At 41.7% G+C, this 576,716-nt stretch overlaps 9 protein-coding genes, 4 long non-coding RNA genes and 1 pseudogene across 35 annotated transcripts; 7 read left to right on the top strand and 7 right to left on the bottom strand.

The window, feature by feature from the left end:
* Positions 1–53,179: 53,179 nt before the first annotated feature.
* On the bottom strand, positions 53,180–56,771 carry LOC146561969 (uncharacterized). Its single transcript, XR_014894524.1, has 3 exons — positions 56,725–56,771; positions 56,386–56,464; positions 53,180–54,034 (listed from the first exon to the last, which is right to left on the bottom strand). It is a non-coding gene; the product is annotated as an uncharacterized LOC146561969 (long non-coding RNA).
* Positions 56,772–120,560: 63,789 nt separating this feature from the next.
* Positions 120,561–131,184, top strand: tbx1 (T-box transcription factor 1). Of its 3 annotated transcripts, none has more exons than XM_085293442.1 (8): positions 120,561–120,577; positions 123,104–123,443; positions 125,524–125,625; positions 126,015–126,186; positions 127,320–127,475; positions 128,569–128,636; positions 129,227–129,327; positions 130,110–131,184. In XM_085293442.1, exons 1-8 carry the CDS (start codon positions 120,571–120,573, stop codon positions 130,490–130,492), a joined length of 1,329 nt encoding a protein of 442 aa, XP_085149568.1. In that variant the 5' UTR covers positions 120,561–120,570; the 3' UTR covers positions 130,493–131,184. The 3 variants fall into 3 exon arrangements, with proteins under 3 accessions (XP_085149568.1, XP_085149567.1, XP_085149566.1); XM_085293441.1 differs by lacking the exon at positions 120,561–120,577 and adding an exon at positions 120,606–121,824; XM_085293440.1 differs by lacking the exon at positions 120,561–120,577 and adding an exon at positions 120,606–121,824 and having other exon boundaries at positions 123,053–123,443.
* A 4,808-nt stretch (positions 131,185–135,992) lies between these two features.
* Positions 135,993–162,568, bottom strand: gnb1l (guanine nucleotide binding protein (G protein), beta polypeptide 1-like). 4 transcript variants are annotated; one of them, XM_085293438.1, is made up of 7 exons: positions 162,544–162,568; positions 155,344–155,515; positions 155,051–155,176; positions 154,703–154,865; positions 151,029–151,121; positions 142,340–142,555; positions 135,993–136,747 (listed from the first exon to the last, which is right to left on the bottom strand). In XM_085293438.1, the coding sequence occupies exons 2-7, from the start codon at positions 155,451–155,453 to the stop codon at positions 136,469–136,471; spliced, it is 987 nt and encodes a 328-aa protein (XP_085149564.1). In that variant the 5' UTR covers positions 155,454–155,515; positions 162,544–162,568; the 3' UTR covers positions 135,993–136,468. The 4 variants fall into 4 exon arrangements, with proteins under 4 accessions (XP_085149564.1, XP_085149561.1, XP_085149562.1 ...); XM_085293435.1 differs by lacking the exon at positions 162,544–162,568 and adding an exon at positions 161,458–161,537; XM_085293436.1 differs by lacking the exon at positions 162,544–162,568 and adding an exon at positions 158,060–158,176.
* Positions 162,569–172,881: 10,313 nt separating this feature from the next.
* On the bottom strand, positions 172,882–196,128 carry txnrd2.2 (thioredoxin reductase 2, tandem duplicate 2). The gene is made up of 17 exons (XM_085293434.1): positions 196,028–196,128; positions 194,373–194,438; positions 194,234–194,290; positions 193,989–194,133; positions 193,562–193,636; positions 192,765–192,843; positions 191,929–191,991; positions 191,728–191,798; positions 188,077–188,096; positions 187,843–187,934; positions 187,573–187,747; positions 181,489–181,625; positions 178,055–178,150; positions 177,391–177,483; positions 176,110–176,181; positions 175,931–176,028; positions 172,882–175,723 (listed from the first exon to the last, which is right to left on the bottom strand). Exons 1-17 carry the CDS (start codon positions 196,101–196,103, stop codon positions 175,594–175,596), a joined length of 1,545 nt encoding a protein of 514 aa, XP_085149560.1. The 5' UTR covers positions 196,104–196,128; the 3' UTR covers positions 172,882–175,593.
* Positions 196,129–199,490: 3,362 nt separating this feature from the next.
* On the bottom strand, positions 199,491–449,344 carry arvcfb (ARVCF delta catenin family member b). Of its 12 annotated transcripts, none has more exons than XM_085293433.1 (24): positions 448,949–449,344; positions 393,633–393,717; positions 346,565–346,660; positions 340,075–340,166; positions 338,850–339,069; positions 289,625–289,783; positions 288,861–288,881; positions 283,024–283,167; positions 280,161–280,801; positions 268,869–269,374; positions 257,653–257,836; positions 247,217–247,334; positions 246,896–247,067; positions 245,717–245,734; positions 243,947–244,018; positions 218,247–218,374; positions 215,798–215,948; positions 213,564–213,756; positions 212,585–212,696; positions 212,114–212,201; positions 209,810–209,863; positions 208,083–208,174; positions 205,483–205,595; positions 199,491–202,399 (listed from the first exon to the last, which is right to left on the bottom strand). In XM_085293433.1, the coding sequence occupies exons 5-23, from the start codon at positions 339,039–339,041 to the stop codon at positions 205,494–205,496; spliced, it is 3,147 nt and encodes a 1,048-aa protein (XP_085149559.1). In that variant the 5' UTR covers positions 339,042–339,069; positions 340,075–340,166; positions 346,565–346,660; positions 393,633–393,717; positions 448,949–449,344; the 3' UTR covers positions 199,491–202,399; positions 205,483–205,493. The 12 variants fall into 12 exon arrangements, with proteins under 12 accessions (XP_085149559.1, XP_085149548.1, XP_085149547.1 ...); XM_085293422.1 differs by lacking the exon at positions 283,024–283,167 and adding an exon at positions 407,204–407,266 and having other exon boundaries at positions 448,949–449,343; XM_085293421.1 differs by lacking the exon at positions 283,024–283,167 and having other exon boundaries at positions 448,949–449,343.
* Positions 248,075–252,979, top strand: LOC146561965 (uncharacterized). Of its 3 annotated transcripts, none has more exons than XR_014894523.1 (2): positions 248,075–248,211; positions 250,368–252,979. It is a non-coding gene; the product is annotated as an uncharacterized LOC146561965 (long non-coding RNA). The 3 variants fall into 3 exon arrangements; XR_014894522.1 differs by lacking the exon at positions 248,075–248,211 and adding an exon at positions 248,785–248,987; XR_014894521.1 differs by lacking the exon at positions 248,075–248,211 and adding an exon at positions 248,785–248,987 and having other exon boundaries at positions 249,825–252,979.
* Positions 449,345–449,975: 631 nt separating the features above from the next.
* On the top strand, positions 449,976–469,864 carry tango2 (transport and golgi organization 2 homolog (Drosophila)). 5 transcript variants are annotated; one of them, XM_085293418.1, is made up of 10 exons: positions 450,182–450,258; positions 451,197–451,311; positions 451,816–451,938; positions 458,488–458,576; positions 460,280–460,399; positions 460,538–460,655; positions 467,157–467,224; positions 467,409–467,562; positions 468,484–468,588; positions 468,944–469,864. In XM_085293418.1, the coding sequence occupies exons 3-10, from the start codon at positions 451,883–451,885 to the stop codon at positions 469,062–469,064; spliced, it is 831 nt and encodes a 276-aa protein (XP_085149544.1). In that variant the 5' UTR covers positions 450,182–450,258; positions 451,197–451,311; positions 451,816–451,882; the 3' UTR covers positions 469,065–469,864. The 5 variants fall into 5 exon arrangements, with proteins under 5 accessions (XP_085149545.1, XP_085149542.1, XP_085149546.1 ...); XM_085293419.1 differs by lacking the exons at positions 450,182–450,258; positions 451,197–451,311 and adding an exon at positions 449,976–450,122; XM_085293416.1 differs by lacking the exons at positions 450,182–450,258; positions 451,197–451,311 and adding an exon at positions 449,983–450,166.
* A 21,191-nt stretch (positions 469,865–491,055) lies between these two features.
* Positions 491,056–504,990, top strand: LOC146561962 (uncharacterized). The gene is made up of 3 exons (XR_014894592.1): positions 491,056–492,328; positions 498,922–500,593; positions 503,574–504,990. It is a non-coding gene; the product is annotated as an uncharacterized LOC146561962 (long non-coding RNA).
* Positions 504,991–505,038: 48 nt separating this feature from the next.
* On the bottom strand, positions 505,039–507,605 carry LOC146561961 (fatty acid synthase-like). The gene is made up of 4 exons (XM_085293414.1): positions 507,229–507,605; positions 507,000–507,098; positions 506,308–506,559; positions 505,039–506,180 (listed from the first exon to the last, which is right to left on the bottom strand). The coding sequence occupies exons 1-4, from the start codon at positions 507,316–507,318 to the stop codon at positions 506,043–506,045; spliced, it is 579 nt and encodes a 192-aa protein (XP_085149540.1). The 5' UTR covers positions 507,319–507,605; the 3' UTR covers positions 505,039–506,042.
* Positions 507,606–517,689: 10,084 nt separating this feature from the next.
* Positions 517,690–519,656, bottom strand: LOC146561960 (ribosomal biogenesis protein LAS1L-like). Its single transcript, XM_085293413.1, has one exon. It carries the CDS (start codon positions 519,493–519,495, stop codon positions 517,858–517,860), a length of 1,638 nt encoding a protein of 545 aa, XP_085149539.1. The 5' UTR covers positions 519,496–519,656; the 3' UTR covers positions 517,690–517,857.
* A 2,646-nt stretch (positions 519,657–522,302) lies between these two features.
* LOC146561959 (glutathione hydrolase 5 proenzyme-like) lies at positions 522,303–540,115 on the top strand. The gene is made up of 11 exons (XM_085294785.1): positions 522,303–522,444; positions 526,861–526,968; positions 532,862–533,039; positions 533,128–533,288; positions 533,517–533,663; positions 533,798–533,928; positions 534,806–534,981; positions 535,148–535,239; positions 538,395–538,501; positions 538,673–538,783; positions 538,870–540,115. Exons 1-11 carry the CDS (start codon positions 522,303–522,305, stop codon positions 539,005–539,007), a joined length of 1,491 nt encoding a protein of 496 aa, XP_085150911.1. The 3' UTR covers positions 539,008–540,115.
* A 10,259-nt stretch (positions 540,116–550,374) lies between these two features.
* On the top strand, positions 550,375–552,185 carry LOC146561958 (ribosomal biogenesis protein LAS1L-like; annotated as a pseudogene).
* Positions 552,186–562,597: 10,412 nt separating this feature from the next.
* On the top strand, positions 562,598–568,182 carry LOC146561956 (fatty acid synthase-like). The gene is made up of 4 exons (XM_085293410.1): positions 562,598–562,702; positions 562,833–562,931; positions 566,662–566,913; positions 567,041–568,182. The coding sequence occupies exons 1-4, from the start codon at positions 562,613–562,615 to the stop codon at positions 567,176–567,178; spliced, it is 579 nt and encodes a 192-aa protein (XP_085149536.1). The 5' UTR covers positions 562,598–562,612; the 3' UTR covers positions 567,179–568,182.
* Positions 566,058–566,517, bottom strand: LOC146561957 (uncharacterized). The gene is made up of 2 exons (XR_014894591.1): positions 566,300–566,517; positions 566,058–566,212 (listed from the first exon to the last, which is right to left on the bottom strand). It is a non-coding gene; the product is annotated as an uncharacterized LOC146561957 (long non-coding RNA).
* Positions 568,183–576,716: the final 8,534 nt, after the last annotated feature.

Below are 576,716 nucleotides of genomic sequence, written 5' to 3'. Positions count from 1 at the left end.
AAATAACACAGTGTCCCATTGAGACCTGATAATTACACGGGCCCACTGCCACACTGGGCCTGATGTATGGCCTCAGATAGCCATCTCACACCCACTAAGCTGATGCACACACAGACACACACACACGCACAAACACTTGCACTTAACACGTGGGCTGAATAAGCATACACACATGCTCTGCGAGATGGCATACCCCTTGTATTATAGAGTCGGAAAATCCATCTGCAGCTAACTTTAGCTGTAACCTTGCAGGGAGCCATGAGGTTTCAATTTTCAGAGGGTTTTGGTACAAGTTGTTAAAAAAAATCAGAAGGGTTAAATTGTGCCGTGAGGCCGCAGGTGTACAAGTCTCCTTCAACACAGACTTTGACAAAGATAAGAAATATCCCCGACACCTAGTGTGTAAGTGAGATGTTGGCATGTTACCTGCTCTTGCCACCAAACATGCTACTCACTGCCTCACCTGTTTAGAGCCTATCCCATCAAATCCTCCCAGGTCCAGTATTACACACATTGGTTAGCTAAGCAGTGAGCCATCTATGTATTCTACTGAACAAGGGCTACCAGCTTGAGTTGGAAAAATCAGCAATTATTTGAATTTTTTTACTTATTTTATTAACTCTTTGAACAATAAGCTTGTTTGATTGATTTACTGTCCTCTTTTGGGATAGCAAACATGTTATTTACATGGACATTTCAAGTTTTTTTCAAATCTCATGGAAAAAAACACTGATTTCAATAGTTTTCTGCCTTTGTATCACATATATTAGGTGTATTCACAGATTTGCACAGTCACTTTTACCTTTATCTGCAGGGGCAAGTTGTAAATCTTGAGCACTAATGTCACTTGGCCCATTACCAAAATGATTGGCAGCCTTCGCAGAATTACACCAATGCCAGTATGATTGTATTAAGGGTTCAGTACTTTACATAATCCCCTGACTGTGAAGTACAAGGCCAGGCTATTGTGTGAACTTGCAGGTGAGCCATTCTTTTCTAAAGTTGCCATCGTTCATCTGATGAACTGACATGCTGACAGCGACAGCATCTCACAGGGGCGAACAACATCTGATAGGGCCACCTGGGGGCAGGTTCACAGAGAGAGGGAGAGTTCACGGCATGCCTTGTCTGGTCATCCGTTCGGTATGATAACATTTGATTTATGGTACAGGACAGTATACGGCTATCATGTAGCTGGTACCTTCTTGATGTGTGCTACAGTGCAGGCTCAGAGTCAGGCGTGAGGAAGGAGTGTTCAAACCAATAATTCTGAGCTGAGCTGACTCAGGTTTAGGTTATCCACCTAACGTGACATCAATAAGAGTTAACACCGACAAGCATCTCTGCACTATCAGTGTGCTGTGGATGTCGGCTACTGTTCATTTCCTTTCTCATTCTTTCCGTTCATGCCTGCTCAGCTACTAGCTGGTGCATCACTACCTAAAAGTGCTTAGCAAATAAAGATAAAGACATCAAAGTATTCAACACAATGCAGTACTGAAACACAATGAGCAACACTATATTATAACACCAACTTTGCGCTGAAGTCATGCAGGATGTAAAGTTGAGGTGTGACGACAGTTTTACGTTGCCTGGGGTTGAAAGAATCAGGCAGAATGAACACGTGCAGTTGCAGAAGCGAGCCATCAAAGCCTCCCAGCCACAGAAGCAAGCTTCATTTATCTCAGCCCTCCTGACAGGACCATTGTAACCTCATAAATAGACTGAGCCCATATCTGATACTGCACAGCCATCAGTGTAAAGATGGAATAGAGATGCACAATGCTGGGGTTGTAGGTAATATCAGTCTTTAGAATTATGAAGAGACAGTGATATCCCACTAGCTTTTCTGCACTACACACATATTACCTCTTGTGTCCCAGTGCTGATTGTAAAAGAAGAAAGGATGAGTTTGCTGTGTTTCAATAGGTTTGATCTCTAAATGCACAGCCTGTTCTTCACAACACGGTGGGGGGGGGGTGAACTTGTCCACAGCATGCTGCAAAACTGCAAAATTAGTTGGGCTAAATTGGAAACGATGGATTTCCCATTTCATACAGAATATTAGCAGTCATTGATGGTTTTATAAAAACTCGTCAAATATGTGTGGCTCTCATGAAGTAGCTGGCATCTGTAAAACCATCGACAGTGTTACTCCAACAGACGGTGAAGGCAGCCTGTCAATATGTTCACAGTAGTGGCAATTTGTACCCCATATGTTCGCTGTAGCTTTTAAGCAAGTCTTTTCTCTGTTTTATTACTCATTAGTACTTTCACTCAAAAGCCATGATTCTCTTTAACTAGTAATGCTAAATGGGTTGCGACCAAACACATTGTTTTAACAGGATACTTTCTTTTTGGAAATGTGTGGAAATGTAAACGTCTGCAATGATTTGATAGTGCTCCATCCTCCATCCTCCAATCGAGTCTACAGGCATTTAAGTCTGGAATAATGGTTCCAGACTTTTTGTTTCACTGACCTTTTGACTAATAGAAAATAAGCCTAAACTCTTTGTTTCTCGATGACAGATTATCTTCTGCTCCTATCTTCTTGCATTTAACATCTGTAACAGCCTTTCTGTCCACTAAAAGTCCCTCTCCTGCTGTGGCCACCCCATGATATTGACATCCCATTCCTGACTGATACACATCTGCACATGGCTGCCAGCAGGGGAGCACATCCACACCACTGACATGTGAAGAAAACAAAACAGCAACAACAACAAAAACCTCCCTGCTTCTACCTTAACGACAAACAGGAGGCAGTATGAACTGATGTACCACTTATCTTTGATAGTGACGGTGAAGCAACGTTCTCTTGCAACTGCTGGTTTCCAGAGGGTCACTGACTGGTCTGTAGGCCTGTTTAACCACATGACCCCACATCGCCACCACAAATATAGCGTCATATTGTTATCACAGCAAAATGTAATTGTTGTGAGAGATTTAGTTATTATTTTACAATCTGCTTGGATTTTCTTCTAGCACGGTGGTCAAATGTTTTGGGTTTTTTTTTTTAATGTGTTCGACTACTTTTTAGAGACATCACAGTATTTTCAAAGCCATAATCTTATGGAGTACTATTATTACGAAGAGCATGGTTGGCTAACTGTGCAATAATATGAGCTAAGCCAGAGTTATCCTTTAATTTTTCCCAGCTCATTTGCCAGTGCTTAGCGTTTCTCAAATGTACTCTATACTTAAATCAGCTGCTGCTTTTGTCTTAATCAGGAGACAGCACTCACAGACCTATAGTTAGCTACAACTGAGGCAATGTTAGCTTTCCGGGAAGCTCGAGCCCTTGTTCATTTGATCTTTGCTAAATGCCTGTGGAAAGCAGAGGAAATGAGTGTTTTTTATTGCAGAAGTGTCAGAGCTTTGATGGAGGACTGTGCTGCTTCAGGATAGCGCGGGTGCACTGGCCAGGCTACAGGGGGTCACAGCTTCTCACAGCTTCAACACCACACACCCCCGCTCCCAGTTCAGAAACAGCATGCCAGAAACTTGTTTTCCAGACAGCAATGCCACCTTGGCCTGTGGTTAAGAGTGAGGGAATGTACCCAGTGGGACCTGAAACCACCTGCTGCACTCGCCCACTCTGCTCCCCGACTCCCAGCCTTCTCCTTTTACCAAACATCGGTTTCTAGGAACTCTTAGGCACCGCTATTCACTATTTGGCATGGCAGGGGCATGTTGGGGCGGCTGTATTCTTGTTTGTGCATTGTACGTGCATGTGTTTGTGTGTGCATGCGCTGACTGTCCAGCTGTCTGTCCAGAACAGGGGTCGTATGTGTATAAATGCATGTGTGAGCATGTTATGAGGGGTGAAGAGACAAGCAGCTGAGGGCTAATGAGCTATAATGAGGTCTAATAGTGGAAAACCCATCTAGAAGCCATGACCTTGGCATTAAGACTGATGCCCACAATCATAACACATCTAAAAACAGCCTGGGAAACAAGCTAAAACATGCTGTCGCCTCACATGGTGGTAAGTCATTGTCCATATTTCACAGGAGGCATTGAATTTCCACAGTTAGCAGCAATTACAGATTTTACAGTAAATCCACAGATTGCTCTTTGCTCTTTGTTTTGATGAGAGCGTTCATGAGGATAACAGAGATAGCCGAGCATGTGTAATGCTAATGTTGACACTTGAGAAGGTGTCTTGTGCATATTTTACTTCATGCCATTTGGTGGTGCTCTCATCCAGAGCTCCTCACGTTACATTGATTACACATATTTAGCATGGGTGGCCACAGTGAGTAATGAGCTGTCCCTTTACTTACTCTTTGAACCATATACACATATTCCGACTATCCCACACTGATTGATTCTGTTAAAGTACTTGCTGTAGATCATTTCATAACACTTGTTTGCATTTTCCTGCCCTTTTAATCTTATTTCACTGTCTTCTGCACCTTCTGAAACTTTATTACCTCTCTGTAAGAAGCTGGGGAAATTTCTTCAGGAAATTATGAGTTAAAGTTAGACACGAACTAACTGCTTGAACTTAGAAAGAACAGTTTGAACGCTTTCAAAGTGTTCTGGTTTCAGGGTTTTGTGATGTGTTGGAGTTTGATCTCACTCCGTTAGGTTTTATCGAGTGGAAGTGCTTGTTGGATATCCTTTACTGTTCTAGTGTTTTAGTTTTTGAATTCTTCTTCTGTTCCTCCCTCAGTTCATAGATGGCGCCGGTGAGGTCGGCTGCCGTCACGACTGCTCCGACCACTTTTTCTTTGTCTTTGTTTTTTAAGTTAGTTTTCAGCGTTTCTAAATCGGCAAAATCATCACCATTGGGTACATTAGGTATGACAGTGACACTCTTGTTTCTATTGGTATACAATGTACTCACAATTCGAAGTTTTTAACTCCGGATCCGAGCTGGCCGAGTGAGATCTCGAGGGAGAACAAAGGGAAGCGGCGGCGGCCTAGAGGGAAGCGAGCCGGCGTCAGGAACAGGCTGAGAGCTCGTGCACACCGCACACCTCTGCCTAGCATCCTGCTCGCCAACGTCCAGTCACTGGAGAACAAGCTTGACGACCTCAGGGCCAGGATAAAGTTCCAGAGAGACATTCGGGACTGCAATCTCCTCTGCTTCACCGAGACATGGCTGAACCCAGCGGTGCCGGACCACGCCATCCAGCCGGCCGAGTTCTTCTCGGTTCACCGCATGGACAGGACACGGGACTCGGGGAAGTCAAGGGGAGGCGGCGTGTGTTTAATGGTGAACAACAACTGGTGCAACAGTGCGAACGTTGTTCCTCTCACACGCTCCTGCACACCAAATCTGGAACTACTGTCCATCATGTGTCGTCCTTTTTATCTACCTTGGGAATTTACATCGGTCATTGTAAGTGCCGTTTATATTCCACCACAAGCGGACACGGTCACCGCCTTATGCGAGCTGCATGAGGCACTCACACAGCACCAGACACAACACCGGGACGCTGCGCTTATTGTGACGGGGGACTTTAATAGCGCCAACCTCAAACGCGCAGCGCCGAACTTTTATCAACACATCACCTGCCCCACCAGGGGTGAAAGGACACTGGACCACTGCTACACTACGGTCAAGGACGGATACAAGGCACAATCCCGCCCCCCGTTTGGCAAATCTGATCACGCCGCCATCTTCCTCATGCCAAAATACAAACAAAGGCTGAAACAGGAAGTTCCGGTTCAGAGGAAGGTCGCGCGCTGGACGGATCAATTGGTGGCCGCGTTACAGGACGCACTCGATGACGCAGACTGGGGCATGTTCAGAAACAGCTCCGACGATGACGTCAACGTGTTTACGGAAGCGGTTGTGGGATTCATCGGGAAACTAGCGGATGATACCGTGGAGACAAAGACTATCACAACGTTTCCCAACCAGAAGCCGTGGGTGGATAAAACCATCCGCGACGCTCTGAGATCCCGCACCGCTGCCTACTCATGACGGGGGACATGGACCCGTACAAAGCCGCGTCATATAACGTGCGGAGGGCGGTGAAAGAGGCGAAGCAGCGCTACGGGAGGAAACTAGAGTCACAACTCCAACAGAGTGACTCTAGGAGCCTGTGGCGGGGACTAAGGACAATAACGGACTATAAAGCACCAACAACCGGTATGACGAACGCGGCCGTGACTCTGGCAGACGAGCTGAACACTTTCTATGCTCGCTTCGAGGCTGCAACAATGCTAGTGTTAGCGGCGCTAACGGCTGCAGACAGGAAGATACTGCCAGCACCGGAAACGTGCTCGTCATCTCCGAGCATGAAGTAAGGAGAGCCTTCAAGAGAGTGAACACCAGGAAAGCAGCAGGACCAGACGGCATCCCAGGTCATATCCTAAGAGACTGCGCATACCAGCTAGCTCCTGTGTTCACTGAGATATTCAACATCTCTTTATCTCAGTCGGTGATCCCCACATGCTTCAAAGAGTCCATCATTGTTCCTGTCCCGAAGAAACCCCACCCTGCTTCTCTCAATGACTATCGCCCTTTAGCCCTCACCTCAGTAGTGATGAAGTGCTTTGAACGCCTGGTCAGAGACTTCATCATTTCTTCACTACCAGACACACTGGACCCACTACAGTTCGCTTACCGTCCAAATCGTTCCACAGACGATGCCATCTCTCATCTCCTCCACACATCACTCACTCACTTGGACACTAGAAGGGGGAATTATGTTAAAATGCTCTTCATAGACTACAGCTCTGCATTTAACACCATAATTCCCTCCACACTCACCACCAAGCTGGAGCATCTGGGACTCAGCTCATCTATGTGTCTGTGGATCTCCAACTTCCTAACTGGCAGACCACAGGCAGTAAGGATGGGCGGACATGTCTCAGCCTCCACCACTCTCAGCACTGGAGCCCCCCAGGGGTGTGTTCTGAGCCCCCTGCTGTACTCTCTGTACACATATGACTGTGTGGCCACTACCAGCTCCACCACCATCATCAAGTTTGCTGACGACACCGTCGTGGTGGGCCTGATCTCTGATAACAACGAGACGGCCTACCTGAAGGAGATTAGGAATCTGGAGAACTGGTGCCAGAGGAACAACCTCCTTCTAAACGTCAGTAAGACAAAGGAGCTGATAGTGGACTTCAGCACTAAGCAGGAGAGGAACTACCAGACCCCCGTCATCAACGAGTGCCCAGTGGAGAGAGTGGACAGCTTCAAATACCTCGGAGTTCACATCACGCAGGACCTGTCATGGTCCTGTCACATCAACACCGTGGTGAAAAAGGCCCAACAGCGTCTCTACCACCTCAGACGCTTGAGAGACTTCCAACTGCCCTCCAAGGTGCTCAGGAACTTTTACTCGTGCACCATAGAGAGCATCCTGGCGGGAAACATCTTAACCTGGTTCGGGAACAGCACCATGCAGGACAGACGAGCTCTACAGAGGGTTGTGCGGTCAGCTGAGCGCACCATCCGCTCCGAGCTCCCTGACCTGCACTCAATCTACAGCAGGCGGTGCTGGACCAAGGCCAGGAAGATCGTGAAGGACCTCAGCCATCCCAACAACAGACTGTTCTCTCTGTTGAGGTCAGGAAAGCGATTCCGCTCCCTGAAGACCAACACAGAGAGACTGAGGAGGAGCTTCTTCCCGCAGGCGATACGGTCTCTCAATCACAAACACACCACCACACAGTACTGACCCACACATACAGTTCTTACACACACACTGGACTTTCTGGACTTTGGTTTTGCACAACACTGGTCACTATATTCTTCATTTCCGGTTAATACTTGTACAGCTGCTGTTATTGTGTATATATTTATTTATATTTAGATTTCTTCATACATTCTTATATAGTTCTATATTGTGTATTTTGTTGTACAGTTATTTTATTTTCAACTTTAATTTATATATTTTATCTTATTCTTCCCAGTTAAATTTACCCTTCATTCTAATTTGTGTTGTACAGTTATTTCATTTTTAACCTTAATTTATATTTTATTCCTTCCTAGTTAAATTTACCCTTTTTAATTTTTCATATTTATTTCCTATCTTATTCATAGCCTTTTCCTTTTTTGTTTTCTTTAGGTCACGAGCAGTTGTCCAAGCATTTCACTACATATCGTACTGTGTATGACTGTGTACGTGACAAATAAAATTTGAATTTGAATTTTTGAATTTGTCTCTGTGTGTTTGTTGCCTCGTCTCTGTTAACATGTTTGTTGTGTTGTCAGTGTAACTGTCAATTGTGTATTTTGTGTTTTATTTTGATGGCTGGGTTCTCTTGAGTCATATTTTAATTTTGCTTCCTGTTTTATTGTCTCCTTTACCTCTGTTAATTGCTTTGGCCTGCTTAGTGTACTTATAGTCTTGTCTTGTTGTCAGTATGTCTGTTATGTTCTGCTCTTTTTTTGTGACCTGAACCTGTGTAGCTCTTTTGTGCTGTGTGTGCACCTTATGTTTCTTTGGATTCTGATTTTGTTTCATTTCTGTGTCTGACCTTTTAGATGTACTACAATAAATGCTCAACTTTTGTATGATATTGAGCCTCCAGTGTCTTCCCTTTGGGTCTCTTTACATCTGCCTAAACAAAACCTTTCTTTTTTTTTAACTTTAAACTGTATCTTGTTATGTTTGAAAAGCCAGTGTTTTTCTTCTTTCTTTCTTCTCTTTTTCCTTAACTTCATGCTTCATTCAGCTTTTTCTCTTTTCCTGCATTTTATCTGCATGACAAATATGAAATATGGCAAGACTCACAAAGATTGTTAGTTGGCAAATTAATATAGATGTAACATAGATAAAAGATTGTTAGAACCAATGAAAACCAACCACCAAAAAAACCAATGACCAATGAAAAACGTTCAAATGCAATCTGTTGTTCAAACGGGACTCCTGAGTGAACATCCACCACACTTCACATCCACGTCTTCACCATCCTGCTTTCTGCATTTTGACTGATACAAATGAAACTCATAAGCTTGCAACTATATTAATGATATAAAGGCATTTAAAACAGGTGCCTGACATTTAAGAGACACAAACACAATATTATTGGTAATCAAATTTTAAGTAGTTATAACTTATTTAGCAGTTATAATAAGTTCTAAACATTTTTACTCCAAAATTTGCCCCAATCTAATTTTTATCTTCTCTTTTTTTCTTCTTTCTTTTTGGCCTCATATATAAAAAGAGGTGAACTAAACAGGTCACCTGGACTACATCCATTTCTTAAAGCACAGTACACACATACACACACATGCTCATTCTTCTTCACTTCATCTGACAAGTTCATGTGTTTTATGGAACAGCTAATACAAACAATTCACAGGCCATAAGTCGTTATCTCAACTGTGTGTGTTTCACCATATATTACATACAAGTGCACCCGAGGGACCTTATTCAGTTAGCCAGGAATACACGGAAAAAAAACACATGAACACAGTTGTGTCAAAGGTGTGTTTTTCTCTAATATACATAACTGATACAAGGAAATAAGCTACTGAATTTGCCCGTATGAAAGTCCTTTTTTAGTCATATTTGATTGTGGTGTGATATTTATTTTTACATACTTACGGTGCAGCTAATCATGGTGGCATTAGCTGTTTATTTGAGGCCTTTCGTATGACTTAAGTAACCAGTGGATTATAAGGAATACATACATATATAGTCATTTCAAGTTTCTTTAAAAGCTCCTACATCAGAGGAGATCTTTTTGTTCCATAACATTAAGAAAGTAGTACGCATGCAGTTTCTGTTTATTTTGATTTTGTTGTCTTTTATTTAGTTTAAAGCATCCCAAAACTGATCTTGAAACGTCTAACGCAGGCGGCTCTTTAGTCCTTACACTGCGGCTCCGCGTGGTTTGGGAAAATAAATTAGAAGTATTTAGCTGAAGTGTATTTTATTTATGTTAGTTCTTTTTTAACTTGTAGTTCTAAATTGGAAGATTACTGTGATATATAAATATAAAAATCAAATGATATTTTATTATTTTTTCATCGCTCAAAATAAGAGTCACACTAGCTGAGGCCGGTATGCTCGCCAAAACGCCGTGCATTTATCGAGACTTTCAACCCCAGGTAGGCCGATTATGGATCTTCGGATCCACATTATGTCAGCAGCTGTTCTCCACCATGAACTATGTTAAAAACAAACAAACTCACGCCTCACAGATGACAGCTTACAGTCCTGCGTAAAGATGAAAGTGACTTCGTACAGCCCCGATTTGCAGACGCTGTGCGCAGAGGTTCAGGAGCAGAAGTCCCATTGTAAACATATCACGGCAGACCTGACGATGTTTGCATGAACACGCTTTTCAGCATCTCTTTATTGACCACTTTTCACACACGGCTGCTGTACGCATACAGCCAGCTGTAGCTTTTCAGCTCACAGCTCGACACATACCAACAACAGCACAGATAGCACAGACGTGAAGGTGGCGAGGCGTGATTGCTTGTGTGCTCAGGTGCGTCCGCCTCCCCTGCAGACCACACCACACACATTAACCAGGTAAAATACATATTTAGGCAGAATTTTGCAAATATCTATTTTAAATTTTTTAGCAGCATAGTGCTTTTTTTCCAATTATTTTTTATAAGTCAGGTCAAGGCTCCAAAAGCCCAAAGGCAAAATATCTGGTGTGAGCCACCACCCGCAACAGTTTTTGTTTGCTGCATGGATCATTTTAGTTCAGCTTTCCTTTTGTTATATTTCTTTAAGAGTTCAAAATGTGTTAATTACATAAATAAATTGTAACTTTCTCTGTAGCACTTCATGGATTTCATAAGCAGCACACCTTAGTTGTTCACACAAAGCATAAAAGTAAAAAACAATATATACAGTGTTATCTTCATTTTAGATATCAAAAAGTATTTGCGGCTCCCAGTGTTTTCGTTTGCGTGGAAACCAGGTCCAAATGGCTCTTTGGGTGTGAAAGGTTGCTGACCCCTGGTCTAACGCTTCATCAATGACACATGTGTCTAGTACATACTCTACACTCACTATATTGGTGTGCCTGTTGTGCTTTATTAGGCAGTATATGTACGCCTGGCCAGCCGGCTAGCAAAGACAGGCCCTGTCAGTGTGGGCTGAATGCTGCTGGAAGAATAACAGCAGTTGCTGGTTAAGCAGCACACTGTGACTTGTTAAGACTGGGATGGTGTTTTCTTCACAGCAGTAGATGTTTAACAGCCCATATCTAACTTTCTCACACTACACAGAAAAGCATGGGCTGTGTATATGTGGCTTTACCTCCCTGCTGTTTCATAGCTCTGTCAGGGCTGTTCAGCCCTCAGACTCACTTAATTTCACTCAGTGTTGGACAGGTACGCTCAACACTGGAAGCTGCCCCTGCTTCAGGCTAGATCTTGTGCTAAATTAACTTTGACTGGCAGGTGGTTGTGTCCAATCCTGGATGTCTAAGCAAGGGAAGCTAGATTGCACATCATCTTCAGCATCAAAGGTCTCTTTACAACAGATCAGTCAGTAGGCCTAACAGGAGGAATGTAGCTTCAGGACAGAGGCATTTTCACTTCCTCCTTTTGTAATAAAGCCCTCAGGTGGTGGAAGAAGCTAGAGGGTAAGAGAAGTTAGTCATTTCTAACTTAGTTTTAAGGCCATATAAATAGCAGCGCTTTGAGTTTAAAATAGCAACAATGCCTGCCATAGGAAGTGGAAAGTGCTGATGGCAAAAATTACACAAGTTTGTTTCCATATACACAAATAAAAAGATAACATTGCATTGCTATAACACAATTTTCTGTAAAACTGGGCTGTATTTTCACATCTGCCTGCCTGTAGAAGCCAGCCATCACCTTCCTTCATCCTCATGCAATTTCTCTAGTTAACATCACAAACTGCCCTTCTGCTGTCGAGCCATGCTTTAAATTCCTGTTGGTTAAATAGAACACATTTTTATAATTTCTTAAATATGAGTTAAAATACAGGTTGTCACTTTCTTTTCTTTTGGTGCCAAGGTTCTGTTGGCAGTGCTAGATCTGAACCTGAAAGGTTGTTTTTCTATGTTAGTTCAGTGATGGACAGAACGTAACTCGCCTGTCATCCAGGGTCAGCTGGACGAGTTCCCTGCAGGCCTAGTTGGATAAACAGATTTTAAAAAACGTACAAATGGATGATTCAGTTCAATTTGATTCAATTCATATGTGTTCAGTTCAGTTCATCCATTCTATTCTGCTTATTCTTAACAGGATCATGAGGGGCTGGAGCCTATCACAGCTACCATAGAGCGAGAGGCAGGGTAGACCCTGGACCCGTGTCACCAATCTGACACAGGGCTCATTTGAATTCAGTTTTATTTATATCAACAGTCACCTCAAGGTGTTTTATACTGTAATGTAAAGCTACTCCAATATTAGAAAGCACACCCCAACAATCAGATAGCCTTTTAGCGTGGCAGCAGTGGATGAATGGATGGTATTTAGGCTCACTGCTGCTTTCAGTTTTCACTTGTTCTTTCTTGTGTTCTAAATTAAGAAGTTTGCTTTAAGTCAATGACAAAACTGTCATGAAGCAAACTTCTTGAAGACTGAACAATCTCTTAAGGGGACGGACCTGCTAGTTATTCAGAAATGTGCTAAAACTGTTTATCACAATAAGGCATTCAATGCATTTGTCTCATAGTAATGCGAAAGGTATCCTTCTGCGTCCTTATGAGACGCTCCAGAGTCTCAATTGAATCCAACAGAATGCCGCTCGCAGCAGAAACGCGCGCTTAGAGCAGAAGTTCCAGCCGTCCAATCCTAACCTTAACTCTACCCGTAACCGTACACTTAATCCTAACCTTAACGTAACCTTAACCCTATCACATAGTGTTTTCCAAAATGATGAATGATCAGAACGTAAAACACATTTACATTTAAAGATTCATTTCAAATAGCTCACGCGCCTCCGAGCGCGTAACATACCGATGGTTTGTCACAGAGAACGTGTTGAGTATTCAAACTAGGTGCTTATTTAAAATTATTCTGACTTATTGTTAAAGCTTTAGTTGTTCACAGGAAACTGGTTTTGGACGCCTTTCACTGGTGTTACACAAATTCTATAGTCTGACGTTGCTATGTTGGGACATTGTAATAACATTATATCACATTTATCCCAGAGCCATCAAGCATTACACTTGTTTCAACCACTGAAACAACATGTGGTAGTTTTGTATGTTGTCTGGTTAGGACAGTTTTGGATTCCAACCCAAGTATTGTGAGTATGCTATGTGCCTTTGCACCAACAAAATACAAAGTGAACCATGCCTGATATTGGACTGCTCACATATTTCTCAAGGTTTTTTTTTTAACCAGTCCAAAAGATAAACTAGCTACTCTTACACTCCATATAAAATGACATACTGTCCTCTGCTTGCTTAGAACACTGCCTTAAGGGGAAATCTCAGGGGGCTCTTAAACATTTCTGCCTGGTTGTGTAAGACTGTGTGTTTGGCCCATAACAAAGGATGCCTTAAGCTTAATGTTTTGGAAAAAGGGTGGTGGGGGGGGGTGATCTTTATGGAGCTGTTCGTTGGTGCCTTGGAATGAAGGTCATTGCTAATTAATACTCCTGTGCTGTAGCCCTCACTATCCCCAGCTCTGGTGCTGTTGGTTCTGGTCCCTGCGTCGACCTGTTGTTGATTGTCAAATTTAGCAATGATGGCAGCCTCATCTGCTCTCTCGGCCTGCTGGTTTATGAGACAGGGCGTGATTGAGATCAATATGAACTGTGTTCCTTCTCCTATGGATGTAGTGTGTTTGATCTCCACACTTTGATCTTAAAGAGATTCTTCAGTGTCGTTCCTCTGACATACCAAAGAAAAAACAGAGATCCTTGAGGTCCTTAGAGGTGACTGTGAACCCTAAAAAAAAAACCCTGCAAACTCAGTGTATCCTCTTACAATGAGATAGCATGACTGAAACCAGTGAGTGGCACTTCATAACAACTTTTTTCTTTCAGGCTACAACTGACTCCGGAGAAAAAATTCCTTTGTAAAGTGGCCCATCAGATGAGAACAGCTTTTTTTTTTGTATTGCAGTTGTTGATTCCTGCCATTATTTGCCAACATTCTGGAAACTAAGCTACATGAAAGTGTTTGCCTGATCACTAGCAAATAGAAGTTCATAAAAGAACAAAGCTGTCCTCATTGAGAAAGAAGTGACAAATCACTTAAAGCAAATAAAGTTTCTTTTAAAAGTCCTGCTTTATCCAGAGGGGATTAGAATCTGGCAATCTTATTATGAAAAGAGAAAGAGTAATGAATTTCATGCCCATGAGCACTGACTAATATCCTTAGAATCTAATCCAGACACGTTGTAAAACAAGAAACATCTATAACCTCTAATTAAAGACACTTACATTTACTTAATACAATCAGAATCTACAAATGTGCAAATTTTGCAAACTGCAAGAGTCAAACTACTGGACAAAAGATGTCTCCTGTTTCAATGAAAAGTCCAAACACAACATACGTGCAGTCGAACTTTCCAAAGCGTGTAAAAGAATCCACTTGTTTAAGTTGGATAGTGGGCTATGATGGGTTTCCAGTTGTAAATGAACATTACTTTCAGATTTAATGTGGGCAGGGAAGCTTTGCCCCAGCGGATGAACAAGAAAATAGCATTTTGCATTGCATTCCTTGCAATAAACCCCCAACATCCAAATGAAGCAAAACACATTTTTAGTGAAGCATCAGCCTTTCTTACATAAATGAAGTATGGTAATAATATATTTCTCTATTAATACACTTAAAAATCACACAGCTGGTATTGCTGTTGGAAACATGAAATCCATCATTTCCAGGATGTTTTCTGGGAACGGCCTTCAAAACACTGAGCGATCGCATGAGGAAAAGAGAAGGCAGTCCTGATCAGGCAGCGAGCTGGATTGCTGTCGTGCTGGCGAGCAATAAATTTAAAAGAATTTTTATCCTCAACCAGACCAAACACTTTAGGAAAACATACCACGGTATGGAAGTCAGCACGTGTCATGGTACACTTGTACACTGGGAAAAACATCAGAGGAATCCAGGATCAGGCCATGGGAGGCTGGCATCAGTCTACTCCTCTGGCCATTCACAGTAATGTGCTCAGACTGGGTGCCTGTCATAATATTAGTGATAGCATTTTTAAATAGTTCAGACAGGACCTCTAAAACATCACAGTAACCCCTGCACTGAAGTATTCAAAAACAAAACTCGGTGTAGAGGCTTATAGAAACTAATAGATTCTATTTGCTTGGAACAGCAATCACTTCCTTTTTGGATTTTTGGAAATTTGTGCAGAGGTCAGTAATCTATTCTTAATGAATGGTTGGTTTTAAAAAGTCTCTCAAGAAAGTTAAAAATTTAGACCAAAAAAAGTTATTAATGGAATAAAATAAATATGAAGAAAACATGTATCAACAAATTACTTAATCAAACAGTTTTCTTAAAATCTAACCATTTTATACTGTGACACTTCTAGAGACTACCCATATTAGGGACTTGGAAGTGGCAGGCCCAGATTAGGGGGCCATCCACGCTCCGCCTCTCCAATAACCTGTCCATCCTCACCTCTGCCATCCCTGCCGTCAGGACTCTGCTGATATTTCGACCATGAATCAGACCTTCAGTGTTTCTCCATCTAAATGACTTCCTCAGGTCAGAGGTCGATGTCTCATCACTCATTAATCTCAAGCTGATTATTTAGTCAGGTTGAGCTCCCGAGATGCTTGTTTATTTGAAGGGAACAAGGAAATATGAGATTCCCTGGTGTTTCAGTGTATATTATCATCTGAATGCATATTCTGTTATTTGTGTATCATTCAGCATGACGATGAATGGTAACCTACAGCATCTTTATTGTGTTTGTTTTATGTAATCTAGTCAAGCAAAGAAAAGCAATCACAGCATTTTTTAAAACCTTTTTAATACTTTTTTATGTCACTGTGTCTGACTCAAAACCGTTCTCACAAATTGAATCCGCGGTTCTATTTTTCAAATATGACTCAGTATCTGTTTTCCGAAGTGGTCACCGCCTTCTCAGTCGCTCCGACTCCCATTTTTCATGAGAACTTCAGCCCGTTGCTTAGATTGCGGTTGAGTTCAATGCAATCTGAAAGGATCGCGATGACATATTTGTGTCAGGAAGCCGGCCCGGGCATTGAATACCATTTAGAAACACAAAGGCGACGCAGAAGGCGATATTTACATCAACAGGAACATTAAAGGCTGTGACAATGTAGCCCCCGTACTGCAGCGTGCGTCAACAAAGTGATGCCACAGCAAGTTTAAATCCCAAGTTAATTTGCGCCCATAGAATGTGGCACGGCCAAGTGGGGTGGGAAGAAAGGACTGGCAATTGTGTTTTGTTTTTGTATCAGCTTCACAAACAGTGGCACTAACAAAGTATCCTTTCTGTGCCGTTTCCTTCCAGTCTGATTGGACTAATTGGGACCTGTTGACAGCAAATCCCATCCGTGCAGGAACAGGCCAATCACGTCTCGGCATCTGTCATCCCTGGCACACAGAGCTTCCCCCCCTTTTGTGAAGGCCTTTGTTTCAGTGACCTCAATGACCTTTAGCATTTTTTAATATCAGAAGCCTGATTAAGTCTTCCAAAACAGGAAATATAATGAAATATTATGGTGAAGAGAATTTAGTGCAAAGGATGAAGGTTGTCCTTTATAAGTGCTCCTGTGAGGACATTTGCAGCAGTAAACTTTAGATTTAAGTGTTTGAGTTTTATTTGATATTTTTAGCTTGCATTTACTTCATTAACAAATGTTCATGCAGCACTTTTTCTTGACCTGTGACATCATTTTCTGATTGAAAGATACGGGAATGAAATATGACAACATCAAATCGTTAACAAAACTTTATCACAGATTCAGAGTTACTGAGATTGTTTCGATTTTGCATACACCAACCTGTTTTGGGCACATGCAAATGTGCTGTTGTCGTTTGTTGTTTTTATTATACTGCAAACACATGTCTGGAAACATCAGTGACACGATAAAATTTCAACTGCAACAAGTTTGGTCCCACATTGTTGCCGTTCAAACAGATGACAGTCATTTACTCAAGAACTGGTGAAACGTTTTCATACATGTGGGAAGGAGTTAGAGAGCTAGGTCGATTTCACTGTGATGTAAACAGATACATCCTTGCTGCTTTAGTATTTTATGTCTGCTTTGAAGACGGTGCAAAGTGACAGGGCGCAACATCACCTTTGCTCCAGAGACAAACGAGCAGAGGTGGTAGCGGGTGTGGAGCAACCAAAAAAGCCACTGAGCTCCATCCAAAGTCTCTGCGAGCAACTTGTCTGTCAGCACCATTATGAGGCTCTCATACCTTGGCCAGCACCTGTCTTTGGCAGTCCAGGAGTTTGGTGACCCCCCTCTCCTGGACCCCTCCCTTTTCTCCAGACTCCCCAGCACCCTCCATCCTCAGAAGCTAAGGAGACACTCGGGGATCCCCATTCATCCAAGGATGATCGAATGAGCGTGAACCAGAAGAAAAGGCAGCTGTGATGAGAGAGAGAAAGAGAAACGTGTGTGTACCCATGTCCCCTTTTGTGCCTTTAGCTACCACCCCTCTTGTCTTCCACGGCCGTGTCCACACAATAGAGTCTTAACAGGAGCTGTCAGCAGACAACACTAGTGTGACCACTATGGGCACCGGGGTTAGCCTGGATCACATTAGCGCTGTGTTTGTATGGCACTGAAAGCCAGTTAGCTACAGTTCTGCACGTTTTGTCGCGTTTTCTAAAGGAGCCAGCGGCACCTTTCAGGCTTGTGTTTACTGACACTGACTGCCAAAGAACTAGAGATTGCCACATCACTGAAGAAACGGAGAGGCTTGGAAAAAAAAAAACATTAGGTAAAGGTGTCCAGCGGGTCCTCCACTTTGCACCTGAGGTTTTGATCAATATAGTCAAGTGATGACACGTCAGTTTGAGCAGGCAAAAAAGAGACGGCACAGCTGTGAATGGCGGCGCTGAGAGATGGCTGCAGGTGAATTGTCTTGACAGCAGATACAGTGTATCAACGTGCTGCTTTTAAGTGTGTGTTTATATCCCTGTCGCCACTCACTATTTCCTTATGTTTGTAGCACCATTTGACCGGTGTTTGTGAACTCGCTACCCTCATTTTGTTCTCCCTTTTGGCGATATTGAAATGTTCATGAGTTATTGCACGGTACACAGAGCCACGAGCCAGCTGCAGCCATTGTCTGGTGTTTGATACATGTAATTTAGCCACAAAGGCAACTTAAGAAGTTTAAGCTCTGGAAACAAAAGAGGTGGGGTGTTATGATCTGATAAAGTTGAACCAGCTCATGATTCTAATTGTGACTAAACAATATTAAGGCAGGTGCCTTCGCAGAAAAGGATTAGGAATGCACACATGGAGGGAAAAAAAGACCACCTATGCTAGGCTGTGTGGAGCAGTGTGCTTGGGATTTAGCTTGTTGTGTCTTTTGAACTGCAAAGAATATCAAAGAAACATGGACATCTACCGCTTGAGCATGTAATACCCGTACAATAGCAGCATTTATAGGATTTCTAAACACAGTTACTATACAGAGCTTATGAAGTTGAGGTTTTAAAGCTCCCTGGCCATTAGATGGCAGTAATGCATAGCTGAGCAAACTCATCTCCTGGAATAGAAGCTGTTATTTTCTGCTCTCTTCAAAAGATCAAAACAAAGTTCTGTTTGACTATTTATGTGTTTAAAGCAGCGAGTGACTCAGCACATCTTAGTTTGGGTTCAGGTTAAGGTACAGATGACAGCAAATGCAGACTCGTTGCACATCAGTGTGAACTTCTAGAGTCTCTGTCACTTAAAAAACATCTAAACATAAGACATCTGCATGTTCATCAAATGAAAACCACATAAACAATTTACAGTCACTGTCTCCAACTGGGAGCTTCACACTGAGAATAGGAGGAGAAAAAAAGAAGCTTGCATATAAGATCACATTATTGGTAATGCTTATCAATAACCTGAACATTTTTTTTCCGTTGGGTTTTCACCTGTGAAATGCACACAAGAAGCAAACAGATGAAATTTGAACACTCCTCTGTCATTGTTCAAAGGTTTACTGTAAGCGTAGGATCACATCTCGGATTCCAAAGGGACAAGCCACCAATAAACAAACAAGCAAGTCAGAAGAAACACTTTTGACAGAGTGAATAAGTCACTGTGGAAGCTGGCTGCAAGAGCTTTGTTGTGGTCTGGCTTTTATCTGTAAGACAACACAAGACAACATCTGAGGGCATTTGGTCTGCGATGCACACAGCGGATCAAACCGGCCTTATCTGCAGGCCCTGGTCACCAGTGTTTGTGTTACCTTCCCACAGTTCTCTTTACGGTGAGATTAACTCCCACTTTATCACAGCTATCAAGGTTCTAGCCTCATGCCCCTATTTATATAAGATTAGGGTTATTTCAGTGCTGTGTTTGTTTTATTTTATATTTACAGTTTGCTGAAGTGCACATCCATTCCAAACTAGGGCTGGACTGGTAATCTGACATTTTCCTGGTCCAACACAATTTTGGGCCAATGGGCCAGCCTGAGGGACCACTGTGTAAAGCAGCTGTCCCCAACCCCCGGGCCACGGACCGGTACTGGGCCGTGAGAGTTGAGCATGGGTGTGAAATTCATGATTTTCAGGGTTTTATTGGCTTAGCGTTATTTTTTATCACTAACTCTGTTTCCCTGGTTCTTTTCCTGTGTTTAATGAATAAATCATCTGTTTTTTTGGGACCGGTACTGGTTTTATTTTGTTGTATTTATCCACGACACCTTAAAGGCCGGTCCATGAATATTATATAATATTGCCGGACATAAACCAGTCCGTGGAGCAAAATAGGTTGGGGACTGCTGGTGTAAAGCAGTGGCTGTACAAGCACTGACAGCAGCTCTTCAGTCATTCTCATTACTGACACTGACATTACTGTCATGCAACCGGCCCCTCCCCTACCTTTGCTCTGCACCCACCTTGTGGAAACAGTGCTGCCAACTTAGCGACTTTGTCGCTACATTTAGCGAGTTTTCAGACCTGAAAGCGCGTATCGCTTTTACTCTCAACAAGCAGCGGGTGCTGTACCGTACCCGCTGCTTGTGTTTTACTCTTATGCTGTTTTGTGGATCACAAGGTTTAAAACTACTTATAAACACACACACACAAAGTAACTCCACCAGAGTGCCTATTTCGGGTCACTTTTGCCGGTCCAAGCCCGGGTAAAGGAGCAGGGTTGGAATTTTGACATTAAAAAAAACAATAATTGCTAAAAGAAATTTAATTTGTAGTTCTAAATAAACTCTAAATGCATTTAGGACGTTTTTTACTCACTTTATGTCTCTTCCACGATGTTATTTCTCTCTCCAACAACATAGGTTACAATTAGATTAGCATGACCAATTATGCAAATTAGGCGATGCCGTCATTTAGCGACTTCTAGCGACTTTTAGGACAACCAATAGCGATTTTCTTTACTGAGGAGTTGGCAACACTGTGTGGAAAGCGTTTAGTGTGGAAGAAGTGGAGCTGAGAGAAAACAATGAAAAGAAGCTAAAAATAGATGCAGCACTCCGTGGTATAATTCTCAAACACGTACCCTAAAGCAGACGACTCGTAATCTGGAGAGGAAATGGCGTGTCACAAATCTAGAGGATCATCATTTAGCCTGGAGAAATAGTTTGCTGCTTTATAAGAAAGCCCTCCGCAAAGCCAGAACATCTTACTATTCGTCACTGATTGAAGAAAATAAGAACAACCCCAGGTTTCTCTTCAGCTCTGTAGCCAGGCTGACAAAAAGTCAGAGCTCTTTTGAGCCAACCATCCCTTTAACGTTAACTAGTAATGACTTCATGAACTTCTTCACAAATAAAATTTTTATCATTAGAGAAAAAATTACCAATAATCATCCCACAGATGTAATATTATCTACAGCTACTCTTAGTACCATTGATGTTAAGTTAGACTCTTTTTCTCCAATTGATCTTTCTGAGTTAACTTCAATAATTACTTCCTCCAAACCATCAACGTGTCTTTTAGACCCCATTCCTACAAAACTGCTCAAAGAAGTCCTGCCATTAATTAATTCTTCGATCTTAAATATGATCAACCTATCTCTAATAATCGGCTATGTACCACAGGCCTTCAAGCTGGCTGTAGTTAAACCTTTACTCAAAAAGCCATCTCTAGACCCAGCAGTCTTAGCTAATTATAGGCCAATCTCCAACCTTCCTTTCATATCAAACATCCTTGAAAGAGTAGTTGTCAAACAGCTAACAGATCATCTGCAGAGGAATGGTTTATTTGAAGAGTTTCAGTCAGATTTCAGAGCTCATCACAGCACAGAAACAGCTTTAGTGAAGGTTACAAATGATCTTCTTATGGCCTCTGACAGTGGACTCATCTCTGTGCTTGTCCTGCTAGACCTCAGCGCAGCGTTCGATACTGTCGACCATAATATCCTATTAGAGCGATTAGAACATGCTGTAGGTATTACAGGTACTGCACTGCAGTGGTTTGTATCATATCTATCTAATAGACTCCAATTTGTGCATGTAAATGGAGAGTCCTCTTCACACACTGAGGTTAATTATGGAGTTCCACAGGGTTCAGTGCTAGGACCAATTCTGTTTACATTATACATGCTTCCCTTAGGCAGCATCATTAGAAGACATAGCATACATTTTCACTGCTATGCAGATGACACCCAGCTCTATCTGTCCATGAAGCCAGATAACACACACCAATTAGTTAAACTGCAGGAATGTCTTAAAGACATAAAGACCTGGATGGCCGCTAACTTTCTGCTTCTTAATTCAGATAAAACTGAGGTTATTGTACTCGGCCCTGAAAATCTTAGAAATATGGTATCTAAGCAGATTCTTACTCTGGATGGCATTACCTTGGCCTCCAGTAACGCTGTGAGGAACCTTGGAGTCATTTTTGACCAGGACATGTCCTTCAACACACATATTAAACAAATATGTAGGACTGCTTTCTTCCATTTGCGCAACATCTCTAAAATTAGAAATATCCCGGCTCAGAGTGACGCTGAAAAACTAGTTCATGCATTTATTACTTCCAGGCTGGACTACTGTAATTCATTATTATCAGGATGTCCAAAAAACTCACTGAAAAGCCTTCAGCTAATCCAAAATGCTGCAGCAAGAGTCCTGACAGGGACTGGAAAGAGAGAGCATATTTCTCCTGTTTTGGCTTCCCTTCATTGGCTTCCTGTTAAATCCAGAATTGAATTCAAAATCCTGCTCCTCACATACAAGGTCTTAAATAATCAGGCCCCATCATATCTTAATGACCTTGTAGTACCATATCACCCTATTAGAGCACTTCGCTCTCGCACTGCAGGCCTACTTGTTGTTCCTAGAGTATTTAAAAGTAGAATGGGAGGCAGAGCCTTCAGTTTTCAGGCCCCTCTTCTGTGGAACCAGCTTCCAGTTTGGATTCGGGAGACAGACACTATCTCTACTTTCAAGATTAGGCTTAAAACTTTCCTTTTTGCTAAAGCATATAGTTAGGGCTGGACCAGGTGACCCTGGATCCTCCCTTAGTTATGCTGCAATAGACGTAGGCTGCCGGGGGATTCCCATGATGCATTGAGTTTTTCCTTTCCAGTCACCTTTCTCACTCACTATGTGTTAATAGACCTCTCTGCATTGAATCATATCTGTTATTAACCTCTGTCTCTCTTCCACAGCATGTCTTTATCCTGTCTTCCTTCTCTCACCCCAACCGGTCGCAGCAGATGGCCCCGCCCCTCCCTGAGCCTGGTTCTGCCGGAGGTTTCGTCCTGTTAAAAGGGAGTTTTTCCTTCCCACTGTCGCCAAAGTGCTTGCTCATAGGGGGTCATATGATTGTTGGGTTTTTCTCTGTATCTATGAAGCGCCTTGAGGCGACTTTTGTTGTGATTTGGCGCTATATAAATAAAACTGAATTGAATTGAATTGAGCAAAATGTGTCAAATTAGCCGATATGCTAGCTGCTGCATCGAGAGCAGTAGTACTAGCAACAACTAATGAACAGGCGTCACAGTCAAAGGAGGCTGCTAGCACCAGCTGTTGAGAGCTCAGAAAAGATGGAGGAAGAGGAAATTAACGTGGTAGGAGAGTAGTTAGGATGGGAGAGATTCAAGGATTCAGGTAAAATGAATGGCTACTTTGACCATGCGCTACTGCTAATAGCTAAATAGCTTTTTATTAAAGTATGCTCACCTTACTTTAAATGATGAGTCAATGCTGAATATTCATGCTTGTTAAACATGTACAATAAATAGGAAAATAAATGTGACTTTTTTTTTTGTTTAAAACATCCAATGGAACAAATTTTAAAATGTCCAAATTAAAAAAAAAACAACAACAATATCTTACACTGATATGACTGCACTGTCTCGTTCTGCTTATGATCTAAACTGACATTATAAAAATTAACACCAGACCAGACTACATTTGCCCATAAAAATGCTGGTGAAATAAATTTACATAGAGTTCAGATTTTATCCTCAGTTTTACTACATTGCTGATTATATGTCAGTCGTGTTACCTCAGGGGCAGTCTGCTGCCTCAACCTGCCATTCTGTTTATGACTTTCCAACTTTTATATTCAGCAGTTGCTATTTGGGGGATGTGTTTATCCAGACTTAATTACATTACTGTAAGCGTACACGTTTTCATCTGCTAGGCCCCAGTGGGAATAAGCTTCTAACCTTGACTGTGTCACAGTTTAAATTGAAATTATGTTGATTTTCCATCAACAGGATGATGCCTCAGACAGTGCATTTAATTCTCAAATACACATTTATGCACAGTTTTGAAATTACACTAATGTCTATTCAAACAGCACCAGGACTTCGTTAGATAATATTATGATTGGAAAAGTGAAAGCTCCTGCTTTCAGAGTTCAACATTTAAATCTTGACTAAAGAAAATAGGTTTGAAGGGCGGTAACAGAATCCATCTGTTTAACTCTCGGTTTAGGGTGGAGCTGTAGTCAAAAAGAAAAAAACATTGAGATTTGGGACTGTTTTGATTCAATAACATATATTTGGTCAGACTAGTGAAGAGAAAATGTCCACACCCCCATTTAACTTCATATGCTACAGTTAAATGAGTCTATACTAGTGCCGTGTTCGGATGAGCCTGGGCTGCATCCAAAGCTCCACACAAACATGTTATCTTTCTAAATTTCTAACTGTACATACCTTACCGAATATAAGCATTGTTTAATAGGGTCTGAGTGTAACAATTGTTGTTATACTGGGGTAATAACAGTACAACAACAGGCGACCTGTGTGCTGCCCAGGTTCACTTCTGCCTGCTTTCAATCTCTGTCTCCCTCATTTCCTGTTAGATTCACTGTCCAGCAGTAAAAAAAAAATGCCCAAAAACAGCATACAGATATATCCCACAATTCATTGCTGTAATAGCACAATACAGAAACTGCTGGACTGTCACCAAGGTAGCTAAACTCTAACATTAATTCTTCAGTTTAAGGTTTTGAAATGTAAATTTTCACTTCTGTAAAAATGTTAATTATGACTTGATTCAACATAGATGAGGTGTTTGGTTACCATGGTAAGCCACCTCCTGCTGTCAACAGAGATCTGAGGAAGTGACTTGTTACTTGCTTAGTAATGCATCCAAAAAGATACACACTGTTTATTTATACAAAAGTCTGATGATCAATGGTACACAAATTAACTGTGTAGCAGGGGATTTTGGATGACTATTTTACCTGGCTGCAAGAAAGATCCCAAAGTTATATTCATAAAATTATAACTATATATGCCTTCCTGAAATCATGATTATTTTTTACATTTTCAGCTTTTCTCAGTATCAGTGTCTGATTCATGGGGTAATACAGTAAATATTCAAAATCCCTTTTGACTCTAAAATGTGGATAAAATTCAACAATAATGCTGAGCGTTTTAGATTGTCTTCATTAAATATGCATTAATAGCACATATTTAACCTCCTAAGACCCGCACTCTTTCATGGCATGCATTTTTAATTTCTCTTTGCTATTTGGGCTGACTGGGACCTGATGAATGTAAAAACAAAGAATTATCTTTTTACCTGGTGTAGTTTCTGAGAAAAATGATATGTTCAATAGAATTTTGATAGAATACTACGTTCACAATTGAGTAATGATGTGCAAAGCTCTTTATTTGTTGTCTGTACACAGCAGCATTTTTCCTGAGTACAAAAAGAAAATGAAAAACAACCACTGTGCCCCTTTGAGCAATATAGCTCATTTGAGGTGCTGCTAACAGCTTCAGGAAAACGTATGTCTGTAAAAAAAAAAAAAGTAAGTAAGTAAAAAAAAAAAGTCAAAGATTTTATGAACATCGCATGAAATTTCACTCCAAAACTGTTACTTCAAACATGTTTCCATGTACCAAACGAGTGAGGCCCGGGGGTTGGGGACCGCTGGTCTAGACAACCCCAAATGTGATGTCCACATATGTGGACGCCAGGTCCTAGGAGCTTAAATAATGTCATTTACATATTTAAACATAAATTTTCAGAAAATCTGTAGTCAACTGTTATTAATCAGTTGGGGGAATTTCATGGTGAAATGAAGGTTTTTAAAAAATTCTTATTGTATTCACCTGCATCATATTTAACTGCGGCAAAACTTTGACACACAAGTGTGACTAGATATCTGTGATGCAAATGCATGTCATTACATTTAAAAAAAAATCAGTCAATCACAGAAAGAAACGTATGTCTAATTAAAAGCTATACATGTTTTACTACTTTAAAAGTGCCTTATAAATTGTGAAAAACATTAAAAACATTGTGTATTTGAAACCAGCCTTGTGTCTACTCTGAAGCAACAGCCTGGACTTATTTAGCTTAGCATAAAGACTTGAAACATAGGAAACAGCGATCCTGGCCTACTTTTATAAGCTAAACGACTCCAGGCACTTTGGCTTTTGTACAAATGGCAGAAACAAGTATAACATGTTAAATATAGGGACTATTTTTACCTTTGCCAAGCTTGCTGTTTCCTACTATTTCACTTCAACATGCTAGGTTACGGTTAACTGTTTGAATGCCCTTATTTTATCTTGAAGGAAATCTGACAGCATCTTCTCTGAGAAAAAAAACAGCTGCATTACCCCTGGAGTGTAAGGCACTCATCTACCTTTGTGATCTTTGGATTAACTGTTAATAACACTATTAAGAGGCTGTTTTCTTTAAAAGGAAAGCAACCATCCAGTCTGGAATGAGTTGAGTGACAGGTAGCATGACAGACAGACAAGAAGATTGTCAGAGGGTGAAGGAGGAGATGAGCAGATGTGACTGACATTCATCCAGCCCTGTGTGAGCAACATGTCACAGTCGTTCCCTTTCAGCTAGGCGGAAAAGCACCACCCTTGTCTCTGGAGGCTGAGACCTGCCAAATACTCCAGTTTTCCCAAACCCAAACCCTTTGGCCAAGTGCAAGAGGTATTAGGGTCCATGTCAAAACAACTTACAGCAAATAACAGTGTTCTCTAAAAGGCATGGGCCTATTCATGGAGTCATTCAAAGTGACAGCCCTCTGAGCCTCTCTCACCCTGACAGCACTGGAGTGAGGAGGGCTGGCTAACGTAAAGGAACACGGTGTAGGTCTTTGTTAATGTTGGCAAATGAAGCCTGGTTCTTTAAAGCAGGAGTTTTCCTTTAAGAGGGAAACGCTGAGCTTAAGTGGAGATGGCCAGGTACTGACCATGCTTTGGTTTGAGTTTCATTCTGGTTAAACTGTTTACTTGGATATCCTGCGGTTCAGTCTCCCTGTTGCTCTCGCAAAACCAGTTGTCCACCACATCCTCAAGTGAGCAACAGTGGGCTAATGCTAACAAAGGAAAGACATAATCACCGTGGCCATATCTGCAAGCTTGGTGTTTGCCACCATGCCGTTTGTTGACATCAAACTATATGCAAAAACCCCTTTTCAGTGAGAACAGAAGAAGCAAAGAGAGCAACATGTTTCCATGCCACACAGACCTCTTTTGCCAGAATAAACCTTAATGAGAGTTTTTCTAGTCTCGTGCTCTGTTCTTATAAATAGTGCATCAGACTTACCCAATCAAGGAAATGATGATATGCCCATATGCTGACTATGCTAGATAAGGAAAAGAAACCCACACTATCAGGGTTGTTATCACAGAATCCTGGTTAAATTGATCTTCATCTGTAAAATAAGGTTTTTGGTCCTGTGTAAAATGTGTAAAAGGGCATTAAATCTGACGAAGATGGCACTGCAAAGTCGATGATAAAAAACATTTAGTTTAGTCTAATTTAATTTAATCCCAATTTGTACTCTAACAATATCCACAAACAGGAGCAATACATATTTATGAGGTTTTCCATAAAATTTAGATCAAGTGAATTACTATTAGTGAAAACAACAGACTTCTCCTTCCATAATCTATTAACGTTAATAGAATACAGAGTTATTGGTTTTGGCTCCATTAATCAGAATCGTGTGCTTTTATCCTTGACCTGTTTTGGCTGCTTGTAATGTTGCTAAATCTTGAATGAATGAAACAGGACATGAAAGCACCTGACGAGCAGATTTAAGCATGACATTAGTCTGCTGGTATGTACAGCACAAAGTATCCAATTTCGCTTTTTACTCAGAAAGAGACAGATTGCCCTGGCAAGCTAAATAAACAGAGAATTAATCTGTCATCTTACAGTTAGCTGACGAAGTCAGTCGTGAATGACATCAAGGCTTTTGACAGGCAGTAGTTGGAGATGAAGCAATGATAGCGAGAATTTGAGAGGGAAAGTCAAATGTCAGGCAACTGTGTCACAAACAAAAACAAGTGATGACATTCAGAGAGTCGCTTGTGACAAAGCCCTTTCAATGTTAATATAAAGGTGACTGAGTGAGCAACTTAAGGTTTGTATCATTCCAGATTTCATGTCAACATTAACAGGTTTTAAATCACCCTCCAATAAAAAGTGGTGGAGCTAAGCATAGCTATAGTTGGTTCTTTGAGGAAGACTTTATAGCAGGAAATGTTGGTCAGATAATATCTCAGTTAGGCTTTGACTCTATCCCAGAGTAAGGGCTGCAGCAGGTGTCAGGGGAGCTCCACAAGGCGGCCTGGGCGAGCAGCAGGCCTGTCTTATCAGACGAGGCTTTGTGCTGTCAGCACAGCGAGTGTTGAGTCTGCTGCATAACACTGACATCGTCCAGACACCCATAAACTCCAAGAAGGAAGGAACTGTTGAGCTGTCGCCAAAACCTTCCCTTTGTTATGAAACCGCCTCCTGTACTGACTGCAGACTGTTACTGAATGTCACATTTAATAGAGACATGGAGGCGGGAAGAAAATTATCAGGACTTGCCATGTTTAAAAAATGAAACAAACGCTTAATTTTGTTTGTTTGTTTGAACCACCCTTTGAATTGGCAAATGTATTTGGCGCATAATCTAACTAAATCATAAATTAGAAAAAAACCCAACTTTTTTTGTACAGATGGGATTACCTAAAGGTAGTTATATTTATAAGTGCATGGAGTAGAAGTTAACTGAGCTGCTTTATATGAAGCCAACACTTAATAATAATGATAATATATGATGGCCCGAATCCGCTGTGCTTCAAACAGTCTAATCACAGACAGATAAGTTACAATTTGTTAGGAGTCACATGACATTTAGTGAACAGAAACACATATCAGAAGAAAAACAGTAAAGTGAATTAATTTGAACCCATTCTAACTGATGAACATTAAGTTACTTTATTCTGTTGTGGGGGGGGTTGAGGAACACTGAGAACAGTGCCCAACCTATAGATGTTGATGTATCACCTTATTTGATCAGTTTCACATCGATGACAGCTAGCAGGGCGAGTCCAACAAAAGCCACCACCTGAAGCACATCTGTCCAAGAAATCCCCCGGGCTTGTTGCTGATCGAGTAGTTGGATGTGAGAGCACAAAGAGCGGACAATGCCTCTGTCCAATGTTCGACTTCTTGTTCCAAGTCTTTCATTGTAACATTGTGGACTTTTTTTGACATCCCTCATGTCTGGGAAGAAGTAATCAGAAATAGCAAGCCTCCCCATCATCTGGGTGACCAGCTGTTGGGTGCAAGCAACCCAATCTTCTTGGCCTATGTGCTGTAGAACATGAGATTGTAGAAGCTTTGCCCTCACTATGAGCTAGGTGACAAACAGTCTGCGATGGCTTCTGTGCTCTTCTTCTTTGGTCCCTGTTGAGCTCAATCTTGTTATCAATGCTTGATTGTTTTTTCACACTGGTTTTTCTTATCTCTACTAGCTACTAGTTTGCATTTTTTCTATACTCTTAAATATTATGATGAAAATCAAGAGACTCCGCCCCTCACAGTGTTTGACTTTCTGTTGACTTTCTATGTGAGAGCAGTTATTGCTATAAAAAACAAATAAAACACACAGTAAGGACCAACGAGCATCGCACTAGTACATGTGAAAATGTGTGAATACAGTCACGAGCTTTACACTGTGTTCGCCATGGGTAAATACCATTTAAGCAAACACCCACACAGCGCACAGGTGTATTTCAGGCCTCATTCTTACAACATGTGTGCTTCCCATCTGGTATGCATGTTCACTGTAATCAGCACAGGCGCATACACTGTCTTTCAAGGGCTTAACCTCTTATTTGGAAGGCTATCAGAGGAAGTGGTTAGCTACCTGTTTCAAACCAGATGGCCTCAGGCTGCAACAACGCCAGCCATGGACAGGCATCTTCATGAGTGAGTGCTGCACATCATGTGTTTAAAAAGCTCAGGCTTGAGAATATGTGATAGTATTTTATTCAGAGAGAAACTTTTTAAGGATAAGTAAGTGGAATTTCTGATATAGTTCTGTCATCAAACAAAATGACCAAATTAATTCATCTTATAAGTGTCAAATGATCAAACTTACTAAATGAGTCAAAACATAAGTTCTAAAAGGCAACACGTACCTTCATTATAATAAAGATGGGCACTGCAGTTGATTTCGATTTACTCCTGTGTATCTCAGTAGGGCACCAGCTGAAAACGATTGGCTGTTTTTGATGACTGTTTACTTGCGTTTGAGTTAGGTTAGCTAAAACTAGTGTCCAACTATAAAAACTAACTGTCATTATCTCAACCTCATGCTCCTGTTATTGTAGGGTTGTGAACAGTATTGATGTTCACAGGTCATTTGTGCATGTTCAGTAGTGCATATTATAATTTGTTGTTGTTTTATCCAGGTATCTATAGGAGATGTAGAAAGACAAAGTAAGGTAACTATATGAGAACGTTATAGCAGGGGCGGAGCGTGGGGGTGGCTTACTGGGCTTAAGCCCGGGTTGTTTTGTCAGAAGCCCGGGGTCTTTTGGAGTGTAATTTTTTCATAGTTAGATGCCTGGCTGACAACTGTATAAAGCAAAAAGTGCAAGCAATATTCGAAGCACATAGTGCACACTGTGGGAATTTACGACTGTGCGTGAATCCCCCTGATATTGGTATGATCCGAGCTCAGGCACTAAGCGACTGAGCGAGAGGGCGGGGCAGCTGCTGCCTGTCAGTGCGCTGTTGGAGAAACGGAGCCAGCCATACTAAGGAGAGCTTAAGTTTGACCAGGTACCAAAGCAAATCATTCGTACTGTACAAATAATGTAAATATGACGGTGTATCACGAAAGATTGATATCAAACTGATCACTTGACCAATATTACGTTACTTGCTCTTCAAGTGAATCAACAAATGGCGAAATGAAAAGCCGAACAAATGCTATTTTTTTTAGAGAGTCTTAGCTTACGTGTGTTTATTTCATATTTTCAGTTCTTACCCTCCCCGACTAAATCTGTTTCAGTTATGTACTGAAATATAAGAATGGACATTAGAGGCTTCTTTCAAAGAAAAAACTCAGGTAAATGTTGTTTTATATATTATGCTTACTATGTTGTTCAGTATATTTCTATGCAAAACAAGAGGGATTTCAGTACACAGCAGGATATTCACATTTGTAACCAGATATTTACACACACTTTAGGGAGAAAACATAAAACATTTTTACTGTACAACATCAATTTAGAGTAAACTTTTGTTTTAGATAAATATTGAAACATCTTTTGAATTAGTTAAATGTCATAATAAAGAGAGACAGAGCTGTCTATTTTTTATCACTTTGATCAAATTTAGGAGTACATATACACTAAGTTTGTTAATTAATAAGAAACTCCAGACGATTCCATTCTGAGCTGAAGAAGCTTCTGATAGGTTAGTAGAGTCCATGTGAGTAAATTGGTGGCACACCTGTGGATGCATATAAGGCAAAACACAGAGCCTGTTTCTGTGACATGGGAAAATCAAGAGATGTCAACCAAAACACCAGGAACAGAACTGTGGAGCTCCATAAGTGTGGCTCAAGTTTGAATACAATTTGGTGCCATTTGCAATTAAGAAATACAGATAGTTTCTCTCTTTACTCTTAAAGTTAACAAATATGTTTTTTATATTTATCAATCTAAAAAAATAAACATTTAGTCTAATTTGAGGTTACAATTAAAAAAGTGTTTGTGTTTTGATCTGAAGAGTGTGTAAATATCTGGTTTCAACTGTATATTTGATGATTGTCAGCACAAAGACGGAGAGAGAGGAGCAGAGAGGGAGATGGAGAATGAGGACAGAACAGAGGTGGAACAAGAGCAGGTGAGACACACATGTTAGTCAAATGGTTGTTTGCCAAAAGTATCACCGTATCATAGGTACTCATGTATCTCATACCTAGTGTTTCTTTTTAGGTTTGCTATTTTTCAAATTCTACATTTATTAAGTTATGCAGGCTTGTTTGCACAACAAGGCTGAATAATTCTATAAACTTTTCTCAATCTAAATATTGTACTTTGGTAGAATTAAAAAAAATAAGTGTAGTGCAGGTATATGAAGATTTTTAGTGCTACTATCATCTAGTTCTGATTCTGGTTCTGTCTTGGTTAAGTGCTCAGTAGTCCTGATTTTGAACTGTTGTAGTCCTGTTTTAATTCAGGATCAGTTCTGGGTCTGGTTGAATTGGGGTTTAGTCCTCGTGTCTTGATGCAGCCCCGATTTTGTTCTGCCTTGCTGCTTAATTAAAAAACTAGTTTAAGGTGTCCTGCACATGTGATATATATTTTTCCCTATACGAAGTCATTTCTTTTTGAACAAAACTCAAAACAGAGCCTATTAATCTTTCAGTCATTTCTACCCCCCCCCCCCCCCCCCCCCAAAAAAAAAAAAAATCCCACATGCATACTACCCTTTAGGGCTAAGCCCCGGGTGTTTCAAATGTCTGGCTCCGCCTCTGCGTTATAGAGCCAGTCTTTATATAGCACTTTAAAAACACACCTGGTAGACCAAAGTGCTGTACAATACCAATATAAATATAGTAATAACATGGCAATAAAACAGACATAGCAATACAATTAATAAAACAAATGAAAAATTAAAAAAAAAACATGCATGGGTCAACAAAACAGTGGCCTCTACAGTGCATCTGGAATGTATTTACAATGCTTCACTTGTTCATTTTTCACATCAGTATTCTACACACACTACAACATAATGACAAAGTAAAAATTGTTTTTCAAATTCTTGCAAATGTTATGTTAAAAAAAATACAACAGGTACATAAGTACTGACAGCCTTTCGCATGATGCTTAAAACGGAGCTCAGGTCAACCCTGTTTCCACTGATCATCTGTCAGATGTCAAAAAGGCACACAGTGCATGTCAGAGCACAAAGCAAGTCATGAAGTCTAAGGAATTGTCTGCAGATCTTCAAGACAGGATTCCTTTGAAGCACAGATGTAGGAATAATTTCTGTTGCACTGAAGATCCCACAGGATGATAGAGCACAGTGACCTCCATCATCCAGCATTGCTTATCACCTGGCCAATATTATCCCTGCAGTGGAGCATGGTGGCATTATGATATGCATGTGTTTTTCAGCAGAAGGAACTGTGAGACTAGTCAAGGCCGAGGGGAAAATGAATGCAGCAATGTACTTGATAATATCCTGCTCCAGAGCACAAAGGACCTCGGACCGAGGTGTAGGTTCATCTTTTTTTCGATTTATTGATTAGCATTCAAATATCTCAGTGAATACAGAATAAACATTACCACAAAGCAAGAAAGCACGAGACAAGGCTAATCAAAAGGTATTGGCTGAAGCATATGCTTATTACGCCAACCCTTTTAACAAAAGATCTTTTAGCATGCAGCTCATGTACATAGGGCTCGAAGCAAAGAATAAAACAAAACAAAGCAAACAAAACAAAACCTTTCCACCTTAGATGAGTAACTACATTAAATTAAATTTCATTAAAATAATCAAAGCAAAACAACCAAGAGTTTCAGTGTTATTATTTTTGCTCTTTTCATTCTTGATTTATATATTTTTCTAATACTCTATTTTTAAACAAGGAAAATGAACTCCACCTTTTTAAATCCCTGTCATAACTACTCCACAAGTTAACTCCTCTAACAGAAACACATCTCTGCTTTATGTTTGTCCTTATCTTGTTTTGTTTTTTTTAAGAAATCTGTTCCCCTTAAGTCATATTGACTCTCTCTGACTTTGAACAGCTTCTGAGTACTGTGGCAAAGCAAGTTATTTTGTGCTTTATACATTATCTGTGCCATTTTATATTCCACTAAATCATAAAGTTTCAGGGTATTCAGATTAATAAACAAAATGTTAGTTGGTTCTGTATAGTTTGATTGATTTATAATTCTTATAGCTCTTTTTTGTAACTTAAAAATAGGAAGAGTATTTGTTTTATACGCATTACCCCATATCTCTAGACAATAAGTCATATATGGAAGCGACAGAGAAAAATAAAGTGTGTATAATGATTTCTTGTTCAGGACATGCTTTGTTTTGTAGAGAATAGCAATGGGTTTCTACATTTTTGTTTCCACATGGTTTATATGAGACCTCCAGCTCAGCTTATCATCAATTATCGCTCCAAGAAATGTATTTTTGTTCAGTCTTTCAATTTCAATTCCATTAACCCTGATTTTAGATACATTTTTCATTTGTCTAGTGCCAAAAATAATACATTTTGTTTTGTTTATATTTAATGATAACTTATTTATATCCAGTGTTGGGTAAGTTACTTTAAAATAGTAACTTAGTTACATTACTAGTTACTTCTCTCAAAAGTAACTCAGTTACTTCAAGTTACTCGTTACTTTCAAAGTAACTAGTTACTAGGGAAAGTAACTTTGGTTTTACTCAGAATTCTCTTGTTAATGTGTTGCTTCCATAACTTTGCCAGTCTTCTAGCTTGCTTACTTGCCACAAGTGCACTGTGCCACCTACCAATAGAAAGGAAAAGATAATGTGCATATTTCCACGAGAGAAATCCCACGCCTGGACCGTCATTGACTGCTGCCATGATTCTAGCCTACGTCACAGAGTCATGTGCGCCTTTTACATCCAACACAAAAACTGCAGTCGTGGTTCTTTCGATTGTACTCAGAACTCAGAAATTCTGCCATCTGAATAGGATGATCTGCAGTCTGGTGTGGCCTACATCTAGGCAACACCAGACTGCAGATGAGCTGCATACAGGGCTGGACTGGGACAGAAAATTGGCCCGGGCATTTTGACTAGAGACTGGTCCACCATTATAGGAAAAATCATAAAGCCTTTGAATGAAAATAAACACTGTTGTGACAGTGATGTTCACTGTTTTGATGGTATATATGCATCAATCTATCAATCGTTTGTTGTAAGATTCAGATAATTATTTTTTAAAAGCTAGACATTTTAAATGAGAATAAGAAAGAAAAGTATTTCTTTGTGCCCCCCTCTCCCTGTTAATGCCCTACATGCCCCCCTGGCAACACTTTGCTAGATCCGCACCTGCACAGTTACCAGCTGTCAGCTACCTAAAAAAGGATCCTGGGGTTATTTGTCTCTCAGAAACAGTTCATAACTTCCCTTCAACTCATTCATGTCACCTAAAAGGTAAACCTGTTTCTCCATCACCTGTTCAGCTCTGATGATTCAGTAAGGACATCTCCTGGTTTCATCTTCATGTTTCCCTCTCACCAGATAACCAAACCATATCATGACCAGCAGCTTTACAGCTGTGGCTCCAGCAAACATCAGCTGATACTAGAAATTAATATTAAATAAATTCTAACAACAGCTGATCAAGCTTAAACGTGCTGCTGTTGTTTAGCGCGACATCCGCTGGTTTCCTCTTTCGGCGCAAAGTGAGCGATAAACAAACAAGAGAGCCGATCAGCTGATCATTGATCAGTTTTCATGATTGAAGTAGAAACGGGAGAGGGAGGGGGGAGAATGAGAGAAGAAGAGGCAGCTGTGCAGCAAAGACACAGAATAACTCCAGCTTTGTGCCTTTTTCATTGTAGCTGAATTACGGGACAAACTGTTCCTTTTCACCTCAATAAGAAACGAGTAATATTTTCTCTGAATACCAGACGGGACGGTTGGCAACTCTAATAACTTATGAACAAAATAAAGTTCAACATCATTAACTTCATAGCACCACCCAGCTGTATAGAAACTCCGTCATGCTAGCTAGCACGCAGTACGGAAAAAGTCAGAATAACGAAAATAAACTCCACCTAAACTTGGTTCATATCTGACCCAGATAGACTGCAGGTCATAACTTCTTACCTGAAGTTCCGTTCACACACTTGGACCGGCGGTCGCCTCGGGTCTCTTTTCCTTCTGCGTCCCCTTTCCTTCATCCACCTGCTGGCTTCCACCACTTGCTAATGTTACTGAATCTGTGGAAGCTCCGCGATAGCCACCACACGAAGTAACGAGTAACGACCCTATCTAAATCCCAGTAACGAGTAACGCGTTCCTGATTTTGGCATAATAACTAGTTACCGTGCTCGTTACCACAATAATAACGTAGTTACTGTAACGCGTTACTTAATAACGCGTTAGTCCCAACACTGTTTATATCAAACCAGTTTTTTAATATACCGTATTTACCTCACTATAAGGCACACGTAAAATCCTTAAATCTTCACAAAAATCGACAGTGCGCCTTATAATCTGGTGCGCCTTATGTATGAATTTTGGTTTGTGCTTACTGACCTCGAACCGATTTTATGTGGCACACGATGCTCAAAATTCTGTCAAAAAAGAAAATTTTTGTGCCACTTTTTGTAGCATTACGGTTACCGTTACCAGGAGCCTCGCGGAGTAATAAGTACTGTGCTTCAACACAACATTACGTGTGTGTATAATGACTCCAAAATGGCAACCACGAAGAGACACGCTTACAAAGCGGATTTTAAACTTCGAGCAATTAGTTATGCAGAAGAAAATGGAAATAGAGCAGCTGCGAGACAATTCGCCATTAATGAGTCCATGGTGCGCAAATCGAGGAAGCAAGAAGATGACCTAAAACAAGTAAAGAAGACCAAAAGGAGTTTCCAAGGGAACAAGGTGTGATGGCCGCAGTTAGAGGACAAAATTGAACAGTGGGTTATTGAACAGAGAACAGCAGGTAGAAGTGTTTCTACAGTCTCTATTCGACTCAAGGCAACAGTGGTAGCTCGTGACATGCAGATCAACGACTTTCGAGGTGGACCTTCTTGGTGCTTCTGTTTTATGAAAAGGCATAATCTCTCAATCCACACAAGAACTACTGTCTCACAGCAACTGCGAAAGGATTACAAAGAAAAGTTGGCCATTTTCCGCACATACTGCCAGAATAAGATCACTGAAAAGAAGATCCGGCCAGAACACATCACTAACAATGGACGAGGACCCCTCACCTTTGACATCCCCGTGAACCATACTGTCGAGAAAACAGCCACCAGTACAGTATCTATATGCACCACAGGGAACGAGAAGTCATCCTTCACTGTAGTTCTGGGCTGCCAAGCTAATGGCCAGAAACTACCACCCATGGTCATTTTCAAGAGGAAGACTTTGCCAAAAGAAAGGTTTCCGGCCAGCGTCATCAGCAAGGCTAACTCAAAGGGCTGGATGGACGAGGAGAAGATGAGCGAGTGGCTGAGGGAAGTTTATGTCAAGAGACCGGGTGGCTTTTTCCACAAATCTCCGTCTCTTTTGATCTACGACTCCATGCGCGCCCATCTCACCGAGGCTGTCAAAACCCAAGTGAAGCAAACTAATTCGGAGCTTGCCGTCATTCTGGGTGTATTGACCAAAGAACTCCAACCACTAGATAGTGGTATCAACAGGTCGTTCGAAGTTAAATTACGAACTGCGTGGGAGCATTGGATGACAGAAGGCAAACACACATTCACCAAGACAGGGAGGCAACGCCGAGCGAGTTACGTCACTATCTGCCAATGGATCGTGGATGCCTGGGCTAAGGTATCAGTCTCAAGTGTCATCCAAGCTTTCACGAAGGCTGAAATAATCACTGAACAGCAACAAGACTGATTCAGATAATGATGAGAGGGACCCGGGCATGCTTGATGCCAAAATTGCCCAGCTGTTTAACTCAGACACTGAAGGTGAAGAGTTTGAAGGATTTGTGGAAGTTGAATGTACTGGAAAAAGTAAGTGTATTTTTCAGTATTTAATGTGTTACAGCTTAACAGTGTTAAGAGTTACTGTGAATGAGCTTAATAAAGGTAGAGTTATCTGACTGTTTTGTTTGTCTTAATGCGCCTTATAATACGGTGTGCCTTATGTATGAAAACAGAGCCAGTCTTCAACAGTGTGCCTTATAATCCGGTGCGCCTTATGGTGCGGAAAATAAGGTATTTAACTCCTTTTCCATTGTAGTCAGAACCGGTTGTAGGTTTTTACCTGAGCAATACAGAGTGGTATCATCAGCAAACAATACACATTTTAACAGTTTGGAAACACTACATATGTCATTTATATATAATATGAATAATTTAGGGCCCAGCACAGAGCCCTGAGGAACACCACAAGTTACCTTCAACTGATTAGATTTTACATTATTGATTTCGACATATTGATATCTGTCATCCAGATAACTTTTCATCCACTTCCAACGGAACAACGACGTTAAGCACACAGCTAAGGCAACACAGGAGTGGCTTCAGGAGCACTATGTGAGTCTTCTCGAGTGAGACTTGAAACCTGCTGAACATCTCTGGAAAGATCTGAAACTACCTGCGCACCAACACTCATCATGAACTTTGATGGCATGTGAGAGGGTGTGCAAAGACACCGTCTAAATATAAGTGTTTCAATCTTGTAGCATTACATTCAAAAAGACAGAGACTTGATGCTGTAGTTGCTGCCAAAGGTGCTTCAAAGTTTTGAGCATAGGCTGTGAATAGCAAACTTTTTTTATTTTGCCATTGTGGGGTTTGGGGGTTAAAAACGAATTTAACCAATTATGGAATAAGGCTGAAACATGACAAAATGTGACGCAGTGTGGATGCTTTCTGGATACACTGTAACCACTGCTCTGTTTCAACACTTCTCCTTTACTCTGACTTCTAAATTGACGTTTATGGCTGGGGGATTTAATGTTAAGAAATAGAAACCTGTCCCTTATTTGTTTTGCTACTTTGATATCCTTATCTGCTATAATATTATAATTGTGTATATCTTACCCACCTCAGTAAGGCACTGGTGTGGTTATTATGGTAAAGGTTTTATGGGACATTGCGGTTAGATTTTATTATGAAGTCATCTCAGAAAATTAATGCAGACTGAGTCTTCTGCCATGACAAAAATAATTAAGAGTAAATGGTGGATGTCATTTTGTTTTAAATTTAATTTAAAAGTTATTCACGTTAACACAAAGAGCACTTTCAGTACTTTGTCTACTGGCACCATTTATCAGAAACCCATTGTCACGCTTACATCATTTTTATTACACGTACTACAAATCGGTCTCGTTAAGTGAACAAGCTCTAAAATGTAAATGCTTTTATCTTTCAATATCCAATGAAGTGTAATTAAGTGAGTTAGAAGTGGGAAGATGAAGTAGCCAGTGACACTGGGTTGGAAGGGATGAGCTGTCAAAACCATTAGGATTAACTTTGGCCATACCAGCCTGTCTGCCAGTGGATTTGACAAATTGAGTGGAATCAACTGACTGACAGATGCAACGTGTGCATACACACACACACACACACACACACACACACACACACACACACACACACACACACACACACATGTTTGTTCATGTTCTCAATCGTGAGTGCTAAGAATATAAAAAGGCCTGCTCTTTTCTAGAACCCTTGGTCCTGTCCCAGTAAAGGACAGGCGAGTACTAAGAATATCAAATAGGTGTGTGCATGCAGGGATCTCTGTGCTGATCTAGATCTTTCTCAGTGTCTGCTTCTTTACACGTGATGTGAGCTGAGTCAGCCAGTGTAACAGATGGTCATTTCCATTCAATTCAGTTCGATTTTTTCAATATAGCACCAAATCACAACAGCCGTCACCTCGAGCTGCTTTATATTGTAAGGTAAAGACCCAACAATAGCACAGAGAAAACCCCAACAGTCAGACCCATATTTATCTAAAATATAACACTAATATGATTCAGAACGTATTTTCTGTGTTATTTACAGTAAGATGTGTCCACACCATAGACAGTAAGCATGGTGGAGGTGGGCTTCACCTCCATGTCACTGTCAGTCACACTGACACTGAAATTTATAAAAGATGAAAAATTTAGACATTACTTTTTAAAAAAAAAAAAAAAAAAAAAAAAAAGAACTTTATCCAGTAATCGCAGCAGTATTTACAATCAGTATGTTGACGGACACACACACACAAAAAGATGGAAAGCTTTTTTTGTTCTGAGGTTTTGGAGTGAGTCTGACTTTGTTTGTCAACTGTGCTGCTCTTATAGAGAAAAAAATGTGCTGATGTTAATTCCTGCATTCACTGCTGTTCCTCAGCCTGTGGAAGTAAATGACTTGGATAGACCCCAAAACTAACAAGAAACCCCTAATGCTTAGTCCAGTGTGAGTGCTCCTGATGATATTACAGAATCAGGCCCTGCAGTCTGTGCTGACCGGCATTATTGTTCACCACGCCTGACAAATCAGGACAGGTGGAGACATTTCTGTGTCTTCTCCCCCTTATCTCCCCCTTCAAACCCACCCCAACGCCATCCTGAAACCAGATCGGGGAAGTAAAGTCATACCATTCTTCATAACTCAGTACTACAGTTGCTAGAAGCCCTGTTGCCTGGCAACCAAATGTTTTGCCGCTGACTTTTATTTTGGTTGTTTTTCTGTCTGTCCCACGCTTGTACCCGACTCTCGCGCATTCAGACACATACATGTAGGATTCGTTTCCTTTGGTTCATCACAAGCCACAGAACACCTCCTGTTCTCTCTCATGGTCTCCAGTCCATGTTCTCTCCATCAGCTTCCTTCCCCCCCTTTTTCCTTCTTTCTGGTCTGCACTTCATCCAGTTGATCGCAAGTGTGTCCAAACCAGCAACACGTGTTGACTGACAGGTCCGAGAGATGCGGCTAACCAATGGGAGTGATGAAGCAAAGCTGGCCCGGTAATAAACGCAGAAAGTGTGCAATTAAAGAACAATTCCTCAGTCTGCATCTCAGCAAGTCTGAGATGGGTTGAGAGGAGAGATGATGAGATGAGAGAAGATGAGCTAGGAGAAGAAAAAAAAGTCTTCCCAGCCTAAAAATAGTTTGAGGCTGCCTCTCAGACAGCCCTTCAAAAGCGATGGGGCTGTGTTAATGATAAAGCTAAATATCTGGGGTAGACCGAGGCATTACTGATTCTATGCATCGCGCCTCAGAAGAAGCCGCAATAGGGAGGGCCTGTTGATAGCTTGGTTTGCCTACTGCAGTGAAATACAAAGAGCAGAGAGTACTTGAAATCCAATTCCAAAGAGCAAACCACAAGCCTCTTTTCCACTCGTGACAACAGCTCCTGTTTACTCAGCAGCAAACACAGGTGGAGAGCTCTGCGAGAATAACCGTTTTCTTCTTCAACCTTTTCTTCTCTTTTCAAAAGACTGGACACAAGATGAATGCAGCACACCAACGCTCATGCACACATTCACGTGCACACGCACAGATGCATGCACACGACCACTTTAGGCTATACTGCTATGCATTGTTGAGGTAATGAATTGAACTGTGGAGAGATCACGAAGGAATGAAAACATAAAGGCAAGATGTCTGTCACTGATGCAAGATTTTTATGAAGAAAAATAAACATTAAAAAAAGGAATAGGAGAGATTAAAAAGGAGCATGGAGAAGATGAACAGTGTAAGTAACTGATATTGCAGTTTTTGTGTTCTTGTTTTGCAGAGCATGAGAAAAGTATTTCCATATTTATCATGTGCCTTCAGGTACATGGGAAAATCTTTGAGGAATAAGGGTGCAATACTTTTGTTTTTACTGATGACCTACAATTAAATTACCAAAACGTACAAGTAAACAGAGTAACTACAGGCTCAGCCTTTCACAATAACAATGTGCTGACAAGGAGCCAAACCCCACCATTGCCTGAAAATCCTAAATTTTGTGTACAGTTACACCCCTAAATTTAAAGGCATGTTTGTAACTTTTAACAGAGAACGTGACATTGTGGCCCAGGGCAAAAACGCTCTGAGTTAAAAGTAAAACTGCAACGTGGTTTTTCAGACAGACGGCCAGAGGGGACGTCGTTCGGCTGTGGCCCCAGTCCCCAACTTTTGAATGTCACTTTGTGAAATACCTATGGGCAGACACTCCACATCCAGACGGCCATTTCTTTTTTCTAATATGAAAACATTTTATGCCATTTATGTATGTCCACATGTAAATTATGCTCCTGTCTTATTTATACAGCCCTCTGCAGTGTCACAGTTCATAACCATTCCTCAGCATTTCCAATGTAAGCAATATGACTCTGTGGTGTGTATTTTGTTAGCTTGTTGGGCAGTTCAGCAGTGATCCAACTGCCTTGTGCAAAACTTTTGTCTCTTGCTCTCCTGCATGCTTGGATTTTTTGTAATTCTTTGTGGGGTGCCATGATGATGCATCAGTTTGCACCATCACCTCACAGCAGGAAGGTCCCAGGTTTTCATGTTAAGATACCATGTTCTCTCACAGTCTGCACGAGCTCTTACTGCATCACCAACTCAAGCTGGTGATGGTGGCACAACTTTGAAATTACTCTGTTTGATTCGAAATGGTGCCTCACAGCAAGAAGGTCCTGAGTTCAGTTCCACCATCAGGATTGGGTCTTTCTGTGTGGAGTTTGCATGTTCTCCCCGTGTTTGTGTGGGTCCTCTCCACGTACTCTGGTTTCATCCCACAGTCCAAAGACATGCAGTTAATGGGGTTAGGTTAATTGTAAACTCTAAATTGCTCATAGGTATGAATGAGAGTGCGAATGGTTGTCTATGTGTTAGACTGGCGACCTGTCCAGGGTGTACCCTGACTTTTTGCTCTGCCGCAACCGTGAAGACATTAATTAATAAAAAGCACTCTTCACACTTAAAATGTCCTCAATCCAACACCACTGCTTATCTAGACTAGGACTGCCTCTTATGCTGTGGGAAACTATTATGTCTTTTACTATACTATTTACACTGTAGTCTGAAGCGCTGTTACCCCTGTGTCTGAGTTTTACCTTTTCAGTTGAACGCAGCAAAAATGAGGGTCTGTTCTTGGTTGGAGGGGCAGCAGGACAGAGCGGTGAAAGGATGTTGTTGTTGAGGGTGGATGAGGTCAGAGAGAAGTAGATCCATCCATTAGAGAGTATAATGAGAGAGAGCAGCTGAATGCTGGGTCAGACAGCACACAGATGTGAGGGAGCCTCAGAACCTAACAGAGTTGAGGGGGAAAGCTGCAGTCCCTGTGCCATGACCTCATTGTCAGAGTCAGGACTCCCATTAACACCAGTCCCAGCAATATAAGGCCCTAAACCAGTCTGAATGAGATCATCTATGCCCTCACCTCACCTAAGAAAACCCCAGTGTGCACCAGTGTGTACAGACCATTCTGGGTTTGACCTCTCACATGGCGCTTGGCTAAACTCTGGCCGACCTGCAGGGGCACAGCATGCCAAACACTGATCTCAGTATCACCTTCACTGCCACTAACTTCAGAATCAAATGTTGGTGGTTGATTTTTTTAAGCTTCAGTTGTGGTAAATGGGGTGTATGGTGCACTAAATTCCTTGTATGTTTTTCTAGCATGTCAAGAGGCCAACAGCAGTGTCAGTTGGTGTCACGATGTCATTTTGCTTGTTGCTAGTAGTCAGACCTTATCAGTAAAAGGCAAAACATATGCTTGTTTGATTTTTGTTACAGTAAAACTAACTTTGTCCTCGTTAACACACTGACCCTATTAGCATCGATAGATTGTACTGCAGGCACTGTGCTTGGAAGAATTAACAGCGTGTCTGTGTTGCCAGAGCTTTGCTGCCAGATTGTAGTGTGGGAATGCCAGCAGAGTCTTCTCCCTTGATGACAGCACTGTTTCCGTAGTGATACACAGAGTAGTTAAAAAGGATAGAGCAGAAAGTGAGGCAGAGAGAAAGCAAGTGTGAGAACCTAATAACTGCAATAACATGGGGGAACATGAAGGGCAGCCCACAGGCCTTTTGCTTGAAGCACCTAAAACAAGTTTTCCAGCATTTTAATAAATTTGTGACTGGTCACATGAGGCACAAAGTCCATTTTCAGAGAAAGAAGCTGAGGAAGCACTGATTTATTTTTAAGGGGTTTAAAATTGACAGCATTAAGCTAAGCCCTGTTATTTAAATAAATATCTCTGAATCATTACAATCTGACTCATTACCAAGACAATTCAGGAGATGCTGGCTGGAGTTTTGTTGGAAAAATGAAGGAGGACAAGCTCAAAATTTTCCACCTCAACTCAACAGGCTAGATGGTTGAGACTTGGAGTACTGCCAGGGCAATGATCCCAAACACACTTTAAAACTGGTTTTGGAATAGATAACACCAGAATTCTGCCAGAAGCTTTTTGATGGCTATCAAAAGCTTGTTGGTTGACATGCAACTTGGTAAGCAAAAATGTACAAAGTGGGGGCATATGTATATGTACATGTGTATATTTGTGCCTGAATATAAATACTTTTGTCCCTGTGTCATTTTTTTTAAATGCATACATCCATTGTCTTCTGCTTATCTTTATCAGGGCCACGGGAGGGGCTGGGCAAGTATCCCAGCTGTCGTAGGGAAAGATGCAGGGTACACCACGGTCAGGTCAATCTTACCCCATGTTAGTAGGGTAAGGTTACATGCAAACTCTGATGGTGGAGTCGAACTCAGGACCTTCTTGCTGTAGATACTGTATATGTATCCTGTGGGATTATTCTAACCCAATTATTCTAACCCCAACCCCCGGAAGAAGATAAGTTTAAAGAAATCATATTGTGGTCATTATTTGACCACAATGACAACAAGTATGTTTAACGGGACTAGCCATTAGACCTCTGTTTACTGCAAAATACAAGTTATAAATGGCCCGCATTTGTATAGCGCTTTACTCAGTCCCTAAGGACCCCAAAGCGCCTTACACTACATTCAGTCATTCACACATTCACACACTGGCAATAGCAAACTACGTTGTAGCCACAGCTGCCCTGGGGCGCACTGACAGAGGCGAGGCTGCCGGACACTGGCGCCACCGGGCCCTCTGACCACCACCAGTAGGCAAACATGGGGTTAGTATCTTGCCCAAGGATATAATCTGTGACGTTTTAGTCACGGAACAACAGAAGTTGAATTAATAACAAAAAAACCCCACAAATTACAAAACAAACCAGAAAGTTTTTGAGGGCAGATAATAATGTGATGAAACAGCTGCGGAAGTCACAAGCTAACAATAAACAGCTAATAGCAAACATGTATCTACAGTATTGCATGAATCATGTGATTAAAACACACATTATCTGATCTTCTTCTCTTTTTGCAACTTTCCCTCTATTTAAGTTACAGGCTGTTTGATCTCTCAGGGCCACCGTATCTTATAGATCTCTCACATATAATTAACAGAGTTATACATGACAAAGGTGGCATTAAATGTATGTATTGCATATGTATTTGTTCATTTAGTGATGTTTATCTAAATTTTTTAATTCATTACTATTATTATTTAACTTATTATGTTTTCTTCTAAATTTATTAAAGCTTTTCTTGCTGAGGTCTCCAACCGCGTGTCTAGGCCTTTCGTATTCGTGTAATGTGAGTATCACGCTGTCAGATGCTATATGTTTCCACTGCACAATGTTTGATTTGCTCTTTTTTAATGTGTCATGCCAGCTGTTGAAATAAAGCAGATGTTCATTCATTCATACACATCACAGATTCACCCTTTATGAGTAAGGGCACATTCATGCAACGCTAACAAACATCGTCTTCCACACGCATAAAAGAACTGCAGCAGGTGACATGCATGCACACGTACACCTCTGTAAAACAGACTGATCTTCAGCTCCTCGGCACAGTCACTGCTAAATAGCGCTGTGCGCTCAGGTGACGACACTCATTTCACATTCCACACACACGCACACACTAAAGTAGGAACAGTGATTCTTGGAGGTGTTGACACATGCACCCATTTCAGTTGACTGTGTGGCTGACAGTCGGTGGTGAGCTGAGTGGTGTTCCCTCTGTTGTTACAGGCCCCAACAGTCTCTCGCTCTCTCTCTCTCTCAGACGATGACATCTAGCTTAGTCACTCAAGTGTTCCCGCTTTGTAAAGCATGTTCCTTTGTAGCTGCAGTACTCTCCAAACAAAACTGGAAGCTTTTCTTCTAGTATGATACCGTTACAGTGTTTATCTCACTGACATAGTAGAGATGTGGGTTGCAGGTTGACATAGATCTCAATGTGTTTTGTGCTTTTGCCACCTGCATAGTTGCATAACATAGTATTTCCTATTGCTACTAGTGGATATTATCTATATCCTATAGTATATGTTAGGTTTTGTATTGTTGATTGTCATTTATGCTTAGAACTATTTAATCATATATGCTTAGAAGTGTATAATCATTTGTAGATTGAAAGAATGTCTCATCCTAGGAGGTCTGTAACAACTCATAGTATATTTTTTCTATTATAAATTAAGAGTGACCTTAGGCAGTCCTCTTAGACATTCAGTTTTTCAGAGAGATTTGCAATAGCCTTGGTGTTTGCAGTTTAGCTGCAGTCAGCCGTGAATGTCAAAGCATATGATCCGCAGGCTTTTAATGTGAAAAAAAAAAAAGAAAGAAAGAAAAACTCCTCAGGTGTGTTGTTGAAGCAAGCACTGGCTATATAGTTGCATGGCAACGTTACAATTCAGGGCGACACAAGCAAGAAACACAAGACATGGTAAAAGAAACCCAGAAAGCACTATTGGGGTCACTGAATACCTCCGTGTTTACCCTGAGCCTACTGTGGGATTGACGCTTCGATCCCCACCTCCTCCTGGGAGTTTTTCCACCGTGACATGTGTGATGGGGAAACTTAAGCCTCAGCAGATCTCCCAAACAGGAATTTTCACTTCTCCTCTTTATAATCCCATAACCCCCACTGCCTTAAAACTACTGTGTGCGTGTGTGTGTGTGACAGGTCTAAATCTTCTCCAAACAGCAAATCAGTACAGCCTAGCCTCACTTTAAGCACCTAACAATGAAGAGCAGGCAGCCAGCCAATCGACACGGGGCTGAGCAATGACTGGACATGCTGCTTTATGACCTTTCAGGTGAATCACACAAAGACGCCTGAATATTTACTCAATAGCAATGGAAACTTCCCCCATTGCTGCTCTTGGCTGGCCCGTAAGTAATGCTAATGCAAAATAAACACGGCAGCAATGCCACATTTTAATGTGAGAGCTTTATCATCATCTTACAGAAGACATTCATCTAGGATCATACGTACTATACTGACATGCAAAACTCAGCTGCTACGAAAAAATTTATACATATACATACATACATACATACATACATATATATATATATATATATATATATATATATATATATATATATATATATATATATATATATATATATACTTGCAGTGTAGAGGTCATTTGGGTTGCTATGCTCTCCATCTTCTCCATATATATGTTTATTTGCATAGAGCAAGTAGTAATGCTGCACTGTAATCAAATTCAAAGGACTTACATTTGCTACAGACGGTCATTTATCTCAGGGTCAGAGACCTTGAAAAGACAACAGTGATTTGGCAGCAGTGCAAGCAAATCCATCCTTCACATCTGCCCAGACTGGCAAGAGCTTACACAACAGCTCAAGTATAACAGCACACGTCACAAACATTCAGCAAGACCACAGAGGAAGCAAGAGGAAAGCCCAGCTTTCAGCCTCCACAAAAACATTACTGGTATATGGGGTTGGGGGTGGGGGGCAGGGGTGCACTTCAAAATGTCTTTTAGAGAGCACAGCAGGTTTAATCAAGCTGTTACAGTTTTATTTATTTCCCCTAAGATTGCCACCGAAGGCACACAGAGCTCGGGGTGAAAAGATAGCTGAGAGACGGCAAAAGGGAAATGAGGTGGAAAACAGTCTGCTTACTTTACAAACACACATTTTCACTGGCAAGCCCCCATAGCCCTCCCCACTATCATAATCCATAACCTCTGAAAGACCAAAACAGAAACGACGGCTTGTGATTGCAGTCTTTCGAGCCATTTTCAATTTCAGTGCCATTTATATGAAATCACCACATAGGATTTCGAAAACATGTCCCCCACCTGTTGCAGGAAGTGCAAATTACACAGTAGGGTGAGAAAACAGGTGAGTAGTTGTTTAACATGACGCTCACAGGAGACACTCTGAACACAGTTACTGTGTAGCTTAACACACAGACATAATAATTGTGAAATTAATTGTGATTCAAATACAACGTAACTTGAAGGGTAGTGGGAGAGAGCATCCTCCCCCATCAAGGAGGAAATAATTTCCCATTCCTTCCAATAGTAAATATGTTTCAGGTAGTTTTAGTTTGTACAGCTTTTTAGATTTCCACGTCTTATGATTTTGTCATGAGAGCAGCTTTTTCTCATGCAGCATAAAGTATTTTCATTAATATGTAATTCTTATAATATTCCTATTGTATGCATTCTTATATGGTCCACACTCATTAGTAGTTCATAGTCTGAGGCATGTAATTCGTATAAAACAAACATTAACCATCACACCAAGGTTAATGAGCCATTTTGCTATTTTGAAGAAAGTGATTCATGACAAAATGTAATGATTTCTTTCTTTCTTTGGCCATGCAAGCAACACAATTTTTTTACATTTGTTTTCTACTGACAGATGGAGAGTTGGGGTATATAAAGGAATTATTTTTAAAAATGAGCAATCTTTTCATCTCACGGGGAGAATTGCAGCCTGTTGCATCCTTAAAGACATTACTCTGTGTAACATTATTTCCAAACCATAGAAATTTTTTTTTAATGTATGCAAATATGGATAAGTCGACAGCACAACCTGTAGCTAGGTGCTGTCAGGAATCCAATTTTAAAAAAGAAAGAAAATAACAGAAGATAAGGGAGGATGATTTTTTTCTTTTTTCAATCTTATTGATCTGATGTATTTATGTGCTGCTGCTTATGTAATTTTCATGGGTAACTTGTATGGTGGTCAGCTGGGAGTCAGCTGAGAGCTGCCATTACACACTTTTGTACCAAGGACGCACAACAGCAGCCGAAGGCAGACAGTAAATGAATCGTGACTAACACTGGAATGCACAGTATATAACTGTAGCAACTTATTAGGAGTCGGCAACTGATAATTTCTTGTTTAGATGATGGTGCGTCATACTCTTTCTGAAGCCAGCAATGACTGTGTCCTTCTCAAGTCCTTATTCAAGACCCTTAAATAAAAGAGAGAACTTCCATAAAGTATACACTTTATACATGTGGGTCACATGCTCGTGAAGACACACAGCTGTTTTTGAATGATTTTTTTCGCTTGTACTTTTGACATCATTGTTATTTCACCATTTCATTATGCAATGACATGACCACGAGGGGATGCAGATGGATGTGCATACTTGTGATTATATGCATATTTCTGCTAATAAATGCACATGCCCACACACATCTTCACGTGTACAAAAACGCACACACGAAGTACAAACCCTTTCACTCACACCTTGCTGGTCAAGGTTTTTTCTGCACTGACTGATAAACTAATTAACATGCTGAGAAAGGATTAAACAGTCAGTGGGTCAAAAACAACATCTCCCACCGTGCCTCAGAAGCGCCTGCTGCAGAGGAATGCCAGCCTGCCATTACCAGGAGATTACCTGTAATCTCTTATTACTTAAAACAGGGTGGAGAGGCTTTCATTCAAGGAATCTTAAAAAATCAAATTGTGCTGTCAGCTGGGCTTAAGACTTAGTTTATACATAGAGAAACATGCCTGCATCTGTACCCTGGGACGCTTTGTAGGACAGAACCCGAAGCAGCTACACAGCCACGGTTTCAGCTTCAGACGTTAGTGTCAACAGAACTCAAAATGAACTCCTGTTGTCTTTGGGGATAATAGCACTCTCTCGCTAAGGGATCAGTCCATAAAGACCTGACAATCATCAAAGTGTTAAGCAGTATTTATGCAAACAAGGCAAACTGCAGGGACAAGTGTGCAACGTAAATCCATGCACATTTATCACGAAAAGAAAAAGCCAACTGTGCCACACAAACTGAGCCAGGAGGGGACATGTAAAGGCAGAATTACTCTCTCCCTTTCTCTCTCTCTCACTAACACACACACACACAGAGTCTCTCTCAAGGATAATTGCTGTTTTGTCTTGACTGCATGTGCTGTTATTTATTTGCACAGGAACTGAGAGTTTCCCTCAGGGCGAGGGATGTTTTTCACCCAAGAGTGTTCTCACTGTTTTACATAAAACAGAATGAGACAAACCTTGGTATTATTGCTAGCATGGATGCCAAAAAAAAGAACAAACAAACAAAAAATACAACATGTGAGAATATCTTGATGCAATTTTTATTGAACCACTAGCAGCAGCAATTAGACAGAATTCAGTAATTAAGGGCATAAAATGCAAGAACGTGGAACATAAAATCAGCCTTTATGCGGATGATGTGTTACTCTTTCTCCAAAATTCACAAACCAATATCTCTGGGGTGATTGAATTGATAAACTCTTTTGCAAGAATATCAGATTACTCAATTAACTGGTCAAAATCTACAGTCCTACCGATTAATTGCTCCCTCCATAATTCCTCTTCTACACCACTGCAATCAGGAAATATAAAATATTTAGGTATTAATGTTTCTCCCAAGCTTGCAGATCTAACTAAATTAAACCATATCCCACTTTTAAAGAAGGTAGAAGATGATCTGGCTAGATGGAAATGTCTACCCATATCACTCATGGGAAGGGCTGCCGCTATAAAAATGATGGTCTTACCAAAAATAAATTATTTATTCTCAATGATCCCAACTAAACCGCCACAAGATTGGTTCAGATCTCTAGATTCATGTATGTCCAAATTCCTTTGGAAAAATAAACCCCCACGTATAAGCTTAAAAACACTACAAAAGACCAAGGATAAAGGAGGAATAGAACTGCCTAACTTTCAGCACTACTTCTTAGCCAACAGGCTTCAGTTTATCTCAGGATGGCTAAAACATACCCTCTTAGATGAACCTTGGCTAGATGTAGAACAAGCACTTTGCAATAATCTAGAGATCTCAGACCTACCATTTATCAGCTCAAACATCCAACGACATGAATGCTTTAAAAGCATCAACATCAGCTCTTCTCTGACAGCATGGTGGGAGTTTCTAAAATTGACGGCGTCTTCATTAATCCCATGCAAACGTACACCTATCTGGAACAACCCTGAAATATTACAAAACAATAATATGATAAACTTTTCAGATTGGAGTGGTAAAGGAATCAAATATTTAGAACATATACTCGAAGGAACAGAATTTATTTTATTTGACGGACTAGTTACACAATATGGGATCAACAAGAAAAGATTTTTAGAATATCAACAAATTAAATCCATAGTAAAAAAGAAATTTAAACCGGGTCAAGTTGAACTACAAACACCACCAAGTGTGGTTCAATTTCTTACTCTTAAAACCCCCAAATTACTATCCAAAATATACAGAATGCTTTCTAAAACAGATGAATCAATATCACTTCCTATTGCAAAATGGGAAGCGGATTTATCAGTTAACTTAGACCTAAACTTCTGGTCTCAGATTTGCTTAAAAACCTTTCATCTAATTAGAAATCCCAGTCTTCAATTAATTCAATACAAAATATTACATAGAGTGCACTATACAGGTCATCGGATGTTCAAGATGGGCTTTACATCTACCAACAACTGCTCACACTGCCAAACCAATTCACCGGACAATTATATCCACGCTCTTTGGTTCTGTCCACCAGTTCAGAAGTTTTGACGCGAGATATGTGAAGACTTATCGAAGTGTCTGAAATGTAACATTCCAACTTCCCCCTTAGTGTGTTTGTTGGGCAGCTTAGATAATGTCACTTCAGAAAAGAATATCGCCCATATGGTTTTCACTGCCCTATGCATAGCCAAGAAAACAGTCCTCATGAACTAGAAAAATAAAAATAATCTTAATTCTAACCAATATAGAAATTATCTATTAGATTACATTAGTCTTGATACAGCCTCTGCCACCACATCAGATCAATTGCTCTGGGCTCCTTTGATCAGCTCCATCACCTAGTGGGGGTGGGGGGTCATAGGAGGAGTTGGCCGTCCGACTGCGGTCTGGAGTATGGGGCCTTCCTGCTGCTGCGGAGTCGGAGCGGTCTGCCTCCCCCCACCGCAGGGAAAAGGGTAACACCACCTGGGTCTGGGTGCAGTTCCCCCCTCCAGGGGCAAGGGTACCTAGACCCGGTTTGTAGAGTACGCTTGGGGAGTGTGATCGTGTGTACAGCGTCTCTTTATGTCTGTCTCCACGTTGGTTGAGTGTGGAGTAAGTGCATATGAGAGCATGAGGGTGGGAATGGATGTTTGTATCTGTGTGTGCCTGTATGTCTGTGTCTATATGTCAGGTTGGGTGTCAGGCGCCACCTCTCTGGGGACATCTCAGGCCCTCCAAGGTTTGGAGGCCTATCTCCCCCCACCACCACTTCCCCTGCCAGTGGCGGACTCCCTCAGACATCGGTGCGTTGGTGGTTCTTTGTGTCCGGGGATGGGTGTCCAGGTACACACCGGCTCACTCCTTGGCGGCCGCTTATCGGGGCCTGGAGCCTGGGGCTCGCTCGGGCCACTTCGGAGGTGGGGTGCCCCCGGCCTCTCGGCCTGGGGCTCGGTCACTCAGGCACGGCTGGCTGCCGGCGGAGCCCACGGGCGCGTCACTGCAACTCCCCCTGGCTTCTGCTCCGCGGCTGCTGAGTAAGCCCTCATCTGGGACTCTCCTCAGCTCTTTCTGGGACAGTGGCGCGGCTGCCCCTCTGTTGGTCTTCCTTGGTCTCTTGTATTCTGGGGGCCTCTGGATGTCTGGAGTTTTGATCTCCTCCATACCTGCTTCATGCCCTGGAGGACAGGGCTGTGGCCCCCCCCACACCCTCTAGCAGATCATTACATGAAGGAACCTTTTAAAAAAAAAAAAAACAAGCGCGCCCATGCTCACAGGTGTACACACGGGTGATCACACCCACAAACTACACCCTTTTTGGCTCCTACCTCAAAGCACACTGTGTTCTGTTGATCTTATGTGCTGCACAATAATGTTTAATATTTAGTATTTACTGTCATATTCCCATATATCATTGTGATGTTGTTTATTCTATTACTCTTGTTCTCTTCTGCTTGTTTTCTTTTTTCTTTCTCAGCAGGTGATCCAGGTGATTGATATATGCATTTTTTTTTCTCTGCCCGTTCTGTTGGTTTTTGTCTTTTGCCCTTCTCCCCCGTCCCTCTTCTCAGCTGTTTCTCTTTCCCTCTTTCTTTCTCCCCTTCTTTCCCCCAGTCAAGTCTGTCCCGTATTCAGCAAGTGAAAATAAAATAAACAATAAAAGGTGAATCAAATGGACCATTACGGCAAGGCTGGGATGGTCAATTTGGTAAAGTAAATCCGTTGGGCATCTTTCTTTGCCTTTAGACAACAATTCTGATGGCAAAAATAAAGAGGTGGAGGAAGATCTCAGCCTGGGTGTTTATTGTCTTATGTAGTCTGGAAGATGAGTGGATGGTGGGGTGGGTGCAGTTTTCTCCGTGGTGGGGTTGGGTGGACTGTCCCGGGCTCTGTGGGGCCAGGAGGCGCTGCTGCACTGGGCCCCGGTCTGGATGGGCCTGGGCCCCCTTTCCCTGGCGGGTCGCGGAGTATGGGGGTGCCTACTGGGGTCAGCGGGGGAGCTGGCCCCAGGGAGGGGTCACTTGCCCCTCCCTTCCTTCCCTCCCCATCTCCAGCTGCCTCCCTCTTCCCGCTCCACCACAACCACCCACACATGCAGGACCTTGGAGTAGGGGTATGTCACCAGGGTGGTGACAAAAGAGCCAAACGGGACAGGCAAAAAAAAAAAAAAAAAAAAAAGAGAATATCCTGATGCAACAAAAATACCAAAAGGTGAAGCCTTCGATCAGCTGATGTCTACAGCATAAAATGAATCGTAGCTGCAGGGGAGGAGAAGTAATTCTGAGTGAATTGGGAGTGGATTGGGGAAAGGGAAGAGGAGCTGGCTGGAAACAATGCCTGCCATCAATTAGAACATCCAAACAAGTGTTTTGATTTGACGTTGGTACCACAGCCTAAAACAACAGTGAAAACTTGTGTAGCAACAAAAGGAAAGACGAGATGATGTCTGTTGTCTTTTATAGGTCAGCGATGTGCAACCCGATATATTTCAGACAGCATAAAAAACCATCAGCTTCTAAACTTGTGTCAAGATCTGCATTCCTCCAAAAACCTTTACAGTATGTGTTTGCTGAGAAATGAGCCACATTACTCAGAATTTACCACAGCTCTCAAGTGTTCCACCTTTGTCTCTGCAGCCCAGATGTGAGTTTCGGTCCCTGGTAGCGAGTGTGCTATTGGGTTATGTCTGTGAGTCAGGGCTGCACAGGGAAACGGGTGTCTCTGACATGCAGAGCGGGGATTTGTGACAGGCATCTCTGAAGATGAACAGGACCTGCAAATGAAAGCGCAGGTGAGGCACGACCCACATTTCCATGTCCTCCCATCAGAACCCCAGTCATCAGCTGCTCTCGAGGGCCAACAAATGAAACATATCGTGCAGCATTTGTCATATCTGTGTGGGAGTAGGAATTCTGTATGTATTTAAGTGCAGTATGTAGTGTTTTGGAATGTGTCTGTACATGCATGTTAGCATTTGGGACTGTCTGTGGGTGTAGGGGCGTGATTTTGTGAGGACATATATCAAAGAGAAAAGCCTCAGGTTCATTTCAACATCACTGGGCCCCTAACAGGGCTCTATGGAGTGATGCTTTAATATGCTGTATATCATCATGCTCTCGTCATCATCATTTAATCTAGTTTTCTCTTCTTTTTTTAATTGACACAGTAAGAAATAATGGTGGAGCTTCCATGATAAGAGAACTAAATAGAGCACTTTGCTCTCAAACTGCTGGTTCACTTGTGGTTCCTAGAATATTTTAAAGTAGAATGGGAGGCAGAGCATTTTGCTTTCAAGCCTCTCTTCTGTGGAAACAGCTCCCAGTTTAGATTCAGGACACAGACACCCTATCTACCTTTAAGATTAGCCTTAAAACTTTCCTTTTTGATAAAGCTTACAGTTAGGGCTGGATCAGGTGACTCCGAATCCTCTCTTAGTTGCGCTGCAATAGGTCTAGGCTGCGGGGGACTTCCCGTGTTCTGCATTTCATCATTAGTTATTATCAATCTCTTCCAAAGGGTGTCTTTTGTCTTCCGTCCCTCCCCTCCACCCAAACCAGTCACGACAGATGGCTGTGCCAGAGTATTTCCTGTTAAAAGGTAGTTTTTCCTTCCCACTGTCACCAAATGTTTGATCATAGGGGGGACTTCTGATTGCCGGTGTCTTCTCTGTGTTATTGTAAAAAAAACACCTTTTGACAGCTGTTGTTGTCATTTGCAGTTTTGTATGAATAAAACTGTAAAACTAGTTAATTCTGAGCTACGTTATGCATTCTTCCAGAGTTGCATACTGCACAGGAAGGGTTGTAGCTCTGTGTTTTGGATAGGAAGTTGTTTAAATGCACCTTTGATTAAATGCTGACTAAAAATGTGAAAAGTTTTAATCTCATTTTTCAAGCAACCTACCCAAACCTACATGTGATTCAGTGTGTTCGTAGGCTGTAAAAGCCCAACAATTTTCCCAGCAATGGTCTAGTGTGTTCACAGTACTAAAGTTAATGTTTATTCAATCCCTTTAAGAATGCACTGCACAATACCCTTTAAAAGCTTGAATTTTAATGTATATTATTAGCATTTCTTTGCACTTGTGATTAACAAACAACACATAAATCACTAAAGGTTAAGACTGGGTAATATTCATTAATAGTGAAACACTGAGCTGAGATTGTTTGGGTTCTCTGTGTGATTTATCATACTAACAGCTGCTTTGGTTAATGGCTTCAATCGAATAATCTGTTATAGGCTATCATTTCGCCACGCCTCTGTTGACACTTAAGTCTCACTGGGACCATTTTTCAATTAGGTGATTAGTTTCATTGAGCATACAAATTAGTACCTCCTGTGAGGAGCTTCCCCAAATGTGTAAAGCTTATTTAAAAATATAATGCTTCATTTCGCCGTGAATCTGATCCTGATGAATATGTCACTCCGGCCATTTATTATTCAGCACAGCTGAACGAGAGAAAGGAGATGCTGGCTGTTCCTCTGTAAATATGGAATGTGGGACTTATTTGTCATAGTTCGGGTAAAATTAGTGTAGGGGTCTGAGCAAGACCACCTGGGCCGGAGATTTGTAATCAGAGGATGTGTTTTCCTCCCTGCACGCAACTGCTATTTGAGATCTCACGCTCACTTGCCCTGTGCTAAGGTATCGGAAGGGTAATGGCTTAACTCGTGTGTAAAAAGTGAGGCGAGCACCACTTAGTGTGGTAGCTGTCACTTCCTGATTGTCAGCAAACGGAGAGCGAGTGTGAAAGAAAGAGAAAGGCAAGAGAAGTTAAAATTGCAAGTTGGTGCAGGGTGAAAACTTGAAACTGCTATTTTTTTCTCTATTTTGTTGTGCATGAACTGTATCATAAATATAAGCAATAAGAAAAAAATAGGTTTAACAGATCATTATGATACTGTTGCAAAGACCTCAAGTCAGCCTACTGTAGATCTAATAATGTAGATCTTATTTCGTCACAGCTTTAGTGTAAAAAAAACCCAACCTTTTTCTCCCTCATAGCCATGTATGGACTGTGATACTACATCAAGCACACAAGTGAAAACATAGAGAAGTGTGTGTTTCTTCACAATGCCTGAAGCTTAAAGTCTGACCTTTTCCCCTCTTCATCTCGCTCTCACCTTTTTCCTCTCTCCTCTGCCCCGGAGCACCAAAGGGTGGGACTGACCGAGGAAGCCTATGGCATCACCCATCCCCGAGCTTGGAAAAAGAAAGAAAAATCTCAGAGGATGATGGCTAGCCTTGACATTGTTGAGACAGTGTTCGGGTGAGGAGAAATGAGGTAAATATCAATGGCGGTGGTCTCACATAGCCCATTAGTCAATGTCTGCAACTTGCTGTCTGAGCATCAGCTCGGAGCAGCCCCAGGGTTCGCGCCAGCGCTGTCCTCCTGGTGAATAGTGCCCAGGCGAAAATAAAGCAACCCGAGCTGGGCATAAATCATTAGGAACATTTGTTACCTCGGGTAATTGTGCTTCATTTATCTTCAGGCCTTTTTCCATTTGTCAACTCCTAGAGGCTGCTGGGTGTCAGCTGTACAGGTCTATGCAGTGAGTTTGGCTGGCTGTGTCTAACCAGAACCTGCAGGAAGCAGTAATAAGCAATACACAAGTGTTAGCCTGCAGCATACAAAACACTATCGTTTTATATGTTATCATATTATTATGAGAACCTCAATTTTAGAAAGAAACCATGGATCTTAAAGCAAATTCCAGCATGCTAACATGCTAGCTGATGTTTAAGACAATGCAGAATTTACTAAAGTGTCATACCATTGCAATCTCTGTTTTGGTGTTTAAAAAAGCGCTGTCAGTATTTTTAGAGCACAGTGAAAAAGGTGGGAAGTCAAAGATTTCTGCAATTCACTCGCAAAAGTCTGCAAACTGGCTAGCTAAGATTTGCAACATGCAATTTACTGCCAAAAGCATGCCTCATTTTTTCCTGTTGATATTAAAATGACCTGACTGCACCTGTGTTTAGAAAACACAACCAATCAATCTTAACAAAATTGACCACAGCTATGAGTGCTCTTTGGTGATTAGGATGACACGCTGTTTTGTCCCGTTTAGTCAACATCTTATTCAACGACTTGTCAATTAGTAATAAAGTTCATGCATACATTCAATAAGGAAGATCTGTAGTCACACAACTGTCTGCTTCCTGAGTGTTTAGTGGCTAATCTATGCTTTGCATCTCTTCCACTTTCCCACACCAGCAAGCTAATTGCCGTGACATCACTTGTCTAGTCCAATAGTCTTTCTGACCACTTTTCAGGCCAATCAGCCTCCACTCCATGTACTTTAAATCTCACTGCTCATCTGTCATTCTCCCCTGAAGACACCTTCATGCAACCCACCTCCTCCCCATTACCACCTCTCCCATGTTACTCAAACTCCATCCAGTGTCTAGACTCCAGGGGGTCTTGTCATAATTCTTATCACTGCTGTGATTCCATTGTGCTGTGATGGGCCATTGGAGTCCAATTACCAAATAGCTTAATTGAATTTTGTACATCAGTTAATCACATTCAATTCGTTGTAATGATCACTCCTTATTGAACTGAATACAATTCACAGCTGTGGCTGAAGAGACTATCAATAGCTTTGGATAAAGGCTACTGGGCCATAAACCATGAAAACTGAACACAAACTTGAGTTAAAAGTAAAACATGTCAGGGGATAATCAGTGTTTTAATGTTTTTGGAGAGGAATATAGGTATAGAAATGTTTTTATGAAAGTCCAATAAACAGATATTTCGGTCTGAATCAAAGTGTGTTGCTACTTCCACAGCTGTAAATTGAAGACTTAAAATAAAGTAGAGAAAGACAGGCTTACAAATGATGGTATTATAAAAGCAACTAAGGCAAAGGAACAAAATGAAATTTGTTCCTCCTTCCAGTGTTTCCAATTCCCACATTAAGCTGGTAATGGGTAAATGCATAATTTTGTCTGTGATGTCAACCTGCATGCAAAAGAAAACAGCAACATTCCCTTGAAACTGATCTTTTCCACAAGTGTGTAAATCTGAAAATACAAACAACATGGTGGCAGCACAAAAGGCATTTCATCATCTTCTCAAAGTAAATCAGGATGACAAAAAAAGATGAGGGAACTACGCAATAAAGACAACATTTTGCTGACTTTACACTGGTAAGAAGCTGTTGAAAGAAGCTTGGCTTCTGGTTGTTCAGGAGTGAAGTCTTATCTCTGACAACTTTTGCCTTTGTCCCTTTTTTTTACTCCAGTGGTTTTTTTGGAAAAGGACAGTCTTCCCCATGGTCCCATTCCCATTTTAATGAAGACAGAAGTATTTGGAGAAACGTGCTGGTATGGGTGCATATGGGAAGCAGCATTTCAAAATTATCATTTTAACCAGCTCATAGTCGACGTCGCCTCAAAACCTTACTCTGGTTTCCTTTCAAAAAGAGAAAAAAAACCACACCACTGTTTTCTCCGATTATCTCAGCTTTTGGAACTAAACACATATGCTGCACATTCTGCAGCATACTGCAAATAACTGCCTGTTGTTATGCAGCCACAACCAATGCTGGCAAGCACAGTTCAATCAGTTTGCGGTTGACACATAAACATACACTAAACACAGCCGAAGACGAGCCCAGAAAAAGCTGAATGAGTGTGAGGTGGGGTGCAGGGTGTGTTTTAATGTGTACTGAGAGCTGCTCTTTAGGAAGGCATCTATTAACACCAATTGTAACCTCACTGCCTTGGAACCTGTCTCCAGCTGTCAGCACACTGCCACCTCTATTCACCTCAGTGACGCACATGACACGCTGTCGTCTGTCTAAAACACACACTCACACACACGCATGCACAAATACACACAAACACACACAAACACAATTATGCAGCCACATAGAACTCAGGCAGCAAACTGCTTAACAAAAGGCAATCTTGGGTCTGACAGAGAGAGCAAGGGAAACAAAACTGGCTTGTCTGTGCTCATTATCATCAATATATAGGCACATGTTCAAAAGTGTGCATTCATTCAGAGGTTTGAAACCAAGCTTACTATTCTTAAAGTGATAAAGACATCTGGCATTGTGTCCTTTGACTTTGGTGCCTTGATGCACTCTTTGCTTGATCCCTTAATAAAAAGTAAAAGATTTATTAGGTGGTTGTAGTTGGTGTTGTCACAGGTTACTCAGGCAAACAGGTTTATGTCCTGTTTGTTGGAGGCCTTGAGTTCTGCATTTGCTTTCATTCACTGCTGATGTAAGTTTAGGCTCCAAATGTATTCCCTAGGGTTTGGGCACCAACAACTACTTTGACATTTTTAGAAGGTGGTTTAGGAGATCACTTCCCCTCCCTGATCCTGGTTGTAACAGAGGTTTCTTACTATTAAGGGCTATTTCCTTCCTTCTGTCGTCAAGTGCTTGCTCATAGGGGATCGCCTGATTGTTGGGGTTTCTCTGTATTATTGTAGGATCTTTGTTTTACAATAGAAAGCACCTTGAAGCATCTGTTGTTGTGAAGATCATGGTTTGGGCTGAAACATGAACAGCTAACCAGGTCAATTTAAAATTGATTCCAAGGAATCCTGCAAGTGTTCACATTGATCTGTAGCATTTGATGCCTTAAGAATAAGAACAGGTTTTGTACATTTAATAATAACTATCAGTAAAACACTAGTAGTTCCCTTCGGTGGCACTATACCAACAGGCTGGGTAGCGTGGATGATCTCAAGATTGAATGTGTTAGGTGTGATGCATGAATCACATACAATATGTGGTTTGATCTGCTCAGCTTCCAGTGAAAGGGAACAGAGGCATGTAATGTTCTGTGACTACTGTCAGTGTCACAAATGAAGTGATCTTACTGTCAGTCAACAAAAACCAGCCATTAAAAACAAAGCAGCTTTCCTCCTTCTGCATTACAAACATGAAGTCAAGCAGGATCTTACTTTAAGTGCTCTGCTCAGCCCTTTATATATATATATATGTGTGTGTGTGTGTGTGTGTGTGTGTGTGTGTGTGTGTGTGTGTGTGTGTGTGTGTGTGTGTGTGTGAAAAATTGCTAGTCAAACATGAGAGAACCACATTCTTAAGTAGTTTTTTAATGAAACTAGCTAAACTATAATTATCATAGCTTTTGTATATATCTATGTATGTTGGTATGGTCCCCATCTCCTCCTAGACAAATGGACCAACCTGAGGAAACTGCGTAGGGCATTGTGAGTGCCAACATTTATATGATATACACAATTAGTTTATTGGTCAGAGCAAATTTTAATCTTCCCAGTTCAGACTATTGATCAAGTTATCAAAATAAGTCACAGTTTAAAAAAAAAAGAATAAAAAAAAGTTTAGAAAAAAAGTGCACAAATGAGACGACAATGGTGTGGGGATAAGAAGACAAAGTTTGTGTGACATCATCATGTCATGAGACACTTTATGAAGCAACCGGTTGGGTAAAACCTTCTCAAACACATATTGATATTATTTTATTATGTTCTTCATTTTAAAGACTTGCATTGTCACATGGATCACTGAATAATAATGAGAGTGAAGATATTATGTAAATCGAAAAGGTGTCATGACGACAAAGAGAGGAGGAAGCGCGTTCAAAGAGTGTTTTTGGCTCTTCTAAGGATCACATCCATGAGTGGCTGGGTGGCTGCTGCTGACAGGAGAGGATGTCTTTTATCAACAGGTGTTAGGAAGCCACTGAAGATATGAGGATAGATAACACAGGCAGAGCGGCACAAACGACCCAGGAAGAGAGATCGCAGACAAGGTGTGTGAGCAACCGCAGCCGCATTCTCAGCCTGCAAACACCCTTTCACCACTTCCACACTCACCTCCGATGCGTTTCTCCACCCAACCCCCCGTGCCACTTATCTCCTTTGAATCATCTGTGGGACCGGGCATTGCCAACTTTAGGTGTAATTAGCAGATGTCGTGCAACCGGCCATTGCCCAATCTCAATAAAAACATGTTTGGTTTCAAAACAAACAAGAATATAATAGCTAGCACTAGAATAACTCTGCAAAGGTGCAATTACTAACTTACAATAGACAGATGCGCATGCAAAGTGAGTGCAGCATGTGCAAAACAGAAGCCACTCATTGTGTCTGACTTTATTAAATTTTAAACAGCCGCACTGAGCTGCTCTGTTTTAGATTGTGCTTTTGGAAAAAGGATGAATTTCACTCAGTCATGAAGAAAATATTACTGTGTAATGAAAGAAACAAAACATCTGTGATGGAGGTGATGCAGGGTTTTTGGTTTAAAAAAAACAAAGCATGTTACTATAGAACATGGCATGCAAAACATGAAAGACATGCAACCTACCATGAAGAACAAACTGTATTACTGAGGGCAGGAAAAAAAGGGTCAGGACAGAGGAAAAAAACTTTCCTGCCCACCACACCAGATGGGTGCCTTTGCTGTTGTGAGAAGCTAAAGCTGGCTTCAGTCCAAACAACAGGCGCAGTTGCAATATCTGTCTCCAGGGAAACAGCCCTATCTCTTGATGTTCAGGTAGCAGAGGGGGGGAGGGGGATGTTGGAGGTCAGCATCCTGCTTCTAAACCTGGAAAAGGAAACTAATCCAAGGTCAAACAGGGCCACTGTGTTGAGTGAGACTTCACATGGGGATGGGGTATTCAAAGTGCATCCCCATCTCACTAACTCCACAGTCTTCATTAAAACCCTGCACCTGGGCCTGAGACTGATCCATGGGGAAACCCCTCATGGCCACCGCCAGTCAGGCTCCTAAATCTGTCCCCAGCCCCTTATTCACTCCCCACTTATCCCTCCTTCCTCTCTTATTTTAGCCTTTCTGGCGTTTTGGGTCAAGCTCAGCGCCACAATACTGAGCCAATGCGCACAGGAAAGGGATAAGATAGGATTAAGGGGATAACAGAGAGCTAAAGTTGGCAAAAAGAAGAAAAAAAGAAAAATGATCTCTCTGGTGTTTGCTTGTTGCTCTTACAATTAATAATGGGTTGTAATCAGAAGCATTTTTCACCGCTTGTCCTGGGTTTCAGGATCCCTGTTCCCAGTTGTCATCCGGTGTTGAGAGGGCGACACAGGCCCAGGCCCAGCTAGCACCTGATGAAAAGCTTCTTTTTGGTGTTTATCTCAGACACGCACAGACATGGTTCACTACATGAGCTGTTTTCAGTTCATGGAACAGGTTATATTTCTGACTTTGTAACCACAAATGTGACATTTTTATTTGATCAGACATTCTGTACATATGCATAAATGTGTATTATTAAAGTACTCAAACGTGATATGATTTGTTTTCAGCTCCAAATTTGCATTTCTCATTGGGTGTTGATGAAGCCCCTCAGTTAATCCTAGACCCTACAATAATAAAGAGAAAACCCCAACAACCAGACAATCCTCTACAAGCAAATACTTAGTGACAGTAAACAGAAAAGAAAAACTCCCTTTTAACAGGAAGAAATCTTCAGAAAAAACAGTCTCTGGGAGGGTCGGATGTCGGCCGAAGAAAATTCTCATCAGCAGCATAGCCTTCATCCAGGGTTAGGTTTAGGGTTTGGGTTATAATAATATCCAGCACCTTTTTTATTGAGGTTTTTTTCTGTTTGAAAACAGAAAGTGCAAAACCTTTTACAGAAAATCAGTGATACAGAAAAGAGTATATGAAACTTTATTTGAAAGCTAACAACTTCTAGTTTCTGAACGCAGATATATCACAGGTGACAAGGTGGATGCTATGAGATTACATTTCTCTTAACTACTGTTTTGTTATAGTTTAATTTAAAAGATCTAAAGCTAAAGTGACAACATTTTCTAATCCTACAACCTCAGTCAGCTCTTAGGACACGTTGGAAGTGTTATGAAGATAATAACAGATCTGACCTAGTGTTTGCTCCACTGCTAGGACTTTACTGAAATGTTTATCAAAATCATTGTTTGTGAGGCAGCACTTGCTGGCAGTGTAATACTGCCAGATAAAAAGATATCCTACATGTGAAAATCACATTTCTGTGATGTATATGTTTATTGTAAAGTATATAATAACTCAAAGTTATTTGTGCTATGAGGGATTCGAGTAGGTTTTGTCAGCAGTACCACACCATACGCCCTGCCAAGAGTGTGTTTACACCAACCATTGCCGCTGACTAACTCTTTTAGGCCAGGCAGGCCAGCAGTGGTGTCACGCAGCCGGTCCAGTCGTGCCCCAGTCTGGATCTATGTTATTGTTACTGGTAGCATTACCGCGCTTAAGCGCTGCAACTTAATTTGTAACAATAAGAACAAATTAGCCCGATGCTGTCTGCATACAGAATGCACTTATAACTCTGCAACACAAAGCGGGCACACATGAGTAAAACATGCCTGCACCCAAAACACACATGTGCACACAGTCTCCCTACAGTTTGTCTCCTAAACACAAGGAGGCTCAGATTTCAGGCCTTGTGGTTTCCTAAATATATATCGAAGTACACATCAGGCTGCGTGTCACTACTGTTTACAGGAAAGTGATTTATGAGGCGTTTTGGGGAAAAGAGGGAACGGTGATATGGCGTAAATGACTTTCAGAGAGGCGCTGAAGAGGAGGTCAAGCTACCGTGGCCATTAAATCAACAGAAAACTCATTAATGAGGGTTATTTATCTAAGAATAAAGCTGGGAGAACTTACAGCATTTCATATCCATTATGGTGTATAATCACATCAAAGAGCCATTATTAAATTACCCTACACAATAAAGTTTTCTTTTTTTCTTTTTACATCAGGGTTTGTCGGATGTGAAACCCCGACATAATGCTTCTGTGGATTCCAGACATAACTGCGTGGCACTAAGATAAACATAGTTTGCATGTTGTCAAATAAAGGAACCGTACCAGACCTTGAGAGATTCCTCTATGCTGTCTTCATACAGTATGACAGGCTCTTTGTGCAGCACTTCATGGAGAACAACTAGTCAGACTGGTAGGGTTCCATTTTATTTGGTCTACTTTTGTGTATCTGGATGTGTGCAGTTACTTTGTATCCTTGCACGTACAGCACATGGCGAACCGAGGTTGCTTCACAGCTCTGTAGCTGCGTATTCTCAAAACACTGACTTCTTTGGCAATAGTGCTGTGATGGAGGCATGGTGGTGTACTGTTAGCTGGAGATGAAGAGCGAGATAAAAACCTCTTGCACACACAGAAAGAAAAATTACTCCACTCCATAGTTTAACAAAAGCAAGAGCATGCAGCCTTTCATGGCGGATGTCCAGTGACAAATTCGGGCCTGAGCATTTTGATATGATAGAAAAAACACACATACAATAGCGAGCGGGTGATAATTAATGACCCATACATTGAAAACCTATTTTGGTGTGTTTTCAGTGGGGGGGTTTTCAGAAAGATAAACCAAAACTTGACATCTATGTCTCTCGCATACTTAAAATTGGACTGCAGTTTGAATTCTTTGTGCAAACTGTAGCAGCAGGGGAAGCATACTTAGATCTTTTGCTTGTAATAAAGACACAGTATTGAAATACTCCTTTGTAATAGAAAATGTCATATTCAAAAAGTTAATTTCACTCACATAGAAGTGACAATTCAAAAATATGCAGTTCTCACTCAGTGGTCTTTTCAGAATCATGCATGCTTCATTTTAGCTGATGTACTTCAATACTGCACTTAACAACACGATCAGGATGCTGCCTTGTTTAGCCTATGGGTGTGTTTGCTTCTTTTTTCCAACAAACCTACTAAACAGAGCAAAATCATCAGCAATCTGCCCCTATGTAACACTTAACATGTCTGAGCATCGCTCACGCTGCTGGGACTGAAATAGCCAGGCTAAATCTTTGAAGCTTTGATTTTGGCAGATTGATGTGGCCATATTTGGATAGCTACATCTAGTGTTAGGAAGCTATAACACAATGTAATCATGGTGTTATTCCCTGTTATATTAACTGTGATGAAAACAGACAAACAACAAAAAGTGAGACTGGAACAATAACACCATAAAGAGGAAGCAGTACCATATTTTTCGGACCATAAGGCACCACAAGGCGCATTAAGCGAAACAAAACAGTCAGATAAGTCAAACTTTAGTCAACTCATTCTTCTTGCTTCCTCCACTTCCGTACCATTGATTCATTAATGTTGAATTCTCTCGCAGCTCAGTGTTGCCAACTTAGCGACTTTGTCACTATATTTAGCGAGTTTTCAGACCCCTTAGCGACTTTTTTTCTAAAAAAAAAAGTCGCTAAAAAAAGACGTGAAAGCGTGTATCGCTTTTACTCTCAACAAGCAGCGGGTGCTGTAACGCAGTCAGTTCTTTTACTCTTATGCTGTTTTGTGGATCACAAGGTTTAAAACTACTTATAAACACACACACAAAGTAACTCCACCAGAGTGCCTATTTCGGGTCACTTTTGCCGGTCCAAGCCCGGGTAAAGGAGCAGGGTTGGAATTGTGACATTAAAAAAAACAATAATTGCTAAAAGAAATTTAATTTGTAGTTCTAAATAAACTCTAAATGCATTTAGGATGTTTTTTACTCACTTTATGTCTCTTCCACGATGTTATTTCTCTCTCCAACAACATAGGTTACAATTAGATTAGCATGACCAATTGTGCAAATTAGGCGATGACGTCATTTAGCGACTTCTAGCGACTTTTAGGACAACCAATAGCGATTTTCCTTACTGAGGAGTTGGCAACACTGTCGCAGCTGCTCTATTCCCATGTTGTTGCAGTATGTTAATGACTAACCTCGTATCGTGGATGGATTATTTCAGTTGTTCTCCTGACTGAAGTTTGGTCCGTTTACAGCATTGTGCCATGCTTTTGCATTTGTCCCTAACCATCGGGAACCCTCACATTAGCTTTCGTCTAGTAGAAAAAGGTTAGCGTTCATCCTCCAGCTTCACTGTTTATGTTATGCTAACATAGCTGTGTCGCTAGCATTCATGTAGCACATCATTATAGACCAGCTAGCAAAACTTCAGTAACCCTACAAAAGTCACTGCTGTTTACTTTCCTGTCTACATTTATGTTGGAAGTGATAGCAGAGTTGTATGTTTTAATTTTTTCAGAAATCTCTGAACATGCTATATCATGTTTAGCTGGAAACTAGCGAGCTAACTTCCTGCTTACTTCTAACTCCATTAAATTTAATAAATTCGGTTTTCATGGATGCCTGGATGTTAAACTTAATTGTTACACCTGGTAAAGCAGCAGCTACCATTAAGAGTGAAGGATACCAATGAGTCCAATCCAAGCCAAGCCTAGAACGTCCACCAACCATCAGCTTCAAGATTACTAGCAATGACCAAATGGGTCCCTGCGTGAACACAGCTTTGAGCTTGTTATCATTAATGTTCTCAAACTTTTATTGTATTTAAGATTAAAGCAGTCATTATTCTGATAAAATGTTGGGGGTCAGCCAGTGAGCAGAAAAATATGAACCATATGTGCCATGCTGCAGTTACAAAACCACATGAAACACAAAGAGGCAGGGGTGAGAAGCGGGAGCAGGGCACCGGTTCAAGCTGGATATGTCCAGAGTGAAACATACAGCGAAAGGTGGCCTGCGCTTAAACACCAAACGACCACCCCAAAGTCACCCTGTGGTCCCACCCAAGCTGTGGTTCGGTGGCATCTCAGAAAAGTAGATCCAGTCACGGCGAAATGTATGCGGAGCAGCTCAGGCTTATGCTAGGAAATTAACTCCAGAGTTTAAACTTGAACTGTTAATGTCTTAGGCCCGGCTTTTAAGTATGCAAGGAATTTAAACAAAAGAGGAAAATAGGACTGGAGGCACAAAAAAAAGTCAAACCAAGCCATACTGCCTTGTGTGCTTTGGCAGAGTAAGAATCTTTTTTTCTTTCTTTTTGGAGTGTGAGATGAAGAAAGAGGTAAAGGGGTGGGAGTGTGGTGTTTATTGGTTTCTGCCAAGCCAGTCAGAGAAGCAAACACAAGTAGGGTGAAACCCGATCAGATGACACCATGCCTGAACCGGTGGCGGCACAGTGAGAATTCAGGGGGAAAACACTGATAAACACACGAGGACGGGACAAACGACTTAAAATCATCATTAGATGAGCAGCCCAGATATAACAATTTAGAGTAAAACCCAAATTTGTCTGAGCACGTTTTATGAAACGGGCACAAGGAAGTAGGAAAGTGGATTTTTTTTTTTTTTTTTTGTCAAAGTTTGATCAAGGATGACTTTTAACCGTCTCCTCGGATGCAGGGGAAATTTTCCAATTGAAGTCTACTAATCCATCCTCTTGATCCCACTCTGCTCCTCCACTACCACCACCACCCTTCCACGCACACACACACACACACACACACACACATATTCTGGCCCAGGAGGAAAATCCCTCTGTGGCCAGGCATTTCTTTTAAACTTGATATGCTTGTGAATCACCCCTAGTGCTGCAGTGCTGGTCCACTAATGAACACAGGGCCCACAGACTGAGCAGTCCATGCCCTGCTACGCTCCCAGATCGCAGTGGAAAACAGGATCCAGCTGCCCAGCACCCTGTCATTATTATAAAAAAAAAAAGCTTCCAGAGCACCCTCTGTTTGCCCCTCGACCTGTCTCATACCCTGACCACATCTCACCAATCATGGCCCTTGCTGCAAACTTTGATCTGGACTTAACCTCTTAGCCTGTCTTTATTTTCAGTCTCCTAGCTATAGCATTAACCTGCATCTCCTGTTATTAAAGACGTGAACTGCACCTGAGATCTTTGATCTTGACCAGTTCAGCCCTCAAGTCTAGGTCCTGAGGTTTTATTGTCGATCTGGATGAGATCATTGCACTGAAACGCTTCTTGTTTACACACAATGTCTTCTTCACATACTGCACAAGTCTGCTGATCGCTGTCTTCCCCTCTTAAGTGCGGCAGTCTAGGATCTGTATCTGCACCAGACGCCAATGTAAATATGGACGTGATGTGCAGAGGGAGCAAAGGAGGAAGTTAACTGGGAAGAAGTGAGGACTCAGGAGATTGGCATGAAATTTTTTGTCTGATAAACTCATCAAAGTGCCATGCCTTTGCTGCGAGGAGCTCGAATGGCGTAAAAACACACACACACACACACACTCATAACACAAAGGCACGAACGAGCAAAAAAAAAAAACCCATGCACGTTCACACCCCACTGATACCAGCATCAGGGCAGAGTGAAGCCATATCTAATATGCTGAGTGAAAAGTAAACAGCACTGCGGCATCAGGGCTTCCCGCTTACTGACTCAAAACAAGACGGGGCGAGAAGGCTTCCAGGAGCCTGGGGTGGGGCTCCTGGAGGGTGAGGTTGGTTGGCTGTAAAACACACACGAATAATGTCACACACACACTTAAACAGGAACAAGAGTCAACTAGATATAATTGCTCTGTTGTTGTTCTGTCACCAGCAATTATAGCAGGGGTAAGGCAACAGTGATTTACAGCAGGAATGGCTGCTGGTGACAGTTGTTCTTCTCCTAATCTGGATCCACATTATTAACTACATAAATAGCAAATCCACAGACACGATCTAATAGTAATGTATTGAGTAATGAGAGCAGGAATGGGAACCTGCGCTGATGAAACAGTGCCTCGTTGCAAAGCTTTGCCACGGATTGCGTTAGCCTTGTGAGTTGAGAATAAAAGCAAGTGAATTTTATGAGGCTTCAAATGATTTTACAGTGTGTAGAGCATGTGACACAACAGCTGCTCTCATTCCAGGGCTTCACAACATAATGTGGTTTTGTCAGATCTCACGCTTGCATTGTATTTTGCATATTTGGCTGTGTCCCAATTTTGGAGGGGAGGTCTACAAAAAGTGAGTTGGGGGTTGGTGGTGTTATGTGTAACAGGTTTGTGAGCCAGGAGACCGCAGGCTGCATCGAGTTTCCTTCCGATCTTTTTACCCTTGATTGATTCTACTTTTTCAACTTTTAGTCACTTACTTTAGCTTAGTCTCTAAAAACCGCTTTGCTGAGGAAGATAAAAAGCAAGGTTTGGGTTCAAATAAGACCTTTCACACCCATAACCTTTGGGGTTGAAAGAGGTACAGTTAGGAGTGACAGCGCTTTCTTATTAATACCATAACCTGTTCTGTCACACATCGTTGCCAAAGGATGTCTTGTGCAAAACTAAGACGTGACAGTGTCTTTAAAGGCAAGGAATCAGAACAGGGTGGACACAGTCTGTCCTTAGATTATCTCTGCAGATAAGCAAGAAAAAGCTTTAAAGATGGGAAAAGGGAAGAAATCTCAATGAGCGAACTTGTCAGTCACAGAAATGGGATCCGTCTTCCACAGAGGACAGACATACAACAGATGTCACGTGTACACAGATAACATAATAGAAACAGGGTGGCCATGCTGTTTGCAGAAGCCAACATTAAAGCCTGCAGTTGTTATTTCCATGTTCAACAGTGAACATTTACGAATAATTTGTTTAGCAAAAGTATCTTTTTTTCTTTAAGTTGGGAACAAGTGATATAAAACATTGTGTAACTCATGTTAGCGTGTCCCTTTTCTTATCAACCAAGCACTTTACATTCACAAGCCGTTTGCACGCACATGCCAAGAGTACTTCCACTGCTATGGCTCTGAAACTATTATGTTTGGCAATGATATAATAGGGGGTGGTTTATTTTGAGGTTGCAGAGCGTAGTATTTTGCTCACTGATGCAGACTGGAGGAGCTGGAGACTGCACCAAAGACCTGATTCATGGGTGATGCCTTCTACCTTCTGCACCACAAACACTGAACACAAAAGCTAAGATGACGATGAATGAATGATGAGGTTTAGACGTGTCTTTTTTTTTTTCATTTACACAAGTTCTTTACCTGGCTCTCTATGCCTATGGATGGAGTTCTGTGTTCATGCCATCCTCTCAGCTCTGCTTCCAAACACCTCGCCACTCTGACAACGAGCCCGCGTGCATGTGTGCGCACTGACTGGCATTTAAACAGACTCCCCTGCTGTCTGCGTTGTAGACACAATAAAGGAAGCTTCAAACACAGCAAAGGGGGATGTGATTTCTTCTCCACCCACACGCAGTGCAGCTCTTCTCTGTGGTCTGAAAAGTTTCACAAATCATGTTAATAAATATCCTGGCCTGAGCAGTCTGCGGCTTTTCGCTCCCAACTACAAGGAGCTGCGCGCTTTTGTTGTGGCCACGCAGTTTCAACATAATCTCGGAACATGTGAAAAATATTTGTAACCATAAAGAAAGGCCAATTGGTATTAATGGTGTGGCACACAGTGGAGGCCTCGGGAAGTGTGTGTTTGAATGTGTGTGTGTGTTTGTGTGTGAGTGGGGAGTGTGTTTGGTCTGGGTCAGTCAGACACACTTGTTTCCCAGTAGGATGGATCTGATAGGGGCCACAGGGCAAGGAGCAGACAGATTCATCAGAGTCATCATCTCGGGGTGTCCGGTATCCCAGAGTGCAGTGGTTCAGCTGCCAGGTCTGCAGTGGCAGCCATGATGGGCTCCAGGTGGCAGCTTCAGATGTGCTGCTCTGAACCACAGCACGTTCATAAGTGAATCTAATCTCTATCATTAGTTTTCTCCAAGGTGTTGCTAGCATGAAGTGAACTATATTTCTTCAATGCAGTTTTCATATAAACCATTTGATAATTCAAATGGTTTATGACACCCACTGTCTAAGTAGAAGAATATGATGTTCAAATACAAACATTACATACTGTTACATACATAACAGTGAATGTAATATTCTGTGGGCACTTCCATCTTCTGAGTTGTTAGACTGGCTTTGTCATAGAGACCTGGCCACCCCTTGACCATGTAACAATATAATGTAGACCACTGTTAAATACATTAAATACGTATCAGCATTTTTAATGTATTGTGTATCATTTTATGCATATAGTCTCAAAACCTCCAACCTGACACTTTAAGTTTATTTTCATGAAACTTTGAAATACTGATTAGAATTTAAAGTATGATTTGAAACATGATTATTGTGCACTACAGAATTAATAGTAGACAGTTTGAATTTTCGGACATGAAAACAGTATTTTAGTAAGTATTTGAGTATTTTGAGGTTCTTTTTCGAAGGGATAACATCAAACAAGCTTACACTTAAGCACAGATTTATCTGCACTCATAAAAACAAAAGCATTTCAATTGTTACTTAAAAGAAAGTGTATAGCATAATATGCTTTACAGTTGCATCAGGAAACCAGTCAGTCCAGCATTTCTCAGAAAATGTTGTTTCACTTCCAGTGTGACAGAAATAAATTTTTGTTGCTGTTTCAACATTTAAATGTTTTTCACTGGGTAAAGTAAAAAAGGAAGCTAAGTTAAAATACATTTCTCAGCCACTACGTAATAATTCAAACTTATGAGGTGTTGTACATGTTTAAGACTATTAGTAGTGAAAACATCGGTGGGGAATTGATGTCTTCAACAGAGTTGAACTAAAATCTCCAGCTGGTTTCTAAATCCACGAGAGGACCCCCAACTTGACCCGTGTGAACCTGTGACAGGAGTAACATTGGTCATTTCTAACCATTCATTTCCACCTCACACCCGACTGACTTTCTAACAAGATGTAGCCATTAACATTTAAAATCTCTGCTTTTCAAAATACTTTGTTACAACATTAATATTTTAATTAGTGAGCAGCTGGTAAATTTCATTAAAAATACAAACGTCACACAGTTTTTCTTATATTATTGTGTGACAATGGAAATATAACCCTCAGAAGAGGTTGCTCATAATACATTTTTTTGGGCCGTCAGTATAAGATACCTAGTTAAATTAAAAATTTTGTGACAAGTGTGATTTAGGGCTTTTTGGACTGAAACACCAGAAGCTCTTCTTGGCAATCAATCAAATCCAACTGAAAGCAGTTATTTTTCTAACCTGGCGTGCATCGCAAAGGTATGAAGGCATACCTATAAATATACCACTTCAGCCACCTTAAAGACAGCCTACACTTCCTTCTGGAACAAGGTGCAACCGGCTGCTTTTCTTTTTCTTTTCTTTTCTTGCTTTTCTTATATTTTTGCTGTGGCTCTGTACAGTAGTGCTGACGGCCAAATGCTGCATAAAGCTAAAAGGCTGATTTTAACTCGTAAGCAGAGATGGGCAGTAACATTTTTTTTTCTCTTTTTTTTTTTTTTTTTTTTTTTTGCGTGTCCCGTTTGGCTCTTTTGCCATCAGAATTATTGTCTAAAGGCAAAGAAAGATGCCCAACGGATTTACTTTACCAAATTGACCATCCCAGCCTTGCCATAATGGTCCATTTGATTCACCTTTTATAGTTTATTTTATTTTCACTTACTGAATACGGGACAGACTTGACTGGGAGAAAGAAGGGGAGAAAGAAAGAGGGAAAGAGAAACAGCTGAGAAGAGGGACGGGGGAGAAGGGCAAAAGACAAAAACCAACAGAACGGGCAGAGGAAAAAAAATGCATATATCGATCACCTGGATGGGCAGTAACATTACTGTAATCTGATTACTTTTTTCAAGTAATGAGTAATGTAAGGGATTACTTTTGCAAAAAAAGGTAATTAGATTACTGTTACTTTCCCGTAGGCACACTGCGTTACTGCGTTACCAAACTGTCGTGATTTTGTTTGTGAGAGTCTCATGACAATGACATACGAGCATGCGACGAACGAGCATGCGACGAACGAGCATGCGACGTGCGTGGCAGCAACAGACGTGTGTTGCTCAACAATGGATCATATGGAGCGCGGGAGAGAGTACGACTAAGCAGCGTTTAAGGATGTACTTACATTACTTTAAGTTCGTAAAAAGTGACAAAAACATTAGCGTCCGCTGTACACTCTGTGTGGGGAGAAAACTTCTTTCTACAACTGAATGTTGCAAAGTTTTCATTATCTTACTGGGTTGGCATGGCTTGGGTGGTTAAGAAACTCCCAGTCGCAATCAATCACAGAGTTGGCAGTTTGAACCTTAGCCATGACTTTGTACTGCATCTCTACTACTGAGGCCATTGCTGTTGACTGAATGAGTGAGTCAGGCATATGGTACTATGAGTGCCACAAAGTGTCTACATTCTGACTCTTAGTGCGAATCTAAGGGACATAACTCTTCAGAAAGGATTCAGAGATGTAAATATACAGCAAAACTGAATGTAGTACAATTGCATCATCTGTGGTACCTTGTATGGCAAAAAAAATCTCATCATCAGCACTACAGTTGTCAATTATTACAGTATATAAGTTCATATAGTAGGATTCGGGGACACATGTAAATATGAATTCCTGAGATGATATAGGCATCCATTTAGAAATTCAATTCAATTTTATTTATATAACACCAGACACCTCATGGCACTTTATATTGTAAGGTAAAGAACCTCCAATAGTAGAGAGAAAACCCCAACAATCAGACGACCCCCAATGAGTGAGGACTGTTAAACTTTCCTGTTAAACTCCCATTTAAAAACTCTCCAGCAGAACTGGAACCAGTGTTTAATAATAACTAATGATAAATTGCAAATGACAAAGAAAAAATCGATGCAAAGTTTGCAAACTGAAATAGAAAAACAGAATCAGCCAGCTTTTACAGGAGGTAAAACTCATTCTCTAAGGTAGCCTGCAGAGTCAGTTATAGTGTTGTTTTTGTTACCTAAAAGTGTGACATACTGTAGTGTCACTGCATGAAAACTGTGTTAGTATGGTATGGCACAAAGCCAAGGACAGACAACGTGAAACATACTGTACAGGATGCTCAGTATCCTGCCCCTCCCTTAGCAAGCGCTGAGAGATTGACTAGGTGTAAACGTACTTTTCAGCTTGTCTCAGCTTATGACAAGGACCTGGAAAGCTCAGTTTGGCTTGCCTGTATTCACTGTTCCATAAAGTGATCGTAAAACAAGCTTTATTTCAAAATCCGACTCTAAGTTGTACCTGGGTTGTACTGTTGTCACTTTTGTCACGTGTTAACCGAGGAGAACACGTGTGGAGTTTGCTAAGTAACTCCGACTTCCTCCCACACTCTAAAGACATCCAATTAGGTTAACTGGTGATTTTAAATTGACTTTACATCTTAATGTGAGAGAAAATTGGGACTGTCTCTCTGCTGGTCCTGACAAACTGCCGAAATATCCAAGGTATACACTGTCTCTTGTCCCACGGAATGATAGGTTCCAACCACATGGAGTCCTGTATTGAAGAACTGGAAGAAAAAGGATGGATGAAAAAAAGGTGGACCAAGCCACTGTGATTTGGTTATGGACTACAGTTTTGAAGCCTTGTTTGCCATTTTGGCTGCCACCATCTTATATTTTGGACGTAGAAGATTTATTAAGAATGTTTCAAAAAGGCACTAACTGAAAAATGGACAAGTGGTCCAGTTCAGTGGTTTGGATTAGCTGAGGCGACACCTGGCAGACAGCTAATGTCCTGTGGTAACATCCACCCGTTACAAAAATGGGTCTATTATAGGTATGTTACAATGTACATGGTATGAAGGTATGTTATGAATATGCAATAACTATAAGTATGTACAGGCTGTAGTGGGTATACAAGCTATGTACAGGCTATGAACAGGATATAAATATGAAACTAAACAGAAATATGCAAGTTATAAACAGTTGTAGAATTGTAATTATCGTATTGTACAGAATGATTGTTTATACAGAATTATACAGTAGTGCAGTTAAGATAAGTGAAATATGTGGCTACTTTCTACAGAGGCTATATAAAGTGCTAGTGGTTGTGGGTGTGTGTATGTTCAGTCCATTATTTTAACGTGGGTCAGATGTCAGGAGGCAGAGTTCAGGAGTCTCTGTTTCTGTCCTCTAAGTTCAGTATGTAGCCCACTGAATTGTGTTACATTATTATTAAACTTTTTATTATTATTATTATTATTATTATTATTATTATTATTATTATTATTATTTGGATATGAAAAAATAAAAATAAATATAAAAAAAAAATCCTAAATCATATATATGAATAATGTCTGAACCTCTTTGTGTTGACTATCATATCGATTTTATTTATTTTTTTATTTTTTTATTTAGGCAATAACACCTTTAAACAACTGAAGTTACGTTGAAACCAAGCACACCATTGTTTTTCTTGTGATATTACCAATAAGTTTGATGTGTCACATGGCCCTCTTCCTATTGGAAAAACAAAAGTTGTACCCAAGATGGCTGACTTCTAAATGGCCACCATGGTCACCTCCCATCTGGAGGAGTTTGCCCCCTCACATATACTAATGTGCCGCAAACAGGACTTTAATATCACCAACCATTCCCATGTTATTACGGTGTATCCATATAAATGGCCCACCCTGTAAGTCTAATGTCTGTCCAAACTTTGCTTTATCTCTGCTTTTGGTCTCTATTAAGTCTTAAAGGCAATATGCTCACATGCTCCACTACGGTCAACTGACCAGATGAAAATGTTTAACATGTAGTCGGCAATTAGTCTACAGTTTAAAAAAAAGTTTTACAGGAAAGTTTAACAGTTACCTTTTATATGTAAGATGGTGCACCATTATAAGAAAAACACTGGAATAATAATTTTCTTACAATCCGGCATTGCAAACATAAGGAGTCGTACCTCCAACTGACAAACTCTTGAAAAGAAAAAAATGTACAAAAGAAGTAGCAACACTGTAAATAAGGCCAACTGTCAGCATTCTTCCTTATGACAACAACACCACCTTCAAATAAAACACATTTTGTAGCATCCTTCTCCACACACATATTTTTAGATCCATGCTCTGCTACTTGGCAGCTGAGGTGTACTGAAGCCAACACTTTAACATGTGGGGACGCGTCATTGTGATACAAATATAAATGCAGTGCTAATTCAGTATCAGCTTGTATTTCTTCTCTTAACAGGCTGGATTTGTAGATCAGTTCTTCTATGCTACGGCAGTGTGTGATGGCAAATCCAAAAAAAAGGAGGAGAAAAAAACGTGTGTGTGTATTCGTGTGAGCTAGAGAGAGAGTGGGAGAAAAAAAGAGAGAAAGAGAGTTAACGTGGGATCCTGATCTCTCGGGGACTTACTCAATCCCAGCAGTAATATAAAACCTATGGGACAATGAGAGGCTATACATTGCTGAGCCTTAGACGGGCCAGAAAGTCCACCCCACATGTTGTCAAACCATGAGGAATTTATTACTAATGTTGGTCAGCTGTAGCGACAGGGGGCAGGGGCTCTTTTCCAGCAGGGAAAAAGCGAAATCATTAATTATCTACACCGCCACCCTTGATCATCCTCTGAATTTCAGCTGAGTTTATCTCCAAAGCGTGCATTTCCAGCCTGGCTGAGTCTCTCCAAATAGCGTGTCCATTTATAAAGCTTGTAGCTTAAGAGTGAGGTCATCCACTGACCCAGCCCTTGACAGCCAATGGTGTGAAGGATTGGAGGTAGAGAGAGCAGAACAAAGTAGACATGGCAGAAGCATATGTGCTGTCATCCGTACACTGGTTTTAACATTGGCCTTCAGTCTCTTTCTAGAGCACCAAACCATCTGACTACCGACAAATTTACAGGTACAGAAAGGTTTGATGGGTGATTTCGGTTTCTTTCTACAGGTGTAGTACTATTGTTTGAATCTCTGTTTGTCAGCTTCTTCACAACAATGGTAAAATAGAAAAAATGCATTCAAATTATTTGGTTCGGTGCCAAGAATGTGCACCACTGCAATGTGTCCCAAGGCATTGCATAGCTGGATAATGTTGCATTGTTTTGCAAAGGCATGCTCAGCTTATTTACAAGAAAATTATTTTTGCCACAGTCAGTGTTCACACTCATGCAGAGTGTGTCACATCCCTAAGGCTAAACACAATTTATTTTGTTAACAATCATTACTATTTGGAGACACCTTCTGAATATCCAGTAGTTGCTGTTAATGACCTTTAGATATAAAAAGAGAAGCAATATGATATTAAAAGTTTAAACTCTTAATTTTTTGATAACTGCACCAGGAAATCGCTACTATACCACAGCTTTATGCTAGCTAGCGGACAACCTAAAGTTATAGTGTATATACTCTTAGCACTAGATGTCGTTAGATTGCAGTCAAACAATTTCTGTTTTCTTACCCAAACTTTACTCCCAATCAACCACATTATCTGCTGTAGTACAAACAATGCTGGTCGAAACTCATCTGTAGTGAGTGTACGCTGTCAGCTTGTTATTTACATGAGCAGTCATTATGTTTCCATGTCTTTTTACCCTGGAGGATACTATAAAACTTTGTGAAAGGAGTTCGACATGAGTCAGTGAGTAACTACAGTTCACTCATGTCGACAACAGCGTTCCTGAGGTGGGTTCTTAAGCATATCATGAACTTTTCTTACAGTAAGACTGCTGTTTTTTTCCTGTGTTAGCTGCTATTAGCATCAGTTAGCTGCTGTTTGTCAGGGTTAGCAAAACTGTCTCTGAAGTGGATCTAATGTTGTTGTACTTGGTCATTTAGGGAAGTGAGAATATAATCAAACTGTTTATCACAGGGAAGGTGTGACTTTTAAGACACTTGAACCTTGCATTAACTGGCATGTTAGGTTATACCTGTAGAGAGACGGGAGGGCTGAATGTCTAATCTGCTGAGAATAAATAATTGCGACAATATTTTGAATAAATAAGCATATTTGTGCGAATGATGGTGAAGCTTTGGTGAAGCGCAGTGCTTCTCAGGTGATAAAACACGTATGATCCTACATATCTGGAGTCTGAAGGTGCAGACACAAATTAAAATTTGACTCCATGGCACATAAATGCCTATGAGTTCTGTTTTCCTCCATCTGTGATCTGCTATGTATTTAAAATGCAATTAAACAGAACAGTGATGTCCATTCCACCCACTGTATTTACTGTATTCAGGACATAACAGTGAGAATCTAAGGACAGAGTGTTTCTCTTGCATCTCTTGAGAGTGACATCACTCAACGTCATAAAAAAACAGGCATCCAAAATTGTATGCAACTACAAAATTAATTCCCTTTAATACTTGTCTTTCTAATACAATAAAAGTGCCAACTCAAAGTTTTCACTGGCAGAACTTAACATTATGAATCAGTGCCAAAGCACGATAATAATAAACGCCAACCAAAGCAAATATCACTCTGCAGAAGGTATTTTCATTTTCAATAGTTACACAATATGATAAAAAAATATGACAAGGCAACAAAGTATCAGCAGTTACGGTTACAGTGCATCAGTAGAAAGACTGCTAAATAACTTCTTGTGCATGCACAATCTTTTTATTTACTAAAGCGACAGGACAAATTATTGAGAACTTGACCACTATCAGTCAAGCATGCAAACAAGCTAGTAGGTAAGCTCCTGGCTGCTGTCCAAATGCCATGAGTCACAGATCACAGACAACAGATGGTGTGATAGAGCTCTTCTTTGTTAACTTTGGCAGGAACCACAGAGCGTCTTACTGGAACCCATTCCGCCCATCCCTTCACATCCCTTCTCTGAACACAATCCCCTCAAGAGTATATCATAAAAACCTGTCCTAAATCAAATGGAGCATAAATAAAGTTTAACCGGAAACAAAATGTGTGAAACAGTGTGAGACAAAAAGTTATTTTTGGGCTCTGTAAAAGGAGCAATGACGTGGGGAAGAAAGAGATCACAGGAAGGGAAGATGATTTTTCTTATCAAGCGAACATGACTTGGGTGTTGATGTCTTAATTTGTTATTCTTGTACGTTGTAATATAATCTCTGTACAATCAAAGGTATTTTGACAAATGAGTCTGGTGCGCACTGCCAGGCTTGCTGTGTGATTGCATAACTTTCGCCACTGAGATTCATTAATAGCCACATAATGGAAAAGCAAAGAGAAGCACTGCAGTGACAGGGAAATGAACGGGCCAATCATTTTCCTCGGAAAGTTTCAAGACAAGACAAATACGGCGTGTAAATAACCATTGTGCTTCAGGCCGGCACATTCCAGATCTGAGGACAAATAGGCAGCCATGTTATCAATCACACTGGTACAGTGCACTGTCACTTGCTCTTTTCATCCATTCCAAATGACAGTCATAACTTTGCCCTGACAAACCCAGCCAGCTTGAGCAACTTCCCCAATCTATCAAAGCTGTCAGAGGCATTGCACGGCTATGATCTGATTAATTATACCCTTGCTGCTCAGAGCTGTCAATCATCCAAACAGGTGAGATATACACACTATCAAGATGTTGTGAATGAGCATGAATGAGTCAGTCAGTGTTGTGTGTGTTGTATGTGTTGTGTGTGTTGGGGAAGGGAGAGAGAGAAAGAGAAACCATTTGGCTGCCTAAGGCTAAACTATGCAGCCTTCACTGTCCAGGAAAGCAGAAGAAGTGCTACCAGTGTCAGAGGATCAGAGCTGCTGCATTAGAGTGACGAGTGAATGCAATTTGCCCTGAGAGAGATTGTATCATAATGATGTCAGTGTCTTTCTGTACACATAATAGATTTGAATAAACCTGCATGGGGACCTCAAGGGAGCTCCACATTGTAGCAGACTAACGTTAATGTGTTTAAACTGGCAAAACCGAGTTTCCTTGAGAAACATTTAGAAAAAGCTGATAAACTAAACATTCTTCTGCACGCTGCGAACTTCTGCTCTCAGGCTCCCTTTAGCAAAGGCATCTATTCTCTGTCTGGCAGATAAAGCTGTAGAACTGCAGAACCTATACAGTGTTCATCAGTGTGAATGTGCACACAGTATGGATGTTAGTCTTTGTATCGATACATTTCCTTTACGTGTGTCAATGTGCGCGCGTGGGTGTAAGTACTTGAGTGTGCTTGTAGCCATTCACAGCTTGTACTTGGCTGTGCAGCAGTGTGAGTCTGCAACACAGGAATTCAGGCCTCTTGTAAAAACTTTTATATTTGACAATTTTGAGCTCACATTGAAATGCAAAACCTTGCTCTGCAAGTATCAGTTCAAACCACACAGCAGCACCTCAGACATGCTCTTGTCTTGTCACAGTGACTGTAACCCACAACTTAAATATGTACATTTCCTATATTCATGTGTTTATAGTTGCCTCCATTTTACCTCTGGGTATGTGTGTCTGTTTTTTGATGTGCATATATATGTGCATGTGGAGATTCACCTTCCAAGATCTTTAAAAAAGAGGTCCAGCTGCCTTCAGCTCAAGAGCTTAAGACAATCATGCTGCACGTCTTATGTTCTTATGTATGCCATGTCGTCCTTTTTATAAATATATGAGGTAGAAAGTGAAATGTATTTCAGGGGCAGCTGGCCACCTTGCTACTAACCCCTATCTTAACCGTGGATCGATGGATGGTTTTATACCTTTAAACCATTACACTGATTCTGTGTGGAGATGCAAGAGTTTAGACCACTTTTAAGCCTCAGTCTATCTCTGTGTTTGTCTGCTTTTGGGAAGCTTTTAAATCCAAAAATTGCTGATATGTCAGACTTGATGAGCAGCTCATTTCTTCTTCTAGTAGTTTTATAGTGTTATGGACGACATAATCCTCAGCCATCATTCAGTAAAAAAGAAAGACTTTCTCAGCTTTAGCTAAAGGTAAATAGACAGATTCTTATATGCCTCTTGTCTACTCTACCTGAACACTCAAAGCGCTTTATACATGTTTCACTCACACGTTCACACACACATTTATACAAGCACTTTTTTTCTGTGTCTAAGTGCTTTCTATCTGACATTCACACTCCGATTAACTCACCAGGAGCAACTCTGGGCTCAGCATCTTGCCCAAGGATACTTTTGCATGCCAAAAACTGAAGGACTCAAACAACCAAGATTTGAGGAAGAGCAGGTCATCTACAAATCTTCCAATCAGTAGATTTGGGCTACTATCCCAATTGTTTTACAAAAATCAAATGTTTCATAAATTTTACCTTCTTGGGGATGTTTTTATGGTACAGAAGGAGAGAAATTGTGGACTTGCTCGTCATCATAAAGGTCTTAAATTCTTAAAAAATATATTTTGGGACAAGATCAAAATATTACTATGTATCTTATTGCCCATTATTACCCTGAACAGAAGAGATAGCTGAACCAGGAAAATGTCTGTCTGCTGCAATGCGAGTCCGAGCTCCCACTGTGTCTCTGTCTGACAACTGACTGCAACATGTAACTTGATCAGTAAATCAGTAACTCAGCTGCTCAACACTTATGCCGAAGAGCTCTGTGTGAATCCTCAGGTTATCTGTCCCATTATACACAAGGGTAATTACACCCTTTTAGTGTGTGCATGTCCCTGTGTGTACGTGTGTGTGTGTGTGTGTCGTAATATACTTTGCATGTAGTGTGCAGAATCTATGGGGCTGTGACTTCTGTTTTTAGAGCAGGTTATGCTCACAATAATCCCTTTGTCACTTAGCGGCAACGTCCAGAGCTACCCAAACTAGAACCTCCACTGAAATGCACAAACAGTTCAGCGGTGGCTTGTGCAACTGTGCACGTGCGTAGTGTTTGACTCTCCAATACATGTTCCAAAACACCAGTTCATTAACCATATTTGCATGCCAAATGCTTGCCAAATGTTTCATGGCTTGCAGATCTACCAGAACAGTTTCAATGAGTCAGCTGCTGAGGGGAAATGGGACATGAACGCTTTTGTCCAAGGATAATGTGTCTCCGTTGGCCTTTGCACATAATCACAATGGCCTCCAGAGGCTAAATGAAGACCACCATGCTGCAGCCCCAGAGAGTTTCCAGTGTTAAAATATGTCTAGGAGCAAACTGAGACACTTCAATCTACGTGCTCAGGTTGACTTAAGGGCCAGCGGGTCGCCTACACGCTAACGCCGAAAAGCCCAAAGTACAATCACACCTCCTGATCCTTATCTGAGCAACAGGGATGCAGACCCGCTCTTAGAAGCTTTATTGTGCTCCGCTCCACAAGCAAAAGCTTTTTAAGGATTGACTCCTTTGTGAAATGGGGAAAGCTCTGAAGCTCAAAGAAGTGGCTCTGGCTGGTATTTTATTTCACTGTTTCTTCAATGGCCTAGCACTCAAAAACAACTTTCCAGCTGAGCGGTCCCAGCATTAACAAGTCGGTCATCTTTGATGAGCTCCATATGCCAAAAGAAAAAAGAGCTTGTGATCAGAGAAATAAAATCACATGTATATTCTGTCATGCCTGACATCACATGGAGCAGAGCAAACTGTGGTGTGCATAAAGGAAAACAAATAGCATGTTCTGCTACAGGGCTGTGTTTGTTTCTGCTGCTTTCATTAGAATCACATGAGCAAATGTGAGCTTTGAAATGAACGTGCAGCTAAAAAATGTTAGATGATTTATTTCTTCTATGGTGGTTTGTAGGAATACTTTGTGTTATCTTCAGGAAGTCTTCCAGCCTGCTGCAGGGACATGTCAGAAGCCAAGATCTCTCTTGTTCACAATCTGTGTTGTTCCCTGCGGCTATATTCTCAACCTTGGGTGGTCACTTTACATTTCCTTATGCCTTCATTCCACTCCCACTGTTTAAAACATTGTATCTCCAGGACGCTGAGCTGTGGTTATTTTAACATCAGTCTGACAGTCTCTGCTGTGTCTCTCTTTGTCCTAACTAAGAACACCCCCATTCCCCACACTTGCGTACGTTAACCGTCTGCATGGAGGAAAGACACATTCGTGTCATACTGTATCTATAAGACAAAAAGTCTCCTATTGCCCAACCCCAGGAAGATCTACACAGTTGACAGTCAAGTTATGGGTCAATGGTGGGAAATGACTTCCGCGCTGCCTTGTGACACACGTCATTAATGAAAAACGAGACAAACGAGAATTTGCTGTAAAGAGCTGTAGGGTTCATTTTCAGCTTTTGAAACAGCTCTGGGTTTGTTGGATTACACGTGCACAGACACACACGAAAAGGAATTTTTTAATATTTAATTTGCTGTATTTTCCACAGTTCACATCAGCACATATTTTGTGTTATTCTTTTCCATCAATATTAAGCCAGCTACACATGTGCACACCCCCTCTTTGTGACAGTCTATATGTCTATAGCCAGTACACAGCAGAGCTCAGGTCACGGTTTTTCTGCTCACTTTAGCTCACTGATGTTAAAAGAACATAAGCACCCTGCGATGTAGTTTATGCTGTGGTGGAGCATACTGTGTGCCAGTGAAAGGGGAACTGGGGATAGAGTCATCAAGACTGTAGGCTAACCGTGGAGTTCATGGCGTGCCCCCCTGCTGCTCATCCCTTTCATCAAGCAGCCCAGTTGTTGGTTTAGCTCAGGCCCTTGTCAGCATGTCTTGGCACACGGGAGAGTCCACGGCCAAAGAGGATTTGGTCAGGAGAAGGGAAGTCTGCTCACACTCAGCAGCAGCTTTTCCAGCATCAAGCACCACCTACTTCCAATCATGCGTTACCCCAAATCCTCCCTGTCCCTGCAAAACCGGCTGGACCAGACCTAGCAGTGAAGAGGTCTGCTCTAAATATATCCTAAAGTTGACACAGAGAACCAAAGAAGTGCAACTCACCAATGCAACATTCTCAAAACACTAGAGTGTGATTCTAACAAGTTTGCAACATCAATCACGTTTCCTTAGAGATGTCTTACATGTTATTACAGCATTTATCTTTTACTGGTGTAGTGGCACATCACAGGCGAGGAGATAATGACACACTTTATTGGAATGGAGACGAATGCACCCTTTCCTCACCATGGGTGGTCTGGTAGTCAAGAGTGTAACATGGAGAAGAGTCCCACAGGTAATTAGCATGCAAGCCAGAGTGAACATCTCTGGTTTATTCATTACACACAGCTGGGCTCAAGGCATCACTCAAGTACAAGATACTACTGAGCGTGTGTTCACGAAGTGTAAGGGAGTAAGCGGGGTGGTGAACATAAATCACACTGTTTACACCGGCGAGTCGCAACCAGCAGAGCTCTGTGGGTTGGCCCCGGATCGAAGACACAGGTACACACAGGTAGACATTACTATTGCCCACAGGAACTCATTTGTCACTGTTTCCTTTATGTACCACCCAATCACATTGGCACCTCTCATACTGTACATTGACGTCTAAGGAACAGACTTAAAAAAAAAACAAAATTGTAGTACTGTAGTATTTATTTATTGTTTTATTGTAACAAAGAAAGCTCAGTTTGAACATATAACCCAACCCACGACTAATGAATACCGATGCAATAAACGAATAAAAACTTATAGGAAGAAAGGTCAGGATGCACATCATGCACAACGGTCTGCAAATTTACATTTTTAACCCTTTTTTTTGGGGGGGGGGGGGGGGGGGATTCATTCAGTTTCACATTTAAGCAAGAACAAAATTTCAAAGTGCACTTCCATAAAGTGAAGCAATACAATAAAACAGCTATAGGCATGGACTTGCTACATTGAGGCTTTTGAGATACAGCTCTGTCACCACCACTTTGATCTAGGGGACTGGCTGTGGGATGTTATACTTGGGTACTTGGGTATATCTGGGGAAACTTGCAGTTCAGTTTTCTCCTAAGGATGCTTTGACACGTTTTGACTTTAGGAGCAGGGGATTGATAGAACAACCTTCTGATGGATACACGACCCGCTGTACCACCTGAGCCAAAAACACGGCAATAAGGCAGATCAGTTATTCAACAATTCATTCAGCTGAACATCAAACTAATATAAAGACAGTGTTTGAAAACTATTTCATCAAAAAGCCCAAAAAATGCAGTGAAGGTAAGGCATGACAGCTAGCATCACTAGATATGATTCATAACATCATATGTCCTAAACTAGTATCTGCCATCATGCAGTCATTCTAATGTAATTATTTTGCACTAGTTAGAATCATATCTATCTAATAGACTCCAATCTGTTCATGTAAACAAAAAGCTGTAGCTGTAGCTCGGGAGGTAGCGCAGATCAACTACTAATTGGAAGATTGGTGGTTCCATCCTCGTCTCCCTCGCCTCACCTCTAACCAGACATAGCAGATGACTTCCCCTCCCTGAGCCTGACTTTTCTTCCTTTTAAAAGGGAGATCTTCCTTCCCACCGTTGCCAAGTGCTTACTCATTGGTGGTCACCTGCTTGTTGGGCTTACACACACACACAGCAATATGTGCAAATGTGTTTCTTATTTCTTCTTTTATATGTTTATATTTTCTTATACAGTATCTTTACATTGAAGTCAATAGTCTCTGTTTTTGAGCTGGGTCATGCTTGTTCAAGTTTCATTATAAGTTGAATATTGGAACAAGCCGATGCAGCATGCATTGAATTGTATTGGACATCTTGGAAGCCCACATCCAGTGTGACAATCAGATTGGCATAGTTTTCACTGTCATTGTCATGCATCTCTCTGTTCATTGTCTCATCCTCTATCATTGTGGGTGCAGCTTCTGTCAGTCAGTTTACCTGTCAGTCAGTTCAGTTTTTTTTATCAAAATGTGTTAGTCTTTTGAGTAAACCTCATGGGTGAAGCATTTTCTTAACAGAAATTTAATACCTTTTGTATAGTTTTGGACAAGGACTCACTGTAAGACCTGTGTCATCAATCTGAATGGTCCACAACTAAAACTGCATCTACAAATAACAAATAACTACACCACTAGCAGGAGAACAATTGTTATATCCAGACTGCCTCGATTATAGATATCTGATCCAACCCTGATCCCTGTCTGTATTTTCTTTTTGTATTTTATGTGCAGAAGTGAAAGAGAGTAAGATATGTATTTTTTACCATATGAATGAAATTTGTTTCAGTGATCTAACTCAAGTGTTACCAGCTGCAGTCTCTACGTTTCAGCTAAAACAAATATAATCCTCCAAGACAGCGCTGTATTAAACGTTACTTGAGACGTAGACAGATGGAGACAGAAAGCTAAATTGTACATAGATGCAGAAAAAATATCAGAGAAAAATGATCTGCACTTGTGCCAGTAGTGTAGATTAAGTGAATGTATGAACCGCATGCAGTAGCTTTGTGTGTGTGGCCATCCTGCTGGGAGATACCACGTCATTCATCATCTCATTAAAGAGGCTTATAAGAGTATAAGAGAAAATGGATGGTTGGATATACTTTCTGCAGTCATCATTGGATGAGATTGCCAAGTGGGTGGGATATCCTGAGTGTGCGCTTCTCTTTATTGGTTGACAGTTGCTGCTGCCGGGTGACGGCAACTGATCTTGGAGATTGTGCACGGTCAGGTGCAGCAGTCTGTCAAAACTCTGGCTCCCACTCGGCAAGTTGGCAAGCCGCCCTGAAACGCTCACTCAAAGCCACGAGAGATACCTACAATTTGTCACCCCTATAAAATAACATTCTCCATTTAAATTGCCATTTTGAGGCAGAGGAGTTTGTGTTCCTACAGGGAACGACGCTTAACTCGGAATCACTGCTCCTTACGGAACATTCTATTATCGAGAAGAGCCCTCCTTCCCCGGTTCATCCAAGCCTTTGGTAGTTGGCAGAGACGGAGGAAGGTTCTAAAGAAGACATGTAATCTTTCCTGGCTGCGAAGCTTTTGTACTAGTCGGTGTAAAGACAGGCAGGAAAAGCCCACAGGGCAGAGCATCAATTCTTTGTTTGACGACAGGCTTGGCAGATTGCCAGGAGCTGATTTCTCACACCATGCATGCCACAGCACACCTCAGGCTTAGGAGACAGACTCATGGAAAGACTGACGAATGAATTAAGATATTAAAATTTAACTCTGTTGCATTTACGGATGTTAATCTTTTTGTCAGTTGTGACTGTGGAGACATTATCTGACTTCTTGTACCAACTTAAATAGTTTTCTATAATTTATTTCTTCCGAATTCATTATGTTCACATGTTGACCTAGATTATCTTTTATTGATAGTTTTAAAAAGATATATCAAATCTTCACATTTTTTAGGTTTAGATTGTAGCTAATGCTAATATATTTAATGGAAGGAGGTAGTTGTAGGCTACTTTTATTCATGTCCTGTGAAACCACAGCATGGTTAACGTTACTCTCCTTTAGCACCTTTACCTTTGTTTTCTTCACACAAGAACTCAAAGCTGCACATTCTGCACATGCACATGGATGTTGACCAAGGATGAACAACAAGAACAAGAAAGCAACATTTAGGTGTTTCTTAAATAAATACACAAAATACCGTCATGCACCCTCATCCACTAGCTTCCTCTCAATTTTTTTTCTTTTTTTTTTGTTTCTAAGAGTTTTTTTTTTTACCTTTCAGTATGTTCAGTAAGACTTTTTTACCTGTTTAACTGACTTGTAAATTACTTGTCAGGAATATCCCTACTCTAAAACAAACGGCAGCAAAGTGTCGTATTCACAGGCTGATCAGCGATGTAGTGTCATGACTCTGGCACACAGTGGCAGTCAGTATGCACAGGAACTAACATTAGCATTGTAATAAAATATATAAATTATGGAGAATTATCAAATCCCAGCCATCTCTGTAGTTATATTACACATCATATGGTTAATGATTAGGGGTGCAACGATACACAAAATTCACGGTTCGGTTTTTCGATACAATAAAATGTTCATGTCTTTTTAATTTGTCATTTATTAAAATTATAAATATATATTTTAACTCAAAAGTACAGTTTTTAAGTTTAATGTTGCTGAAACAACAAAATAATAATAAAAAAATCTATCTGATCGAGAAATCACTCATCTTTGGAAAAGAGAGTTTATTACAGAGAAATGTCTCTTTCCAAAATAAAAGCTATACTATATGCTTCTTCTGGGCTATATTCTCAGCAGCATATTAAACATATCAGGTCCCCATAAGGAGAATCATGTGCTAACGGCTGTCTAAATGACTCGGGTAAAGTTTATAGCATGCGTGCTTGTTGTTTTTGTCTGCTTCCACTTGTCTTTGCAATAGGATGATGTTGGCGTAAATGTGCAGTCATATTCGTTGTGTTCCCACTAGTGCTGTCAGCGTTAATCTCGTTAAAATGGCATTAACGCCATAACGCGGCAAATCTCCGTTAACGAGTTACCGTGCGTGGGGCTGAACGGCGTCAACGCGTTAACAAGCTAACTGTTCTAACGCGCTAGTTCCCACCAATTGAGCATTGCGCGGCACATCCGACATACTGTTTTACTTTTGTCCATGACACGCTTACCTTCAGGGTCATACTTCACATGAAGACCAAAATAGTTCCAAACGCCAGATCTGAATGAGGGTGGGGGAGGTTCAATTTCGGGTAGCGTTGAGGCAGTTGCTATGCTGCAACGAGCTTAGCTTCTGTCTTGCTAGCTTGCGCTGCGCTCAGTGGATCTGCACTCGACAGTGCAGCATAGGCGCAGTAGTCGAACGCAGATCCACTGAGCGCTCAACACAGACAGCATCGTCAGAAGAAAAGTTGATAAAATAAATGAAAAATTTTGTATCGTTCGATACATATGCGTACCGAACCGAAAGCACAGTATCGAACGGTTCAATATTGATACGAGTATTGTTGCACCTCTATTAATGATGCGTCAAAATAGCTTGTTATAAACCTTACTCAATATTTAGTCTGGATCGCACCATGCCTATGTAAAAAGTCAACCTTCATTTTGATCTCAGCTGCACATCATTGTGATTCTAGTGCACTTTACAAAATCTGCCCAAGCCAGACGGATGCATAATCACCTGCTGGAATATACTGCACCATAACACAGAGATCGGCAAGGTGAAAACAAAAAAACGTACCAGTCGATCTGCACAGTGGTGTAACAGTGGTGATGATTTGTCTAGAAAGGACACTAGTGCCTCTGGTTAAATTTTGTCCAAATCTGTATTAATAAGCAGACATCTCTTTACCTTCTGTTGTCTTTGACTTCCAATTAGAGCTTATTGATTTGCACAGCAGATCAGTTACCATTCTTTCACTTTAAGGAAGGTTATGCGAATTGTCATTCATCTCTCTAAGCGCTATCTTAATTGTTGTAGATGAGCATCTAACAATGCGACTATTCAGTAGTGTTAAAATATATGCGACATGCCTCCATCAACAAGTCCCATCCCTCAGGGCATCTTATTCATATCAGCTCTCGTGTTTTTTAAACTAATTTACTTGTGTTTTCAAATGTCTTACATACGAGCATACTGAACACAGCAGATTGTTCTGTATTCGTTTGTAAAACGTGCCGTGGCTTACTGCATCGCTATATCTGTAATGTGTGTTTCTTTATGTATTCTTTATATAAATGTAAATCCTTTCTTCTGCTGTATTTTGTTGAAACTACAAATAGTATTTGCAAAACTACATATCTGGTTTATATTCACAATTTGTCTGCTTAACAAATCTGCATTATTCTTCTCAGTTTGAACAGTCATGTATACTGTGCAACTATAGGGAATAGCCTTTTAAGACTAGGCAAATAAATATGTCGTACTCCTTATTCACACCAAAACATACACAGGGACCCACAGAGTGCAAATATATTCAAAGTAGAAATAGGTTATGATGACAAGACACTAACTGTTCTACCTGTGTACTCAAGGCTTTCACCACCATAGGCAGTTTTACAACCACCGTTGTCCAACAGGTCTGAGCTCACGCCCCAGTGTGCTTAAGCATCCCTATCTTCCTTTTTTGAAAGAGATGGGTTGTATAGTTTAGCTGAGCTAACTAAACATTGGCAGGGAAGTAAACATTCAAACAGAAAACTGGGGAAAGCAAATCTGAAAATGGTTAACCTCGCAATAAGTAATTATGCAGTTTTGTTAGGAAAAACTATTGGTGCCAAGATTAGCAAGCTAGCATTGCTAATCTTGAATACTTTTTTTTACACCCTCCTCTAAACACCAGCCGTGTAAGATTCATGCAAATATTTCATGTGTTGAAAACATCATTTCAGACTCACCTGTTCTTAATGCAGCCATTCACACCAACCACATAATTTCGGATCAAGCTTGATTTTTCAGATTTCTTTGCCTGCAGATCTGACCGGTCAGACCACTGCATTTGCAAACAAACACACTTGTAGTTCAAAACTACCACTGAATATAGAATGATACGGAAATAGTAAATTTATACTAGTTTTCCTTAGACACATAGCTAGCACCTCTCTGGGTCAAACCGCTCTGAAATTATTTCTCTGCCTCCTCAGATGTGGTCGCAATTCCACCAACAAGAGCTCAAACTGCCCCACCAACATCCTGAAATATGTATGAAAGTGATGAAAGACTCAACTCCTGGATCAAACCAATAAATTCTGCCTGCTGCCGCCTTCTCGTGAGAATCGGATTTCTTCATTTTCTTGTTTAGAAACATCAGGACCAGCTATTGCTTGATGGAGACTTTTCTTCACAGTGCATTTTTTAAGGATGCATTTTTCACAAAAAATATAATTCACTGTTGAGTTTTTGAATCTCCCAATATATATTTAAAATATTTACTAGCGCTGAATCATGAATGAGCTTTGAATACTGCACATACATGCTAGCTTCTGTATGTATGGGTTAGCAGTTATTAATTGGTTGGTGTTAGTGCTTTAAAAGCCTTTACTCATTTTTTTTTTCAACATAGTCCCAATTAAATCTTTGGCTATCTTGTTAAAAAAAAAAAAAAAAAAAAAAAAAAACGTGTTAAATTTCTCCGTACTAAAATGAAGAACTCAAAATCAATATGTTCTTACATACTGTCATATTAGCACAGAAACGAATGTGTTCAATAGTAAAAATCCAGAAAAAGCCAGGTGGGGAATCTTCTCTCTCTTACAGTAGTCGCTATTATGTGCTACTGAGTATTTTTAAGATTATAAAAGAGGGCTTTGTCAAATAGAGACATGTATACTTAGCAAACGTCCCACTGAAGAAGACAGACAACACATAAGTACACAGATGTGCTGTAGATGTGTACCCAGGTGCAAACTCATAACTGGTGCAAGCTGATTCTATTTTTCTGCAAGCAGCTCTTGGCAAAAACATAAGTACACTGTACCCACTGCATATTTAGTAGTCATGCAGCTGATGGACACTTTTGAAATTGTGCAATACTCACTTTAATATATATCAATCAAATTATGTTAGTAAAGTTACCTTTAATTTTGTACAACACAGTCAGTCATTTAAACTAACAACTGTTGAAGCCAGTGCAGGTCTCTAAACATGTCTATTGGTTTGCAGGTACATTGTGGCACTTGTGCAATGGAAAGACTGCATGAGAGGAAGAAGATGATGATTGGCAGGGCCCTCTGGCCAGCTGACTGGCTGACAAACTCCCTGGCCAACTGGTTAGGGGTTTTCCTCTTCTGCAGCTGGACAGAAAGGAGGAGAATGTAGTAGGATAACTGAAGAAGTGAGAGACAGAGAGGGGGGAACACAAGTAAAAGAGAAGGGAGAAATGGACCAAGCGCTGTGCCAGCAATTCGCTCTGCTGTTGTTTTAGGAGCCTTAATAAACACATCCATAAACTTGGTCTGTGCACCGCTCTCCTTCCACCTCTTCCCAGGATGGCCAACGCAAGGCGCACAGGGGGAGTTGAAGACAAAACTCTATTATAGCACCATTTCAAGTTCTACTTTGCAGCTTACTCATATTTCTGAGAACATCTGAGTCAAATGCTCTGGAAAGAACCAGCTGACATGAACAGCTTATACACATAATTGTTTGAAACTCTTAAGAAACACTTGATTTTACTTGATTTGCACGTCAGTTCCTATCATTCTGTGTATTTACCTTTGCTAGCTCATTGTTTGTTTTTAGAGCCAGTAAAGTTTCAGTCACTGCAGAGCCAAAACAAATAAAGATTCTGCTGGGGTGTATATTGCATGTGTATTCTTGCGTAATCATTTAGAACTGCCCTGCTTTTTATTTCTGCCAAGCCACTCTTGCAAAAGAGATTTCACATCTCAAGAGTCCTAGTTGGGATTTTTTTGTGTGTTTGTTTTGGTTTTTTTGTAATCTGTTTGCATTTGTCTATATGTAGCAAGTTGTAAGCCATGCAGCCACCTCCTCCCGGTCTTTACCTGGCTGGCACCATTTGAGTTTAAATATGTGGATTCCTATTGGCTGTGCAAAAAAAGGGCATAGTATATATAAGATAAAGGCTTATGAATTAGGTCATGAATGAATTAGCTAAACATGCCCCCAGGATCCCAGACCAGGGGTTGGCAACCTGCAACAAAGAGGACAAAATAAAACATATAGTATATGTATTAATAGGGTAACATTACAGTTGAATATAATTCCACTGAGAAAAGAAACAGGAATCAAACGACTGCAGCGATGTTAATATTATTGAATTGCCTTTCATGGATCTCTTTACCACCATCTATTTCAATTATGATTGCTTTGAACATCCATAAACACTTTTGAATCCAGACTTGATCAGATAGCACAAAAGCATAGTCCAGTGTATGCACGCTGATAAAATGTATCTATCTAACTACTGCAATTATGTGATTATGCTATGTTCAGCTTTTCTTTGGCCTCGACCTGGAAACAGTATCTGGAAACTGGGGAGCTCTGTCAGTCAACTCATTCGTTCACTGCCCACCAGTACCCTAACCCAGACACTGCAGCTGTCCAGTCTCCCTCTGGGGTCAAAGGGAACATCCTAATGCTTGTCCCACTTGAGACTAGCACCTGTTGGTCCCGTCTTAGCCTGCCTTTATAAAGACAACAGAAAATTCAATAAAACAGGCTTACAGCCACGAGGCCTGATGGTGCCTCTGCTGGCCCCACAATCACTCCTTTTTTTTCCCTCCTTCACTCCTTATAAGAAATAGTGAAATGAATTTTGAATCAAATCTTTTGTAGAATTGAGGAAGTCCATTTATTGTAAGTTGGTGATATGTGACAGTTGGATAACAACAGAAACAGTGGGTTTATGACATAGAGTGCATACACCATCCATACTGGGACTTTTTAAGTACTGGAAAAAGCTGTACATAGTTTGGCAAGCAACCGGTGTTGTTGTACATGATATAATCACAGTCTGTCAGTAGTGCATGGTTTGAAGATAATGACATAAAAAGCAAAGCAATCACACACCTAAAACCATCAAATTATATGTAATTTTTTTTGTCAATGTTGATTTATAAAATGTGGATTTCTAGGAACAGATGATGTTGAAATGTTTCCAACATCATTCTCCGTATCCGTATATACAGCATGTGCTGTAAATAGTGCATGCTTTGCTGTGCGTAGTTTGTGTCATTCTGTCATATAACCTGTACTTGCCACACTGTTCCAGTTCCCTTGCTTATATCACTGTCTGATTATTTAGATTAATGTGCCCGTAGATTTCCAAGAGTCTAATTAGAGGGCAGATAGAGCCCACTGTCAAGCTGCCACATCGAAGATGTAGGAAAATTGGTCTGATTGTGGCTGAGTCACTGTTCTGATCTTTTCCTTCATTAGAGCAAATCCCAACCACAAAGACCAATGAAAAAGAGATTTACTGTAGTCTGGGAGGTCCATCTAGAAAAGACAAGTGTGGCTGTGTCTGTTGTCTTGAGTTTGTGATGAACAAAACATGTTTCAGAGCTTCTTTTTTTTGCCTCTTCTAACTGTCACTCACGCTCAAACACCCTCTGCCTGTCTTATAATTAACTGCAGTTGTTAATGGGCTCAAGAGGAATTTAGCTTGTAAGCTGACCCCACAATTAGGGCTTGTTGACTTTGCATAAATGTCGGAGGCTGCACTCCCCAGGGGCAAGGGGCAAAAGAAGGCCGTCTTTGAGGGGCTGCCAGGCCTGGCTGGACCTCCTGAGATGCCGGAGGAGGAAGTGGGGTCCAAAACACACAAAGAGGAACGACAGTCTTCCACTGAATCCTTTGGGTCACACGGGACATTGGGTTAACCTCTGGAAACTTAGATGAGACCTCATGGACCAGCGACTCTCAAATGTAGATCCTCAAATGATGCATACTTGCTTAAAAGAGGAACTTGGAACTTGTAATTATGCTGGGGGCAGCAGATTGTTTTCTCACAGCAAGAAGGTTCTGGGTTCGAATCCACGCCTTTCTGTGTGGAATTAGTCTCCATTGGTTCTCTCCAGGTACTCTGGCTTCCTGCCTCAGACATGGGATATATTAATTTTAAACTGGCCATAGGTGTGAATGGTTGTCTGTCTTTCTGCGCTGGCGCTGCAATGGACTAGCGACCCATCCAGGTTGTGCAGTGCCTTTCGCACTATACCAACTGGGATAGGCTCCACCTCCCTGTGACCCTGAATAGCATACGTGGAAGAAAATGAATAGGTGGATGTGATTGTATTGAAGTATTGTGCTTGTTGATGCAGCCATGGAAAGTCCCCACATACTATTTGTGGGTTTTCTGCAGAAAAGGAGTTTTGTAAGTGTGTCTTCACTTTTATTGGGTCCTGCAAGCCACAACAAGTGACAGCGCTCTTTATGTTTTGTCCTCTTTTTCCCTATTGCTTAATGGCGAGGTGATTCTGTAACACCGTGAGAACATGCTGTAAAAAAGGAAACACATCTGTGGCCACTAAACAACACAGATCATTCAGAGATATTTTTCCATCTGTTGATAGCTGTCTGTTGTATTATTATTAATCAAGTGACTATGAAAAGCATTATGTTATACTTTAGTTAAAAATGTTGTTATCATAATGTTGATATTAATCCAAAATTCAGTGCTTTAAAGATGAAACAGCAGCTACCTCTCTGTTCAGTGCTGACACTGAGGTTTCGTGCATTTATCATGCTAATGTCAGCAAACCTCAGATAGGATTGGCCAACCAATACATTCCTGAGTGAGTCTGTTCACATTACGACAGTTCTCTACTCGTGCAACCATATATTATATGTTCGTTATTTTATCACACTACTCTCACTGTGAATTCAAATTGGTTGGCTGATTTATGCGTTGAGCTCTGAACGCTTTCACACTGACATTCACTGCAAATTTAGGGCTGATCAAAGTAGGCGTTCAAGACCTCATCACTCATGAATGTAGGCATTCCTCAATTTCAAAATATTAGCCATAGCAGGAAAAGAATCAAAATGATGGAGCACTTTTTTCCAAGCTTCACAGAGTTGCCTGCCTTAATGCTGACATAGTTTTATTCTCCATGGTGTCACATACTGACTTTTTGTCAAAGCCACTGGTGTCTGGGGTCACACGAAGCCTTCTTTGGGAGCTGTATATTATGTAGTTTGTCTTTGTTTTACTGTCATGTTGCTTAGTTTATCTTGTTTGCCACTTTTTGGTTCACTTTAGGCAAAAAAAAAAGGATTTGGAATACATAATAGCTTATAATTATAGATTTAAATTATGTTTGTTTACACACTGATACTGTGTTGACAAATAGAGCTTACGGAATATGATGTATAAGTGTAACCAGTGCAAATGTGGTGCGGTGCTCTGAACGGATAATCGGAGGTGAGCTTCCCTCCCTCCAAGACATCTACAGGAAGCGGTGCCTGAGGAAAGCGGGGAGGATCATCAAGGACTCCAGTCACCCCAGCCATAAACTGTTCAGACTGCTTCCATCAGGAAGGAGGTTCTGCAGCATCCGGTCCCGTACCAGCAGACTGAGAGACAGCTTCTTCCACCAGGCCATCAGACTGCTGAACACGTCATAGACACCTCAGCTTCACTACTGGAACTTTAACATTATGCACTCCATACTGTACAGTAATGCCACTGTTTTGCACATGTCTCAACTCTGTATATTTTTATATATGTTATTTATTGTTTACTCTATTTAATTTGTAAAATATGTGTACACACACACAAACACACACATAGAAAAATATTTAGTATACACATCCAGAAATGCATATACTATTATATACTGTACATATATTTATTAGTTTCAGATGTAGCCATTCTTGTATTTTGCTTGTTTACATTATTGTATTTTGCACAACTCTGTTGCTTGTGAAGTTCGCACACAAGAATTTCACTCACATGTGCTGTACCAATGTACCTGCACATGTGATGTGACAATAAAAGTGATTTGATTTGATTTGATTTGAAATGTGGTGCCAATTCAATTCAATTCAATTTTATTTATATAGCGCCAAATCACAACAAAAGTCGCCTCAAGGCCAATGCTTCTGATCAAGTACCAAAGTGCCACGCACAATTTGAATTCAGGTGTTTTCAGCCCCATTGCCACAGGTGTACAAATTCAAGCACCTAGTCACGCAGTCTGCCTTTACAAACATTTGTGAAAGAATGGGTCGCTCGGAGGAGCTCAGTGAATTCCAGCATGGCACTGCGATAGGATGCCACTATTGCAGCAAGTTAGGGTGTGAAACATCTTCCCTCTTAGATACTCCACAATGAACTATAACTGGTATTACTGCAAACTGGACACATTTAGAAACCACAGCAACTCAGCCAAGACGTGGCACACCATGTTAAGTTACAGAGCGATGCCATCAGTACTCAGGCGTGTAGTGCATAAATGTAACTAATGTATTAACATCAGCACAACAACTGTGCTCCAGGAGCTTTGTGGTATGGTTTCTATGGATGAGCTCCAGTAGGTTTAATATGTAAGTGACCCAATAATTTTGTCTGTATACTGTGTGTGTTGAGTTTGGTGCATGTCCAGGCTCATTTATGTGGAGTTAAATATTAAAAATATGACACTGTAAAAGTAGAATATTGGAAATTATTGCAGTAGCAGCTTACTAAGACATATGAATAACTTGGAGGACCACTGTGAACTTCAGACAGATTTGTGAGCTTAAGGCCAGGATTATTTTCATAGCTGTCATTTCTCACATGTGGGACACAACAGGGAATAGTCCAGTTCTGATGCAGCCACACTGCAGGAAATATTACAGGTAAGTAGGTTGTCTCAAACTTGAAGGACACAGAACATGGGATGTCTAGTTGCTAGCTATGAATTAACACTGTTACCTGCAGCTACTCTCACAACAGTACAAAACTGTGAAGGTTAAAGATCAGTTTATGTCCAAAGTGCCTGCACAGAAATTTTGCTTTCTCACAGTTCAAGTTTGCAGTGCATGTAACAGCCCACCTGGATCAGTAATGATTCACTCTTTCTATCTTTTTCACCTTTTTTGAGTCTTCTACAACTCAGTTTCCACTAAACTTGTCTCGATAATACTTGACATCCCTCAACTTGATTTACGAGTCCAGCTTTGACTGTAAAGGTATCTTGAGGATTTACTGACTAATAGCAAACTATGTCTTTTAACACTTAACTTATCCTACAGACCATCATAAATCATTCTTTTGTTACTTTTTGTGCTCACAGAGTTTTGCTGAAACTCCGCAGACACACACACACACACACACACACACACTTACAAGACAGGCTCAGTCCAAATGAGCAGTAATTGGTTTTTGCTCTGCTGTCAGGTCAGGGTTCAGAGCTGTACAGCAGCAGATTGTGTGTGTTTATGACAGAGATTTGCAGAGAGATTTGCTGCACTCTCAGCACACATAAAGTGTGACCTTCACTAGTCGGGCTATTGGAGTCAGTTCCCTCCATCTTCAAACGCCATCCCAGCAGACAGTAAGTCAATACTCTGTGCAGCCTCAAAATATCTTGTACAAATGGATTAAAGCAGCTTTTGAATGCCAACACCTCTGAGCATTACAACATGAGGATTTAAGCTAGCATGCAGCAGCTCAAAACCGATCAAAGTCTCATGCACTTCTTTTTTATTTTTTATCCCCATTCTAGGTTTTGGTCATGTGATTTCAATAACTGGCGAAACTTTGAGAGCGAAATCACCTGCTGCAGTGTTTGGCTAGAATGAAACCGTGCAGGCAGCCAACTCTCTGTGGCACATGACTTTTCATTCCTGCAGAGCTATCATTACGTTTTGTTTGTTTCTTGTAAAAATAAACCTCTGCATGCAGGCAAAAGGTAAAAGACACATCAGACCTCATTTTATACTTTCCAGAACTGCATGGTTTGTACTCCGCCCAACTATTTAGTTTTCTTGTGTGCACCAACCATGGATGCACTTGAATAGACAGCAGTGAGAGATGACAACTCATAAACTGCGTCTGTGATTCTTAATACTACTTAGGCCTTACTAAGACAGGTCTAGAAACCAGTGAGTGCTCACCTGGCAACCAACAGCTGCTAGAGAGAAATAAATATCCCCCAATCAGTTGCAATTAGTTGCTAGAGGTTGCTGGTAGTCGCTGTGAAATTGATTGCTAAGGCCCAATCATGCAGGCCTAGAGATTGGTCAGTGACTCCCTGGCAGCCTTCAGCCACTAGGGGAAAGTGGCTATTCCTGATTGGTTGGCAAATGGTTGCAAAGTTTGATCATTAATATACCAAATAGGTTTCAAGATTGAAAGCTGAGGCAATGTTGAAACATCAGTATCTCAAAAACTATTAAAGAAAAATAATTTTCTATTGTTTTTCTTACCATCAAAATGAACCAAAATGTATAATTTGGGATAAATGTATCAAAAAATGTCAAAGTATTGGCTAGTTAAAATGTGAAAAAGAAATCCAGCAATCCTGCAATATCCCATATTTGAGCACACTCTAATAAAAAATGTCAAATTGCCAAAAACACCCACTGACTATTACTGAACTTGAATTACAGAATAATGTCAAATAAAGTATGTAAAATTCTTAGTCACAAAAATGAAGAAAATGTCAATCAGCTTTTATGTTGGATAGAATAAATATTACAAGTTTTAACGAACACAATGAAAAAAGTATTCTAATCCAATTAGAACAAAATACTGGAGTTACCAGATTCTACTATTATAACTCAGAACATAAATTTGGTTCAACAAAAACTGGTTCCCTTTAAAAGAACAAAACTAAATCTAAAACTAAAACTATAGTAACAAAGTATTTTAACAAAGCAACAACTCAAACAAAACTCAAACAGGCCTAACAAAAAAGAAAATGTCCTTTATCTCAGCCCCTACTCTGATATATAACGTGGCTCCCATCCTCTTCTGGTCAGATTACTTTAGCGTAAGTGTGGACAGCACCACTGAAACATAAAACAACTTAACGTAAGATAAATTAATTGAACAGTTAACCATGCAGATAGACAAGAAATGCTTTGATTTTGTTCAATTTTTTAGTTGTGTTGCTGCAAGTATGATTGTGATCCTCACAATCTTCATATGTAAAGGGAATTACAGACCAGCATTACAGACCAGAGGAAGAGTCTAAATTCAGTACGTGCTCTTTAGCCGTTCTCAAGGAGGAACTTTATGTTTCTTGAACGGAAACCTAACTATTGTATCCTTCCGTAGTTATACGGTGTGTTATAATGATTTCGCAATCTTTCAGACTGTGTGATGGATATTCTGCTGAATGTTGGGCCTCTTAGGAACCTCACTAATTGCCTTATGTTTCTCTTAAAACATATCATCAAGGCAATTCTAACACAAGCTTATCAACAATCCAAATGAACACTCCTGTCATGGTGATTCCGGTATTTTGTCCACCTCGTTGTATTGCTTAGGTATGTCATGTTTTACAGTGCGTATGGAAGACAGATTAGCAGTTAGTCCACTCATTATATCATATCTCCCAGAGAGACACATGTTTGGAGGACAGCAAATCAAACTCTAATGAAGTCATAGCCAAGAGAAATGCTGGGATAGGCCCACAGCGACCATGTGTGTCCGATGCCAAGAGCCTCTGCACAGTGATGAACGACTGCAGCCGAATTTTACTAATGATCATTTTGGAAAAGCAAATAGATGTATCCAGCATCAATATTTCTTAATTACCATCGTTTCCTGTGAAATTCTCTGTTGACGAAAACAGGGCGAAACAATCAATCAGGCTAAAAGAGAGAAAGGGAGAGCTCGGGAAGCAGAAAAGTAAATCTTAAAGGATGAAGTTTCATTATTTGCAAAAGATTTTCACCTTTTTTAGTGTCAAAGTGTGGCTGTGTGCCCGAGAACACTAAGGGGAGTGACACCCACTGTAAAAAGTGTGCGTGTGGGGAAACCAAGATGAAACCCCCTTGGGTTTTCTCGACTTCCCACATCCCCTGCAGACTACATGCCAGTGGCTGTATGCTGCTCATGTATACCGTGTTAGCTGTGCCAGCAGGAGAGCATATACACACACACACACACACACACACACACACACACACACGCACACTGCTAACACCTCTGTACAAAGGGCTGCTTGAGGTTCAGTGATGGTAGCATGATGTGTGCGTGAGCTGTCTGGCTGGAAGCTGGGAAGCTCCGGTGGTACCTAATTTCCACTTTTCAGCTGAGCTTTGATATTTTCGACTGTATGAAACCTACTCAGCATTAAACTGCAGATGGAAAAGTTAACAAGAAGCTTAAAAAAAGAAAGCGGATCATGTTCTACCTGTCATTTCTAATATTAAATATGTCGATCAGCACATTTTTGAATATTAAACTCAGACATGTATCACTAGTCCTGTCTTTTTCCTTTATTATTTATCATTAAATGTCTGGAACTTGGGTGTGCTAATCAACATTAATCTCACTTTTTTAAACAAGATTGTCCCTTCCTGTTTACACAATCTGACAAAGTTTGTGAGAATATACTCAACACTGAGTTTGACCCAAATTATCATTCACACTTTTTTCACTCAGTCGAACAGTTGCTTTTTCTTTAATAATGATAAATCATGATAAAAATAAAAAATATATAAAATAGGATACCTTTCATAAGCCTTTCATAGCTTTTCCCCAGAATATATAATGAAACCGCTATCCCCACAACAACTAGTGTGTGGCTTGAGAGCAAGCAGGAACCTGCTATTCTGATTACAGATTGCACATAAAGAACAGTGTGTTCAAACAGAAAGGTGAAAACGAGTGCTGATCTGTCAGCTGATCAGGTTGGATCAGGTGGAGAAGCCATAAAGTAGTTAATACATGTCATGGCAGCAGCTGAAGAAAGAGTCTTTTCAAGCTTGGTAGGCTTGTGGGACTTGTTCAGCCAAACCAGAAGTGGCTTTGCAAAAAAATTCGGAACCAGGCGTTCATTCGGCCTTGAGGCTGTTCTGGCAAATCATCAGGCGACAAGTCCAGACTTCTCCATATTGAAAGGAACCAGCTGAGGTGGTCCAGACATCTGATTACTAATGCTTCCTAAATCAGCGGTCCCCAACCCCCGGGCCTCGGACCGGTACCGGTCCGTGAGTTGTTTGGTACCAGGCCGCGAGAGTTGAGGCTCAGGTGTGAAATGTATGGTTTTCAGGGTTTTTATCGGTTGTCAGTGTTATTTTGTTATCGTTTTTATCGTTAACTCGGTTTTCCTGGGTCTTTTCACGTGTGTTATGAATAAATCTTCTTTTTTTCGGTACTGGTACTAGTTTTATTTTGTTGTATTTATCCGCGACACCTTAAAGGCCGGTCCGTGAAAATATTGTCGGGCATAAACCGGTCCGTGGCGCAAAAAAGGTTGGGGACCGCTGTCCTAAATGCCTCCCAGAGGTGTTTCGGCCATGTCCAACTGGTCAATTTGTCAGATGGATGGATGGATTTTTATTTTCTCAATTGTAAGTTTGCTTTAGCTTTGTGAAAGGTTTTATTTCCCATTTTATACGCATATTAGTGACCTTTAAAATATATCAGTATGTGCTGGTGTAAAGCACTCTGATAAGTAAGTGATAAGCAAACAGTCCATGTTTTATACCCAATGCATTTTAAATTTCTACATTCCTTACCCACCCACCCACCCACCACACTTTCTGTTAACTAAACTCTCCAGGGTGAAAGGCCAGGATTAACAGTGGATTTGAAATGGGCCACAAGCCCATACACTCACTGGTCCCTCAGTCAGACCCACCCTCATGAGCTCATCTCTGTATAACGAATGGCTGCTGTCACAGGTGAACACACACAGAGATAGACAGGGAAACACACACACAGACACACACACACTCACAACAAATAAGGACAAATAGGTGGTTATGCATGTCTTTGCACATGAGGACACACACAACGCCGGTATATAAGCTCTCGTTCTCTCTTTTTATGTAAGTTTCTTCAGGGAGATTTGATGCCATTGTTGTTCTGTCAAAAGCAGATCTTACAGGGAGGCAGTCATTTCAAAACAAGAGCAGCACTGACAGGGAACATGTCTTAACTTACACACTGCTTGCACATATAGGCACACATAGAGCTGAGATGAATAAGAAAGAAATTCATTTTCAGGCCTGTTCCTCTGAGGAAACAATTGTCGTGATTGAGAAGCTGGATCCGTTTTTCTTTTAAACCTCCTGGGGATGCACTCGAGTACAATTCTTTATTCTGTCTAATACCTTTTTATAAAGCCCATATTAAAACACACCTGAGCTGAAAATTTTAATATTACCTATACATGGATACCAGCCAGACAGTAAACAGTACATATTCCAAAGAGCTCTGTGCACAATACAATGACTCCCAAAGAAAAACAGATTACAAGAGATACTCTCCTGTATCTGTAATCAGTGAGACTGTGTGCATATATTTATCATAAATATTAAACATATACACATTAAATAGAGAGAAATTATTTACTGTTTTTCTTTCTCTGCCACAGCCTCTGTCGCTGCTGTCTTCATAAAATTGCGACTGTCAGATTTTACCCTTGTATGCCATTAAAATTTCCTGACAGTCCACCATCTTTCATCTGCAGGTGTATACTTCCATTCATCTTTGTTCCCTTCTTCTTTTCCCTTTCTTACTCTCACTCACAGCGTCTTGTAGTTTGAGCTGCTGAGGCGATAGTGCTTATTAGCGTCCTATAAATCTCTTCTACCTCCCAGTGGGGCCCTAAGTTGTAATTCACAGAAACATGTGCCGCATGTTGTTCAGCCGCCAGTCAGTGTCAGTGTCTAAAAGATGATTGATTTTGATGGACAAAGAAGAACCACCACAGGGATGCTGAGAAACCGGGATGTAAAATCCAATCACCGATCATCCTTTCATCACATCAAGGTCAATCACATTAACATTAACCAGGCAGGTGATTTAATAATAATAAAAACATTTGATTTCACATATAACATGTAGTCAGTGTGCTCAGTGTACTGCAAAGGCAAAATTACTGCAATTAACGCATACCAATGCCTCCTTCAGAGGATACAAGGGAGGGAAGTTATAAAAGGAAGGATGGACGAGAGATACAAGAAGAGGAAACAGAGGCAGAAAAAGGGAGGAGGAGAGGGTGGAGAGGAGATAAATCTTGTCTCTTATGTTCACAGAGGATTTGTCAAGTGGACATTTATGTGGACTGGTACTGGTACTGCGAGTGCAATAATGGCTCCACAGCACGCAGTCTGTAAAGGTTTGTCTGAACGGAAGGCACAGTAGAATGTGACTGACAGTGAATCCGTGCACAATGCCCGAGAATAAGCCTGTAATCTGAGGTATCAGATTCACGTTGCCGGTTAAACGCCATGCCGCGGGTGAATGGGGTCTTTGTGGAGGCTGCAGCTTACGGGTTCATTTGCATGCAGTGATAAACGTTGTTTACACTGGACATACGGCTCTGTGAAGTGGTAGGTAAATGCAGCGGGAATGATAGATTTACTCCCTCACATGGGAGCCAGACGGTTATGTAGTAAGTACACACACACGCACACAGACCAATTCATGCAACAGGTATGCAAACACAAGCTATAAAAAAAACAGATATGCAAACACTCAGACGGATCATTTCATTCAGCAGAGATCGAGCACACACACAGGTACACGCACACGTGAAACAGTATCCATTCTCCTGGTGATAAATGCCCACTTCTTTCCATTATGGCTGGCGTTCATATTTCCAGCTAATCTGTCAGCATCACGCTCAAACGATGTTTATTTTCTCCATGTAGATTTGATAAACACATAGATATAAGCTGGAGCTCTTGTGGGTGGAATGGGTGGAGGGGAGGGCAGCTCCACTGTTTCATTTCAGGATGAGGAATCCGTTCTATAAGCGGACAGGGCAGGCTGCAAGGAGGGAACCGGGAGCCACGTGGGGCCTGAGCCCCATTTATGGTGGGGAAGGTCATTTGTCATCCTCGGGAGGACTCAGACAGGAGTTTGGCGGTGTGGCAACAGAGAGAGAGGTGGAGGTAGGGGTGGTGGACAGGGGCAGCGATTTAAGGCAGTAAATGGGTTTCGGGTCACTGGTATCACACAGTGGACCAGTCACTCAGCTCCATAACTGGACATGGTAGAGGGAACGGGATGGAGTCAGGCACTGTGGATGGTGTGGGGAGGTGCTGGGTGCTCTTTCACCTATCCACAATGCACCTCTACAACCTCCAGGTGGGTGGAAACGGTAGCTCACTCCTCTATAAAACAGAGTTCCCTTCAATTGACACCAGGCTGGGTTTGTTTGTTTTATAGTACCCGGTAATATCTTCATAGAGGAGCAGGCCGTGTGGAGGAGGTGTATCTCTCTGATACTTTCATGTCCCATATCTCTCTCTTTTTCACTCACTTGTTGCTGCTACTGAGCCATAATGTGAAGGGAACACTGTCTGACAGCCCACCAGCAACCATCCCACCTCCTCGTGTGAAGCACATCCCTCTGTTGGTGGGAGAAATAATATTGAGTTTCTGTGTTTCCCACAGAAACTTGTAGCAGCAGGAAGGTGCAGGAGGTCACATGCTGCCAGCCAGCTACTGCAGTTAGGCTTCTTGTTTTTATGTACATCAGAGCACTTTTATACTTGATTGGTGGTTTTTTTGTCATGAAAGTAACAATGATAAAAGAAATAAATATGTATCCACTGTTTTCCTGATGAAAACTTCCCCCCGTCAATATCAGCCTGTTAAAAGGGGGGTGAGCTTTTTTGAAAGTGAGAATTAGAGTCTTCTAAAGTGACGTGATCAAGTGTTTTGCACTCCCTCTTTATTCACACTATTAAAAACTGCTTAATTTTATCAGCTTAACTGTTCAATGTCGGGATTTAGAGTAAATGAAAGCTCTTTTGACATAACTTTTCTTATGCTGCTCGAGTTATTTTGAGGTTGTGTGTACAACCAAAGCTCTGTCATTCATAGCACTGTTGTTTTTTTCTTTGTGACTAACAAAAGACAACTGTTTTCTTTGAGGCTTTTGTTATTTCTAGCTTTTTAGAAATAAATGTTTAAAGCTGACACTATAAATGGCTTGACACATTTTTCTCTAACGAGGGAACATATTTGCAGTTTAATGGTGCGGACGTGCTTGCGTGGATTCAGATCTAGATTCTGAACAATGGCTGAAGGGGTGTGATTATATTGTAAATGCAAACAAGTTAGCTGTACTGCTCTCACTCCCACTGAAATACATTTTAGGAACATATGTGCAGATAAACGCACATGCACAGCTGCACAAGCAACACACACACACACAAGCTGACTCCACTGACAGAGGCCTGATTGGTGTCTCTGTCTCTGGGTGGGCCGACTTAAACTGTCCCCGAGGTCTCGTTCCAGGTAGGGAGACAGACGGGGGTCTGGGTTCTCCCATGTATTTCCCCCGTTTCCCACTCACCCGCTCCTACTGTGACTCTCGGAGTGCAAACCCCACCTCTACTCCCTTCACACCAGCACACACACACTCATGCAACTCATATTCCTCTTCAGCCACACAGCGCCCATGCTTTCTCACACTGTACAAGCTGTCTGGGGCTCTGGGTTGAGTGAATTTTGCACTCTGCGCTCGTCCCCAACGCGCCGCCACACATTCCAGCAGCATCCAGGCTTATTATTGGAGAAAATTTATAGGGCTATTTATTTAACTGGATCTGAATGACATCGGTTCTGGATGAGTGGGTTTAGGGCAAACTGCCGGGCCATGTGGTCCAGGGAAAAAAGAGCAGGGGATAAATCAAGTGAATGGGGGGAAGAGAGGTGGAGGGTAGGAAGGTGGGAGATGGATAGGGAGCCAGGGAACTAGAGGAAAAGTGAGAGGAAAAGCCCAGGATACAGGGAGGGAAAGATGAAGATGAGATTATCAGTAGTAGCTCTCCACAGAAGCAAGTGCACGAGAAACAAAGACTGCATGAAAGGTGAAGTGGAGAAAACTTAAATCTGCTTTGCATTCAACCAAAAACACATGCATGGTGTGTGATATCACATAGATACCCTGCACAATGTAACAACTTTATCAGTTCTCATATATTCTGTTCTTCTCTGCAAAAGTAAGAGCGATAGGAAAAGTGCAAAATTATGCAAAAAACTGTCAAGCCGAATTTTGTGAAACTTAAACGTTTTTCAGTTAAAGCAACACTCAGAGCACAATTAACTTTTCCAGATATGGCACTGATGTTGGCTAAAATGTGAGTGACCACCTAGTTTTAACAGGAATTTTAAAAAGTGGAGAGCAATGATGACTCACACTGTAGTCAGTTTTTTTTTAAAACTTGTAAAATCCGGTCTTTAAGTGATGACGTGATGAATCCTGCTCCGGGCCCAAACTACTCTGCGTTTAATAAGGCTTTTGTGTTTAATGCTTTGTATCTTGTTTTGTTTAATCTCAACAAGCTCCTAAAACCAGTCAGTGATCACTGTCGGCCTCTCTCGGGTTTTATTACCGCTAATCATTTTAAAGCTCAGTTTTTAAAACCTTATAATGTAACTACAGCCCAGCCCATGCAGCAGTATATTAATAACTAACCTCGTATTGTGGATGGATTATATCTGTTGTTCTCCCGAATTTAGTTCAGTCCGTTTACAGCATCCTGCCATGCGATTGCAATTGTCCCAAACCTTCGGGAACTCTCACGTTAACTTTTATTGAGTGGAAAAAGGTTAGCGATCACAGCTATGTTAGCCAAACTTCATTAACCCTACAAATGTCACTGCTGTTTAGTTCTCTGTCTTCATTTACGTTGGAAGTGATAGTAGAGTTGTACGTCTTAATTTGTTTTGGAAAACCCTCAGCCTGAACATGGTATATTTAGATGGAAACTAGTGAGCTAACTTCCTGCTAACTTCTAACTCCGTTAACTTTAATAAATTCAGTTGTCATGGATGCCTGGATGTTAAACTTAATTGTTACACCTGGTAGAGGTTTATTACAGATGAAAGGATTTAGACAGTTTTTAACTCTCAGTGATGCTGCAGTGATCGTGTGACTCAGGGACCTGCAGCAGAGTTTGGGCCCAGGCATGGCTAATGACGTCAGACTTAAAGACTGGATAGCTTTTAGTAATCTCTGATCCAATACAGCAGCTGTAACAGATCTCTCTCTCTTGTAAAACAGGATTGGAAGAGTCACTGTAGCCTTCCAGGATTTATTCACCACCCGAGACCCAGTCTTAAAACTGCACTCCATGCACAAAATCTATTCTATTCATTTTTTTCCTACACTCAGCTCTTTGTGATGTCATTAAGAGCAAGAATCTGTAATATCACCGTTTCAGGTACAAAGCTCTTCCTTCAAGCACAGAAACTCCAACCACTAGCTGTTCACACCTTTTTGAGGAGAGGGAGCCAAACAGAAGAAAGTTGGTCCAAACAGAGGAGCAAGTACAGTAAAAGGTGCTACCAAGGGTACACAGACCAATGCCCTGTCTCACAGTGTATTATTAGAGTTATCCACTTACATTGTTTGAAGAAAACCTGTATTATATCATTTTGTGTGTTTTGGTTTTGAAGGCAGGTCATTACTACCCCGTTCACCTACTGCTTTACCCCTCCACTCTCCCCCAGTGGTGTGTGACAACTGTAAGTGTAAGTCCCGTGGTGTGTGTGTGTGTGTGTGTGTGTGTGTGTGTGTGTGTGTGTGTGTGTGTGTGTGTGTGTGTGTGTGTGTGTGTGTGTGTGTGTGTGTGTAGGGTTGTTTGCATTAGGGTGGCCTGAGTAAACAACACTCGGGTTACCCCTTGAGGCTTTATCATATTATTCATTCCATTTTAAATCTGGAAAAATATCACATGGGTGACGGGAGTAGATTACTTGGTAGCATCAGATCATGTTCGTTTTTAAGTGCAGTGAAGGGCTCAGATCACATGTTGGCATGTGATGAAACTTGACTGGTGAAACCGTGTGAGGCTTCCAACATCTTTGATATGCACTTTAATCATCCATCACATTTGGAAACATGAGACTTTATCTAAAACCACACCGAATCCCATCTTTCACCCTCACTCCACACTTGTGTATTCTCGTTATTTTTATATCATTGTAGCAGCTTTTTTTTTGTGCGTTTGTTTTTTGCGTGTGCTAATAGTTTGTATGTCTGTTGTGCTCTATAAATAAAATTGTATTGTATTGTCTGTTAGCAAGATTTCGCATACACACATGTAGAAACCTCAGCCTTAGTCCCAAACACACAAATCCTCCTTATAAGTCTTGGTTCATCAGTTTGAAACTAGAAGACCACAGTACCTCACTTACTGCTGAAACTACTTTAATAAAATTGAGGGGATCCAAAGAATAAGTATTACCCCAAATGACCTTAAGGGGGTGCTGCGATATATGTTTAAAAGTAAACTGAAAGATCAAGAGACAGAATGATGAGTGTCTGAGGTATAATTTATATTTTTTAATATAGTAAGTTGTTCTGCTAAATCTTCACTTTACTATTGTGTAGCTCAGGAAAAAAGATCAAATTTATGTTAATCTTATTTACTGATTTACTTGTTTGACCAGACTCCTGTACAGCACAGGACACGAAGTATATATAGCTAAAACATATCTATGAAAAGAGATGAATCTAAACACCAGGAGGCCATGTTGCTTTATGCCAGGCAGTATTGATTGAGCCCCGAGCCCTGAAATCGTCCCAGCTTCTAGTGTCCTGACTCGGGCCTTTAAGCGTGTTGAACCCGGCTGAAAGCATTCCTTCACTATGAGAGGCTGTAAAAGTGGATATGTAGAAGAAAATGAGTTGGACTGCGTTGTTAGAAGCAGGACCCACCACCCACAAAGCCTGCCACGCTCTCGGCTCTTCTGAAGCCAGCCTTACCTGCTAATTTGTATCAGTAAACAAGCAGCCAACAACTTCAAAGTGTTGACACCAATGAGGCCTGACAGGGGAATGGACTTCTGTTTAAGCATGTGTGCAGGTGTGTGTGTCGGTGTGTCTGCATTCACCTACCTATGCTTGGAATTTTTCTTCCAATCCACAGGAATACATTTCAGACCATGCAGTATTTTATTTTAATATGCGCAGGCTTTGTATACATTTTAGCATGAAAATGGTCAAGTAAAAATACTTCAAATTGTCTGTCCACTGACATCAATCTTGCATTTCAAAACATAAATCAGTAAAAAAACCAAATGAGTACATCTGTATGTTAAATCATCCATCATTGTAAATGTGTGTATACATGTTTCTGTAGATGGGCCACCACCCACAGAGACATGTCAGGTAAATATTTGGATGGTGGGAGGGGGTAGTGAAGGGTCCAGTGTCCAGAGAGGGCACAAGCTATGAGAAAATATTCCTCCACTCCTCGCTGGACAGAGACACCTGATCCTGCCTTCGAGGCTGAGCAACATCACTCCACACCCCAAACATACACTTGAACCAGAGGGCCTCTGGCCAAATAACTGTGTCCATACAGTGCTGTGGAAAAATAATGTTTGCCTCCATCTTGATTTCTTAGTTTTTTGTATATCTGTCAAACTTAAATGGTTCAGATCATTAAACAAATTTTAATATTAGACAAAGACGGCCGCAATAAGCACAAAATGCAGTTTTTAAATGATGATTTTGAAAAAGTAATTTCCCCCTAAATCTGGTCTCTTTTTGCGCCTCTCTTGGCAGCAAGAAATCCAGTCAAGTGTTTGTGATAACTGGCAATAAGACTTCCACATCACTCTGGAGGAATTTTGGCCTGCTCTTGTTTGTAGATTTTTTTTTTTAATTCAGGCACATTGTAGGTTTGTCGAGGTTATGCCAAACATCTCCAAACCATTCCAACCACTTTGAGTCATTCAGAGGCAGATTTGCTGCCCTGTTTCGGATCATCGTCCTTCTGTGTAACCCAAGAACTGGGCATGAACTGATGGCTGGACATTCTCCCTCAGGATTTTCTGGTGGAAAACAGAAGTTGTGATTCCATCAATTGCAAAAAGTCGTACAGGTCCTGAAGCACGAAAACAGCCCCAGACCATAACACTACCACCACCATGTTTGACTTTTGGTATGATGCTCTTTATAAAATGCTGTGTTAGTTTTATGGCAGATGGGATTGAAACCAGTTAAGTGGTAACTCTAAATTGCCCATAGGTGTGAATGCGGGAGTGAATGTGAGTGGAAATGGTTGTCTCTGTCCACTCCACATGTTAGACCAGCAACAGACACCCCCACCCACCCCGCAACCCTGAAAATGGATAAGCAGATGGATGGATTTAAACCTTCCCAAAAAGTTCAACTTCTTTCTTGTCAGTCCACAGAAGACACAGAGATGATTTCTGAGATCTTTTAGGCTACTCTGTCACATCTGTCAACAGGTCTGGCAGTAATCAGGCCTAATCAGGCTGTGGCCAGTGAAATCAAACCAAATAAATTGTGCTTAATCACATTTTTTTAATGAAATCACATGATTTCATAAATAAAGTCATCATTTAAAAACTCAATTTTGTATTTACTTGGGTTATCTTTGTGTAATATTAAAAACTGTTTGTTAATCTGAAACATTTAAGTGTTACAAATATGCAAAGAACTAAGAAATCAGGTAGAGGAGAAATACTTTTAAGCTAAGTATCACAGAAACTTGAATGACAGTTTTTCTGCTAAATCAACAACAAAAATGTGAGTGATTGTTTTCAGGTCTAGTAGGTCTTGTGAAGGTGTAAATGCGTGTGTGATGACAGAGCTTGTTTGTTTTTTTTTCCTGGGTTTCTTTTCGACTAGAAGAGCACATGCGTGTAATATTTATATGCCCATCGCACAGCAGCCTCATTGCAGCATGATTTCAAAGCTTCCAGGTAACGTTTCACTTCCAGTTAAGCGGCTGCTTTAATCCAGGTACATTAGGCTCACTGAGTGACAGAGTGATTGCCTTTATTAATGTCAGCACCTCATCAAGCAAGCCCTACTTCTCGCTGTGCCGCAAGGTTTCAACCCTGATGCCCAAATGCCCACCTCTCCCCCTGTGACAGGTGCTCTTACACAAGCAAACCACACAGGGGAGCTACTGCTTTTTCCAAGTTAAAGACACACGCACAGACACACACATGCACAGATCACAGTCGCTCACATTGTCCAACCTGCTGCAAGCCGGACCGGCAGTGGAGCAGTGATTTATTTTTGCAGCCAGCAGATGAATAATGTTTTATAAAGTATGCAACATTACATCTGTTTACACTGAATTTAATGAAGGTTCAGTTGAGCCAGAATAAATTACAGCTGTCAAAACAGCAATTAATCAAAAATGCATGTTTCTGTGAAATAATTATTTCATTACTCGTGTTATTGAACAAAGTTTTGGATGTAAAATTAAGATTTGTGTGTGTAAAAATTGGGTTAATATATGAAATTTAAAAAAAAGAAAAGAATCTGATATTTGCTGCATTTTATCAACTAATCTTATGTGTTGGGGTTTTTTTACATATTGAGCCTTTTTCATATTTTCTTTTTTCTTTTTCTTTTTTTTTAAGTTTGTTTGTTTTTTTAAATACCACGTCGCTCCAAAGGACAGATTTTAACATAATAAAAAAATAGTTTGATTAATTTTCAACATCAAAGCTTATTTTATTAGTTACATGATTTCTATGTACCTCAGTAATTAAAACAACTGTGGAAGGATGTTGCGGGCCGGCAAAAAAATGGTTTTAGTTTACAAATTTACTGAGAGGGGAAATTTAAAAAAAAACACAAAGTGAAGAATATTAATGTCCAGCCTTCTTCCTCTTAGTCATATGTAAACACAACTCGGTATCTAGGACAATGATGTCAGATACTGTAAGACACATACAGCAAGTGAGGACATGTTCTCATAAATATCATTACATTCAAACTGGCTGAAAATATGCCAGTCTGTGAGACAAACTGTATGACTGCAGTGAAGATTAATGAGCTAAGAAATCAGACCCAAACAACAGGGCGCTTTTTTTTTCTCTCTTTCCCCACATCCAGCTCACTCCGGTGTTTAGGGCCTCTCACTGAGAGCCACATGGAGCACGTATGATGAGAAAGATTTGTTCTCGCCTGGCTCGACTGTCAGAAACTCCATCCATGTTGTACAAAGCAGAAGAGAACAATAAGTGCTCGTGGAAGTAAGGGTGGGGTAAACTGATATCAGTGGTCTTTGAACTGTGGCAGCCATACTTGTTAAACAGAACTCTAATGCTGCTTTATTTATTGAGCTTTATTGTAAAATCAGAAACATTTCATTGAAAAAAGGTTACATTTTGAATCATTTCTGATTGAGGAAATTTTGATTTGATTTGACTGATTTTTGTTTTAGTTTGGTTTTATTATATACTACTTTGCATGGTTTGGAGGCCTTTTTTATTTTCAAACATAAATAATCTAATTAAAAAATAAATACAAAATATAACAGCCCAAGTTTTGTTTTATAATGTAAAATTAGATATAAATACATAAATAAATATTAAATTCTCGAATATTTTAAAGTGTATATTAATTTGTTTAGTTACATGACTTTAGAACGTCTCCTGCATATTTCATTTACAGTGTATAATGAAGAATACTAGTGCTACTGTTTTGCGAGTTCTTAATGCTTCGATGAATAAAACAAATGATTAATAAACATTCTGGGTGATGTGTGATTATTCAGTTTTCTTATGAATGATAGTTTAAATGTTAGCGTATAGCATTTGTTTAATCGTGTCGCCTATTTTATGCGTATTTTAATAAGAATGTGTGATAAATATTATATATTTTGATAACCTTGATGCAAAAAAAAGGAACAAAAAGGAAAAACAGATGACATTTACTAATATTTTTTGAAGCCTGGTGTGCTGGACCGTAAAATAAATAAAATATGACTTTTATCTAATACTTTTTTTGTGAATCCGTGTGAGTAAACATTTTCTAGAACTCCCACACAGGGCTGTAAACAGTGCGTAAATACAAACACGGCCACAAATGTTCGAAACAGCCTGTGTGATTACAATAAACACTGACCATTGTATATAAATGATACTAAAAACAACATAATCAAATATTATTTTAATTTCAAGCTATGAAACAAAGTACATTTTTCCTCCTTGCTCAGTAAAATAAGAGGGGGAACTTTTTCATTATAGCTGTGCAGCATAATCTCTGGACCTTTTGTTTTCCTTGGGTTCTCAAATGTTCCTCACCACCACCAGAGCTGGCTAATGGATGCAGATGGAGGAAGTGTTTGACATTATGGACACAGCAGTGCTTGTTTTAGAGGAGCTGGTCATGTGGTCTGCCCTAACAGGCCACACAGTACCCCCTTAATGTGACCCAGACCGCCCAGCCAACTCCAGGGGGCTTCAGGAACTGTCCGCTCTGGGGGGAACTGAGTGTCAGTTTAGCCCCCCAGTGAACACAAGTCAACATGCCTTAATCCCCCTATCACCTAAAGTTACACTTTTGGGTCTGCAATTAGCCAGCCGGCGAAATCTCCCCCACTCCCTACTGGACTTGCTCTTTCCAAACCCTGACATGCAGTTCCGTGCTGGTGCTGCGGCCAGCGTGGAGACTCTGGTGCCGGTTTCCATGGCACAGTGCCGGGCCACATGGTCCCTCATCGTTCACTGTCACCGTGCTGTGGAGGAAGAGATCAAAACCAACATGTGGTGGCAGGAAGTGCCTGACAAGATGAATCACTGTAATTAGCATCAAACTGCCCAGCGCCAGCTCTGATTGGTGGAGGCTTGCCCTTGACAGATTCTGCGAGTGACTGGGGGGGACAAGACGCAACAGAGCAAGATCTGTGACCTTAAGGCCTGAGATGTGGTTGATGCAAGGGAAACCACCACTGAGCCGAGTCTCTGCAGGTCATTTTACACTGAACTAAGCTGAATGTAAACATTTTCTAAGATGGGGAAATATTTGCTGCATGGAAGCGGGGGTGGGGATGGGTGGGTGGGTACAATGTCCATTATTAACTGGAGCAGAGCAATGCCAACAGGGATGATGGTGCCCTAAATTCCACTCCGCTTGGGCCTGGCTAAATTTCTGCACATTGTTTACCTCCTCTGTGACTTCCTGCTTCATCTTGGAAGAGGAGCACAGGAAAGCCTGATATTCCCCCATCAACCCAAATCTCCTGTACGCCCAAACAAAAAGCAGCATTGTAGCATATTTTTTTCCAGTTTCCTCTGTTCTGCATTTCCAGTTGAGGGTGTGGCGTTGGCATTCCTCAAGGTCAAATCTCTGCATGACTCTGCTCCTCTTAATTTCACTGTCAGGGGTTGGCAGGTGTGGGGGTCGCTCTCATGGGCATGTTATCCATTTTCTGCTGCTGGCAAAAAGATGATCTTGAACCTGAAGTCACAGAATTAATTGCCAAACCCACTAAACACCTTAACTGTTTTACATCCGAGACATACGAAGGACTCATCATCTTACCAACCCCTGAGGCTGGACCCGTTCTCCACACGAGCCAAGTGAGAGGGAGGAAGGGAGGTGAGGAAAGGGATTGGTCCCCGAAAGGTGGGTTTTGTGGCCACGGAGACTTATTAAATATCCTCTCAGATGAGTTTTTGAAAGAAAAGAAGCAGAGTCTGGCCACCCTGTTGGCACAGGACCTTAAATACGCTAACACACATATTAATTTCTGCTAGCAAGGGAACACAGTTGACGATAAACGCATATGCACAGTGAACCTGCCTGCGATGGGGTCTGAATAGAGGGTCGGGATTCAAGTTCACAAAATCAGCAGAGGCCAGCGAAGAGTGAACAAACCGAGGTGGCTGAGGGAGGACAGATTCCATTCTGGGGGTATAGAGAGATGGAAGAAGCGAGGGGCATGAGGTGGTGTTTTGGTGGTGAGGAGGTGGGGGTCTCAGACTCGAGTCCCCCCCTGCCAGGAACAACAAGCAGGGCTTCTCATATTCAAATAAATACCAAGCCAGTGGGGCGCAAGGAGGGGCGTCAGATAAGGAGGAGGCAAGGGGGCAAGAGCCAGACTGGAGGATGGCTGCTCAGCTACACTGAAGCCTATTTAGGATCACGGGCCGGGCCAGGAGGAGCAAAGCAGGCAGTGACAGATTTATAATGAGCGTAGACTCTGCCCTTCCATTTAATACTAGGCTTAAGACGTATTAGAGAGACAAAGGCCGCAGATCCCGCTCAGAGAGAAGAAAGACCTTAATTAATTTGGGGAGATCACGGAGGGCTCCGGGCCCACATCATCGGCTCTTTGTGGCAGGAATGCCAGCTATTTACCGGAGCTCCAATAGGGCTGCGAGGAGAGGCAAGGTGATGACGACTGGGGCCGCCGTGTAACAGATAGGAAAAGGATACTTTTCAAAAGCTAAAAGCTTCCCAGTTTTAAAACAAAGACGGGAGGGAAAAGAGAAGAAGTGATTTTGAAAAGGGATCTGACTCTGAGCGGCCTCCACCCCCCCACTCCACCCTTCCTATGTCCTACACTCACATTCCAAACTTATTTTTTTGCTTTCTCATTCTCTCTATGAGAATTTCAGTCGATAACAACTCCAGAAAGCAAACTCAGGATAAAAATGCACGAGAACCACGACTAACTAATGCCTTAATTATCTATAGAATCACTCTTGTACATGTTCTCTGCAGGTCCTCACAATAAACTGTATTTAATAGGAATGTAATAGCAGCTGAATCATAACTGCCTGCTCCCCCCTTTCTCCTGCTCACTGTTGCTTGAGGTGTAGTCGGGCCGCAGAGATTCAAAGCTAGCACATACTGACCAGGCTGCAGAGATCCTGCTGAAGGGCACAGTTGGCAGCTGTCAGGCCTGTCTTCTTTAACTCTGAGAAGACATGTGGAGATAGGATCTTCCTTCCCAAAATAAATAAATAGCACTGGCACACATTTCCCCAGACAACTGCAAAGGGGGGAGGGAGAAAGTCAAAACTGTGCTTTTTTTTCCTTTGTTTCTATTTAATTTTGCATGCTTGGCAGCTTGGACAAACAGAACGGGAAATGAGGATGTCAAACGTCAGAATCTATTAAGCAATGCATGTATTCTGTAGGAAGATTTTTTTTTAAACACCTGTTAAGTTAAGCTGTTCCAAAAACCAATTACCTGCATCCTCTTATTTGCCATGAATATTAACAATAAAGTCTATAGTCTGTTTTTCCAAAGTGTGGGAATATATTCTGGAATTTGCCTGGGACTGAAGGAATCATGATTTTCACCTTTGGTCGGCCATTGAGTTCGTTTCCATTGTGTTTTTACGCTTTTATGATGACCCCAAATACAAAGAAGAACAGGGCTGGACAGGAAAAGCACATTAATATGTCAGCACGGAAATGTGCTCATTTTTTTTCCTTCTTTTTTTAAAACTAAAGCATTCAGTGTAATGTTCCAAGAAAAAGAAAAGAAAAGAAAGAGCCCCCCCAAAAAGACAAATAGATTTTCTACCAATTATAAAACATTCACAATAAATTAATTCACATAAGATACGGAAGGAACACGTCTTATTATACTTTGCATGTTATTAGATTACATTTTATGCAATACTGCTTTGGTGGCATATTTCCATTACTGTGCGCCTTTACGCATGGCTGAAAGGCTATTGGAGGATGCGGTAGCTCTGCTAACATCTGGAACACCGCATGAGCGCAAAATTCCGTCGGTATTTAAGCGCCACATTGCGCCATTGTTAAAATCGTAACAATACGATTTTAAATTTGCGTGCACATAATAACGAGTTTATATCAACGATTTTTCTCATTTATTCTTAATGCCAACAGAACGACTCCACGGGGGAAAGGCTTCAAAATATCCAACTAACCACTCAGTGACAGATCCTAGAAACGGACTTACAAATAGCCCAATGAAAAACAAAATTATGATGGACATAAGAGAAATATTCATCGCTGTGGTCAAATGTTTGGACTTTTTTTTGCAGTGAAAAAAACTCAAAATGCCAGCTCATTTAGGGGAAAAGGGGGAACATTTTTGTTAACCGTACAAGTAAATGGAGGCATTCACAAACTGAAGCAGCCTACAAAATTAGACCATAGCGCTGTAAGAAACTAGAACGTTTCCATCGACTGAAAAGACAAACAACATGTCCCTTTTTAATGTTTTACATGAGAGACTTTAATAATAATAATAATAAATTTCTATCTGATTACTTAACCGAAAAAAGATCGCATTATGATGAGTTATTCCTACAAAGCTTGGGTTATATTATAGCAAAAGAAATGTGTGTTTTTAGTTTAGTTTAGTTTTTTTGTTGGTTTTTTTTGGTTTGTTTTTTTTTTGGGGGGGGGGGGGGGGGGATTATTATTATTAGCCCTATTAATAACCATCAGAGTTTCCGGTAGCAAATTATAACATTTACTTGCACTGTTATTGTTATTGATAAATACATGTATTTCATATTAACTAACACAAAAATCATAAATTAGAGCGTTTTTCTAGAATAAGTTTAATCAACGGCTCGCTTGCTTATATTTATTTTACGGGAGTTGAAAATAAATATATTCTATTTCAGTTAAATTAAGTTCATTTTATTTATGTTTAGAACTTTATTTGCATGAGTTTTCCTTGTCATGATTGTATATGAGGCATGTTTTAGTCTTCCCTCCTGCGTAAAGTGCGCCTCTGTGCGTTCCCTGAGCGTGGACACCCCGGGCCTTCTGCTGTTAGCGGTCAGCGGCGTATTTCCTCTCACTCAGTTCTCTATATGCTGAGATTTTGACCATTATTTAGATAGCACGGAGTTTTATACGTGGAGTCTCCACAGGTCTCAATAGCTTCGGGTAGAATGTGCAAATCATTGTTTTGTTTGTTTGTTGTGTTTTTGTTTGTTTGTTTGTTTGTTTGTTTTTATAACCAGCGGAAGATGCTATGATTTATTGTCTGTCAAATAATATGAGCGCGTAAATAATAATCTTATCAGGCTGACTGCGGCACAGACAGCCTAATTAAACATCTCCACGACACACAGGTACAAACATCAGAGGAGATGATAAGCTCTTTTAGTTTGAGTGTCTGGGAGAAGCAGAGGGATCGAGCAGAAAGACGCAGAGGAGACAGCGCGCGCCCACATGTCCATGCAGATATCCCGACGACCCAATCACATCTCTGTTTACTAATAACACGAAAATAGCAACCATCGATGCCTTCACGATGGATCTGTGCAATTTAATGAGGCACGGGCAAGAGGTTGTGGTTTGGTGATTTGTCATGTTACCACAAACAGGACATACAGGACCACACAGGCCTCTCCTACTGGAGGAACAGAAGCCAGCGGTTCTCTTGTAGGAGACCATCAGGAAGACCACCGACAACATAAATATGTGCGGTGTGTGAGTGACTGATTGCCCAAACGTGTAGAAGCACTGTCGCTGAGACAGAAGTACAATCACACCATCCTGGAAAATTGTTATCGGAAAACTTTTGCGCGAATATTCTTGTGCGTCAAGACGCACGGCAACTGGCTCAAAGTCTCTCTAGGTTTACCTTCTGTTGGCTTCTGTCACCTTTGGAGGTTAACAACGGCAGATCAGGTAAATAATAGGACCGAAGCAAGTGCAAACATATTTTTAAATTATTAAAAAAAACAACAACTATGATTTGAATTTAAAGTGGCACTCATCACCAGAGTGGTTTTGATACCCCAAATCATTATTGTCTCTTCGTTAACAGAAATAAGAATAGCTTTACACCTTTATGCAGGGTATGCTTACTTGTGCTTACTTTGAAGTAAGCATATCCTGTATTAATGAGAGGAAAAACTGGAGCGCAGTCTAAAGCATGAATGCGTTTTGCGGTGCATTAATTAACCACAATAAAATTTTAAAATAAAGAGTTCCAGGTGAAAATGTCGAATTACTCCGTGTCAGCAGAGCCATCATGCGTAATTAAAATTCAAAGTTCACTTAGCTCTTTCTTACAGAAAAAAATATTAAATTCACGTGTTTTTATTTGTATCAAGAGTACTTTCAAGTCAAACACCAAAGTAAAATGTTTGAATGTCTTTTCAGGAACTTTCAAATCACCAAATCCAAGAATGGCCTTTAATTTCCACAACGAGCCTACAATTATAAATTCATTCAGATGCTTTGTTACAGCACTTAGTCCCTAATTTGGCCTCGGTAGAAAATATCGTTTCCTTCATGGACTTTTCAGTAAAAAATGACTCCGGGTTGAGTAAAAGTGATTTTATCCTCAGAGATCAACAGCACCTTACCTGATGTCACATATTCCTGTTCTGCATCCATCAGCCAGTGGGCCGAGAAATGCTGTTCGGGCCTGCATCCTCTAATCAGTGAGAGCTGTTTGCCGGAGCTGTTTACATACTTTGCTCACTTTGTCTAGATGTCAGCTTTGCACCATATGAGCTAAACTCTTCGTGACAGAGTCTGCAGACTCTATCAGAGAGTACAGAGTAAAAAGGCCCAAAGAGTCCAAACACAAAGCTCCGTTTAACTCAATAAAAACGCGTAAAGCCGCTTAAAATCAACACAAAACAAAGGGAAAACTACTAAACTCTGGTCAGCCTGGCTGCCTTTTTATGATCATCAGCGTTAAAATCTTGTTTTGTTGTTGTTAACATAAAGTTTGCAGGTATTTTTATTTTTTTCCACGATGCAAAAATGAGTTTATCTCTTTCTCACAGGCAAAATAAAAATCCCAATTTCCGTCGCCCTGAAGCTTCAAATTCAGCATTTTATTCACTCAAGCAAGAGTTTGCTATGCCTTTATTTTGGGTTGCTGGTCTGAATATTCCCGTATTGGGCGAATTAATTATTATTATTATTATTATTATTATTATTATTATTATTATTATTATTATTATTATTATTATTATTATCTTCAGGCTCACATTTTACTGAGTCCACTGTGCCTCGGCTGAGCGAATTCCGACACAGTCTCTTCCCATTTCGCTGAGCTCCTGTATTTTGTCTGTTATCACCTAACTATTTACAAAGGAGGCTTCCGACTTGGCAATGATGAAGTGAGCCGGTATCGATGGCATCATATCAGATTTTAAAAACAAAAAACTGCCGGGAGGAATACATCATGTGGGTGATGGTTTACAATATTTTGACAGCGATCAATGCAAAATAAATCAACCAATTCGATTTCTATCTATCTATCTATCTATCTATCTATCTATCTATCTATCTATCTATCTATCTATCTATCTATCTATCTATCTATCTATCTATCTATCTATCTATCTATCTATCTAGGAGGGGTTTATTTATGCTCCCTGCCTCCCATGGAGAAACATCCAAAACAAATAGGCCTAATCCTCTAACTGCTTTATCCCATTAGAACTGCTGCTTTCGCGCTTAATTCACTGACTCCAGTGTAAATTAAACTCTATCCGGTCGCTATCGCACCAGCTTCCAGCAAAACACATCTTGAGTCGCTGCACATTAAAGTTGAACCTCGATAAGCTGAGAACCAACAAAGCGAGACTGAAGGCGGGAGGTGGAGAGGTCAAGTCCAACTCCAGCCTGAAATGCCACGTGTGTATGCTTCTCATTTTTACTGACTGCAAGGGTGCTGTTTCTGCGAGTCTGTGTCGTGTATATCCAGGTGTGTCTGACACGAAACTAATTGAATGTGATGGCTTTTGGGGAAAAATGTGTGCACACAGGGGCTGGACACTCCTCAAAAGTCAAAAGTGCATCTGCATTCTGACTGGTTTCCATCTCTGCGCCTCTCAGATAAATAATTGCTTGGATTAAAACATATTCTCGTTATATTCTGCTTTTTTCTTCTTTCTTTCTTTTCTTTTCTTTTCTTTTCTTTTCTTTTCTTTTTCTTTTTTTTTTTTTTTGACTCACTAAACGTTCAAAGCATCTGAGAAAGAAGTCAGATGTGTGGGTTACTTGATATTTATTTTTGTCTCCATATTTCTTTTTTTAAAGAAAACTGCATTTTGGATCTGAACCCTCGCACAAAGCACTCATCAGATTTGGAGCTGTTATTGCTCCTCGTGCTCCACGCAAACTCTCGAGAAATCTAAGTATGCGCACGCCGGCACATACGCGTAATTTACTGGAAAAGTGGCGCTCTTTAAAGACGGGACACTGCGGTGACGTTGGAGTCGAATCCAAATGACTGACAAGGTCTTATTGAAATAAAACATCGAGTGTAGAGCGCGCACACTTTTTTTTCCTACGGTGATGCAGGGGAGGCGTGGATCTCGCTCACTTTTGACATTCTCGCAGCAGTAGTAGCTTCTCCTCAAGGCAGGACTCAGATGACACCACCCCGCCAGCGATCGGAGGAGAAACTCCGCTCTCTCGCTTCTAAGCGGATGAACTATGCTTTGACACCAGGACGCGTTTAGGGGTTCGTCACGCAAATCGGAGCATCGCCAGGCTTTTTGGCGTCTTCACTGTAATCGTGGGAAAACCTTCATAAGAACCCACGGAGAGCCAGTGGCGGAATGTGAGAAACCACCCCCAAATTTTAGCGCATGTTCCTCTCCGTTGTGCACAGCCTTCTCCTGCTTTCTGCGCGGTTGGAAAGCGGGGGAAAAGGAGGAGGAGGGACGGCTTTTAACGACTCGATCTCTTGCCTATGGACGACGGCGGTCCCCTCTCTCCAAAGGCAAATGCTTTCAGTATTGCCTCTCTGATTTCGGCTGCAGAGCAAACAGGAAACGCAGCGTTTGAAAAACACGGCACCGGCCTCGACAAGCCAGACCTGCATAACCACAGTTCCTTTAAAATGCACTACAGCACTGTCACCCGGGAAATGGAAGGTAATTGTGTTTGCTGATGTAGCATGTGTACGTCTCACCCGAAATTCTCCCCCTAGCAACTTTGGGTTTGCCTGATTCTCCGACGTTTTTGAAATGCGCAAAACCGCGCATGAGTGCGTTGTTTTGGAAAGTATGGAAGGAAATTACAGTTTTGTTTTCTTTTTTAAGTGTCACAGAGTTGAGCCACTGTGAAAAAAAAATTCTGCAGATTTTAATCGCCGTGTTCACCATCACTGAGGAGAAGTCTGGAAACAAAACAGTCAGAATGTGGGTAGCTGGGGGGGGGGGGGGGGGGGGGGGGTCAAACGTGCCAAAATCCCAAAGTGGTGTACCAAGAAACAACTTTAATTCGTGGACAGAATCACATACATTCAGCATGAAGCCAAGAGGAGGAGGGTTTACACGGGCGCCCCGTGCGTAATGGTAAAAACAGACTATAATAATCATACCCAGCTTGGAGGGGGGTGGGGGGCTGTATATCCATCCCATGCGTCTATTTGTCCATCAGGAGAGGGCTGCAGTCACCTGCTGCCTGTTTGTTTGTTCATGCAAATCAATGTGTGTTTACCTTGTAGAGCGTTTGCACTCCCCTCTGCCTGGCACATCCTCCATTGTTTGTTAACGGGGGTGATGTGGGCGATATCCTTATCCAAAAGTTAAATGGGTGCCGGAAAAGCCATTAAAAAGGGGCGCACTTCTCTGTCAATCAGTCTGGTTGCAAGGCGAAGAAAAGGCACATTACCTGCAGTTCCTTATCTAAATAGAAATAAGAACCGGTTTTATCGCAAAGGGGAGGCCCTCTGCGTCAGATAAGAGAGGAGACTGGTGTGCAGTGTTAACACACTGCAGCAGCGCACAACAGAGGCCGCTCACAGCGCGATCGATCACGAGCGAAAACCAATTCATGCGCACTCCGAGTTAGTTTCCTCGAATAGTTCGGAGATTCTACGGGACCCGCACCGCTTTTTGGGGAAAACTTTTCTTTTCTTTGCTTTTCGGAGGTCTCCTATTTTAGATCAGGCAGCCCGTAGTATGCTGGCAGTGGATGAAACCTCAGGGACTGCCGAACAGCCGAGACGGAAACTTTTTAAACCGAAACGAGTGCGTTCGTGCTTGACGCTTTCCTCTGGGGATCGCTGAATCCTGCTTCTGTTTTTCACTCTGTGTTATAATCGACTTGAAGTGAAAGGCATATTTAGTAAAATCTAGTTTTCTGGGATGATTTCAGCCATATCCAGTCCGTGGCTGACGCAGCTGTCCCATTTTTGCGATGTTGCAGCCTTCACGACGAGCAGCCTGAGCAGCCTCAACACGCCGGGGGGCTACCACCTCTCTCCCTCCCCCGGGGACCCCTACAGTCAGCATGAGTCCCATTTCGAGCCCTGCCCGGCCGCCCAACACAACTACAACTATCCGGGATCCAACCAGGGCCAGGCCCCGTCGAACGACAACGGGACCGCCAATTGCTCCTCATCGTCCTCAAACTCTACGCCGAACAGCAAAACTATAGTGAAGAAGAACCCGAAAGTTGCCAACATTAACGTTCAGTTGGAGATGAAAGCTTTATGGGATGAATTTAACCAGCTAGGCACGGAGATGATCGTCACCAAGGCCGGCAGGTGAGTACCCATTACACACAGGCCAGAGGCGCTGGAGTTATTTTTCTCCTCATGCAGACTCGAAAAATAATATAGGACAGAATACTTTAATATATACTGAAACATCTGAGCAAAGAACCAAACCGGGAAAGGATAAGCAACTATTTTTTCTGCGAATGTCTGTGCAGATTAGCAACTGTAAGTATAGACTAGAAAATAAAGTTATATAATGTAATAAAAACAATTTCATTAAGAAAATACTCCATATTTTTTCACTCTTGCTATTTAGTCATATATATATAATTTCCTACTTTAAATAACGTCATGGGCTCAGGCAGCTGACGCAAAACATCACTTTGTGCCATGCACATGAAGGCCTGTGATGTTTTTTAAATAATATTCAGCGGACTTTTCACACGTCTCTGTCCATCAAATCATACTGCTTTAGAAAATGTATTTTTTTTTTCTCGCTTCGGTTTTTTAAAACAAACAACACGTTTTAAGCTTCTGGAGATGTTTCAAAAACAAGGTCAAATACAAGGAGGCTTGTGTGTGTGTGTGTGTGTGTGTGTGTGTGTGTGTGTGTGTGTGTGTGTGTGTGTGTGTGTGTGTGTGTGTGTGTGTGTGTGTGTGTGTGCCGGCTGTAAACACCATCATCCAGTTGCGTTTTATAGATCTAATAAGGATAAGTGTGACTCTCCTGGGCTTCTTCGCCCTCATCCTGCCCCAATTTTACGCACTGCTGTTATAAAAAAAACATTGTGGTCGTAAAATTTATGAGTCTTTACATGTAGGATCAGATCCTACAAGCCGATTACAGTGGTTTCTTTTCTTTTCTTCTCTTTTTTTCTTCGATTTCAAAATTATGGAAGCGCCGCTCCACGCGCTCAGTTTTGGTTGCATTTAATGGACTAAAATCTATTGGATTTGGTTATTAATAAAACACAATATGATCATTTATTGAAATGTGCTGAAAAAACACGTCATTCTTCTTGTCTCTTTAGGCAAAACACATTTCTCCTGACCTCTGACCCCTAGGAAGAGCCGATAGTGTTCCACATTAACATTCATCGTGCTAACCATGCTTCCTATTTTATTTAAAAAAAACACATCTATGTAAAGTGGCATGACATAATTGCTCAAATCCTAAAAGTGTGGGTTGAGTTTCCACGCCGTGCACTGCGTGACAGGAGAAAGGAGATCTGCAGCACAGCACTTTAAAAGCTCCTTCAGCCTCACCTAGCCACAACACTGACGTTAATTGAGCGTTGATTTTAGGATCCCTTTCACTGTCTCGGCGGATTACTCAACTTTCGGCTCATGTTCTTGGAGGATATGGATCTCTCTTACATAGTAACCCGTGTAGTGCATGGGGAGAAAACAAGCGCCACAGTGCAGGGGGCAGAGCGTAGACTAAAACGCAGAGCAAAACACACAAAAGGGATTCGGCCTATTTTCTGCTGTCAACTGAGAAAATGATTGTTAAGAAAATAACATAATCAGTGGATCAGTATGCAGGAGTGTTCTTGTTGTTGCTTGCAGATTCAATTTATATATACATATATTTATTTATTTATTTTTCCTATAGTCAAGATGATGGAAAGTTCAAAAACTCTAAACCGTACTCTGTAAAAAGCACGTGACGCTTATGAGCACGTGTGTATTCACATGTGATTAGATCTTCATGTTTCTGGAATTCATCAAAAAACCAGGAGAGAAGTTACAGCCAGAAGTTACAACAGCGCAGCTAAATGGCAACAAACGCAAAGTTCCGTTGAGATGAGGGAGACTTTTTATCCGGTTACGCACGGGCTAAATCACGTCATTTCCAAGAGCTTAAAAACCTTGTTGTAGCCTCGAGCTCGGGCAAAAATAAGCTCGAGCAACATTTCTTTCTGCAAACTGCACACTTAAAAAAAAACACACACACACACACACACACACACACTTGTTCATAATCATTTGTTTTCTTACACTAACTCACCGTCCACACACACACACATTGATGATTGGTTTTAGAAAAATAGCGCGTAAAGCATTAAAAGCCGCTTTAAAGCTGCTGCTTTTTAACAGTCGCCCCGTGTTTTTCTTCCTCTGTCAGGAGAATGTTTCCAACTTTCCAAGTGAAAATATTTGGGATGGATCCCATGGCAGACTACATGCTCCTGATGGACTTCCTGCCTGTAGATGACAAACGTTACAGGTAACTTTTCATGTGTCTTCAGACAAGTAAAACACCGCTTTCAGTCAGGGCGGGACAGGAAAACATTGTGCTTGTCTTGGTTTTTTAAGACCCACCCTGGGGTACCGAGCAAAATGAGCATAAAAACTTGGAAAACACAACTTAAGAACTTAACAATGAGACACATCCTTTTCAACAATTATCCACGTTATACTGCAAACATGTTGGTGACTAAATACTGACATTAACGATCAATTAAGTGTCTTATTTTTCCCTTTATCTTAAAGCGTTTGGTAGCGTTATGTAGCGTCGTTACTCTTCATACACGCCAACACATGCATAGACACTTTGCATGCCTAAGCGAGCAACTTCTAACCTTGGGTCTTAATTTCCTTTTATGGCCCTCATAGGTATGCTTTCCACAGCTCGTCGTGGCTGGTGGCAGGCAAAGCTGATCCCGCCACACCGGGCAGGGTCCATTACCACCCAGACTCTCCGGCCAAAGGCGCACAGTGGATGAAGCAGATCGTCTCATTTGATAAACTAAAGTTAACTAACAACCTTCTGGATGACAACGGACATGTGAGTACAAAACTGGAATTAAATGAGTGCTCAAGAGGCCCAAGCTTGGCCAGAAAAATCACACAGCGAGCGGGTACTTTGTCCTCATGAGTTCTCGTTAAATGATAAAGTGTTCTTCCCCCTTAGAAAATCATTTAAGAAAAATATAAAACCATTTATTTGATTACAGTGATAGTATAGATGATGGCCTGTTTGATTAATTAGAGAGCATAATTTAACATAAAATCACATTTCCACATTAAGCGGTCAAAATACAAAAAAATCAAAAGAATTGTTGTATTTATGTATTTATTTTAAATCCCGGTAATAATAATAATAATAATAATAATAATAATAATAATAATAATAATACAGAGAGATACATTTTCTTCCCCTAAAACTGATCGATATAAGTTATTTTGTAGTAGTTAAAAAAACGATATTTTCTCTAAAACTTTGATTTTGCCAAACGCTTATTTTCTGTCCTCAAACACGGCACCGCACACGAGGTTTTCCTCCAAAAATCCCTGAAAGGAAGTTGAGTATTTCACCACTGGAAATCATTTCAAACCCTTCCACCACCCTTCCTTGTCTTTGCATTAGATGTAAAATCAGGAGAGTTTGGGGGACTTAAGCAAATACTGAAAAACAATGATCTGTAACAGATCGAGTGTCCCGAGGATTCACCAGAAAGTTAGTTTTCTTCTGTTATTGCCTAATCGGTGTTTAAATGAGAGCCATCCACATGATATATTCTCAGTCGGCCCTTAAATATTTACAATATTACTGTTTAGCTAGAACTGTATCTGCATGCCAACGGATTTTAAGGGGAGACCCAGGCTCCCTCGGGGTATTGTGTTATTTAGATTACCAAATTTGCTCATACAATCGTGGAGATGGCCGACGCGGTAAAAACGTTTCATAGATCGAACCCGGGTCTCATTTGGTCTTGACCACGTTTTACCTTATTCCAGTGCAATTTAAATTAACATTGTCGATTATTTATTTAATTATTCATTAAATCTCTCGTCAGTGATCATTTTCAATCGCATGTTTTGTTTTGGGTTTTTTCTGAAGCATGCGATCAAAGATGATCTTTTTGTACACTTTAAGTCAACGGTCCTTGAGCAGGCTTGCTTTGCTTTTTTTTACAGATCATTCTGAACTCCATGCACCGCTACCAGCCCAGGTTTCATGTGGTTTATGTGGATCCCCGGAAGGACAGCGAGAAATACGCAGAGGAGAATTACAAAACCTTTGTTTTTGAGGAAACCCGCTTCACAGCGGTCACAGCGTACCAGAACCACAGGGTAAGCGACTTTTATGACCCTCCATCTAAATTCAAATACGGTCTGTCGTGCAAGAGAAGCCAGCAACTAAACGCACACAGAAACCGTGTGTTGTTCAAACATGATGCGCGCAGTGCAGTTATGGCATGAATAACGTATCAGCACAGAGAGGTAATGTAAGCGTGTTACGTTAAACCGAATTCAGTAACTAAAGACTTTAAAATGTGTATTTTTAACTACTGTTTAATCGAGGCTGTCTTATGCGTTTGCGTAAAAAAATAAAAAATAATTCCGCTTTTTTCGCCCAAATGTTGCCTCTGCTCTGTGAGCTCAGCTTGCACCCCATCCCCGCGTGCTCCCTACTCTGTTTTCCATCAGTCCCCGTGTCTGTTTAGATTCAAACATCAGTGCGCTCATCGCTTATTTGGAGCGACTCATAACGACGATAGAAGGAACCTGGCTTCAGTTTTCCTTTCAGCTATTTACACCGAATCCAAGTGTGTGGGAGCCGCTGCGTGACGGTGATTAATAGACCCGTTAGCTCACGGAGATAGGACACAGACTAAAAACAAGCCGCTTCTGTTTTGATGCTGAATGTTTATGGCAAATGGTAAATAAATTACTTTTACGCACGAAGGCGCTCTGCGTCTTTTCGTAAGGATTCTTACTTCCATATAAAATGTAAATTGAGCTAAAATAAAATAAAAAAAATGCACATACATTTAACATGAAATATAATAAAATTATATGATGATGATCATTATGATAAGAAAGCTATTAAAGTGATATTAAAAATAATAACTGACTCTTTTCTTACCCCACATGCAAACCTGTCTGTATATGACATTATATGGGTGTAAATGCTATAGAAGAGCACAATTACATACAACAATAATAATAATAAAAGTAATGATAATAATAAATGAAATATACATGATACTGTAGCCATCAAACCTGCATTTAAGACAGCTGTGTGTGTTATTATGACAGAGTGTTCTGTGTATTACACCTGACTTTCGCTGCTATCCTTTCTAATAAGTAAATGCTGTGATGTAAGCGGGAAAGGCGTTGTGTTTAGCGTTATGACTGATTTTATGCTGCCCTTTACTTTCAGATCACACAGCTGAAGATAGCCAGTAACCCCTTTGCAAAGGGCTTCAGGGACTGTGACCCAGAGGACTGGTGAGCTTTCCAATGAAATATATTAGGCCACCATTTTATTGGCATGTTTCCACATGATTGTAAAAAAAATTGCACTGCAGAGCAGGCCAGGGCCAGAAAGCTTTTGCAAAATAGTTTAGTTGCTTGTTTAATGTCTCACATGGGGCAGATGGGGTGGAACTTGCCACAGGAAAGAACACAAGGTGATGTAAATTTCAGAAATTACTGGATATTGTTTGAAGCTCAGCCAAGTGTGATTTTCTGTCACTAACAGATCATCAGACACTGGCATTAGAGACAAGGTAGCAAAACTCCACCCAAATACTTTACTCAGACAACTTCAACAAATGGAAATACTGCTTCCATGTCTGGAAATGACTCAGATCACTTCATTTTTTAAAACCAGCAATGAGAAATTGCACAGAACTATAGAGGATTGTTTTTATTATTTAACAAAAACATAATCTGAGTAATGTACGGCTGTTCCACATTTGTATTCTGTGTACATTTCATCCACGAGATTAAAATGTGGATCATTTTAATACATAATAAAGAAACTGTGCCTTTGACATTCATTAAATGAGTAACTGAATCCACTCTCCCTGCTCCAGGCCCAGGAATCACAGACCAGGCTCTCTGCCAATAATGAGTGCCTTTGCCAGAACAAGAAACCCAATGTCATCTCCCCCTCAGCAGAACGGCACAGAGAAAGGTCTGCAGCTCGCTCTTTGTTTCATTTCAAAACTCACGCCTGCTATCAAACATGAAATATAGTCCTGAAAATTCATTCAGCATTTCTAAATAACATCTTTTATTTCAGCTGTCAGTATACTTCACTTCTTCTTTCATTTTCTTTTTTTTTTCTTTCCCCACCTTATCCTTAACAGAAGCCCAGTGATGCATTTGCAGCATCAGGCCAGTGATGGCTTTTAATTAAACATCAAATATCAGCCAGTCAATGTCATCCACTGCAAACATAATAGGGGTTCTTATGTGGTTTTATAACAGACCGCAGCGTCATACCGCAGTAAAGCAGGCAATGGAAATTAGATTTCTTTGACATGACGATGACTGACGTATTTATTAGTTCTATAATAAGAATTAAATCAATTAAATGTTTATAAAAGTGGGAGCTTCCTATTAGCTTTAAATGGTACATTTCATCTGAGAGAAATATAAGCTGGGAAGCTGCTGTCTGGAATTTATTCTGCAACATTTCGACTGAAATGCAGAATTTTTTATTTAAACAATAATGTGACAGACTTCTGTGTACACTTCATAGTTACCTAAACATTGCTTACACTTGTAAAAAATGCACTTATTTATTAAGCATTATATGCAATCTCTTAACACCTACAAGTCAAAAACACTGAGTATTCAAAAACTTGTACCTGCAGTAATTTATTGTGCTTTTCAGTGCAGAAACTATGAAAATATTGTTAGTGGTGGGTATTTGCATGTTGGCTGACTGTTCTTGTCTCCTTACCTTCACAGAAGACAGTAGGCGGGAATATGAGCGAGACCCCAGCGGCACGCCTATACACGCAGACCCAGCTCACCAGCTGATGTCCCGGGTCCTCAGCCCCGCCCTGCCCGTCCCAGGAGGCCTGCACGCCGTCCCGATCACAAGCGGCCGGCCCAGCCCTCCCCACGACCTTCGGCCAGATCCCCACCCTCTACCCCCGGACACCCTGCACCACCACCCCTACAAGTACCCCACCACCTATGAACACTACCTGGGAGCCAAGACCAGGCCGTCACCCTACCCTTTACCTAGTATCAGAGGACACACATACCATCACCACATGAACCCTGCCACAACTAACATGTATTCAGCCACCAGCGGCCCCTCTAACTATGACTATGGGCCCAGATAATGACTGCTGTCCACCAGGGCTAACAGCAAGCAGCACTGTGGGAATGGAAACAGACAGGAAACACAATCCTGCCTGTCGATGGCTTAAGCAACCTGCAGGGTGCAATCACGGGCTGAAACTCCTTTCTGCTGGATAAACCCTGCTGTATTTATTTAAAGGAAATGCATCTTTGCGTCAACAATGGGCATCTGTTCTAGGCCCCTGAAGAGGTCTGCTTTGACCTTTGAACTGAAAATGGCAATAGGTCTACATCAGGCCACCTCCTACCTGAGCAGTGCAGACATTGAGCCAGCAAAGTGAGGACAGAGGAGAGACCTCAACTTAACACAGACTTTCATCACAGACTGGAATTGATTTTTTTTTTTGTGTGTTGGATGCACTTTTTGATTTGCCTTGTTTTTATTGCTTTCAAAAAAGCCATATGTTATATAGTCCATCAGCCTTTCTAGGTAGACGAGACGTTTGCATGTCATCAGAGAGAGAGGGTGTGCCGAAACACATTGAAATGTTTTTGTTTGAGGAAAAAAAAAACAAGAAAAAAACGTCAAGATTTGATTTTTGAAACACTCTTGAGCCGCTCTGAGAAGCTTGTACCATGGCACTGACTTGCAGCAATTCAAAGTAAATAAATGAAGCAGAATGACTGTTCTGTATCTATAAAATAAACATTAAATTCTTGTAATTCATAAAAACAGAGGTATTTGTGCCAGTCTTCCACTCACATGCTGAAGAGGGTTTCCTCTCTATCAGCATTGTTCAAGTTTCTCCAACCGGATTTGCCCTGTTGAAATAGGCCGCGGTGTCCCCTGCTGCTGTTTCAGTCACTGGCAGGCATGACTTGGAAGCTGTGTAAACATAAGAGCCCTTTATAGTTCAAAATGTTAAAATCTGCACCTGGATTCATAAAAACACACACTCATACACAAATGCATTCATCAACCACACATCTTATATCCTCAAGTAGAGTAAATCGGCTCTGTTCACATTACTGCAGTTTAGTAGTTTAATGCATTAAATTTATTGCAAGGCGGCAGTAAAAGTCTTTAAAATTAAAACCTTTTGGTACTATTGATACAACAAGATACAAATTGCATATGTATGACTCATAGACAATGAATTTTGAATGTCATGCTATTACTATACCTATGAAGAAATTTTCATGTTTTCAGGCACTTACTTATCAAAACATAGAAAATAAATTGTATGGGGCGCAAACAGGCCAAAACAAAAAACAAAACCCCCACATTTGTCGTTTTCCCGTCAAAAGGATATCATTGCTCATATATAATAGGACAGTGGGGCGATATTTTGAGAATGTGACCCTCCTCTTATCTGTGCGGTCATTTCCACCTCCTATTTGAAGCCCTCTGAGGAATGCTTTGTTGTCAAGGTTAATCTGTCTGAAATGGGGGAAATTCTGCTTTGGGATTTGTGCCTGTCACGATACAAAAGGAAACGTAAACTAATGATTCATTTCAATAATGTATTTTTTTCTCTCTCTCGAAGCCGGCCGTCATTTAGCAGAGGGGGATGCCCGAGGGCGCCTGGCCTGACTGTTTAATGGCTTGTAAAGGTGACAGAGGTTAAATAATGTTTCCACTCATTTAAACGCTAATTAGATGTATAATTGTTTTCGCTTGTTTGGGTGGGGACTAAAGTTTAAAGTTATTGCGTTTGCAACAAAGGTTTATACACAGGCCGCGCCAGCAAGGTTTCGTTAGAAACCTAATTAGGACCCGGATGTGTAATAGCTGCCCAACACTAGCAAAAGAAAAGCTGATTTGTTTCTTTAACAAACAAAAATACACATTCACTCAGCATGCTACTCTACCTATGTATGTGTATTATTTACATTCACAAGGTATAGTTTTAATTTTAGAAACGGTAGAGGCCTTTTTCGCGCGCGCGTGTGTGTGTGTGGTGTTGCATTACCCACCTAACGGTTTAACTGTTAAATTTCTTCCACATGGAGTCACAATGCATCACTAAAAACGATTAAAAAAAAAAAATTTACGAAAAGCAAAGCAAATATGTTACCCGCATCAAAAAATAATTCACAAAATCTTTTAATTATTATTATTTATTTTATTTTCTTTCATGCGTGTCCAGTAGGGATAAGCAGCGGTCTGGAGGCGTAAAGCCATTCGGTGTGAGCTGAATCCGGCCGGCGGTTGTTGAAGACCAGCCAGGTAGTAGGAGTTTATTCCTTAGACTGCATATGTACCCCCAGGACACGTGATAAGGTTAGGCGAGGGTAACTAGTCGGTTAGAAAGGGTCAAAAGGGTATATTGGGACTAATTATAGGTTTCACAGCACAGAAGGCACATCAGTGACTGTGCTAATAGACGTGGTAGTGCGGTGAAACTAGTTTAAGTAACTCTGACCCCCAAGGTCAGTGACCACACACACAAAAAAACTTTGACAGTCACAAGACATTTATTAAATTTATCCTCATAAATAATATCAATAGAAATGTGATGTCCATAAAGATTTCAACTGCATCTAATTTATTTATGCATCCAATTTTTTTTAACTGAGTTTTAACAATGTCTTTACATTTTCAAACACATCTTAAAATACACTGTAAAAGAGTTTTCAGTTAATTCAGAATAAAGAGGTAATAAAGAACTTAAAAAATAAAATAAAAATACCACAAAAGTGTTTTATATTTCCATTTCTGCAGATATGGTACTAATAAAAATAGTACATAAAAACTTTCAAACCGACTTCTAAGAAAACCACTTAAAGTCAGCAAAAAGTATTTAAACTATCTAAACACTAACGACTGACAGTATACACAGGCTTTATACATATTAGTCTTTTATACAGTCTGCATGCAGCTGACTCCTTTTTGTTCTATTATAAAGGCCTATGAAGTTCTGAATAAGCATGTTAAGATACTGCTACTTTGTCTGCTTTTGGCTAGTTTAATCTATGAAAATGAATCAGAAAACCCAACTACATAAATAAAGTTGTAAAATAAATGTAGCAGAGTTCAGGTCAGTATTTATTTATGAAGTGCAACAGAGTGTAATGTAAGATGAAATGCTAAAGTAATAAAATGTCAACATTTCAGTCACAATACTGCTATTTTCTTCAGGCCTTCCCTATTTGTAGCTGTTTAATTTATACCAAACTGTGCACAACAATGAAAAGATTCTTTATATGCTGCGCGCTCAGACACAGTCCTTAGTGAATGGGTGTCCCTGGTATAATATATGCATCAGTCTAGACGTGACTTTGAAAGCCTCAGGCTGTGGAAAATTGGGGAAATTGCGCCTACTGGAGAAACTGTGATGAATTACACATCAGTATGAACTAAACATAATCAGTATGGTCGCAGCATTGTATTCACATACATATTGTGTGTTACATTTCCACTCATGCACATGAAATGGTACTGCCACGCTTTCAAAAGGTCTGGGCCATTTTAAAAGTCAATATTTCAGTGTCATTTGCACAAATCTACTTAAAGTGTGTAACCGTCGATGTGCCTCGATTCGTCATGCCAGCAGGGACAGGATGCAGAGGAGCTCCCACATTAAAAGAGCTAAGATGGACGATGCCGCCACCCGAAACATCATTTGACACTCAGCTGCATCTGGAACATCTGCTGTGACGGGCCCGTCGGGGCGGCGTTCGCTTCACCTCGGCGTGCGGAACCCTCCTGCGGCATGGGGACACTTATTGAAAGCGATCCAGGTAAACTAGCTGCAGTCCGCCACCTAAACAACAGAACACATGCTTTGCATATTTGTCCCTACGACGGCCTCTCAAACAGCGCGAGACCTGCTACGATTTATCCTATGTGTGATATTGCTGACGGACATTTTACGTGGAACATCAAAACAAATCCCCACCACACAGCGAGAGCCTAGATACATTTGTATTAATTCACATATGAAAAAACAAATAAAACCAACTTAGCCGTGAGGTAAAACATTGATCTTGGCTTGTGGGCAACGGGTTATTTTCTTTTGGACGCTCTTTTTCACAATGTCTAAATAATCAGTCTCAGTGTGACATCTGAGCTAGTAATATAATCCATGAAGGCTTAGGGAGAGACTGCATTGACTGCGCACACACACGTGCACCCTAACGGATTATGTCCCATCCCTAAACCAGGCTGACCTCTGACCTTAAGGGCCAAGGAAGACACATGTTAGGTGATAAGTGAAGCACAAGGCCTATTGTGCAGACAGTCTCTCTTCCCCGTTTATTGACTTCCTAAATGATCCATTATGGAGTGATTTACGAGGTTTACCGCCATACAGCCGGACACTTGTGAAGCTACTGGGTTGTTGTCTGCTCCGTTCAGCAGACATCTACACCAATAGGACCAAGCATTTGATTTATCAGAGAATGGACGGAAGCTTGCCTACATCACCTCCAGTGTTTGTTCAAAGCCAACAAAGGAGTTAGGAAGACATTATGAATGCAAGGTGTCACAGGAAGTGTAGGGACAAAACGTATACTCTGCGGGGGATACTAAAAAATACAAAAAAAAAAAAGTGATAGACGGTTTATACATGGACTTTTAAGTGAAATAAAAGCTTTCAACGAATTTAAAGTTCAGGTACAATTTTGGCAGCAGCTTCACAGAAAAGCAGCTTGTCTCAATAATGACCTTGTCTTTTCTATGCTGGCTAATGATTCAAGGCCATTGTGCTGCTCTGGCTCTTTGATTTCTCAGGCCTGTCCTGTACACCATGACGAGCTTCTCAACTTGGGATCATCCCCGGAGCCAAAGTCGTTACGAAGCAGAATGTCTGGTGTTTGAAGCTCTGCCTCCCCCCCCCTTCCGACCTCTCGGCACGATGTAGTAACATATGAGCTCCCATGATGCTCGTCGACTCTCAGATATATTGCAAAAGAATGAAATGAAAAACAAAACATCTTGATTTTCCTTTAAGACCCTTAACCTTCTTGACAAATGTCATCTTCTTTAAAGGACGTCTGCATTCGGCATTACAAATCTAAATGCTAACAACTGTCACACGGCAAATTAAACAGAACCTTTGCTTAATTTTCAACTTGACAAGTTTCGACACGAGCGCTAAAGGAGTTCACATTTAATAGTTTATCTCAAAGCAGGTATACTTCTTATAAAATGAGCTCATAAACTGATTACGCAGATCAGGGAAAGCAACACCAAACCACTATCCTTCTGTTCTGCCCCCCCCCCCCGCCACGCTGTGATTTACTTTTGTTTGACAAACACAGCTCAGGTCAGACTGCAAGGCCTGTGTGCTAAACTAAAGCCTGCTAGAATAACAACATGAGATTACGTAGCTGCTCAGGTGCGGCGTATACCTTAAATTCAAGTCCACTGAAGCAAATCTCCTTTCAGATAGGTCAACACAATCACATAGCTGCATGGAGCAGTTAAAAGTCATCAGGAATTCCAGTCAGCTTAATAGAAATGGAAATAATGGTGGTTCAGCTTTGACATGATATATTTAAAAAAAATTTTTAAAAAGCACACTAAAATATAATGAGTGAAAATAAAGATTTTATTTTATTTTGGAGACCAATATACTTTCTTTGTATTTTCACATTGACCCCTTCCTCGCTATTCTCAGAGATAAATAAAAACATAATCAGTATATATACATCAGAACATACCAATACAACTTTGATAAGATGCTGCAGTTGGTCTAACTTGTAAAGACTGAACATGGAAATCAGTTGTGATCATGTATTCACCGGCATCTTCCGACCATGAAGACGATCCTTTATTTAATCTGTATCAAAAAGAATTGAAGTGCTTTAATTCTGCAGCTGTACGGCGCTAAGGAGTGAAACACGGACTCCTGAGTTTCACGTGGTTGTCAGTAGGTAGCTGTTCATAGCTCAACTGTAATGTCAGTACATGAGAAGCACAATCTATTTCCATATTGTATCAGCACACATGATTGTAATGTATGAATGTAGTATTGATCATAAATCTGTAAATCTTCTCAGAGCTCAGTGACTCAGCCTGTGTCCGTTCCCTCGTTGTAAACTGACCAGAGGCTGATTCGCTGGTCCTTTGATCCGGCAGCCAGGACTCTTTGTCTGGGGTCCCGGTGGTCAGAGAAAGCTACACTGAGCACCATGTCTGTGTGGTACTGTAGTACCGCCAGCGGCCGGAGCTTCTTCCAGCCAAATACTCTTATCCGGTGGTCCCAACCTGCTGAAGCCAGAAGTTTACGATCCATGCGGATACACAGCTGGGAAACCCCGGGGTTGACCAGCGTCACGCAGTCCTGCAGCTGTAAGAAAGAAAGAGGAAAAATATCTGAACAGGTGACTGTGTGCTACTAAAACACAACTACAAAGGCATTCTCGTATGTATTCCAAGCCTCGTGCTTGTTTAAGGATGGGATGTAGCATTTTTTCCTAACTGTAAATGTAACACCAAATAACCCATTTTTCATGCAAATAGAGGCAAGAAAAAAAACAGACATACTTAATAGATCAGTAAGTCAATTAATCACTACCGTCTGGGAAAATGTGGCCAAGGCAAACACCGACAATGAGGGGGCTATCAGCTGATCTGATGACTGAGGTCCAAGTGTGAGGCTGGAGGTCTGTTGAACCTGGCTGCATACTCCTGGGACTCAATCATCATCCATAAAACATTAGGGCACGAGGGCTGCGAGTAAATCTCTCGGCGACCCATTATTTGTTTTGGAGTTAGGGAGGCGTATTCTGTAAGCGTGTTACCTGTGTCGCCGTTTGGAAGAAAGCGAGAGACCATCTCGCTGAAATGCTTGTTTGCAGAGACCGTGTTGCTTTAAGCACCTCTGATGAATTACATTCACACTGAAAGGTCTGATCAGCGGAGAGAGACCTGATAAATACACTGCTGTAACATCTGCCTGCTAAAGATTAGCCACAGCCCCCTCTCCCTGTGATCAACAGCGTCCCACAGACTGTATCCATCTCTCTAAATGCGCAACATTCTGACAAATGAAAATGAATGGTGGCTAAGATGGTGCTCTGAAGGGCCCCGGTGTTGTGGGCATTCCTGGAGAAGCGAACGTGCTTTTCCTGAAGGGTAGAGATCTCCACCGGATCGCTATACGGGACCTAAACATCTGGCTGTGGGAGCTGAAATCAAACTGGACAGCGTAAAATTGACTTCATAAGTTGTGTCTAGGGAGACTAATGGTTTGGATGGGGAGGAGATGTTGGGAGAATTTATCCTGCTCCTGTTCTGGGCAGGAACCATCCGCAAGCTGCATGTGGAAGACATAAGCCAGGTACTCATAGCCCAAGTGGATAAAGTGGAATGCAAGGGAGAGAAGGAGCAGGGAGGAATGTCATTGATCATAACAGCAAGAAAAGCCAAGTTTAGAAGAGACAGTGATACCATTTCACTTTTTTTCTTTTGTTAGTCAAACCATCATCGCGAGGATGAAACCGTGTGCCCACTTCGCCCAACAGAGCCAAATCCACAAATACAAAGCAAACTAAGGGGTGAAAGATTGTTCTGAGCTTTGTTATTACCTCAGGTATTTGGTATGCCCCTACCTCTGTCCATCTGGTTTGCATTAGAGTCCTGATAATGATGGGTTTAAGTGTCTGTTTTTGTTTGTTTTGCTTCCCATAGTTTGTGTCAGGAAAAGGCATTTGTTTCATTAAGGGGTCAATTGCAGGCAGTAAATGGCTAATGAAGTAGTGATGGTCATTCAGCAAGGCTGCTTGGTTAATTGTTTTTACTTTCTGTCTGAGAAAGTGGAGAGGAAAAAGTAGTAAAAAGAAAAAAATGGCTGCCTTGTGCTATAATTTAGAATGAGTGATGCTCATGTGAAGCTCTGCCGGTTCCTGAGCTGCCGGCCATCAGTGTCGAGTCGCGAGGTGCTGGAGCTTGGACTGAAACAATCAGCTGACTGACTGAGAAGTAAAAGAGAAATAAAACTGTGAGATTCAATTAGCTGCCAATTTATCAATTCTAAACTTAAAGAAAAATCCAGGCCGGTTTTATTTTATTGCAATTAATTTTGTGCTGGCCTCACTTTGGGGTTAACTTTTAATTGCACTTTACCTGCTAATTTATCAGCAAATCACATCTTCCTGACAGGAAATGGGAGTTGCAGCCTAAAAGTCATATTAATTTTGATCATATAGATGATCTGCTTACACTTAGGACACTTTGGAGACCGTTGTTGTTGTTGTTTTCGATAATGATTGAAAAAACAACAGGATGATTAAAACATTTTGAGAAACATTTTGACTTCGGTATTTAGAACAAAGCCATGTACCCTGATTCCAGACTTTGATTCCAGACACTAAGCTAAGCAGCTGCTTTTTCGAAAAGACAACAATCTCCTAAATGTCAAAAAAAAAAAAAAGGATCAAAAATCCTGCTGCTCAAATGAGACTTTTTTAAACTGTCTTCTACAAACAGTTAATTGATTGGATTTGGCTTTTTAAAAATATGACCTATTTATTTGGTCCATAAAAGTGGGCCAAATAAATAAAGCTGTGCTTCAACTGGCTCTGAGGCTGCAGATTAATTTGAATTAAAAAAACCTAAAAAATAGTTGCAGCCCTTGAATATATTATTTCTAAATGTCAGAAAAACTCTTTGCTCTTGGAACATAAGACTATTGTCTTTTCTAACTCGATGTTCTCCGGCAGCAGCATTGTTGCTTTTGCTGTCAGGCCACACCACATCTAACTGAAAATGCAGCTGACTTCAAGTGCTGCCATTAACCAGTCCTCAGTCTCTAATGAAACCCATTAGCTCTAACCGGGGAGTCTTGGCTTGCATTATTTCCACCCCATTTTTCCTCAGATTGCTTCCTTGCTATCTCATCACAGACAGAATCCATCTTTGGTCTTCATCATTCTTTTTTCTTGTTTTTTTTTCTTCCCTTTTTGGAAACACTCCTTCCTGGGCTGTGTTACAGCATGCAGATAAACACACACAACGGGGTTTGCTGTCTAAACGCCAGATTTCTCAGCTGTCAGGAGGCTACCAGCTCTGCTCAGCAGCTGGGCCTATGACAGATCCAACACAAACTCACACTTCAGGATCCTCTTTCGTAGCATCTCACCAGAGCGAGCTGACGTTCAAAGGGAGTGTCCACTTGGCAGGTTTCACTCGTGCTTTGCTTCACTTTTTCCCCCTTCTTCTTCCCTCCTGTCTTTAACCTTGGTCTTGGCACCAATCTTGGTGTTCACACTGATCTACTGAAATGTCCCATCATCGCTCACTCACTCGAGTCTAGCGGCTGGAAGGGTTTTCACAGGTATATCTGACACACCCTGTCCCTGAATCACACTTGGCAGTGGGGAGATTACAGCCTTTTGTCACCTTGTCTGTTAGAGCTCGGCTCTGGCTGACAGGAGATGGATGTGTCAGGTGAGCAATCCCATTCAGAAAAGATAGGAGGAGGAGGAGGAAGGGTGATGCCCCATAAAAAGAGTGAAGATTTTTTATATTGCAGCACAGCTGAAGTTGGGCTTGATTTGATCGGATCCAAAAGCCAGGACTCGACACTAGCAGTTGCAGGAATTGTGGTTTCCCAAAGAAATCGTGCAGGTGACAACAGGGGATATTTTTATATTGCTGTGTATGTGAGGAGCAGGATGTCCACCTGTAGAGAACTGTCATCAGCTCCAGCAACAGCTCACTGTCAGACACGCTTGATTTACATTGCTAATCTTCCCCTGGCTATACCCCGTTTTCCCTTCTCCAGACTGCGACTGCTGTCTTTTTCCCTCTCCAGGAGAAACCCGTCACTGCACGTGCCAATGCAGGTGAGCATCCACCTAAATGAGCGTCCATCTGGTTTAACAGCTTGTAAGTCTCACGTCTTTATACAACATAGTCTCGACCCTGACAAATTCTCAAAAATGCACACTGCACCAGAGCAGAGGGGGAAAAATGCTATGAAATGATATCAGGCTTTCCAGGTCAAGCAGAAGATAAAGGCCTCTGGAAGCCATGTGAAATACATTAACCTCCATTCCTGAGGCTATCTGTCTTTATCTGGCCTTGATAAGCTCACTTCACAGCCTTTCAGCCTCGCTAAATCATAACTGCGCTGCATTGTGTCACATTCAGTTTCCCCACCGTTTCACCAAAAAAAAGGAGAAAAAAAAGCATCCAGCCAGCTCTGCTGCACTGGACTGTATCGCAGGGGTAATTTGTGGGAAGTGGGATGCTGTGGCACTTACAGCCTCCTCAGCCTTTATTGCAGCCTCCCACTGTGAACTACTGTTCCCTTTACTGCAGATGTGTTTTTTGTTTGGTTAAGGGGCCTCTCAGGTTTTGATATTTTTATTACCTCTCAAGGGTCATCAGTCAGGACCCCGGGCCAGGGTCCACCAACCGGCAGGTCCCCCCTGCCTGCCTGCTATGGCCACACAAAAATACTTTTGTGGGAAGAACTGAGGATAGCTGTCTGGACGTCACACTGAGCTGCACTTCAGAATAATTTAAAAGCCCCCGTTGGATCCTTTCCCTCTCCTTGTGCTTTCTGCCTGTCATACTCATCCTGGATTACACGCTGAATCAATATTTTGTTGCTCGAGCAAAATAAAGCAAATAAACCCCTCTCCTCCTCCTTTCGATTGAATCAAATCCTTCGCGGTGTTTTCCTAGACACATATTTAGGGGTGAAAAAAAATGGAGCTTCGCAAATATTTCTAATTCAAGCATTCATTTGTAAAAAGCCTCGGAAAGAATAATACCGCTTTCACTGTGCAGGAGTGTACTATATCAGCCTCAGGTTCCCCTTGGCTCGTATTCACGGGGGTTGGCTGAAAAATAGGAGCATTCCCTTTTGCTCATGAAATCAAGAGAAAATACAGCTTCAAATGAGGCGTTAAGTCTCGGAGGCGTTGGCTGTTATGTAAAATGAATTATGGTACAAGCTGATATGATCTCTTTTGGTGTTAGTGCAGATGCACTGGCATGGAATTTATTGTATAGACAGGACATATGTTTGAGAGTCTGTGTGTTTTAACAGAATTATGGTAAGAGGAATGTTGTATGCTAAATGAATTAAGTATGCCTTGATTTTCCTCTTTTTAAAACCAGAAAATGACACACATTTTTCCTCCCAGCTGTAATCAACGGTGACGTGAGCATATCGAGGTCTAGTATGCGATTGTGTATCAATGTTCATGTGGGTGGTAAGACTCTGGAGTGACAGCCCCAGCTTGGCCCTTGGCCCCCAGCTCTGCCAATGCTGTGTAACCAGCAGCTGATTTATGGCCCCTGGAGCCCTGCTGAGCCTCTTCCTCTTTGGCCCCTGATGTTTTCCAAGCAAGCCCAAAGAAAGGTAACACTCCTCTGCTGCTGCCAGTTCCTTTTTATACTATTTCTAGGGACTCTCTTGTTCAACAATTAGTTAGCAGGTCAGCTTATTTGGGGTCTTAGCTAGGGACGCTTCAGTAACCAATATGAATTAGCATGACTAGCTCAACCAAGGTAGTTGTATCCTTTGGAATACTTCTATTTATTATTAGTCCTTTATTTATCCAGGTAAAAAATCTCATTGAGATTAAAAATCTCAACTTCAAGAGACACCTGGCATCATGTCTAAAATACCTTCAGTACTTAACCCTAATTTGGCAGAATTGTTAGTATTATTTGATATAAAGAAAAGTACATAGTGACCCAACTGAAACATCCGAACAGAAAAAAACAGCTAAAATCAAGCACAAATCAATTTAAGTCACAAATACTTAATACAGCTAGCTAAAAGCAATGATTAAAGCTATGTTTTTCTAAGTTATCACTGCGGATTAGAGGTTACTGCAGGTGTATCACAACAAACAAATTCACATTTTCACAGTTTGAGAGTGACTGACCAGTCAGATCAAACGCTCTGTCCTCTACTGACCTGCAGGTTGCTCTGTCCATCCAGCCTCCAGGAGGAGAGCGTCTTCTCAGAGGAGCCCGATACGCCCCTCAGACTTGTGGTGTCAAAGGTCAGGCACATGACAGGCTCAGGGTGGGCTTTGACTTGGCTCAACTTGGACCTCTGGGTTACGTCCCACAGCAACAGAGAGCCATTCTCGTATCCAGCTAACAGGAGAGGCCCAGAGCCCGAGTCTGGCTGAAGAGAGGAAGGAGAAGGGACAGCAAGATGGAGAAGAGGGGACAGAAAGTGAAGCATGAGTTAAGATGTTAGATGAGAGCTGTGTCGTAAAAAAAAAAAAAAACACGGAAACCACTGCGCAATGCTGGAAACTGAGAGGAGCAGAGGTTATCATCCTGGAAGCTCCCGCTGACACTCAGAGAAACGCTCCATTCGTCAGCTTGCTGCTCTCTCTTTCCAGCACTCCATTACACCACTCCTCACTTTGCTCCTCATCTATATTACTAAGCCACAGACATCAAGCATGCACAGATAGAATACTACATAAGGTAGTGAAATAAAGCAAAACGCTGAAAAAATGCTGCTTTTCTCGACATGTAGCTGAGATTTTGTGTTCATGTCTTCCTGACTATCTCCTCATTATGCAATGTTCTGGTTTTTCTCCACTTTAATGTGTTCATGTTTTATTATTTTATTCTATTTTGATCATTTTTGCTACCAATATAACTCCTCTGCAAAAAATACTCTCAAACTGCATACTCGCGATCTAAAAAGAATAAATAAATCGAACTTTCGTACAAACCCGACACATATAATCTGGCTTCACATCCATTTCATTTCCGGACGTTCCAGATCCAGCTTGAATGTTTACAACTGGCGAATCCATCAGAGTAAATCTTTCAAATCACATGAAATGAAATGAAACCAAGTGTGCAAACAGGCATCAGACAAAATAAAAAAGAATCTTCTGTTAAATATATAGAGCAATCTATGGTGACCATAAAATAGAGTTGCATGCATATTAATGGAGCAAAGTCAGCAGTGTAACATTTGAAAAGAATAATAAAGCTGTGCCTTCCCACTGTTGTGAGTCCACAGATAACCTCTGAGTGCTCGCTTCCTCTACAGCAGTATAATCAAGCCGGCTCAGAGGCTGTGTGGAGGTGTAGCTGAGCTTGTAAATTATGTCTGTGGACAAGCACATAAAGGTGGGCTGGTGAAAAGTAGCTGCCTTATATAGGCACTGCTGGAGGCGAGATGTGAAGGACGAGGGAGGGACACCTGGTGAGATTTTCCCATCATCCCGCTTCCTGAAAATCAAATTTTTTCCATAAAAATACAAAACACTGTAGTCCGTTCTACCGTAAATACGTTCCTTAAAACGCCCTAATGTGGCCTGAAGAAACAGATATGTACGTATATCCTAACTCATGCCTTTACTTTAAAATACCGCCAGGCCTCCAGAAATAGCACAGTGCCATGCGGAAGGTAGGAGGGTAAGAAATTTTTTCCATATGTGCAAGGAGGCCGTGTCTGCCATTTTTTCCCTACTCATGTCCAAGTCCTCTTCTCACTTAACGCCCTATATTTCTCTTCTTGCAGCTTTAAACAAATTATAGACAGAGTCGTGTATTCCTTCCAAACACATCAGCGAGGACGAACACTAAGGGATTATGAAAACAAATAAAAACACGTGAAAATCAGTGGCCCCTGCTTGCCGGCAGGGACCGGGCTAAGCGTTCCAGGCTAGGGGCCCACCGTTTCACTTAAGTGTAGGACTTTGCTGATTGATGATGTCATGGGTCAGAGGTCGGGGAACCCTGGGTAGACATGTAATTCATTATATCCTCCACAGGCCTTTCTACAAGAGGGCTCTCTGCTGGAGTGGGGCTGGGGCTCAGGGAGAAGATTCATCACCAAAGAGCAGCTGGAAAGATGGATGGAAGCTGGCTGGAGATGCAGGACCAACGGAGGAGACTTCTCTGTGTCGTCTCCAGGATGGCAATGTCATGTGACTTTCAGCCATGTTTTCATAGCTGTATTTATGTAGCGTATTAGCACGTAATTAGAGACTGATTTATTTGATTTTTTTTCCGTTTGTTTTAGTGCACAGGACACTCACTGAGTAGAAAGAGCAAGTAGGAATGGGACACAGAAAATGATCTGGGCAGAATTAGACCATGGCCTCTGCACCCTTTCAGCATACAGATTACCTACTCTACCAGGTGAGCTATAGAGGTGCCCTATAGGCCGATTTTCATTCTTTTGGCAAATATGCCAAGACATCATTGTGCCATTTCTACTGTAAACATATCACAACCCCAATGCTGTGTAAAATGTAAATAAAGGAGAATGTCATGATTTGCAAATCTCATTGTCTCATATGTTATTCACAAAAGGACAGAGCAGAAATACCAAACGTTTAAACCAAGAAAAAATTCCATCTTAATAAAAATACTGACTCATTTGATGGCAGCAACACATCTTTAAAAAGCAGAAGCATAGACAGTTTAAGGTTGTCTTGCTCCTCCTTCAAGGCCCTCTTTGAAAAGGTCATCCATCTAGCTTTGATGGTGCCTTTCCAGATGCAGGCTTTTGAACTGAGCACTGATAACTAGTCAGATGGTCTCTCCTTTCCTTAGTCCAAAGGACACGGCCTCCATGTTTTCCAAAAGAGAATTTGCAAATTTTCATTCGGTTCCACTTTCCCTCAGTCCATTTTAAAAGGGCTTTGGACCAATTTCTGGATCATGTTCATGATGTGCATGATAGGGTGTTATCCTGCATGTGTAGACGGAACAGCAAACGGTGTTTATGAGCTCATGCAGTGACTCCTATGACAGAATGTGCCTGCTTGCAATGCAGCGCAGCCCAAGGACCCGCTGGAATCTAGTACATATTTTCATCTTGGTCCTTTGAATGATATTATGCACTGGTAAAGACTTTGCATTCAGGTATTCAAATTCTTTGATGAACATCGTTCCAAAATTGTTCCACAATTTGTTAATGCAGTTTTTTTACATATTGATTCTATTGTGAATAAAATATTGGTTTATGAGATTTGCAAAACCAGTTGCATCCCAACTGTTTTAGTCTTGGAGTTGTATTAAGACTTCTAGTGAGATATACATGCTGTAAGGTGGTGTAGCTGTGTCCTGTTTGACAATTAACATTCTGAGCGCTTTTGTACTGAATATATTAAGTATATTATATTTTATTAATATTCATTTATTCGTTTCCTTCCTTCTCTTGTCTGCTGAAACAGTGTTTAATGTTTAAAATCCACCTGCCGCTGAAGCATCAGAAACTACAAATATGACGTGCACAGGTACATGATATTGGTCAACATAATCAACATACATAATACTTATGTTATACATATAACATATTATGTAAGGCAATAAAAATATTTACACAGTTTTCTAAAACTCATCACCAAATTGCTTGCTTTAGGTAACCATCAATTTTGAAATGATTGTTTTTAAAGAAAGCTGCAAAACCTTAAATTTCACAATCAGACAGAATGTTTCCGCTTCTCAATTTTACCATGTCAAACAGAGTGAAAATTCTCCTATAACCCTCTTTTCCTCTTTTTAAGTTTTTTCTATTTTCCTCCAGAATACATATCCAGACATCTTTACAGAAAAGTTTAACGACTGTTATAGAGGTCATTACATTTTCTAACTAAGAGCTTTATTCACAAATGTGAGCAGATTAAATCACAGTTCTGAGAAAGTTCCTCTTTCTCAGGAAAAAAGTGCAGTTGCAGCCCTGAAGCACTTCAGTTCGATTTCTGGTCACAAATATTTTTTTTTTGATGATTTGCACATCATAAAATCAAAAAAAACATTTGTACTTATTATTTTTGTGCAATGCCTCAGTTTACACCAGGGATGTCAAACTACTTTTAGAAACATAAAGCATGTGCAGCTCACTTTGATGTGGGCGAGATGAGTGAAACTCACTTTCAGTGTAAAAACATTTAACTGCACATTTAATCCCTGATATATTTTAATATAAGATAAAGAAGTGCAACTTTATCAGGACATCTCAGGTCACTGCCCAGACTGTCTCATATTTATAAAACAAAGTTTTTGATGAAAAAAATTTTTTAAACAAAATTTCTATTGTACATGGTGAAAAACTGTCATTAAATTGTTTACCTAACTACTTTGTTGTAATATAAATGGCTGTGTGGGGAATCCTTATCAACAGGAATAGCTGTCAAATTTATGAATATACAGTAAAAAAGTTGAAACCTTTATGCCCTCCGTCGTATTTTCTAAACATCTCCAGTGGGCCGGGTTCGGGTCTTTGCTGGCCCGGTGCTAACCCCGGGCCTTAAATTTGATACAACTGGTTAAGACAAACAGAAGAATGCAACTTCCACTGTAACTGCCATTTAGCTTTTGTGTTCAATATTAAAATTAGTCATGTTCATTTTTTCAGAAAAGTTAAAGTAAATAGTGGTAATCTACAGGGGCAGATTGTCACAAAGCAGGGCCATAAACATCACAGACTTTACTGACAGCAACTAATATGTGCCATTTATTGGTGATGTTCTGTACTGTTTGTCCTTGTTTATTATAAGGTATGTAAATGGTCAGTGGTACTTGGATAGCACCTTTCAACTCTTACCGATCACTCAAAGTGCTATTTACACTACAGGCCACTTTCACCCATGTCTTAAACATTTTCTACCCACACACTCACCCACCAACGATGCATCACGAACAATTTGGGGTGCAGACTGGAGAATCCGCTATGATCCCAGGACCACAGCCATCATACATGAGAATTTTTATATTAACCTATATTATATAGTTTTATAGGCGTATAGGTTTTTCTGTATTTTTTGCCAAGGACAATGTAAAGGAGTCATTTACACTAACAATCTACTCTCTATTCAGCTGTGCACTGTTGCTTTCACAAAGTAAAAACATAACAAGATAACTGGAGAAAAATGGCATCATGAAGCTAATAAATTTTCGGTGTCGTTTCCTTGTGTTGTGATTCCGGCCTAAATCACGAACAACCCTCAGACCAGTTTGTTTGCTGATGTGGCCACCACAGGCCTCGGGCAGACACTGCTTCAACATAAGGAACCAATCGCCTCCTTCGCTTTTCGTCCCGGTCTCACCATGATGTCATGGCCACGAGGCTGCAAGGTGATGAGCTGAGAGTGATGGATATCTGTATAGGAACATTTCCTTTCCCCCCGCCAGCCTCTGTTCACATTAAAAGCCTTGCACATCATATATCACTACTGTCCCCCTGGCCAAGCCTGACATCGGCACACAAGTCAAACCCACATGTGGAGGCGCTTTCCTCCTCCTCCACTCGCCATCGTTCATGGCTTCCTAGCCGATCAGATGCAGAAAACCCTGATAATAAGCTCTGTCACCTTTATGTCATAGCCCACTAAGGGCTAGGTGGGATTTTAATGGAGTGAATTGTGGCTAAATTTGGAAGAAAGCGCTGCTTAAGACTTAATCGTTTCCATAAACTCCTGCAGAGAGGTCTTAAAGGCTGACAATAAATCTGTTGGTGAGTCTGCCTTAAAAATATAGGAGGATAATCGCTTCTCGTCTCAGCAGTGGGAAGAAAAGAGGGAGGGGTGGCGAGTGCGAAGACAGAGAGAAGAGATAATTGGCAGTGGCTTCTTCCTGGAGTGTGTGTGATAGGGAGAGGCAGGGTGGAGAGATGGGGATACAGTTGGGTCCATATATATTTGGACAGAGATGACTTTTTCTTTACTTGTTTGGTTCTGTATGTTACCACAATGAATATTAAATTAAACAACTCAAATGCAGTTAAAGTTCAGCTTTAATTCAGCGGGTTAAATATAAAGTTTGCATAAAAATGTGAGGAACTAACAGATTTTTTTTTTAAACACGAGCCCTTATTTTCAGAGGATCAGAAGTAATTGGACAAATTCAATAACTGACAATAAAAATCTTATTTCTAATACTTGGTTGAAAAAGCTTGGATGGCAATGACAGCCTGAAGTCTTGAACCCATCCACATCACCAGATGCTGGGTCTTCAACAAAACTAAAGAAAATTCAAGAATATTCCACTACTTTGCTTCAATAAACTCCTGGGTTGCTTTGGTTGTATGTTTTGGGTCATTTTCCATCTGTATTATGAAACACTGACAATCAATTTGACTGCATGTAGCTGGATCTGAGCAGACAGTATGTCTCTAAACGCCTCAGAATTCATTCGGCTGCTTCTGTCCTGTGTCACATCATCAACAAACATTAGTGTCCAAGCCATCACGCTGCCTCCGCCGTGTTTTACAGTTGATGTGGTACACTTTGGATCATGAGCTGTTCCACGCCTTCTCCATACTTTTGTCTTGCCATCACTCTGGTAGAGGATAATCTTGGTTTCATCTGTCCAGAGAAGATTTTTCCAGAACTCTGCTGGCTTTTTTGTTCCAATCTAGCCTTTCTACTCTTGAGGCTTATGAGTGACTTGCTTCCTGGGGAGTCTTGTTCACTTGTTTGGCTGTTGTGAAGGGATCTCTCATCACCATGGAATTTATTCTGCGATCATCCACCACGCATGTCTTCCATGGACGTCCAGGTCGTTTTGTGCTGCTGAGTTCACCAGTGCTTTCTTTCTTTCTGTACCAAATTGTAGATTTTCCCGCTCCTAATATTGTAGCAATTTCTCAGATGTTTTTTTTTCTGTTTTCGCACCTTAAGGTTGGCTTGTTTTATTTGCATAGAGAGCTCCTTTGACCGCATGTTGTCTGTTCACAGCAAAGTCTTCCAAATGCAAGCACCATACCTCAAATCAACTCCAGACCTTTTATCTGCTTAATTGATAATGATATAAGGAAGGAATTACCCACACCTGCCTGTGAAATAGCCTTTGAGACAATGTCTGTCCAATTACTTTTGGTCCCTTTAAAAGAAGATGGCAGATATTAAGGAGCTGAAACTCCTAAACCCTTCACCCAATTTGAACGTGGGTACCCTCAGTAAACAGGTAAAAAAAAAAAAAACTGTCAGCGTCCAAATATATAAGGACCTAACTGTAGCTGTTTCAGCCGTTGCTTCCTGCTGTGTCAGGTTAAGGAGGCAGTAGGCAGCATTTGAGCATTTAATGCGAAAGGCAAGATAACGTTTGTATTTTTTTCTTCTCGTGACTGAGGAAAGACCTGCTGTGTGTTTGATAGTGAGTGAAAGAAGGGGTTGTATGCATTCACAGATGCACACAGACAGGGCCGGGTTTTCAGTCTTTTCTTGCGCTCGGAAACTCTTGAGTCACTCAGTCAGTGTAACAGATGAACATGCTTTGAAAGGAATCGGCCTGAAATGATTTACAATCACCTGGGCCCTTCGGCTTTGAAGTCAGACAGCTGCCTGTGCTGTATTACAAAGATATTATATAATTTATAATGATATAATTGATCATTATGTTTTCTGGCACTCAACGCTCAGCCAGCTTTGGTTCATAAATCAGATGATGAAAGGTGGGTGCAACAGTGAAATCAAAGGCAAACAAGAAAAAACACAAACATGGTGTCAGCAGGCACCGAGACTCTTTTCTCTACAACATCACAAACAATGTCACTTTTATAGGCTTTGCTTTTGACTTATTAACTCTAATTAGTATTACAGGGATGCTGGGCTAAGTGTGCACAGGCCAGCAGCTTGCCTCACTCTGGGGTTCAAGATGATAAGCTGTGTTTTGATTTCTGTTGCCTGTAAACTGCACAGCTCATTAAATTTATGCAAACCATCCACAGCCTTGCATCAAAACCCCCCATTCAGTCCCTCCCTGCAGCCCCAAAACCCGGAGAGTTAATAATTAACCATAAAAATAATTACAGGGTTGCGTTAATGGCTGGAAAATAAAACTTTCAACGGCAATCACAAAACAGAAAGCTGTAACTTCTTTTGCCCAGATCAGATTGGATGTACAGCTGCAGGCTGATATATGTCTGTGAACCCCCGGCCTTTCCAAACACTCTAATTACAGTGTTGGGACTCGCTGCCAGCTGAGAAGAAACGCTTGGAAAAAATGATGCAGGACGAGTTGTCGAGCTGTAAATCACAAGCCGCATCTCACGTGTGTGTTTTTTGTTTACTTTAGCGACTTGTCGTGGGCCGCTGTCCAATCAGAATGAAGCAGGTATGTACGGATGTGTGAGCTTTTATTAACAGTTATGAAACAAAAGGTACATCGTTCTCTGGCTGTCAGTGTGATTTTCTTTTTTTGGATAGTGTGACTGATCATATTGTGAATTTCCTTATTTTCTGTTATGTTTCACTGGTGGCTCCTAATTAGACCTGTGCAAAATGTTCTAAAAGACATTTTAGACAGTTTTGTACTAGACGATATCTAAGAAACACATCTCTGCATGTGAGCACAGAAGCTCCACCATATTTTAGTTGAAATGTATATATTTATATGAGGGGCAACCAATCAGAAGAAAGTTGTCCTGAAGAGAGGAAATAGAAATAAAATAGCTCCAAAGATAAATCAGAATAATTTTGACCTATGACTCACACAAATGTCAAAAAAGATGGGGGGCTGTAAATGAGCGGCATAGGGCCCTTTCTGAGTGTATCTGTGCATTTCTCAGTGTGTGCTGGTAATGATGCAGAAAAATAGAGTAACAGACAATTAATTAAAACATTAATTAAAACAACTCAACAATATCTTTGAAGAAAACACTTTAAACTGATGCTTACCTGCCACAGTTGTAGACACATGACCATCCCCAGCTTTTCTTCTGGCACAAGGGTGCAGACTGCAGTCTTACTGGGCAGCTCGATAATCTTGATCTGTGGAGAACACGTGACAATTACAGGTTAAAACTGAAAGGGTACCATTACATTGCAAAGAAAAGGAAAATGTGGTGTCTCGCCATCTTGCAGCTATTGAGATATTTAAGGGGGTCAAGATAAAAAGGCCGGGGGTCACCAGAATCAGTAGCACACATCCCAAGAGAACAATGGATTTCTGTACAAAATTTCATGGCAATCTATCAGCGTAAAAATGCTTTCATCCCAATCAAGGTCGTGTTCCTGCCAAACAGGACTGCTATCTCTCACCCCAAAAGCGAAAAATGGCAGCGTATGTGTTTTCATTAATCTGTTTTCATTACTGGCACAAAATTATATATACACACAAGTTCTAATTGCCAAGTTGGAATTTGTCTGTCTTCTGCATTCAAGTAACAAACCTGCAACCCAAATCCATACTTGCTTTTTCAGGACCTCCACGGATCCAAGTCCCTCCAACCAGCAGTACAGTGTCATCCATCAGCGCAGAGCAGCCGCCTCACTGTCTATAATAAATCCTGCTAAAGGCTCACCCTGCGACCTGAGTGGTGTTTTCCTGCACACATTGGCACTGATTCTGATAAAAAATACACAGACTAATGATGATGTGTGTGCGTGCACGTGCGAGTGTGTGTACCCACACATCCTGACCAAAGCTCATTCCTTCGACTTTCTCCACGCGGATGATATACACTGCTCATATTCATTCTCATTAGGCCTCAGATTAAACAGCCCTTAAAGGAAGCGATCTGTATTTTAGCGCTAAGCCACATCTGTCCTGCATGTTTACCTCTGCGTGCCTGACAAAGAGGGCCTTTAAGGACTTCTCTGTGCCTCAGGTGATCACTGTTCTTGTGTGGCATCACACTGCCCATAAATAAAACACCCACGCTATTAATTAATGTTTCTCCCGTGGCAGCAAAGCTGCTGGCAGGAATCTCACTGTGAGCAGTAAACAATAAAACCACGTGAAATAGCTTCAGATGGAAACTGCTGCCTGTCTCGGTTACATATCTAAATATCGCCCCGTATTTTGCCCGAGGCGCTGAATCATGCCACTGTGAATGCTCTGTGGCAAGTGCCTCAGTATTGTTCCTTAAGGTAATTCATTAATGGGCGTGTTTTTACTTGCAGATGCATGATAGGGATCTGACTTGGTCAGTTATGTCTGTGGAATGGGGTGGAGAGCCCAAAATGGAGTGTGGCCTGTTTTGGTCTGCCGTTTATGGGTCTGTAGGTGTGTCTCTGTCTGTGTCTGTTGGGACAATGGCATTATTGAGGTGCTGGGAGTCACAGGCGCCCTGATGCCTGGCCCACTGGACCGAGGTTAGCAGAGGCACGTTTGACTGGATCAGGTGACCGCTCCTTCCCTTTCAAGTGTAGCTCTGCCACAGAAGAGCACGTAACATGAATCTGGAGGCAATAAAAGATGGCTGAATAGCTGGCTGCCCCATCCTGCCTCACCACTCAGACACTGGCTCCACACAAAACCAAACAGGCGTGTGGGTGTAGAAAATTAACCTCAAGACAGACAAAACTGTGATTTCATTCCACCATCAGGACTGGGCTGGGATTCTTTTCTCTTTAAGCCACCATTCAAAGACAAAAATGTAAACAGCTACTTTGACTTTTAAGCAGGAACATGCTCATTACTTACTGTAAAGCACAGTTAAAACTGCGCTTTGCTTTCTTAGGAATTCTCAAAGCCATGTGTTTTAGACAAAAGCATTCAGGTAAAAGAATGTTACTAACCACAACCACAATTAACCAACATTTAGCTGGTGGTCAGTACTAAGATCCTGACCTTCAAAAGTGCACACTGATGCATAAAATCAAGGTTTGCTAATGATGCCATTCAGATCACAGTTTGACAGTTTCTGGCTGCAGAGGGCATGCTCATGTGTCATGTTGACACTACCTGAATGGATTCAATACGCTTATGGATCACATCAAATGCAAAACATCGGTGGAAAGATGACAGAACTTGCAACAAAAACAACTTTGAGGAACACAATTTTCAGAGAGCACACTTACGGTATCAAAACCTACAAATATGTGTGAATTCCATTGAGTTAAACAGCAACAGCAAGTCTGGTCAGGTTTATACAGGATGTGTTTTTACACTCAACTCAGACGGTTTAAACCTATTAAGCTGCTCACCCAAAAAGCCGAGCTATTTATATGCTAACGAAATCCTTCCATGTCAGTTGAAAATGAAACGGAGCATCAAGTTACTCATCAAATGGGAATTTAATTGAATGCGGACGGATGCAGTCGAATCTGCAGTGTCAGAAGTAACACTTTGCATTTTTCAGTAAGCATTAAACAACTGACTTCAGTAATTACATTACAGATACAATTATGTTGTTATTTTCATTGCAATCGGTCTTCAGTTCTATGTAACAACCAAACATGCTTCTTTCTTCCTGAGCACTTGTGCCACAATCAGCTGACTTGTGTTTGTCTGCAAATTGAGTCAAAGGCAGAAAGAGCCACAAATTAAAGCTGAGCATTTGCTGACCCCAGCCTGGCAGCCAGAGCCTGAACTTCAGCAGGTGATCTACCTGTTCATGTTTCTGAAGTAGAATCACTGTTGTGATCGCTTTGAGGTCTCTTTGGGCTGGCTTTCATCTTTGCTTTGTGTTCATACATAAAAACTAAAAGAAAGACTGAATGTGTTTCCTTGTTAGGACAGGGAGTTGTGTTATTGTGTGGGACTGGCCATTATGTGATGGTGCACTTCAGGTCATTTTACGGAGTAACAAGAAAATAATGCAACGAATAATTTAATGCATTACTTTCTCTGGCAAGTAATTAATCAACATACTCCATTACTTTTAAGAAAAGTAACAAGTAATAGTTAGTATAATACTTATATAACACTCAATGTAATGTAATCAGACTTGCATTCCTATGAAAATGTGTGGCAAACATTTCTAGATATTATAATAAAAAGTTGTCACACTCACTAATAGAAACTCCTCTACCTCAAGAAAAAGATTCCATTTTTAACTTAATTACATTATATCTATAATAGGAACCTTTAAGCTTTCCCTTGTTTTCCCTCATGTCTATACAGTTACAATAGCAGATGCTCATATTAAACATAGCTGAAGTTTCAAATAATGAGTTCAGCATAAGTACAGCTAATCCCTGTGAGCCAACAGCTCAGGCTTCAGACAGTTTTGTCTACTCTTGGTTCTGTATCATATTATATGGTAAGACATCAGTGAAAGCGGATGTTCTTAATATAGTTCTCTCAAGTTCACACCTGTTGTTCAAACTTTTTATTCACAAGGCTCGGACAGTAAGAAGTAAAAAGAAGCAAAGGAGCTAAAATGTCTCATTTTAGACTAAGAATGGACTGAAGGAATTCCAAGGCTTAGTATAGGACAAGTATCATCTGGATCTATGGATCATGAAAAGTAACTCTTGTGGAGACCAGGAATAAAAATATTGAACTGGAAACAGATTCCCTTTAGGTTCAGAGATTTAGCATATGCCAGCATGTGCTGATAAAGAGGCGGGGGATGAACATGGATTGTAAAGACAATTGAATGTTGACACTGCTGATGTCTAACCTCCTCCGTCTGCTCCCCAGCGTAGGCCAGAAGGTAATTTGCAGGGCTCATCTCTACAAGGGAGCACTGACAGTATCCAACACTGCCAGTCCGCACAGACTCCACCAGCTCACTGCGACCTTCACTCACGTCCCACCAGCAGACCTGCATGTCCCGGCCCTGACTGCGCCACCAACAGGAAGAGCGAAACCAGAGCTGAAAATCTGCAGTTATTCACTATTATATACTTTTTAAAATCAAACAGTTTGCATAGAATTAAACCACAACTGACATACTAACAACATTTCTTATTCACAAATCCTTGCTAAGAAAATAAAGGTAAGAACCAGACAGCTGAGAGAGGTTTACCTGATGAGTGCATCTGCTGACTGCAGTGTGCTGACCCAGATGACAGAGTTACCAGAGTGAGCTTCTATGATCTTCTCTGCCCTCCTGCTGTTCAGGTTCCAGATATGTATGGCACCCTTTCCTGACCTGCAAAAACAAGGATGCTGCTTTGTAAAGGATCTTTAATGATCATCACGTACATAGAACCTTACACTAAACTGGTTCTGCTTTACAGTAGCTACAAAAATGGTAAGATTTACTCTTGTTCAAAGAAACTAACATTCAAAAATATGAAGGAGCAAATCGTGGCTCACCCAGAGAACAGGAGGGGAGTGCCCTCTCCTTGGCAGCTAAAGTGAAGTGTGTTAAGGGGTCCGCCCGCCCCCCTCAGGGTGTAAATGGGGGATGGAGAAGGACGAGACATCCTTTGGTCAAGCAATCAAAACGTGGCAGAAAGAAGGCTGCAAACTAGCGCCGCTGCGGTCACTGTAAAAGAAAAACATGAACATGAAATCTGAATGTAACACGTGACAGTAGTGTATTCTGAGGCTGATGGCAATAAAATGCTTACAGTCCACACTGGATTGCTCCACAAATACCTCTCAGAGACTGCACAACGTCTGATAAACGTATTTTATGCAAAACAGGATAATTGGACACATTTTAGATGAACAAAATAGAAATGAAGTGCACACCTAATATGTCAAATAAGCAAAAACCTTTTATGCACAAACACTGAGCACGGGCCTCCTTGAGGTGCTTCACCCTTTCTCTTCCACACAGCAGACAGATGTTTTATACACTGTCTGTATTTTCTCCATTGTTAGTAGCTACAGACCCTGTGGCTCTCTTTCGGTCTTCCTCCTTCTAGTCTGCGTGAAAACACCTCTCTTACTCAATATGTCATATATCACCACTTCTGACAGCTGAATTACTGTAAACACAGAGAGCTGAGCTTCTCATTCCTCTTGATCTACAGCCGTTGTCCCAGAGGCAGAGGTAACAGCTCGGGCTTTTAAGTTGTTTGTAGGCTGGGTAGCTGAGGAAACCAACCTGACCACAGGCATGCTGCAAGGAAATGATGCTTCAACACTGAACAATCACATGTGAATGGCTGATATCACAGCTAATAAAATGCTATCTATGTTTAAAATCATGGTGTCAAACTACATGAAAAGACACTTGCCAACACAAAACTTAAGGATGCGCCAAATGGGCTATTATTAGTATTTATGTTTTGCACAGGCATGTGGCCCACGTATATGTAAATGGTAATTGGTAGTTCTTATAAAAGTGCTTTTTCTACCCATTCACACACATTCATATAAGCGCTTTTTTCTATGCTTTTTCTACCTAAGTGCTTTCTATCTCCAATGGATGCATCGGAGAGCAATCAGCACTACAGCCACCCCTGTAAGCTTACAGGCATTCCCATCCAAGTACTAACCAGGCCCAAACTTGCTTAGCTATTCCCACATTTCTCTGCCTTAATTTATTCAGTATTTGTTGTGATTCGTTCCTCCATTTTTTAAGTAAAACAAAAAGATCATCATTAACAAATTAACTGCTTTTCATCATCACCTTTGAACTGGGTTCAGAGAAGTGTATCTTTCCCCTTGGCAAATCTGAGATGATCAAATGAGAAGCTTTGGATGAGGTGACACAGAATTACCTTTTTCAGCCAGTGTAAAAGCGATATGACATAACAGGTAAAAATCAGCCACTGACATTATCTATCCACCTATCAGCTGATATGTCCCACTTGTGTCCAGTATATTGATAGCCGTTAGTATAGGGAAGAACACAATGTTCTGCAAGAACACATTTACTCCAAATATGAACCAAGATATATAATAGTAAGAGTCACAGGCCCTGACAGAGCCCTGATTTCAGTTTCATAGAGTAAATCTGAGGATACACAATGAAAGAATGGAGTCTACCAAAATCTACAAAAAAGTAACATAAGTTCTCTATAATGCTTGGCTGCTACACCAACTGATTAATGGCATTGTTTTCCAAAGCATCCCCACAGGTACCTAAAACTGGAAGCCTTATTCTCCTGCCCCGACTCACTCCCCTCCCCTACTTTTACTTATCATAACCCTTGCTCTCTGCAATCAGCAGACACTGAAACTGGAGCCCGAGGCATTCAGGAGCAGCTCATTTCAGGAGGTTAGTGGTTAAATTGTCCATGTGAATCTGTGAAGCGGAGCGACAGAGACCCCCGATCAACCTCCCTAATTAAGCACATAACAGTGTAGTCCCATGTTCTAACAATGACGGTTATTTCACCAGCTGTACTATTGATTAATATATAAAGCAGAAATTGAAAAAAAAAAAAAAAGCATCAGCTTTTTTTACCCTGTAATTAAGTTGGTCTAATAAATTAATACATTTCAGAAAAAGTAGGAAATTTTCATTCATTAAAAAGAACTTTATGTGAATTAAGTGCTCAAAACTTTCTGAGCATAATTCCTGCAGGTGTCCTAACTTTTCACAATAACTTGCAAACCCTCTGTGTGTCTGACAGCAGTGTGGAACAAATGTTACTGATGCATTATTATGACAAAACTCAACTGCCTGAAAGGTACCTAACAAAGGCCGACAGACTGCTTGGTCATGCTACAACATCACACAAAGGCCTTGAGAAAAGAACAGGAGAGGTCTCAAAGCCTGGCGGACTGGCACAGTATCCAGACTGAAACTCAGCTGGATCTGGAGCTGTACAGAACTGAAAGCACAGCAACCAATAAGTGCAAGACATTTGTGGAATCTCCAACGACAAGATTGAGACTGAAATTTGGAAATGTTTAAGATACTGACCATTAATGTCACACTTTTCTCGGAACTGAACCAACAGAAACGCCTTAAAGCAACAACTGTACAAACTTGTTTTGTATGGTATGAAGAAGATGGCAGCAGTATTTTTATGGGTCTATCAGTGAAGCTGCTCCTCCTGTGAATGGGTGGGTAAGACTACATTCCTTAGTCCTGGGCCTGTGTGAGTGTGTGACAGGGGGGGGGGCTAACCCTGGTAACAGGTGGGTTATGCCTCCCTTATTGTCCTCTTCCAGTGTTGAGCTGCGAGTCACACTGAGACCTGAAACTGGCTGTTTTCATTGGCTTGCTGTTTCGACTCGCAGAACTTTCCACTGGCAGCTGCAGCTCGCCGTCACCTAAAAGACAACAGCCGGAGTCAGCGGCGGACACGCGCTTTGCAGGGGCTCGAGAACTGCAAAAATAAACGCACATCCAAAGGATGAGTATAATGGCCATTTTCCCCCAGCCACTACTTCCTCAGTGAGGTTTTCCAGGCGTCAGCATTTCCAGTCGCTGAACTGGCCCAACAATGGGCCTGCTGTTGCGGCTGCAAGCGAGTCAGCTACAAACCCAAACACAAACATGCAGGCAGCTCAGGAAGGGAGAGAAAGACACTGTAAACAAACAACATGGTGACTCGAAGTCACCAAAATGTATTTTCAAGAAGGAAGCAAAGCAAAGGGGGGGATCTGCCCTGGCATTTTTCAAGCCAGTAACTTTCACTTGTGAATGCACATCCGCTGTAGTGGTCGAGCTGCAGTAAAGCTGGCAGCAGGATCAGGTCAAAGAAATGCAGACGCAGGTCAAAGAACTCAAAATTTACTGGGTTGCTTTTTTTAATAAACATAAGAAACCTTCATAAGGTGAACTATAAAAGACAGGAAGACTCTCTGTGTGGCCATTGTTTTATTAAGCATGTTCACAATGAAAAAAAGAATAGCTACACCTAATTAAACCTGTGTATCGTGCACAAGAATACTAAATCAGGGAGACTGATTAATACGCCTGAGCTGGTTTTAGGAGCCAGCGGGAAGAGGCAAGAGAGGACTGAGGCTCCTGCTGGCCCTGTAACAGATAAGACAGCTCTGGGTAATCTGACTCAAAGTCCACGGATAAAGGCAGTTTGTCTCTTCTTGGGCCGTCTGTCCACACCTACAGGGTAATTAGGCCTAATTATGAGAGAAAGGTCCGCTTCCCCTTCATGTTATTAAATGAGAGCCAGCCTCGTCCGCCAAGAATCTCTCAACACCAGCAAGGGGCTGGCGACCTTCAGATCAAACACAGCGACTATCTGTGCCCCCCTTTGACTGCGCCACCGCCCGTTACCCTCCTCAGCATCACTGCACATACGAAGAGGGAGGGGACACACAGGACAGTCGTTATGATATGGGGCATCAAAGTTTTTCTATTTTTTGTTTTTCCAGCAGAGTTGGAGGGGAGAGTCCTGCACATTCCTCGCTTGGTGCTGTATCACGTGATCGGACGCTACCCTCCCGAGCTCCTGAACTTATGGGATTGTGCCATTCATAAATATAAAGAGCAGGCAGGGAAGGATATACTGATCACAGGGGTTGATGATGGGACCTTTTATAATGCCCCAGCTTCACAAGAGCCATTATGGAGCCATGGAATCCCAAGATCCCGTTCTGTGATATGAGCCTCATCAAATATGAGATCTGAGCTGCATGATGAAAACCCAAAGCAGATTACACATAGCTCAAAAGCTCCAGTCTAGATGTGCCCTCAATGAAAAACCTACTTTATGACCTATCAAACCAGTAATATTCCTTTTCTTAGCCAACAAAGGTCAAGAAAAAGCTTCCAGATTCTTCTAAGGCCACTACATCATACCTCAGCTATTAGTCATACTTCACTATTAGCTGTTTATCAAAGGCAATGCTCTTATCTGCTGCTTCCCTGCTTTTTCTGGTCATGATGGCATTTCCACCTCGCTTGTTGATCAGTGGGTGGTGAGCTGATTCTACAACCATTAGTCAGCCCTTCTTGCCTCAGCCCTCCCCCTTTCCAACTAATACAGGTCCTCCTGAGGAGGAAACCAATGTGCCAAATAGAGAGCGAGCTCCATTATAAACATGCAGCTAGAAAAACAGAATGGGAAGTGGCAAGGAAGACACACACCCTTTATTGTGTCTTGGTGGGGGTAATCTGGACTGGATAAACAGCCCAGCGTCAGATAGTGGCTGAAGTCAGACACAAGTGCACCAACACCCACTGTCAGTCACAGATCCAATGAGCGGGAAGAGGCAGCATTGTTCGCGTGAATGGCGTGAATGCTAAGCAGGGGCCACTGCAGATAAGGGCTCAATGCCTTGTGGGAGTCACTGATGCAGGCACTGATGGAGCACCATGTCAGAGGGTCCTGATTTAGGAGGTTCTGACTGTGGTCAACAGGTACCAAGAGCCTTATCTGTTTGCATTATCACCCATTTCCTCCATCAGGTCATTTGCCTGGGCACTAGAGGAAAAAGGCACACAAGAGGGTCGACAGCTCGAGGGTCATCATACATCAACGCACATTTTGAGTGTGATCACCTTCGGATATATGGGGATTATGCTGTCAACGCAGCAAATATAGGAAAACAAGTGCATTCTTATTGTGCTCTAATTCAAAAAAGACATCATGCATTGAGGGTTGGGGAACACAGGAAACAGCAAGTTGTTACACTTTGTCAGACTGCACATCCCCCACTCCTTCAGCTGTCAGTCAACTTCAGGGGCAGCGATGAGTGACTGAATGCACAAATCAATGGTGAAAAGTTTGACAACGGGATAACTAGTTGTAGGTGGTGAACGCCTCCTGGAGTTCAACCAGAACGGACTCTTAAATGTGACCGAGTAACAAAACACCATTTACAACACCTGTCCAGCACCTGTGCATTCCTCAAAGGCTGTATAGGCTCCATATTCATTGCTTTTCTAATACAATAACTAACTTTATAACCTGTAAATACCAAAAAAGAATTTCATAGATGATATGTAATAGACACATATGCTCATTAAAAAGAATTGATTTTAAAAATGTAATTTCTCCTTGACTTATTTCTCACACTCCATTCTTCAATAAATAAAAAAATGTATAAATATTTATATAAACCTCCCTCACAACTAATTCCAACACATGTCACGAGGAACATAAGCTGTAGCTATCACTACAAACTTCGCTCAAAAAAATAGTACTTTTAAGTACCCTTCTGACCTACAGGAATGGTACACCGTGTATTTTATCCACAAGAGTGGATCCACAACAGAAATATAGCTCTCATGTTAATACAGCTCAGAGGGCAGATAAGAAGCTGCCCTCCACGCAGATGCTGGACTTCACATCCGGGATTTCCGTTATTCGTTATCTACTGAAGGAGATATGTTACACAAGCCTTTGTTAAAATCTAAAATACTGACTTTAAAAAAATGTTTGGAGGTGCTTTGGTTTCTCTCGCGCGATATTAGTAAGAAACAGGCTAACGTTAGCAACGTGGCTCGAAAATAGCCCTAATAAACATTTTTAGATGTCAGGAGTTATTGCTGGGTATAGTGAGTACACAGTTTATGAAAAGAAGTAGACGCTTTAATGAATATTGTTAAAATACCATTTGAGCGAGACACCGGTGTTTTCACTGCAGCTGTGGGAGAGGCGATACAAAGCATGCGCCGCATCTGAAGGACCTCTATTTACAGAATATGAGCTGTCCGTGAAAGTGCCTGAACAGAACAGTCATTCATATTTTCGCTCTCTCGCTTCCACTTTGCTTTTGAAAATTAAATCAGAAGAGTGCTTATTAATGTGGCACCCTGTACCTATGTACGACCCTTAATAGGTCTATTTCATACTGAACATGCCGTTCTCAACAAATCTCTGTACATTAAGACGTTAATGTTTCTTTATGTAAAAAGATTACTTAGTTTTTTAGAGCCACTAAACATTCCCTATCTAAAAAAGCGAAATATGGAACTTTTACAGCCTTGCAATACTACATGAACAAGGGAGTCTTTATATTTTTTTTTTCACCCTTTTTCAGTCTAATTGAGAAAGAGAGACAGAAAACACAGGGCCCTAATCCACAGAGCACACAGAGCCCTTTCATGGGAGTGCTGGGAGAGACCTTTATTTGTCCATTCCTATCACGGAGAAAGCGGGGTTTCAAGGTTGGCTAGGTCTAAGCTGGAAGATTAGATGAAACAGGAGTGTTTTAAACCTCTTCTGTGGCCATGGATTAGGGACAGTCAATCCCCCTACACTCCAAAAATGAAACAATACAGAGTACAGGTGGCTCAGTGGAAGAGAGTGCATAGTCTAAGAAAGAGAAGAGAGAGAACAACATTCATTTAACTTGAAAACCGGAGGGAAAGGGGGAGAAAATATCTCTATACACTAGAATTTATTTGCAGACAGACTAGTGTTTGATCGAGTAAAAACGTGTAACATCGTTATAATTACTTAGGAGTGCCAGTGCACCTAATTAACTAATGCAAAGGGTCATTTACACAGGCACTTCATGGCATACATGAAGAGAGTGTATGTCAGTTGTGAAGCAGTGAATGTTTGCACCAATTAGTGCAAATGGAGGTGGCAGTAACCCCTCAGCAGGAGGTGGGAGCAAGAGGTGTCCCCTGCCCTGCCTGGACAGATATCATGGCCCACATTATCATCAATTATTCCTGGCATCTCATCTTACCCATGAGCCGGGTGGGTGCAGGGGGTCAATGCCAGGGTGCCCTCTGCAGCAAGTGGCCTGGAGTCCACATGGAGAGGGTGATAGGGTGTGCAGTGTCATCCGTCCAAACCAAGAGGCCCAGTAAGGAAATCCCTGGAATCCCATTCCTGTTCCAGCTGGGGCAGCAGGTCACTTTACAGCTCATCACCAAATTAGAAAGGCTGGGCAGCAGGCAGACCACAGACAGACTGAAATAGATGGGAGTACTATGATTCTGTCTGTACCCTGAGACCATAAAGTAATGGTTACATGGTTTAGGTGCGGCGATGGACTCCATAAGGAGAGTGATGAGCCTGAGGAGAGAAAACAAAGACAACTCATCCCAAGACACATTACCTCACACTACACAGTATTTTTCCAGTGGGTGATAATTAATGTGAAACTGTTACATACTTGATAGAAAGCAAAAAGTGTGGAAAAAATAAAAATCTGCTTAAAAATAGTTCAGCTCTTAAGGAACTGTGTTTGATTCAGTTTGTGCAGGCAGTCAGAGGAGAAACCTGATTGTGTTTACTGAATGTAGTGCACTCTGTTAGGTCAGTTTAGCTGGGAAAAATGAAAGGACTCGATATATTGTTATAGCTTGTTACATTGATGTAAAGTCTTTTTTTAAAGTTATAATGTATCGAAGGAGATGTAGCATTTTTCTTAGTCTGTCTCATTATATAAACCTTATGTTTGTGAGGGGCATCCAATCAGAAAAACACAGTCTTAAAGGGAACGAAAAGTGACATAAAATAGTTTGACAGGTGGATGAACTGAGGAGCTGCGACAAGGCCCAGTATAAGGTAAATATGGACTATTTTGAACTGTCAAGCATGTTGAGTTCCTCTAGTGGAGCCCAAGAATAAATACAGTGCTCAGCATAAATGAGTACACCCCCTTCAAAAAGTACAAATTTATTAAGTAGCTCAATGAACAAAATAACAATTTTCCAAATTTTCACAAGGCTGAGTTTTACTGAACACTTGTTCAACTCCATAACATGAAATTAAGCTTAATAATATAACTTAATCTTAATCTTGACTAAATCTTCAGTTTTACTAAAATTGGTGGAAGCAAAAATGAATACACCCCACAACAAAACTACTACATCTAGTATTTTGTATGGCCACCGTGATTTTGAAGGACAGCACCAAGTCTTCTAGGCATGGAATGAACAAGTTGCGACATATTGCAACATCTTTTTCCATTCTTCAAGAATAACCTCTTTTAGAGCCTGGATGCTGGATGGAGAATTTCCCACAGGTGTTCGATTGGGTTCAGATCAGGAGACATACCTGGCCATTCAATCACCTTCACCCTGTTCTTCCTCAGAAATGCAACAGTAGCTTTAGATGTGTGTTTTGGATCATTTTCTTGTTGGAAAAGTGCACGACGACCAAGTGCACGAAGTGATGTCATCATCATCTTCTTCTTCAGAACAGAGCAGTATATTGTTGAGTTCATGATACCATCAATGAAATGCAGCTCCCCAACACCAGCAGCACTCATGCAGCCCCACATAAGGACACTACCACCACCATGTTTCACTGTAGGCACCATGCATTTCCCCTTGAAATCCTCACCTTTATGACGCCATACAGTTTTGAAACCTTTAGTTCAAAAAACAGTGATCTTTGTCTCATCACTCCAGAGCATAGAGTCCCAGTAGTCTTCATCTTTTTCAGCATGGGCCCTAGCAAATTCTAGGCGTGCTTTTTTGTGCAAGGGCTTTAGGAGAGGCTTCCTTCATGGACGATACCCATGCATGCCATTCCTCTGCAGTGTGCGCCGGATGGTGTCACGGGAAACGGTTACTCCAGTTTGGCTTTCTACTGCTTTAGCTAACTGCAGTGAACTTCCATGGTGATTTTCCTTAACCCTTCTCATCAGGAGATGCTCCTGTTGAGATGTTAACTTCCGTGGACGGCCTGGACGTCTCTGTGAGATGGTTGCACTTCCATCTTTCTTAAATTTTTGGATCACTTTTGCTACAGTATTTTGACTGATATGTAAAGCTTTGATCTTCTTGTAGCCCTCACCTTTTTGTGTAAAGAAATGATTTCCTTTCTCATATTTTGTGACATTTCTCTTCCATGTGGATCCATTGCTGGCAGCATGAAATGGGAAGGGCTTTTCTTTGTTAAGTAATGCCCTTTTATCATCCCGTCTGCTGGACACCTCTTAAATGAATCATTAGACTCACCTGTGGTTGAATGCCTGTTAATTTGAATTTTGCAGTGTTAAGTGTGGCTTTTCTCCTAAAACTATAATTGGGGTGCACTCATTTTTGCAACATGGGCTTGAATGAGTTTGTTGGGAAAATCATTTTTTGTGTGTGCAAATTAATTTTGTTTGCAATCAATTTGTGGGACTATTTTGTATTATAGTATCTCATAGAAAATGTTGATTCTGAAAGGAAACTAAAGGTTTTCTGACAAATGTAGAGGGGTGTACTCATTTATGCTGAGCACTGTATATTGAGTTAGAAGTGAGCATGATAACTCCCATTTAATCCCTGAGACTGGGAAGTGAGGAAAGGCAGATTTTATCTCTGGGTGGAAGCAGGACAGCTTTTTCCTCCAGTGCTAAAACAAACGTTATTGCTCCAGCTCTGAATCAAGAGTCGTATTGATATTCTAAAAAACTGGGCAAGAACATGAATAATCACTTTTCCCAAAATGCCAAACATCTATTTCAAGACACGGTCTATCTAATGATTTGCCTCATAAATGTGGGCACCAATGAAAGCCTCCATCAGCAGCATCTGTAGGCTGCCTTTAATTACAACAGCAAAAGCGAACTGGAAAAATGAAGGTAAACTTTAACGTTTTTTATGTGTGCTAAAAATAGCCAGTAGGATTTTGGTATTAAAACGCTGTTGTTACCACCATCTTTGCCGTCGGATTATTCTCCCAGTCTCTCTCTCTTTTCTAATGTCCCTGTTTCTCTGAAAGTTGCTGAAACTTTGGCATGTGCCATTCTTGTGGACTGATAGCAAAAAGCAAGGAGTTAAAAGTATCTTCTAAAGAGTTACACCGAGAACATTTTGACAGAGCAGTTTTTCTCCCACTCTCACGCTGAAATGAGAGCAGTGTTGGTGGACAAGCATGCATGGAGTTATCAGAACAGAAGATACGGTGAATGGGAGTACGTGCTCAATGCAAGTGTATCATAAAACTCGATGCTGAGGCCAAGCTTCCCCGGCTTGTGTGTGTGTGCGTTTTGTTTTTTCTCGGGCATCTTTGCAGGTGTGAGTGGAGAGATCTCAGAGAGGGCGAGGAGTGACTGCCTTGCCTGTCACTTTGAGGATTAGACCTAAATGCAACTCTAATGGCATATCAGCACTGCTAAACCAACCTCCCTTGCAACAGTGAAGAAGGGGAGGCAATCAGTGTCTAAAGTTAATATTCTTATCACTTATTTTTTAAACTCCCCTTTAATGATGAAGCCATTTTTCATGGTCATCTCCAATAGGAGCATCAGGAAAGAAAAATGATTATCTCTGACCCCTACATCTCATGGAAACTCCAACATTTGAGCAGACAAGCAGTTGATTCTCTTTAAAACAGAATTAATAATAAAGGTGACATATTCAAGATAAGGACACATTGACACTTTAGGACACACTGACACTTTATTGTCTTACAGAGCAGCTCAGTCGAAACGAAACCAAAACATTAATATCCTTGAAATTCCAGACAGACGGAAGCTGCCCTTTTCGTTCTGCTAATGAAGTGTGTGTTGTGACCAAGATCCCAAACCTGCTGACGAAAGGTACTTTCAGTATCTCCAGATTATGTTAAATAAACCCTGAGTTGACTTGAAATTATGTCCATTTTGTTCAGTAGATAGTTTGATGCAAAGGAAATGTGCAAAGATGCCACAATTGAAGGTAACACCTGTAGCTGTTGGTGTCAAAATCCTTAAATCTTCATAAGAAAGAGTGAAAATCTGATCTACACTCAACAAAAATATAAACGCAACACCTTTGTTACTGCTCCCATTCCCCATGGGATGGACGTAGAGACCTAAAATTCATTCCAGATACACAATATAACCATCCCTCCCAAACAGTGGTCACAAATCAGTCCAAATGTGTGGTAGTGGGCACATCTGCTATATTGAGATAATCCATCCCACCTCACAGGTGTGCCACATCAGGATGCTGATCTGACATCATGAGTAGTGCACAGGTGTACCTCAGACTGCCCACAACAAAAGGCCACCCTGGAATGTGCAGTTTTTTGCGCTATTGGGGGTCTGGGGACCCAGAACCGGTCAGTATCTGGTGTGACCACCATTTGCCTCATGCAGTGCAACACATGGTCACATGGAGTCTATCAGATTGTCAATTGTGGCCTGTGGAATGTTGGTCCACTCCACTTCAATGGCTGTGCGAGGTTGTTGGATATTCGTGGGAACTGGTACACGCTGTTGTATACGCCGGTCAAGCACATCCCGAACATGCTCAATGGGTGACATGTCCGGTGAGTATGCTGGCCATGCAAGAACTGGGACATTCTCAGCTGCCATCTGCCCTGAACAATGTGAACCATGATTCATCCGTGAAGCGCACACCTCTCCAACGTGCCAGACGCCATCGAATGTGAGCATTTGCCCACACAAGTCTGTTACGGCGACGAGCTGGAGTCAGGTCAAGACCCCGATGAGGACGACGGGCATGCAGTTGAGCGTCCCTGAGACTGTTTCTGACAGTTTGTGCAGAAATTGTTTGGTTGTGCAAACCAATTGTTCCAGCAGCTGTCTGGGTGGCTGGTCTCAGACGATCTTGGAGGTGAACCTGCTGGATGTGGAGGTCCTGGGCTGGTGTGGTTACACGAGGTCTGCGGTTGTGAGGCCGGTTGGATGTGCTGCCATATTCTCTGAAATGCCTGTGGAGACGGCTTATGGTTGAGAAATGAACATTCAATGCACGGGCGACAGATCTGGTTGACATTCCTGCTGTCAGCATGCCAATTGCACGCTCCCTCATTGCTTGTGGCATCTGTGGCATTTTGCTGTGAGACAAAACTGCACATTCCAGGGTGGCCTTTTGTTGTGGGCAGTCTGAGGTACACCTGTGCACTACTCATGATGTCAGATCAGCATCCTGATGTGGCACACCTGTGAGGTGGGATGGATTATCTCAATATAGCAGATGTGCCCACTACCACACATTTGGACTGATTTGTGACCACTGTTTGGGAGGGATGGTTATATTGTGTATCTGGAATGAATTTTAGGTCTCTACGTCCATCCCATGGGGAATGGGAGCAGTAACAAAGGTGTTGCGTTTATATTTTTGTTGAGTGTACATTAAAGGAATTACAGGTGAAAGTTTAAACGGGAAACAAAGACAAATAGATTCACAGTTACAACAGGCAAAGACAATGCTTTTATTTGGAATCACGGGTCGAGTTGTATGGCGGCAGTAACAGTAGACATGGTCGGCACAGAAGAATAACCCGGGTTTTGTCGGTGAAAACGTTAGAAGCTGACATATCAAGGAGTTCTTCAAGATAATTTAAGCCCATTCGTGTAAAACCACACCTTACAAGAGTGTAACGACCCAAAGCACAACAGCTAACAGCAAACAAGTAATTCTGAGGCAGCCTGATCAAAGCCACATTTGAATCCTACTGAAATGTTGTGGGATTGAGCAGTGACTCAACTTGGGTTAACATCACTGGGTAACAACTGGCTTTCTGTACATAGTCTTTAAAAGTAGTAATATGTAAGAAAAATTGTGTGACTATTTGTGTGTTAAGTACAGTATATGTCCTGACAATTAATTTGACTTATTTTATTAAAAAGGAGAAAAAAAAAAACCTGTTGGTAACAGACCTTACGTCATACTTTTGCTTTGTTATTGTAATCTAAATACTCAGGCCATCTCTGTTTCCACTGCAAGCAAAAAGCATAAAAACACAGACAGTCTGAAGCACCTTTGGGTGGACGTAACCCAGATGAGTAAGCCCAGACGTACAGTAATGAGCACTTCTCGTCTATGTTCCTTCTTCATTTGTCATTCGGGATGACATTGAGGCCAAAGGTTACAGCGTGAATGATAATTATCGAGCGTTAAATGCGCACTGGCCTCTGCGAGCGTGGGCGTACCAAAGTTTGCCTGTGACAGTAACACTCCTGCTCTTGAACGGTCTGTGTGTTTTGTAAAACACGCAACCTTATTTTTAAGGGAAGTTAGTGTTTACCGAAAGAAGCTGTACAAGACGTAGTAAGTGTGTGTGTGACCCACAAAACACAGACTGCAAACGACAGAGCTTGTGCCATGCATCCACATGCTTCCCGCCAGCCTGCACAGTATATAAAATATACTGCTGTTTCACAAGTTTGGCAAAAAATAAACACAGTCAGGCATAATTGTGAGCTTAAACATCACCCATACATACAGCATGGCAAATGTGAAGCGTGAGCGTGTGTGATTCATTCACAAACTGCTGCTCTTACGACACACAGCTAAACAGGAAAGACAATCAATCACACAGGCATCGACAGCAGCCAGAGGGTGAGCTCAGTGTGTATCCCAAAAACAACCGTCTCTGCAGCTCAGACTGTCTGTGTGTATTCTTACTATATGCATGTTTACACTCAGGACCATCAGCAACAGCTGCAATCTGCACCAGTGATGCCCAAGTCGGGCCCAGGCTTACGAGTCAGATGTGCTGGCTGCAGAGCAGGAATCGTCTGTGCCACTAGAAGGTGCTTTGATTTATGTGATGTGACTTAAGCTGATAACACCAGAGCCCCAGAGCAGCATTCAGGAGGAAACTGTCAGCTTGGTGTTACTATGATTTCTTTGCCCTGCTACTGTTTGCAAGAAATGAAGCTGTTTGTTAAGTAGAAGCTGGCTGAGAATTCCTCCCAATAAAGACAGTGTAAAACAGTGTGTAAGTGTATCCCTGCCAGAAGTGACTGGATGTTTGTGTGTCAGATTTAGTCTTAAGAGAGGTTTAACCAGACTGAAACTGAAACTATTCGTGGCTCTTCTTTTGCGTTTGTTTTGATTGGGAGGAAAAAAAAAACCCTAAACTATTGCAACTATTTCCAGCCTATAACATTCAACAAAACTTTTATTAGTTCAGTGTTTGCACACTAGCTCAAATTGATCAATTAATTCTGACTTTAAATGCACTAGAAAATAGTTTAACACACACACACAAAACATATTTAAAAGAACATGTCCAAAGGTGATACGGCCGAACAGCTCTCTACTTTTACTACTTGGCAAATGCCATTGTTGAAAACCTGAAGTACCAAAAAACTGCAGTTCCTGGTCCGGCCACTTCAGGCTGGCTCTAAAAGCAAGTCAGTATGTGAACGCGCCTATGATAAAAATTATCAGAATAAAACCCAAAACAAAACACGTTTGCAGACTGATACCAAAAACGGTCTTGGTCTCTGTGTATAGTTTTATTATAGTTATTAATTATCTTTCTATAAGCCAGAGGTTTTTTGAAGTTTTGTGTTAAGGTATAAAGTTAGAGCTGCACCAGTGGCAAGCTAACCAAGTGTGCTAGCATTAGCTGAATGACTTGGGACTCCATGCCTATATATGGTGACTTATAGCTCCAGAAAGTCATCTTAGCTGGAGCAAAAACACACTGGGGCTTCAAAATGCAGTCCAAAGCAATGTGTGACAGAAAGGTGAATAAATCCTTTCATATACAGTCGATGGATCATAGCCATATAAAGTAGGACAATAGCCTGGCAAATGCTAATGTCAGCATGCTAACACATTTACAGAGTGTGAACACAGAACAGAAATGTAGATAGGCTGATGCTAGCTTGCAATGTTAACCATCAAAGTTCAGTGTCTCCACAGACAGTTCCTGATTTGGTGGGGTAGCTGTAGAGCAGGTCATCTACTAATTGTAATGTTGATGGTTCAACATTACAATTAGACTACATGCAGACTGAGCAATGTTAACCTGTTAACTGAGCAGATATTAACTCCAAGTTGCTCCAATGTATATAAATGTTAGATAGAAAAGCACTTACGTAGAAATATCATAGAAAAAAAGTGCTTGTGTGAATGAGACAAGTATAAAAGCGCATTAGGTGCTCAGATAGAGTAGAAAAGCATTGTATAAGAAGCAGTTCATTTACTATAACTATGAATGTTCTAACACAGACATTTCTATTTTGGATCTAGTGAGGTTTATCACACAAATATAACAACCATTAAAAATTATAATTATAATCATTCTGAGCTGTGAACATGATGTGAACAGGAGTACAATGAAAATGGTAATCTAACAAAGATGTGAAAGCGTTTCATCAAAAACCACAAAGGTTAAACGTAAAGTTAGTAGGATTCATCCATTGGAATAATAATAAGTCTGATGATAATAATAACAATAACAATAATAAAAGAAAATGAAACACATGGTCATTGAGATATTTTACTCTGGACTACAGTGGTGGACAACTGTTGGTGCGACCAGCCAAGTGACTCGACAGCCATGTTTGTAGACGATAAGAAGATCGAGGAGTCTGAAAACGACAGCATTTGTGGGCTGTGACTGAATGAAACGGTGATATCTCCCTGAGCAGTGTCATTCCATTGCTGGAAATGTTCTCCTATCTGAAGCTCAATGAGTGAATCCTTCTGATCACGCTAGCTTTGATTTCCCTTTCTGAAGCAGCTTAAGGCTGGTTCACTTTTTCAGCTTGATAAAGCAAGGCTTTCCGCATTAAGCGCTGCTGTAATCCCATTTCATTCCAGCACCAATGGCGGCTGCAAAGGTGTGCTGTAACTCCACAATAATGAAATTACTCGAGCAATTAATCTAAATGTCGAGTGCTTTAATGGGTGGGGGTGGGGGACACAGTTGATCAAACAGACGATGATTAAGGGGTTGTGAAAAGGTGCAACAACAGAATCCTAATTCGCGCAGGTCCAAATGCAAAACACCAGACACGTCTTGTTTAGATCCAAACATTATGAGTATGTGTTGGATTGTTTTTGCATGCAGACTGTTACGATCCAAACTGCCATAGTCTGGCACGAATACACACAAACTCTCTCTTTGTTGTACGCCGTCACCAAACATGAGCTCAATAAACCTTTGTGCCGCTTCCAGAAATAATAAGACGGCTTCCCGTGTGGCAAGACCTGTCCAGATGATTTAGGGGCTGAGGTTGTGGTATGTAATTGCTCTTTTAATGACATTGGAGATTCAGAACCACAAATTATGACACTGTAGCATACCCTTGCTGGTCGCCCAATGCCCAATTGTCATCTATTGGACTGGTGTAGATAGGCCAAACCTAACCGCGGTGCTACATGTAGCCACTTTTCAAACACCCACATCCTCTCAGATAAAGACAGAGTCATGTGTATTGAATTTAGACCATTCCTCAGGGTATCCTGTTCTTATCAGGGGTCAGATAAGCTCATTTCACAGGCCCTCACCTCTGCTGGGCTACCAACAAGACTCCCATTACTTCTTCTGAGTGCAGCTGAATAAGTAGTCACGAAGGGAGGAAAGTCTTTTTCAGAAGCAACATTTGTAACAAAACCAGACGTGGAATCTGCGAAGCAAACTAGACAACCTTGAAATTCCTGACGGAGAGCAGTCAGACTGCAAGCTTGTACGTCTAAATGTCTTTGCTCTGGTGACAATGACTTTGTGGAGTTGTGTAAAGTCAGTGAAGCCTCATCTAAACATTCTTCACGGGTCAACCACCAGATTTCATACTTGACTTCAATGAGCAACTGTCTCAAACCTGGGACGCCAGAAGAGGGAGAAAGTCTAAGAGACCAGTTTGGTGAGCTTGGAGGCCCCCCCCGCCCTCATCGTACTCCTTGCACTCCATCCGGGCCCTGCAGGCAACAACTAAGGCTGACAGCTCTTGAGCCAGATACAGGCAGTACAAGAGGCAGTCATACTTGGCCCCTATTCATTTCTTCAAGATAATCCTCGCTTAGGTTTTGAGCCGTTTTCTGTTCCAAGCGTCATTTTTTTTGTTCATGTTTACACAAGGTATGTATCAAATTCCCCTCCTCCCAAGGAGTTTGCTCTTGTTGTGAGGCCACATACCCAGCAAGTGTGTTTTAACATGCGTACGAGGGGTTCTGCTCTCCCAGCAGCTTTGGATGGTAGAGCTCAAGACCTGAAGTGACAAAGAAATGTGAATGTCTGACTCACAGAGAACTGTCAGTGCTCAATGGGCTGGATTAAGACGGAGCGTAGGACTGAGCGCACCCTGGCATGTTGACATGTTCTACTAAGTGCATTTCAAGGTGGATTTAGCCTGTTTGCTCTATTGTGGAGCGGCAGAAGAGAGACAATTGTTAAATGGGGCTGACTATTCTTGAGACGGCGGGTGAACTTTACTCCCACTGTCTGGGTTAGGACTGACACCGACTTCATTCCTAGGGTGAATGAGGCTGCTGTGGATCCTGGGGAGGTTCAGGGGTTTTCGGAGAGCTCGGTCCTTAACCAAACAAACACAGTGGAATTTCTGCCATTGTTGGTGCAGCGGGTTGAGTGACAGAGCTGTATAGCAGAGGTGCCTGTCAGCAGAGACAACTCAGGGTCAAAGTGGAACCGTCCCTCGTGACACTGCTTGATATTAACACTGAGCCACGTAGGTTATTTTCAGATAGACCCACAGAAATTGAGATTTATACCGTCACTAATGTTGACTTCTTTAAGCTTAAACATTCACCAAAATTCTCCAATATCCTTTTAAAAATGCTTTCAGGTGGATCTTTCCCCCTTTCAGTGACCAATGAGTCATTTATTTAAGGCACATAGCAGTAAATCAGTGGGCATCATTATTTTATTAGGGACAGTGCAACCAAATGTGTTATTACTTTACACATAAATTATGTATCACAAAGCTTTAACAGAAAATGACACTTCTCTATTTACAGCTACTAACGTTTGCAGCCAGGTGACATCAGACCTGCACTCTCCAGTTTTGGCTTTTAGTGCGGGTCATCATTAGCTGGCTGACCTGAAAGTTGAACCCTGACCCCCTGCAGAGCACAGCTGAGGCTAACTGGTCAAAACTTTGGCCCTGAGTGACTGATCAGCAACGAAAAGAAATGATTTAAGTTGGACAGAAAGTTTTAGTAAAAGAAAATACTGACCATTTCATTTTTGTGCGTGTGAACAGCCGTACTGTGTGTAAAATAACAGAGCAAATGAGACAAAGCAGAAGGGAAGTGGAGGGTAAAAAGCAAACAGACATTACAGTTACACTGATGGCCTCAACGACTTCCCTCACGCTGCCTTGGGCCCACCCTTGGGGTCTCTGAAGTGGCTCGTTAAGCACAGGAACATGGACTCAATTACCCCGGGCACCGCTCGGTGTTGCGTTGTGTTGGTTGGCTGCTTGGACGGTTCTGTCTCCCCCCCCCTTCCCTTTCCAAAGGCCCCTGCCATGCAGTGCCGCAGCATATGAGCCCTCTGTGCTCGAAGTGATAGAGTCAAGCTGTTCCTGCTGAGCGGAGGTCAGGGTCCTTCAGTCAGCACCTCAGCCCTGAACAGAGCACACAGGAATCCCCACCACCACCCACCTCATCCCTCCCTAACCAGGGCAGAAGCTCTCTCTCTCTCCTCCAGCCCGGGTCCAAATAAACCTGGAAGCTCTCTCTCCTTCTCTCTTTTTCATCTCTCCATCTCCTGGCACGCTGTCACTCCCCTCATCGGAATCATTAATCAGACTGGGCAGATTAGACTTCAAATAAAAATAAACTACCCTGAGCACCCTCCTCTTAGGCACCTCCATTTCTGTAGCAAAGCCTCCTTATTGACAGGCCTCCTCCCTCCTCATCTACTTAATAAATCCAAGATGTCTACGGCAGGCAGCAGGTTGAAAACTTGAACACTTTGGCAAACTGTGGGGGTCCATTACTGCTTTATTGATATAAACAACTCACCTTATCTTCAAAGGTGATGACTCTTGAGAACTAACCTGCCATCCATGTAAATACACAACAGATAACCCTTATCAGCTTGGCTCCAATAAAGCCAGTCTGCCTTCCAGCTTCATTCAAAAGCACATATCTTTTATAGGGATTAAAGGGATTAAATGTGCAGCCTGAATGTATTCAGGTTTATGTTTTATCCACTGACTATCCTGTCTTTCATTCTTGGCTCCTCTCAAAAAAAGAAAAAGAAAAGGGGGGAGAATTGGAGTGCAACAGTGCCGCCTCTGGGTGAGGCTGAGTATTGCAGCTGTAATAAAGCTCTCACTCACAGCACTCTAATTAATAGATAGAGCTCTCCGTGCCTGGGATGTGGCATCCATACAGCTTTTGACAGTACGCACTGGTAGTTCCACTGCACTGCTTCCATGCATGTAGATGGTGGAGCGCACAGAAGGGAAAACGAAAGGGCTCTGCTGGGCCCTAAACAAGCAAGGGTGCCCCGGCCCAGGAGGTTGCTGGCTGACTGACAGGCGCCCCGTCGACTATTTGTGTGTGTCCATGGGAAATGGAACGGTGTCGCTGTGGCGAAGGCCCTGGAGCCATCCATCAGTGTCACGGTGGGGGCGGGTGGGGTGTATGGTATGTGTCACCTACAAGACTAATGGACAGGAAGTACAGCCAGAGAAACAACAATATTTGCAGAATATATATATTCAGAAGAACGCTCGGACCCAGTCTACATTTCTCGTGCGGTTTCAACAAAATTCTCACCGCGGGCCGTAATCCTGATTGATGAGCCTGTTTATTTAAAAGACGCTCACTCTGTAGCGGGCCTCTCATGAACCTCACATCTATAGCTGGGTGATTTTAGAGCATGTACACAACGTTTGTGTAGATTGTATGATAACAGTTGCGGTTATCACTTGCTGTGTCAGTGAAGATAACCTGCATCACCAGCCTGTGAAGAGACATTGATTCACAGGTTCCAGCCGCGTAAACATCGGGCCCTCTAGAAATGGAGAGCTAGGAGGAGAACGAGGAGGATAAACCTAGGCTAACTAACTTTCTGCTTTCACCCCGAGGAGCCTGCGTGCTCACTGTGTGTTCAGAGACCGAGGTGCTTAACCTCAGCAGCCAGTTACTGTGGCATCCAAGCCAGAGCGCTTAGTGATGTGGACCTTGACCACCTCCTCTGCACAGGTGGGGTGGATTCCAACTGTCTGTATCAGGTGAGAATATGTCGCCCCACACCTAAAACACAAAAACAAGTAGTCCCTTCAAGTTGCTTTTACTGACATTCGGCATGGAATCACCGTATCCTCATATTTTGTCTCATTAAAAAAAAGACTTTCAAATCAACAGTTAAATCAACTGAGGACCACAGGAAGATAAAAACAGTGTTTGTAGGTTGAAAAGGCTCCTGAGAGTGATCAGAGGATTGAGGACGTATTAACTTACTGGAAGCCCACAGCAAAGCCCTGTGCGACTTCTCCAGCGTTTGGACCAGTGAAGTGCAGACCCAGGATCTTCCCAGTGCCACCCTGCTCACATACCACCTGAAGCCAAGAAGCCTTTAGTTATTCAGCTGCTATATGGGGTTTAAAGTACCAACAGAAAAGTCTGCAGCCGAGCCTTACCTTTATGTAACACTGGCTGGCATCACGCTCTGCAACAGTGAATTCTAGGGGCTTGTAGAAAGCATGGTAGATCTATACATATCGTAGAAAAAGGAGAAATAGAAATATAGAATTATTTGAAATCAGTCTAAAAGGCAAGAGTCATGATGATCTCTTCTTTTGAAAAGGTAAAAATACTTTAAACTTTCAATTCCAGCAATGCAACAAATACCTGAACGCTAATCAGAATTAGATACAGACTTTGTTGTTTTTTTTTTAATTGAGAACAAAAAATATATCAGGTCATAGGTCTGTAGCCTCTACTGTACTTTGTTTTACAATTAAAGTCTGCCTAAAAGAAAAGCACTCTCAGTGCTGCTTTAAGATGCTGATTGGATTTCAAAGTCCTCACAGACATGTGCATCAGCGCGTTTCATTCTACCGTCGAACGTGCCGACACAAGTCGTGAGGACCGTGCAGCTGTCGGGGCCCGGTGCTGCAGTTTCTCCTCAGATCTCAGCCTGCCTGTCATCACCCCATACACACCTCAATCAGGCCTCCTGCTCACCTGTCACTCACCTCCAGCAGCACCCAGCTCGGCGGCTAAACCGTTTATCAATGATCTTGTGCGGCTTTTTGCCCATCATCTGGCACACGCTGCACGTACACAAACAGATAAAATACGGCTTTGTGTACCCGTGTGTGCCACTGTTTGCTTAGGTGTTAGAGGCCATTGTGCTTTTTTATAATGCAGAATGTTGACAGTAACAAGCCGCTGGGCTCTGCCGGTGTCATTCTGTTTGAGCGTGTGTGAGACGCAGCTATTCATCGAGTATTGTCCCAGAAAATAAGACAACAATGGAGCGAAGGTATAGACACAGATGCAGTTTGTTGCCACAGCAGTTGTTACATTAACAAATGGTGTGGGGAGACCACCTCACAGACCACTTAAATTAAACAGATGAAACTTATATTAAATGACCTTTTATGTCAAGGTTTAAGTTGTTTTAGTACCATCAGTGACATCTTAAGTAATCTATCGGTTAACACACTTCAGTCACACCCTGAGTGAGGTTTTAGAAGAATGTTCAGCTCTAATCTATTTAATGTCTTTAATCTTAGTGCTTAGTGTGTTTTAGCTATAAGCATCCAGCAAGGGACTGTAGATATGCTTAGTCCTGCAGATATTTATTCACCTATGAAAAAAAAAATTAAATGTGGATATATGAAAATACTCCAAATCCATTCAGAAAATATTTTACCAATCAGCTGCCATGAGCTGCTTATAGCATATAGTCTTACCTCTATTCCATCTTTTCCATGCCTTTTCTCAGCCTCTTCCTCAGACAAACCTACACAGCTGTACTCGAGAGGGGTGAACACTGTGGTGGGCACCTGTCACACAAAATAAGAACACATAGAATTTAAAAAGTCCAAGAATCAAAATGTCCGTTCTATCGTGGACATCGTTTGGGTCGGATAATCTCAATACTCTGCTTTTTATGTCAAATCTTCCCCCCCAAAAAAAGGCTAAGAATGCGACATTATACAAATAGTGACACATTTCAAACAGATTAATATGGTGTGAACATCGCATCAAATAGACGGCAGCTTATTAGTCTTGGTCTTGTGTTAGTCTCTTGTAGGATGCGAACCCAAACAATCATAATAAAGCCTTCATTAAGACTTGTTGATGGATGATAGAGTATACATAGGAAGAAGAATGATGATGTTTTGGAAAATGCTGACACATTATGTTATGAATCATATGGGGGTGGATGGGGGAGTACATAAGAGACTCCAACCACGGAAACAGCAGAAATGATCATAATTACACACAAAAGAAGCGTAATGTATAGATGCAAAAGGCCCAACAAGCAAGAAAGGTGCTCTGTGTGTGTGTGTGTGTGTGTGTGTGTGTGTGTGTGCGTTTGTATGTATTTTTTTGCATTTCTGTGCGTCTTACGTTGTCGTAGTTCATGAGTTCAGTGCTTTGACCGGCCAGTCTGCGAGCCAGAAGCTTTCCAGCTTTAATGGCTGTCGGGGTCAACTCAGGACGCCCCTAAAGCAGAAGAAAATTTGAACTTAATGAATCTCCCCCCTCTCTCACACACACACTCACTCAGACACACACTCTCTCTCTCTCTCTCTCTCTCTCACACACACACACACACACACACACACACACCAGGCAAATTAAACAGGCCAGCTCGCAATCTGAGAAAGTAAAATAACATAAATCTTTAAAGGCCCACAAGCAAAATTTGACACTTGCGATGTCCAGTATACGACTCCAGTTCCTGCAGCTCTAAAACAAGATTTCTGCTCCACCCTGACAGTCTTGCTCAGACTGTCATTTCTTAGACTGAGCAGAAACGGTCATAATTACAGGCAAATCTACACTCAGCTACTGAGGTGCTGTTTTCTTGTCCATCGTACAGCAGCATACCAGTGACATGCGAGTTCAGACAATTCCACTTCAGGCTCTTGACTCTATAAGCCAGACATGCAGAACTTCACATGCAAACTTTATAATGCATACACCAATGATTTTTCTGTATTCAGTTAATAATGCAGCACAGATTCAAGGGCTCGTCTACATGTCCTCCTCACATTCTGTGCTCAGACTTTTATTCTTGTCTTTATTGGTTTACAGGTGGTCAGTCTCAGCTGTTATTTTCAGCAGTGTGTCTTGGAAATTTAAGTCATCTTAGAGATCTCCTGTTTGCACCAGTAACATTAATACATTAGCACAAATCCACAGAGGAAAAATCCTGAGTCAGGGAGTGACACAAGTAACAAGTGCTACACCTTTACACTGTCTCACTCACTTACAAAAACAATCTCTGCTTTTGTGTTTTTGCATTTATTGTTTTGAAAGGATGCCAAAAGAGACAAGAGCATGGCTCCGGATACATACACAGACAGACGTAGAACTGGAGTGAGCAGGAAACAGCAGGGCTGCAGGGCAATTCTAAAGGCATGACTTCAACCTGTTAAATTACCACCACACATCCTGTTGTCCAAAAGCATCTCCTACAATGTATGCAGCCGTGCTCTCTGGTATTCCAGTAAGTGTTTAAACACCAGACGGCATGCGTCATTATAATGCATTTCTTGGCACTCAGATGGAAGGGGGAAAGGAAAAAAAATCAAAGTGCTGGACTAATTGGGAGGGATATCAATCCTTGAGCTTTTCAAATGCTGTGTAAAGCTGACTGTCAGTTTAGGGTGCAGCACAACTGATCACAGCCAGCTGTCAATCAAAAAGAAGCTCTGCCGGTGTGCGCAACGAGGCTTGGAGGCAGGAAGGAAGTACAGCTGGTTGGGGGGGTGGGGGAAACCAACACATTAGATGCTGCAGGTTTAACTAGTCTTAACACGGTTGGTTCAGTTTGGTTTTGTTAAAGCCCAGCTTGCTGCACACCTTCACTTAATCAGAGTTCAGCTCAGTTTTGTAGGTCAAACTGAATGAATAAAGATGCAATACTGTAATATAGAAAAATGAAATGAAAGAAGAAGCTGTCAAAATTTTAATCATGCAAATTATTTGTCTTTTTTTATGACTTTCAAGATAGAAAACATATGCAGTTTGTAAAAGAAAATTCATTAAACTGTTTGTGTTATAGTACAATGTGAGAAAAGCTTTCTTTTCCTGGAGGTTACTCTGGTCCTGCAGTTCCATATTTGGCACGTACGTAATGCACAGAGATCCACTTTGTCCACACGAAAACAATAAATGGCAGAAAGGGTTTTCAAACTATACTTCGCATAGAAAATATTGCTATTTGGTGCAAAGAGATGCATTCTGCGATGATGTTGTCTGCAGTGATCATGCAGTAGAGAAGGGCAAAAAACATCAAAGGGATTCAAGTTAATAATTTTATTTTATTCGTTATGCTCAAGTAGTACTAAAATAAATTAAAAAAAAAAAAAAAAAAAAAAAAAAAAAATATATATATATATATATATATATATATTTTTTTTTTTTTTTTTTTTTTTAGCAAAATGAAAAAATGCTGTAGTCTTGCTGTTAGTGGAGACTTACATTTCAGAGCTTTTAAATATAAGCTGGCTTGTTGAAGTCATACAAAAAAAGACTTCTTGCTGTTCTTAAAGTTTTACTAATCTGATCTTGTGTGATGTGGCTTTTAGGTTTATTTCAAAAAAATGGCCTTTTTGCAGTTACTTCCTTTAATCTCGGCAGGTTCAAATATTTTGTTTTCAGCATTCATACTTTCTGTGTCAGTATCAATCAAGTGTTTACCTACTAAACATCCACCATTCTAGAAAATTTTAACATCCACAGTGTACAGTCTGGACAAATTTACAAAGTATTTATAAAAAGAGAATGACTGTAAAACATTTTTACATTAAATCTTTATTTTTATATTAGCATTAGTTGGAAGTTTTGTTTTTGTTTTTTGCCCTTCTCCCCCGTCCCTCTTCTCAGCTGTTTCTCTTTCCCTCTTTCTTTCTCCCCTTCTTTCCCCCAGTCAAGTCTGTCCCGTATTCAGCAAGTGAAAATAAAATAAACAATAAAAGGTGAATCAAATGGACCATTACGGCAAGGCTGGGATGGTCAGTTTGGTAAAGTAAATCCGTTGGGCATCTTTCTTTGCCTTTAGACAACAATTCTGATGGCAAAAGAGCCAAACGGGACAGGCAAAAAAACAAAAAAAAAAAAAAGATTGTTTAGCTGCAGCGGTTTAAAAAAAAAAATGCATTAGTTGGAAGGTAGTACATGTTCAATTTCATTTCTGACTCAGGATATATATAAAATACAAAAACACAAACGTTTCTATAGTCAAATTGTAATTTTGAAGAAACTAGAAATTATTTATTTTCTATATTAAGTTGCCTAATTTATTTTTATTTATATATTACTTAAATATAGTCTTATGCATTTAATAGTGCTTTTGGTTTGAAGTGTGTTTTAAAAGTAATAACCTACCAAGAGAAAAGTAAGTCCCTTATTAAGTCCACTTGGTGTCATTCTTAAATGTTCTAAACCTGGACCTTCTCTGTACTGTGAGAAAAGATTTTGCTTGAAATGCTGCAAGTTCAGAGAAGCTCTTGACCATCCACTTAGACAGTTCCAACTTTAGCTCGTCTTCTCTCCAGTAAACACCAGTATAAGAAATAATAGCTGTACCGTTTCAATCACAACAACCAGCTCGTACTTTGCTGACATACAATGATGTGATCACCACAGAATTACATTAACTTCATGTTAATATTTTGTGAACATCACAGAACTGAGGCATCTCTGGGCCAAATGTTTAAACTATGCAAAGTATTATACAGTCTATTGGGATTGGTGTGGACTTTCAGCCACTGTAGCATAGTGCTGTTTCTCCACTTTTAAACAAAGCAGTGTCTGCTGTTGACAAAGCTTACCTCACCGATGTCACCGAAAGCGTAGATGTTTGGCACCGAGGTTGACTCATCAGGACCTACGACTATTTTCCCCGTCTCTTTGTTGAGCTGAACACCAAGCTTGTCTAGGCCCAGGGCTTTGGTTTCAGGAGCTCTACCTGAAGTTATTAAGAAATATTAGCAAAACAACAACAACAACAACAGAGGGGCATTATTAAATTACTACTGCATATGTACAGTGGGGCAAAAAAGTATTTAGTCAGCCACCGATTGTGCAAGTTCCCCCACCTAAAATGATGACAGAGGTCAGTAATTTGCACCAGAGGTACACTTCAACTGTGAGAGACAGAATGTGAAAAAAAAAAATCCATGAATCCACATGGTAGGATTTGCAAAGAATTTATTCGTAAATCAGGGTGGAAAATAAGTATTTGGTCAATAACAAAAATACAACTCAATACTTTGTAACATAACCTTTGTTGGCAATAATAGAGGTCAAACGTTTACTATAGGTCTTTACCAGGTTTGCACACACAGTAGCTGGTATTTTGGCCCATTCCTCCATGCAGATCTTCTCGAGAGCAGTGATGTTTTGGGGCTGTCGCCGAGCAACACGGACTTTCAACTCCCGCCACAGATTTTCTATGGGGTTGAGGTCTGGAGACTGGCTAGGCCACTCCAGGACTTTCAAATGCTTCTTACGGAGCCACTCCTTTGTTGCCCGGGCGGTGTGTTTTGGATCATTGTCATGTTGGAAGACCCAGCCTCGTTTCATCTTCAAAGTTCTCACTGATGGAAGGAGGTTATGGCTCAAAATCTCACGATACATGGCCCCATTCATTCTGTCCTTAACACGGATCAGTCGTCCTGTCCCCTTGGCAGAAAAACAGCCCCATAGCATGATGTTTCCACCCCCATGCTTCACAGTAGGTATGGTGTTCTTGGGATGCAACTCAGTATTCTTCTTCCTCCAAACACGACGAGTTGAGTTTATACCCAAAAGTTCTACTTTGGTTTCATCTGACCACATGACATTCTCCCAATCCTCTGCTGTATCATCCATGTGCTCTCTGGCAAACTTCAGACGGGCCTGGACATGCACTGGCTTCAGCAGCGGAACACGTCTGGCACTGCGGGATTTGATTCCCTGCCGTTGTAGTGTGTTACTGATGGTGACCTTTGTTACTTTGGTCCCAGCTCTCTGCAGGTCATTCACCAGGTCCCCCCGTGTGGTTCTGGGATCTTTGCTCACCGTTCTCATGATCATTTTGACCCCACGGGATGAGATCTTGCGTGGAGCCCCAGATCGAGGGAGATTATCAGTGGTCTTGTATGTCTTCCATTTTCTGATGATTGCTCCCACAGTTGATTTTTTCACACCAAGCTGCTTGCCTATTGTAGATTCACTCTTCCCAGTCTGGTGCAGGTCTACAATACTTTTCCTGGTGTCCTTCGAAAGCTCTTTGGTCTTGGCCATGGCGGAGTTTGGAGTCTGACTGTTTGAGGCTGTGGACAGGTGTCTTTTATACAGATGATGAGTTCAAACAGGTGCCATTCATACAGGTAACGAGTGGGGGACAGAAAAGCTTCTTACAGAAGACGTTACAGGTCTGTGAGATCCAGAGATTTTCCTTGTTTGAGGTGACCAAATACTTATTCTCCACCCTAATTTACGAATAAATTCTTTACAAATCCTACCATGTGAATTCATGGATTTTTTTTTCACATTCTGTCTCTCACAGTTGAAGTGTACCTCTGGTGCAAATTACTGACCTCTGTCATCATTTTAAGTGGGGGAACTTGCACAATCGGTGGCTGACTAAATACTTTTTTGCCCCACTGTATATATAAAAAACCTGTAACTTGAGTTACATTTTTATACCCAAAATTTCAGCCGTTACACTGGACCTCTGTGAGAAGTCTAGATACTAATAATCTGTGTGCTTGCTTAATAGTTAAGTTTGGCAGCACAGAAGCAGGAGAACACCAAAAAACACTGACATTTTTAAGGACCTTGAACATCTTTAATAAAATTTAGGAGAAACTCATTAAATAATTGTATTAGCATCTCAAATAGGATATTTTTTCCATTTTACATCACTGTATATTTAATATCTCTAGGTTTAAGATTGCCTTTTATTGGATAAATCTCATCTTTAAACAGTACCATTACCAGTGATTATAAGGCAAAAACTCGAAGTCTGGTCAGCTGATGAGCAGCTGTGCATGGGCATCCCCCTGATCCCTTGGGACATCCCAAGGTGCAATTTCTGACACTTCCTGGGAATGGCTGACTGATGCTGTCAACACCAAGTCTCCATGGTGATGGAGCATGGACCACATGCTCCCCCATTCTCAGCATAGCTTTTTGCAACCTGCATGGGTAGCAATAATAAACACCCAGTCCTGAGGTGCCCATGTAGATGCTATCGGACAGCAAAAACAACAAACGCCTGAGACTCTTTTTCCTGGCTGGAGCCGAAGAACAACGTCCTTCCCCTTCCTCTCAGACTGGGGGGGTGGGGGGGCTATAGGGACCTGTCTAGGGCTCTACAGCATGTGTGGCTTAATGGGATTGAGAGCACAGAGGAGGAGTCAAGGAAGTTAGCCAGTCATTACTTATTCCCGAGAGACTGAATTCTAAATATTTTCCTGTCCTGTGAGACCCAAACACTGCAATACTTGTCATTCTTGAGTTGGAATATTTTGTAGTGATTTGTAGCAAAACTTAGACATTGTATCTTTTTCCTGTTTAAATGAGGTTTTTTCAATTCAATTTTTAATTTCTGTATTATTAATTTAAAATTAGGAATAGATCAGGTCCCAATTAGTATTTACAAGTATAAAGTAAAACACTACAAACTAGTTGTAATATACAAATGTATTTTATTAACGACTTAATTTATTAATGTGTAATTTCAAAAGTGTCATCACATGTGACATGAGTAATTTAACTGCATTTACTATAGCAACTCTATTTCATATTTGCATTTAGGAATGAATCGATTTATAAAAACTTATAAAGACTTTCTAACAAATCTGTAGCTGAAGGCCATGACGAGATATGGCTGACACAGCTGGAAGATTAGAGCTCTCGAGAATCTTCAGAAGTCAACAGGTAAAACTTAACCAGTTAGGTTTAACAAGTAGTTTACACCAGCCTGTAAATATGGTAATAAAACAGTATATACTGTGGAGTGTCAGACAATATTTAGGAAGGTTAAATTTTACTGTTTCTCACTTGTTTAGTATAGTTCTGCTTACAAGGAGACTTCTGATAATGATCTAGATCCTGTTTCAAAAGATTCATCTCTCCGACATAAATACATGTCTGTCACTGAGTTACTGTATACTTTAGATTATAAAATATTTTCACACTGGAATATTTTCCCATGTTGCTTGTCTGTGCTTTTCATTGTGTTATGGTGTCATAATATCTGTGTGTGATGTTTGTGTATTGTATGTACGGTCGGCAAGGTCTGTCATCTCAGTTGTGGGAAACTGCAACCGACAAATAAAAGCACTTCTCAATTAATCTAAAATGAAAAATTGTCCAAATTAGCCTATAAAAACAATTATCAATAAACTCTGAGCAGTAAGTACAGACTCTTTTTATATATCTGGTCTTTATGTGTGTAACTGCACAAGTTAAAATAAGATTGGATGCTTTCCTGATCAAAAACATAAACCATATAAACAAAGATGAAATAGATGAATTTTTCTTGAGGCATCAGGTTATACAGAGTAACTAGAAAAAAAAAAAACAGAGCACCTCAATGTATTTATTCTATAAACAAGAAAGAAATTATTTGTGTAAAACTCAAATCTAACACTATAATGTGACCGCCCATACTGTATGTATAGCTTCTGCTCTAACACCATACTGAACATCTTTCTAATAATGACCAATTTTCTCACTGAGTATTTTAATTTGCGTGACAGATTCCTGTAAGAACAAAATGTTTTCTGCCAACCTCAGAACACGGTCAGAGGGCCGAGAGCTGCTGGTCAAATGTGAGCACATGTAGCTTTTGGCAACAATCACACTTCAGCAACATTTTAATTGAAATGCGATGACAACTGTGGGCTTAGCTGACTGTGTTGCCAGCACTTTCAGTCAAATCGGATCAAATTACACTCATACAAGTGGAGCAGGTCAGCAGTGTTAAACTGAAGACTTGCAAAGAAACTGAACTGAAACAAAATCTCATAAAACAGAAAAGAAAAAAAAAAGGAAATGTTTTCCAATGACATCCTGGAGCAGTGCAGAGGACAGTGAGGAAGAAGACTAATGTGCCCACTGTCTGTATGCATGACAGGAAATGTGCAAATGTTATGTTTCCTGGTGTGTTTCTGTGGGCACACCTGGACAGAGGAGCGGCGGCCATGAGGTCAGGAAGGAGCGGGGGAAAGGTGGAGGGAGGCATGGACATAGAGAAGGATGTGGTAGACTGTGGTGATACGGTCCCCTGGTCCCCTCTGGCCTTTAATAACTCCACAGAGGCCTGGGACTCTGCCTGGCCTCTAGTGTAAGGCAGCAGTAAAGGGAAGTGGCCTTGTACTCATAACTCCTGCATCCACACTTCAAAGAGCAGAAGCTACATTGTTACTGGTTCTCACTTTACTGTATGGGAACAAAAGCTGTCATTGATATAGATACAGGCCTCAGAGGGGTTTCAGCTAGCGGCACCAAAAGAGAGGAAACTTTGACAATTTCTGGAAACCCGTTAAAACTACAGTGTTGCTGCAAATAGTGAAAAATGTGAAGACGATAAAAACAAGCCGAAAATACAGAGATGTTTTGTGTACGGGGAATTGGGAGTAAATTAATTTTTACACTTTGTTGAGTTCTAAAATGTAAAGGCTTTGAACTCTCGCTCTAAACAAAGAAGGAAACATGAGCTAAGCAATGTCTCACACATGTTCACAAGTGTCTGCTGATACGCGCGCTCAGTGGAAACATTCACACCATAAGTCTAACGCTGAGAGGACGACGTGGGAATTCAGTCGCGGGAGGGAAGAAAGAACGTCATCTCAGCTGCAGGGTCACGCACATCCTCGTTGCTGTCACACGCACTGAGCCGAGGGATCCCCCTTCTCTCTCACGCAAACACTCAAAACTTTTCTGGTCAGTTTTTTGGAAGCAGAGTGTTGCTTTTGAAAGCATGCAACACAAACAAACCCACAATTGTGGCCCTGATGGACGGTTATTCCTTCCATTGTTTCTCATGCTGCTGGTATAACAGAAGTGAAACGATAGAATACAGCATGAATAGATGAGGAGGAGGAAGAGGAGGAGGACTGCTGGTAATGGCAGGCGGAGGGTTATGAGTAGGGATGGCAGTGACAGATGCAAGGTTGGTTTCCGCAAGGTTGGCACGGGCAGGAAGGAGCAGAGATAGAGAACAAAGAGGGGAACGTAGTGACCCTGTGCCTGGGTGCATCCTGCCCTCCTCCAACCAGAGAGCCAAGAGTGGGTGATTAACACTTCCCCTGGCCATTCCCATCACTCAGTCTTTATTACTTTGTTTTCAGCCTTGATTCATGTGCTATCTGCTGACACTGCACTCTATTTTAGATGACAGAGAAACCGGTGGCAGTGAGAAAACAGTAACACCAGAGTTTCATTACAGGGATACGTGGTTACACTGAGAGACTATTAAATGTGGTCTCAGTAAAAGCTCTACAAAATAGAGAATAAGGAGTTACACTATATTGCCGAGCATATTCACTCGTCTGCGGTCACATGCATATGAACCTGATTGACATCCCATTTTTAATAGATGGGGTTTAATATGATGCCACTTCTTCTGGGAAGGCTTTCCAAAAGGTTTAGAAGTGTGTATATGGGAATTTGTGACTGTTCTTCCAGATGCACATTTGTGAGGTCAGACACTGATATTGGACAAGAAGGCCTATATCAGAATCAAGGCCAATATGTTTTCAAGGAACTCAAGGCTCACAACAGTCAGGTAGAGGTCAAGTCTAGAATCTTTATCTAACTTGTGTCAGAATCAAGTCAAGTCAGTAAGCACATAATGAGTTTCTAACTCTCCAGATCTCCAATTGATCTTCAAGATGTCCCTCTAACACACACAAACTCACCAACTGCCCATAACACGGAGTCAAATGTGTCCTTGTGCTCGCTCCCTGTCTGGGTGTCAGTCCAGGTGACCTGCAGGGCTCCTGAGGAAAGTTTGTCTACTCTGTTTGGGACAGATTTCCATGCGAATCTGGTCCCATGGGCTTCCATGTAGTCTGTCACTAGACCTGCCATTTGCTGTACGAACCAAAAGAGAACATCCAAATTCAAACATGGAAAAGTTTTCTATCACAATGCCCAGAATACAGAGAACCTGGTTCAGAGAGCAGTACCTGATCAAAACCCCGGAGAGCGATGCTGCGAACCATCACTGTGGTGTCCAAGCCGATGCCTTTGAGAAAGCCTGCACACTCCAGAGCTACATCTGAGCAACATCAGGTTGAGGACTAGAGCTGTTTTATTTTATTAGATGCCGAAAGGCAACAACTTCACCATTTGTCAGCTGATGATCAGCACACCTTACACAATGGCTTCATTTACCAGCTCTGTGGCAGACAAAAGGATACAGCTGGCTCCGACCACAAGTCTGCAAAACACAAATACAGAGAAGCTCTTAGCAAAACTAACAATGCAATAAAGATACATTTCATCATTTGCGCCGCTCACTTTGGCCAAATAAAACAAAACCAATCCAAAGCTAAAAGCTCAAAATGTTTTTACTTTAAATCCTCGAATTAGACAGGTGGGGAATTTTAAAACTTCATAACCTCGCGAGTGAGGACGTGTGAAGAAAATGCAGAAAACAGCGACAGTAAAAACTATGTGTGCTCTGTGCTCGCGTGTGGTCCAGATGAATCACGCTTGTAATCACGCTGAGATCTGTAGCGTTGAGGAGATCTAATTGCCGGCGTTTAGGCTAATCCCCGCAGATGGGGTGTGCCATGTTCAGGGCTCAAGTCCACCCATCTTCCTGCTGAGTGAAGGCTATCACCCTCATGGATGAGGCCCCTTTTAGCATCACAAAACAGACCTTCCTCCCTTACGTCTGCTCCACATGACAGCTCTGGTTGCCTGCGGCACATCCTACCCCTGTCCGTGCTATCACTAACCACTGAAAGCATCAGTGCCCATGTTCCCCACGTCTACGCAATGCACACCTGCACTTAACATGTATTGTGTAGTAGCTTAAAGAAGATTAGGCAAAGAGGTTTAGCTTGATTCCACACTTTCATCACTGAGAACCTGGTTCCAGCCCCCAACCCCCCATCACAACTCTTCTTCTGCTCCATTGTGTTTGACAGTACGTTTGACTGGTCTGTGCAGCTGCAACACATTCTTTTAAAAATACAAAACATTCTTTAAAAGGATGATGATGATTTGAACCTTTACAACCCTACTGACCCTCTTCAATAATGGCAACGTTTGAGGGAAACCAGAGGTTGTAAAATTCACATCAGCTTAGTAAACATGCATTAGGTTCACAGGCCAGAGTATCACCATGATTAAAAACAAGAAACAAAAAAATCCAGTAATAAAAGGAAAAATTCAAATCATTTAATCTTATTTAAAGTGACAAGTTGGACAGGGAGCCACCCAGGAAACATGTACATTGCTTGAGGCTTGGCTCCTGATCGCAGTAGTAGCGCGTTGATGGGGACTCTAACCAAGGCCTTTTTCCTGAGGAAGTAGCTGTGCTTTCAGCGGTCGGTGGCTGCCAGTTAACCTTGGGCAGCTCTTCAAAAGTCAGGAATAAGATACACATTTGGATATTTCTGTGTCCTTGTTGAGTATGTCGGCAGATATTGCTACAAAGGACAGTAGGAGTTTGATATTTTTCATTACAAGCTGCTTACTTGTCCTGAAAGTATTTCAGGTTGGCCACAATGTCATCTCCTCTCTCATGTTAGATTACTGCTGTTAGTGAGTCTGACAAAGGTTACAGCTGGATTATAATGTAACAGTATGACTGCCTTTAACTAGCATTTCAGTATTAAAGTCCTCAACATAACAACTGATGCATTTACTTTGAAAAACTGAGGAAAAAAAACTGAATGACACTGCATTTTAGCTTCAACTGTTTTTTCTGCAATTCCTACTTTTTATCAGAATTAGAAGTCATTTAAAATAAAAGGTATTTATGAGAATAATGCTGATGTAGTACTGTGTATTTACTGTGGGTGCAAGTTAACACTTTTGGGCCAGTTTCATAAAACTGTGTGTTTGTACAACAGCAAAAGCACTAAAGCTATGCATCCATGTGGGGAAGTTATAAAGGAAGTTATCATTCTAACTATGAATGGATGTAGACCAGCGGTCCCCAACCCCTGGGCCTCGGACCGGTACCGGTCCGTGAGTCGTTTGGTACCGGGCCGCAGAGTTGAGGCTCAGGTGTGAAATGTGTGGTTTTCAGGGTTTTTATCAGTTTTCAGCGTTATTTTGTTATCGCTTTTATCGTTTACTCAGTTTTCCTGGGTCTTTTCACGTGTGTTACGAATAAATCTTCTTTTCTTCGGTACCGGTACTAGTTTTATTTTGTTGTATTTATCCGCGGCACCTTAAAGGCCGGTCCGTGAAAATATTGTCGGGCATAAACCGGTCCATGGCGCAAAAAAGGTTGGAGACCGCTGATGTAGATAATATTAATTGACAGTTTACATTAAGAATTGTGAAAAAGAAATGTGTTTTTATACACATTTTTGGCCTTTGACTTTTGCAAAGTGATGTTAAAATACATTCTTTGGGCCCCAATTATTGCACTTTATTGCAGAGCTATGCGAGGCCGGGCTGGTATTTAGGTTACAGTACAGGGTTACACTGTTGACAATAAGCTGGCCCAAAAGAGGACCATTGACCTTGACTTATACAAGTGATGAGGTATAGAGTGGGGATTTGAAAATTCTCTAAAACCAAAACGGTGGGGTTTCTATCTCAAGAAAAATTTGCTTTTTACCACAGACTTGCTCTCAGTTTGAGAACCGCTAACGTAAATGATCAAGTGACAGTTTTGTCTTTGTACAGAAGCAGGTATCGTATGTGGGTCTATCCATGACTATGTTCATGTTTCATTCTGACATGTTGTGCTCTGCAACTGCGTCATTTCTCTAAAAAGACACGGAAGACCTCTTCATGCTACATGTGGTCCACAACACAGAACAAGGTTAGAGCCACTACAAAAACCCAAATACTGTGCCACACCAGTATCAATGTCCTGTTGGCACATGCTCACTGTTTTCCTCTGATAGCATGCTGATGGCTGCCAGGTAGGGCTGGACTCTGGCCCCGAAGCCAGATCTGTCATTTGTGTGTGTGTTTGCTTCAAGGTCCATTAGACACCCATCACTCGCTTTGTAACCCCCTTCTACACGAGCTCTGCCTCCAGCAACAACCTCCCGGACCTCACCTACACAGCTGATGCCTCAACAAGACAACACCTTCGGCTCACGCTACAGTGTGTGATTAAGTTCCTGTTGCGAGGAGGCTAATGCTAATGCACAACTGTGCCTGCGGAGAAGTCGGAGGACTCCACTAACCAACGCTCGCTTACATCAAAGGACTTCCTGAGCTCAAGTGGTCTCCCTGAGTGGATAATTCAGTTTCACACACAAATATTTGATGGTGTTTAACAAGACAATGCAACAGGTTGCTACAGTCACAAAACCAAACCAATAAAATCGACATTAAAAAGAAAAACATTTGTAAATATGAACAGTTAATAACTACATGCTTATGTTTATGTGGAGCTTTATTATCGGAATAATTATTTCTGCTTATCTATCATCACAAAGCAAACAACCTCCGCAGCCAGGTACACCACAACCACTAGTCACCATCTGCGCGATGTGCCAAGAGGAAACGTCAGGGAAAGACCAATTAACCAGGTGGTGACAGGCACTAAATGGCTGGATTAAAGGGCTTGTTCTCTAAAGGTCAGGATGCACACTGCTAATCTGAATCATGAGGCGAGGACAGGCTGACAGGAAGGGAGAAAAACAAACTGCATGTCCCTGATGAATGATTACAGTGCGTGACAGGCGAGATGTGCCATGTCAGCGAGCGAGGTAGCTCGGTGGGTAGAGCGGCGAGAGAGCTGCAAAGGTTGGCGATTCTATTTTCACTGTAGCGTAATGTATAGAGAACGATGACGACAATCCTGTAGTTATTTGGAAGCAGCAGCAACATGGAGGCCACATATGAGATGTGTGTTCGTGTGCACTCACGTTTTTCCAGGAGACTTCTTCAACCAGAATATGTCGTCACTGGTGATGCCATGCTCCGCTGCTCCAGGAATCTGCAACAACAGTTAAAGCTATGAACAAAAATATCAATCTATCAGTCAACAGGTCTGCAGATAATGTTAAACACAACAAAGGGGGAACAGTTTCCTTGAGTGTGGCATATTAGGTCTATGGCATATTTACATTAGTGGGGTATTTGGGCCGTCCACCTGTGGCGATCACAATGTTCTTGGCAGTCAGGATGGTCTATAGAAGAGGAGAGGGAAGTGATAAATAACAGCTTTTGTTCATTTCCTTCAAAACATGAGGAAATGTCAAATGAAAGCAAGTGGTCCCTGCAGTATTCAGCATTATGGTGTTGATGGAAGCGGCGCTCTTTGTGAGTCTTCCATATTTTCCATCATATATACAGAGTGCACCCCACCTCTCGCCTTATAGTAGCTGGGATAGACTCCCACCCCCCCGAGGACCCTGAATTGGATAAGCAATAGAGAACGGATGGACTGATGGATATATACATACCATTAGATGCTCATTTGAAACACGACTAAAATTCAGACCACTGTACACACTCCATTTCTGACATATTTTCTCTGTTCTTGACTGCGTATGATGTTAAAGATAGAGCATCTCCTTAATATGATCAAGTCAGGCTTAAAGCTCTAAATGGGAGGACAGACGCTTGTAAACTCTTTTGTTTCCAAGTAGAAGAAAGCTGGATTAAAGGAAAGCAGGGCACTACAAAGGGTTGTTTTAGACCATTGATGATGTACAGCACCAAAGTTTAGTATAACCTAAACAAGGCTTATGTGGAAATTATCATAACAGATCCTCTTTAACGAGACATCGAAACTAACATTCTTTTACTTAAATGTACATTTCATAATATACCAGCGAAAACAAGAAAAATTAAACGACTTAAAGAAATACTGTTGACATTAACCTGTTAAAATGGGATATACGCCACACGTTATATTCTCAGTAACCAACAGCCAGTTTCAGTTAATATTGCAGCCCACCTCCTTCCCTGCTTTACTCAGTCCTCTGACTGTGTGCTCATCCACCAGACTTCCTTTAAGGTTCATATATTTCACCTTCCTGCAAAACAGTAAACAGTATATATATATTTTACGTAGTATTAAATGATGTTTATTGAAGAGAACACGAAGCAGCATAAGTGAACCTGTTCAAACACTTGCATGTTGTATCTGCTTTGCCTGTAGTTAAAAAACATCCCCTTTTGGCTAATTGTTATTTTAAAAAAAAAATGAATTCCTATAAGTAACATTAACACTCGAGTCCAAACAAATGATCTCACTGGATTGAAAGCTTTGTGGTTGAAGCTTGGGCACATTCACACAGGTTAACACCTGTTTGCCCTACAGCCAGTCACTCTATCAACATGTGGTCACTGACGATCAATCCTTCAGCTGTGTGGTGTGTGTAGCAGAAATGTACAGCCTTCAGCAATATGACGCCATGAAGAAGAAGAAAAAATGGAACTAGGCTGGTGTGTAAATATTTATAAGTATCTTATGGGAAGTATAGAATGGAAAATTAACAGGGAGGGATAAAGAGTGTCACGTGAAAAACATTTCATATCTATTTTACGCACTAATTGTTGTAGACAATATGAAACATATGCAATTTTATTAAGAGTTCCACGATTATTTCAAATATTAACATTTATTGCTGCAAAAAAGCAAATAGACTGAGGAGTGACTCACTATGCCCTTTATTAAAAGAGTTAACTAACTGAAACATCACTGAAACCAGTAAGTTAAATAATGATAACAGCTGATCTGCTGTCACTCACTTGTCCTGCAGCTGAACTCTGTGGCCCCAATTTAGCGACTTGACGTGGTTGTGAACAGCCTCAGCCATGGTGGGCCTGGAAAACACACCAGGGGTAATGCTATAAACCAACCACAGCACTGCAGCAAGAAACAATGCAAAGAGGGAAAAGAAAGACCAGACTGCTGGGATTTTAAACACTTTAGAAATTATTTTTAAAGACAGACCAACTAAAGTTTTAATGCATTTTTTTAATTTCTTAATTTTGTCTATTTTTTTAAGGAAGTTTGAATTTATTGATTAAAAATGAGTACGAACCTGCAGAGGAAAAGAGGACACACCTAAACCTGTCTTACTGTACTTACATCACTAGATGGTGCCACTGAGCTATTCATTCTGTGCTATCTCCAGGTGAGACATAAGAGCAACTAAGCTTGGGTGAGACCTACCAGTCGTGGGAGACTGTGTCTGGGATCTGCCAGCCATACTTCTTAGCATCTTTGACTGCAGTCCCAAGTAAAGCAGCCTGATGCATGAGCTTCTTAGGAATGCATCCCACATTAACGCACGTACCACCAAGACCCCACTTGGTACCTGTTAGACAAAGTGAAATACACTCAGTCTCATCTGTAAATCTCAGTGTTTCAGTTGGTAGAAATAACTGAAAAACTATGCTCTGCAAAATGTACTTCACCTTTGGCAGATGGTTCCACATAATCTAACACAGCCACTTTCTGTCCCAGTTGTGCCGCTGCAAAATGTTATCATATTGTTAGCGGGTTCCTCAAAAATGCCTCTGGAAAAATTAAAGAATAACAAGGATAACACCTCACCTTCTTTGGAACAGGCAAGACCTCCAGAGCCCCCACCAATAACCAACAGGTCATAGTCGTTCTTCCCTGCATGAGAATATAAAATCAATAGTAGACACAGTATAATTTTGAAGGGTGGGATAGTTGGGGGGATTGATACAGCATATTATTGTGATATTTTACATGGGGATATAGTAACAACAAATATTGATATTTTAAGAAATAAACTGAAATACTGCAAATTAGAGGGCTCATCTCCCACATTGCCATCCTGAGATAATAATAGCCGAGCAAACTTACATTCAATCGGCTTGAATAAAAAACATCTAAACGAGCTAATGACTCAGTCACATAAGTGCAAAAAGGACAGCAACTTGCTTGCATCTACAAAAATAATAATAATTAATAAAAATGGTGGCTGACTCTTGATTGTATCGACTTTTTTCATATATTTTCAGTGACTGGAACTTGAGGTGAATTGTTGGCCACAGCTTGAGGGTGTTGCACGCGCAAGACCATTTGTGATTCCAAGGTGATTGCACAGGTCCCCTGATAGGAGTCAACCTTTCTGCAAACAGCTGCAGTCTGACTTGGACTGACTCGCAGAGCGAGTGTCAAGGTTTGCAAATAATTGCCGTCTAATTTATAAATGCAGACAGAAGCTCAACTTGAGGGGTCTTGACTCAACCCTGGCTGCCAGCTGGTCATGTTTCCATAGAAAAGGAAGACTGAGTACGTGTGAATTTCTGTCTGTGCAAACAGCAACAGAAATGTGATTTTCGATGATTTATCACAGAAGATGGCTGTATGGAAACTTGACGCCATTCAGTTGCAGACTGACTTATTGCAACATTTATGGCAGGTTTTAGTATCCGTGTTGCTGTTTGTCAAACACATTTTAAGTGAGTGAAGTATTGTGATTGTGCAGCGTTTTGTGGGGCGTCTGGTGATTCTTCTAAGAATTATGTTATCAGTAGGGTTGTGGATCTGTTACTGTTGTATTGACAGTAACACTTTTAAGTTGAACTTCTGTACACCGTGACACTGGATTTGAAAACATTCCTCAGTTGACCTCAGTTGAAAGATTTCCGTCACGTGTTAGACTAAACAGCGTCCACGGGAGGTACAGCAGTCTACCTTCCTTTCCACTTGAATTATTTTACAAGACAACTTTAACTATTAATATTAATTATCATTATGCTGAAACGTCGTGTCTGAATTTAATCTTAAAGTAAACATGCTGTCGTTATATAAATATTCCCCCAAAACACATATGAGGGTGTAGTTAGAGCGTTTTACGGCATCTATATTGACAGTGCTATCATGTATTGAGACACTAACTGTTAACTAACGATTGTTTGAACAACTAGGTGATGAAGCTCCTGTTTGGTAATATAAAATTCAACGAGTTCTCAGGAATTAGCCAGTTACTCATCAGCGCAGTATCTACCATGAAAAAGAGCGTTTTCCAGTGTTACAGAAACTAAAACTGGCATAAAGTGACCATGAGTTAAAGAAGCTACAGAAATGACCCCGATAACATTAAATAACAGGACTTCCAGTGTTGCTGGCGACATTTTCCGTTCCGTCTGTTGACAGGAAAACGCTTTCAGTTGTTGATACCATCAAATTTAAATACCTGTTCATGTAGTCCCAACATAATAATTTTACCTCACCTGTCAGTTTTCTTGAAAATATGTGCAAACAATTAATCCTTTTCAACCGGTGTCTGCCTCTGTACAACGCGGCCATGTTGTTATTATGAAAGGACCCAGAACGGGACGATGGTGGCTAGAGACATGCCTGAAAAGAAATACTGCATCATTATTACAACTGCGTTTCATTTAATTTTTTACGAGTAACGTAATAAATATTAATGAATTTAATGGTGTAATTTTGAAATAATCTTAATAATATAAACTATTAATTTATGTCTAATGAATAAATGTTCATACACGAAAATGGCTATTAATTTACATTTCATCCGTATAAGTCAAAATACGGAGGAAATTTCTTTGAACATACAGACTGTCTGCGTTAGGATTATTTAGTATTTCGTCAAAATGACTGGTAACCTGAACAATATTTAACTGAAAGAGATGCACTGTTTGGTTCAAATAAAATAAAACTAACTTTCATCTTCTTTATCAAATCTGCATCGTACAGTATAAATAAAAATGTTTAACATTTTTAATTTGTGCCTTAATTCACTTCACAATCAGTGCATTAGCAGTTTAATGTCTCTATTATTACTCAGTTAATTATCTCAATTACTGACATAATTAGGTTTGGCCACACTACGCCAGCAGGGGGCCCCCAAGACCACATGACATGCCATATTTTAGTGGGTTCTTGTAAAAGGTAATCATACCGGAGAAAGCACAATATTTTCGATAAATATGTTAACAGACAACTTAATGAGACTAATTTGATGATTTTTACGATTGTCACTGTCCGAGCTGGGCTCACGTTTATGCACAATCAAAAAAATAAATTAATCAAAAAAAATTGGTGGGCTGCAATATTAACTGAAAAGATTTGTCCCTCTCAGGAATTAAATACTATTTATTCATCATTAACGTTTACCATCAATAGCATTAGTTAACCAGAAGTGTCAAACAAACCTTCAGTTCAGTCACTGTGTGGTGAGCTTAGGTAATGTTTAAAAACCACAGGTATTATTGTTGTTACTCTCCTGTCAGTTCCTTAGTCAGACTGTTTCATTTATTTAATATCGTCTATTAAAAAACATTTTCTTTGTGATGCAAAAAATAATATTCAGGCCTTTTTTCAATTCTTTGCTTCTGTTTTGTTCATTTGTACACTTAAAAAACAATTAAAACAGTCAACTGGTTTTAAAAATTCATTGTCTGATGGGTTATTTCTTTCCAGAACACTACTAATCCACAAACCACTAAATAATGATTGTATTAAATGCATAATGCACAAATTATCACGTATGCACGAAATGTTAATATTGGTGATGCTGGGGTACGCACTTTCTGATGGGTTTGGCTAGGGATGGGGGCCTTAAATGAAATTCTACTCATAAAACTTTGGGCTGGCTCTGGTCACATAAATAATATTAATATTACATACATCACACTTATTAGATTTTTCATGTGTGATCTGGAGAAGAACATGCAGTTATTTGTATCTGAATTAACTGACTAATTATCAGTTCAGGGTTTATGATAATACTGCCCCAGTTATCTACACCTTTTATTTACAAAGTGAACAGGATGGGGCTTTGTACTGACCCCCGTGGAACGCTGTTTGTGATAAACCAGACTGAACGACGTCAGCGACTATTGCATGAGTTCCACCAGAAAACTGTGAAGCTAGTTACATTTTTTCATGTAAAAATCAATGACTCTTAGCCCTCTGTAAAAAAAAATATTAGAGTCCACCGTGTGAACAATGCAACACTCCTGTTAGTCTAGAGAACAGATTTTGTAATTTTCTGTCTTACATGCTGCAGTGAAGGTGCTACATCATGCTCTAAAAACAAAAGTACAGTGTTCAGATAATAATTTTTCTGAGCACTAATTTATAAACCATTACCAATTGTTGTAACTTGTCATGTGAATTACTGTTCACAGTATAAGCGTGTCTTAACACCACATTAAAGCATATGCATAGTTAATGACACTAATGATGGCTATGAGATCTAGGATCCTGGTTGTGGTGCATCCTATGTAGTGACACAGCTTATTGAGAGGACTGAATGAGTTAATGTTATTTGTTCCACGTGTGCCCAGTGAGCTGCAAAACATCCTGTGTGAAGGGTGTATATGCACAAATTCCTTTGCCAAAGGTTAACATGTGTATGTGTACTTGACCAAAAAAAGTCCTGTTTTTCTGCATTAGTAAAATAGTGAGATCGTAATTTTTAAAAATGGCCTTCTTGTTCTGAATTCACACAATATCTTAAAAGAGATGGAGCCTCCTTTGACTTGAAAGCTGGATTTCATTCAGAATAAAGACCCTCTTGCTTAGATTGCTGTTTTCTTTGGGTACAGATTTAAAACACTAACCCCGGGAGATACCAGCATCTTTGTCTCTTGAACAGTTTAAGCTCTTGGTTCAGTTACAAATGGAAAACATTAATTTTGTAAGGTTTAAAAGAGGGACTCCCCCCTCATGTACCTCACAGTGGTTTGTTCCACTGCCTACAATTCCCTAAAGGATGAACAATGTGTGAGACACTATTTTCCTACTTCGTACAGGTAAATATGTTTACCATTGTAACCAGACTATGTCTTATTACAGCGCCATTATCTGACTTGTGCTTCACTGGGGCCCCATACTGTTAAAGGGCCGCTGGAGGCTGGAAGTCTGTGCACATTAATAACTTTATAACTCAATGTTCAACTGCTTTTGTTTGGTTCTTAGTTTTGATATTAATTTATTTCCCACGGGTCCGTCCACCCCATTTCAAAACCTCTGGATATGGCCCTGCTTCTGAGCCTCCACATGGCTGGGCTAAATGCATTTTAGATGATTGGCCTTATAGAGCTTACAGAAAATGTCCAGTGAGCGGCAGTTCTCTGGGTGAAAATGCATCGTTGATGACAGAAGTCATAAAGGTCAGAGGAGAGTAGTCTGACTGCTTTAAGCTGACAGGAAAGCAACAGCAACTCTGTTACAACCAATGTGTGCAGAAGAGCACCTCTACACCATGACGTGCAGAACCTTGAATCAGAAGACATCAGTCAGCTAAGAACAGGAAACTGAGGCTACAGTTCACACAGGTTCATCAGAATTGGACAGTTGGTCAGATGAGTCCTGATTTCTGAGCACGTTCCTCATGTGCACTCACCGGACTCTCCCCATGTTTTAAATTATTATTGTGTTGAAGTAAATTTTAAGTTAATGTGAACATTCCTGGTGTAACAGAAAGCATTTTATCAGGAAGGTGATTTCAATACCATGATGAAATACATTTCGGAATTTTGCTATCCCACTTGGTATCAATAATCCACTCAGTAATTTTCATTGAAAATATTTCTTTGGTTGAAAGGTAGTTCCACAGTAAAATTTTCCCTGTGAGAATTAAATGAAACTCCGATGTGAGTGAATAACCTGGGTGGATTCATCACACATGATATAAAACAAGACTCGGAGCAGAGCAAAGAGTTCTTTCCAGGCATGATTTATTGAAAACACACCAAATTTATATTCTACAAACCAGTATTTTTCCGTTATGTTTAACAAGCGTAATAATTGCCTCTGGGTATTAGTAAAATTAACATACATTCTGTCACTGTGGCATCGCCTCTGCTCGCTACGAAAGCATTAACAACTGTACTCCTCTAGGAAATCAAACCAATTCTTCCAACAAGTCTATCTTTTTAAAAGTTTATAATACAATGTAATAGAGGGCAGAAAGCCACCAACAGTCTAAACTACTCAGGGGCTGGGAGTGGGTGAGGGTCGGGCTGGGTGTGGTGGTGGTGGTGATGATGCAGGATCCATGAAGTGATGGGCGGAGTCGAGGGAAAAATGAGAAGAGGGGCTGACAGGGGGGGAGGAGAAGGTGAACATAGGGAATGGAGAGATGACAGCTGAAGGGGAGGAATAGAGTTTATATAAAACACTTATCTTTATCTACCATGGAAAAGGTTAAGGCACATGATAGGTACAAACACATCTGCTACTGAGTAGTACAGTTACTTTATTTTGACGGTCTTGATTCAGATATATCTACACAGGTAGGCCTGTTTGATTTAGTGTGTGTGTGTGTGTGTCCATGTTTATTTTGTAAATGTACATAAGGGCAGCACATCCACAAAACCTAAACCCCCTGTTTTTTTTTTTTTTTTAAATGTGTGTAAATACAACTCCAGATCCTTTGGTTGTGGCACTGCGTAGTGCAGTTAGGAACAGACAGTCATGTGGGTCTAATGACAGCACACACGTCTGAGGACACACACACACGAAAGGGATGCTGGGTATTATCGTGTTTTCTTTTTTAACTTGTGAAAATAAAATTTATACAATAAGTTGTTTGTTTTGTAGTTCATTGATTTTTACCACAACGTACATCTTTATAAACACTGTGTAAAATATGCAAGCTTCATAGAGTCACATACGTCACAAAGAAAAGTCATACTTGAATGCAGGCACATGCCATTCGCCTTGATGACGCACGAGTGAAACAACCTCAGATTGGATTCTCTTCCACGGCCCTTTTCTTGCATCTCAGCTGCCCACCCTGTAACGCTGTAAAAATATATACTATATGGTCAAACTTGATGTTTGAATTTGTACAGAGGGATGCAACCTTCTTTTGTTGTTGTTTTGCCTCTAACCACACCTAATCATCCACCTGCACACTCTTCCTGCACACGAAGGACTTAGTTAATATCCGAATGACGTCACACACAAATAAAAAGACGACAAAATTAAAAAAACAAAACCTGGCACTTGGAAAGAATAGAATATAAACATCTGTACAGATTTTTCTTCATGCTCACGACTGAATATTTCTCTTTAAGATGTACTGGTGTCGGAGAGTCGATGGTACTTGCTTGGGGAAAGAAACGCGACTTTGATTAACACTGCCACCTCTTATCAAGCTGTGTGACCTCTGACCCCTCCAGAGAGATGAAGTCAAACACAGATGCATCGCCTTCATAAAGAAAACTGCAGATAAATTTTGTTTTTCCTGTAACATTTTTTTTTAAACACAAAATATAAATAGGTGATCGGCTGTGTAACGATAACTGACACACATTTAAGTTACGTGGTTATTTCTTGCTTACAAACATGATGAACTTCTATCAAATGAGATGTGCTTTCCAAACAATGTGATATTAATATACAACTAAGAAGTCAGTAAATGTCATTTTCTCCTTCATTTTTCTTTTTCTTTTCTTTTCTTTTGTTCCTTTTGAGCCTAATATACATTTATATAAAACCCAACAACAACAAAAAAAACAAAAACAAATCCTTTTTGGATCCATCTTTCCAACAAAAAAGAACTTATGCCTGTCTTTTCAAAAGCACAAATCATTTATAAACAAAAACTCTTATATCCTCTTTAATACACATCATTGACATACAGCAACCAGCTGGGAAACCATGAAACTGCATCACTACGCAAACCTGGTGGTTACACACGTAATCACGGCTCTGTGAAGAAAAGTCGACACGCTGCCTGGCTCATTTGTGTCGACCACAGTTAAACAGGAAGTCTTTGTTGCTTTTGTTTCCATTTTCTCTTACTTTTGTGATGCAGTGCAAACAGAAACATCATCCCGTGTACTCACTATGTCACTTGCCTTCCTCCAGACTAGAACTTGCAGACTCCTCAGACTTTATAAAAATGGACATCAATCACCAGTTTGACACATTTGATATCAAAGCAAGGCTTTGAAATAACTTTATATAACTTTTTTTTTCTTCAAAAAACACAGTGAACCCAAATGGATTTTAAGTTCATGGTGGGTCCTGCTGGGAGTACACGTTTTGCCACTATGCTACAGTTCTTCTTAGGCTCGCTTTCTTTCCTTTTCCATCCCATCAAACGAACATTCGGTGACCTTCAAACACATCTGTTCCAACCCATCACATCAAAATACCAGACTCTGATACTCTCCACAACCTACAAAATTTGATGCAGGCTAAAATAAAAACATTTTATTCCTCCATCAGGGTTCTCTCCAACACACATCCCATTTCTCCTTTCTTTGCTTACTTCACTTTCCCCATCACATATCCATCGTTCCGCCGGCATTGGTCTCGGTCTGTTTTTTGTCACTGGTTGTGCTCAACAAGAGTCAGAACTGTAAAACTCACATGATGTCCAGTGGGAATGTTGATATGACAAAGTAGTAGGAGTAGTCTCTTTTTCTTTTTTAAATTTTCTCTGAAAAGCATGACTGAATGCTGGCTGCTGCTGGGTAGTTGCCGTTGTGATCGTTATTTTTTTGTGAAATCCCCTTTTTCTGTACAAAGTCCAACTCCAAAGATGAGTTCCATGTGAAATGGCAGTGGTGATATGGGAGATCCTCTTCTAGCGTCACAGAGTTGCTATTTTAAGCCTGAAGCACATGGACAAGAGAGACAATCAGTTTAAAGCAACAGTAAATGATGAGCTTCAGTACAAAATGCCCCCCCCTCCAAAAAAAACATTATCAGTGATAAAAATCTGAATACTTCAATTTTAAATTATTTAAAGGACATGGCTGGAAACATTTCATATTCGCACTCTTGTCTGTAGAGCCCATTAAAAGACAAAAACTAAAATGTTGTCTTTTTTTCATTTAAAATAATTCCCTGCTCAATTTTTTGGTTTAGTATTTCTGCTCTTACAAAATAGTTTCCACTCATAAGTGGAAGCTACTGAACTCCATATGCTCCAGGCACAATCCAGCTGCTAGACAGATTTTGTGCGAGTTCGTGAATTGTCGCTGTTGTCACTAGTCTGTACCAGACTTACTAGTAATTTAATGTAATTGTTAAAAATTTTAATTGAGGCCAATGCCATAAATTATTGTGTACCAAATGTTAAGCAGCCATCTGCCAGCAGATGGCACAATGCTGTAGAGAAACACGATAAATCTGTTAATCCAGGCCTCATCTCTTTGTTAACACTACTGATCGCTTTCTCCAAAAGATGGATGGGCTCTCCCTTAGAGTAGAGTTGCTACTCCTTTCACACCATATTTAACATCGGTTTAAGTGTTTTTTTCTTCTTCACTGTCTGTCTAGAGAATAACGTGTAATATTGATAATGCAGGATGCAAGGTGCTACACAGTTAAGCAGCATGATTCATTATTGTAAAATGGCTTTGTTATTAGTTTTTGACATTTTCCATTAAACGTTTCTCAAATTTAAGTTAATATTTGAGTGTTTCTTAGTTTTAGACTAGTTGGGCTGTCTAATTTTCTAAGGTTAGTCTACTAAGAAATTACTCACCAGGTGCATCCTTAATCCTGTGGCATACTTTTATATCCTAGTATTTAGTATTTAAGTATTTAGAGGACATGACATTGTCTTCTGTCACTGTCCCTGGATGGATGTGTCTTATATAACACATAGCAGTAAATAGCAAATGTGTGCATGCATCTATCTCAGCTGCTAGTGTACTGTGCAGGGACATCAGTGGGACAACAAGACAAAAAAATATCACCAGCCATTTCCTTAAAAATATCACACCAAAACAGATTTTCTCAGCGTTGAAACAGCATGTTACTATTAAAAGTTGTGAATGCCAATTTGAATCTCTTTCTTGTCAGCAATCATATGGCATTATCACAGCACTTGAAAAATTGTGTCACTCTTAAAGCGTCAATCATGTCAATCCAGATGGAGAATGGAGGCGAGAGACAGCAAAACAGATGCTTAATGTGCTGTGTGAAATCCTGCGTGCGCTAAATGAAGTGAAGACGACTCACCTGATGATTCATCCTTATCATTACCTGTAGCTGGAAATTACAACAAATACCAAAAACCATACCATTCTATCTAAGATCTAGCCTTTGAAGTATTTCCTACGACAGTACGTTGGATGGAGATGAAAGAACTGAATGGCCAGTGATGAACATGACTGAGATAAAATGCTGTCAACGAAAAAGGCAGTGAGGTCTGACATGAGGATTCTGGCAGAGGACAGGACGACAGCAGTGAGGCAGTTACTGAAGCTCACCCAGATCAGCTTAAATGGTCAATCACACTCTAAAGAAAACTGTTGCTAATGTACTGTAACTAGTAAATGCACACAAAACACACCCAAGTTGTTTCATACGATTTCTTGGATGAGGAACTGCTTCTTCTACCCAGCACATTTAATGAACTGGGTATGCCTAGAGTGTCATTTCCTGACATTTGTGTCCTCTATTTTGCTTTACAAGGAAAACAAACAACCAAGTAACATCTGCTTTAGGAGACAGGCTGGGTGGCAGCTGGTACGATCACACAAACTCTAAGCAGAAGACTTTAAGTGGTGTCTGGGACAGTTTTTTGTAAAAGTGTTATTTTGTCTGAGCCTTTCCGGTTGTTGGATTTCAGTTTTGCGTTCTGTGACGGTGACGACACCAGCAGAGCACTTTTGGCAGCACACTGACAAAAAAACAAACAAAACAAAAACTGGGTATGGGTTGTGTTACAGTGTGACACCTACAGGTCCTAACCAAGCATCCATGTTTAAGGATGCTACTAATGTACGGTACATGACTGTTTAGAGAGGCTTCTAATAAACGTTTATCTCTAATGGTGAAAAACAGCATTTAAACAAACAGTAGTAGAGATGTGTTTGATTCTCTCTCAACCACAGAAAAGTTTCTTTCTGTAACTTACACACAATATGATAATCTAAGTTACATAAGCCTATTTGAAATCACTCATACCAGAAATTTAAACACAAAACTTTCAAATCATCTACTTCAGATCTTAAAATATATGCACTCGGAATCGTGTCTCCTCTCCAAACACAATATATGGGAGTGCAAACTTGTGTGGGTTCCTGCATATTATACACACTGATTTCTGCCATCAGCTTATCAACTTGCATGAGTTCTTTATCTGAAATCGTCTCGCTTTGACCCGAGATATGTCGTGTACGACAACTGCAGACATAGTATGTGTGTGTGTGTGTGTGTGTGTGTATCTTTTTCTTTTTCCGTGCTGCTTTTCATTAAGGCAAAACAGAGTCCCTGGAGGATCTCTCAAGAGTGCAGAAGAATGATTCCCCTTCATCATTTGCTGCCAATTTCAGCAAAGACTGTCAGGGGGAAGCAATGAGTGAGGATAGGTCTACATTTGAATGAGACGGGTGGTGCTGAATTGTGAACAGAGGACCAGCACCACCCTTCTTTTTATGTGATACAGAGAGTAGAAGTTTTTTGGGGGAGGTTTAAATATTAACCATTTGTTTTCTTGCACTTTCAAATTCTACGCAAAACAAATCCTCAAAAGTTGTTTACAATGTAATTTCTATGCAAAGAAAGAGGTGATTTCTCCACCTGACTGATCTGGGTGCAGGGTGACAGCAAGTCTACATGACAAAGTGTGAGGGTGAGAGGAAAACAGGCAGAAATGAGGAGCAGGCGGAGGATGAAAAGGATGCAACATGAAAGGTGCGAGGAGTTTCTCCTGTTTGCGATTTCAATTTTTCAGACCTACCATGCATGCATTTAGACCCAGGAGTCAACAGGCTGGGGCTTAACATCACAAGCGTCCACCAGACTGACTGCAGGCCTGTTACTCCTGATATAGTGTTTCCTATTTGTGTCATTCTGTAGCCAAAGGAGCACGGGTTAAAAAACAAAACACAGTCAAACATAAAAAGAGGTCAATACATTTCACATGTACACTCCTGCTTAAATACACATGCATCCAAGTTCAGAGAAGCCGGTGTTAGTTCCCTGCCTTAAGGAAAGCTTGGAAAGAACTCGGGTTGATTACAAAACAGCGAACCAGAACATGCAAAAGAAAGAGGGAAGAGAGCGCGTTTTGGTAGCCAAGTTGCATTCAAAGCGGGCTGAACACCTCTGGGAAGTACAGGCAGCAGACTTAAAAGACAGCTTTGGAGCGATGCTAGCAGGCCTGTACACTCTGAAGACAAACAACTGTTTGCTGTGATTACCGCTGCCTTCTGAGCTGAATAAAGTGTTTGTGCTTTTAAGATGTGACACTATATCTTTAGCTCTAGTTAGCCTAAATATAGTTGTCACTGAAATATACTTCAGAAGCTGCTACACTTATTGTTGTTATTCTGCCTTCTGAATGAATGAGAAGTTTGGCTTTACTTTGTTCACTCAGCTGAAAAGCCTGAAACCCAAACTGTGATCGGTCCTATTATTTGCCCACGGTATGTCCACCACTACTAGCAATAATGGTGTCGTTAGTCAGGACTTGACACCTATATTCTTAAAACTTTGGTTTTAACTCATTTAAATAATGTCAGTGTAGGGAAAAATCTGTTTAAATCAGAGGTGATGGTAGAGCCTGGAGTCCAGCACAACTTTCCTGCTGGAACGCCCAAAACAAGATTATTTTTACACTAGATTGTCATTCTCTTAAGAACTCCAAAACAACTACATTTAATAAATGTTAGAGAAATTTGTTTACATTTTGTGTGTCTGTAAATATTGGCCAATATATTAAGTGACCAAATATCGATCTAAGAGCCCACAAAATAACTTAAAACTGACAGGAAACTTTCAGACAACTTGACATAGTGATTATACGTGTGTGATTATACGTGCTACACTGAACACATCCGAGAATAGGAGGTGGGATAATTTGAAAACTTCAGCCACAGAGAGCAGAGAAACATTGCTTTTCCCCATTACAGTGACGTCCTGAATATGAACATACATTTTAAGAAACATTTTAGTCCTCAGATAAGATAACACAGAATGCAAGGCCCAACTTTAAACCTATATAACAAATAAATAACAAAGAAAAGAATAATAATAAAAAAAATAAAGTTTACTCTGTAAGAAAGAACATGCGCCCATGCTCAATCCAACAAATTTGCCTTACAATAGCTTACAGGTAGTTTATGATAGCTAATGCTAACAGGCGGGTGTTTGGTACTGGCATAACAGGCAGGTCACCAAGTCTGAGGCCATGTTTGTAGTACTGCTTAAAATACCAGTACTGTAAAAATATAGTTTATGATCTCACAATGGACCTAGGTGCCCTTTAACCTCTTTTTTATTAGCAGCCTGTTGCAAACAAACTGTAGGCGGCGTTGCTTCTGTGCTCACATCCTGAGCGATGTGTTGAGATGACCGTCAGAAGGACATCATCTCTCTGTGACATTATAGAGAGCAAAGAGTAGAAGAAGCTGTCTGAAATGAAGCCAGAAACTTTGGCTCACGGGGATTACTTACACGTACACTGCGCTCATTATCTGAATGTCTGGCTATGCTGAATGTGAACATCTACAATTTTAAACAGCAAAGAGAAAATGAGGAGCAGCTAAGTACACATGAAGAAAAGTAGCTACATTGTAATTTTATGCACCATAAACTATGATACTGTTACCCACTTCACGCAAATATCAAGCTAATATTCTAGTTGGACTTTAGATAAAAACAACAAAACTACATATTTTAATCTGAAAGGTAAATTTAAATCACTTTAACACCAAAATATAATCACGTGCTACTTTTGGAGAAACAAATATGTGAAAATATATCAAACATCTAAGCTGAATCATTCATTTTTGAGCCTCGAGGGCTAATCCCGTCCATATTGTGTTAACGAAGATGAAAAATAAACAGCGTAAAGTACTTGAAAATCATCCTCTGAGGCCACTAGCCCGTGACTCTGCTTTGAGGCTGGATTGCCGATCAGCTTAACACGCTGTTGTGTGATGTGTGTGTATAATCAGCAGACGACCATTCGATAACACGGCGGTCTGTTCATCGCCAAGGCAAGGGTTGTCTCCACAAGGAGCACTTGTTGGCGGTTCTTTTAATCAGTCTCAGATTAATTACTTTACAGACTCCAAATGCTTACACTCAATTAACTGCTAGCTCACAGATCTGAGGCTGTCCACAGCGCTCAGCTGCGGTGGCACTATTAGCAGAGAACGACAACTTCCAGCCTCTTTAAAGAATCGATAGGATTAACAGCCTCTAATGAGGACCACCATTGAAAACAAAAAGAGAGAGAGAGACGAAGAGGACGTGATGATATTTCAATGAGGCATCATTATCTCGTTGTCTATTCCCTGTTCCCCCAGGAGATCAGAAGAGCTCTGTCCATACCTTTAATGGTTCCCGTTCTGTCAGGTCCACCGAACCGTCGCCGGTCTTGTATTTGCAGTCTTTGTCCCTCTGGTCAATGGTAGAGTAACCATCTAATGAGGTCAGAGAACAATTGTCAGATAATTCCTCTGTTTCCCTGATTATCATTGAACTGAGACAAATAGTTTAGAAATGTATTTTAAACTGTGTGAAGAGGCAGCTTTTCTGAGTGCCAGGAAAGAAGAGGAGACTACACGTGCCTCCGAATTCTCAAGCCTCTTTCACACATGAACTTTAGATAATTTAAATTCTACAGTAGTCCTTTCTCACGTGTAAGACACGCTTAAAAGAAAGCACTCCATGTGATTTAGGTGAGGGAGGTGCTGGAGCAACGTGTAGAAGACAGGACACATGACGCCCACCTGCTGGAGGTGAATGCACTGGAATATTAACAGCACGATGTGCACACGACTGCAACCCGACATCACACAGACTAGTGCTAGGGAGCTAGCTAATGCCTGATGTGACTCTGTCAGACATTTGCATTCTCACGTGCACCTCTGCTGGGAAAGTCCTAGAAAAGGTCAGAGCTGCAGTGCACGTGTGAAAGCAGTTTCTGCTCCTATAAACCTGCCAGTACTCGTGTTACTTACCCTCAGTGCGTCTCAAACAAAACACATCAAGCAAGTGAGATATTAAGCGTGTCCTTAGAACAGGCCTTTAAATGTGTTTTATGCATTCTGTAGCCTGGGGCATTTTATTTATCAAGTCTCAGAGTAGAGGATGTCACTTCTAGGGGTAATGCTGTTTTTAAAGTGTCAAGCATTTCGCTTAAACCATCTAACTAAGTTCAGTAAATGCTTGTGATGAGGTAAAAATGTGCATTTGAGTTTTAAATACCATCATTTTTTTATTTTTTTATTTATTGCTTAAAAATGTTTTGTGTAATTTATTTAGATTTTTCGGGGGGTGTCACCCTGATGTGCCGAGGGTTCTGAGTTCTACCTTCTTCAATCAGGAGAAGCACTCCTCCTGATTAAAAGTCAGCACAGAAACCATCATAAATAAGTCTCAAATTCTGCTTTGAGGTAAGAGAATATGTAGTCCTGATTTAAATATCTGCACAACTCCTCTGTCGGTTTGTGAGTTGCCTTATAAGGAACACCAGCATTCAATAACACGGACTCAAAGGCACTTTCTGTTGCTCTCTTATTTCCCAAGGGGTCCCCCACAGTGGAAAGATGAGCATATTTGATATGGCACAGATTTTATGCCGGATGCCCGTCCTGATGCAACCCTCCTATTTGTAAAAAATAATCTTATTCTCTGACCATCAGCGATCACAAATGAATACAGGAGAGAGCTACAAAATAGTCAAAGTTGCAAATTACATCTTTAAAATCTGCTCTTTAAAGGAAGCACGGTGGAGAATCTATCCTGTGATATTCTAAAAGTATATTCATTAAGTAGTAAGAGAACAACCCAAATCCTTTGGTGTTGAGCTTGTGATACAGGCCCAGCTTTGTACAAACATCTTGTCAAGAGAGGGGTCGTGCATACAGCATCAAAAAGCATCATGTCTGAAGCTCGGTCCAAAGCAATCATACAAAGTTGAGAGGATTTAGTGGGCGAATTTTCAGATTAAAAAAATATCTTTGACGTCAAATCAGAGGATTGGACTCTGGAGTGAGATCACAGGAGAACTAGCTCTTCCTTGGCTAAGGACTATCATGCAGTCTGGCTCTTACCTGGGCCCAGCTCATCCATAGGTATCATATCACCACTGCCACATTTCCTGGTGCCTGAAAAGCATTCATAGGCCATTTGTACAAAAGCAGCACACACACAAACTGAGTCACTGAGCCAATGCTGATGCTGCTTTTCAGGGCGATGGTTCTCGGCCAGTGATTGAATAATGCAAACTGAGAGTGGGCAGACATGAGTGCCGCGATTCATATGAATGTATGGATGCAAAAATAAAGAAAAAAAACTGCTGCTATGCTGCTGACTCCTCTGTCAATGAGATGTTTGTTGTTGGGCCAACATACTTCACAAGTCCCCTTCCCACCCCCTTATATACACTGCTGTTACAGAAAACCTCTATCGCAGCACCTTGCAGATGCAGCCATACACGCTGGCTTAAAGTTGAGGACATTTTCTTTATCCCTGACACCATTACGCCAGTCAAAAACTCAGTCTCTATAAATCCAGCTCTTAACTTTTTAAAATTCTTTATTAATGTTTTTTTGGACCAAGGTTTTTGTTAACAGCAGCAGTATGCTTTCTGAAGTTGTAGTTACCATTTTATGTGCTTTATTTTTTAACCGCTATGGACAAAAGCATTACTGCGACATTTCACATCAAAGCGTCACCATGAGCAGGATGAAAGTAGTAGCAATGTGCAAACACTGCGCTTCAATATAGCCATGAGGCGGGGGAAAAGCATACATGTCCCCAACAAGTAACACACACTGAGTCAGATGCTTGCTCCAGTAATCATTAGCACTTGGTTTGAACCTGCTTTGAGGACTCCAGCGGTAGGGTTACTCTATGTAAATGTCCACCAATAAACATGTTGTGCTAATGCTGTGCTGTAATTTGGGTATGCAGACTTAAATAGTGACAATGTTATAAAAATCCAGTGACCCCCCCCCAAAAAAAAAACAAAACTAAAACAAAACTAAACCATGTTATTAAGAAGTTACCTGGATAATATTTTCCTTCAGTGTAGTAAACATGGGACTCCTGCTACCAAAAATGACAGCACGTGTGTATTCATCCATGGCAAAAAATAGTCCAGTAGCTCATTTTGTATAACAAAGGACAGAATCTACACTATCCAGCTGATGTTTGTACTTATTGCTTTTTTTTCTTCTTCTTTTTTTGTTTTTAAATTGAACTGATCAACCTTAGTGTATTTTAAAATATTAAGGTCTTCGCATGAAACAGCTTAGTGTGAATATGCACATTTTTTAAAAAGGAGATGGGTTGCAAAGCGGCCTGGAGATTTGCACTAAATATAACCATGTCAAAGCATCCTAATTAGTACTACCTATTATTGGTATCAACGAAGCCGTTAGCTGTTAACCTCCTAGGACCTGGCGTCCACATATGTGGACATCCCATTTTGGGTTGTCTAGACCAAAATCCTTAATTTTGCTCTGCTAGGGCCGGATATCCACTTATGAGGACATCATACTGCCACTGTTCTATCGAAATTTAAAGCGAATGTCCTCATATGTGGATCTTATTTTTCTCAGGAACAAAAATCAGGTAAAAAAAAAATTCACATAACTCTTTGTTTTTACATGGCTCAGGTCCCAATCAGCCCAAATAGCAAAGAGAAATTAAAAAAGCATGCCGTGACAGAGTTTGGGTCTTAGAAGGTTAAGGTCTGGGACTTCTATCTGCTAATCTGCCACGACTACTAACTGAGAGTAAATTCATGGTCAGCATGACAGTGAGCTCACTTTCAGTTTTGGAGTTCTTGAAAATGGGGGGGGGGGGGGGGGGGGGGGGGGGCACCTTTTATCATCAGTCTGATGGCTTGTTCCCACTGGACGGGTAATTCATCCCATATAATGGGGAGCAAATTAAAACATCTGCAGCTAATGAGACTGTTCCCATTGGATGGGTATAAAACATAACTTGACAACTTGAAGAGACAGAGATTTATCATTCGCTCCTCGAGGTTGACAGAACAGTGAAAAGAAAATCAGCAACTTGACAAAAGGGTGCGAGGACCTTAAATTAAAAAAACAAAACATATGGAGGTCATATGGAGTAGTTACTGCACACATGAAACACTAAAAAAGGATGTAGCTACTGTCTTTATTTTGATCTTAGATTTTTGAGGATTACACATGTGACAAGAGACCTAACATTATTCATCTCGTTCTTCATGAGGTGAATAGGTGGACTACTTTCTAATGAGCTACACAACAATGTCACTGAAGTGGTCTTCATTTTCCCCCGACCTCGTCCTACCCCCTTTAGTCCTCGAAACAGACACAAACAGCAGCATACACTCTACCACACACGTGCTGACTGACCTTGGTTCTTCTCCATCAGCGGCAGAGTGGTGTCATCGTAGCCCGGCTTGCCGTTCTTGGTTGCTTTAGGAGTGGCCGTCACAGTGAGCTGAGAGAGGAGAGGGAGCAGGAAGCACATCGTAACGTCATAATACAGATCAAACAGTTCCCAGTATGGAAAGATTGAACTTTCTCACCTAATGTGGGGTACGAACTGAACGCATAACAATTCATAACATTTTACGAGATAAGTATCAGAAATTAATTATGTTGTCTCGATGATGTAAACATGATATTGGTAACAGCTTGATTCAAATTTTAGTCGGTGGAGATTTATTGGAAATTATTTTACAATGTCAGGAACAGAAAACCGAGCCACTCTCAAAACTATTTGAATGAAGCTGCTTACAAAACATTCTTTCAACCTTCTGAGCGAACAATAACAACACTCTGGATTGACATTATTTGTAAAGGACGACTTTGGTTCCATACCTGGAAGTGGCTTTTGTTCCACCCGTCCTTGGCCAACGCGTTCCTCAGCTCCTTATAACTCCACACTGTCTGCAGCACATGGGACGCTGCCTTCGTTTCACGTGCTGATTGGCTGAAGAGGCCCCCCCCATCCAAAAAGGAGGAAATTAGTAGAAGAAGTAACTAGATCAATTAACGTCAGTAACCTCACCTAATCACAAAACTGTAACAGCTGGGCATGCTGGCGAGGCACCGCTGCAATCAATCTCTTCATTCAAAGACTTGAGTTCTCTGGGCAGTTTCAGGGTCTAGTTTTTAATTCACAGCCAGATGAATACACATTGCCTTTCATTAGCTACCTCTGAGCCACCAGTATTAATTATATGTGGGTGCGAGGGAGGGGGCTCACTTCAAAGAAAGCTAATCTCAAGAGGCTGAGAGGAAACACTAGCTATTTGGTTTGTGAATAAACTATGTATATTCATGCTTGTTAAAGTGACTCTGGATGATCAATACATCACCGCACAAGGACGGGCCTTTGAAAACTGCATTTAAAATGTGGTGCGGCTCTAACACGCCTTTATTTGCAGTGAGTAACAATGTGGTTATATAAGACACCTCTTGAAAATATTAGCCTGAATATCTTAATTTTCGCTACTAGTTGCCGAGTACAACTGAGACACCCACTGTAAGAACGGCCTCAACTTCTGAAAGCCTGTTTATTAATGTGAGGTGGGCAGTGGTGTCTGTAGCCAAGCTCGCGCCGTCACAAGACGCGTTACATTATTCATCCTCCATGAATACTAATATGAAGGCTCATGATGAAATTGCATACAAGGTCATACTATAATTATGTCTCAGTAGTAAGGCCACACCTCGTGCAGAGCTTATATGGATAACAGCATGCTGCTTCAGTTTGACTCAGTGAAGAAAAGGGGAACGCAGTCATAGAGCAACGTCAATGCAATATTTGTCCGACTGTACTTAAAAAAAATCTTACCTGGTCCTATTGATGGCGACCAATTTCTCGATGGCCTGGGCCTGGATGAGGGAGCGTGCGTTTTCAGAGCTGTCGGTGACGATCTCGTGAATGGTATTGAGGATGGCCACCACAGTGTCCTCCTCCAGGTTCTTGGCTGGTCGCTGCTGACCGCTGGGCAGGTTGCTCACCAAGTCCCGCATGGCATAACTTCCTATATGGTGAATTAGTGTTTAAGGTTAACCATGTGACAGTGACAGGGAGAATAAGAGTCAAACACAAAGCACTCTGAGAGCACAAACCTCCAGCAGCTCCCTTCCTGGGCAGTATTTCCTTTTTAGGAAGTTTCTAAATTTTAAGGCTTTGTGTCAAATTTCCCAAAATAAATCATTAAGCTGACCTCGGAGACTTTGGTGGATGTAAAGCTAATTTTAATGGATTAATATGACCCCACTCTACAGTGTTACAAAGTTTTATCAGAATTCATTAAAAAAAGTTTGTGAGCTGTTGTGCTTATAGTCAGATGGATGACACGCATGCAAAAACACAACCTCCTTGGCTGAGGTAATTAACATCTTCAAAATGAGTAATAAATTATGTTACATCTTAGCAAGTCAGGTACTACTGAGTCTTGTGAGCCTCGTAAAATCGCATGAATAGAACAGTTTGTCCAAAAGCTTGCATTTAATAACATTTGTGTTATTCGTTTTTAACATTTTTTTTAAAATGTTAGTTCTTCTTTAATGACACTCCAGTAGGGATGGGTACCGGTGTTCTGACATAAACGGTAGTAACCAGACCGAAAAGCAGCGCACATTTCGGTGCTTTATTTCGGTGCTTTTTTTTCCTGAGTTGTGATACACTTTAGATTCTAGCCAATAATTTTACGTTTCCGAGGATAGTAGGCGGGCCCAGGTACGTGCGTTCTTTTAGAGCAGAGCTACAGATTAAAAATGCCCAAGGCGAAGCAGTCAAAAGTCTGGCTGTACTTCACAGCAAAAGATGCAAACTCAGCAACAACAATTGCTTTAAGCTGATACTGTGATACTGTCAAAGGAGGTAACACCTCAAATCCGATGAAACACCTGGCAACGCATAGCGTTTTTTTTTTTAAAGCCCAGAAATGCGCCGTATGATAGCTTGCTGCGAGACCTCACACCGAGCACATCTACTGTGCGTGGGTTGCCTGTTATCGGACCCGGAGTTAGCAACATCCCCCAAAAACCCGAAGAGTAGAGTCCTGGCCCCTAGCCCTGCCAGTGTAGCAGAAATGATGAGGATGATGATGCAGCAGCAGCGGTTCTTCTCTGCGTGAGTAGCTTAATATTGTTCGCGTGTAATTTACGTTGAGTAGGCTAACCACGTGATTACATTAATGCATGTAAGGTGAACTAGCAAACATCATCATAGCTACATGCGGCTGTCTTCTTGTTTGATGGCAGATACTCCCTTCACCCTGGCCAAAAAGGCTAAAATGACCAAAGAAAAAGTGGGAAACAGCTAAACATGAGAGGTTTTGGACAAAGTTTGTGTTTTTTCCCATTGTTTAAGCACTGCTTCCAGCCAAGAGTGATACCATATATGCCCCATAGCTGCAGAAAAGGCTAACATTGTTATCTTTTTACAAAAAACCAGCTGAACATGAGAGGTTTTTGGACCAATTTTGTGTTCTCCATTCTTTAAGCACCGGTTTGAGCACCGGCACCGTTTCAAAAGTACCGATTTGGCACCGGTATCGGATAAAACCTAAACGATACCCATCCCTACACTCTACTGTCCACTTGTAACACTGACATGTAGGAATCTGAGTAATGAAAATACACAAACTCTCAAGCGCAGCAGCTTCACATTTTCTATGTGCCCGTAAATAAAGTGACACCCTTTCTAATGTGATTCCAGACTTATGAAACAAAGTCTACAATCCTTTCATGTAAAAATGCTTTCCCATCAACTTAAAGTAGCGAGATGAACGGCGTATACGATGAGATGCAATGGATGGACTTTGAAGGCTTATCATAAGGAAACTATATCAACAAAGGGAAAAATTGGAGGTATAGAATCATAACTGCATTCCCACCAACTAGTGGTCAGAACATGCATGTTAGAATTATTTTATGAAAAGACTTGTTAGCCTTTTAAACAATGTGGTTCAAATCGTTCACAGAATAATAGCAAACCTTCATTGGTATTACTGCAGTAGCCATCCAAAATAACATCAACAACAACAACTGTGTGGCTTTGCTAATTGTTTGTACCGATTAGATCCTTGTTGCGGCGGTCAATGGACAGGTTGCGCAGAGCGATGGCCACAGCTCGGACCACCTTGTCAGAGTCAGAGCGCAGCAGCTCCACCAGGATGGGAAGACCTTTCTCCTTCCGCACTGTGGCTCGGATGTAGCTGGACCACTGAAGGGCAAAAGAAGGGCATGCTGTGAGTGCTTTTTATATTCTTTAGAATTTTATATAAGTACTTGAATCAGCCCTAATATCAGTGCACATCCTTTCATTTGAGGCCCCGAGGTAAGTCCCACTGAGGAGCCTAGTGGATCTCTGTGACACCAGCACAGAGGGCGAAGACACTTCTGCAATATTCTCCACCCGTGCATGGCCATGCACACTCAGAAAGTCGTTCTGTAACTACAAGGCAGCTCATCACTGCTCCTTAGGCATAAGTAATTCACAACATCACACAGTGGGGCTCTGAATGGACATGTGATATAATTTGTCTTAATTTAAACATCAGTAGATTTTACTTCTCATTTTTTTGTAACATGAAACACTAAGCTTGACATAAAAGGGTTTCTTCTTCGGAGTGCTGATAACCCAAGAGATGTAATTAAGCAGAGGACAGTCAAAGCTGAGCCACCAGGTGGCAGTAGTAAGCCTTGGAAATAAGGGAAATCTCCCCTGTGGTACTAAGCAGAAGCAAAGAATGAGGAGGATTTCAAGCAGAAGCTCTGATATCCTCAGAGAGCAGGACACTCTTTGTCCAGCTCCCAGATGTGACAGTCTGGTGTGTTAGCAGCTCCACAGGTTACTGTTAGCCTGCTCAGGCGTTCTGATCATGCTTACTAGGGAAAACATCTAACAGGAAAGAGTTTTTCCACCTCCAAATACTCACCTTAGCTAAAAAACACTACATCTGAATTATTAAAAACATTCAATGAGAAACTCAGAGCTGAATCTGATCTAACGAAACGAGGAAAAAAAAGGATCAATCAAGATTTCAGGTGATTTTCCTCACGTCTCTGAGGGCTTTTTGCTGCTGATGAAATCTGAGGACTGAAAGATGTATCTACAGTCTGACACTTGGGTGTTAAGAGAAGAGCTTTTGCGATAATGCTGCCGTGGGCTGAATACAGCCCATCTGCTGGAAAACATAAGTGACCGCTCTTGCCCGAGGTGCTGCGCGTAAACTGGCAGCTGACTACCAGCCATCCCTGTTGATAATTCACTACTTGCCTGCAAGCCAGACAGCAGCTCCACAGATGCTCTAACTGGAATAAATGTGTAGACCTGACTGCACAGCTTCTCATCTAATCCATCATCAGAAGCAAAAACCTACGAGAGATGAGAGTGCTGGATAACAGATACAACACTTATCTAATATTATTCCACCTTGATGGTTATCATTACCCACCCTGTCTTGTGCTGCTGTCATGTTGATTTAGAGCTACTTAAATTGTTGGATCCCATTCTAAATGTATCTACACTTAATTTAGCTTCAATCTCCATCACAGAAACAGCCATATACTAACAACACTATTTATAGCATTAGCATTAACATTGCTGTTTTCACCTTTCTTGATCCAAGTGCAACCAGCCAGCAACACATTGTGCATGAGCTACCTAGAGCGAGCTTTAGTTTCCACACACATACTTTGGCCCTCAGAAGGCAGTCAACACATTCTCATCCCAGCGTGTCAACTACTTTGCTTGTGTTGTGGTTAGGGTTCAAAGTTGCCCTCTGTTGAAAAATGGCACTCTGTGTATTTAAACGTGACACCAAGGACTTCACAAGAATCCATACACACCATTCAGGCATAACAGTATGACTAATATCCTGTTGGTTCTCCTTTTGCTGCCAAAACAGCCGTGACCCATCGAGATATGGACTCAACTAAACTCTTGGAGAGTGTCCGGCACCAAGATGTTAGCAACAGATCATTGAAGTCCTGTAAGCTGTGAGGTGGAGGCTCCCATGGCTGCCCGTGACCCTGTTGCTGGTTCCCCACTGTTCCTTCCTTGAACACCCGACAAGTGCTGCAGTTATGGAGATGCTCTGATCGAGTCGTCTAGCCATCATAATTTAACCCTTGTCAAACTTTATAAAACAAAACTGGATAAAATGTTCACTTTCCCCCTGATATATCCCACCTACTAACAGGCGCCATGATGAAGAGTTAATCAGTGTTCTTCACTTCAACTGTCAGCAGTCATAGCCTGACATTGTGTATGACAAGTGGGGAGTAACAGATCCATCTTATTATTACAAGAAACCTGCAGCCATGGCACAGCCGTTATACACCACCAGCATCAACAAAAGAACAGTGTTTGTCTCCCAGGGAGGGAGAGCAGACTTGGTCTTTTTGCTACCATTGCAGGACATGTACAAGGTTAAAGATGAGGACAGAAGCAGTAAAAATATAAATGAGGAAGAAAAAAAGCCAACGGGATACGGTAACACCCCAACCCAGTACTCACAGTCCACTGTCCAGCGCTGAGGTTTTGCAGAGCCCCAGCAGCTGCCTCTAGGGTGTTATAGTTCTGGCTCTCCGTCAGCAGAGAGAGGTAGAGCCTCACCACCTCTGGCTGATACAGCAGCTCAAAGCCTGCAGGGAAATACAGAGAAACAAACACACTGGTTAGAATCGGTAGCCAGAAAGATAGGCTAGTTAGGCTGTGTGAAGGTGCTGAGGTCTAACTCTGTCCGTAAGAAATGTACTTTGGCGCAGCAAAACAGGAAAAGACGCTTGGGTTTGCCATAATGCACAACACCTCTGGTGAGAGCACACAACCTTGACACAAAATGACACAAAATTTGGACCGCAGTTCTTTCTGCAAACTTTCGAAAATGTTCCTGAGGACAAAACTATGCAAAACCGTGTTAGGAGCTGAAACCCACTGTGTCTATGTGGTTTTAAACAGCCTACAACTCCTTTATGAAGAAAAGCTGGAGCAGCGCCTAGTAAATTTCCACTTAGCAATACTAAAGCATTACCATTGAAAACACTTCAGAATTATAAATGAGGAGAACAGAAGAAGGAGAGGTTATTGATCCGACAGCCCTCACCAAACCCAGGGTATTTGAGAGGGAGGTTTATCTCGCTAGCACATAAGACATTCCAGCACAGTCGATCATTAGGCCTCCCTCTGATGGAAATGTAATTATATTATCAGCTATTAGACAGAGCAGGCACAGGGAGAGGCCGAGGTGTCGGATCGCATCAAATCAAATGTATTCATCCAAGGTTTTTCTTATTTCGCACTAACAAATGACTTACAGGGGACCAAAATGACACTTTTCTGATTCAGCGGGTGAATAGACACACTGATCTGCTCATCTTACTGGAGGGGGCAGGTCACATAGAGAGGGAACACACCCAACAGATTTTGATGACTTGACCGAAACACTTCTTTCCAGTTTTGAAGAACCAGCTATATTCTGCAAAGGAAGCACTCCACCTCATCTAATCTAAACAAAGCTAGAACTAATGCGACAGTGTTTCAATACAGGGGGCGCAAACAGCTTTTACCCACGCAGGCTTTAACAGACTTCTGCAGCCCAGATCACAAGCTAACTGAAGCTTTAAAATCAGCTTTTACAGAAACACAGCTTCCTTCCTATCCTCAACAGGAGTGCACATACAATTTTAAATCCTTCTTCTATCCCTCAGGTCCAAATGAAAGGATATATAACCCGCTGCTTCTTCCCATGTGCTCTGAGGCCAGTAATTCCAAGGTTCGATCTGAAAAGCTCCGTATTATAGGAGCTGGGATGCACAGTAACCCCGTTTGATTAATGCGCGCAGGTTCACGAGGCTCTTGGTACATTCTTGAAATGTAGAAAAAGATTTCTTTCCTTTTCTAATGTGACTTGGGCCCACATATAAAATCAGCAGTCAAAACCCATAAAAAGGCATCTTACGGTAATGTACCCTCTTTTTATTGACTCACTTTTTTAGTAGGAGACTAAAAATAGAGGAGAGTATCATTTTTGTGCTCAAGAAGTACAAGATAAACACATAAACTGACATTTGTGCTTCTAAATCCACATCTCACACTCATAATTTGCAGAGAGCGGAAGCCAGAGTGCGCTGACTGCCAGATTTCAAACACAGCAACATAGTAGTTAACACTCAAAAAGCGGGGTTTTCTTCCCCGAGACGCTTCCCCGTGAGATCACTCGACCAGAGGGCGTGTGGGAGGAACTGCCAGACTGGGAGATCGCTACTGGAGGTGCTGCTCCAGAAGTTACTTTCAAAAATGAAGCAGAGTGAGGAGCAGACTACCCCCCGAGTTGTAATCACGCGCTAAAACATGAATCACTGTTTTTTCTCAGGGGCTACGCAAGAAAGGGGGTGGGTGGGGATTACAAACCAGACACTCAGCAACATTCTTCACGCGCCTCATATTTCTGGGCCTACTGGGTGCATACTCAGCAAACTGGAACCTATGAAGCAGGCAGTCTTGTTGACAGACATTTCATCTCCAAAGCAGATTCTCTTTACACAAAATGTCAGCCACGTTAAACCTTTGGAAGCTTTTTCTGCACTCCAAAACTGTGCATACTATGGCTCTTTCTTTTCCTGTAACATAATCTGCAAATCCACACTCCCTCCATCTTGAAATTCTTGGGGTTTTGGTCTGGCACCCAAGCGAAGAGACTTATGAAATTGGAGTTTTACAAATGAAAGACGTGCACAGTTCAACAAAGGAGATGAAAATGGAGGGAGAAATTCACTAAGCGTTTAAACTAAATCCTTTAGCCTTAGTGGAATTTTCTCACTGTTGAGATGTTAAGTATCTCTGCCAGGCCCTTTTACTCAGCAGTTTTTAGATAGGGCTTAATGTCAGCACCAAGTCCCCGAGGTCTTTACTAATTAGTGCAAGCCAGGTCAAGTTCTGTTGGCAACTGTACACTGAAGTGTTGTTGTCGTCAGTCATCTCCTGCTTGCCTTTTGGCCCGCTGTTGTCAGTTTGTTAGGCAGAATTACAGTTTGGACACGGAGATGAGCTGTCAGTGTGACGTGACCTTGGCTCAGGGAAACCCACAGCCCTATAGTCTGTGATAGACTGCAAACACGGTGAGATTACTTGAATATGATGGATTCAATCCTGAGGTGTAGCATGGAGAGCATGCAAATCGACTTCTGAGTTTCCCCATTTTTCAACTATATAGCTAACTAAAGTTAAGCACTAGTACTTTATACTTCTCTTGCTAGTACAGAGAAGTATCAAAACCTTTTAGCAAAGCAGATTAAATACAAGATCATGTAAATACAAGCCAAAGTCCGGTATTTAAATGTTAACCATATGCTAGCACAATGTACTTTAATCTGCAATAATCTCCAAAAATGTGTGTGTTGATCTTTTTTGGCAAACTGATAATGGAACGAAAAAGTTCCTCTAAGCTGTAATTTTAGTTTTTGCTTCTTTCTGTTTGTTTTTCTTTATTGTTGTTTTTACAGCCTACAATTTTACTGCAATTTCACAACACTCATCGGTGCGGTTTCCAATAGTAGCACACGTCTGTTTGTAGCAGGCTGCAGCGAGTAGATCCCCGTAGACTGCCCTGTTAATATACCTCACTTCAGTGTGCTTACAGCCTAGTACCAACAATGCTTTTGGTAGCCATAGCCATTTTACCCCTTCATAACAAATGTAACTAAACTTAGCAGCATCTACCAGGCCTCACTAATTAGTTCCTTAACTGGACCTCTTAGCACCCTGCATGATATTGTTGCCTTCTGGAGTATCTGACAAATAGCGCAAGGTGTGAGGTGCAGCTTTCAAGTCAATGATGAGACCAGAGGGTGAAAGAAAATATTTACTTTGCACAGGGATGGAAGTGAATGTAGGTCAACATTTGGACTAACATTTGACATCTTACTAGTCGTAATTTTATCTGTTATACCAGGGGTATCAAACATAAGACCCAGGGGCCTGAATCAGCCCAGTAAAGACTAAACTGATACAAAACTGATACATATTGTTGAAATTACAATATGTTGTTGCTACATAAAGATATCTCAGGGATTAAATGTGTAGTTAAACTTCTTTTCACTGACAGAAAAGAGAGTTTCACTGGTCCAGCCCACTTAAGATAAAATGAGTTTGACTTCCCTGCTTTACACCACACAAAAGACTCCCGCTGAGCTCTGCTCTGAAGTCAGTGCGTGCAAACACACAAACACTGTCACACACAAACACAGAACGGCACAGTCAGTAACAAGCTCGTCCCTAAATGAGGTGAGAGGGGAGGAGAGGCGAGTTACTTTTCCAAGTAGATGACAATGGCGACAACTCCTCCAATCGAGGTGGAGCTCAATTATCAGTGGAGAGAGGGGGCTCTGTGGGGCCGCGGTGCATGAAAACTGGGTTAGAAATGAAGTTAAGTTGAAGTGATTGAGTGACGCTCGGTGCAGAGCTATAGCATTAATTCAGTTCAAGTGCTCACACTATTACCTTCGCAGGCTGTGACAGGCCGGTAAATGATAATGGATTAACTGATGAGCAAGGTAGCAACGCACACACGAATCCACACGCAGCACATGTATGTGAGCATAATGAAGGCGCTTCTCTCCGATTCACACACTCATCGACTCGGTTCTCCAGAGCAATTTGCCTTGCTCTCAGACAGTTTGCTGCATTCAGGCAGAACTCGATACATACCTCTTCAAACAACATGAAAGCGATGTTCATCGACCAACCCCGACTAGATCAAGAACACGGTCTCCTTCTGCATCCTGTAAGCACTCCATTTATTCACTGCTCCATTTCCAATACACTAGGAGCACGCAACACTTCCATCTGAACAGGAAGGACATGATGCCCCATCACTTTTTACAACTCATAGGAGAGAGTCAGAGGGGGATAAAGAGAGTGGCAGGCAGAAAAATTGAAAACAGCAAGAAAAAAGAAAGCATCTCTTATAACATACTGAAGTAATTTTCACATAACAGCTTTTTCCTGTTACTCTCATTGTAAAACAGCTCCGATTGAGCATCAGAGAAACATGAGGACGTGGAAGACAAAGTAAAAAAGTCCGGAGAAATAGCTCATAATGCTAGACTGACCACAGGATGACCTTCTCTTCCCGGATACATAAATCAGACCACCGCAGTGGGAAGCCTCAAGTCGTCGAGTCTCCACTCTTACACTCTTTAACCCTGCCAGTCCTCTTTATATTTATACCTCCTTATATAAGTACAAGCAGGCACATGGGAGAGTGCTACAGTGCTAATGAAGACTTCCGCAGGGCAGAGCCATAGCACGGCGACAGCTAAAACAGCACATCATTAAAAGTGGTACGCCACCAACATAATAATGGTTACGACTCTCTCGAGTTCATTAAAAACTAAAAGGTAAACGGTGGAGCCGTGTAAACAAAACAAGGAAATTGGCAGGCTATGCAGAGGCAATTCCAGTCGTACAGCGTTTGAAAATTTCGCTTTGTTGTTATTGTTGTTGCTTGGAGGAGCACCAGATGGATGGAGTTTACACACTGTGTCAGTTTTTCAAAACATGATTGATAGTAAGAATTAGACCGGCCGGAATTTATGCAATTTATCCGTCAATTAGAGGAGGCCTGCTTTAACCTCCTAGGACCTGGTGTCCACATATGTGGACATCACATTTTGGGTTATTTAGACCAAAATACTCAATTTTGCTCTACAAGGGCCTGATATCCTTTTACGAGGACATTATACTGCTACTGTTCTATTTAAATTTTAAATGAATATCCTCATATGTGGCTCTCATTTTTCTTAGAAACAGAAATAAGGTAAAAAAAAAAAAAAAATCTGGTTATTCTTTGTTTTTACATTCATCGGGTCCCAATCAGCCCAAATATCAAAGAGAAATTAAAAATGCATGGCGTGGAAGAGTTCTTAGGAGGTTAAAGGTGGTCAGTGGGCCCATGTTTCTGATCACACAGAGAAGCTGCTGTAGCAAAAATTTGATGGTCGTCACCTCCTTCCCCAATCTTCATCATATTACTGCAGGAGATCTGCTCGACTAAGATCAGACCTTTGATAGAGAGGTGTTGCTTGATGCTGCACAAGGTAGCAAAGTAACCATGCTGACATCTATCCAGTCCAAAGTAGGAGGAGCAACAATTAAGGTGTCTTAAATTGCTGGGCTCAACTGCGATGTCCTACAAACTAGAAATAATTACTACTTGGTAGGAATGGATGGCAGTATCTGTGGGGACTAATACAGTAGATGCTTCCTTTCCAGTGAAGGTGAAATATTACATGGACATGTAGTGAATGTTAGAGAAGTGGAAATCCCATTTGTATGCTCAAGATGCATCTTAATGTCAGGTGTGAATGTAATTAGGCACCAATATGAGATGCATGTAAATGCAGCGTATAAATCGCACAAAAGTACATGCAATCGACTGTTGTGGCAAACCACAGTGAAAATCAGCTCCTCCACGTAGGTCACACTGAAAACAAACACTCTTTTGCAAAATCAATTTGACCCATGTCTGGTTCAGCTGGTTCAAAATACACTAGTGTACTCATCCTATGCCAGAGGGAAAACATGTGATGCAGGATCACATTCCCTCCCAGCAGACCTGAAGCAGAGAGGGGCCAAAACAGAGCACGCTGATGGTCTGCCACGGCAGTTCACCCTCCAGTCACCCCTTCAGACTGACAGGGTCCAGGAGTCAAAGCATCATTTTCTCCTCTCATAGCCAGTTGGCTCCCGCTGCAGATTGGCATCTCTGCGGGCAGCCCCAGGGCAGCACACATTAGCATACCCACATGGTGGTTGGCCTTAGTTTGTTGGATGATGACAAAGAAAGCAGAAGGTGGCAACTGGCCCATCTTTTAGACAGCTACCCATCAGTTTTGGAGCAAAAAGATATACTGGCATGATGATGTGGATAAAGAGAAGGGGAGGGGGAGCTGGTGAAAGAGTGGACCACAGGAGAAAACATATAGCTAAAGGCACAAGGCAAATGTGTAGACCTCTTTGTCACTCCCTTCCTCTGGCTGCAGTGTGCCATTTCACTGCAGGGGGTTCTGTTCCACCAAGACCAAGAGTTGGGTCCATGAAAGCTTGTTTCCTACCATTTAGCACAAAAGCACTCTTTGCAGCAAGCTGTTTCTGCAGTGACAAGAGAGTATCCGGTCTTCCTGGTGCTGACAGGCCAGCAGAGTCCTGCTGCGGGCTTTTTGTCCAAAGAGGACACATCATCACCGGTACCGAAAACCTGCAGATGAACTGACACCAACTGTCCAGAATGTCCAAGTACTCTTTTAACGAAGGCCAGCAGAAACGCTCCATATCTCTGGTTTCAGCCACTGAACTTTGGACACAGACACAAAGCCGATAGACTTCTCACTACTGAGCCACAGTTGTATTAGGTTTTCTATGGCTTACTCAAGAATGTGCCTCGCAGCTATCTGGCCTCTCAGTGGATCGACAGCGGTAATGCAATGGCTGTTTGTTTCCAATGTCCCTCCTGCTAATGCAATAGTGTTTTAAGCCCTCAGGTGGAGGTGTTAGTTTATATTAGAGTTTCTGTCGGTTGGAGATGTTATTTCCCTTTAGATGAAAAACATATTGGTGAAACTTGTCACTTTCCAAGTTGCGCAGAGTATGAATCAGTCTTTCATAACAAGTTCCTGTTGAACAAATGGCTTTCAAAATTAGTATCGAACAATGTTTAGACACAGTTGTCAGAGACTACACAGAAACATGAGGTAGTTAGAGATACAACTAGGTTTGGATACTTGACGCCTTGTAAAAGTTTAAAGTTATGTACCTAGGTGCTTTTATTTGTAAATAATAACACAATGGGCTACATTACATTTTCTATTAATTATGACAAATGTGAATACATGGCTGTAACAAACCATTTCAAAGTCCAGAATTGAATGTAGGCTCTAATAGTAATATCAAAAGAATTGGGGTCTATATTAGAACTTTTCTGTAATTAGTGCCACATTACTGCTTAAACATTGAATCATTGTGTCATGTTCACATTAATGTTAGAAACTACAACAATGACCGCGCTGCAGACACATATAGCTCATGTCAAACTCCATTCTTAATATCTTAAATAGGGTTAATTAATGTGGTAGTCTTGCACAGAAGCCATACAAGTTTTATTTAGATGACTGATGTTTCAATTAAGTTCTTAAATTAGCCTTGTTTTTAGAAAAAAATTGATTGCGTTTTGAGAGCAGGTAATTTGTTAGTTTGGCACTGCTTTTTATGTTTTGGGTTTAAATTAGAGAACAGTAAGACTGCAGGGATATTTAATAGAGACGTACAGTAATACCTAGGGTTGGATGCAGAATCATATGACAGAAACTGACAATTCAGAGCAGTTACATTTCTTTCAAGGTTTTCTCATGTAAATAAATATGAGAACTGACTATTGTACTGTAACTGTACAGTATATACAAGACAGAAAATAATGAAAAAGCAGAATGGGTTCCCTTGAAACATGTCAGAGTTTGTCACTGCTGCTTTCAATTCCCAGCTAATGTTAACACATTTTTGGTGCCTGTCGTGCCGGTCAGCTCCGTCGCCCATAAAGATCTGCTGTGGAGTATGACAAGCCACCAGCTGCATCCCGCAGATGCATGTGTTGACTGTGCCATTACATTGGCTACAAATGGGGAAAAAATTGATACAGAGAAGTGTGCTGTTGAGCACGTTTGTTTTCTATCCCTGCGTCTCCTTCCTGTTTCTCTGCTTGCTTTCTTCCACCCTCTTTCAGTCTCCTCTCACCACCTGTCAAATCTGCGCCACAGACACAAAACGTAGCACACGAGCCAAAACTGCTTTAAGCTACTGATGCAGACAATATGTAGAAATGAAAAAGTACACGAAGATGGTATGAAAGTTGCCATGGAAACCACCTCTCCATCGCCACTAACAAATCGGCTCATTCAAGGTTCACTGGAGACAGTTGGGCCAGAAACGGCAAAACAAAAATGAACATGCTGCATTTCAGTGCGCATGGAGCATAACGCAGCATTTAGGCGATGCATAATATTCTGAGGTAATGTGCTCAAGGCAGGAATTAGAAAGCCAAACTGGACACCATAGCTTGGAGTAGTTTGTAAATCGGGATCCTTCTCATACTTACCTAATTCCCATAATTCTACTGTATAGCTCTGTGTAAATAATCATTCTGTACATTCGATAATCTTTAATCCTACAACTGTTTACAACTTGCATAGTTCCCATTTCTGTATAGCTGTATATCCCAGATTCTGTAAAGTTATTTATTTCATATTCTGTATAGTTTTTCATATTTATATCCTGTTCATATCCTGTACATAGCTTGTACTCACTACAACCTGTACATACTTATAGTTATAGAATATTCACAACATACTTCATACCGTGTACATTATAACATACCATAATAGACCCATTTCTGTAATATACTCACATATCTATATTATTGCTAATATATATTGTAATATATCTATATCACTAAAGCACTTCTGGATGGATGCAAACTGCATTTCGTTGCCCTGTACCTGTGCATGTACAATGACAATAAAGTTGAATTCTATTCTATTCTATTCTAATTCCACAGCCACTGGCTAAAAATGCAAAAAAAATGTAATTAGTGGCTAAGCCCTGCACGCGCCTCGTGTAAGTTTATGTTTTGCAAAAATAGCGTCAGATGATCAAGTGTTTCAGAGTGGAGGGGCGTGTGTGTGTGCGCGTGTATTTCTGAGATTGGAGTGCGTATCAGCATCACCTTGAGTGCCTGCTTTCTTTACACAGTCAAGTCACGTCCTCACCCAGACACAAACGAAACCAAAAACTCAAGCAAGAGGCTGCCAGAGAGGAAGAGATGGAGGGAAAGAAATTGGTGAAGAGAGGAAGAAATAAAGGTAAAGAGAGCGAGGAGTCCAGGTCCCACAGAGAAAACGTGTGTGTATGTGTTTGCGTGCGAACGGCAACATTTCCCATTTCTTATTTGGCAGTTTAAGTTGCTCACCTGCGCCTGAAAGTCTGAAATATAAGCTTAAGTTGTCAGGGCGATGTCGTGCTTTCACCGCAAATTCCACCTTACAGTCAATTCCCGACGCACTACACCACTCTACATCTGACAGATATTTCACAAGGAAATTGCGTAGCAACAGAAGCTCAGGAGAAGCGAGGAGAGAAGGAAGAAAGGGGAAGAAGGGGAGAACAGTGGGAATGTGCAGAAGAGAGACTAAGTGGGGATTGGGCGGGTAGGAAAGGGAGCAAGGAGGAAAGAAAACAGATGCTTGGAGAAGGGAGAGGAATGGGGAAAAAGGCACAACAAAGCAGGTGAACAGGGACTGAGGAGGGAAGGAGTAATATAGTGGGTGAGGTAGAGGAAAGGACAAACGTATAAGGAGCAAAGAGGAGAAGGTTGGATCAAGCAAAAAATCGTGACTGAGTGGAGCTGAGCTATGAATGTTGCATGGTGAATGGGACAGCTGTCTGGAAAATAGTCCACAGAGATGCATGGATCGTTTCAGGGCATCAAGATGAGAAGGGGGGGGGGGGGGGGGGGGGGGCATTTACAATCTACAATAAGAAAAACTGATGCACTGCAGCAATAGCTAAATGATGTGCTCTGCAGTTTGGGGTGGGGGTTTGGAGTTTGGGTGTCCAGCCTTCGGGAATAAGCCTAGATAATCCTGTCGACTGCTGGTGTGTGTGTGTGTGTGTGTGTGTGTGTGTGTGTTTGAGAAGAGTGTGGGGGGGTTAATAGAGATATGGCAGTGACTGGAACGAGGACTGAAGATAGAGGCCGAGAACTAAAGAAGATGGACTAAGGGGTGTGTGTGTGTGTGTGTGTGTGTGTGTGTGTGTGTGTGTGTGTGTGTGTGTGTGTGTGTGTGTGGGCTGTGAGGGCCTGAGCCCGCAGTCCAGATGAAGGAAAGTAATAAGGCTTAAACACACACACACACACACACACACACACACACACTAGAGGTGCGGCTATCTTTGTTACTTGAAAGCTGCCGATAACAGCGGTTAATATTTGATGCCAATACATAGAGCATGCGGATCATTTTCATTCAACTTACAAACATTTGGTGCCTCTTCCAGCTCTATGTTTTTATTCTTGGACAATGGAGCAGAACTGCATGATTCACAGTTCAAAAAGACTCATTTGTGCAAAACCCTCAGCTCATTTTTAGAGCCTGACCAGTATAGGATTTTAAGACCAGCATCGACACCAGTGTTTGGTGATTTAATGAAATAAATTTAATGAGAACATGAAACATAAATATTTGTTATGTGTAGTTATAGCATGACAACACTTTTTAAAAATAATCATGTTTCACTGTCATTGTCTCTGGCTAATATTGGCTGATACTCATTTTTAGCTACCATTGCTTTCTAACTTCCCTCTGATTGGCTGCTTCTTAAAAACAAAAGACTGATGGAGCTGCTTTCCTCACGACCAGGGCCATGTGCCTGAGATGACCATGTAAAGCATATCTATTCTCAATGGCATCACGCAGAGCCAAGAGTAGAAAAACTGCTTCATTGTAGAGGAATCGCTTTACAATAGAGCAGAGTTTGTAATGCATGATGATGGCTGCGATGGTGTTTGGTGGTGGAGGGATTTCCACTATAGGTTAGTGTCAGCAGTCATCTCTCATTTAGCGCTCCTTTCAGCTTCACCCAAGCACAGATGATGCTGTGGTCAATTTTCTTAGCTAATATATTCTCTCCCGAAACACCCTGATAACACCACCTTTATTAGTTAACATCACCTTATGCTCAAGTGTGAGGTGCATTGTCCTTTGCAAGTGCATGCGTATCTTCGTGTGTGTGTGTGTGAGAATCAGAGAAAGATGGAGGGAGAGTTTGACAGTATATTTGTGTGTGTCAATAAGCAGTGCTGCTGTTTTTTCTCCCCTTTTTGGACAGCTGTATGAATTAGGATTTGCGTGTGCTTATAAGAGTCAAATGAAAGGCACTGAGGATGAGATGATTTACTCTCGTCGGCTTAAACGAGCCCATCACCAAATCACACGCGCATTAAAATCCAAAATGCTCCTGATTATAGACCAGTCAAACACACTGATTATGAATGCTAAGAAACCAAAAAGATTTTCAAGTTGCCCTCTACGCGCTCAGTCTTCTCGCTTTATACAGAAACCTTTCCCTTATACTACCCTTTCTTCTTCTCTTCTCTTTTACGGCTGTTATGTAGGCCCAGGAACATTGTTAAAGCTCTGAGACCTTGACCCGTTCTATTCTTCTGTTTACTTGTTCAAAAGGAGAATACAAATCTTTATGCCGTGTTTGATGAAAGCGTCATTTAAATGCCACAATGTAATCTGAGACATAGAGCCGTCCTGACGCACGGCATAAGCCAGACTGCAAGTAAAACCTCATTGGAGGGACAGTTTGATTGGACGCCTGCCAGTGCCCATGACCCTCTCATTCAATTGTACACGAAGACAGCAGTCCTTAGGGTGCATTTAGGCGCTCCTGTTTACAACAGTCTGGATTGTTTACGGCCGATATTTAACAGGTAACAGGACAGTGGCAAATTCTGAAGGGAGGCGCTTTTTTCTCTTCGCTAAGCCTCTGTTGTAGCTCCAGCGAAGCCAGTCAGTACGCCATTAATCTGCTTTTAATTAGATTAAAGCGTCTCTCACAGAAACAGGAAGCAGCACTCTTGTGTCTCGAACAGGGCCAAACAAAGGCTCCAATTGGCAACTAAATCTCACAGTGCTTCCTCCTACTTTCCTGGAACCATTCTTGTCTCATAATTATCACTTTACTCCAACTGCTCAGGTTTGGGGAGATGTGGGAGGAGAATGACATGGTTAATCATCTGAAGAGCCTGATGTTGCCGGCTACTGTGAATTCCTGGCACTTTTTTGGAGTTTCACAGAGCACAGTAGGAGGAGACAGAGGACACTGAGGGTTTTTGAATAGGAAACAAAGTTAGAGCTGTTATGTTAATGCACTGCTACTGGAGAAGTGCTGGGAATTAGAGATGCCCCACTGTCCTCTGCCAAACGCAGGTGGATAAATGCTGCCATGCATGAACACACACAAACACATAATAATCTTCAAGGACTTCACTCCACTAATGATGTGTAGCACAGTCACTCTCTATGAGCTCTCCTAGGAAAAGCATTATTATGCAAACCTCTTTGTATTTCCAACAAAACACACGGTGGTCCCACTTACATAAACCTCTTGCTCCCCTCATTTGTTTTTCACTCCGTGCCTTATTATCAGTCCTTTTCATCACTGAGTAGTTGAAGCGGGAGTCGCAGTAGCCAAAATGTCAGCTCGGAGCCACTGGCTATTCTTATAATTAGTCCTTTTTCCTGTGTGTTTTATTAGCAGCAACAAAGGCAAAACTGGAAGACAGGGAGTGTCAAGTTAGCTGTAGGTGGCTGAGTGTGCTCAACGGATGACACTCCAAACAGCTGGTGTGGCAGATAGGGAATCAGATTTAATCTCAGCAAGGTGGGAAGTGGGCGTGTGGAAAAAACATTAGCATCTGGGTAAGCTTTTATAATATTTCTTTTTTAATATGTTGGTATACAAGCAAATTATGGTACTACAATGGTAATTTCACTATAAATTTAACTCTCAAACACCACAAACCTTTGGCTGATATGCTCCTCCACCATCACCCATCATGGCATTACAATATACCAGGTCATTTACAGATCCAGACAGTAGTTTTCAATGGTATTAAATGCTTTCTCATTAACTGATATTAGGGCTGGGCGATATGACCCAAAATTCATATCTCGATATTTTTTAGCCGGATGGCGATATAAGATATATATCTCGATATATTTTTTTTAAAGCCATAAAGTAAGAACAAAAAGAGAGTTCTTAGTCAAAGCTGTGTCCCAGATGTCACACAGGCACTTTTATTAACATAGAGCAGATGTACATAAAATTTACTCAAAAATAAATTATGAGCATTTATTAAATAATAATGCTCCATAAATAAAAGAAAACAATGTTGTTTTTGTGCATAACAAAAAGCTCACAATTGTGCAGTCAAAATGTAAACTAAAAGACGCTGAGCACAATAACAAAGACAGATTTCACAGCTGCTCTGTTCCCAACTTGTTCCCAACTTGTACTGACAGCCTGGAGTTTGAAATCCACTTCACAACCACGTCTCTTAACAGGTGCCATTTATGGTCCTTATACACAGTAGGGTAATATTACGTTGAAGCACAGTACGTATCACTCCGCGAGGCTCAGCCGTAATGCTCCGACAATCCATCAAGCGGTGCAGCTCCGTAGCTTACCAAAGTCGTACTAAAACATTTTTTGACAGATTGCTGAGTGCTGTGTACCACATAAAATCGGTTCGCGGCCATCAAGCACAACCAGAATTCATACATAAGGCGCGCTATCAACTTTTGAGAAAATGAAAGGATTCATTAGCGTGGTTAGCTCGTTAGCGTGGTTAGCTAGCTAACACATTGACGCCGTCCAGCCCCATGCACGGGGCGATGCGCAGTAACTCGTTAAAGGAGATTTGCAGTGTCCATCTTGTTGCTTCCTGCAGGTGAAGCGATGGGGGAGGAGGGGGAGTTGTGTTCAGTGAAGGAGAGGCGAGGCCGAGTAGCGTAAAGACGAAAGTGGACAAAAGAGAGGCAAACTTGCGGCTCCACAAGTATAATTATAATGTAACATAGACTATATCGATATAAAGGATATTGTCAGATCTTATATCTCGTATAAAAATATATCGATATTTTTTAAAAACTCGATATATCGCCCAGCTCTAACTGATATAGTACTCATAAATATTGTATTTAGGCAATGTATTATAGCATAGCTCACACCAGTAGAGGGCAGTCTCTACTGGTGGAAAAAGCAGCTGAGCTCAGTGAGCTGTGAAAGATGGTGACAAAACAAAGGAACAAAAGCAACTTCTAAATAAGAAGGAATACATCTGCCCCTGCCTGGAAGTATTGTGGACTGACTTCTTCGAGCAAGAATCAGTGGAAGAAGGATGGGAAGGGATTTCTCCATTCTAAATCAATTACATTTAAATGTTATATTAGACTAGTTCTGCTACAGTCACACTCGGGAAAATACTCGTGGCACAACCAGAATTATTGCAAGCATGGTTTGAAATGGCTACTCTGAACACAGAGGCCAACTACTTGCAATCAGTTGCCATTCTCACAGTCTCAGAGCCTGGTTCTGCTGGAGGTTTCTTCCTGTTAAAAGGGAGTTTTTCCTTCCCACTGTTGCCAAAGAGCTTGCTCATAGGGGGTCATATGATTGTTGGGTTTTTCTCTGTATGCATTATTTTAGGGTCTACCTTACAATATAAAGTGCCTTGAGCTCACTGTTGCTGTGATTTGTTGCTATATAAATAAAATTATATTGAACTGAAATAAAATTGAATTGGAAAGTGACTTTGGTGTGTCATTAAAATTAGCCAATCCTCAATCTCCCAAAAAATTTCAGTGTAGAGGAGGTTATTCATCAGTTAAGGTCTGGCACCTCTAACAGGTTCGGAGGATACAGGTTTTCATAGTCTTAAGACATTCTGCACCTCCACAGTTCTTTTGTATTTATCTTCTGCATTAAGCTTGTTGACTTTAAGTTTAAGTGACTTTATGCACGTGCCTTATAAATGAAACTGCTGTTTCCATTGTCAGGGTGATAATAAAAAGCCAATAAGATGGAGTCTGTCTGGTATCAGTCTGCTGTCAGTTTGGCTTAATGGGATGAAATTGCCAATTACATGCAATCTGTTTGTGAGAATACAACAATTAACTGCAACAAATTGGTGAAAATCACAAATCTGTTGGCATCTAAATACACAGAAAGTTCCATTAAACAAAAACAAACATTAACTACTCACTATTACCTATGCCAGAACCTCAAAGAGAGAACCCTCACTGGGTGTTGCACACTGCTTTTTCTCACTCAATGGACATCATGGCAGGGTCTAATGATTGTGATATATGAAGCTGTTTGTTATTGTCTAAAATATAGTTCAGCTAACTTACCGGCAATTACACTGTTAACAAAAGCACGTGGGAAGGTTACAATGTAACAAAAGCCCAAAGTTGGCATTGGTGTCATCTAATTTAGTGGTTGCAAGGATCACATAACACAATACAGAACTCCATAACCTCACGGGGAGAATCATGTCACTGTAATGTGCCATAGGGAAATACTTCCCAGCATATACTTTCACAGGGCTCTTACCAACAGATATTACTTATCAAACCAGGAACGGGGGAAAGTTTCACACCTTTTAACATTAGGATACAATGTGTCTGATTTCTGTCTCAAATGCTTCTTGCCTGTCTTTTTGCTCTTACAGCTATTTAATCACCCATAGACATACAAAGTGTAAATGGGTAGTACGATCTGTGTCTTTATGTAAAGGCATCACTTATCTCTTGTTGCCACAATTTTTTGTTAGTGATAGACACAGTTTAAAAGAAAATGCTTGAAGAGCATGATTATGACTAAGTTTGGTTCCAGGATTCGTTTGTTTAATTATACTCCATGTAAATATAAAGTCTCCTGTGTTATAATATCTGTTTTGGGGTTTTGTTTGTTTGCATCCAATTTAGTTTTGTCTCATCTGACTGTTGTGACAGCAAGGGAACAGAAATATAAAACCGATCCGAGTCAATCGTCCTTTTCTTAGAGCAGGGTAGACCTTCCTCTGGACATGGCTGCATCCACTATAATAAGGACACACAACACATTGTGAATTTGGCACAAGGAAGGTGTAATGCCAAGAGAAATGCAACGACAGCAGCTACAGAGAGACAGAGAGTGATACAAGGTGCCAGACAGTCTGGAACCAATACTGTGCGGAGTGGATGCTATGCGTCAAGACAGCCAAGAAGCTGAGGGTGAGAAAGTATGTGTGAATGTGCATCGGCCATGTGTCTGTGCAAGCATTATATGCTTATATACACGCTTTGTTTGCCATCTGCATGTCTGGATTAGATGGTCGTGACGTAGCCATCACTATTAGAGGTCTCACCTGGCAGCAAAATGTAGCGCCAGGAGAGGAGATGGAGCAGGGTGGCAATTGGAACAAGCAAGTGGTGCGTTTTTGTGGTTAACAAAGGGGCAAGTGAGTCACTGCAGTCAGCTGGTTGCGGACTAGCATGAAGACAGCGAGGCCAGGAGTCAGCATTCGTTATGGAGGTGTTAAATTCCAAAGGCATGAAAATAGAGAGCTTCTACTTGGTACCACTGCTTGGAATTTGGGAGATGGTGAGGTGTTTATTGTAGGCTAAACTTTTCCTCCTGACTAGAATTGTGTTTATCTGAAGTAGACTTGCCAGCAGGGTAATGACGCAAAGATTCCTTATTTTGAAAAATGGATCTGCTTTATCACATTTCCCTGCTGAGGCAGGATGTTCATCAAGCCTTTGGGCAAGTGGCTGTTTTTATCCTTTTCCTCCACCACTTGAAGCCATAAAGAGAGATATAGCAGGGAGGATTAAAAGAATCAGATTCTTGCCACAGAGCCATTAAGTGAAGTATTTCTCCTCCATGTGAGGTGACAACACCAGAGACAAACAATCAAAGTGGAGCTCTATTTTCTCTAACTCAATTGAGCCCCTGACTTTTCCGACATCAAGAGCTAAGACGCATCAGAGACAGAGATGACTCCGACAGCAAAACAGTCAGTGTTCATTACACTACACATCGAGATCCCCAGTGGGTTGATATCAAAGTGGGTTACAGAATACAATAAATAACAGCTCACACTAGTGTTGTTTGTCAATGCTAAGACTTCTCCGCAAATTAAATGCTTGGCTTGCTAGAAAAACAAAAAAACAACAACAAAAAAACAGTGATGCATGTTACACAGTTGTCATCTTTGTAAACGCGGGTGTTTTCTCAACTGCTGGTTGAGAGACGAGGGTTGTGGGTTTGCGCGACGAGAGGAGTGCAATAAATCTCTCATGGATGGAGAGAGCACCAAAGTGGCAGAGAGCAAGACAAATGAGAATTAGTACTGGAGGTGGAAAGAGAAATGGAAAGCGCTGAAGCTTTTCAAACCCAATGTCTTTATTGCTCCGTCACATTGCCCTTATTGTCAAGATATGACTAATTAGCTATACTTAAAGCAGTTTGGATCAAAAAGCTTCACTTGAAATTAGACACAGATTACCAAAAAGATTCATCATGGTGGGAATAAGCACTGACACATCAAACACATCCACCAAGTTTCCAACCATTTCCTCATATGAAAACATACAAGTAGTGTAGCAGTAAAAGGGTATTAGGGTTTTAACTATTGATCATTTTTCTGCAGAAAGAATGATCTCAGTCTTTTCATAAGTCGCAATGATTGCAGAGTTTCTGCCCTGGTGTTATTAGCCAAGGTCCGCTTGGGCTAAAACAGCTTGAAAAACCCACAAAGACACTTTAAAAAGGACAAAACAACAAAGCAAATGTTAGAGAGCTGATATCTGTCCACTTATCTCTACTAATTAGTGACTATAACAGGCTAGAAGGTTTTTGGGAACAGCGTTAACTGCTTCTCATTGCTCTCTCGCTCTTATATATAAACACCTTGACATCTTTTTCTGTCTCACTTGTCACCCATGGTGAGTGCAGAGATGCACCTAAACCAAAGCTCTGTTGTTCCATGTGTGGCTCACAATTAGCGTTACAGAAGGGTACTGGTGCCAAATTAATTGAGGGCAATGTTAAAATGCCCCGCTGCCAGTCAAACTGCTGGTGGAGACCCTGCTCGGGTCATTTTTTTTTTAAATTTAGTAGTATATGGCCAAGTGCATACAAAAGTAATGATATTTTCACTCACTTCAGTATATCAGTTTAATCTAATTAATATTTAATCATTAGCAGAGTGCCCACATTTTACAACTCTGTCTGCACTATAAAAACAGGGATGGTAAAAAGAAAGAATAATTAAGAGGCTTTCTCTAGCATACACAAAACACTCCCTCTGAGGTAATTACACTAATAAACTCTTTCTTAAGAGTTTAAGATTATTTGATGAACTGGTTAAAATCTGCAGCTCTTCTGATTAATTGCTCCTTCCATAATTCTTCTTCTACCCTATTGCAATCTGGAAATATTAAATATCCATCCATCCATTCGCGTCCGCTTATCCTTTTCAGGGTCGCGGGGGGCGCTGGAGCCTATCCCAGCTGTCATAGGGCGAGAGGCAGGGTACACCCTGGACAGGTCGCCAGTCTGTCGCAGGGCCAACACACAGAGACAGACAACCATTCGCGCTCACATTCACTCGCACATTCACACCTATGGGCAATTTGGATTAACCAATTAACCTATCCCCATTAAGTGCATGTCTTTGGACAGTGGGAGGAAGCCGGAGTACCCGGAGAGAACCCACACAAACACGGGGAGAACATGCAATATTAATATTTAGGTATTAATGTTTCTCCTAGGGTTGCATAATTAAATAAACTAAACTACATTGCACTTTTAAAGAAAATGGAAGACGATCTGGCTAGATGGAAGTCTCTATATTATTCATGGGAATCGTCGCTTCAATAAAAAACGCTGGTCTAAGGAGCTTGGAAAGAAAGACGTGTGGACTTCTTTAAGTTTCTGGAAGACGTTTCACCTCTCATCCAACAAGCTTCTTCAGGTCTAAGAGCAATTGGCGGAGAGTCCTATTGGACTCAAAGGCTACGTCCACACTAGCCCGGATAGGTTTGAAAACACTCCGTGTCCACACTAGCATTTTCGGTCGTTTTCACAGAGTTGTGCGTCCACAATGAAATGGCCGAAAACGCTTACGTTCCAGTACTGCGCATGCGTGAAACGCAAGAAGATTCAGCCTGCCTCATTTCTGTCTGCTGTTTATTTACTTTCCGGCTCTTTGAAACGTCACGGCAAAATGTCGAGGAAAAGCACCGAGTTTTTTAAATGGACTGACAATGAGGTGGAGTTGTTGCTGCGAGTAACACAAAAGTACAATGTGCAAAAAGTGAGTGAGAGTTAAAGAATTTGAAGAAAAGCTACGTGAAGCATGTACAGACTGATTAATCTTTAATAGGGCTGTCAAAGCAAACAAAACAACTGCTGTATAATGCCCTCTGCTATCTTTGTTTAATTGGTCACATGACTGCATCACATGACTAAAATGTGTCATCGTTTTCAAAAGTCTCCGTTTTCGCTGTCCACACTGCGACGCAAAAGCACCATCTTCAAACGTATTCGTTTTCGAGAGCGTTTTCAAAACGCTGCGTTTTCCTTCAGGTAAAACACCGTATCAGTGTGGATGGGAAGCCAAAACGGAGAGAAAACGATGCGTTTTCAAATGAAAACACATTCGTGTGGACGTAGCCAAAGAGGGTCATGGACCCCCTTTTGTTCCTCTCCCTGATCACACGAGCCAAGGTGTGAAAACTGGTGTGGGTCATAGTCAGCCAAGGTTTGACACCTTTCCACACTCTATCATGTGACTTATTGAGAACAAATGACCCAAGATGTGAGTGGGCGTTAAGGCGTCTGGGAAGGGATCTCGAATCTGGATTATAGATGGCAGACGGTTGGTGTCGTAAGCCCCGCCCTCTGTTCAAATATGGTCATTCACAGTGGCCATAGATGGCTTCTTTCACTCCTCTTTCAAACCATCTGTCTTCTCTGTCCAAAATGTGAATATTGGCATCCTTGAAAGAGTGACCTTTGACCTTTAGATGCAGATGTACAGCCGAGTCTTGGCTGGGTCTCAAAAACACTGGGATGTCGTGATTGGAGAAGACTCGCCTGAGTTTCTCTGAGGGGCTGATTGACCCTCTGGGCGTATTAGTGCCAGGACTAAGGTTTGGTTTGTTCTCTGACATGCACTGGCAAGTATGGGATCTTTGGGACTCCCCCCATGACTGCTGTAAGTACACAGTCTTCATCTTAAAGTGCCCATAATGACATTGAGTTTAAAGCTTTTCCATTCTGCAATCTGATCCCACTGATAATATATGCATTTGTGGTCGGAGGCATGTGTAAGAATGATTTTACTGCAGGCCACAAATAAAGTTATCTTAATTCACTTGGGGGAAAAAAATCTTTTATTAGCTGAGCGAGCAGTTGGTCGATTTTTAAAGGCTGAAGCTTGTTTTTTTATGTCTCAAGGTAAAACGCTCTTAGTCCTGGTTTGGCTATGATCTGAACTCTTGTACTCGCACACTTTGGATGCTCTGGCTCACTGAAAACACAAATACATCCTCAGCTGTGTGAGGTGCTTTCCACCCTCCTGCATCATGAGAGTACTCTGACAGTAAAGCATAAGAGCACAGATAAAGGGAAACATATGAAGACTGTAAATGTAAGGTCTAATTAATTAGATACAGTGTTTCCTCAAAGGAAAGCTAACAACTGTTTCTCTGTCCTTTCAATATTTTATTCAGGCTGGAAGAAACCAGGAAGAACCAAGATTCCATTCAGGTTTCCCCCCCTCACCACTCTTAAGCCACTTTCACATATGTTGGAAAAACCAAATTGGAACATTATTATTGGAACAGTCGTCCTTGCTCGTATGCAGCACACATGTGCTATTCTCACACAGCTGCAAATCGGCACAACAGGACATCACACGGACTTGGTGCTAAGGAGTCGGCTGATCATAAATGCTTTAGAATTGATTAAGTATGATCTATAAGTTAACTGCATAAACCCTTTCACATCTTTTCCGTTCTCCCACCTCCTTCTCCTCTCCTGACCTTTTTCCAATCTAAGGGTAAAAGCTGTGGTTTCAATTAACTGCTGGGAAAATGTTTCAACATCTCAGGGGCTGCCACACTCACAGGCTCTTTAATGGAAAGGGTCTTTTCACAATTCTTAATCACTTTTGTTACAGCTCCCCTCCCCAGTAACTTTGGACTTCTCTAATGACGGGATAAATAACTCCGACCTTCAGTCATGCTGACATTTATATAACATTATTTTATAAGCCATACTTTACACAGCAGCTATTTCTAATCCCTGAACTACATTATTTCTCTTCCAGTGCTCACAGTACATAAAGTTGTAGTCAAATGACACCAATGCTGGAACTACAGCCTTGGACTTTTGCAGTGGGCAAACTTCCTACAGGTATTACACAACTTTTCACTTTTGTTTTCAAGAAACTAAATCATTCAATCTTATAAAAGTTCACAAACGATTTTTTGTTAAATTATTGTTTTAATGTCAGACAGTTATAGTTTTTATCCTTTCAGCCCTGGTGGTGTTTAACAGCCTTTAGATGCTACTGAAAAACTACAGGCCCTTATAGTATCTGTGCACACAGATCAGAGGGCTATTTTTCAGAGATTCAAATTATCATTGGACTGTGATATCGGCTTATTGATCCATAATCTGAAAAATAACCTGTTCCCACACAGGCTAGGTCTACACCGTACGCTATCATGGTAATATACCCTGGTAAGAAGTGAACCGTCTTCATAATAATCCTAAAGTTACATAGTTAAGCTCAAATCCTGCTTCGTAGCTCAGGTCTCTGTTATATCGGCCATCTGCTTTCACAGAACAATTTTGGAAAAACCTGATGTACTCTGACTGCCCAGCAACAACTTAGCAGACACACAAAGTACAGCATTTAACTGCTATTAGTCAGTGTCGGGCATGTTGTGTTACTTATTCACATCTGAAGCTTTTAGTATCTTTAAAAAGTTGTCTCAAAACATGCATCAGACAGCCCTCTAATCACAACCGCTGTCAAAATAAAATGCCCACAGAGCCCTTGCTCTCTTGTCTCCTCTTTTCTTCTTTTTCCAGCATACACACACACACGCACACACACACACACACACACACACACACACATAAACAAGATTAATCATTGCCCACTGCCAGGTCCAGCATGCTCCCTGCATTGACCTCTCCCTGCCTGACATCAGATCAGGACTGGGATACACATGTAATCTCCCATATCTCCCTCAGCCTTGGGAGCTGCTCTCGCTCCCTCATTGCAAACGCCCCCCAGGTGACCAGCGGATGTGATGGTGATGGTGGTGCAGGAGGTGGGTAGTGGAGTATGTGCCCCAATCACACAAATACACATTTTCACAGAAAAAACAAACAAGGCACCCAGAGGACTTTTACAGTCTTTCAGTAGCAAGCGCGTCCATCCCTGATGTTTCCCAGTGAAGAAAAAGTGATAAATGTGCTTTAAAAGACATTGTGGGTTTTGCTCTGGTGATTAAGCTTATTATCCATGCATCTCACTGTTGTTATTCTGCTGTGTGTTGAGCTAATAAATGTCAAATATGATTTGTCTGTCTGCGAGCAAGAAAATGCCGGGGCCGCTCTCTACAACACGAACCCATACACTCATCTCAGCTGTGCATGACATTTAGGCCTATAACGATAATTGCTTTCTCTGGAGTCTAAACTCTGACGGGAGTTGTTTCCACACTGTGTAATGCAATCGCAGCACCAGCCTAGCTGCTATAGATCCTCAGCTGCAGTGTGGCAGCTTGGCTTTTACCCATGAAAACCCAGCCAGTGGAAAATATTAATTATTATCCTTGTAGCTCATCTACTTTCCTTTACTTTAGGGGCAATTTAAAAAAAAGGCAAAATCTGCTTAACTTGGAAAAGCACAGCAATTAATTGTGATCTAGTTTAACGAGGGCCCACTTTGACGTGTTAATGTGGCTAATTAACAGTCAATCAGGAAGTGATATGGACTTTGAGTGCCTGCCACTAGACATTAGCCACATTTCTATCCAAAGTACCCAAAGCTTCTACTTACAAAAACTTTTTAATGTAACTAAAAGGTGCTTTGAGAACAATGGTTGTCTGCATTTTCACTGTTCAAGCATCGGAGTACATTAGATAAAGTAATCTGCCGATGTTGTGACAGGTAAATCTGAGCAGCGAGACGGCACTCTGGAGGATACAACCACTTTGGCAGAGGAAACTTGCCAAAGATACACACAACTGTGGTGAATTTTTGCAAGCTTTTTACCAGAATTGTCTGTGAGGTGGCAGAGATAGACAGGGTGAAATGTCAGCCAATCAGCACAGCAAGCCCCACACCCAAAGTTGCTGAACTCTGAGAAAGTACAGCTGCGGAGCGGTGACTTTCAAGGGAATAAATCAATTTCCACAAACTTAGATGCTGGTCCCTCCAAAGGTTCCTGCAGTAAGTTAAGTGGTTGGTAATGAAGGTGCTGATGTGTTAATACCACACAGGGGTGTTTAACAAGGGCATGCGAATTCCACAGACACCACGGACACTTTACTGCAGAGTAATGTACTGTACTGACATACACATGAGCAAATATACATCTTTCTCCTAACTCGATGAGGTTTGTACTGCAGGCTAATTTGCTTTTATGACAGTCAACTGCCTGTTACTGCCAAATACCAACAGCAGAGAGGCTATGCCTGCACGCACACACACACACACACACACACACACACACACACACACACGCACGCACACACACACACACACACACACACACACACACACACACACACACACACTCTACTGCATGAACCACATGTCAAATCTGGGAAAGATGCCCCCTGCAATGTTACCTAACATCATGTCTGTTTGTACAATGCATTAGACAACAGAGAAGAGAGAATAAGAGTCTTTTAATATTTGACTATGATCAATAAATAATAATCAGTTTGTGGATTCACAGACTGAAATTAAGGCCTCAAACAACCATGTTTTCCCAGTAACCACACTGACTCAAGTTCTCAAGCAACAGCTAAAGACATCTCATACTCAAGCTTTGTGTGTTGCTGACAAACATTTTCTACAATACTCCAGGGTGGAAGCAATGTGGCTTCTAGTTATTATGTGATAATAAATCCTTTGGGTAAGGGTAGGGTCGACTTTCCTAATCTTTTGAACGTAGTCAACCTAAATCAGGAAGTTATGACATGCCAGCTTGTTACTTTTCCACTGTGTAAATACTTGGCAACTGTATTAGCAGAAGGTTTGCTGTAAACAATGTGGCTTATCATGAATGATTAACATAATTAACGTTGCAGGGAGATGGTCAGCACCTCAGCAGTTGCTAATTAAGTCATTATATCGTGATGGCACAAACAATAAAAGCTTTTAAAAAAAACCTTGAAAACTGAAACGTTCAAGAGGACCTAAGTGTTTTTGTTTTTTTAAAACCAGAACCAGAAAAAACTCTGGGAAGTTACTGGTCAGAGCCAAGATTTTTTTTCAAATCAAATTACCTGGCAGAGCTGCTACACCTGTGTTTACTGTTTAAATTTGTGAGCTTTAGACTTCACTCACACAAGACTTGACACTGGTTGGTGACTTCCTGAACCCCAGTTTCACACAAGAGACTGACAGCAACCTTCAGAAACCACTTGCCAAACCAGTCCTGGAATGCAACCAGCAGTTGCCAGGGGATCACAGTGTGGTCTGTAGACTGATGCTTTAGCAATCAGTTTCAGAGCAACTGCCACCACCTACAACTGGATAGGGAATACACATGTTTCCTTCATGACCTGTGGTTGCCAGATGATCAGTAAAGCGCCATTTCTATGAGGTACTCATCAACATTGGTTCCTAGGTGGAAGTACCTGGTACCAGGTACTTTTTTAGCATCCTACGTTTGCTCAGTTGAGCTGAAAATATGACGTCAGACTGTATTCCACTGATTGACCAAGGTATGACGCCACTGGATGAGTCATGAGCGACACCTTCACAAGAATCAAACCCACCATTTTTGCAACCCGGCAACACACAAATGACATCGTGAGACTTGAGCCACGTTGCTATAACAACAGCACCCATACTGAACATACATGATGTAAAAGAAGATGCTGTCCATCCACTCCTAAGGTGCACTGTCAGAAACAACTTTGAGCACAGAGCAATTCAACATATTTAACAAAAGATGATTTTCAGCCTCCGTATACAGTCAGAGGCTGTTTATTGCCTGTTGTGCCTCAGTGCATTGTCACAGCATTTAACAAAAAGAAGGGCTTACAGAATTGATGCTCTCACAAGCTGCAAACAATCAACCGTCCCACTGGAGGCACAAAACCATCAAACAAAGCTAGCTCAACAGCCAGCTAGCCGAGAGCCTCTTTCTCACTCAAAGGCCTCCCACACTCTTGTTGACCACCACAGAAACGACTTGCCCCCACCCCACCCAACCCAACCACTCACTCACTAGATGAGATGTTCTGTATAGATTTAGCGTTAAAATGTTTTGCTCACAAAGGCCTACCTTTTGATGGCTCTGTGCGCTTAGGCAGATCCAATGTGTCGTAGCTTTTGTCATTCTCACCGTTTTTTCTGCCTGGAGGAGAGGAAGGAAACGAGGACGTCAGTGTCAGACAACTGGATATTGAAAAGAGACCCCAGGGTTATGCTGAGGATGATGTCAAAATCTTTGGACCGTAGGGGCAGAAAATGCATCTCAAACAACAAATAACGCACAAGTGTTTAAATGTACACACAGTACAGAGATGTAGCAACATGATATGTACAAACACTAAACTGCTTCCCTTCAGGAAATAATTTACATCAGTTGTCTAAATCCAGGTTCAAGGATAGAGGATTTTTTTTTGAACAAATAAAGTTAGTGTTAGTTGTCTCCTCCAAATAGTTATATATGATTTATTTAAAGAAAAGTTTATAAAAAATATTTTAAATGTAAGTCAATGGAAAATTTTATTTCTATATTTCAAGCTTGGCCTTTTATAAAGTGTTTCACATTTCAAGTCAAGTCATCATTCTGTTAAAGTGACTTTATGCTGTTGTTCAGGTAAAGATGGTTTTTATTTCATTGGCTAAACAAGAAAAAGTGACATCATGGCTTCATCCAAGCGTGAAAGGTCACATGACTTTTACTACACATGGAAAAAGCTTGGCCAGCTTTGACTCCAGTGAAATGTAAATGCAGTTGTCACGGGGTCTGTGTGTGGCTTCGCATGCTCCTTGCACACAGGCTAAGAGAGAGATGTCTGCAGGATTGTAAACAGTGAAAATGCTCGATTTGTATGAAAAAACGACATGAAGCCAGGCGTCAGATTCACAGAAATCCATGTCTGAATGAGGCTTTAGTGTTGCAAAACAAGATGCTGGTAAGATGGGAAGCTAGTAGCCATGGTGTCAGAATTTTCCCTCGCTGCCACCACAGCAAACAAAGAACCAGCACTGCTGTCTGAAAGCATCAAAAAAAAAGTCTGCAAGACCCAAAAAGCCCAAACATTCAAATCCGTAAAGAATCATTTACCTCTATATTTTTTGCACACTTAAATGTTCCAGATAATAGAAAACTGTAGCGCACGATCCAGGCAGCTTTAATAAAGTATTTTTTAGCTTTAATTATTGACATCCTCAGAAGTTTCAAATCACAAACGATCAAACAAATGCATAAAAAAACTGAGTGTGCAGCAGAGCTTGACATTTATGCTTAAGTGTACTAGAAAGGGGTGAAGAGCTCCAGTTGGATACTGTTAGCGGTGTTCTTCAAAGCTGTCAGGATTCATTTTATCTGGAGTCTAAAAGAATTCACACCAAAGTTCAATTTGGGGATAGATGTGCATTCCATTTCAGCATCTCTGGTTCGCTGGATTAGTCAAGCTCCACTTAAGAACACTACAAAGACAGATTTGTTGTTGACTTACCGGTTTTAGCACTCGTTTTACCTTTCACCTTTCTTAGAGGACTGACAAAAAAATCCAACCAACTAATTCTAACAAACTGAGGAGTTTGGGACAGGTGGAAGTCTATAATGCTCAGAGCTACGGTCGGTAGGTATGGTAAGGGAATGTGTGTGGAATGAATGAAACCCCCGATTTTCTTAAGTCCTTGGAACTTTCTCAGGTTTCTGGAGGACACCCAAAACTACTTCTAACTATATTCTACAGCCAGGGGGAAAGAACGAGGAGGTGGAGGAGGAGGAGGAGGAGGAAGAGGTGGGGGAAGACAGGGAGAGGATGGAGACGAGGAGAGAGCTAAAATGAGAAAGGTTGAAGAGGGGGGCACTCACCTTGATTAAACCATTCCTCTATAGTTAGCCAAGGAAGCAGCAGCAATGCCAAAAAACAAAGCAGGGAGAAGAGAGAAGAGCCATGGTGAAATAGGAGTGTGCTGTGTGTGTGTGTGTGTGTCTGTGTCACGAGGCTGTGTAATACATGAGAACAGTTTTTATCAGAAAAAGGAGTCATCTGTTACTGAATAGGAAAGGTGAAAGAGAAAAGAAAACTGACAAATAAGCTAAATAAAGAGAGAAAGACTAAAGAAAGGAAACGGTGCTTTGTATAGATAGCAAGCCATTAGCAGTTCATAGATGGTCTCTGGGACCCATGGGGATAGATTTTAAGGTGTGTGGAGGGCAGTAAAAGGCAGAGAAAAGTGTCAGATATAAAGAAAAATGAGAAAGGGGTTTTTAGATAGGTTAGCAAGCAAGAAAGAGAGAAAAGAATTTAAAAAAAAAGGAAAAGGGAAAGATTTTAAAAAACATTAAGTATCAGCTTTAAGAGGGCAGGTGAAATACACATAAAACAGCAGAGACTGCAGCAGCATTTGCGGTGCTAAATTAAAATCACTGCGTGGGAGGGGGAGAAAAGTACTCAAAGAGATTGAAGTAAGAGCCAACAATCAGGCTGTCTATTAGCCAAAACAAAGCACGAGTGCGTGCTGATTATCATGTCATATTTTAAAACAAATGCAACACTAAACGGAAGAAGAGGCCAAACTTAGCCTACTGCTGTACAGTCTGAAGGCTGTAATCATTCACTTTGCACGTGTGTTTACACGTCGGAAAGCATCCGAGCGGTTAACTGGCTTCTTTATTAATCTCTGTACACGTTAAGCATTGTGTTGTCCTGAACCCTAAACTAATGTGGTTCTCCAAAGAGCCATTAGAAGTCAGGGGTCACTGGCTGGTAGTCACATCTCATTGGCTGACTGATTAATGGCGGCCATTACTGTTGTACAGCTGGGCGATAACGGCATCATTTAGATAACAGTCACAGGAGAACACTGATTAAGACCTCTGAAGCAACACATGCATTAAGAGCTGTTGTGTTGCTGTGAGTAACTCCTTTATTTGCACACATTTGTATTGAGAGTTAGATCATCCATGCATCTGTATCTTCTACGAACTGGATAGCTGTGATTGTTTGGTTACAGTGTTTTCATCTCCTCTGTTCATCCTCCCTCTCACCTTTGGCCTTCTTGCCTCCGAAGCAGCCAGCATCGTCTTTCTTCTTCCTTTGTGGTCCCGCTGAACCTGGGGCTTGTAGCGCCGACGGGTCCTGGTACTTTTCGGCCCCCGGCACCTCTTTGTGTACGTGATAGGACAGATTCCTCATAATACAAACACAATTCTCCACAGACTGTGAAACAAAGACGGGAAAATTACCAGCTACATTCATCACAGGAATACTGAACAGCATAAATTCATAAGAACACTACAGCAACAAGCTGCTATTAGAATGAGCTCATTCTGAATCCATGATAGTGGATGACCCGGATGTTGTCTCACCTTGTTGTCCATGTCCTTCTTCCCTACAGCTGACTGAAGAGCGTGCAGCAAAGCGTCCACCAATCCCTCACATTCCCTCAGTCTGCGCCGAGCCTCTGCCCCGTCTGAGCTCACATTTCTACAGAAACAAAGTAACACACATCAAGCTTAGGAGGCGTGCATAGACGAAGATTTGTCTGAGGAAGCGAATGAAAATTTGACCAATAGGGTTTTTTTTTTTTAAATTGGAATAATCACAAGTCAATAGTTTGTGCTAAAAATAATTATAAAATTATCCATTTCAAAATATGACACTACAGTCTCCAGAATCCCATCTCATTGACTCTGGCTGGCATCCAGTGTGAAATACCAATAAAGCAGTAAGGATACTAAATCACAGTACAACTATCCACTGAGAGCCTGCTCTAATTATAAACAGTACTCCTATAACTACTATTTATACCTTCACAAAAATTAGGAAAGGGAAGAGGGAAAGCACCGAAGGCAGTGAAAGTGTTTTTAATAGTCCTAAAGAAGTGAATATAACAAGCATACAGAGAGGATGACAATTACAGCCAGATGTCTCACTGTTCAATAAAAGTGCCATGTAAACCCATATCAGTCTTCCCCAGCCGTGTGATTTTTAGAGTTTCCATGTGACCCACGGCCTCCATCCTCTGTCTGCCTCAGATGTACAATGCAATAAAGCTAGACAGCTTTAGGAATAATCTTTTAAAAAAATTATTAACATAAATTTCTTTTTTTTGGTACGGGGGGAGGAGGGGGGCGGGCGTCACCCAGCGCCTTGAGCACAGCTCCTACAAGCACGGCAGCAGAGCTGGTGCAGTCTTCGTGTGCCTGTCTGACTGTGAAAGGGAAAGGATTTAAAGAGGGTTAAGGGATAGCAGGGACTCCCCGCTCCTCACCGGGGACTTCATTTATGAGGGCTTCCAACTCACATAATCCCATTAGCTGACCCCCAGTTAGGCCTTTGGAAGAGTGGCAGCATTGCCGAGGTAAGCAGAACTGCGCCTCTTTTTTGTGCCGTGGGGACTGAAACATGTATGAGGTCTACCGCTGCTACAGTGCTGAACGGTTCATTTTAGACTGCAAACACTGTGGAGCCATTTGGGGTTTCTGCTTTTTTCTCTCTTGTATTTTGTTAATCATTTACCTGCGTTCAACGAATTTAGTGAACTCAGGTCTCCGTGTAGTCTAGTGCTCCCCTTAGCTGGCAGTTATGGTCTTTGTCTGTCTACCAGACTCCTCCTTGTCTTGTTTGTCTTGTTTTATTTGTTTCTTCCATCAGTCTCTGCAATGTGCTGCAACAAGCACATTTTAAATAAAGATTGGCTTTAGTTTGCAGGTGTCCTGCGTTTGGGTCTTTCTTTGAACTGAGCATAAAAAAACTGCATCAGGAGATGCTTCTCTGCTCAAAAATGATTAATTTACAAGTGAAAACACCCATGCACTTTAATCCCAGGCATGTTTTTGATGTGTGTATTTAGGTAAAGCTACCATTTGTCTACTGAATCACCCTGCAGTGTACAAACCGTTAACTAATCCCTGGTTGGAGACAGTGCAGAAAGGATCGACAATCTCTACTTAACCCCATTCGTCTCCAGGTATTAAAAAAAAAAAAGAGGTGTCATTTCCCCTGTACACAAATCTAGTGGCGCGCTCACCTTGGATTTATTTGACAGAAGTGAATTTGGGGGCAGACAGACACGAGGATTTATTGTCAGCTGTTTCATTTCCAGCAGTCTTTGAGGGAACAGTTGTCCTGTTGGAGGTATATAGATGGTACATCTGTCAGTAGAGACAGTGAAGAAAGCTGCTGTTGTCTCTTTATGGACAGGTCATGTGGCGCTGTGCTATTTATGGTCTATATGTACTAGTGATTATCGAGCTGTCCTGCCTTTTACAAACTGTTACTGCTTTACAAAAACTTTCTTTTTATGTGGGAACCACAGAAATATGTTAGGCCAGGTTTGACTGCCTGCCGTTGGCATTACTCATAACTTTGCTTGCTGTGACATTTACTCACTCATATCTGTATATCTGGAAAACTGACATGCATTGCTTTAACAACTAGCACCTGTATCCATGAATACGCCCGGTGTGGATCTGTGACGCTGCCTCTCCATCCGGCACGGTCACATCACACCCGGATTTAGCCTGGTCTGTTATTGATTATTTCCTCCAACTTCCTGTCCTTCTTATTCGTTTTATTCTATTTGATGTGGCTTCTGTGAAAAATTGACCTTCAGCATCATAGATGCTTGACGCATGAGGATGCTTTGGATATGTACAACAGCATCAGATGGAGTCGGAAGATAATGCAGCTGCAGTAAAATTCAGGCAACAGACATCATTCTACCAATCCTAATAGCAATGTGGCAGCAAACATATAATTTTATTGGGTTTTTACCCAAGCCAACAGCTGGTTAGTTGGTCATTTTATGACCTGAGTGCAGACTGATGGTCTGCAACTACTGGATGAATTCAAATGCATGACTTGAGATCTAGTAAACCAGGCTTTGTTTGTCTGCCACTAATCCCTTCTTCTAACGTTACCTCCCTCATCCGTTCCCATTCTCAATCCTTTTGTACCTTTGTTCTGTAATAGAGGAACTAGAGGGAACAGCTGTCACATCGTGGGTGTTTTTGTTACTGTTAGAGAAAACTGAACCCACTTCCAAAGAAACCCCAGCATGTTACAACATTCTCTTGGAATGTTGCAGTCCTGGAATGGACAGGACACCAGCAGTGGTGAGAACCTCCTAAGAATCTAAATGATTTCTATCCAGTGTAATATAACCGTTACTTGTATACACAGCTCAAATAAATTCAAGCAACACTTTAAAAACACATGAGATCTCTATGGAAAAAGATCATGCCGAAAATATCTAGACTGGGTCATGTGTTAGGAACAAAAACCCCTGTTTGATGGAAATGAAAATTACCAACCTACAGAGGGCTGAATTCAAAGACACCTTTTTTTTAATTATGTGGCAGACCAATCTATTTTGTTGAAATTTCATCGCAGCAACTCAAAATGGTCTCAGTAGTTTCTATGTCCTGACTATGTCAGACATGTTCCTAGTCATATCATCTAGTCAGGTTGTTTTGTAGTTCTGGTAGTGCTCATCCTGTTCCTCCTCGCACAAAGGAGCAGATCCCTGTCCTGCTGATGGGTTGAGGACCTTCTACGGCCCTGTCCAGCTCTGCTGCCTGTCTCCTGGCATACACTCGATGGTCCTGAAAAAGTGCCAGAAGACACAACAAACCTTCTGGCAATGGCATGCATTGTTGCGCCATCCTGCGGAAGTTGGACTACCTGTGCAACCTCTGCATGGTCCAGGTATCACCTCATGTTGCCAGTAGTGACACTGACACTAGCCACTTCAAAACTAGAGAACAAACAGTCAGGACAGATGAAGAGTGGAAAATATCAGTGAACTCCACCTGTAAAACCATTCCTGTTTTGGGGGTTGTTTCATTGTTGCCTGTCTAGCGGACCTGTTGTTAATTTCATTAACACCAAAGCAGCTGAAAGTGATTAACAGCCCCCCTCTGCTATTTAACCGACCACATCAATATCCCACAGGTTTCACTGACTTGATGCTGTACTCTGATTAAAAAGTGTTGCTTTATTTTTTTGAGCAGTGTATTTAAATGTCAACACGCTCACAATTATAGGCACTCACTATGCCAAATCTGAGTTGATTGTCGTGTTTGGACGGTGATACTGTAGAACGCAGTAAAAAATACCAGAGTAAAATAATACAACAATGGAATAACATTATATAATTTGGAAAAACAAGACCATTTTCTTTTCTTTTTGATGATCAAGTGCAGTAACTGAAAACATGTAGTTCTTCAAAAACACAAGGTCTTCTATTATTAAGCAGAAAGACATGTTTTTAGGACACTGTTGCTTCTGAGCGTGCAGTGGTTCTGCAAAAATAAAAAGGACACCACAATGGGTCAGTGCCCTTATGAGAACGCTTCATTCTTAAAAGTTTTTGGCTCATCGTACGGCCTTGCGTACTCCAATTATCTGACAATTTCAGAATTCCGAAAATGTATTTTTTTCTGGACCTCGGCGTGTCATATTTTACCGTTAGAAACTGAGAGAACGAGCGGGTGTGCTTTCAGAGGTCTGTCTGTCTTTCAGTCTGCACAGACCCCATCAGCTCGTCAGTGTGTATATTGTGTGTCTGCTTTATCAGATGAATTGTGGGTGTGAAGGTCGCTTAAGAGTCATGTGGTCATCGGAGGACAATAGAGCAGGAAAAGAGTGGAGCAGCACTGATGGAGATGGATGAAGACTTGGCTGACCTTTGCTATCGCCCTGCAAGGTCAGCAGAAGCATTTGGGACCATATGTGTATCCTCAGCTCTGGTATCTGTCAGGTTTATCAGTGCTGATCGTATTTCTGATTCAGTGTATGGATTGAGCTTCGTATCTAATCCTTGTTGAGATTCTTTTCGTAATGCCTGAGCCTGTAAGCAAAATGTGTAGCAAGATTTAAGGTGCCAAAAAACACACCCCATCAATCAATCTCGTCATTTTTTCTAAATTATTTAGGATGGGAGGGTTGACTGTAATGCAGTGACTGGCTTATTTGTCGCACTGCTTCAGCTGACATTCAGCAAAGCAGGACTTTCCAGAATGCTGATTTCTTTTCTGTTGCCATAGAAAAATCACATGAGCAGAGTCCAAGTTGCAGAAAAATATGGCTACTTTTGCTTTTGCTTTTAAAAACAACATTCATGTATCAGCAACAATAAAATGTTCTTAAGTAACAAAATCAGACCCTTTGAGGCAGTCACCACATGCTGCCAGAAAAGCTGCGATACGCTTTTGCATTGATTGACTGGAAGATCAGATATATTTCCTCCATTTTTGTCTTGGTGACAGCGATTTAGAGTGCTATCTAACTTGCAGTTCCAAAATCTATTGTGTTGGGTTAAGAATCCTGCAAAGGCCAATGCTTTTGATTCATATCATTCAAAAAGCAGCTGTGGGTAGAAATGTTTTATCACAGGATCAAGGTGATCACTAAGTTCAGATAAGCGGATCAAAGGCTTTTATTTCTTATAGTTGGTGAATATTGTATAACCTTGTGTAAACGTGGTGTTGTACCAGAGCATTTCAAATGTAGAACGTCATAATGCATAAATTTTCTTCCAAATTTTTAGAATGGATCAGTCCATAAAGAAGCAATTCCCTCCATGTCTTGCAAGTTACTCACTATTGTAACCAAGTTATTCTTAGTTGGGCATTCACTTTTCAAACATTTACATGTAGAAGTATTTAAGTAGAATATACATGTATAAGTAGATTGCTCACAGTGTTACACAGTTGAACCAAAAAGTCCACCTCTCTTCCCAATATAGTCGGTAGTGCCCTTATTTTCTCCCACCAGCTGGGCAAGATGACTGTGCAACTCCAAAATATATGATAGTGGTCTGCCAGCTGTTCTCCACGCTTCTGCCAACACAAACCAGTTGTTTCACCTGTGTGTGCATACTTTAACATGGGGGTTATAAAATATCTTTATAGGTTCTGCCAGCAGAATCCTCTCCAAGCACCTGAGCTGGTGGGGGTCAACAGCATCAGACACAGTCTGCCAATCATCCTCTGAAATGGAAAACTCAGACTCTTTCTCATACTTGCATTTCGATTTATTACTTGCATGTTTTTTCCACTGACTTGATATTTGAATATAATCTTGAAACAAGTCTCTTATTTTTGTTAATAAATTATTAAATTGGCGTCCTTTGTATTTCTGAATTTTATCTTGTCATTAGAGGAAATGTTAATGTGGAAGTGTGAATATTATCCCATCTATAGGTTTCCTAGATTTTCGGTAAGCTATGTAATCATCCACGTGATGAGACTGAACCGTAGGAAGTTGTACCATTTCTACTATTTAAACCTCTAATCGATTATTCCTGGTGTGAAATAATTTCATTTTAGTATTAAACCTGAGTGGATAGGCCATACCCTGCCTATCTCTGAATTCCTCATTAACCCTCTGCAGCTTGCCTTCACTTCTGTCGGTGTGTTATTTTAGCCAAACCTAGTGGAGAGCCACTTCTGGAAAGCTTCTGAAACACGCTGAAGTGGAATCTCAAGCATCCACCATCAGCTCCTGGAGACTCTTCCAAGCTGCAATTCCACAATGCAGCCACGCTCGCCAGGATTCAGATAACAATCATTCGTTGTATATACTCAATCATTTGTCTGTTTTGAACAAGCAGCCATTTATAAACAGCATGCATGCAAGCATACTGGGGGGTCCAGTACTGGCTCAAAATTGCATTAATTAAAAGCTAGAATCACAAAACACTTGCATTCCCGTTCTTTTACTGGAAATATTTCCAATTCAAAACTAGGTCTTGTTTTCCAGCCTTAGTCTTATTGTGTAACCCCCTCCACTCTCAACACCACTTACAACAACACACACATACACACAGCCTCTGTTTCCTTTTCACCAAGCCCACAGCGTAAACGCTGTAAATAAGCAGGCTCCTATCGACACCGGAGGCAGGCTGCTATAATAAAACTATTCCAGTTTTTATTGAGGTGTAAGCTCTGTTGGCGTGAGTAAACAGATTCTCCCTGGCATCAGCACTTCTCCCCGGTGCACAAACCCTGCGTCTAAGCAACTGTGGGCTTAGTAACAGTTGCCATGGAGACACATTCTTGTCAGCTTGGCCTGCATCGAGGGTCAAAGGAGCGAGAGCGGCGGCGAGATATTGTGATATGTGACAGAAATGATGATATCAAGGTTGATACAGTGCTGTGTAATAAACATTAGATAGAAACAACACAAAGAGGGAATATCAGAGATAATGAAAGAAGAGCAGTAGGTCCACTGTGGCCTCCATGAAATATTCTATGACTTGTCTTTGACTTTCCTCAACTTCATCAGAGCTTTCATTTATTCCCTCCAGGTTCATTAATGCTGTTCTTCAACTCAGCAGAAAATGTTCTAAAATTACAAGCAAGTTTCAACACTTTCTGTCTGGGAAAACTAGAAGGAAGCCAACTAACATGTGAAATACATTCTGGTGTTTTGGGTCTGCGCTGGACTTGGATGTTATATCGTTCTGGATGTCGACCAGCAAGCCGCAGCATCTACTGCGGGAGGAATTCTGGACTACAGTCTAGACAGGCTTGGCTGGCCCAGGAAGAAACGGCACAGCCAGGCACGAGGCGCGATTACCCACACACACATTCACTGTTTTTCACACTTTACTACAGTCTGTCACTCTGAGCCGAAGCCAAAATGAGTGGCCAAGGTAAAAGAGGAGAAAAAAAGAGAGGGGAAACTACTTGGAAGTTAATAACAGGAACACAATGCTGCACTCATGCCGTCCTCCTCAGCTGACGACAGGATTTAAGAAAGATGAAGAGAAGTTTTGAAGGATTCTTTTTTTCCCTGATGCTCAAAATACCTTTAATTTACCTGTTAGAGACAGAGCGGCACATTAGGTACTTTGCCTATTTGTTGCATGTGGTAAACTGCACAAATGTCAGGCTAACAAATCAATACAGATCCAGATTTTTTTTTCAAATTATGCCTGTTGGGCCTGAAAAGGCAAGAAAAAAAAAAAATCACACCAGCAATAAGTTTGAAATGACACATCAAGCCGAAGCTTCTTAGCAGTCTAAGGATACACCTGCAAGTGATTAACAACAAGAAATTAGCACTCACTGTATAAAACCACGAGCCAACACCTTTAAAGCTCATGTGGAGATAAATTAAATTGTAAAAGAATCTATTTTGAGTTGCCTTGCTTTATGACATAGTGTGAAGGGTAAAATATACATTCAACTTTAAGTTTTCATAACCTTCAGCATGATTAGCGCAGCAGGCCTGGTAAACGATAAACTACAGTAGACTGAAAGATTGCACTAACTGCTACTGCATTGGTAGGAGTGGTAGAAGAAGCACAGCACAGCAATGACAGCAGGCCAAGCATGTCTGATAGTGAGAGCACCATGTCAGCCTCCAATGACAATTTAGTAACTACAGGGGGAGCCACTACAAAAGCACTAGAAGAGTAGATGGAGATAATTATTGTGGCGGAAAAGGTTTTAAGCAAGTGGTTAAAAGCTTGAAGCCTGATAGAAAGAGATTAGAAGATATTTTTCAGCTTTATTCTGTATCATTACTGTACATTAAGAGTTACAAGGTTAACTAAAGTGTTTAGCGGTTCTGTTATACTTTTACTTAACGTTTCCAGGGAAAACACTCCCTAGGCTAGTTTTGTCCTTATATTTGACGTAGAATAGCAAATGTTTCTTTTTTATTCTCTGGGATTAATTCATGAATGATTTCATCAATAAAACGTATCTAATCAGCACTAATAATTACCACTAAGGCACACAACATACACACCTATTTAATTATTTAGCATTTATCTCATAGAGCAGTACTGGGAAAATTACCGCTCTACCTTTGTGCCATCATGTAACAAAATCAGCAGAAATATATGTCAGTGAGAGAAACCTGTGTTTTTTAGCTATTTTGAAATAAGTGACAATGCTTCTGTGGGCGCTCAGGAGTCAGCAGCACCCACAGAGATACTGCGAGGGAAAGAGGAAGAACAGTAATGTGGTCAATTAAAATTCAAGAATCCTTAACTGCAGTACTTGGTATTGTTACTTTGTTTTGTTGTTTTTTACTAATTGACCTCTACCTCAGTACTTGTATGCACACCTCAGTATCGTAAAGTGATATATTGTAGTTAACCAAGGCCACTGCAAAATTACTTCGCTGCTAACAATAACAGAGCTGTATGAGCCTGTTATTCAAAGCCCCTCGAATTTGCCATTTGTCAACTCTGTTAGGTCAAAATGAAGTGACCCATTGTTTTAAGGCATCCAGTGAGCTTGCAACTTTTGCAACGAAGACCATCAAGGCCTTAAGAGTATCTGCATGTGGGAAGTTCAGAACTGAAACTTAACTTTATAAACGAATGGGCACATAAAGAGGTATGAAGAAAGCTGCGTGAAACAAAATACTTGATCTAAGAACTGTTTCCAGAGACGGCAATAACTCCAGGTTATGGATAAAAGCTTAACATTCATTCAGAAGTAATATTTTTATTGTAACTTAATGCTAACTTCTGAATGGTGTATTTTTCCAACCATTATAAAGGAGCACTCCACAAGAAACATTCAACTGTCAGCAGCAACACTTTGCACTGTGGGCTAAATTTACCTTTACTCAGCCTTCATCACTTTAAGATTAACTTCATTTGTTTGATTATTTAAACGTAACCTGTTAAGTTTAGTCTTAGCTTCAAACTCATTAGCTGGGGTGGTCAGTCACCTGGCTAATATTAAAATAATAAGGGACAAGCAGAGAAAACGAGGACAACAGAGCACTATTTCCCAAAATACAAGAAGTGTGAACGCACTGTGTGAACAAATGTAACGTTAGAAGTTTGCACTGTGTCAAAAATAGCCTAATGTTTTCCTAAAGCCACAGACCAAAGTCACCAAGCAGCTCTACTGCAGACACCAACACACTTTCCATGTATAAGACACAGGCAGGCATGCACAGGAGCCACAGCAACTGCTCTATCGTAAATTCTTCTAGGAGGTTATGTGACCCCGTCACAGGTCATCAAGCAGTTTTATATGCATCACACCTGTCCACCTCTCCAACTGGTATCTTTGCAAACTGGTATCCTTGCAGACTGGTATCTTGTCTTTCAAGACACTCTGGGAGTATAAGCTGCACTTTTTCTTTGTTTGCAGATTTGTTTTTTTCCCTTACAAACTAGGTGAGCAGTCAAAGTAAAGGATTGGCTAATTACTTCTACAGGTAATCAATACGACTGTAAAATATCATCAAGTGATTTCACTTTCCCTAAGCCCCACAGTAAAATCTTCACATTGCTTGTCCTGTCCAATCATGAGTCTTACAGCCAATACAGATTACTTCCACATGTGGCGAAAGAAGGCATCGCGTCCATGTATTTGGAAAACTTCAAAAAGCAGATATGGCAGGTCCTACATGGCAAATAGCTGGTGACTCACAGTTTATCAAAAATATTTGTCAATTATTTTTCAGCTGAAAAACCAAAGGATTGAACTGACACATTGTTCCAGGTCAGAAACAGTGAAAGAGACACTTCTGATATGTTTGGAACAATTTTGGATCATTTTTTTATCCTGTGCACACATTTAGCCTCCATTTGCTTCTTGTTGAATGTTGAGACATTTATAAATATTAACGCTTGAGTCAAATGACTAATAACATTTATTTTGATGGAAATGCAGTCGTTTGATTAATCCGATTTCTGAACTTTTCCTCTCCGAAATCTATTAGTCACCACAGAAGCTATGTTTAACAGGTGGATGAAACGTTATTGAACTATCTTCATAATTTAGTTGGAGCCAGTAATCCAGTCCAGGGCGGATCCTACCTGAGACAGCCGGAGGTGTTCTTGAACACGGTGGTCCACTCTGCATCACGCGGCTTTGAGTCCTCATTGGGCTCATGCTCCCAACCCGAGTGGGGGATTATCACCTCGTTGGTCAGGGTTTGCAGGCCGTGGTTGATGATCACCATCTTCAGGGGTTCATAGGATGACAGATTCCACAAGGTTCCTGCAGGGGAGCACAGATGGGAGGAAAATGCAGAGACGAATTAAGAGGATAGCAATAAGTTGGTTAAAAAAGAGGATTATGAGAGGAGAAAGAGAGGATATACGAAGGAGGCGTATATACATGCACATATATCTGCAAAGAGAGAGAACATTTTAAAAAGAGATGGTGTGAGGGTGGTGTAGCTGACAATTTAAACACAAGAGAATGAAAGAAGGTGAAGCTTGACAGGAATGATGTAGCAAAACAGGCAAAAAAAAAAAAAAGAACAGAACAGAGAAACTGTGCACACAAACTGAAAGTGATGCGATTTAATAACAGCCGTATAACAGAAAAACAAAGGAGCCTACTGTCCAGGCTTTAAGACTGCAATCAGAAACACATTTAGTTTGGCAAAAAATATGTTTTAGAAAAATAATAGAAGACTGGGTGTTCATTATCCAGGCATGATACCAACGGACCATATTGCACTGTATAAACCCCCCCACTGTAATACTTTTATTATTCTTCCATGAGAACATAGCTGACTGCTACTTTGCTGTAATAAATACAAAGTTTACAGCAGCCGTATCGCTGTGATATTTCTATAATATCCTCATATGTCAACAGCAATATTAGGTTCACAGCGTTCTTACAGTACATCATGTTATTTCTCAGCTGTTGCACGTAATGTGCCGCTCGGATCTCATGTCCTGCAGATATTGTGTGTGTATTGGATCGGGATAAATGATCTGCTTCGGCTTTTCTATCCAACAGCACACACATGCACACCCCGTTTCAATCATCCCTGTCCTCCATTATCTTTCCCAAGAAATCCAAGCAGGAGAAAGAGCATTTTCTAGGTGGCTGCAAATCTCACTAACAGCCAGCCAATTTTATACTTCAGCAAAAGAAAAAAAAAGTAAACTAAATTGAGCTGGGTATGTGCATCCCAGGGCTTCACAAAACAGAGGCAGGCACACAAAGAAAAGAGGAGGGGAATTTTTGGGAGCACAGCCAGACAGCCAAACCCACAGAAAAATAAAATGCCGTGTTAAAGCATCAAGCATCAGATGGGTTTTTCACTCAGACACATGGAAGCTGTGAAGCGAGGCAGCCAGTTTGAGGAGAGGAAAACACTTTAAAAGCAAAAAAACAAAACAAAAACCCCCCAAAACCTCGCTCAAGCCCATGTTGGACACGTTCCTGAGTTGTTGTTTTCATCAATCCAGCCCTCAGGTCTCTGTTTCTGCTTCTCATCATTTATCACACCCTTTATTTTCCTCTTTCACAATTTGGTCCTAAAACCCTGTGCCTATGCAGCAGCAACTTAATCCATGCATGCTGGAAAAGCTCTTAGCAACTTGCATTTGCATTGTACTTGTGAACGTGCAAGTACAATGCTTATTCACTTCCGGGTTATGTATATGAGCCTTTTTAGTATGTTTTCTAAAGGAATGTATGGAGGTTTATCATCATCATCAGCTGTAGCTTCACAGCTATAGGTAACAACGCTGTTTACGGTGTCTAAGTCCCACCTTAGTTTGGCATTTTGTTTTTAAAGCCAAGTGACATCCAGAGCATCTAGCATGCCTCCATGAATGCAGAAACTGCAGCCGGATAAGTGCCGACTGTGTTGACGGATGAGCCAAATTTGCCAGCTGAACCACAGAAAGAAACGTTCTTTTTTTTCTCGAGAAAAAAAACGTAGCAGACACCTGTCCTTTTTTATTTCATACAATATCACCGGCTTCCTTGCGAGCGTCCCCACCCCACCCTCTCACTCCAATCTGGTCCACAGGACTAACAGCTGGGGGCTAAGATTAAGATTAAGCAAATATTTACACACTCGCACATGCCAAAGTGCTCAGAGACTCGCAGCTTTTGCACATATAAACGCATTCATATAGTAGTTCTGTATTCACATGCACCCAGAGCGTGTGACTCGCTCTCGTCCCATAAACAGGCCATTAGCAGAGCAGTGAAGCAGTCATACTTCCTGGCACACTTATTTAAAATGGTTTCTGTACATTTTCCAGACGGTCAATATTTCCCCTGTTAAATCATGCTCTCCACTCTGTCTCAGCGGACAGATCTGAGCTAAAAATACTTCCAGTCCCTCTGATGTGGTTCTGCCTTGTTTGACCGTTTCCTTTGAAATGTTAAAAAAAACATAATGTAACTAAAACACTTAAGCGGCGCTCTTACAAAACAGTAAATCTTAATTTAGTTCATGACCTTCTTCCGCTCTGCTTTGCCATCACGCACTACCAAGTTAAGGAATCCCTGTGCGTGTGCGCGGGTGTGTCTGCAGCTGGATTGCTGGTGAGGAAGCGCGGTGTCGAGTTTAAAGTCAGTTGAATATTTGGCGTCTCGCAGTTTCTAAATAAACCTCCACTGAATGTAGCATACATTTTTGCTGATGCTAACATGTCTGTGACATCGGCCACTGAAGTGGAAACACCGGAGCTCCACTCGCTGTTTTTTCAGTTGGTGACTAGACTAGACTTCCTGTGCGTCAGAGACCACCAGGCTGGGATGCTATTAGATGTGGAAGCTGGGGTGTGGCTCCACACAAGGGATATTGTGATTATTTCTTTCCTGGGAGGGAGGGTGCGTATCGTACGATCAGCCGTGACTCTACCTAAAACACTCCACCTGACTCACAGCTTGTTGGGAGCAGGTCACGTCCTGAGAGTAAACACAACCTTACAGGCTAAATTCAGGGAAAAATATCCCGTTGAGCATTAAATCACCAACGCTCAGGTAATTACATTGTAGAAAGAAAAGCATGTTTAATTTTGAGCTTCAGGTGTTTACTGTAAATTTCATACCTCTACAAATTCAATATTGATTTTTTTTTTTTTTTTAGACAGGCACTTTCATGGTACATTTAACTTGGTGCAAAACAAGCTGAGATTTTATTTTAGCATATGGATGTTCTTCCATCAGCAAAACTGAAGCTGTGATCGGAAGAAAATAAGTAAATAGTGCAGTGCTCGCAGCCGCAGGTGTGTTAGCATCAGCAGAGACAGATGTCACAGTCGGTGGAAAATAATTTATCATTTTATCTGAATTTTGGCCTCGTTATGAAGTCACAGTATCCCGTGGCACTATGTGAGTGTGAAACAGATACTGGCGCAGACGACGCTCACAGAATTTAGCACTACCCAACAGGGTAGCATTTCCATCTCATCTGCTTTTTATTTTTCCCCACAGGGTCAATTGTGTCACTTTTCCCAAACAAACACATTCGAGCATCTGAGAGGAAATCTCCGCATCCAGGCATGAATCCAATTAAAAGACAAACGTGCACTTGTGGTGTCTGTACTTTAGTATGATGACAGCTAGCTAACATTCATGCCTGCCAGCCTGACAGCTTGATTACTGCCACTGTTGTGTCATTAGCATCAGCTTTACTCGTGACAAGCAAAATGCAACATGCAATCAACTCACAATGAGTGATGGGATCTTAAGAAAGGCAAAGAAAACTTCTCACTGTGCAGTCGGTGTCCTAACAGAAATAAGTGGTGCTAATTTATGACTTTTGCAACGTGCCACAGAGGAGGAAGAAACAGACGGCACTTTAATAATATTCAGACAAAGTCTTGTTCATTCATTTCTATGATTCCAGCATCCAAGCCCGATGTGTATTCCCTGCTATAAGATAAATGGTGCATAATGCCCCTTATTTCAATGGTGCATACTTGTTTCTAGATTGCAGTCCATTTTTCAACTTGGCTGGAAGTGCATACGGCATACATGCATCCCTGATCTGTCGTACCCAGGATGTTGAAAGACTGCTCTGTGCTTTAAAGTTACCAGATTCTTGTTCACCATACAAACTTTCTTTCGCTCCTTTGGTAGTTCACCGTCACCTTCAGTGCTCCAACTGAAACACTGCTCAGGCCGGTGGAATCAGTCAGCTCTGCACAGATCACATATGCCAGAGGGGAGGGAAAAGGCATGTCTTTGCCGTGGCTGTGATCCATCAAGTACGACAGGCATACAGCCCACTGACAGAATGTTATTTAAGATGACAGAGTGCTGTGGAAGCGACCGTCTCCATCCAGCATCCCGCCAGTGTTTCAGGCCAACAACTGTATCAGCTTTAGTCCATTTGCTGTCCTATGTCAGCTTGTCAGAGGTGGGCATGTTAGGGATGTACCGCTGTCTTGCAAGCCGGAGGCAGACACCATGCAATTGTCATGCCAAAAAGATCGGGTTCCCTCATAAACACTCATGTGTGTGTGCTGGTTATTTGATGCCATTCACACCTAAATTTAACAGGCAACATGAACAATATACGCTGTAACCAGACTTCTCTTCACAGCTAGAAATGAAGAACGCTGCACTTAGTTTGGATAGAAACGTCAGCTGTCAAAAATGCACTGCTGAGCTAAGAGTTTCGGTTAATTATTGTATTGGCGCACGATACGGAGCCACTTTAGAGCTGCAGTCAATTTGCATTGATCTAAGCCAAACTGTCCAGGTGATCCAAACCCCAAAAAGTGCACAAGTTTGAGTTTTTTTGTCTAACTTCTGCCTGAACTTTCCACGAACACAAATATAAACTGATTTTCATCTGTCTCTGGAGGTTAAGCAAACTCTTATAAAAGTCTTATAATAGGACACAAACAAAGAAAAGTATGAGGCATTGAGGTCACTACAGTTTATATAAACAAATCTAAAAAGTAAAATATGGGTTAAAAAAAATAAACAATAATCAAAGCAAATGTTGTAGTTGTTGTTAATTTGATCAAATTTTCCATCTCTCACATGTGAAAGTATGTATGCTTATTAATAGGGTGATATTTACCAATCCACCATCCACTTCATTGGGTATAAATGGTCAGCTGCTCGTTAACACAAATATCTAATCAGCCAATCCGCTGCACCATTCCCTGATCAATAAATTATCATATTAAAGTAATAAAAACACAAAAAACTTCCAAAGGAAATTTTAAAAAAGTGAGAAGAGCAAATCTAGGCTGCAACATAACTGAAAACAAACAGAGTTGAATGAATGCAAGTACCTACTTTAATTAATACTCTGAATAAAGCTCAGTAATAAAAATATGAGAACACTGCAAGCTTTACTGACACGACAGATCACATTAGATTTAATACACACCTCCTATGACCAGGGTTAGTTGCCTGTTCTGTTTGTTTTTTAATCTTGTAGTGTCTTATTCCTCACATTAACAAAGCGCCTTAAGAAAATCAGTGTTGTGATTTATTGGTGCGTGTGTGCTTTTTAAAAATGCAAAGAAATCCCTCACTTTGATGATCAGGCCTTAACTTTTCTTTCTGGTTTATTATTAATGTTGTTTATCTGCCGAGAAATAGTTCTGGAGCAGTCTAGTTGAGTTGGTCCAGAAAATAAGTTTCTAAAACATTGCGTGTAATAAAATGAATATGCTAAATAACCTGTAAAACCTACTGGAATATATTCCTGTAAACTTATTCAGCTATTAAAAAACCCTCCAAAGGCAACTGTGCTTCAGTTTGCATAAACAGGAAATGGCATAAGACAGAAAAACCTTGTTATCTGATATATATATGCAGCAACAATCTTTTACTGTGATTGAGTTTTCTCATAAGCCTCTGATGACTTTGTTTTAAATGCAATCTAGCCAAAAGGAAAGCTTAACATGCACATTATAACCTGCCTCTTCCATCATATACTGTTGCTAACAGGCAGTTTGGATTCATCGTTTTTTCCTGATATAACCAACAGACTGAACTACATATTAACCAACTGCCGGCTCTTATACTCCCTTTTTTTGCATCTCTCTGTGATACCTGGATATGACGGCTGGAGGAACTAAGAGTAGGACCGGGTAAGGGACTGGAGCTGTGGCTGGGCTAATTAAATTTTCCAGGCACCACTGGCAGGCATGTTGCTCTTCAAGCACAGCTATTAACTTAGTTCTGCCCATTACTGTTCTCCTCCTCTACTTCTCCTCCTCACCTCTCATGCCATCCATCACACTCTGAGAGGTAAAGAGGGACGGAGGCACGGTTCAGAAGAAGGGAGAAAGAGATTGGGCGTGCTAGAGGCAGGAGAAGAGAAAGAGAAGAGGGAGACCTCAAAAAGTGGACTCGTTCTTCTGTGAATGTCCACAGAATAAGAAAAATCTCTGCTACAGTACGCTCGCACAGACACACACAATGTCTGCAGTGATTTACAGCAGCAAGATCCCACAACAAAACAGCTCCAGTAACAAATTGCAGCATAAAAAGGAGAAGCTGGCGTATAGCTGGGTTGCAAAGCGGTTTGCATATGTGACGGCACCTGCGGACACCAGGTACGGGACTTTCTAGTTGACCATCGGCTGGCATCCGTATGAGCTGAAACAATGCTGTCTGATCCCAAACTTAATGAAAACTTATTGCTTCCCTATTTTTTTTTTTTTGCTGGGAGTTTGCAACCCTATTAGTTAGGTTGCTTAATATTTCTGCTAAGTACTCTTTAAAATACCAGAATATGGAGGATTGAGTAGGTTTAAGTTTATTAGATTGATCAGTTTTGCTGAACTATGAAATATTTTGGGTGCAGTGTATTTTTTGCATACAGGTATAACAGAATAGCTTTAGTGTTTGCTTGTTTTTTGCTTGAACTTGAGTATGAACTTATAAAAAATGCAGCAAGATATTAAAAAAAACAGTTTATTGATTAAAAAACACTATATCGGATTTATATCGGTATCGGCCGATATCCAAATTTATGATATCGGTATCGGACATAAAAAAGTGGTATCGTGCCATCTCTAGTAATTAATAACACCAACAGAGTCGTATCAAGTGCATCAGTGAGCCGCTCAAGCAAGTCTGCATGGAAAATATCAAAGCCTTAGAAGTGGGGCACTTAAATGGGACGCAGCAATTACTAAGGAGGTGCCACCAATGGCTACACCTCCTTAGGAAACTCAACTCCTTTGGAGTCAGCACACCCATCATGATGACTTTTTACTATGCCTTCCTAGAAAGCATCATGACCTTCTCCATCACCTGCTGGTTCCACTCCCTCAGCCTTCAGAACAAGAACAGACTGCAGCACACTGCATCAGTGTGCTCTAAAATCATTGGGCTGGCTGTCAGAACTCTGGCACAGGTTTTCAGCCAACAGGCCCTTAGAGAGGCAGCTAAAATCATCAACGACCCCTCTCACATTCTTCACCCCGCATTTCAATGCCTCCCCTCTGGGCGATGCCTCCGCTGCATTTCCTGCAGGACTGAGAGGAGGAGCGCCACCTTTGTCCCCAAAGCCACTCTGCTTTTTAACACCAGCCGATAATACCAATTTACCACACCAGAAACATAAACTACACTCTTTTTATACTACCGACACTTTATTCACTTTTAGTCACTCACAGTTATTTATTCACCTTTCAGTCACTTTAATTTTAAAACTGTATATACTGTATATTCTGTGCATTTATTATCTCACTCTTATTGCCTGTTCTTACTGTCCTTATCTTCAACGTTATGCTGCTCTGTTGTATGTTAATTGCCCCTTGGGGATAAATAAAGTCTAAAAAAAAAAATGGTTTACCGTTTGAAAGTTGGGGGTGTTGGATAAAGTCAGATGGCATTAATCACTACAAAGTCGCTACTACACTGCTTCCTCACTGGCTTCATCTTGTGCTTTGGGTTTGCTAAAAACAACCGATAAAATCTGTGAGCAATGTGAAAGAAGTAGCTAGTAGGCAGAAAAGCCCAGATGACTCTCCCAGTGCATTTTGATGTCTTTCAGCTCACTGTTTTGGATCACTCCCTGTTAGCAGTAGCAGGAGGAAGGTGGCAGTTTTCAGCGAAAAGAGAGTCTGAGACAAAATCATTCTATCAATCTGTTCAGCAATCAACAGCAGGCAAGGCAACTACAGTAAGTGACGACCACAAGAAGGATTTAAAAAAACAAAACATAACCAGGAGGAGTCTGGACAATGAAGATCATTTTAATTGAATCTGGTTAAACTGGCTGCTGGTTGGTCAAAGCAAACTGATCAAGGCGTTCTGTGTAAGCTGAAGTTACAGTTACAGTTTTAGAAATGTTTCCCATGCTTCGAACTCTTGTCAGACAACACTGTAATTTTACTGACAAGAGCACAAAAGCCGGGCAGAGACAAACACGTGTGTCTAGACATTATCTCTCCTCTAGCTTAAATCCCTGCCAACCATATGCATCTTTCATTCAAACAACAAAAGGTCTGCAGCAGGCACCTGCTTGAATGTCAGCCCACAAAAACCAGACGTCTCCTGCAGGGAAAACAGGAGAGAAATCCGCTTAATAATCTACATTTCCAGAGTGGGAATTGCTGGAGGGCACAAACAGCCTTGAGCCTACCAGGAGGGAAAATAGAATTACTCTGAACGATACAAAGCTCCAAAAATATGAACGACTCCACTGTCTGCCCAACTTGTGTGTTGGAAAAAGAAACTGCTCGGTTCTTTCCACGTCACCCATTTCCCCTGTAGAAAACAGAGCTCACTGTGGTTTCTGAGGGACGGCATAAACTCCAACAGCAAACTCTTAAACACATGGACTAAGAAAAGGGCCTGTATTTAAATCCCCCCAATTATATTTAATTGAGGAAAAACACAGCCAATTCCAGCCGCACCGGCTGAGCCTGTGAGCTGAGCCTGTGAGCTGAGCTTGCATTGTGACGGGCCCGTTTTCACTGGGGACGGAGCAGTGGCAATGGAAACGTAAAGCTGGAGACTGAGGCAGGGATAGGGAGGAAACCGTGACAGAGGGAAAATGAATGAGAGTATAGATAATGAATGAAAGAGAGAAAAAAATTAGATCGAGTGAGGGAGGGAGGGTTGGATAATTACGGCTAGGAGGGAGGGGAATAACTTCCTCCGTACTGCCCTCCTTGTCTTGTGGTGCAGGGTTATTTTTAGCTACGAAGGAGAGCAACAAGGTACTGTAAAGGCAATCATTTCTGCTGCAGCACAGCCATCGCTCACTGCAACATCTCTGTCACGGCAGACAACACACACACACACACAAATGCATGTGTGTGGTTTTTAAAGGCCAGACTAAAGCTGTCAATAGCCAAAATATAGCCAACATTCCCCCTTAAAGGGCCACAGTCTCAAACATATCGACAACACAACACCTAGCTAACTATCTACATCTGCCCAAATCAGATTTGTCAGCAATTTTCCTCCCTTAATTTGCCACCTAAATAGCAACTCCTTTAATTGTTTTGGGCTAACGTGTATACTGCATTTCGCAAAGGTCAAGTTTCTCACTTGAAAGTGCTTCTCATTTTTCACACCGAAAACAAAAGCCCACTCTCAGATGCCAAACGTGTCAATACCAGCCGAAAGTGTGTCAGGTCAAGCCAATTGTGTTAGGGATTAGCTGAACGCACATACACAGAGTGTTTTCCCCACATCAATGACATTTACCGGGTCAAGGAGAAGAAATCCTATCCTAGCATCTGAATCAATAGCTCCTCTTAAAGGAATTAAAAACATACAGTATTTCATTACCCGATGCATCTAATAGCGTTTTCTGAAATCGATGTTTATATGCTTTTTGCTGTCCTATAGATCATCCCTCCACTTTCCATCTGTCTCCGCAGTACTACGTTGTGAGGTTAAAGTAATCAAATCTGAAATTTGATATCCGTGACCATTGGTGATCCTTTACTCATTAACATATGTTACGTTTAATAAGTGGTGAGAAAACCCCCACACCTATCAGTGCACTCAAAACACGTCTTCTTGGGATCTAACTAGGACTAATTACAGCTTTAAACGCCTTGTCTAGATCTTCACTGCCATACAGGGACTTATGCAATTCAGTGCTAATTAGGCAAGTATGTTAGAAACAAACTTATTGCAAATGTTGAGATGATTTATAGATATGAATAATGCTAAATAGTAACGTGTGTCAGCAGTTAAAGATCTGCTTCTTAATAAAGCATGACTCACAGCCCTGCAGTACCATGCAGAGAGAGACAAAGGGATTATGGCAGATTCCAAGAACAAAACAGTTATTTTACTTTAACAAAGAGGTTGCTGCTCTACCACGTCTTTTTAAATTCGTTTTTTTTAATCAGGAAGTGAAGTCTGGAGTCTGGAAAATTGGAGGTCCCAAAGAAAACCCACGCAAGCACATAGAGAACATGCAAACTTCAAACAGGGCCAAACCAATCGGGCTGTTGCTGTGGAACGATTTTAACCACAGAGCCACTGTGCGCTTTGACCTGTTAGTTTGTTTTACTGTGTGAGTCTACAGTTAGTTTGGATCCAAGTTACGCTGAAACACCAAACACATTGCAACTTAAGGAAACACCAGGAAATAGAAAAATGCAGAAAAATCCAAAAGTACACAAAACGCAACAGAAGTTGGATAAAAGACAACGGAAGAAGTCAAAAAAAGAAAAGCAAACATCTTTTGTTTTTTGTGGGTTTTTCGTTTTTCTGTCATGTTGTATTCAACTTCTGTAATGTTTTGTCTGCGTTTGACCTCTCAGGGCCACCGTACCCAACTCACACAATAATACTAAATAAACTAACCACTGGCAGTGATAAGCCAGTAACTCCTTTGTCCATTAATGCAAAATTACTGTTGTTGTTCACAGAAATCTGGTAGCTTTACACAGAAAAATGTTAAATGTAGCAAACTACAAAAATACATATCATTAGGTGGCTAAAATGCTTAGCATCTCTCCCAGTACTCCTACTGCTCCTCCATACTGGGGCATGCTGACAAGATGTATTATAGGTAATACACTGACTGTGGAGAAATAGTTCATATAAATCAAACAAATAAAAAATTCAAATTGACCTTTTAATACAAAAAATTGGATGAAATACTAAATAAGATTAGAGGATTATTGGTTGTCTACAAAGCTAGGTTAACTGTTTCATACCTGCTTTCTTAAAGCCAAGAGAAACACCTGCCTGATGTGTCATCGTATCCATCACAAGAGACTTGAATAGTATCAATCTCCTCTAACTTCAACCACAACAGGAAATGAGTGCAATCCTAAAATTACAAATTATTAATTTAAGTTGGAAATACGTATCTTACCTGTGATGAGTTCTCGTACTTCCATGTCGTTGGTCTTCCTCAGAAGGCGGATAAGGGCCGGGATGCCATCACAGTTCTTGATGGCCACCTTGTTGTCATTGTCCTTGCCATAGGAGATGTTGCGCAGGGCACCACAAGCCTTACGATGGACTTCAGACTTGGGGTGATCCAGAAGACCCACCAGAACTGGAATTCCCTTCAGCTGACGCACATCTTTCTTAATCTTGTCATTTTCGTAGCACAAGTGCTGCAGGTAGGCAGCGGCGTTGGACTTGACTGGGTCGATCGGGTGGCCTAGCATGGCAATGACCTCAGGGAGATCTGGGTCCCGCCAGCGTGGGTCCTTGCGGATGCTGTCGATGGAAGGTGAGCGACGACCACCCATGCGGTCCAGACTGGCCATGCTACCCCTCTCTGGCTGAGCCAGTGGTGCTGAATACATCCCATGGATGTAAGGGTGGCGCTCATCGATCAGCTCAGCCTCAATGGGGTCATCTGGGTACCCTCTGGATGAGGAGAGAAGAGAGGACAGTTAGGACGAGGAAGATGGACGAGGTAAATGGGGGGTGACTCAGACAGATTTGTCCAAGAGAAGAATTAGGCAGCCGGGGGGAAACACTCTGAGAGAAGCTAACTGAGGTGAAAGCTGCTGACTAATGAGGGGAAAAGAGAAAGCAAAGGACAAGGCAAGTAAGAGGTGAAAAGAAGTGAGAGACAGAGCAGGACAAGGACACGGTACTGGACAGAAAGAGAAGGATCTGTGGTTCAGATCAGATTTTACCAGATTTGCCAGAAGCACTGTGATGGTAGTTCTTTGCAATAAAATACATATAGTATGCAGCATTCTTATTATTCCTCCCTGCCAGGTGGCAGCAACAAAAAAGTCAGACTTCAAGAAACATAAAGTCTTAGAAGGAGTGACTGAGAGACAGGAAAAGACTGGTGAAAGAAAAGACGGGCACTTCACAAAGAAACAGACAAGGCAATACCAAAGAAAATCCTTTGAAGGATAGCCTTGTGAAGTTTTTCCTTTTCTTTTTTTTTCTAGAAGCCACCACATACGGCAGAGAAAGGATTTGATGTCTTTTCCCCCAGGGAACAGCGAGAGCTCGGCTGTCCCCTCAGGGAGGACTATGAGCTCCTATGATACCTCCAGGGCTCCCTTTGCTCACAGTGCCAACTCTAGCATACAGTTGCTGAAATGTTAATGACCATCACTCTGGGACGCTTCTACCAGCATTACCCTTATTAGCGCTACTGACATTACAGCTAAGGACCTAAACGGTCTTCAGCTTTGCTAATTTTTCTGCAATGGAACTGAGTGGCAGAGAAAGAAGGGAGCTCATGGGGTCCGCTGAGGGGGGAGGTTCCTTTAATGATCCCCTATTTCCAAAGCCTCTCAGAGCCTGCTCTTTACAACTCTTTACTCCATAGACAGTCTCATCAAATTCCTGCTGGAACATGGATGAAAAAAATAGGCGCTCAATTCCAGTGACAGATCATCGTTGCTAGAGTTCAGGTGACTTATTGTTTTTCTTTAATCATAGGAAAGGTTTTCTTTTTTTGTTGGGCTCAACTGCAGCAGCTCAGGTAAGCCAAATTTAACACTGGCAGAAAAGTTCAAAGGAACATTTTTGAAGCTTGTTTCACTGACATGTCTCCTTTGTCTATAAGGAGAATGTTTAGTAGGTAAAAATCTTAATATGGGAAGAGGAATATCATTACATGAGTGCACTTACGCACAGCCATTATCATACCTCGCCTACTCCACAGCTTGAGACTGCGTACCCTCATTACATAATACAGCTGCTCTCCGCTTGTGGTACTTGATATATGGTGGTTAGTGGTGTGACAAAATGGTGGTCAGTGGTAAGCTGACTGAGCTCTAGTTGTAATGTGTTTTTTATTAATTATGCTTCCCACGCATCGTCACTTTGTTTTTATGAACAAATTTGATGAATGTTTAGTGCTTACTTCAAATGAAAATCCTCTACTTCTTCACCTTCTCTATGTTGCGATGCAGTCTAGGTAGTAATGTCAAATGGTTGTAGTGATGTTGGCCCCGGTTTGAACACATTTTCTGTTCCCCTTGAAATTTAAGCCCAAGCCGTTTTCCAAAGAATCAGCCGCCGTAGTGAGTAGTTTACTACCTGGCAGGAGAAATCTCTGACATTTCAAAAAGCGATTTTCAATTGCTATCTGAGATCGCTTGTGAAAGAAAAATACAGACATGACATTTGCTCTTAGTCATTGCTTATAATGAGCTGACTAAATGTATCGGATGCAACAGGAGAAAAGTGACAACACAAAGCTGCGGGTCTTTTGGAAGTTCCCCACAAGCATCTTTCCCGTTCACGTCTCCTCTTATTAAGACGAAAGCTGTGAAGGTGTACGTCAGTTTTTTTGTTTCATTTCCACTCTATGTTACAACCAGATTTTGGATGGTTTGCATAGTGTGGGTTGTTTGAAACAAGCACCTTTTGTAATGATAGCTGTGGAGTGCAACAAATTTAATCAGGTTTTCACAGATCTCAAGTGCATGAAGTGTGCAAAGGTACTGGAGACCTTCCTTGGGCAAAATATGTATAGAACAGGGTGTTTAAAGCATATTAAGGCCGACAAGTTGATATGGTCCTGCATACTCTTTACAGCAGCAGACAATTTTCCATATCTGTGTGCTATCAAAAGCCCTCCACAAAATAACGAGAGCTGGAGGGCAAATAGCACAACGTTAAGTGCTTGCACACCTAAATCAGTCATCTCTCTGTTTCTAAGTTCAGCACGGTGGAACAAAAAGGACATTTTGTTATTACTGCTTTTAAAGTCATCACATAAAATATATTTTGTTAATTTGTGCTAAACTTTGAGCACTCAGTTTATCTCAATGTTTTTTCCGTTCTTTGCCAGATAAGAGACTTGGATGCTTAGGGGCCGTTGTATAATCGATAGAAGCTGGTTAAAAGTTGGCTGCAGGACACGTGCCCTCCCTCGTTTGTTGCGTTGTTTTTCCCATAACTGACATTTTGGCTTTTATGGTACAACTTGGTGCGTCTTACTGCCAGAAAAATCGATACGAGATGTACTAAAAGAAAAACTCCTGCTTAACTATTGTAAAAAGATTCTAAATCTCCTATTCAGGTGGATGGAAGGAGGATTAATAGAGATGGAGTAAGACAACAAGGCTGTCAAGAACAGCCCTGCGGCTAAATGCTGCAAGTTAACTAAATTCAAAGAGCTGTGGTGCTGAACGGCTGTAGCTTGAAGGGATATGTCAAGTCACAACAAACCTGAACTGCAAAGGGCATTTGGTGTATTCTCCGTGTTTACGATTCTTTTAAAAGTTTATTTTTCCTCTCTAATCTTTATGGAACATTTTGGGGAGCCACAAATCTCAATAGCAGCCTGTAACCACAGTATGGAAGGAGGGGCCAATCACGAGCGCAGAAGCCTGATTACAGCACATCATTTGGACAACAACTGCTGCTCTGAGGTTTGGCAAAAAAACACTGAGCTTCTTGACACACTACAAGGAAAAGGAGGGAAGTTTTAAGCGCATGTGCACGTGCTGCTGGTTTACTAATTGCTTCCATGTGTACGCCACGATCCAAACACATACAACAACATTCAGAGATCTCTTTCGCTATAGAGTATTTGACTTGACAAGGCAAAGAAAGGCAGAAATTACCCCGCTCTAAAAGAAGGGAAGTTCACAATCTCAGCATCAACAACACTGCACATACCCGCCACACACACACACACACACACACACACGCAGACACATCATCTGCCGTGCCGTGTTTCTCATGCACTTTCTTTAACGTGCACTTCAATACACAGATAAGATGTACAGTTGTGCAGATCGTGCCTCATTTAGATCTGGGCCAACGTGGCAGGGCCGGTGGTGAAGCAGACATCTTGAGGCTGAGTGATGGGAATGTCAGGATTTGCATTTAAATTGGCGCCATTGTGCGTGCAGGGTAGGGTGTATTCATAGGATGTGAAAGGGTTCTTTGCAGCCAGATATGATGATGCTCTGAGCATGATTACAGAAGATCACTCTCCTCATGTTAATCGAGCTGGTAAATGTCCAGCCTATTTGTGTCGTGTGCGACTGCGCGGGCGCGCTTGTTTTGTTTTATGACACAAAGAACAAAGAAGAAAAGATAAGCAGATACAGTAGATATGAGATGTGTGTGTGGCTGCAGAGTTTGGTATTCATCGATTTGTTTGAACTCTGTCACATCCTCACTATGCTCCCATTGCTTCATCGTTTGTCAATTACTTGCATCACATTTCAGTCACGGCCATGCATGAGCCTCGTCTTCTGCAGGCCCATAAAAAGAGGCGACTATGAAGGATTACAGGCTTAGAAGATGTTTGGATTTCATATGTACAAATACCATCCTGGCATTTATGAGGTTTTCAGTGACTGTCCCTGTTGACAATTTGCTCATTTTGAATTAATATTGTTTTATCGTGCATAGAAGTCATTGTGGAAATGGGAAGTGAAAGGAACAGAGCTGGAGTCTTTCCATCCAGTCACTTTTTAAATTACTCTGGTTTTCTGATAGCATTTTCTTTTACATAACTACTTGAGTTGTTTATTTTTTTTTTAATAAAGTGACATTGTTTCATTGACAGAGTGGAAGTATAACTACCCTGCTTCCACAGATGGGAATAATACAGAATGCAGCAACTTCAAAAAAGTAGTAAAAAAGTGGACAAAAACAAATCAAAACTGGAAACTGACCAACTGTATTAAAAAAAAAAAAAAAAATGCTCATTTTGAATTTGAGGCCAGCAACACACGTCAAAGACACTGGAACAAGATAAAGTAAGTAATGCTAAACAGGAATCTCAGATATCTTGTAACTAGTTGTTTAGCAACAGGTCATCAGAATGATTTGCTATACAAACAGCAATTACAAAGCAGGAGCAGATATCACTTCTTGTGCTCAGGAAAACAATGATCAGCAAAGATAGTCCAGGGCAACCTCACAAATACAAAATCCAGAAGCATCACCATCTGCTATGGGCCAAAGATCTTTTGCATGGAGCAGCAGTGCACGAGTGTCCTGTACAAATGCACTCATGCACTTAACAATATGAACCGATTTCATGGCAGGTCTGGCTTGTTTTAGCACTCTGGATGCTAAAATAGCATCCTGCAGTCCAAACCTGTCACCCTGTAAAAACACTAGAGACGCTGATGAGCAGGTGAAATCCTGCATCAGGCAAGAATAAGAAACAATTTGCTTTCAAAACTGCAACAACTGTTCTCCTTATTTTAAGTGTTATTGAGGTGATGCAACACAGCTGTAACTTTTTCAAAAGGAGCACAGAAAAACTGAAAAACTACTCTTGCTCTGATTGGATTTGAATGCCTCTTGACAAGATGGGACAAGGGAGAAAATGCCTGAGTTGGCTAGTGTCACTACAGACAAAAGAGGATAGAAATGACCCCCTCCATCCACCGTCCCACCCCACACTATGCAATTAAGCGGTCACTAAATGTGTCTGCATGTATTTACATGTCTGTGTGGGGGGAGTGACCCCCAACGCTGACTGTCCAAGGAGAGATGAGCCATTAAAGACTGGTTTAAAAAAGCTTCAGTAGTCTGGCAGGGTTCAAGAGCAGCTATTAATCAACCTGGCCCTGAGGACACCCACACCTGAAAGGTGCTCGTGGACACACGCAGTGTGTCACACACACATTAAGGATGTGCTAGGCATTCACATTCAGACAGTGTGGGGGATGGGGAGAGGAAGGAAGAGCAACATGTATCTGCAAAGCCTGAGCAGGAGTAAGAAAGAGATGCTATATATATATATATATATTGATTACAAGAAGGCCTATGACTCAATGCCCCACAGCTGGATACTGGAATGCCTAGAATTGTACAAGATCAATGGGACCCTAAGAGCCTTCATCAGGAACTCAATGGGGATGTGGCGTACAACACTAGAGGCCAACTCCAAGCCCATAGCACAAGTCACCATCAAGTGCGGGATCTACCAAGGAGATGCTCTGTCCCCACTGCTGTTCTGCATAGGCCTGAACCCCCTCAGTGAGATCATTAACAAGACTGGCTACGGATACTGGCTACGGATACCGACTACAGAACGGAGCAGTTGTCAGCCACCTCCTGTACATGGATGACATCAAGCTGTATGCCAAGAGTGAACGAGACATCGATTCACTGATCCACACTACCAGGCTATACAGCAATGACATTGGAATGTCGTTTGGACTGGAGAAGTGTAGTCGGATGGTAACAAAGAGAGGGAAGGTAGTCAGAACTGAGGGGATTGAACTACCAGAAGGCAACATTGCAGACATAGAGGACAGTTACAAGTACTTGGGGATCCCACAGGCGAATGGGAACCATGAAGAGGCCGCTAGAAAAGCTGCAACCACCAAGTACCTGCAGAGGGTCAGGCAAGTCCTGAGGAGTCAGCTGAATGGTAAGAACAAGATCCGGGCCATCAACACATACGCCCTGCCCGTGATCAGGTACCCTGCTGGGGTAATAGGCTGGCCAAAGGAGGAGATAGAAGCCACTGACATAAAGACAAGAAAGCTCCTTACCATGCATGGAGGGTTTCACCCCAAATCCAGCACCCTGAGGCTGTACGCTAAGCGGAAGGAAGGGGGCCGGGGATTGGTGAGTGTCAGCACCACAGTCCAGGATGAGACAACGAACATCCAAGAATACATTAGGAAGATGGCCCCAACTGACCGAGTGCTCAGTGAATACCTCAGGCAGCAGAAACCCAAGAAAGAGGAGGGAGACGAGGAACCATCATGGAAGGACAGGCCCCTGCACGGTATGTACCACCGGCAGATAGAGGAGGTGGCTGATATCCAGAAATCCTACCAGTGGCTGGACAAAGCTGGACTGAAAGACAGCACAGAGGCACTAATCATGGCAGCACAAGAACAAGCTCTGAGCACAAGATCCATAGAGGCTGGGGTCTATCACACCAGGCAAGACCCCAGGTGCAGGCTGTGTAAAGATGCCCCAGAGACAATCCAGCACATAACAGCAGGGTGCAAGATGCTAGCAGGCAAGGCATACATGGAACGCCATAACCAAGTGGCCGGCATAGTGTACAGGAACATCTGTGCCGAGTATAACCTGGAAGTCCCGAGGTCAAAATGGGAGATGCCCCCAAGGGTGGTGGAGAATGACCGAGCTAAGATCCTGTGGGACTTCCAGATACAGACGGACAAAATGGTGGTGGCTAACCAACCGGACATAGTGGTGGTAGACAAACAGAAGAAGACGGCCGTAGTGATCGATGTAGCGGTTCCGAATGACAGCAATATCAGGAAGAAGGAACACGAGAAGCTGGAGAAATACCAAGGGCTCAGAGAAGAGCTCGAGAGGATGTGGAGGGTGAAGGTAACGGTGGTCCCCGTGGTAATCGGAGCACTAGGTGCGGTGACTCCCAAGCTAGGCGAGTGGCTCCAGCAGATCCCGGGAACAACATCGGAGATCTCTGTCCAGAAGAGCGCAGTCCTGGGAACAGCTAAGATACTGCGCAGGACCCTCAAGCTCCCAGGCCTCTGGTAGAGGACCCGAGCTTGAAGGATAAACCGCCCGCAGGGGCGTGCTGGGTGTTATATATATATATATATATATAGATATATAGATATATAGATATATAGATATATAGATAGATAGATAGCTAGATAGCTAGATAGATAGATAGATAGATAGATAGATAGATAGATAGATAGATAGATAGATAGATAGATGGATGGATGCAGAAAGATATGGCAAAGTATAAAGTGCCCAGACAATTAGATGCACCAACAAAATATCAGATAAAGCTCCATCAGGCTTGTCTAATTCTACACATCACACACTATACGGAAGCTACAATTAGCACCTGCTGCTTGGAGTTTTCTTTCATGAACATAAACCGTAAAAAAATGATCCCTCCTTTCAATGGTTGGCTCACAGATACAAAGCAGAGATTCAAAGTTAAGTTCTTTTACAGGACATAAGGTATCTCATGTCTGATGTTCACTAAGATTACTGAAAAAATGTTTGACTGTGTTAACAGATGACAAAGGGAGAAGCTGAAGGTTGAAGAAGAGAAACAGCAAATGCAGATGTTGCCATGTAAAGAAATTCACGATGTGATCCATCTGTTAACATCCTGTCATGTTATGGTTCACCTTTCTGGCTCAATGACCGTATGCAAGTCTCTGCATTTTTGTATGTATGTGTACTTGATAGCTATGGTAATACAAGACTTTCAAATGAGGCACATCCAGAGAAGCCCAAAAAGACATCATCATTTCTGTCCATGAGCAAACACTCATCCACGGAGGTGACAAAATGAGTGCTTGACTCCAATGCATAAAGAGGTTTTATTACAAAACATCTTCATTTCTGAGCATAATTGAGGGCTTGCAACGTAATGATAAGCTGTTATTAAAGTCCTTAAATTCCCAGATTTATTACAGCACGCTGGGTTAGCCAGTGCTTTCTTGGAAGAATATTAATTGTGCTTCGAGTGCTCAGGAGAGACTGGGCACTCGGGAGTGAGCTCACTGTCACTGTTACTGGAAGGGAAAAGGCTGTTTGGATGCTGTTGTTTTGACACGAGTGCAGGAAAAACTAAGCAAAGAAGAAAGAAAGATCGTCTTTCTTTGGACAGCAGTCATCCAAGAGCTGCTACAAATCTGTGTTTGTGTGTGTGTGTGCGCAAGTTTGTGTGGGCAATCACATGAGCAGCTGTCAGTGTGCATGTCTGAGGGGTGTATGTGGCTGTTAGGGCTGTGTTGTGACACATGTAAGGCAGGCTACAAATTGCCTGTCAAAGAAAGCGCCTCTCACAAAGCGGATGGGGGAGTGACTCATTTTGTGAAGATGTGGATTATTATTAAGTGTGTGTGTGTGTGTGTGTGTGTGTGTGTGTGTGTGTGTGTGTGTGCATGAGTGAGTGAGACAGACACAGACAGGTACTATGTGTGTAATTGTCAGACTCAGAGCTAAGTCAAAAGTGTGTAAAGACAGATATTCTGATTAGCCATCTGTTCTTCGGAGCCTCATCCGCATCAGTGTACTCTGAAATGCACAAGTGGGTCTGTACATAAGTTTAATTAAGATGCTGGATGAAAGCAGACTTCTGCATCACTGTAAAACATGTGCTATCCTGCTTTTTTCATGCCTTTGGATGACGGATTGCTACTGAGAAATGAGACCTTCCACGACCCTTTTGGTTTCCTTCAGCAGCCTATGGAGGATTTCTATGTAAATGAGGATTTCTATGTCATGTCCTGAACTCTATGAACAAGTGCCTTTCTCAGTGAGTAACACTAGCTAGAAAATTCAAGTTAACAAACTGTTCAACGAATGACTGGCTCCCAAGAACTTCACATAGAGAATAAGAAGGAGAAACTTTCTGCTTCAGCTCTGCTAATTCCTCCGAACTCCTGGGCCTGGTCTGGCAATTTTCAGATTAGTCTATTAATAATAGAGTAGCTCAGTTACCACTATATGGCTAACTTTATCCTGCTTGCTAATCTCATTGCTTATTAAATGATATGTGTAGAGTGACAAGTGATACTGATTTTGGCCAATAATAAGTAACTGTTGCTATGTACTGAAACAGACTAATTTTCCGGTAGCCATACCTTTGTTATGCAGCATGTATCATTGGTCAACTTTAGTTTCAACATGCTGATATTGAGGCAGAAACACTGATCTTTCAGCTAGTGTACAAGATTCATAATGTCTCTATGGCAACTGACATACAGATGTTTACTTCAAATACAAAGTAACATTTATTTTTCCGTGTATTAGCTAAATTTACACAGGTAACTCAAATGTAACATTTGCACATTGTTATGCTTATTACACTTACAATTTAACGGTCACCAGAGGGGTTACATTTTAAGAATTGACATTATTTCCTATCTCGTGCACCTTTATCATTCTACACCATTAACTGAGGGTCAAAGATGGTCATAACAAATGCCAGAGAGAGGAAATTCCTATATTTCCACTTAAAAACCCCTATTGTTGATATTAATGTAAGGGTTAACGTGCCTGACCTGTAACAAAATGTTCAAAACTGTTCTCTTTCTTCTTTTTGTGTCGTTTTAAACACTGCTCACAATCATATGTAGCAGTAATTAAGCTATTTAGGTTTATGATTTCTATTTAGATCAACACTTTTCAATAAAAGAAAATATATTTGTCACCATCCGTGTAGAGTTGACGATGACATGAGCCGCATGGGGCCGTTGCCACTCCGTCTTTATTCTGAGTTACACCTTCCTATTGCATTTCTAATGGTGCCAATAATTTAATATGTTATCTTTCAAATTCTCAACTTCGGCTAACCTTCTGGACGTGGATGTCATTAATAACAATGATGTCCTGGAAGTTATGGAGAGCCTCTTTAAATACAACTAAAACCAAACACATCCAGACTCTTTCCTCTCTTGCTCTTTGCTGCACTTAAACCTCCACAGCCTGTCTTTAGACTTGGCTTCAGGCCCAAACATTTTAGCCCTTAGATTGGTGGAGGAAAGGTGTAGGAACTTGAAAATATCCATCTGCTACAGATCGCTGATTGAAAAGAAGTCTTTAAGACACACCAAGTCGACTTCAAACCCTCTCTTCGATTTACTTGAGAGTGGACATTTTTCTCAGGTTCTCCTTTGGGCGGCAACAAACTGATTGGAAACTATTAGGAGACAAGGGTCCATTTTGGGATCTTATTGTTAGAGGCTGACAAGCTTTTTTCTGCCCAGCGGAGCCAAGTTTTATGCCTCTCTCTACAAAGGATCCTGAAAAAAAGGAAAGGCTTTGAAAGATAGCTGACAAAAGCCCGCTGTCCTCTCAGACTCTCCCTCATCATGTCTCTCATTCCCACCTCTTTACCCCTGACATAAAAACATGTTCACTATCTACTTGGAGGAAAACAGCAATCAAAACCAACTTATTCTTTGCTTCCTTTCTCAAACAAGGTGCTCACAGACAAGAGACATCTGTTTACTATGATGTAGTCTTTTTTTATGGTGTAAATGAGACAAATACTCTTCTCTCTCATTGCAGAGTTCACTTGTGTTAACACAAAGTATCTTAAGCATAAAATACTCCAAAACAGAATTCTAGTGCAAAAAAGTAAAATATATACACTGTATGAACTTGCACACCTTTACCAAATTATTCCCCATAAGCAGTAGTAGCAGTATAAATGGCTGTATATTACAATCTCACTATGTCAAATATTAGCCAAGGACTCCTTTGTAAAAGCAACCCTCACCTGACTCGGGGGCCATCACGCAGCGGTTCCCGGTGGGTGCGCCCACGGTTGGCCCCTGGCAGGGTGCGTCGGTTGGCAGTGGAGTAATCAGGCTCCAGCTCATATGGCTCTTCTTCTTCGGGGCCCAAGCTGCGGCGATCATCCTCCAGACCATACGGCTCAGGCTGGAAGCGTTCTGGTTGTGAGCGGTTCAGATCCACAGTGCTGCTGCCCATAGGCACCTGGGGCTGCGCCACATGGCCATAATCATCCTTTCTGATAGGCAGGGTGTAGCTATTCTCCGGCCGGTAGCTATTAGGCATGTATGGGTACCGCGGCGGCCGGTAGTTGACACCACGAGAAAGACTGCCGTAGTTATCCGTCAAATCGGTGTAGCCATCGTGAAGACCATAATGGCGAATGTACTGGCTCTCCGGTGTCTCTCCGTATGAATCGTTGTAGGAGTTGTTGTAGGAGCGCGTCAGGGTTGAGGTTGCTTGAGGCGTTATGAAGCGGTCACTTCCATTCTTCAGGTATCGCCGGTCAATGGAATCGGTGTAGCTGCCCAGCGGGGACGTGCCTTCGGGCAGCGGCAAGCCATCGGGGCCGAGGGGCACCTGACGCACTGTCCGAGTGGTCACCGTCTTCACCATCTTAGTCACCTGCATGGGGAAACAGATACACACTGTCAGACAGCGTAGAACAATGTTACACCAAACCTATGCTACAGTGGTCAGCTTTAAGCTGACAACACACATAATAAATGTGAGCACTTGGAAATGTTAAGGTTTAACTCAATCTTTAAACCCTCATGCCAACGAGGCATAGTACTAACTGACCAATATTCAATTTTCAGCCTGTGTAACACGTTGGTTGTTAGAAAAAAAAGCAGGCAGTACATCCGATCTGCTTTAAGACAAACGCTCCAAATTTAAACCCCAGATGCTGTGTGTACACAGGAAGTGCAAATTCAGGCTGAATAGTGCTGCAACTGAGCCTGATGGAAGTTGTATAGCTCCACTGGACCTTGAGTCCCGAATGGCTCCAGATGAGCAATGTAGCATCACAGTCCATAGCTGAGGGACTGTTAAAGCCAGACCTGCGTGCACGCATTTCTCAAATTCGCATCATCCTTGAGCTAAATAACTCTGCTTCCTCTGCTGTCTCTGTGGTTTTCTGGCTGGAGAATGACAGACAGCGACTCCCTCCTTGGGCTCTCTGCCCATATAGAAAGCAATTTGCTGCCCACTGAATTCTGCTGTGGCTGATAATTGGCTATTTTGTCCGTGGCTATAAATTCATCTTTAAAATTAATGAAGCTGATGAAAATTAACAGTCATCTGCAAGGGGCGCAGGTCTGATGTAGTTCACGTCGTGCCTGACAAGGTGTTGCAGAGAGTTTTGTTCCCTTAAAAACTTAAAATCTAAGGAAAAAGACAAAAAAAGACCCTGCTCATTCCTGATTCCGATGGGCTTCATTTTCAGTACCGGCCCTGTTAATCTGAAAACGCCGTCTTTATTTTCCCATCAATGCCATGATTCTGATTTTAATCAGGAGCAGAGGCACGTAATAATATCATGGAACCACAATGAAGCATTAAACCGCACCACAAAGGACGGCGCCAGGAGCAAACGCATAAACCACATATCAGTTGTTAAACACGGCATCCTCATTAACTTGCTTGAAACAAATAGAAATTTTCACTGGCCTTGTTTCTTGGTTACACTCTCACTGTGAGCTACATAAGACAGCCTATTTCAGGAACGTCAAGGTTCATTTCCATGTTTTAAGCACAGTAATTACTGAATAGTTTGCATTTGTTTCTAACTGCACAAAGCTGAGGTGGAGTGGCATAGTTAAAAAAAAAAAACCCAAAGAGCTCATTTGCTTGAGTTACATCAGCTAAAGGATGTGCATGACCTTAGAATCACAATAATGAGCTTGCTTTCATCTTGTTCACTGTGGCAGGTCATAGCAGGACCTCAAGTCTAGACTGCTCTGGTGCTACTTGCTGGGCTTCGGTGACCCAACAAGAGCTAGAGGCTGAATGTCATACCGTGCATGAGGTGGCTACATGTGCACAATAAATAAATAAACATTTCTAGTATTTTTTAATCACATTTGGTTAATATTTGGTGCTATTTTATTCTGACAGAAACTGAGACGAGGGTACGTTGAATGCTACAGCTTCCCAGCCTCGACACGCCTGGCTGCCTTGTACTAACACAGCTTTTTAGGCGATTTGCAAGGGCTGCAAAGGGAGCTATCGGATAGGTTTCAAACGCTCTTTGATGTGCGCTCAAGTTCACAAGGCGTTAAACCGTCACGCACGGGTAGACGAGGGACCAGGGTTTCAGAAGAGCCTCTGAAATATGCTCAAGTGGTGTAAACAGGCTCAAAAGAGAATTGCTAAATTGGTTGCAAATATATATGAATATGTAGCAATACTCAAGATTTCTGTGTTTGTACATGCTTGGAAAGTGACAGCAGTACTGAAAAATGTTTAACAAAAAAACAAAGCAAACAAAAAAACCCACAGGCAGTTAAGACACAGTCCTAGACGGTTTATCAAACTGTTAAAACAGAGGGGAAAGTAGCAGGCGGCAAACTGTCCACTTTACAGCACTGCAAGACATTTCACAACCTCTGTGGCATTCACTTTATCGGGCACTTAAATTGACAAGGTGGCCATGGGCTAGTGAGGCAAAACTGAGGGAGTGATCAGATTTTTGAGCAGCTTGTGATTGCAAAACCTTCGATTAGTTTTCATCTTCTCTTAAAGAGAATGAGGAAAATTAAAACTGTTATTATATCTTGGGAAAATTCAGGCAGGCGGGGGGAGGCAAGAAACAACACAAATCACACAGGTTCGGCGTCCTTTACTGGGTCTGTCTCAGATAGGGTGGGGGTCGAGTTGGTGACCGGGGTGGGGGTGCGTGTGGCAGGCCTGGACTCCACTAACAAGTTGTCAGATACCAACAATGGATGGTAGGTGCGACGGGTGATGGTTTTCACCACTTTGGTGACCTGAAGTTGAAGGGATTCGTGGGAAAATTTGTTTCATTACACACTGATCCATACAGTTCTGATTCACATAGTCTGAGTGTAACAAGCAACGGTGTGCAAAAGAGAAACAGCTTAGGAATAACAAAATGATCTAATAAACAGATACACTGCTATTTTAATGAGCTGGAATCACCACTAAACCACAGATGTGTAAGAGAAGTCTCCTCCAGTGCCAGTGGGACCTTAGAGGAGGGGTAAAATATTTGTGAAGGAGTAAAGCTCTTCCCATAATTCAGATATTTAGCTACTATGTGTTTTCCGTCATGAGACTGTGATATTCTTTCTTTTAACTGTTTGAAACCCAAAATGGCCACAGCTGGCCGGTCAGAGTGTTTCTATTTTTTGGATCAAAAATTTTTTTGTACACACTATATGTTAATAACATCAACACCTAGCAATAAATCCGTCAGATGACTGTTCATGTTATAATGTCGGGTGTGGAGCATCCACAGCTATTCAGTCTGGAGGAGGCTGTAAAGCTTTGTGAAAGGAGGCTGAAACAGGTCGATGAGCCAATGAAGCTCACTTCTGATGGATGACAGCGACACCAACATTTTTAAGGATTTCAACTTTTCTGTTGGCCTGAGTGACTGAAGCTTTCTTTGAGGTGGAGCTAACATTGCTGGAGTCAAACATTAGCATAATGTTAGCTTATAACCAGCTGTTCTTGTTGTTGTTTAGCTGGCTCTTGGTAACTGTCGAAGATGGGAGGGTAGCAATTCTGATCTGCTGACAGTAACTGGGACAAAATTGAGAATGAAAAGGCGTGTTTATGCCTATTTTAGTGTGTTAGAGCTCTGATTTCAGTTTAGTGCATGAGGCTTGAGATGAGCTGGAAAAGGACGAGGTAGAAATGTGGAAGGGGAAAGGAGTGGTGGAGGTGCCAGATCAGGAATCAGATCAGGAATCTGGAAGATTCTAATAGGATACTATATAGGTAAAGACCCTACAATAATACACAGAAAACAGATATATGTATATATATAAAAAAACCTCATCTTAAGTGCGTCATGGTTCCATATACAGTGGGGCAAAAACGTATTTAGTCAGCCACCGATTGTGCAAGTTCCCCCACTTAAAATGATGACAGAGGTCAGTAATTTGCACCAGAGGTACACTTCAACTGTGAGAGACAGAATGTGAAAAAAAAAAATCCATGAATTCACATGGTAGGATTTGTAAAGAATTTATTCGTAAATCAGGGTGGAAAATAAGTATTTGGTCACCTCAAACAAGGAAAATCTCTGGCTCTCACAGACCTGTAACGTCTTCTGTAAGAAGCTTTTCTGTCCCCCACTCGTTACCTGTATGAATGGCACCTGTTTGAACTCATCATCTGTATAAAAGACACCTGTCCACAGCCTCAAACAGTCAGACTCCAAACTCCGCCATGGCCAAGACCAAAGAGCTTTCGAAGGACACCAGGAAAAGTATTGTAGACCTGCACCAGACTGGGAAGAGTGAATCTACAATAGGCAAGCAGCTTGGTGTGAAAAAATCAACTGTGGGAGCAATCATCAGAAAATGGAAGACATACAAGACCACTGATAATCTCCCTCGATCTGGGGCTCCACGCAAGATCTCATCCCGTGGGGTCAAAATGATCATGAGAACGGTGAGCAAAGATCCCAGAACCACACGGGGGGATCTGGTGAATGACCTGCAGAGAGCTGGGACCAAAGTAACAAAGGTCACCATCAGTAACACACTACAACGGCAGGGAATCAAATCCCGCAGTGCCAGACGTGTTCCACTGCTGAAGCCAGTGCATGTCCAGGCCCGTCTGAAGTTTGCCAGAGAGCACATGGATGATACAGCAGAGGATTGGGACAATGTCATGTGGTCAGATGAAACCAAAGTAGAACTTTTTGGTATAAACTCAACTCGTCGTGTTTGGAGGAAGAAGAATACTGAGTTGCATCCCAAGAACACCATACCTACTGTGAAGCATGGGGGTGGAAACATCATGCTATGGGGCTGTTTTTCTGCCAAGGGGACAGGACGACTGATCCGTGTTAAGGACAGAATGAATGGGGCCATGTATCGTGAGATTTTGAGCCAAAACCTCCTTCCATCAGTGAGAACTTTGAAGATGAAACGAGGCTGGGTCTTCTAACATGACAATGATCCAAAACACACCGCCCGGGCAACAAAGGAGTGGCTCCGTAAGAAGCATTTGAAAGTCCTGGAGTGGCCTAGCCAGTCTCCAGACCTCAACCCCATAGAAAATCTGTGGCGGGAGTTGAAAGTCCGTGTTGCTCGGCGACAGCCCCATGGGGGGGGAAACCTCTCACTTGATTTATTTGAGGTTATGGTCTTAATGGCTAGTTTCAAGTCTTCATAAACGCAACATCATGTTCATTCTGTAAGCTATGGTTCCAGTTAGAGCCAAGGAGGAGGATAAAACAGGCTTTTAGAGCATACGAGCGTGTGGTGTCCCTCAGTTTCTCAGCCAGATCAGTTTCTCGCTTGTTGTCTCTAGTTTCAAAATACCGAGGTGGCAATCGTTAAATGGCTCAGCACCAGGGAACTTCCCTAAACGATTGATGACGTCACAGTGGCTACATGCTGCTTTTCCATGCATTTTATGGTCGCATAAAATGTTTGGGGGAAAGTGGGCTTTAACACTAGGCCTGTTGAAATCGTGACTCAGACGTTATTATTCAGTTTTGTCTCGATTGTTAATTATTCCTCTGAATCCAGCATTTGTCAGGAAGCTTCAACTTCTGTAGCCCCACGCAGAGTTAGCCTGCTATCTCTCATTAGCCTCCTGCAGTGAGAATAGACAAAGACTTGAGAAACCCATTCAGCAATTTTGAATACATTGTATCCGAAGCACCAGTCAAATCATTTTTCCTGTGGGTGTCAGACACGGAGCTATTGACAACTGTGTCGATTTCAAGAACGTCCCAAGGTGGCAATTTTCCTTTGATTAGCTGCTTCGTTAGCAATCATTCCACTGAAGCCAGTTTTAAAAAGGGGTTCACAATATATCTGACACCACTGTTGCAGTGTATCATCAACTTTTAGGAGGATAAAGAAAATTAAGACTCTTGTCAGATTTCAAAGCTAATTATGTGCCGGGCTCGGCCATACTTATAAACCATGTCACATGGCTACAGCAGTTGTCTGCATCTTGAGAGAAAAGCGTTCTTACTCTGCTCTAGTAACTGCCTAGCTTGATGAGTGTGCAGTCTATCTTCATCAAAGACAATTTCTTTTTTTAATAACAGCCAGACATGAATAAATCACCATTAGGCCTTTTTTTCCCCTCTGGAAGATAATAACCAGTTGCTGCTTCAGTTTGACTTGCCAGTGCATGATGGGCGATGAAAATGCTATTGGTTTGGTGGTCTGCATCCACACACACACACTAGCTCACATCCAGACCAATGAGAAAGAAGGCTGCTTTTATTGGTCCAACTGTACTTTAGCACTGAAATGACCGGTGTTTTATTCAGAGTGTCTGCCAGCAGGAAAAGAGGGCTGGGAGGCAGCCAAGAAAAAAGAAAAAAAAAAAAAAGCATGGCATTGTAGGGCAGGAGGTAGAATGTGGATCTAATTGAGCATGTATATGTGTTCTAACTCATACGCACGTTCAGGGTCCGGGCCAGTTCACTTTTGAATTGACCTGATTGAGCGCATAAACAGAACCAGCAGTTAATCTGCCAATGAAAGGTTATTCAGTGCTGTTTTGCAGCTTTAAATGAGAAATTTCCAAGATTAACTCCATTTGTCACCTGAGATTTACCGGTCTCTTTGCACAACCACACAGTTCTACAACACAAGTCCCATCTGTTTTTATTTTTTCCCAACGGACAATCAGGGGGGGAAAAACCCCCCACTTTTCTCTTCCTTTCCCATTATTCAACCAAGTAATTTTCCCGAATACTGAATTAAAAGAAAAATATTTACAACTGAACAAACTTTTTTCCTTTTTTGCCTGCAAATCAGCAATGTAGGAGAAGCTCCAGTGCTTCAACTTCAAACAGTCAGGTGGGGGATAACCATAAAGGGAAAGGAGTGTGTTAGCATTAGAAAGCATGGCAAACCTTTGGGTTAAAAGAGCACGTATGCACATAAATACAACTGACTTGCTGGGAGAAATGGAAAGAGGGATAGGGTAAAGGAACACTTCAGAAAAGGGAGTCAAAGACAGGAGAGGAGTTGAGGAAAAAGACAGACAAGGAAAGCGAGCAGGACAAAATTCTCTTTGTAAATTCTCAACTGGGTCTGGATCTGTTTACCACCACAGACCTACAACCTTCCACAAGTTCACCCTGAGCAATCTGCTTAATCTACATTCCCCTTCAAAGTGACTTCCAGAAAACAGGCAACCCCACCTCTCAGCAGGGTGGCAGGCCCTTAAAACTAGCCTCGTTCTTTCCCCGTCCTCGGCAGCAAAGCCCTTGATTAGTGTGATGTTTTACTGCGTGCGTTTTGTGTGTGTTACTCCTAACAAGTCTTGCGCTGTAATGCATAAAAGCGTGCGAGAGAGTTTGTGTGGCCAATTCCCTAGCAGTAAACAGGCTGGAGGGCAACGGGTCCTCCCTGATGAGGGATTAGACCAGGCTTTTTAATTACAGTTTCACAGTCACAGGAGTAAGAGCTCCACACAGCTCCTCACCACTGCTCTGGAAGCCTCCAGCTACAGCAGCTGACTGTAGCCACAAAGGCGTATATCTGAATCCCCCCGCAAAGATCTTGCAATACAACCCTATCTCTGAACGCCTTAAAATGTAGAAGCAAAAACTGAATTTTCAATCCCAGCATTATTCTGATGATGCTGTTTGGTCAAATCCAATACAACAATGAATTCAGGCTTTAGCAGAATAACGATACCGCCTGAAAAGGTTTCACAGCTCTGAGATCTTCAGCAAGGTAGCAAATGATTTTGTCCTGGTTTACATGTTAAACAAACACCAAATTTACTTTGATTTCAAGAAACCTAAAACAATTTCACTGATATTAAAATTCCCCAACCTTATAATTTAAAGCGTACAGTTTCAGGAAAATGTTTGTGAACACTTCACTGTGTTTCTTTATAAATATCACCTAAAACGTCATTAGATTTTCACAAAAGTCCTAAAATTAGATATAGATAAAAACTAGACTTGGACATTTATTTATTAAGGAAAATGGACTGCATTAGTCAAAACTCTTTAGAGAGAACGCATAATGAGTTGCTGTTTTTGTGCAGGACCCACAAATCTGATGTGTTTGTGCCATTATTTGCTTTCTCAGACGTTATTGTGAAGGTCCGACTTTGATTGATCCTTTTTCCAAACTCACTGATTCAAAGAGTCTGATTCTAATGTCGCCTCCATATTTACTGCTAAGGCCACAGACTGTCAAGCTTTTGCTTGCAGCTGTATATCAAAGTTATAAATTATAGACTTTCTTATAATTTATGATTCCACCAAGGAATACTGAGACACTACATAAAACAAAGACAGAGAAAAACTATGCAAAAGAGAGTATTGCTAGGGACAGATCAACCGAGGTGGAAGCAGCAAGCAGTGGCTTAAGTGAGAGGTTGCTTTTAGCTTGTGATGATGCAGAGTTGTGTTGCACGCTGCTGCTATAGCCTGTATGGGCACACAAATAATGGTGGCGTGATGGGAAAAGCTATACTGGTACAAAAGTCAACTCACCTTCACGTTAGCTGATATACCCTTACAGAAAAACAAAAGAACACAGTAAAGGACGAATCAACAAAGGAGCTTTTGAGGAGCACAAAACTGATAGAACATCAGGGGAATTTGCTCATAATAATAATAATAATAACAATAACAAATAAAAGAAAGAAAATGAAGAAAATAAAGCCATGAGAAGGAGATGAAACCACTTTGGGCTGTAGGATTATGGGATTTATAGTTCTTAAGAATGGAAGTCTGGGAGTGGAGATACGGTACCAAGCAGTAATCCATAAGCATAATTTGAGCAATACTGAAATGGATCAAAGGGACTTTGGGGAGTTTTGCTACTATGAGGTTATTGGGATCAATGTGCCAAAACAATGCCGCTGCTTTGAAGAGTCCTACTCGTGTGATAGTACGCAGAAAAAGTATGGCTTACCAGTGTTATGCACAGGTCATAGCTTTATTTTAAAAAACATTTTAAAGTTTCAAATTTTAACTGGATCACTCCTTTAAGTTAATATATCTGTGGGGGACAAAAATGATTTGATCCCCTGCTGAATTTATACGTTTGGTCACTTGCAAAGAAATGAACAGAAATTTGCTCCATTTAAATGCTAGAAATGCACCAGTTCAACAGCGTATCAAATAATTTGCCCCCCTGTATAACTGACCTTTCTATTTAATCATGTCGTCACTAGTTTTTTTTTTTTTTAGGATCAGCATCAGCCACTGCCTATGCACTGTGACCATGCTGTGTGTGCAGCTTTACGTCTTACCTTGGTTTCTGTGCGCCGTGTGGTTCCATCATCAGAGGTGACCACTGAGACGTGGGAGGTGGGGGTGCCGGGGTCTTCTTCAATGGTGACCGTCTCCTCCACCACCTCCTGCGGCTCTTGCATCATGGCCAGGGATGTGGCGTTACTGGGGCTCTGCTCCTGTGCAGAGAGAAGTAAAAAAGAGAATCTGAGAAAAACTGAACTGAAATAACCGACAGATTTAAAAAAAAATTAAATAAAAAAAGCTGTTAAGATAGAGTGGAGAAAAACAGAACAGCATCCAGGTAATCATCCATTAGACATACGACAAGATGAAACTTTAATTGGGCCACAGCAGCAACAAATGACATTAGAATCCAGCAGAGAGAAGCAGAGCATAAATAAGAACATTGCAAATGAAGTGTATTAAATATAATGCCACCTGCAATTTGCAATGCAACACTCGAACATCAAGTAGATGGAAAGTGTGAAGCGCATGGCGTGAATAATAATGTGTAGAAAATAACCGCTTTAAAATACACGGATATGAATAATAAGTGTTTACGATTTCCAAACACGATGCGGTATGAAAAAAAGGGCTGCAGAAAATATTCATGAAAATAACTGAAATATGAAAATGTAACTGTATTGTATGGATATAATTAAAAATAACATCCTGCCGTTTTCACAACGACAGTGACTCAGTGTGTCAAACGTATTCAGTCTGTCCCTGCTTGTGTATAGGTCATGGAAATGTACATACACTGTCAAAGATTTAAAAAAGCAGTTTAAAAACACAAATGCACAACTGGTTCACTCAAAAAAGGACGTAGCTGAATTTGAAATGTTCACGTTATTGTCACTGTAACAGCAGCAGATTTAGGATAGGGAACATCAGACATGCACTGATTCAGTAATTGAATTGGATAGTGGTTGGACAGTGACTCAGAAAGCTAGACTGGACATCGATGACAATAGGCCAATCGATTGGATTCGGTCTTGCTCTGTGTTTACTATACCACGTGTCAGCAGCAGCGCAGTGATTGTTAGAACAAAACCTAACATAGCACGGAGGAAGATAACAACAACTTGTCATCAGATTGGAGGTATTCCACACGTCTTGCTTGTGGCAGGTAAGTTTGTGACTTAAACTGTGGCCAGGTGTCTTCATTTGACTGAAAAACTGTTGACAACTCTTTCCCTCTCTCCCAACTCTCTCTGTCACAGTGCTCTGCAAAAGCCTTGAGCCATTCCTTGGTTCTTTATATTTTGCTAGGAAAATGGATGAAACAATTTCTTCAAATGTGGAAAACTTAAATTGAAATACAGTAAAAAAGAAAAAGAAAAAGAAAAAGCAGAGTTAATACAGTTCTAACAGGTTTAAAATCAATATTTGGAGTGACCAGCTTTGCTCTTCAACACAGATTGAACTCTTTTAGACACGCTTTCTTATCATTTCTTTAAGTAGTCTTCAGGAATATTTCTCTAGGCTTCTTGTTTCTACCTTGAGCTCTGATCCCGGTCAAGATAATCTCACACTGCTTCATCAATGCTGAGGTCTGGGCTCTGAGGAGGCCAATGACGATTTAAAATCTGATGGTACTTTTCTACATTCATATTTCCATCACTTCTGACAGGATCCCCACAGCCACTCACAGAACTACAGCATGAAACCACGACAGAGCCTCTACCATGTTTTATTAATGGCAAAAGACACCACTGTTAAACCTCTCTCCTGATCTCCCCAATTCATAGTGACATTGATTTGAATCAGAAATTTCAAATTTGGATTTAACACTACAAAATACCTGATGCCACTAATTTTCAGTCTAGTTATTATATAATTTGATGTACCTCGGTCTTTACTTCCTGTTTCCCTTTAACTGAGTTTCAGATGAGGCTTCAGTGAACAGTAGATGGATCAGATGAAAAGGAGCTTTGCAAGGCATCATTACATCATTCATTGACAATAAAAGGGTTTAACAACAAGCAAATACATATCTACTTCAGGTTTTCTGTCAAAATACCTTATTCCACATATTAACTACAATATAGCTTTCCCATTACCTCCTGTATTTACTGAACTGATCCATTCTACACTCAGAAAAAGTGAATTCTCCATTTTATATATTTCCTGTACTTTTTCTTTCCATTCTGTCTTTACTGGGAGTTCTTTTTGAAATGGTAAATCTATTTGAGTCATGTCCACCTTACTATTTTGCTTTGTAGGAAGGGTTGCACCAGTAGATTAAATATCTCAATTCTGCAGCTTTAAAATGACTTTGCAGGAAGCTGTAGTGTTGTGCATCTCACTCTGGGCTTCCATATGAATCCTGAGAGCATTCTGCTCCACATATTAAATAGTTTCATTGGTGTTTCAACCAGGACTGACCGAGTTGTTTATGTCAACTCTACTACCACTTGACTTGCATAACAAATTCCATCTATGTATACCTTCCTTATAATCAGTAAATCATTTATATCATAGATCTCAGATAATGTTTTGGGAACCTTATAACCCTTCTTCACTGTACATGTCTTCAGATTCATTCTTTTAGTTGTATTAGTAGAGTCAAGAGAGGGCTGCAGCAGTCTCTGCCATACATAAGGGTACCTCTGGTCTCTTCAGTAATCATGTTAAATATTTTCTTAATTAGCATTTGGTCATTACGGGCGATCGTGGCTCAAGAGTTGGGCGTTCGCCTTGTAATCGGAAGGTTGCCGGTTCGAGCCCCGGCTTGGACAGTCTCGGTCATTGTGTCCTTGGGCAAGACACTTCACCCGTTGCCTACTGGTGGTGGTCAGAGGGCCCGGTGGCGCCAGTGTCCGGCAGCCTCGCCTCTGTCAGTGCGCCCCAGGGTGGCTGTGGCTACAATGTAGCTTGCCATCACCAGTGTGTGAATGTGTGTGTGAATGGGTGGATGACTGGATATGTAAAGCGCTTTGGGGTCCTTAGGGACTAGTAAAGCGCTATATAAATACAGGCCATTTACCATTTACCATTACCTAGTGGTCTGTAAACATGGCTTATGGTCAATGAGTCCAGTTACTAGGATATATAGCCCCTCTTTGTCTAATTAGTTGAAAGGTTTTTTTTATTAGAGATTAATATTGCGACACCTCTTGCATGTCCTGGTTTGTATGATGAGTAATATGTATGTCTAAAAACCAGTTGTTTAACTGTTTAATGTTCCATATTATTTATACGCATCCCTTACCAGAATATTATGACTTCATTTTCCATTTTCATCTTGGTTGCAATTCTTTTCCTTTTGATTGGGCTTTGCAGGGCTTTAACATTTAATTTTACTATATTATATTCCTGGAATTATGTCATATTCCCCTAAGCAAACATGTATAGTATAAACTCCAAAAGTGAAGTTCTGAACAGGGAAGGGAATCCTCCAAATGAAGGGCCCCTCCTGGGAGCACAGAGATCCTCTCTGGTTCTGCGTGTGTGCTTCCCTACTCTCAAGTTGCGCCATATTATACTTAGATTAAACCACATTTATTATCAAAATGTCTTCCCAAGTGTGACCTAGTGATTTGGAGAGCGGCATTTCTGATTCTAAATTGTCCTGATAAACAGTTACTTGTGTCTCTACTCCGTAACTTTTCCATAAGTTGTTTACTCACGAATGGCCCTTAATTTTTGGCCTTTAATCCTCCTTTGTTGTTCCTCTGTTATATGTAATGGGGCTGTCAACATAGACCCGAAACCTTGCTGGGGCTCGTGTCTTGCACAGTTTACGCAGTGGAGCATATTCCCTTCTTTTTTGGATAACTTTGGGTAGCCATGGTCAAAAGAAAAATCTTGCAGCAGTCTTGTATCCCCAGGTCGATGTCTGAGAGCAAAAGTTTGGTCTTAATAAAGTTCTTCAAGGACTCAGTTGGGTTTCCACGTTATTGTCCTAACATAAGTTGTTTCTTCAGGACTGCGTCCCAAAGTCAGTTAACAGCGAACACCATTGTGGCATGTGCGTTATCTTTACTTCTTTCTCCATTTCTTTCCTTTTCTGTGGTCTTTACTATCTTTGCTCTTTATTTTCCCATAGGTCTTTAAATAAACGTGATGTTCTAGACAGGAAAAAAGGGGAAACGATAGACCTTTGCTGAGAGTTCACATAATATGCTGCTGTTCATTTTGCTGCCACTTCCCCTTTAGTCCTGTACACCATGCTGAGAAATAACAGCTCTTTGGGAATCACCTTGTTGGTACAAAAATATAATTTTATTCCTGTCTAACTGTGTTATCTTTGGCATTTTCGTAGATTCAACTATGATCAAATGATCTGTTTTTGCAACACGCTGCTAGTAACAAAGTGCCTAAAGACACAATTTGGTGTTCTTTGCCAAGTTGTCTGTTATGCGTAGACACAATACTGAGTCATCGCTTGAGTTAGGCAGAATGATGATGCTTGAATGATTCACTGATCAGTGTTAATTGGCTTGACAAACAAACAAATCCTCTGAAAACGGTCAGGTACAAGAACAAGAACAAGACTGAAAATTAGTGAAAAAAGCAGCCAAAGGAAAACGTTAAAAACCTTCAGAAAGCCTGAGGAAATATTGGTCAAGACCACTCTGAAAACTTTAATAAAAGTCTGGCTCCATGGAGCAGAATATAAAAAAAGACAGGCAGCTCAAAAACCATATGCTTATGATACCATGCACCAGCTATAGTGCACTGGTTGTAAGAACAAGAGTTAACAAAGCGTGGAGGTTTAATAACTTAGCATTGATATTAGGATAACAACACTGCAATGCAGGATAGGCAACAAGCTCCTCACCTCTTGATACTTAAAGTTAAAGCTTCTTTCAAGGCAAGAAAAATCAGAAGGACCATTTTTATTCATATTTCATTGAAAGGCCGTGGATTTCAAAAAGAAAAAAAAACATGTCTATAGGCTACAGGTGACAGTGAATATGGGGTTCCGCATAACCCACCTGACCTTGTTCAAAGAAACTAGGTCAGGTGCTGCATTTCCTGCTGATGGAAAATGATACAAAGTCAACGGTCGGAGGTGCAACGCCCTGTCATGGCCCGCTGCTGCGCTGGAGTGTGACAAAATTACAGCTCTCAGGGTGGAGAGGGAAAGGGAGGCATTTGAAGCAATCACTGATAACCAAAACAGCACGGAGCCAAGAGAGGGAGAGGAAATCGAAAGTAATAGAGAGGGCGGAGAGGGAAAGGCTTGCAGTTGGACGGTGTAGTGGGAGAAAGAGTGTTTCTTATGTCGGAGGAAAAAGGAAGTCTGCTTGTACTGGTCATAAGGACTTTGTTCAGGGTGTTAGAAATGCCACAATAATGTGTGCACTTCCTGTTCTCTTTGACCCTGATGAAATGTATTTACAAATTCTGTAAAAAAAAAAAAAAATAAATACATTAAAAAAAATGCAAATATTTCCATTCAGAAAATATTTCTCACTTTTTTTGAACCCCTCAGTCTTTCTCTTAAAGACAAATTTAAATAATCTCCAACAGTGACATCCTTCCAAGTTCTTGTAATCTATTTGCAAATTCATTCACATGCTGTAATGATGACTATTTCTGTCTGCCCAATTACACAAAGCTCACAGGAGTAATGAAGCGAAGGCCAACAGGCGAGCAAGAGGAAAAGTTTTTGTGTTATTCCCTGTTGTCTTTTGTTGAAAGACTAAGTGACACTTTGTGGAGGAATACAGCTTGTTTTCTTCACATCTTTGAAGACACTAATAAGCAAACACTCCATTGATTGGACAAGTTCTCTCAGGCTTCAAAGCCCCACACGCCCTTCATCGATCTGCTCCTCCCTCTTGCTGATCAGTCAAAAAGTTTGCACTTTTTACGTCTAGGATCCTCTCCCCTAATTCTGCAACCCTCCAGCCTCCAGGTCCCTGATGGGAAAAAAGACCTGGGCTCTCAGTCTCGGTACACATCACCTCCTTCAGCAGCTCACTAAAAATAAAAACTGCTTCCTTCATTTACCTGCCCCACTCTATTCAGTAACTTAGAGTCAATTAGCACTCTGAACTGAGCCGAGTTAGATCATTACACTTGGAAAATGGTTCCCAAGCCCCATTATTGGGGTTAATGACTGGGAAGGCTATCAGCTGCATAGAAAGAGACACATTTATTTACACAAAATCATTGTGAGCTGAAGAAAAGACATTTTTTTAAACAACTGACCTCAGGCTATAAAGTTCAGCTTTGCTGGGAACAGTGTTCTAATGGCATTCTGAAAAAGGTCAGTACTGATTAGTTGCATCCTTGTTCTGTTTAATTATATATGCAAATTACCCTCCTGACTCAGTGCCCAGCGCTAAAAACAGAATGGAAAATAAGTTATTTGAAGACTCTCCAAGTGTGTACACAACTCATTTAAAATATGCAATGTCTTCCAGTAGTAATAAAATAAAGCTTTGTTTGCAGAACTGCATCATTTGCTGAAGATTCAAGGTCCAGTGGAACGTGCACAGCCTTTTGTGGATCCTGTGCCAGTCACTGGCTTCCACTTCTGATAAAAGATATCTGTCCTTAGGGATCCTTAGGGGCTCGCTGACAAACTGGCTTCTTGATCCAAGCTTGATGCAAGGTTGCTCGCTCACTTCTCCCGCACTCAGGATGCAATAAATTAAAACGTGGCGTCGAACTCGACATTACTGCCCCTAAATAAATTATTAAAAGCTGTCTGGCCACAGTCAGGCTTTCTGAGGGCCCCGGGGAAAGGTGAGGCTGATTCCAAGTCAAGGAGCCTCAGGAAAGCATACCCTTCAGTAGGGGTGGGCGATAGAAACGATATACGATAGAAACGATATAAATTCGGCCAATGATAGAGATTTTGACTATACCGCTCTATCGCGATAGCGCATGTTGATGATGTCATCAAGCTGCACCTGTTTTGGTCGAAAGCATCGCAGCGGCTACAACCATTATCATCTGCAAATTATGCCGGGCGACAGTCATAGCAAAGAGATGAAGCAGTTTTGAAATATGGGGAAAGCCAAAAACTGCGCTTCCTCCACTTCCGTAACATTGATTCATTAATGTTGAATTCTCTCGCAGCTGTTCCAGTCCCATGTTGTTGCAGTATATTAATAACTAACCTCGTATTGTGGATGAATAATCTCAGTTGTTCTCCTGACTGAAGTTTGCCCCGTGTATAGCATCCTGCTATGCGACTGCATTTGTCCCTGACCACTAGAATCCCTCACGTTAAGTTTTATCGAGTGGAAAAAAAGTTGGCGTTCATCCTCCAGCTTCACTGTGCTAATGTTATGCTAACATAGCTGTGTCGCTAGCATTCATGTAGCACAACATTATATACCAGGTAGTCCAACTTCAGTAACCCTGCAAACGTCACTGCTGTTTAGTTTCCTGTCTTCATTATGTTGGAAGTGGTAGCAGAGCTGTACGTTTGAATTAGTTACAAAAATCTCTCAGTCAGAACATGGTATGTCATGTTTAGGTGTAAACTAGCGAGCTAACTTCCTGTTAACTTCTAACTCAGTTAAATGTAATAACTTCTGTTTTCATGGATGCATGGATGTTAAACTTAATTGTTACACCTGGTAAAGCAGCAACGCTGATGATTTTATTAAAGATGAAAGAATTTAGACCGTTTTTAAATCTTAGTGTTCGTTTGACTTTGGGACCTGGGACCAGAATTCATACATAAGGCACACTCTAGATTTTTGAGAAAATTAAAGGATTTTAAGTGCGCCTTATAGTGTGGAAAATACGTTATACAGAAGAAAAGAATATATCGCGATATATATCGTTAACGCACATGTTTCAAATTATATCGCGATATGGATTTCAGGCCATATCGCCCAGCCCTACCCTTCAGCCAAGGAAGGGTGAAGTAGAGCACAGTTAAGCTAATGGTTGACTGGCGAGAGGGGAATGATAAAGTGTCAGAGGGTTATGAGGAAAAAACGTGATAAGGAAGGAGGAAGACGTTTGAGGTTGTGTACTGGGTGAGTAGAACGTCCGACGTTAAACAGGAGAGCTACTAAATCGAATGATCCCAAAATGCAGCATGAGAAGTAACAAAGGAAGACGACACTTTAAGCTCGAATAAAAGTCCCTGGAGCAGGGTATCATTATGAAAACGTTCCCACTAGTACAACTATGCTGGTGTGTATGTGTGTGTCTCAGCAAGAGTCAAACCTGAAAAATAAAGATAAAGAAATTAAGAGTGCCTCATAGAGAAAACAAAACACACCCTTTCATAAACCCAGCAAAGCCTGTCTGTTAAGGACTGGATTTAGCCAGAGAAGTACAGCACGCCCTGGAGTTCCTGTGCCCAAGAAAAGAAGGCAAAAAAATAAAGGTGTTTTGTCTTCTTGCCTAAAATATAGCCTTGCCAAAAGCTCGAACCTCCTCTGATGAGGAGAAAAGAGCTTGCAAGAGATTTGCTAGTTAAGTCACTTCTGTTCAGCCGATGGTAGCAGAGAAGCTGAAGCATCAAACGGACAGGGATTCGGCGCACAAGAGGGCCCAAGGATTTGTACAACCTGCACTTTACTCAGTCCAGCGTGGCTGAGGACTTGGTGAATAATGAAACCTCATCTTTCCAAGCAGTACAGAGACCAAAAAGACTATAACACCGGCTAACTCCATCAGAAGTGCTTAGAGTGTGCTTCTACTGTAATGTACATTTTAGATTATCTTTAGCTAAATAAAAATGTTTGACATTTTTTACACATTAAACCTTTATGTAGATCGGGCAGAGAACAAACCTTAAGGTCTCCATATCTCGACAATGTCCACAAAAAATCAATGCTCCAAAAAAGTAAAATAAAATAACCAAGAGCCCTTGAGCAGCCTCTGAAGAATATTTCTTTACAATAGATTACACAGGGACACACAACACCTAAAAAGCAACTAATCTAAACCATAATGGATTGCTGTGCTAAAAAAGGAAAGAAAAGGAGAAGTAGGAATGCTAAGGCGGGAGATTAAGCGATACAACGGTGTCAATTAGCAGCAGCCTGCTATCTGCCATCAATCCGCACCCATTCATCATCTGTGTTCAATAAGCTGCTCAGTGCTGTCTAAGGACGGAGAGATAGAGTAAAATGAGGGAGTGAACCAAGATAAGAGGCTCTCCTTCAATCAGGACAGAATCACAACAAGGAAACTTCACCTGGATTTAGTCTTTTCTGAAGACGTTGCTCAAGGTGTGCAGTGAAAGTTGTGCATTCAGTTTATTGATGTCATATTGATGATACTCAGCCATCACTTTACTTCACACACTGTTTCCCCCCCTTTGACCACGCTGCAAGGACAGCAACTACGCGTGTCCTCCAAACAGACTAGGAAACACTACAAGAACAAGTACTCGTCCTTTGTGTACACAGCTGCCAGCATGTGCATCCTAAAGCAAGCATAATCCAGCACAATGCTAGCTCTAGTCTGTGATGCCTGAGAGCTGATGAGATTCCTGCTGCTGCTGCCACCTCTGCTGTACACTCCCAGCACTTCCCAGCCCCGCCACGAGCTCCACCTCCACCCCATCATACACTTGTAGATCTAAGCTTCCCTTGATCTGCCCTCCTTATCTCCAATTTCCCAAACTTTGCTTTGAGTTGAGCTTGGTGCTTTCTTGTGAGAACTGCAGAGGTCTGAACCTTGACGTTGCAAATCAACACAGTTCATATTAACATATTCATCTTACATGAAAGAGTCCAAAGCTGCAACTTAACTATTTACATCGGGAACTATTTGATCAAAGAATGATTACAGATCTACAGAAGTGTCTGCAATTTGCTTCAATTCTGCTGGTTTGAAATACACCGGTAAAAAAACAAAAATACTGTAGTGATCAGGGTTGCTATCTGGATTGCAAACATCAGATTTCAAGTGTTAAATATATTTAAGTGTTACCAGTTAAATATAATTAGCTTGTAAAATGAATCTAATGTCAAAAGAGACAATTACTGCAAGGTATATATGAGGTATACACACTTCCCACTCACTCCCCCACTAAAGCAGAAATTAGATGTGCATGTCTTAATTTAAACACTGTGGGAGGGAGGCTGTGGATCTTTCCCTCTAAGACAACAAAACCTGTCAGGTCGCCAGCTGGCCATGCATGCGGGTGTGATCAGAGTCACCTTCCTGATGCACAAACACACACACACAAGTGCAAGACATGCACAGTTTTAGCCTGACCCCTGCAGAGTGACTAACAGGATTTCATTCCAGAGACACGCCAGCAATCATTACATGGCTCTTACACAATTAATCCTTTACCAAAGATCGCCTGTTTAACCTTGGGTCTGCCAATTTCCCATCAACCCCTTCTGTTTCCACCACCTGCCCTCACTGCAGTTCTTCAAGTCAAAACACTCAAATGGTAAAAGTTCAAACGAGAGGGAGGGAGGAAGAAGGAGCATGAGAGACGCGAGTGCGCTGGGGTGAAAAAGCAAATGTGGTTGTGTGATCCAAACATCCAACCAAAAGAAGGCTTGTTTGTGGGATGAAGCGGAGGCAGAAGGGAAGTCAAGTAAAGGAAGGGGAACTGGACAAGCTGACAATGTGTGGTAAAGGCCCAAAACAGCATGATAAAAAGTGTAAAAAAAAAAAAAAAAAAAAAAAAAAAACCCAAAACAACAACAGAATAAAAGGGGCATTCAGTCACATCCAAGGACGGCTCAGCCAAGCCTCATCTCAGTTACAGCCAGGGCACAGGTCCAAGCTCTCTGGAATAACTGAGAAGTCTATCTGACCTGGCGCTGCAAGGATCCGTGTGTGCATTTGTGAAAGATGTAAAACTGCTTTGATGGCAGCAAATTCATCAGTGGTCTAAAATGTGGCAAAGATGTAAGCTTGGGGGTCCCTTGCTGTTTTGTCCCTTAAAAGAAAGAGCTTAGATATCATGTTTATGAAGTGATTTCACAACCTCTAAGATGAGAAGGGAAAAAAACACTAACAAGGCAATTTCAGTTTAGCTTATGTGTTTGCTTCCATCCCAAGTGACAAAATGAAATATATCACAGGTCTATTTCAGCTGAATGTCTAAAACAGCTGTTACATGAAGTGCTCCAAATGCAAAACACTTTATGGTTATGATGGTTTTAAAAGCACCTTAGCACAAAGAAAATGCCAAAATGCAGCTACTAGCAAACTAGCACTCATGGTGTTTGTGGCATAACATTTATACCTAAAGTTACATCACAATATGATTACATATCACCATACCTATCGTGATATCGGCCAGTTGCGGTTATCATGATCATGCTGTAGTAGGCATTCAGGAACTGACCCCCAGATTTGTATTTTGTTTCCGTTTTTTATTTTATTTTGTCAACTTCAATGGCAAGCGTCTCATTTTATCCCCCCTCCCTTCCTCTGTACTCCCAGAATCAAACCTTCCTCCACCGCGGATCTACCGGAATTACGCAAATAGCCTGTGTGGATTCAAAACCTTGGCGCCGCAAGGTGACTAACTAAAGAGAGAGCATCAAACTCCTAATGATGCAGCTGGGAATGATGGGCCCTTAATCTCTCCTCCTCTGGTGACTGATCCTGAGCCAAATCTGGGCTTCTCTTCCTCTCTCATCTCTTTCACGCTTGGTCTCCTGGTTTCAGACGCTTCCATTATTTCCCACCCCAGACCTGCTTTTCTCCCTCTTCCCAGAAGTCCCCCCCCCCCACTTCCCCCTCCTGCACCACCCTCCGCCGATGTGCCCTTTTGTTCCTTCGTACCAGCGCCTAGAAACGGGACAAACCTTATCCAAGCCGCTTGACAGACTCGAGGCTCGATTGCTTCCCGACAGGGCATCGCGACCATATTTTCCCACTCGGAACTGGATATTAAGTGACAGATGGAAACCCCAGTTCAACCCCTGGCAACATTTGACACCAGCTTAATCTCTGGAAAGGCAGATATTCCCATCCAAATTGGCCAGGAGATGTTTGGAAAACTCGGATAATTTCTTACATATGCCATCAATTACATGCCGTAACACACAAACACACTTGCGCACACACGGAATCACATACCACATGTGTTTTCCTCGTCATTCATAGCCTGGAGTCAGATTAGGAATCCAACATCCAGAAAGTCAATCTCAACATGGAATTCATGGCAGGCCTCAGCAAATCGAAAATAAATAAATTGTGCAGATTTTAGGTCAGTAGCCAAGGAGACAAGGGGAAGGAGGATAATAAACAAAAAGGAAAAGGAGGAGAAACCACTTGGAGCCTATAGGACAAACCAAAACGATGAGCTTCGGAGAGGGTTCGGCAATCATAGCTGTGGTTTGATTATTTGGACAGCGGGTGTGACCATGAGAGACGGGGCAGAGAGGAGGAACCGAGCGCTGCAGAAGCAGATTAGAGGTAGTCTGCCGCATTCGGCGGGTGGTGGGCGGGGTGTGGGGCAGGGGTGGGTTTGCTGTGATGGTGTAACTCTGGAATCCCAGAGGGGGGCTTGTTTGCAGCGCCCCTCCCCTCAGCCTCTGGATCACTGTCAGCATGAGTCTGTCACAGAGGGCTGGCGACTAGAATGGGGGGGTGATGCAGTGCGCGGCGGAGGCTCCGAGACGAGCGCTGCCAGAAGCTCAGTTCATGTGAGGTCTACTGGAGATTTAGGGAGCTGGACAGGGGACATATGCTCCACATCCGGTCAGGCTACCAGTGCAAAGCGTACTAACAACCCCCTGCCCCCGGACAACTTTTTTCTAAAAACTGTCTTCATGTGCAACCGCAGGTTTTCCAAACCAACACAAATCCCCCTCCCCATGCCCCCCTTTTTTCCTCCATCGCTGACTTTCTCTTGGTTTCTCTTGTGCAGAAACAACTCTGCCCAGGGCTGTTGCAATGGAAGACTACAGGCTTAGCAGGATTCTCTAACTGTTTTAGGAAAAATACTCAGTGTCTGGTGGGACTTTAGTTGTGGGGTGTGGAAAGTGGATTAGAAAATAGACCCTTCAAACCTGTTTGGCAAACTTGTGCTTCATCTTCAAACTGTATAAATATCTGCACTGGCCCTAGAGAAGTAACACAAGATTTAAACTCTTCTGCTCTCACTCCTATGCCTTCTCTAGTTGTGGCACTTTGAAGCAAATGAAACTACTCCTCATCTTGGCAGGAAAACCCCATCACTTTCTGAAGGAGCCCCGTACCCCAAAGGCACCTCTCACTGGAACCTCTCTCCGAAAAAGCCTTTGTCGTACGCATAGATAACACCTCGCGGAGCTAACACAGTCTATCACAATAACTGCGACTGCTTTTCAAATATGCACTCGGTCAAATGTGATTAAGTCCCCTCTGGGGATGTTTTTATGGCCTTGCGCCAACCTACGGGTAAAAAGAATTGGGCTTATTTTGTGGGCAACGGCGTCAGAGAGCTAGAGGACAAGCCGCAAGAACAGGCTGATGGAGAAATCCCCGCCAATTTACTGCTAACCTTCAACGGGTCAAGTGATAAGGTGAAGCAAAATGTATGTGTTTGTTACAAAGGAGCCATTGTGCTGCTGGATAAATCTGTCAGGAGACTTGAGCTAATCTAGTAACTTTACTATTTTTTCTCACAGTCAACACAAATACTGTGTGTTGTGTTGTCTATTGTAGTCACACATGTGTGCATAAGGGCTGGATGATCTGGCATCTGATGTTTATTGTGTGTGACCTGGTTGTAATAACCTATTCTGAATGCTTGCAACTGCATTTTAGAGTCATTTTTGGCTGAGCTGAAGCCTCTCCTCTTTCTGGCGCACACGTGCACACAGCAGATAAAAAGATATAACATTTGTATGATTTTAAAGGCACATAAAACTTACCAATTTACTGTTGTTGTTTTTTTGGGGTTTTTTAAACCCGCAGTAAATGTGGGAACATTTTTTTGCTTTTGATGACTTAATTCAAGTGTCAGTCTACATCAAGCTAACAGCCATTATTATAATGTTAATGTTAGCGGGAAGAACTTCCCTCTGGCAAAATAAAGATGGAGAGCCGAACGTTGGGTCCACACAAACAGAGTCACCTCGGAGTCAGAAGAGGTTTGAGAGCCAGAGCTCACGGTTAAACACAAGCCCACATCAGAAATGTGCGGGTCAACCAGAGTACACAGACAAGATGCCCTCCCTATCACTCCAAAGCAAAGACAGAGCTTCCTCTCATCCCACAGTGTGGGACGTGGAAAAACTCTGAGTTGGAGTTTACGCGAAGAGCATTTTTCATGACAAGGGTGATAACAGCGGTAAACACAAGTGAGACAAACGGGGGAGGGGGAACAGAATCTGTATTGGTTTGCTATTGATGACAGCGTGTTGCCGTTAGGGTGTTGAATCAGAAATTAATGGCAATAAAAGAGCAATAGCTCATTTACAAGCGAGTGGATACAAGACTACCTGATTTCCTGAGACTATTGACTATGGGTGAAAAATGCAGAGAGAAAACAGAGCAGGCGTCTGCTTTGTGAGCATGTGAGTATATACGTGAACGTGTGTGTGTGTGTGTGTGTGTGTGTGTGTGTGAGGCTGAGAGAGTAAAAGACTCTTTTAAGCTCACTTTCAAAGCTGCGAGCAGATCATGAATATTTAAAATGAGAGCAGAGAGGATATCTGAAATACAGTTTTGGTAGCGAGCCTTTTTTTTGCATGCTAAATTAGCAGAGAGTAAATTTTCAACAAGAGGCCACGGTACAAATATAAATAGTGTCTTTGAAGATGTGGCTATTCACTAAGAAGTGTGGTTTTTATCGCAAACATTTGTTGGATGAATTCAAAATTTGGGGAAAACTTGCGTTTTCAGTGGCAAGGAAAGCGCCCTGGAGAATGTATATATTATGAATGCAGATTAAAGCCTCTTGGCTGGATCTGAATGGGAGAGGTGTTTGATGCACTGCTGCGAAGGAAGCAGGGAGTGGGCAGAGCTGAAGTTTTGTTTTGTTTTTAAGAGGGGGGGCGGTTTCTCTTTAATTTAACGGGTGTGGTCCCTCTTCAGAGGCTGCATATGTAGCTGCTTGCGTTCAGACACAGGTCACTTTTACGTTAACGTCCCCCCCGCGACTTCATTCAAACAAACCCACACTAGGGCATATCTTCCTTCCGCTGAAGTGTTAGCACTCCTCCAATTTTATTTCTGTATCATGTACTATTCATGCTGTGTTGTCTTGCTCTGCAGGTGGCAGGGAGGAAGAGGAGGATGCAGATGAAATATGGATTATCTCCTCTCAGTGTCTAGCTAAGCCCCACTCTGCTGGCACCACAGCTTTTTCAATGTAGCTCCCCTCCCACTCAGCCAGCCAGCTGCAGGTCTAGCATCTGGCTACTAACCCCCCGCTTGCCTTTAATCAACCGAAAAGTCACACAAACGTCTCTATCCATCTCCCACCCGTGATGAAACGCCCCCCTCTTCTCTGTATTGGCTGCTGTTTGGCGCTTTCTGTGAAAAGGAAATGCTGACTTCTGAAGATTTAGGTATCCAGTAAACAGGATCTTGACCTAAAATAGCTGGTAGCTAGAAGAGGAGTGATGACAGCCTACAGGCTGCACATGCTGTGACACGGAAGGTCAGGGCAGTTTGCATGACAGATATCATCAAAACCCTGCTGAAGACACGACTCCCTAAAGGAAGGAAGTTTCAGCCCAACACTTCAAACTCCTCGGAGGCATCAGGCTGAGCTGCGCATAATCCTGAACCACACAACTATACAGAGACACTCACGTAGCCGCTGTATATGGTGAGAATGACAAAACATGTTTTTGTTCTTTCAGGAGAATACCACAGTTTGATGGCCGACAGGTTAATAAGATTTAATAATTATTGTTAATAAGACAATAAGTCTGCATAACCCATAGACTATAACTGTGCTGTCACCCATTGGATACTTGGGCTTCGCAATTCGACCTTTTATTGTGTTGGCCCTGTCACACATATTTTTTGGAACTATAAGTAACCATATCTGGACCAGTGGTGACTTTTCTCATTGTGAGTCTTCATATCATCCAAATGGATGAAATCACATCTAGAGACCAAACTGTCACCATGAAGTTGGGAATCTTAACATGGCAGTCTATGGGTCACTCTTGGCCACTAGAACTGCTGCTTGAGGCACTTCCCTTAATCTATTTTTTTTGTTTTCCAGACTGTTTGATGAACAAAAGTACCATTACCTAGTCAAGAAAGCTGTTTTTTTTTTTTAAATCTATTTATTCCATCATTGTAAGAGGTGAAGAGGAGCTGGGGTTTGGTTGATTGCACTTAATGAGATGGGACTTGACTGTGAGAAGTCAAAGAAATCATATTTACTTCAATGTTTCGCTTACTGACCTCCTCAGCATTCATTTGTTAAAAACATTCAGAGAGGACTTGAACTCTCAAGTCATTTTTATTACTTTATTTTGGGGGTTGGCTATGAAAGAAAATTAAGAAATTACCTGCACCTGGAATTACCACTTAAGCAAACACGTTTAACTGACATACAGCTTAATAGAAGTAGGAACCTGTGTTAGAGCTCACTGATACAAATGAGGAGTTTTTGTGTTGCAATCATTCAAGATTTTCTGTTCTGGCCAACCTACAGAAGTGTCATGACCACTATAATAAGAGAAACACACGATTATATAACTCACACTTACACAAACTCCTTTGTGGCTGATTTTGAGTGGGTACTCATTTAATCATATCCCTGGGAACCCCCAGGAACCTCCTCAAAACCCCCCTGGGGATGTCCAGGTTTCACTTTTCTTCAGATCTACACCACAGCTATATTAACCCAGGGGAACGTAGGTAATCTAAAAGCAATTACGCAGCCATAAGAACAACAGCCATCGTCGGACACTTCAGTGAATGGTGCTTCAGGCTAGTCCGTGACCTGAAGAAGAGACTGCAACAACAAGCTTAGATCCCCTGTGCCTTCCTGTCTACCACTCTGATTATCAGGAACACTGAGAGATTTGTGTGTTTGTCAGACAGAGGATGTCCGGTGCACGCCAGCCATCTGATTAACACAATTCTCATGCCGTGCCACTATTCCAAATCAGTTTATCCTAATCACCCTCTCATAATTGCCCAAAATATTGGTACTTTTCTGGTCAGGATACAGGATACAGTTGTTACTCACTCTGATGACTCCATCTAAACTAAAAAAGCCACTGTTCATCAAAGCCAAACACCAAATGTTAGTGTTCAAACAAATAAAAATATTCATAATAATTGGGTCTGGATTTAGACTCGTTCAGGTCATAGGATGAGTAAGGAGAGTTCAGTGTGTGCATGTGTGCGCTGATCCACAGGGATATCCCTGACAACCATGTCAGCTCCCCTGTAAGAAAGCCAACTTTAATGAGCATCCTCCCCAGACTTTCATCGTTTACTGAGGCCGCTCCATCTGGGAAGTTACCTCTACTGTTACCTTTGCACCAGCTGGCAGGACCTGCGTTATGTGTGTGCGTGGGTGCAAATGCCTTGGGTGAGACGAGGCCCCTTTTCTCTAGCCCACACAGTGAGAGCAGAGTCCACTCAAGGGCCTCTGTCTGAAGGCTTAAAATAGAGAAGAGGGTGTGAGATGACTGCAGCCAGACCAACAGTGTGGAGAGCCTTTTGTCAGGAATGGGAGTGGGAGGGGGTGCGGCATTCAACAGCTCTCACTGCTGTGCATTGAGTTCTACAGCGTGTGAACCCAAAAATAACTCACTACAGTGTTGGATCCAGATCCAGAACCATGTACTGCACAGACTCAGGCGTGCAAGTCCTTTATAGCTACGGAGAGACAGGCTGGAAATTGTTCCCAGACGGAATTTACAAATTTAAAATGCTTGACTCTCCGAATGAAGACAGACATTTGTTGATTTTACTTAAGCTGGACCTATTATGGTTTTCCTTTGTGTCTGTCAGATATACACTGTTGCAATGGTGGATGTTCATGTAAGCCTCACGGTAAGGCTAAAGCCTGAGCTTTTTATTATAAATGCTTGGTTTCTGACAGGTTTTTAAACTCTCAGCTCTGTGTGATGTCAAAGAGAGAGGACAATCTTAATATGGTCATCTCAGGATCACAGAAACCCCACCCAACTACTGACCAGGGTTTCTGTTTATAGAGGGCAGCCAATCAGAAGAAGGGCGTGACAGTGGATTTTTAAACAGTTTATTACTAACAGAGGATGAATTATAAGAAGAAAAGAGATTATTTTAATCAAAGCTATTCTCCTAAAATGTCCAAGAATTAAAATGTGGAGCTGGGAATGAGCATTATAAGTTACCTTTAAAGTGTGCTAGCAGCTCTTTATATCAGGGTGAGCCAGCTTTGACAGCATATTTTTAGAGACCGAGACTCCTCAAGCTGCTGAGTAAAATCAGGCCACAGAGGAATCATTTGCCGAGTAAGAGATCATTTTTATGATTATTATAATAATCATAAAACTCTCTAGCTGTGGTCACAGAGGAAGACTGACTGGCCAATATCTCATGTTTAATGAAAGTCTCGTTGTATCGGCTAACATGCTGATCTTGTCTAACACTGGATATTTCTGTCAGCAGTGGCCAAACAGTAAGGCAATCTTGTCTCCTCTCAAACACACACAGCTGTGCACACAAGCACAACACAAACACACACACACACACCACTGCCATGGTACTTTTATTTGAGCATTTTTAAAAAGAAAAAAAAGAAAAAAAGAATTTACTGGACAGTGACAGCCTTTTCCATTAATCCTCCATGAGAAAGAGCTGTAAGAAAAAGCAGGCACACAATCGAAAGCAAATCTTTCTCTGGGAAAATGCAATATAACCACGGGGCTTTTTTGTCAGCTTTACACTGCCAGAAAAGACGCAGATATGCAAGTTTTCTCAAAAGGTCCTAGTCAGCTTTTCACACAGGATTGCAGAGGTTACAAAAGCACTGCGTAGGAACTGACTTGGAGGGTTGGACCGACACCAACAGCATTAACCACAATACATGCTAACATCCTGTGCTTTTGTGCCCTATAGCATTGTCCTCTTCCTTCATGCCTCAGCAGGAATGTGAGCATTTATACACAAAGAAGGTCTGTGGCAAACTGCAAACTGTTAAGGAAACATATTGAAGCGACAGGAATGCGTGAATACAAACTGTGCACGAAGAAACTGTGCGTGCATTTACAGTCAATACAAGTGGGGAGGGGCTGAAGCCGATGCCACCAGGGTGAGAGGCGGGGCACACCCTGGTCAGGTCGCCAGCCTGTTGCAGTCCCAACACAGAGAAACAGACAAACGTTCAAACTCCTGTTCACACCAATCTCTATCGTTTGGTCTTGATTTTGATTGGATGTAATGGAACCCAGTGGTCTAATGGCTTTTGTCAGAACACTGGGAAAAATTTAATTCAGTTATAACATCATTTACACAAAGGGACAACATAACAAGACATTACCGAAAAAACAAAAAATAACTGTCTACAGCACAACATCTTCACTGTTACTAAGCAAAGAGAATTGTTGAACATTTCAAGGCCCTTGGAAACTTCTTCTACTGAAAATTCTTTGCACGCTTCCTTAAAATGAGTTCACTGACCGAGTTTGGGTTTGATCGATCAAAGCACTGAAGACCTCTTCTTCTGCCTGACGGTTTTTGTTGCTGGCTTTGATTGTCTGTGACAGACAAACACTTTGGAATTCAAAAAAAATCAACATGACAGCTTTTGAAGGTTGAAAACGCTAAATGCATAAAATGCACATGACTGCTTGTTAAAATAACAAAGCGTCCTTCCAAAATCAGTGTGCCAACCTTTTACAGCGCACTTCTACAGGCTGCTAAAGACTCCAATGGCAGACGAACAAAGAAGATGGAAATGAAAATTGTGCTTTTTCTGAGCAACAGGAAAGTAATTTTCCCGGGATACTAAATATTTTCTGCCCCTCACCTTATTAGTTTGCTCAATTTATGAGATATCAAGCAACTCTCTAAATAGCTTACAGCCACAGAAGAACGTTGTTCAGCATTAATGAGCATTTGCTCAACACCCGAATTCTCTGTTGCTCGCTTCAGCCATGCAGGTAGTTTAATGAAAATAAATTAACGTTCGAGAGCTGGTTCGGAGCATGGAGAGAAAACCCATCCTGACTTCAAAAGGGACTCACACCATCTCTGAGAGTGAGAGATCCCCAGACTTCACTGCAATTACTCCGAGCATCTGCGCATATCGCGGGCTGCAGCAACCTGAGCGCTGCGGAGCATCGCAGTGAGCCCAGTCCCTCTGCCATGGGACTTTCAGCAAATAAATAAGATACGTAAGAATTGTTTCACTTCTAATTCGGGACTGCAGCTGCACCCTCATTTCATTAGAATGAAATTCTGACTGAGACAAAGAGGAACAGGACAAGGCCATGAGTACTGCGTGCCAGAGCAGTTAGATAGATAGCAGGCAGGCACCATCCAATAACAAAATGAATCCTCAATCTTATTTTCTGTCCCTGGAAGCATTGGGGTTGTGTTTTTCTTTTTCAGTCGTAGCAGATTTTTATCTAACCACTAAACTGCTGCAAACGTATCAACTGCTTGCTGGAATGCCCCCGTCATGGTGAATTTTTCACATGAAGCCTATTGTTGTCTGCCCCACTGGGGCCTCAGCAAATGGCCCAATGAGGGAGAAAACACTAAAGCAGATTCCACAGACCAAAGCCCATTAGTCCACCGGCCTAGGGAAGAAACTAGGCAACATCTCAGAATGATGAAAACAACTTTTTATGTCCAGTGATGCAGTGCACAAAGGGTAAAGAAGGATGATATCTGAAGACCTCAGTGAAAGCTTTAGAATGCTTCAAAGAAGGAAACGGCCTGTTTCAGATTATCACCAAGGGATGCGAAGACAAACTGCATGCAACTTAACCACATATGATTTGGCACACACTGGGAAAGCAAGAAAGACTCGTTTTGTTTATGCACCACTTACCGTGTCGCCAAAACAGACCGCCACCCCAAAAGCCTCAAAAACACAACCCCGACAAATTCTTCCACATTTGATGCCCACACCAAAAACAAGCTCTCACGGTAAGACTGACCCGCTGTCACAGAAACGTTTACTGTAACCGTGCACCACTAACTGGAGCCATATCTGTCTGTTTTCGTTGGGAATGGTATATTATAATGTTTTTCACCGATGTGTAATGGACCGGTTCTTATGTGTCAATGTTTGTTGCTGAAGGAGAATCTGTTTTAAACAAATCAAAACTAAACTCCTCTTCTATTTTTCTATTTTATTTATTTATTTTCTATTCTATTTTTCTGTTCAAGAGTAGCAGGGCTGATCAACCTTCATTTGAGCAAACTTTCTTCTGATTGTGTCCCCTTGTATAAACAAAAAGGTCTCAGTAGTAGAAGGGTCAGATCCAGGGTGGCCTTGTTTAAACTTTGTTTTATAGCATTGTCCTCTTCCTTTATGCCTCAGCAGGAACGTGGACATTTATATGTGTTTAACATGAGCATCCGCCTTTGCAACAGTTTATATACATATATGAGAAAAAAATAAGGAAAAGCATATGAGGTTCCATGTAAAGTCACGTGTCAACACCTGGGGAAGGAAAAGCAAAATAAAAGATGAGGCCTTCAGTTAGTCTGGAAAGCAGACAGCCTTGAATCACCAGCGGCCATTTAGCAAGTCAGCGAAGTACCTCCCTGAGCAACAGCAATGCTGCTCAGCTGCTTCGCTGCCCTTCAGTACATCGCACCACAGGAACAGGACAATCATATCTGACACCTAAGTACTTTAGTTCAGCAAAGGAGACACCTTATCAGCTGAGGCCACCAATCCTACCAACACTACCTCACTCTCCATCTGCTCCGGCTTGATGACGAGCTTGCACAGCAGAATGATGGCTACAAATCTGCGTACATTTAGTAGGTGAAAGAGCACTTAGTAGTTTGCACAGCCCTGTTGCTGACAACAGTAAATTTCCTGTGCGTGTTTCTCAAAAGTCAAAGTGCTGCGAGGCGCTACAAATGCAGCTTTTTATGCTGCCCACCACGTGCTGAGCCCACTGCTATTTTGTCTTGAAAAACAAGGGCTCTGGATTCCTAACATGTTGTGGAGATTAGAGAGGTATTCGGTGGAATTCCAGACCCCATATGGTGACAAGGTCCTCACATCTCCCCTCTATTAGAGGTTTGCTTGCCTTGCCAGGAGTTTCAGAAATTGATCCAGAGCCAAAATAAAAGATTAGGCAACAGAGAGGTGCAAAGAGAAGGCCAGCAGCATGGAGCAAAAGTAATACTTGATCTGAATTGTTAAACAACCCCTCATGGCCTGCTCTGAGACTCAGGCCAGGACACTGAAGTGGATAATGTGGCAAGGAGAGGCAAAGAGGGAGGGACTGTTCACATGGATCATGACTCATTTGTGGTATTAGACCACTGCTGTTCCCAGTTTCCCAAATCACCTCTTTAAATTTGTGGGACAGCACACAATGAGTCACCTTCAATGAAAAGATGGTGGCATTCCTGTTGCAATCCGCAATAAGTCCAGGAGAATGAGCAATAAGCTCCTATTATGCAAATCTCTGGAGTTTTACAGGAAAAGCCCCACCATGACTCCAATCTGTAGGACCTTTTACCTGTGCGAGTGTTTAGCGACGTCGAAGAGGATTAGCAGCTAGGATGGAGTGCTCACTGAGCCAGTTTCCTGGAGCACAGAAGCATCTGTAATCTGCATCCACAACGTCTCCCACTCCTCCCATGCTCCATGGAGGCTTTGCTGGAGTAACAGCTAAACAGATTCAGTTTGTGGCTATTATATTTCATCACACACGTTATTTAAGTGACATCCAAAAAACTAAACAGCAGATATCGACATTAACCGTCATCTCTGCTGGATGCCAGCTTGGCATCAAACAGACTGAAAGAGGCATGAAAGAGATTCATTCTTTCAGGCCACAGCCTTCTGAGTGGTGTCACCAACATCATAGCAGCCTGTTGCATCATCACGGCTGCCCGGGTGGAGAAAGCTGATATTAGAGACAAACAACACAGTGCTGACTGATTGAAACTCCAACATCCCCATTAATGAGGCACGTTCCAGAGGCAGGCAACAATTAAGGCTGCTCTGCCTGCCAGGGATGACTGAGAGATCCACAAGCAGCCAAAGGCTCATCGTTCAAAGAAGCCAAGCTGGAATTCCAAGCCAAAAGAAGTAACTTCTAGAAGGAAAAACAACTCTGTAAAAATAATAATGATAATATTGACTACAGTAAATCTGCAGCATGAATACAATGCCTTCATTGTGAAACATGAATGACCCAAAACGGCATTTTAAGTTAAAAAAAAAAGAAAAGAAAAAAGAAAGATGAACTTGAAGAAATTCAACCATGTGCAAATCATCAATTTACGCACTTCCAAGTTTTAACAGATGTGGCAAAGACAGATAAGTTCTTGAGTAATTAGCCAAGGGACGATTAATGCCGTATTTCAGGCAGTTTATATCATTTTTTACCTTCTCCGTGTCCATGTGGGACAGAACTGTGTCAGCTCACAATGACGATTAAGTCTGCCTGTGGTAGATTTCTCTTGGATACAAGTTTCATGCATACTCCTCTGAGAGGAAACAGGATCTTCAGCACTGTGGAGAGGGTGACCCACTTCACAACCTCGTTGCACAATACTGCAGTGCTGCTCGCAAAGTTGGCAACTCTGCCAAATATACACAATACCCGGGAATTCATACAGAGCAGCTCCAGTAACATTAGCTCAGCATACTCAAATTGCACAAACAGCAACGTGGCGCCTCTGCATCGTTAACATACCGAAGAAACCTCGTTTTAAACTCTTTTACATGTCAGCTTGTCCCCTGAGAGGTTATCTGCAATGAAATGGAGAAGAAAGTCTTTCTGTATAGCACCTGCTGTAAACTCTGCACATTTCTGCAACCCCACCCCCGCCCCCCAAAAACAAAACAGGGCATATCAGCATAATGTGCTGAAGTCTGACTTTAAGCAAACCTCTGGGAGATCAGGTGCTGCAAACTGGCACCAAACAGCCAAGGTTTGGGATTTCAAACTGTCAGGAAGAGAGATTACTCAAAGCACTGAGGACGTCTCAAAATGAACAGCCATGGCAGGAGAGAGGCAGAAGCATTTGGCCGAAGGCGAACGTTAATTAGCTAAGTTGGAGAGAAAAGCTGCGAGCCCAGAGTGCAGCGCGGCAGCTCGTGGCATCTGGGCTCCGGGGCTGGAGCACTGGAGACATCATGCCAGTCTTGCTGCCTGCAAGCTTCAGATTGCAGAGCGTGGACGGAAGCCTGCAATTCTGAAATCGGTCTCTGTGCACGTGCCCGCTGTGTTTTCCACACAGCGACGTGGCAGAGGTTACAGGAGACTTCTCTTTGAAGACAGTCCCTCAGATTAAGTATCCAACTGCTGCGATGACCATATTTCAGAGAGATCTGTTGGAATAATTCAGGACTATTTGAAGAGCTGAGGCAATTTGTCATTGCTAATATAGCGGAACATGAACATATTTGCATATTCATCATTGAGAAAACTGCAGCACTCCAAAAAATAAAGTACTAATGAATTAGAGCTGATATACAGAGTGGGTTTGTTGGTTGTTTTTTTTTTTGAGGAGGGGGGGTGGGTGTTTAGTTTTTTTACAGCTAGGGTTAAATAACAAAACAGGAAGGAAAAAAAAAAGAACAAAAAGAAAGAAACGGACCAAAGAAACATCTCATTTTGGCCAAATTGTATGTTAAAAGCACTGCAAATAGAACGGAAATAACACTGCATTTATAGTGGAAGCACAATGTGTTGTGATGTGTGAACACTATCAGATAGGGACTTGTTTTTTTTTCCTGTCTGCAATCACCGAGCTGGTCAAAAATAATCTCACAGGACTTTAAAATAGCATCATGCCGTACACTTCTTTGGCAGATTTTAAATTTAATTGATTTTCCCATTTGATTACTTTCTTTGTGCAACTTCTCCAGTGCACACAACATGCGTCACAGTATACTGGTGTCCTATCTGCCCGTACCTACATGCGTCAGCACTCCAGAAAGCCAACAGTTTTATTACAGCTGCTGTGCCAGATTGGCACGTTCCCACTAACATACCACAGCTGCTTCTGCCAGTATGGAATTTCCACTGTCAAATCATATAGTGATACAAGGAGGATCTTAATGTTTGTAGTCCCATGATTGAAGACCACAGAACTAGAGTACAGTTTCAATTCAACTTAAAAATGTTTCCATTCTATAAAAGATTTGAGGATCTGAGATCATTTCTGCAGGTAATTATAGAAGGTAGTAAAGCACTCAGCACCCTTTGCTTTCATCACCATTAGCAGTCCAAGATTTTAACAGCGCTGTGTTAAAGTCACAACATGAGTGGCGTGAGAACATGAAGGATTGAGGAAAGGGCGCACTTAGTCTGGTCTCCTGTGACTTTTTTCTCGCCGGTAAGTGACGAATATGCGATGGCCGAGCAGGGCACTGATTCGTGTTCTGCGGGCCAGTTACAGACACCGGCAGCCTTAATTAGCACCAGTGTTTCAGGGACATTATACTTGAAGGGCCGAGGACAAGTGTCACATTGAAAACAGGGGGAGGTTGGCTATGGCTTGAAGCAGACTGAGGAATGAGTGCTTGCTCCCCAATGAGAATTCAAGTCTGGAATGTAGCTGCTCCTTGACACTGAAAATACTCCCTGTGTGTCCCTAGTGGCTCAAACAACAGAGTCCACCCCTCACACTGCAGACACACAGTCAGATTTAGGAGGGACTGAGCACCAGAAAGCAGACGAAAAGCGGGTTTTATTGGATTAAGCCCTTCTTAACTGTACTTGAATATGACGGAAAGAATTCGGGAACTCGAGGAGGTCTGTGTCAACAGGCGCTGTTTGCTTAACTTCGAGATCCTTGCAGGGTTTAGCGCACTCTTTCTGACACATCCTAAATCCTAAGAGGTAAAAAAAGAAAAGAAAAAGGGCCTAAATACAGCTGCTGACAAACCAGGATGTTAAATTGAAATTCTCTTTAAATCTCCAAGGATCCAGAAAGGTAGCTGGGAAACCAAGAAAAAGCCACAGGGAAATAAATACCCATGTGAGTGTGATGGTGATAGCAGCCAAAGGTCCATTTTGGGAAACTGCTCTAAAAACACCGGAGTTTAGATGTACTTGCAGTTTCAGTCTCCACAGCTGTACTAGTTCTGTTCTAGAAAGTCTGCAAGCACAGATAAAAACAACAGCTGCATTCGCCCAGAGGTTAGAGCTATTATTGCCACTGTTTTTTGGGGTTTTTTGTTTTGTTTTGTTTTGTTTTTTGGGTGGGGGTGTTTATTGAGATGTGAAAAGCACAAACGCTGATGGAAAAAGGTGCTTTAATGGCTCAGTAATTAATGCACCCAGGCCATCAGACCATGACTGCCCACTCTGTCAGACACTGACACTCTCCCAATACAGCAAAAATGCAATTTAAGCTGCTACATGTAAAACACCACATCAGTGTTTCATTACATAATGAACTGTGATAGCCGAGTCATGCTGGCTGTAAACAAATGAACCGCTCCTGAGAAAAGTGGTTTATCTTTCTTAGCTTTCTCTGTGTTCACGTTGAAATTCCCTGGGTGTGCAGAAAGAAAGTCAATGCACTTTATTTCATGTCTACTGTGGCTCTACCAGCCTGCAGCTGACAACCCTTTCTCTGCAACTTTCAGCTGCCCCCTCTTCAAAAAAGAACATGCAGACATGATGTCCTATTACTAAACTAAAAGCTTGCTTGGCTGGAGCAACAGGATACTGGCAACTATAAAAGCCCGCTCCACAGGGCCAGGATTGTACTCTCTCCAACCCAGTGCAGAGTGTTAAGTACGGCACCTTGCGTGGATGGCTGGCACCTGTCCCTCTGTATCTGCAGACCCGGTTGGCACAGATCAACACTGCGCCATACTCCACTTCACAGCCTATTACACATACCAAACAAATTAAATATGAGTGGGAGGGAGGGTGTGTGATGGGGCAAGATGGTATTTCTTTTTTTTGGTGAAGCCCCAGCAGTCAGGGGAGTCCACGCATGCAATAGAGGTTCATTAGACAGCTCAGTCGAGCCTCGTGGAATGTGCGAGGAGGCGCATCGCTCCATTGTTCAGTAGCTGCTCCTCTGGGAAAGGGGCTGAGCATATATCAAGAGTTGATGAGGAGATGTGGAACAATGCTGTGCCATCATACGACAGGCAGCTCAGCGTGTGGAGGCCTCTTACTGTCGAGGGAGGTGAACTCTGTACAAGCCACTGTCTGCACACAGAATCCGCAACTCTCAAAAAGCCCAGAACTAGTTTATCTTTCCCATTTTAGGAGGTTCCTGGTTTGGCTGAACTTTTGCCACTGGTTAGCATAACGTTTCTCTGCGGCAGTGCTGAGGCAGCGCTGAGGCCCGGTGCAGCCCCCAAGGCCGGTCAGCTTACAGTGGTTTGGACTTTCCCTCTCTCCTCCTCAGTTATTCTATTTTATTTTTCAACCTGGACAGAAGCCACAAGCAGTTACAACAACTATTGTGTGTTGTGGGGTTCAGAGCAGCATTCTAATGAAGTGGCGGACCTCATCAGCGCACTTCAACTGCCAGCGGGTCAGCAACGGCTAGCTCGCACTTCAAATACCCAACAGGCTTTGTGACTGAGCTCTCAGTAAGACATGGATCTACTACTGTTAGATAAGAACTGTTTTTTGTTGGATTTTTTTCTTTTTCCGATTGAATCCCCCACAGCTAAAATAATCACATATTAACAGAGTCACGACTTTAAATGCTGGGATTATCCACAAAGGTTTAGTATCAGTTTGCATTTCTTTTCTACAGTTATGAGTCCAGAAACAGCCCGTGCTCTTGACACAAACAAAAACTTTGAGTAAGGTGGATGTACACAGACTTCAAATATGACAATAATGTTTTTCAGTCTGAGACACTGTTAAATAAATCAGTATATCAGTGTTTACAACACTGAGCACGCTCTGGAGCCCATGTAGCAGAGTATGCATCGCTGCTGACCCGACGTTAACAGTAGACGGCTCACCGGTTTGCAGACTACACAGAACACCAACTCCCTTATTTCCCTTACACATTACACTAACACTATGCAAAGTTTATATCACAACACCTCCAGTCCCCAAAGTCCAATATCAGTCGAGCTCAAATCCATATATACTAGGGATGCACCAATAGATAGCAAAAAAATGATTATGGCTAATATTCTCTTTGAAAACTGATACTTGCAAACAGGATGACATTAGCCAGTTACTGATATCAGACACTGTTTAAACTGGTAAGTGTTAGTGGTCATTATTTTAATGTTGTGTGAAATTAATTTTGTGCAGGGAAACTGTTCAAAGTGATGAATAGTTAAATGACTGACTTGTACTAAAGCTGAAAATTATTTTAACCTTTTGTATCGGCTCAGAATTTAACAGTTGGTGTAAATATATACTCCACATATGCCACATACTATACGAACAAGCATATTACTGACTGCAGCTGTTTGCCTCACTAAGCTAGTCAGTCTGCTTCAGCAAATCTGGCAACAATCATTCAGGTATGCTATGCGTGTCTTTGTTATTGTACATTTATGTTGCTGTAGCTTCACTGAAAGAATCAGCTGCCTTGAAACCCCCCCCCCCACAGAGTCTAATGTTTCACCATAAACCAAAAGACGCAGCGTGCACGTTCCTCACACTACCACATGACAGTGCAATCTGAATGGTCAGACAGCAGTGATGGAGCTCTACTAAAGGGCTGTCAGAGGGAATCATTAATCCCAGAAGGCAGCATGAGACAGATGGTACGATGATGGCGGATCAATGCTTTCCCCACCATCCTGACTGCTTCCAGTGGCCTGCCCAGAGGGAGGAAATGGGCTAATCCCTCAAAAGAAAGTCCAGACAAAACATGCAAGATGAGCGTGAGCCGCCCTCCTGCTCCTTCAGACCCTGTGGCTGTGCTGCATGTACTGCCCATTCCACGTGAATAGTACTGGAGGGAGTTAAAGAGGAGCGATGCAGAAGTAGGCAGACATTTGTTCCTGTGTTTCTAGTTGAGAGAAGCTTTATGAAGAATTGACCCCCCTCTTTAGGGCCTCTCTAAGAGGTCCCCAGCTGCAGGATGAAGGAGGGGAACCATATATGAACTATAGATAACTGTCAAAGAAGCCGTAGCCACAGAACCAGACCCTTCTCCGATTAAAGGTTCAGACAGCAGTGTTCCCAGCATGGAGTAACGGAAGAGTGGGAAAAGGGAACGAGGAAGCCCCACTGAGCTCTTTGTGTACTCTTCTTCTATTCTGACAAATAGAACACACAATACCAGTAAAACCACTTATGGTGAGTCTTAAAACTAGACTGAAATATAGCTTTCATTGCCTAGCAGGAAATCAGTCATTGTTATAGTGAAAGAGTTACGGTACACTCTTTTTGTCAGTTAGGGCCAAAATCTGCCAGTTTTCTTTTCTACAGTACGGAGGTGCTGAGAAACGGGTGTTTGCAGCTATGGTGCCATCAATCAACGGGCTCTTTAGTTGCCCGTGCTGCCGCCCAAAGACCTGTCACATCTGCAACTTAAACCACAGTCCCTACTGGAAAGCCAATTACAGTGGCGACACAACACACATACACACACCAGATAATTTCCACAGATCGCCTCATTAAGGAGAAGAGTCCCTTTTTCGTTTTTTTCTTAAATGACTATCAGTCTGTTACTGTAAAAACTCAAACAGGAAAGTGCCGCTCAAATGTTTTACAACGGGCCATCAGGTTGTGTAACGAGCACACTGTTAGTATCATATAATCGCACCAGCTCAAGGACATGAAACGATCATGTAAATATTGTCACAACAGCAACTGCAGCCTCGACGTAGATTCCAGGACAACTTTTACTTAAGTTCCACGAGTTCTTTTTCTCAGGCTTTCTGGTCAGCCTCTATCACAATGTGACAGAGCCTCTTTTGCTCTCTCCAGGGTAAGTGGCTTTCTTATCTACCCGATCGAAAACACAGCTCGTTGCTTGTTGGCTTCCAGCGCCACAGATAGGAAGGTGTTTATTGGACTCAGTCAGGGAAGCCATGCAGCACACTTCCTTCTAAACAGACCTGCCCTGGACGTAGCCTCCAGGCAAACAGGGTAAATAAGCTGAGGATCCAATTGCTGTTCCTGTTCCTGTGTGTGTGTGTGTGTGTGTGTGTGCATATTTGTGTGTTGAAGGGAGAGTAGGCTGATAGCGTGTCTACACTTCGCCTTCTGAAGACTTACCATATTTGGAAAGGAACAAAAAAAAATTCCTCTTACAAGATAATAAGCTGCCATCTAATTAATGCTTCTCCTCCCCATTGCTGTTTCCAAAGGCTGCCGTATGAAGGCATCCATCTCCAGCCTTCCAATTTACTGCCACTCACCTGTTTTTAATTCCATCAGCGTGATGATGAAAGCTGAGAGAGCATTATGGTTCTCGCCAGTGGTCAGACAGTGAGTGAGCGAGCGCAGGCTCTGCATCAGTCACACTGTCAGCCTGCCAAATCACTTACGACAGATATAGGGGGAAGCAGAGGTGAAGGGGGTGGAGGGGTCTCTGATGTGCCAAGGGTTGACCCCTAGTCCTCCACAGAACACAGCCACACAATGCAAACACCATAAACATGTCCATTTAATACAGAACAACAACTTTACAATGTATAGTGGAGTGCAACACTTGCTGGGGTCAAATAGCTTTTATAGTTTTAACACACTTGGTGGACCACATTTCTGGTAAAAGGAAACCTCAAAGAATGAGCCACAGATTTAGACTGGATGCAAATACTCAAATCTGCTGCGGGGAAAAGCCTGTTCTAACGTTTGAGTCTAAGGTTTATTTTTTAGCACCTGGCGGCTCTTTTTTACTTCTCATCCGTAAATAATCTGCTGAGCAGGAAGAGTGAGCGCTTGTTTTCATGCAGATTATGTCCCGGATCAAAATGCGGTACAATCGTCATCTTTTTTTCTTTTTTTAAAAAATCGTTGTCATTTGGAAATGAGATCGCGATTTTCTAACGATTAATTGTGCAGCCCTACATTCAGTGCCACCAACTTCCCAATAAAAGCAAATCTGTCTCTTTCCTGATGCGTTCTACATTTGAGAAAGCCCAACTGCAGAAAACATCCTTAGCTGATTCTCTCAAAGTTGGCTTAAGATCATTTTCAGCAAAGGAAACAGCAAAAAGAGAAGCCACTAAGGCTTTCCTGTCATTGTGAACCCATCTGACCACAACATGTTTGCCCATAAATCACAAATTTGCGTGAGCAAACAGAACTTGTTGACAAAGAAAGCATGTAGCTCCTCTAAACGGCTTCCCCAATGATGTTTTCAAACGCAGAGAAAAATGTTCCAGCAAATGGCACGGCATGTGCACACTAGTTAATGTTTATCATAGAATAACAAAGAACTGAACAGAATAGGGCTGTGCGATATGACCAAAATCTCATATCCTGATATAAGAATTCTATCGTCCCGATAACGACATAAATCACAAAAATGTAACATTTTCTGTAAATTCTGTGAATCTCGGGCAGCTCGTCTTGCGTGAAGTGTTTCCAGCTGCGCGTCATGTAGCTGGAGTGTTTTAACAGATGCATGAAACGATACATTTTTAGACATAAGTTGTAACAGCCGCCGTTTCCTTTGTGAGTATTTATTACACGGCGTGCTGCGGGGAAAAGCCTGTTCTAACGTTTGAGTCTAAGGTTTATTTTTTAGCACCTGACGGCTCTTTTTTAATTTTCATCCGTAAATAATCTGCTCTTTCACGTGATTCAGTTTATTTTGAAAAGTCTCAACAGGATCTTGAGCTTTATTGTGAAAGGTTTATGTGGAACATAAACAAGCGGACACTTGATGGTGTTACCGTCGTTGTTGCTAACGACAACGCATAAAAACAGGCGCTTGTCCATCCATAGTGCAGTTATATAAAATATAAGAGAAAGAGAGAACTTTAAGAAATTAATATAGCCACTACAGTGACCATCAAAACAATGAAAAAATATTGCCGCAAACAGTTTATTTTGCAACACCACGAAACAAACGATAGCGTAAAGTGAAACGATAGACGTTTTTATATCGTCGTCCGATATATATCGTTATATCGAACAGCCCTAATTATAGTTGTCACAGATCCTTGAATCAGTATTGGGCTGATGTCTGGTATCAGCGGCGTAGCATTTACACTAGGGACACTGGCATGTAGTCATGACAAAGCATCTGAGGCAGAAAAACAGTTTGTATTGAAAAAGACTGGATGAATAAAGCATTTGACCAAAACATGTCTTTTTTAATATTTAAAGCTTATAAAAAATTTTAAAAAGACAAAGTGACTGCAACCTACATTACTGAGAAGCTACATGTGCTGACGGGGGAAGCGGCACAGGTCACATGATCACAGCGGGTAGTTATCATGAAGCGGCACAGATACGGTGTCGGCTTTCCCCTTGTAAATTAAGTTCAGATTGCTTAAAACCAAAAACAGAGCCGCAGGAGGCGGTGGTGTGATTGGCGTGCGGATACTGTGACATGTCAAACCATGTTCTGTCATAGGTCATGCAATAAGAGCAGCCATGGGAACGGTATGGGAAACATACAGAGTATGGCCAGTATGGACAGGTTGTGTGATGGGAAGGCCATCTGGTATCACCAGCCGCGCAGCGCCATATGATCACACCTCCTCATCCCTCATCCTACACCCAGCCCCTTGCATTGATGGACTCGCAGCAGCTATTGAACGCTTATATGTTTCCGGTCATTGGCATTATTTTTTTATTTGTATGACATCCTCTTGCCGAAACAATGGCATTTTGCATGCTCTACATGTCTTCAAATATTGATCTTCCCAACCCCTTCGGCAGGAGTAAAGGGAGAGCCTGAAGAAAGGAATGAAAAAATACACATAAGGACTGAGCTGCCATTAAAAAAAAAAAAAAAAAAAGCCCACAAGAAAGAAATTTGACAGCTTTTTAATTTATGTAAGAAATAAAAGAGCATCAAATAAGGGAGAGAAGTCTCAGCTGCTGAAAACCCCACTGTCAGGAATCTGGCAGTAACTCACAGCCTGAAGATGAGACCTCTTTTAGTCTTTGGCTGCATAACTGATTAATTACTTTCTTACTCAGACAGGTCTTTCTAGTTTGCCGAGAAAAAGCAAAGCTGGGTTTCATAGACCTTGGCAAGTTGATGACTCCTGGGTTGCTTTCCTTTTCTCCAGATCTACTCTATTTTTCACGAGCAGACGATGCTATGGCCTCTGTGAATAAATTCGGAGGATTTGAGCACTACCCAGCTGGTGTAGTTCTAAAATAAGGGTCAGGTTATATTTAACTCAGATGTGGTCTGGTGCAGGCCCCACCACCACCACCACCACCACCAATTGTGGATTGTGCAGTAATCTTGAGTGGGCAAAAACTCATTTGCCATAAGCCCTGCAGCAGTATTAAGATGAGGTCAAGACATCATCATTTCCCCGAGTATATTGTCCGAGCATAACAAGAGATTTAAAGCCACTAGACGTCTTGAGGGACACACAGAGTTCAGTAAAATCCCATCTAAGCTGACTGCACTGAACTCACCTCCTGTTCCATACTGTCCTTAAAAACCCAATAAAAAGACCAGTAAAAAAACCCAACACTGTCCGTGATATGAATCCATTTATGGCACAGGGGTGACTTGAACACACCTCAACTACTGCGTTGTCAAAAGCAGGTGCTCCCCCATCTGAGGAATGTCCATCTGAGTTTAAAAGGTCACACCACGATGCCGGCAGAGCATAAAGTATGTGAAACATCTTGACCTTACGAGGGTCATGGACTCTAAGGGGCACCTCTCTGACCCATTTCAAGATGTTTTTGGAGAGGAAATGCTCTCAAGTTGTTAGCATGCATTTCATCTTAATCATATAATCGAAGTCAAAGGCAACTTTTTGCCCAGATGCCCAAAAATCTGATCCTATTTTTGGCAAAAGCTCCTCCAGTTATTAGGTGGCACTCATCCACAGGGCAACTGTTAGCATATTATCATCAGAGCCGTATGGAAAGCTGACAGAATATTTCTAAGTCTGCCAGACAGAGGTTCAGTAACTCCACCCTTCTTGAGGAAACAAGTGCGGATGATAGACTGTCCTCCTTCAGTCATTTTTTTTTCGTCCACTATCTCTGTTTTTGGATGTCGTCTTCCTTCTTTTTTTTTCTGAGCATCTCAGCGCTGCCAAGCTTGGCTGGGGAAGGAGTGTTGTGATGGTGTAGGCTGCCTGTGTGGATGCGCTTCAAACACAGGGAACACTTCCAATAATGTATGCACATCATGCCCTGGTACGCACACACCCACACAGACACAGTAACACACTGGCAAGACCTAACAAAAGCACATTCCTGCGGTATCTGTGCAAGTGAAAGACAAAAGGGTTTTAATGCCATGTCTCTCACACTCCTGGTAATACAGCCCTGTGAGCTATAAATCTTGGCCTGGGCGCTTTCAGAGCCTTGCAGGCGATGATCAGGGACAAACTTTCAATACTTCACTGCTCGTCTCTGGGTAAGCAGTCATTCTATAGGTGGTACTGACACATCAGAGCCCATGAATGTGTCAGAGAAGTCGTAAGTCACTTTGCTGCTTTGATGCAAGCCAATCACACCAGCACACGCATATGTGCGCGCACAGAGACACCACTAAACATATCTCATGGCCGTGTTTTCAGAGTCAAATGGTCACTAAGTGGTCTAAGTAAATACTCTTATATCTGATGTCCTGCAGCAGTCTGCACACATGCATGTAAATATCACACAGGCACATCACATGCACACGGACTGCACATGTGTCCATGTAGTGTATGTGCTAACCAGTCGCACGCACGCGTTTTCCTCCTGAAGGACATCGATAAATCTGACAATCACTGCTCTTATATATACAAGTGAGCGAAAGAAAAAAAAACACATGAAAGCCATAAAGAGTGACGCTACCAGATGAAAATGAGCGCTAACGCAACAGAAGCCAAACAATTAACTGGGAGCACGGGAGACAGCAGAAGAGTGCGAGAGGCTGGAGATACGGTAAGAGGGGCAGAAAACAGACCGGCGGGCACGGCAGCACTACCTGTTTCACTTCAGCAGGCATGGTCCAAAATCCCGTTTGGTTCCAGCAAAATTTAAAAAAAGAAAAAAAGAAAGAAGGAAAAAAGAAAAAGCTCCCGGGGAAACGTGTGATAGATACTTCCTCCTGTCGGAAAAAGTTCTTCTTTCCCTCCTCTCCTCCTCTCGTCTCCTCACGCTTTCCCGGTTTATTTACGTTGGGTTTTCCCTCTGTAAGCGCAGAGGCAGCGGCTCAGATGCAGGCAGCCATCCTCTACTCGGCTACGTCCAGCCACACGGAGTTAGCGAGGGAAACACCGGAAGTGTGGCGCTGTGCCTTTCAAAATAAAATGATTACGGACGCTCATAAACGATCGATAGATAGATAGATAGATAGATAGATAGATAGATAGATAGATAGATAGATAGATAGATAGATAGATAGATAGATAGATAGATAGATAGATACCATATATGCCCTAAAGCTGCAGAAAAGGCTAACATTGTTATCTTTTTACAAAAAAACAGCTAAACATAAGAGGTTTTTGGACAAAGTGTGTGTTCTCCATTCTTTAAGCACCGGTTCGAGCACCGTTTCAAAAGTACCGGTTTGGTACTGGTATTGGATAAAACCTAAACGATACCCATCCCTACTCATAAGGTGGAGCAAAACATCTAATGAGAAGGTTAGTTGGTGGTTCGATTCCCTGGTTGTTCCAGTCTGCATCCCAAAGTATCCTTGGGCAATCCCTGAGTTGCTCCTCTTGCATTCACTGGAGAGTGAATGTTAAGACAATATGGTAAATGGCCTGTATTTGTATAGCGCTTTTACAATAGGCACTAAGATGTATAGAAAAAGTGCTTGTGAGAATATGTTTGTGTGTGAATGGGTGAATGAGACAAAAGTGCTTTGAGTTGCTCAAGTAAAGTTTGACTTCAAAATGTCATGTATGTGGTTAATAATCACAGTAATGGTGTAAACTGTGTGGACCTTAAGAGACATGTAGGAGAGTTTACAGTGAGAATTATCAAACAAAACCAAAAGAATTAATAACTTTTTACCAATGCAATAATCCTACACCTAACTCCAGAATATCTGCATAATGCATCTTCTTTTTTTTTCTAAATTTATGTCTATAATGCTGCAGTAGTGTGTAGATAGTTTTTTTCTAGTAGTTTCAATTTTTGCAATAGATATCTTTTTGCTGCCAAAAATAACACTGACACTTGCATCACTTCCATCAGAATGTCATAAGACTGTTGAATTCCATGACCTAACAGACCACATCGCTGATCTGCTCATGTATATGGCAGCAGGAAGACTGAGCAGTGCTTTGCAACAGGCATTTCTTGTGGAAAACCAAAATACTTTTACTTTGAAAGTCAAATCCTCTCACATCCACTGTAATTTTGTAAATAGGCTGGTTTCTCACAGATGAAAGAGGACCCCTACTTTCTCCTTTGGAGAGATGTTGTATTTGGGCTGTTTATGGACTGGTGAGGTAGAGGACTAAGGCAGAATCTTCCCTCAGTAGCAAAAGCAGGAGCCTAAAAAAAAGGACCAGAGGCAAGCTGAACCCTATGCTCACGCACATACACACACTATACTCACTCAACAAAAAGAAAGTTAGGCAGCCAGAGAATAAAAACCTCCAGGGCTGAGAAAATTGGGTGCGTTAATAAAAAGGAGGGTTCACAGACAGGCAGCGAGAGCTGGAAATGTAGCAGCACTCTCTTTCCTCCCTCTCTTTCTCTCATTGGGTCTATCTCTGGCATCTTAGCGGGGTGGGACCAGCTCCCTCTATGCACTCCAGCTGCGTCTGTCTGTCAGCCTGTCGACCCCTCCCCCTTGTTGGCATAGACGGAGAGCGATAGAGAGGAGGGAGGTGTAGGGGGGCCAGTGGCTCACACACAAAACAAAAGTTGCCCCTATTGAAGCGGAGGCACCCCATACTCTGCAAATTTTTACACCCTGCACACATACAAGCACACACAGCTCCTTTGCTCCAGCTCTTTGTGGCGTTCCTCTCGCTGCACTTGATATAAGGGAGGGGAGGGACGTACGTGAAAGAATTCGCATTCAAATATCTGTGACTGTGACCAAGAGCGAGTAGGAATGTTAATCTAATAACCCAGATGGAAGCTTAGCTAAGGACAACTTTGAGAGAGGTCCGAAAAGACAGCAGAGAGAGAGAGAGAAAGGATGACTGCACTAAAAGACTCAAACGGAGAAAGGAGAAATCCCAAACGGAGGGGAAATGGCTGAGGTTTTGCATTCCACCAGCTTGGCAGTTCATGTCCTCGAATCTTACTGCTCCATTTGTTCTTAATGAAAGACCTGGCCCAGCATGCACCACTGCGTTTAGATCTATTTACTTTCAACAATACTATTTAGAATTCTGCCAAGCAACATTACCTTAAGAAAAAAAAAAGTTGAAGTGCATTTCTCTCTCATATGCGATATCATATTCCATTTAAGCCATTTAAACACTGAGTGAGTTTCATAACCCTTTTAAAAATCTATTAAGTGCTTTGGAATGCTCAAGGGAGCAGATGAGAAAAGAAACAATGCTCTTTACTTTAGCTATAAATCGTGCTCTGCATTTGCTCAATTTATTGTTTTTAATGCTGTGTTTATCGTTTGCCAGATTTCCATGCAGTTTAATCAAGATTATATATCTGTAACTACCCCAGTGGCTCTCTAAGAGCCTGGGCAGAGCTGTGCTAACATCAGCTTGCCATCTGTTCACCATCTTCATTTTGCGTGTTAACATTTGGTTATTGGAACTAAGCACAGTGCAGGTGAGGCTGATGGGAATGTGATTCATTAAAATGGGTTGGTTGCAAATTGAAATTTTTATTTCATAATAGCATTATAGGAAAACACAGAGGAACACCAAGGCAGTTATAATGATTCCTAAAGGGGAGCATGAATGTTTATATCAGCTTGCACTGCAGTCCATTTCAGTGACTGAGATGTTTCACAAAAATCTCCCCTGAGGGAAAAGTAAGAGTATAAGTCAGAAGGATTCCCCATCCGGAGGGGAAGCGTGTACACATCACATAGTGATAACCGTCTGGCTCTGGGTGAAACTCAAGGGATCACCACAATCGTGGAGTGAGTCATACTTTATGGGTTCATCAGCATCTCTGCAAAATCTCACAGTCACACACGGTGACTGAGGCGTGCGAGTCTTCATCATTTCATTGACAAACAGATCTTTTCATCTCTACCTCGGGCACCTATAATAAGGCATTCCCTTCCAGCAATGAGCAACAGTGGAAGAGCAGAGAAGACAGGCTTCAGCACACTAAAAACCCTGACAGTACATTACAATCAAGATTTCATATTAAAATAAGGCCTAAAATGTGTTCAGCATAGAAGACTGCTGTCAGACAAATGCTGTATCCCCTTGAGTCTAGTTAACCCCACACCTAGGCCTTGTAGAAAACATGTACAAGGTGTATGAATAATCCAGGAGTTGTAATCAAAGGTCCAGAAGTCGGCTTTAGCCTGTCAGGGTGTATGGTGTGAAACAGATGGTAGAAAGGTTAATGTTTGGCAACAATGCACGCTTTGACAGCCAGACAACTCGGATGAAGCTACATCTGTTAAAATCATGCTTTTCCACCTTTTCACGGTGGCAGGAAAATACAGAGAAGAAAAACTGAGGAGTAACAAAAGGTGGTCCAGAAGTGAGGAGCCATTACAGAAGTTTGAAAATATATGTGGCGCTTCATTACGTAAAAAACGTTTGTAGAATATTCAATTTCAAAAGAGGGATTAATGACATTTAATTCTGAATTCCTTTCACAATGAGCCCAGAACACATTTCTCAGGAAACAGCACTTTGTCATAAAGCTTTAATAAAGGGGTGAGTAGGTTTGGCCCAACTATGCCACTATACACAAAACAGGATTTTAAAAAAATGCATAAAAAGTCATTTCAAAGATAAATCTGACTTTGCTGCCCTGCGTTGTTTTAAGACCATCACTGCACAGCGCAGGGGCCGGATGGCAAACAATATGTATGTCTGAGGGCAAGATGATGTGCTCTGCTGTAGGCTGACTGCTGTTTATCCTAACAATGGCACAGCTTGCAAAAAAGCCCTTATCTAATACTATCATGTTTTATTTTCCCCTCGAAAAATGGCTAGTCAGCGATGCAGAGGATTAGAGTCCAATCTACTGGGGGCTTTTGTTGTGCAAAAAGGCAATTTTCCCTTCATTTGGGGAAATAAAGCTCTTTTAAATGGCATCACTTCAGATCAAAAGGTTCTATTTTCTGTTTTTATGTTGCACTGCCGTAATTGCACAGCGAGATTTATAAAAACAAGTATAACCGGATTAAGCTTTTCCTTGTTTTCCATCTCGTCATGCATAATCGGGACACTGAAAGAGGTGCAAACAGCAGAATCTGAACCCGTCTGACGATGACATGCAGCAAATCATTAACTTTTACGGCCTAAAATATGCTTTCTGTCGCCTTCATTTCAGCTGAGCATGTCTTTTGCATCTGTAATGGAGTCGTCCAAAGAGGATGTCTATTGTTATATATGGTTATTATTTGAGTTCTTCAGTTGCACTAATGCCTAAGGCCTCCATCTTTTAGCCAAAAACCCTGAGAAACCTATCTTGAGACAGATGAGCAGCTTACTTTTGCAGAAAAACTTACTTTCAGCCTCTCCTTTATTTACAGGGGGCGAACACAGCAGGCAGCTCCACATGTTTGATTTTATTTCTTTTACTTCGTAACACAACTTTAAAGGGCTCTGCATGCGATCCTGGAGTTGAACTGGAGACCTTCTGCTTGTTAGGCAAATTTGTAAAGCGCTACACTTTGGAGGCCCTGTTGAGCAGCTTACTTTCTGGAGTTAAAATCAAACAATTAATTAACATCAGAATTTTTTTTTTTTTACACGTCAGCTTAAATTCCACAATTGTTGGAGAGAATTGGCTGCCGCTGTTTACAACAGTGAGCTTCTTGGGAATTCTGTTGGAAATGAATAGATAAAAGTAATGAAAGTAAATGGATGACTGTGTTTATCTCGGCCTGGAATGATCAGTAAAGTCCCTGGAGAAGGAGGAGTGTAAAGAGCGCTGATATTTTTACACATTCCTGTGCCATTGTCATCACTCTCAACAATCACTGTTAGACACTGTGAAGCAATTCAGAGACTAGTGCCCCTTTCCTTTCAAATATCCCAGCAATTACAAGGACTCTACATCCCTGCTCCAGTTTAAGACAAACTGTGCCATCTTTTCAAGTGTGTGCGTGTGCAACCCAGTGGGAAAAAACAAAAAAAACCAAACAAAAAACAATGGCAAAGCATCGCAAATTTCAGACTAAATAATGTCAAGTCTTTTCCCAGTCTGTTCAGATGTGTAGGGTGCCTCAGCCCGAGGCGATGCCAGGTTGCATTAAAAGTCCGTCGGGCACATTGAAGAGTCAACAAGTATTAGTGAATCTGTGGTGCTATACGATGGGACAGGCACAAAGAGTCTGAATGCTCACAATGGCTGCATTGCACACAGGTGCAAAAGTGGTGCTCTGCAGGAAGCAGCAAACACCAAGAGGTTTGATTCTGTTTCCATCAAAAGAGCTGAGAATTTACACTAATTCCAGGTAAAGTAACCTGCTGAGATTCAAGGCTTCCCCTACTGAGTAGATTCTACTGAGTTTTTTTTTTCATTAGTGGATTTGTCCGCCTTTAATGTGTTCCTAAATGCAGGCTTGCAGATATTTCCTAAGAACTTGGAAAACAACTCTGCCAATCAAACATTTTTTTAAATTATTGGCCTGGATGAAACTCGCTCCCTAATCTGGCAATGTACCTAAATATTCACACTGCATCAGCGTTTATTAAAGAACACTCAAGTAAAACAGAAAAGAAAGGTTTAATTCCAAATCTTATCTATTAAAAAAAACAGTTATCTTTGTTCTGGCAAATCCTCCCAAAAAAATAAGGCTCTGTGCTGCTTCTGTTTCTCATTCGATCACCGTTTACATGCTTGTAAGTCACATAGTAAAAATGTCACAGCGGTATGTTAAACTCATGGGGATAATTAAATCAAGACTTTGAACACCTCCAGCTATACTATAAAGTTCGAAGACTGTTTTCCATTTAGCCTTGTTTAGTTATCTTGCTGGACGCTAGGTCACATTCCTCAGGTGGCGCTGGGGGTCTCGTGCAAAAGAAGAGCTCTATTTTAAACACACGGTTCAGTCTTTGGATTTAACAACCAAGCCGAACAGTCAGTTAGATGGGAGAGTATCGTGCCCGTCTTCAAGAGTATAAGTAGACTTTCATGTTACGCAGAATGTTCCCACCGAGGCGAGGTAGTGCCCTTCAGAGATATTTAGCCTGTCTGTTCACCTATGTCATGCATGGTAAAGGAAATGGAAGCAGATTTCAGATGCACCTCTTAGTGCTTTTAGTGAGGGTAATGGTTTAATGGATTGTGATCAAATGGGAGGGAGGTGCAGCATTAAGTCCACCAACATTGGAGCTGATCTGAAGGATGAAGATTTGAGCTGGCCCAGAGGAATATAAATAGCCCACAGCCCATCCCTTCAAACCTCTCTCTCTTCCTGTTCACCTGAACAAGAAGAATCTGCATAATCCTTGAATTAAAAATTTCTGTCCTTCCACGTTAGCTCCGGACCAAGATGAGACACAAAAACGACTTACCCTTCCCTTCCGAGCAGTTCCCACTTTGATTCATGGGCCACTGCCACGAACTTGACTCTTAATGTTGAAGCAAGTTGAATAAAACATATAATAATGGCACATGCCTTCTGCATTTTACTTTTAGGTTGAGCAGTGTAGTAGGTAGAAGTCTCTCCTACCTAAGTGTATAATACATTCATTAGATTTGTAACCTGACTAGTGCAGTGTATGATCAGAGTGAGATGTGCAGAATGAGCTGATTGAGGCTCTCAGTGGGAGTGACTGATTGCAGCTATTTGTTTGAGAAGGAATGGGGCGTACCTGCAAACAACACAGCTGATTCAGGTTGCCAGCATTTAGCTGCAATGATTCAACAGTATTGCTCTCAAACTGCAGTCCAGACATTATCCAGTTTTACATGATACAGTGGGGGAAAATAATTCTTTGATCTCCTGCTGATTTTCCAAGTTTGCAAATCCGCCAACTCAAGAAAGCACATGTCCAGGCCCCTCTTAAGTTTGCCGGTGAACGTCTAAATGACTCAGAGAAGGCTTGGGAGAAAGTGTTGTGGTCAGATGAAATCAAAATCAAGCTTTGGCATCAACTCGACTTGCCGTGGTTGGAAGAATAGAAAGGCTGAGTATGACTCAAAGAACACCATCCCCACAGTTAAACACGGAGGTGGAAACATTATGCTTTGAGGATGTTTGCCCAAAAGGTCTTTGCAAATCATGCCATGTACTATAAAATCTTGGATGCGAACCTCCTTCCCTCAGCCAGAACACTAAAAGTGTGTCGTGGATCAGTCTTTCAGTATGACAATGACACAAAACATACCGCCAACGCAACAAAGAAGTGGCTAAAGAAGAAGCACAGGAAGCAGAATAATTACATGGACCTTAAAGATCCAACATGAGACTAAATGAGCTAGTCATGACCAAAAAAATGACAATCACTCGTCAGTTGTTTCAGTAACTATGAGCTGCGAGTGGTAACCATTTGAGTTTACAAAACGCTGCAGTCATCAACAAGCTGTGAACACACACACACACATAAAAGACAGGCTAAGCCTGCAGCCCACTGAACATACTTGTCTTCATAACTTAACTTCTAATTTATTTCGTTGACGTCCTCTTTGGTAAGAGGACATGAATGTGGGGTGGTGGTTAGCACCGTTGCCCCCTGGATATGAATCCATCGGGTGTCTGGGGCCCTTCTGTGTGGAGCTCGAATAATCTGCCTGTATGAGTTCTCTAAAGGTACTCCGGCTGCCTCCCCGCAGTCCAAAGACATACATGTTAGGTTAATTGGTGATTCTAAATTACCCATATTTTTAGAGTGAGTTGTTTGACCTGTTCAAGACGTACCCAACCGTTTGACCTATGACAGCTGAGAGAGGCTCAAGTCTCAATGAAACCCTGAACTGGATAAACAGAAGATGGACTTTTGTTAAGATGTAGGAACCAAATGTGCTTAGGGTTAGGGAAAGATCACGGTTAAAATGTAGACTCTGAAAGCAATAAAGCCTGTTACCAAGCTACATTTGCTATTTTATAAAAACACAGAAGAGTTGATATATGTTTCTTAACATTGCTTCTAGATATCTACATAACATATGCAGACAGCAGCCTACTCAGTCTTCTCCTACTAAGGTAGAAAAGGGTATCAATGACAACAGCTATTGGGTCTTTAGGTGCTCAGCAATACACCTCACAAAAGTGAAGTTGAGTGGATAAGCAGTTGTCAAGAAAATAAAACAACACACACACATTCTCTGCAGATAGTAGTTCATAGAAAGAATGCACTGCCTATATAGTCAACAGTAGTGTGCAAACTTTAAGTGACACCAGTTGCAGTGACTAAACTTTCATGGCAATCCATCTAACAGATGTCATTTCAGTACCAAAGCCCCTCTGCAACTAACAGAAGAGCTTACACTGTCATCCCCAGAGCCATGCTGCTATTATGGATAAGACCTATGGAAATGAACAAATCTTGAAACAAGAACCTTTGAGAAACACTGCTTTAGATGTTAACAAGCTGTAAAGAAAAACTGTACCATCAACACTAAGATTACTGACAATCCAGCCTTCCACCTGAACAACAGTAGTGCCTTTCAATTTGCCTCATGTGCGCCTCTTTCCAAAGATTGTTTGAAAATATGAACAGAAACTTTTGTGACTGTCACATCCAGCAGACAAAGGACCCTTTAAACTGAGGTTGAGGCATAATTAGGTGTTCCATATAGAGCCATGGAAAACAAGCAGCAACATTATTAAAATTTTAATGTGACTTTTCTGCAGGCTGCTCTGTAATGAGACAAAAGTGTTGTAGGAGGGTTACAGGAACAGTGTGGCACACACAAAAATAAACCAAGGAGGTACTTTCACACCAAGGTAATTAGGGTGTTTATAGGAGGCAAGAAGGTTCTTGATGCCACAGCAAGGGAAGAAGACAGAGGAAGACAGAGGAGGGGAGGGGGGTAAACTAAGGCTCATTGTTAGGCAGGTGATTTACGAGGGTACAGGGGCTCCCGGGCCCTGCCAGTGGAGGGATAGAGCTTCTGTCACTATAGCACCCTCGGCCCTTTGTATCCATTGTGCTTAGCCAGGGCTGGGGGGCTGTGTGTTCTGGGGATGAAAGTGGGTGGAGGGAGGTTGGGGCGATTGTTGGTTGAGCGCTGTGGTGCCATTGCAGGGCCGGGGCCTGTACATCTTCAACACAGACAGCAGCACAGATCAAAGGCAGCACTGTTCCCTCTCTCTAAATCACACAAGCCTTTGAAAACTTCCCACATCATTTGCACAAAGGGATGATATGCCTCTGCTATGCTAGAAGACCACTGACTATAGTGTCAGAAAACCAAACACCAACACTTTATAGCATCCACAGTGCAAAAATTATCCCAAGTTTCCTTTTCACTGAAGTTGCTTTGCAAAACTGTAGCTTTGCTATATGCACCTTTCAATGGGCTCTATGCATGTCCTGCGCAGTGCCGTGGGTAGATTAGCTGTCTGGTGTATATAAAATGAGGTCACCTTCTCCCTCAACTCCAGACAGACATGGCTGTCTGAGTGCTGTCTGCCTTTCTCGACAGATAGGTTTGTCACCATGCACTACTTGACCTTTTAGAGCTTTGGTGATAACACTCCTTCAGGCCAAAATCAATTATGGGAGGCTAACATGATAGCAAATAAAGGAAGCGTGTGATCCTAGCATGATCCTATTGATGGATACAGATTCTAAGGCTCCCTGGTCCGTGTCACTGAATTTCTGCTGATAATTTCATCAGACAAGCTAATGGAGAGTCCGACAGCCTCGTTTTGATTTTCCTCACAGGACAGTGTAGCATAAACACTCTAATTCTCTTCCTTGGCAGCAATTCATAAACAGTTATCCTGAAGTGAATGAGGATTAGAATTCAATTAGAAAGTAGGGCAGTGGTGTTTACAACAACCTTTTGTAATAGAGAGATTAAAACATATTGTTGTGATCTGCCTTTTTGTAACTTGTGTTAATTTCATGCAGGTCCAAAACAAAATAAAGAAATATTTGAAACATCTTAATCTTGAATATTTCTTAATCCTCTTCAGATGTGTGCATGACAACTACATGGGGAGACTTAAATGACAGTGGGTGGTTTGTTGATTTGTTGATTGTTCAAACTTTTCTTTTGCCTCCAAGCTCTGGCGGAAAGAATATCATAGAACATCTTTTGTCCAAGAAAACAAAATTTCAGCTTTAGCCTGAATAACTTTTTTGTTTAAACACACCACGAGTCTGTCGCCATACTCAATGATGTATGAGGGTACTACTAACATTGGAGGAATCATCCTACTTTTAGAAGGTAACATTTAGCAATTTTCCCATTTTAGTTTAACATGTAAGCATCTTTGCTAATTAGCACTAAACTGAATCTGAAAGCTGATAATGAATACAATCACTTTGCATCGATGTGCTCAAAAAGTGAGTATTGAACAATGTTTGACCTGTAGAATAGAATAGAATTAGAATAGAATTCAACTTTATTGTCATTGCACATGCACAGGTACAGGGCAACGAAATGCAGTTTGCATCCATCCAGAAGTGCTTTAGTGATATAGATATATTACAATATATATTAGCAATAATATAGATATGTGAGTATATTACAGAAATGGGTCTATTACGGTATGTTATAATGTACACGGTATGAAGTATGTTGTGAATATGGCAATAAATAAAAAAGTTCACAGCCTGAAAAATGGTAGCATAAAGTTTGGGATGTTCATTCTCCTCTGGGCTACTGCAATTCAATAGCCCACACCATAGCTCAAATTTGACCATGGTTTTACTAAAGCCAGGGTCCCAACTGCAAGAAGAGTGAGAAAAGAGCTAAATTAATCTGAACATGGTACTGTAATAGGATGTCACTGTTGCAACAAGTCAATTTGCGAAATGTCCTTATTCCACAATGAGCCATAAGTGTATTGTAATTTATTATTATAGATTAGTAACTTCAGCAAAAATACTGTGCACTGAGAGCTTCATAGAATAGGTCTGAAGGACCTAGTCGTCTTGGATTGGCAATGCAAGAGTCTTTGTCCAAACCTGAGAAGGTGTGGTTATAGGATTTTTGGGGGCACTTTAGGAGGCACACCACTCTTTGCTGCTGGAATTCTCAAAAAGTTTAAGTGGACTTGCGAAAGCATACGTGGAGGCAGCAGTACATGGGGATCGAACGGAAAGTTGCTACTGTAAACAAATGCTAGAGTAGCAAAGGTAAATCAAGACCAGGAAAACCTGGACATCAACCATTCTGACAGCTCAACTCCAGACTCCAGAAATATTGAACAAGTGCTTCAGAAAGTTCTAGATGAGCATGACAAGAAACTAGACAAGACAGGAGAAACGGCTTTAGCACAGAAGAAGCTAGTTGAGAGAGAGTTGGGAGTCAACTGGAACCTGGATCAACAATGAGATGAAATTTTCCATATAGGGAAATCCTTCAATCCCGCTTATGTTTATCTCAAAAAGTACCATCTCAAATTGGGGATATTTATGAAGTCATTTCAACATTTTTCACAAATTTCTTGTTCAATAAGAGCGGATAGCTGGTTCTGGGTTTACGGTTAGCGTTCATATATTCAATACACTGTGATGGTAATAAAACAATAACATAATGACAACCTACTGCAAATTTCCAAAGATTTTTTCTGTGGGCATCACAAATGTTTGTGGTTAACATCATGGCAATTCATCTAATAGTTCTTGAGTCATTTTGCAAATAACAAAAAGTCGATCTCATGTTGCGTGAGATGAAAGGTCTTCACAAATAAATAAATAAATGATGTTCTGCGGACCATGAACACATGGACTAAGTTCCACAAATTCCAAACAGTCACTGGGATTTCAGTTTAACATGTGAAAAGGCAAACAACATACATACTATACGGACGAGCCTTGGCTTCAAATTTATTGTGGAAAACGTGCTATATTTCCAAATGATTGTATGATGCATTTGAGTCAATTAGTTTGTGTTCAGGGCAACATAAAAGAAACTTGAGAGCACTGAGCATCAGAGTGTTTCATTTGTAACAGGTCATGAAGTGCTGTGAGGATATGTTTAAATAAACCATCGCTTCTGTTTATTTGCTGCCCACTGAGCAGCCTGTGTTAAAAAGCTGACAACAGTGATAAAGGCATAAACGAGCGCGCACTGCCCACTGATGCTGAGACCCAGTCTGTGCCGAGGTGAGCGCCCTGTGGTGGGGTGCTATCAAGATCAGTGGCTTACTGCGCTCATTAGGTGTCTACTTGCATGTGATTTCATTCATCAGAGCAGGTCCACTTTTTTCTTTCCTGACATCAACTTGAAATAATTATGCATTGTGTCTGGCCCCGGGGTTGTGAATCTGAACCTTGAGTCAATGATCCATGCGCCATCGTAATCCATCATACAGCGTTTGGACTGCATGCGAGTATGTGTGTGTGTGTGTTCGGGAGCTGAACAAGGAGGAAGCAGAGATAAAGAAATAATAATTCCTCATCCTTCGTGCCACATCGTTATTTGAATGGAGAGCATCTCACGACACAGACACGGTAACACCTGGCACAGAAAGGCTGGGCAAAGGCAGTTGCCAAGGACTTAGGTGCTGAGCAGGCACTGATCAACGTCCCCTTCCATCCTCAAATGCCTGCATAGAAATTGTTCTGGCATTTAAGCATTTACGATAACGCCAGCAGGAAAATTCCTGGTGGCAAAATGACATTTCAAAGTGATGTAAACAGGTAAACAGCAGTATTCAGTTGTGCCAAATTAACCCCTTGGTTCACAAACAGTTAGGGTAGGGGGATGTCTGAGAGTGAGAGCCAATTCGCTGTTCTCCAAATTAGGCTAACCTCTGGGGAGGGGAGGGTCTCGCTCTCCCTCCTTCTCTCTTACACACAGAGCAAGATATTACCTTTTTGGTGTGAGTGACTGACAAGTTTATTTTACCCTTTTTACACTTTTCCCACATTCTCTTCATTAACCCTTCGTGAGACCAAATTTGCAGCAAGCCCTTTAAAAAAACGAACACTAGCACGGACTGTTAACAAATTGTAACTATGGGCAAATACAAGCACAGGCAAATGTAGACAAAGCATTTCTCTCTCTGCATGTCTTGCTATATCAATAATACATGAGACCGCCTCCTTCTCTGTGATTAAAGGTGATGTATCCAAGCACCACAGGTGCGGCATCACCAAACTGTGCTTTCAAATTCTAGTTAGTAAAACATGTGTACAGTCTGAAAGGGTTTCTTCAAAGAAGTGATTATGCCTGGGAAAGTCAGCAAAATTGAAATGTGTAGGTTAGTCAGATCTTCAAAGACTGAAAATAAGCAGAAAAATAAGACTTCATGTCACCTGACCAGGGCGTTCTTAACAAAAAAAGCTCTAATTGCAACATTTTCCATCAGTTTGTAGCATGCAAATGAATGTGCATGTTGTGACTGCTGTCATTTTTAAGGAGACTGCAGCTGTCTTATTTCTACATCTTGCATTTCCTGCTCTTGCAGAGTCAGCCAGTATTGACAGAAACCCTCGCCAGGAATCTAATGTCCCCCAGACGCTGGCCAGGGCTGGGCAAAAGGCCACATCCAATCAGCACCACCACCAGACAATATCAAAGACCAGTGGGCGAAAGGAGATGGGATTGGATGGCAGTGGCATAGAAGGAGGGGGCGAAAGAAGACAGAATGAGAGGTTGAATCTCATTAGCTCGCTTTTAAAGATGAGTCACCGCACAGCAGATTACTGAACACCATCCAGGACATTAGAGTCATACAATGGGTACAAGTATCAAAATTACAGGGAAATTGAACAGAGAGATTGCGGGGGGTCCCACGAATGATGAAAAGCAATGACCACGAGCAAACATGGTGATGGGATGAGCCGGCTCAGATGGAAGGCGAGAGCAGAAGAGGTGTCACTTTTGAGAGAGATGCATGGAGGGAGATACATGATAGCGCAGGTTGGTGGTTGAAAAGGACAAGGAGTGGAGGGGGGTGGTCGGCCAGTGTGCTGGCATCGTTTACCTGCATCACCACTTGCTGCCATGGTAGTGGTTGGCTGGTGGGGGGGTTGGGAGGCAGATTGGCACGCTCTAGCTGTAGGTTGACGTTGCGACGCTCCTCCTCAAGGGCGCGGGTCAGCTGCTCGAAACGTGCCTCCTGCTCTTTCACTGAGGCCAGGATGCTGGCGGCTGAGCGAACATCATAATCCTCCATGTTCAGTGTCGGTCGCGGTTTTACAGATCTTCCAAGGGAAGAAAAGGGGGAGGAAGAGGGGGCACCAGGTCATTTAACACACCCAGACCCAAAAAAGGCTGGATGAGTGACATCAAATGGCTGACGCATGCCTCCAGATCAAAGTCAAAACAAACGGCTTGTTTGCTGGCCAAGACAGGATACTCAAGCTTTAACAAACACCACCGTGACAGATGAAAATAGAACAATTAGGGTGGGTGACTGGATAAGGGAAACAGGGTTATAACACAAAGAGTGTATCTGTTACAGACAAATCTTTGTCACTCTGACCGTGCGTTCTCCAGCCAACACCCTGAAGGGACATGCTCAGATTCTCCTCATAAAGGGTGACTACAAAGTCTCTGATACTGCAGGCCAGCACAGCAAACACATTAATGAGGATGCACTGCAGGGTGCCAATTATGTGTTTGCTTTCAGAAGTTTGAGCCTTTCTTATAATTAAGACAATCCTGGCACCGAAGATAGCATTCACTGCAGATCTGCAAGAATATCAGGGATGAAAAATAAATACCTAATCCACCAGTTCTAAAAACAACAAAGGGGATGCAACAGCACAGTGGAGACTCACAAAAGCAAAGATTTTTTTTGTGTTTGTTTGTTTTGTTTTCTTTCTGGATACGATCTCAGCCCTACAAATGAACAGTCATAGGCATAAGCGTGGAGGAACGGCGCTGTCATTGGATATAGTCATGCAGAGAGCCATAATGCATTTTGACACACAGGCGCTGTTACAGGCACAAATCCAACACATGCAAGATTCCCACAGCCACCCAAACGGACACCCAGGCCTGGTATCAGGCACACACGCACACGCCATCTATCATAAACAATCAGGATTTCCAAATAACATTAGCAGGCTACAGAGCACATCAATGGCACACACACACACACACACAGCCCGATATTCATAACTGATGGTGGTGTGATATCGAGGGGGCTGACAGCACAATAACAAATGGGTGGTTGGACATACAAAACCCACAGTAATACAGACCTAGTAGATAAGCAGGCTGAGAGCTGTTAGAAAAGAGACATCCCTCTCTCAAAACAGAAGCAGAGGGATGAAACGGCAAAAGGAACAGAGAGCTGGGAGAGGGGAAGAGAAATGAAGGGAAGACAAAAGAGAAAATGGAAGAGATTAAAACAGAAGTGAAACATAGAAAACACCAAACGGCTCTTTTAACTACCTGACTTTGTAGTAAACTCAAAGGTAAAGAAACAAGTATTGGAGCATCATCACATTATTAAAGTTTGTCCACATTTTATTAAAAAATAAAAAAAATGCTTTTTATATTTAAAAAAAAAAGCTTCATTACTCAAAGTGTAGCTCCATTTTTTACAGCTAGAACATTAATCATGCAAAGTTGGCAGCTATCCCAGGGCCTCCAGATTCCCCTGTTCACTGGTGAAGGGTGATAATGTGATTAATTGAAAATGTATTGTTAGCGTGCAATAGCAACTGATAGAGAAAGTCTGTGGTGGGAGAAAAACACAGTTAAAAGAAGAAAAAATATTTAAAACATTCCAATTTTGCCAGAGTGGATTGCCCAATAAACAAAAATATAGATATTTTTCCAACAAACTGTCACGTTTTTAACGACCTGACATGTTAAGAAACTGTCATTTTTTCCCGTGTGCATCAGTAAAGACATTTGCATTCATTTAAAAGTCATGATATGCTGTATACTGCATATTGGTTGACGTGGCAGACACTAGAAGGTTAAACAAGAAGGTTCTCTACAAAAATCAAGAGCTGACACTCAGTCAGCAGTTGCATTATATCAAAGCATTCTGGATATTTTCTAGCTGATCTTGTCTCGAGGAGGCGGTCTAGCTCAGCAGGGGTTCACCAATGCAGATGCAAGCATTTGAATCTTAAACAGCTTTGGATACCAAAACAGAATGTATGGCTTTCAAAGGGTGTGTACATGTGTGCATAAAAAGAGCCTTCTTTTACAATAGGATCCGGTGAGCACCAATAAGGGCCTTTGAAGCACACAATCCCTCTTTGAAGTTTCCTACATGCTGATCATTTATTTATTTGGAGTGGAGTCTGGCTCTTTCTTGCAATACTACCAAGGAGAATGTGCTTCCAAAGTTAAACTCCACAACCATCTGAACAAAAGAAAATGTTTCATTTTCTGTTTACAGGAACAAAATCTCTCATTATAACTCTCGAGAATCGAGTATTTTTAAATGAATTGTTCTTCCTAAAACATTTATGTCTGGTTTGAGTTTACGGTAATCAGCCGGTCAGGTTTCAAAATGGAAACAGGGCTGGGAAATGGAAAACTGCGCTCAAAAATAGCATCCTTGTCTGTTTTCAAAGTTATCCACTACTTGAGATAAGTGACAGAAATAGAGTCCCATAGGCCATGTTGATTGGGCATATTTGCGGACAGACTCTAATGATTCACACCCCTGGAGGGTTAGGGGGGCAATGTAACCATTGCTTCCTGAGTCATAAAGGGAATTATATGGCAGGCATGTCAGCTACGCCCCACAGCTTATCATTACACACCAACTTCTGGCCATACTTAAAATAGCCCAGAATGGTCAGGGAGGGGGCATCTGAAGAATTCCCCTCTTCCACCATGACAGCCCTCGTTTTTTATTTTTGGCTTTGGTTCAGCAGATGTTTGATAACGGCCTGGGTCAGAGGGGATGAAAACATAGCCATGTTCTTAGATACACCCTAATTACTCCCAAACTTTATGTGGTGGAAACATATCAAAATACAACTCCAGGGGTGTGGAGTGTCACTTGTGTGTGCCACTACATGAAGTTTATGTGTGGAAGGAATGAAAACTAATCAAAGAGATGATATTTAAAAAAAGGAAAGAAAAAAAAGAAAACTGTTTAATTAATTCCACAAAGAGAAGTGGGTTACATCTCACTACTCTTAAGGCGTAAACATCTTTAATTAAAAGGAAAACAAGCTCATATTCCATGTGCAGAGCTGACGCTTCACTTGCGCTGTTGCAAGGCTTTTCCTCAGCAGTGAACTCGCTTTAGCAAAAACTCACCGCTCTAAAAATAGCCCGGTAATAAATATATCCACACGGCCACATTTTTGAGTGTGGATTGGTAGATGAGAGGCAGCAGTCGCTCACTTCAAAGGCCTGCTGGAAAATCCTGTAATAAATCCCTGGCACTTTATTCATCAGGTCTGTTGGACTCCCCTAAAACAAATCTTCCAATGACAAGACCCTCTGCCATCAAACCCCTCTCTGTAGTAAACTGGCAGACATTTGAACTGATGTTATTCTCAAGAACAGCTTGAAAGGAGTGAGGCGCCAGCGGTCTGGTTATCTGCCTAAATTACACAAAGGCTCTGACCAGTGGAAAGGTGGAACGGCAAAGATTTGAGCTCTGTCCTTTCTTTTCCTCCTCTGGTGTAAAGCAGTGCTGTGTACAGACACACACCAGCAGTTTACCTCGTATCACCATCTGAAACAGCCAATGTGGAAACTTGCCAAGTGCATCTGTAAAAATAACCCGTTATTCCACTGAGGACTGGGCGTTAAACCCTTAATGCTTTGCAGCCGGGAGGTATTTTGGAAGTTTAAGGCGAGTCAAATGATGCGATATTAGTTTTTAGGATTTTTTCCAGTGTTTGATTTATCATGATCTAATTTTCAATCAAGATAAAACATAAAATATGGCATGCTAATTTGTGAGATTCAGGTTCACATCAGGTTAGTTTACAACAGAGCTATTATTGCCTTTTCCCAGTATTCATGCTAAGTGTGAATCTTTAAACTTTTTACATATTCCCCAAATATCGACTGTTTTCATTTTGACTTTGGTAAATTTTAAGAATCAGAGACCAAAGACTGACTGGATGTGTTGCTCCTGAGGAGGCCAACAAGAGCAGAAGCCTCATATCTTGAGGGAGTTGGCTAGGGGGTTATTAGGGAATTGGGGGAACAGATTGGGAGGTAGAGGATGAGGATAATTGAGTGTGACCATTGGTGCCCGATATTGAGTTAGGAACATTCACCTGATTAGGGACTAGGTGGGTGGTGCTGTTCCCCCAGTCCACCCCACCCCTTACTGCCAATTTACCCCTTCTAGAGGCAGCTCAAATTAATTCTTTGCCTAAACCCATCTGATGCACATCTGAGGATGCAGCTCACAGCGGCACAATTGGGTACTTAAAAACACCTGCTCCTCCTAGAGTGTGTGTGTGTGTGTGTGTGTGTGCAGTCTTTAATCTCTTTCCGCTGTTGACGTTTCATATAGTCAGAAGACAAATTGGAAATATTAGTAGTATTGCTCCACCTTAAAGTGTCATCGCAGAGCCAGTAATTTCAGCCATTTAAGAGATTTTTTTTACCCTTTGCTAAGAAGTCCAATACGTCAAAGCTCTCATGGAGTGTGACTGACAGCTAAGTGATTCATTATAATGACAGACACTTAGCTGCTGTGTTGGATATTTTTGCTCAGCCACAGGAAACCTTTATAAGCTGCTCAAGAGCTACTCAAGAACATGAAAGTCAGCTTGAAGTGGGACTTGCAGGCCGTTGCAGATACTATAGTGATGAAGTGATAGTTTATAGTTTCTTTTTGTCTTTGAAAAAATGACACAAGATTCATCAAACACTTGTAAAAAAAAGCATTTTTTTAAGTGAATTGCTATTTAATACATGTTACTGAAAGATGACTGCCATTTCCAGTACATATCCGATATGCAAAGATGCTCTGAACACTTCCAACAGAGATGCAACAGGAAATAAAAGAAAGAAATGCACGGTCACCGGGACTGATCCTCCCTCTGATTTAGTATTCCTGTTGCATTTCTTTGAGGAACATTAAAGTGAGTGCTAATGCCCACAGGAGCATTGTTGAGTGACACCAGGATAAGCAAAGCTTAGCGAGGTGTGGGCTCCATAACTAAACATTTTCACAGCTAGAAGAAAATAAATTCAGTTGGTGTTTACCTGTCCTGTATAATGTGGAAAATCTTATGCAAGTACTTCATATTACATACAAAGTAACCTCATGGTGAAGAGAAAGTACACCCCTTTACAAAATATGGCAAATAAAACCTGAGACAAGCTACAAAACATGACATATACTAAAATGCAGAAGCAGTCTTAAGAAACTAAGCAGACGATTACTGCTTATATAGGATTTAAGAGAGTAAGTAGCAAGTGTGAGCGCCTCAGAAAAAGCAGAGGTTTTACCAGTTTGCTGGTTTGGGCATTCAGGTGTGTGTTAACACAATGCCAAGCAGGAAAGACATCAGCAATGATCTTAGAGTTTGCTGCTGACAGGGAAAGGTTATAAGGCTGTTTCCAAAAGATTCCACGATTCTACAGTGAGAAAGAAAAGAGTCATGAATATGTGGCAGGAGGGCGAGCAGAGGCTTTCTATGACAGAGGAGGATGCTAGAGACAGGATCAAAGTGAGGCAGATGAGCCGCTGTGGTGTCCAAAAGTGAGCAGCCAAAAGAAATAGAAGGCTGTACAGTGAGAAAAATTATTCACATGTGAAAAACATTCAAAACAGCTACATATCTTCCTAGGAGTGGATGTCCAAGCAAATTCATCCAAAGGTCAGCGCATGCAATACTTAAAAAAATCTAAGAGCTATACCTCACAGTTAACAGATAGCTTCAGTTAAATGTTAAAGTTCATAATATTACAATTGGAACGAGACTGAATAAATGTGGCTTGTTTGTAAGAGTTTTTAGGAGAAAGTCTTGTCTTTCTGATAAAAAAAAAAGAGCATGGTAGCACTGTTTAGCCTGGCCAAGTGGCTCTTCATCTGTCCAGAGAAGTTTGGTCATAAAGCAAAGTGCTACATTTGGTAAAACACTGCAAAAACCCCTCATATCACCTGTCAAGCATGGTAGTGGTAGAGTAATGATTTGCTGCATCCTAGATGCATGAAGGAGCGTTTCCGCAGGTCCTTCCCCCCTGCAGCTGTCAGACTGTACAATCAGAACTGCTCCCAACAAACATAGATGTTTACATCTGCGCTGCAACTGCAATAAGTTAATTAACCGATTCGCACTACAACCTGGTTTGCCTCTTATCTGTAGTTATTTTTATTTAATTTAATAACTGTACAGTACTCTCTGTATATGGTAACCATTGTCCTTAATGTAAATATGTAAGAAAAATTGTGTATGTTTCTGTTCTGTGTCCTGTCTACTGTTTGTTTGTATATGTGTCTTTTTGGCTGCTGTTACAACCAAATTTCCCCTTGTGGGACAATTAAAGGATTATTCTATTCTATTCTCTATTTGGGCTTGTTTTGCAGTCTACCATGAACTCCTCTTTATCCCAAAGTATTGTAGAGTCAGCTTTCCAAACACTGCTTCTGCATTATTGTTAAATAAATACACAAGACTTAATAAATAATAAAATAAACAATGTCACCTCAAGTTGTTACATCATTTTAAGACCTGGTAAATTCTAGAGAATCTTTTATTATTCCCTGATAAATAAAACTTTGGAATTGACAGAGGGTGTACTTTTCTTTTTACCATGATGTAGATACAATATGCAATATAACTTAAATGCCACATTCATTTGAACTGTAAGCCCAGTAGGCTGCCATTACTTTGTTTGCTGTGTTGTTATAAAGCTATATAAAAATGCCAGTGCACTCAAAGACCTCATGCACAGTCACTGTGATGCAAGTAGATTTTATGTTATGATTGATCCAGAGGGACTAGATCCTCTTAAACATTATGTGTTTGTGGTTAGCAAGATACTGGCATTAGTAAGTCAGCTAGACTCTGATAACACCCTAACTAAATTAACTGGGAGTCTGTTGAATAAGATTGTGTAACATAGTCTACAGGTTTTGATATGGTGACCCGAGCTCAGGTAGATAAGCCACAGCAAGGCATCAGAGAAACTGGATTAAAGCCCAGGTCTTAATTTAATCACAGCAGGCACTGATTCATTCATAATTACAATGCATTCTTTTCTGATGATCAAGATATTTGATATTTGCTCTTTTAAAAGCTTCGGAAGAAGCAATGAACTTAATTATTTCCACCACATCAATGTGGAACTTAACTGAGACTTGAGAATTGCTTTTGTCTTGCACTTATATATGACTGACTCACACCTCAAATACTCAATTACACAGTTTGTTTTTAGAAACTGGACCAGAACGACGTCATCTCCCGTTCACCTCTAAAACACACTACAGTCTGTGCAGAGAGCTAACATTGCTTTTCTACTGACATTTACCACCAGTGATTTAACTGTGTGGATCGCTGAAATAAGAGCACAGTTACTAGAGAGAAAACGCCTCTCAATGTATTGACATAAAAAGCACATAAGGCACCTGAGCGACAAAGCCAATTGAAAGGAAGCTCCTTCGAGGCGCGATAACAGAGAAAGCAAAGTCTCGGATTTGCAAGACAAGGGGAAAAAAATCAGGAAATGCAATTACAGCAATGATGAACTGAACAAAGTGATTAAAGGAAGCAGGAGGTGTAGAGAGAAAGGGGGGCTTACCTTTGATGTTGGTGAGTGCCGTCAGACCACAAGTAGACTGAAGAGAGGCGTAGCTCTGTTGGAGTCAACTCGTTTGTTCAGTCTGCCAGGGAAGATCTGTGGATTAAACACAACATGAAAAATTAAAGCTGCAAGTAGGACTAATTGGGCCCTTGCACTACATGCCGGGGCTAGCCGCAGTCGAGAAGCTTTATTGTGACATGTAGATGTCAGGGGATGTTGCATAAAGGAGTTTCAATTGCTCTGTAAACTAAAGGGACATGAGAACACCACATAAGGTTACGTTTGTTATTTGTTGGAGCAGCGTGGGATTTTAGTCATCAAACTGTTTAAATTAATTTTTAAAAATGTGCTGCGTTGTTGTGGGGACTAAGGCAATCCAAGATGGATGTTTTGTAAGTTTTGGAATGATGCACACGCTTACTAAATTATCCAAATCATGTCTTTAAAATGTACTGTGGGCCAACAGCTGCTATTTTGACACAACCATGAACCAAAAAAATTTGAGTAACAGATCACAAAATGTTGAGAAAAATCAATACAAATAAAAAAGATGCTGACACTGCATAGTCGATATGTATTAGTATGCAAATTCCAGCACAACCACATTTTTTTCTAGGTAAATGGGAAGTTAGTGCAATGAGTTATTAAAAGGAGTTTAAGAGCCCTTCATAGTTCTCCAGCGCTTGTGAAGGACATTCAAAGCTCTTCTATGGACACTGACTTTATTTTGTTGTGTTCTCTGTCAAGATGACCCTACGCTGCTTTAGTAACATTGAGGTCCGGACTCTGGGGAGGCCAGTCCACGACTGACTGTGCTCCACTCTGTGTTTTTCTATCTATGTAGGCTTTTACTGCAGTGACTATGTGTTTGAAATCATTGCCATGCTGGTGGATCAAAATCCGACCGTACTTTTCTGCGTTCATAATTACATCAATTTTAATAAGATCCCCAACGACACTGACTGAAATATAGCCCCAAACCATGACAGGGCCTCAACCGTGGTTCAGAGATGGCTGTAGACACTCACCTCTCTCCTCACATGCTCCATATGTACTGACAGTTATTCGTAACCAATTTGGAATCAATCCATTAGACCTGTTGATCAGTCCAGATCAGATTCATGACAGCCACCTTTCCACTGAGACCATTTCTGATCGAGGCTTCAGCAAACAGTAGATGGATCAGCTAAAGATGCATGTTGTTATCCAGTTTCCACAAATTTAAGGACATACTGCCCATGATGCCAAAATAAGCCACATTTTAACTAATAGTTTTCACGTTTTTGGCTAATCACTTTGTTGGTGAAAAAACATTCCCCTAAAAATGGTCCCCAATGCCAGTGTCCCCCTCAAAAAACCTTCTGAGAATCTTCAGAAAGCCTGAAGAACTTCTGCTCTAGACCCTTTAAAAAATGACAAGGAAACCTGGCTACTTAAATCTGTCATAGAGCTGTTATTTCAAAGACATATAAAGCACAATCCTTGGAGATGCTGTCATGCTTCTTTCAAGTTAAACTCACTTTTAACTTGTACTGTACCACAAGGTTAAATTTTAGATCCACTAGACCTTTCTGTGCGTTTCCATCGAATATGGACAAATATAACTTTCATTTTTTAAAGTTCATAATTGGTTTTTTGAGGAACTTGTGCTCTATTTTCTTTTTCTGTTCATATCAGTAGGTAGAAAACATGCTGATATTTTTCCAGACACTAATATTCTCCCAGAAAGACCCCTAGAAAAAAAAACTGTGCCTGCTGATTTATTCCTAAATAAATACAGGAGACTGACAGAACTCTGACGAATATGTTATTCTTAATAATTAGGGAACACACTCTCTACTTTCAACCAACCAATATGTCAAGCTGACCTTAATATTCACACTGTAACGCCTCCGAAATATAGACATCACAGACAGAAAGAAAGAAAAAAGGCCAGTGTCCAATACTGCAGTGCAAATTGGTTTTGATGCTTCATACCATGGGATGAATCATTCTGCCATTCACGTAAACCTGTCCAGAGGCTCTTCTTCCTTTGATGGCCGAGAAAACAAAAGCCTGGCAGCAAAACCGCTTGATTGACTAGACTCTTGAAGATGTCACTGATGATGAAATCAAACACAAGCGTATAAACACTTCCTTGCAGGCCAACTTTCATTTCAGAGCTATGGTTTTAGTAGGATGTAACGGTTCCTTAAAAATTGCCTCATATCAAGAAACACTGCACTCAATAAACACAGTTCCTAAATTGAGTTCATCAGTAGTTCACCTAAAATATTAAATAGTAGCTCGGCACAGATACAACTGGGATTCTGACAGATTTTTGATTTAAAAAAAAAAAAAACAGATTTCAAAAGAGTTACTTGTCTGTGAAGTAGATGAAGCGTGAGAGAAGAAAGAAATTGTCCCACATCACCTGAATTTTAAAGACTTTTTTGGACAATTTAGCAAATATAACCACCTAAAGTCTGCATGAACTCATGGTCATCTGCTACATAAACTACCGCGCTCGCCATGTTAAGTATTTCCAGATGCCGCTCTAACTCCAGGCCAAATATGCATCGTGAGTAGTGATGGCACGCAATGTTTCATTAACTATGATGGGGGGGGGGAGTAAACTTTCCTCCCTAGGTTTTCGTTTTTTCAATGATTAGAATATCTTCCTCCTCTCCAGGGATTCCTGGGTGTGTTCACTTCAAGGACAGATAGGCTCTGAGCACCTTGGATTGCTGGTACAAACATCAAAGGCGAAGCTAAACCCGGCCGCATTAGTTCTCACCTTGTTGCTATCTCTCTCTCTCTCTCTCTTTCTGTGTCTCGTCGGATTCTAGAGGAGGCCTTACATCGCTCTTGAATCGAGATTATGTCAACACACAGTCACGGCTCAGAGTTTCCTTTTGATTCATACGCATTTGATTCTATTTAAAATGATGCAATGCTCTTGTAAGTGGCAGGCCAGCGGAACAACGAGCCGGTTTGGGAATGAAAAGATCAACAGTCATTTGTGATGAATGAATGAATGACACTCCTGTCTCATCCTAGCTAATGGTGCTTACCTCCCACACAATTCTGTGGAGCTGACCAGAGGTTATCAGTGGGAGACTGTGACTATTTACTTGGCAGTCAAAGCTTCCTGTAGCTAAAGAGGTGTTGGTAAATTGCCAATTCTAACATATTGCTCAAGCTTCGGAGGTCATAATGCTTCAACGTCCATCACTGGGCAGCACGGAGGAATACGAGTGGACAAGAACACATTTTTGTAAGCTAGTAGGTTCAACAAAGTTTTCTGCGTGGGCAAATCACTGCATGCCTCAAGCTGATTTTTATACACACAATATCCCCAGCCAATCAGATTTTATTTACACTGCTCTTGGTTCTGTGAATTGCGCTCACAGTGTTCGCCGTTGCCCCTGACGCCGCCACCATCATTTGACAGTAATAAGTGCAGAAATCTCATGCAATATTCGTGCTTCATATCAGCGCCTGATACCTCGCCTGCTGTGTATTATGCAGACAATTGCATATTCTATCACAACTTGTCCCCCTTCAACCCACAGAGCGCCCCAGTGTAATTCTGTGATTAATAATGAATGCTGAGTGAGGGTTAGCTAGCGAGCTGACTGACTGACTGACTGAAGGTCTGACTGTCTGGGGAATGCTACAATGATCAAGGCCTTTCTTCAGCTGTCAGCGCCTCTTTGCACTCGAACAGAACTGGAGGTGCATACGAAGGTTACTTGTGATTGCATCTGTGCAATCTGACTAATTGTTTGGGCAAATATGTAAATGCAACGTGAAACGTAAATGCTAAAATATAAACTAAAGAGGATTAATATGCATTGGGGTTACAGTCCAACACAATATATATATAACTTAAATTATAAAACAGGTTGTTGGAGATTAAGGTACAAAACCTCATGCATTTTACGATAATGATTCAGAAGACAGTATGCTGTATTGCTAGGATGTTGTTTGGCGTGTTTTAACAGCATTATAGCATTTTACAACACATAGATACACCAGCTGAGATATACTCTGGAGGCAGAAATAACTAACCTCACATTCAAAGAAACTTAACCTAACCCTAACAAAGCACTTTTCGAACTCTAACTATACGGTGCTCTAACAGGAAACCCACCCCAAAACAGCACAGCATATTAGTCCAGAGAGCTATAAGGAAGACACACTGTACCAACACAAAAACAAACTTTATTATGTGGACACAGCAGCTGAAGCCACTGAGAGGAATATTGTTATGCCTCAGGTTTATATATGACTCAAATAGCCTTGTCTGTCTTCTCATAGATTAAAAAGAAAGAAAGAAAGAAACTTGCACCTTATTGGAACTTGTTTGGAACGTGCTGTTCTAAGACTGAATCCCTTGACATCTCCGCAGTTCAAGGTAACTGCACAGCTGAAAGCAGAGCTAAGACACATTGTACTATAAATGCTCCCCCTGTGTGCAGAATGTGTTTGTAAAGTGCAGCAGCTACACAAGGAAACTACAGAGCGTCATTGTTAGTCCAGACAAACATAGAGGCTCGGCTCACAAGGAAAAGAAGAGAAGCTCAGGTTTCTCACCGTGAAGAGCTGACCTTGGCTAACACTGCTTTCATTTAAGGCAGAAAGAAAATATTCCACCTCATCAGAACTAAATGCCTCTCAAGATGTTAACTAAGAACAAAAAAATAAAAATCCAGGCATAGAGAGAAAGAGTTCCTGCCAAAACAGTGTAACAGAGCTCGCTGAGGAGTTTGAAAGGTGCACACAGGGAAGGAGGAGAAACTGCCTGGCTTGTTTGTTATTTGGACTGCGCACAGATTTAGAGGTCTTTCATGTACATTTTAGCAGCTGAATTTGTTACACATTTATTACAAGCAGACTGTGAGAATGAAACCATCATTTAGGTTTGTTACATCACAGCTTCATGTTTGAGCTCCCCTTTGCATCCACTGACCTTGTGATGGTAGCAGACACCAGATTATTGACGTTGGCGTTATTTATCCCAGAACCAGCAAAACAAAAGTCGGCACTGTACGGATTGAGATCATATCGCGGTGCTCATGAGGAAACCAAATGTTTCTTCAATACACAACATGTGGGTTCAACATGTGAACCTCAAGGATCAGTGATCAATATGGAGGTGAAATAAGAGTCACACAGTTTCAATCAATAAAGCGATAATCGGGTGACACCAGGCATGCTGTTTAAGTAACTAAAGGCTGCTCTCCATCAGGAGAGCGCTCAACAATAATGGTGTAAATGGCAGGGCTGCAGGGAGAAGGCCACTGGAACAAAGGCTCTGCTGTATATCAGCAGCTTGCTAAAGATCACATGAATATCTCAAAAGGTAACTGTAACAATGTTTTGGGGGAGGATGAGACTGAAATATACGTTTTTAGTTTAAGGGAGAAGTCTGCTGTTTGGAGAAAGCAAAATGCTGCACTTGAATACTACACAAAATTAGAGATGGACCGATCCGATATTACGTATCGGTATCGGTCCGATACTGACCTAAATTACTGGATCGGATATCGGAGAAAAATAAAAAATGTAATCCGATCCATTAAATATCACGAAAGCACCTCACAAAACTTGCAACACGCCGTAACTCACCTCAGAACGTTAGCAGTCGGAGCAGTATGCATCACGTGATAGAGCAGCTGTGGCATGCCGGACCTGTCGGTGGTCTGGATAGCATGTGGAGCTTCGCTAGCAACCTGGCATTTCATCTCCGACAAAGTTATCCCCGAGAGAAGTAAAGCAAGTGTGTAAGTCCATCTCTGAATGTTTGTAAAGCATTCCCACGTTAAGCTTAACAAGCGACTGCCTCTCGCTCTCCGGCTGCTACTTCAATCGTGAAACTGCTTAAATGATCAGCTGATCGGCTTTTCTGTCGCGAGTCCGTGTCTCTTGTTTGTTTTTGGCCCACTTTGCACCAGAAAGAGGAAACCAGCGGCTGAACAACAGCAGAACGTTTAAGCTTGATCAGCTGTTGTTAGAATTTATTTAATATTACTTTCTACTCGAGGATCTTTTTCTACGTAGCTGACGCTGGTAACTGAACAGGGAAAAGGGGGCACAAAGACATACTTTTCTTTCTTATCCTCATTTAAAATGCCGAGCTTTTAATAAATAATTATCTGACACCCAAAGTTTTAATTTGATGTAAAATGAATAGAAGTCAATTACTGTATATAGTGACTATTAAGTCTAATATATACCCTAGTAAGCTATAGTACTTTTTACTTTGGGAAGGTACCATCTGTGCAGTCTGCAATTTTGTTGAAGAAAGATGTTGAATCTATTTAATATTTCTTGAAAAATAATTGATTTCTGTGCATTTTTTTTCACACTGCATCAAATTAAGGTTGATTACGTCGATTAAGCATCATGAGGTGGCGCGTGAGGGGTGGTTCCCTATTTTTTATTTATTTATTTTTGTTGTTGCTGGGAGTTGGAACCCTATTAGTTAGGTTGCTTAATATTTATGCTAAGTACTCTTTAAAATACCAGAATAGGGAGGATGGTGTAGGTCTAAGTTTATTAGATTGATCAGTATTGCTGAACTATGAAATATTTTTTTTGTATACAGGTATAACAGAATAGCTTTAGTGTAGTTGTTGTTTTAAACTTGAGTATGAACTTGCAGAGTTGCAAAATGCAGCAAGATATTTTAAAAAACAGTTTTGTTGATTAAAAAACACTATATCGGATTCATATCGGTATCGGCAGATATCCAAATTTATGATATCGGTATTGGTATCGGACATAAAAAAGTGGTATCGTGCCATCTCTACACAAAATACTGGCCTTCAATATAGCAACCCTGTCTCATCTATGAAACATGACTGTATTAGCAGCATTGTTTGGGCCTGTCTTTGTTGCGTCTGAGCCAGGATGGCTTGTTATCATCGATGGAGCGCTAAATTCTGAATTATGCAAGCAAATTCTAAGGAAAAATCCCTGGAAGTCTTTCTGCTAACACAATATCCTGAGAAAGGAATGAACAAGCCAAAGTCCTGACCGTAGGCCAAAAGAAATGTGGAAATACCTGGAGCCATTTCTTTGCAGTTATTGCAGCAAAACTGAGCCAGTGTGCTGAAGTCACATATCTGCATACCTCTGTCACTTATGAATCTGTGATTAAAAGTAAGAAATTGTTTCATTTATATAACTGTCTTCTCTTTACTTTCTATGTACTTTTAAGATTTGTGGGAAAATCGAATGATATTTAGGTCATATTTATACAGAATACGGCTGTAATCCCGGCTATTTCGGCTAATACATTCCTGACCAAGCTGGCTGGATCCAAAGTGAGTAGTAAAAGCAATATCCTAAAATGTACTACTTCTTGTCTCTGCATGTGTTAACGCCAAACTCAGCGCTGATGGGTTCTGGGCCTTTGGCACAGCACGAAATCGGTTACCAGATCCATTTTTGCTCCTCGAGTCCACTCTCCTGTGACACACGGTTTTACTTTGCCAACTCGGGGACAGAATTTCAGTATTAGATGTGGCAGATGAGGTTAGCAGAAACTTCTGTAGACCTAAATGGATATACTATTATCACAGGTAGTGAAAGTAAATCTATCTATCTGTGATTACTGTCTGCGAAGTCGTGAAAACATTCATCACCGTTTTCAAGAACATAATACTCAGCTGTTGTCAGTGGAGTAAAATGATGTCATCCAGCCTTGGTAATAAAAAAAAGAAGCTGACAACGTCTCCTTCTAAATGATTAATGGCAGTAACGCGCTAAAAACGCTGTCACAGATTGATGACTAATCGGTAACGTAAAGCCCTCGAATGATAACGCCGTGGCATATCAAATAATCTCAGTTTTAGTAAGATCGAATGATAACACTCAGGTGACAACTGAATAAAGCACAGGGTATGGATTTATGGAATTCTTACAGTGTGTGTGTGTGTGTGTGTGTGTGTGTGTGTGTGTGTGTGTGTGTGTGTGTGTGTGTGTGTGTGTGTGTGTGTGCCCCAGAGAGCGTGATTGTGAATTCAACCACAGCACCTTCAGCATCACATAAGGCATATGGAGGATCAGCCTCCCTCATTGAACAACAGTGCTGCCAAGGAAGGATTTATTTGTGTCTTTTTGTATTTAACTGCTGTTTTCACTCAAACAACCAACTGAGGATTTGCCCATGACAGGCAGCCTCAACCCTGCCTTTGTCAGTTATGTAATGTGTACCACCGCAGCCTGGCGAAACACTCTCATCTTGTCAGCATATGCAAAGACAGCAGACGACGTTATCTGGGGTATCAGAAAATGAGAAGTGGGAGGGCGGGAGGCAGGTGTATGCTGGAGGGCGTCAAACAAAAATCAAACACCGTTCTGCCTATTTTTGCAGCAGAAATAAGAATACGAGCCATCACACTAAGCCAGTCACACTCTTATCACCAAACACAAAGAAAAAGTGGGTAAACTATGAGGTATACTGATCAGAATGTACAAAAATGAATTATACTCGCAGTTAATACTTTAAATCATTTGTTCAAATAGCCCCAGGCTGACAGGATAAAAAAAATCATATATAGAAAGAATTTAAGCTGTTAAATTTGACGTCAGTCTAAAACGTTTGATAAAAAAAGACTGAAAATTCACCCAGTTTGCCCTTCGGTTGGTTTAAATGATGCATTGAACAACCTTGAATTAAAGGTGACTGTGATGCAGCTCCCTTTTTTTTTAACGAGTTACAGTTCATTACACAAAAATAAACACTCTGTTTATACCGATTACTGTGTAATTAAGAAGGACATATTGTTAGCAGTGGAAAATGGATAAAAACTCCAGGGAAGAACAAATGATTAATTGTTGACAATCCAAAGTCTAATTGCAGTTAACTGGTGAAAAACACCACAACAACACAGCCATTCATGTGAAGTGGGGCTTGGAACCGGATATGGTTTTGTTTGTGTGTGTGCATGTGTCAGTTTGGAGTGTACCTGAAGGGTCAGTACAGGTGCCACAGCAGCAGCAGAGTCCTCCTCCATTGTGAACGTTTGTTATCCAAAAAAGAAAGTACTGTGCAAAAGTCTTGATTCACCTCTAATTTCTTCATACTTTGCTTCCAAACAGCAAGACTTTCTTGTAAATCAGTGGAAGGGTGTCTGCCAAGAAGCCATTCTTGAGGGGAAACAGGGAGAAAAGACTGAGGTGCCCCAAATTATACAAGAACTGGACTGGAAATATATGTACAGAGGAGGTCAGGAGAGACACACAACAGTGCATGTCTACATCTGTAAAACACAGCTGAGGGTCTGTCATGTTTTGGGGCTCTTTTTAGTGGTGCTGGGGATCTTGTCAAAATTGATGGAATTATAAATGGTGGAAAAGTACGATCAGATTTTGATCAACCATGCAATGCCATCTGGAAATATATGGTACAATTATTTTCAGACTTGTGTCCACAAAGTCTCGGATTCAATTATTTGTTCTGCATATTTCCATTTTCTGGGAGCTGTAATTCACTGCAGCAGTTCTCATCTAAAAAAAAGAGCTAAAAGGGAAATGGCTGCTACTGTGTAATAGATTTCAATTTTCACTTCTTTTCATTTTATATTATTTTCAGTTGGACCCATGCAGAGAAAAAATGTAATAGGAAACTATATAGACATTACATTATTAGATTGTTATTAATGCTTAATGATTGTGTATGTAGTATTTCACTCTAGCCAGATGAAGTGAATCAAGTCTAAAACACTTTAATGAGTTTAGTCCACTGAAGGCTCCTAAAAAAGCTCACAAGACAACACTATGACTATCAACGTGACTAAATGAATTTCAAAGACAAATTAATTTATAGTTACAAGCAATTACTGTTAAAGTAAACAAAAATGACATTAGTAAGAGATTACATGTATGTTTTTTTTTGTTTGTTTTTTTACATTTATCAACCTTTACAAAATACAGTTCATTCCACATAGTTAAGGAGGAAAAAAAACCATGATTAATAGTTAATAAGTGCATAGTTAAACTGCTGATAAGTGAATAATAAAGTATTAATCTTAAAGCAACAAAAACTACTGACACAACCAAAATTATTACAACTATGTGCAATGATCTTGCAGCCTTGTTGCCTTTGAAATTGTTGTTTTGAAGACGGGGGGCCTCTTCTGCAACCACTTGCAACCTAGTATCACAGCAAAATGTTTACCAGGCACAACAGTGTCTATTAAATTTCACGTTTTGGAGAGGCAAAGCGTGAAATGTCCACGCATGCAGAAATTGCATTACTGCATGCAGAAGTTGCACTACCAGCAGGGGGAGATAATACATTTGAAGCCACAAAGTCAGTAGAGAGCTAAAAACGTATGAAGTATATTTCAGGCTCCTTAATCACCAGAAACGATTAACCTGTAAATGTGTTGATAATGTCTATTTATACAATGTCTATTCCCGTGATTATTTTCATGTTGGCTTGAAATAAAATAGCTCCCTCTGCTGCTACTGCAACTTCTGCATGTGTGTCTATTACACACTTTGTCGTAAAACAACTTTGGTGGATCAAGGTGGCAAAACATTACATAACCTGGAGTCAGTCTGCTATCAGTTTGTGATTAACTAGAGTCAAGTTGTCAATTTGTGTTAATATGTGGCTTAAATGTGACAAATGAGCAAAAAAAGCCCAAATCTGTTGCAGTTTGTTGTGAACCTCTTGCTCCTTACAAAAAATTGTGTTTATTTTTTTGAAATCTGGGAGAAGCAACAAATGGCCTTGAGATTCACGCCCAGGACTCTGCGTTCACTTTGCAGCATGTGGATTGCATGCTCAACCCCAAAACAGTAACAATAATACTCTTTTTAACAATTATTAAAAAAATAAAAAATCAAAGCTTTCATTAATGCTCTAAATAGTCTATAAACTCTTAGAGTACCCTGGGTCCTTATGAATAGACTGTAAAGTAATGACTAATGACTGTGCTCGTAATGAATAAGTCCTAAAACCCTGCACGCCAGAAATGAGGTCAGTAGTTAATGTGAGTTTTAGAAATTTTTATCTTATTTCTTATCTTATGAAAATCTTATGTTTCACTTCGTGCAAAATATTAAATAAATACCCCACTCTATATAGCCCATATGCTGATACGTTACTAATGTCAGGCAACTGTGGTGCTTTTTAAAATAGTTTAACATTAATGTGAAATGTTGCTTTCCTCTGTGCAGATTAATTCCATTCAATTTTATTTATACAGCACCAAATCACAACAACAGTCGCCTCAAGGTGCTTTATATTGTAAGGTAGAGACTACAATAATACATTAACATAGATTAGCAAAACATGTATCACAAGTACAGCTTCACTTTCATAGATGTTTGAGTTGACACAAGACAATAGCAGCCCTTGCACAGTTTTTCTTGGCCTTTTTTATAGTGCAGCTAACGGTGTGTTTTCAGGTGATTGAATAGGTTACTTGTGCTGCTTTGTGGTGCAGACACAGCTCTACATATGCTTTGCTCTTGGACTCTGTTCTTGGATAACATCACTTGCTCTAAATCCTAATACGACTAAAGTATTTCCAATGGATGATGATCTGCTTCTAGAAAAAGTAGAAAATGCTCTTCATCTTCTGCTGTGCCAAATATTTAACTTTTGTTTCAACAGTCTATTATCTCTTGGATATTTGGTCTTTTAATGTAGTGTTACTTGTTCAGACTACATCCAGGAAACGTCAGGTTCAGGAAACAGCTATGACTGGTGCATGCAGACACGTTGTCAGGGAGTGATTTAGGGAGTGCTTGATTTGCTTTTACTTTGCATTTTATTGCTGAAGCTCTGGGTTCAACTACAGGGAGTGCAGAATTATTAGGCAAGTTGTATTTTTGAGGAATAGTTTTATTATTGAACAACAACCATGTTCTCAATGAACCCAAAAAACTCATTAATATCAAAGCTGAATGTTTTTGGAAGTAGTTTTTAGTTTGTTTTTAGTTTTAGCTATTTTAGGGGGATATCTGTGTGTGCAGGTGACTATTACTGTGCATAATTATTAGGCAACTTAAAAAACAAATATATACCCATTTCAATTATTTATTTTTACCAGTGAAACCAATATAACATCTCCACATTCACAAATATACATTTCTGACATTCAAAAACAAAACAAAAACAAATCAGCGACCAATATAGCCACCTTTCTTTGCAAGGACACTCAAAAGCCTGCCATCCATGGATTCTGTCAGTGTTTTGATCTGTTCACCATCAACATTGCGTGCAGCAGCAACCACAGCCTCCCAGACACTGTTCAGAGAGGTGTACTGTTTTCCCTCCTTGTAAATCTCACATTTGATGATGGACCACAGGTTCTCAATGGGGTTCAGATCAGGTGAACAAGGAGGCCATGTCATTAGTTTTTCTTCTTTTATACCCTTTCTTGCCAGCCACGCTGTGGAGTACTTGGACGCGTGTGATGGAGCATTGTCCTGCATGAAAATCATGTTTTTCTTGAAGGATGCAGACTTCTTCCTGTACCACTGCTTGAAGAAGGTGTCTTCCAGAAACTGGCAGTAGGACTGGGAGTTGAGCTTGACTCCATCCTCAACCCGAAAAGGCCCCACAAGCTCATCTTTGATGATACCAGCCCAAACCAGTACTCCACCTCCACCTTGCTGGCGTCTGAGTGGGACTGGAGCTCTCTGCCCTTTACCAATCCAGCCACGGGCCCATCCATCTGGCCCATCAAGACTCACTCTCATTTCATCAGTCCATAAAACCTTAGAAAAACCAGTCTTGAGATATTTCTTGGCCCAGTCTTGACATTTCAGCTTGTGTGTCTTGTTCAGTGGTGGTCGTCTTTCAGCCTTTCTTACCTTGGCCATGTCTCTGAGTATTGCACACCTTGTGCTTTTGGGCACTCCAGTGATGTTGCAGCTCTGAAATATGGCCAAACTGGTGGCAAGTGGCATCTTGGCAGCTGCACGCTTGACTTTTCTCAGTTCATGGGCAGTTATTTTGCGCCTTGGTTTTTCCACACGCTTCTTGCGACCCTGTTGACTATTTTGAATGAAACGCTTGATTGTTCGATGATCACGCTTCAGAAGCTTTGCAATTTTGAGACTGTTGCATCCCTCTGCAAGATATCTCACTATTTTTGACTTTTCTGAGCCTGTCAAGTCCTTCTTTTGACCCATTTTGCCAAAGGAAAGGACGTTGCCTAATAATTATGCACACCCTGTAGTATCATATCTAGCTCACGTCACAACAAGTAGAAATTTCTCCATTCAGTACCAAATAATGGATCATCCATCATTAATGTTAGTAATTAGACGTTTCGTGGACATTTAAAATGTGACAAGTAGCCCAAACAAGGTATAACCTCTTTGCAAAAGGTAACAAGCTAAAACTGCAGGGACCACACATGTTTTAATTTTGCGTGATTGTTTTCAATCTTTCTTATGTAGGATCATAAACAAAAAAAAGAAGATAGTAATTACAGGAACAAACAAACTCGCCAAAAAATAGTACAGTAAAATATGGCTCAAGTCCTGTGTGGTAGAAGTATAATGCAGCATTAAATCGAAATACTGCAGACTGAGCTCAGAGCTAAAGAATTCGTGTTGCCCAGCCTCTCCTCAGCCTGCTTCACTTGTGCTGTTACACTGAAAAAAAGGGATTGACCATCTCTTGGATTTATGTAAGCATCTTGCGTGTATTTAACACAATTGCCTCATGCTTTAAAGTTAAGTGTGACCTGTCCAGGGTGTACCCTGCCTCTTACTCTATCACCCCCAGGTTATGCCTGAGCCCCCCTGCAATCTGTATAAAGATAGGAGGACGGTAGTCGTTGTAGATCCATTCAGTTCTTATGTTAACCAGACTCTAGACTTTGTTAAACATTATGAAATATGAAGACAACATGTAGTATTTAAGTGACCAAGTAGTATTGGGGCAAATGTAATTGAATAGTGTTGAAATGAAATGACAAAATTGCGAAGGATTAAAATATTCCAAAAGCTCACCTTACTTCATCTAAACATGTTTCAATCGCGTTTTACCAACACGAAATGCACAGGTTTATTGAATATGAATAAGTTGCGTTGATTTAACTCAGTTGTTTAAGTTTCTGCCAAAGCAAAAAAGTTATGTGCAACAAATGTCCACTATTGAATGAAGTAAATCCAACATGGCCTGTTTTTCAGTGTACTGTCAGTCTCACTGCACAGTCTTTTGCTTCAAAGCATCTATGAATCAGCAATACTGAACGCTGGACTCAGTTTGGAGAAAGGTGGAAGGTGATGAAACTTGTACAAAGAGCTAAAGGATTCATAATGTATCGATATTCTTTCACAGTGTGCAAGCTGGGGCAGTGGCACCAATGGGAGGGTAATCCAAACTGTCTCTGAGCCGTCACCAGGCGAGACAGGGAGCCTCAATCCAACACTGCTCCCTGTTCAGCACCATCCTGCTCTGCTCCTTCCTGAAAAAGCCTCACACCAATAGGTGTGGCAATATAAAACAAAAACCCTGCAACGAGTCAGTTCTTACATTTGATGGTGTTTGCAGACTCGTAGCTCAAATCAATCCAACCTAGATTCAGCTGCATCCAAATGTCACTGCTGTCAAATGAAAGTTATTCAAGTTTTCCTTGAATAAAAACATCTTTGATTCTTCTTTTCGGAGTATTTCTGAGTAAATGCTGCCATTTATTCCTCACATTTCAGCTAAGAAATCAAAATGAAAGTCAATATTATTTGCCACACGTTTTTCTCTCCTAAGATCAATTTGACCCTTTTGCCTTACCTCTCTGTGGCGCACTTCTTAATTGAACAGGTCCCACAGTCTATGCCAGCTTGGCTCTAAAAAGCAGCTCAACACTGGCCAGAGTTTTACAGCTATAATTTAGCATCAGATGTCAGGGCTTGTACACAGGCCTTACCAGAGAGAGACAATTAAAGCCTTGTTTACCCAAATGAATCATTAACTATTCCGGAAAAATAGACATCCTTCTCTGAAGCTCTACCACCAGGCATTTTATTTACAAAAAGCCTATTGTTGACGGTGATTACCAGAGTCAGAATGAGGAATCCATAAAAAATGCCCTTTGTTAAGATTTGCATCCTTTCTTTGTTGTGCTTTTTGGCTGGTGTTTGCAGCTTTTTTTCTGGCTAGAAGAAAAAGCTGTCCTGCTGCTGTGCAACAGTCATTATGTGACATACACACATCAGCGCTGACAAACAAGTGATGATTATAGAGGGGGGGAGCACGAGGAGATGTAAATAAGAGCAGGAGAGAAAGGGGCAGAGGCAGGCAGCCTTAATTTCTGCTGACATTGACGGGAAAAACCTGGAACAGTCTGACAAAAACTTCAGCATCTGTGCGTGACAGAAATTCCTCCTAAACGCAACAGTCGTCTAACAAACACAAACTGAAACATCCCCCCAAAAAAGACCAAAAAACAAGTGAATCCTTCTGAGGGAATTTGTCAGGGTGGATGATCAAAGGCTGTATCCTAGTATCTGATATGCTCATAGAGCGCAGTTTGTTATTGCAACCCTCTGCTGTCTCCTTTGAGCAAGGCACCAAACCTCAACCGAGTGCTTTCCCCAAAGCAGTTCCCATGTATCAGTTTACGTAAAGGTATCAGTGTACATTAGGGGTGGGGGTGGGGTTTCCTAGCGAATCATGGAAAAACACAGGCTAAAGGAAAATGACCAAAATAAAAGGCTGTAATATTGCGGTTCTCTGGTGAGTATTTAAAGGACCAAAGACGATTTTCTCACCCTCATTTTTAGGTAATGCTCTCTTAATCTGTGCAAAGCCCAGAAGAATCTATCAGCACTATCTGGGTGATTAAAAATGGCTTTTCCAGCTGCAATGGGATGGAGCAGGAAGCTTACTAGGGGAGCTCCAATTTTCACGGCCAAAACCTTGTGAAGGTGGGCACGGACTTAACAGGAAAAAAAAAAGAGCTACACACTATCAGATTATCAGAATTGGCATGTAAATGAGAGTTGATGTACATCATTCTTGCTAAGCATTTCAGATATAATAAAGCAATTTCCTATCTGATTATAAACTTGGGGGGAAAAGTCCTTTAGAGCACGAGGGCTATTAATCTTTTAAACTTTAATTTGATTTGAAAATGAGTTTATGACTACAGTGTGAGCGGAGTGACCTTTCTGTAGGTCAGTACAGGCAGTGCAGGGAAGGAAGATAAAGTAAACAAAGCTTTGGTGTCTTTAAAAGAAAAAGTCTATGAAAGAGTATATTCGTGTTTATATGCTTAAAGGTGCTCTAATCCATTTTTATATTAAATAAAGAAATTAGTATGCGTAATGTGAAAATTGTTGCTGGTACAGCGCCACAGCTGACTTTCCTGTTTTCTTTCACTCCCATTGTTCTCATCCATTCCCTTTTCCAGTCACAGCAGGCAGATCATTTTCCGTGAAAAATCTCTGAGTCTACCCACTGCACACAACCGACCCAGCAGCAAATGGAAAGTTAACAATTAGCAGGTGAATATAGTGGACAATTTAGCAGCAAAGAGAGCCACAGGGGTTGGTGGAATAAAGCTGGATGTGGAATTTGCCAGGTGACCAAAAAAAAACAAACCCTCAAAGCAACTCTAAATAAACAATAATGCCGCTCGAGTTGCAAATTGACAGCTTTCCAAACACACACAGTTAACACAAGTTTATAATGGTAGCTTAAAGCTTCGCCAAATGACTGTATGGGGTCAAACCAGTTTAATGTTGCAGCTACTGTTTAGTCCATGGACCATAAAATCCACACACATCTAAAATATATAAAAGCAAAGTTGCTCCTAAAAGGACAGACAATAACTGGACAGGTGTTTTATTTAAAGCTGTCAGATTAGGGTGTAAGAAAGCAACTGCTTATAATACCAGGGGTGTCAGAGGACTTATCAGCTTTAAGGATGATTTAAAGCTGCTAATGATAAATGCTTCTCTTGCTAGATTTATTTTCTTCTCTCTTCAAAGTTTCTCTTGTTTGCTGATATCTCCTCTGTGCTACCGATGACGGCTTTATAGAAATGAGCTTTGAATCTGAAAAGGAAAACCTCTCCCTTTTGTATACCACTTTAGCCTTACCTGACTACATCAGTGTGGTGTCATTCACAGCTGCGTTAAAATGTTAAAAAGTAAAAATCGATTTGGTCTCACAACAAAAAAGCCTCACCAGCACAGCTGCAGTTCGCTCAGCCTAATGTGATCATTTGTTTAGCATCCAGACGATACTGGGAGAGCGATGCACTGATGAGCTGGCCTCAGCCCCGCTGCAGCAAGCTTGCTTGGCCACTGATAACAGGGCTGGAGCTGAAGGGGAAGAATCCCATTACAATAGCTGCATTAGATCTGTCAGATTGTGCAGCTGGGGTGTTACATCTCCATTGACCCTGCACTACCTTAGCTCCCCTCTGGGGCCGGAGCATTGCCCCCTCCTGGGATAAAATGTGCAACTGCTCTTTTTGAGGAGACTGCTGGAGCCCTGGCAACAAACACACACACAGACACACACAGTGACCCTGCGAGAGGCTAAGCTTTGTGATGTAACTCTCTGACTGAACAAATTAAAAGATATGCAAACCGAGGTCATCAAGGTTACTTTGTTACATGAGTAACCAGGCTCTGAATTAAGACTTCAAACACAGTTAAGAACTCTGCTGTTCTTATGTTTAACAGGTGCAGTACAAGCATTTCAAAGAACTGCTGGCCTGTATAACACAAGGATCGATAAAGGCACAAATATATATCCTGTGCATTCGGGACTTCATTCAAACAGCATTTTGACCTACATTTGTAGATTGCTTGATGGTAAAAGGGCTGAAAGAACAAGAATAAGTGAGACACTATTTTCCTTCATCTGCAATAGAACAGAACTCTTTTCACTCTGAGGTAACTCAAGGTGTATGGGTCTTCTTCTTCCTAGTGGTTTATATCCCACGATGCAGGGTTCGCTATTTTGCATGCCTTTCTCCACTTCTTCCTATCCAGGGCGTCTTCTGGTGTAACATTCGCAACCTTCATATCATCTGTGATTCGGTCCGTCCAGCGCTTTCCATCCAGATCTAATTGCTGGGCTGTCTTTGCGATGGAGTTCTTATCGCTACGGACAACATGGCCGTACCATCGGAGCCTCGCCTCTCGCATCTTGTCTGTGATCGGTGTCACTCCCCATCGTTTCCTGACATCTTCGTTCCTCGCTCGGTCAAGTCGTGTGAGACCCAGAGGCCACCTCAGCATCTTCATCTCCATGGTGTGAAGGGCTTGTTCGTGTTTGGTCGTCGCTAGCCAGCACTCTGACCCGTAGAGTGCCACTGGGCGCACGATCGACGTATAGACTTTCAAATGAAGATAGATTGGCATTCTCTTGCCGCATAAGACTCCACTGGCCTGACGCCACTTCATCCACGCTGTGTTGACATGGAGTCTGGCATCTGGTAGAGTTTCGCAGTCCGAGGTGACAAGGGACCCGAGGTACTTGAATTGGGCAACTTCAGTCAGCGGCACGCCATCGATAGTGATGGTACTGTTGGTCTGGGGGCCGCATTCAAGGTACTCAGTCTTCGAGATGTTCAGGCGCATGCCGTTTTCGGAGAGCCAATCTTTCCACGCTTGCGTTCGGGTTTGCAGGGCTAGGCAGTTTTCTGTTTCTGATAGGCACACATCATCTGCATGCAGGAGGCTCCATGGATGTGGTGATTGCAGATCAGCCGTCGCGGTGTCCACACAGAGGACAGCAGGGGCGAGAGGGCCGAGCCCTGGTGGACGCCGACGGTAATTGGGAAGGCTGGTGATGTTCCCGCTGAACATCGGACCGTGCTTGTGACATTACGATAGAGCGGCTGAGTCCATTTCACATAAGTTTCCGGGGCACCATGAGTTTGTAGTGATCGCCAAATCAGCTCGTGGGGGACCCGATCGAATGCCTTTTCCAGATCCAGGTAGACCATGTGTACCGTCTTGTTCTTTTCTCTGTGCTTTTCCATCAGCAGTGGGTAATTTGTTTATATGAAACTTTGTTCATATTATGGCTGTTTCACCCAAAGGCATACAAGATTTACCAGATGATCCTTGGTTCATCATCAGGGCAAAAACAAAGCAATTCCATGTTATTTATTTTCCTCCCAAATAAAAAGAATATGTAATCGTGTCTGTTTGTTAGCAGTCTAGTGTTGACAGTTTTCAAGATATCATTTTCAAATTTTGTGTGATTGTAGATACCAATTATAGCTCACACTGATTTAATTTCAGTGAAAACTGAGTCAAGGTAAAGGTCACACCAAATGTGAAAATTAGTATGAACTTTATATTACCCACATTACAACACATTAAGAGAAAGGACTTGGAAGTTACGTTTTCCCTGTGCCTCCAGGTTCTCCCGATCCCACTTGGCTGCATTTCTCTAAATGTAATGCAAACTTCCAGGGGACTAATCAGAGCTCTTTGCTAATTGCAGCATCAAACATATTTGGTGCATGTATCTCATCTAGCTTCCAAAAGTGTAAATTCTGAATTAAATCTGCAGCTTCGAAATTACCTTAATGAAGTTCAAACTGCAACCACATTGAACAGAAGTTGTATTTCCATCCAAAGATCTCTGAACTTTAAGTACCAGGAAGCTTTGTAAGGAACTCAAGGCTTTCTCGGGGACACTGGTTAAAACACAACGTAAAGACCAACAAAGATTAGGCACAAAGAACCTATGGCTATTTTCTCAAATCTACATAATAAAGAGTCCAGTCCACACTATCATCAGAATGTAAATCTACTACAATATTGACACCATATAAGGCAAGGGACAGCAGTATTTATGTCATAATTTGCTGCTTTGCAAACGAGGTCACCGAGTCAACAGACAAGCAAAACGGATCCAAAATGCCCACAATGTTAGACTTTTAGCAGTTGATCTCGCAAGTAACTGTGAAGACTGACAGTAAGGTGAATGAGTTGGAAAGATTGACATAAAAAGCTCAACCAATAAAAAAATCTTAAGCGTTCAAAGTCCCACCCTCAAAGTTCCTGAACTTTGAGAAAGGAGTAGCCCTTGAGGCAACTTCCCCAGAACTTAATTTAGACTCTGGTCTCTGTAGTATCTCCAAAGGTTTGTAGTCTCTGGTGAAATTTCCTGCTATGGAACTAGAGCTAAAACTAATTAAAAGGGTTAGAAGCTTGTGCACGGCTTCTGTGACATTGTCACTGTGTTTGGGCACATTTAGAAAGTGTGGAGGATTATTTTTCAGCTGCAAAAGTCATTTTAAAAAATGACTTGGGGCTTCTAGAGTGAAATCTAAAATTGGCAGAATATCTAGAGATTATAGCTAAAAGAAGACAAACATGATCATTATGTATTACAGGTAACGACTACAATCAAAGTAGGAAGAGTGGACAGCAACACTCTGCTCCAATAATCTGTTTATTCAACGGAAAGCTAAGTGCAAACAGTATAATCCAAATAAGATGATCACCAAAGTAATAGGGAATAGCTGGAGCACTGTGTGTGTTAGCAAAGCTACTGTTATCCTGCACCTGCAGGAGGTGAAAGAGGTGAAAACCTGAAGGAGGAGGAGGAGGTGGGGGAGGTCGGGAAGAAAGAAATGAGCCGGAACATAAGTGGCATTGATTGAACTGGTTCATGTCCACCCTCATTCATAAACAAGGCTAACCTGCCGCATGTTTATGGACGATCTGTCTCGATGACAATGGAAAACGCTGGCACGCATCCCAGAACACCTGTGAAATGCACTCTAATGAGAGTTAATCACACAAACACAGAAAACAAAGCTAAAAATCAAAGATTTACACGTATCGGGCTCACCGCGAGTATTGACAGATAGTTTTTTTTTTCATGGCCGTGGCAGTGATTACAAACACAATGTTCAGTATTGATTAATAAAGAGGCGGCTTTTCTGTTGTGCAAATGGAGGTGAAATAGGTCCAACAAATTACAGATAAAATGTCATTCGAGACTCAAAGAGAAGACAAACGTGATCACGATCAAGTCTGATGGCAAAGATAAAGTTCAAAGACAGATTTCAAAATCTGTATCAACTTTGATCACTCTATCGTGTTTGCACAATCAAATCAGAACAAAGACAGATATGCTTCACGCTTTCAATAAAAAAATGCGTACAATAACAGCTGAAATATGAGATTGTTTTGCACCAGTAACACAGGCAAATTATTCTTGACATGCAGTCAGTATCACAGAGCTGTCTGGCATGGTAGCAGGAATCAAAGAGCATTCTTGGAATAGCAATTACAGATGTGTCTAGGGAAATAAAGGCAAACTATGGACATAGTCAAAATGATGCATGTACAGCATTCTTATCAAAGTCGAAGCCCGAAGCTAGAATGGTCTGCTTACAGGGAGGCTCTCAGCTGACTGAGAAATGGCAGCTGTAGGGTATCACAAAAACAAAACACAAATTAGTCTCATATCTTGGCCGGGAAGGAGTGCACGGATGTTTGCTTAGACATGATGCCTCGCTGTAATCACTTTGATCAAAGTGCTGACAGTTAAGTCTGCAACAGACTTCTCAGATTGTGCAAAATCCCAAATGTGAGCTGATACAAACAAAGAACTCTTAATTAGCGTTAAGATCACAGAGGGTATGCGAAGTGACGGAGGTTGCAGTTCTCCTTCAGTTTCTGTGCATCAGTCATGCAAGGTTGAATTCATGAGTCGCAGATGGAAGATGCCGTTGCTAGTTCTCTGCGCATGCACAGCATTTTTTTATTTATTTATTTATTTATTTTTTGGGGGGCGTCTTCTGGGCCTCAGCACCACACAGAGAATGTGTGATCCATGACTCTCTTTTTTTTTTTTTTTTTTTCGCCTGTCCCATTTGGTTCTTTAGCCATCAGAATTGTTGTCTGAAGACCAACAAGGATACCCAATGGATTTACTTTGCCAAATGGATCATCGTGGCATTGCCGTATTGGTCCATTTGGTCGATCTTTGTTTTTATTATTTATTATATTTTATTTTCAGATGTTACAGACGGGACAGACATGAGTGAGAGATAGGAAAGGGAGAAAGAAAGAGGAAGGAAAGGAAAAACAGAAGGGGAGAGGGACAGTGAGAAAGGGGGGGAGAAAAAAAATAAAAAATCTCCTGGATCACCTGTTGAGAGAAGAATAGAAAACAAGCAAAAAAAGACAAAAAAAACAAAAAACAAAGCAACATACTAAACACAACACCATCGCATTAATCTAGCTAAGTGTAAACAGCAGTAAATACTAAATATTCAATGTTGTTGTGCAGCACGCAGGACAGATGTGCTTCGAAGTAGCAGCTAAGAAAGGTGTAATTTGGGTCTACGAGCAGTGTACACCTGTGTGCATACCTGTGTGGATCAGCGCGCTTGCATTCCAAAGGTTTCTCCATGTAACGATCTGCTAGGGAGTGTGGGGGGGCCACAGCCCCGTCCTCCAGGGTGTGAAGCAGGTATGGAGGAGATCAAAACTCCAGACATCCAGAGGCCCCCAGAACACAAGAAACCATGGAAGACCAACAGAGGGGCAGCCGCGCCACTGTTCCAGTAAGAGCTGAGGAGAGTCCCAGATGAGGGTTCACTCAGCAGCCGCGGAGCAGAAGCCAGGGGGAGTTGCAGTGACGCGCCCGTGAGCTCCGCCGGCCGCCAGCTGTGCCTGAGTGACCGAGCCCCAGGCCGAGAGGCTGGGGACACCCCACCCCCGAAGGGGCCCGAGCGAGCCCCAGGCTCCAGGCCCCGATAAGCGGCCGCCAAGGAGTGAGCCGGTGTGTACCTGGACGCCCACCCCCAGACACAAAGAACCACCAACGCACCGATGTCTGAGGGAGTCCGCCACCGGCAGGGGAAGTGGTGGTAGGTGGAGATAGGCCTCCAAACCTTGGAGGGCCTGAGATGTCCCCAGAGAGGTGGCGTCTGATACCCAACCTGACATATAGACACAGAAATACAGGCACACACAGATACAAACATCCATTCCCACCCTCATGCTCTCATATGCACTCACTCCACACTCAACCAACGTGGAGACAGACATAAAGAGACGCTGTACACACGATCACACTCCCCAAGCGTACTCTACAAACCGGGTCTAGGTACCCTTGCCCCTGGAGGGGGAAACTGCACCCAGACCCAGGTGGTATTACCCTTTTCCCTGCGGTGGGGAGAGGCAGACCACCCCGACTCCGTAGCAGCAGGGAGGCGCCACACTCCAGACCGCAGTCGGACGGCCAACTCCACCTAGCCCTCCCGCTCCAGCAGGCCGCAGAGAATGGGGGTGGGAGAAGACTCCAAACCTCCCTCCACCCACTCATTGTAGTGTTGATGCATGTGTGTTCTAAGGTGCAATTAAAACCCAGGAGGGCATGGAGCTACCTGCCAGAGAGCAGCAGGTAAATGGTAAATGGCCTGCATTTGTATAGCGCTTTTCTAGTCCATAGGACCCCAAAGCGCTTTACACTACATTCAGTCATCCACCCATTCACACACACATTCACACACTGGCGATAGCAAGCTACATTGTAGCCACAGCTGCCCTGGGGCGCACTGACAGAGGCGAGGCTGCCGGACACAGGCGCCACCGGGCCCTCTGACCACCACCAGTAGGCAAACACGGGGTTAGTATCTTGCCCAAGGATATTTGGCATGCAGCCAGGGTGCAGCCTGGGATCAAACCACCGACCTTCTGATTAGTGGCTGACCTGCTCTGCCACCTGAGCTACAGGTAAGCGCATGGTCCCTCCTGCTAGCCCTCAATGTCTAAGTGTATTTAAAATTGAGAGGTGGGCAACGACGCCAGGGGTGAGGTGTACACCCTGATGGTAATTTGGACTCCGTGTATCGTGCCCACCCCCAAGATCCTATATGTATGCGTAATGAGAGTGTGAGTAATGTGAATGTCTAAGTTGTGGGATAAAATTGAGGCAGAGGCAGCCAGAAGGGGACAGAGGGGGGGGGGGGGGGGGGGGGGGGGTAGCCTCCTCTGCACCCTGGTGACATACCCCTACTCCAAGGCCCTGCATGTGTGGGTGGTTGTGGTGGAGCGGGAAGAGGGAGGCAGCTGGAGATGGGGAGGGAAGGAAGGGAGGGGCAAGTGACCCCTCCCTGGGGCCAGCTCCCCCGCTGACCCCAGTAGGCACCCCCATACTCCGCGACCCGCCAGGGAAAGGGGGCCCAGGCCCATCCAGACCGGGGCCCAGTGCAGCAGCGCCGCCCGGCCCCACAGAGCCCGGGACAGTCCACCCAACCCCACCACAGAGAAAACTGCACCCACCCCACCATCCACTCATCTTCCAGACTACATAAGACAGTAAACGCCCAGGCTGAGATCTTCCTCCACCTCTCCTGTATCTCCCCCTCCTGCAGAGAGAGTTCCTGAAGAGAGGAAAGCTCCTGCAAGATGTGACCATCTCCCCCACCAGTTGAAGAGCCCCCCAGGCGGTTCGACGCACCGGCGGCACCCTGCTCCAGGGCCGGGCCCCCATGCACCCACCCGCCCACAACCCCGGCAACACACCAACCAGGATCCAAGCCCCCGAGGCCCGGCAGGGGCCCCAGCCCAGAGACGGAGCGCCCCCAGAACCTCACGCCCATCCCGGACCCACCCAGGGCCAGCCAGGCTACCAGGTCAGTAACCCACGTCCGTCAGCACAGACCCTCCCCTAGCCCCGCTGCACGCAGCCGCGAGGAAACAGTCACCTGAGAGCCAACAGAGCCCCCAACCGGACATGACCGCTACCCCGGGTTGAGCCCCCCAAGGAAGATGCCTCCGGGGAACCCCCCGACGCCCTAAGCCTGTCCCTACCCCCACACCAATCACAACAGTGAAGGTGGGACCAAATTATGACCCCCCACCCCCACTAGGTGATGGAGCTGATAAAAGGAGTCCAGAGCAATTGATCTGATGTGGTGGCAGAGGCTGTATCAAGACTAATGTAATCTAATAGATAATTTCTATATTGGTTAGAATTAAGATTATTTTTATTTTTCCAGTTCATGAGGACTGTTTTCTTGGCTATGCATAGGGCAGTGAAAATCATATGGGCTATATTCTTTTCTGAAGTGACATTATCTAAGCTGCCCAGTAAACACACTAAGGGGGAGGTTGGAATGTTACATTTCAGACACTTTGATAAGTCTTCACATATCTCGCACCAAAACTTTTGCACTGGTGGACAGAACCAAAGAGCGTGGATGTAATTGTCTGGTGTATTGCCTTGACAGTGTGAGCAGTTGTTGGAAGATGTAAAGCCCATCTTGAACATCCGATGACCTGTATAGTGCACTCTATGTAGTATTTTGTATTGTATTAATTGCAGACTGGAATTTTTAATTAATTTAAAGGTTTTTAAGCAAATCTGAGACCAGAAGTTTTGAATTCATGAGTCGCAGATGGAAGATGCCGTTGCTAGTTCTCTGCGCATGCACAGCATTTTTTTATTTATTTATTTTTTGGGGGGCGTCTTCTGGGGCTCAGCACCACACAGAGAATGCGTGATCCATGACTCTCGGACAGACTGACAAACCACACAGACGTGCAGTCTGATTCACATAGGCTTCGTCTCTCAGGGAGCTGTGAGGAGAGTTCACGGTGCATGTGATCCCATAGGATATCACAATGAGTCATGGAGCCCTGCTCCTTGCTCAAAACAAAGACATACAACAGGTCTCTATAATTCAATACATTTTACAATTGAATGTATTTCAACAAAAAACATGAGTCACTTTAAGGCACAAGCACCATAAACATGAAGGAATCGATCCCAGGGACATCACAGTACACCAGAGAAACAGTTTGCTTGCAGAGGTGGTTCGAAGTTACGTGTCACTTTAAAGTACTTATTACCCGACTTGAGTATTTCTACAATAGATCATAATAATGTTGTGTTTTTTTTCTTCCCATCTATATTTAAAGCAATATTTTGAGACATACTGTAGGGTAGGGCTGAGTGACTATCATGAGAATTAGGTGAAAGTATTACATTACATTAACACCACCCTTCTGTCTGTGTTACAGTCAGAAAACTGTTAACATACACTATCAGGAGCTAACTTAACTGTCACCCAGCAGATGGTAAACCTTAGCATTAGCACAAAAGGAGTCATAATGCTAATGGACTGCAGCCAGGAGACAGTTAGCTAAGCCTAAGACAGGAGGGAACAGCTGTATTAGTCGCCCCCAGCCAAATGTAGGTAAATATTCACTCTCCTTTAGCTCCATTTTCGGTTTCTATAACCTCCTGAGGGAATTATCTTATTCTTCAGCTGTTAAATGCTTGGCTGTTCATTAGCTGTACACTTACTGCCTTTAACTGCAGTGCAGATAGCGTGCCATGGGTTTTTAGACCTGGAAACCAAACAGAGCTGCAGCTTATGGTTCTAATTCTCTCTGTGTTTGTCAGAGATTGTCATAGAAAAAATGTATTTATTTATTTTTGATCACAATATGGATGCAAGTGAAATAATCTGATTTGTCATCTTTCACATGGGATTAACATGATTAGAGTAATTTAGCCTTTTCTGTTTTCTGGCACCAAACGTGCCAACAATGAGCAAGTGACCATCAGAACTGGACCACAGAGGAATGGACGAAGGTAGCCTGGTCTGATGTATACCATGTAATCCTTTCATGGAAACAGTATTCCCAAGATGCTAACATCTTGATGCCAGATATCAAAGCACACCTGCTTTAATGGACTCGATGAATCAGAGGTGTTTTCGCAGCAAAGGGGGGACCAACACAATATCAGGCAGGCGATCATAATGTTATACCCGATCAGTGTATAACAATACAACTGGTTAGCTGGTGTTGTCTAAAGCCATATAGTGGACAGTGACCTTTTACAGTCTTCTTTTCTTTTGTATATTTCTGTAGCTTGAACCATCTTAAGGGAAATCTGACATTTGCCGAAATCTGATTACTTTCAAAAACCTCTCTTCTTCAGCCAACTTCAAGATGCACTTTGCCCTATATTTCTTCTGGGCTTTTTAACTTCTGTACTTCAGGTGTTAGTTCATCATAAATGCTCTTTGAATTCCCTTTTTGTTTGAAACAAATTTTCCTTTGTGGTCAATAGTTATAAAATACTTCTTGCACTGGCATTCTGTTTACAACTTTCACGTTGACAATTTAAATATACATGTAGAAATTTGACTACTGACCCCTGTGGACACTGTCGATTAATAACCTCAGCCAGTGACTGTGAAACATTGTCTACAGTTTTTGAGCAAATGTGGCAGTTTTTGATCAACAATAACAGCCTGAGGCCAGAGGAAATCTCAAGATGATGCAACCAAAGATAAAAAAAAGAATTATCAACTGGCCTGTATTGTGGATTACAGAAGTAAGAAAAGGGGACGGGAAATTCAAATTCTCCCATTCCCAGTTCCCAGGAAGTGAAGCGTGTGATGATGGAAATTAAACAAAGTGGTATAAATCAGTGGTTCCATAATTTCCTTAGGGATCAATAAAGTATTTTGATTCTTATTGATCAATTCCAAATAGTTTTTGCCACAGGGCTCTGCTGTTGTGTTATGCAACTGTTCAATAAAAGCTTCCCAAATTGTCTCTAATTACCTCTAACATCAGATTGCAAGGCACCTTGTGTTTCTTCCCCCAGCAGACAACAACAGCACACACAATATTCAAAATTATGTACAATGATTCATCAGAGGGATCTATTATCATACAGGCAGCAGAGCACAGAGTGCAAAGAACAGCAAACTTTGGCAAACTTACATATAGTTGCCTTTGTTTGTACTTGAGCCTTTGACTGCCTTACGGAATATAGGCTGCTGATAAAGTGCGTGCATCCATCCCCTTCTGTCTTGGGCCATCTGGATCCAGGCGATGCCATGGCAGTCATCCCGCCTTCATCTTCCCTTCAGGGCAGCACATTGCCACCAGCCAAATAAATTTTGGATGCGGCCAGTAAATCTGTCTGCTCTACCAGCCACTTTGGCAGGTCACCAAACTCATTCAGCGGTTCTTTTCTATTCTGAAAATCTAGTCAATTGGCAAAATACTGAAAGTTATGGGTAGATTTCGAAGGCTTAGTCAGTGTAGCCTCCTTACTTGATTGACTTGTGAGCTTCACGTCATACCAAGTTTCCCACCCATTGTTGCTTTGGTTGTGTTTGTCGGGGCATGAACTCCAATGGATTGCACATGCTCGCACGAGCATTAATCACGTATTCCTTCCTAAACGTTTGCTCATTTTCAGCCTGCGCTGGCTGCGATAATCACCTCCTCTGAATCATTTCTCCATCTTGGATAATTTCAACTCATTATTTCACCAGTTGTTCTCTGTGAGAGATGATTCAGCCTCTTTAGCACTTCCATGTTTGGCTTCCCATCACAGTGAGACTCAAAGTTGAATTTCCCTTGGTTTTATGGAAGGGAGGAAAGTCTGGCCAGGTTTCCTGCACATCACTCCAGTGTTCGTTGAGTCAGTAAAGACATACTTAGAAGGCAGTGCCAGGAAAAGCACTGATAGTTATGCATGGCCAACATGAAAAAAAAAAACACCCAAACAATCTGTTTCATCTCAGCACTTGTTGATGTTGCCTGCTGCAACAACTGCTGCAGGTGTGCATGTGCTAAACATGTCCATGTCCTTGCTTTGACAGATGCTGCTCTCCACTACATGCCACTAGCTCCGATCCTTGGAGAGCCTCCAGTGAAACAAACAACATTAATAGAGAATATAAAGCTACACAGGGTCCCCACACATTTGGAACATATGGGGCACACGGTGCATGCTCAGATTGGAAAAGGGGGATTCATCTATTTCAAATGGAAGGCTGGAACTGTGCAAGGAATACGTTCATTCCTAAACACTGGCTACATTATGTTAGGAGACGGACATGTGAGTTACTGATGATCCGAGAGAGAGAAGTAGAAGCAGAAAAAGCTGTACATACATAGAAGGACCATTGTAATGTAGGGGGTACTGGCTCATGTAACATTTCTTAAATTATTATTACAGGCACAGGTTTGAGCAGGAATAGTGTGGATATGTTCCTTACAGATTTCTAAAAAACTCAATTATCTCTTCAAACATGATGACTCTGAATCCAAAGGGAGATACTCTTTTTACTTCAGTTCCTTGCAGCACACTGTGCTGGAGACAAGCAAATGCAGGGTGCTTTGTGGTACTAGCTCACTGCGAGTGAATAAAGTCACTCAACATCCCCTCATCGCTCAGCATTAGAAAGTCAAATTGTATTTCTATATTTAGCTATCTGGCTCGCAAATGGGGTAGAAAATTATGGCATTTGACAACAGCTTGTTAAGAGAAATTGTAAAAGGAAATGCTTTTAGGTCTTGTGGACGGTTTAATAGTCTTGACTCTTCTGCCATGTGCTTGTCCGTGGTGAGAGAGAGATTGTAAAAGCAATTATAAAGATCCAATGTCGAGCTCAGGGAGAAATGATCGGTTCATGAATATCATAGTGCCGCCACTCCATATAACTGGCAGTAGGTGCATGGTAGTGTAAAATTTTAAAAGGGGCTGTCAAAGGGGTACACGAGTAGCAAAGAGCAAGACGTTAGCTCTCTTGTCACAAAAAGGCAGAATTGTATCAGTTTACAATGACACATCTGACTGTAGCAAACAAAACTACTGTGCAGTCTGAGCTAAAAGTTTACAAAACCAGATATTGGACTAATAAGAAAGTGCTAAGCCACACTAAGTCACCAGTGAAGGACCTCACACTTCTCCAGGTTTATCGAACCGGAACCTACCTACCTATGGGCTCAGGTTATCATAAGGTGAGGTAAAGAGTTGCTACACTTTTAAAGAACAAAATGAAATCCTGTGCAACTCTGTTACTGCTCATGATCCCGGATTGTGTGTACACCAACTTAAACAGAACATCATTTTCTGCAGATAAACTGCACCTCCCTTCCATGCGTCGCTGCTAAAAATAACTAATGATGCACACCTGCTTTCACAGTCACTGATTAGGCAAACGATCCGAACATCACAAAAACAGACATCCTCACAACAGGACAGCGTTTGGAAAGCACAAAAACAAGAAACAAAAAAAAAAGAATCAAACTCCACTGGCACCACTGAAACAAGCTTGTGAGACATTATTATTCGTGCAACATCATAACAGAAAGTTGGCCGAAACTGGAGGGAAAAATCTCTCCATTCTGTATTTAGCAGAGCCACGCTCCAACCCACAGATGACAGGAAGCATTAGTAAACTGCACCAAGTGAAAATAAAATGTAAAAAAATTAAAATAAAATATATATAAATACATAATGTATGGATGGAAAATGTTGAACATTCAGTGTGATCGTGAGGCTAGCTAAACATTTGTTTAAACTGAAAACTCAGAGGCCTAATGACCAAAATTTTGCATAATGTTATTTCTGTATGCAAATGAAAGACAAACACTGAAATGGCTTTTTGTCAGTGAGTCAACAAGAATTTATAAACTTTACAAATTCTTTTATTTGATTACTGTGGTTAGCTGCTATCTTGTAATCCGGCTAACCAAAGTTGTTTGGCCCTCATGTGCACCCAGTAGTATAATTAACAGAATGAATAAATGATTTAACACAAAGTAAAATTTGTGGGAACATATTTCTTCTGATATTTAAAATTACAAGGAGACGGTTATTCTGCATTCTTTGTGAGACGTTTTGTCCCGCCCCTCCCTGAGCCTGGTTTTGCCGGAGATTTCTTCCTGTTAAAAGGGAGTTTTTCCTTCCCAATGTCGCCAAAGTGCTTGCTCATAGGTGAGTCATATAACTGTTGGGTTTTTCTCTGTATATATTGCTGTAGGGTCTACACTATAATATAAAGTACCTTGAGACGACTGATGTTGTGATTTGGCGCTGTATAAATAAAATCGAATCTAACTGAATTGAAGTGAACAACACTAGCTTGCGAACCAAGCACCATAATATGTGCGTGTGTAATATTTCTTAATGAATTAGCTGATGCTTGTAAACCATAAATACCCATAATAACCAAAGAAAATGGACAAGAGGGTGCAGTCTGGTAGTTTGTGGCACAGCTTCTATTGCATAAACTGAGCTTCAGGCACCAGATTTTCTTTGAAGAATCTGGTGCATTTGTGTGCTGGTTAACGTCACCTTTGCAATGTTAAAAGCAAGTTCAGTTGCTAGAGTGAAAAGCCGCATGTGCACCAGGTGGAATGTATGTGTTGGTGTGAAAGACAGAGAGAAATCATCCACCAACACCGCCACTACTTAAGTGTGTAGTACTGTACTTTACAGAGGGAAGACAGGTTAATGAAAAACTATCGATTCTCTCTCCGAGTCCCAGGAGAAGAGCGAAAGCAACACTGATACTTCCGAACGTTGTTTTCACCTTCTTTTGACGTCCTGTCCGTTCAGTGGTCACACCGGTTTTAGAGGGGACAGGAGAACAGAGGCAGGAGGGTTATGTGAGAGCAGTGATGCCGTCAGTGGCGGTTAGTGGAGAATAAAGAGAAGACAATGAAGGTGAGGGGAAACAGAGGGAGGCGGTCAAAGCTGGCCCAGCTCCGCTTCCCTCATTCAGACAAAGAGACGTGAAGCAGCCAAGTCAGAGAACATCAAAATCTTGTTTTACTTTTTTTTTTTAATCAGAGCAACAATTAATGCTCCATAGTCTTCATTTCACGAAAAAGTGAAACCTACCAGTCTTTACATGTTAAATCCTGTTTGTAGGTCCTGATGGGTACTTTTTTGTATGTAAGACAATCTATACAGCTTTCTGTGGTGAAAGAAAGGGCTTGCTCAACAGAGAGAGAGAGAAATTGACTTAAATGTGGACATACTGCCCACTTTAATACAGACACAGGGACATGGTAATCCCCGTCCCTGTCCCTGCAGTCCCTGTCAGTCTCTTGCCGATTGGCTTCTGAGAATTTGTCCTCAAATCTGTGACATACTTTGATGAAGGCTGTCTCAGCTGTCGGTTGATGCGTCTAACAATCCAAATGATGGTCCTAGAAATCAGGTTTTACACATTCATTAAGTGCCACCAAGTCAACTTTCTAAGAAGACTGGCCCGGAGGGTGTAAGAAACAAGCTGAAAAGGATGACAGAGATCAATGGCAGTGTGACAGAGACTCTGCAGACCTCCACCTCCATGTGTGGTCTGTCTTAAGCCTGAGGTCTCACTGTGGGCCCATTCTAGGAATCAGTGAAGGGAGAAATTGTCGCCCGTCAGCAATCAAAGAAAATCAGCCCCTGCCAGGAAAAATTCATGGTGTTATGTTTTGATCCTCCCTCGTCGGTTGCTTGTGGGCGTTAAGCAATGAAACAGACAGGAGATGATAGTGATAAATTTAGGCATCTGTTAACAAGATGCACCTCAATAAGCACTTTGATCCACTAACTGCTGCAGTAAAGCTGCTTGGTGGAAAAACTATGCTTGTGACGGCCAGAACCTCAGATATCGGTGATTCGCTGGAAAATACAGACTGCACGTTGTTAGATAAACAGATCCATGTTTTCCATTCCTGCCTGTAGCCAAATTTGTAACGGTCCCTTTTCACATCATCAGGTGCACCATTCGTATGCAGAGTGCTCGTCATTGAATTGTTCTGTTGTTTCCACTCGATAGATTTATTCCTCAGGTCACTCCACTGTTGAGCCTGTTGCAATAGAGCTCATGGACCTAAGAGGAGGTCCCTACCTTTTCTCTACAGCTGTAAGAGGATGACAAAGTACTGCCAATTTAACACCCCACAAACACAAACACCCACTTACACATTTGTAAATGACTTGCATTATTTTGCTAATGTACCGACCTCATGTAAACCTTAAGTGACACTAATGATATCAGCTTAAAGATTTGACATTTCAGAAAGAGAGTGTATGTGCTTTGTTGGTAAAATTTTAAATGGATACTATTCTGATCTTTTATCTACAAGTTCAAACATAAAAAGGGGCAATAATTGTTCTGCATAACTGTAACTGACATATTAATATGCATATTGTTTAACTTTTGACACATTTGACCTTGATTGTTTTATATTCTGTTTTTTAAATGTCCTTCTCCTGTATTTATTATATTTATCAGTTCAATTTTATTTATATCAAATCACAACAACAGTCAGTTCCCCTACAATAATAAAGAGAAAACACCAACAAAAAGAAAAATCCTTATGAGCAAGCACTTGGCAGCAGAGTGAAGGAAAAACTCCTTTTTAACAGGAAGAAACCTCCAGTGGAAGCAGGCTCAGGGAGGGACAGTTATGGTGGAGAGAGGATAGAGACAAGACGAAAAACACACTGTGAGCCAGAGATTAATAATAATTCATGATCAAATGCAAACTGGTATATAAAGACAAAGAGTGAAAGGAGGTGAGTGAAGAAGAAGCACTCGGTGCACCATCTAGCAGCCTACGCCTATTGCAGCATGATTAAAGGAGGATTCAGGGACACCTGAGCCAGCCATAACTATATGCTTTATCAAACAGGAAAGTTTTAAGCCTAATCTTAAAAGAAGAGAGGTGTCAGTCTCCCAAATCCAAGCTGGGAGCTGGTTCCACAGGAGAGGGGCCTGAAAGCTGAGGGCTCTGCCTCCTTTTCTACTTTTAAGTACCCTAGAACCACAAGTAAGCCTGCAGTCTGACAGCGAAGTGCTCTATTGGAGGAGTATTGTATTTTATTTAGATTTTCACTTATGCATGTTTATTTCAGTCACTCTTTGTTGCAACTGTCTGGAAGCTTCGACTGTGGTCTTAAAAAAACGGAAGCTTTCTTCGCTTCTACCTTCTTCACAAATGTTCACCGCAGGAGATGAAACTACAGTGGCAAAGGGACTTGTGTCAGGGGATCTTATGCATGTTAGGTGAATGTGGTAACCTCTACACTATGATAAGGGCCTAACGTTTTGTAGGCAGTCAAACACCCTCCAAAATCTTCATTAACGTGCTGTGTTTTATCTATGCATCATCAGTTTTTTTGATAAATAATAATAATACAAAAAAGCAACTAGTTAATATACATGTAAATCAACAGACACATTAACCATTGACCCTCATGTCCTGCATGTAGACCCCCTTGCAGCTTTCCTGTTTGTCATCATACTAAGCTATGCACTTTGCCACTGCTGGCCTCACTATGCTGACAAGAAAAGGCTCCCCTGATCCTGCCGTAGTTCTTCTGAACCTCAACTTTACACGTCCAAGAGGAGATGTGGTCAATCGTCCCTGACCCTCAAGAAATTGATTTCATGGAGTCCGGAGACTCTTCGAAGTTTAGGCTGTTTAACGGAAAAAAGGTTCATTGATTTATTAATAATGTATTAAAGCAAATCCACCTCTTTTATTAGAAAGGACACATTCACAAATGTAGCAGCTCGTAAACTAAGGAGCGATTTTCCAAAATAATAACCAAACCTTCATCTCAGTGTCTCTGAACAAGCACAATTTCTAGTTTACACTGCCTCTACAACTGGGCGAGTCCAGGCCCTCTCCCATATAAATCAATAACAGCACTCAGACAGCCTGTGCCTGAAAATGATTCGCAAAGTTCAACAAACCTAATGTGGGGGAGCTTATTGACACTGTAAGCACCGCAAGCTTGCAAACAGTCCGAACATGGTGTTGACTAGACCACAGAACTATTACAAACCAGGACGCTTCATATGTGCATGAGCTGGTAGGGCTGCTCAATTAATCGAATTTTAATCACGATTACGATCTGGGCTTTCAACGATCATTAAAAATGACTGAGCCGATTATTAGCCCCTCCCTAATTTATCCGCGACACCTTAAAGGCCGGTCCGTGAAAATATTGTCGGGCATAAACCGGTCCGTGGCGCAAAAAAGGTTGGAGACCGCTGATTAAGAGGACCCGAGGGAAGCTCGGAAAGCTAAGCAGAAGTTATTTGGAGAGTGACTGCCGTTGGTTGAAAAGAGAGTTTAAAAAAAAAAAAACTTCAGTGGTGTTGCACACTATTTTATATTATTTTTTTTAAAGTCATTGTTAACCCTTTAAAGCCGGTCAGAGCAGCACGCTCCGTTTTGCGTAACTATTTTTAAATCCCTGTAGAACCGGAACGTGTAAGCTAGCGCAATAATTTGTTTTGCATATGAAACCGGAGGAGTTGTACTTACATCTGATGCCATCAGCTTGTCCTCGGTCACGGTTTCGTTCCACATATAGCTTTGCAAAAATTGCATAAAAAGCGCTTGCAGGAACAAAAACATAATTTTCCAGAAACAGGCTTTGCCGTTCCTATCAGCTGTTCGTAACACTTCCCACAGTGAAATGATGCACATGCTGTTTTCTTTGCAAATTTGCATCATAGGATTGTTTTTTGTTTTTCCTGCAATATATAAAAATTGCTGTATCTCCAAAATAAAACTATGAAGACACTCAAAATAAATTTCCTGTGGTGGGAAACTATTTTTTGCAACTTTATTGTATTTAAAGTTTTGAGGGATAAACCTCTTAAATTTCTCCAAGTAGAAATATATGTAAACAAAACAAAACAAAAACGATTTTCAATTTTTTTTGTAGTTTATTGCACTTTTTTGCAATTTATGTAATTACTATGGACTTAATGCATACATATTATTAAAATATGGGCTATAACAGTTGTATTGATGTATAGCAACTTGAAATGCTCCCACAAATGGCACTACAGCATGTAAAAAAAATAATATAAGCTCTGGTGGACTTGGTTCTATAGTAGGTCTTAAAGGGTTAAATAAATATCGTCAAATAATCGTGATCTCAATTTCAGTGAAAATAATCGTGATTATCATTTTTGCCATAATCGAGCAGCCCTATGAGCTGGTATACTGCTACCTGTAAACACGACTTTTTCTTTCACCAAGATAGTCTGCCATTTTCCAACCTTTTACACACAAATTTCAATTCTCACACTCTTATCATCTTACTTAACAGCTTGGGCCTACTTTAAAACAACAAACTGACAAGCCAAATTTAGGTTAACACAAATACACACTTACAACATCAGTTTTCCTTATTATGCAGATGCTTCTCACATCTATTAAAACTGCCACTATGTAAACAGTTTTATTTTCGTAAAAAACTGGTTCACAAGTTTGTGCATGAGAATGTCCTCGAGTAACACGACTGAGACGCTAATTACAGACTGGAAATGTTTTATCCACATATTCTGAAATACTACACTCTCATTTTATAAGATTATCAGTGTGTCTTTGCCTACAAACCACATTAAATATACAGTGTGCTTCAGACCTGTAGACTCTTTACCAGAGAACTGAACATTGTTATTCACCTCACTCAGTTCTACTGCCTTCCTGCTCTCAAGCTTCTGCAACAGGATCTTTATCTTATTTACAGTTAATTCAAAACTCAGACACAAGGGGTTTAACTGCCAAACAAAGCCCGGCTACGTTTTAAATATATTACAAAATCTTACCAATAACATTTTTAATTAGATCATCAGCCACTCCACTCTGACTTACCGTACTTTTAGGTTGAATGAAGAAGAATGAATATGGCACTTATTGTTTGCTCTTTTTATTGCATACCAGGTCAATACTATTCTGCTCGTCTTTCTGGACACTTAAGCATATATAAACAAGCTTTGCATGAATAATTCAGTAGCAGTAGTATCATCCTGGCCTGACTTAGAGCATGGGGTTTAATTGCTGACCTGTCAACAATAAAAGTCTGCTGGATATAGAAACGCACTGAATACTTGTAATGTTTTGCAATAACTCCAGCATGTAAAACCACTCTTACATTGACCAAAAAGCTTCTGTTTAATATTCATCAGGGTCTGTGCTATGCTATAACTGGTCTTATATGAATACAGCATACAGGATGTAGCCCTAAATGTCAGGATTAAATTACATGAGTGATCATAAAGTTAAAAGCTGCCCTCCTCAGACAAGCGGGGGTTACCATGTGGAGGCATTTGTATTCTTCTTATGTATGATTACAAATATAGATTCTCTACATTCACACAGATTTTCTATATATACATATATTTGCATGGCAAAATGATCTCTTTATTATAGGCTGTATGTGGGAGGAGAAGCCTCCGGTCAGAGGTCTGTGCTGAGCTTCTTGTAGCTGCTGTCTAATCTACCATCACCTCCCTTAAACAGCATGTGCACAGCTTCACTCCAATGCTGCGTCCTTGAAAGTGCGACTCTTGTAGAATGGAAAGAAGATGGAAAAGAGGCAGAATGGAGCAGAGGAGGGACGAGCAGAGGAATTATTCAAACGACGGTTAGATTTGTAGCACCAAAAAGCTCCTCATTAGCATAACTTCAAAACCTCGCTGCTCCAGTCTTAATAATACATGCGTTTTGAGCCTCTTCGTGAATCACCTCACACTCTGTAATACTGCTGGTTTTCTATTTGTTATGAGGCAACGGGATGTGGATTGTGTGGAGGAGAAAGGCAGGGGAAAAAAACAAAAAAAAAACACACTCTTCCTCTACCCTCGCCTCGTGCATTCAGACAGTGGGACATCTTAATCTTTGGTTTATTAAACATGGCCTTGCGTCTTATCAGAGAGACAGACCAGTCATACCAATTAACATTCCAGCACAGGGTTTCTGCAGCAGGAGAACAGGAGGCCAATCTCTCGTCCTTCCTCTCACACACAAATATAAACACACACTTACACAAACAGTATAGAACGAATGCTTGAACACATACAAAGATAAATTTAAATAAATTTAAAACATACATAGAAATCACAGGGTTCAGCTCACAGAAGAGGGTGATACTTCAGTGTCAAGGCTACCATAACAAGGAACTATATAGCAGCGGGCTGTATCTGGAGATGATATGGGCAGAGTGAGGACAAAGATGTTTATTCTGGCCTGGAGTCACCGGGTCATCCCGTCCACAAAGTAACAGCAGAAAAGGGAAACACGTGGTGCTTAGGACTGCTAGTGATACAGAGACAAATAGTCTGAAGCTTTCAAGCAAATATATTAAATCTTAGTGCATCACAATTCACATCTAACATTAGCAAGACACATGAGTAACAAGTGATAGCTATGCTAACATCATGTCAATTAAGTTAATCTTGTAGACTTGTAGAAGCATGTTTAGTAGAAATAACTTGAACCGATCATTTTCTGCTTGATTTCTCTGTCATGCTGTTGGTGAAATTTTAGCCTCTATTTTTTACAACATTGCTTCATTTCATTGAGGTTTGTGGGCTTTCGTTTATGCACAACTCTCTTAAGGTCACGCCAGGTTGAGGTCTGGACTTTGACTCTGCCGATCCAACACCTCAGCCAATCCGTCTTTCTGCTGTAGATTTACTCCTGTGCTTGCAAGACCTAGCTGGTGGGCCAAACTTTAGCTGTTGGACAGATGGCCTCACATTTGACTTTAAGAATACAGAAGAGTTCATGGTTGATTAAATGTCTGTAAGATACCGAGGTTCTGCGGCTGCAAAACAAGCCCAAGTCATCATCCCTCCACCACTGATGATGTATGAGATTTTTGTGCTGATTTGCTGTGTTTGGTTTTCTCCAAATCTGAAACTGTACATCATGGCCAAACAACTCCAATCTGGTCCCCTCCAAAGGACACTGAAGTCTTGTGGTTTGTTCAACTTTGCAAACTTAAGCTTTGTTGCCGTGTCTTTTTAGAGACAACAGGTGTTCTCCTGGCAGGTCTTCCAAAAAAGCTATACTTGGTCAATCTTTTGTGCTTTCATGAATTTTAACACTGAAAATCTTATTGGAGGCCTGTAAAGACTGACATGTAGTTCTTTGTTTGGTTGGTTTTCTTTGCAGTTTCTTTGAGTATTGCACAGTTTGACTTTAAGATGAATTTGCTGGGACTTCCACTCGGAAGATTGTGGCATTGTGAATGCTCCAGACCACAAATTCCCAAACGTCTGCTTTTATAGAGGTGCACACACTTGCTGCTGATCAATTACTCATGTACATTTGATTATCGCCACCGTAGAGTACTACTCTCTTAATTTCTTTAATTGTCAGTAATTGTCCATATAATGGTCCATGATTCTACTTATTTACTGCTACGTTTCCTCAGACGACTATATCAGAATGACTTTGACAGTACGTCCACGTTGAAAGACATCCTTGCACAGATAAACAAAGCAGTGTTCATGGAGGACTGTGCCAGTGTGTAGGTCAGCCAGCAAGTTGTTCTCATTATAGCAACTCTTTATTAGGTTAAACTGAACCAGAATTATCTTAAAATCCCAAACCATGAGTTACATAGTGCATGATTGCAGTTATTGTATACTAACACACACTTATTTTCATTCATTTTCATCAGATTGGTTCAAGCATCTGATAAAAGTTTGCACATTCGATAATTTATATTTGCACCAAAACGACACCCTTAATAAATTAAATCATCATTTAAAAACTGCATTTTGCATTTATTGGGACTATTTTTGTCTAATTTGTTTGCTGATCTGAAAGATTTATGTGTGAGAAATGTGCAAAAAACGAAGAAATCAGTAAGGGGGTAAATATTTTTCTCATGGTGCCGTATCTCATGTAACTGACATTCTGAAGTGAGAATACGGTAACTTGACTTTTCCTCAGTGCAGCAGAATAACAACACAGCGAGCCTATTAATTCAGAGTCTCTCCTTTGGCACTTAAGAAGGAAAGGCTTTGGCCAATGTCCTCATATATCATTTTTTGTCATTTTTGTTGTAACAGGCAAAATGAAATTGCAGCATTAAAACAGAATTAAGGTCTCCGCAGGGCTGTAGCTATAATAGAGAATTCATATAAAGTGAAGGCAGTGCAGGCAAAAGAGGTCAAAGACTGAATAATGAATCTAATGAATGGCAAATTAAAACGAGGGTTTTTAAACACAATCCTTTGAAATTTAAGATGCTATTGGTGTTGATAATGGAAGTCCATTATCAACACTACCTAAACACAAACTACCTAAACACTATCTAAACTACCTTTTCTCTGCTGTCAAGAAGGAAATTTCTATGCAAAGCATAACAACGGACAATGTCACCAGATTCTTACCAAAGAGTACAGAATGTATTTAGCAGAGTGACTAGTAACACAACAGGACCTGAAAGCTTTGTATGCTGCCAGTTGGGCCCATTACTGAAACTCTAAACTACACTATATGTGATAATAAAGCACTAAGCTCCACACAAAGCTACTACCAAATCTTTCCCTGACTCTGTCAGTGTGTGAGGCCGTGAGTGTGCAGTACCCATCAGCGAGGCATGAAGGACAACCAGTCGTACACACCACACAGGAGATCCCCGGATTAGTCATGCTCGCCAGCTCTCTGCTGCTGCTACCCTCTAATGCATCAACGCCCCGCATCCAAATACAGTCTCAAAACATCACAGCAAGGGCAGCATCACAGTGCTTCTACAACAGCTCTGTCACAGCTTGCGCTCATAGCTAATTATTGTTGCAATAACAGCTATCAACATGTATAAAGCATGGAGTGCCTGACAGTGTGTGGAAAATGCTTCACGGGGACATGAACATGTATTTTCTTACTAATAGGCATTGCAGTTGAGTTAAGCATTGGAACATCACAATGATGCTGGTTGTTTACTCCACCTTTTTTAAAAGCAAAACTCTGTGAAGCCTTACACCTTTTAACAGTGCTAACTACTGCAAACTGGTTAGCACCGATGCCCCACAGAAAGAGGATTCTGGCTTCAAATCTCCTGGTCGGCTGTCCTTTCTGGGTGGAGTTTACAAGTTCTCTCTCTGCCTTAGGTTTCCTGCAGGAAATCTCACCTCAACCTGATGCTCGGCACAAATCTTGCATCTAATTTGTAATGTTAAATAATTTGGAACAAATTACTGTACAAATTATGGCCAAATACTTATATTGCCGGAAGGTGTGTAACGAAACTGTTGACTTATTTGTGCTCCACCATTGAGCAGCTCTGCCATTAATACAGTGTTAAGTGAAGCGTGTACTGTTGCCTGCACACAGTGACAGCAGCATGGTTAGTTAGATGAGGAATTGAATTTTAACCAGCTGGAGTCACACAAGAGGAATGCATCAAGACAGCCATAAAACTGCAATAACATGTAGTCAGTCTGCTATTGCTTTGCAATTGACTGCGGTCAAATTGGCAACTGCATGCAATTTGCCACTGCAGAATACAAGCAGCTGGCAACCACTTGAGTCGAGGCTCCTATTGCAAAGAGACGTGCCATAGGTGAGTTGCACTCATCAGTGCAGACTCAAATTGAACGCAGTACAGTAGAAATCTGCGTTTACACATTAGATGACAGTTTTTTGCAAAGGTCCGCCAATCACGCCACAGCCACTCCTCCAATCAGGAGGTTGGTGGATGCTGGTTCCCTGGTTTCTCCATGTGTCAAAGTATCCTTGGGCAAGATATTAAACCCCAATGCATCCATTGAAGTTCGAGTGTGTGTGAATGTTAATTGAAAGTGCTCAAGTATAGTTAAAAGCTGTGTGATTGGATGAATGAGACTTGTAGCAGAAAGCACTTTGAGTGCTCTAAATTGAGTAGAAGGGTGCTTTATAAGTACCAGTCCATTTACTATTCACCAATCTGTCTGAGAGTGACTGCAGGTCAGTCCGAGTTGGACCAGGAGACAGGTTGCCTCCCATTAGATGACCTGTGCAATCACCTTAAGATCAACTACTCGCAGTCAGTCTCTGATAGAAAAAAATAGTGCTATCACTGAGCAGTTACCAGTTTTTGCTAATCGCAAAGAGCTTGTGTTATTTTGACTATAGTGTGATGGAGCCATAATTCTCCATTTCAGATTTCGACATGGACTCCAGGAATCCTTCTCCTATGTTGTAGTCCTTTGAAGTATGCTTGAAGGGTACATTGGTAGTTTGTGCACTGTGAGATAAAGTTTCTGAAGAAGAATAAGACAGCTTCACTTACCATCTGAAGTGGAAATTTACTTTGCTGTGACACAAGCAAACACAAGCAGTCTCACAGAAAATGCCCAGTGGGCTTAAGGTGTTGAAAGGACATGCATGAATGCTAATATTAATATACATCACCAGCTTCTCTGTTTAATGCTAGGGAGCTGATCACTAGTGAATTTAAAACTGTTAAACAAACCTTTAAGAGATGTTATCTCTGTTACCAAAAGTTCAAGGATAAAACTACAGTAACATACCACAAAAGTACCATAGAATTAAAAGTAAAGGCTCATATTGTAAATGCACTGTCATTAGGGAGACATGTTCACTTCATGTACGTTCCCTGAAAACAAGTGGAGTGTGTTAGCATGCTAACAAATTACAATAAGGTGGTAAACATTTTGTTCTAGCATGCAGACATTATGGCATTTAATTCAGATAGGTAAAACCATGACTAGAGAAGAGATTTTAACACAGACGGGCTTTATTGTGACCTTTTTGCCAGCAGACTAAAGTTTTCCATAACAATATCACAGAGGAAACTAAAGACAGCAGCCCTCCTGGGGTGGCACTATAATTTGTGACCATTTAATAAAACACCCACAATTGTCACCCAAGAAGCAGCCCACTGGAGATAAGTGCATGTTCTCTCTGGACTGCTCTGGAAGATGTAATTATTAGCGAAAGTGCTATACAAACCGACTAAAATGGAGCAGTTGGTCCCAAGGTATTTCCACAGTGTTATTAATGTGCTGCAGTGACAGAATGGGAATATAATAAATAGCATCAGGTTGAATATGCAGTAGATACACAGAAATTTTGGCTCCAGCTAAACCCCACCACATTCATATTTTGGGATTCTGCAAATATGAGCTCTACACACCATCCATATCTTCAGCACCACACTAATTTTGTTCAAGTCAAACATACAATCGAAGAAGCCTGAAAAACCTCTTGTTTTTTTCACCGTCAAGTTCTCTGCTGCAGCTGAAATGTTGGAAATGGCATGTTATGAGTATGGTCAGCCTCATTACTGTGGTAAAAGCAGACGCGAAGGCTTTATCATTACAACCTGTAATTTCCTAAAAAGATTGCACATTCAGCTGTGGACTCGAGTTGACTGCATGGCTGAAAACCCATTTCGCGCTCTGTCTCAACCAATTCATGGTGCCAGATCCAGTCATAAAAAGCTCTTCTCACTTGCCGTACATTAACTTATTAAAGTCATCTTTCGTCAGACCATTAATGTGCCTCCAGTGCATAAAATGATTAACAGTGGCTTCAGTCTAGTTCTGGCATTGAATGAATCAAAGTGTGCAATAAACATTATTTGAACACTTCCTGAAGCGGAGGGGAGAGGATGTCAAGAAATCATTTCAGTAACAACATGGCCTAAGTGTCACTTGGGCTAGCAGTTCTCTTGAGCAATTGTTCTGATTAATCATGTAAAAAAGAAATCTAATGTGAAAGAAGCACAAATAAACATGAGAGTGGGTTTCATAAAAAGCACGATTACCTCTAATAAATACTCCTCTATCTCAATTCGTTGGAAAACTGACCATACTGGGAATACTGGCCTATGGGCCAGCAGTTGCTCTTCCTTCAGATAAAAACAAAACACCAGATTCTCAAAGGTGTCAGTGTGAAAGAGACAAAAAGATGGGGGGGGGGGGGGGGGGGGGGGGGAGAGAGAGAGAGACAGAAAGCTGTTGAGTTCAGGCTGTGGGCCTGTTGGTCCTTAGAGATGGGCTGTGTGACTGCTGGCTGATGCTGTCTTATTAAAAGTCCTCCTCTGCACATTCAACAGCACTGTCAAAAAAAGAATCTTCAAAACTTTGTTGAAACAGTTGCTGAATTGCAGGACAGAGCTGAGCCAACTTATAATGTCTGCCATAAGCATGGATTTTAAGCTCAATACTTAGCTCCGCCAGATACCACTAAAAGAGAAGGAACCCTTTGACTCTGCACTGATTGGACAGGTATTTGTGAGGCTTATTCTCTCTCCCAGCCACCTATTTTTAGTTACTATGCTGTACTAGTATACATAAAGCTAACCAAGCAGTATATAAGCAATTTAAATCATCTCCGGGGGCAACATAAACAATATACACATTAAGCCATAGTCACACAGGCCTAAAGACTCATCAGACACCATCTGGTATTCACAGGTTTAGTGGGAAAATTTGGAATTCCCAACTCATCGACCAGCAGTTGCTGACTGAAATTGGTCTCAAAAAGAAAAGCCACTCAGGGTTTAGTATCTTGGCCAAGGATACTTTGGAGACTGGAGATTGAACTACCAACCATCTGATTAGTAGATGACCTGCTCTTCCTAACGAGTGACAGCCACCCTCAAGACGAATGACTTTGTTTCTCAGCTGTTCTTAAATTTCTTTAGTTTGTGGCACGATGTGATGCTTTTTGGGATCGTTAAGCCTACGCCACCTCGTCAGACAAGTTCAATTTAAGTGATTCATTGATTCAACGGGTCTGACAGTAATCAGGCCCGGGTGTGGCTTGTCTCACTGAACTCGGATTTCCCCAAAAAATGTGATTATCAATTCTGTAGATTTGTGATTTAACAGGGGTTTCAACTGTTGCACTTTGTAGTAGAAACATTGACATGGTCATACATATTCAGGGATACAGTGATTTTGTTTTCAAAATTTTCAATTAATCCTGGAGTCCCACATATAGAAATAACTAAATTCCCAAAGCTCAAGATCCAATGAAGTTGCCTGTTTATTTGGCCCATAGTCAGACCTCTTCAAATATTTAGTTAGCAAGTATATGTTTCAAAGAAAATGAGAAACACCTGAGAAGGTGATAAATGACTAAAACACTCTAAACACTCTGAGAACGCAAAAGGTAACGGTGTTCGTATGGTATGCGCCGGATTGTGGATGAAATCCAGTAGAATGACGTTCCTGGTGGTAACACACATTCCAGCTGTGTATTCCAGCCTTAACCCTAACCTTAATCCTAACCCTAACCACAACCTTAATCACGCTAGATAGTGTTTTCCAAAGCGATTCATGATGAGAACGTAAAATAAATGTACATGTGTAGATTGAGTCCAAACGGTTCTCATGTTTCCTCCTTTTTCCGAACGCGTAACATAGAAACGTGTTGGGTTACCAACGATTGGTCACATAGCTTAATATGTTACGCTTTGGGAGTGTGTAAAACTTTGATGAAGAGGCAGTGCTACATGAAACAGTAGCATCTACCTGCTTGTGATACAACAACATTTATATAGTTGCAGAGACTCTACAAACCGCAAATGAAAATGCTCTTCAGCACTCTTCACCACAAATTCAAAAAATTCCACATTATGCGATTACCATTACAGTATTAACATTACCGCATTATCATTACATTATTATAGTCCCACTTTTCTGCCATACACCAAAGTTTAAATCACAGAGCTCAGGTCTGGACAAGTCAATTAGTCCACACAAGCCATACACGAACAGTGACAGGGTACCGTAATTGGCCCCGTGCCAGCAGATTAATATGTGGTCCTTTACTACTAAAATGGTCTTTCTTAGTGAAGCTCCAGAGAATTAATTAAACCGATGCCATTTTGAGGAGCCAAGGACTTCAGGATAAAATGACCTTGATATGAAAATGGGTCTTACAGACAGATAACTACACTGACCTTATGTCAGTCCACTTAACCTTCTCAGCCCTGCATTTATTCTGCAGGTTTTACATGGTGAACCTGTTGTACGCTGACATCCTCTGCAGGTATGGCAAGGGCTGAGGTGGACATTATTTATAACTGAAGACCAAATGCTTTAGTTTTACTGAGAAAGGTCACACTGAACTTGTTATTTACAAAGAAAAATCTCACTGCATCAGTTTTTGTCCCGCGGTCCATAAACACAAATGAGAAGTTTCGTGTCGGCTGCCAGTAACAAACAAGAATAAGAGATTAAACGGCACAAGGTGCACTTGATTATTTTAGTTGCTATGCAACTGTAAAAAAGAAGTGCATGAACTGCAGGGTGCTTAATGAGCAACTGAGTGTGTGTCCCTGATTTCACCTCTTTTGAAACCAATCTGCGATAAACAGTGGGTCCACAGATGGTCACTTATTACCACCTGCATGAATAATAAAGGAAAAGGTTTTTAGCACTTAAAGAGAGGGACAAAAATGAAACATTAAATCAAAAAAATAAACACGTCGCCCATCTGCAGGAATTCTAAAAAGATATGATACTGAGGTATCATTGAGTGGTTCTCTCCCAGCAGTCTGTTCCTGCCTCTCAGGGGAATAGTAGAAAAGGTACCAATTGAGGCAGAACCATAGCCCCAGGGGGCAGTGGAGGTGGCTTAAAATCCCCTGCCAGTGCTTTCAATACCGGATGCCGGAGCCTGGTTGACTTTACGATTTTGCGTAATTTTGTTTTTGGCTAGTCTTTATATCTTCTTCTTGTCAGGTCTTAAAGCTGGTCTCTCATCTGAAGCCAGGATAAAACTCCTAGTTGAGGTGGGCAAACACAGCTCCGGTGATGTACTGCTCCCCCAAGAACAGCCAGTGCAATAGCTCAATCCCATTAATAAAGAAGTACAAGATCAAGACAGAAACAAAACATGACCTGGACTTGGGATATACTTTGTATTCATTCACACTACACAAATGCCCCGTTTCAGCTGCCAGAAGCAAGATTAACCACAGTATCAAAATGGAACAACAGACGGTTGCTACTCCGTGTTCGAGTAAATCAGCGACTAAACAGAGTCCTCTTTTCAGAGTTAGCAAAGAAAGTCTGACAAATGTTTTTCTCTTCACTTCTTTTTTTGGGGGGGAAGGGGATCTTAACTTCCACAAATAGGTTCAACTTCAGTTTACAGCTCCTAGGAAACCAACACCAAGGCCTTAATTATTTGTCAACTGCCAACAAGGCATTACTGTATCTATCTGAAACAAGAACATCAGTACGTTAGAATACTCAAAAAAGGCTGTCAAATGGAGTACTTGTAGCATTTTCCTAGGATGAATTCAAGAAAGCCAACTAAGATATATGTAAGAGGAGAAATTTTGTCTGTTCCTGTATAAAAGTGCAGCCCTACAGACCTGGCAGACAAAAGAAGTGTCAACAACTTGGATGACCCAAACTTTAAATTAGCTACATAAACTGCTTCTTTGATTCTGCAGATGCACTTTAACACTGTCTCATAACGTGTGCTGCACCTGTTGAAACCTCTGACAACAACATATATTACAACTGGATTGCCAATAGCATGAACTCACCTTTGGCTGTGGCGATAGACCCATACAAATATCAGAGCAGGCTGACATTTATCAGAGCAGAGTCACAACTCTTGGGCTGCTGTACCTGAAAAACAGATTAAAAACATTTCAGAATTGTTTGAGGACTAGACAAAGAGGATGAATTTACAAGAATAAATCCAAAAATATGGTTTCACCTAAATGGGGACAGATAGCATCTATATATAAACCCATAAAGAGCATGGGTATGTTTCCAAGCAAAGACTTCTTCTTAATATCTTAGTTATTGTGGTTGGTAAGCCACAGTTACTGCAGAGAATATTTCATGACTTAAATTACTGCAAGAACTAGAACAAGGAACTGCTGTACAGTCAAGAAAAGGGATATCTATCATTCTATCATCTATCATATAGAGATTGTACAGTCATGTGTAAAACAAAGTCCTCACATGACTCTATGCAGTCAAAGGCAGATGGTAAACTCTACAAAGGCAGACGTTTTGAACGTTTGTAGTCTGGATCATTTAGGCGAGTGTTAACACCAAGCCAAAGACAGATGATCATCAGCAATGATCTGAGAGAAGCAATTATTGCTGTCCATCAATCTAGAAAGTGATATGACGCCACCTCCAAACATTTTGAAGTCCATCACTCTATAGCAAGAAATTTATTCACAGGTGCAAAACATTCTAATCTCCCAGGAGTGAAATTCCCAGCTAATTCAGCCCCAGAAAAACAAAAAACCGAATCTCAGACTCTACAAGCATTAGGTAAAAGTTGTGTATAATGGTACAATTAGAAAAAGACAGAACAAATATGGCTGGTTTGGAAGAGTTACCAAGAGAGAACATATTCTCTTTAAAGCAAACATGGCAGCACAGCTTAATTTTGTAATGCTGCACCTAAACAAATCATCCAACTTCTGGAACACAGTCCGTTGGACAGACAAGACCAAAGCAGAGATTTGCTTGCCCAAAACTGGGTCTTACAACAGGACAATGATGCATAAATGAATAACCACAAACCTCAATGAAGTGAGTCGGTGCTGTAAAGAAGAGTGAGCTAAAGTTCATTCACAATGATTTAATCAAGGCTGATAAAGTCATACTACTTCAAGTTATTGTTTCTAAAGGTAGAACTGGAAAACTGAATCATGGATTGCACTTAGTTTTTCCTGTGAGCTTTCTTTTTCCCATGGCAGTATTGGTCACCTCAGATTGGACCTTCACAGATATCTCTATCTGCATTTCCATAGTTGCATCAGAAGAACATTGGCTGATATAATGATATGAGAACGACATGTCATGGCATTTGGTTGGGCTCCACTCAGAGATCAATGTGCAACTGTAGTTCTCTGTGCATTTTTATCAACCGAGTCATAATAAGGTTTTTGCCTTATGCATCAAAAGGGTGAAATACTGCTCACTTGCATTTTTCATTTACATGCAGTCCTGAATGTAGCCTGACACATAATCATTTTTTGTATGTACCTCCCAATGCTGCAATATTTCATTTCAAAGTGACACCCCACCCAAATCTCACATCTGTTGGCTCATATCCATAAGCTGCTGATTAAAGTCCTTCTAGTCAGTTTCCCTGGTCAGATATGCAACAGTAATAATATCAACATGTCTCCTAGTGGTGCAAAGAAAAGAGACAGAATGTCAGTGTTGATCTGCAGGTATCAGATTTAAAATATTCAATCAATAATGCCTGCCACTCTCCCACTAGTCTCAACAGGAAGGCTGCTGAAGCACCTTTGTGTTAGAAGCACACAGTGGGTATAAGAGGGAGACAGACAGCGGCATGGAGTGGTGAGGCTCATGTCTGTTTGGTCAGAGGGGTCAGACCGTGACAAGATGCTGACACAGAGGAGGATGCAGCTGGGAACCTGGCATACCTCTCCATCCTTCCCCTTCTAGTCTCCTCTCACTCTAAGCTCTTTAATTTGCTCAGCCTTCCACTTCTGTGCAGATTACTGGAATGTTACAGTAAATTAGCCAGTGTGCTTCTGCTCTTCTCATTTAGATCCTGTCTTTGAACTTCTACAAAGTCATAATAAACAATCCTACATTTTTTTTGGTGCACTGCAGAAAAACAGAGGCACATCCAACATTAAACATTTTCAGCAAATAGCACAAACCTGTCTTGTTGAGACTGTGACGACATTTACAATTCCTGGGAGGGCTGCAAAGGAGAACTGACAGGAGCGCTTGCAAGCGGCGGCCTCATTCACTGGTACTGCTCGTTCTGCAGGATCTTTTATGTGACACCATTACAGCTGGAGATTTTTTTTTCTTTATTTTGTTTTGGGGTTTTTTTTAAACAAAGGGGATGATTCACTACTTTATGAAAAGAACAAAAAAAATGTTCAACAGAGCAGGAAAATAAAGACTTAAACTTCCTTTTCAAAAGCCCCGAGGGGCAGATTAGCTAGAAACAACGGCATCACGGAAAATGGATCCAACAATCAGCAGCAGCACTGGGCTGAGTCATAATTTATTACTCGTGCACGCTGCACGGTAGCGTCTGTTAGTGTGAGTCTCAACACTGGGCATCACACTCAAAATAGATTCAAGAAACTGGAGCTGGGAGACTGATCACATTACAGCATTGTTGGGCTTCTACGACTGCACATGACATCTTTGACTGGGTGGTGTTGTTTCTTTTTATTGTTGGTGGAATAGTGTCTGGTGCTCGTGTATCATTGGCCTGGAATCATTGCCTTTGCAAAGCAACAGCTTGCTATTAAAATAAAAAAAAGGCTGTCATCTTTAACCACATGAATAAAGCAAGGTCCCTGTAGTACTCAGGTTTTAAAGAGCAAAAAAATACATATGCACGGGGCCTTTGACTTGTGATAACAACAGGGAATGTAGTTCTATTTCAGTGACTTAAAGTGGTCAACAAAACTCAACCCTGCCTGCTGTTTTTTTTCCTATGTCACTCTCTCTCCTCTCTCTTTCTCACACACAGCACACACACTGTAGTCACACAAGTGCAGCTTCTATAAATAGCAGGGAAGAGTAGGCGAGCGGGGGCTGGGAGTGGCTTTTACTGGGAATATGATCGATTAAAAAGCAATTTGCTCCTCCGCTTGGCCCCTTCACTCCTACCGTAAATGACAACCCCCAACCCCTCCCCCCTCCATATGATGCTGTCTTTCCATCCCCACCCCACGCGCACAACCGCTACTCCCAAGCCTAAGCCTCGGTCACAGTCTGATGGGCACCATGAAAGCGACCAGCCAGAAACATCTGAACAGCCCCTGCTGGTCTCAGAGAAAGTTGAAACTTTGTTCTAACATACAGAATATTTGAGCAAACTTAAACACAGGCAGGAGGACACACTAAAGGACACTTCACTCCATAATCCATTTCACAAAATCCCTCTTTTGGTTCTGAGGTGCTATTTTTGCATATCGATTACTCCAGTCTGCACTGATCAGGAATAACATTATGACCACATGCATAATATTATGATGGTTCCCCTTTTGCCTCCTAAACCCCACTAGACCACTGAAGGTGTGTTTTGGTATCTGGCACCACCATCTGGCAACAAATACTTTAAGTTTGAAAGCTCAGGGGTTGGACCTCCATGAATAGGACTTGTTTGTCCAGCACATGCCACAGATGGTTGATTGGATTGAGATCTGAGGAATTTGGAGGCCAAACAGGTCAAACTTTTTGTTGTGCTCTGCAAAATGGCTGTGCATGGTCTACAACAACACTAAGATACGTGGGACGAGTCAAAGTGATCCACATGGAAGGCAGGATCCGAAGTTTCTCAGCTGCCCAAAGCATCACACTCCCTTCTTTCTACAGTGCGGTCTGGTTCCAGGTATTCCCCAGGTAAGCAAGGCACCCAGCTATCCGTGTCATTTAAAAGGAAATGTGACTCATCAGAACAGGCCACCTTCTCCCTTTGCTCTGTGGTCCAATTCTGAGGCTCACGTGCCCGCTGTTTACGCTTTTGGCAGTGGACAGGGTTCAGCATGAGCACTCTGACTGGTCCGAGGTTATGCAGCCCCACACACAACAACCTGCGATGTCCTTTGTATTCTGACACCTTTTTATCAGAACCAGTTCATCTCTTGGATTGGGTCGTACAGGCCACTCCCCTCATGCGTCATGACCCTGTCGCTGGTTCACCACTGGTCCTTCCATGCTTGTGACAGCACCCACCTCTCAGCAGAGCTGCAGTGTTAGCTTGCTGCACATGTCTTCTGGTTGACAGACATAGCAAAGAGAAAACAGCTCCTACATATAAATCTTCACATTGAGATTTGTAGATTTTTTTTTTTTTAAATTAACCTGTTCATAATTTTTGCAAAGCACAAATCCTGCAGAATGCTTTTGGATGCTCTTTATTTTCTGGCACCAGAAGGCAATCGAGAAACACGAACGGTTCACACCAAACTAAGTTAATTACTCTGTTTCAGGGTACTCCTTCAGGTGCATTGCACTAACACCTGCTATGCTACAGTACAACACGCAGTTTATTCGACTGAATGGTGTAAAAGAAGATCTCCTTATGTCAGACTATGTCTATCCTCAGAATTAGAAACAAATATAACTTTAATAGATTCTTCTTGGGAGTGGACCCGCTCTCTCGAGAACACATTTCACTCTTAAAATTACTTCTGAAAAGGTTTCCAAACAGTTGTTAAATCATTTTAAAAAAATGTTTTTTAGATTTCTAAAATTTAAAATGTGCTGCTTGTCAGTTTTGTGTGACTGTAAACCAAACAAACTTTGACCCTCTGAAATATTATGATGTAATTTTACATTTCTAGGCTTTTTTACAATCTTCTTACATTTTAGTTTAAATTATCTATCAGCTGGTTGTCGCGGATTAATCATTAAAAATTATGGTCTAAAGAGGCTGAACAGTATAGAGTCTGTAATACAATCCCTGGATTCCACAAATACTATGTGTATGAGATCACCTGTTGGAAATAGCGGCAGGAGTGAAGATAAAATGGAAGAAGGGCATAGAGGAGAACAGGCAGCAGAGTCTGGCTGGTTGTGAGGAGACTGTGTGGCCGGCTTTGGAGAACTGATCCATTGGTTATCTTGCTGTCAATATTAACAGAATACTTCAAAGAGAAACAATTATTTCAATAAATCTTAACAAAAAATTTTAAACTATGTGTTCTGTACACACTCACCAACCACTTCATCAGGTACATCTGTTCAAAAGCTCTAACTCAAATATGCTATCAGCCAATTAAATGATAGAAATTGATTGCATTTAGGCCTGCAGATGGCCAATAAAACCTACTGAAGTGCAAAGTAAGCATTAAAATGAGGAAGAAAGGTGATTTAAGTAACTTTGAATGCAGCATGGTTGTTGGAGCCAGTGTGCTCTGAGTATTTCAGAAACAGCTGATCTGCTGGGATTTTCCCACACAGTCATCTCTGAGGTTTACAGAGGTCTGAAAAAGCAAAAAACGTCAGTTCTCTGAGAGAAAAAGTCTTGTTGATGCCAGAGTACAGAGACGAATGACCAGACAGCTTCAAGCTGATAAGAAGAAAACAGTAACTCAAATAACCTCTACAATCAAGGTATGCACAAGAACATCTGGAGATGGACTGCAGCAGTATTCATGTCGGTTAAAAAAAAGCTAAGGGTAAAATTAACAATGACTAACACTGGGCAGTGCTGATTTTCTAACACTGGAATATTTATAAATGGTAAATGGTAAATGGCCTATATTTATATAGCGCTTTACTAGATTATAATAATAATGGCATTTATATAGCGCTTTTCGGGGCCCTCAAAGCACTTTACAATTCTACTATTCATTCACTCTCACATTCACACACTGGTGGAGGCTACAGTTGTAGCCACAGCTGCCCTGGGGCAGGCTGACAGAAGCGAGGCTGCCATATCGCGCCATGGTGGCAGGTGAAGTGTCTTGCCAAAGGACACAACGACCGAGACTGTCCGAGCCGGGGCTCGAACCGGCAACAAGACGAACTGCCAACTCTTTGAGTCACGATCGCCCCGATTGAGTTATTTTCCAGTGTTAGAAAATCAGCACTGCCCAGTGTTAGTCATTGTTAATCTTCAAAACTGACTAGGTTACTTTTAAAAATATAACACTGTCAAAAGTGTTCATTTAACACTCAACAGTATTGTATTTAACACTCAGAGGAGTGGACCCATATACACACTCTCTAGTGTTAATTTAACACTGGAGATTTTGCTGTGTACCAAGGGTTCAGGCTGCTGGTAGTGGTGTAATGTTTTGAATCCCACAGCCTACCTGAGTATTGCTGCTGGCCATGTCCTTCTTTTTATGACCACAGTATTTCCATGTTCTCATATCTGCTTCCAGCAGGATAATGCACCGTGCAACAAAGCGCTAATCATCTCAAACTGCTATCGTGAACATGATGATGAGTTATCTGTAATGAAATAGGCTTCACGGTCACTTGATCTCAGTCTAATAGTGCACCTTTGGGATTTCTGGAACAGGAGGTCATGGATGTGCAGCTGAGAAAACTGCTGTAACTTTGTGATGCTATTGTTGTTATGGATCGAGGTCTCTGAGTAATGTTTCCAGCACCTTGCTGAATCTATTTAATGAAGGTTTAAGGCACCTTTGAAGGCGAAACTAGGACCAACCTGGTATTAGACAGGTGGACCTAATAAAGTGACCAGTGAGTTTATGTATTAGCCCAAGCAACAGCACAGGTGGAGATTATACGGCTAAAAACACACAGTGAATAACACTAACAAGAATTTTCTTGAAATTTGGCTTCATCAGATAAAGAGTGGTCAATTCTGAACTGAAAATATCAACCATAAACAAGCCAACAACCTCCTAAACAGACCATGAATGTGGTACACAGGGAGACAAGAGTCGTCACATCTTTGATTTCTCAATACAGGCTTCAAAGCTGCAGCTCATCCACTTTTCTGGCCTTTCAGAAAAACTTGCAAAGATTATCCTCACTGTCTGCTGCTCTTGGTCACTGCAGGGCTTTGCTTCATGCTTAGGGAAGGTTAGCCAAGGCTGACAGATGACGTAATCTAACGTGGAAGTCATTAGGAGAGAGGTCTGGCTTCTTTATCAATGGCAGTACCCCTCACACACACACTGGGAGGGGTGGGGAGTTAACAGGAGTGATTCTGTCCAGACTGCTCATGCTCCCACATGCAGTGTTAGGAAGCCTAATGAATAAATCCATGCCAAAGTCGTAAACATTGCTCATTTTTTATGTTAAGGTATCATTTATCATTTTTAGCATGTGCTACTCTTCACTAACCTCCTTCAGTTCTGTGCAAGTAAAACAGTAGTTTGACAGGTTGGGAAATATTTGTTTCCCCCCGGTGTTTAGTCTTTAAGCTGAGCTAAGCTAATGCTTTCTAGCCCCACAGGTCGTAAACAGATGGATGAATGATAATCTCATTCAAGTGTACGATTTAAACTCTTCACTGTTTCTATAGACTAACAAATGAGGAAGCCTCAATGCATCACTTATGTAACGGGTGCTGGACTATAATGCCCCAAACAGTAGCCTTTAACGATGTCTTCTGTTACTGAATCAGTGACCTTGCATGGTTTACCGTAGGTCACATGACTTCAATGCTAATGGGATGAAGACATATAGATGGGGGGCTGCAGTGGTCTTAATAGATTTCAACAGGGGGAAACAACTAGAATGTAAAGGATCTTTGCAGTTGGGGGGAAGGGAGTAAATCCATCAGACCCACTTGTATTTTAACCCATTCTCACTCTCTGACTGTTATTCATATGCATGCTAATAATAAGGAACAGTTTCTAAAGCCCAGGTAGAATAGATTTTTCTCCAAAATTACTCAGCTGAGGCACAATGAAAAACTCGTAAAACTGCCTCAAAGGCTGAATTCAATGGTTTTGAAGTGAAAAAGTTTCAGTCGTGACTCCCATCACTGTGGAAAAATGACTCTCTGTAGACTACAGATTCTTAAATTACGGAACAAATTCAATACAGGTACTTTTGACTTTATGACCTCTTGTCTCCCGCTCCATCTTCACACATAAAATGTTCTTTTATCTTCGCTACATGGATTAATAAAAAGCAATTTGCTTCTGTTGCAGAAAATCCTTAAAATACTCATTTCAATTTTCTGTTCTTAAAATTAACTTCTTACGTAACGGCCTGATTTTGATCCCACTGTCAATGTAAAAATAATGCCTCTTCTTTTTTTTTTCCAATCGGTCTAACAGCAACTGGCCCCATAAGTGTCGAACCTCGCATCCAAACAGTTTGTAAAACGAATACTGCCAGAGACAACTGTGCACTTGATATGATTTTAAAACCAACATTCCCTTGTTAGGGCTTATGGATTGGCCATTCTCAACTCTCCCTTACACCAACACACACACGCACAGCTTTCTCTGGCACGAGTAACGTGTCAAACAATAGTTGCCAAGTCTGCTGCCTGCAACAAAAGATGGAAAGAATTAGAGAAATGGAAATGGTGATTCAACACTGTTATGAAAACCGGAGCACAGTGTGCTATGAAAGAGTAAAAATCCATTCACACAGACTTAATATGCCATTGAATCTCATCACTGCCCCGGCCCCCCTATCTGCAGCACTCACAAATGTTAAACATTATGCACTGTATTATCCCAAGGTTTTTACACACACACACACACACACACACACACACACACACACACACAAACTTTTTCCCTTTGCTGACTGCCTTCATACATTTACGATTTGGTATTTAAATGCAAGGTCATCCCTACTAATTGGAATTTGTCCTAAAAGCTGCAGCCAAACATAAGTAATATCAACAAAAGATTATAAGCCAGAGCAAAAGTCATCATTACTTCTTGACCTCGCTTGAAAAATCTATACTCTGCTCACAATAGCAGACATATTGCACCAAAAAACCCCAATAAAAAAGTGCAAGCTGATATCGTGTCCCAAACACTTTGCAAATTCAGTGCATTTTGTTCCATTTATATCCTCCTCTCTACACCACACCTTTTCTTTAACATCCAACAAAGTTACACTTTACTGACTTCTCCCAAAGGAAAGTGCAAGTGCAGAACTTTCTGACATCAAGCCTTCAGCCATATAGCTGACTCTGGAAACCATCCAGCAGCTGTAAATACCTGTGCAGAAACAGCAGCGAGCACTGCAACGCTACAGAGATTGGTATTCAGAACAGCGTCTTCCAAAGATGAAGCCGCATAAAGGGTCCAAACTAGAACAAAAATGTAAACAAACCACGCTGGGCCAACTCATGTTAGATTAGCTCTGTGGTGCAGCAGTTAAGTAAACTGGCAAAAGCTGCTCTGCAAATCGAATGATAGAGTATATAACACACACATATAGATATTATATATATCTTTTGTTATTTTTAAGTAGACTTTGTAGCAGAGGACAAGGCGAAGGCTGTCAGGATGTAAACAAAGAGAAAAGAGCGAAGCAGCAGAAAGAAGGCAGAGTGACAGAAATCGGGCCCAGCAGCTCAAAGTTAGCTGTGAAATTTTATCCTTTCAGGACCGACTTCCTTTGTAGCAAAGCAGCCCAAACCGGACTGTAACATATGACAGAAGATGCATTGCAAGGGTTGTCAAACTCTTGATGAACGCATAGGACGTTTCTCAAGTAATGAGCCTCAGAATGGCCAGAACACACCAGTGCACACATGCAAACAGACCAAGACCCTGTTATTTTGTTCAGTCTAACATCACTCCTCCACAGCAACACAGAGCTACCCTTGCCTGTTTGCAAGCAGAGGAATATATCTTGTTGGTGTTATATCACACACATTAACTCTGACCAGTTTTAAATGGTTTTGCAGGCTACCACATGAGCGAAGCTGAGAGATTCAAACATGAATCGTGGAAGATAAAGATAGAAACTACCAACAGTGAGGGGGAGAGCAGAGAACAACGGTATGAAATAAAGATACAGAGAGGATGAAGGAAGTGTTGATGGGGATTTAGGGAGCAGCAGTGGACTTCTGCATCTTGTGGTAGTCCCTCACGAGGGAGTTTTGTGGCAGGCTGGCTGACTGCGCTGCTGTCAAACAGCATCAATGCTCTCCTTCTCTCTGGAAACAAGAGTTGTGGTTGTTTATCCATCCAAATGCAGCAAGACTGCACACTTGCTATCCACCCAAATAAAACTCACATTTGACAAAATCTGTTGTACAGTTAAATATTCAAAACTACTGTATCCCTGACATCAGGAGAGCCAGCTGACTGCACAGATAATGTATTTAAGGCTAAGCCACATCAGCTCTAAAAGTGTAAAGTTAAACCCACAGCCTCAAATCTGCACTACTGACTTACGGGAGAAGAGAGAAATAGAAAGTGCAACACAGAGGACGCTATCATAGGTTTTTAGCTGTGGTCCATCATACAATTTGATTTAATCCTTCTGTGTCCAAGGATAACTGCTTATCTTAATCCTACGAACAAAATGTCAGAGGGAAAATGGCCCAGTGGAGAAAACAGAAAGACAGACTAGAAACACCATGGCTGCCGTATAATTTGGATGCAAAGTGCACTTTCTTGGTGTAAACTATGTGCATTACTATTGCTGAAAATGAAAATTACAAGATTGTGAAGGCAACTGTCATGCTTGCTAATATTTCCATCTTGACTAAACATCTAATACTGAATTCTTCTACAATGAAAATGTCTTCACCATGCATTACAATAACCCTGCAATTCACATGCCTGATCTACTGCTGTTATTTTAAGGTCTGGCTAACTTCTCTATCTTATCCATTTCAGGGTCATGTGGGAGGGCCGGAACCTATCCCAGCTGTCATGGGGCAAGAGGCAGGGTACACCACAGACAGGTGATCAGACTGTCTCAGAGCCAATAAGGACAGACAACCATTCACACTCACATTTACACCTACGGCCAATTTAGAATCAGCAATTAACCTAACTTCACTAACTGTGACTGTGAGAGAGAACCCAAGCTGAAATCCAAATTCCATGCACCACATAAAGCCAGGACCTTAAGTAGCTAATTTCTATTTAAGGAAAACTGGTCCATGGTTCCTTTCTTTACACTGTCTTGCAACCTAGATGGCAACCATGTAGCATGGAAAACATACAACATTCTTCAGCTTTCTGACCACTGTCAATACACAGTGCAGTATGCATTTTTTCATTTAAAAAAGCAAGTCTAAAGCTGAGTTCAAACAGAGGCTCCCCTGTCACACATCACTTTGAACCACTTTGTTGGTCACTATTGGACATTTCAAGCTTCGGTTGAGAAGTCATTCCTCTAATGTATTTACCAGCATCCTGTGCCTCCTCATTGGGAGTCATCTCAATTGTTTATCACATTGTTGAGAAAAAGTTTAAGTCAGAACCCTCCCACTTCACAACACCATCATTTTTTCCACCCAAATATCATTGACTATCTGTGGTCTCGGGTAACCATATCACCTTGAATAGCTTCCTGTGTGGCCTAAGTGCAGAACTGCATGACCCCAGCCATGGCAGTTATGCTACCACACTTTCAAAATTACAGTATTTTTCAAACAGGCTGTGTTACACCAGGATTTCACCCATCAGTGCTGAGGTCTTCTGCTCATCAGTGAACACCAACTTCAAACTAGAGCATAACTTGAAATGCAATCTATCTGCATATCTGCATGCAATCTATTAAGCATACATGGATGAACGGGTCCAAATATTCACAGTTACTGCTAAGATACCTCATTGGCTAAATGCAGGCCAACAATATTGCAGATGCAAATTGCATCAGAGTGATGACGTTTGTATTAAAGGCTAACAAAGGCAAACAAAAATGTGTTTGTCTCTAATAGGCAAACTCTTTCTAACTGATTTTAAACACATTTTTGGATTTTCTGCATTTCTGCTGCTTCTCTCTTACAAGGCGTTTATATCAGTCATTCACTGGGAAACATAATATGGGCGTCCAGTCTGCTAATGTGTCCTTCGGCAAGTCATTAGATTTCCACAATGTCAATTGCAGGTGACTCTGACATCTGACCTTTAACAGAAGCTGCCATAGCGAGTGAAAGTGCTTTTCATTAACTGGAATCTTATGTGATTAACAACTTGCCAGGAAGTTGACTGCTTCCGATTAGACTGGGTACAATTTGGAGTAATTTGTCTTGCTGTTTGCCATTGTTGTCCCCTCCCCACCTCTTACATTCACCATTTACAGGAAGTAAGCATTCATGCTTTGATTAACAGCTCCTCTCACATGTGGATGCACAATGTGGTGCCTGAATTCAACACACAATAGACGAAAATCACGCTTTCTTTTTTTCTCTTTTTTTCTTTCACCCTGCTGGTAGCCACATGGTTCTGCTGCTATTCACTGCCTGATTAGAGAAAAATGATTTATTTTACCTTGACTACCAATCATGTTACAGCGCCATATGGCAAACGCATTACATAATTGCTTGCTGATCGATTTCGCCAGCAGCTCAGGTGTTTGACTTTTCTGCTTTAACATATGGCAAAATAAGGGTGCTGTGGTTAACATGAACTGAAATTCTGCAGCTCTCCAGCTCACATACTTCTCATTTGCACATATACGCACAGCTCAGCTTACTTCAGAGCTTTGTATCTCTTAGTAGGTGCGTGTGCACCGCTGTGGCTAATTCATCTCATTGCCTACAATCTTTTAAACAACAGGGAAGCAGAACAAGTGACTGTCAACTGCAAAGTATCGTACAGTAAACCAGACGTAGCCCCTGGAAAAGCTGCTCTGTTGTCTCCAGCAAGAAGGGGATAAAACATAAAACATAATGCGAGCCACTTAATTTACGATGGTGAATTAATGGGTGCTGACAAGCTCAATAATTTTTCAGACGCAACAGATAACAGTTATAATCATCAGCCACGGCATCAAGTAGTCAGTGAAGAGACAGGGTGTGTGTGTGTGTGTGTGTGTGTGTGTGTGTGTGTGTGTGTGTGTGTGTGTGTGTTCAATATTGCATTCTGGCCAAAGCAGGTCCCCATTAATGGCGGACCTTGCGAGTTAATGTGATATTGTTTAGTTTATTACCGTCCAATGTCTGCCAGGACCCAGACTACAGAGAGCTGGGTCAGAGCCAGCACTTGCTCCTTCTCCTCTCTGCGCCTTAACAAAAACACGTACAGCACAAGAATCTTTTCCTGAACCGACTGCACTGTCAGAGTACAAGCTGTAGCCATGCTCAGCCTGTACTGAATACCTCTGCACTGACCATTCATTGCACCGTGATTCATTAGCCCCAGTCGTTTAAGCCACTGATAATCACTTTTTACATTGTTGATGGATTAACAATAAAAAAAAAAGATTTTAAACGAGAATGTTTTTAACAAAGTGAGATCCAGAGCATGCATCCTGTGGTAGGTGCATGATTTCATTAGGGATTTGAATGGTGCTTCACTCCAATAAGCTGAAACCATAAACAACACAGAATTTCTCTGGGCATTGACAGCAGGGCGGTCACACAGGAAAACACGCTACCTCGTCTGATAACTTGTGTTATACAAACAGCATGTTTCAGTGTCTCTTACTCTTTCTCTATTAGTGAGATAGTCGATGTTGTGGGAGAGCACAGCTGCCCTCTATGGGTGTGAAAACATACTTCCAACCTCCTGGCAGAGAGGCAGCCCTGATTTCTTCTTCTGCTGCTGCTGCTGGATCATGGCTGGAAGAAACGGAGAGGTGCTATTGTCAGAGCTGAGGTGTTTAACACTAATTAGACGGCTTATCTTGCTAAATTTGCGTCAAACATCGCTCCAACAGCATGGAGACATTTTTGTTAAAGGAGGATTTCTAGGCACAGTACAACCTATTTGGCTCACTTGGAATGTGAAGCATCTCTCATCTGTTCACATCATTTTTTTTTTATGCTTGTAGAATATACCTCCCACCCCACCTCAGCCTGCACTCCTCCTGTATCTCTGGCTTTCGAATTCCATACTTTTGCATGCCAAGTTCAATACAGCACAAGGAAAGGCTGTGTTTTTCTTTGCTCTCTCCTCTGTGCCCCATGCTATCTGAGGACACAAACCATAAACAACAAGGTGGAAACACACAGGACTGTTCTGGCAACAGATTTTATAGAGCGGGCCCAAACAAATGAGGTCTGCATGTACGCTGACTGAGCTTCAAAGAGCGTGTGGAGGCCGCAGTTCATATTTCCAAGCCGGCTGGCCTCTCTCTGCTGCACCACAGAGACCTCTGGAGATGTAGGAAGCATGCTGCTCTGAAGGAAAACTGTGCATGAATCCTTCCAGCCACTCAGAGGCCTTCTCCCTGATCACATTCAACATGTTGTGATCTGTGATCCAGCAAAGACATGAGAGGATGAAAGGAAGACGTAAGATCTCCGACTCTGAAAACATTCATTATCATGTCAAAGCCGGTCAAGTTGTGGTTTTAAGAGAAAATATGCGGTTCTTTTTGCCAGGAAAAACACTTCCAATGGCAGTCGATTCTGGAGGTCTTAGTGAAAACGAAAGAATAAGACTGTAGCTCGTTTTTCAGTTTTGAATGTTCCTGTTTCCAGTGCTACTCTTCCATTGAAAGTTGCTGGTTTGGGAGCAATTTCAATAGTCAGGAGCTCACTCTTGCATTACAACAGAGGTTCCCAAAGTGGGGGGGCAGAGCTATAGCGGGGGGGCGCGGTATGAAAAGAAGAAAAAAAAAAAGAACGCTTGGACACTGCAAGCATAATGGACAGGTTTTTGACGGGGCGCCCACACAAACGCAAAGCAGGAGATGAAGCATCGCTGAATATGTTTCCAAACCAGCTTCCTTCCAGGCCAAAGACTAGAAAATATGGTGAAGCAAATCTTCCCTTTGGCTTCACCTGCACAAGTGCCGAGGTAGGTCTCCCCTGCAAAATTGGTTTTCCCTGCGTCTGGAGCAGCGCTGGGCTCTCCAGATCACGGACAAACAGTATCCCACATTCTTGATTTTTAGTTCACAAACACTTCTTGTAATGACTAACTACTCCTGACATTTTGGAGATGTTAGCTCTTTATACAGTAAAGTTACAGCGGGATACAAATAACATCAGGCTGATCCTGCCACGATTTGTTCCCTGGGTTCAAATCACGGACAAACAGTATCCCACAGCTGTTTATGTTTTTCAACCCATTTTCCACAGAGAGGCATTTTTTGAAAAATGTATTGATAGCAATGTTGAATTTTATTACACAGGTAAAAAACAACTACATGTAAAATAATTACACCGTGACGCCTCTGCCTTTGTAAATGGAGCGACAGTAACTGCATGTGTATATGTGCGCGTGTATAACCTGAAGATAGTCAGATTAACAGTAACAGTATTTTGTCTCTATCTGACATTCTGCAATTCATCTCACATAAGATTTTTCCTGTAAAACAAAGGGGGGCCTAGCAAAAAAAGTTTGGGAACCACTGCATTACAAGATCATGTTTACAGGATGTTTCAAAAGGATTCATCAGTCTGTGTAATACAAATAAGCTATATTTAAAAGATATTTCCTTTTATTCTATTATCGTGTTCCTTGCACAGCACTGCCTTGTAGAAAACGTCTTTATCATCTTTATAGGGGAAGACATGGGGGCTAAATAATACATTTGTAATGGAAAAACACTGATGTCCCTAATAGGAGGTGACAATGGTCTGTACCAGAAGGATCATATATTGCCATATACGCTGTAATATAGTGTTTTCTAAATATAGTTTAACAAAACTAGGATATTGATTTAAAAGAAGGAATAAAAAAGACTGGACTTAGGCAGTGTTCATCTGATACTACTGAAATACAGTTTGGCATTGTGGCACCAGACGTTGCCTGTGGAGCAGAGGAGAGATGAAGCAAATTCCCTATGCCCGTGTCAAAAACGCTGCATAAACTCTCCCCATTAGAACTGCAGAAGTCAGGTAACGGAACGAGGGCCTGACCTGGCTGCCACTCCTACTGCCCTGTCATCCATGGCAAACGCACCAGAGGCCAGAGAAAAGCCGAGCAGCTCTGAAGCAAGAGGAGGAATGAGAACAGAGAGCACTGTAGTGTGGTGAGGGGCTAAGCAGTAGCTTAGACTGTTACACCAGTTAGTGCAACAACTGCTCCATTATGCTGGATTGCAGACCTTTGGCTGCCAGACAGCATTAAAACACACTGCAGCAACATTTACAGCAACAATGAGAGTACAAGCACACTATATCAGTAATAATGAATCACTCACTTATGCACTCATTCAAACACAGCCTCCTGTGCTCCGTCGCTTGCCCACACTCAACTAAGTCCCTTGCTTGCTCGCTCAATTGCTCATTCACTGGCTCGCTCAGTCATGCACTTGCTCAGCAATTCCCTCACTAATCTACAGACATCTGCATACACACACACACACACACGCACACGCACACGCACACACACACACACACACAAATATCTACAATCTGTATTTTACAAAAGACACAAAAGCAATAAGAAAGCATGCAGAAAAACCATGAAAGCGTGTGTAAATGCAAAGTATTAACTAGAACCACTATGGAAGCAAAGCTGTGTAGCTGCCTTGTTAATGGTACTTAACATATCTGTGTTTTGTTAGATTTGAAATGCATTCTGTACAATATGTGGGAGTGAATTTTCTGTATTTAAGCAAAAAAAGGTTAAATTATTTGCACTTTTATTAGTCCATGGACAATTATTAGTCCATGATCAACACTATAAAGGCCATCCAGCAAAACTGTGAGGCTCACTGGGATGTTTTTTGGGGGGTTATAACATACCTCTGTGGCATAGAGGAATAAGATACATCAAGCTTTGGCTGCACGGCGTATTAATAGGATCAGTTCATTGTTGGTTTAAACCTTTTCACAGGATTTATTAACAATAAGATTTATTCTTTACAGCAAAGTTTGCAACAACAGAAGAGAAAATACAGCATTAGAAATAAGGGAGGAGATGATCAAGATGAAAGAGAAATACTTGACCAACTAAAGCAGTGAAGAGTCTATTGATAGCCTTCACTGATAAAATGTCGTGCATTTTATGTGTTATTTTCAACAATCAGTCAATATAGCTTTTATTTTTCTCCAATAACAGACATGTGGAGACAGAACTGTAATTAATTTTACAGAAGCTATTTTCGTGACGTGAGTAGACACGGTCTGCATGGGGGCTTATGATACCACCACTTTTTAAAAGGGAATTATTTTTAAAGTTCAGATTAAAAACAGTTCCACAGTGATGTTTTCATGGCTACAGTAAAATCTCAGAAAATTTCAGTTTTTCTCTGGATCTTGTTTGCTTTTTCACTTATTTTCAGTCCAGTCCTTGTACCTGGCCATTTTCAGAGCAATGTCTTTTTTTCTTTGTTAATCTACTTGAATGACCTATTAATCATTTAAAGCATGATCATTCAGTATTGTATCTACAGACTTGGCAAAAAAACTACTTTTGATTGTATCCTTAGGCATAAAAAAGTATTTTCCTTACACCCAATACCTTGTACCAATAAGGTGATTTACAAAGTGTGATTAATGGAATATGTGGCATATTTCAGCATGATGTGCAGCGTGTCCTTAAAAAAAAACCCAGGAAATTGGACAAATGGAGGAGTTAAAAAACTATTTACAGCAGACCAACAGGAACTGAAAGTCATGCTCTTAAGAACTAGAACAAAAAAGACAAACACAAGACCTGAGAGACGCATCTGGCCCTTCAGTTGACCCATCTACTGTTCACTGAAACATCATCAGAAATGGTCTCTGTGGAAGGATGCCTGTCAAGAAGCCATTCTCAAAGAAGGGAAACTTATACAAGAACTGGACTGAAATCTAGCGGCAACAGCTCGTACAGAGTGATGAATCCAGCTTTTACATTTCTGGTTCAAATCATCAAAAGTATATACCGAGGAGGTGAAGCAGTGTGGGATCATCTTGACAGAGAACAGAACAACTGAAAGAAGAGCTTTCAAAGTCCTTCAAGAAGCCTGGAGAACTATTCTTAAAGCCTGCTTAAAAAAATGACAAGAAAGCTTACTGAAGATAGTTCAGGCTGTGTTAAAGAACAAATATTGTCTTTCAAGCTCATTAGAATTGCACAAACTCTGTTTTTGCCTTATATGCTCTATTTACATTTTTGTTTGCACATGTTTTCCTAGCAAAACACAAAGAAATGAGGGTTGGCTCAAGACGTTTGTGCAGCACTGAATTCTAATGGACTAAATGCCACATGATTCCCACAAACCTAAGTACCAGCAATCCCTTCATAGCTCACTGGGTGAGTGCAGCACTGGTGGTTGATGCCATGTTTATGGCTCTCTTTAAAAATATATATATATATATTCATTACCATCATCCAGAGTGAAATAAAGCAGGGAAAAGCATGTTTTTGAAACCACAAACTGTATCAGAATTGCTTTTTAAATCACTGAGATATCATGCAAATGTAAACATGCTTCATCTTACATCCAATATGTTAAATGCAAAAAAAACCCACTGTGTTCGAAGACAGCCCATACTACATTACCTCCAGAAAAAATTTATTTTTCTTAGAGAAATATGCAGTCTTGCTCCAAGTTTAACAGAAAATCTGCCAAGAAAACCAATCGCTTAAACAAATTTTAAAACGTCTTGTCTGAAGGGGTCAAAACAGGCGTCCTTAAAGTATTTTAGTATTTCATGTCTCATATCTTTTCTTCCACACTGCTGTGAAAGTATGAAAACGACTTGACATTTTAATCAACCCCTCTGCTTTCTAACTGAAGGCGTTAAGGCTTCATCTGCAATATTAAAGCCATTCATTTACACAGAATTTAAATCCCATTTCAAAACATTTTTTCAATGTTTTAATTAACACAGAGCCATTAGCAAAAAGTACATTTTAATATCAAATGCAGTATAACCGTTACCCTACAATATTTCTCAACATTTCTTTGTATGAGAGAGTGACGCCCTGCATCAATATAAGATTTAGGAAGTGGCCCGTTCCCTTTTACCAACATTATCATTGTGTTTTAAAATATGTGACAGTAACCCACTGCTTTTCAGGGCCTAACTTTACGCCAATTTACCTACCTTTTCTGTGTATCTTTGGATATTTAACCTTTTTTCTACCTTTCCCCTAATCAAGCTGGCAAACTGTCCACAACACATATACCATACCTGACCTGCCTTACTATGCTACAAATGTTCCATCATTTATTTGAGACTGATGACCTCTGTGTCTGGCTGAAATCCTCCAGATGGCAAAGATTGTAAGTAGCTTCCATCACTAATGCCGAGTGAATGATTTTTGAGCCCATGCTGACCTGATGTAACACCATAGCAAGCATGGTTAGCATGGTGAAAACTACTGAAAGCAGGATAGGATTGCCTGTGTTAAGGCAAATTAGCGTTATGTGAATGCTATCCACTGAATATGGGTCGGAACCTGTTGTGCTGCCAGATGTCTTGAGTGCATAAGGCAGGACTGAATGGCCCCGCTGTTTATGAGTGTATGCGGAAGTCCTCGGACAGATCAGAGTGAAAAAAGACCCAACATTAACTCTCATTCGACTGGCTGAAAGCTCTCTGAATCACTGGGTTTCATGGATAATTACTTGTAAACCATGTGACATTTGAATTAAGCACCTAATGTGACAGGCAGCTCTGGCGTAAAAATGACTTCCAAATCACCAGTTGACATTTTTGTTAGAAAACTGTCACTGTGGCACAACTTTTGCACATTTTGTCTTTTTTCTATGCACCTTTTAACATAAAGCCACAGTTTTTCAGAGGTACAAATTATGAGGTAATGCATGCCCTCTGCAGCCACAGCATTGCACAATAGATAAAAAATAGCCAAACTCTTCACAAACATAGTGAAGCTCTTAGCAGCTAAAGAGCTTGGTATTTCTGCTAAGAGCTGGAGGAGACCAAAACTGAACAAACATAATGAGGAAGATCAGACTGATCAAGTGACAATGCATAACTTACAACATAGCTAATGTGGCTGTGGTTGCCAACAGATCCCCCCAGCGATAGGTTTGCTATGGTTAAAGTATGCCTGTGCTATGTTTTCAGCGTATTCATTTGACCCCGAGGGTACAAATTAAAGTACTAAATAGTAGACACAAACAAACAATAGTGGTAAACTGATAGTTACACGTTTTAGATTGCATGCTATTGTCTCTGCGTGTTCCAGCACCAGCCTACAAGTTAAAGTGATGATGAATTTAGGAAGGCATCTCTTAAAATAGCACCCAACAGTTCCTTGCATCATCAAATTCAAATAGGTACTTGGCAAAAAGGAATGCAGGTGAAAGTAAGTGTGGGCATTTCATGGGAAAGCATTCAGACAAGGTGAGTCAGTGGCCGATACAAGCATCACTCTCTGCCTCATTAGCTTTGGATGAATGAAGGTTCAGGGCGAAGAGCCGTCGAGGCTTTAGCTGGTCCCACAAAAGCAGAAACACAAACACTTTCATTTTTCTCAGATTTTTCTCAGTGTTGTAGTTTTTACCAACTAGCTTTATATAATCTAATATCCTGAGAACATGCAAAGCCCATTAATATCTACTTTTGGCTGGTACTGGTCACGCCTATTTACCTTTCAGTCATGGATGTGACGATCATTGATGGTGGTACTGACAAAAGATGAACAAACAGCAAACTTCAACTTGAGTTAGTCTAAGGCAAAAGAACAAAAGACAGCACAGTTAGGACCCCAGTCATTAGGTCTCACATATTCTCATCCATGAGGGAAGGCCGAATCCCACGAGAAGAGCTGCGTTGGAGATAAAGCCCACCGTGAAAAAAATCCTATTCTGTGCCAAGTCAGTTAATCCAAATTAACTCCGCCAAGGCTTTCCTAACACGTCTACACCTGTCAGTTTGGCCTGGGCTCTCAGCCGAGCAGCAGCACTATAATCATCCGGCATCCACAGGAGAGGAAATTATTCAGGAAAGTGTTCAAGATTATTAAAAGAAATCAGAAAATGCTGCCTAAAATCAAGGATGTCTTAAGAAATTCAATGAGGAAAGTACGTTTCTCACAGAGAGAAAGTGAGAGAGAAGGGAGAAAACTGAGTGTCATAGAAGAATCGGTGGAAATCAGAGAGCAGCAGCGTGCATGAATGTAAGAAATGAAAATGTACCTACTGTAAAAGAAAGAAATCCCTTCTACTGTGTTAAAAAGAAAGGTTTTCAGCAAGATTTCATCTTAGTGAGATATTGAATAATTTTAAAATGTGATCACCTTCCATATGCTGGAAGCTCCTCAACAACTGATAACGTGGTTATGGCAACCGTCGAGGTTGAGAGGAAAAGAGGAAAAGGTGAAAGACAGCAGAGATGAAGGAGAGCTAGCAGGCAGAAAATGAAAAGGGGAGGTGTGAAACTGTCATTCTGAGCATAATCTCATATCAGTTTCAGAATACAAATGAATTATGAAGACATCTTTGATGAGTTAATTGATAGTTCTAATCATTCATTTTGACCTTGTCTAATTTAGCAGAATATGATGTCAGGCTAATGAATAAAAACTCTTAATTATGATCTGGTACTGCAAATAGTAAGATAATGTATCAAATACAGTGAAATACAGCTGTGAAAAAAACTATAAAGAAGCATGATTTATATAACTTCATGCACACCAGTCAACATTAAAGTCTCTGACAGATTAAATGAATAACCCTGATAACTGAACATTGAACCAAGGCTATTGGTATTTATAAAGATGCTTCTGAGATAAATCCCCCCTATAAATGTTACTGCATTCTAAGCAGCAACTACGCCCATGGCAACAGCACTCCCCGATGACAGCGGCCTCAAACACTACACTGCAAAGAGCTTAAGGCACTGAACTGGCCCCACCAAAAAACCCACAGGACTCAAAGGATTCGCTGCCATTGTCCCTGAGCCAGACTCCCAGAACAAGTCCTTTATCTATGCTGCAACATGTCAGAGGTTTTCTGCGGGGGAAAAGAGGGAGTTCACACAATATTATGCAGGTGGTTTTAATATTGCGCCTCATCGGTATGTGCTTGGGCTCAGTGGAATTTGAAAGAATTCAATAACAGTGTGGCAAACTGTTTTATGTTTAAACTGAATTTGAAATCTTTCATTCACAAATTTTATCCATGTTTTACTTCACTGAAACCTATTTGGCATCAATTACTTCTTAAAGTTGCCCTGCCTAAGTCTCAACAAGCTTTTCATACCTGGATTTGGGCACTTTGTCCAACTGTTCCTGACGGAGATTCTCAAGCGCAGACAAACTGAATTTTGAACTGTTATCTTCAGGTCTCTGCACACATGTTTAAGTCTCGGCTTTAGCTGCAACCCACCAAGGATGGTCAGAAACTGTTTCTGAGGTCTAATCAGTATTGTGCCAAAAGGTGAACCATCTGGATGAAAACTGCTATAGGACGTCTAATTCAAACTAGGGTTTGAATCTAAAACGCTGCTTTTAAGAAAACATGAAGGAGACATTTCATCTGCTGGTGAAGATCATGCGATCAAAAGCTCAAGACCAAAACAGACTTTAGGCTTAATCAGTTTGCATTAAAGAGATTTTTGCTTTCCAGTAATGAAAATGATAATTTGGTGTAATTGCATCTGTAAGATATCAGCAAACAAAACATTCTCAAGTGATTTTCGTAAAGCTATTTCTAATGACTTACAAACTGCATCTAAACGGAAAGAAGCTGAGCTCCACATAGCTGAGGCAGATGTGAAACAATAAGGAATGATGGAAAGAAAAACACTGCTCACAATTTTTTTCAGGATTCTTACCATTCTTTCAGATTAAAAAGACAGCTGAGATCTTTGGCAAATAATACTGTCTTAATTTTATTCAGGCCTACGTGTGATCTCTGGCACAAACACTCTCAAATGCTGTCAGATAATCACTGAACTTGATAGCTAGACAGATCAGCTTTGTCAGCGTCCTGGATGTGTTGTACCAGGACTGTAGTTATATCACAAATCCAAAAATCCACATACTGTACCAAAAAAAGAAAAAATACTATTACGCCGACTCTGTCAGATTATTATATCCAAAGCTTTGAAGGAGGAGGGGAGGAGGAAGAGATTAGAGAGGCTCATTTATAGCACAGCTGTGCTTGAAAAAAAGAGTCCTGTCTTGACAAGTATTGATTTGTAACCTTTCACAGGATGATAATAACCTGAGAGATGCTGTCCCTTCGGGCCTGCCGGAAAAAAGAATAGGGAGAACGCCACAGTGTGTTCCCTATTTTCACCTAGCTAGGGTGAACATTTAGGCACTTTATGAGTGTCAAGCCATTACATTTTCTCATTAAAAAGCAATAGTGTTGAGGGTGAGAGAAGATCGTTTTCCTTGCAGTTAAGTTCCTTACGTGACACTTTTTGTTACCATAACAAAAAAGGATGACAGAGAAAGAATTCCACACTCATGAAAAAATAAGCAGATTTCACATTAGTTAAAAACTGCAGACTTAGTGTAGGATCAAAAATGTGGGCAGGGACATAAGAGGCTTTAATCGGTGAACAATCTGAGTGGCTAATGCAGAGCAACGTAGTACAACTCGTCCGCGTGTGGATCTAAAAAGGGTTTGGCCTGTGTTCATCTCCATGCACTCGTAGCCACAGTTAAATAGCATAGTGAGAAGTCCAATCCCACAGTGCAGCTTAACCAGTTATCCGCACTAACAGCACGCGACCTCCTGCGGGTTCCAATGAGGGATGCATAACAGAAAACTACCCCAGCAGGTTGAGAGCTTTCTGTTTATGCCGGTTATGAAGTTACGTTTGTACTTGGGGGATTTAGCTGATGCCACGCACCTCACTTACCCCCCCCCCCCACTTTCCTCCCCCAGCTGCTGTTTGAACCAGATTTCAACACCACCGCAGTTCTGATATGTCGTGCCCTAGAAACCACTGCCGAGTGGCTTAGCCTGACCTCGATAATTCTAGACAGGCCACATCAATGGCTGCTGGGCAAACAGGGGGACAGTGGTCACAGTCAGCATTGTTAAAACACTTGTCACTGGGGGCCAGAGTGAAGAAGCTGGCTCTGAGCCATGTGCAGGACTGGTGGACATAAACAGACATTTATCTTGTATTTGGAGTGATTTACAAGAATTTCAACAGCACTTCATGATTTTATTATATGAATTCTCAATTCTTCCATAAATAGAAAAAGGTAAAAGCTGTAAACCATGCTACAGTGTGTTTTATTGACGCATTTGATAACTTTATATTTACCAGGGAAAACACCAGGGAGCATTTTGCAAGAGTAAAGAAGCATATGGAGAAATATGTAGTAACTATACAATTTCTTAATTACAACAAAGAGTAAAAGCTAGAGTTAACAGCAACCTAGATTCAGTTTTCTCTGCCAGGTCTGATGCTAACATCATCTCCATTAATTCTCCATCATATTTCTTATACTTCAAACAAGCCAAGAGGTCTCCTTCAGGTGCCGGGCATCACTGGTTTGGATGTGACTTGCACAGTAACAATGAGGTCAACAACGAGGTGAAACATGAGCGCAGGCTTCCAGGTCTCATGTAGTTATGTAATTTGCTGGATGTACAATGTGTGCATGCATGTGTCTGCGTGGGAGAGACAGAGAAAGACAGCAATCTGGGCACTGAGTGCAGGTCCCAGCCTGCTATAATTAGCTCTCTTTCGCTAAACCGATTAATCTCTAACGCCTGGACAGTAGTTCCCACTTACTCTCACACACTGACACATATAAACACAGACTTGTGCTGTAAGTATGCGCACAGGACATGACCTGTTGAATGGCATTTACCTCAAAGCATGTGACATACAGCTAAAAAACTGATAAAAATAATTTGCATATGTGCTTCCTCCCACAGCCAAAAGAGCCAGCGTTAATTGCTCACTGATTGGTTTAGCAATTCTTCTTTAAAAAAAAAAGAAAAATCAAAAATAAGCGTGACGTCAGGGGATAAGTAACGGCAATAAAAATGCTATCAGGCAGTGATAATATGAAATGTTTTAATGTGAAGAAATTATGATTTATTTGTGACAAACCAAATATAATTTTATCAACCATTACCAAGTGTTAGGCACCAAATTCCTTATGAATCCACATCCTGCAACCAAAACAAATCAAGCGAGCCAATTTAGAGATATGAACTTTTCACAACTGTGGGACTAAACTAGTGCATAGTATCATTTTCTAGTGTAAGTTCAGTGGACAGGTTGATACATACTTCAATAATAATGTGAAAAACAAGACACTGAGTTTAGTACAGAACTCAGAACAAACTGAAAAATAACAAACATGTTCCTGCTGCTTCACTCCTTGGACTTCTAATCAAGCCCAGATTGCACCTGTAGACCTGCATTGTGAGGCAGTGGATCTAAGCATCAACCTCGGTCACTGTAAAACTGTGCTCCTGTTCCTGCGCTGCAAGAAACATCCCTCCCAGGAGGGTATTTCTTTTCTGAGTCATTCAAATATGAAAGAATTGATAACAGAGTTAAATTTTGCTGCCTGCGCTTGAAGAACACCTGGAACCTGTGTAAAGTGCAGCAAATCCATGTATCTGAAATCATCATCTTTTGCCATAACTGGCACGTGCAAAAAATATTATCTGATCACGAGATTTCAAAATGGAAAGCTTGGTGCTAATTGGAAACCCTTTAAGTTCTCTTATCACCAGCCAGTAAAAGTCATTTGAATAATGCCTATGTTCCCCAGATGCTTTGAGATGGAATCTGCGAGAATCCTCCCTCCCCTGTGCATCACTGTCAGTCTTCCTGCTCCATCCCATCGACCTCATGCCTTAAGTTAATATTACTGAGTCCAAAAGAAGGTCTTCTGTGCAGGTAAATAATGTTTGAAGCAGCTTATGCAAACTGTGGAGATATCTTTGTGTTTCTACGTATTTGACCATGTGCAAACATTTTACGTTACTGCAAATCCACAAAAGCTGCCAAAAAAATTTTCACGCACAAGTCACTTTTCACCTTAACCATTTAATCCCACCAGCAACAACTGTTGCTGTTTTACCCCCTATTACATTAATTAAAAAATAAACATACTGTGTGTAGGGGAAGTCTAAGAAGTAAAATGCATGCACTTATTTTGCAGGGAAAATTTGGGGATTAAATAGGTTAACTTAGAACCTTTAATTCAAACTAAAAATCAGTCCTAGCAATCATTTTCATATTATATTTATATGCATGATATAAAATAAGGTTATAAAATTCAATAGGGAACTCAGAGATCTCTGAAAGAAAAATTTCTCCTTTCTAAAATTAAAAGCAAAAACATTTACACTCATAGCATTCACTAAACTTAAGCTAGCTACCAGAGGTGGCAAAAGCACAGTAAAAGCACTGAATCAGTGACAGTGAAAAAGTGCACACTTTGAAATGTACTCAAAATAAGAAAGTCAGAAGTAGCTCCTTAAGTAGCATTAAAAATTAGCATTTCTATCATCTATTTGTATGCAAATCTATCTAAACTTTGTGCTATATTATTACATATATATTTGCCATCACACCTAAACAGGAAAATGAGCACAGTCAGTGGGTTAAAGTGGGATTCGGAATGTCGGGGAACCCTAAGGTTGGTTGTATTGACTCAGCATGAGGAAAAGAATTACAATCACAATCATTTCTACTTGCTGCTCTTTGTGAATGCACACAATTGAATTCAGCAAGATCTAAGCTGAGCTACCTTAGCTAATTTCCATTTACTACACCAACAATATTCTGTATATTATCTCTACATTAGATTGTATACGGTTGGTATAAAGTTGGTACAAAGGTGGGATTCAGTGATTTAATCTAAGGATCATCTTCTTAAATGGAAATTAGTCTACCACACTTGATGTAACCCAACACTGACTAGTCCAACACACTGTTTTACTATAACTTCAACACAGTACAGCAAGCTCTTTATCCCATATGAACTACTAACTAAATATTTTCATGCAACATTTGAATAACACAAAGTTAGTATACCTGGTTTGTTTTGCAGGTCATTTCACAAAATAAAAAGGCATAATGTATCAAAACATTACATGCAATCTTTGAATTTGCAGTTTATCAAGTGTCACTGAGCAGCCCTTTAAATCTAACCTTACTTCTTCCTCCCCTCTCTTGTCTTTCTTATATCTTCTTCCATCTTTGAGTGAACTTATCTCACTTTCTCTCACTGGAAATCCAGCAGCTGGATCTTTAGCTAGGAGCACACTGTGCGACAAACTGCACACAAACAGGCTGTGTGTTTGCTAAGGTTTGTTGATCTAATAAAAATGTTGTAAAAATGTTGTCTTTGAAATTTAAAAAAACAAACAAACAAAAAAACTAGCTTTATGCCAGCTCCTCTTCTATAGCGCTAGCCAAATGCTAAAGTACCAAGGCCTGCAGTGTTCTGCACCACTTTAACTCCAGAGTATAGATGCTATATGTGATACTTTTCTTGTAGCATGTAAACCATAGGCTGTAAAAAACAAGAATCATAAAGTGACCAAAGGAAACAAATTCATCCAACATAAAGTTTTAAATCCTAAAGCAATTTTCTTAAAACAGAACTCGACTTAAATTTGCTACATAACATCTATCGAGTTGTAAACATGCACCAGTGTTGAGATAATGTAATCTTACAGTGAGTCTTGGCAGAACATGGCTGCTGCCATAATGATGACTGATTATACTGTAGTACTCAGAGTCTGTTAGAAGAGAGCACAGAGCACGCAGAGAGCATGTAATACAGCCAAATGTGAAAACGGCTGTTACTTCTATAAGTTCTCTGTCATAATGGAAAATTATTATAAATGGCTGCCTATTATGACTCGTGCTCCAGATCCAGTGGTAATGGTTACTTATGCACCCTGTACTCTTATGCCTAGTCAAGCCCAAGTTAAATGAGTTTTCAACTGAATGCAACGTGCAGCATCATTGTGATTCACAGAAAAATATCCTTGCCAAATAGATCACAAAAAGGTTTAACAAGGTAATAGGCCAGGCAGCATCATTTAATTAATCCCTTCTAGCAGCAGATGGGCATCGGCTTAGTAGCTCCTAGGAAAAGCTAATGCATTTTTGCACTCACTGTAATAATGGTCGTGATTGCTCAGGAGAATGGGGCTCCGAGGACTGATGTAGACAGACCATGCAGAAAATCAAAAGTGCCTCCAGGTCGAGGGTTTGTGTAACTTTGAGGATATAATGTCAAGAGCGCACACAGATGAATGCAGCCTCAGCCTCCTAATTGTCTAGACAAAGAAAATCCCCATGGCTACAAGGCAAAATGTTGTGGAATACTCTAAAACTTTACACTTTGTTGAAAGATCGCTACTTTTATGAAAGAAATTATTTTACAAAGTTCAGCCATATATTAATTGAGCAGGACTGTGTACATAGGTTCTCGCCAGGTACTCCAGCTCCCTCTCACAGTCCAAAGGCATGCAGTTAGTGGGTTAGGTTAATTGGTAACTCTAAATTGCCCATAGGTGTGAATGTGAGTGTGAATAGTTGTCTGTCTCTATGTGTTAGCCTTGCGACAGACTGGCGACCTGTCCAGGGTGTACCCTGCCTCTAGCCCTAAGATAGCTGGGCTAGGCTCCACCCCCCCGCGACCGTTAAAAGGATAAGCGGAAGAGAATGAATGGATGGAGGAACTCAACTAGTAATACTCTGAAATTTAGGAATACCGTGTTTCAGAGTGATACTAAACAACTAGTATGAGGTACTCTATCTCTCCATCCATCCATCTATCAGTTTCTTTTCTCATACAAAATTTAACACTATACTGTGAATATCTTAAGCTAAATGCCCCCGAATTACACAGCGGTACGTCAATATATTCCACTTTCAAATCAGCTTTTGTTTTTTGAGGGGAATTGTTGAGCTCACATAACTTCTTCTGTACAGTTAACCAAGTGACATTTTTCAGTGCAGAAAAACAGTTAAGCTCTGTGAAAAAAACAACTGTGCTACAAGTTTACACTGGTCAGTTATGGCTGCCGCTAAAAATAGCACCGTCTAAAACAGCACATTCCTTTGTATACAGGTACAATTTTGACTGGCTTCATTAAATAGTATAAAGTTAAACATACAAAAACAAATTCAGCTGATTCTGAGGAGTCAGGCGGTACTCAGGCTGAACTATTGTAATCCCTTATTATTAACAGTTGTAAGAGTTGAGGCCCCTCTCCTATGGAATCAGCTCCCATTTTTTGGATTTGGAAGACAGCCTCTCCACTTTTAAGATAAGTGTTAACATTTTTATAAAGCTTAGTTAGAGCTTGATCAGGTGACCCTGAATCCTCCCTTAGCTTTGTTGCTATTGGCTCAGGCTGCTGGGGACTGCTGGTTTTGACTGATTTCTACCTGCCCACTTTCACCAAGTGCTTGCTCAGAGAGAATCATCAGATTATGGGGTATCTCTGCTAACCTTACACCTTAAAGTGCTTTGAAACAACTCTATATAATTCTATAGCATATATAGCAAATAGTACTGCCGATATTCATGTGCTTAAACAGAAGTCTGTGCATTTTTTGCAGTTTTTTGGTGAGGAGGCTTGTTCAGAGACCAAATGTGAAAATTACACACACTTGAGAGACACACTGTATTAGGATGCTCACTGAGAATAATCTGCCTCCCTTCCTCCAAATTTCCTCTGAACGTTACCAGGGTTACAGCAGTCCCGAGATTTCACATGCACTGCTTCAGCTTCCATCGTGTGCCAGTGAGGCTTTGCTCTGCACAAGAACCGAGCACAGTGTTGCATATGAATTGTTAGTTAAAGTAAATCACTTGTAGCCAAGACGTGTCCCAAATGGATCACACAGTGGAATCAAGCAGTAGCGTATTTTGACTCATGAGGAGAGCTAGGTTTCAAGCGTAGATGCATTTATGTACAGAGAAGCATCAGGACTGGTTTTAACAAAGTGCCGAGATAAAAGGCAGTGAAAAAAGAGAAAAGAGAGTGTGACTTTGTCTCTTCCCTTAACAGCTCTGTGGGGTTTGCCTATATTGCAAGGTGAAGCACAGGGCATCCATGCTCATTTATTTGGCTGTGCATCATCCAGAGCCATTCCAGGCTATTAATTATAGATGGCTAATATAAGGTGGCAGGAATTCCTCAGAGGTTTGTCATCATATCCGATCCTCCTTACAACCAGAGCAGATTTGAGACTGAGTCCATGTATTGCACTTTATATTCAGTGTTTATAAGAAAGTAAATGCAAACACCAATGGCACTACAACTGTGAGACATTGGTGGTTCATAACCACTAGAATACGTAGTGAAAAAGATTGACTGAACCCTATTTATCTGGAGCACATGCAAGAACCTCTCAATTCACTGGTTTCCTCCAGTATTATGAAGGCAGCTGAGCCTTTTTCAGCTTCCTAAACAAAATTTTTTAAGCTCAACAGCCTTCATGGAGACTAAAGAGGTCTGTATATAGGTTGGCATGTGTAGGAGCCCCTTACACCCAATGGGCCTTGACTAGGTTGCAAAACACAGCAAATCAAAGACACTAGCAGGGGCTAGAAGCACAGAGGCGTGTGGATTCCTTCTGGGGGCTGCAAAGACTCATTTAATCTCTCCATACCTCCCTGTCCTCAACAGCTGTTGGGAGATGGAGGGGTTTAAGACGCCACAGGCTGAGGCCCATAAGAGCAGATTAGGATGGAACAAGAAGGAGGAGGAGATGAGGGGGAGGATGGCGGGGGCGATTTTTCATCACAAGTTGCAATGTTGAAGCCCTGTCGATCATTCGGGCAGAGAAATGGGTGCTTAGATGGAGGTGAAACATGGGCGTGCAATACTGTACCGTCTATGTGGGTCAACTCAATATGTGTTGAGCTCTGACAACTGGCTGCCTCTTGGCATCTTTTAACAAATGTCACGATTAAGGGGAATGTTTTCACAGGGTTTGTTGTGCTTTGCTCTGTATGCAAAAGAGCTGCTCAGAATATTCATACGCTGTCCCGAGCAGCTGAACACAGACGCAGACCCAGCGGGAGCAGTTACAAAAAAGGGGGAGAGACATGCAAGAAGATGGCATGGCATTTGGAATTGGTGTCAAGCTGAACTCAGATATATCTTGCCTGTGGCCATCCAGTTAAATCTGCAGCTCTGTAGTATACATCCTATGTACTTTTAAACAAGCTGGTTTAGCTGGTGCAGTAAAAAAAAAGGAAATCACACATTAACGTTACAGCATTGTGTTGCAAGAGGAGATTATCTGACGGCATTTCGAGCTGTGACCGTTATTGCCTGAAACGCTTCACAGTCTAAAGGATTAGAAACTTGTTTAGCCAGTTGACTTCACTGTATTAACCTAATCTGCACCATCTTCCTATAATCTCAGCAGGACAATACAAGGCAAACAAACCAAAATGACAAAGCACACCAGCGCAGGAGCAAATTTAAGGGGGGCGGGGGTAATGTACTGCTTTTCACCTTGTGTGCCCCAGTGCATAATCCTGATCAGGGAAAACATGCTGTGATTCTGCACAGATCCTGACATTTGCAGTGCCCAAAGCTTACAGCGAATTGCAGCCCTCTTGTCTGCCCTGCTACCAGAGCTCCAGTGAGGTAATTGGGGTTATATCACTTGTCACAGAGTTTAATTATTTTCTGATTCTTTCTGCATATTAAACCGGACTGGCAAAGGAACATCTGGGGGTTTAATAGTAATGGGGTGAAGTGTACATTTGCGGTAGAAGTGAATATGGTCCTAACATATGGGCTGGGATTATTACACTTGGGCTGTGGAGCTTAAATTAATGCAGTCAGCAAGGTCAAACAGGGTTGCTGGTGCAGTCACATGAAAATTATAAGTCTCCTCGTTTTTTGTTATAAAGGCTCTGCGTTTGGCAAAGATTTGAAGGTCGGGAATGAAGATCTAGGTTGAGATAGCACTTCTTCGAGAAGAAGAATGAAAAGCACTCTTTTTATTTCAGAAAAACATCATAATTCAGTCTTGAGCCAGATTAGATTTTTTTGGAATTATTTAAAAAGAGCTTTGACTTTAAAGAGTTATACACATCTAAAATGTCATGAAAAATTGGTTATTACTGTTTAAAAAAAAGAAGACTACTTGGGACAAATAATATTTGAAAGCACTAAAAGTCTGTGCAAGTAGTTTCTCTCACACCGAAGAAATAACATTTCTTTTGATGTCATTCAACTCTCACTGACGTCCCAAAGAGTAGTAATTAATTCTACAGCAGCTAATTTAAAAAAATACAACTCAAACTGTTCATGAAAGAAAATGATTTTTATGAAGATGATGACAACTGATGTATGATTGTTTTCACTGGTGTAACTGAACAAAATGAAAAGCTTCAATGCTTCCACTCAAATCCCCATCCATTATCACAATCAGAACTGAAATCCACTCGCTACATAGTGTGCTGCCTGTCTGTAAATATATCATATCTATTTATTAGGGGTGCAACGATACACAAAATTCACGGTTCGGTTCGATACTTTGGTGTCATGGTTCGATATTTTTTTCGATACAAAAAATGTTCATGTCTTTTTAATTTGTCATTTATTAAAATTATAAATATATATTTTAACTCAAAAGTACAGTTTTTAAATTTAATGTTGCTGAAACAACAAAGTAATAAAAAATAAATCTATCTGATGGAGAAATCACTCATCTTTGGAAAAGAGAGTTTATTACAGAGAAATGTCTCTTTCCAAAATAAAAGCTCTACTATACGCTTCTTCTGGGCTATATTCTCAGCAGCATATTAAACATATCAGGTCCCCATAAGGAGAATCATGTGCTAACGGCTGTCTAAATGACTCGGGTAAAGTTTGTAGCATGCGTGCTTGTTGTTTTTGTCTGCTTCCACTTGTCTTTGCACTAGGATGATGACGGCGTAAATGTGCAGTCATATTCATTGTGTTCCCACTAGTGCTGTCAGTGTTAATCTGAAATGACGTTAACGCCATAACGCGGCAAATCTCCCTTAACGAGCTGCCACGGATCGCCCCGAGCGTGGGGCTGGACAGCGTCAACACCTTAACGAGCAAACTGCGCTAAGGCAGTAGTTCCCACCCATGTAATTGAGCATTGCATGGCACATCCGACATACTGTTTTACCTTTGTCCATGACTCGCTTACCTTAAGGGTCATACTTCACATGAAGACCAAAATAGTTCCAAAGGCCAGATCTGAATGAGGGTGGGGGAGGTTCAATTTGCCATGTTACAACGAGCTTAGCTTCTGTCTTGCTAGCTTGCGCTGCGCTCAGTGGATCTGCACTCGACAGTGCAGCTTAGGCGGAGTAGTCGAACACAGATCCACTGAGCGCTCAACACAGACAGCATCGTCAGAAGAAAAGTTGATAAAATAAATTAAAAATTTTGTATTGTTCGATACATATGCGTCCCGAACCGAAAGCACTGTATCGAACGGTTCAATATCGATACGAGTATCGTTGCACCCCTACTATTTATCTACCTGGTGAATGTGAACAAATGCACTGATGTTGATTTCCTTTAACAGACTGACAGGCTGTTTAATGTGCATTAAACAATGTTAACTGAGGAAAGCAGATCATGTTGGAATCGGAGCATTAACAAAAAATCAAAAACAAAGAAAGAGAAGATTTCGTGGACGACTGACTTCATACATAAATTGCTAAAGCTACTATGAAAATCAGAAAACAGCAGAGGGCTACACTGGCACATTGTTCACTGTTATGTTAGAGTTATGAAGAAGCCATTTACATATTACATTTTGTTTCATGGAGGCATTATCCATATGCAAATAAATAACTAATCACAGCTGCTGCGTTAGTCTTTGACTGCACAAAAATCTGATTTATGAATGTGAGGCTGACTAGCCAATCACCAGTCATGACCAATCAGCTGAAATCCAATCTCAGTCAGCTGAGGCTGGTTCTCCTTAAACAAAAAATGAGTTAAAAGACTAGAACTGATAGAGATGAGGGAACTACGGAGTTGAGTGGCAATATGTGCGAGTAACAGCTTAACAACATTAAATGCTATTGTTTGCTCTACTTGATCTACTCCAGTAATACTAAAAACAATCTTTCAACTACTAATTTGTTTTTTTTTTTTATCTTTAGTTTCAGATGCCTGTCATCACACCACCGATCATCTTCTAAGAGAAAGGGAGTTCTGTAATGTAATCTGTGCAGGTTATAAAGACTAATTTCACGCACATGTCTCATGATCCAATCTATGGTCGCCTGTATTAAGTGACAGGTTTAAACAAATCTTGCTTGCTTCTCATAGTGTGTAAAACTAGATATGGAGATAAAATACCATGCACGCTCATAATATGATAAGCACTGAGACTGAGAAGAGGAGAAGGAATGCTGCTACAAATGTAAATTAATTCATGCCGAGCCTGCACATAGTGATCTCCTCGTCTAAGAAGGAGAGCTCAGGCATATGTCATACAGTGTGTCAGTGCACATTCACAGATAAATTAACACACACAATCCTGTAACAACGCCCGTTACATCACTCACTGTAACAAATTCTTTGGGCTAAATGGGTCCCAGTGGGAAATGACTTCGTCCTCTACCGTGCCATGCAGGCAACACCGAGGGATCAGTTACCATTCAATCCCATCATCCACTGCATCCATCCCCACCCTACATCACTCCCTCTCATTCCCTCAGAGCCCTCCTCTGCTCTTTCCTTTACTCGTTGTCATTCATGGCTCTGGCATCTGTGTGAAGTGAAGGGGGTGGGGGGTTGTTTATGACAGGGTGACATAGTGTTTTGATATCAGTGTATGAAGGATGAGTCATTTAGCGATACTGAATGAATCTTATATTCCAGTGTTTGTTGAAATACAGCCTAAAAAACATTTAGTGTGGTATTCTTAACAAAATACCATTTTAGTGCCTCAAATCAATATTTTTGTATAAAAATGTCAGAAAGTGACTATAGCTAGAGAAAATAATACATATTTAATAATATTATTGCAATGGATATGATCTGAATGGATCAAGTGTTTAACAGTATTCCAACTTGTTTTGATTTTATAGCCAGCAGGCTGCTTCTGTGATCCGATTATATTCCACAGAAATATATATCATATATACCTCGTGCTGCATATGAAAAGCACTAACATGAAGGTCAGGGCTCTGATCCTTAAATGTGGTCATAGACTAACATGCTGTTACCAGGTCTGCTTCTTGTTAAAGCAGTTTGAGAATGCTGGATGACGTTATCGCCAATAAGAGTGCACACTTATGGTAAAATAAATGGAAAAACAATGACAAAACAATGATCAACCCTCCAAGCACGCACTGCGATATTAGCTTGAATTCACATAAGTCTCTTCTACATGTCTGTTTATGCATTGTTGAGCTCATATTACTGTTAATTAGATATTGTCAGTGATGCCATTATGCTGGATTTGTTCTTGATGGTATTTTCGCTGATGGATGCTAAAGACTCTTTGGAATGCTTTTCAATTATGTCTTTTTAAAAGGTAGCTTTATTGCATCAGCACTTTTCAGAAAAATTAAAATTTGTTTAACACGGCAATTTTCACTTCAGTGTCAATGAAATATTCTGGCTCCTGTGCTCGTTCAGCAGTCAGTTAGTTTTAGTAAAGTCACAACATCTTTGACTAAATATTTGTTTTCTATACAAAATTTTTACTTTGTAACTGACAGATTTCTCCTATAAATTAGTGTGTCTGTTAAGATGACGTGATGGTGGTGGATAACCCACTTTTGGCTATTTAACTCAGACACTTTACACTCACTCAAAGCAAGTCATCTCACAAGGGTAAGAAGTTTTAGGGTTGCACATATGTGTTATGGTTACTGCTTGCCAAAGTGGTCCAAAGAAATTCGTTTATGGTATTTCTTTCTTACAGAAATAACTTTATATTCTGTTTGTATTCTATTTCGAGGTTTTTGGTAATCGTCTAAGATTATAAGCAACTAGGTAACTGCAACAAGTCAACAATTCTGTCCACAGAATTCATCTAAAACAGTCAAGGTGTGACTGAAGTGCAAACTTTAAGCTTTAACAGGTTTTACAGAAGTATTTCATGAACTGTGTAGAAGTTAATGCCATTCTATATACACTGTCCCATTTATAGAGGCAAGTATGAGTTTTGTTTTCAGTGCTTGGATCAAATGTTTTTGTGGTTAGTGACTTACTGAAGTCTAGAATCCATAGACATCAGGAAATGCTGATGCTTTCCTTGTGTCTGCCGCTTTCCCAGGGCTTTAGGTGTCTATGCATTCAGTTTTGTCTTCACTAATGAAAACATAGTCTGCTGAATTGAGATCAGATGACTGACCTGGTCATTGAAGAAAATCCTGTCCCTGCCTTGAGAAACTCTTGAGTTGCTCTGTACACTTCAGAATTTATCCTGCTACTTCTTTCAGCAGTCACATCATCAAAAAACATTAGTGGCCCAGTTCCAGTGACAGCCAAACATCATCATGCTATAATCATGTCTGACAGATGATTTGGATCACGAACTGTTTCTCTCCTACACCATACTTTTATCTTCCAATCATTCTAGTACAAGTTGAGTTTAGTTTCACTTCTACAAAGATGTTTTTCATCCAGAAATGAGCAGTTTCTTTTAGATGTTTTCTGACAAGGTCTATTATGGACATCCAGTTCTTGAGTGTAACCAGTGGTTTGCACCTTGTTGTAAAGTCTCTGTATTTCCACTCATGAAGGTGTCTTTTGATTGTAGACTGATTATACAATATGATATGGCTACCTTCTCTAGAGTAGGGTGTTGTTGTGAAGCTGTTTTTCTTAGTCATGTTGAGGTTTAAATTTATCATCTTAAATGTTCATATGCTGATTACATTGCTTTATATAAGAAAGGTCTAACTCTGAGTACACTCTGTGCCAAAACGTGCAGACAGGAAACTGCATGCTTTTGCAGCTAGAATCATCCAGTTCAGTTGTCTTCTGTGGTCTTTCAGGCCTTTCAGTGTTGTTGAGCTAGCCAGTGGATTCCGTCTTTTTAAAAATGTTCCCCATTATTGATTTGGTCACTCCTAAAGTTTCTGCTATCTTTCTGATGGGTTTATTTTGGACTATCAGCTTAATGATGACTTTCTTCACTTGCATCAATAGCTCTTTTGGGCTTCATATTGAGAGTTCCATTGAAAACCTAACATTGCAAATTGGAGTCAGCTCCAGACATTTTATCTACTTATTTTGTCATGGAATAACAAGGGCCATGAAATTTCCTGTCAGTCAATTGTCCAATTAAATTCTGAACCTCTGAAAATGAGGGATTGTGTATAAAACAGGGTGCAATTCCCAGAAGGTGCAATACTTTTGTTAAGCCTCTTGAATCAAAGATCAAGCACATCTTTAATTGGCACACATCAACAGTCACAGCAGTGGTTAACAGAGGAAAAAAATGTTAAGAAAAAAATGTGTCATTTTCTAAAAGTTATGGTCCTAACTCTATAATGGATGTTTTTCTTAATATGTATCAATAACAAATTACTGACTGAAGGTCATAGAATATAACACTGCTGGCCAGGATTATATGTGCAATATGTGCTTTAAGCTTCTGTTCTTTTAGCTGACTGGACCTGAATAATTAATGACAGGCAAGGCTAATAAAATACATTTCTTGCTTAGATTTAGTTAAAACAACATAGAAGTGCTGACTGTATGCTGGATTTCATTCATAGTTGAGGTTTATAGGTACTGTACTGAATTGGGGGAGGGAGATTATGGTGCTAAATCTGCCAAGGTAAAATGTTCAATTACCATGAAGTCTGAGACTGCTTACTGCCTCTCTCATCATTATTAGTGAACCATTTTTCCTCCCCAAACACTAGCTTTACTCTTTCTATAACCCTTAACTTGCACACACATGCTACACTACCCCCAGCAAATATTATGAATAATTAAATCAGTCCAAGCTCTAGTGATGCCAGTTGTCTCTTTCCCTCTATTTCTGCTCCCCCATCTTCCTTTCACTTGCTTTTTCCCTATAGACCTCCTCCAGCCTAGGCTTAATGCCAGGTCTGTGCAGCTAGGCTGGAGCTGCAGAGTGAACACCCATCAAACCATCACCCTACCAAAAGCAGCAACCCACAGGCCTGCAGCATTATCAAAGGAGAAATGAAATGGGAGAAGAGGATGTCTGCAGGAACAGCTCTATCACTGTGGCTCAGATTTCCACACAGGCATGAAGAAGAGGCACACTCGGCTTGCCCGGATCGATCCGCAGCATTTCATACTATGTCTGTGCCTGCAGGCTTCCATGACTCTCTATAGTGGGGCTGCCAGAATGACTTCAGTGGGCTTGCCTTAAAGAGTAAAGGTAACACTTAGACACAAACAGAAACTCACACAGCAGGAGCTCGGACAGGGCCTGTGTGAGTTGTAGATTTGCAGGGGGGGGGGGAATCTAACAGGATAAGAGGATTACTGTTCCTCTCACATATGATGAAGAAAAGTTTGAACAGACACCATGGCAACAACAAAAGACATTTCAAGTTATTCTACGCACTTGTCAAAGTAGGACACAAAAACGCTTAGGCAAGCCTTTTCTGTTTGAGAATCACCAGCCGCTGAATTTAGGCTCATTATGTGAATTCTAGTGCTGACTGAGCTTGATCTGTCCTATAGTCTCATATGATTTGTTGGCTTGGCAGGATTATTTTACTTTGTGTGTGATTGTGTCGAGCATGTATATTACTGCAGTACATCTGTTTCCATGGCTGAAAGAGCACTCATAGCCACTGCAGCACTGCCCTCTATGCTGCAAAGCTCTGCAGCAGCCAGAATTGATTTCATCACAACCACAACATTGGGTGACACACAGACCCTCATTTGCAATGCTCCTCCAAGATACACAGAGCTCCACATCTGAGACATCTACATTTCAAATAGAGGGAGGGATAGGAAGAGGCAAAATATGCTTTATTAATGAGCCAGCACCCAAAAAGTACTTCAGATTGTGACAGCTTAATTGGGACCAAACTCAGAACAAGTCTCTTCCAATCACCAAAATGGCTTATCATGGGATGGTACACTCTTACTTTCCATGCTCCAGTCATTTCTCCCCTAGTCCTAGAAGAATATTCCAATGTAGGAGGCAGGAAAGACAGCTTGCATCCACCATCACTCAGTCCCAGCTGGGCAAAGCTCCTGGCTTTCACAGTCCACAGAAGACCGCTGCAGCGTGAGCCGTGCACATCAAAAACCCTCCCACACATAAAGCCTGGCATTGATGAATACGCTGGCATCTCCTGCACCACATTCATGTTCTGACAGTGTCCCTTTATATTTGCTGCCAGCTCTTAAGTAGGAGGGAAAAACATTTTCCTGTCTTTATTTGACAGCCTCTTCATGAGGCCATCTCACATGACCCCTGCATAAATTTGCTGTCACGTTGCTCCTTGGCCACAGTAACAAGCGTGAAAATGGACACAAAGAAAATGAACTTTTGTATTCTTCTTCCACATATTACTCAGTCCTTTAATAGTATAAAGGAAAGGGTAGGGCTGAAACTTTTATTTAAAATGTCAAGGCCAATTGTACAAACTAATGTAAAATCCCGCTCACAGTATGTTATTATATGTACTTTGGCTTTGTCCTTCACCCTGCGTGGTTTTCTGCCACTTAAAAGGGGTATATAATATATCTGATTTCACATGTCTGAGCTAATATCTTTCATTTTAATAATGACACTACTTCTAAGATTGACATACAGTAATAGCATGATTGCTGCAGATTAATTGGCTGCACATCATCATGCAAATCTCTTGTTTCATCAAGTTCTAAGGATGGATTGAGATTTGGTGACTCTGGAGACCATTTGAGTAGAATGAACTCCTTGTCATGTTCAAGAAACCAGTTTAAGATGATCTGAACTTTGTGACATGGAGCATTATCCTTGTGGAAGCAGCCATGAGAAGATGAAAACATTGTAGTCATAAAGGGATTAGCGTCAGCATAAAGAGACCAGGGTCAGCAACAACACGCAGACAGGCTGTGGCATTTCTATGATGCTCACTTAGTCCTAGGAGGGACGAATTTTGCCAACAAAATATTCCCCACACTCTTACACCACCAGCCCCACATCCACTACCCCGAACCTTTGAAACAAGACAAGATGGATCCATGCTTTCATGTTGTTCACACCAAATTCTAATCCTGTCATTTGAATATTACAGCACATATCGAGACTCATCAGATCAGGCAACATTTTTCCAATTTTCTATTGTACAAATTTGACGAGCCCTTTTGAATTGTAGCCCCAGTTTCCTGGTTTTCCTGACAGGAGTGGTACCCGGTGTAACTTTTTGATTCAAAGTTACATGTTTTGCTGATTCAAAGATGCTGTTCTGCATACTGTTGCTTTCCCCTCAGCTCAAAGCAGGATGGGCATTACCCTGACCTGTGACATCGCCCAGAGAACTGCTGCTGGATATTTTCTCTTTTTCAGGTCAGTCTCTGTAAACCCTGAAGACGGCACATGGAAAAATCCCACCGGACCACCAGTTTCTGAAATATTCAGAACCTCCAACAACCAAGTCACATTCAAAGTCACATAAATCACCTTTCTTCCACATTCTGTTGTTCAGTTAAAATTTCATCTAGACCAGCGGTCTCGAACCTTTTTTGCGCCACGGACCGGTTTGTGCCCGACAATATTTTCACGGACCGGCCTTTAAGGTGTCGCGGATAAATACAACAAAATAAAACTAGTACCGGTACCGAAAAAAAGAAGATTTATTCATAACACATGTGAAAAGACCCAGGAAAACTGAGTAAACGATAAAAACGATAACAAAATAACGCTGAAAACCGATAAAAACCCTGAAAACCATGCATTTCACACCCGAGTCTCACTCTCGGGCCCGGTACCAAATGGCCCGGGGGTTGGGGACCGCTGATCTAGACCATGACTACGTACCTAAAAGCACTGCATGTATATCTAAAGGTTGAGGATTAAAGACTTTTCCAAAGCAAACTGACAAACTCATATTGCAGAAAGTCATTGTTCCAGGCCAAGAAATTATCAATTTTTACAAAACTGATGCAACATTGTAATTTGTGAGACTTGGATGTAAAGATAGCTAGCTGCTAAGCTAAGCTAAAAGATTATTTATGCCTGTGCAGGTTAAGAAATCATTAAATTTAGAAGATATTCAGTGGGTATTTAGATTATTTTGGCAAAAAAATGATCCATTTAATTGTTGTCTTTGTAGCTCTTAGAAAATACAGCATTATTAAACTATTACAATCCTCTGTAAGGTTGATTTCATTACTTCATTTAGCTGTAATTGTGTTATTTGTGCTGTGATTTTTTTTTTGTTAAAAATTGATTAACATATTTTACCTTACCTTCCAAGGCTCAATTACGCATCCTGTGAATGCTCAGGAAAATGAAATAGTTTAGCTCAGCACAGCAGGAGAGCAAATATCAATGGAGTCGGAGAAAAAAAACCCTGATGTATCTAATACTCTAATGAGGCTCTTACATAAAAGCATGCATTTATACCCATAAAGATGTTCTGGCTCTAATCTAAAACTGCTCCTGGCTTTTTTTGTGTTTCCTTTCAAGTCCAGTTCCTCAAAGTTGGGAGAACTTCAATTTTTCATCTAAATACAGTGAAACTACCAATTATGGCAAATAGTGTCTGACATTTACTGAATAACTTAAAGTCATAGAGCAGTTGATTAGTTAGTTAACTGTCAAACTGCTACCAGTGTTATACCATTCCATTAAATTCGGAGACAGAGCTAGGATCCGCTTTGATCAGAATAGAAACTGAAAGCAGGGGGAGTGGCACCGTTCTGCCCTAATATATTAGTTTAGTTTTTATTTAAAAATCCACTGCATGCATATCTTAAAAATAACACTCTGTTATACTCTGAATTGTCCTTATACAAATGTATAATTCCCCCCAATTGTAATGTTGTTTTATAGGTCTAATATACTTATAGTATGTCATATATATTTTATAGTATTATGACTGACAATGACCTTAAAGAGGCATTTGCTTTAGGTTTTGTCTGTTTCTTTTAAATAAAGTCATAAGTCCTGGTATCCTTTCTAGGTTTTCCTCCTGCTTCCACTCTTCATGCCAAGCTAAGTTAAACTATTAACCTGTAACTGTTACACGGGCACATGCAATATTAAAGAAACTAAATTATTCATGCTCTAGTAGCATCCACTCACTGTGGAGGAAAAAAGTAGGACAAAGTGCACTCAATGGGGATTCCAAAAGGATAGTAATTGGCTCTGATAGTATAGCCCGCCAAGGACAGGTCAAGTGAGATTTGACCTCAGCTCTGACATAACTAAAATGCCAGATGGCCTATCTGATGTGCTAGACTGTTTACAACAATACTGCACGACTGCAATAAAATCTTTGCCAGTGTTTCTTACAAAGGCATCGCTTTTCAATAAATGAGACAAACTGTCTCATTTATTGAGGGTTCCATCTTTACATAGTAGAAAGCTCAAGAAAACAGGGTTTCCCAAAAATCAACAGCAGTAGACACATTAGACAAAATAGTGACAGACAGATAGTGGGAGTATGCAAAGAATATTGGTATTTTCACTGTAAATGCTGCAGGAAAATAGAAATGAGCTTTAACCTGCTATCTCATCAAGTTCCACCAGGATGTCTCTGTGAACAGGCTAACTAATAAAGCAATTTACAGCTACTATCCAGATACCTTGTCCCACTTGAATTTACAATTTTGCTTCACACATTTAAGCTCTGGTGCAAACATTAAATAAAGACAAACCACAAACAATCTGCAGGAAAGGTTGAAGATTTGCAACTATAAAATCGCTAAACACATTCACTGCAACTGCTTTTTATGATCACTGGTATATTTTTTCTATTGACTAAAGTGTTGGATACATTTAGGAGACATCACAAAGCAGCTTGAGCTCAGCAGATTCCAGAAAACGTGTCTTGAACGTGTTTTGTATATGTTTTCAGTTTATCAGTTCAATATTACATCCTGGGAAAGACTCTCTTGACTCATCAGCAAGGAAATGGACCCAACTATTCCAACTTGCTGTGGTTTTGGAATTATTATTTTTTTATTTGTTCCTGTCTTTTTGTTTTATTATTTTTCCCTTAACTATTATTTTTCCAATATCAGATCTGATTCTTGGGGGAAGATGTTACTGGTCATCTGAGTGGTCACTGGTGATTTAAGAGGACAGTGCTTAATGTCTCATTGTCTGATGATACGCAAGTGTGCGTGTCATCAGACAATGCTTCTGTTTCATTATTTAGAAATGCCCTTCTTGTCCTATTGCTATATTGATTTCCTCTATCCATGTGGCTTTTCTACTCATAGTCTGTTCAAGAAAAAAACAACAACTCTATTATTAGCTTACACCCTTTTTTGTACACAGACTGGAAGAGGGCTCCCAGTTTAAGAGTATAGACCTGGACTGGCACATCGTCGACTCCAAGCCTGTTCCAGCTCTTATGGTGATTTTCTTTGCAACTTCCAGCTTCTTTTCAGCAAGAAAAGTGCTGCCTAGTTTTTTGTCTCCACTAACATTTGTCAACTAACACTTCCCCTGTTCCAGAGTCTATCAATATCTGTGCCTGTGCCCCAGCCAGCTAACATTCTTCCTGTTGCTGAGCCAACTTATCTTCATCTCAGACTTTTTCATGGTTGTGCTCTGGTACTATGCACAGGTCAGTCTTTCTACATGTTGTAGCTTTGTGCCATCACCACTGTGTAATGGCAAAAATATGGTCTGTGGGCTACTCTTACTTAAGTAGAAAACAGAAGTTATAAAATATAATCCACATTCTTGTAGTGACATGAAACCAAACTGCAGCTGTACATTTTATGCTGTTCTCTGATCTTTGGTTAGTTTTCCACAACCAAATTTGTGCAGTTCAACATCAGTGCAAATGGACACATCTGCTACACCATAAATTCTGCTTGAGTCAACTAACACCTTTGTCTGCTCCAGGGCTCGTGCTGCCTGATGCCTTTACTGCAACTGTGGGATTTCGGCCTGATGTTTCCAATAACCTCCCAAGGGCTCCTCTCGCTAGCATCGAGCCATCTCCATCATAGTTCCATCTTACTCACAGGACTCCTGCCAGGCCTCCCGATGGGTTCTGCCTTGGTTGCCAGCCTCCTACCAGGCCTGCAGCGGAGCTTTTTCCGCACTTCTGGTCTTGCCTATTTGCTCATCCTCTGGGTCCTCCAATTGAGTGGCTTCGCCTGTGTGCTCTGTTAGCCATACATACAGGAAACCTCCACTTCTGCTGATGTGGAGGTGCATCAGCATGAGGTCTCCAGTTTCAATGTGCTCCTTCCTTCAGGCCACCTTCCAGAACGTTCCAGTTGTTCCCAACTGACTTCCCATGCTGTCCGACTGAGTTCCCCTGTGCTCACACTGGAGCGTCCTATGTTTGCGTTCTATACCTTCGCAAACCGTTGCAATAAAGATTAAGGTTCAAGTACAACTACAGATGCAGTCAATTTATTAGGTTTTTATTTTTTTAGTAACAAATTATGACACTATATAATAACTGACCATCGTAGTTTTTAGAGAGTAATTCTGGGACTATTGAGATTTCTAATTTGGCTGTAACTGCTAAATACATTTAAGAATCGTTCTATTTTACTTACATATAGATATATACTTCTTTTTTTTTTAAACCACTCCTCACTATAACTGGAAGTGTGAAGGGTACATAATTCGTTAACATATGTTTCAAGGAGTTAATTCTAACTGACAACCAACATGTTATAAAGACTAACATGAGGAGGGCTGCTGCCTTCCGTCTTCTACTGTATATTTGGTTTCAGTGTGTGGTTTGGGCTGATCGGTGCTCCTGAGTGACAGCTTCAGTGATTACAATTAAGCAGCTCTTATCCCTGGACATAATCAAGGCAGGCCAGAATGTAGAGGGTGGAGTTAATCCTCCTGTGGCACAGAGATCCAAGGCTGGGAGTGGAGTAGGGGGATGTGGCTGGTTCGCAGAGTAAGGATAGACAGAGCGATGGGAGACAGACTGATTTGGTCAGTGTCTCAGTTGGCAGCCAGCTGATAAACAGCACATTAGGGAGGGAATATAAAGATGTACAGCTATTTCAATCCACTGAGTGAGCGTGAGAGCAGGTGGAAAGGGGGGAAGGTTTTAAGAATATTGAGGAGAAGAATTTAATCATCGCTCTAAGTTAATACAGTGCCGATGAAAAACAGAGAGGGCGTAAGAAAGGCGACTGGATTATGAGCGAGTCAGCATGTTAGAGGACAGTCCTGTGGATATTACAATAACAACAAGCTGAGGTCCCAACAATTGGTTAGATTCAAACAAAAAAATCTCATTTAAAACCAATTTTCACAGAAGCGTCACCATGTCTGGTAGTAGAGAGCTGCCTGCACCCACACCTGGCATTTAAGGACACGACACAACATCAGCTTGAAAAAAAACCCCACACAAACATCCTACTTTATAGTATGACTCAAACTCAGCAACTGGGAACAGGATGAAAACATTTTTAATAGAAATTTAGTACAAAAACAGATTCTTGTATAGTAGTTATTGATTTTTGAAATTACTGATGGTGGTTTGCGTAAAGCATATGAAGCGGTTTTATATATACTGTTAATTACTTTATTAGCTGCAAAGTAATATATTTTTGGTATCTGTAACAGTACAGATCTCAGTGGCAGAAAGACTAGGGCTGTCACGATAATAGAATTTCAAGTTCAACACCAATACCCAGAAAAAATGTTTGATACTCAAGACAAACATTTTTTTACTAAAGTAAAAGGCACAGAACAATACTGGTTCATGCAAATATCTTCAGCTGCAGTTTATTTCCTGCATTTATTGTTGTTGTTGTTTTTTTTTTTATCACTTAGCATCTTATTTTTGCTGCTGCTAACCTAGAGTTAGTAAAGCAGACTCGCTGTTTCTGTCTAGCTACTGTAGCTGCTTCTCTCACCTCTGGGATTATGAGAAATATAACACTTTTTAGACACAAACAATTGTGTTGTCCTGTTAAAAATAATACAGTCTATGAATGTTACAGATAAACAGGACAGCTATCACTCACTGTCAAGCTTGAGCATTAATGTTAGCTTTTTATTATTAGCCATAGCTAATACCTTAATGATGAATGATCTCCTAAAGAGAGACAAATGACAGTAGGTCCAAGGGTCTAGGGACTGAATGCCATCCTAGAGCATCTTTAGGACATTATGATAACATACAGTCACTACTGAATATAGCATTCACTGATATAGGCACACTAAGTTTCCAGCACATCTAGTTTCTATTTTCTCCAAAGTATAGAACAAAATGGTCTCGGGTTATTCTCATTTAAAGCTTTTAACAATTAAAATGGTCTGAATTTTGACCTTCTATGACTGCTTTCATTATATGTGAGCCTTTGGGTTCAGCTAAAAACGGTGCAATTCATTTAAATAATCAGAGCAAAACATGCTAATAGTGTACAACAATCCGACAGGCTGGGATTGAAAAGATCAGAACTGAAAAGAACTAGCTGGCTGTTGTTGTTGGTAATATCTACCTATCATTCTCCCAACCACCTAAGGCCCAGAGAGGCAGAGAAGGTGAAGAGACTCTTAAAAGACTTTAAAGAAATTCTTTCAGTTATCGTGGTACTTTTTCACTGAGTATAACTGTCACTGCAATAATATTCACTATATATAACTATCTAATCTTTAAAAGCACATTAGCTGTTCAACTGCAGCATTAGGAAGGACCTTATTCTATGTTTTTTACATCTTGCTAATATTAATACCATCATAAAGTCAAGTTATATTCTCCAGTATTACTTGAACATCGTGCCTTCTCTGTGTTTTTGTTGAAAGATTATATTTTATTTAACTTAAAACAATTTTTTTACAAAAAGGTCAGCATATTAAGCAATACGGGTCATATGAAGCATTACCTTTGTGGAAGAAAAGGATCTGATTATATCTGGGGATTTGCTCTCTACTTTCACAGTGTCACTTCACTAAAGGTCCCCAGAGCTGATTTTTTTTGTAGCTGCACTTTCTCAAATCACTTGACAGAAAGCCACAGGAGGGAGAATTTTGATGTTTCTGTTTTATTTCAGACCAAAGTCATTCTAAAAGCCAACCAAGTAACTGGCTGCCATCTTAGAATGACTCCTTGCAGCCATTCTGAAGCCCTACAGGAGAAGTAGGAGAGTAGAAACACCAACCAAATCCAAACAAAAGATTCTTCAAAAGTTTTTTGACTTTACAAAGCTGATTTTTCACTGCAAGTTTATTTATTATTAATCATGCACATTTCACAACATTACCGCTTTGACCCAGAGTTCTGACAGAATCAACAGCTCATCTCATGAGTACTGAACAAATGTCACGTTGATTTATGTTCTGGATACAAAAGGCAAGAAAAAGTACACTAACCTCTGTCATTACAATAATGATAATGAAGAGAGAGACATGCCTGTTACCACATGGGTGATAAATGGACGGATTCCTATATAGCACTCAAAGCTCTTTATACAACATGCCTCATTCATACAAGCAATTTTTCCTATTCTTGAGTGATTTCTATCTAACATTCATACACCGATGGATGCATCAGAAAGCAACTTGGGGTTAGTATCTTGCCCAAGGATATTTGGCATACAAACTGGAGCAGCCAAGGATTAAACCACCAACCTTTCAAATCAGTAGATGCCCTCCTCTACCTGCTGAGCTACAGCCCAAAGCTAGAGACACCCCGATCATGACCCTCTACTGTGTTCATGCTTTAGTAACGGATTGGCTGACATGTTTCCCATTAGGTTTCAGAAATCTCTGATAGATTTCTATTCAGGGTTCTTTTAGCTCCATGTCTCGTCTCTGTGTTAATATCTCTGTTCCCTTCAGAGCAACCCAGTTCTTTCTAGACAGTCAAATGTGTTTTGCCCAGGTCCTGTTGAAACAAAGCTACACTTTATTACCTTTACAAAACTTCTAAATTTAATCCCCTGACAGAGGTAATCGATACAATCCTAACAGAATTCTGTAGTCACACTGTGTTGACTCAGCCCAGACAAAGACATGAGTTATAGCCTTTGCTGGATGGGTGATGTAGAACAGGTGCCAAGTCAACAGATCAGTGCCAGGATGGGTGGCCGAGGGACTGTGGAGCTGGAAGGCCAGGGAGGTTGGAGGTGCATGTTAATCACTTCAGGAGCAGGAGGCAGAGCTCTGCAGGTGTCTGTCCCACAAAGGCCCATTCACTCCAAGTCCGGGCTGGCTTTCTTCTGACCACTCACTATTACAGACAGCTTCAGTTAGCTCACAAAACACAGCTCATGCACGATCCATCTCAGCAGAAGAAGTTATGAATCGCAGTCATCTCCGTTTCCATATGCAGCAAACACACACAGGAATCAGCCTTTGTTCTCTTTGAAATAATTCATGTGTGCTAGGATAGCGTTGCTGATAATTACCTCTCTACGTGACTCAGTCAAGAAATACTGCGTACATTTTTAACACCGCTACTACTTTATGCATTTGGCACTCAAGGATGTGAAGCACATCATTTCTGCTCCAACTGAATAGACAAACACGCAATGCCCTTTCTATATAACTCTGCTGCTCTATAATTCCCGTGCACAATCACTAATGAAATGCTACATTGACCATGAAACTATAATGAGACGAGTATAAGGCTAATGTGATTAACATAACATTGTCTCTCAATGTAAAACATTGCTACAAATATGTTGACACTGATGAACAGGGTCATTTTAATACATCATGTATTTTATGTTGTTTGGAATGACACTGAAGCCAGTTCTGCAAACGCAAGGTCAAAATTTCCACAAGTCATCCCAGGAGGTTCAGGTGTTCATGTGCCTAATTTGTGAAATCATGTAATCTAAGATTGCCCTATGCGTCTGCATTCTTACATCAGAAAATAATGTGTCCAGACAGAAAAGGAATCCATGGTGCCCCTCTGGATAATGTTTGCAGCAGGTTTTTTATTTATTTCATTTCACGGCAGGAAAATCATACATGTAACCCATCGTATTAATAAGGACTGTGCTCCACTTAGACCCTTTTTAGAGTTAGTTTTAAAAAGTGTCTAAAAGTGGCCTAAATTAAATTAAGTGTAAGTGCAAACATACTCTGCAACCCTAATGTGTCCTGATGGCTCCTCATCAAGGACGTGACCAGAAAATATGACACTTCTGCACAACATGGTGCTTTTTTCTGGTTCTTGCCCCACTTCTACAAGTTTCATGTGACTTTGTGTTGCTGGAACAGCTCGCAGAGTTTATTGGTTCTTGGAACATTTCATTTTGCTTGCCAGCCTCCACTTAACAAAATTACTGTGGCCAGGGCCATTGAACTTCTAGCGTAAGGGACTTAAACCTCAGCCACACACACCAACACAAGGTGAGCTGGTTGCAGTTTGCTTCACACAGTTCAATCTCAATACCACTTTGGTGTTTTCATACAAGCTGGCGTCTTCCATGCAAAGTACTGGTGACCACAGCTAATAGCAAAGAAGACTATTTTGCTTTTTCTGACCAATTTCAGCCACTAACGGAAACCTCCTGCAATCACTTGCCAACCAGTTGCAAAATGTACACTTTTCCTTAGTGACCAGTGGTTGCCACAAAGTTTCTGACCTGTCTCTAGGCAGATGTGACTGTGGCCTTATTAGTGAATTTATACTTATGAAAACTTATAACATATCTGCAATTACACTGCAAATATTTTAAAACCATAAACCCTTCTGAAACCTTCTGCAGTAACCTGAACTGCACCTCACTATAAATTTAACATCACCATCAAGTTAGCCCACACAGGTATGAATGCTGGTAACAGTGTTGGCCAGTTGTGTAGGCTATGTTGCATGTTCTACATAGATTCACAGCAAAAATGTAGTCAAGGTGTTAGAGAGTAACAAAGTCAGGCCCAGCTGGGCGCTGGCATAGAAAAGGTGATGTGTCTCAGATGTCCAGTTTTCATCTGATTACCCAAGACACATTTGGAAAATCATCGCTGCATTTAGCTTTACTTAAAGTTACAGTAGACTGGTAAGTGGATCTGGAAATGATCAGGAGGAAAGATTAAAGTCAGTAAAACCTGTTTACCTTTTCTGAAACATACGCTTTATCTCATCATAGCAGGAGAAGTAATCAGGTGCACAAATTAAACTAGCACTGTTAGCACTGTTCAGTTACACCTCTGCTTTTCTTGCATTGACGGTTCATAAATGTCATGGAAAAAAAGTCTTTAAAGACCTTAAAGAATCGTCATTTGTGGTAATAATTACACTTGTGCTTTGCTGCTGAGTCAATGCAAGCTGTGAAAAGACGTCTAGGGTTTTAACAGAGTAACCAATTTATTAAAAGGCTTTCATAAAAATGTTAAGATTACCTTTAATCAGACAGAATGATGAAGTATGACACTCTGTAACTGCATACATGTTCATCTGAATCTCCAATTGTTTTTGCTGTTGATGCCCCTTAATCCCTGTTCCAATGAGACAATGTGTCCCAGCTACTGCTGGTGTGATTATAATGGCTGGCTGGATGAAGCAACATTATAATGCAACCAAAATAGATGGGTGGATATTTCATGGGTGCATTTATATTACTAAAAACTGTTAGGATAGTGTTTGCTATCTCTGACAGCACAGAAAAAGACAATAAGGTGGCACGTTGATAAAAACACTAGCTTGATTAAATGTCATAGTGGCTGAATCCTTTATTTAGAGGCTACGATAATTCCCTGATTTGACTTCATAATATGATTCCCCCTTAAGAGACTACATCTCTGCTAGTAGTATTGGTTGTCCTAGATACACAAAATGCAGGTACTATAAAATGCCCATGGTCTGTTGCAATACACTGCAACTGCTATTTCAGTGTATTGCAAAAGAAATGAATGCATGGAGACATCTTTTCTGTTGTTTACAACGCTCCTTTTGCAAGTGTTAAGATGTCTTGCAATGGTACAAAATATTGGCATGGAAATGTGACTAATCGTGTATCACATAAACCAACCTGCTCTGTTATGTCTGCCCCTGTGACACAGTCAGGGAGGGAAGGAGTGATGGATAGATGGAAAGTATAACATTCAAAACACGGATTCAAATTCAGACAGTGCCACTAAACTGAAACAAAGACGTCATCTGACCAGCTCACACAGTTACATTCAAATTACAAATATGCCACGGGGCTAACAGTTAAGAATACTAAGTTTTGAAGCAGCGGACGTCCTAATAAATTAGTGCCTTACTGCATAAACTGTTTTCAAGATTAAAATGACCTCAGGTCGTGTCAGGCTCATTAGAAAAATGCCATTTTAACCTTCTGATATTTAAGTGGTGATTATAAAAAATTCATGAAAAATTAAAAAGTTTGGTTTGGTCTCCATCGATAGGATAAAACATTTTCCTATTGCAAACATTCTAAAACATCTTTCTGCGTTTGGCACAACATGCAGTAACCCCTATAATTGTTTTTTAAGATGATTATGGCCTAATATTTGAACATTATTCCCCTCAAGACAGACAGAATACATAAATACAAGACAGTTGGCACACAGGGAAGTGTGTGATAACTTACGTAGCAAAGGGAAAAACAAAGATTTTTTAAACATTAGCATTCATTGGAAGTCTTCTTGTTTACCCCCAGTTATTGAGTATTTTTCGCTTTTCAGCACACTCATATGTGGCGCAGAGATTCTCATTCTGTCCAGAGACTGCTCAATGTGTGTGAGCTGCAAATATTTTCAAAATGAGCTCCTACCTTATTACCAATCAGTCTAAAATGTATTCTGACAAAAAAAGCATCTGAGGAACTTTTAAAAATATGATTGTCATGACCTAAGTCAACCATAGCAAACAATTAAGAGGCTAAGGTCCTACACACATAACAGTCTGTGTAAAGGAGCATTTTGTTTGTACTAACTGTGCTGTAAAGTGTAGCATACACCTTCTATATAGTGATACACATCAAGCAATCTTTTGGGATGTTTCTGAATGCAGCAGCATTCTCTGTAACACAGTCTGAAATGCATAAATGAGCTAAATTCTGAGTCAGTGCAAAACTTCTGCAGAAATGTCAAAAGCCTTAAGAGAGAAAGACATCAGATGTTTATTTCTTTTCTTTCTCTTCATACTATAAATTACTGTTTTACATAGTGCATGAGGGCTGTTATCTATACACATCCACTATGTGAGCTGGTTGACAAAGTCAGCAGTGCCTCGGGTTTGTACTACAAAGCAATTGCAACATACACAGGACATCCCTATCTTTGTTGAACAAAGACAGTGTTCCACCGATGTGGACATTAAAGTTATTCTATTCTATTCGGTTTTATTCTGTCTGGCTTCATTTACTTTAACATCTGGACTCAAGTGCAGGAGTCATTCCAACGTGATTGGTTGTCATTCAACCCAGGGTTTAACTTTCTCGCTACAAACACATTTGCTTGAAAGGAGCGGTGTTAGCAGCATCTGACCAATCTCCAACACAGTACAGAGAAATCTGTGTGTGTGTGTTTGTTTGAGTACATGTTTGAGTACATGTTTGAGTGCATGTTTGTGAGGACAGAAAATTGGCATGCTGCTATACTTGTGGGGACCAGTAGTCACTTATGGGGACAAAATGCCGTCCCCACAAGTTTGAAGGCATTTTTGAGGCTCAAAATGTGGTTTTAGTGTCAGGGTCACTATTAGGTTCTGGCTAGGTTTAGGATTAGGTTTAGGATTAGGCATTCATTTTTGATGGTTATTGTTAGGGTTAAGCATTCTGCAAATGAGATGTCCGCAGAGAGAGAGGATAAAAGTATACAACTAAAAGCACTGTATGAATGTCTGTGTACTTTTAGCACGTTGGTCAGTAATGCTGAAGGACTATGATACTTACAAAGTCTTTTTTTTTTTCAAAACCATGAAGGAAAGCCACCAAAAATACCAACTGTGTAGCAAATTTACCAGATGAGTTTTACCATTAAGACAGGAGCATATGCCAAATTATATTTGCATATTCTATTAAATTAATATTTAAATTAACATAAGACAATTTTAGCCTTGTTTTTTCAGCTACAGCCCAGGTGCTACCTAATGGTCTGAAAGCAAGTAACAAATAAAAATAAAAACAGAATTCAGATGCAGATTTAGTCTACCAGCAGATTTAACATAAACTCCACAGATGCAAACCGATTCACTGTATTTGTATAATATATTAATGGCTACAGAATAATAAATATTGTTAAACTAAATGCAACCAGCAGTGGACAAAAATGAAGGATTAAAGTTGCCTCTAAGGATCTATATTTCTTAGTGAGAGTCATCAGGGAAAGATGAAGACTATAAATCCACCAAGGTATAAGGGATCTTCCAGGAATGGTGGCAATCCTGAGTATTGACTTGTCTGTGGGCAGGGAGTTTGTATCTGTTAATCTCTTATCTTCAACATAACCTTCTTCAGCACAGGTTAGATCTGAAGAATAAGTTGCCATGGCAATGTGCCCGGTAAAAATCAAGCATAATTATTGCACTGAAAACCCAGGTTTAAACCTGAAGTTACCACTTGCTGCATAGTGCAGACCTTTGGCCTCAGATCTCACTACAGTGTCACCACTGTTTGGCTGGTCACTCCATACATATTCCTTACACAAAAGAGTGCACATAAACCACCATAATGGGTGTCTGTGTAAGCTTCCAATTAAAAGCATTTAATAATTTATATGTGTATATCCAAGTTCCACTTGAAAGACTCGGAATGCAGGTCGTGTTATATCTAAGTGATAACTCACACATTAACACAAGGTGTTCCTATCCAACTGACTCCACCAGTCAGTTGGATAAAAGTTTAAATGTATATAGAAAACTCAAGGAAGCCAAGTTGCTTTCACTTAGAACTTAAGTGCGCCCCAGGGTGGCTGTGGCTACTATGTAGCCTGCCATCACCAGTGTGTGAATGTGTGCGTGAATGGGTGGATGACTGGATATGTAAAGCGCTTTGGGGTCCTTAGGGACTAGTAAAGCGCTATATAAATACAGGCCATTTACCATTTACCATTTAGATAAACCTGCAGTCAGGGTTATCACAACATTTCAATGGAAATAACTAGTATTATTATAAAATTGTAATGAAAAAACCCAAGCATCAGGCAGTTTGTGAAATAGTCACAAAATATAAAGTCTTATGTTGTTAAATGGGCACAAATTTTCCATATTTTTGAGTTCTATGTGGCTATGAAGCAATGATATATTAGTAGGATACTTTGGTGTCCTATTTGGTTTAGGACAGCTGCAACAGAATGTACTGTCTTAGTCCTTGTAACATGTCATTTTGCTTGCTAGGCCTCCTTTAATTACATTACTGTTCCTTTGACCTTCTACTGGAAGTGACTTAGACAGTAAGGAAATCAGAGTCAGATGTAAACACTGATTTGTCTGAGCTGCTCACTTGCCATCCAATTGCCAAAGACACTTTTTAAAAAACAAGTGTAAACTCAGACCTAGACTGTTTGCATGATGGTTCACTGACAAAGCCTACTGATCACAGTTTTTAAGTTTTAAAAAGTACCCTCATGTTCATCTGGAAAGAAAATTATAAGGCTGTATAGTGGGTTTGTAGATGATCTGTTAATGGTCAGTGGGGCGGGGTTGCAAAATACCAATTTAACGTGCTTTCGTTCTGAATGTTGAGTGTCACAAAAAACAGATTGGGTGACAGTTTATAAATTTCGATTTGCCACGAGGCTGAGATATAAATTAATTGCACAGTTAATTGCTTTAACAGCGCACCTCGAGGCCATCGGAAGGCTATCGAGTGTGAAAAGCCTGATCAGGATACATCAGCGTCTATTGAGAATAACTCTTTCAAAACATCCACTTCACTCGGGCGCTTGCGTGTTAACCCAACAACAGCAGCACTCCATCAGTCAGCCGCCCCTTCTCCAAATAAGGTAATTAGAGTAGAGAAACCGGAAGACTCTCCATGGAAACTCACTCACAAACAGCACGAGCGAAAAACAATAGAGCAGTGAGGATGAGATGATTGACAGCTCGTGGCGGCTCTCGCGTCCTTCGACTGCATCCATGAATGTTTACAACACGGGAGCACGCGCAGATATATTCAATTTCATCCAAACCCTCGTTGTTATAGATTTTTTTTAAGGAGCATTAAATATATCTCTTCCCACCGCGCCACCCTAAAAACGTATATTTAAACAATAAATTAGCTAAAGCTTTAACCAAATAACACCGAGTCCAGTTCATTACACTTCAGACGAGCACCTGCTCATGTCAGGAAACACAGCCCGCGGGTTATTGTGAGCTTTCCTGATGTTAATTGACATTTTTGTCACACCCGCCTCCTGCTGAGAGAACAGGATAAAACTTACGAGATAATAACAGAGCTGTTTTCTGGTTACCTCAGTTTCTCCCGGTCATCGTTGCTCCCGCAGGCGAAGTGACTCCCCGTTGTGATGAGCAGTACTCCGAGCCTCACCGCGAACGCCGTTATTTTTGCCTGCAAGTTAGCCTAGCTGCTGCAGGGAGAGCCTACTACTCTCACAACCTGCCAAATCTCTCAAACTGGAGTTGGCAGGTTGCTGTCGGCGAGTCCCTTTAGTCGCTCCACATGCAGCGGGGAAAAAATAAAAAATAATAACAAACAGTAAACCTAACCTAATGGGCTTTGAAGTTATTGGATGCACTCGAAGCGGCTAATAAATACGTTAATTAGAGACAGCGAAGTTGTATTCTAGTGTATGAAAGGCAGAGCAGCCTTTATCCCGCTCATCCACAACAGTGCTGGATGCTGTCGGTCACAGCGAGTGTCTCCGCCCCATTCAAACTACTATTGGAGGAAAATTAACCTTATTCGATTATTCATAAAAAGACTTGTTACTTTCAGTGAATTTATTCCTGTTATTACGTTTAAGTTTTTCTGTCAGTGAATTTAAAAAAAATACTATTTTGGTAAACCTTCCATTAAAATTCATAAAACTCTATATCAATTTTTAATTTAATTTAATTTATTCCATTTTATTTTATCAGTTTCATCTTGCATTTCTCTGTAGGCTTCTCCTGTCTATTGATATGACATGATTGATGTCAATACTACATCGTCAATCCCGCGGGAATACAAAAATGACGTCTACAGAATATTTTTCAAATTAAAAGTGTTCCTTATTTGGAAAAATGCTACCCTGTACTACAGTCTATGTGTTAAAACAAATGACAATATAGTTTTCAGTTATATTGTATTGTGAGGCATAATCATGTTAATAAAATAAACCCTGTTTGCCAAGCCGTTTTTCCTTAAAGAATTGTAACATAAAAACACACTTCTGACACTAATGCTTTTATTTTGAAAATAATGTTAACTAAACCGGAAACCTCATTGCTTCCGTTTACTGCGAGCTTGGCTGTTCGTGTTTTGTAAAATGACCAATCATACTGGAATACTGAGCATATGCGCTTGTTTTATGTATGTAAAATGCAGAGGCGGGCGGGGTTAAGGTCACGTCACAGATAATAACCGGTCACGTCGGATTTTTAGCCTTATGAAACGACTGAAGACTCAAATCGAGGTCACTCTTTGTGAGTACTTCCTTTTAGCTGTCAACACCGAGTGTTGAGGGGTGGTGAGTACAACTAGGCGACACAACAGCAGTGTAGAAAACCGATAAGCCAGATATCATTTGTAGTATATTGTTTCGCACACAGCTAAGTTTGGGTAGGTAGCTAAAGTTTGCTGGGTCGGTGTCCTCGTTATACTGTTAACTATTACTAAGCTAACGTTAGCTAGTTATGTGTAGGTGAAGTTATCCTGGAACTAATCCTTCAACTAACCATATTACTCGACTAATATTTTGTCTGTGGATATGCTACTCAGCTAGTTCGTTGCTGTCTATCAAATATTAATGTCCTGCGACAATGCTAGTCGCTCGTGTTCTCGTATCATTCAAAATGTGTAGTTGATGTCAACTGTGACAAGTTGTCACAACCCTCTAGCTTCATAATACCAGCTGATTATTGGGGTCGGACTAGCGAGTCATTAAATGCCATTGTGACATATGGCTAAGTTTACGACTCTACTCAATTGCTACCTTTGCACTCATTACAGTTAGGATACTGTAGCTGAATGACTTGTATCCCAGTCCTTCTGAATGTGGTGCAGGACATGACCACACAATATACTGCAAAGACTGTAATAAAATGTGATTAGCTTGTTCTATAAAGGGAAACCGTTTTTCTTCCACATATAAACTAGGTGCTGAGTGAACGCAGACAGAAAAAAAACTTTTGGGTGCTGTGTTCTAAGTCTGGAAACAATGTATTCAGAAAGTTTTCAGAACTTTATTCGCCTCAAAATGACGAAATAAAAACGTAGAAAATATGTTAATTAAGAAAACGTGAATATCACATTAACCTTGTTTTATTAGAGGTGTGTCACCTGGGATATATTTCCAGGCTTATACATAGATGTTTGTATTTAATTTACAAACTGTCGGTGGAATAAATCATGAGTCTGGGTGGGGATCCCCTTGGCAGGTTGAACGTCTTTGCCAACTGCAGTAGTCTATATTGTCTATTTTCTGGTCACTCACTCTTGTCGCTTTCAGGCGATGAGAGGACTTGGTTTGCTCAGGTTAGAAATCTTTTTTCTCATAGTCTGATATGAGGAACCTCCTTCTGCCTGCCATCTGGGCCATAAACCCGATATCATTGGAGTACTGCAGTGATGAGCGTCCTTCTGAAGGTTCTCTCATCTCCACACAGAATTTCAGTAAGAACGACCACTGGGTCACTTCTACTAAAGTCCCTGCTCTTTTGGTTGATTGGATGGCCTGCTAGTTCAAAAGTTTCAAGAGTCCTGTTTATTCCAAACTGCTTTCATTTAAGAAATATAAAGGCCATTCTGTTCTTTGGAATTTTCCCTGCAGCAAAATGCTTAGCATGCTTTGCAATGCTGCACTGTTTCTGATCACTGCAGGAATTCTGACTTACCCTGGTTTTTGCTTTGACGTGCATCATCAGGCATGAGACTTTATATAGGCAGGTGGCTTTCCAAATCTAGTCTGGTTAATTAAATTTACCACAATTTATCAGTCAAGATTTTGAAACACTTCAAGGGAAATCAAGAGAAATAGGAGTTAAAGTACACAAGGATTTTTTTTTTTTTTCATTAGTCGTTTTTGTTTTTGCTGTGATATCGCAAGGTGTGGGAATTAGATTGTTTGTTTTCTTTAAAGGGTATTCAGAATAACTCCTATATTCTTTTCTTTGTCAGGTATGGCTGAGATTTAGAGGCAGATGTGAACCAAGTGAAAGCCCTGCCATCAATCCCCAGCACATCCATGTGTATAATTTTCTTCAAGTTTGACCCCCGGCCTGCATCCAAAAATGCCTACAGGTAAGGCAGTTAAGTCATGCATTAAATATACAAGGACTCGAAGCAAGTTCTTGATAAACAATAGAGCTGTCTCATGTGACTGTAGGTAATAAAGCAAAAACAAGGTAAGCACAAAAAACAGGTATCAGCAAACCCTCTCGAGGCATTGTCAGCCACAGAACTGCACACTCTGAGCAGAGATTTTAGTATCTTGCCTAAGGACACTCCAGCAGAGACTCTAAGTGCAATATTACTCTCCTAACCTCGTAAATCAAGTGTGTAGCAGCAAGTGGAGAAACATTGTGGTTATGTTAATGTTATTGCCATCTCTGTGCGCTATGTTTTAGGGGGCGAGGTGATAAAAACTCTATAGAACATTTATGTTCTCATGCAGATTTATTATGCAACGGTTTGGGCCAGTTTTAATATTTTACTTAGAGCATATTTCTCAAAATTCATAGTTAACATGCAGCTACCAAACTCTTGCAATGTTTTTTCACATCTTTGGTGTGATTCCCTCACAAAGCCGGATACTCCCTGCAGCTAGGAAAGTTAGAAACAGCCTCTCTACCAATTTTATGAAAGCACTGACTCTTTGTGCAACCTCCGTGTGCCCTACCCAGCAGTAAATGCTAACTTCTTTTAGTGAACAGCACAGATCGGTGTAGTACAAGCAGTCAGTGTGAGTTACAGCCTGATGGTATGTGGAGCCCCAGCTTATTATAATCCCCCAGAGCTTGAGAGCAAGCTCTCTGCCAGGCCATTGTCCATCTTTGTCCTTCCCTCTGGGAGTCTGACCTCACCTAAGGAGATCACAGCAGAGGTGTGTTATGAGTACTGACTCAGACCTGAACCTGGGGAAAGGTGAAACGCACTGTGTCCTAATGCAGCATCATGTCTGCTATTTATAGACTGTACTGGCTGCAGAAGCAGTTTCTTTTTCTCAGGCGAATGTGTAAATCAAAAGGAATATGCAGCATGCTAAGATAAAATTGGATTGAAGGCAGAATTAAAGTTTCATTAAGTGCAATTATTATAGCGCTCACAGCACAAAATGACAGGAATGGATCTGCGGGAGTTAAATGGGTTAATATTCCACACAAATGACTCGCTGATTACCCTCATGCTGAGATCTCTGTATTCAGAAACGCAATTTCTAGTCTCCACTGTGTTTTTCTTCACCAGCTGCTCAGAACAAAAGCACTGCAGCAGTCCACCAAATAGCATTGCAATATGATTTTGACCTGGATATATTGTATCACTTCTCATTAAGGTTAGTCATTTAAACATAATATAAAAGTGCCACTTACAATCCCTTTAACCAAAAGATGATGCTGATGTACTAAACAAACAGCATAATGGCAGCCCTTCATAGAGCTTTTGTAATAGTTCTTTATCTCATGTTGCTCATGGCTCTTTGCAAGTAAATTATAGTATATGATAAATAGATTGGTTCTTATATAGCACTTCTGTACTCTATTTGAGCACTAAAAGAAGAATACAACATGTCTCATTCACCCCACATTCATATAAGCACTTTCTTCTATTTCTAAGTGCTTAGAAAACCACCAACCCTCTGATCAGTAAATTACCTGTCCCACCTCCTGAGCTGGAGCCACCCCTAAGCATGTATTCATGATGTAAGCATGTTGACACTGTAACTGAACAGCAAATAAAATAATTGATCCTCTTGGGATAAGGTCACTATATACGATGGCAGCATGCCTGTTAGGTCATCACTCTGACACAACCTTAAATGTCTCGACAACAATTGAAGATGTCCATGCTTTTGGTGACTTTCGTTATCTCCAGAGGATGATAATGAAAGTCTAGTGACTTTGGTGATTCCTTTATCTTTCTAGACCCACCATGAGGTTAACATTAACATGCCTTGGTGTAAATTTATCAAAGGCTCAGGAAATTATCCCATGGGAGCCACATGTGTTTGGATACATAAGTCACTGTGTTTGTTGAATAGAAAGAAATCAAAGTTGAGTGTCAATGAGCTTTGATAGCTCTTTCCTTACCACTGTGCCTCCTACATGATCCAGCTGGCTGACTCACGCTGTGATCCGAGCAACTTGCATGGGATTTGCCCCTCAGGATGCAAAAGCAGATGCTCTCTTCCTGTGTAACATCATTAGTGTTAGCTTTGTTTTCAGGAGCAGTGGTGGCTCATAAAGCACCATGGGAACGGGCTGTCATTAGCCTTTGATACACAGAGGTCGACCCCTGTTATGTCATTTGGCCTTATTTGTTTGCTTTTAACAAGATGCAAGCTCCTATGTTGAAGGAATAATAGGAAGACCATTAGAAGCTTAGGAATAAAACATACATTTGCAGGTTCTGATGCATTTCACTGACCTCTGTGGCTTTTAATGATTTGTAATCATATGACAGCAGTCTTTACCTCAATACATCTAAAGATGAAGTTATAAAATTGCTTGAAATATTTAAAAATATTGAATGAAATGCAGTGGTTTACAAGCAGTTTAAACCCTATATTTATTGGAAATGGCACAAAAACTAAATAAAACCAAACCTTTTTTTAATGTATGGCATTTTTTTAAAGTCAGTGCCAGCAACAAGCAATACTTTCCAAAAAAGTTGGGACAGGGAATGTTTACATCTGTCCTTAATTTAGTTTAGTTATTTATTTATTTGACTGTCAGAGACCATGAACAAAAGCATTCATCTCTTAGGAGGAGTGATGCTTTATAACAGATTTAGCTACTAGCTCATTTCCATCTGCTGTCCCTGGGGAGGCAGATGCAATAGTAAATATGACATACAAATATATATCCAAGCAACTCGATATAAAAGGGATTATATTATCAAGCAAACATACTCAGACTAACAGCCCCATCCCCCTTGCTCCCACCACACACTGAGATTTAAATTGTGCATGTTTGGGGGGCACATATATATACAGTCATGAAGAAGAAATGTTGTCATGGAACTCAGTCTAAATGCACCTGGTGATTCAGTAGCTTGTAGAACCACCTTTAGCAGCTATAACTTAAAGTCATAGTTTTCTGTATGACTTTTATCAGTCTCTCACATCATTGTGAAGGAATTGTGGCCAACTTTTCTTTACAATATTGCTTTAGTTCTTTGAGATTTGTGGGCATTCGCTTATGCACAACTCTCTTAAGGACCTGCTACATACAGGTCTGGACCATTTCAGCACATTGATTCTTTTCTTTTTCAGCCATTCTGTTGAAGATTTGCTGCTGTGCTTGAGATCATTGTCTTGTTGGATGTTAGATGGAGGGGTTTTTTGGTTTGTTTTTTAAAGGTGACAATGGCCAGACATCTACACTGTAGTCTTGTTTATCTGAAGGACATTGTTTCAGAAGCCTTGGGATTTAGGAGGAAGAGGCTTTCTCCTGGAAACCTTTTCAGACACCCATACTCTGAGTGGTAGCACTTGGGTTTTCTGCAGTTTCTTTAAGCATTGCATCGTCTGACGTTGGGGTGACTTTGCAGCTCCCCAACTCTTGGTAACATTGCGGCATTGTATTAACACATATCTGAATGCTCCAGACCAACAAACAGTTAAAACGTCCACATTTATAGAGGCGCTCACAGTTTCTGAAGAACAGTTAGACAATTGGAGTGGTGTAGTTAGCAGCACCTCCTATTACTTACCCTCTTCAATCATATGAAACAATAGAGTAGTACTTAGTTACAGGTTTTCTAACCGTGGAGATGCTATTAAACGATTTCTATAAGCAGGCTAGACATCTGAGTGAAAAATTGCTTGTAAAAACATAACATTTTTTTATATTTCATTTCATACTGCCCCAAAAGTTTTTGATAGGTGACTACAGATAGGCAAGCTCTTTCACAGCAAAGCCCTGCTGCTGTATACAGAGATTTCTCCAGAGATTTTTTGAATCATTTTAATAATATTCTGTGCCATAGATAATTCTACATAGTTTGGCATTAAGATGTATTGAAATGCTTTATCTGTATTTTCAATGCATCTTTTCACAATACGAAGCCACTCCCCATATGTACTTAAAAATAAGACAGATGCTTTTTATTTGTTTATGTTATTAATTTGCTGCTATAGTGCAGATTATTTTATTACGCAAATTGCATGAAATAGAGAGGTTACCTTTTTCATCAAGGAACAGAGTCAATGTTTACTGTTTTTCATAATATCTGAGTAGGAAAGATGGGCTGTGTGAAGCTGTGTGATTGTTGGGTCTTAACTGCTAAGTGAGGACATACTAGCCCACTACAAAAATGACAAAAAGTGACCCGTGAATAAAGGCACATGTTAGAACAGGTGTTGCATTAGATACAGGTCACAATACAGTGTTTTGCTGTTAATGGTTGTGAGCATAATGGCGTCATTACAATCTGATTCACTCCGAATAATAATAAACTGTAGGTCAAAGTTTAGTGCAGCGCTTAACTGACAGACAGTCTGTGTCAGACTTAAGAGTCCCATTGAAGGGGATTTATTGGAAATCAGATCACACTCTTGTTCAGGCTATTCGCTCTTGTTTGCAGCAGTAAATGTTTGTCTCGTAGCCTTGCTTCGACAATAAAAAACAAATTTAAAATGGAATAAAACACCTGCAGAGGTTACGTGCATGTGGCAGACACAGCCAGCTTTGCAAAATGAGATTGAGATAAGATGATTTACTTGTAAAATACTATTTCAAATTGTTTTAACCCCTTAATAGCCTGCTTTTTCTCCGCTTTAGGTAGCTCCTAACAGCAGTGGGGTTATCCAACACTTGATTCAAGCTATTTGATAGTTACAGAGTTTAATAGTCATAAACTCTCATTTATGTGGCTGTGTCAGTACTTAGAGATGCTCATGCATATTTCTCCAAAATTCAACCTGGTCTATTTCAAATGTTCAGAATCTTTGAGCTCTTCATTCTAAATATTTACGATACAATAATATGTATTGTATTCTAGTTTCTTTGTTTGTTTTTTAAGATTCAAAGTGTTTTCAGTTGTTTCTAAAAATGAATAAAACCACAAAGCCAAAGGCATTGGAGTCATTTCATAAAAAACATCAGTGATTTCCTCCCACGAGTTACATGGTCTCAAAATACATAAGAGTGGATGGGAATTTGTTGCTTGTTGCTCAAGAATTTGGCTTCAGATTGTGAAACTTGGAGCTGGTGTAAAATTGATTTTCTTGCAAAATTTCACATGACTAGCTGCTCTAGTTGGGAAATAGTGATGAAACACCATACTTCAACCCCATCCCACGTACTACAGGGATCTGTAACTGTTCATCCGTCCATCAATCCATCCATTTACTACTGCTTATACGAGTTCAGGTTGCAGGGCCATCAATGTAACCAGAGACCAGTGTCCAATCCACACAAGACACTAAAATCCTATGTCTCCTCCTGTGGTTGATGGGCCCACAGGAGGACGGACCTATGGAGTTTCTTTGGGCTTGCTTTTCCTATCCTGGGCCTCATTCCAGGATGAGACCCCTGTGACTCAAATCCAACCACTGCAAGAAGGTTACAATTCATTTTTGCACGTCTTCATTAAATAAACCTGTTTTATATGGAGGGACTCAATCATATCCAAAAGCCTGCTGTATATGGATAAATTCTCCAAACTTGAGCTCCTGACTCTATTGCCTTTTGCTTTTTTCAGTTACATTCCTTTTGATCCTCTTTACTTTGGTCATCTTCAAAGAAACACCTTCTCTTTGCAGCCTTGACCCTTTATATTCTCTCCTCTGGCTCCTGCTCAATCAATTTAGAAAATGAGATGCTTAACGTGAGTGCTTCTGGTTGTATCTGAGGACTTTATTATACTGAAAATGTGAAAGTTGCACTGTAACAGTCTGGGAGCTTATTTTTTACACTGACCTTCTGGCCATAAACCACAAACGCTTACTGTTTTCATCATTACAGATGCTGTATGTATATATGTACTGTAATTATATAAGTCTCTAGTGGATAATAGTAGCATATGTTCTTACCTTCATGTTAAGATCAAATGAATTAGACTCACCATATGATAGAAATATTCTTTTTTTTTTCTTTTCTTTTTTTTTAAAATAAATGTCCCATAGGCGAGAGAGGGTATACAAAGCCAGTGTCGATTGGTTTGCCTACATTCACTGATGATGATTTCACATAAATAAGCATATATTGATATCAAATGTGGATTCCCAGCCCTTAGGATAATGTTATGTTATGTTATGTTATGTTATGTTATGTTATGTTATGTTATGTTATGTTATGTTGAATACCATGCATTTGTGTGCGATTGTCAGTCCAGGAGGTTGGACAGAGAGATGATAGAGAGACTGTATAGGAGCACGAAGAACCAGGTGAGCAAATAGGCAGGTAATGAGGTTAGGTGAGAAAACAGCTCTATTTCTAGTTTGCATCTTGTCCAGGTGTATGGAGTGGCAGGGTGGTTCTTAGGCACTACAACAGGTCATCCAACTAAATGAATTGCTTTTTAACATTGTAATGCAATGTTGTAATTGTATTGTAAAGGCATTGTATGCATGGCATTATGATTGGGGGCTGAGCCCCCTTTACAAGTTTTAACCTGTTATGTTCTCAGGCTAATTTTGGCTGCAAACAGAGATGAGTTCTACAACAGGCCATCCAAAGCTGCAGACTTCTGGGGGGCCAGCAATGAGATCCTCAGTGGTAAGCCTGTACATATACACTTGAGACCACCAGTCAAGCTTTTCACTAAACAGCAGTAATTTCTAAAGCTAAAGCTAACACAAATTAGTGAAAAACTTTCTTGTATGTTTTGTGTAAACGTGTCTGTTAGAATTTAATTGCTTATTTTGATTAATATATGCAAGGTTGGTTGGCTTTTTAGTACTGCTTAACAAACTTTACCTGTAAGAATAAAGAGCTTTCATTAATCAAGGAAAAATCCCTTTCCTTCACCTCAAAAATCCATCGCAGAACATCCCCACCCACAGCAAACTACATTTAATTGACTGATGTTCAATACACATTATGGCTAATCAGAAAAAATCAGTCTTCTGTTTTTCTGCTGAGGGAAGAAATGGTGCCATATCCTCGTTGTTCGCCAGTCTCCTCTCCCCTTTGTAATAGAGGGGTCAGAACTCGACTAGTGGGTTCTTAATTGATGGCTGTTTTTATGCAATGTGACAGGAATAAATGGCTCTGTCTTATCTGCAGGGCTGGGGGATGAACGGGGCGTGAGTGTGGTGGGTGGGTAGCAGTAGGGCCCTGAAGGAGACGTAGCATGGCGAGAAGGGAAGTAAGCTATTGGTCCCAGTGGAATTTAGCTAGCTTTCCATCCACCCTCAGAGGAATTAGACCATTTGGCTCTCGAGGTCACTGACTGTATAAGTGGACCTGTCTTTATTGATCACCAGGAAGTGCTGCAAATTTGCAGGGCCTGACATTCTTTGTGTCAACTGGAGGAGAGGGATGTAGAAAGAAAACATTCATTTACTGATGGACTAAAATAATTCCTGCCATCACTCTTATGAGATTTCATTCCAATTGGACAACATCTTGAAGGTTATATAAGTTTTATACTTCCTCTGATTGTGATGTCAGTGACACAGAAAAAAATATTTTCTATTTGTGCATCTTAATGTGGACTAGATTTCTTACTGCCACTCAGTCTATCTACTATATGAAACAAGCTATTTAAGCCGCTCTCCCTTTGAGACTGCTCTCCCTTCAAACCTAATTTCTTTTGATTGGCAGTTTCTTCCAAACAGAAGGTTTTGCACAGTTGGGGGGCGGGGCTCCTGTGTTCACAGCCAGAGCTGTGTGCCTAAAATGGTCATATTTGGGATATCCACTGCATATAGAACTATGACCACACACACACACTGACGTTTTGAAACTTTGTCTACTTTTAATATCCACATTTTTAACATTTGTGCAAACAGCATGATGTCAAATAGGTAAAAGCATAATAAGACCATTTCAAAAATAATATGTAATATATATTTGCTACTAATATCAGAGAAACTTCAAATTTCCATTACTAATTATTTATTCTTTTTTCTCTTTTTATTATTTATTAACATTTTTCTAACTGTTGAATTCTTTCCCTTTCACATCTTTTGCATATTGCATGAATTTATGTGTTTTTTCTCAAACTAGCACTTAGCTGCAGTGAATAATTAAAAAGTCTGTTTGCCATATGATTAGTGACAAATGACCTAGTTCTTTCTTGAGTTAATCATTCGTTACCCATCATTTGTTCTTGTTAAGGAAAACTGGCATGCAAAAGAAGCAGGGTATACTGAAGAATCTCTGTTATTATCCGTTAAAATCGAGTCATACTCTTTTCATGTGAGGTCTGATGCCCCTCTCTTTTTAAAAATACATTGTAACTCTGTGTTTATCAGGCCTGGACTTGGAGCTAGGGAAGGAAGGGGGGTCATGGCTGGGGATCAGCAAGAGGGGCAAGCTGGCTGCCATCACCAACTACATGGAGGGACGTCCTAACCCTGATACACAAGGACGAGGTAATCAGCCATGAAAATGTCCCAAGTGCCCCTTTACAGCCTCAGTGTCTAGAATCCATGTGATAATATAACTGATTCTAAGGAATAAGTAGTACACATACATTACATACATTTCTTATTACGTTTGCTAATTTGCAGGATTTCTAGTGTCTCACTATTTAATGGACAAGGATCAGGACAGCTACTCCTACCTGAAGAAGGTGTCGTCAGAAGGCCACCTGTACAATGGGTTTAACCTCATCACAGCTGAGTTCAAGTGAGTAAAACGTGTTGTGAAATCCATCTGCATATTTTCTATGCACTGATAAAGCTGATTCAAATAAGTATATCCATCATGTGGATGTTTACACTAACATTTAAAAACAGACGCTATCCACTGTTGCATTTCATAAGATGAAATATTTTCCAGAGTGAGAAGAAATATGCAAAATAGCCACACTAGGCTGTATAATGTGTGTCTTCTCACAATCTAAACAGTAAAGGAGTCTCTTTTTTTTTTTTTTTTTTTTTTTTTTTTTTACTGGGCTTTAACTTTGTTCCTCTGAATTTTGGCCTTACCACGGAAAGAAAACCACAAAAGCAACATCTTCATCTTTGGAGTGCCAGCCAGGCAGAACTGAAAAGACACTGAGCTGCGAACGAGCCAGCATTAAAATTCCAAAGGAACACCTGTTCATATTTCAGGGCTATAAACAAAGAAACTCTAGACAGCATAAAAAATAACGAAGGCTTTTTCCCCTCCCATGTGCTTCACAAGCCTGACTTGACTGAATTTGATGATAAGCATAGAAAAGAAAGAAAATGGGCTCAGTGCACACTCGGATAGCTGTCAGGTTGTCGGCCCATGTAGAGAGCTGCAATATAGTGAAGCCATACTGTTGTCTTAGGGAGCTGGAGCATAGTGTAGCTGATGTAAAGGCAATATTACCTGAAATTACAAAAATGTGTAACATAAAAAGTTTGCTATAAAGTGTTGACGCTTGATGCTGTGCTGCTGATGGTAGAGAAACCGCTCCTGACGGGAGTACAGCCAGCTCTCCTGCTGATAACATTATGACTGCACCTGCCCAAAGGAAAGCGGGGGAAAGGAGAGTTCAGAGGTTAAAAGTTGTATCTCTGTTGGAGAAGAAAAAGTGGACTTTTCCTCCTCTTAACATAGCCTGAAGTAGTTTGTTATCCCCAAAAGAGCTTTCAGGATAGAGAAATATTTTTTTTTTCATATTATTTTCTTTGCCACCTAATAATTTCTACCAACTCCAATATAATGGATAAGGTGCTACTTTTTGAAACAGTATTGTAGGTTGGAAACATCTTCTGTGGCTTTGGTATTGCAAGTTTCAGCAATACAACTGAAAGACTTAAACATATCTCTGTAATGTAGTGGCTCATTCAAAGCTAAGCTTATTTATAGGGCAATATTTTATATGAATTATGAATACAGTTCTGCCAAATATCAACGTTTTTGATCAATATATATTTACCACATGCAGAAACCAATGTCACTCCTACATTTGTGATCGTGGTGTATTCATTTTTAAAATGGCATAATAATAGTAGCACACATTGGCACGACAATGCACAAAGTGATGTATTTTAGATTGTTTGCACTATACTGAGATTCACTGTGTCTCAGTACCATCAATATATTAGGCTACATTCTGTGAAAGCATCATATGAGTTACTGTGGGACTCCTATCGTGCTGTTTGGCTGCTGAGCTTTAAAGTATACTGCAACTCTGGTTCACTTTAAATATAGTTAGCTAGACCTTTTTTGCTTCTCACGCTAATAATTTTCACATCATTTTTTTAAAGTATTTTGCATCTGAGAGACTAGATTTCCCAATCTCAGCAGACTTTGCACCTCAAACTGTGAAGAAAGCCACAAGAGTTCAGCATACCACTGAACCGAGTGAAATACGCACATGTGAGATTCCAAACAAACATGTATTCTTAAAGGTCTGTGTATATACTTGTGTATACCTGCACAAAAAGTCAGCTACTTGGAGCTTTATTTTCAGAAGTGTCGGTATCATCTGAGCCTTTGAAAGCTTTTTTTCCTTTTTCTTTTTTTAACCTAGGGGCAACCGTATGACATTATCTAGGTGGCTTAGCTGCTATTTTTGATCAGCTCAGAATATGCAGATGTCCCTGTTAAAACCAGGGGCAGCAGTTACATATGCACAATCTTTTTTAGTAAGCACCATCATTACCAGCCTGTTTGTTATCCACTGCAATGTGCCCAGCTGCCCTGAGGAAATAAGGCGTTTGGTTTCTTTCCGAATCAATAACTGCTGGTGGATTGACAGTAGCTTTACATGACAATTAGAGGCTTTTGGTTTCATCTGTAAGCACAGGCGTGATTTACGATGTGGCGACTGGTGGCAGTGGGGTCAAGATGTGCCACCTTCTTTGTGTAAGTCTCATCACTCTTTACAGATACATGAGAGCAAAACTGTACACTTAACATACAAACTATTTGATAATTTATTTATTGCTGCTTATTAATGGAGAAGTCTCACCAGGAATATTCTTTAATCATGTTGGATTGGATTGTGCATGAATAATTTGGTCTGTGAAAGCCTTGTATTTAAAGAAATGTCTACTGGGCCTCACAGTCGTGAAGCTAATGCCATATATATTTAAATTTTGATCTGACTCAGATATTCTCAGCTTGATGCTCTCGAGGCTCCATATCCAACACTTCATCTGACTTGTCTATAGCTCTGGTTTTTGATCCCACTTTAAGTCGCTCTTGCTTTAAAGTCAATGCCCAGAGATTTATCCATTTTATTAAATATGTGCTCTGATGTTTGCCCACAAAGAAATGCCTCCCTAATATGCACTTTCAGTCTGGCTGTTTAAAAAAAAAAAAAAAAAAAAAAAACAACTTTAGAAAGTGGTTCGATCTTATTGCCTCAAACCCTGTGTTGTAATTCTTGGCAGAAACTTGTTCGGGCTCAAAAAGAAACACAGCGGGGCAGCAGATACGCACATTCCACAGTATCAGGGGCGGATGAACTCTCAACATTTTAAAGAAACTGTACTGTGAGGATTTGTTTTTCTTCTCTCCAAAGTGCTTGTAACATCGCCTCTTGGGAAATCATATTCTGTTTTAGAAGAACAGAAGATGAGATTCTCCTGAGTGGATTACAATAAATAGCACTGCATGATTCACTCCAGATGTCTAAAAATTGCCATACAAATTTAAATGATGTTAATTTTTGCTCTCTGATTGTTTGCATGGTTGTATGCACAGCCTTTTTCTATCAGATGGGAGGTCTGAATTACAATAGATCACTGGTATAATATAAATATTTGAAGTTCCATGTTTCCATACAGTATATGAATGTTTTACTAAGAACTACATCTGTCATGTATCTCTTTTCAATCAACATGGTGCCATCAGACTGACTAGAAATAGTTCCTTGCATTTTTACAGAAACATATTGCCAAAGCCAAAGTTGGAATCACTGATGGTGACTAGGCGAGATGTAGGAACACGTCCTATTCAATGATTTGCTGATAAATCCCAAAGTTTCTGTCTGCTATGATTATTTTTTTCCCTCAGAAATTACCTGAATTTCTTGAAAGCTCACTCAACCATCTCAGCCAACTACACTACAGCTGGTGATGCTCTGCAGCCTCAATATAGAGGACTCTTCATTAGAATACTTCTCAGCTAGGATACTGATTAACTCTCTGACTGAGATCTGAAAAAGCCTGTTTTTGACTCTTCCCTCTTTGTTCTCGCTTTGCCCGATGGTCCCGACCTCCTGCTGTTCCCTCATCTCAGCCCAAATAAACCCACGGCACACCTGATGGGACTTTCAACATTTTAGCCAGTTTCAAACAGCACAAATGGAACTCTCTCCATAAATCCTCCACCTGCTGCCACCATGGTCAATTTGATTTGATATCACACGCAAAGTGTGTAGATAGAGCCAGGCTGTTGAGGTATTGTTGAGTGAAGACCTCAATACCAAGACAAAATACTAGTTCAGACAATTTCATTTTTGCAGAGCAGACAAATAAAGGCTTCTCTCTCAGGTTACAGTGCCATCTGGTTCTCATTGACTGGCTACCATGTGCGTGCTTGGATGAGCGGTCACTGCTTTCGCCTTGAGTGAATATTGGCCAGTGCTGATGTGTTTATAGTTGTTGGTTTAAGAAACCATGCTCAGTTCTGAGGTTTAAAAGAGATACAAATATTTCAGCGAAATATGCGTGTGGTGTGAATGAGACACGGCAGGTCCATACATCAGTTTTTAGCCATCCTTATTGACCGCAGCTGCCAGACGCACATACATCACACCACAATACACCACAACAACCCCAATTCCCCGGCGGGCATGATTGCGGATGCCGTGCAGGTGCGTCCGCCCAGCACCGTGTCCACGCCCCACCACAATGCGATATACATTTAATACAAGCAAGATTATAAATGGTAAATGGCCTGTATTTGTATAGCGCTTTTACTAGTCCTCCAAAGCGCTTTACACACCATCCACCCATTCACACACTGGTGGAGGCAAGCTACAGTTGTAGCCACAGCTGCCCTGGGGCAGACTGACAGAAGCGAGGCTGCCATATCATGCCATTGGCCCTTCTGGCCCACACCAGTAGGTGAAGTGTCTTGCCCAAGGACACAACGACTGAGACTGTCCGAGCCGGGGCTCGAACCGGCAACCTTCCGATTGCAAGGCGAACTCCCAACTCTTGAGCCAACGATCGCCTCGATGAGCATTCGGATGGGGTCGGCAACTCCAGGCCTCGAGGGCCGGTGTCCTGCAGGTTTTAGATGTGTCCTTGATCCAACACAGCTGATTCAAATGGCTAAATTACCTCCTCAGCATGTCTTGTAGTTCTCTAGAGGCCTGGTAATGAACTAATCATTTAATTCGGGTGTGTTGACCCAGGTGATATCTAAAACCTGCAGGACACCGACCCTCAAGGCCTGGAGCTACCCACCCCTGTCTTACACCATTATGTTTGTGTACCCAGCCTGACTTAAGACAATGCTTTTCACCACATCATCATGTCAAACTAAGTTATTGGGGAATTTATCATTTTTATCGACTTTAATAAGAAAATTAACACCATAAACTAAAATTTCAGTTCATATGTAGGAGGAACATAAGCGCAGTATTTACACCTTTTTTGAAGCAGTCAGCTTTGAGTCCTTACTCCTTTCAGACTTGTTTGAGCTAACTGAAAAGCCTAAAAAAAAAAGATCTGATTTTGCAGGCACACAGCCCCATCAAAAATGGACATTTGAAGATTGGAAAACCAAGCCTGTTCTGATGGATCTTCTGTTCCACTGAGGCTGGCATGTCCGACAAGCATGTTTTTGTTTTTAAAATCAATTATTACCTAAATGTCAGGCTGATAGCATTGGCAAGCTTCTGTTTATTTTCCCTTGGGACGTCATATTCATTTGACTTAGCTGGACTCCTGGTTGTCCACATTCCACCTGCACAGGCTCTAAGCCCCACTAGTGGAGACAAACCCACAGTCTGAGAACCCCAGATGTAGGGGATGATTATGTAAATCAGATCAACATGGTGCTAAATCTGAAGGAAATGCTCAACATCTTGGGCAGTCCATGAAGAGAGGAAATGAGGGTGTGAATTATATTGTTCATGTTCCTGTAGAGCAAAATATAACTAACCACCTACAACTAAGAGATTTTTCAGCATTGTTTAACTGACCTGTTTTAATTGGTTATTCTGTAAATGATCAGAAATAGTTTCTTTCAGGCAAGTGAAGTTGAGAAAAATGTAGTCAGTTGAAATATTTGTTGTTGTTTTTTTGTTGAAAAACCAAGCAGGCTCATTTGATTATCAAAGCCGTTACAAAATAATGTTCTTTCAATTTACTAATTCATTAATAGACTTGTTTTTCTCAACGTGACATGAAATCTTTGTTAATAATGGCAAATATTCTCAGCTTGTGGTGCTAACAGGTCAGACCAAAGGCTGTCTAATATGTACTTTGGCTTTTAAAACTATTTAGTAAATGTATTTGCAGAGTAAAAGCCCAGCAGCATATTGTGCCCTTGTCTTGCCAGCTCTCAACTGGGAAACTTTCCAAGTCAGATGTTGAAACAGTGTTGCACCACATTTGAGATTGACTGATGCCACTGGTATTGCTGTCATAAAACTGACATCAAAAAAACGAATTCCACTACTGGTTCAAAGGCTTCGATCATAATTTATTATTCACTCTCCTGTACCAAGGCTGTGACAGATGCCCTTGATGTCGGATAGATTTTTTGCAGACTGAATAAATTCCCTCTAACTGAGGACTTTGCAAGGAGATCTAACACCGTAACTAAATGGCTTTTGTGGTAGTCAAGGGTATTTGCAGCACTAATTTTTACTTTGAGACCTTAATTTCACCCAGTTGTCCTTTGTGGATAACATCAAAATTGTTCTAGTGTGGTATAGTATTTTAACTTTCCCATTTGAATTGCGTCCAGCAATAACACAGGCTTCTTAATTCCTATTTTCCAGGGCTGCAAAGAAAATGCATCATTAAAAAATGCTATATGGTGCAGTTTGTTATTCTCTTTCACCCTCAGCGCTCATTTTCCATGTTTCCCTGAGGAATGCCCCTTTGAACTTTCTCTTTGCTCTATTTCGCTTTATTTCAATAGCCTCAAAGTCTTCTGACTCCTGACACAACAGTCATAATTAGACATAAACACGTTTGATTATCATAAAATGTCTAATTTCCCATCTTACTGTGTCCTCTCTAGAGCTAAACAAGACATTGTGTGTTACTATGGAAACAGAGGCAGCCCTGAACCCATCCATCTAAATCCAGGTCTGTGTTTTTAGTATGGTTGCTGTAGAAACCTTTCATACCTTTCCTCCTGGCCTATGGCTGGCTCATGTCAGTCTGACATTTCCGCAGTGAAATTGCTCTCAGATTGAAGAACACACCAGAAAGACGCTAGCAGAGCTTGCTAATGTTTAAATTTGTCTGTATTTATCTTGTTCCCCCTCAGCAGGAATCTACGGCTTGAGCAACTCGCTGCTGGATACTCCATGGAAGAAACTGCTGAAAGGCAAGCAACACTTCACCAGCGTCGTCAGCGACCAGACGCTCTCTTGTGATGGGCTGGTGCAAGAGCTGCTCAGTGTCCTTAATAATGAGGAGCTGTAAGTTCACAAACACCCACTTAAATCTCATTCAGCTGCAGTGCATTTTAAATTGTGTGAATGTAGGAGATGCCACTGAAAAAGCCTGATACTCTGCTCATGACCTGCTCTATGTCCTGAGCTACAGCCACCCCACCCCAACAACAGAAGCGACTGTTGTTGTTATTTTGCACTATCAGAGTAAAAGTGAATTGAATCATTCAATTTTACTCATTGACTATAGATTACCCATAGATGTGAATGTCAGTGCATTTGAGCTCTGTGCCAGACTGTCAACCTGACATAGGCTCCAGTCCCCCGGTGACCCTGAAACGGATAAGCTGAAGGGGATGGATGGATTGATATATAAGATAAACAGGTGCAATCAATTGAAGCATAATTTAAGAAGAGGGTGAAGGGTGTTGTCTAATAGACCAATAGACATCCCTGTCAGTACCAGAGCCCGCTCAGCGTGGTTGACAAATTTGACACTAAATTAATTTTTATTGCTTTAGTTAACTAAAATATTTTCCATATCTAGTTTTAGTTTTTAATTTAGTTTAATATACTTTAATAATCTTGCACAGCTTTGAAGACCCCCAAATGAAATTCAGATATAAGGGTCGCTGTGAGGAGATCCAGCACATTAATCGGTCACACATGGAAGGTGGTTAGAACGGGACTTACAGGGAGCGATCACCAATAGCACTCAGCTAGAATCACTGCATTTGGTATAATCTGACCCAAGTTTCCATGCAGACACCCATACACTTAAAGGGTATTGGTGGATTTTATGGATCGCTCAGAAATGGGATTTGCTTCAAGAGCAATAAATAATGAAAAAAGTATTAATGCATGTGCAATTAAAACCCGACACGCTTTCTAAAGTTATCTGTTTTGTTGTTGTTGTTGTTGTTGTTGTTGTTGTTGTTGTTTTAACAGGAACACACCTGATCCAATTCAGGAGACTCAGGGTGATGGTTATAGCAAGTCCGTGATCCAGGCTCTGTCAGCCGTGTGTGTTCGCTCCCCTCATTATGGAACAAGGTCAGAGCCTTCCTCACTCACCAGATATCATTTCTCTCTCCCCCCTTATGTGTTCACTGGTGGTGACTGACACTGCTGTGCTAGACAGCAAGATCACAGAACAGTGAACTCTTGGCACACAAAAAAAATCCCCAGTGTAATCAATCCTCCACAGCAATGAAACACTGGATTATTGGGTACAGACACTCTCTTGTAGCCAAAAGGTCAGAGGGTTAGTCCTTTCCAAAGCTATCAAAACATCATTTAGCAGGGCAGCGGCAAACAGTGTCTGAAAAGTGACTTTTCATAACCACTGTCATACTTATTAGATATTAAATTTACAATTGTTTTCTTCTCTGTATTGTTATCCATTCAGAACCAATACAATTATCCTGATAGATGCAGAAGGGAATGTGATCTTCACAGAGCGCACCATGCTTGACTGTGACACAACCAAATGGAGCACCAGTTCTTTCCAGTTCAAACTGCAGGAGTGAAGACACAATGGAGGAAACCTACTCTGTGCCTTTCTGCATCATCTCTCCTTCCGTTACCTTTTCCTCACCATCTCCTTCAGCTGAGCCTCATGTGACCGCAAAGACTCATCAGCACTTTTTTTATTCAGCTAGTCACTAGCTGCCTCGTTAACATCAGTTTCATATATTTCTTACTTTTGATTTAATTTAAAGATGTATGCTAATTTTTAAAAAAAAGCAAAGATGCCAAAGGACATTTAGAGTTTTGTAGAGGAAAATATTTTACCTACATGTCATGAACCTTCTCAAAAATTATAGCTTGAATGTAATTTGGTAAATATAAGATTGGTGTGATGCCATTTTCTGTCATGAACGCTAGACATTGTGGCCCTTTCACACACATGGCAAAAGACAGGAGATGATCTGTGTTAGGCACATTACATGCAGTACATTATGACTGGTTCTGACATTAGTGGTTTTAAATACAGCTTGTCTGGGTGAAGTGTAGAAAAGCTCGTCTGCGGTGCATGAATACATGCTTTTTGGTGTCCGATGTAACCTTCCATCCATGATTTACATTTTATGCTCTATTTTCAGGCTGCAGGCTAAATTGGCATCCTATGACAAGTCCTAGGGTCACATATATTTTTCTAGAAGATTTAAGTTCACACGAGTCATCACCAGGATTACTGGCTACTTTGTAAGTTTCTGATTACCCTTTCATTGGTGTTTAGGTAATTTTGCGTCACAGCATCAAATGTTTCAATGCACTGTTAAATGCACTGGATCTTGAAAAAACAGCCTGAAAATAAATAACAGTTTATCCAAACACCTCTCTTTTTGATTGTTGCATTATGATTACGGATACAAAATAACTGTCAGGAACCATGTGCTCACACACATATCAGTATAGGCCTAGGAAGCTGGCTCCGCTGCTTCCTGTATGACTCTAGGATTTACCCACATGCAGGTGACGTATGAGTAATGTATTTATTAATGTGAAGAAAGCTTTTTGTAACCAGATTGAACCCATGGTTAATTTGACTTCTATTCCCTAAAAAAAAAAGAGTTCAAACTTGATATGATTTGTGAGTAATATGTACATATGTATTTTGATCTTTTGTTAGTTTTTTCCATTTAAAATCTCCCTATGGTCATTTAACCAGTATCCCTGGTTTGCAGTGTTATGCCATTGTATGTACTTTAGCTGACCTGCAACTGTTTTCAAACAGTGACCCCTCCTGCCTGTGTGGAATATTGCACCCTTCAGGATGTACCTGAACATTTGGTGTATTTAAAGATTACCTTCTTATTTTTTTAACCAGCAGAATGGGCACTGGTATCTTCACATCAATGTTTTAAAGCAATACAGCATCTAAAGAGGTGTAGAGGAGTATAAATCTAGACAAGTACAAATGGAATACCAGTGGCACAGCATTAAAAAATAATGCAGTTTTTATTTTTATCTGATTAATTTCAGCTGTGAAACAAATTTGTGGTTGTATTACCATCACTCCATGTTTATAGGCTGTATGTAAACATCTTTATAGTTTTCTTCATATACTGTGTGCTGTAAGCATCCACCAGTCCCAGAATTAGCACTCTCTGCTAAAGGCAGCAAGAGTCCACTCGACAAAACCAAAGCATGTTTTGTAAGATTTTGCATCACTGATTAAATATATCTGAATTTATTGATTCATGCAGGAGGTGTGTAGCACATGCTCACTTTAATGTTATGTTATAATTTGGTTGCTCTTCCCATTTTTAAAAACATTATCCTTTTTTAATGCTTGTCGGCTACCCCTTGTAGTCAAAGTGTGCATAAAGGGATTTCACGCAATATCAGGAGTTTCAAAAATGTGAACCATCCCACTGGATGGCTTCACATTATGTGAAAATGGGGGAGGGGGGATTCCAGTTATTCAATGGGACGCCGTTTGTAAACTGAATGATGCTGGAATTAGTAGCAACATTTTTCCACATTTAGCTCAAAGCCTTATTAAAAACATGTTTTTTCAAGTCATTTTTCACAATATTCAAATTTCCAAAGAGGAATTGGAAAATGTTCTTTCCCTGAAAATGTCTTTTACTGAAGCTGCATCTATCCTCTCCATCTCAAGGCCTACTCTGTAAGACTATCATAACAAGTAAGTTATACAGTCGCTTACATTTAATGCTTCATTGAGCTGTATGTTTAAGTGTAGAAGAAAACCAAAGATCAAAGACGACACAGTTCAGTGCCAGTTAGCAAAGATGATGCATTTTGTCCTTTGGATGTATCATATTGCTGGTCTCTGTCAGCCTCTGTGGACCTTCACCACCATCTGCACCACGCACGAGGGCTTGAGCCCATATTCAGATAGAGATGCAGAGTCGTTCACCAATAGCTTCCCAGCGACAGTCAGCCGGACTTCAGCCATAAGATATCCTACACACACAACAGAGGACAGAGATGAACCTCACAAAATATTTAAACATGTCAAAAACTATTATGTCAGGTTCCCTGAACACCACTGAAGATGCACACATTTTAAACACACTCCTGTGTCCAAAACTCCTTAGCAGTGACAACAAAGTTAATATTTCAAAATCATCCTCAGTGCACACCTTTTCCCCCACTGTGGTCAAGATGCTCTTAGCTGTTTGGTTCCTCCTGCTCAGGATTTCTTCAAAGGAAAAAAGGAAACAAAAAGCAGTTTTAAAAGTTTTTTGTTGGTGGTGTTTTTGACTTTCAAGCTCAATCAAAGCAGAAAAAGACTTCAAAACAAATTCAATTGAATGGATGGGTATAATCTTCCATTGAAAGCCAGCAAGAAATAACAGTTTTTTAGAGAGTTTTGGTCATCATACACATAACAGCAATCACTGCGTTTGCAATATAATCTGTGACTATTATGAAAGTAACATACATAACTTGAAAAGCTAAAATCAATCATAACATTAAGCTCACCTTGTTTTTGTGGAGAAGGTGATCAGGCTTTTTCTTCACGTCCTGAGACCAGGTGCACTGGATCATCACCAGCTTGTATCTTCATCCTTTTTCACTCAGTGAAGTCTTTCTCTTTGTTCCCTTTGCAACAGAAAACTACCGTGTGATCACAGGTGAAGTTAGGGATATTTTTCCTGTGCAGTTTTTATAGTGCTTCATTTGGTGAAGCTGTTGATCCACTTTGATCTCAAAGGATCTCGACGGTGGAAAAAAGTAATATTTCTCCTTACCATTAGGCTAAATATAGATATAACAATTTATAATATGTCAGCAGCATCCCCATAAGGGAGGTCTCCCTGTAGTGTCCCGAATGCAGATCCATTGTGATAAGAGAGAATGGATCAGATTTGAATGTCCTCTGTAAAGTGTGCACAGCAGTAAATGGACAGCCGTTTGAATTCTGCTTGCAGTGTTTGAGGGAATGGGAGAGTCCACGGCCTTGGAAAGACTGCTGTGAAAATCACTAAAAACACTACAAACCTGCCCAGATAACCTTTGGTTCATTGGAGGAAGTCCACGGATGTCCTTCTATCCGTCCCTGTCTCACCTCCTGGTTGAGTACAGCAAGTGGAATTGTAAATTTGTTGTTTGTCCTCGATGTAAGGTAAAGTTATGTTTTCTATGCCTGAAGAGCTATACTAAATGTATTTTTTTAAAGCGACTTCTGTGTACCATGCTCCAGCGGTGTAGCTGTATGGCAGAAGAAATAATGACAGAGACACAAAGCTTCCAAGTTTTACTTTTGATGTGGGAGTGCCTTATTTGTAATAATGTACCATGCTGTGTTTTTTAATTCCCTTTTTATAATTCTCTATCTCTCTAATTCTCTCCAAATCAAATATAATTAGTGTTGGGTTCTATTGATGAGAAATTTGCTACTAAATGTGATCTTTACAGCTGCATTATGTCTGAATCATAATGATAATAAACCTGAAAAATGTAATTCATTCATAAATGTGAAATATAGTTAATCATACATTATGTTATTACTCATTCCTTAAGATTTAGTTATTTTATGTTGACCTGTCATTGTCTGCTGCTTCTTTAGCATTAGCTTGATGGCATTAATCACTTGTGCTATTCAGGCATTTTTTCCGTGTTTTTTTTTGTTAGCTTTATGATGACTGCTATTTTTTCTTCTAAATTGTTTAAGGAAATCAATGTCTATTTTATTAAAACCTTGTTATGCTTAATAAACAGTTAGGGTGTAAAGCATGCATGTTACAAGCACGTAGATGCTTTTATTTACAGTTTGTCGTTGGTTTCTTCTGCTTGTGCAGTTTTCCAGCCACCTTCTTCCCGTGCAGCACACAGTCCCAACATGATCAGATGATGCAGAACAGCCGTGTGGGTCAGCATCCCCTGACACCACACCCTGAACCCACCAGCCAAAGCCCTCCCTGCAGCTGAGCCACAAACCACATATTATCTCATTTAGAAAAATGTTTTGAGTAACTGACAAAACACGTAGTTAAGATTAATTTTTAGGGGTTTTGTTGGTTTTATAAACAGTTTAGTTTGAAACACACTGAATAATTCATTAACTACATTTTAAAAATCTGAAAAGCACTGTGGCGGGGCAGGGCCGTGCAGAGAGGTTTAAAGGGACGGGTGCTCAAAGTTAAAAAGGGGCACATTGAACCAGGTTGAATAACAACAACACACATTCATCAAGAATCTAATATGGGAAGAGAAGGGCTGTGTTGATCTGAGACTGTAGACATTAAAAAGTCCATAGGAGAGATGGTAGCTGATTAAACAAGTGTCATGAGATAATAACAAAATGCAAAGATTGGTGACAGCGCTTGGAACCATAAGGCAACAAAAAACTGTGAGAAATAAATTAGGCTCTGCCTGTGAATCACTCTTTGCTTCTCTTCTTCCTTCCATCCCATCATTTCATATATCACTCTCCACTTGCTATGTGAGAACAAGGCACAACTTGTCTGTGAAGGTTCTCAGTCATCCAGGTCATCGTAGTCTTTGCAAGCTCCTTTGAAGGCACAACTTGCTATTGCAATAAACTATAATCTAATTATCCACACCTAACAACTCTTGCACTTAATCTATAATAAAATGATGACAGAAAAATGTTATAGCACTGCCTTTAGTAGCCTCACACAGCTCCTGCTGTTTCCTCCTCATGTCCTTACCAGGCATGTCTGGACAATGTTATATCATGAGTAATATTTTTAAAAAAAATCCATCTAAATAAAACACACACATGCATGCACACACAGTGACATTTTAGACCTTCTTCAGAATACTGTATATACTGTATATACTATGGGCATCACGGTGCTGATCCAGAATCCTTACATTATTATTTATTACTAGAGCTACAATAATAACGCAATGAGGAAGGGGAAGTAATAAATATGAAATAATGTATTTATGATGATTCCATTTGTTTCACTATCCACTCTGTGCAGGGGCAAAGCTTATTACATTTTTAAACTGCAGAGATACAATAATTTTACTGCTGTAAAATCCAACTTTTGTCTTATTTAAAATATAAATCTAATATAATCTGCTTCTTAATGTATGTTCTTTAAAATACAGCGTGTGTTTTTAATATATTATAATTATAATAATTATTATGTGGACATGCATATTAGATCGTTTTTTAGTTAAATATAATCCCTCCAGAAAGGCAGGAAAAGCCCGGAAACTTACTTTAAAACTAAATATGTTCCCTAAAACGGTGACAGAGCTACAGATCCATGACAGCCTTACACAGGTAGCCAGCAGCTGTGACCAGCACTGCTTGTGCAGTTAATAAAAGGACAGGTAATGTTTGTCGCGCTGTTGCACACACAGCACGCTCGTTTGTTTCAGTTCGTCAGTTGCCACAAGACAACTTACCAACGTGTACGTAATAAGCTAATACTCCTGGGTGCTATACACTACAGTGCACGCTGTGCACCTACTTACTGGGTTTGTCGCATCAGTCTGTGTCTCTGAGTTAACTTGTGTTTCTCCTACAGCTCCGGACCGCAACAAATGCGCGTGCTCTTTGTGAGCTCGTTCCCGGCTCGTAACCAGCGCGTTCTGCCGTCAAGGGCGATCATTGGTTAAATGTGATCATGTGACTGATGCAAGCCAGATCCTTTTATTTAGCAAAACTGTGATTAATAGTTAAATATTATTGTTGATGGGCACAGACAAGACTCCGCACGCACACACACGCACATAAAAATAATAATAATTTTTTTTTAAAAAGTTGCCTCAACAAAAGGGCACTTTGGGCACCCATCAGGAAAGGGGCGGGTGCTCAAGCCCCTCTAGCCCCCCCTCTGCACGTGCCTGTGGCGGGGTGTGGTTTGTGGCTGAGCAGCATCAGGGGAGGGGTGGAGCAGTGGGTGTGTGTGTGTGTGTGTGTGTCCATCCATCCCTAGGTGAAGCTGCACCCGATGAAGGAGAGGAAGAGCGCAAATAAGTGGGGCTAAAAACCACAGCACTTCTCAACGGTTTTTCAGATAGAATCAGATAGAAGCGCATTCTCCTTTATAAATATGTGTATCCCTTCGTTACCATGGGAACGAAGTTAAAGGAAGTTGTAGAGTCAATGCGGACTTTGTGGACATTTGAAAAGGTCAGGAGTTAAGAGTGGGACACTTGGGGTTTTTTCTTCTTTTTTTCTTTTTCTTTTTGCCACAAGACCGGAAAAACGGCATGTGTCCCTAAGTTGCGGCTTCGGTACGTTGGGATCTACCTATCCGAAGAGGAAGACGCATAAAGGGAGTGACTTTTTTTTTTTTTTTAATTGGCAGATAATTTCAAATGCAGCGTTTCTATCAGCTCAACAAATGTCAGCACACACAAACTGTGTGTAGTGTGTAGCACAGTGCGTTGGTAGCCAAATCGCCGGCTGCGGTGTTTGACACGAAGAAACAAGAAATCAAGCTGAGACAAGAAGAAGGTTTAGAAAGACAAGACAGGAGAGGAAGAAGAGACGTTACATTTAAAGGTAAGGACTCCTCATTTAAAGATCACGTGTAAGTCCTCGTGTTTTTAAATCACATACTGGGTCTGTACAGGTAACATTATGTTTTTTACATAGTGTGAAACGTGCTACAAATCAAACTTAGGTAGACTGTGTTACTTAAAGGCTGCAGGAAAATACTCGGTTGTGTTTAAAAAGGTTAGTTTGCTGTACTGTGATGGATTTAAAGCAAATAAGGATCCTAACTGCAAAAGAAAATAATTTTCAAAAAGGTTGAAATATCTAAAGCAATGGCAGATTTAAAAAAAAACACACACACAATAAAAACAACAGACTGCAGGGAGGTTCTGTTCTGTGATGTCACAATCAAGCTGGTCTGAATAGAGATACAGTCCCGATCAAAAGTTTAAGACCTCTTGAAAAATTGCAACAAAAAAATAAAAAAGTCATATTTTGCATGGTTGGATCTTAACAAGGTTCCAAGTAGAGCTTCAACATGCAACAAGCAGAAATTGGACAAAAGCATTTTTTGAGCATCCAATTTATTGAAAACAAACAGAAAAATAAACAGAAATCAAAGTTCCAAACATGAACTCAGTAATGAATAGCTTCACAGCTATTGCTGATCACTTCAAAAAATTTGTTGCGGCTCTGTTATAGCATCACACAAACATCTCACATAAGCTCTATCTCTACAGTTTTATGTCGCACTCATAGCACACTATGCCCACATTTGTGGAGAGCAACCTTTGCATCATTTGTGGTAATGGGAAACAGTAAGGCATTTTGTACCAGGAGCTCGTTTTGCTTGTCGACCCCTAACAGTCAGCAGATAACATGTTAATCAGGTTATGTTATGACAATCCCTGCAGCACATCCATTTAAATGTCTTGGAGACGTGAGCGGGGGGGCCAACTTCACTCACTCTTCAAATCCAACAAAAGTGGTATCAAACGTTTGTGCTACGTTTGTGCTGCAAAAATTTTCGTTTGTGCTGCTATCATTTTAAAGATATTAATAAAAATTTCTAGAGGTCATCAGAGGTCAACCAGCCCCCTCATATTAATGGAATCAAACAAAATTGGTGTCAATCAGTTGTGCTATGTTTGTGCTGGTTTGTGCTGCTAAAGTTGTCGTTTGTGCTGCTTCTGTTTTCAAAGACATTAATGAAAATGTAAAGGTCAAATGTACTGTTTATAAGATTGGGGAAAACTGCAGTCAGCTGAGACTGAAGAAGTCACTTGGATGAGTGACGAAACGTTTCTCCCACTGAAAGTGTCCGGATGAACAGAATCAACCTTTTGGAATTTACTTACCCGGATGATTAAGCACGCATCAAGACGTTGTTTTATTAATATTTTTAAAATGATAGCAGCACAAACAACAATTTTAGGAGCACAAACCAGCACAAACATAGCACAACTGATTGACACCAATTTTGTTTGATTCCATTAATATGAGGGGGCTGGTTGACCTCTGATGACCTCTAGAAATTTTTATTAATATCTTTAAAATGATAGCAGCACAAACGAAAATTTTTGCAGCACAAACGTAGCACAAACGTTTGATACCACTTTTGTTGGATTTGAAGAAGGTGGGGGGGCCAACTTCACTCACATTTTGGAGACCGTTGATCAAACGTAAATATGTCCAGTCACTTTTGATTCAACCTGCTTAGCTTGATCTCACATTTGCCGTTTCCTCTATCTCTATCCCCTGTGTGTGTCTGTTTGTGTGCTTGTGTGTTTGTGAGTGTGTGTGTGTGTGCGTGCGATGATCTCACATTTGTCATTTCTTCTTTCTCTCTCCCCTTGTCTTGTGTGTGTGAGTGAGAGAGAGATTATCATCTAACATTTGCCATTTCCTCTAGCTCTTTCCCCTGTGTGTGGGTGCATGTGTAAAGGTAAGAAGCTTAGTAATGAAGTAAATGAATTCATTGACGGGTGAACAAACAAGGGCAACACGGTGGCACAGTGGTTAATATAGTTGCCCGCACAGCAAGAAGGTCCTGAGTTCAACTCCACTATCAGGCTGAGGTCTTTCTGTATGGATTTCTCATGTTCTCAAAGTGTTTGTGGGGGTTCACTCCACGTGCTCCGGCCTCTTTCCAAAATCCTAGTTTGTGGAGAAACTCTGAAATGCTCTTAAGTGTCTAGGGTTGTCTGTATCTGTGTTAGCCCTGTAACAGACTGGTGACCTGTCGAGGGTGCACCCTGCTTCTCGCCCTAAGATAGCTGGGATAGGCTCGAGCTGCCCTGTGACACTGAAAAAGAAACACAGCAGAGAATGGATGGGTGGCTGATCAAACGTAAACATTTCCAGTCACTTTCAGTTCAAGCTGCTTAGCATGATCTCACATTTGCCAATTTCTCTATCTCTTCCCCCTCTGTTGTGTGTGTGTGAGATATTCTCACTTTTGCCATTTCTTCTGTCCCTTTCAACTGATCTGTGAGTGAGTGTGTGTGTGTGTGTGTGTGTGTGTCCCACATATTGCATACTCTGCTTTTGTCCTCAAATCAGGTAGGAAGTGTCTGTGTGGTTGAGCTGGTCTGGTCTGTCTAGACTTTCACTAGATAGATCAGGCTGCACCCACCTGTGAAACAGGTGGAGGGTCACCAGGACATGCAGAACTCGCTGACAGACTCCTGGCCACCTCTTGCCTCCTTAGTAGAAAGGGGCCACTCCCAGAGGCAGAGGGCTGTGAGGCACCGCCCGCCGGGCCCTCTCCTTTGGGAAAACCCTCAACACTGGGCCGAACCTTGGAGTTCTGCATGTCCATTCAGGCACACTCCATGCTTGATCTGTGGGCAATTCCTCTCAGAAGTGGAGGTCACGGTGGAGGCGTTGGAGGGCGGAAGGCGTTCCCTCAGTGGCTCTCCTCTTCTGAGATTGTGTAAAAACAAAAGTCAATGTAGTGTAAGCAGCTTGAAAGAAAGTAACTGAACTTTTTTAAATTTCTGGGAGACGGTTGCTCACACGCGGGCGGCACAGTGGTTAGCACCGTTACCGCACAGGAAGAAGGTCTTGAGTTCAGCTCTACCGTCGCTCTGTGTGGAGTTTGCATGTTCTTCCTGATTTTGCGTGGGTTCTTTCCTTGTACTCCAGCTTCCTGCCACAGTCCAACGACCTGCAGTTAGTGGCAATAGGTAATCGAAGAGTGTAAATTGGCGATAGGTGCGAATGGTTTTCTGCGTCTATGTGTTAGCCCTGTAACAGACTGGTGACCTGTCGAGGGTGCACCCTGCTTCTCGCCCTAAGATAGCTGGTATAGGCTCGAGCTGCCCTGTGACACTGGAAAAGAAACACAGCAGAGAATGGATGGGTGGCTGATCTAACGTAAACATTTCCAGTCACTTTCAGTTCAAGCTGCTTAGCATGATCTCACATTTGCCAATTTCTCTATCTCTTCCCCCTCTGTTGTGTGTGTGTGAGATATTCTCACTTTTGCCATTTCTTCTGTCCCTTTCAACTGATCTGTGAGTGTGTGTGTGTGTGTGTGTGTGTGTGTGTGTGTGTGTGTGTGTGTGTGTGTGTGTGTGTGTGTGTGTGTGTGTGTGTGTGTGTGTGTTGTCCCACATATTGCATACTCTGCTTTTGTCCTCAAATCAGGTAGGAAGTGTCTGTGTGGTTGAGCTGGTCTGGTCTGTCTAGACTTTCACTAGATAGATCAGGCTGCACCCACCTGTGAAACAGGTGGAGGGTCACCAGGACATGCAGAACTCGCTGACAGACTCCTGGCCACCTCTTGCCTCCTTAGTAGAAAGGGGCCACTCCCAGAGGCAGAGGGCTGTGAGGCACCGCCCGCCGGGCCCTCTCCTTTGGGAAAACCCTCAACACTGGGCCGAACCTTGGAGTTCTGCATGTCCATTCAGGCACACTCCATGCTTGATCTGTGGGCAATTCCTCTCAGAAGTGGAGGTCACGGTGGAGGCGTTGGAGGGCGGAAGGCGTTCCCTCAGTGGCTCTCCTCTTCTGAGATTGTGTAAAAACAAAAGTCAATGTAGTGTAAGCAGCTTGAAAGAAAGTAACTGAACTTTTTTAAATTTCTGGGAGACGGTTGCTCACACGCGGGCGGCACAGTGGTTAGCACCGTTACCGCACAGGAAGAAGGTCTTGAGTTCAGCTCTACCGTCGCTCTGTGTGGAGTTTGCATGTTCTTCCTGATTTTGCGTGGGTTCTTTCCTTGTACTCCAGCTTCCTGCCACAGTCCAACGACCTGCAGTTAGTGGCAATAGGTAATCGAAGAGTGTAAATTGGCGATAGGTGCGAATGGTTTTCTGCGTCTATGTGTTAGCCCTGTAACAGACTGGTGACCTGTCGAGGGTGCACCCTGCTTCTCGCCCTAAGATAGCTGGTATAGGCTCGAGCTGCCCTGTGACACTGGAAAAGAAACACAGCAGAGAATGGATGGGTGGCTGATCTAACGTAAACATTTCCAGTCACTTTCAGTTCAAGCTGCTTAGCATGATCTCACATTTGCCAATTTCTCTATCTCTTCCCCCTCTGTTGTGTGTGTGTGAGATATTCTCACTTTTGCCATTTCTTCTGTCCCTTTCAACTGATCTGTGAGTGTGTGTGTGTGTGTGTGTGTGTGTGTGTGTGTGTGTGTGTGTGTGTGTGTGTGTGTGTGTGTGTGTCCCACATATTGCATACTCTGCTTTTGTCCTCAAATCAGGTAGGAAGTGTCTGTGTGGTTGAGCTGGTCTGGTCTGTCTAGACTTTCACTAGATAGATCAGGCTGCACCCACCTGTGAAACAGGTGGAGGGTCACCAGGACATGCAGAACTCGCTGACAGACTCCTGGCCACCTCTTGCCTCCTTAGTAGAAAGGGGCCACTCCCAGAGGCAGAGGGCTGTGAGGCACCGCCCGCCGGGCCCTCTCCTTTGGGAAAACCCTCAACACTGGGCCGAACCTTGGAGTTCTGTATGTCCATTCAGGCACACTCCATGCTTGATCTGTGGGCAATTCCTCTCAGAAGTGGAGGTCACGGTGGAGGCGTCGGAGGGCGGAAGGCGTTCCCTCAGTGGCTCTCCTCTTCTGAGATTGTGTAAAAACAAAAGTTAATGTAGTGTAAGCAGCTTGAAAGAAAGTAACTGAACTTTTTTAAATTTCTGGGAGACGGTTGCTCACACGCGGGCGGCACAGTGGTTAGCACCGTTACCGCACAGGAAGAAGGTCTTGAGTTCAGCTCTACCGTCGCTCTGTGTGGAGTTTGAATGTTCTTCCTGTGTTTGCGTGGGTTCTTTCCTTGTACTCCGGCTTCCTGCTTCCTGCCACAGTCCAACGACCTGCAGTTAGTGGCAATAGGTAATCGAAGAGTGTAAATTGGCGATAGGTGCGAATGGTTTTCTGCGTCTATGTGTTAGCCCTGTAACAGACTGGTGACCTGTCGAGGGTGCACCCTGCTTCTCGCCCTAAGATAGCTGGGATAGGCTCGAGCTGCCCTGTGACACTGGAAAAGAAACACAGCAGAGAATGGATGGGTGGCTGATCTAACGTAAACATTTCCAGTCACTTTCACTTCAAGCTGCTTAGCATGATCTCACATTTGCCAATTTCTCTATCTCTTCCCCCTCTGTTGTGTGTGTGTGAGATATTTTCACTTTTGCCATTTCTTCTGTCCCTTTCAACTGATCTGTGAGTGAGTGTGTGTGTGTGTGTGTGTGTGTGTGTGTGTGTTTGTCCCACATATTGCATACTCTGCTTTTGTCCTCAAATCAGGTAGGAAGTGTCTGTGTGGTTGAGCTGGTCTGGTCTGTCTAGACTTTCACTAGATAGATCAGGCTGCACCCACCTGTGAAACAGGTGGAGGGTCACCAGGACATGCAGAACTCGCTGACAGACTCCTGGCCACCTCTTGCCTCCTTAGTAGAAAGGGGCCACTCCCAGAGGCAGAGGGCTGTGAGGCACCGCCCGCCGGGCCCTCTCCTTTGGGAAAACCCTCAACACTGGGCCGAACCTTGGAGTTCTGCATGTCCATTCAGGCACACTCCATGCTTGATCTGTGGGCAATTCCTCTCAGAAGTGGAGGTCACGGTGGAGGCGTTGGAGGGCGGAAGGCGTTCCCTCAGTGGCTCTCCTCTTCTGAGATTGTGTAAAAACAAAAGTCAATGTAGTGTAAGCAGCTTGAAAGAAAGTAACTGAACTTTTTTAAATTTCTGGGAGACGGTTGCTCACACGCGGGCGGCACAGTGGTTAGCACCGTTACCGCACAGGAAGAAGGTCTTGAGTTCAGCTCTACCGTCGCTCTGTGTGGAGTTTGCATGTTCTTCCTGATTTTGCGTGGGTTCTTTCCTTGTACTCCAGCTTCCTGCCACAGTCCAACGACCTGCAGTTAGTGGCAATAGGTAATCGAAGAGTGTAAATTGGCGATAGGTGCGAATGGTTTTCTGCGTCTATGTGTTAGCCCTGTAACAGACTGGTGACCTGTCGAGGGTGCACCCTGCTTCTCGCCCTAAGATAGCTGGTATAGGCTCGAGCTGCCCTGTGACACTGGAAAAGAAACACAGCAGAGAATGGATGGGTGGCTGATCAAACGTAAACATTTCCAGTCACTTTCAGTTCAAGCTGCTTAGCATGATCTCACATTTGCCAATTTCTCTATCTCTTCCCCCTCTGTTGTGTGTGTGTGTGAGATATTCTCACTTTTGCCATTTCTTCTGTCCCTTTCAACTGATTTGTGAGTGTGTGTGTGTGTGTGTGTGTGTGTGTGTTTGTCCCACATATTGCATACTCTGCTTTTGTCCTCAAATCAGGTAGGAAGTGTCTGTGTGGTTGAGCTGGTCTGGTCTGTCTAGACTTTCACTAGATAGATCAGGCTGCACCCACCTGTGAAACAGGTGGAGGGTCACCAGGACATGCAGAACTCGCTGACAGACTCCTGGCCACCTCTTGCCTCCTTAGTAGAAAGGGGCCACTCCCAGAGGCAGAGGGCTGTGAGGCACCGCCCGCCGGGCCCTCTCCTTTGGGAAAACCCTCAACACTGGGCCGAACCTTGGAGTTCTGTATGTCCATTCAGGCACACTCCATGCTTGATCTGTGGGCAATTCCTCTCAGAAGTGGAGGTCACGGTGGAGGCGTCGGAGGGCGGAAGGCGTTCCCTCAGTGGCTCTCCTCTTCTGAGATTGTGTAAAAACAAAAGTTAATGTAGTGTAAGCAGCTTGAAAGAAAGTAACTGAACTTTTTTAAATTTCTGGGAGACGGTTGCTCACACGCGGGCGGCACAGTGGTTAGCACCGTTACCGCACAGGAAGAAGGTCTTGAGTTCAGCTCTACCGTCGCTCTGTGTGGAGTTTGCATGTTCTTCCTGTTTTTGCGTGGGTTCTTTCCTTGTACTCCGGCTTCCTGCCACAGTCCAACGACCTGCAGTTAGTGGCAATAGGTAATCGAAGAGTGTAAATTGGCGATAGGTGCGAATGGTTTTCTGCGTCTATGTGTTAGCCCTGTAACAGTCGAGGCTGCACCCTGCTTCTCGCCCTAAGATAGCTGGGATAGGCTCGAGCTGCCCTGTGACACTGGAAAAGAAACACAGCAGAGAATGGATGGGTGGCTGATCTAACGTAAACATTTCCAGTCACTTTCAGTTCAAGCTGCTTAGCATGATCTCACATTTGCCAATTTCTCTATCTCTTCCCCCTCTGTTGTGTGTGTGTGAGATATTCTCACTTTTGCCATTTCTTCTGTCCCTTTCAACTGATCTGTGAGTGTGTGTGTGTGTGTGTGTGTGTGTGTGTGTGTGTGTGTCCCACATATTGCATACTCTGCTTTTGTCCTCAAATCAGGTAGGAAGTGTCTGTGTGGTTGAGCTGGTCTGGTCTGTCTAGACTTTCACTAGATAGATCAGGCTGCACCCACCTGTGAAACAGGTGGAGGGTCACCAGGACATGCAGAACTCGCTGACAGACTCCTGGCCACCTCTTGCCTCCTTAGTAGAAAGGGGCCACTCCCAGAGGCAGAGGGCTGTGAGGCACCGCCCGCCGGGCCCTCTCCTTTGGGAAAACCCTCAACACTGGGCCGAACCTTGGAGTTCTGTATGTCCATTCAGGCACACTCCATGCTTGATCTGTGGGCAATTCCTCTCAGAAGTGGAGGTCACGGTGGAGGCGTCGGAGGGCGGAAGGCGTTCCCTCAGTGGCTCTCCTCTTCTGAGATTGTGTAAAAACAAAAGTTAATGTAGTGTAAGCAGCTTGAAAGAAAGTAACTGAACTTTTTTAAATTTCTGGGAGACGGTTGCTCACACGCGGGCGGCACAGTGGTTAGCACCGTTACCGCACAGGAAGAAGGTCTTGAGTTCAGCTCTACCGTCGCTCTGTGTGGAGTTTGAATGTTCTTCCTGTGTTTGCGTGGGTTCTTTCCTTGTACTCCGGCTTCCTGCTTCCTGCCACAGTCCAACGACCTGCAGTTAGTGGCAATAGGTAATCGAAGAGTGTAAATTGGCGATAGGTGCGAATGGTTTTCTGCGTCTATGTGTTAGCCCTGTAACAGACTGGTGACCTGTCGAGGGTGCACCCTGCTTCTCGCCCTAAGATAGCTGGGATAGGCTCGAGCTGCCCTGTGACACTGGAAAAGAAACACAGCAGAGAATGGATGGGTGGCTGATCTAACGTAAACATTTCCAGTCACTTTCACTTCAAGCTGCTTAGCATGATCTCACATTTGCCAATTTCTCTATCTCTTCCCCCTCTGTTGTGTGTGTGTGAGATATTTTCACTTTTGCCATTTCTTCTGTCCCTTTCAACTGATCTGTGAGTGAGTGTGTGTGTGTGTCCCACATATTGCATACTCTGCTTTTGTCCTCAAATCAGGTAGGAAGTGTCTGTGTGGTTGAGCTGGTCTGGTCTGTCTAGACTTTCACTAGATAGATCAGGCTGCACCCACCTGTGAAACAGGTGGAGGGTCACCAGGACATGCAGAACTCGCTGACAGACTCCTGGCCACCTCTTGCCTCCTTAGTAGAAAGGGGCCACTCCCAGAGGCAGAGGGCTGTGAGGCACCGCCCGCCGGGCCCTCTCCTTTGGGAAAACCCTCAACACTGGGCCGAACCTTGGAGTTCTGCATGTCCATTCAGGCACACTCCATGCTTGATCTGTGGGCAATTCCTCTCAGAAGTGGAGGTCACGGTGGAGGCGTTGGAGGGCGGAAGGCGTTCCCTCAGTGGCTCTCCTCTTCTGAGATTGTGTAAAAACAAAAGTCAATGTAGTGTAAGCAGCTTGAAAGAAAGTAACTGAACTTTTTTAAATTTCTGGGAGACGGTTGCTCACACGCGGGCGGCACAGTGGTTAGCACCGTTACCGCACAGGAAGAAGGTCTTGAGTTCAGCTCTACCGTCGCTCTGTGTGGAGTTTGCATGTTCTTCCTGATTTTGCGTGGGTTCTTTCCTTGTACTCCAGCTTCCTGCCACAGTCCAACGACCTGCAGTTAGTGGCAATAGGTAATCGAAGAGTGTAAATTGGCGATAGGTGCGAATGGTTTTCTGCGTCTATGTGTTAGCCCTGTAACAGACTGGTGACCTGTCGAGGGTGCACCCTGCTTCTCGCCCTAAGATAGCTGGTATAGGCTCGAGCTGCCCTGTGACACTGGAAAAGAAACACAGCAGAGAATGGATGGGTGGCTGATCAAACGTAAACATTTCCAGTCACTTTCAGTTCAAGCTGCTTAGCATGATCTCACATTTGCCAATTTCTCTATCTCTTCCCCCTCTGTTGTGTGTGTGTGTGAGATATTCTCACTTTTGCCATTTCTTCTGTCCCTTTCAACTGATTTGTGAGTGTGTGTGTGTGTGTGTTTGTCCCACATATTGCATACTCTGCTTTTGTCCTCAAATCAGGTAGGAAGTGTCTGTGTGGTTGAGCTGGTCTGGTCTGTCTAGACTTTCACTAGATAGATCAGGCTGCACCCACCTGTGAAACAGGTGGAGGGTCACCAGGACATGCAGAACTCGCTGACAGACTCCTGGCCACCTCTTGCCTCCTTAGTAGAAAGGGGCCACTCCCAGAGGCAGAGGGCTGTGAAGCACTGCCCGCCGGGCCCTCTCCTTTGGGAAAACCCTCAACACTGGGCCGAACCTTGGAGTTCTGTATGTCCATTCAGGCACACTCCATGCTTGATCTGTGGGCAATTCCTCTCAGAAGTGGAGGTCACGGTGGAGGCGTCGGAGGGCGGAAGGCGTTCCCTCAGTGGCTCTCCTCTTCTGAGATTGTGTAAAAACAAAAGTTAATGTAGTGTAAGCAGCTTGAAAGAAAGTAACTGAACTTTTTTAAATTTCTGGGAGACGGTTGCTTACACGCGGGCGGCACAGTGGTTAGCACCGTTACCGCACAGGAAGAAGGTCTTGAGTTCAGCTCTACCGTCGCTCTGTGTGGAGTTTGCATGTTCTTCCTGTTTTTGCGTGGGTTCTTTCCTTGTACTCCGGCTTCCTGCCACAGTCCAACGACCTGCAGTTAGTGGCAATAGGTAATCGAAGAGTGTAAATTGGCGATAGGTGCGAATGGTTTTCTGCGTCTATGTGTTAGCCCTGTAACAGTCGAGGCTGCACCCTGCTTCTCGCCCTAAGATAGCTGGGATAGGCTCGAGCTGCCCTGTGACACTGGAAAAGAAACACAGCAGAGAATGGATGGGTGGCTGATCTAACGTAAACATTTCCAGTCACTTTCAGTTCAAGCTGCTTAGCATGATCTCACATTTGCCAATTTCTCTATCTCTTCCCCCTCTGTTGTGTGTGTGTGAGATATTCTCACTTTTGCCATTTCTTCTGTCCCTTTCAACTGATCTGTGAGTGTGTGTGTGTGTGTGTGTGTGTGTGTGTGTGTGTGTGTGTGTGTGTGTGTGTGTGTCCCACATATTGCATACTCTGCTTTTGTCCTCAAATCAGGTAGGAAGTGTCTGTGTGGTTGAGCTGGTCTGGTCTGTCTAGACTTTCACTAGATAGATCAGGCTGCACCCACCTGTGAAACAGGTGGAGGGTCACCAGGACATGCAGAACTCGCTGACAGACTCCTGGCCACCTCTTGCCTCCTTAGTAGAAAGGGGCCACTCCCAGAGGCAGAGGGCTGTGAGGCACCGCCCGCCGGGCCCTCTCCTTTGGGAAAACCCTCAACACTGGGCCGAACCTTGGAGTTCTGTATGTCCATTCAGGCACACTCCATGCTTGATCTGTGGGCAATTCCTCTCAGAAGTGGAGGTCACGGTGGAGGCGTCGGAGGGCGGAAGGCGTTCCCTCAGTGGCTCTCCTCTTCTGAGATTGTGTAAAAACAAAAGTTAATGTAGTGTAAGCAGCTTGAAAGAAAGTAACTGAACTTTTTTAAATTTCTGGGAGACGGTTGCTCACACGCGGGCGGCACAGTGGTTAGCACCGTTACCGCACAGGAAGAAGGTCTTGAGTTCAGCTCTACCGTCGCTCTGTGTGGAGTTTGAATGTTCTTCCTGTGTTTGCGTGGGTTCTTTCCTTGTACTCCGGCTTCCTGCCACAGTCCAACGACCTGCAGTTAGTGGCAATAGGTAATCGAAGAGTGTAAATTGGCGATAGGTGCGAATGGTTTTCTGCGTCTATGTGTTAGCCCTGTAACAGACTGGTGACCTGTCGAGGGTGCACCCTGCTTCTCGCCCTAAGATAGCTGGGATAGGCTCGAGCTGCCCTGTGACACTGGAAAAGAAACACAGCAGAGAATGGATGGGTGGCTGATCTAACGTAAACATTTCCAGTCACTTTCAGTTCAAGCTGCTTAGCATGATCTCACATTTGCCAATTTCTCTATCTCTTCCCCCTCTGTTGTGTGTGTGTGTGTGAGATATTCTCACTTTTGCCATTTCTTCTGTCCCTTTCAACTGATCTGTGTGTGTGTGTGTGTGTGTGTGTGTGTGTGTGTGTGTGTGTGTGTGTGTGTGTGTGTGTGTGTGTGTGTGTGTGTGTGTGTGTGTGTTTGTCCCACATATTGCATACTCTGCTTTTGTCCTCAAATCAGGTAGGAAGTGTCTGTGTGGTTGAGCTGGTCTGGTCTGTCTAGACTTTCACTAGATAGATCAGGCTGCACCCACCTGTGAAACAGGTGGAGGGTCACCAGGACATGCAGAACTCGCTGACAGACTCCTGGCCACCTCTTGCCTCCTTAGTAGAAAGGGGCCACTCCCAGAGGCAGAGGGCTGTGAGGCACCGCCCGCCGGGCCCTCTCCTTTGGGAAAACCCTCAACACTGGGCCGAACCTTGGAGTTCTGCATGTCCATTCAGGCACACTCCATGCTTGATCTGTGGGCAATTCCTCTCAGAAGTGGAGGTCACGGTGGAGGCGTTGGAGGGCGGAAGGCGTTCCCTCAGTGGCTCTCCTCTTCTGAGATTGTGTAAAAACAAAAGTCAATGTAGTGTAAGCAGCTTGAAAGAAAGTAACTGAACTTTTTTAAATTTCTGGGAGACGGTTGCTCACACGCGGGCGGCACAGTGGTTAGCACCGTTACCGCACAGGAAGAAGGTCTTGAGTTCAGCTCTACCGTCGCTCTGTGTGGAGTTTGCATGTTCTTCCTGATTTTGCGTGGGTTCTTTCCTTGTACTCCAGCTTCCTGCCACAGTCCAACGACCTGCAGTTAGTGGCAATAGGTAATCGAAGAGTGTAAATTGGCGATAGGTGCGAATGGTTTTCTGCGTCTATGTGTTAGCCCTGTAACAGACTGGTGACCTGTCGAGGGTGCACCCTGCTTCTCGCCCTAAGATAGCTGTTATAGGCTCGAGCTGCCCTGTGACACTGGAAAAGAAACACAGCAGAGAATGGATGGGTGGCTGATCAAACGTAAACATTTCCAGTCACTTTCAGTTCAAGCTGCTTAGCATGATCTCACATTTGCCAATTTCTCTATCTCTTCCCCCTCTGTTGTGTGTGTGTGTGAGATATTCTCACTTTTGCCATTTCTTCTGTCCCTTTCAACTGATTTGTGAGTGTGTGTGTGTGTGTGTGTGTGTGTGTTTGTCCCACATATTGCATACTCTGCTTTTGTCCTCAAATCAGGTAGGAAGTGTCTGTGTGGTTGAGCTGGTCTGGTCTGTCTAGACTTTCACTAGATAGATCAGGCTGCACCCACCTGTGAAACAGGTGGAGGGTCACCAGGACATGCAGAACTCGCTGACAGACTCCTGGCCACCTCTTGCCTCCTTAGTAGAAAGGGGCCACTCCCAGAGGCAGAGGGCTGTGAGGCACCGCCCGCCGGGCCCTCTCCTTTGGGAAAACCCTCAACACTGGGCCGAACCTTGGAGTTCTGTATGTCCATTCAGGCACACTCCATGCTTGATCTGTGGGCAATTCCTCTCAGAAGTGGAGGTCACGGTGGAGGCGTCGGAGGGCGGAAGGCGTTCCCTCAGTGGCTCTCCTCTTCTGAGATTGTGTAAAAACATAAGTCAATGTAGTGTAAGCAGCTTGAAAAGAAAGTAATTGAACTTGTTGAGATGGTTGATCAAACTGAAATATTACTGTCATGGTCCAGTTACGCTACATGTATATGTATTTGTTTTTGTTTCTCTCACTTTCTTTCTTGCTTCCCTGCTCACAACGCGATGCCTGGGTGGACCTAATCATGGGCTCCCGGTTGCTGTCCTCACACCTGCAAGCAATTTCTCACCTGAGGTTCATCATCCTGTTTACCAGCCACTTCTGAAGGCAGTTGCTTGGAGCCCTTTGTCGCTGGACTACTGTGTAACATTCGTTAGTGCAATTCTAGCTTTGGAAATATTTTGATTTCTCTTTGTGCTTTGCTTGGCATTTAACATTTTGTCCTTGTATATAGATTTTCCGTGCCCCGCCTTGAGACCCTGTTCGTGAGTGTGGCAGTTGCAGTGAGCCTGTGGAGCCCCCCCACCCTCCATGGACCTCTGGATTCGCTGGACCCCTTCTCCCCACTTGTATATAGTGCACTCTGTGTCATGTAAATAAAAAAAATGTTTATTGTGATTCGTAGTCTGCGCTTGAGTCCTGCTCAGCCTTGACAATTTTTAGTCACTTTCGGTTCAAGCTGCTTAGATTCCCATAATCTCACATTTGCCATTTGTGTGTGTGTGTGTTTGTTTGTCCCACATATTGCATACTCTGCTTTTGTCCTAAAAACAGGTAGGAAGCGTCTGTGTGGTTGAGCTGGTCTGGTCTGTCTAGACTTTCACTAGATAGATCAGGCTGCACCCACCTGTGAAACAGGTGGAGGGTCACCAGGACATGCAGAACTCTTGCCTCCTTAGTAGAAAGGGCCACTGCCAGAGGCGGACGGCAGTGAGGCATCCAACCCCCATCTCATCAATAGGGGGGTATGATCTGAAATAACAATAGATTGATAATTGCAAGTTTCAATAAGTGGAAGAGGACATTTATCAGTGACAAATGAATTTATCCAATAGAACATTTTGTGGACAGGAATATAGTCGGAGCATGCCCTGGATGAGTATCCTTATTAGAGCTTCTTTCTAGGTTAGAGAGCACACAGCTTGTACCTCCAGCTAAAATGAGATTGTGTGTTGTCATATCCAGAATTCACGAGAATTAATAGACAATTAAGGTTTCATCATCCCATTTGGGGGCGTAATTGTTGGCTTAAATCAGTTCATAAAGTTGTCCATAAAGTCCATAATGTTGGCCAACCACAGTAATACGGACCCATAATAAGGACCCATAGGATCAGATAAAATGGTTGATACAGGAAATGGGATGTTTTTACCCATAAGGATGGCCACCCCTCTGTCTTAGAGTTAAAGTTGGAATGGACTATTTGGCCAACCCAACCAGTCTTCAATCTATATCGGTCTGCTATACAAAGGTGAGTCCCCTGTGGAAAAGACATATCAGATTTTTTCAGTTGTGTAAGCACCTTTTTGTGCTTAACAGGGTGATTCATAGACTTAATGATCCAACTTACAAAGTTGGCTGCATAACCCGTAAGCTTCGCCTGTATATTGACAGCAGCCATAGAGTTATCTAATCAAAGAGCAACAGTATGAACGTGTGTGTGTGATAGCCACTAACGTCTAATCACACTTATGTGAATTAACTTATATTTCAGCTATTTTACTTTAAATGTAAGTGATATTTTCTTTTGAAAATCCTCTAAATTAACTAGTTTTAACTATAGACCTGGTAACTAGTCTGGGATATTTGTAGCTGATGCTCCATTTTTGTACCAGTAGGTGGCAGTGTGAGACCATGGTTTGGCCTGTTGTTAGTAGTCAGAAGCATGCTCAGCACTGTTTTCTCATAATGTTACATGTACTCCCTGCCTTATCATTTCTTTCCTGCTTGCAGGCTAGTATTGTACCAGAAATAGAAAATAAAAGCAGTCACACCCGATATATTGCATAGATTAGTTATTAAGGTCAGAAACTGAAAGCACAGAAACATTGTTTAGTCTAGTAAATTCAACGTTCTGTAATGTTACTGATCGGCTCCACCTTTATAGTGTGTTGTTTTAGTTGTTTGTTTTCTGCCATAAAGTATTTACTTAAATTCAGTGCACATATCAAGATGGTAGTGATTACACCATTCTTTCGGAATCTTTCGAAATTCATGGATTATCTTTTTAGCATTCATTTTGAAGCGAGTTTCATAAGAAAATCGGCTTTGTCTATGACAGTGGAATATGTTCATTCTCTTTGTCTATCTGATAACGGAACACGTATTGAGAATATGTGAAATCCTATCTCGCTCTTGACGGAAGCAGTTGCATCTTTTCCCTCTCCCTTCCCTTATCTTTCCTGCTTGGCTTCTCATGTCCTTGTGTATTCTCGTGTAACTTTCTAACCCTCAGAGAGTCTCTCAGTCTTGTTCTCTAAGACGTAAAGAATTATGAATTTGATCAACTGGTCCCTTAACGAAATTGACACCCTATTTTTGATGAGAAGCCTGGGCTCGGGAGAGCCTGATTGTCCTGCAGAGCCCCTTGCTGCCGGATACTTGATGGTCGGTTGCGTCGTGTGTCTGGCGACACTCTCAATAGAGGACGTTGAACGAGATCTACCCATTTGGAACCATGATAACAGAGTTCTGGCTGATCGGAGCTGGCTTGAACCTGGCTTATCGAAAACAAAGAAAGCGGTCCCACAAGGCTGGCCGACGTGATTGACGATGGGCAATCTCTGAGTACTCACACTGCGTTTATTGAACGCAATATGGATAAGATCTTAGAGAAGCTCACGGCTCTGCAATGGGAAATTGACAGATCAAGTGACCAGTGATGGACATTAGACCAACTGTGAAATTGCATGCAGTTGTTCACATTAACCCAAACAATCATCTCCTTCACTCATTTGGCTCCTGAACAAGAAATTCTCTCTGATCGTATCCTTCAAGGACACCTGCGTCGGATCAGGACTGTTGACTTTGCTTAACCAGGTAAAAGGACACTCTCTCTCAAGTTGAACAGGACACACACACACGTACACTGACGCAGATGTACACTCACCCCTCTCCCCCCTCCAAACGCCTCCAATGGTTGCACCCACCCGATGCAGACGGCGATTGACCGGGCCAGCGTGGAATCATGCTGCTGTCTACACTGGCAACCTCTCACCCCATTTACCCATCCCTGTTGCTTGTCATGTGTTTTCATGGTGTTACAGTGTGAAGATTCATGTGCTTTTTGTGCTGAGGAATTTTTGTTTTCTGTTCTCATACTGATCCCCTACCAGGAGCTCAGTCTGAGTAGAGTTCTCTTTTTTCCTCCTCCACTCCCCTATTGTGTTGTACATTTCACTGTTTTTCTGTAAGCTCCCTGTTCTGACCTGTCTCCCCAATGTGATGTTTGTGTAATGTATGTATGGTCAGAAGGGGTCCAATTTTGCTGCAGGCAACTGCAAGTGACGAATAAAGCTTCATCATCATCATCATAATGTGAGCTATTTTTGGAAAAAGTAAATACACAGTTGTACTACTATAAAGTAACAAAAGACTGCATGAGCTTGAATTGGAATAAATAATGGAGCAACGACTAGCCACGTCTCCCTGGCTAGTAATTTCTTTCCTGGTTGCAGGAAAGTAATTTTGGAGTAATTTTTGACCAGGATATGTCCTTCAATGCACATATTAAACAAATATGTAGGACTGCTTTCTTCCATTTGTGCAATATCTCTGAAATGAGGAATATCCTGTCTCAACGTGACGCTAAAAACCTAGTTGTAACACATGATACTTTACCACTACAGAACGTAGAGGAAGTTAGGATCTTGGGTTTATGTTCTCTAGAAATCGACTAAGGAGCACGTGACACACAGCTAAAAGAACAGTTAACATTTATTTAAACAAAACCATAAATAGTCATTCAACAATTCACAATGAGAAAATTCCAATAGTCCATGTTTGTCAGCCTGTGTACTCAGTTCAGAGTTCTTTTCAGTCTTTTCTGTTCAGGTGTGTGAAGTGTGTGTGGATAGTGTTAATGTTAGTAGTACTACCCAGGCAGTGTATTGTTTTGAGATCTCATAAGCTTATCTGTCAGGAAGTAACGCGTCTGTCACTTCTAAGTAGGCTGCAAACCTTCCTCCATCGCAGCTGGGATCCTGAATCCTGGCTCGCTGCAGGTGAATTTACTAGTCTCACTCGCACAATTTCACACTCCAACAAAAAGACCAACCTGCACAGGGCAGTGAACACATTTTGCATTAATATTATAAAACAACTTAATCAACACTAGTGACCATACACCTCTCATTTTCGTAAATGACAACTTAATGCAATCGATAATAACAGAATTAAAGAACCTTAAAACGGTTTCCATAGGCACTTATCACACAAAATTAACTCACATCTCCTCTTTTGTGAACAGCAGTAACAATAATCCAGCGCTTACTGAATTGTGAGAATGCACCTCATCGATGCACGAGAGAAGTACAAAACGTGGTCGCAGTACTATTTATTCAAAGACTGGTCATATTTATTTCACTTCAGTTCATTTTTATTTCAAACATGTACATTCACCATCATTACATAATATCATTCAATTCTTTTGTTTGAAAAGGAGTAGGCAGAAGTATACACTTATTTGCCCCTACCCCCTCAAATTTTACATCTCATTCATTTAATTTTCTTTTAGTCTTAAATTAAACAAACAAACAAATGAAACAACAGCAAAACAAACAAAAAAATGACAATATCATTTCTTTCATATAAATAAAGACAGAATATGTAAATTAGATTCACAAATAATGAAACAAACAAACCAAAACATCACTTCAATTACGGTCCTGGGTTTACCCCGTTTTCTTCATTCTTATATTTGTTTAAGATTTGTTTTTTATATTTTATTTTAAACTGGTTTATGTTAGGGGTGGGTGATATAAACGATAAACGATATAATTTTGGCCAACGATAGAGATTTTGACTATATCACTCTATCACGATGGCGCATGTTGATGATGTCATCAAACTGCGCCTGTTTTGGTTGAAAGCATCGCAGCGGCTACAACCATTATCATCTGCAAATTATGCTGGGCGACAGTCATAGCAAAGAGATGAAGCACTTTTGAAATATGGGGAAAGCCAAAAACTGCGCTTCCTCCACTTCCGTAACATTGATTCATTAATGTTGAATTCTCTCGCAGCTGTTCTATTCTCATGTTGTTGCAGTATATTAAGAGCATTTCAGAGTTTCTCCACAAACTAGGATTTTGGAAAGAGGCCGGAGCACGTGGAGTGAACACCCACAAACACTTTGAGGACATGAGAAATCCATACAGAAAGACCTCAGCCTGATAGTGGAGTTGAACTCAGGACCTTCTTGCTGTGCGGGCAACTATATTAACCACTGTGCCACCGTGTTGCCCTTGTTTGTTCACCCGTCAATGAATTCATTTACTTCATTACTAAGCTTCTTACCTTTACACATGCACCCACACACAGGGGAAAGAGCTAGAGGAAATGGCAAATATTAGATGATAATCTCTCTCTCACTCACACACACAAGACAAGGGGAGAGAGAAAGAAGAAATGACAAATGTGAGATCATCGCACGCGCACACACACACACACTCACAAACACACAAGCACACAAACAGACACACACAGGGGATAGAGATAGAGGAAACGGCAAATGTGAGATCAAGCTAAGCAGGTTGAATCAAAAGTGACTGGACATATTTACGTTTGATCAACGGTCTCCAAAATGTGAGTGAAGTTGGCCCCCCCACCTTCTTCAAATCCAACAAAAGTGGTATCAAACGTTTGTGCTGCAAAAATTTTCGTTTGTGCTGCTATCATTTTAAAGATATTAATAAAAATTTCTAGAGGTCATCAGAGGTCAACCAGCCCCCTCATATTAATGGAATCAAACAAAATTGGTGTCAATCAGTTGTGCTATGTTTGTGCTGGTTTGTGCTGCTAAAATTGTTGTTTGAGCCGCTATCATTTTAAAAATATTAATAAAACAACGTCTTGATGCGTGCTTAATCATCCGGGTAAGTAAATTCCAAAAGGTTGATTCTGTTCATCCGGACACTTTCAGTGGGAGAAACGTTTCGTCACTCATCCAAGTGACTTCTTCAGTCTCAGCTGACTGCAGTTTTCCCCAATCTTATAAACAGTACATTTGACCTTTACATTTTCATTAATGTCTTTGAAAACAGAAGCAGCACAAACGATGATTTATGCTGACACGAGGAAATCAGATCGTCCTATACTGATATGTGTGTGAGCACATGGTTCCTGACAGTTATTTTGTATCCGTAATCATAATGCAACAATCAAAAAGAGAGGTGTTTGGATAAACTGTTATTTATTTTCAGGCTGTTTTTTCAAGATCCAGTGCATTTAACAGTGCATTGAAACATTTGATGCTGTGACGCAAAATTACCTAAACACCAATGAAAGGGTAATCAGAAACTTACAAAGTAGCCAGTAATCCTGGTGATGACTCGTGTGAACTTAAATCTTCTAGAAAAATATATGTGACCCTAGGACTTGTCATAGGATGCCAATTTAGCCTGCAGCCTGAAAATAGAGCATAAAATGTAAATCATGGATGGAAGGTTACATCGGACACCAAAAAGCATGTATTCATGCACCGTAGACGAGCTTTTCTACACTTCACCCAGACAAGCTGTATTTAAAACCACTAATGTCAGAACCAGTCATAATGTACTGCATGTAATGTGCCTAACACAGATCATCTCCTGTCTTTTGCCATGTGTGTGAAAGGGCCACAATGTCTAGCGTTCATGACAGAAAATGGCATCACACCAATCTTATATTTACCAAATTACATTCAAGCTATAATTTTTGAGAAGGTTCATGACATGTAGGTAAAATATTTTCCTCTACAAAACTCTAAATGTCCTTTGGCATCTTTGCTTTTTTTTAAAAATTAGCATACATCTTTAAATTAAATCAAAAGTAAGAAATATATGAAACTGATGTTAACGAGGCAGCTAGTGACTAGCTGAATAAAAAAAGTGCTGATGAGTCTTTGCGGTCACATGAGGCTCAGCTGAAGGAGATGGTGAGGAAAAGGTAACGGAAGGAGAGATGATGCAGAAAGGCACAGAGTAGGTTTCCTCCATTGTGTCTTCACTCCTGCAGTTTGAACTGGAAAGAACTGGTGCTCCATTTGGTTGTGTCACAGTCAAGCATGGTGCGCTCTGTGAAGATCACATTCCCTTCTGCATCTATCAGGATAATTGTATTGGTTCTGAATGGATAACAATACAGAGAAGAAAACAATTGTAAATTTAATATCTAATAAGTATGACAGTGGTTATGAAAAGTCACTTTTCAGACACTGTTTGCCGCTGCCCTGCTAAATGATGTTTTGATAGCTTTGGAAAGGACTAACCCTCTGACCTTTTGGCTACAAGAGAGTGTCTGTACCCAATAATCCAGTGTTTCATTGCTGTGGAGGATTGATTACACTGGGGATTTTTTGTGTGTGCCAAGAGTTCACTGTTCTGTGATATTGCTGTCTAGCACAGTAGTGTAGGTGGAGTTTGGGTGCCCCCTCGAATCCAAGAAATATATTATTATTTGAGGTCTGTCAATTCAAAGCTGCTTTTTACCTGTCCATTTGGAGACAGTAAAAACTAATATTCTTAAAATTCTATTCCTAAAATTAAAATCACAATTCAATTTCAAGTTAATAATATACAATCTTTTGATTTGACTAAAGCAGAACAATATTTAAAGAAATTTAAAAAGCCTTCTGGGTTTTGTTTGTTTGTTTGTTTGTTTGTTTGTTTTTTTGCTGTATTATGCTTTTAAAAACATCAAAATCCACAGTCAGATTACAACAAAAACAAACAAGAAGCACTCTGAGAGCGCAAATTGTATTCAATTCAATTCAATTTTATTTATATAGCGCCAAATCACAACAAAAGTCGCCTCAAGGTGCTTCATAGATACAGAGAAAACCCCAACAATCATATGACCCCCTATGAGCAAGCACTTTGGCGACAGTGGGAAGGAAAAACTCCCTTTTAACAGGAAGAAACCTCTGACAGAACCAGGCTCAGGGAGGGGCGGGGCCATCTGCTGCGACCGGTTGGGCTGAGAGAAGGAAGACAGGATAAAAGATTGTATTTTATCTCTATTAATATTCATTGCAGATGCAGATATGGAAAGCTGGAGTCTGTGTCGGGATCACCAAGTAGCTGTTCCTGGTCCTTGGTTCTCCGGCTGTTGTACCTGTGTAGTTGGTGCACTGTCCCACAACATCACTCATGCTCAAGATTTACACAGGGCCAGATACCTACATTCAAGCTACCTTCTCGTAACAGCACAGTGATACAGAATTTTAGGATTTGTTTTAATAATGCACAAAAGTATTACAACTTAACTCTTAAAAATGTTAATCAAGAAACTGGGTTTTATGACGTGCAGCATGTCATAGCACGTAAAGCACGTGCAGTGCTTTAATTTGCTTCTCTTGCTATCTATGCATTTTTTCTGATACCTTCACAGGTGTTGAATAAACAAATGTTTGACCCTCACACAGAGCAGCTGTGCACGTCAAATAATGAGAAGTGCCACAACTTTCAATGTGTTAATGCATCAACTTCACTTGCAGCACAGGTGGTGGACTTTAAAGAAGGGTAACAAGATTGAATTGTGCAACAATGCTGATGAAGTGAAGAAGCTTCTCGGATGAGAGGTGAAACGTCTTCAAGCAACTTAAAGAAGTCCAGACGCTTTTCTTTACAAGCTCCTTTGACTACGATGACCTGAATGACTGAGAACCTTCACAGACAACAATGCTGATTCTGTAGTTTATTGTATGACACCGTTATGTTTCCTTTACATGAACTGTGGGCAGTAGTAGCACTGATGTTGGTCGCTATGGTATTTGTAACTGTGGGTGTTCCTGTAGGGCTACGCGTGAGAATTCACAAATGTGCTGTTGCAACTTCCTCAAAAGCTGCAGTTGCTGCAGCCTCTGAGAAATGCTCACAGATTGATAGGTATGTTATGGAGCCTCGCAAGGCACATTGAAGAAAAAAAATTTGAACATGTATTTTGCGAGATGAAGATAGTGCTCAGTGGAAGGGGAAACACTCGTGGCTAGGTGTACTTTGATCTGGTGGTCTTTGTTGCATTCATTAACAACCAGCTGCAGTACTCTGTACAGCTTTACAGGTATTGATGGAAGCATGATAAATGCAAAGAAAAAAACTCTCAAGATCTTGCAAAACATTTGTGGGATCTTGCAAAAGTAAGTTTTGACAGAATTTGTTCTGTTTAGTGTGGTGCACAATAGCAATTTTCTAAGATCACACTTTAGCAATAAATTGACTTTGTGAAGTCCTTTATCATTCTTATTGTCATGGGCATATCCTATTATCTTTTTTCTATACATTAGATTTTATTTGTTGTCCCGTATACCAATTTGTCATTCTTTGTGAAATGCAGATGCATAAAACAGTTCTATGCAAAACATGCATGCTACTTTCATGCTGCACATTCTACAACAAACACTTATTTTGTGTGCATTTGTCTCTTTCAAACAGGTGCCGGTCCTCACCTCTGCAGTGCTGCCGTCTCCTGTAGCGCTGCATGGTTCTAAGCTAAGTTTCCTTTCCTTTTTCTGTTCTCTTAGATTTGTCCTCAGGTTTGAAGTGTCTGTGTTGTGCAGCTGGTCTGGTCTGTCTCTAGACAGTTCAGGCTGCACCCACTAGTTAAATGGTGGAGGCTCACAGCGACATACTCAACACACAAGTTTCTGAACTCTGCATGAGGGTTTCTCCGACGAAGTGAGGGCCGTGAGGCACAGCTCCCCGTCCCCCGGTGACCCTGCTAGGTCCACCTTCTTAGGGAAACCCTCTGCAGAGGAGCTGACAGAGCCAGGAACTTGTGAGTTGTGTGTGTCCACTCAGGCATCATTCATGCTTGTTCTGTAGGCAGTTCCTGTCAGAAGGAGGAGGCGCAGCAGGAGCATCGGGGGGCGGAAGACGGTGCCTCAGTGCCTCTCTCCTTCTGACATTGTTAAAGAAAACACAACAAATTTATAATTATTTATAACATAAACGAGGGAGCGCTGTTTACAGATACTGAGAAGTATAAAATCTGAATCCTTTCTCTCGTTTGCTCTGAGGCGCGGGGGGGAAATATCGACAAGTCGATCAACATCATCTACAGATACATTCGACATCTCGAAAAATGTAAATTGCCACTTGATTCGTCCATTTGGTTGAAAAACCCGACCGTGAACAAGGAGCGAATATCACACCGGAAACTAAGCGCTATGCGCCGGAAGTAGCATATGCTAAGGCGCACACAGGTCTAAGTTATAGGTCTAAGTTCCCCATAATGCACTGGGTGTTTCTTCTTCACTCAACATGTGTTAGTAGACCTCTCTGCATTCAGCCCGTCTGCCCCTCATCTATCGATGGATGTTTGTTAGAGGCTTTGGTTCCCACTGTCGCTCACAGACGGTCACCTAATGTTTCCCTGTGTAACTGCAGGGTCTTTGCCTTATAACATAGAAGTAGCTTGAGGTAACTGTTGTTATGATTTGATGCTGTGTGTGTGTAATAAAGCTCCCTTACTGACAGTGGGTCACCACAGCTTGTAGCTCCATGTATTTGATGTGGCACGTTTGCCCTCGCTGACACAACCCTAAAGGGATTTGTGTGTATGAATAAAGTTTATTGTTCATACAGTTCATTGCCGTATGTCTATGAAAGGCTGAATGAGGGTTGTAGCTCCCTCAGCAGCTGTGGAGCGATGGCTCGTGGTCACCTGATTCAGCCCTGGAGATGTGGTTGGTTAGACACGCTGCTTTAGTTGGACACTACAAACCACACTCACCTGTTTACACAAACACATACACACCTTTTGTGTTACAACCACCTTGTTACACTCAAACACCAGATGATGCATCTGAGCCAACTAAGGATTCACTGAGACTGAAGCTCGAGATCATAAGAATTTGAGGCTCAGCTGATACAGTATCATAGGACAATCCAACCATTGTATGTCAAGAGACTATAGGCAGTAAAAGCTCCATCTGGAGGAGGAACGACGTGGTTCAGAGCGTTGCCTCCTGCAGCTGGTGACATGTTCAGATTTCAGCTCTGTCGGTTAGAAAGTCTGTTTTTGTTTTTCATCTGTGTGTTGCTCTTTCATCCTTTTGTTCTTCCTCTTTCTTGCATCAAGCTGGCTGACTTCACCACTGATGAGGTAACCATGAGCAGTAAGCCTCGTGTCGCTCACAGTTACATTTAACATAGTGCGATAAACACACTCAGTCATTATAAGGTACATCCTCTAAAGGTTCACATAACAGACAAACAGGATAATAAAAATAATCTGGTTCTCTGCAGCGTCCTCAGATGAACAACACACAACATTATTAGACGTCTCAGTATTTGTTACACTGAACACAAATATAAACACAACACTTTTGTTTCCATGAGCTGAACCGGATCCTGACTGGTTTTGCGACATGTGTCATTGTGCTACACATGTACGGCATATTTCAGAGTGGCCTTTTATTGTGGGCAGTCTCAGACACACCTGTGCAATATTCATGCTGTCTAATCAGCACCTTGACATGCCACACCTCACAGGTGTGGCATGTTAGACTACTTTTAATTAACTGCTTCAGCCCACTTACAATGAAAATGTAACAAAAAATCTTGTTCCTGACCTGTGCAGTATGTTAACACTATTGGAAGTAAAAATAACTCTAATTTTGAAAACACAACTTTCTTTCTTTCTTTTTTTTTTTAATAAAGCTCTGACTTGTATTATGAGTCTGTGGTCTGGGAGAGAGTCTGTAACTCTGTCTGCAAAATACAGGATATAATGACCAATGTTGGGCAATTAATTATATAGTTACTTCTTCAAAAAAAGTAACCGAGTTATGCAAACAAAGTTTTTTGCAGCTGTTTACCTAAAAATGTAGCCAAGGGGTTTTTTTAATTAAACATTTCAAACTATTTACAGAACAATCAGCTGTTCTGCATCAAATCTGATGCCACACAAATTATTTGTGCCACTCCAAAAAATAATTTGTGTCCACTATGAGATGAAGGAGAACAACAGCCTGATACCTGCAGGACAACAGCAGATGTATCACTGCTGTAACACCTGTAACATTCAGCAGTCGCCTCATTGTTCTGACACACACAACAAAACTGCTGACTACACTACACACTCACTACATAAGATTTGCGCTAAACGTCGCAAATCTCTCACATCTCCAAGCACCGCCGTCACTCCTAAAACTTCCTCCCGTTTCTAACCCTTGCCATATAATTTTTGATTGGTCCACATGGTGCATTTTTCCACCAATAGGAAAGGGTGGTGGGGTGTTGGTTTTGCTCACAGGCTTTCGAGCGTTTTCCTTATAAAACGGCGTTTTCACCGTTTCTTCCCGCAGTAAATATAAACAACGACAGTATTCAGGAAGAAAACCAAACATTGCAGATATTTTTATCATAACTCTGGTTGTACGCGGCCGATCAACACAATTTAAAAACTGGTATAAAGTCCACACTTTTCCCGTCAGTTGTTCCGTCGGTCCTGCTCACATCTCCAATGGTTGTACACGTTGTCATTAACGTGGCTTCACTCCACATCAGCCGCTTTGCTAAAACACCGGTGTCGGCGCATAAGGACGCGTCAGAGCCTGACAGCGACGTTGATTAGCTGCGTATATACGAATGTGAATCGCGTGATTGGCTGGACTACGGGATAAGGTGGCCTCGTTCTAATCCTATACGGGAGCAGCCAGTCACTGACTAACACTGCAAAACAGGATTGTTAAAGTTTTCATTTTAATTTCAATTCAGGTGAATTTTTTTTTTTTTTTTTTTGTGCGCGCAACGCAGATTTTCTGTGCAGAGACCGTGCCAGCAGTGCGCAATTGTGTACGCGCGCAGCTTAGAGGGAACATTGCTTGCGAGTGTCGGGTCTTTTGTGTTTGTAGAAAATGTTTCATATCTCTGAGTTCAGCTCATGGAAAACAGGAGCAAAAGCAAAAGTGTTGCGTTTATATTTTTGTTCAGTGTAAATGATAAAACATCAGGTTTGACCCAGAATACAGTTTGGTCCACATGGTGGCGCTGTGAAAAGTGCGCGCTGTACTGGTGGCACCAGTGTCCCCAGCCCACAGACCAGTGCTGCCACTAATCGAGTTTCATTAGCAGCATCTAAATGCTGTTTAAAGGTGGACTTCATCTGTCACACAGGAGCAGTTTGGCTTCGCTTTGCTTAAATAATGACCTGGTGTATTTCTGTATACACACCTGCTAAGGATCAGGTGACTTTTATAATAAAAGGTTAATACGTGAAACCTTAAAAATAAAAAGAGCTGTTTTTAGCAGTATTTAGGCTGCAGTCTGTGTATTATGTCCATGATATTCTACATTACAGTAAAAACAGTAATTATATAAAGAACAGATGGATCAGGATCCTGTCTGTGTCTTTACTATGATCTCAGCTGATAATGAGGCTTGAAAGAGACATGTTTGAACTTTTGCATTGATCAGACAAATAAGCCTGCATGTTTGCATGAGCTTTACCTTTAACTGTAAAACATGAAGCCTTTATTATTAAAAAAACAAAACCCTTTTGGTGTCATACGGGTAAGAAAGCAGCGAAGCGTTTTTCTCTCTAACAGACCTTTCATCTGTTTTCTCTGCCGTTGCTCTGATGGGACCTGCAGGGTGTTTTTGGTGACGTGGAGGTTTGCACAGTTGCTGCCTGTGGTGTGTGTAGAAATGTTCATGTTCTAGTCCCACTGTGAAGCACATAGACGTGTCCTGACTTCCTGTCTGTCCCACACTCTGTTGTCTCTGTTTGTTGCTGCCAACAGTACAAGTCATCTTTGCAGATTTTACTGAATTAACAAAAACATTTTTACTGAAAGACTTATTCAGTAAACACGTTTGTTACACTGAGACTGAAAAAGAGATCCCTGTTTACGCTCATAGAAAACGAGCCTCTGTTTTACTTTATTGAAATCATTTCTAATCACAGACAGGATCAGCAGCGTGCAGCTGCAGTGAGGTGTTAGTAGAGGAGCTGTGTTTGTGAGCTGTAGTCTGGATCAGGTCTCTGTGGGAGACTCGGGTTACAGTACTTCTGAATATCACACAGCACATTTCTTCAGAATCGGTTGCTGTTTGCTAACATTTGACCTTTGTCCTTTTAGGCTGCCCTTCTGGCGCCCGTCGATGAGGACTTGGGATCTGACAAGAAGCAAACTGGGGGAAGCAGCAGAGTACCAGACTTCCCTCCTCCAGCAGGCCGGGAGATCTTGTTGCGCACCTGTGTGCCGCGACCAGCAGCGTACTCCAAGGCGCTGCCTCAGCGGCTCTTCTGTGTCCTGATGAGGGAGGAGTTTAGGTTGGCCGGAGCCTTTTCCACAGACACGTCCTTCTTTTAAGTCCTGTGAACAATTCACACCTGGGATAAAGATAAGTGAAGGACACAGGATGGAGACTTTCACATAAAACAATAAAGCTGAATTGAACTAAAGTGAATAATTTGAAAATGACTCAGTGTTTTATCAGCGACACGTTACCGCAGCCTTTTAAGATCACTGAACCTGTTACTTCAAAAAACAACATGTAATGTTGAAGGGGACAAAGAGTTAGTTCATGTTTGACACTGATGTTAATCAAAACTTCCAAGATCCAGGTTGAATAAAACAGCATTAGGTGTGTGATTTCACTCTGCTCCACACACCTGCGTGCTCCAATCAGAGACACCAGAGGAACAGGTGATGAATGTGATGGGGAAGCATACGCAGGTGTGACATACAGAGCCGTGGGAATTACAGGACATTATTACTGTTGATATATTCTCAGCGATCAGCTGTTAGTGAAGAGCATGAAAACCTTACTGCACGTCGGTCAGCTCAACTTAGCTCGCTGGATAATTTACTTGTCAGCTTGAAAACATTTAACTTTAACAAAATGTTCACCAACACGGGTCAGTGTAGGTCACTGAGTCATCCTGCACACTAGCCCTGCCCCGCCCACCTGTGTTTATACACCTCTGCAGCCCCTCCTCCTTCAGCCGGGACATTTGTTCTAGCCTTCATTCATAAACTCGGCTTTCTAACATGCAGCTAAAGTTCAGTCTGCATGCTCGACCCACATACTCCTGGTAGCTGAAGTGAAATACTGCTGTGCGTAAGGGTCGGGCGGGTGACCACGTCACCTGGTCATGGGGTAAATGCTGCGGCCGGGTTCAACTCTGACCTGAGGCCCTTTATTTCTCCCTCCCTGCTTTGCTGTCTGGTCTTCATTGTGCTATTAAATACAGACAAAAAAGTTTGTTCTCCTCCTTCCATCACCACCTTTGTTGCATGTAGAAAAGTGTCATATAGAACCAGTCGTTACTTTAATGGTCTGAACTAAACGGTCGGGTGGCGCCAACAGCGACTAAGAATTTTCTGGGCCAACAGGATTTGTGTTTCAGTCCCTGATAAACTGACCCATCCTCTAAAAAACAAAACCCAAAAACTATATTTACAAGATAAATGATCAGAAATAGTAACGACAACAAAAGCACAGGAATCATAGATCCAACGGGACAGGCTCGTTACAATGAAGGAAAACACTGAGCGACTGTTGAGGCCCTTATTAGTCCTACAAAACATAACAGAAATGTTACAATAAAACACAGAGGCCTTTATTGTCACGTCCATCGTACTGTGACTCCTCAGCACATTCATCTCCAATCAGCAGCTTCCTTCACTGACCCAATCACAGGTCTCAGGCCAGCTGTTGTACTCAGGTTTGGATTATTTGCTGAGGTTTTAGATCTCTGGACCAAAGCCTTTAAAAGGAAACAGTTTCTCAGAGGTTACATCAGTAAATATGATCTCACTGTTACAGTGATCATTCACATCTCTGATTAACCTCTGAAGAGACACATTTGGTCCTTAGCGACGCCTCTGTCACAGGCGTCTGTCAGAACAACAGCGTGTGTTTGACACAGTCCATCATGAAGAGAAGCAGTTTTTCTTCTGAATTAGTGAAATAACTGGTCTGTAAATTACAGTAACACGAGTGTCATTGTTAAAACACAGTTTATGAAACACTTAATTTGTTGTTAACTTATTGACAACGTAAACATTTGCTGGTTGCCACTGTAACTGATGACTGTGTGGTCACATGACTGAAAAGTAAACAAATATCACAAAATAAAGAAATGCCTCCAACTTGTGTTACGAGTAGTTAGTGTGCAGAAACACGGCTGCAGGGTCAGCCCTCCCTCCACAGTCGCTCATCAGGCTGGTCGCAGCGCGTTTGCCTGTCTACTGATGTCTGCATGAGCAGAAACACCAATTTGAGTGATGTTATGTAATTCAGGATTCAATCAATGTGTCAGTGTTTGTTACTTTGTTACATTAATTTTTTAACCACGTTATTTTGTTGTGGGATGAACTTCTGCAAACAACAACATATGGCAACAAAAAACAAAACTTGCAGTTGGAATCGATGGAGCTGTGAGATGATGGGATGTCGACTGGTTCACTAACCATTAACATTTGGGATATTAGGATAACAGTAGCGTGTAAACATAAGCAGTGCAAACACTTCCTATAACGACACATTTACAGTCTAGTTTGGGGAAAGCTGAGGAATTAGGGTGAAGAGACGGTGGATGTTTAACCCTCCCTTGGTTTGACAGCTCGCTCAGCCAGCGAGTTATGAATGATGTTCTTGATAGACTCCGCCCCCGCGCCTTCTAGGAAAGTGTGGTGATCTCCCTTGATGACGTGGACCGACACCTCGCCATCACAGACCTGAAGAAAGACGCAGTACACAGTTTGAACATTGGAAGGCTCAGACAGAGTTTATAGAAACACACACAAGCGCACACACGCACAGTGAAGATAAGTACTACAGACTGATGTAAATGTGCATCGGTACCTCGCTGAGCTTATAGTCAGCTCCCAGGTTTTGCTCATATTCGCTGCTGGTTTCGGCGCGCAGCAGCTTCACGCTGCCGTGGTATTTTGCAGTAGGTACATATGCATCAGCAGCCTTTAGCTTGTAGTAGAAGGCGGAGGCTGCAAAGTGCAGTGAGTCTCGGTCGATGTCCTTGTGAGCGGAGGTGATTAGGTCCACGGCCACACTGACGCGTGCATTCAGGTCTGACAGCGGGAGCAGAGTCTCCAAAAGCTGTAGGATGTAACCATGGAGACGACTGTAAGTTCATAGCAAACGTTACCGCGTGCTCGCGGAGATATTGTTGTTTTCAGAAAAGTAAGTGACACATAATTAATGAACATCACAGATCTTATGTATATGAAAATGCAAAATGAAGATGTTTTGATATTCAGGAGTTACAAATGTCAGCTTTCAGTGAGAAACTGTACGAAGGTTTGATTTAACCGCATGTTTTACTTTAGTCTCCATAACAGCTCCAAACATCACATCATTGTTGAGTCAAACCTGCACCACACACAGACTGTGCTGGAACAGCAGCTCCAGACTGTGTTACAGTCACCATCTTTACCTTACAGGCGCCGTGAGGCAAAAGCTCAGGTTGTGTGGCCTTTAACGCTGATGCCACATAAAGGAATACTTGTGTGTGAACCTGTGGGTCAGAGACAGTATACCTTGTTGTATTCAATGCCAGTGAACTGCTGGATGAAGGCACACAAGGCTTCAGTCTCAGCCTCAGACTCGTTGCCGGGTGTTAGCTTGGCTCTGTAGCTCTGCAAATCAAAAACACAGTTAAACCTGTTCACATGCAGATCATGTGACCAGAGCTCATCCTTCAAAACCAACATCACACACGCTATACAGCATATACATGAAATAAAGATGCGCGAGTGTTTCTCTGACCTGTGTGTACGCTGCCACATATGAATGTGAGCCATCAAAGAGAAACAGGAACTCCACAGGCTGATTCTGGGTCTGCAGCTGAGAGCACATTTCAAATGCTACACAGGCACCAGAAGAATATCCAGCGACTCTGTACGGGCCGTCCGGCTGCACCTGCCTGACGCAGCTCACGTAGTAGGCAGCCAGGGACTCAATGCTATCCAGAGGAGCAGCTGCAAAGGAAACACATGAGGGGAGTTAGTTTGGCTGCACAGTGACATAAACAGCTGATGCACAACATGTGAGTGACAAAGGTCTGAGAACAGAACCACAAACTTTTAAACTGTGAAACAAAGAAAACATGAAATCACATCAGGTCTTTGGTTTTCCTCAGGCCATTATGGAGGGAGCTGTATATGTACAAGTGTTTGTAGTTTCACCTTTGAACAGTCAGACTTTCAGCTTTAACACATTTTGCTGTTTAACAGTTACACACGTTTTGATACACATGATTGTGACACCTGGTGAGGACGCACACTCATCATTTGATGACAAGTAAGGACACGTAGTTTCCACGATGGTTCAAAGTGTTGATTTTGTGTTTTAAAGTTTTTCTCTGTGACTGTAAAGTCATTTTAATATGAGCCCCATTATGCTGACAAACCCACGCAGACGATGCACACAGCTCAGCAACACCAACAAGCCTGAAACTCAAATGACATGAAAAGTTATCCATGAGGCGCCAAAACACAACAACAGCTGCAGCAAAGGCTCTTTGTACTGTAAGATGAAGATCCTACAAAAGTAGAAGCCTCACAAACCACATGTAGACTGGTTGTGCAAACTCCCACAGACCCTGCAGTCGAGAGGATAACAAGCTGCTCCAGTGATCATGACCAGGACACAAACTGCTTCCTCCTGAATCAGAGGCCTGACTGACAGACACACCCTGGCATAGAGGAGGCTGAGGAGTGTGACAGTTGGAGCACACGCTCAGGTCTAGGTCTTTAAACAGGGGAACCACCACCCCAGTGTGCCAGTCCAGAGGCAGCATCCCAGAGCTTCACGCAGCGCCGTGTCAGCCAGGACGGCCCTGCAACACCCAGATCCTTCTCATCAGCCTCAGGTCTGTCCTAAATCCTAGCAGGAGCTACCACGACGCGTACCACAAAATGCATCGCACTGGTTCTTCCCAGTAGTTGGAACTGGTTGTCTGCTTGCCAATGAATCCTGCTTATTGGTTCCACTTGTGCTACAATCAGGACGAATTGTAGTGGGTTAGGGTTAGCTGGATATGTGCTGGATATGTGGTGGAGGGTAACTGCAGGAGAAGAAGCTAGTGGGGGAGTAGAGCAGGGGAGGATGTGGGTCCCCGGGGCCTGCTGGAGGGCAAGGGCCATGCCCGATGTGAGTAGCAGCAGGGCCAGTGCGCCCAGGAGCACATCTTTTTCGACCGTAAGGGAGACAGGAGGCCGACTCACTGCCTCGGCTAAATGGAGAGGGAATTTCAGAAGGGCCAGGGCACAAGCATGGACCTTTTTCAGCTGTAAGGGAGACAAGAGCAAGGTGTGACGTAGGTCCCCGGGGCCTGCTGGAGGTCCAGGTCCACGCTCGATTTGAGTAGCAGCAATGGCCAGTGCACCAGGAGCACATCTTTTTCGACTATAAAGGAGACAGGAGGCCGAACAGGTCTCTGACCCTTCAGCATAGACAGGTGGCTGAATGGGCCCCTTGGGCCCTCCAGCCGAGACAGACAGCTCAAACGGGTTCCTCTGACCCTTCAGCGGAGACAGACACCGAACCAGCATGTGTGGAGACCTCTGGCAGTGTGGACACTGGCTGGAGCTTAGTGGCACATTGGCTTGGCTCAGGCAGTGGTATGCAGTCCTCAGAGGGCTGAAAGTGTTCTCCAACACATCCAGCAGAGGACAGAGGACTCTACTAAAAAATCCGACTCTACTAACCTATCAGAGGCTGCTTAAGATCAGAATGCAATCATCTGCAGTTTTCTTCTTAATTAACAATAAACTTAGTGTATATGTACTCCTAAATTTGATGAAAGTGATAAATAATAGACAGCTCTCTCTCTCTATATATTCTGACATTTAACTAATTCAAAAGATATTTCAATATTTATTTATCTAAAACAAAACAAGTTAGAATAGCCTTTATTGTCATTGTACAGAGTACAACGAAATTGGAGTGCCACTCCCTTGGTGCAAGTTTCAATAATAAATATAAATGTAAAATATAAAAAGTACAAAAAAACAATCGTAAGTACTCAAACAATAGTTTGTACAATATATACAGGATAGCAGCATTAATATAATGACAGTATGAATAGCAGCATAATATAATGACAGTGACGGTATGGAATAGGTTCAATTGTTTTTGTTCTTATTTACTATGGTGATAGCTCTGGGAAAGAAGCTATCCCTGAATCTGTTTGTCCTGGTTTTATGTGACCTGTACCGTCGGCCTGACGGTAATAGTTCAAACAGTTGGTTGCTGGGGTGAGAGTAGTCCTTGATGATATTGCCAGCTCTGCTGAGGTACCGAGAGTTTGCAGTGACCTCCATGCTGGGCAGAGAGCAGCCAGTGATCTTCTAGTTGCAAGTTCACTCTAAATTGATGTTTAACAGAAAAAAAAAATGTTTTTATGTTTTTTCCCTAAAGTGTATGTAAATATCTGGTTTCAGCTGTGAATATACTGCTGTGTATTGAAATTCCTCTTGTTTTGCATAGAAATATACTGAACAACATACAAAGCATAATATATAAAATAAAATCTACCTGAGTTTTTTCTTTGAAAGAAGCCACTTATGTCAATTGTTGTGTTCATCAGTACATAACTGAAACCGATTACAGTGCTTTGTTTAGCCGTGGAGGGAAACAACTGAAAATATGAAATAAACACACATGTAAGCTAAGACTCTCTAAAAAAACATCATTGTTGTTGTTCGGATTTTCATTTCCCCATTTGTTGATTCACTCCAAGAGCAAGTAACGTAATATGGGTCAAGTGATCAGTTTGATATCAATCTTTTGTGATACACCGTCATATTTACATTATTTGTACAGTATGAATGATTTGCTTTGGTACCTGGTCAAACTTAAGCTCTCCTCTGTCTGCCTGTCTACGCTTCTCCTGCAGCAGTTTCTCCCCCCTCGCTCACATGCGTAAGTGCTATGCTCAGTCACCCAGTGCCTGAGCTCAGATCATACCAAAATTAGGGTGAATTTACGACTGTGCGCTATGTGCTTCGAATATTGTGTGTAGTTTTTTGTTTTATACAGTTGGCAGTCAGGCATCAGTAACAAAATCACCAGGCTCACAGTAGACAGATTCACAAGAAATTCATTTGGGCTTAGAAGGAATAAAACAAACAGAATCCTTAATTAAGCTTGCGTTAGATTGCAAAATGGTCCCAGATGAAACAGTCTTAACAACACGAAATGCACAGTTCTTTTGTAAAGGTTCTTTTTATTTGGAAGGAAAAATAAGCACAGACAGAGTCCCCAGAAGTGTCCAAAAAGTGATTTATTAAACACACACAGTTATACAGTGTGGGAAGCCGGTCTTCGATCTTCTCTGCTCGTTACAGAAAGCTTTATAGCCTAATATGACGTCAGAACATTTCCTAGAACTCAGCTTCTCAGAAACCTAACACTTTCTCAGGCTTTATGTTCCCAGATATGGATGAGGGAAAACATCTGGTCTAAACAATTGTGTGTCCGAGTGTGCAGTTTGTGAGATTGTCTGTCCAGGCCAACAAAAGGTCGCTGTCCTCATCTGACTTTACTTTGGGCCGCCTGGAGCCACAGAGATGCTGGTGGTTTTTGCATAATAGAATATTACAGAGGAATGTGTCTTATTCTGCGTGCTCTGGAATACAAGATTAAGCAGATTTACTAAATGATAAATGATACATGATAATGGTGATGATCAACTGATACTAAGTGATGCAGACTAATGAAATAATAATGAAATAATGGCAGTGAAATTACATGTTTTTCTTGACAACTCCTCCTCTTGGGCTCGCTTGCGAGCCCAACTTACACCAGGATTTGTCTCACTCCTCCGTCCAGCCTACAATCTCCCTCAAAGGCATCATGGACTCCGGCGCAGCTGAACCTGCTGAGCCTGAGCTCAGGGCTCTCTCCAGCATCTTTACTAAAAGCCGCCGGACCAGAGGGATGAGACAACATCCAATCATCAATATGACAAGAAAAACAACAAAAGAAAACATGGCAGACATAACAACACTCTTCCATTGCCCAAAGACAGACGTGAACCAGTCTCCCGGTCCAGTGTTCACACCTGATTGCTCATGCATGGTTTTAGATAACATTTTCAGACTCTCAAGCGCCCTAGTAACCGTACCGTCTGGTGCAGTATTGTTGGGTATGAACGTGCAACACATGTCCCCAAACATGGCACAGACACCACCTTTCTCAGCCAACAACATGTCCAGGGCCATTCGATTCTGGATTCCCATTAACGACGTCGGGCCTAATTGTTCCGCAAGGCCTTCTACCGCGTCCCTAGTGAGATTAGAGAGTCTCAACACATTATAATGGACATAGTTAATGCGATCGACATTTTTATTCGGAGTTATCCATAGAAACACACTTTCAAAGCCGGCCGCTATCTGATTAACTAACTTATACTCATCTGGAACTCCCCTGGGAACTCCTATTGAGTCAATCCAGGTTGGCGAGTCCCATCTTGGGTCATATTTGTGCATACTGTTGCGAAATCGATCAACTTCAGACCAGACAAAAAACAACGGAGGCTCCGGAAAAGTGCAATCAAACGATGAGTTTTATTATCACAGGAGAACAACCAACCGTCAGCATACAGAATGGGTTGCTCTGACAAAAATACACTGGGTTCTGGTTTTATAGGATAACATATCACACCTACGTCAATACAGTTCAAAAATACAGGGTGACAGATGGACAAAAGTTCAATTCGTGCAAACAAGGGTACATCACATATACTTTTAATAACTATAAACTGACATATAACTTCTCCTTTCTTCATTACTTGCCTTTTAAGGTAATAACTTCAGGTCTTAGCATTTCTGAGAGCTAATAATTGGACCCTCGTCATTAATCACTAAGTAAAGTACTTTAGCAGCCAGTCTCAGACTGGAGTAGAAGACGCTTAGGCCTTCACTCAAACCTGACTATGTGTATTGTAAGCATGCATGCAATTAACCTGCTATGTTCTCATCTCCCCTCAACATGTATCATCTGGACACTCTCACCAGTGAAGCTTAAAACCTTCTAGACTGGAACATCAACTCTTAACCAAGCACATTTATGCATTGTGTATAAAATGAACTCAACCTATAAAATAGAAAGGTCAATGTGATGACAGACATATTCAATGCAATATAAACCCTGTAAGAAATATTACTGATAAGTGATACTGTGAAACATGTTATTAATACATTCTTCATAAGGCAAATTATATGGTAGTAATAAAAGAATCTCTGAATCCCAACATTCCCTCTTTTGACATTCCCACAGGAATGTCACCATACTTCATGTTGTATCACTCCCTGCCCCACTCTATGGGTTCCAGGTTCATCTGGTAGATGCCCTCAACCCAGCCAGGGTTCGTAACCCTCGCCACTATCTTTACCAACAATCCTCTGACACAAGGAATGATACAACAACCAGCGATGACCAATATTCCCAAAAATACAGCCAATGAGCACATCACTGATATAGCCACACCATTCCATTGTCCAAACACAGATGTCATCCAGGATGCCAGCGGGTTTTCAATACCTGGGCCCTGTGCTTCGTACGTCGCTTACTACATCCAAGATCAAATGAAACATCCAAGACCAAATCATCGCGCTAACTCTGAGCTCGCTATTCCGGTTCCCCGAACACACCTGTTGTTGACGATTAGTATAGCTGGATGAAGTAATGTGAGATCACTGGGTGGCCCAACAGGGGCTACGCATCGATAGTAGAAACATTGATCGGCAACCCTTTGATTGGTCGGCGAAAATGTCGAAGGAGCGCGCTCGGTATTTTTCGGCAGCAGAGCAAGAACTCTTGAGTGAGGGATTTCAGGAGTTTCAGAGTTTAATTAAAACGCAAGGGAACACTGCAAAGGCTGCAAAAGCAAGGAGAGAGGGCTGGCAGAAAGTTGCTGACAAATCAAACTCGTAAGTAATTTAATAATAACAATAATAATGGAGTGGATTTATATAGCGCTTTTCAAGGCACCCAAAGCGCTTTACAATGCCACTATTCATTCACTCTCACATTCACACACTGGTGGAGGCAGCTACGGTTGTAGCCACAGCTGCCCTGGGGCAGACTGACAGAAGCCAGGCTGCCATATTGCGCCATCGGCCCCTCTGGCCAACACCAGTAGGCGGTAGGGTAGATTTATCATATCACACCATATTATCCAATATTATATTACATTATATTATATTATAATATGTTATATTATATCCTCTTTCACATTAGAGCCACAACAGGACCCACTAGAACATGGGAACAAGTAAAAGTGAAATATAAGAATATTCTACAGAATGGTAATATTTATCACTTATATTGCTTGTCGTCTCTTGGAAAGAGACCCTGGAATACTCTGTTTGTTTGTTCATAACAGCAACCAAGAAAAGGGCAGAGCAAAAAAAAAGACAGGTGGTGGTCCTGCACCCCCTCGTCAACAAGTTGGTTAAGTAAATAATACCCTCACGGGAAAATCGATATCTCTCTATGAGCACACTGTCGCGCTGAGCTAAAGGATCCTGTCTGTCCCGCAATATACGCTGAATTCTGAGGACTCTCCTTATCAATCTTGCACCTTCCGCAATGGGTTGCTCGCGTAAACGGACAGGATATGACTGCGACAGACTTCCCAAATCCACCTTCGCTTTTATAGCCGTGGTCTCTCATCTTGATTACACGAAGTAATTTACAATTACTACTCTGAAATATGAATTACATCTGTAATAATCACATACATGTAATAGAATGTTAATAGTACATTTCCCTTTTTTAGGGAATGACCTGTATGTATCTGTGTGAAATCAATAAAAGGATCAAGTGCTGCATTATCTTTAGTTACATTGATGTTATTTATTTATGGTGAAACAGTGGTGGAATATCGCTGTTGCTTTCGTATGAATGACGCGGACATACCTGCGTGGCCGCGATCTAATCCTGTTTACATAAAGTAAACCTGCTCCCCAGCAGGTTTACGCTTACGGCTCTGTTGCTATGACAGCAAGTCCCGGATGGGCTTCGGGGAACCGAACGATCCAGGATCACGCGAAATCGTCAACAATCTCATCCAGCTAACTCACTTACGAAGAACAGGCCCCTGAGTGCTCATGCATGGTTTTAGACAAAGTTTTCAGGCCCTGCAGAGCTCGGGTTACTGAGCCACCTGGGGCAGTATTATTGGGGATATACGTGCAGCACATATCTCCAAACATCGAGCACACACCTCCCCTCTCTGCCAATAACATGTCAAGCGCCATCCTATTTTGAACTCCCATCAGAGAACTTGGACCCAATTGTTCTGCGAACCCCATCATGGCGTCCCTGGTTAGGTTAGAAAGTCTCAGCAGATTGTAATGAACATAGTTAATGCGGTCAACATTCTTATTAGGTGTTACCCAAAGGAATATACTCTCAAATCCTGCAGCTATCGGATTCACCAGCTTATATTCGTCTGGAACTCCCCTAGGCGAGTTCAGGCGAGGATCATAAGCATGTGTACCTTGGGTCCCTCTTTTGACCAAAACATGTCTCAGACGTCTGGCGGCTAGAGTACGTGTGTTGCGTTGTGGAATAGCCTTTACCTGATTCCCAATCAGCATGAGTGGAGCTCCTAATCGCACCATCGCACATGTCCCTACGCTTCCTATAGGAACATGAACCAACAGAGTATTTTCCCCACAATAATAATAGAGCCCACTTCCTGCCCAGGTTCCAATTACCGTGCTAGGGCCGCTTACATTGTTGGTGGTTCGTCCCTGAAGTGTGACGGCACACCAAGTTGGATCGATCTCTCCCACCTTGTACTTTTCATTATCAGTAGAGAACTTAAAACATGCATAGTTATCTTGTTTTGGCATAAATGGTCCCACTGTTGTCTGACACTTTCCATCTACTACTGGCTCCTGTACATTTAATGACGTCACACAAATCTAACATGAATGAGCTGGTAGACCCTTTAACATAGTTCAACTCTATGCCATTATTTCTGCTGAGACATTCATCACCTTTACCTGACCCCTCGCGCTTTTGTCTTTCTAGCGATCCTGTTTTAGGACCTACAGTCTCAGGAACTGCTGGGCTGGACTGGCCTCCGTGTTCAGACAAGGGGTCCGGAGTGCCTTGCAAAATACAGACAAAAGACAACAGAGCCATGGTTACTATTATCGCATATAATACACATGTAGTTGTAAGGAACATTTTAATACGTTTCTTCCCATTACGTGTCTCTGATTCGGTTGTTTGCATCATGTTATATAAACTTTGTATTCTAGACTTGTTATATAGATTTTAGATTCTGGACTGAAACTCCCCTCTTTGTGGAGCCTTTAACTTATCACTGCCCCTTTCTGATGGCGTGACGACCTTCTCCGCTGCTGCTCTTCTTTCTTCAGCCTTCCAGGTGGACTACTGAATGGCCTGTTGCACAGGTGAGAGGGTTTATTCTGCCTCTGTTTGTTGACACCTGTGTTGGTTGAAGCCTCTTCCTCAACCAAGCTCTCATGTGCTGGTGCACACTGCGACCAGTGATACCAGGTGTCGCCCTTCCCTTTCAGTTGGACTGCTGTAGTTGTCCTGGCAACGACCTCGTATGGACCAGTCCAGCGTGGCTCCTTCCACTTGCGTTTGAGCACCTTCAGCCACACCACCTTTGCCTCCGGGGTCGCCCTGTCCACAGCGTGTAATCCAGATGTGACCTGTTTGCGAAACTGGAGATTCTTGCCACCCCTGTGGTGGCTGTGTTACTGGAATGTTCTCCTGTAAAGGATAGAAAACAAAAAGCCTCTCTCTGGTACACCTCACTAATCTACTGTGTTCATCTAATGTTCCCTTAATTATTCAAAGTTGGTTCAAGATATCATGTTCTGGGCTCTATCCTTTATATTAACTTTACTTAATCTAAATGCTCTTTATGTGTGTAAAGAGTTTATCTTCTAACCAGGATTCAGTTCATTTTAATCCTTCAACTTAAACATGAAAATAACAATGTCTGCCTCAGTTTTACCATATCTAAATCATCAAACACCCCAAAAGTCCTAAAATGATCCTAAACCCATTTCAACTTAAACCTTAAATCCCCCCTTTATTTTGACACATTTCATGTGTCAAAATAATGTACAAAACTAAAAATGCTCAGTTTTCCCCACTCATGATCCAATCTATGTCATGAAAATGAACTTAAAACAGAACAGTCATCAGTCATGTGCTTAGCCTTAGTCCAGTCTTTACCTCAGTGTCCAGTTGGTCCAACCTTAGTTCAGTTCGTCCGTCCAGTCACCATCCATTCATACGTATTCACACCAGGTATTTCCTCTTTCTTGCCGAGACAACAAGAAACTGTTCCTCTTTCACAGTTGCGAGTAAACATAACTAACCTCTCACCTATAAATGATTCTCTCTAACTAAGTGTGTGTGTGTATATGTCGTCCTCAAATGCTCTCTCATCTCACCCGTTGCACTTCTGACCTTCCACCAGACCAGAGGCTCATCAAATAGCCTCGTCTAACCTGCTCCTCAGAATAACTTAGACTCTGCTTTCATTAATGCAAACTTTCTGCAACTTAGTCTTTCTGAAAGACACACACTGTTTAAACCTCTGAATGCAATATCAATGCTGCAGATTATATTATTAATGCAATGGTGACGATGACGACGATTGGTACACCAGAGGTCGCAATACATTGTGTCCTCGCTCTGACCCTCTCTTGTGGTCCATCCGGCCTCGGGCCTCCAGGATCCTCACCCCCTGTGGTCGCCGAGATCTTCTGCAAAGGAAACAAAACACCTTTTCCTGCATCTCCCTAACTTATCATAGTTGGGACTCTTTAATCAAAAGCCTTATCCTAATTATGTTCTTGACTTATAGACTTGTATTTATATATATTCTTCAACGTTACTCATCATTTTACCACTCTCTTAAAACGCTGACACTAACTTCATTTTAAAACCTCACATTTCCTATGTTATAACCTGTTTTTGATATAGCCTTTTTATTTCATTTTGCTCCTTTTAATGTAACAATAAATTATAATTCTAGTTTATCAGACTTAATCAAAACCTATGCTTTCCTTCCTTTGGTCCTTCTTTAAATAAGAATATTTTGTCTTCTGAAAGTTTTATTTCTGCTTCTGCCAACATGTTTAGTTAACGAGCTCGACTGGACAGAAACAATCACAACTGCTGAACCTGCACTGTGCTCATGGTTAAAATTCCACAACATTTTGTCTTCTGAATATTGTATTTTTGCTTCAAAACTGCTTCTAGCACAACAAGAGTCAGCGGAGGCTGGAATGACAACAACAACAACAATCTTGTGCTTAACATAAAACATTTACCATTTAACATAAAACAAAAAATAACACAAGTAACAAAAATAACACAAGTAACTTAAAAAAGCTTCAGTCCACATTTCAGTTTGTTGAGCTCGCTGTTGCTCCAGAGGAGGCCCTCAGCTGGCCGGGCTGGAGCCGAGGCCCCGGGGATGCTGCTACGTGTCGCGCTGCTCTCCAGCTCCACTGGCTGGTCAAACACAGTCATTATCGAATAATTGTCCACCATGAGGCACGACGGGTCGTCCGACTGTCCAGGAACTTTACCAAGGTCATAGTTCTTCCATGTGACATTATCAGTGCACACCTGCCACGGAGAACCTCTGAGGGCAAGTGCTCTTTCAGCCTGCACGTCTGCCCATTTGCGGTCCTCACTTCTCTCCGAGTCCATCGGTGAGGAGTGTTGCATCTGGTCCAGCAGCATACTCACAGTATATATGGGCTGCTGCTGCTGCAGAGGTGTGCTGGCCTCTGAGCGCTCTGTCTGTGTGTAGATGGAGCAGAGCTGGAACAGCTTCTCTCTGGTTTCCTGAGGGGGGGGATGCTCCATGTCATCCAGGACTAGCTGGATCAGGTGAGGTGTGCTGATGCAGGGGGCATCCAGACATGCAGAGAGAAGCTGCTGCCACCTCAGCTTGATGCGGTTGATGAAAATCCTGTCCTTCATTCTGGCTTTCTTCTGCAACTTTGTCTCAAAATGATATTCAAATTTGTTGTTGTTGCAGAGGAAGACTTCTGAAATCCATGCAGAAATATAGAAACACCTGTGACCGTTGGGCTCTTTGCTGAGCAGCTTCAGTTCCACAAAGAGCTTCTCCAGGAAGAGGTGAATGAAAGACGAAGAGTTAAGCATCTTTAGCAGGGGCAGCCAAAAGCGCAGGAAGGTTTGTGGGACTCTGGGCTCAGTGGGACTGGCACTGTCAGATGTTGCACAGCCTAATGCTTCCAGCTGCTCCATGGTAGGAACAAGAAAACCGTCTTCCAGCAGCACATCAATCAACAGCTCCCTGGACCCCAGTGCAAACTGCTTGATCTCACCCAGCAACGAACTCATGTCTGCTAAGGGGGCCTGCCACAAGCTCTTCCCCTTGTCTTCAGGAGACCCATCATCAAAAGCTTGGTACTGGTCCTTCTGAAAAGAGATCAGCAGCTCCCGAGCGTTTCTGCAGGCATCCACTTCTTTCTGCCTGGCAACGAGCTGCTCATCGGGGCCTCCTCCCAGCTGTCTGGACCAAAACTCCTGCTGGAGCCACTCCAGGGCCACCTTACATCCCTTTCGGCACCATTTCAAAGAAGGAAGAGTCCCATGCATGATTTCGTGCCTCAGATCCACCACCCACTCGGGGATGTTCAAGTTTCCAGCCAGTTGCCTCAGCGGCTGGGTCTTTCTCCCCTGCTGGCGATCCGTGATAAGATTAACAAATCTTACCAGGGCCGTCCCGTACATCAGGGTCAAGTCATCTCCGGTAAGCTGTCCGGACCGGTCCCGCACCTGGCAGCGCACGAGGTCTGCTGTGCAGTCCACGGCCACGGGAAAACTATTAGCGCACCTGGCCCTCCAAGCCGATATCCTCTCTAACGCAAACCTCTGCAGAGAGGAGTCCATCGAGTAAAGGTAGTCCCGAACCTGATCCCACTCCGCTTTGTTAAGCCAGGCTACCACATGGCGTGTTTTCTCAGAGCCCTTTTTATTCATTGTGCGCGCTCCGGACCTCACGCTCAATCTCTCACTCACCGGGAAAAGCCGCTCGCCTCACGCAGAGACCACTCGCAGATTTATATGACAGAGGACCGCGTTCAGAGCTTCGAGTTTTACAGTTGCTTGTCGCACAGCAACCAGGAAATGACGCTAACGTTTTCTTCGGCTTCGTTTGTGGCTGACGTTCACCCTGCGGGCACGCTGACGCCACCTGCTGGATTGGAGGATGGAGCGATGGTTCTACAGAGCGCTTATTTACATGATGCTGGTCATAAACGAGCTTTCTTTGGCTATGGTCAATGGCGTGTCCAGCGGGGTGGCCTGGGGGGGCACAGGCCACCCCCCCAACCAGACTGGCCACCCCAGGTGCCACCCCAAAGGCAAAACAATAAAATTCAATCAAATATCAAATGTCCGATTATGTTTTCACGGTGACGCTCAGATATCCGAGTGTAAGTGAATGCAGCATCGGCTTCTGCGCTATGTGCATCACGTTAGCAAAGGTAGGAGAGCCAAGCACGAAAGACGTCACTGCAGGAAACAATTTTTCGGTGAAAGAAAATGAGGACAGAATAAATGTCCCGGTAAGTAATATTAAGTTTGTTGAGTTTAGTAAACTTCGGCGAAATTAGAATACCAAGGAAAAAATAACACGTAAAGAATTATTGCAGCCGTGGAATATTTCAGACAGTATGCTACAGAGGGGAGCTAACATAAGAGTTATGAGTTATAAGATGTAATCTAAGTCGTAACATTGCTGTATGGAGCTGCAGATTTGGTTGCAGGTTAACATAGCTGGACTGGCCATCGGGCTTATTTGACTTATTTTTTATTTTTTTTGTAACGGCATGAACAATGAGAGGTGGTGGATTGGCCAGATGCAGGTCGATGTGTAGAAATAACTCCGTTGTTTGGTGGTGGCTATGGCGGGGCTTCCACAGAGGCAGCAGGTGGATGAGGGAAGGGGAGGCAGGAGGAGAGCCCCGAGGCAGCCGCCAGTCCGAGTGTCAGGTGAACTGAACTTCAGGTAAGAAGTTATGACCTGCAGTCTATCTGGGTCAGATATGAACTAAGTTTAGGTGGAGTTTATTTTCGTTGTGCTGACTTTTTACTGTCAGTTGCAATAACTCATACTGCGTTCTAGCCAGCTTGGAGTTTTTATACAGCTGTTCGGTTGCTATGATGTTACTGATAGTGAACTTTATTTTATTCATAAGGTTAGTTAGTAGAGTTGCCAACGGCTCCTTAAAAAAATGGAATGGTCCCTCAATCAGAGAAAATATTACACGTTTCGTATTGAGCTGAGAAGAGACGCAGTTTGTCCCGAACTTCAGCTAGAATGGAAAAAGACACAAAGCTGGATTTATTCTGTCTTTATGCTGCACAGCTGCCTCTTCTCTCATTCTCTCCCCCTCCCTCTCCTGTTGCTACTTCAATCATGAAACTGATCGATGATCAGCTGATCGGCTTTTCTCTCTTGTTTGTTTATCGCCCACTTTGCGCCAGAAAGACGAAACCAGCAGATGTCGCGCTAAACAACAGCAGCACGTTTAAGCTTGATCGGCTGTTGTTAGAATTTATTTAATATTAATTTCTAGTATCAGCTGATGTTTGCTGGAGCCACAGCTGTAAAGCTGCTGGTCATGATGTCGGTTTGGATATCTGGTGAGAGGGAAACGTGAAGACCACCCACCAGGATCCTTTTTTATGTAGCTGACAGCTGGTAACTGTGCAGGGGCGGGTCTAGCAAAGTTTTGCCAGGGGGCCAGGTAGGGCATTAACAGGGAAAGGGGGCACAAAGAAATACTTTTCTTTCCTATTCTCATTTAAAATATCTAGCTTTTATTAAATAATTATCTAAATCTTACAACCAAAGTTTTTATCTGACGTAAAATGTATAGAAATCATACATATACCAAAAGGCTGTACATCACTGTCACAACAGGGTTTGTTTTCATTCAAAGGCTTTATGGCTTTAATACCTGGTGGGTCGGTCTGTAGTCAAAATGCCCGATTTTCTGTCCCAGTCCAGCCCTGCAGGTTATACTGGCAGTGTCACCATGCCAGCTGAATGTATTTCATCATCAGCCAGTGTTGTTCTTTATCAATATTACCAAAGTTTACCATAAGGCAGCATAGAAAGTATTTACTTGCTTTCAGGTTTTATTCAAATATTAGTCTTTTCAGTTGTTTCTCCACTTTTTTCCTGTTTCAAAATCAAACACCAGTTTGTGAGAAGATTATCTTCTTTTTTTAACAGGCAGAGAAAGTTTTGCATTGGAATGGCTAATTTGTCAATTGTTTGCTACAAATGTTCGTATTTTAATATTCAAAAATGTTTTTGCCCAAAACATATGTGCAGTATATGTCAGTAAAAATACTATGCAAATATTGCTGTCCTTGAATGCTGAGTAAACACTGAAAAAGCACTGATTGTATCTCTTGTACTTTATCAACGCAGTATCTAAAAACTTTGCACCGTAGTGGTTAAAATCTCATTCTAATAAGAGTTAAAAGTGCATTTGGTTATTAGGTTTATAGGATTATTGAATTATGGTTAAGGGTTGGTAGAATTTTTTTTTAAAAACATTATCTGCCAATTAAATCTGCCACCCTTCTCCAAATCTGTGCCCCTACCTGGCCCCCCCAACAAAAATTTTCTAGACACGCCACTGCGCCTATCAGTGCCCACACAGCGGAAATATGTGCGCAACACGTAGCTGTGCTGTCTGGGGAATCATCAACAAGCGGTAAACTTTCAGAGGAAGTGAACTACTGACGGTTACGCAGAGAAGAAAACAGCGATGTCTGAGTCAGACGAGGAGCGTGGTACTTTCCGCACCAGCAAGAACACTGAGGGGGCAAATACGACTCCTAATAGCCCCAAGGGGGTTATGGTGACACTACCTTGCTTCTCTTGGTGTCCCAAAATATGCAGCCCAAACGGTCACGCCATCTTCTGGATTTGTTTTTTTTTTTTTTTGGTTGTGCAATAGTTGGTGGTATTTGGTTAGGGGTATGGTTATGTAAAAGTAAAGGTCAGGTTGTCCCGTCGGACGACGAGGACCCTAATTGCCGTTTCTCAAAAGCTGCAGTGGCCGCAGACTCCGAGAATTGTTCGGAGATTGGAAAGTGAGTAACATTTGAAACTTCTGATACATTTTTTTTTCACATTACACATACGATTATGCACTGATCCAAATGCAAACGCTAAAAAATCTCCAAGAACTGCGAACATATGGGCTCAAATTGTGGTCATAAATATTTTGTACTTGTAAATCAGGATTTGTATGTGTAAAAAGAATTTGTGTGTGCCTTAGTGATGTGTCAGTTGTGAACGAAATGGCTCTTAGAGCCGGGTCTTTGACGTGAACGACGCAAGCCGGCTCCTTATCGCGAGCCTCCCAGTCCTACTGCCAGTTTCTGGAAGACACCTTCTTCAAGCAGTGGTACAGGAAGAAGTCTGCATCCTTCAAGAAAAACATGATTTTCATGCAGGACAATGCTCCATCACACGAGTCCAAGTACTCCACAGCGTGGCTGGCAAGAAAGGGTATAAAAGAAGAAAAACTAATGACATAATGACATGGCCACCTTTTTCTTTCTCTCACCCTCTCTCCCTCTTGCACTTTTTTTTTGCTTCATTCCGCATTTGAGCTTTGCGCTGGGATGAGGGGGGAGGGGCGGTAGTTACACTGGCAGTAGCACAGGAACAGAGCAGGAGGGAGAGAGAGAGAAAGAGAGCCAGGGACAACAACGTCAGATTAGAAAGGTATAGTAATCATCCACAACTATTTTCAGTTGCGGATGATAAAGGATTCAGAAAGTTTATTCATGCAGGTCCATATGACAGAGAGTATGCATGTTCTTTTTGTTCTGTCATGACAATTTAATTGTGGGACATTACAATTTTGATGAAGATTAAAATTAAATTAATTGTGCACACATGATAACAATAACACTAAAGTGATAACGATGAACTCTTTCAGGGACATTCTTCGGAAAAATGGCTCTGCAGTAGATGCTGCCATTGCTGCGCTGCTGTGCACCTCCATCATGAACCCACAGTGCATGGGGATTATGGAACGCCAGGACTGCCATAATGAATTAATTAAATACACCATTAAATAATTAATTAAATGTGTCAATAATTAATTAAAATTGGAATTAATTAATTAAATAAATAGTTATGACACATGTAATTAATTAATTATTGACACATTTAATTAATTATTTATGTATTTCACATTTTAATTAATTATTGACACATTTCATTAATTATTGACACATTTCATTAATTATTTAATGATATATTTATTTATTTCATTTTGGCAGTCCTGACGCCTGGCTCTCATCATGAAATAATTTTATCTGTCAGCCTCACCCATCAAACTCAGGGGGCGGGGTTAACGCTGCCCATGCAGCTTCTCTAACATTTGATTGGTTGCCGTGCAAAGTAAGTCAAAACAGGTCGATCCTAGAAAATCGATTGCTTGTGTAGACTTGGGGCAGCCAGGTATCCCAGAATGCAGATCAAATCACAGGCAGCAATGGTGGTGGTGTAGTTTTAAAATGCCCCGTTTTTCTGTCACCAGCTACACTTTTAACAGTGTTTTAGCCGCGAATGTCGCGACGTATGTCTGGTCAGGTTGTCAACATAGAACATGTTTGCAAAAGTGCTCAGATGTTTTCAGAGATTTCACTAGCTCTGCTAACAGTTAGCATGCAGAGTGCACCGAGGGGGTTACGTTAACCGGTTTGTTTACATATTCCACTCTCCGTGTTCCACATGTTGCATTCGCAGATTCTCATTTTCACCGAACGATCGTCTCTTTCCGCCTGGTCTTGTGTCTCTGTGCTTCTGTAACATAAAGAACGAGCTGACATTTTTCTCACGAAACCAGCGATCAGCTCAACAGACCCTCAGTTTACCTGCATGCATCCTCCTCCTCATCTGTCAGCTGTTTAACACCTGCTGCTAATTCAAGAAACACGCCTAGTTACCTGGTGATAGTCACAGTTTAACTGGGCAGCCGGTGCTCGATATAAAGCAATGTCAGCGCATTTTTCTGCACAAGATAAGTAAATATAGTGTTTTCCCCGAGCGCAGAGCTGCTGGAGCTTGTTTCCTTACAGAGCACTTTATAGGCGCTTATAGCAGCTTTATCAGCGGCTGATGTCCAATCACACAGCTTTGAAACCTCAGCTGAGTTTTAGCTCTCAGTGGTTAAACGCTGGACTTCATTCACTCAGGTTCTGTCTGTCGGGTCACGTTTACTTCGCTGTTTTATTTACAACTGAGCAAATCGGTTTGGCTGAGGTTAAAGTTACGTTTCATAACTGCATAGTTTCACAGACGTTTAATGGTTCACTGGCACATGTGTTAGACTGAACTATTATCTAAATATCATCTGTTTTTTAATAGTTATTCAACTGTATTCTAAGCACCAGCTGTCTGTTAGAATGTGATTTTTTCTCTCTCTCTGTTGGCAGAGGTATAAAAATGCGCAGGAAAATCTGACATGCATGGCAAACTTCACCGACGATATTTAGGGAGGAATAAACACACATCAAACATAAATGAACCAATTGCCTGTCTCCATAATTGAGAGAATTTTCTCTTCTTATGTCAACACTCTCTCTCTCTTTTTTTTTGCTTTTTTTTTGCTTTTTCGGTCATGTTATGTTTACCTGTCAAAGGCTTGTTACAAACTATGAAACACATCGTGCAGACTTCTGGATGTTAGAAGAAAACTAATACTGCTCATGAATGAGACTAAAGGCAGGAAGGTGTCCTTTAAAACTAAACATGTTAATAGGACCTCCCTGTTTATATCATAGTTTATGATATAGCACGTGTATTTCAGTAATAGCCTGCTGAGGCCACTATACGTGCTGGCCTCATATCAAATGTGAAGGCAGACTGAGTCTATGTTTGACGTTTTTTATATCTAATCTTCCTTTTCAAACATTTAAACAGCAGCGAGTCTGCAGCTGAGGGAATACAAACTCAAACTGTCGGAACAGGTTTGCTCGTTTCTTGGATTCATTTGGTGATTTATTAAATGTATAACTGTTATTCTAATCTGCTGCTGAGTCTCTTACACTTTTCTTTATGCTGTATATTTTCACGTCTCTGGAATAGTTGGCAGTTAGATAGTCAGCTGGGAAACTTTGTGTTAACTCATGGAGCTGAGGATATCGTGGATATGCTGACCTCGCTGCGTGGTGTACAGAGCGAGGTCAGCATGATTAATATTCACAATAAAAATATTAGCCGAACATCATGAAGTCTGTATGTGTTTCATAGTGTCGAACAACCTTTGTATAGTTAAAGGCAGCAGTTACTACATGACGGAAACACCAACGTTATCTCTTTTATGTGTTTATACACAGGTCACACTGATTACTGAACAAAAACCCAAAGATCAGATGTTAAACAGATTTATTTGCTCTCTCTCCTCCTTAAACATGTTTTTAATGTTAGTTATAATTCAGAATTGGCGACTGAAACACGTAGGACACATAAGAACATCAGGAAATAAAACACCGATAAATATAACCTCAGTAAAAGAAGTCAGCGGGGGTTACTACAGCTGTGTACCGGGGCCTGCGCTTTGTCGGTGGGATTGCTTGCGAGGCGAGCGGGTCTATCCCACGCTTTGCCGTGAGACTGGGCAGACATCTCCGAAATCATCGAAGCACTTTTGCAAAGAGGCTGTATCTTGACAAACCGACCAGACACATGAAGATTAAACCACTACATTCTCGGCTAAAAAAATATTAAAACGGTATTTGGTAACACACAAACAGGGTTTTTCAAAGCTCAGTTCTGTTAGCTTCCACATGCCGGTTGTTGTGTGCTAGAAACAATGGCCACCAGGCCAAAGCAATGGTTTTGACTCGATCAGCGTTAACCCCGCCCCCTGAGTTTGATGGGTGAGGCTGACAGATAAAATTATTTCATGATGAGAGCCAGGCGCCAGGACTGCCAAAATGAAATAAATAAATATATCATTAAATAATTAATTAAATGTGTCAATAATTAATGAAATGTGTCAATAATTAATTAAAATGTGAAATACATAAATAATTAATTAAATGTGTCAATAATTAATTAATTACATGTGTCATAACTATTTATTTAATTAATTAATTCCAATTTTAATTAATTATTGCCACATTTAATTAATTATTTAATGGTGTATTTAATTAATTCATTATGGCAGTCCTGGCGTTCCATAGGGGATTGGAGGCGGGGTCATATTCACTGTGATGGACAGCTCCAGTAACAAGACACCCTCGCTACTCTTTGCTCAGCTCTGCTGTGGATTAATGTAGTAATATGTCATCTTTTCAAAGGTAAAGTGAAAATCATCACCTCCAGAGAGACTGTCCCCAGCAACGTGACCTCTGACCTGCTTAAGTCGTGTCCTAACACCACAGAGTGGACCGTGGAGTGGCCGCAAGGTGGGCTGTTTATCTGGCATAATGCTAATATTTATAAGGTTTTAGTCTAATCTGCTCTTGGACTCACCTTTATGACACAGCTAATTTATTCTGTACAGGTCACTGCTAATGCACACTGTGAGTCATTCCTCATTCAGCTTTCCTCAAAAAAGCAAAACTGGGATAATATAAAAAGAAAAGAAAAAAGATAAAGCAAACCACTACAGAGGGTTTGGCTGTCAGCAGATATTAAAGACAATGAGTCGGTGTCATATATGACACTATCAGAATAATCTAGCATAAACACCATGAAATACATGCTCCTTAGTTTCAGAAACAACCAGAGAGATTGAAGTAGTCAGGTTTTTCTCCAAACTGGTCTTAACAGGTCTTTCTCCAAATGATACACAAGATGTAACACAAAGGTTTTAAAGGTGTAGTCAGTTATCTGTAGAGATATATTTTAAATTCTGCACCTTAATCTGCAAGTCAAACTCAAAATATGAAGGATCATACCTTTGTTTTATCACCTGAGAGGGTTCTTGTCATCAAAGAAGCGGAGGAAAGAGACAGCATGATTGGTGTCTTGTTAAAATGTCATCCTCCTCCTCACCTCTAACCTCATCTACTGAATTAAAGTCAAGACTCTAATACACTAAAGAGTGCACAACTATTCTTATTTAATTATTGAAAATAATAATTATTGGAAAAAAATAATAATAATAAAGTCAGCAACAAAAACCTAAATGATCTTATACCTCTTCAAAGAAATATATAACAAGACCAGAGAAATTCAAATACTGGGTCAAAAAACCCACATTTTTGTTTGCCAAAGGATAGCTGCTCCACAGTCCTGGGTCCTTTTTGTCATATCTGTCATTTCATGATGCACTCGATGTGTTTTTTCTTGGTCAAAGGTTTGAACTGCAGGCAGGCCATTTTAACACCCAGGTACTTCTTCTGTGAAGCCATGCTATTGTAATAGATGCAGCATGCGGTTTAGCGTGGTCTTGCTGAAATAGATGTCAACTCGATGGGAGCACAAGTTGCCTGTGTACACCTTTCAGCACTGGTGCATTGCCAGATGTGCAAGCAGCCAATTCTATAGGCAGTAAAATAATTACATACCTTCAGAGGTTTTGAATTGAGTGTTGATAACAAGCTGCAAAAACAGCAGCACTTAACAACGTTAAAGCCCTTTACTCTTTAGCCCAGAATGCAGGATCCACATTTTCTAAAAAAAAATTTGATTTGTCTGACATTAGAACAGTTCTCCACTTTGCCTCAGTCCTTGTTGAATGAGCTTTGGCCCATTCAACATGTTTATGTTTAAAATGCAACACCGCCACCTAGGGGAATTTCCAATATTAAAATGCCTTTATTAAATGCATTTGTTAAAAGACAAAAAAGGATTAATAAGCAATTGCAGCCCAGAGAATAATGAAAGGTGACTGTGGTACAGCCAACTCTAATAGACTCTAATCGAGTCTGCAGAGAATGTCCACACATAAGGTCTTCATACAGTATTAGTCCTTTATTTTATCCAGGTAAAAAATCTCATTGAGATTAAAAATTTCATTTCCAAGAGAGCCATGGCATCATGGCAACAAAAGTCAAAATAGACGTACCACATTAGGATATAGCATTTAAAAAAATACAATATCCCGTACAAACATGTGAGAAATATACAATAACAGATCTAATTAAGAGCGACATTAAATACAATGACACTGAGTAAAAGAGTTATTCTCTCGTTCCTTTAAGACAGACTTAAACTCCCCCAAGGTAACCAATTCTGATCATTTCAGTTCCTCCTGCAGATTATTCCAGGAAGCAGGGGCAGCGTAATTAAAAGCCTTTTTCTCCAATTCTGTTCTGATTTTTGGGCCAATCAATTGTATGATATTGTGCGAATGAAGGCTGTATTGGTTGTGGTTTTTACACATATAAACACATAAATAAGATGGAACCAGCCCAAGGAGAGGTTTATAGATAAACATCAACCAATGGGAGAGTCTACAAATATGGAAAGATGGACATTTAGCAGCAGCATACAAAGAACAATGATGTACACAATTTCCATAACCAGTAATAAAAAGTAAAGCACAATGGTACACAGTATCCAACCTCTTTAGGTAGTGAGCAGGTGCATTAAAAAATAAAAAGCAGGTCACCAAAATCCATTAAAGGTAAAGAAGTTGCATGAATCAAGTGTTTTCTCATTTGGAGGGAGAAACAGGATTGATTTCTAAAAAAGAAACTTAGTTTTAGTTTTAACTTCGACACAAGCCTTTGAATTTGAGTTTTAAATGACAAATTCTGATCTATAATGATCCCTAGATACTTGTAAGATGTGACCATTTCAATTTCAGTTCCTTGAATTGTTGTAATCTTAGGAGATGTAGCTAACAACTCTTTGCCATTTGAGGATAACACGAACTTGTATTTCTATTGATTTAACACCAACTTAAGTTGGGTTAAATGGGACTGAAAAACATCAAAGGCAGACTGCAGAAATTGCAGGGTTGGTGAAGGAGATGAACAATAGATAATTGTATCATCTGCATAAAGATGAAATGCAGCATTTGACAAATTATCACAAAGGTTGTTTATGTAAAGAGAAAAGAACAATGGCTCTGATATGGAGCCCTGTGGAACTTCTTTGGATACTTGGATACTGGGAGAAAAGAGGAAGTTTGCAGTCCATTGAATCAATGATGTCATTAACCACTTAAATAGCAGCAGTTAGTGTGCTGTGTTGTTTTCTGAATCCTGACTGATGTTGGAAAGAACTGAATTTTTGTCAAAAAAGTCTTTCAGTTGTTCACTAATGAACAGCTAAACTCTGAATCTAGAACTTTTGCTAGAACACACAATTTCGATATGGGCCTGTAGTTATTAACATCTGAAGGATCACCTCTTTTCAGCAAAGGGAGAACACAGGCAGATTTCTGTATTACAGGGATCTCACTTTCGAGAGGCTAAGATTAAAAATGTAAGTTAGTGGTTCTGCTATAAAATCTGCAGCCAACTTAAGACAATAAGGATCAAGTTGATCTGGTCCTGCAGATTTATTTAGATCCAACAGATTTAAAGCCCTGTGGACCTCAAAAACATTTAGTGGAGAAAAACTGAAGGGTTGGACCAAAGATTCAGTTTGAGTGGTTGCAGAGAGAGCCTCCTGTTGATTAAGCTGTTTTAAATCTGGATATAAAGATTCAAATAGAGATCCTGAAGAATGAAAAAGCTCATTAAAGCAGTTTAGAATATCACATTTCTCCATTAAGGTGCAGGAGTCTTTTACGACAAAGGCTGGCATCTCATTTGTAGTTATGTCTCCATAAGAAGATTTTATTATTTTCCAGAATTTCTTAGGATCGTTCAGATGTTTAGTAGTTTTTGAAAGATAGAATTCTGATTTGGCCTTTTAAATTAAGGAAGTTGAACGGTTTCTGAGCTGTCTAAAAATCAGCCAGTCCGCTTCAGATTTGGTTTTTCTGGCATCCCTTTTTTTGAGTAGACTGGAGAGCTGATGTCATGGTCTGGCTGGCAGACCGTGGGGATGTGGGGAAAGGAGGACCCAAAACGCAGACTCTGCGATGCAAACAGTGCTCTTTATTTACAGTGAAAAGCTGTAAACACAATAACTCCCCGTTGCTCCCTTGAACCCCGTGTGCATGCTTCCCTCCGACGTCTGTGTTCGTGCTCCCTGCTGTTGTGTTTCCGCACACCCCGTGCGTGCTGCCTTTCTGGACCACTCTTCCTCCTGCAGGGAAACCATAGAAGCAGCCGTCAACACTAACCCTCGGCAGGTATATACGAACAGCACTGACATATACTGACACACACTAACTTGGTACGATAACTCAATGATCCCACGCCAGTGGGAGCTCCAACATTCTCCTAAGTAGCTCCCCCGACGAGCCCTGGGCCCTATTTCAGGAAGCCGGTTTAGTGCAAACTCTGAGTAAGTATACCCTGAGTTAACGAAAACTCTGGGTTTTCGGTTTCACAAAGCGAGTTTAGATTAATTAACCCTAACCCTAAGACAACCAGTCCCAGTTGAAATCTCCAGCCAGCACAATTTCATTAAAATCTAAAGTAGATCGTTTTTCACTAAGTGAAACTAAAGCCTCACTACTAGCTGAGGGGGGTCTATAACAGCCCACAATGGTAATAAAATAGCCCTTCAAAAGTTAGAGCTTGAGGGCAAGAAGTTCAAACTGTTTACAAACAGATACTGATGATTGGACAGTAACATGGAATTTGTTTTTTACGTAAATTGCAACACCGCCACCCTTTCTGGTGCGGTCGCAACGGAAAAGATTATAGCGCGTTATTGCAATGTCTTTGTCAGTAACCGATTTTGTAAGCCACTTTGCTGATAATGTAAGAATATCAGTATATAACTCTTTCATCCAAATTTTCATGAAATCAAGTTTGGGAAGAAGACTTCTGACATTTAAATGAGTGATACCAAGACCCGTTCAAGCTTTAAAATCACAAGGAGTACTCAAGCATTTGCAATCTGGACCAGGATTAGGTTGTATTTCCAGATAAAAGAAGCAGAAGAACAAAAACATTTTCTTTTCACAGATTTTTTTTGTAGTTTAACAGACTGATTTCTCTTACAGCTCAATCTCTTTGGGTGGTGAGAGAATTGGGAAATAAACCAGTGATATGGAATAAATAAATCAGTTAAATCAGATGGAATGAGATCTCTGCTGATGATCACATTTGAGAAGCTTCTAAAAGATGTAAAATCCCACCTTGTTCCCTTTGAGAGGAGTAAGAAGTATGATTTCCCTTGTTCTGCAGACTGTTCCTGCACCTCATGTAGACAAAAAGCTGTCAATAAAATCAATAAAGGAAAAAAGGCTACTGAGGATAACATGCTGACTAACAGGGAAAAAAAAGGTAGACCCAGTCGACCTGTGGTAGAGCCTGGTTGTGGCCAGATATAGATATAATCGTCGCATTAAACAGCTTCTAAGAGCAAGATCAGTTACTGAATGGGCTGTTCAACAATAGACAGCTTGCCAGAATGCTGTCCCATCTTTCCCATTTTCTGGTCTTTAATTAATGTTAATTCCTCCCCAGGACAAATCTTAACTCTCCTCACAAGTCCATCTTTATCAGTCATTGTTTCTAATTTGGCTAATCTCCACTCGTTCCCTGGCAGATTATCTGTCTGTGGAGGTGAAGCTGGAAATGTTGTGAGATGCTAAAGTGGGGCCAGAGACACAGGCTGCTGTGGATGCACATGTCCCTGTCCCATATGTTCCTGTCAGCAGAGTACAAATGACCTTCATGCATTACTCCCTGATTGTCTATAGTGTGTTGACTTTGAAGGGAAGCTGTGGATCCATATGTAGAATCAGCATAGTCTCTGTTAAGAAGCGTCTTTTGACAGCATTTGAGTATGGGATGGACAGCAATAAGAACTGGGAGTAGTTGGAGCAGTTCACTTGTGGCAGACATTAAAAAATAAAGAAATTAGACATTAGAATATGTGTGAGAAAGATGAATCAAGGAAAGAAAGGGGGCTACAGACACTATTTATTTATGGGGCCCAGAGTTCTGTGCTACACTCCTGCACACAGGCTGCATAAACAGTAAGAAAAGTAAATATAAGATATGCTAAATGCTTCTTTGAGCCAGAAATAGTGTAAATATAGTGAAATAAACTTAAAATAACTGTAAGATGCAAAATGTTATCTCTAACATAATCAGTTACAAACACACACATTTCCCTCTGAAATGGAGCAGAATAGAATAGAGTATTTACAAAGCACCAAATTATAACAGACATCATCTCAGATCATTAAAGGTCAGGACCTTACAGTTTACTCAAAACACGAGCAAATGTATGTGGGACTTTCCAGCACTGACTATCCATTATCTATCTAACCAGGTAGCAAATGGATTGGGGTTCCTGGGGAAATTCGAGGTTATGAAGCGGCACACCGGCTTTATGGGAAGTTGCCCTGGGCCGACCTCTTTGAGCCGACCATCAAATTAGCCAGAGAAGGATTCCCTATTCCTTACTACCAAGGTCAACACATCCCACGCATTGGTAACACGTCACTACGGTATGAAATACACCCACAATGTGATTTCAAAAATACAAAGAGCAAACAATGAATGTTTCAGCTTTATTTCGCTGTCTTTGTCTTTCAGGAAGTTATATTTAGATAAAAATGGGAACCTGCTTAAGACCGGTGATACTGTGAAATTTGAGAAACTGGCTGACACTTTGGAGATGATCGCAAACGAGGGACCAGATGTGTTTTACAACGGAACAATAGCAAAGAATTTAACCAGTGACATTCAGGATGCAGGTATTATCAGACGGGTTTCATCCTGCTCTCTTTCTGACCGTTTTCTATGTCTGCCAGGCACAATGATCTAATTACAAATTACAAAAATCTATTGGTTTTGGAAAACTGTAACATGATCCCTCACAGGCTACACTGTGATCTGTCTCGATCCATTCAAACTCTTGATTATGAAATTCATTGTGTTCATTTGTACTCAGCAGAATCATTTGTTTCACTGTTCTTGCTCAGGAGGAAACCTCACACGGAAGGACTTGGAATTGTATGAAGCTAAAGTGACTGATGCGTGGAATATTTCTTTGGGAGAGTATAAGCTGTACTTCCCTCCGCCCCCTGCAGGAGGAGCCATCCTCAGCCTCATCCTCAACATCATGAAAGGTTCCTGATTGTTGCTTCTAGCATGTAGAGTTTGATTCATATAGGAAAATGATCCTTATCAATCTTTACAAATGTGATACACTAAGAATTGATGTTTTCAATCCAAAAAAAATTTTTTTAAAAAATATTTTTAGGATACAAAATGGAATCAGAACCTAAGACGACTGATGAAAAGATTTTGTTTTATCACCGTTATATTGAAGCTTTAAAATTTGCCAATGAATTAAAGACAAATATCAGCGATCCAAACTTCAGCTCAGATGAAGTAAGTATCTCAAAATCCTACAGATTTGCACCTGCTTTGTTGCATAAAGAATGATTCTATTTAAGTGACTAAACAATTAAAAGTAACAATACCACATCACAAAACACAAAACAAACCGCCCCTTGCCTGCAGCTCATCCACAAACTACACCCCACCACAGTCAGTTTATGCACACTGATAATGAGTTGAGGTTTTTTTGTAATATCTCTGAGTTTTGCACAGTTGGACTTTAGGTTAATTTGTTGGGTTGAGATTGTGACTATGTGTTAACAAAGTGCTTTTACAGAAGTGTTCACCTTTGTTAATGATCAATCAGGGGCATTTGATTATCAGTACCTGGCTGCTACTTACAATTAAAGTTCTTATAGAAGCACTAAGGGTGTAGAAAACCAGTAGAGTGCTGTAAGAATTTCTTTGAGTCTCAGCATTTTCATTTCAGCATCATTCTGAGCAGTGACGTAGCTTTTAAAACATATACATATAAATACAAGTTTTAAAAGCACATAAACCTAAATTGGCTTAATATTTGTCTTTAATTTAGTATGTATATATTATTGTTATTATTATCTTAGTATTTAAATATAAGTATAATTTTGTGTAATGTGATGTTTTCAGATACTCTGTAGTTCACACAGATGACTGAATTTCAGAGACTCTATCTTTGGCAGTCATATGTTGAGCTTGATCACTAACCAATATTATAACCTCTAGTATTCATTCATTCATTCATCTTACATCAGTGATGGATCAATGATCAAAATTCTGTTAACATTTGGCTTCAATTTTATAAATTTCTTGACAGCAATGTATTTTCTGTAATGTGCATATTTATTTAGTTTCATTAATTCATTTTATTAATTCTCTGTATTTCACACAGATGGCAAAGAAACTGACACAGGATAGCTTTGCAGACAGCAAACGAAGCTTGATCAGCAGCGACAAGACTCGTGATCCTGGCATCAACTTGTATCTGGACAGCATCGGCACCACACATGTATCTGTGCTGGCTGAAGATGGATCTGCTGTGTCTGTCACCAGCAGCATCAACGATGAGTCAGTACCTGCATCATTCTGTTTCACTGCTAGAAACCAGCTATCAGATATTTTTCTTTCTTGAAACTGAAGATTTAAGAGATTATGGAGGAACTTATTTTTAGACTATTTCTATACTACAAAGAGTGTCTTGGCTTTGTAGTTAATTTAGTTTTTTTGTTTACAGATTCGGCTCCGGGGTCCTCTCTCCAAGCACTGGAATCATTCTCAACAACCAGCTGTCTGACTTCTGTGGTAGAGCTGATAGCTTCTCTCCTGGTAAGAGATCAGTAGGATGCTTTTTATGAAATACAAGTAATTAGACGAGGAAGGTGGATTATTTCAAAACTAATACCACAAAGAGTTTAATTTTTTTCCTGAAATTATTTTCCTGACAGGACATATTTCTTTAAGTAATTTCTAATAATGGCAAAATAGTGCCATTGAGGAAATGAGAGGAGAAAATGGCATTTCATAATTCATTGTGATGCATCATATTTTGTTGATCATGGAAAAACTAAACTTGTTGATCATTTCCACGATGTTTTGCCAAACTGAAACACATCATGTGAATTTGGACTAAAATTGCATTTTCTGTTTAATACCATAGCCTGCTAAAATGTTTGAATGTTCAAGAACAGGCACAGTTTTACTACTGCTGTAGTAAAATCTGTTTCCATGTCAACGTGTTGTTGTGTGAAGTTTTTCCTTCACACTGTCACCAAGTACTTGCTCATAAGGGGCTCTTCTTATTGTTGGGGGTTTCTCTCTACTGAAGTGGGTTAACCTTATGATATAAATGTACCATTGTGATTTGACGGTATATGGATATTTATATTCATTTAAAATTATATAGAGGACAGCACACTGGCACGGTGTTGCCTTATAGCATAGGTGTCAAACTCTGGCCCGCGGGCCAAATTTGGCCCGGAGCCTAATTACATTTGGCCTGCAAAGCCATACCAAATTACTATTAGAGCTGGCCTACTGGTATTATACAGCTAATAGATATATTGTTTAGTATTAAGCTTTGCTTGTTCCATATTCAGTTTTTCAGCAAAACGTGTTTGAGTCCATAAGAAAAGATTCATTCTTATATCTGGAGGAATAAATATATTTCAATAAATATTAATGTTAGCCCGCGACTTTGTTCCAGTTTTGAATTTTGGCCCACTGTGTATTTGAGTTTGACACCCCTGCCTTATAGCAAGAAGGCCCTGAGTTTGATCCCACTTGTGTGGAGCTTGCATGTTCTCCCCATGTTTGTGTGAGTTCTCTCTGGGTACTGCAGCATCCTCCCACAGTCCAAAGACATGCAGTTAGTAGGGTTAGGCTAATTGGTGAATCTAAATTGCCCATAGGTGTGAATGCGAGTGTCTCTCTGTGTTAGCGCTGCATCCGGCTAGCGACCTGACCTCGGTTTACCCTGCCTCTCGCCCTATGGTAGCTAGGATTGGCTCCACCACCCCTGCAACCCTGAGAAGGATAATCTGAAGATAATCGATGGATGAATCTATATATAGATCTATAATATTGATTCAAGTGTGTTCAAGGTTCTGTATAATTCAGTTTGGACATAGCATCATTCAAACATTAATCTAACACACTGACAGAGTCTCAGTAATAGCTGCACTTTGAAAGACATTTCACTTTAGTTTGATACAGATTCAGTAGAGATAACTCACTTGTTGTGTGTGCACTTTCATCATTTGTTGATAAGCATGGGCGGATGCAATTCTAAACTTGTTTGTAGAGCACAGGTGTCGAACTCCAGGCTTTGAGGGCCAGTGTCCTGCAGATTTTACATGTGTCCTTGATCAAACACAGATAAATTACCTCCTCAGCGGCTGTATCCCAATTCAGGGTCTGCAGCCTTAAAGTACGCAGCCTTAACGGTCCACAAGGGCCGCGTAATCAAAGACCGCTGAGGCCGGAAGTGCGAGGCTTGTGAAATGGGACGGTCTAGCCTCCGTCGCGCTGCCCAGGTTGCCTAGCAACCATGATACTAACAGCTGGAAACGTTTCATACAGCTTTGTTTGACAGGAATGAAGGAGAAACCTTTTTGTTCATTTGTTTGTTTGTTTCTACATGAGCTTTGATCATTCTCTGTGAGATTAAGCTCAGCTATTGAACGGCGTATATTTTAAAGTAAAGGCTTTAAAACCAAGTTAGCACAAACGTCACTAATGTCACATAACTTTGCCGACATGTGGCCAACAGTAATGTTTAATGTTCTTCGTTATTAAACATTTGCACATAAATAAGTGACATAATATTCAGTACTTACTTAAAGTTTACTCTTCGGGCGCCCCTCATCCGCCTTTTTTTTTTTTTTTTTGGCAAAATTATCGACACCCACCGCCATGCTATGCATTATGGGATATGTTGGGCCACGAAGTCTACACTGCTACATCCTTAAAATTCAGGGAAATGAAGGACGCATTTGAGGGCAGCATTTCGAGCAGCCTTTGAATTGGGACAGCCTTCGTCGCGTCGCTGTGACGTAATCTGTTGGGTCTAAACTCAGACCCTGCTGTATCCAGGACTTATTCCCGTGAAAGAAAAACAAGGCAACAGCGATCAATCGATTTACTTGCAAGGGAGGCCTCGTCGGTATCTCAGAAACGCACTTCGAATCTCCTTACGAGTGACCCCGATGATGGCCTCCTCTCGCTGCCTTTTATTGAAAACGTTCACACAATAAACAATAGTTTACAAACACCTCCCCTCATAACCCCCCTTGGTTACAAAGACAAGGCACTGTATGTGTGTGTTCTCCTGCTGACCAAAAAGGGTCATAAAAGCATAAAAGCAGGAGCAACATCCTTGGTCATAAAGAGGGTAGTCTCCCCCACACCCAATTCATGGTTCACCCTAGATAACAAAGTGAAGCCATACAAAGGGGAGGAAGTTTACCAACATCAAACAGACCTTCACAAGGATGTGCCTGTGATAAAACACTACAGCCCCCACCCAGAACCTCGAGAATCTGGGGAGGGGGGAAGAAATAATTTCTTTCATCACAGAGTTAAAACAATGTAGAGATGGTAAGCATAAAAATGACAAACATTTAACAATTCACTTTAACATAATCGGCCTTGAAATGCGTACTTTAAGGCTGCAGACCCTGAATTGGGATACAGCCAACATGTCTTGGAGTTCTCCAGAAGCCTGGTAATGAACTAATCATTTGATTCAGGTGTGTTCACCCAGAGTCTTATCTAAAACCTGCAGGACACTGGCCTTCGAGGCCTGGAGTTTGACACCCCTGTTGTAGAGTATAAAAAATTCAGGTATGAAAATACTGCATGAAAATACAGTCACTGATTCGTGTATGAAACATTTGTGTAAATGATTTATGCACAGATATGTGTGTACAGACTGATTTCTGTTTTCTAGTTTTGTCATTCAAGGTCTTTGTTGTATTTCTCAGGGGAGCGGCCTCCCTCCAATATGGCCCCATCTGTGCTGAAGTCTCCGTCGAAGACGCTGGTGATTGGAGGGTCTGGTTCTGAAACGATTCCACCGGCTGTGGCCTCGGTATGTATGCATGGTAAACACACAAAGGTGCCATTACATATTAAATAAAATAAATTGATGTGGACTGATGCTGGTCTTTGCTGTTAAAGCTTGCATCATAGCAACAAGATTCTTCACCCTAATTTATCCTGTAATCATCACTTTCTCATCTCATTTTTTTTTCTCTCCAAGGCGCTCATGAACCACCTTTGGTTTGGAAAGAGCCTTAAGGAGGCAATTATTACGCCTGTTGTTCTTGTAGACTCTAAAAGTGAAGTAAAACCTGAACCCAAGCTTGAAAAGGTAATTTATTCAATGTATTTAAATGATAAATTAATAAGTTCTACTTCTCTTGTTCCATCTGAGTCTCTCTCCTCTTTGCCCTGCAGGATGTAGTTGATGGTCTTGAAGCTCTGGGACATAAAATAGCAAAATTCTACAACACAGTTAACGCTGTGGAAAAGGCGGGCAGCTGTATCTCTGCATGGTCTGATGAAAGGAAAAAAGGCAAAGCTGCTGGTTACTGAGACCAAGAGTCAGTGATGTCAGTTATACAGCATGGTCTTAAGGTTATGGACACTGCTGTAGCTACAACATTGGTAAATCTATATTCGTCTGTTAACTGATAGATCATTCATGCTTTGCTCATGTGTCTAAAAAGTTTGTAATATTGAAAACATAATGCAACGATCAGATCAGTTAAATCCCAAATTTCATGCAAAAATGTGCAAAGATAGCACTGTAAAAACTAGAAATGTAATTTTTTAAAAAAGTAGGGATTGCTGTTGATCTCCGCCTCAATTTTTTTACAATCAATATGACCTTCTAAATATTTGTTTATTTTGGGTTTTGATACATATAGAATTGACTAAACAAGGAAACAGCTTTCAGGTCAAAATGTGAAGCCCATGCCTGTTTCTTTGACCTGCATTCTTTCTAAAAAGCAGGCCAGCAGGTTGAGACTGACTGCAGAAATCTTTGGTTATAGTAAACAATTCATATTTTCAAGTCTCATCAAATTCATGTTTACTTTGTAGATTTTAGCCCACTGGATAGTCCAGAAGGGAGATAAAGTAGGGTACACTTTAGGGCAGCCCTAAGTTATCTATCAATTGATTTGTAGTTTAACCCCCCAGCCCCCACCCAATGTTTTTTATTATTATGTTTTTATATTTAGTTTTCATATTAAGATTTTGAGCTTCATTAATCCTGCTATGTTTTTGCTCTTATAAAGTGTGGGTAATTCTGCTGATGTGCTCAGGGTAAAAGTTAATCTGACAAGCAGTTTGTGAGGCAGGTTTTCTTTTTACCTCGGTATCTGTCTGAGCTCCTGTCTGTTTATGATTAATAAAGTATTCTGATTCTGATTGTTTCAGGATGACCTGCCATTATTCAATGACACATCTGCTTACCTGCATCTTTTGCTCGTTTCTCCTCCTCTTCTTTTCTCTTTTTTCTAAACTGAGGACCTGATGGCTTTGAACTTTTCTTGTCCATCTTCCATTGGTTTTAATTTTGCACTCCAATATGAACACCCATCCCCCAACCCAAGGATCACCACAACATGATCTAACACACCTACACCTTAGTTCACAGATTCACTTTGTCTAGGGTGCATTTCTGAGATTTCACACAACCCAGGATTCAAATCATGAACACATAATGGGCTTGGATTTACAACATTATAAATGAAATGTGCTCTATTTGGAAGCAGCCGGCCCCCCTCCCCTTTCGACGGCTTGTGTGTGAGACTTTAAATCATCAAACTATAAATTTTAAACTGTTATTGATCCCTTTACCCCTGGTCCTAAAGTCTACATTTGTTTTCTTACTCTTCTTATATATATTGTTTGTTTACTTGCACTGCTGTAACTGGAGCCTTGTCGTCTCGTCTCTCTATATACTGGACTGTATGTAGCGGAGATGACAATAAAGTTTACTTTGACTTCAGCAGCGAGCAGGCGCAAATTATAAATCTGTATCATGATGTCTGGTGTGTTTGTGTTTGTTGGTTTGTTTTTATTTTGTTTTACTTTGCGAGATGGTTATTAGATGCTGCTCCAGCCGGTCAGAAAATCCCCCGCCGCCCCGCCCTCTCCTCTCTGCGCCGCAAGCAGCAGGCGCACCTCGCAAACGAAGGGCGCCCTTACTCCCAGCAAATGGGCGATAGAAAACCGATCGTTGCCTGTGCCATTCCCAATATGCGCTGGCTGACGTCGGGGCAGCATGAGTACGAGAATTTTTTTTTTTTTTTGCCGATGCCCGTGATGCCGCCCCCCACCACGATGCCGCCCCGGGCAACTGCCCGTGTCGCTCCTTATCTAAAACCGCTACTGATTGTAACTGACTGTAAAAAGTCAGCACAACGAAAATAAACAACATCTAAACTTGGATTATATCTGACCCAGATAGACTGCAGTTCATAACTTCTTACCTGAAGTTCAGTTCACCGCCTTGGGTCTCTCCTCCTCCTGTATATCCTGAGTTATTTTTACACATCGACCAGCATCTGGCCAATCCACCACCTTTCATTGTTTATACCGTTACAAAAAAATAAAAAATAAAAAATCATCGGCCCATAAAAATTAAATATCACATCGGCCCACCAGGCAAATAAATGCCCGCTGGCCAGTCCAGCTATGGTCGTGCTATCAGTTAACCCAGCCGTGGCATGTGTGCCCAGGCTTGCCGACCCCTGTAGTAGAGCAATCTCAAGATGATGGGCCGAGGAGGATCACTTTGTTTGGGACGTTGGCGATTCACTCGTCGATACACGTTGTGCTCGATCGATAAGTAGCTTCTCCTGGAGAGGTAGCGCCTCCGCCAAAAGTTGTGAAACAAACTCCCTCTGTGCCCTCTGGTATTCCCACGATTCTTACATTATTCCTCCTGGAGCGTGCCTCAAGATCTTCACATTTCTCATCTAACTTCTTTAACTCTGTAGACAAACGCTCCACAGTGGCCTTGAGAGTGGCGATGGTGTCAGAGTGGTTTGAGGCACAGGCCTGCAGTTCAGTTAAAGTGTTATCATGCCTGGCCACATCGCTTTTTATGTCCGAAATTGAGGCCTGGATGCTCTGGTTCAAGGATGATATCTCGCCTCTTATGGTGGTAGAAATCTCTAATATGCGAGTGTCCAGTGTAGCGCACAATTCAGACTTGATGGAATTTATCTCTGAACGTAAGCTAGTTATAGCGGTTAGTAACGCTTTATTCGACGGCTCGCATTCATCCTTTTCCAGTGCAGGCGGGGGGGCGCACCAGACCAGAGTCTGAAGAGGCTTCGAGGCCTACATCGCTCGCATCGTTCTTCTTAAGTTTGGGCTTCACCATTGTCGAGAGGCTCCAAGAAATATATCCACAGTAATCAATGGAAATGTGCTATATAAATAAATTTGACCTTGAACTTTTTAGTTGTTTTATGTGTTTTACTGATAGGAATAGATAACCTGGACTTAAACTGGATATGTTTTGTTTTGAAACTGTCAGCTTTGTGTACAATAAATTCTTTTCTTCAGTTTTTAATGTCTGCCTTGTTTTTATTGTTGGATTGCATCCAAATTTCCCTTATGGAAATCACAAGTCGGAAACTACGGAGCCCCGCAGGGGACATGGGAGAAAAAAAAATTAAGACGGACTTTTGCGAGATCTCGCAAAACAAACTCCGGCGAGATCTCGCAAAACTTTTAGCCGCATTCTTCGGACGCCGGCTCGAAGCCAACCGGGAGGTCGAGGCACGATGTGCCAGGAAAGCGGTGTTCCACCCGGCTGTAGTAGGTCTCGACCTACTACAGCCTTTTAGAATGCGGCTAAAAGTTTTGCGAGATCCCGAGTTTGTTTTGCGAGATCTCGCAAAAGTCCGTCTTAATTTTTTTTTCTCCCATGTCCCCTGCGGGGCTCCGTAGGAAACTTTATGAAGCGGCAGAAGCTTATAGAAAAGAATGCCTTTCAAAACACACAGATCACATGATCACAACTAAATCCAACGCTTTGGTGCGCTTCACCCCAGTTTTAACTGATGAAACAGTTTTTCAGATAATTGTCTACATAGAATCACTGTCTGATGGATTAAAAACCTTACATCCTCTGTGGGTTTGCTGTGTAGGACGACATGTTGATAGCAGGTTGAAAAGCAAAAGATGCACAACATGGTCTACAGGTACTCCCAAATGGAAGGACCTGCTATCCATGTATGGATGGGGGCTCATCTCTGTTTATGCACCAAAGAAACCTCAAGAATTGTTTGTCTTTGGAGAGTAGGCACACCTGGTGAAACATGCCCCTACATCACTGATGCTGTGCTCCTTGAAGCGCACTCCAACCGGGGAAGGACTCAAGACAGGCAATAGAGTCTTGTTCAAATTAAGTTCCTTGTAATGAAAGGAGCAGTTCAAGACCATTCTATTTTTGCCATTGCGCTGGACCATGTGATGAAGTATTTACCATCTCCCTTTGCTCTTGGGAGGTAACATCCGGTTGCAGTTTGGCTACAACACCACAGCTTACCAGTTTTTCAATTTCTGCATTGTTTGCAGCACCCTTTGCTTAGATGTTTCTCTATACTCTTATAGTTTGGCAATATTGCCTCTTGGGTTGCTTGGAAAAATGGCATATCCTTTCTCCTCAACAAGGGTTTGGCATACCGGTACAGTATCTAAAGGGCTTTCTGATCCTCCTTGGACATTGTTACCTCCTTTTCACTTTTTTATGGTAGAATGTCAACTTGCCACTGTTTTTCAACACGCCTCTGAAGCTCAACAGATAGGGGGCTGCAGGAGGCACAGTTGCAGCTCTAACTGTGACTCAAGAGTCTTTGCTGTGTCTTGCAGTGTCCAACCCTTGCAGCTGTCCCCCCTAGTGATTCAAAGTGCACAGGTTCTGCAGGGTTTATAAGGTGCAGCTGCGAAACTTGGCTGAAGGTTTGTAGGCGTAAATACTCGAGAAGTCTGTAGATTGCTTGAGGAAAGTAGCTGGATATGAATGTTGAGCTAAATCAAAACGCTAAGTAGTGAAGGCATGAAATATTTGCTAGTTCTCATGGAAAGGTCCTCAGGAGTGCCTGTTAATCCTAGCTGCTAAGCTGAAGATGAACGTAGCATGGTGCAGTCAGAGCCATCATGCAAGACAGCATAAGTGTCCAGTGTCATGTCTCCATGTTTCAGTAGGACTTTGATCACTTTAAGCAGAACACAGGAGAGGTCTGAAGGTTTGTCTAGTTGGAGGACTTCGGTGGCAGAGCTCACCAGGAAAGTACCTTCCTTCACACTCTTGATGTTGACCTCCTGTAGGATCCCGAGATGTTTGACTTGATGTATGGTGCACACTTTCTTCAGGTTGCACTGTACTGCTAGATGTGATCTTTCACATCACCAGCAATGTTGGTTTGTCTTAACCCAGTCTATGATTTGAACCTTATCAAAGGATTTGAATGTTAGTCCTCTGTATTGCAGTATGGACAGTAGGCTTTCAGTGGGCCTTTCTTGCTCTGAGCAGACGATTTGCAGTTCAGTAGCTCAATAGACTGCTTTGCCAGCAGATTCTCTGTGCCATGGAGTATAGTGGCTGTGCGTGTTACTGGCTTTGACTCTTTCAGGTGCTGATTTCTGGATGGTCCTCTCTCTGTCCTTTTGCTATAAACTTACCAAGTATCTAAATGTTTCCATGTTTTCAGCTTCAACCAGTCACATGTGTCTCCAAAACTCAAACCTCATTTCAGCTGGCAGCTTACTAAGGAGTCATGACATGTGAGAACCGCAAATCAGTTTCACTTAACCATCCAGACCAAGGGTCTTCAGTATACCAACAAGAGCACAAATCTGCAGCACAAAATTCGCAAAAGTCCCCACATCCCCACGACGGATATCTGGTGCATCCATGACACTTGCAATCTTTCTGTGAGTTTAACTGGTGGGGCTGGAATAGAAGGAGTTTTACATTCTCTTTTGTGCAGTTATGTATGATGGCTGGTATGCAAGGGAGGAATGAGGTTTATACTTGTTTTGTTTTGTTCTTTTGTTTGTTTGTTTTGTTTTACTCTTTTGCTTCGAGCTCTATCTACATGAGCTGCATGCTAAATGATCTTTTGTTAAAAGGCTTGGCATAATAAGCATGTGCTTCAGCCAGTACCTTTTTGATTAGCCTCATCTCGTGCATTCTTTTTTTTTTTTTTTTTTTTTTTTTTTTTTTTTTTTTTGAAGTGACATCAGAAACAGCAGCATGTGACATCACGTGATGGCGGAGCTTCAGTTCATCCTTTGTCATCTTTTTTTTTTTTTTTTTTTTTTTTTTTAATAGGACAGGGGGAAAGAATGAAAGAAAGAGGGGGAGAGGAAGAAAGAAAACCAAAGGGGAGAAGAGACGGTGAGAAGGGGGGGAAGAGAGAAAAAAAAACAAAAAACAAAAAAACTCCTGGGTCACCTGTATGGAGAGAAAGAAAAACAAAAAAAACAGGGGAGACAGCAAACAACAAAGAGCAACATAATAATAAAAAAAATAAAAAAAAAGCACCATCACAATAAACTAGCTAGTCATAGATATCAATAGTTACTAAATAATAAACGATATTGTGCAGCACGCAAGATAGACAGTGCACAGTGTGCTTTGAGGCAGCAACCAAGAAAGCTGTAGTCCGCATCTGTGAATACCCATGTGTGCATACCTGTGTGGATCAGCATGCTTGCATTCCAAAGGTTTCTCCATGTAATGATCTGCTAGAGAGTGTGGGGAGCCACAGCCCTGTCCTCTATGGTATCAAGCAGGTATGGAGGAGATCAAAACTCCAGACATCCAGAGGCCCCCAGAACACAAGAGACCAAGGAAGACCCACAGAGGGGCAGCCGCGCCACTGTTCCAGTAAGAGCTAAGGAGAGTCCCAGATGAGAGCTCATTCAGCAGCCGCGGAGCAGAAGCCAGGGGGAGTTGCAGTGACGCGCCCGTGAGCTCCGCCGGCAGCCAGCTGTGCCTGAGTGACCGAGCCCCAGGCCGAGAGGCCGGGGGCACCCCACCTCCAAAGTGGCCCGAGCGAGCCCCAATAAGCGGCCGCCAAGGAGTGAGCCGGTGTGTACCCGGACGCCCACCCCCAGATACATCTCGTGCATTCTTACTTTGTGGTAGATCTTTATTCTGTATTCATTGAGAGATTTGAATGCTAATCAAATAAATAAATTTTAAAAAAAAATACTGGAATGATTTATGATGGGTTTTTGTGCTGCTAAAGAATGGTGCTGGTCCCAGATGGTTGGTGGGTGCTTGAGTCTGATAATTGGGATGGACACTGGCAGCTAACTGCCCATACAGGCGAGACTTCTAACTCTACTGGATGATAGGTGGATGGATGAATGCTCACACTGTTGGGCATCACCTCAAATCTCTTGGAACCCTGACGGAGTAGGTACTAAAAAAGTACCAGGTATCAGGTACTATCACCTGGCTGGTGGCTGGTGTTTTTAGAGACACGGCTGCAGCCTTTCAGCTTGCAGCCGAACATACACACTACTAACAACAACACTCAAGACCCAATACAGCCTTTTAATACAGATGATCACTGATGCTACTCAGGTGTGTCCACCTTGCCGCAGCTGCACCACTGACCACACCCCGCCACATAAATATTAATGGAAGTGACTTGAGCCACATGCCTCTATGTCAAAGTTGCTAATGGTAACATTACGTCCAGCAGTTCATGCAGCAAGTCCTCCGGCAGGCCAGGCAGCAAATCCTCCGGCGGAGGTGGCAGGTGATTGGTTGCAGTTGGTGAGTGAAGATGCAAAGTGTTAAGGAGAAAATCCTGTATAAGCGGATGAAGGGAACTCAGTAGCCAGGGGAGACCGGAAACCAAGCAATACTTCTCCTCAGGATGATCCAGCCACTTTTGGGTCCATTGTTTGGTCACATTGTTCTGTCATGATACGGCTGTGTGGCAGGCAGGATGTAGACCCAAATGCAGGACTCGAACTCAAAGTGTTAACCAAAGGAGGCTGCTTTATTGCACTTGCAAAACACCATGAAAAAACACTTGCAAAAAACAAACCAAAACTCGAAACTAAATGCTAACAGAGCTAGGGAACTCGGAAGGAAAAACGCATACACATAGGAGTGGTGAGGGGACGACGCGACACTGATAGAGAGAAACCCAGGGCTAGGAGCACCGCTGGGAGTAATAAGACATAACATTCAAGGGAAAACAAAACTAGACACGCTGACATGAGACACGGGACCGTCAAAGTAAAATGAGATGAACACAAGAAACACAAAGGAAGCACAGAGAACACCTAAACACTGGAAAAAACAACAACAAACCTGAAAACTCTAAATATTAATAAACACAAAACATGAACATGGAGTCACCAGACTCCAGACCATGACACTTTGAGCTCTACTTTCTACTGTCCTCTACAGTCATTTCATCATTGTTCATTAGCACGTCTTTGAAATTACCAGGTTTTATATCATGACAGACATCACAATTTCGGCATCATTAAACTGTTCTTTGAGACCCTCTTCAATCTGGTGACAGATGCTGTTATAACTGATGTCTGATCCCTGGTGTCCAATCTGGTGACTATCGCCCTGTAGCCCTCACCTCAGTAGTGATGAAGTGTTTTGAACGCCTGGTCAGAGACTTCATCATTTCTTCACTACCAGACACACTGGACCCACTACAGTTCGCTTACCGTCCAAATCGTTCCACAGACGATGCCATCTCTCATCTCCTCCACACATCACTCACTCACTTGGACATTAGAAGGGGGAATTATGTTAAAATGCTCTTCATAGACTACAGCTCTGCATTTAACACCATAATTCCCTCCACACTCACCACCAAGCTGGAGCATCTGGGACTCAGCTCATCTATGTGTCAGTGGATCTCCAACTTCCTAACTGGCAGACCACAGGCAGTAAGGATGGGCGGACATGTCTCAGCCTCCACCACTCTCAGCACTGGAGCCCCCCAGGGGTGTGTTCTGAGCCCCCTGCTTTACTCTCTGTACACATATGACTGCGTGGCCACTACCAGCTCCACCACCATCATCAAGTTTGCTGACGACACCGTCGTGGTGGGCCTGATCTCTGATAACAACGAGACGGCCTACCTGAAGGAGATTAGGAATCTGGAGAACTGGTGCCAGAGGAACAACCTCCTTCTAAACGTCAGTAAGACAAAGGAGCTGATAGTGGACTTCAGCACTAAGCAGGAGAGGAACTACCAGACCCCCGTCATCAACGAGTGCCCAGTGGAGAGAGTGGACAGCTTCAAATACCTCGGAGTTCACATCACGCAGGACCTGTCATGGTCCTGTCACATCAACTCCGTGGTGAAAAAGGCCCGTCAGCGTCTCTACCACCTCAGACGCTTGAGAGACTTCCAACTGCCCTCCAAGGTGCCAGTGGCGTGTCTAGAAAATTTTTGTTGGGGGGGCCAGGTAGGGGCACAGATTTGGAGAAGGGTGGCAGATTTAATTGGCAGATAATGTTTTTTAAAAAAAAATTCTACCAACCCTTAACCATAATTCAATAATCCTATAAACCTAATAACCAAATGCACTTTTAACTCTTATTAGAATGAGATTTTAACCACTACGGTGCAAAGTTTTTAGATACTGCGTTGATAAAGTACAAGAGATACAATCAGTGCTTTGTCAGTGTTTACTCAGCATTCAAGGACAGCAATATTTGCATAGTATTTTTACTGACATATACTGCACATATGTTTTGGGCAAAAACATTTTTGAATATTAAAATACGAACATTTGTAGCAAACAATTGACAAATTAGCCATTCCAATGCAAAACTTTCTCTGCCTGTTAAAAAAAGAAGATAATCTTCTCACAAACTGGTGTTTGATTTTGAAACAGGAAAAAAGTGGAGAAACAACTGAAAAGACTAATATTTGAATAAAACCTGAAAGCAAGTAAATACTTTCTATGCTGCCTTATGGTAAACTTTGGTAATATTGATAAAGAACAACACTGGCTGATGATGAAATACATTCAGCTGGCATGGTGACACTGCCAGTATAACCTGCAGGGCTGGACTGGGACAGAAAATCGGGCATTTTGACTACAGACCGACCCACCAGGTATTAAAGCCATAAAGCCTTTGAATGAAAACAAACCCTGTTGTGACAGTGATGTACAGTCTTTTTGGTATATGTATGATTTCTATACATTTTACGTCAGATAAAAACTTTGGTTGTAAGATTTAGATAATTATTTAATAAAAGCTAGATATTTTAAATGAGAATAGGAAAGAAAAGTATTTCTTTGTGCCCCCTTTCCCTGTTAATGCCCTACCTGGCCCCCTGGCAAAACTTTGCTAGACCCGCCCCTGCACAGTTACCAGCTGTCAGCTACATAAAAAAGGATCCTGGTGGGTGGTCTTCACGTTTCCCTCTCACCAGATATCCAAACCGACATCATGACCAGCAGCTTTACAGCTGTGGCTCCAGCAAACATCAGCTGATACTAGAAATTAATATTAAATAAATTCTAACAACAGCCGATCAAGCTTAAACGTGCTGCTGTTGTTTAGCGCGACATCTGCTGGTTTCGTCTTTCTGGCGCAAAGTGGGCGATAAACAAACAAGAGAGAAAAGCCGATCAGCTGATCATCGATCAGTTTCATGATTGAAGTAGCAACAGGAGAGGGAGGATGAGAGAAGAGGCAGCTGTGCAGCGTAAAGACAGAATAAATCCAGCTTTGTGTCTTTTTCCATTCTAGCTGAAGTTCGGGACAAACTGCGTCTCTTCTCAGCTCAATACGAAACGTGTAATATTTTCTCTGATTGAGGGACCATTCCATTTTTTTAAGGAGCCGTTGGCAACTCTACTAACTAACCTTATGAATAAAATAAAGTTCACTATCAGTAACATCATAGCAACCGAACAGCTGTACAAAAACTCCAAGCTGGCTAGAACGCAGTATGAGTTATTGCAACTGACAGTAAAAAGTCAGCACAACGAAAATAAACTCCACCTAAACTTAGTTCATATCTGACCCAGATAGACTGCAGGTCATAACTTCTTACCTGAAGTTCAGTTCACCTGACACTCGGACTGGCGGCTGCCTCGGGGCTCTCCTCCTGCCTCCCCTTCCCTCATCCACCTGCTGCCTCTGTGGAAGCCCCGCCATAGCCACCACCAAACAACGGAGTTATTTCTACACATCGACCTGCATCTGGCCAATCCACCACCTCTCATTGTTCATGCCGTTACAAAAAAAATAAAAAATAAGTCAAATAAGCCCGATGGCCAGTCCAGCTATGTTAACCTGCAACCAAATCTGCAGCTCCATACAGCAATGTTACGACTTAGATTACATCTTATAACTCATAACTCTTATGTTAGCTCCCCTCTGTAGCATACTGTCTGAAATATTCCACGGCTGCAATAATTCTTTAAGTGTTATTTTTTCCTTGGTATTCTAATTTCGCCGAAGTTTACTAAACTCAACAAACTTAATATTACTTACCGGGACATTTATTCTGTCCTCATTTTCTTTCACCGAAAAATTGTTTCCTGCAGTGACGTCTTTCGTGCTTGGCTCTCCTACCTTTGCTAACGTGATGCACATAGCGCAGAAGCCGATGCTGCATTCACTTACACTCGGATATCTGAGCGTCACCGTGAAAACATAATCGGACATTTGATATTTGATTGAATTTTATTGTTTTGCCTTTGGGGTGGCACCTGGGGTGGCCAGTCTGGTTGGGGGGGTGGCCTGTGCCCCCCCAGGCCACCCCGCTGGACACGCCATTGACCATAGCCAAAGAAAGCTCGTTTATGACCAGCATCATGTAAATAAGCGCTCTGTAGAACCATCGCTCTATCCTCCAATCCAGCAGGTGGCGTCAGCGTGCCCGCAGGGTGAACGTCAGCCACAAACGAAGCCGAAGAAAACGTTAGCGTCATTTCCTGGTTGCTGTGCGACAAGCAACTGTAAAACTCGAAGCTCTGAACGCGGTCCTCTGTCATATAAATCTGCGAGTGGTCTCTGCGTGAGGCGAGCGGCTTTTCCCGGTGAGTGAGAGATTGAGCGTGAGGTCCGGAGCGCGCACAATGAATAAAAAGGGCTCTGAGAAAACACGCCATGTGGTAGCCTGGCTTAACAAAGCGGAGTGGGATCAGGTTCGGGACTACCTTTACTCGATGGACTCCTCTCTGCAGAGGTTTGCGTTAGAGAGGATATCGGCTTGGAGGGCCAGGTGCGCTGATAGTTTTCCCGTGGCCGTGGACTGCACAGCAGACCTCGTGCGCTGCCAGGTGCGGGACCGGTCCGGACAGCTTACCGGAGATGACTTGACCCTGATGTACGGGACGGCCCTGGTAAGATTTGTTAATCTTATCACGGATCGCCAGCAGGGGAGAAAGGCCCAGTCGCTGAGGCAACTGGCTGGAAACTTGAACATCCCCGAGTGGGTGGTGGATCTGAGGCACGAAATCATGCGTGGGACTCTTCCTTCTTTGAAATGGTGCCGAAAGGGATGTAAGGTGGCCCTGGAGTGGCTCCAGCAGGAGTTTTGGTCCAGACAGCTGGGAGGAGGCCCCGATGAGCAGCTCGTTGCCAGGCAGAAAGAAGTGGATGCCTGCAGAAACGCTCGGGAGCTGCTGATCTCTTTTCAGAAGGACCAGTACCAAGCTTTTGATGATGGGTCTCCTGAAGACAAGGGGAAGAGCTTGTGGCAGGCCCCCTTAGCAGACATGAGTTCGTTGCTGGGTGAGATCAAGCAGTTTGCACTGGGGTCCAGGGAGCTGTTGATTGATGTGCTGCTGGAAGACGGTTTTCTTGTTCCTACCATGGAGCAGCTGGAAGCATTAGGCTGTGCAACATCTGACAGTGCCAGTCCCACTGAGCCCAGAGTCCCACAAACCTTCCTGCGCTTTTGGCTGCCCCTGCTAAAGATGCTTAACTCTTCGTCTTTCATTCACCTCTTCCTGGAGAAGCTCTTTGTGGAACTGAAGCTGCTCAGCAAAGAGCCCAACGGTCACAGGTGTTTCTATATTTCTGCATGGATTTCAGAAGTCTTCCTCTGCAACAACAACAAATTTGAATATCATTTTGAGACAAGGTTGCAGAAGAAAGCCAGAATGAAGGACAGGATTTTCATCGACCGCATCAAGCTGAGGTGGCAGCAGCTTCTCTCTGCATGTCTGGATGCCCCCTGCATCAGCACACCTCACCTGATCCAGCTAGTCCTGGATGACATGGAGCATCCCCCCCCTCAGGAAACCAGAGAGAAGCTGTTCCAGCTCTGCTCCATCTACACACAGACAGAGCGCTCAGAGGCCAGCACACCTCTGCAGCAGCAGCAGCCCATATATACTGTGAGTATGCTGCTGGACCAGATGCAACACTCCTCACCGATGGACTCGGAGAGAAGTGAGGACCGCAAATGGGCAGACGTGCAGGCTGAAAGAGCACTTGCCCTCAGACACGTAGCAGCATCCCCGGGGCCTCGGCTCCAGCCCGGCCAGCTGAGGGCCTCCTCTGGAGCAACAGCGAGCTCAACAAACTGAAATGTGGACTGAAGCTTTTTTAAGTTACTTGTGTTATTTTTGTTACTTGTGTTATTTTTTGTTTTATGTTAAATGGTAAATGTTTTATGTTAAGCACAAGATTGTTGTTGTTGTTGTCATTCCAGCCTCCGCTGACTCTTGTTGTGCTAGAAGCAGTTTTGAAGCAAAAATACAATATTCAGAAGACAAAATGTTGTGGAATTTTAACCATGAGCACAGTGCAGGTTCAGCAGTTGTGATTGTTTCTGTCCAGTCGAGCTCGTTAACTAAACATGTTGGCAGAAGCAGAAATAAAACTTTCAGAAGACAAAATGTTCTGATTTAAAGAAGGACCAAAGGAAGGAAAGCATAGGTTTTGATTAAGTCTGATAAACTAGAATTATAAGGTATTGTTACATTAAAAGGAGCAAAATGAAATAAAAAGGCTATATCAAAAACAGGTTATAACATAGGAAATGTGAAGTTTTAAAATGAAGTTAGTGTCAGCGTTTTAAGAGAGTGGTAAAATGATGAGTAACGTTGAAGAATATATATAAATACAAGTCTATAAGTCAAGAACATAATTAGGATAAGGCTTTTGATTAAAGAGTCCCAACTATGATAAGTTAGGGAGATGCAGGAAAAGGTGTTTTGTTTCCTTTGCAGAAGATCTCGGCGACCACAGGGGGTGAGGATCCTGGAGGCCCGAGGCCGGATGGACCACAAGAGAGGGTCAGAGCGAGGACACAATGTATTGCGACCTCTGGTGTACCAGAGGTCGAGAGAGGGAGTGTGGAGCAGGGAAATTATTTTACTGCTATTGTTAAATAATCGTCATCGTCACCATTGCATTAATAATATAATCTGCAGCATTGATATTGCATTCAGAGGTTTAAACAGTGTGTGTCTTTCAGAAAGACTAAGTTGCAGAAAGTTTGCATTAATGAAAGCAGAGTCTAAGTTATTCTGAGGAGCAGGTTAGACGAGGCTATTTGATGAGCCTCTGGTCTGGTGGAAGGTCAGAAGTGCAACGGGTGAGATGAGAGAGCATTTGAGGACGACATATACACACACACACTTAGTTAGAGAGAATCATTTATAGGTGAGAGGTTAGTTATGTTTACTCGCAACTGTGAAAGAGGAACAGTTTCTTGTTGTCTCGGCAAGAAAGAGGAAATACCTGGTGTGAATACGTATGAATGGACGGTGACTGGACGGACGAACTGAACTAAGGTTGGACCAACTGGACACTGAGGTAAAGACTGGACTAAGGCTAAGCACATGACTGATGACTGTTCTGTTTTAAGTTCATTTTCATGACATAGATTGGATCATGAGTGGGGAAAACTGAGCATTTTTAGTTTTGTACATTATTTTGACACATGAAATGTGTCAAAATAAAGGGGGGATTTAAGGTTTAAGTTGAAATGGGTTTAGGATCATTTTAGGACTTTTGGGGTGTTTGATGATTTAGATATGGTAAAACTGAGGCAGACATTGTTATTTTCATGTTTAAGTTGAAGGATTAAAATGAACTGAATCCTGGTTAGAAGATAAACTCTTTACACACATAAAGAGCATTTAGATTAAGTAAAGTTAATATAAAGGATAGAGCCCAGAACATGATATCTTGAACCAACTTTGAATAATTAAGGGAACATTAGATGAACACAGTAGATTAGTGAGGTGTACCAGAGAGAGGCTTTTTGTTTTCTATCCTTTACAGGAGAACATTCCAGTAACACAGCGACCACAGGGGTGGCAAGAATCTCCAGTTTCGCAAACAGGTCACATCTGGATTACACGCTGTGGACAGGGCGACCCCGGAGGCAAAGGTGGTGTGGCTGAAGGTGCTCAAACGCAAGTGGAAGGAGCCACGCTGGACTGGTCCATACGAGGTCGTTGCCAGGACAACTACAGCAGTCCAACTGAAAGGGAAGGGCGACACCTGGTATCACTGGTCGCAGTGTGCACCAGCACATGAGAGCTTGGTTGAGGAAGAGGCTTCAACCAACACAGGTGTCAACAAACAGAGGCAGAATAAACCCTCTCACCTGTGCAACAGGCCATTCAGGAGTCCACCTGGAAGGCTGAAGAAAGAAGAGCAGCAGCGGAGAAGGTCGTCACGCCATCAGAAAGGGGCAGTGATAAGTTAAAGGGTCCACAAAGAGGGGAGTTTCAGTCCAGAATCTAAAATCTATATAACAAGTCTAGAATACAAAGTTTATATAACATGATGCAAACAACCGAATCAGAGACACGTAATGGGAAGAAACGTATTAAAATGTTCCTTACAACTACATGTGTATTATATGCGATAATAGTAACCATGGCTCTGTTGTCTTTTGTCTGTATTTTGCAAGGCACTCCGGACCCCTTGTCTGAACACGGAGGCCAGTCCAGCCCAGCAGTTCCTGAGACTGTAGGTCCTAAAACAGGATCGCTAGAAAGACAAAAGCGCGAGGGGTCAGGTAAAGGTGATGAATGTCTCAGCAGAAATAATGGCATAGAGTTGAACTATGTTAAAGGGTCTACCAGCTCATTCATGTTAGATTTGTGTGACGTCATTAAATGTACAGGAGCCAGTAGTAGATGGAAAGTGTCAGACAACAGTGGGACCATTTATGCCAAAACAAGATAACTATGCATGTTTTAAGTTCTCTACTGATAATGAAAAGTACAAGGTGGGAGAGATCGATCCAACTTGGTGTGCCGTCACACTTCAGGGACGAACCACCAACAATGTAAGCGGCCCTAGCACGGTAATTGGAACCTGGGCAGGAAGTGGGCTCTATTATTATTGTGGGGAAAATACTCTGTTGGTTCATGTTCCTATAGGAAGCGTAGGGACATGTGCGATGGTGCGATTAGGAGCTCCACTCATGCTGATTGGGAATCAGGTAAAGGCTATTCCACAACGCAACACACGTACTCTAGCCGCCAGACGTCTGAGACATGTTTTGGTCAAAAGAGGGACCCAAGGTACACATGCTTATGATCCTCGCCTGAACTCGCCTAGGGGAGTTCCAGACGAATATAAGCTGGTGAATCCGATAGCTGCAGGATTTGAGAGTATATTCCTTTGGGTAACACCTAATAAGAATGTTGACCGCATTAACTATGTTCATTACAATCTGCTGAGACTTTCTAACCTAACCAGGGACGCCATGATGGGGTTCGCAGAACAATTGGGTCCAAGTTCTCTGATGGGAGTTCAAAATAGGATGGCGCTTGACATGTTATTGGCAGAGAGGGGAGGTGTGTGCTCGATGTTTGGAGATATGTGCTGCACGTATATCCCCAATAATACTGCCCCAGGTGGCTCAGTAACCCGAGCTCTGCAGGGCCTGAAAACTTTGTCTAAAACCATGCATGAGCACTCAGGGGCCTGTTCTTCGTACCGCGCTAAGTGAGTTAGCTGGATGAGATTGTTGACGATTTCGCGTGATCCTGGATCGTTCGGTTCCCCGAAGCCCATCCGGGACTTGCTGTCATAGCAACAGAGCCGTAAGCGTAAACCTGCTGGGGAGCAGGTTTACTTTATGTAAACAGGATTAGATCGCGGCCACGCAGGTATGTCCGCGTCATTCATACGAAAGCAACAGCGATATTCCACCACTGTTTCACCATAAATAAATAACATCAATGTAACTAAAGATAATGCAGCACTTGATCCTTTTATTGATTTCACACAGATACATACAGGTCATTCCCTAAAAAAGGGAAATGTACTATTAACATTCTATTACATGTATGTGATTATTACAGATGTAATTCATATTTCAGAGTAGTAATTGTAAATTACTTCGTGTAATCAAGATGAGAGACCACGGCTATAAAAGCGAAGGTGGATTTGGGAAGCCTGTCGCAGTCATATCCTGTCCGTTTACGCAAGCAACCCATTGCGGAAGGTGCAAGATTGATAAGGAGAGTCCTCAGAATTCAGCGTATATTGCGGGATAGACAGGATCCTTTAGCTCAGCGCGACAGTGTGCTCATAGAGAGATATCGATTTTCCCGTGAGGGTATTATTCACTTAACCAACTTGTTGACGAGGGGGTGCAGGACCACCACCTGTCTTTTTTTTTGCTCTGCCCTTTTCTTGGTTGCTGTTATGAACAAACAAACAGAGTATTCCAGGGTCTCTTTCCAAGAGACGACAAGCAATATAAGTGATAAATATTACCATTCTGTAGAATATTCTTATATTTCACTTTTACTTGTTCCCATGTTCTAGTGGGTCCTGTTGTGGCTCTAATGTGAAAGAGGATATAATATAACATATTATAATATAATATAATGTAATATAATATTGGATAATATGGTGTGATATGATAAATCTACCCTACCGCCTACTGGTGTTGGCCAGAGGGGCCGATGGCGCAATATGGCAGCCTGGCTTCTGTCAGTCTGCCCCAGGGCAGCTGTGGCTACAACCGTAGCTGCCTCCACCAGTGTGTGAATGTGAGAGTGAATGAATAGTGGCATTGTAAAGCGCTTTGGGTGCCTTGAAAAGCGCTATATAAATCCACTCCATTATTATTGTTATTATTGAATTACTTACGAGTTTGATTTGTCAGCAACTTTCTGCCAGCCCTCGCTCCTTGCTTTTGCAGCCTTTGCAGTGTTCCCTTGCGTTTTAATTAAACTCTGAAACTCCTGAAATCCCTCACTCAAGAGTTCTTGCTCTGCTGCCGAAAAATACCGAGCGCGCTCCTTCGACATTTTCGCCGACCAATCAAAGGGTTGCCGATCAATGTTTCTACTATCGATGCGTAGCCCCTGTTGGGCCACCCAGTGATCTCACATTACTTCATCCAGCTATACTAATCGTCAACAACAGGTGTGTTCGGGGAACCGGAATAGCGAGCTCAGAGTTAGCGCGATGATTTGGTCTTGGATGTTTCATTTGATCTTGGATGTAGTAAGCGACGTACGAAGCACAGGGCCCAGGTATTGAAAACCCGCTGGCATCCTGGATGACATCTGTGTTTGGACAATGGTGTGGCTATATCAGTGATGTGCTCATTGGCTGTATTTTTGGGAATATTGGTCATCGCTGGTTGTTGTATCATTCCTTGTGTCAGAGGATTGTTGGTAAAGATAGTGGCGAGGGTTACGAACCCTGGCTGGGTTGAGGGCATCTACCAGATGAACCTGGAACCCATAGAGTGGGGCAGGGAGTGATACAACATGAAGTATGGTGACATTCCTGTGGGAATGTCAAAAGAGGGAATGTTGGGATTCAGAGATTCTTTTATTACTACCATATAATTTGCCTTATGAAGAATGTATTAATAACATGTTTCACAGTATCACTTATCAGTAATATTTCTTACAGGGTTTATATTGCATTGAATATGTCTGTCATCACATTGACCTTTCTATTTTATAGGTTGAGTTCATTTTATACACAATGCATAAATGTGCTTGGTTAAGAGTTGATGTTCCAGTCTAGAAGGTTTTAAGCTTCACTGGTGAGAGTGTCCAGATGATACATGTTGAGGGGAGATGAGAACATAGCAGGTTAATTGCATGCATGCTTACAATACACATAGTCAGGTTTGAGTGAAGGCCTAAGCGTCTTCTACTCCAGTCTGAGACTGGCTGCTAAAGTACTTTACTTAGTGATTAATGACGAGGGTCCAATTATTAGCTCTCAGAAATGCTAAGACCTGAAGTTATTACCTTAAAAGGCAAGTAATGAAGAAAGGAGAAGTTATATGTCAGTTTATAGTTATTAAAAGTATATGTGATGTACCCTTGTTTGCACGAATTGAACTTTTGTCCATCTGTCACCCTGTATTTTTGAACTGTATTGACGTAGGTGTGATATGTTGTCCTATAAAACCAGAACCCAGTGTATTTTTGTCAGAGCAACCCATTCTGTATGCTGACGGTTGGTTGTTCTCCTGTGATAATAAAACTCATCGTTTGATTGCACTTTTCCGGAGCCTCCGTTGTTTTTTGTCTGGTCTGAAGTTGATCGATTTCGCAACAGTATGCACAAATATGACCCAAGATGGGACTCGCCAACCTGGATTGACTCAATAGGAGTTCCCAGGGGAGTTCCAGATGAGTATAAGTTAGTTAATCAGATAGCGGCCGGCTTTGAAAGTGTGTTTCTATGGATAACTCCGAATAAAAATGTCGATCGCATTAACTATGTCCATTATAATGTGTTGAGACTCTCTAATCTCACTAGGGACGCGGTAGAAGGCCTTGCGGAACAATTAGGCCCGACGTCGTTAATGGGAATCCAGAATCGAATGGCCCTGGACATGTTGTTGGCTGAGAAAGGTGGTGTCTGTGCCATGTTTGGGGACATGTGTTGCACGTTCATACCCAACAATACTGCACCAGACGGTACGGTTACTAGGGCGCTTGAGAGTCTGAAAATGTTATCTAAAACCATGCATGAGCAATCAGGTGTGAACACTGGACCGGGAGACTGGTTCACGTCTGTCTTTGGGCAATGGAAGAGTGTTGTTATGTCTGCCATGTTTTCTTTTGTTGTTTTTCTTGTCATATTGATGATTGGATGTTGTCTCATCCCTCTGGTCCGGCGGCTTTTAGTAAAGATGCTGGAGAGAGCCCTGAGCTCAGGCTCAGCAGGTTCAGCTGCGCCGGAGTCCATGATGCCTTTGAGGGAGATTGTAGGCTGGACGGAGGAGTGAGACAAATCCTGGTGTAAGTTGGGCTCGCAAGCGAGCCCAAGAGGAGGAGTTGTCAAGAAAAACATGTAATTTCACTGCCATTATTTCATTATTATTTCATTAGTCTGCATCACTTAGTATCAGTTGATCATCACCATTATCATGTATCATTTATCATTTAGTAAATCTGCTTAATCTTGTATTCCAGAGCACGCAGAATAAGACACATTCCTCTGTAATATTCTATTATGCAAAAACCACCAGCATCTCTGTGGCTCCAGGCGGCCCAAAGTAAAGTCAGATGAGGACAGCGACCTTTTGTTGGCCTGGACAGACAATCTCACAAACTGCACACTCGGACACACAATTGTTTAGACCAGATGTTTTCCCTCATCCATATCTGGGAACATAAAGCCTGAGAAAGTGTTAGGTTTCTGAGAAGCTGAGTTCTAGGAAATGTTCTGACGTCATATTAGGCTATAAAGCTTTCTGTAACGAGCAGAGAAGATCGAAGACCGGCTTCCCACACTGTATAACTGTGTGTGTTTAATAAATCACTTTTTGGACACTTCTGGGGACTCTGTCTGTGCTTATTTTTCCTTCCAAATAAAAAGAACCTTTACAAAAGAACTGTGCATTTCGTGTTGTTAAGACTGTTTCATCTGGGACCATTTTGCAATCTAACGCAAGCTTAATTAAGGATTCTGTTTGTTTTATTCCTTCTAAGCTCAAATGAATTTCTTGTGAATCTGTCTACTGTGAGCCTGGTGATTTTGTTACTGATGCCTGACTGCCAACTGTATAAAACAAAAAACTACACACAATATTCGAAGCACATAGCGCACAGTCGTAAATTCACCCTAATTTTGGTATGATCTGAGCTCAGGCACTGGGTGACTGAGCATAGCACTTACGCATGTGAGCGAGGGGGGAGAAACTGCTGCAGGAGAAGCGTAGACAGGCAGACAGAGGAGAGCTTAAGTTTGACCAGGTACCAAAGCAAATCATTCATACTGTACAAATAATGTAAATATGACGGTGTATCACAAAAGATTGATATCAAACTGATCACTTGACCCATATTACGTTACTTGCTCTTGGAGTGAATCAACAAATGGGGAAATGAAAATCCGAACAACAACAATGATGTTTTTTTAGAGAGTCTTAGCTTACATGTGTGTTTATTTCATATTTTCAGTTGTTTCCCTCCACGGCTAAACAAAGCACTGTAATCGGTTTCAGTTATGTACTGATGAACACAACAATTGACATAAGTGGCTTCTTTCAAAGAAAAAACTCAGGTAGATTTTATTTTATATATTATGCTTTGTATGTTGTTCAGTATATTTCTATGCAAAACAAGAGGAATTTCAATACACAGCAGTATATTCACAGCTGAAACCAGATATTTACATACACTTTAGGGAAAAAACATAAAAACATTTTTTTTTTCTGTTAAACATCAATTTAGAGTGAACTTGCAACTAGAAGATCACTGGCTGCTCTCTGCCCAGCATGGAGGTCACTGCAAACTCTCGGTACCTCAGCAGAGCTGGCAATATCATCAAGGACTACTCTCACCCCAGCAACCAACTGTTTGAACTATTACCGTCAGGCCGACGGTACAGGTCACATAAAACCAGGACAAACAGATTCAGGGATAGCTTCTTTCCCAGAGCTATCACCATAGTAAATAAGAACAAAAACAATTGAACCTATTCCATACCGTCACTGTCATTATATTATGCTGCTATTCATACTGTCATTATATTAATGCTGCTATCCTGTATATATTGTACAAACTATTGTTTGAGTACTTACGATTGTTTTTTTGTACTTTTTATATTTTACATTTATATTTATTATTGAAACTTGCACCAAGGGAGTGGCACTCCAATTTCGTTGTACTCTGTACAATGACAATAAAGGCTATTCTAACTTGTTTTGTTTTAGATAAATAAATATTGAAATATCTTTTGAATTAGTTAAATGTCAGAATATAGAGAGAGAGAGAGCTGTCTATTATTTATCACTTTCATCAAATTTAGGAGTACATATACACTAAGTTTATTGTTAATTAAGAAGAAAACTGCAGATGATTGCATTCTGATCTTAAGCAGCCTCTGATAGGTTAGAAGAGTCGGATTTTTTAGTAGAGTCCTCTGTCCTCTGCTGGATGTGTTGGAGAACACTTTCAGCCCTCTGAGGACTGCATACCACTGCCTGAGCCAAGCCAATGTGCCACTAAGCTCCAGCCAGTGTCCACACTGCCAGAGGTCTCCACACATGCTGGTTCGGTGTCTGTCTCCGCTGAAGGGTCAGAGGAACCCGTTTGAGCTGTCTGTCTCGGCTGGAGGGCCCAAGGGGCCCATTCAGCCACCTGTCTATGCTGAAGGGTCAGAGACCTGTTCGGCCTCCTGTCTCCTTTATAGTCGAAAAAGATGTGCTCCTGGTGCACTGGCCATTGCTGCTACTCAAATCGAGCGTGGACCTGGACCTCCAGCAGGCCCCGGGGACCTACGTCACACCTTGCTCTTGTCTCCCTTACAGCTGAAAAAGGTCCATGCTTGTGCCCTGACCCTTCTGAAATTCCCTCTCCATTTAGCCGAGGCAGTGAGTCGGCCTCCTGTCTCCCTTACGGTCGAAAAAGATGTGCTCCTGGGCGCACTGGCCCTGCTGCTACTCACATCGGGCATGGCCCTTGCCCTCCAGCAGGCCCCGGGGACCCACATCCTCCCCTGCTCTACTCCCCCACTAGCTTCTTCTCCTGCAGTTACCCTCCACCACATATCCAGCACATATCCAGCTAACCCTAACCCACTACAATTCGTCCTGATTGTAGCACAAGTGGAACCAATAAGCAGGATTCATTGGCAAGCAGACAACCAGTTCCAACTACTGGGAAGAACCAGTGCGATGCATTTTGTGGTACGCGTCGTGGTAGCTCCTGCTAGGATTTAGGACAGACCTGAGGCTGATGAGAAGGATCTGGGTGTTGCAGGGCCGTCCTGGCTGACACGGCGCTGCGTGAAGCTCTGGGATGCTGCCTCTGGACTGGCACACTGGGGTGGTGGTTCCCCTGTTTAAAGACCTAGACCTGAGCGTGTGCTCCAACTGTCACACTCCTCAGCCTCCTCTATGCCAGGGTGTGTCTGTCAGTCAGGCCTCTGATTCAGGAGGAAGCAGTTTGTGTCCTGGTCATGATCACTGGAGCAGCTTGTTATCCTCTCGACTGCAGGGTCTGTGGGAGTTTGCACAACCAGTCTACATGTGGTTTGTGAGGCTTCTACTTTTGTAGGATCTTCATCTTACAGTACAAAGAGCCTTTGCTGCAGCTGTTGTTGTGTTTTGGCGCCTCATGGATAACTTTTCATGTCATTTGAGTTTCAGGTTTGTTGGTGTTGCTGAGCTGTGTGCATCGTCTGCGTGGGTTTGTCAGCATAATGGGGCTCATATTAAAATGACTTTACAGTCACAGAGAAAAACTTTAAAACACAAAATCAACACTTTGAACCATCGTGGAAACTACGTGTCCTTACTTGTCATCAAATGATGAGTGTGCGTCCTCACCAGGTGTCACAATCATGTGTATCAAAACGTGTGTAACTGTTAAACAGCAAAATGTGTTAAAGCTGAAAGTCTGACTGTTCAAAGGTGAAACTACAAACACTTGTACATATACAGCTCCCTCCATAATGGCCTGAGGAAAACCAAAGACCTGATGTGATTTCATGTTTTCTTTGTTTCACAGTTTAAAAGTTTGTGGTTCTGTTCTCAGACCTTTGTCACTCACATGTTGTGCATCAGCTGTTTATGTCACTGTGCAGCCAAACTAACTCCCCTCATGTGTTTCCTTTGCAGCTGCTCCTCTGGATAGCATTGAGTCCCTGGCTGCCTACTACGTGAGCTGCGTCAGGCAGGTGCAGCCGGACGGCCCGTACAGAGTCGCTGGATATTCTTCTGGTGCCTGTGTAGCATTTGAAATGTGCTCTCAGCTGCAGACCCAGAATCAGCCTGTGGAGTTCCTGTTTCTCTTTGATGGCTCACATTCATATGTGGCAGCGTACACACAGGTCAGAGAAACACTCGCGCATCTTTATTTCATGTATATGCTGTATAGCGTGTGTGATGTTGGTTTTGAAGGATGAGCTCTGGTCACATGATCTGCATGTGAACAGGTTTAACTGTGTTTTTGATTTGCAGAGCTACAGAGCCAAGCTAACACCCGGCAACGAGTCTGAGGCTGAGACTGAAGCCTTGTGTGCCTTCATCCAGCAGTTCACTGGCATTGAATACAACAAGGTATACTGTCTCTGACCCACAGGTTCACACACAAGTATTCCTTTATGTGGCATCAGCGTTAAAGGCCACACAACCTGAGCTTTTGCCTCACGGCGCCTGTAAGGTAAAGATGGTGACTGTAACACAGTCTGGAGCTGCTGTTCCAGCACAGTCTGTGTGTGGTGCAGGTTTGACTCAACAATGATGTGATGTTTGGAGCTGTTATGAAGACTAAAGTAAAACATGCGGTTAAATCAAACCTTCGTACAGTTTCTCACTGAAAGCTGACATTTGTAACTCCTGAATATCAAAACATCTTCATTTTGCATTTTCATATACATAAGATCTGTGATGTTCATTAATTATGTGTCACTTACTTTTCTGAAAACAACAATATGTCACGGTGCGGCATGGCACACCGTGGAAGGAGTGGGGAAGGAGGACCCAGGCGCGGTGCTCTACGTATAGACAGTGTTTATTTACAGAGGGTGATATCAAACAACAATAAATCCCCGTGTTACTCCCCAGACTCCCGTGTCGTGTCCTCCAAGTGCTCTCTGCTCCCGTGTCTGCACTCCCGGTGCTCGCTGCTCCTTAAGCCTTCCACGCTCCTCCTGCGGGAAACAATAACGGCAGCAGTCAGGACACTGAACAATGGCAGGCATACACTACACGACCAAAACCTAAACTGGGTAACTAACGTGGAGTCCCAAGCAATGATCCCGCGTCGGTGGGAGCTCCAAGACTCTCTTAAGTAGCTCCCCCGACGAGGCCTGATCAGCAGCAGGTGTGTGGCTTCGGGTGTGGCCAGTCCCCTTGCAGGGCCACACCCTCCAGGCCTGACGCCGCCTATAAACAAGTGCTCAGCCACCCACACACACACACACACACACACACACGCACAGGGAAAGGGGGAGCAACACCAAAATACACAACAACAATAATAATAATAATAATAATAATAATAATAATAATAATAATAATAATAATAATAATAATATACATGACTGCTCAGGGATCCTGGGTCGCCCAGTCCCAGGACCCTGACAGTACCCCCCCCCCCCCTAAGGGTCGGCTCCCGACGACCCCAAAACCAAAACAAACAAAAAAAAAAAAAACAGCACAACCAACCCAGGGCGGGCGGCTGGGGGAACCAGGACGGAGGGCCAGAACCAAAACAAGCAAAAACAACAAAACAACAAACCGACCCAGTCCACAGTCTCAGAGTCAGACCGCGCATCCCGCAGCGGTCCAAAAAGAAAACGAAAAGACGCCACAAACAGTCACAGGCGGCCCATCAACACAACAAGAGAGTTCAGGGGGCCTACCTCGAGCCCAACGGCGGCGACGTAGCAGCTCCGGCGGACGGCCCCGGGTCCGGCGGCAGCAGCAAAACAGTTCAGGGGGCCTGCCACGGGTCCGGTGGCGGCGGAACGGTTCTGGTGGCCTGCCACGGGTCCGGTGGCGGCGGCGCTGCTCCTCCGGCGGCCTGCCACGGGTCCGGTGGCGGTGGAACGGTTCTGGTGGCCTGCCACGGGTCCGGTGGCAACGTCGCTGCTCCGGTGAGCAACAGCGAGGCGTGGCAACAGGTCCATGACGCGCCGATCGCTGACATGGACGCACCGGACGTGGACGGCGAGGAGGCCGCGCTAGACGTGGAGGTCCCTCCGGTCCGCTGACCTCCGGCAGCGAGAGCTCCTCCTCGGCCGGCAGCGAGAGCTCCTCCTCCTCCTCCGGCTCGCTGAGCTCCTCCTCCTCCGGCTCGCTGAGCTCCTCAGCTGGCGGTGCGGGCTCCTCCGGCTCGCTGAGCTCCTCCTCCGGCTCGCTGAGCTCCTCAGCTGACGGTGCGCGGGCTCCTCCGGCTCGCTGAGCTCCTCAGCTGACGGTGCGCGGGCTCCTCCGGCTCGCTGAGCTCCTCAGCTGACGGTGCGCGGGCTCCTCCGGCTCGCTGAGCTCCTCAGCTGACGGTGCGCGGGCTCCTCCGGCTCGCTGAGCTCCTCAGCTGACGGTGCGCGGGCTCCTCCGGCTCGCTGAGCTCCTGCTCGGGCATGCTGAGCTCCACAGCTGGCGATGCGGGCTCCTCCGGCTCGCTGAGCTCCTGCTCGGGCATGCTGAGCTCCTCCGGCTCGCTGAGCGCCTCAGCTGACGGTGCGGGCTCCTCCGGCTCGCTGAGCTCCTGCTCGGGCATGCTGAGCTCCTGCTGCAGCTGGACGAAGTCTGAGGTTTCCCGAGCTTGCACTACCCCCCGGGCTTTATGCAGGGTGCAAAGGCAGGCGGAAACTCCCTTGAGCTGGCCGAGGTAGGGGTTTCCCTCCAGGATTGCCTCGATGGCGTTTAACCCCACCACTCTTGCCCTTGTGTTGGTGGTGTGAGTTACCCAGTCCATCAGGCGTTGGACGCGGGTGAGGTCGCTCTCTCCGGACAAGGCCGCTGGAGTGGGCAGTGGAATGGAGGCTGCTGCTGGTGGAGAAGATGGCTGAGCGTGTGATGTGGATGGTGAACAGGATGAAACGGTAAGCGGTGAGGTAGATGTCGCGGGGGATAATTCAGCAGGTGACGGCTGGATCACTAGCCGGGCGATAGGCTGAGGTACAGCGACCAGCTGGGCCGCGGGCTGCGCTTTGGCTACCGGCTGGGCAGCTGACCGTATAAACATAGCCCCAGAGTAAACAGTCGAGGTGAGTGACGATGAATTGTCCATATGACTCACCACAGCCGGCTGTTGAGATGTCTGTGGATTTAGCTGCGGTGAGGAACGCTGGCGGCGCGATCGTAGTTTCCGTGTCGGCGTCGGGGCCGGCGTCTCAGGCAGTGAATCCACCAGCTGTCCGAGCTGGTGGGCAGCCTGAGGAGGAGAGTGGAGGTGGAGGGTGGAAAGTAGGAAGTCCAGGACCACCGCATTAAGGGAGTCCACCAGCCAGGGGAATTCAAAAAGCATCTCCTGCAGCCGCCTCTCCACGGCGTGACGCAAACCTTCCGCAGGCTTCTCCCACCATAATTCACACATGTGGTACACTTTGTCCATAATTTCCCTCCTGAGCCTCTCCTCGGAGACCGCTGGGTCCATAAGTGGCGGGATCATTCTGTCACGGTGCGGCATGGCACACCGTGGAAGGAGTGGGGAAGGAGGACCCAGGCGCGGTGCTCTACGTATAGACAGTGTTTATTTACAGAGAGTGATATCAAACAACAATAAATCCCCGTGTTTCTCCCCAGACTCCCGTGTCGTGTCCTCCAAGTGCTCTCTGCTCCCGTGTCTGCACTCCCGGTGCTCGCTGCTCCTTAAGCCTTCCACGCTCCTCCTGCGGGAAACAATAGCGGCAGCAGTCAGGACACTGAACAATGGCAGGCATACACTACACGACCAAAACCTAAACTGGGTAACTAACGTGGAGTCCCAAGCAATGATCCCGCGTCGGTGGGAGCTCCAAGACTCTCTTAAGTAGCTCCCCCGACGAGGCCTGATCAGCAGCAGGTGTGTGGCTTCGGGTGTGGCCAGTCCCCTTGCAGGGCCACACCCTCCAGGCCTGACGCCGCCTATAAACAAGTGCTCAGCCACCCACACACACATATACACAAGCACAGGGAAGGGGGAGCAACACCAAAATACACAACAATAATAATAATAATAATACATGACTGCTCAGGGATCCTGGGTCGCCCAGTCCCAGGACCCTGACACAATATCTCCGCCAGCACGCGGTAACGTTTGCTATGAACTTACAGTCGTCTCCATGGTTACATCCTACAGCTTTTGGAGACTCTGCTCCCGCTGTCAGACCTGAATGCACGCGTCAGTGTGGCCGTGGACCTAATCACCTCCGCTCACAAGGACATCGACCGAGACTCACTGCACTTTGCAGCCTCCGCCTTCTACTACAAGCTAAAGGCTGCTGATGCATATGTACCTACTGCAAAATACCACGGCAGCGTGAAGCTGCTGCGCGCCGAAACCAGCAGCGAATATGAGCAAAACCTGGGAGCTGACTATAAGCTCAGCGAGGTACCGATGCACATTTACATCAGTCTGTAGTACTTATCTTCACTGTGCGTGTGTGCGCTTGTGTGTGTTTCTATAAACTCTGTCTGAGCCTTCCAATGTTCAAACTGTGTACTGCGTCTTTCTTCAGGTCTGTGATGGCGAGGTGTCGGTCCACGTCATCAAGGGAGATCACCACACTTTCCTAGAAGGCGCGGGGGCGGAGTCTATCAAGAACATCATTCATAACTCGCTGGCTGAGCGAGCTGTCAAACCAAGGGAGGGTTAAACATCCACCGTCTCTTCACCCTAATTCCTCAGCTTTCCCCAAACTAGACTGTAAATGTGTCGTTATAGGAAGTGTTTGCACTGCTTATGTTTACACGCTACTGTTATCCTAATATCCCAAATGTTAATGGTTAGTGAACCAGTCGACATCCCATCATCTCACAGCTCCATCGATTCCAACTGCAAGTTTTGTTTTTTGTTGCCATATGTTGTTGTTTGCAGAAGTTCATCCCACAACAAAATAACGTGGTTAAAAAATTAATGTAACAAAGTAACAAACACTGACACATTGATTGAATCCTGAATTACATAACATCACTCAAATTGGTGTTTCTGCTCATGCAGACATCAGTAGACAGGCAAACGCGCTGCGACCAGCCTGATGAGCGACTGTGGAGGGAGGGCTGACCCTGCAGCCGTGTTTCTGCACACTAACTACTCGTAACACAAGTTGGAGGCATTTCTTTATTTTGTGATATTTGTTTACTTTTCAGTCATGTGACCACACAGTCATCAGTTACAGTGGCAACCAGCAAATGTTTACGTTGTCAATAAGTTAACAACAAATTAAGTGTTTCATAAACTGTGTTTTAACAATGACACTCGTGTTACTGTAATTTACAGACCAGTTATTTCACTAATTCAGAAGAAAAACTGCTTCTCTTCATGATGGACTGTGTCAAACACACGCTGTTGTTCTGACAGACGCCTGTGACAGAGGCGTCGCTAAGGACCAAATGTGTCTCTTCAGAGGTTAATCAGAGATGTGAATGATCACTGTAACAGTGAGATCATATTTACTGATGTAACCTCTGAGAAACTGTTTCCTTTTAAAGGCTTTGGTCCAGAGATCTAAAACCTCAGCAAATAATCCAAACCTGAGTACAACAGCTGGCCTGAGACCTGTGATTGGGTCAGTGAAGGAAGCTGCTGATTGGAGATGAATGTGCTGAGGAGTCACAGTACGATGGACGTGACAATAAAGGCCTCTGTGTTTTATTGTAACATTTCTGTTATGTTTTGTAGGACTAATAAGGGCCTCAACAGTCGCTCAGTGTTTTCCTTCATTGTAACGAGCCTGTCCCGTTGGATCTATGATTCCTGTGCTTTTGTTGTCGTTACTATTTCTGATCATTTATCTTGTAAATATAGTTTTTGGGTTTTGTTTTTTAGAGGATGGGTCAGTTTATCAGGGACTGAAACACAAATCCTGTTGGCCCAGAAAATTCTTAGTCGCTGTTGGCGCCACCCGACCGTTTAGTTCAGACCATTAAAGTAACGACTGGTTCTATATGACACTTTTCTACATGCAACAAAGGTGGTGATGGAAGGAGGAGAACAAACTTTTTTGTCTGTATTTAATAGCACAATGAAGACCAGACAGCAAAGCAGGGAGGGAGAAATAAAGGGCCTCAGGTCAGAGTTGAACCCGGCCGCAGCATTTACCCCATGACCAGGTGACGTGGTCACCCGCCTGACCCTTACGCACAGCAGTATTTCACGTCAGCTACCAGGAGTATGTGGGTCGAGCATGCAGACTGAACTTTAGCTGCATGTTAGAAAGCCGAGTTTATGAATGAAGGCTAGAACAAATGTCCCGGCTGAAGGAGGAGGGGCTGCAGAGGTGTATAAACACAGGTGGGCGGGGCAGGGCTAGTGTGCAGGATGACTCAGTGACCTACACTGACCCGTGTTGGTGAACATTTTGTTAAAGTTAAATGTTTTCAAGCTGACAAGTAAATTATCCAGCGAGCTAAGTTGAGCTGACCGACGTGCAGTAAGGTTTTCATGCTCTTCACTAACAGCTGATCGCTGAGAATATATCAACAGTAATAATGTCCTGTAATTCCCACGGCTCTGTATGTCACACCTGCGTATGCTTCCCCATCACATTCATCACCTGTTCCTCTGGTGTCTCTGATTGGAGCACGCAGGTGTGTGGAGCAGAGTGAAATCACACACCTAATGCTGTTTTATTCAACCTGGATCTTGGAAGTTTTGATTAACATCAGTGTCAAACATGAACTAACTCTTTGTCCCCTTCAACATTACATGTTGTTTTTTGAAGTAACAGGTTCAGTGATCTTAAAAGGCTGCGGTAACGTGTCGCTGATAAAACACTGAGTCATTTTCAAATTATTCACTTTAGTTCAATTCAGCTTTATTGTTTTATGTGAAAGTCTCCATCCTGTGTCCTTCACTTATCTTTATCCCAGGTGTGAATTGTTCACAGGACTTAAAAGAAGGACGTGTCTGTGGAAAAGGCTCCGGCCAACCTAAACTCCTCCCTCATCAGGACACAGAAGAGCCGCTGAGGCAGCGCCTTGGAGTACGCTGCTGGTCGCGGCACACAGGTGCGCAACAAGATCTCCCGGCCTGCTGGAGGAGGGAAGTCTGGTACTCTGCTGCTTCCCCCAGTTTGCTTCTTGTCAGATCCCAAGTCCTCATCGACGGGCGCCAGAAGGGCAGCCTAAAAGGGCAAAGGTCAAATGTTAGCAAACAGCAACCGATTCTGAAGAAATGTGCTGTGTGATATTCAGAAGTACTGTAACCCGAGTCTCCCACAGAGACCTGATCCAGACTACAGCTCACAAACACAGCTCCTCTACTAACACCTCACTGCAGCTGCACGCTGCTGATCCTGTCTGTGATTAGAAATGATTTCAATAAAGTAAAACAGAGGCTCGTTTTCTATGAGCGTAAACAGGGATCTCTTTTTCAGTCTCAGTGTAACAAACGTGTTTACTGAATAAGTCTTTCAGTAAAAATGTTTTTGTTAATTCAGTAAAATCTGCAAAGATGACTTGTACTGTTGGCAGCAACAAACAGAGACAACAGAGTGTGGGACAGACAGGAAGTCAGGACACGTCTATGTGCTTCACAGTGGGACTAGAACATGAACATTTCTACACACACCACAGGCAGCAACTGTGCAAACCTCCACGTCACCAAAAACACCCTGCAGGTCCCATCAGAGCAACGGCAGAGAAAACAGATGAAAGGTCTGTTAGAGAGAAAAACGCTTCGCTGCTTTCTTACCTGTATGACACCAAAAGGGTTTTGTTTTTTTAATAATAAAGGCTTCATGTTTTACAGTTAAAGGTAAAGCTCATGCAAACATGCAGGCTTATTTGTCTGATCAATGCAAAAGTTCAAACATGTCTCTTTCAAGCCTCATTATCAGCTGAGATCATAGTAAAGACACAGACAGGATCCTGATCCATCTGTTCTTTATATAATTACTGTAATGTAGAATATCATGGACATAATACACAGACTGCAGCCTAAATACTGCTAAAAACAGCTCTTTTTATTTTTAAGGTTTCACGTATTAACCTTTTATTATAAAAGTCACCTGATCCTTAGCAGGTGTGTATACAGAAATACACCAGGTCATTATTTAAGCAAAGCGAAGCCAAACTGCTCCTGTGTGACAGATGAAGTCCACCTTTAAACAGCATTTAGATGCTGCTAATGAAACTCGATTAGTGGCAGCACTGGTCTGTGGGCTGGGGACACTGGTGCCACCAGTACAGCGCGCACTTTTCACAGCGCCACCATGTGGACCAAACTGTATTCTGGGTCAAACCTGATGTTTTATCATTTACACTGAACAAAAATATAAACGCAACACTTTTGCTTTTGCTCCTGTTTTCCATGAGCTGAACTCAGAGATATGAAACATTTTCTACAAACACAAAAGACCCGACACTCGCAAGCAATGTTCCCTCTAAGCTGCGCGCGTACACAATTGCGCACTGCTGGCACGGTCTCTGCACAGAAAATCTGCGTTGCGCGCACAAAAAAAAAAAAAAATTCACCTGAATTGAAATTAAAATGAAAACTTTAACAATCCTGTTTTGCAGTGTTAGTCAGTGACTGGCTGCTCCCGTATAGGATTAGAACGAGGCCACCTTATCCCGTAGTCCAGCCAATCACGCGATTCACATTCGTATATACGCAGCTAATCAACGTCGCTGTCAGGCTCTGACGCGTCCTTATGCGCCGACACCGGTGTTTTAGCAAAGCGGCTGATGTGGAGTGAAGCCACGTTAATGACAACGTGTACAACCATTGGAGATGTGAGCAGGACCGACGGAACAACTGACGGGAAAAGTGTGGACTTTATACCAGTTTTTAAATTGTGTTGATCGGCCGCGTACAACCAGAGTTATGATAAAAATATCTGCAATGTTTGGTTTTCTTCCTGAATACTGTCGTTGTTTATATTTACTGCGGGAAGAAACGGTGAAAACGCCGTTTTATAAGGAAAACGCTCGAAAGCCTGTGAGCAAAAACAACACCCCACCACCCTTTCCTATTGGTGGAAAAATGTACCATGTGGACCAATCAAAAATTATATGGCAAGGGTTAGAAACGGAGGAAGTTTTAGGAGTGACGGCGGTGCTTGGAGATGTGAGAGATTTGCGACGTTTAGCGCAAATCTTATGTAGTGAGTGTGTAGTGTAGTCAGCAGTTTTGTTGTGTGTGTCAGAACAATGAGGCGACTGCTGAATGTTACAGGTGTTACAGCAGTGATACATCTGCTGTTGTCCTGCAGGTATCAGGCTGTTGTTCTCCTTCATCTCATAGTGGACACAAATTATTTTTTGGAGTGGCACAAATAATTTGTGTGGCATCAGATTTGATGCAGAACAGCTGATTGTTCTGTAAATAGTTTGAAATGTTTAATTAAAAAACGCCTTGGCTACATTTTTAGGTAAACAGCTGCAAAAAACTTTGTTTGCATAACTCGGTTACTTTTTTGAAGAAGTAACTATATAATTAATTGCCCAACATTGGTCATTATATCCTGTATTTTGCAGACAGAGTTACAGACTCTCTCCCAGACCACAGACTCATAATACAAGTCCGAGCTTTATTTAAAAAAAAGAAAGAAAGAAAGTTGTGTTTTCAAAATTAGAGTTATTTTTACTTCCAATAGTGTTAACATACTGCACAGGTCAGGAACAAGATTTTTTGTTACATTTTCATTGTAAGTGGGCTGAAGCAGTTAATTAAAAGTAGTCTAACATGCCACACCTGTGAGGTGTGGCATGTCAAGGTGCTGATTAGACAGCATGAATATTGCACAGGTGTGTCTGAGACTGCCCACAATAAAAGGCCACTCTGAAATATGCCGTACATGTGTAGCACAATGACACATGTCGCAAAACCAGTCAGGATCCGGTTCAGCTCATGGAAACAAAAGTGTTGTGTTTATATTTGTGTTCAGTGTAACAAATACTGAGACGTCTAATAATGTTGTGTGTTGTTCATCTGAGGACGCTGCAGAGAACCAGATTATTTTTATTATCCTGTTTGTCTGTTATGTGAACCTTTAGAGGATGTACCTTATAAAGACTGAGTGTGTTTATCGCACTATGTTAAATGTAACTGTGAGCGACACGAGGCTTACTGCTCATGGTTACCTCATCAGTGGTGAAGTCAGCCAGCTTGATGCAAGAAAGAGGAAGAACAAAAGGATGAAAGAGCAACACACAGATGAAAAACAAAAACAGACTTTCTAACCGACAGAGCTGAAATCTGAACATGTCACCAGCTGCAGGAGGCAACGCTCTGAACCACGTCGTTCCTCCTCCAGATGGAGCTTTTACTGCCTATAGTCTCTTGACATACAATGGTTGGATTGTCCTATGATACTGTATCAGCTGAGCCTCAAATTCTTATGATCTCGAGCTTCAGTCTCAGTGAATCCTTAGTTGGCTCAGATGCATCATCTGGTGTTTGAGTGTAACAAGGTGGTTGTAACACAAAAGGTGTGTATGTGTTTGTGTAAACAGGTGAGTGTGGTTTGTAGTGTCCAACTAAAGCAGCGTGTCTAACCAACCACATCTCCAGGGCTGAATCAGGTGACCACGAGCCATCGCTCCACAGCTGCTGAGGGAGCTACAACCCTCATTCAGCCTTTCATAGACATACGGCAATGAACTGTATGAACAATAAACTTTATTCATACACACAAATCCCTTTAGGGTTGTGTCAGCGAGGGCAAACGTGCCACATCAAATACATGGAGCTACAAGCTGTGGTGACCCACTGTCAGTAAGGGAGCTTTATTACACACACACAGCATCAAATCATAACAACAGTTACCTCAAGCTACTTCTATGTTATAAGGCAAAGACCCTGCAGTTACACAGGGAAACATTAGGTGACCGTCTGTGAGCGACAGTGGGAACCAAAGCCTCTAACAAACATCCATCGATAGATGAGGGGCAGACGGGCTGAATGCAGAGAGGTCTACTAACACATGTTGAGTGAAGAAGAAACACCCAGTGCATTATGGGGAACTTAGACCTATAACTTAGACCTGTGTGCGCCTTAGCATATGCTACTTCCGGCGCATAGCGCTTAGTTTCCGGTGTGATATTCGCTCCTTGTTCACGGTCGGGTTTTTCAACCAAATGGACGAATCAAGTGGCAATTTACATTTTTTGAGATGTCGAATGTATCTGTAGATGATGTTGATCGACTTGTCGATATTTCCCCCCCGCGCCTCAGAGCAAACGAGAGAAAGGATTCAGATTTTATACTTCTCAGTATCTGTAAACAGCGCTCCCTCGTTTATGTTATAAATAATTATAAATTTGTTGTGTTTTCTTTAACAATGTCAGAAGGAGAGAGGCACTGAGGCACCGTCTTCCGCCCCCCGATGCTCCTGCTGCGCCTCCTCCTTCTGACAGGAACTGCCTACAGAACAAGCATGAATGATGCCTGAGTGGACACACACAACTCACAAGTTCCTGGCTCTGTCAGCTCCTCTGCAGAGGGTTTCCCTAAGAAGGTGGACCTAGCAGGGTCACCGGGGGACGGGGAGCTGTGCCTCAGGGCCCTCACTTCGTCGGAGAAACCCTCATGCAGAGTTCAGAAACTTGTGTGTTGAGTATGTCGCTGTGAGCCTCCACCATTTAACTAGTGGGTGCAGCCTGAACTGTCTAGAGACAGACCAGACCAGCTGCACAACACAGACACTTCAAACCTGAGGACAAATCTAAGAGAACAGAAAAAGGAAAGGAAACTTAGCTTAGAACCATGCAGCGCTACAGGAGACGGCAGCACTGCAGAGGTGAGGACCGGCACCTGTTTGAAAGAGACAAATGCACACAAAATAAGTGTTTGTTGTAGAATGTGCAGCATGAAAGTAGCATGCATGTTTTGCATAGAACTGTTTTATGCATCTGCATTTCACAAAGAATGACAAATTGGTATACGGGACAACAAATAAAATCTAATGTATAGAAAAAAGATAATAGGATATGCCCATGACAATAAGAATGATAAAGGACTTCACAAAGTCAATTTATTGCTAAAGTGTGATCTTAGAAAATTGCTATTGTGCACCACACTAAACAGAACAAATTCTGTCAAAACTTACTTTTGCAAGATCCCACAAATGTTTTGCAAGATCTTGAGAGTTTTTTTCTTTGCATTTATCATGCTTCCATCAATACCTGTAAAGCTGTACAGAGTACTGCAGCTGGTTGTTAATGAATGCAACAAAGACCACCAGATCAAAGTACACCTAGCCACGAGTGTTTCCCCTTCCACTGAGCACTATCTTCATCTCGCAAAATACATGTTCAAATTTTTTTTCTTCAATGTGCCTTGTGAGGCTCCATAACATACCTATCAATCTGTGAGCATTTCTCAGAGGCTGCAGCAACTGCAGCTTTTGAGGAAGTTGCAACAGCACATTTGTGAATTCTCACGCGTAGCCCTACAGGAACACCCACAGTTACAAATACCATAGCGACCAACATCAGTGCTACTACTGCCCACAGTTCATGTAAAGGAAACATAACGGTGTCATACAATAAACTACAGAATCAGCATTGTTGTCTGTGAAGGTTCTCAGTCATTCAGGTCATCGTAGTCAAAGGAGCTTGTAAAGAAAAGCATCTGGACTTCTTTAAGTTGCTTGAAGACGTTTCACCTCTCATCCGAGAAGCTTCTTCACTTCATCAGCATTGTTGCACAATTCAATCTTGTTACCCTTCTTTAAAGTCCACCACCTGTGCTGCAAGTGAAGTTGATGCATTAACACATTGAAAGTTGTGGCACTTCTCATTATTTGACGTGCACAGCTGCTCTGTGTGAGGGTCAAACATTTGTTTATTCAACACCTGTGAAGGTATCAGAAAAAATGCATAGATAGCAAGAGAAGCAAATTAAAGCACTGCACGTGCTTTACGTGCTATGACATGCTGCACGTCATAAAACCCAGTTTCTTGATTAACATTTTTAAGAGTTAAGTTGTAATACTTTTGTGCATTATTAAAACAAATCCTAAAATTCTGTATCACTGTGCTGTTACGAGAAGGTAGCTTGAATGTAGGTATCTGGCCCTGTGTAAATCTTGAGCATGAGTGATGTTGTGGGACAGTGCACCAACTACACAGGTACAACAGCCGGAGAACCAAGAACCAGGAACAGCTACTTGGCGATCCCGACACAGACTCCAGCTTTCCATATCTGCATCTGCAATGAATATTAATAGAGATAAAATACAATCTTTTGTCCTGTCTTCCTTCTCTCAGCCCAACCGGTCGCAGCAGATTTGGCGCTATATAAATAAAATTGAATTGAATTGAATACAATTTGCGCTCTCAGAGTGCTTCTTGTTTGTTTTTGTTGTAATCTGACTGTGGATTTTGATGTTTTTAAAAGCATAATACAGCAAAAAAACAAACAAACAAACAAACAAAACCCAGAAGGCCTTTTAAATTTCTTTAAATATTGTTCTGCTTTAGTCAAATCAAAAGATTGTATATTATTAACTTGAAATTGAATTGTGATTTTAATTTTAGGAATAGAATTTTAAGAATATTAGTTTTTACTGTCTCCAAATGGACAGGTAAAAAGCAGCTTTGAATTGACAGACCTCAAATAATAATATATTTCTTGGATTCGAGGGGGCACCCAAACTCCACCTACACTACTGTGCTAGACAGCAATATCATAGAACAGTGAACTCTTGGCACACACAAAAAATCCCCAGTGTAATCAATCCTCCACAGCAATGAAACACTGGATTATTGGGTACAGACACTCTCTTGTAGCCAAAAGGTCAGAGGGTTAGTCCTTTCCAAAGCTATCAAAACATCATTTAGCAGGGCAGCGGCAAACAGTGTCTGAAAAGTGACTTTTCATAACCACTGTCATACTTATTAGATATTAAATTTACAATTGTTTTCTTCTCTGTATTGTTATCCATTCAGAACCAATACAATTATCCTGATAGATGCAGAAGGGAATGTGATCTTCACAGAGCGCACCATGCTTGACTGTGACACAACCAAATGGAGCACCAGTTCTTTCCAGTTCAAACTGCAGGAGTGAAGACACAATGGAGGAAACCTACTCTGTGCCTTTCTGCATCATCTCTCCTTCCGTTACCTTTTCCTCACCATCTCCTTCAGCTGAGCCTCATGTGACCGCAAAGACTCATCAGCACTTTTTTTATTCAGCTAGTCACTAGCTGCCTCGTTAACATCAGTTTCATATATTTCTTACTT

Source organism: Mchenga conophoros, linkage group LG12, assembly GCF_057382185.1.
Source record: "Mchenga conophoros isolate Kocher_MC1m ecotype Shallow Benthic linkage group LG12, M_conophoros_male_GT1.1, whole genome shotgun sequence".
Lineage (NCBI taxonomy): Eukaryota > Metazoa > Chordata > Actinopteri > Cichliformes > Cichlidae > Mchenga > Mchenga conophoros.
Note: the sequence above shows the minus strand (reverse complement) of the source record. Positions and strands in the feature narration are given on the sequence as shown.

Bases quoted from the DNA above. Each gene is read 5' to 3' on its own strand.
- tbx1 (XM_085293440.1), top strand. From the start codon at position 121,641: ATGGACGACGGCGGTCCCCTCTCTCCAAAGGCAAATGCTTTCAGTATT. The intron at 121,825-123,052 runs GTAATTGTGTTT...GGATGATTTCAG, and splicing joins TGTCACCCGGGAAATGGAAG to CCATATCCAGTCCGTGGCTG. The intron at 123,444-125,523 runs GTGAGTACCCAT...TTCCTCTGTCAG, and splicing joins ATCGTCACCAAGGCCGGCAG to GAGAATGTTTCCAACTTTCC.
- gnb1l (XM_085293438.1), bottom strand. From the start codon at position 155,453: ATGTCTCGTCCTTCTCCATCCCCCATTTACACCCTGAGGGGGGCGGGC. The intron at 155,177-155,343 runs GTGAGCCACGAT...TTGTTTTTGCAG, and splicing joins ACTCCCCTCCTGTTCTCTGG to GTCAGGAAAGGGTGCCATAC. The intron at 154,866-155,050 runs GTAAACCTCTCT...TTGGTGGCGCAG, and splicing joins TCAGCAGATGCACTCATCAG to TCAGGGCCGGGACATGCAGG.
- arvcfb (XM_085293433.1), bottom strand. From the start codon at position 339,041: ATGGAGGATTATGATGTTCGCTCAGCCGCCAGCATCCTGGCCTCAGTG. The intron at 289,784-338,849 runs GTAAACGATGCC...CTCTCTGCACAG, and splicing joins GGCAGCAAGTGGTGATGCAG to GAGCAGAGCCCCAGTAACGC. The intron at 288,882-289,624 runs GTAAGACGTAAA...TTTTTCTGTAAG, and splicing joins CACGGCGCACAGAAACCAAG to GGTATATCAGCTAACGTGAA.
- tango2 (XM_085293419.1), top strand. From the start codon at position 451,883: ATGTGTATAATTTTCTTCAAGTTTGACCCCCGGCCTGCATCCAAAAAT. The intron at 458,577-460,279 runs GTAAGCCTGTAC...TGTGTTTATCAG, and splicing joins CAGCAATGAGATCCTCAGTG to GCCTGGACTTGGAGCTAGGG. The intron at 467,563-468,483 runs GTAAGTTCACAA...TTGTTTTAACAG, and splicing joins GTCCTTAATAATGAGGAGCT to GAACACACCTGATCCAATTC.
- LOC146561961 (XM_085293414.1), bottom strand. From the start codon at position 507,318: ATGTGCTCTCAGCTGCAGACCCAGAATCAGCCTGTGGAGTTCCTGTTT. The intron at 507,099-507,228 runs GTCAGAGAAACA...TTTGATTTGCAG, and splicing joins ATGTGGCAGCGTACACACAG to AGCTACAGAGCCAAGCTAAC. The intron at 506,560-506,999 runs GTATACTGTCTC...TACATCCTACAG, and splicing joins CTGGCATTGAATACAACAAG to CTTTTGGAGACTCTGCTCCC.
- LOC146561960 (XM_085293413.1), bottom strand. From the start codon at position 519,495: ATGAATAAAAAGGGCTCTGAGAAAACACGCCATGTGGTAGCCTGGCTT.
- LOC146561959 (XM_085294785.1), top strand. From the start codon at position 522,303: ATGTCTGAGTCAGACGAGGAGCGTGGTACTTTCCGCACCAGCAAGAAC. The intron at 534,982-535,147 runs GTCAGTACCTGC...TTTTGTTTACAG, and splicing joins ACCAGCAGCATCAACGATGA to ATTCGGCTCCGGGGTCCTCT. The intron at 535,240-538,394 runs GTAAGAGATCAG...TGTATTTCTCAG, and splicing joins AGCTGATAGCTTCTCTCCTG to GGGAGCGGCCTCCCTCCAAT.
- LOC146561956 (XM_085293410.1), top strand. From the start codon at position 562,613: ATGTGCTCTCAGCTGCAGACCCAGAATCAGCCTGTGGAGTTCCTGTTT. The intron at 562,932-566,661 runs GTATACTGTCTC...TACATCCTACAG, and splicing joins CTGGCATTGAATACAACAAG to CTTTTGGAGACTCTGCTCCC. The intron at 566,914-567,040 runs GTACCGATGCAC...GTCTTTCTTCAG, and splicing joins CTGACTATAAGCTCAGCGAG to GTCTGTGATGGCGAGGTGTC.